Source organism: Dama dama, chromosome 19 (genome assembly GCF_033118175.1).
Source record: "Dama dama isolate Ldn47 chromosome 19, ASM3311817v1, whole genome shotgun sequence".
Taxonomy (NCBI): domain Eukaryota; kingdom Metazoa; phylum Chordata; class Mammalia; order Artiodactyla; family Cervidae; genus Dama; species Dama dama.
Genome location: NC_083699.1, coordinates 52,738,659 through 53,236,995, shown reverse-complemented (window position 1 = coordinate 53,236,995; position 498,337 = coordinate 52,738,659). Strand labels below are relative to the sequence as shown.

Here is a 498,337-nt window from a genome sequence, read left to right as displayed (position 1 = left end):
TGAGTACTCACCTGGGGCTGTGATCTCTGTGCTCCAGTTCTCTGTCACAGAGCCAGTCCTTTAAGTCCAGGGTCATAGCGGGCTGATGTCTTCTTTGGGTCAAGCACAAGGTGAAGTCCTTTGTTTGAACATGCTTGGAAGTGTGCCAGCATCAGAGGTGGTGGTGATGGTAACTGTTAAGATCCAGAGGACGGATCCAGAACTAAATTGCCTCTCACAAGTGTTCGCTCAGTATGAAGTCAGCTTTAATCAGTCCTGTTCCACCAGCTTCAAAAATGGGAGGCTGGCAGTTTTTCATTTCAGGGTAGTGACCTGCCTGGGAGGTCTAAAGAATGATTCTGACAATGTTCCAAGAGAATCCTTCCCTGCTGTTAGGTGCCTGTGTGCAGGTATAATGTGTATGTAGGAGGGTAGAAAAAAGACAAGACAGGGCGGGCCTTTATGTTTAGTGGGTGGGTGGAGAGGACTTGGCCTGCTGTGTATGTCACTCACATTTCACATCTCTCTGACAGGCTATAACTGTAGCAAATTTATGGATAATTTCTTTACTGCTTTTTCCACTGAGATTCATTAAGCTATAAAATTATGGCAGTGATATGGAGACCTCTGCCCGTGTCTCCTGCGTTAGTCTAGTTCCTTCAAGACTGACACAGTCCTTTTCCCTCCCTCCCCTACCTCAGCAGTTAGGAACAAAAACACCTAACAAGCAAAGAACCAATTGAAAGTCTGTGACAGTGTCTGCTTTTGCCTCCTAAACTACTATTTCTCAAAGAGTGTATTGGGCCACTTTGGGAATTCTTAAATGTATTCTCAGTGTTTTGACCAACAGATATCTGTGGTTACCATTTGTCTCGTTACACTACTTCCCCATCTCCCAAAGTGCACTTGGTAAATCCCTTTTTTTAAACTTGCTTTTCTGCAATAAATGGTACTCTCCCTCTGCCTCAAATCCTCCCTTGATGTTCTTCCCTCCTCTGTCCTGTGTCCTCTTCTCCACAATCATCACTTCAGGAACAAGCTTCTTAAGCCTACTTCCTATGGTGAATGTGGGAGGTTTTCATTTGTTCTCACACAGTGTGCCTGTCTCCCCCTCTCCCTCCATGTGATTCAGCTGGGATTGATGCCAGTCATAGTGATTGATTCAGAGAGGAGCATATGATCCAGGCCAGGTAATGAGAGTTACTTCAGGACTTTGGTTGAAATGGGAAAAAGGCACTGCCTTTCTCTACTAGGGTTACTAAACTGGTAGAGCATAGCTGGTAGCAGCTGGCAACAATCTTTGTTACCATTTGAGGACAATCTGCCTGAAAATAAAACCAACACAGAGGAAGGCAGACACTATAGAGATGGAGAAAGAGTGATTTCCAATCACAGCGCTTGATCACTTTAATCCTACCATACTTGAATCCATTTTTACCTTTGTAATTATTTCTATTATGTGGGTCAGTGTGTTTAGTTTTATTCTTTAGCCAGTTTGGGTTGGGGTTTCCCAGGTGATGCAGTGGTAAAGAATCCTCCTGCCAATGCAGGAGACTCAGGAGATGTGGGCTCGATCCCTGGGTTGGGAAGATGCCCTGGAGGAGGAAATGGCAACCAATTCCTGTATTCTTGCCTGGAAAGTTCCATGGACAGAGGAGCCTGGCAGGCTGCAGTCCATGGGGTTGCAAAGAGTCAGACATAACTTGAACAACTGAGCACACAATTGGGATTGGGTTTCTATCTCTTGTAATTGAAAAAGTCTTGACTTATTAGACAGTGCCTATCAGCCACTAATATCTCTACTTCATCTTCACTTTGTTATTCCCTCTGTCATTCAGTTGGAGATAGTCTCACCTGTATTCTAACCACTCTCAACTCTTCCCTTCTCTGTTACAGTCCTATACATACATTTATCTAGGGCTTTGTAGTCTACCAAGGGGCTTTCATATTTGATTCACATAAAGCTCTGAGGAAGATAGAAGCATGATTATCCCCTTATTCAGCTAAGGAAACAAGTCGAAAGATGCTTATGATGATTCGTCTGTATCATATTTATAGTCACTGCTAGGACTCAAACATTAGTTCCCTGGCTGCTGACTTAGAAGAGTTCTTTCTTCTATATTCTGTTGCCTCTTTTGGGTAGAAACATGGCTTTAATGTAAACTCACACTCTTCTCTCGCATGGAGACCTCCTTATAACATTTGTAGATCCAGTGGGACAGAAGGCCTCATCTTTGCATCAAATCTCATACTGGCTGTCCTCTTTTTGCCGTCATTTGGATTCATTTCATCTGTCTGTACCAGCTGTTACAAGTCTTTGCTATAGGTTACTTCTCAAGGACTTAACCTAGTCTAAGAATATGACTGGTTCTGGGTTCTATTATGACTTTGGCCCCCCATGCACATTGGAGAACTTAACTGCTTCAGCTCTTCAACTTCTTAGACAATCCAATACTTCACACAAAGCCCCTCAAATCATCTACCATCCCTACATATCTTCCTGATCATGCATTTTGTGCTCCCATGGCTGGGCTGGGAAGCATAGCCACAAAGATGCTAATTCATGCCCTGGCCATGCTGCCTGTTTCCATCTGGACCCTTCCTGCTGTGTGGATCTCTAGATGGCTACAGACCTACAGTGGTTGTTTCTCTCTCCCTCAACCTTTGCCAGTCTGTTCATGATCTTGTTTTCTCCACTTGTTTGATGTCTGAGATCATTTTGCCTTTATGTAACTTCCATAGTAAACATTATCAGTTGCATGCTTAGCATTCATTGTTCACTTCCTAATAGTACCTAATTTTTGCTAAGAGATCCCTTTCCCAAGGAAGTACATGTGCTTCAGGAGAAGCTAATTCTATAGGCATCTGTACAGTTCCTATATAGTTCCTGTATAGTCACCTGTACAGGTCCTACTTGGGCCAAGAGTAATAGTAGTAGTGATTGTGCATGCGTGCATGCTCAGTCGTGTCCAACTCTTTACAACCCCATGGACTCTAGCCCACCAGACTCCTCTGCCCATGGGATTTTATAGGCAAGAATACTAGAGTGGATTGCCATTTCCTCCTCCAGGGGATCTTCCTGATGCAGGGATTGAACCTGCATCTCCTGTGTCTCCTGCACTGGCAGGTGGATTATTTACCACTGAGCCACCAGGGAAGCCCGGTGGTGATTGTAGCTCTTAACAAATATTCTAGTTATCCTATATACATAATAGAATTGCATTTTCTAGATTGTTGAAGGTGGGTGTGGCCATGTGACTTGCTTTGGTCAATGAAATGTGAATAGAAGTGATATATGGCATTTCCAGGCAGAAGTCTTTAAGGACTAGTGTATGATTCACCAGGTGCCCCTCCCAGATACAGTGATTGCTAAAGCATGTGTTGAGATGAAGCCTCCATCAGCCTGGGTCCAAGGGTGACTATTATGGTAGAGCTCCCCCTGCGGACATACACCAGCATATAGTGAGAACAAGAAGTAAATGTTTGCTGTTACAGTCACTGAGATTTGCATTATAAGCAGGACATTCTAACTGATACAGTAATCTCATCTTTATAACAGTGCCTGGGTCAAAAACCTAGTCTAAGCCAAGTGAAGTGAAAGCTACTCAGTTGTGTCCAACTCTTTGTGACCCCATGGACTATACAGTCCATGGGATTCTTGAGACCAGGATACTGGAGTGGATAGCCTTTCCCTTCTCCAGGGGATCTTCCCAACCCAGCGATTGAACCCAGGTCTCCCTCATTGCAGACAGATTCCTTACCAGCTGAGCCACCAGGGAAGCCCAGTCTAAGCCAAGTAGTCATGGCATTTCTTGGTCAAGAAATTGGTTGAAAAAAATGCTGTGACTCACTTGGTACACTGAAATGAGAAGGAATTTGCTGGGGCCTTGAGCAAAGAACTGTGGTGTTGGAGAAGACTCTTGAGAGCCCCTTGGACTGCAAGGAGATCCAACCAGTCCATCCTAAAGGAGATCAGTCCTGGGTGTTCATTGGAAGGACTGATGCTGAAGCTGAAACTCCAGTACTTTGGCCACCTCATGCGAAGAGTTGACTCATTGGAAAAGACCCTGATGCTGGGAGGGATTGGGGGCAGGAGGAGAAGGTGACGACAGGATGAGATGGCTGGATGGCATCACCGACTCGATGGGCATGAGTTTGAGTAAACTCCGGGAGTTGGTGATGGACAGGGAGGCCTGGCGTGTTGCCATTCATGGGGTCGCAAAGAGTCAGACACGGCTGAGCGACTGAACTGAACTGAACTGAACAAAGAAGTTTCCTGACTTACAAGAGAGCTACCAGAAGAGGTGAATTCTCTCTTCCTCTTGATGTTATGTATAAATGTGAAGCCTGTAGTTACTATAATTATCTTTCTACAGGGATAAAGCCAAAACAAGGGAGAGTGGTATCAAAAGAATCTCAAAGAAATGGTGCCAAAACCCTGATGGAATCATAACCAATCATTACTCTTTGTCTGGAATTTTTTCAGTTAGATAAGCCAATAAGTCCCTTTTACTGTTTAAGCTATTTGAGTTGGGTTTCTTATATATCTCCACAAAAGTAACCTAACAGTTTTAACTTCCTTTCTTAGTTCTTATCTTTACTTCTCACTCATTTATGTAGCATCAGAGAAATAATAGCTAACGGTAGTTCATTTATAGAAGACTTATTATGTGTCTGGCACTATTCTAAGTGCTTTCTAGACAGATTCTGATTCCATTTCAGAGTAGAGAATATATGGGTGAGCTCCTTGAGAACTCTTTTCTTATTTATATCTATTTCTTCCCACAGTGCCGATTTGGTACAAACAGATGCTAACCAAATATTGAATAATTGAACAAATATAAATTGTTTTAGTCTCACAGAGCTTATAGTATTTTTGACTATCCAGGTCTCACAAACCTAAAAGACTGAGACCAACGCAAGACATCATAAATGCTGTTAGGTACTGAACTGCAGTTCCAAAAGGCACATTAAAGGCTGTGAAGAAAAGATAGCATTATTGGGTGAAGGTTGGGAGTGAAAAGCTTTTGAAGAAAATCAGATTTGTTCTTTAAAAAAACAAAAGCAGATATGGATAAGCATAGAGTGGGAGGGTGTATATTAAAGTCAGGGTAATAAGAAGCAAGAGTATGGTGTCAGGAAATGTGGTGTATTGAAGAACATTCAGTACATTCAATTTAGGTGCTCAATAAATGTTAGATATTTTTTCTCATCATAAGACAGTAGAGATCCTTTTTCCCTTGAAATATTTGATGCAGGCTTGATATAAAAGAGATGTTATAGCCACTACCCTGACTACTTATCTCCTTACCTGCTCAAACCCCTTGCACATAGTAAGCAGTCACAGATGTTTGTAAAATTACAGACATCCATTAATGCATTATTTCTCCCTAGAGAAAGAAGTTTCTGAGTGCTTGTCTGCTAAGCATTCTACCTGTCTTCTGGCTCTCTTAACTCAATGCTGGGCACATACTGTTGCACAGTCGGACCTTAGTTAAGTACTTGATTGAATTGATTCAAATTATCTGGCTTGAGAAGAAGTTCTTTACCTAGTGAGCCTGGCTTTTCAGTACATCAACACTTCATCAAACCTCTGTCAGATCAGATTCTCAATAGGGGATCTTAAATGCATGCTATTAAAATACTTAAATAGAAGTCCCATCTGTTTGAATAGACCGAGCCTGATGAATCAGCCAGAGAGGTGGGAGGCTGATCCAGCTAGACATGAACCAGTCGGGTGGGGAACAGGCAGCTCTGTCTCCCTTTGCCACCCCAGAGTGCTTATGCCAGAATGTACAGATTTATAAACAGAAACCAGTTAGCAAAATATGAGGACTGAAGCATGCCACAGGGCAGTGTCTGTGGGCTAATGAACAGAGGTCTGGCTGGAGCCCTTGTCCCAGCTGCAGATCATGCTGAAGGGTGTGTCAGAGCAGAAGGAGGAGCCCAGGGACTTACCCCTTCCATAATTCTTGCACCGCTGGAATCTAGATTTTGTTTTCATGCAATTGTAAAAAAGCATTTTAAAAAAACAGCTTTATTTTGGGAACTGTCACTGGTGAAGTCAGCAAGGACTTAAAGACCTAAGATAAAATACAATGATAGAAAAGTGTTGAGGAAGCTGCCTTGTTTTTATTCCCCAAGAAAGATTTTGCACAGACATCCATCCCTGATGAGGTGTCATCAAGCCCTCATTTCCAAATGGTCTTGGCTGCCAGAGTCCTAATTACAGTTAGCTTCTCAACCACACTGTCTCCCTTTTCCCAGCTCTCCTGATATACCCTGGATGTGGATCATACTCTTTGGTGCTGCATTAAAAAAAGAAAAAAATTTGGGGGGGTCACTCTTCACCACACCAAAATACATGTTAAAAAATATTCTTTCTGAAGCTCTATTCCTCTGATAACACTTAGGACATGAGTCCTTGTGCACAACAGATGCTCAATAAATAGTTTGTTCAATTAACATGAATCATTTCTCAGTTTCCTGGGCTAAGAAGAAAAAAATGTGATGTGCTTTCTTATCACCACTGATCTGATTTCTCTTCTGCTTTACTGTCAACTTTGCCCCTCCATACCCATGTCCTTAACCCAGCTGCACATATACACATGGAAACACAGTCCCACTTGGGGTTATTATCTATCCCATTTGGGTTATTCTATTGCTTCTTTAGGCTTTTGTTTAGAGTATTTTTTCTAATTAGAGGAGAAGTGAGAAGAATAATGTATAAGTCAGACGTTCTGGATTCTGATCCTAACTGGACCATTTTCTTTGGATCTAAGGTAAGTGAGTATGTGCTCAGATTCCTCATCTCAGATATAGTAATAATAATAATATATGACTGACTCACCTCCCAGGTTGGTTCAAGTGTCAAATGAGCTAATATATATGGAAGTCCTTTGAGAAGAGACAAAGCACTTTAAATGACTCTTACTGTAAAAACCTAACCCCTTCTGAGTTCATGTACCCAATAAAACACATACAGTATCAAAAACGTCTAGGAGAGGCCCAGTGGTTGAGATTCTGCACGTCCACTTCAGGGGGTCCAGGTTTGATTCCGGGTTGGGGAACAGATATATGAAAAAAAAAAAAAAAATCTTCTATAGTGTGTCTCCCTGGGAAGTGGGCCCCTTCTCACTTTCCTCCTCAGGAGAGGCTAACTGGCTGGCTTCCTGGGCCCACATGGGATGGTTTACTATGATGAATTCAATGGGGCCTAGAGTCAGGCCCTCAGTTTTGCAGCATCAGAATTCAGTTTTGGCAGAATCTCTGAGTTGATCAGCCTCGAGATGCTGACTCATGCCCACTCACAGGAGACTGATACATAACCAGAATGCCCATTTATTTATTTACAGTGAGGAACATTTAGCCTGCTCTGTACCTTTGCTCCCTATAGACCAGTTGCAAGGGAAGAGGAAGTATCAGAAGGCTGCTCAGTGAGCAAGGAACTTTGATAAGGGGAGTAACATCAGGTTCTGCTCATTTGGCTTTGCTGTCTTAAAAGGAATCCGCTTTCCAGAAAGTCTGATGTTTCTGACACCCTGGCAGGCACCCAATTCTAGAATTTTGCTTACATGAGTCAGAATGTGCCAAGCATTCCCTTTGCTCGACCAGCCCTCTTCTGACCTACACATTGTTATTTATATATGTTGATCCTTTTCAGACCTCCTGCAATGGTTCCCAGAACCAGTCTGCTAGCCAGGCTGGGGTTTATTGCCACAACAGCACCTAGAGGATTTACAAAGAAAGATTTTTTTTTTTCCTCAACTAGAAATTCTAATTTATTGGATCTGGAAGGGCATAGGAATCTGAATGTTTACAGGATCCCAAGTGACTCTGATCATTAGCCAGGTTGGGGAACCACTTATTTGGCTAAGAATCTATACTGTCCCTTTAAGATGACTTTGCATATTCTGATCTGATCTGTTCTGAACTGACTGTATAGGTTAACTCTGAGAACAGAATGTTATTTCCTAGGTCTCAAGGGCCAATCAGTGTTGCATCCTTGAACCAACCTTCCTCCTTTCCTTCCTTCCTGTCTTCTTTCTTTCTTTTCTTCCATAGATATTTATAAATATCCAATGCATAAGGAAGCTTACCAAGAGAAGATTGTGGCAATCAACACTTCAACCGCCAAAAGCAGAAGCTGTTTTTAGGTGATAATAGACTTTGAGGATTAGGATATATAATCCCAGTGCATAGACCACTGTGAGGCCAGCCAATGAAATCAAGGCCTGACATGAAACAATCCAGAGACAATTTCCCTGTGGTAAGCAATGCTGGGTCTTGGTATACTTCCTGAGCTGATGTCCTGTAGGAAACAACCTTGTGCCCACAAGTGGCCTTGATGGAAACTCTAAGGACCATGTATCCATCCCACTCATGGCCAAGAAAACACGTGGTTCTCCTCTTACCAGCACCTGGCAGTGGCTAGCTTCTGTAAGAGTACCAACATCAGGGGAATCAAATGAGCATCATCTAAGGAGGGGTGCCAACAAGTGATGGGTATCTCAATATAACAGCTATTTTGTCTCCATAGTTGATAAGCCTTATGCATCACAAAAGCTACTGTTAAGGGTTGAAGTGAAGTGAACTTGCTCAGTCGTGTCCAACTCTGTGACATGGACTGTAGCCTACCAGGCTCCTCTATCCATGGGATTTTCCAGGCAAGAGTACTGGAGTGGGTTGCCATTTCCTTCTCCAGAGGATCTTCCTGACCCAGGGATTGAACCCGGGTCTCCCGCATTGTAGGCAGATGCTTTACCATCTGAGCCACCAGGGAAGCCCCTGTTAAGGGTTAGTATTCCCATTTTCCAGATGAAGAAATTTAACCTCAAAGAAGTTAAATGAGTTGCTAAAGTTCATACAAGCAGTAAGTGGTAGAATTGGGATTAGAATCCAGGCCCACTCAGTTTCCAAGTCCTATGCCCCTTCCCCATGACTCCATGGTGCTTAGTAAAGATGGTTGTTTTTTTTTTTTTTTTTTTTTATAAGAAGTTTTGAGCATAAGATTCATTGTGCTATAGCTAATACTTAAAATTTCTCTCTACATAATAATGTATATATGTATAACTATTTATGGGATTCCCAGGTGGTTCAGTGGTAAAGAATCCACCTGCCAATGCAGGAGACACAGGAGATGTGGGTTAGATCCCTGGGTCAGGAAGATCCCCTGGAGGAAGAAATGGTAACTCCAGTATTCTTGCTGGGAAAATCCCATGAACAGAGGAGACTGATGGGCTATGGTTTGTGGAGTCACAAAGAGTCGGACACGACTGAGCACAACAACACAGCACCATACCAATTTAAATATCGATATATATAGTAACATCTAAGTTGGCATTTGGTGATGCACCAAGTCTGATTCCTTTCTGCTATATAGCTGGGGACAGGATTGGGAGTCAGGATACCTGATTATAGTCCTGGCTCAGTCATGTACTCACTGTGTGTCTTGAGAAGCTCCTTTTTCCTAGCTGGGCCTCAATATTTTCATCTAGTCAGACAAAGGTGAGACTAGATCTAGGGTCAAACTAGATCTCTAACATGCTAGGATTCTAAGAATCTGGTAACAACTTTCTTAATTATTTTTATATCAAAGTATAGCAATTGAATTCTAGAAAAAAGGTTGAACGTATATATTATTGTTGTTCAGTTGCTCAGTCGTCTCCGACTCTTTGCAACCTCATGGACTCCAGCATGCCAGGCCTCCCTGTTCTTCACTATCTCCCAGAGCTTGCTCAAACTCATGTCCATTAGTCGGTGATGCCATCCAACCATCTCATCCTCTGTCATCCCCTTCTCCTCCTGCTCTCAATCTTTCCCAACATCAAGGTTTTTTCCAATGGAACATATATATTAGAAAACTATTTTAAAATAACATGTTTATTAAGACCTATATAGATGCCAGGGACTATAATAACTAATTTATAGACTTTTGATTAATTCTTATCACACACACTGTCTTTATTTATCCATCTCTGAGGAACAGAGAGAGAAGCACTTTGCCCAGGACAGCGTGGCCAATGGGTAGAGAAGCCAATACTGAAATCTAGAACTGATTCTACAGCTATCTCTCAAATGTGGTCCTACCCTCTATTCTCTTGTTTTATGGCTCCCATAGATGGCATGATGACTGTATAGAACATTTCTTAAAGTTCCATTTGACACTACCTGACCTTGAAATATGAGGAAAAAGCAGCCCGCACCATTGTAATGGAATTTCCTGGAGACTTTTGTTATTGTACGATTATCTCTCCCTGGGAGGGGGGCTATAAAAGTCAGACTGAATATGGGTTCAGAGTATGTTTTTATTTCAACTGTATGAGAGAAAACATACTGGTCAGCAGGCCCTGGCTATAAAATTGGTTCTATTTGTTAGCTTAATTAGTATCCTTTGTTTTCCTAATATTAAGCTCATAAAAGTTAGCCCCAGTTCCTTTGACTGGGTCTAAATAGGAGGAATTAAATCAATGAAGGAAAAACTCCTTTTCTGTCTGTTACTGATCCTGTGGAGATGAAAAGAAGAGAGGAAGAGATGGTTACTGGCAGGAAAATAGAGAACTATCAAAGGTTTGGGTCTTGTACAGACTGGAGTGGATGCATCTGACTTCCATCTTCTTCAAATGATGCCTCAATACCTACCTGTTGCCTCTGCTCTTCCTGGACAGGAAGTCAGGTGGCTAGTCTGAGCAATGGTCTAGAAAGAGCCATAAACACACCAGTCTACCCCTAACCCTAACCCACCCTATCAGCCTCATCTTCATCAGGGATGATGCCTGAATGAAACCACAAGAGTGTCCAATCCTGGGACCAGAGATAGGAGAATAGGGAGGAAGATGGAGGTAGTGTTACTACTTCCTTCCATTGTCTTGCTCACTACCAACAGGAAAGGGTCCTCTTTTTTTTGTGTGCCTTGAATTACACGTCACGCAGGTGGGTTGGTGAGAATTGAAAAAGGCCGTCTATAAATTGCTCAAACTAATTTAGAAGCCGTTCTGCAACATGTACTCAAGCCTACACTTTCAATAATGTCAGAAAAGTTTGCTTTACTTTTATATCAATAGGTTATGGCATTTTTTTTTTACTAAACATAAGAGTGACACAAAGCTGAAAAGTAGAACCACAGAACCAAATCAGAATATAAAATTGTCTAGACAGTGTAGAGTGTCTTGTCTAACTCAATAAGTTAAAGTGTATCAGAAATAATTGCAAAATTCTACATTTAGGCTAAAAAAAGAAAACCAGCTCTGCAGGATGAAGGAGATTACCTGGACGGTGTTCATTTCTATAAAAGAACTGGGAACTTAAATTAACCACAAGTTGAATATTTGCCACCACTATGATGTGTCTGCTAAAGAAAACCAACCCAACCTTTGACTACAAGAGGGGAAATGAGGTGGAGATGACAGGCAGCCCTGGTCCTACTGCAGTGAGCTGTGGTCAGACCTCACTGAAGTACTGGGTTCTTGTGGTAGGTACCACAATTCTTGGGGGATACTGACCAACTAGAGCAATGTCAAATAGAATGGTGTGAGTCAGAAAATCAGAGAGTTGATAGAAATGGTCATATTTAGCTTAGAGAAGAAAAAAAAAAGTCAACCAAAGGAACAGCCCAATCATTGCAAGTATTTCAAAGGCTCTTAGGTGACTAGCAGAATGAATTTGTCCTTCCCTGTCAAGATGTAGAGCAAGGCTAAGGAATAGAAGCTAAGAGAGTCAGAATGCAGAGCTATTTAATAGCTGAGCCACTATCCTAGAGTTGGGGGACTCCCAGATTCTAGAAGTACCATGTTGCTAAGACTACCTTTGAGGAGAGCTTTCCATTAGGCAGCGGGAGGTGAGAAGGGAGGAAGCATTATTTATTTGATTTATATTACCGACACCAAAGGGACCACCATTTTCTCTGTTTTCCCCCGATTGGATTCACTTCTCTGATTTCACCTGATATTTCATATATTTTTTTTTCTTCAGCCTTAATTTGGGAGCCACTGACATCTGCTGTGAGTCCAGGCCTGAGGGTTCAAGTCCTGTGACTTTCTGAGAAGGGACCACCACTTTGGAAAACCTGAGTCTCTTAGAAATTCTCCCCACAGTGAAACTTAAGCTCTTGTACTCGTCCATTAGTTTAATAACAGAAATCCTCATTTTGCTTTTTGAACGTATTTTAGGCAATAATTGTTTCTGCTGGAGAAATATTTTTATTATTTCATATATTATACTTTTATTTCTTTGAGTTTCATTTGGTAATTCTTACACACTTTCCCCTGCTTTTAAAAATGATGAACAGACTTTGATAATAGATTAATTTTGGTACATGGAGGAAAAAAAAGATGAACAGGAAGTTTCTACTCTGAGGCTTGACTGTGTAGTTAAGATGACATCAGGAGACTTTTCACTGTAAAGTCATCCTTTCAGCCCCCAAAGAGATTGACCACCATAATACCTTCATCCCTTTCCTCACTGCTATTCCACTAGGAAAGGATGGCAATCATTCTTAAAATCCTCAGTGCAGGAGCTTAGGAGAATTTTAGCCCAGATTTCTTTTCAGGAGAATAATAGCTTGGCTTCAAAAACCTTGGAATAAAAATAATAATAATAACAATACTGACAACAGCAATAATACTTTCATAGTACTTACTATGTGCCAGGTGCTATTTAAGCATTTTATGTAATACAATAGTTTTCACAATAACCACATGGTAGGTGCTATTATCTCCATTTTGTCAATGGAGAAAATATGTTATGGGGAAGTTATGTAACTTGCCTAGGGTCGTGGAGATAGCAAGACTATGTAACTGAAAGTTGAGCTCATGAGTTCTGGCTCCAAAATCCAGGCTCTTAACCACCATACTATATATACTATTATGCCATGTACCCTTTCATTTTTAGAACAGTACAATTTCTTAAGATAAAGTCATGACTAAATTTCTAGTTTCAACATCTTATAATCTTTATTTAATGTGTACTTTCTCTGTTATAAAAATAATATTGTAGCTAAGAGTCCTGACTTTAATGCCAGCTAGACCTGAACTTAGACGCAGGCTACTCACTGATAAGTTACTTAATTTCTTTAGTTTCCTTATATGTATATCCACAGATTTTTAAAGAGGATTAAGTGAGATAAAATATGTAATGTGCTTAGAAGAGTACCTGGCCTAGAGTCAGTACTCAAGAAATGTTAGTGTTTATTAATATGTATTATAATCAAAGAAAGTATGGCAAGACTGAAAGTAGAAAGAAGAAAAAAATTAAACCACCCAGAATTCCACCCCTTGAGCTATTTTCGTTTTGTCTGTTATCTGTGTGTGAGAGAAATTAATTTTTTGTTGTTTATATTTCCGGGCGGAGGTCCTGGTAGCTGTTTGCCAAGTCACGATGGGTGGTGGAGAGGAAATTTGGAAGTAGATGTTAGGGTGTATATGTATGCAGAATTACTCTGCATAACACAGGAGGTAAATGAGACTCCCTGCTGCTGCTGCTGCTGCTGCTAAATCGCCTCAGTCCGACTCTGTGCCACCCCATTGACGGCAGCCCACCAGGCTCTCCCGTCCCTGGATTCTCCAGGCAAGAACACTGGAGTGGGTTGCCATTTCCTTCTCCAATGCATGAAAGTGAAAAGTGAAAGTGAAGTTGCTCAGTCATGTCCAACTCTTAGCGACCCCATGGACTGCAGCCCACCAGGCTCCTCCGTCCATGGGATTTTCCAGGCAAGAATACTGGAGTGGGGTGCCATTGCCTTCTCTGAAATGAGACTCCCTAGGGGACAAATAACTTAATCTCTGTATTAGATCTTCTGAGCAGTTCCTGATAAATACAGAGAAGGAAGCCATGGAGGGCCTCAAGATTTAGAACTACCCCTGTCAGAATGGACCACCTTTGTAATGTGTATATCAGTTTAGTCCAGTTCAGTCACTTTTTGTGTGTCCTCCTCTTTGCAACCCCATGGAGTGCAGCATGCCAAGCTTCCCTGTCCTAAACAACTCCTGGAGCTTGCTCAATGTCATGCCTATCAAGTCAGTGATGCCATCCAACCATGTCAACCTCTGTTGTCCCCTTCTCCTCCAGCCTTCAATCTTTCCCTGCATCAGGGTCCTTTCTAATGAGTCAGCTCTTCACATCAGGTGGCCAAAGTATTAGAGCTTCAGCTTGAGCATCAGTCCTTCCAATGAATATTCAGGATTGATTTCCTTCGGGATTGACTGGTTTGATCTCCTTGCAGTCCAAGGGACTCTCAAGAGTCTTTTCCAACACCACAGCTCAAAAGCATCAACTCTTTGGTACTCAGCCTTCTTTATGGTTCAACTCTCACATCCTTATATGACTACTGGAAAAACCATAGCTTTGACTAGACAGACCTTTGTTGGCCAAGTAATGTCTCTTCTTTTTAATATGCAGTCTGGGTTGGTCATAGACTTTCTTCCAAGGAGGAGGTGTCTTTTAATTTCATGGTTACAGTCACTGTCTGCAGTGATTTTGGAGCCCTAGAAAATAAAGTCTCTCGCTGTTTCCACTGTTTCCCCATCTATTTTCCATGAAGTGATGGGACCAGATGCCATGGTCTCAGTTTCCTGAATGCTGAGTTGTAAGCCAACTTTTTCACTCTCCTCTTTCACTTTCATCAAGAGGCTCTTTAGTTCTTCACTTTCTGCCATAAGGGTGGTGTCATCTGCATATCTGAGGTTATTGATATTTCTCCCAGCAATCTTGATTCCAGCTTGTGTTTCATTCAGCCTGGTCGCATGATGTACTCTGCATATAAGTTTAAACAGGGTGACAATATACAGCCTTGACATACTCCTGTTGAAGCCTAGCTTGGAGAATTTTGAGCATTACTTTGCTAGTGTGTGAGATGAGTGCAATTGTGCAGTAGTTTGAACATTCTTTGGCATTGCCTTTCTTTGGGATTGGAATGAAAACACCTTTTTCAGTCCTGTAACCACTGCTGAATTTTCCAAATTTACTGGCATATTGAGTGCAGCACTTTCACTGCAGCATCTTTTAGGATTTGAAATATCTCCCCTGGAATATAAATGTTTTTATAGCAGTTCTCAATTTGTTGAAAGTAATAATGAGTCTCCAAAAGCCAAGCCTTAGATACTCATGCCAAGAGATACTTATCTAGCCTTTTATCTTCTCCAAGTCATTCTTCTCTGCACAGTTCCTCCCAGGGCCAGCCAGGGGGGCCCTTTCTGTCTTTCTCTATCTCAAGTCAGGCTCTTAGACAAGTGGGAGCACACATAAACCAAGTTAAATTACGTTAGGCAATAGTCCTGTAAATGCTTTATTAGCAGCGAATCTGGACCAGGTAGATTGCTTCCCTGAGGGTTTGTCTTAAGGACAACCATGAAAATCCAAGGAGAAAATATTAATACCTGACCAGACTAAGTTATAGTCACAGATAATGTTGCTGAGGGATAGTTTAGGGGAGAATTGTACTTAGCACTAAAATCCAGACACTGACGTTACTATTTAATAATTCACTTTTTTGCTTATTTTTATCCACAAGTTGGACATTTTAGATTGGCTTAAAAGTTACTACTTATCCATTAAGTAAATTCATATCTTAAAGATTTCAGATCTTTTGTGTTGCTAGAATCATAACTCAATGAGAAAGATTAAGGGGTAAAAATAATATAATAGATCAAGGGCCTCTCTAGTTCTATGGTTAACCTTTCGGGGAAAATTTCTCCCAAAAGCTTCTTCTTCCACCCACCTATGCATAGATTTTTTTTTTTTTGCATAGATTTTTTTTCAACTGGGTCTAATTAGCCATGATTACCTCTTGCTCTCACTATGGGAACTAGTCCTTAATTTGATAGAGACTGTTAGGAAAGGGAAAAAAATAAATCTGGAAATTGCAGATAAAATTTGAGCACATCTTAGGTGATATTCTAAAAAGAAATATCTCATATAAATCGTTTATGAGCATTTAGTAGAAAGTTGTTCAGGACGCCCCCCAGAAGGTGCAGACACCAATTGAGGAGCAGGTAAGAGTGAGGAGGGGCGGGGTTTAGAAGGAGCAGTGGCTTCCCAGGCAAAGCCCGGATGCAACGGGAACTCAGGCAAAGGTTAAGAGGAAAAGAACACAGCCTTGGGTGTCCAGGGAGTCAGGTTTAAAGAGTCCAAAGATTGAGGTTGTGACCTTGCCAGGGCACCAGTGTGGGAGATGGAGGTGCGAAGAGAGGACTGAAGAATCGCAAGTAATCGAGGAATCCAGACTTAGAGGAACCATTAGGGTATTCAGACAAGGCGTTCAAGTGAAACTCTCTTTGAATGCGTTTCAGGGTTGTTTGGCTCCTGCGTCAGTAATTTTGGGCTTCAAGTTTAAAAAAATCTGAAAGTGTGGATTAAACAAGATGGATATGTAGTTTTCTCTCAAACAACCTAAAGTTGGAAACTTGGTAGTCCAGAGCCGGTCTGCAGCACCACAACGCCAAGGATGGTGCTTATTCCTTGGCCTGCAGTTTTCCTCTCAGAACTGCCTCACGTCAGGGTTTCTGCAACTCCAGCCTTCACATCTACCGCACAGGTAGGAAGAGGGAGGAAGCGGGGAAGAACCAAACAAAGGCTTATCAACAGAGTCAGTCAGTCCACTTTAAAGGCTATTCTCTGTAAGATTCCCCACTGTGATCCCTACTTACATCTTTTAACCCAGTCTGTTTTACTTGACCAGTTCTAACTAAAACAGAGGCTGTAGAAATAGGAGTTTTTTAAGCTTGGTATTGAGTTGTTTTTAAATAAAATTGGGGTTTTCTTAGTAAGATAAAAGTAAATTATGGATATTAAACACAATTAGCAGGCTCTACCACAAACCCCAACCGTATGACAAAAATTATTTCTAATTTCCCAGTTATGTGTTGAGTGAAGCTCTGAGGTGTTCTCTAGATGTCCTTTCACTGATTGTGAGGAAGAACAAGATAGTTTGCAGACAGCTGTTTCCAAAAACAAGACAAAGCTAAGTCAGATTAAGGACAGATAACAATGATATTAAAAAGAGATGCCTGTGAGAACGGCCTGGAGGAAGTATTAAAACATCACAGTGATTACAGTGGTGATTAAAGTGATGGGATTATGACTTTCCCAGTTTTCTGTTATACATTTGTTGTATTTTCCACTTTTTAAAAAAGAAAAATAGAGGATTTTCTGTTGAGTTTTTTTTTTTTTTTTAACTGTTTTGATACTTCTTTTAGAGGGAAGGCATTTGGACCAGCCTGCTTAAAATGAAACATATGTCCAATGTGCAAACTAAGCCAAAAGGCCACAAAAATGTGTTTCAGAAACCAGACCAGGGCATTTGAGATTGCCCTTGCATAAACATATTGTGTGTGTGTTATATTGACTCTATGTCATCTGTAACGATGCCATAAAGAGCTAGCAAAAGCCCCCAGGAAAGGAATATTAGAAAATGAGAGAGCTGCCCCAGGAGGGTTACTGAAGAGCAGGCAACAGCCAGAGGCCTGTTGGAAGGGGGACCTGGGTTCTAGGTCTTTCCTCACCCCTGCCTTTAACTGGTGGTAGGATCTTAGGAAAATTAACCTATCTTGTCCTGGTTTTCTTACCTAGAAAATGAGAGAATAGGACAAGATGATAATTAATTTTTTTTTTTTTACTCCTAAATAGTTTTATTTTCTGTTATTGTACAACCGAGAGAGAAAACAGAAATATTTTGCAAGATAAGGGTAAGGAGGAATGAAAGTAAGCAAGCAGTCTTAACATGGGAACAGGCTTAGCATATGCTGACTGCAATTCCAGCACTAGGAGGGGTTCCCCAGGTGTACCTTGTTGTAGCCATCCAATTAAAATTCCTGAAAAAATGAATTACTTTTGTAATCTCCTAGCCAATAAAATGGACTAATTCCTTGAGAAAAAATTTTAACACAATTATTTTTTTTAAACAGCATTTATTCCACAATTCTTTTAACCTTGCCATACAGTTTTCCTTAATGTCTCTTCCTTCAACTCCCAGTCCTTTTCTCTTTAAAGCTCCACAGGTCTTCCTGTCTTAAATTTAGAAGAATCCAGTGGTCAGTTTATATTACTTTCTGGATGATTTTTAATTAAAAAAAAAAGTGTGTACTTTTAATTGGAAAATTTAGAGTATGCATCTGTGTCTGTTTGTGTGCATATATGCAAGGGATTGCTATGGTTCTTCTGAAAGATTGTCCTGGAAAATATCTTGTAATCTAATATACTGCTCTAATGAGATTGTTTTTCTAATGCAAATGAGGCCCGGAATTCAGCAGAAGAAATGGAGCTTCTCTCCCTGCACTACCACACTAATTATACTTATTTTGTTAACCCAGCTCTTCTTTGAGCAAAGTTTTGCTCCTTCTTCTTTCCACCAGTAACTTGGGGATCAGGACATAAAAGTCTGGTTCTTGGGTGGGTGGGGAAGTCAATGAGCCAAATGTTAAGGGAGATAAAGCAGAACAGTACAGATTTAGCCACAATTTGGTGGAAATTAAGGTTCTTCACCTTCACTGTGGCCTCAGTGTAGCCTCCACTCCTTGGTCCCCGTGAGCCTTCATGGTTACTTGGCTCAACTTGGGAATTCTAAAGCCTCTGCACTAAGTCCCTGCTTTCATTTCCTTGGCACTGATATTCCGTGAAACTCCTCTTTCAAAATCGCCCTTCACTGTGACAGAGAAAACCCTTTTCAACCGTGTTCCCTCATCCTACCCTCCAGATCCAGAGAAAGAGGTGCCTCTCCATTTAATGTCTGGGGCCTTCCCTGGTGGTCCGGTGGTTAAGACTTTGCCTTCCAATGCAGGGGGTACAGGTTCAATCCCTCATGGGGGAACTAAGATCCCACAATCCTTGGAGCCAAAACATAAAACAGAACAATATTGTAACAAATTCAAAAAATTTGAGTGGACTTTAAAAATGGTCCAAGTCCAAAAATAAAAATCTTAAAAAAAAAAAAAGTTAATGTCTGTAATGTATACTCCTTCAGAGTTTCCAGAGACCATACCTTTGGGTAAATCTGAAGGAGCTGGGCTATCCAGCTCTCATCAAGCCCAGACTTGGCACATTATTGAAGACTACAAAAGCCTGAGGCAGAAAAGCCTAAAGGGCAGTGTAGGTCTTCGTTAAAAATTCTTAAAGATGTGGAGAAGGGATATGCAAAACTTCCTTAAAATATTTTGTAAATTTCTCACCTTTCCAAATCCCACTTCCTCCTTACTGGCCTCTCCTCTGTCTACTTACCCAGTCTTTCCCTCTGGGAGTCAGGTTCATCTTCTAAGTCATTTGGCTTCCGTCAACTTTTCCCTCTCCCCTCCTGATCACATGGCACAACTAAGGCTCAAAAATAAGCTGTCCAAGAAAATATTCTTTCTCTTTAGAGCTCAGGGGTGATACTCATCATTCAACATTATACAATAGAGATAAGAATCATACCCTCATACAGTTCTTGCAAAAATTAAGTGAGATAATATATCTCATTAAGTTCTTAGAATAGTAACTGTATGTTTTAAGTGCTAAACACATTTTAGTTCTTGTTATTACTAGCTGTATTTTCCTGGCACATCACGTTTATTTTTTTCCTTTTCTAGCAAGTCCCCATTTGCTCCTGTTCTCCATCCTAAACAATCTATACTGACCATTTCTGACTTTTTTTAAATGATAAACTTTTTTGAAATATAAATTATCCATTTTCATTTTCAAAGTGCCTATTACTCCTCAAGTCCTTGATTTCTAGAAGGTCATAAGAGAAAAAATACCATGAAAAGAACTTTCCTTCATAGCATGGACAGCCATGGATGTATACCAAGTAGACCTCCCATCAAGAATTTGTTGTGCAGTTTTAAAGAGTATAGCTGACTGTCTTCTTTCAGTGCATCCAGGACCTGCCCCAGCTTTCTAGCCAGGCCACATGCCTTATATACATGCATCTGCCTTACAGGGGTGTTTGTCATACATGTACCTGCCTTACAGAGGTGTTAGTTCCTCCCTCCCATCACCCTCTGGTGTTATCAGGCCAGGAGGAGTGGGCTTAAGTGGAGTTTGAGAAGAGAGGAAGAAAATTTTGGCAGAAGGTGGGGAAAGGCATGCATATGGACATGGACTGTGGTTTGGAGCAGAAATGTATAAACTGTGTTCAGGGAATAGTAAGGTTGTTACAACGAAGCGAAATATATGAAACAGAGCAATGAAATAGGAGGGTATTGAATAGTATAATCAGTGATGAATGATGACTAGCCTGGAGGTAATTGGTCAAGAGCTTAAGGCAAATGCAAAATTGTCTAGATTTAGTGCACGGAGCAAGAGTATGTAATTTAGGCTTATAATTATTAATAACGACAATTGGTCTTGTTTTTGGAGAGCTTACTATGTCTGAATTATTGTGCAAGAACCTCCTAAATGGTCTCCCTGAATTTCTTCCTGTTCTGCTAATTCTTACCTCAACAGAGCAGCCACAGTAATTTTTAAAAACTGCAGATCTGATCATGTTGTTGGCTCCTCCCTCATCCTTCTTAAAATTCTTACTGGTTTCTCTTCGTTCTTCTGAAAAAGAGCAAAATCCTTTTCATGGATGACTAGGTCCTGCCCAATCTGGCTCCAGCCTTTTCAGCTTCAAATCTTATTCTCCTTTGATTCCATAACCCAAGTCCTGCTCTCTCCTGGCAGAGTGCTTTCACAGATGCTCTTGCTTATCCTAGACAGCTCCTGCCAGTACCTCTTGGTCTGGTTAATGAGGCTTTATCCTCTCCATCTCCATGTAAAGGACACATTTTCAGGGAAGTCTAAGCTAGGTTCTGCATTAATCTCTTAGAATTTTCCTTCATAGCATGGACAGCCATGGAGTTACACCAAATGGATCTCCTGTTAAGAATTTGTTGTGCAGTTGTAAAGAGTATAGCTGACTGACTGTTTTCTTTCATTGCATCCAGGACCTGCCACAGCTTTCTAGCCAAACCGCATTCTTCCAGGTAGCCCCAATCTAATGACTAGACATAGTGCATAGTCCTAGTGCCTGGTCATTCTTGTCCAACGTGGGATTCCTTTAATGGGCAAACTTTGTTCCTAGGTCCCTCTCGACGTGGCCGAGCCTTTGAGAGATCTGCATTGCAGTCTGAGACTCTTCTGCCCAATTCTGCTTCCTCTGCCCTTAACGCTTCTCAAACATTAACCCCCCACCCCCTACCAAATCTCTTATGCTTATAATTCTGTCTTTGCAACTATTCCCTGGAGGACCCAAATGACACATTACACTTAGAGCTTTTTAAACTGATATATTTATTTGTATGATATCTAATGTTTGCACCACACTGAAAAATTCGTGAGGGGAAGGTCCAGTTTTGCACTCAAAATTATATGCTTAGTTATCTTCCAGAGTACAAAAAGTCACTTAAAAGCTATTTATGACAAGGAAGCAAAGCATTTTTACATGCATTATTATCTCACTAATCCTTTGAGAGTGGTTCTATTTTTGTGACATTTTGAAGATGAGGAAACTAAATGAGAGATTAGCCCAAATTTGGATCCAGGTGTGTCTGATGTCAAACATCTTCTGAACTTCTGCTTGATTCCTTTTCTGCACAGGTGAAGAGGAGGATCAAAATGATTCTTCAACTAGGGCCCTTGGGTTTTTACCTTGCTGGGTCCTTGATCCATCAAATATTGTAAGCTTGATTTGGAAGACATCTTGCCAAATTAATCTTTGTATTTCTAACAGTGCTTGACACTGAGAAGTACTCACTCCATGTGCAGCAAACTGGATGGGCAGCGGAGGGCAGGGATGATGCTTAAAGATGATTCTTGCCACCTCTGTAGATATCAGTAGAGGAGTGTGTCAACTCTATGGATTCTCAAGAGGAATTGATGTCCAAGACTCTGGAGCACAATCTTCTTTGACCACCATTCTTGTTCCCCCAGGCAGTGTCCCCTGTAAAGTTTTCATTAAAGCTGCAAAGAGAAAATAGTGTACCTGAGAACCAGTCACTTCTCTCTTGCCTTCAGACTCGTGATGTACTTAATGCAGCTAAGAATGAATGATTGCAGCAGAGCCTGGGAGGAACCTTAGAGAAAAAATTAGCCAATTTATTTCACAGGGGGAAGAAATCGAGACGCAGAGAAGTGAAGAAACTTGCCCAAGTAGCTGAGGTAGAACTGAAACTGGATCACATATTTCTCCATTCCTGACTGCCACCTTGCAGAAGAATCTGTGGATCTTCATTTTGCTTCTTAGCAAGAAGGATAAACTTTGCTTCAGAGAGAGTCATGCAAGCCCCTTTTGCTGGGATGTGGCCCAGGGAGAGAGGGATGGAATGAATACGGGGTTCTAGAATATCAATACTGTGCAAGAATCGGTATTTCCTAGACAAGCCTGACTTGTGAAAATAAGATATGCTCACTGGCAAGAGAAGTGTAATTGCTTGACTATAGATTACCTAATGTAGTTTGGATCTTATCATTGGGAAGTCTGAGCAAATCTGAGTTCTCCTGCACTGCTTCCTCACATCTTTAATTGTTCTGGCCTAGAGCAATCACTGCTTTCTTTCAAGGAGCTCTTGCCACTGTGCTGACATTGAGTGTCTCTGTGTGAAGATTTGTGCCTTTCTGGTGTTTTTTCATCTTACAAATTAAAAAGGAGGCAAAAATAGATCCTGCCAAAGGTCACACCACCTCAGTATTAGGACCAGTCTCTTCATTTACCAAAAGGGATGCTCAGCCTAGGAGGGATGGACCAGGTAGCCCTGGTTCTCTTCCAGCTGCTGGTCCTCTCTGGTGCCTGTCAGCCTGCCAGAGCCAGTGCCGCAACTCTCTTAGTGCCCATCATTATCCTGGTTGGCAAGGAGGCCCTGCTGGGTTTGGAGAGGGTCAGGGCACAGGGCCAGCCAAGATGAGAGGCCACAGAGAAGAAATGAGGGAAAAAATCCTGGGGAAATGCATCAAAACAATGCTGAGAACACAACTCTGGCTATAGACTAAGGATTGGCGAGAAAGTGAAATAGCCCTGTTCAAGGTCAGAGCAGTGAGGACATTCTCAAGTTGGAAACTGAAATCAATTCTCCTTTCCTTTCAGCCTGGCAGCTGAATCTGGTGGGTGCCTAGGAAGCTGGAACACTAAGAGACAGCCCTGGTAGCTGCATGAGCAAAAGGTGAAAGGGCCCACAGATATAGGGCCAGGGCCAGACAGGAACCATTCTTTGACTCTTGTCATGGGTCCCTTGCTAATAAAGGCAGAGCCACTCCATGGTCCATGAAGGGCATTGTGGGAGTATCTATTCTTGTGGGCTCTCATTTTCATCACAATTGGTTTTCCATGTGTTTGTTTTTAAAATACAGGAATCATATGTCCTTGTAGCTAAGACCATGTTTTGATGAGAGTGGGGGTGGGAAGAGGCTCTTCTTCTACCATGAGTTTTAAAATTCAGGGCAGGAAAGCTGCTGCCCTTCTTACCAGAATCAGTTCTTGCCAAGACAGGTTCAAATGTTTTGGATCGATGGAGCAAGAGGAAGGAGGTGGGGGAATATAGAAAAATCAAGCTACTTTTCTCTCTTCTGCTTCACTGCTTGATGGGTGCATAAAGGTGAATGTTTAAGAGTTGATAAGGAGGCAAGGGAAAATAGTGTCCAGAGGAAGAAGTATCACAGAAAGAGAATTTTTAAAGAAAAGAAAGTCCATAGTTTGAAATTTTTAGACATTTTTCACACAGATACAATTTACATAGATCTGTAAATGAACAAATAAACTGAGAAGGGAAAGAGGAAAACAATGCAATGGCCAGAACAAGGTGGGCTGCAGGCAGGTCTGCTAGCTGCTGTGATAGACAAGAAAGAGAAAAGATGTGTTGGGAGTGAATTTTCACATTTCAATTCAACATTTACTGAGCACCTATTAGGTGCCAGGCCTTGTGCTGGATACTGAATATTCAGAAGCCTCCATGATAAGAGTTATACTGCTAAGGAATTCACATTCTGGAAGAGAAGAGAGATCTGTTCACAGACAATCTCAAAACAAGGCATGATGTGACAGATTCAATAGAGGTACAAGCTACATGCTACAGAAGACAGATGAGTCTGACATGAATTCCATCTAGCAGAGCACAGAAGCTGTCACAGAGGAAGTAACATTTGATCTAGAATGTGAAAGATGAGTGTTTTTTTCCCCTTTGCACTGTGCTTTGATGTTTTCCTTATATGAAAAGGTAAATTTATTAGCTTAAGAAAATTAAATTTCTCCACTTTGCATTATAGTAACTTCAGGGACAGCATGTGAGATGACTCATTGGATATATTATTGTTAACTGAAAAAGTACATGCTACCTAAAAGTTGAGAGTTATGTTTTATTCCATGAAAATTTTTAGGACTTAAGCACGAGAGGCAGCATCTCAAGTAACCCTGAGAGACCTTCTTTGAGGATGGGGGACAGTGGGGAGAGCCAGTTTCATACAAATTTTGCAACAAAGAGCAGGTAGGCTGAATGTCAAAAGTTTTTTTGTTTTTTGTTTTTGTAAGTTAAGGAAAACCAGATATCCCAAGTTAAGATATTTAGAGCTTTTCTATGCATGGGAGGATGCAAGTGTCCTCCCACATAAGTCATTCCTTTGATATACACCTCAGTTATGTAGGGCCAGTATCCTGTGTTTTTCACATCCTGAGCTTCCTCAGGGTTCATTATAGGGAGTGGCTGCAGTTTGATGGCTGCTAGATGGCAGGTATTCATTCCTTCCTGAGTACCCTCAGTTCTCACCAGCTCACCATCTGATGGTGGCTGCAATTGTTGATGATTGTGACATCCTTTGTTAACTGATATGGCAAGAAATATTCCATTTCTTATTACCTATCAGAGGTGAGGTCCAGACACAGTTGCTCCAATAGCCATGCAAAGGATCTTATGGAAACAAGAGAATTTAGAGTCCAGAGAACCCAGCTAGCTACAATGAGTAGAAACTTCTCCAGGGTAAAGGGCAACTCATTATTCGAGAAAAGCAATTTTGCCCCTCCCTCAGTAATATGCAGCTATTGCATTCTTATAATTATACCTCACATCATATTTATAATCTATTATTTTTACATGTGAAATTGCTTTAAGAACATAGCAAGTATTTAAAATTAGAGATTGGACTACTTCACTCAGGTGTTTTAACCAGAGGTCTGCAAGCTTTTTCTTTAAAGATCCAGATAGCAAATATTTTCAGCTTTGCAGGCCATATGGTCTCTGTTGCAGCTACCATTTCTACCTTTACAAGCATGAAAACAACCTATATAAACAATCATTTATATAGGTGCTATATAAATGAATGAGCATGACTGCTTTCTAATAAAACTTTATTTACAAAAACAATGAGCTGGATTTAGTCCTAAGGCCATAGTTTATTGACCTCTGCTTTTAACTATCAGTTTAATTGACTGTCCTCAGACTCTCCCACTTCTATAGCATGAAGGGCAGAGCAGATATCAATTAAGAGCATAGCCCTCCTTTCCAGCCCTTCATCAGTACTTTCTCAAGAATAATTTCCTTTTGTATTTTAAAATCAAAGCATTCTATTCTACCTTCTAACTGAAATTTCCACCTCCATTTTTTCTACCTCTAACCAGGCATGTCTTAATAGCTACATGGATTAATCGTCTCTTGCCTAGCAACAGCTGTGGCTAAGCTGCTCTGGAAACAGAATTTCCAGAGCTCTATCCTGCACTGTAGCGTAGATTGCCAGTTGTTAGCCTCAATGTTTATTCTTCTTTCCCTAGTAATATAACCCTCAATATTACTTAGGCATATAGCCACCCAGAATGCAGACACTTTCCAGTTTCCTTGTAGCTGACCATGACAAGGTGATTAGATCTTGCTAATATGAGGTAAAAAGAAATATTGTGCAGCACCTTTTAGGAAACCATTTTAAAAAGCAGTTGATGGGTGTCTTCTGCCCTTCTTCATCCTTTCTCCATTATTCCACCTGGAAAATTGATGTGATGACCAAACTCTAGCTGTTCTCTTTGTCCATGAGGGCAGAGACTTTGTCACAGAATGTCAAAGCAGTGATCTAGAAAAGGTGTTAATACTTGAAGACAGTGGATTCTCATAGCAGCCCCAGGCCACCTTACTTTGACCTGATCCAGAAGTAAACTTTTGCCTTGTTTAAGTCACTGTTACTTGCAGCCATACCTAACTGTAATTAATACCTTGCTTTAAATTTTTAAATAGCGAAATTTTTTTTTTTTGAAATGAAGATTGAGATGAGTTTCACTGTAGGTCTTAAAATGACTATTTTTTTAAAAACAATAAAGTTTTTAGTCTTTTTTTTTAGTTTTTTTTTTTAGTTTTTAGTCTTAAATCATTGAATATTTATGATTGTCAAATGCAGAAGAGAGCACAAGTATCTCTTTGAATTTATTGGAAGTTTATAGCTTGTAAATATTGTGCTTCTTATGGATTCAAATAACAAAGAGAGGCAATGGAGAAACATTTACTAATATCCTGGAATCTGGAGCCTGTTTGTTCTCTCAACAACACTGTTAAAGCAACAGGGCAAAGGTTATGCTACTGATATATAACCAGGTTAAATGGACACTGTCAGAGTGCTGAACAGAGCAGTACCTCTTAGAGGAGCTAAGGGTGTACATCTTCTACAGCTCCCTGTTCCTACTTGCACTCCAGGCTTGCAAACTGCAGCAAGGTCTGCCCTCCCACTCTAAGCTTGCTCTAAGGCCAATTTATTGGAGGAGGTAATCAAGAGAATGTGCCCACCTGAGAGCTGGGCCTGGGCATCAGAAGCTCCTCACTCCCACCCCTGTCCTTGGAATGTTGGTTCTACCCCCCATTCCCACAGTGGGAGCTTTTCCAAGGACACAGCCTTAAATGAGTAATGTGTTGTTGAGCCATCTGGACTGGATACATGACTAGCCAGGTTAAAGCCTCTATATGAACTTTCAGATCCTGGCCAGAGAGGTAGGAGAGCATGGAAATGTACTTGTTTTGTGGCCATTCAAGGTAAGTCTCATGAGTAAGTGCCCTTGCTTATTGAAACTGCCACTTACCAATCTGGAGTGTGTCAACTAAAACAATAGTCACAACCTGGAAATTGAGAGTTATGTTTTATTTGGTGGGAATTCTTAGGACTTCAAGCCCAGGAGACAGCTTCTCAAGTGGTCCTGAGAGAACTTTTCAGAGGAGGCCATGGGACATGGGGAGAAGTCAGGTTATATAGAAGTTTGCAGCAAGAATATCAAAAGATTATTGTTAATTAAGGAAAACCAACTATCTCAAGGAATTTAGTACTCTTCTATGTATGGGAAGATACAAGCTTCTAGGCTCACTAAAATAATTTCTTTTATATGCATCTCAGCTCTCTGGGGGCCAGCACCATGCTTCTTGATTTTTTTTTTTTTTTTTTTTTACATTCTTAGTTCCTCGTCAGGAGTGGCAGCAGTCCAGCCTACAACTGTTGGATCACAAGCATTGTCTCCCTTTTGGGTGCCCTTCAGGCTCAGAAATTCACATTTGGAGGCCCCAAATCGCTGATGGCTGTGACATCCTTGGTTACTGATAAGGCAGGAAATACTTCACTTCACAAAATGATCTACCTGTTTCTTTGGTCTCTCTTTGCTCTTCCTGATCAGGTGCCACTTTGAGAACCAACACAGCTTCTTGTGGGATAGAAGGATATAAAATAGGATGAGGAAACCCTATAGCTATAAGCTGATTCTCTCAACTGTTTCGAGAAAAGCTTATCTTTTGCTCACCAAGCAGACTGCCTGAGTTTTGATTCTGCTGTAGGAATTCGCTATGCACAGAAGCCCCGCAGAGCAGTCCTCTTCCACCTGATTCTCCAGTGCTGGGCAGTATAATTTGTCTTTTCCTTCTTTGCACTCGGTGTGGACGTTCCCTGACATGTTGATTTGTAAGACACAGGACAGAAGCAAGAAGGTTACGACGGCTCTACAAGGTTATACACAGGCCCTGTTTTTCTTTGTCTGCCACTAGCTGGGCAATCTGGAAAAAAAGATTGCCTCTTTCCTGCTGTGCTTTACTTGAGAAAATGAAAAGTAATAAACCCCACTTCTTTACTTTTATTTCTCATAAATGCTCTAAGGCAGGGACCATTAGGTTCCTGAAAGATTTATATTTTAGGGGCTCAAGGTATCCAAGTCCGTGGCTTATAATTCCAGCCTTTCCTCCTCAAATCCTATACTTCCTCCTTTTCATACAAAGATGGGGAGATGCTACGTTCCTCACCCTGATTGTAGGTCCCAGTCAGTGCTACACTTTCCTCAGGAGTAGTATTTGACACCCCAACGTTGGTAACAATTTCAGGTTTAGTTCTTTCAATTGTGAGGAACCAGAGATAAATGAGGGGAGTGGCCATTCTAAGGATATACTTGGGCTGTCACTGAGGCTAGAAATCTGGGTGAAATCAAAGCAGATCTGGAGACAGGCTACTTTCTCCAGTTCTCTCAAAGACATCTGGTTTCCCTGTGTGACTTTCTTTTTGCTCTCTGGATTGGCTTTGTCTTCATTCATTCACCAAATACTTATCACTTACTGTATGCTGGGTACTGCTGTAGGCACCAAGAATACAGCAGTGAACAAAACAGACAGAATCATGGAGTTCAGACTTGAATGGAAAAAGGCAGGCAAAACACAGATAAATGAGTAATGTCAAGTAGCAATACATACTATGAAGAAAAATAAATCCAGATAAGAAGATAGAGAGTAGCAGGGTGCTATGTTATGATAGATAGGATAGTTAGACAAAGCCTTTCTCAGAGGTAAAATTTGAGCACAGATCCAAATGAATTGAGAGAAGGAGCCAAGGGGGGTAGGGTGTTCCTGCAGAGGAAATGGCAGGTATGAGGATCCTAAGGCAAAAAGATGTGCTTGGCCAGTGAAAGGATCAGCATGGATATTAGCTGTGGCTAGGTTGCTGAGAGCAGGGGAAAAATTCACAGGTAATAGGGCTGGAAAGAGGTGTCCTGGAGCCAGATTATGTTGGGCCCTGTAGGGCATGGTATAAACAGTCGTGATCTGATTTGCAGTTTACAAGTGTTCTTGTTGTTATGTGGAGACTAGACTGTAAGGGAGCAGGAGTGAAAGCGGAGAAGCCAGTCAGGAGGTGAATACAGTAATCCAAAGAGGGGTGATGACAGCTTAAACATGCTGCTGCTGAGAAGGTAGGAAGTGGATGAATTGGAATAAATTTTTAAGAATTTGCTTGTCCCTTGGATATTGCCTATGAGGGGGAAAATGAAAGCAAAGTTGACTTAAATATTTTTTTGGCCTTAGAAACTCGGTGATGTTATTTTCTGAGAAGGAAAACAATGAAAGAAGAATAGATTTGAGTAGGGAATACCAGGGTTTTGCTTATGGTAAGCTTTCTTTTCTTATACTGGTGAGTTTATTTTAATCTCTGAAAGCATCTGTCAATTTTCAACATCATTTCTACAGCATATAAAGATAGTAAATTTGAGTATGTCAGTTGAGATACTTGGGGCACAGTAGCAAATATAATCTGGAGTTAGATAAGTTATAATTTTTATGGTCTTTAACAAGTTTAGTAATTAAAAAAAGAATAATATCAAAGGAAAGTACTTTACTAGCACTCACTTTGTGTCAGGCACTATTCTAAGTGCTCTATAGTCTACTAACTCAATCCTCAAAATAACCTAGGAGGAAATAGGCATAGAGAGATTTCTGACTTTCCCTGGATCACACAACGGAGCTGGTGTGGAGCTAGTGTAGAAACCTATGTAGCTGGTTCCAGAGACAGTGCTCTTAGCCATTTTGCTCTACTACCTCATGTGGTTTTGTCCTTTAGTCTATTGATATGGTGCATTATACACTGATATTCATACGTCAAACTACCTATGCATTCCTGGGATAGATCCCATTTAGTTGTGACATATGATTCTGCTTTCTGGTATTTTGTCGAAGAATTTTGCTTCTGTATTTGTAATGGATGTTAGTCTCTATTTTTCTTTCTTGAGGTTTTTTTTTTTTTTTTGGTCTTCTTTTGATATTACTGGCCTCATAGAATCAGTTGGGAGATAATTTCCCCCCTGTTCTATTATTTGGGAGAATTTATGAAGTGTTGGAAGGCTGAGCTTTTCTTTTGGAAAATTTGTCGATTATTAATTCAATTTCTTTACTTGTTAAAGGTCTGTTCAGATTTTCTTGGGGCTTCCCTGGTGGCTCAGACAGTCTTTCTTTCTTTCAGATTTTCTACTCCTTAAATCAATTTTGGTAGCTCATGTCTTTGTAGGGATTTGTCCATTTGCATCTGTAATATATATTTTACTGGCATACAATTGTTCATAGTGTTTCTTTATAATCCTTTTTATTTCTGTAAAGTCAGTAGGAATGCTCCCTCTTTTATTCCTGATTTTAGAAATGTAGATATTTTCTCTTTTTTCTTGATAAATTTTACTAAAAACTTGTTAGTTTGTTGAATTTTTCAAAAAATCAACTTTTGATTTTATTGATTTTATGTATTGTTTTCCTATTATACATTTCACTTATTTCTTCTTTGATATTATTTCTTCCTTCTACTTGCTTTAGGTTGAATTTTTTAGATTTTTAAGATAGAAGTTTAGGTTATTGATTTGTGATCTTTTATCATTTCCCCCCTGCTTTATTAAGGTATAACTGACAAATAATTGCATTATACTTAAAGTGTACAACGTGATGATTTGATACAAGTATGTATACAATGTCAAATAATTCACCCTATAAGGTTAACACATTCATCACCTCACGTGCTTAATTTTTTTGGTGAGAACGCTTGAGTTCTACTCTCTTAGCAAATTTCAGTTATATAATGCGGTATTAATTGTAATCACTATGTTATGTATTAGATTCTCAGAACTTATTCATCTTATAGATTAAAATTTGTACCCATTTACCATCTTTCCCCATTTCTCCGACCCCAAGCCCCTGGCAACATTCACTCTACTGTCTGTTTCCATGAGTTAAACATTTTTTTTTAAAAGATTCTGTGTATTATAATACCATGCAGTATTTGTCTTTATCTGTTGAACTCATTTATTATAATACCCTCCAGGTTAATTCATGTTATTGCAAATGGCAGTATTTTCTTTTTTGGGTCTGAATAAAATTCCATTGTGTGTGTGTATATATATATATTCACCACATTTTTGTTTTAATCCATTCATCCACTGATGGGCACTTAGGTAGTTTCCACACCTTGACTCTGGAGAATAATGCTGCAGTGAACAGAGAGTGCAGATATTTCTTCTATATCCTATTTTCATTTCCTTTGAATATATACCCAGAAGTGGGTTTGGTGAATCATATGGTAGTACTATTTTTAATTTTGTGAAGAACCACCATACTGAATTTCCAGGTTTTCTAACACCATGTATTGAAGAGATTATTCTCTCACCATTGTATGTTCTTGATATCTTTGTTAAAAATTGATACCATATGTGCAAGGGTTTATTTATGGGCTCCCCATTCTGCTCTGTTAGTCTATGTGTTTGTTTCTATGCCAATACCGTACTCTTTTGATGACTATGGCTTTATAATGTAGTTTGAAATCAGGAATTGGCTATTTGGAGCTTTTTGTGATTCCATATAGATTTTAGAGTCCAAGAAGCCTGACCTTCAGGCAATGTCTCAGAAAGTCAGGACACTAAACATGCACTTTAGGCTGTATCAGATAAACTGGGAACATTGTTTTCTTTGCTACTAACTCTGCTGAACCAGAGGGAATAGTTTCTGGGAGTCTTATAAACCAAATAGAATCACCTCTTTGTTTTGTGTGGTTCTGGGGAACTCGTGAATGCTGAGCCCTGATAGTTCTCAAAGCTAAGTGGTTTGAGAACCATTCCCTTGGGTGGCCACTGTAAAAGTTAAGGTCCTAGATGTGTGGACCAGATTCTCTCAGGGAGAAGCTGGAGGTTTGGTTTTACTACTGGAGTGAGCCAGGGTGTTACAGCAGGAGCATTCCTATTCAGGCTCCTGGAAGGATTCTAGTCAGCTTCCATAGGCAGGCTGGTTAGAAGCCAGGACTTCAAGCAGCATCTGGTGATATATGCAGTCAGACCCCTTCCAGGAAAAAATTGGGAGATAGGCGTTTTTGCTTGTGTGCCTATTAGAAAACTCCTTTAAAAAAAATTAATATAACTCTGTGGGACTTGTGAATACCAAGCATTGTTGGCAATCAGAGCTAAGTGACTTAAAGGCCCATTTCTCAGATGGCACTCAAAATTTGAGGTGCTAGATATGGACATGCTTTTTCCAGGTAGAAGCTGGAAACTTGGTTGTGTTGTTGGAATATGCAAGAGGGAGAATGTGGGTAAGTGTTTACTAGCCCACCGGTTCTTTTGGGTGCCTGGGAGGATTCCAGTCATCACCTAGACATGTGCTGATTAAAAGTTAGCCTCTCAGGCACCAGTTACTAAGGTTCACAGTAAACCCCTTCTGGGGAGCAAATTGGGAGATGGGCAATTTTGCCTGCTCCTTCTGTACTGAGCCTGCACATATAGCTGCAGGGAGAGCTCATGTGCCTGATGAAAAACTGGACCTGGTGGTCCAGTGGTTGAGACTCTGTGGGTTCACTGCCAAGGATCCAGGTTCAGTCCCTGGTGGGGGAATTGCAATCCTGCAAACCATGTGGCACAGCCCCAAACAAAACAAAAATCCAGCTTTTTTGTTTGCTAAAGTTCTTTGGGACTCATGGATGAATGCAAGCCAGACTGGTTATTAGAGCTAGGTAATCTGGGGATCTGTCCCCAGGTGCTGCTAGAATCTGCCTGCTGTTACAGGAGACATAACAGACAAGGGTTTGAGCCCTAGATCCTAGGTCTGGAAGATCCCACGGAGGAGGAAATGGCAACCCACTCTGGTATTCTTGCCTGAGAAATCCCATGGACAGAGGAGCCTGGCAGGCCACAGTCCATGGAGTCACAAAGAGTCAGACACACCTGAGGCAACTTAGCGTGCACTTTGAAAGTAGTTGCTAGTTGGTGACAGAGGACACCCTTAGGTGGCAACTGTAAAAGTTGGGGTGCAAGATGAAGAAACTCTGGGCAAGTTTCTTCCAGGAAGATCCTGGTGACTTGGTTTTACAGTTGGAGTGAGCCAGAGAGAGAAGGTGGGGAAGTACCCACTGGCTCTTCTGGGCTCTTGGCAGGATCTGTGAATACATAGATGTAGGCTTATTAGAAGCTGGACCCTCAGGTAGCAGCTGGTAATCAGATAGAAGAAGAAAAGAGTTGTAATTTTAAATTACATTTATAATGTCTTTTATAATTACCTAGGTAATTAACTTTATTGGTTCTCTCTCTTTTTTTTTTAATGTGGATTTGAATTATTGTTTCATATCCTTGATTTTAGCCAGAAGGTCTCCTTTTAGTATTTCTTTTAAGGCAGATCTGTTAATGATACATTGTCTCTGTTTTTGTTTATCTGGGACTGTCTTAATTTCACTGTTTTTGAAAGAAAATTTTGCTAGGTGTAGAATTCTTGGTTGACTGTGACTTTCTTTTACTACTTTGATTATATCAGCTCAGTGTCTTCTGGCCTCCATGGTTTCTGATAAGAAATTAGCTGTTAATTTTATTACAGCTCCCTTGTACATAATAAATTGCTTGTCTTACTGATTTTAAGATTCATTGTCTTTAGCTTCCAACATTTTTATTACAATGTATTTCAGTATGGATCTCTTTAAGTTTATCCTTTTTGGAAATTTTTGAGTGTTGATTATGGATGTGCAGATTAATGTTTTTCATCAAATTTGGGAAATTTCTGACAACTATTTCTTCAAATATTGTTTCTGACCTTCTCTTTCTCTCTTACTCCCTCTTTCCCCCTCCCCCTCAATATCCCTCCCTCCTCCTTGGAACTCCTGTTATGCCTATGTTGATATTTTTGATGTTCCTATGTTGATATTTTTGATGTTGATACTTTTGACAGCCTTCTGACACTTTACTTCTACTTCTAGAAGCATATATACATTCTGTTTTCTCTGCAAACTGGATAATCTTGATTTTTTTTCTTCTGCTGTCTCAAATTAGCTGTTGAGCCATAGTACTAAATTTTTAATTTCAGTATTATGCTTTTCAATTCTAGAATTTATATTTGCTTTTGAAAAAAATTATGATTTCTATCTGTTGATATTTCCTATTTTGTAAGACATTCTTATTTTCCTTTAGTTCTTTGAACATATTTGTAATAGCTTATATAAAGTCTTTGTTTAGAAAGTCCAGTGTTTGGGACAGTTTCTATAGATTGCTTTTTCTTGTTTCTTTGCATGTATCTTAATTTTTTATTCATAACTAGGAATTTAAAATAATATAATGTGTTAATTTTGGCCATTGATTGCCCCTCTTTCCCAGGGTTTGTTGTTTTACCCCTTATTATTGTTATTGCTTCTTGTTTGTTTAGTAACTTTTGGCAGTCACAAACTGGCACTTGACATAGATGCCTGCCATCTACCTCTACAAGGATTAAATCATGTGCCACTGTAGTTGCTGGTCCTCAACACCCCCTGAAGGAGTTCAGTGTGGAGAACACAAATGAGGCACTCTGTGCTTTGGGAAACTGGCAGGAAAAATCTTTAGATAGTTAGATATTCTCAGGAACTGATTTTATGAGGCCAATTCTTATATCTCCTCATTTCTAGAAAAGCACTAAAATTCTTCAGGATGATGATTGTTTCTCTTGACTAGCAGAAACTTCATGAGACCAGCAGAAGCATTCTACAAAAAAATATGTGCTTCGTTGCATGTATTCCTGCTTTGCCAGAATCACATATATACTGCTTTTTCCCATTACTTCTTTGAAACAGTTTCTCAGAGCTATCTGAAGTGCTGTCTCCTGAGCTGCAGTCCTCATATTGCCCCAAATAAAATGTAACTCACAATCTCATGTTGTGCATTTTTTTTTAAGTTGACACTTTCCTAAACTAATTCTGTCAATTCTACATTATTTACTATGTTCCATCATTAAAGTCTCTGCTTTGTTATCTTAGTGGTCAGCTAGTGATTGCACAGTGATTTTCTTAAATTCTTTGAATTAATGTATCTCCTAGCCTTTGCAAATGAGCTATGTGTGTGTACTGGGGCATACCTTCAACTCCCTGGCAGTTCACAGCTCTGCTTTATCCCTCACTTCCTATTTATGTAGAACCTCAATGTCAGCCAGAATCAAGATACCAGAACCTTCTAGGGCCTTTCCTGGGCATGTACAGAGCCTTGCTGAGCAAGTGTGTAGCACATGTGTGTAGCTTTCTAGATTTTTAAGAATATGTTGCAGCTTTTCAAAGCCCTCTAAGGATATCTTATTCCCCATCTTTTCTTCTTAGGTTTTTTGACAACATCTTATTTGTCTCAATAATTATCTTCCCTCCAGAAAGTTGTTTCATTAAACAATTACCATGAATTATTTTTGACAGAAACCCCAGGGAAAGGCTATATATACTGAATGGGCTCTGGGCCAAATCAAATAAACACCTGTGAGTTGGGGGTTCCAAGGAGATATCAAACAAGTAATATAATGATAATTCTCTCAAATAGGAGTATTCCAAATCAATTTTTAATTTTTTACCATTGGCCATTAGGCTGATTTTCACAGCTATTGTGTTCTCAAGGCTGTTAATATTCAAGTCTACTGAGGAACTGGGAAGAGGGAGTTGGGAATAGGGCAACTTAAAACTCACCATTCTTACCAAGATTTGTCCACTTTTCTTAAGTAAATGCTTCTCAGATTATAGTAAGTAAGGTTAATTTCCAGAGTTCTGAAAAACTTGATTTCAAATATTCTCTTTGCTAGTGTTCTGTTTGCTTTTATGGACGAATGGAATTTTACTTTATCATTTCTTACTCCACCATTCCAAAAATGCTTCTCTTGAATATGTTAAGTTTGAATTATTTATTAGCACAAGACAAGATTGTAAAACTAACAGCATGTAATCTAGAATCAGATTTGTTTGATTCTGCTAATTTCTAGCTATGATAACTTTTGCCTCACTTTTCTCTTCTAGGAAGGGAGCAGGTGTGTGTGTGTGCTAAGTCTCTTCAGTTGTGTCCAACTCTGTGCAACTTTGTGGACTGTAGCCTACCAGTCTCTTCTGTCCATGGAATTCTCCAGGCAAGAATACTGTAGTGGGTTGCCATGCCCTCTTCCAGGGGATGTTCCCACCCCAGGGATCAAACCCATGTCTCTTAGGTCCCCTGCATTGGCAGGCGGGTTCCTTACCACTAGTGCTGCCTGGAAAGCCCAGGAGGGAGTATATTATTGGTAACTATGTTATAGAGTTGTTGAGGTATTACAAGAGTTAATTGCAAGTGAAGCACATAGAATAGAGGTTGACACTATGGCTTATAGACCAATCTTGCACACAATTTTGTTTTTCAAGGCCCCCATTATATCTACTACTGTGGACAGGGATCCCTTAGAAGAAATGGAGTAGCCATTTTAGTCAACAAAAGAGCCCGAAATGCAGTACTTGGATACAATCTCAAAAATGACAGAATGATCTATGTTCATTTCCAAGGCAAACCATTCAATATCACAGTAATCCAAGTCTATGCCCCGACCAGTAATGCTGAAGAAACTGAAGTTGAACAGCTCTATGAAGACCTACAAGACCTTCTGGAACTAACACCCCAAAAAGATATCCTTTTCATTATAGAGGGCAGGAATGCAAAAGTAAGAAGTCAAGAAACACCAGGAGTAACAGGCAAATTTGGCCTTGAAGTACAGAATGAAGCAGGGCAAAGGCTAATAGAATTCTACCAAGAGAATGCACTGGTCATAGCAAACACCCTCTTCCAACAACACTAGAGAAGACTCTACACATGGACATCACCAGATGGTCGACACCGAAATCAGATTGATTATATTCTTTGCAGACAAAGATGGATAAGCCCTATACAGTCAGCAAAAACAAGACCGGGAGCTGATTGTTGCTCAGATCATGAACTCATTATTGGCTGAACTCCTTCAGCCAACTCAGACTGAAATTGAAGAAAGTGGAGGAAACCACTGGCCCATTCAGGTATGAACTAAATCATATCCCTTATGACTATACAGTGGAAGTGAGAAATAGATTTAAGGAACTAGATCTGATAGACAGAGTGCCTAATGAACTATGGACAGAGGTTTGTGACATTGTACAGGAGACAGGAATGAAGACCATCCCCAAGAAAAAGAAATGCAAAAAAGCAAAATGGCTGTCTGAGGAGGCCTTACAAATAGCTGTGAAAAGAAGGGGAGCAAAAAGCAAGGGAGAAAAGGAAAGATATACCCATTTGAATGCAGAGTTCCAAAGAAAAGGAGAGATAAGAAAGCCTTCCTCAGTGATCAATGCAAAGAAATAGAGGAAACAATAGAATGGGAAAGACTAGAGATCTCTTCAAGAAAATTAGAGATACCAAGGGAATATTTCATGCAAAGATGGGCTCAATAAAGGACAGAAATGGTAGGGACCTAACAGAAGCAGAAGATATTAAGAAGAGGTGGCAAGAATACACAGAAGAACTGTACAAAAAAGATCTTCACCACCCAGATAATCATGATGGTATGATCACACACCTAGAGCCAGACATCCTGGAATGTGAAGTCAAGTGGGCTTTAGGAAGCATCACTACGAACAAAGCTAGTGGAGGTGATGGAATTCCAGTTGAACTATTTCAAATCCTAAAGATGATGCTGTGAAAGTGCTGCACTCAATATGCCAGCAAATTTGGAAAACTCAGCAGTGGTCATAGGACTGGAAAAGGTCAGTTTTCATTTCAATCCCAAAGAAAGGCAATGCCAAAGAATGCTCAGACTACCACACAATTGCACTCATCTCACATGCTAGTAAAGTGATGCCTAAAATTCTCCAAGCCAGGCTTCAGCAATACATGGACCATGAACTTCCGGATGTTCAAGCTGGTTTTAGAAAAGGCAGAGGAACCAGAGATCAAATGCCAACATCCGCTGGATCATCAAAAAAGCGAGAGTTCCAGAAAAACATCTATTTCTGCTTTATTGACTATGCCAAAGCCTTTGACTGTGTGGATCACAATAAACTGTGGAAAATTCTGAAAGAGATGGCAATACCAGACCATCTGACCTGTCTCTTGAGAAAGCTGTATGCCGGTCAGGAAGCAACAATTAGAACTGGACATGGAACAACAGACTGGTTCCAAATAAGAAAAGGAGTACGCCAAGGCTGTATATTGTCACCCTGCTTATTTAACTTATATGCAGAGTACATCATGAGAAACGCTAGGCTGCACAAGGAAGCACAAGCTGGCATCAAGATTGCCGGGAGATATATCAATAACCCCCGATATGCAGATGACACCACCCTTATGGCAGAGAGTGAAGAGGAACTAAAAACCCTCTTGATGAAAGTGAAAGAGGAGAGTGAAAAAGTTGGCTTAAAACTCAACATTTTGAAAGCTAAGATCATGGCATCCAGTCCCATCACTTCATGGCAAATAGATGGGGAAACAGTGGCTGACTTTATTTTTCTGGGCTCCAAAATCACTGTAGATGGTTACTGCAGCCATGAAATTAAAAGATGCTTACTCCTTGGAAAGAAAGTTATGACCAACCTAGATAGCATATTAAAAAGCAGAGAGATTACTTTGTCAACAAAGGTCCGTCTGGTCAAGGCTATGGTTTTTCCAGTGGTCACGTATGGATGTGAGAGTTGGCCTATAAAGAAAGCCGAGCGCTGAAGAATTGATGCTTTTGAGCTGTGGTGTTGGAGAAGACTCTTGAGAGTCCCTTGGACTGCAAGGAGATCCAACCAGTCCATCCTGTGGGAGATCAGTCCTGGGTGTTCATTGGAAGGACTGATGTTGAAGCTGAAGCTCCAGTGCTTTGGCCACCTGATGTGAAGAGCTGACTCATTTGAAAAGACCCTGATGCTGGGAAAGAGTGAGGGCAGGAGGAGAAGGGGATAACAGAGGATGAGATTGTTGGATGGCATCACCGACTCAATGGACTTGGGTTTGGGTGGACTCTGGGAGTTGGTGATGGACAGGGAGGCCTGGCGTGCTGCGGTTCATGGGGTTGCAAAGAGTCAGATATGACTGAACAACTGAACTGAAACTAAGAAAAATTTTACAATTTTTAAATGGTTTTAAAATCAGAAGAATATTTCTTGACACATGAACATACGAAATTCAAATTTTAGTGTCCATAAATAAAGTTTTACTGATACACAGCCATTCGAATTTGTTTGCATATTGTCTATGGCAGCTTTGGCACTAAAACAGTAGAGTTAAGTAGTTGTGACCAAGACTGTATGACCTACTGAGTTTCAAATACTTATTTTTGGGGAAAGGTTTGCTGAATTCTAATATAGTACATTAAGAGACACAAAAGAACTCAATAATTATTAGCTATAGTTTTTTTTTTTTTTTACTAGATGGCTCATAGTCACTTCTTTGCTCTGTTTTAAAAAGTTTATTTCACATAGTCCACACAGGTCTCAACTGTGTTTCACTAGGTCACATTGTACGCACCATGGCCTCCCAATCTCAGCATGGTCTGGCTCCTATCTCCCTCTTTGAGCTCACCTTTCCCTCTTCCTCATTCTCATCTAGTTGCCCTGGCCGTCTGTCAGTTCTGGGAGTGTGCCGAGCAATTTCCTTCCTCAGGGGCTTTGCATTTGCTTTTCTCTATTTCCCTGAATCTTCACAAATCTGGATCTGCATCATTTTTCACATCTCAGTTTAAAAAAAATCACACCTTAGCAAGCCCTTCCCATAGTCTAGATTAGGGTCCCTTCTTCTTCTATTCCTTATCCAAATGTTCTGTTTACTTCCTTCATGGCGATAATAGTACTGTCATTATCTAATTTATTTATTCATTTTAACTGCTTTTTGTCTGCTTCCCCACTAGAACATTAGCTCCTCAAGAATAGGGACTTCATGTTGCTTATTCCTTATTATAGCATGGTAGTACCCTCAAAAAATACTTGTTGAATGAATGAATAATATTTTGGCTTCAACTGCCATGATTGAGGATAGTCATTGCCTTCTTTTTCTTATATTCACATGCCAAGGAAACTGATTGCCCTACTTATCTTGTTGCTCAAGAGCGTCTCATAGTCTCTGGCTGAGCTGTTGTTTGGCTGACTTAGGACACATTCTCTTCCCTAATCAACTTTGGCCACAGGAACTAGGAGTGCAGTGGAGTCACAAGGGGTAAAACTGGGTCCTCAGGGTTTGTCCTTCCATCAGGAGCTGTGGACACAGAGGGAAAAGTAGGGTGCCGTCAGAAAACAACTGTGTACTTTTTCTTCACTGCCTGTGTTTTGTGCAGTTACATTTGCTTTACTCCCAGATGAAATCTTGGGCAGACGGAATAGCTTACATGCCCACAATCATCATCTTGTCTCCTCTGGTCATTTGACTTCCTAAAACATTCTTAGCTGAGTAATTAATATGCCTAGTCCTGTGTAATAGTACAAATTCCGAACTTCATTTTAAGTTACATCATCTTTTTTCCCCTAACTTGGACCTGCTTCAGTTGGAAGCTTGCTGTTCAGGTGGGTGTGAGTTATTTCCTTTAATTCTGCTCCACTCACTAGGCTTGCTCTGGCTCCTTTAATAGTGAAATGTGGGGAGACAGGAGGACAGTGGGATGGCAGAAGTCTGACCAGCACCACTGTAGTGATCTTAATTTCCTCTGGCTGGGGCAGAGATGCAAACAAACTGTGTGTGTATGCGATGTTGCTTCAGTCGTGTCTGACTCTTTGTGACCCCTTGGACTGTAGCTCACCAGACTTCTCTCTCCATGGGATTTTCCAGGCAAGAATACTGGAGTGGGTTGCCATTTCCTCCTACAGGGGATCTTCCCAACCCAGGGATTGCACCTGCGTCTCTTAAGTCTCCTGTATTGGCAGGTGGGTTCTTTACCCCTAGCGCCACCTGGGAAGCCCAGGCAAACTGCAGTGGTGCTTTTGTGGCTTCCTCAGTGATCCCCCTGGTGGATACTCAACTGTAGCCCCTTCTCCTGGCTTCTGATAACCTCTTTGGGTACCTCTCTGCAACTTCTATACCTATTGATACTTGTGAGCCTCTTTCTGCTGAAGGTTGTCTTGTCACTCACAGCAAACCCTCCTGGGCACTATTCTAACCAGTTCCAGGCCAGCGGCCTCTTTCCTGTATTGTCCACAACTGACTCATAGTAAGCAAGTACTTTGGCTCTGCTGTCAGTGGGGATGGAGCTACCTACCAGCTGCAGTACTCTATTCTACTGCCTCAGGGTGCTTCTGGCAGTGTCTGACCCTTTAGATATCTCAAGGTTGATCTGGAGATGCATTCTGAACTTTGGTGTTCTCCTGACTCTCCTGTCAATGGGCTTGAGGTGGGATGCAGGGCTCCATGTTGCTGCGAGGTAGGCATGATGGGAAAGGAGAATGCTACCACACTTCCACAACTCACTCTAGAAGAAATCTTTTTCTCAGTTTCCCAAAACTCTCTCAGCATCCCCACCCTTATTTTCCTAGGCAGAGAAGGGTTGATCAACTAATGGTTACAAAACAGCAAGCCATGCTTAGGGGATCTAGTACCTCACATTGGAATGTGGGAGTGGTTGGCATTCATTATCCTAGGGGCTTTGGCCAAAAGCAGAGTCTTACTATCTCGTTACACATATCTGGTACCTTCTGAAAAATTACATGTTTCATACATGAAGCATTTACTTAACTTGTATGTCTGTGTATCATTTTGTGTGTGTGTGTGTGTGATAGTTTTATTAATTCTAAAGATTGCACCATATGCTTTTCAATCTGTTCTGGAGGATTTGCAAAGGTCTCTGGCCAAAAAGTTTTACCTCATTTAGGAACTAATTTAGACAGTTGAGTCAATATTAAAAAAAAAATCATGAGCAAAAATTAAATATTTTAAAAATAGTTTCAGGTGTGTTAGGTGGGGTGGTAGAGTTTTATTGCATGGCAGATTCTCCTTGTATCCCTTGAGGCATCATTTTTGTAACACAGCTTTAAAGGCAGCAGAAGGTAGTTCTGCGTTTATTACTTATGTGTTGGTGGAGTGAGAAAGAACAATTTCTAATTTCTGCCAGTAAAATTCTTTTCTGTTCCTGTCTGCTGAGCTTGTTCTGGCAGTAATCGTACTCTCCCCCTTTCCTCCCGCTAGCCTTAACAGAGATACATTTGTGCTCATGCTGGATTGATGTAGGAAAAGAGGAAAAACTCTTCTTTTTTTGGAACCATTAATTTCTTCTTAAATTCAGAAATTAGGATTGAGTAGCCTACACATCTAATTGTCCTCTCTGCTACAAAGTGGAGGGAGCTTATGAAGACAGATGAAGAGTTAAATGCCTTGTGGCATCTTATTAGTAGCCTGTACCTCTTTAGCTCTTACTAATTATTTTCTCTCCACTCCCATATCTAATCATTGGGTTTACCCTTTTTTTAGGACCTTATTTTTTTGAGTGTGGGTGACATTGTGCTTGAATTAGAGTTGGTACTCAATATATGTTAACAAATGGATAACTGATTTTCTGTCTCCCTATGTGGATACCATGGGTACTATGGGATTTAAGAGACCTCATGTCAGGGCTGCTTGATTAGAGAGCTGTCCAGGTACAGAGCACTGAAGCCAAGTGGCCATGAGGTTGCAGGCATATTACAAAGTGGAAGTCCCTGTTCCAGGTAATGCTAACTGCCCTTGAACTCAAGCAAGAATACTTCATGATCTCAAGGTTGATCTTAACTGGCTAGGATACTAGTAATGGTGATGGTGGTTGGTGGTTTAGGTGCCAAGTCGTGTCTGACTCTTGCAGTCCCATGGACTGTAGCTTGCCAGGCTCCTCTGTCCATGGGATTCTCCAGGCAAGAATACTGGTAGGCTCCTACAAACTCTGGCTTAAAAAAATATCTGTGGGTCATATTTTATATCACTTTCAGCTAGTGGCTGAATGATCAATTAACATATCTCTTAGGAATTCAACCTACCAACAAAACTGTTAATATGCAGCCCTCTTTTGTAGTTGGTAAGGAGTTTTGGGGAAGATGATTCTCAGGAGCCCTGGGGCATCCTCACACCGAGGCCTGACCACCTCACCGTGGAGATGCACTCTCTAATGAGATAGGAGTGCTGCTGTGGTTCACCATGCATGCCCCTCTCCTTTGAAAGCTTCTTGTCTACCTTGTCTTTTAAATCTGCATGTTCTTAGTAAAAGCTGCCATTTCTTGGTTTCTTACTATATGCCCACCACTTTACATACAGACTCATATTTAATTTTTTAACATTCTATCCTAAATCCTGAGTTGTGCTCTCTTTTCACTATGCACCAAGGGTGTTCGTCTGTTCCAATGGCTTCAACTGTTATCGTCATACTTAATCTGGATGTGTCCAAGTCACCAGGTCCACACACCAAAAGCTCAAACAATGTTTCCCAATGGATGACTTGCCATCACCACTCTAATTCAATATTTTGGAAACCCTTTCTCTTTCTCTCCCATCATCTTTCTCTGTGGATGACAATATCTTTGCTATCACCCAGACTTAAAACTTGCAGTCATCCTTGACTTATCCTTCGCCTCCTTTCATGTATATATTAATATACGTGAATGTGTATATGTTATAAGAAAGATTCAACGAGTCATACAGATTTTCATCCTTCTAGTCCCTCTGCCACGATGCTACTTCACATCTCCTCACCTCACTTCGGAATTATTGCAACTCACTTTTGGGGGCTTTTCCAATTCCAGGCACTTTGTTCTTTGACGCATATTACTAACTCCTTTGGCCAATCTTTACACACTCTTTTCTCATGTTACTCTGGTTGCCAGTGACCCACTGAGTTATGTTTACATCTGTATTCTGACCCTACTTATCTAATTCTATCTATGCCACCTTCTTCCTTTTTCTAATATGTAGTTTCTGCCTTAGTCAAGCCCAAGGTCTTCTATAACCTTCACCTCCAGGTCTCTGGGTATAAGGTTACCTTCCTTTAGAATTTTCTCCCTTCCCCTTTTTGGATAAAAAAATCCATGGCTCAAAAAAGTTGAATTATTTTCCTGAGGTTGTACTGCAAGTGATTGAGCTGGATTTAAATCTGTTCTTCTGATTCTTAAGACAGTACTTTCTTTCAACCACACTGCTTGTTTCAGAATCAGATTAATATAGGATGGAACCATAAATGGAAACTCAAATTGTATTTGTGTAGCACCTGCCTGACAATAAAATGCAGGAAAACATTAGTCTCTGAAGACTCTCTCCCTTATACTGACCCTTAGCCATAGCAAATGAAGACATTTTAAGACATCAGACCAAATTAATCTGCAAAATATGGAGTAATTTTTATGGCTTTTCAATCTGTAATCCTTAAAGAAATTTAAAATTCAATAAAATGAGAGTGGGATGCCCACAATTTGTTTCAAAGTTACAAAAATTCTTCATTCAAGTTCAGTTATAGGGGCATTGCTCCTAGTTGTCCTAGGTTTGTACTTTAAGTTGCACCCAAAGTTCCAGCACTGGTTTTTTTAGGATTCTAAAAAGGGATCAGATAGCATATGTTCAAGCTGAGCAAGCTACTAGGATGCCAATAGTATGTTTCTGTTAACTTTTAATTGTGGATTTCCTATGCAAATAGGACTTCTCAGGGTCCTGGCTAGTATTGCTTTTAAATGAGGACATGACCTTTATTTCAAACAGATATCAAAGATTACTAAACTGTTAGTCAAAGTCTTTCTTAGGTGTCCTTAGACCAGCAGAGATTTGGATTTGTTATCTGGCTGCTAACTTACTGAATAACCAAAGGATATCTTTCTTCATCTCTGTTTCCTTCTTTAGTGAAGAAAGATAACAACTGTTTTTTTACCTTCTCCTAGGGGTTTCAAGGATTAAGGATGTTCTGAACATTCTTTAAAGAGAGGTTATATTTTATTGCATAAAGATAGCATCATCATCTTTGACAATAGTTAAGTTTTATTACTTAACACAAGAGAAGACTCTACACATGGACATCACCAGATGGTCAATACCGAAATCAGATTGATATATTCATTGCAGCCAAAGATGGAGAAGCTCTATAAAGTCAGCAAAAACAAGACTGGGAGCTGACTGTGGCTCAGATCATGAACTCCTTATTGCCAAATTCAGACTTAAATTGAAGAAAGTAGGGAAAACCACTAGACCATTCAGGTATGACCTAAATAAAATCCCTTAGGATTATACAGTGGAGGTGGCAAATAGATTCAAGGGATTAGATCTGATAGAGTGCCTGAAGAACTGTGGACAGAAGTTCGTGACAGTGTACAGGAGGCAGGAATCAAGACCATCCCCAAGAAAAATGCAAAAAGGCAAAATGGTTGTCTGAGGAGGCCTTACAAATAGCTGTAAAGAAAAGAAGCAAAAGGCAAAGGAGAAAAGGAAAGATATACCCATTTGAATGCAGAGTTCCAAAGAATAGCAAGGAGAGATAAGAAAGCCTTCCTCAGTGATCAGTGCAAAGAAAGAGAGGAAAACAATAGAATGGCAAAGACTAGAGATCACTGCAAGAAAATGAGAGATGCCAAGGGAACATTTCATGCAAACATGGGCTCAATAAAGGACAGAAATGGTAGGGACCTAACAGAAGCAGAAGAGACTAAGAAGAGATGGCAAGAATACACAGAAGAACCATACAAAAAAGATCTTCATGATCCAGATAACCACGATGATGTGATCACTCACCTAGAACCAGAAATCCTAGAATGTGAGGTCAAGTGGGCCTTAGGAAGCATCACTACGAACAAAGCTAGTGGAGGTGACGGAATTCCAGTTGAGCTATTTCAAATCCTAAAGATGATGCTGTGAAAGTGTTGCACTGAATATGCCAGCAAATTTGGAAAACTCAGCAGTGGCCACAGGACTGGAAAAGGTCAGGTTTCATTTCAATCCCAAAGAAAGGCAATGCCAAAGAATGCTCAGACTACCACAAAATTGCATTCATCTCACACGCTAGTAAAGTAATGCTCAAAATTCTCCAAGTCAGACTTCAACAGTACGTGAACTCTGAACTTCCAGATGTTCAAGCTGGTTTTAGAAAAGGCAGAGGAACCAGAGATCAAATTGCCAACATCCGCTGGATCATCAAAAAAGCAACAGAATTCCAGAAAAACATCTGCTTTATTGACTGTGCCAAAGGCTTTGACTGTGTGGATCACAATAAACTGTGGAAAATTCTTCAAGAGATGGGACTATCAGACCATGTGACCTGCACCCTGATAAATCTGTATGCAGGTCAAGAAACAGCAGTTAGAACTGGACATGGAACAACAGACTGGTTCCAAATAGGAAAAGGAGTACGTCAAGTCTGTATATTGTCACCCTGCTTATTTAACTTGTATGCAGAGTACATCTTGAGAAATTCTGGGCTGGAAGAAGTATAAGCTGGCATCAAGATTGCCAGGAGAAATATCAATAACCTCAGATATGCAGATGACACCACCCTTATGGCAGAAAGTGAGGAAGAACTAAAGAGCCTCTTGATGAAAGAGAAAGAGGAGAGTGAAAAAGTTGGCTTAAAGCTCAACATTCAGAAAACTAACATCATGGCATCCGGTCCCAATCCTTCATGGCAAATAGTTGGGGAAACAATGGAAACAGTGACAGACTTTTTTTCCTTGGGCTCCAAAATCACTATAGATGGTGGCTGCAGCCATGAAATTAAATGACACTTGCTCCTTGGAAGAAAAATTTTGACCAACCTAGACAGCATATTAAAAAGCAGAGACATTACTTTGCCAACAAAGGTCCATCTAGTCAAAGCTTTGCTTTTTCCAGTGTCATGTATGGATGTAGGAGCTGGACTATAAAGAAAGCTGAGCGCTGAAGAATTGATGCTTTTGTGCTGTGGTATTAGAGAAGACTCTTGAGAGTCCCTTGGACTGCAAGGAGATCCAACCAGTCCATCCTAAAGGAAATCAGTCCTGAATATTGATTTGAAGGACTGATGTTGAAGCTGAAACTCTAGTACTTTGGCCACCTGTTGTGAAGAACTGACTCATCAGAAAAGACTCTGATGCTGGGAATGATTGATGGTGGGAGGAGAAGGGGACGACAGAGGATGAGATGGTTGGATGGCATCAATGATTCAATGGACATGAGTTTGAGTAAGCTCTAGAGTTGGTGATGGACAGGGAAACCTGGCGTGCTGCAGTCCATGGGATCTCAAAGAGTCGGACACGACTGAGTGACTGAATTGACCTGAACCGAGGTTTTATTACAGGCACATACAGAGGGCAGTTTTCTTTGCTTATTTATTCAGACTCATTACTTGCCATCAACACATTGATATCAGTCTAAAAAAGCCAGAATCTCAGGAGCATAAACATCAAATTTGATTCAGACTATTGACACGTAAATCTCAGATCCTTAGGGAGAATTATAAACTAGACAGTTGTCAAAATGTGCCTCTGGAGTCATCCTCTTTTTTTTCCTTAGATTTTGATGGTTCAGCTGCATAGGCTATTTGCTGATAGTAGCAGAAGCTCTACCAACCTCATCTGAGCTCTCCAAGCCATGATGAAATGCTAATAATCATCTGTGGTGAACATAGCAACTTTTCTCCACTGCTTTCCCAATAAAAGAATACCACACACTACATTACAAACCAGATACCATTGGCCACTAATTCTGTTATTAATTCAGTACTATATAACACTTTCTTTGCAGTGATGGGGCTGGGAAGAAGGTTCAATGCTGAGGACTTACTATATGCCAGACACTGGTCCAGTTACTTGGGTTACCTTAGTGACCTAAACAGACATAATCCTGCTCTCCTCTTCTGTTATAGTCTATAGGAGAGGAAGAGAGACAATGAACAACATGACAATAAATATATAACATGGAATATTAGAAGGTTATTTGTTGTTTAGTTGTTAAGTTGTATCTGACTCTTTTGTGACCCCATGAACTATAGCCCACCAGGTTCCTCTGTCCATGGGATTTTCCAGGCAAGAAGATCAGAGTGGGTTGTCATTTCCTTCTCTAGGCTGTAGTGTAATGGGAAAAAAGAGCACAATGAAAATGGAGTGTGGTATGGTGAAACATTGCAATTTTATTTAGAGTGATCAGGTGAGAATGAGAAAGTACCATACAAGCAAAGATGTGGCAATGTCCTGTTCAATGCCCTTTCAAAGTTTTCTATTTTCCTGGATGATAAGAGGGCAAAGAATTAGCAAAGTGCTAGGGCGAATACCACAGAGGAGGCTTACCTTTTCTTGGCTTTTTCCTTTCCATACAGCTGTGTGTATACTGGGTTAAATAAAAACATATTTTACTTTTTTATTTTTTAGAAAATTTAAAATTTATCCATGTAGTTCACATTATATTTCTTTTGGGTAGCTCATATCTAGAACTTGAAATGGGGGTGGGGGTTGCTCTCAGAGTAAATGTGAGTCTTGCCTTCCCAGCTAAGTCATGTCTCATTTTGTTGAATGTCTTCCCTCTTGCATTCCTCAAAAGTAACCTCCCCCCACCACCAAGGCCTCTACGTCAAGGAATGTAACCACAGGGTTCGCATTTCTAAAATTCAGGATACTTTAGAGCTACAATTAAGACATGGTAGGGGCAGGGAAGGAAAAGGAATAGAACATTAGTTCACAGGGCATGTTTTAGAAACTATAAGACAGACTACTTTTATTTAGTTGTTATGCTAATTAGGCTGAATTATTTCTATCTTTAATATTCATTATGAACTTGGTGACAGAAAATGTTAGCGGTCACAGGTAGTGAGTGAATGAGGGTAATGCTGATATGAAATAGTATTTCTTCAAACCACAACTAGTCATGGAGATCAAAAATTTTGGAAAGTCAAATTTAAAATTAGGAGAAGGGCTTATATAAAATACAGGTACCTCTTTGCTTGTTTTTTTTTTTTTATTAGTTGGAGGCCAATCACTTCACAACATTTCAGTGGGTTTTGTCATACATTGATATGAATCAGCCATGGATTTACACGTATTCCCCATCCCGATCCCCCCTCCCACCTCCCTCTCCACCCGATTCCTCTGGGTCTTCCCAGTGCACCAGGCCGGAGCACTTGTCTCATGCATCCCACCTGGGCTGGTGATCTGTTTCACCATAGATAGTATACATGCTGTTCTTTTTTTTTTTTGACCATCAATAAAGGGAATGTTTATTTATTTTTTTTGTATTTTATTTTTATTATTATTATTATTTTTTTCCAGTGGGTTTTGTCATACATTGATATGAATCAGCCATGGATTTACATGTATTCCCAATCCCGATCCCCCCTCCCACCTCCCTCTCCACCCAATTCCTCTGGGTCTTCCCAGTGCACCAGGCCGGAGCACTTGTCTCGTGCATCCCACCTGGGCTGGTGATCTGTTTCACCATAGATAGTATACATGCTGTTCTTTTGAAATATCCCACCCTCACATTCTCCCACAAAGTTCAAAAGTCTGTTCTGTATTTCTGTGTCTCTTTTTCTGTTCTGCATATAGGGTTATCGTTATCACCTTTCTAAATTCCATATACATGTGTCAGTATGCTGTAATGTTCTTTATCTTTCTGGCTTACTTCACTCTGTATAAGGGGCTCCAGCTTCATCCATCTCATTAGGACTGGTTCAAATGAATTCTTTTTAATGGCTGAGTAATATTCCATGGTGTATATGTACCACAGCTTCCTTATCCATTCATCTGCTGATGGGCATCTAGGTTGCTTCCATGTCCTGGCTATTATAAACAGTGCTGCAATGAACATTGGGGTGCACGTGTCTCTTTCAGATCTGGTTTCCTCAGTGTGTATGCCCAGAAGTGGGATTGCTGGGTCATATGGCAGTTCTATTTCCAGTTTTTTAAGAAATCTCCACACTGTTTTCCATAGCGGCTGTAAAAGTTTGCATTCCCACCAACAGTGTAAGAGGGTTCCCTTTTCTCCACACCCTCTCCAGCATTTATTGCTTGTAGACTTTTGGATAGCAGCCATCCTGACTGGCGTGTAATGGTACCTCATTGTGGTTTTGATTTGCATTTCTCTAATAATGAGTGATGTTGAGCATCTTTTCATGTGTTTGTTAGCCATCTGTATGTCTTCTTTGGAGAAATGTCTGTTTAGTTCTTTGGCCCATTTTTTGATTGGGTCATTTATTTTTCTGGAATTGAGCTGCAGGAGTTGCTTGTATATTTTTGAGAATTTCACAATTTGTATGGAAATACAAAAAACCTCGAATAGCCAAAGTAATCTTGAGAAAGAAGAATGGAGCTGGAGGAATCAACCTGCCTGACTTCAGACTCTACTACAAAGCCACAGTCATCAAGACAGTATGGTACTGGCACAAAGACAGAAATATAGATCAATGGAACAGAATAGAAAGCCCAGAGATAAATCCACGAACCTATGGACACCTTATCTTTGACAAAGGAGGCAAGGATATACAATGGAAAAAAGACAACCTCTTTAACAAGTGGTGCTGGGAAAACTGGTCAAACACTTGTAAAAGAATGAAACTAGAACACTTTCTAACACCATACACAAAAATAAACTCAAAATGGATTAAAGATCTAAATGTAAGACCAGAAACTATAAAACTCCTAGAGGAGAACATAGGCAAAACACTCTCCGACATAAATCAAAGCAAGATCCTCTATGACCCACCTCCCAGAATATTGGAAATAAAAGCAAAACTAAACAAATGGGACCTAATGAAACTTAAAAGCTTTTGCACTACAAAGGAAACTATAAGTAAGGTGAAAAGACAGCCCTCAGATTGGGAGAAAATAATAGCAAATGAAGAAACAGACAAAGGATTAATCTCATGCTGTTCTTTTGAAATATCCCACCCTCACATTCTCCCACAGAGTTCAAAAGTCTGTTCTGTATTTCTGTGTCTCTTTTTCTGTTTTGCATATAGGGTTATCGTTACCATCTTTCTAAATTCCATATATATGTGTTAGTATGCTGTAATGTTCTTTATCTTTCTGGCTTACTTCACTCTGTATAAGGGGCTCCAGCTTCATCCATCTCATTAGGACTGGTTCAAATGAATTCTTTTTAATGGCTGAGTAATATTCTATGGTGTATATGTACCACAGCTTCCTTATCCATTAGTCTGCTGATGGGCATCTAGGTTGCTTCCATGTCCTGGCTATTATAAACAGTGCTGCGATGAACATTGGGGTGCACGTGTCTCTTTCAGATCTGGTTTCCTCAGTGTGTATGCCCAGAAGTGGGATTGCTGGGTCATATGGCAGTTCTATTTCCGGTTTTTTAAGAAATCTCCACACTGTTTTCCATAGCGGCTGTAAAAGTTTGCATTCCCACCAACAGTGTAAGAGGGTTCCCTTTTCTCCACACCCTCTCCAGCATTTATTGCTTGTAGACTTTTGGATAGCAGCCATCCTGACTGGCGTGTAATGGTACCTCATTGTGGTTTTGATTTGCATTTCTCTAATAATGAGTGATGTTGAGCATCTTTTCATGTGTTTGTTAGCCATCTGTATGTCTTCTTTGGAGAAATGTCTGTTTAGTTCTTTGGCCCATGTTTTGATTGGGTCATTTATTTTTCTGGAATTGAGCTGCAGGAGTTGCTTGTATATTTTTGAGATTAATCCTTTGTCTGTTTCTTCATTTGCTATTATTTTCTCCCAATCTGAGGGCTGTCTTTTCACCTTACTTATAGTTTCCTTTGTAGTGCAAAAGCTTTTAAGTTTCATTAGGTCCCATTTGTTTAGTTTTGCTTTTATTTCCAATATTCTGGGAGGTGGGTCATAGAGGATCTTGCTGTGATTTATGTCGGAGAGTGTTTTGCCTATGTTCTCCTCTAGGAGTTTTATAGTTTCTGGTCTTACATTTAGATCTTTAATCCATTTTGAGTTTATTTTTGTGTATGGTGTTAGAAAGTGTTCTAGTTTCATTCTTTTACAAGTGGTTGACCAGCTTTCCCAGCACCACTTGTTAAAGAGGTTGTCTTTTTTCCATTGTATATCCTTGCCTCCTTTGTCAAAGATAAGGTGTCCATAGGTTCGTGGATTTATCTCTGGGCTTTCTATTCTTCTTTGCTTGTTTATTTTGAAAATGGCCTGGGACCAATTCAGCATTCAACTCTAAACAATTCACTTTGTAGAATCCTGAGTTCCCCTGAATCATGTTTTTGGATGTATTCTAAAGTCAGGGAGAATCTGAGAGACTGTTCAGCTACTTTTCTTTAAGCAGGCAAAGAACTGAAGCTTCCACCTTAGGGAGTTTTCTGTCCTCTTTATGATAATTTCCCAAGGATACCAATAAATATTTATTGAATGATTAAAGATTTTACTTTAGGAGTAAAATTTTACTTTAGTCTGCTTTAGGAGCCTGTTTCTGTATTTCATCCATCTGAGAGTAAAGAAAGCTTTGCTATATACAACCAAAAATAATATTCTTTATTCTAAGCCAATTCTTTCTTTTCCTTTTTCCCCTTTCCCTGGTGAACTACTGATGAGCACTAGTCTCTTAAAATTTTTCAAGTATGTAAGAAGTCTGGATGCAATTTATGTCTCCCTTCTTCCCTTTGCAAACTGTTGTGTTAGCTGCAAATCTCTACACAGTTGCACAGTATTATTTTCTACCTCGTTTTTATTATATATTTGTGTCTCTGTCTATAAATCAACTACCTTGACTTTTCTTTATTGAATTTCATTTTATTGTTCTATTTTCTTATTTATTAAGGTCACTATCAATGTTTTTTTCCTTTTGCTTCATCTTACCAAATGGATGTATTTCTGAACCTGTAGTATCAGAATGCCATGAACCGTGACATTCCTAAAGTATATGTTGCAACAGCAAATCAAGAGAAACCAGGTTCCACCAAAGATCATAGAAAAGAAAAAAGAAAGAATGTGAGATTATGAGGACGTCAACAGCTGAAAATCAGGTAGGAGCCAATTACCACAGAATACCAGGGAAGAGGAAAAGACAGAACTTGATGAAAATGATTCTTAGATATCTCAAGTTAAATTATATAATCTGAATCATCTCAAGAAATAAGCTATTTAGAAATTCTCTGCCCATCCAGTTTAGAACAATTCAGTTTGGGCTGTTTTATTCAGAGCACTTCTCCTTGAAAACAATGGAAAGTAAGTCTTGTTCAGATCCCAAAGGTTCTGATGATCTTTCTTTTTATACCAATATCACCATGGGTAAGTTGTTCAATCTGTGTTGTCTTGCTGGCACCAAATAAAATTCTGACTGAAAGGTATATAACTTTTTACCACTGTTCTAAAGAATCATTGCTTTAATAAAGTGTAAAGTACATGAGACAATTGCTTACTGATGGATCAGTCATTTTGGATAAGAGAGGTAGGCAATACTGCCTTTTGTGTCTATATAGGCCATGGAGAATTTCTGGAAAAGTAGGTGACAATTCCAGGTGTCTAATATGATTGCAATTATCTAGTTTCTTCTCCATCTCCTCACTGGTCTGTAAGCTCATTGAGGGTAGTGAAAGTGTCTTATTCATCTTGAGATTGCCCCATCACATTCAGGTTCAGAACAATAGATGTTCAATAAATAAGTAGTTAATCAGTGAATGAATGATCAAGTAATCTGCCTATTCATGAAGAAAAATAAATACCAATATCAATATTTCAACTAATTTATTTCCTCCAAAATCACTAGTAATAATCTATGTATAATTCAATTCTATGCTGATGAAACATTAAAGTAATAAAGTCCTTTAATTTTATATAAAGTAATTTGGATGATAAAATAAGCAATATTAATATATAAAAATTGTATATACATTGTATATATATGAATGAAAGTACATGGAAATGAAACTCAAGGTGATTATCAGTGAGTCCTAGGCTTAGCCACAGAAGATGTCAAGTAAATCTTAAATCTGATTTTTAATTGAATGCTGGTCAGGAATTAATGGAGAGATGTTGAGAGCCACCCAGGCAAAGAGAAAAATCATTAAAAAATGAACAAAAATGGGAATGATTAAGAGTTGAACCAGTAGGTGGGGGAGGAATGGTAAGAATATCAATTTGACTCACACCGTTTAGAGATACTAAGAAATATTAATACATACATATTATCTATCTATATTTGAGTCACAGGCAAGTAGAAGAAATTGGTTGTTCTTAAGCAAAAGAATAAGATAAAAAGGCTGTTTTGAGAGCTGTGCCAGGAAGAACTAGAGACCAGAGGAATAAAGTCCTGTCAGGAAGATATTATGATGATATGAAGGTGAAATGATTAGTGTTTGTCCAACAATGACAACTATGGGATAAGATAGGAAAGAAGAGATTTGGAAGACATTCAGTAAAACAAACCACAGAACTTTGTACCAGGATGGACATGGAACAAAGAAAAGAAAGTAAATTTGAGATTGTAAGGGAAAACTGAAGATAAAGTGTCATCAATGAGAATTTAGGAAGATACAAGGTTTTGAAGGTGATAATTTCTGACCTGTTAAGTCTTACCGTCAATAAAATAGGTACCTCTGGAAGTAGCTGATGATTTAGGACTAAAAAGAAGACAGGGCTAATGTTTGCATCTTCCTTCCTCTTGGCCTGATTGTTTCTCTGTTCTATTTGTTTGTTTTTGTATGTTTTATTTGCTGGCTTTGGACCAAATTGGAGACTGACATCTTCCTTTACAGGAAGTTTGTATGAACATCTGAGCCAAGGAGATTCTTTCATGTATTCATTTTTACAAGTGATATGAGCTGAGTACCTTCTCTGTCTTAGGAACAAAGCTGAGAACTGTAGACACAAAGATGTAAAGATGATCTCTTAGACATAGTCATCCAAACAAATAATTATAAAAATGCAATAATCACCAGTGAATCCCAGGTTACTTAACTCATCCTTGCTTGAGGGTAAAATTGAGGATACAAAATTTGTCATAAAACTATGTCCTTAGCTTTATCCCTATGCTCAGCAGAAAATTTGGCCTTTTCAAAAGCCTTTAAAATAGTTTAGGATTCCTTAGAAGTATCACACATTTGCCCTTACCTACCATGTGGCATCTCTTTTACACAGTAGGGTACATGGAAAGTTCTGGATCTAAACCCACCTCATCATTGTGTGCTCAGTCACTTCAGTTGCCCTATGGACTGTAGCCCACCATGCTCCTCTATCCATGGGATTCTCCAGGCAAGAATCCTGGAGTGGGTTGCCATGCCCTCCTCCAGATCTTCCCCACCCAGGGATCAAACCTCAGCATTGCAAGAATATAAAGTATGAAGTGAAGCATAGCAAGGTATAAGGCTGGACAAGCAGAGATAGTCAGATATCCATACTGGAGCCCTCTGACTTCTGTATGATTTTGTCATAGTTTGCTTCTATGAAATAGTACCTAATCTTCATAGGAATATTCCACAGGACTGTTGTTTGTTCAGAGGAACAAAGAAAAGCAGACAGATCTCTTTGTTCTGCATCTTTGGAGTACTTTTGATGTGAGTTGGGCTGGCTTCCTCTGATGGAATGCTGCCATTTGCCTCCTTAGGATTTTGCATCTCTCTGTTTTTCTTTTTTGTCTTATAACAGAGTCTCTCACAAATTTAATCCCTGACTCTTCATGGCTAGGTATCTTTGAATCATTTGGGACTTTCTCCTAAGAAGATCTTTACAGCTGCCTGATTTTTTTTTTTTTAAAAACTCTTACCTGCTTAGCTGGCCAAGGAAAGGATAGGAATCTGTTTTCTCACCAAGAGGTGCCACCATTCCCCTGTCAGTACAGCTGACTGGCTCTTCACCCTTGAATTTTCCCCAGTCCAGCTTTGGTTCAAACTGCAATTTATCATCTGCCTCCAGCCCCACAGATGAGCTTCTTCCTCCTGTCCTCTCTTTATGTAGTCTAATGTGATTTCAAGTGTAGACTCTAATTTAATAGGTCTGGGCTGGAGCTTGAGATTTTGAATTTCCAACAGTATCCCAGGTAAAACTGATGTTGCTAGTCCATGCACCATACTCTTAAGTAACAAGTTTCTGAAGATTTTCTTCTTGGGAGTCTACCCTAGCTCTGGTCTAAGTAAGCCACCTCATCTGAAGATGAAATGTTAGCCACCATTGCATCTGCCTGGCTCAATTATGCTTTCTTTAACCTGCTTTCCTGGGTCCCCAAACTTCCAACTGGGCTTCATGGGATTCAGCATGAGTCCAGGTGGAATCAACCTCATGTCTGATCATCAAATGTCAGGGAACCTCATATAGGCCCTTCTACCACTCAGTCCCCAGGTTTTCAGAGCAACTCTCTGTGTTGTCTCCCACTTTGCTTTCTGTAGCTATTTCCATAGCTGGAGATCTGTTCCTACCTAACTTGTCTACAAAAGGGATGCAGACTCCTTAGCGCCCCAGTCTCACAGCCTCTTGAGGCTCACAGGCTGTGTTGGTTTCAAAGGTGTTCCTTCTAATTGTTTGGGCAAAACATATTTTTTTAAAACTACATTTATAGTAAAACGTATACACATAAGGAAATTACCAAGATGATGTTAAAATCCGGTCCTTGCTTTGCAACTATCTTCCTCTGCCTTGGTAAAAATGGATGCCTAAAAGTCCTTTCCTTCTGTTGTCAAACTCCTACTTTCCTCCGATTGCTTCATATGTGTTATCTTTTGGTTTCTCCCTGTTTCTCTGGTTATGTGACCTCCCTTCTTACTTGCTCCAGTATCTGACCCTGCTTCTCTTGAACCTCTCATTTCTTATATATTTAGACTCTGACTTCCTACTTCTGGTCCCTTGCCTCCTCCAACCAGTCCAACTTACCATTTTGCTTCCTCCAAGGAGGGAAGGGACCAGGAAATGCTATTGGTTTGACAGCAGTCCTATAGATGTTTTAGAATGGTGACCTTGCCAATATTACTTGACTTTGTTCCTCTTGACTGCCCTCTTGCTCCTGACAGACACTTTGGATCTCAGCTGTGTTGGTGCTATGCCTTTGTCAATTGCCTGGGTGTACCACTGAACTGATGATTTTCTGCCACTTATAATTTGGACTTCTTGTTTCTGTTTCCATTTTCCAGTTCTAATCCATACACCTGCTGCCAAACAACAAGTATTTAGCGTAGAGCAATTAGGGTTATCTCTCACATTTACTTAAGATTTACCATTAGCAAATTGATGTCCTTGCTACCTTTTAAAAGAGTTGGAAAATCCAAATTTTGTGTCATAAATTCAAAATAAATTCAGAGTTAATATGTGTTCCTTAAAAGTTGACATGGTGTTTTTCTTCAACTACATTAGCCCCTTTGCCTATGCTATTGCCTTCTAACACTGGCCCCCATAGCTCTTCAAGTGACTAGTTCCTTCTCATCATTTATATCTTGGTTTAAATATTAGCTTCCATAGACCCTGAAGTCACTCTTGTTTCATTATGTTTGGATACTTTATTCCTTTTGTTTTCTTCCTACCCTGATTATAAGTTGTGCTTATATATATATATATATATTTTGTTTTGTTTTGCTTTTTGGTGCTTATATATTTATTCTTCTCTACATTTTAATCTATTCACTAGGCTGTAAATTCTACAAGAACATAGGAACTGTATCTGGTTGGTGCAATATTAAATCAACAGATTTAATATTGTTAATTAAATAAAACAGCATGCTTATTTAAATAAAGAAATAAAGCAGCATGCTATATTGTAGATGTTCAGTAACTACTGAGAGAACGGATACTTGAATTGGATATAACTTTGGTAAGAGGCAAATATTCCAGCATTAATTCTACCAGAAGTGTTTGAAGTCTTCTCAGTGATGATGGAGGTCTAAAACTTTGGGTTTAAATAGACAGAATAGAAAGCCTGAAGAGTCATGGGAGTTCTGAAACCCCAGATGGGTTTCAAGGCTAATCAGCAGTTTAGCACAGTTTGCCCCTTGACCTTGTTTTTGCTGAAATCCCTCCTGAGACCATCAAACATGATCAATTATTAGATTTACAGACAAAGGATTAATGGGGCCTCCTGATTCAAATGGTTTGTAAAGCTGATGTAAAGCATTCCTATTCTCTCATTCTGTCCCTTGAAAGATTGTCTTTTTTCTCTCTGTCCTTAAATTATTTGCTGTAGCTCCTGTATATAACTGGAAAGATTATCACCTATTGATTTTTGTTTTTCTTTCAGTTTAGTTAAAAAAACAGATGTGAGGTCTCTAGGTAAATCAAGAGGCAAGTAGAAAGAAGTACAACCTTGGTATGACTAAGGAATGGAACTATGCATGATTTTAGAGAAGTTAAAGTATGGTTAGAGCTCCCTAAAAACAGCACTGAAGAAAATTAAAATAATTTTCTGTCATGATTGTGAGTAGGGCACCTGGTAGTATAATGAAGAGTTTTATAGAACATTCTCAGTCTCTCTTCTCAGAATAAGGCTCTGGTCACTCACCTAGAGCCACACATCCTGGAATGTGAAGTCAGGTGGGCCTTAGAAAGCATCACTATGAATAAAGTTAGTGGATGTGATGGAATTCCAGCTGAGCTATTTCAAATCCTGAAAGATGATGCTGTGAAAGTGCTGCACTCAATATGCCAGCAAATTTGGAAAACTCAGCAGTGGCCACAGGATTGGAAAAGGTCAGTTTTCATTCCAATCCCTAAGAAAGGCAATCCCAAAGAATGCTTAAACTACCGCACAATTGCACTCATGTCACACGCTAGTAAAGTAATGCTCAAAATTCTCCAAGCCAGGCTTCAGCAATGCATGAACCGTGAACTTCCAGATGTTCAAGCATGTTTTAGAAAAGGCAGAGGAACCAGAGATCAAATTGCCAACATCCGCTGGATCATCAAAAAAACGAGAGTTCCAGAAAAACATCTATTTCTGCTTTATTGACTACGCCAAAGCTTTCGACTTTGTGGATCACAATAAACTGTGGAAAATTCTGAAAGAGATGGCAATACCAGACCACCTTGACTTGCCTCTTGAGAAACCTATATGCAGGTCAGGAAGCAACAGTTAGAACTGGACATGGAACAATAGACTGTTTCCAAATAGGAAAAGGAGTACATCAAGGCTGTATATTGTCACCCTGCTTATTTAACTTATATGCAGAGTACATCATGAGAAATGCTGGGCTGGATGAAGCACAAGGTGGAATCAAGATTGCCGGGAGATATATCAATAACCCCTGATATGCAGATGACACCACCCTTATGGCAGAAAGTGAAGAGGAACTAAAAAGCCTCTTGATGAAAGTGAAAGAGGAGAGCGAAAAAATTGGCTTAAAGCTCAACATTCAGAAAACTAAGATCATGGCATCTGGTCCCATCACTTCATGGGAAATAGATGGGAAGACAGTGGAAACAGTGTCAGACTTTATTTTTGGGGGCTCCAAAATCACTGCAGATGGTGATTGCAGCCATGAAATTAAAAGATGCTTACTCCTTGGAAGGAAAGTTATGACCAACCTAGATAGCATATTAAAAAGCAGAGACATTACTTTGCCAACAAAGGTCCGTCTAGTCAAGGCTATGGTTTTTCCAGTGGTCATGTATGGATGAGAGAGTTGGACTGTGAGGAAAGCTGAGCACTGAAAAATCAGTGCTTTTGAACTATGGTGTTGGAGAAGACTCTTGAGAGTCCCTTGGACTGCAAGGAGATCCAACCAGTCCATCCTCTGGGAGATCAGTCCTGGGTATTCATTGGAAGGACTGATGCTGAAGCTGAAACTCCAATACTTTGGCCACCTCATGCAAAGAGTTGACTCATTGGAAAAGACCCTGATGCTGGGAGGGATTGGGGGCAGGAGGCAAAGGGGACGACAGAGGATGAGATGGCTGGATGGCATCACCGACTCGATGGGCATGAGTTTGAGTAAACTCTGGGAGTTGGTGATGGACAGGGAGGCCTGGCTTGCTGCGCTTCATGGGGTCGCAAAGAGTCGGACACAACTGAGCGACTGAACTGAACTGAAGCTTAGACTATCCAACTTTATTAAATCTAGGAAAATAAAATAAGCTTCATGTAAAAGAATAACACATATATGAATACAGGTAGATTGAACTATAAGAGGAAAGGAAGAAGAAAGTCATTCCTTTGTGTGCACAGCAAAAACATGATTCTTTCCCTGAAGTGTGAAACCATTATAGCTCCAAAGTGCTTGGTAGAACTGAAGCCAAAAATGTGCATATGACTCAGCAATTCCACTCCCAGGATATACCCAATAGAAAGGCATACACATAGTCACCAAAAAAAAAACCCATATACTTGTGTGTGTATAGAAACACTATTTATAATAGCCTCAAACTGGAAACTACTCAAATGTCCAACAAAAATAGAAAGGAAAAATAAATTGTGGTATATTCACACAGTGGAATACTATCCTGCCACAGGAGACTTGAGATCTAAACCTGTATACAACAATATAAAAAACTTCACAAATGCGATATTGAGCAAAAGAAAAACAGTCCCAAAGATTATATATGATATGAAAACAGGCAAATCTCTACTTTTAGAAAATGGGATAGCACTTATCTTTGAAGAGGAAGGTGAGGACTAGAAGGGCCCTTGGGACTTAGGGTTTCTGGAATGCTGCTAATGTTCTGTTCTCTAGATCTGTGTATTGGTTAAACAGCTATATTCAATTTATGAAAATTCATCCAGCTACATGCTTATCATATATGCATTTTCTATAGGCATATGTTACATATTAATTTTTTAAAACACAGTTCGTCAGGACTAAGGATTGTCTTTTCCCAACTATCAAACCATTACTCTTCTTTCCTTGCTTTCATTCTTTTTGGCTGGTGTCTTGAAAATTTAAAAGAGGAACAAGAAACAGTGATTAAGCCCAAGTGAAAGGAGTGATAATCAAATAAAGTTTTTTTTTTTTTTTTAAAAAAAAGAGAAGAAAAGAAAGCAAGAAAGATAAAGAAAAGCAATTGCATCACCTGGTGTCAGCCCTTATCACTCCCTGTATATGACTGAGCTGCTACACCTTCTCCCTTAAATGGCCACCATCTTCCCGTAGCCTGCCCATCACAGAGAAGCCAAGTTTTACACAGTTTGGGGGCTTTGTCAGGAAGACATGGCTGAATGGGAAAAGGAGAAGAGAAAAATGGGAGGAAAGTATTGAAAGAAGGAAAGGAAGTCACCATCTTCAGTGAGACTCTTTATAAATCACTACTTATATAATGTTTTTAAAACTTTATTTTCTTGGCATTTAATTATTCAGTAGCCACTTTGGAAAATACACTCAATAATAAACATTAAACTGTTTTTCAAATCAAACACATTTAAACTAGATACAAATTCTCCACTTATTCCTAAATATTAGCAAAAATAATAAACTTTCAATACCATGATCAAATTTTGTTTTTTTTAATCTATTTCAAACAGTATTTCTGGAAGTGAATTGCTTTCATTCTTAAAAACTTCCATGGCTTACAGGAGATAAAACTAAAAATTATTCTCTGACAAGACTCTTTGTGATTGAAGCGTGATCTGGCTGGGGCCAGTGAGGTAAGCCAAAGAGTAAAAACACAAGAGTCAAACACTTTGATCCCAGAGATTACTGATGTGTGGGATGGTTTGTGATGGTGCTTATCTGTTCCTGCATTTTTAATGTATTAACTTCTAAATGAAAAAGCCTAATTGGCTCTTTTGTCTTCACAATATGGAAACCTCAGGAACATCTGCATGATCTATTTTTTATCCAGAAATAAAACATTAACATAAACATCGTTACTGTTTTCCAATAGACTGGAAAACAAACTCTCAGAAGTCAAAAGAAGCCCCATGGCCTATAGTCCAATGTCAAGAAACTCCAATGAGTACCAGGTGCCAATTCCTCATTTTTATAGATGAGGTAGAGGTGAAATATCTCATTCAAGGTTAAAATGGAGTTGGTAACTGGAACCCAACCAATCCCTGGGTAATATGTGATGCATGTTATCATATATTACTTTTGAGAATCCAGTTTCAATTCAGTTTCAGGGCACAGAAGAGAAACTTTCAGTTTTTTTAAATTTAGATAAAATAATCATAGAACTAGGAGTATAGGTTATAGAATAAATGCCCCCCAGAAGCTTCTTCTTTAAAAAAATGTGTTCCTTCAAGGCTATTTTCTGTTCCTCATCTTTTCTTCCATAATATTTTCCTGCCCTTCTCCAATGTCACTCAGTCTTGCATTATCTGTTTCCATTTATTCCTTCTTCACGTTTCTGGGTTCAACTGGGAGATGATTTAAAAATAAATACATGGATGAAAATGTTCACATATAGAACTTTCACTAGTTTAAAGGGACTAGGTTTATGAATATTGAAGTAGAAATGAAAATCTGTTTTACATAAAATCTTACTCAAATTCTACTTTATTTTGAAAAATACTTTGATGCAGATCATCATTCTAAATTTTTAAAAATATTTTCTTCAACTTAATCTGAAATAATTGTGGAAATTTAAAGAATATAGTAAATATTTTGTTATGTAAATAAAGTTTTTGCAAAGTCTTTGAAGAAGAAAGCATTTATTTTCCTCCTTTAGGAAAAAAAAACCCCAAAAGTTTAAAAGCATTGTCTTAGACATTAGGACATGAGATGTCTTAATGTCTTGAGAAGAGGATATAATCTTTTACAGTTTACAAAGTATTTTAACACAAATTCAACTTGTTTGATCCTTGTAAACATATGAGAAATAAGCAGGAGCAACATTATTATTCCCATTTCACAGATGAGGAAACTGTGACTAAGATTTTTGCACAAATAGCAATTTAATGGCAAGAAACAACTTGAAACTATATTTTTGATCCCTAAGTTCTGTGTTTTTTTTTTTTTAATGTGATAGGTGACTGCTACCCCTCTTCTCCTTCACCACCCCCCTGCTCCCACATCTTGTCAATTGCCCTTCCTGTTCCACGTGATGCTTCTAAGGTGGCCTGTTCAGAGAATATACTCAGGAAGACATATTGAATTACAAATTCTGGCTGTACAAGCCTCCACCCTCCTACCCAAGTGAAAAAATTCTGGCAAGGCCATCTGTTTAGTCAAGCATGTGCCTGATGTCTGTGGGAGGATCGACAACTGTACCACCATGGATCCAGGCCCCAGAGAGTAAATATTGAAACATGTGTTTGTTTCTGTACATGTGCCTCAGGGCTCAGTGATGGGCACATTTCAAGGATCTAAATAATAATAGTGATGGTGATGCTGCCAGCCCCAGTACTATTGCAGTACCTGAGCTTCACTTGAAGAAGAGCTGTGACCATTTTTCTGATTACACATTCTCGCTCCCTTTCATGCTGTTTCCAACCAATCCCTGTTGTTCCCCTACCTTCCTTGGTTCCCTCCTTCCTACTCCTCCAGCTGGTTTCTCTTTTGAAGGACCCACTACTGTGTGTTTTCACAGGTTCTTGACAGTTGTGTTCTAAGGAGATGCCTGGGCTTCCCTGGTGGCTCAGACAGTAAAGAATTCTGCCTGCAATGTGGGAGACCTGGATTTGATCCCTGGGTTGGGAAGATCCCCTGGAGAAGGGAACAGCTACCCACTCCAGTATTCTAGCCTGGAGAATTCCATGGACAGAGGAGCCTGGCAGGCTACAGTCCATGGAGTCACAAAGAGTTGGACGTGATTGAGCAACTTTCAGTCACTCAAGGAGATGCCTAAATTCCCATTCCCCACCCCCCTCACTCCATGTTATCAGTTAGAAGCAAATAACATATCATCAGAATTTGTTGAGTATGATATACATGAGGTGTCATAGGAGTATGCAAAATGATTAGAAAGCTGTATCTTCCCTCATCCCAATTGGTTTGTAAGGTAAAGGATGAGATCACCTAGGAAAAGCAACCTTTAGATAGGTGCTCAGTAATAGCATCACCACCTCAACTGACATGAATTTGAGCAAACTCCGGGAGACAGTGGAAGAGAGAGGAGCCTGGTGTGCTGCAGTTCATGGGACTGCAAAGAGTTGAACAAGACTTAGTGATTGAACAACAACAAATTATCTGTGACGGCACATGGGAATCAAGGATATCAGTTGGGTTATACAGGGGTAGCTTTTAGGAAGATGAGAAAACAGTGTCAAGTGTTGATTTAAGTGGGCTTAGACCCAATAATCTCCAGCAGTACTCATTTCCAAACTATCGCAAATAAACATATAATCCAAGCTAAGAAGAAACAATTTCCTCTCTAATTTCAGCTTTAAAATGAGACTCCTCACTATTCCCCTCAGATCAGGTTGACATATAACCTAATTTCCTCAAATTTAGAAGCCCTGGAGGTACACTGAGAAGTGAGTTTCAAAGGAAATGATACATGTAGAATTTTAGAAAAAGGTTTGAGAGAATTTTTCTAGTTGGAGCTAGAGGATTGTATAAAGCCAGTGATAAGCACAGAGAAAAGCAATATGACTAAAGCAAAAAGGAAGCCCTGTTAGGTTATAAAAGAAAATGGAGATTGGAAAAGAAGGGTAAACTGATGGAGGTTCCTGAAAGTCAGATGAATGACAACCATGGTTAACAGTTCCCAAGCTTCAGTTATATTCTGGGCTCTGTGTTATCTCTCACAATATGATGGGACACTGCCTTAGTTCCACAACAGTCCTATCAGGAAATATAATGAATCTTGTTTTAGAGGATGCAATAAAAGGGTTAAAATGTTGACCAGAACCACACAGCTAGTAAATGGCATATCTGTCTGAATCTGCAGTTCATGTTCTTTCCTCTTTTCATAATTTGAGTGATAAGTATAGATTGACTATGCAGGAAGTTGGGAATCTTTACAGGTTTTATTTTTCTGTTCAATTTTATCTTTGTCAGAGTAATATGTGCAAATAGTTTTGAAAGTCAAATATGACATAACAAAATGTGCCAATCCCTGTCCCTTTCTCCCTCTCCCTCACTAAGTACTACTCCTAGAGGCAACCATGTCCATTTCTTTTCGTTTTCTTTTTTTTCATTCTATTCCATTTCTCATATTTCAGAATGAAATACATCTGCTTATTATCAATTTAAAACATCCATTGATATCTTATTTTTGTGCATTAGGATTTATCATTTATATACCTCCGCCTCTACTTCCGCAATTTTGGGGGATAAACTAATACTCAAAGTTTACATAATGATGATGATATAAATAGTATTTACTGTGTGGCTAGGTATTGTACCCTGGCTATGTTTGCTTCTTATATACTTCTTTGCTTTTTTTTTTTTTTTTTAAGTAAGAAATTTCCTTGGTTTTTAAATGACTTTGTTTCCTGACTGTTTACTGCTAACTCTTTCTAAATGAACCATAGATTTTAAAAAACATCTCACACAACTAAATGTTTCCCTATGATCAGTTTCATCAGATAAGCTTACAGCTTTTGGTGTTGAAAAGTCCAGTGATTTCCAACCCTTTGTGATTTGTTATCTTTTCTTTTCTCTCTTTCTTTCCTTTTTTTCTTTTTAACAGTTTTCTCTTTATCACTTACACTATCATTTTCTATGAGCCTTGGTTCTTGGGTCTTTTTTAAAAGTCTTCTCTATTATTCAACTCTTTGTCATTTGTTCTTTATTTGAGAGCATTTCACATCTTTGTCTTCCAAGCCTTCTATTGCATTTGTATTTTTATCATGTTAATGTTTTTGTTTATCAAAAGTTCTTAGCCTCTAATTGTTCTTCCTCCTCATTTTTGTTTCATAGATGCAGCAACTTTTCCATTTTCTCTACAGATATTAAATTATGGGTTTTTGTCCTTGGGAAATTTTTTCGTTCCCTGCATTTTTTTCTATGCTCTTTTTTCCCATGCTCTTTTTTCCCCTGTTTGTTTTGGTCTATTTTTCCTGATGAAGGCTTTCTTTAAATGTCTGGTCACCATAGCCTGACCATTCATATGTGAGAATGAGGAACTATAAAACTGGAAGCTCCATGTATGGGAGCAGTGTAGAATGATAGGGCAGTCATATAGCTTTTTCACTGAGGACCCCCAAATGCCAGTATTGAGTAATTATGTTTTTCCTGAAGTCATTCAGTTTCTACAGAGAAAAATCCCCAATCTGCTTTTTAGAGTCAATACCCCAGCCTTTGTGAAGAGAGCTAATAGAATAAAGCAGAGGGGAGGGGAACTGTCTTCCTATTCAACATGTGAACTTTCATTTATTCCCACTGTTTTCAGCTCCAAACTTCACTCCTCCTCTAGTGATCCTAGAATTCACATATTCTGTCTCCCTAGTCCATTTTTCTAGGAAATAAATCTCTAGTCTTAAGCAAGGATAAAGGAAGAGGCCTAGGAGCTGTAATCAACTGGCATATTGATTTAAATCAGTCCCTTGTTACCAGCTTTGTTCTTGTATCTCTGTCTGGAGACTCCTTTCCTTCCAAGTCCTTAGACTTTCAGTGGTTCAGACAGTAAAGAATCTGCCAACAGTGCAGGGGACCTGGGTTCGATCCCTGGGTTGGGAAGATCCCGTGGAGAAGGGAATGGTAACCCACTCCAGTATTCTTGCCTGGAAAATTCCATGGACAGAGGAGCCTGGCAGGCTACAATTCATGGGATCACAGAGTTGGACATGACTGAGAGACTAACACTTTACTATGGAAGAAATTGCCCAACTTCTCATTGGTTCCCCCACTGTACAAGCATTTTTATTGCTTCCTTCCTTCTGTTGAAACAACTATTATCCCTTCATAGAGGTTTTTTCCTTCTCTTTCACCTGAATTAAAAAGCAAAACCAGTATTAATTTGCCTTCATTTTAGTGGAGTTTCTGAGATATGAAATATATATGTTTGCCTAATCTCCCGTGTTGATCATACTCACAGTTTGGTTTCCCTGGAAACAGATGGTGAGTTAGTTTGAGGATCAAGGTTAGAGATCAATGCTTGTGAAAAGAAAGAGAAGAAAGCATGATTGAGCAGAGGGAGAAGTCGAATTTCCTCAGACCTCTTGCAGGTTTGACAAAGCCTCAGCCCACCCAGCGAGGGGCTCTGTAGTGCTAGTCAGAACTGTCCTTGACCCAGCGGAAAGAGCTGGGTCTTTATACTCCACCTCACTGAAATGTGGGCTGCCCTGGGAAAGGTGTGATCTTGGATGAAAAGGAGAAACTCATTTCCCTCTGTGCTTCTCTGCTGTGAATCTCCTTTACTGCTCACACAGAACACTTCACTTGTGACTTTTCTAGTCACTGTGTATGTGGAAGTAAATCGCACAGAAAGCAATTCTCTGCAACACCAGCTGGGTGTCCATAATTTAACTCAATTCTGACGTTACCTACTGAAGATAGTGCCAGATACCACGGATAAGGGCTCAGACCCACAAACTCCTACCCTACTTCAAGCGCCAGTCAAAGGTAGTAGGCCCCCAGGTTACCCACAACTTCTGTCCAATTTGGCTGCAAATCAGAGGTTCCCATCACCTCCTCCTCAGCTTCAAGTAATTTGCTAGAGTGGCTCTCAGAACTCAGGGAAACACTTACATTTACCAGTTTATTAAAAATATGATAAAGGACATAGATGTACAGTCAGATGAAGAGATATATAGGGTGAGGTCTGCGAAGATCTGGAACTTCAGTCCCCATGGAGGTGAGGGGTGTCATCCTCTTAGTAGGTGGGTGTGTCTACCAACCTGAAAGCTCTCCAATCCAGTGCTATTGGGATTTTTATGGAGGCTTCCTCTTGTTCAGTCGCTCAGTCGTGTCTGACTCTTTGCAACTTCATGAATCGCAGAACACCAGGCCTCCCTGTCCATCACCAACTCCCGGAGTTTACCCAAACTCATGCCCAGTGAGTTGGTGATGCCATCCAGCCATCCCATCCTCTGTCATCCCCTTCTCCTGCCCCCAATCCCTCCCAGCATCAGGGTCTTTTCCAATGAGTCAACTCTTTGCATGAGGTGGCCAAAGTATTGGAGTTTCAGCTTCAGCATCAGTCCTTCCAATGAACACCCAGGACTGATCTCCTTTAGGATGGACTGGTTGGATCTCCTTGCAGTCGAAGGGACTCTCAAGAGTCTTCTCCAACACCACAGCTCAAAAGCACCAATTTTTCAGTGCTCACTTCCTCACATCCCAACTCTCACATCCATACATGACCACTGGAAAAACCATAGCCTTGACTAGATGGACCTTTGTTGGCAAAGTAATGTCTCTGCTTTTAAATATGCTGTCTAGGTTGGTCATAACTTTCCTTCCAAGGAGTAAGCGTCTTTTAATTTCATGGTTGCAATCACCATCTGCAGTGATTTTGAAGCCCCCAAGAATAAAGTCTTGTACTGTTTCCACTGTCTTCCCATCTATTTCCCATGAAGTGATGGGACCGGACGCCATGATCTTAGTTTTCTGAAAGTTGAGTTTTAAGCCAACTTTTTCACTCTCCTCTTTCACTTTCATCAAGAGGCTTTTTAGTTCCTCTTCACTTTCTGCCATAAGGGTGGTGTCATCTGCATATCTGAGGTTATTGATATTTCTCCCAGCAATCTTGATTCCAGCTTGTGCTTCTTCCAGCCCAGCATTTCTCATGATGTACTCTGCATATAAGTTAAATAAGCAGGGTGACAATATACAGCCTTGACATACTCCTTTTCCTATTTGGAACCAGTCTGTTGTTCCATGTCCAGTTCTAACTGTTGCTTCCTGACCTGCATATAGGTTTCTCAAGAGGCAGTCAGGTGGTCTGGTATTGCCATCTCTTTCAGAATTTTCCACAGTTTATTGTGATCCACACTGTCAAAGGCTTTGGCATAGTCAATAAAGCAGAAGTAGATGTTTTTCTGGAACTCTCTTGCTTTTTCAATAATCCAGCGGATATTGGCAATTTGATCTCTGGTTCCTCTGCCTTTTCTAAAGCCAGCTTGAACATCTGGAAGTTCACGGTTCATGCATTGCTGAAGCCTTGCTTAGAGAATTTTGAGCGTTACTTTACTAGTGTGCGAGATGAGTGCAATTTTGTGGTAGTCTGAGCATTCTTTGGCATTGCCTTTCTTTGGGATTGGGTGAAAACTGACCTTTTCCAGTCCTGTGGCCACTGCTGAGTTTTCCAAATTTGCTGGCATATTCAGTGCAACACTTTCACAGCATCATCTTTCATAGGCGTAGTCAATTATTAACTCTATTTCCAGCCTTTCTTGGCTCTCTGGGAAAGGGAGGCAGAAGGGATGGGACTGAAAAGTCTCAGTTTCTAATCATGGCTTGATCCTTCTGGTGACCACCCCTCATCCAGGAGTCACTTAGAATCCTCTCGTTATAACAAAAGATACTTCTAGTGCTCTCATCACTTAGGAATTTATAGGAGTTTTAGGAGCCCTGTGTCAGGGATAGAGGTCAGAGAAGAAGAGATGCTCCTAGTAGTCTCATCACTTAAAAAATTACAAGAGTTTTGTAAGCTTTGTGCCAGGAACCAGGGGCAGAGAGCCAGTATGTATGCTTTCTGTTGTCTCGTATTGGGCAAGGCAACTCCCTGAATCTGAGGGTGACCCTGAAGGAGCTGACAGCTGTAGGCTATCTGCTGACTCCTCGTCATAGCTGGGCAGCAAGTCCTTCCTTGAAGGGGGATCTGGGTAGTGTACCTCCATGTCTACCACAAAAGGAAGTCCCACCATAAGTTTTCTTTTAAAACAGCTTTATAGAAACATAATCTACATACCAAGTGATTCATCTACTTAATGTGTACAGTTCGATGGCCTTTAGTATATTCACCAAGTTGTGCATTTGTTATCATAATTTTGGACCATTTTCATTACCTCTGAAAGAAACACTGCTCCTCTTATATGTCACCCTTCAATCCTCTCATCATCCCCAGCCCCAGGAAACAACTAATCTAAATTCATTCTATTTCTGTAGATCTGCCTATACTGTATATTATATGTAAATGGAATCACACAATAAGTAGTTCTTTGTGACTGGCTTCCTTCACATATAATAATGTTTTCAAGGTTCATAAATGTGTAGCATACATCAGTTCTTCAGTTTTTATTGCTGAAGAATATTCTAATGTATGGATATTATTTATCCATTTATCAGTTGATGGACATTTGAGTTATTTTCATTTTTGTGAAAGGGTTATTTTCACTATTGTGAATAATGCTGCCATAAATAGTCATGTACAAATTTTTGTGTGGACATATGTTTTTATTCCTTTTAGATATATACCTAGGAGTGAAATTGATGGGTCATATGGTGACTCTATACTTAACTGTTTGGGGACATGCCAAACTGTTTTTCAAAGTGGCTGCACTATTTTTATTCCCACCATCAGTTTATGAGGGTTTCATTTTCTCCATACCATTGCTAACATTTGTTATTGTCTGTCTTTTTAAAATTGTACTTATTCTAGTGATATGAAGTTGTGTTTCCTTGTGGTTTTGTTTGGCATTTCATTGATGGCTAATATTGTTGAGCTTACTTTCATGTGCTTATTGGCCATTTATATAACTCCTTGGAGAAATGCCTATTCAAAGCTTTTGCCCAGTTTAAAGTTGAGTTATTTGTCCTTCTATTATTGAGTTGTAAGAGTTCTTTAGACTATAGATAACAGGTCCTTTGTCAGATATAGGATCCTTTGTTAAATATATGATTAGCAAGTATCTTCTCTCATTCTGTAGTTGTCTTTTTCCTTTATAATGTTCACTGAAGCACAGATGTTTTAAAATTTTTATTATGTCCAGTTTAATGTATTTTTTCTTTTGATGTTCATGCTTTTGGTGTTGTATATAAAATACCATTCTATAATCTAAGGTCATGGAGATTTACACCTATGTTTTCTTCTATGAGTTTTTTAAAATTAATTTTTATTGGAGTATATTTGCTTTACAGTGTTGTGTTAGTTTCTACTATACAGCAAAGTGAGTCAGCTATACATATACATTTATCTCTTCTTTTTTGGATTTCCTTCCCATTTTCTTCTATGGGTTTTATAGTTTTAGCTCTTATATGCAAGCCTTTGATGGATTTTGAGTTAATTTTTGTATGGATATTATTTGTATATAATAATATCAAATGGATAATGAAAATTAATAATATTATTATTAATATCAAATTGATATTTGCATGGATATATTATTTGTATGGATATTACATGAGATAGGGGGCCTCATGTGGATATCTAGTTGTCCCAGCCACCAGAAACATTAAAGCTTGAGAATGGCATGATTTATTTTTTAAGAAGTTAAAATAACTATTAAACACCTCTTCTGCATTCAGCACTATAATAGACATTATGAGATAAAGGAACAATGTCCTCTTTCTGGTTATTAGTTTCTGTTTCTTAGGCACTGGACCACTTGCCTGTAAATTTTTCCTTGTTAATTGCTAGTATGAAAGTGTTGACCAGAATAACAACCACGCATCAGGCATTTAAAACATTACACTTGATAATTCTATTGTAGTCAATGTGCATCCATTAGAAAGTTCATTTTGAGTAGACTTCAGTGCTTCTGAATTCAGGAAAAATGGATTGGTTACTTAGTATTTGTCAAGCATTGAATCAAGTACCAGTGATGCAAAGACATATGAAATATGCTCTATTCTATCATTGTGGGAGAGAATGACACATTCTAAAGAAATTTCAACCCACTCTAAACCATCATCCTATCTCACACCAAAATCATCTTGTCCATGACAGTCTAAGAGACTTACTGAAGTTGTAATTTGTCTTTTGAATTTCTTTTATTTAGCAAACCTCTAATCTTAATGAAGGAAAACAATTTTTTAAGATCCCATACTGGTTCCTGATGAATGCTACTACTATATATATGTGCTTATTCACATAAATAAATCTGTTTGCAGTTTTATACTTGTTTGTTCATAGTTCCAAGTCATAGAAAAAGTTACTCTTTTACATTGCCACTTTTGTTAATTAGGCAAAAGTTAGCTATTTCTAATCTATAGGCATCTTTACTATTTTCTATGATTGTTAATATTAATCTGTAATGGTTCTATAAATTGACTTTTCTTGATACTTTAGTTAGAAAAAAAATTCAGCCTATCTATGACTTTTTATGTAAGAGTCTTTACGTAAGAGTCTTTCCATCTTAATAAATGCAGTCACCTCATAGCGGACCAAGTAGGGCAGGGAGATATAGTCCAACATCAAGGGATATAATGAAGAAGAATTTACATTATATGAGGCAGGGAAAACAATTTTAAAAAATAATGGATGAAGGTGACTCTATAATTTAATGGAATGGAAAAATAAATAAGATTGAGTATAAAGACATTAACATTGATCTAATTTTTGAAACACAGCATATATTCTTGGTGCTAAGAATCCTAGTAAAGGTAGCAAAATCTTACCTGAGCCTCAAATCTCCTTTTCCTAAGATAAATATGCTTTTGTCTGAAGACATAGTGCAAATTCATAAGTGTCTTTCGTACCGTTTCTCTCAAATTCCAGCCTTGCTTTAGCTAGGTGGACTCTGGGAGTCTGATCATATTTCTTTTTCCTCAGAGCTAGCCTAACTGGCTTTCTCAATGCCTCTCAGAGCAAGTTTGTTTTCTTCTGGCTCAAAAGTTCCAGAATTATTTGAGTTCTTGTATTAAACCTGTATTTCTCATCTGAGATATGTGCTTTATTTACAGGCATGGCAAAAGTAATTGACATATGTTCCCCTTTTGAGCTCAGGTTATTGATTCTCATACCTCTGGGTAATTTGAAGACATGAAATTACCAGAAAGCGTAACATTTTTTCAAAGTTTGAGGATTTTGTAGAATGAGTGAATTTTCCTGAGTGTCTATTACCTATTGCTGCAGATGATGTACCCAACAGACGTTTATAAGATTGTACCAATTCATTATGGACTTCCAAATATGCTTTAGTCTTTTTAAAAAATTAAAACATGATGTCTAATTTTTTCTTGTACTTGGTCTCCTTCTAAGAAATAAAGCTATAGAAAACATCCTCAGATGAAGCCAGTCTCAGTAGCTGGGTTCCTATTAACAAAAATTTTACTGTAATAAAACTCATGAAGTAGAAAATGTGATTTAAAAAAAAAAGCAAGTGATTATAAACTAAACTCAAGCAATGCTCCCATCCTATGATTAGAAGCGAAATATTTTGTCTTTCCCCTGATTTTCACATGCAGACAAAAATTGTGTAAACAATATTTTCTGTTTATCCTTTTTATTTTGATTTCACTGTTTATCTGCAGCATGATGAGAGGAGCATTCTATGTGAAATCACTATGAATTATTGTTGGCAGGAAGAAGAACAGCCAGAATAAGTTATTAAAAAGAGAATGAGGCAAGGGTCTGGTGGGGATAGGGTGCAGTGCTGCAGCTGCTACCCCAGCATGAGAACCAGGACCTGTTATGCACGTGGGGAGAACACATGGTCTGCTTCCATCCTCGCAGAGCTCCTGTTTCCGCTGAGTTCTCTGCTGACTCTAGTTCTCAGTCCAGAAGGAACTGGCACAATGTTTATTGCCTGGAGGGATCAGAAATAAAGACCCAAATCCCCATGGTGCCTTTGAATATGTAAGCTTAGAAAGCCACAGAAGGGTGGGCAAATTGCTAATAGCAGCAGGAGGTGGGTATGCCTTCTATGCAATGGTCCTAAGGGACTACTATCTATGGGCAACCAGAAAGAAGACAAGCCAGATCTCTGCTCGAAAAATATCTCATTGCCTGGGTAGGGACTGATCAGAGACACTGGCCCTCTGTTTATACACTGTTGAGAGGACTGCTTAGGAAGAATGGGCACACATAAGCAGCCATTCCTCTGTTGGAAATTGCTTCTTGGCATGGTGAGCTCATTTTTCGCATCAAATACACTGGCACTGGGACACACAGCTCCTTGGAAATTCTCCCAAGTGTATTTTCTGGGATATGCCAGGTTCATGACAATCACCTGGGATCACAGAATCCTATAGAATTAAAAAGCCAGAAGGGGTCTTAGAGGTCATCCAGTTAGCTGTGTGTGCCAAACAGACACAGAGTGAATCATGGGTTTCATCAAGTTTGGCATCTGCCTGTGAATTTACATGATGTCACTTCAATGCTGACAAATGAACATCCCAGCTAGAGCCAACACTTGTGTGGGATGCTTCATCTACAGGCGTTAGCTGGTTAATTTGATGAGAAATCCATTCTTTCTGACTCAGTGGACTGCAGCATCAGACTCTTGCCTGGTCTGGGCTTCATTTTCCTGTCACTGTCACAGTGATTGCTGGGACTCTGATCTTCTCCATTCCCCACTCTCCTGCTGACTTTTTGGTGGTCTAGCTAATTGGTTAACTCTTTTCTCCTCTGCCCAGCCCACCTGTGCACTCTGCCTTCTGAAATCTCTTCTTTCAAATCAGGCAAATAGAGGAACATAGATCAGGCCTCATGTCTCAGGATGAGAGGTGATTGACCATCTTCTCTCAACCTGAACTTCCTCCCTTCTCTTCTGGGGTCAGGATCTCTCCTATCCCCTCATCCCTCCCTCATCAGCACACTGGCAGGATTGGTGGGAAGGCCTGAGTTGATCCTGATTTCAGCCTGTGGGTTGGGGCTTGAGACCAGGCCAGACATGAATGGGGAAATGCAGAGATTTAGCTCCAGAGAAGACCTTTGAGTTGGGTCAAGACACTGGTGTCTTCATCTTTAAGCTAAGGGGACCTCCAGCTATAGTAGCAATGAACTAGAGGTGGGATATGCTACAGACATTTCTTTTAAAACCACTTGGTCCAAACTTGTCTCCTCTTCTGGGTCCATCAGCCTGAGAGAAAGATACACCCACATCAGAGAGAGGAATGTTAAGATAAACCAGAGAGACTATGTCATTGAGATAAACCAAAACAGGGAGACAGATTTTACCTTAGGGATGAATAAAAGCAATGTTTGTCCATTTCATTTCTGAATCAGTGCTGCTGCTGCTGCTAAATCACTTCAGTCGTGTCTGACTCTGTGTGACCCTGTAGACAGCAGCCCACCAGGCTCCTCTGTCCCTGGGATTCTCCAGGCAAGAACACTGGAGTGGGTTGTCAATTTCCTTCTTCAATGTATGCATGCGTGCTAAGTCGCTTCAGCCGTGACCGACTCTGTGTGACCCCACAGACAGCAGCCCACAATGCTCCTCTGTCTCTGGGATTCTCCAGGCAAGAATACTGGAGTGGGTTGCCATTTCCTTCTCTGAGTCTGAACCAATAAGTAATCCTAATCTTGTCAGGGAAGCTAGGGAGTTATAATAGCTATACATCTATACTAAGAGGGAAGATCTCCATATATTCTGAATCTGTGATTTTCAACCTTGGCTTCACATTGGAATCATCTGGGGAGCACTAAAAAATACCAATGCCTGGTTCCTATTCTCAGAAATTCTGATTTAGTTGGCCTGGGATGGGCCTGAGTGTTGGAATCTTTAAAATCTATCTAGGTGATACAGCTTGACAGACAGGTATGAGGACTAATATTCTGAAAAGAAATGACCGTAAATAGTAGGGAAACTTCCAGAGCTTAAGTTTCTATTCTTTTTCTCCAGTAAGAGAGGTACTATGAAACTTCTTGGAGTCACTTTAAGACTTCCTTTTAGAAGAGATATTACATTAGAATGTGAGGGTGGTTTCTTTCAGATGGCAGGTGTATAGGAGCCCTGAAGTGTGAACTCAACAGTTGTTGTCTAGAGAAGAGGGGATATGATTAGATGCTTTAGGTTTTGAAAGTTCAAAAGAAGGTTCTACTCAATCCTTTGTTTCAGATCCCCAGAGAAAAGGAACAGTGGTTCTGGGTCTGCTGATGTTCTGGCAGGTATCTGTATATGATTTGCTTTTGCTGTTCTGTGCCTGAAATTCCTTTCTCCCTCTTATCAAGTTCTCATCTCAAATATCAACTTGCCTCTCCATAGTTCCCCCTGACCTCCTCAGGTAAAATTAATCTGTGTTGCATTCCTAGAGTACTGTATGCATATTTCTATTCAGGTCCTTGTCACATTGTATTACAGTTATTTGTTTACCTGCCTGTCATCTTTCCCAGCTAGACTGTTAAGTTCCTAAAATCAGTGACTTCACTTTGTATCTTTATGTAATAAATGTTGAGAGTGCCTGACATATGGTAGGTGCCTCACAGATATTAAACAAAATTTTTAATTGAAGGACAGTTGCTCTACAATGTTATGTTGGTTTCTGCTGTACAACAATGTGAGTTAGCTATAAGCATGCATATATCCCCTCTTTCTTGAGCCTTTCTCTCACCCTCCATCCCAGCCCTGTAGTTCATCACAGAGCACTGAACTGAATTCCCTGTGTTATACGGCAGCTTCCCAGCAGCCATCTGTTTTGCACATGGTAATGTATATATGTCAATACTCTCAGTTTGTACCATCCGCCTCATAGATATTTATGAAGCTAATCAGAAACAGTAGAGTAGGTTCATCAGTTCAGTTAAGTAGCTCAGTTGTGTCTGACTCTTTGTGACCCCATGGAGAATAGGTTCCTAGACTAGTTCAGAATTCTGTTTAACTTAAAATGTAATGGAAATAGATATGCAGGTAATGAATGGTAGAAAGCAATAAGATGAAATAATCTCCATATTTAAAGTACTATGAAATTTGTTTCAACACATGGAATAAATAAGAACATAAAATATAAGACACAGAAGTTTCTCAACATGCTACCAGTCCATGGTGCGGGCATCATGTGCATGAGATAGAGGAGTGGCTGGAGTTGAGGCTGGGAAGCCTGGCTGCAGCTTATTGTGAGAAGCTGCATGTGCTAGAGGAGGCTTTTGGACTTTATAGCAAAGTGTTGAGAAGCCAGAGAAGTCCTCTAAGCAGGAAATGACAAAATCAGATTACTCATTTAGGAAAGGATCAGTCTGGTGGTTTTCTGACAGATTTATCACAGTGCAGCAAAATGATGGTATCAGGTAGGAGGCTACTGTCCAAGTGAGAGATGGCAAAATGTGCTTTCTGTTCTTAGTTCCAAATAATACATGTACCAGTTGTTGTGGGCTGAATTGCACATGCCCCAAAATTCATATGTTGGAGTCCTAATCACCACCACTCCCCCACTGCTTCAGAATGTGACTATGTTAGGAGATAGGGTCTTCAGTTCAGTCACTCAATTGTGTCCCAACTCTTTGCGACCCCATGGACTGCAGCACACCAGGCCTCCCTGTCCATCACCAATTCCTGGAGTTTACTCAAACTCATGTCCATTGAGTCGGTGATGCCATCCAACCATCTCATTCTCTCTTGTCCCCTTCTCCTCCTGCCTTCAATCTTTCCCAGCATCAGGGTCTTTTCAAATGAGTCGGTTCTTTGCATCAGGTGGCCGAAATATTGTCAGGCACCTGAGGTGAATAACTGATGTGAAGGATCTTCAAAATGGTAATTAAATTAAAATGAGTTTATTAGGTCCAAACAATGTGACTGGTGTCCTTATAAGAAGAGGACATTAGGACACGACACATGTGAAGACCATGTGAAAACACAGCCATCTGCCAGCCAAGGAAAAGGTTCATAAGAAACCAATTCTGATGACACCTTTATCTCAGACTTCTAGCCTCTTAAAATTGTGAGAAAATAAATTTCTGTAGTTTAAGCCACCCAGTCTATGTTATGTTTTATGTTATATGTTATATGTTATGGCAGCTCTAGAAAATGAATATACGAATAACTCTTAGGATAGGACCGATAGGTAAGTTGTATACTGCTGTTATGTATTATTTTTCATGCCAGATGACCTAGGGCTTCGTGCAGTTTAGGGGCTGGAGAACAGGTATTTTAATACACAACGTGTGACTAAACTTCAAGAACATCTTAGAAATGTCCCTTAGGAACCTAGGGTTTGAATGAGCTATATGAACCTTTCAAAAACCTTGAATAAATATATTTTTCATCCATTTTAGATTTTCCTCAATGACTGTATTGGAAATTGATATTTTTCACTTTCTCTCTCCCTGCCCATTAAACTTGAAACATGCACTCACATCTGCTTAAATGTATAACCTACTGAGAGAATCTGCAGTATAGCACCGGTGGTTCTGTTGGTAGCAAGTAACCCTGTCCCACCTTAGCTACAGTAAACACAGGAGAAGTAGTCATCTGACTGAAAGAGAGCCAATGTATAGGCCAGACAGACCGGTCAACTTCTCTCTCTCCCTTGCTGCCCTGCTCCCCCCAACCCCACCCCTAATAAAGAACCAAGAAGTCTAGAAGTTGAGAGTATTGGCAGCTAGATACTATTTATGGTGGAATTGTAGACTGAAAACAGAATGGCTGCTACTGAGGTTTCTTGACTATTCTGAGGCCTCTTGGTTTGTAGGAGATCTGTATCATTATAATAAATTCCACATCCCCCTTTACTTATTTATTTGATTTACAGTGTTTTAGGTGTACAGAAAAGTGATTCAGTGATTTACACACACACACACACCATATCTTCTTTATCCATTCATCTCTCATTGGACAGTTTGGTTGCTTCCACGTCTTGACAATTGCAAATAGTGCTGCTCTGAACACTAGTATGTGTGTATCTTTTCAGGTTAGAGTTTTCATCTTTTCCACATAGGCCCAGAAATTTACATGAGTTATTTTAAGTAGATCTTTCTTCCTTGCAACCAAATATGCCCTAATATAGAGGATAAATTACTTCATGGCTGAGATTAAACTTTAGAGACTAAAACCATGAATAACCATTGATAAATGCCAAAATGTGTGTAATTCCACATATTCTTCTATTCTTCAGAGCAGAGGACAAAGTTCGTATTATGTAGGGGAGGCAGAGTAGAGGAAAAGAAAAAACAAAGATGGTTAAACTGTTTCCATGATTCATGTAAACTTTCTTTTGAATCTTTTAAAAATAATGTTTTCATTTATATGGGAGTCAGTCCATATGTATGCATATATGCATATGCCAAATATACCAGAATACTGGATAGAGTTACTTAAAAAAGAAAACAGGCAGAAGATATAGAATTGAAGCACTAAGTTTCATGATATACATAGAAAGCAAACAATTTAAAATCTATTCCTATAAATATCAAAATGTACACATGAAACATGAACATAGTCTAATGTTTTTTTAAGAAAGTCTAAACAGATACCAGAATTTTCATTTTCTTCAGCAATTTTAAATGTTATTTATGACTAACCAATTGAAAGGTTTTATCTAAGCTAAACCCATGTTTAGTTTCCTTAAGGAAAATTTTAGTAGACTTGTGAATTATAATTGAATTCCTGTATGTGAGTGTTTCAGTCATTCTTAATTCTCTGAAAATACTTGGTGGATGATTTTGGGGTGTGATTCATTTTCTTCTTCTCTCTGACTCAGTTCTGCCACAGTAGCATTGCTCTCTATGGGCGTTGCCATAGATTCAGGCTAATGGCCCAGCTTCCTTTTCCTCCTGAGGTAGTTCAGATAGGCTTTTTGGACTTAGTGGAACATTTCTGACAGGGTTCTGCATTGAAGATTAGGATCTGAAAATGGGATTCTAAGCTGATGAGGTATGGCCCTTCAGGAAGTGGTCTGGCTGTTTCATCCCTTGCTGACCCAGAACCCGCTGCCCTCAGGGTGGTTCTCCAACTGGTTCTCATTGGGAGGAGAGAGAAACCAGGCCAGGTGGATCTGGCCTTCCCTTCTCAGCATCTCAGAGGAAATAATCAGAAATCAAAGAGTAAGTGATCAGTCCAGGGTAAGAAACATGGAGACCAGGCTGGCTCAGAGAACAGAAGAAGCAAAGCCACTGTCCATATAAGGACAAGATAGCACAGTCTAGAGGTTAAGTGCACAGACATGAAGTCAGTCTACTGAGGCTCAGACTCCAGCCTGCCATTTATTTACCGAGTCTGTTGACCTCCCCAAGTCCTAATGTCCCTGTCTGAATAGACATATGGTAATCATAGTACCTGCCTCATAATGTTACTTTGAGGACTAAATGTGATAATATGTGTAAAATGAGTTGAGTCGATCTCATGTGTGCCCAGTGTCTTATGTTAGTAATATAAAGCTTGCTCGCTTAGAGGAGAGACGTGCAGTGAGGGGGACAGGCCAGGAGCAGTAGCCTGGAGGGGATACAGGGCGGGTATAGGCTGCATGTCATAGCACCTTGCTTTCTACCTGTGCCTCTTATAGACACAACCTGTGCTCTTCTTGGCTGTGCAGCTGCACCAGCACAGAATAAAGGAAAAGATCTGGAGATGCCTCAGAGAGGAAAGAACAGCTCTGATTTTTCTCAACTCAGCTTATTTTTGTTCCCGTGAAGGCCATTGTAGCTACTAAGATTAAAAAACAACCCCCTTCCCCACTAAAAAGCCTGTCTCCAGTGAACTAAGAGATTTAAGTGGCAGCACCAGTGACAGAATATCTGGTTGTCTGGCTCCTGTGTGCTGGTGCCTCTCCACCCCCGCCCAGCTCCATCCTAGTTTTGGCTTTCCTAGTCAGACTTTCTCTGCATAGCAGCAGAGGGTGTGCTCAGCATCTCTGCCCAATGCCTGACGGACCTGCAGCAGCCCCCGCTGAGGAGGCCGGGCTGTGATTCAGAGCACATTTGGAGGGTATTGCTTCTCAGCTGCTAGTGACAGCGTTAGATTTTGTGTTTTGTGATGGGCACTCTGTGGTCACAGTTAATCAGTTCTCTTGTCTACCTAACCCTCTTCCCAAGGACCCCGTGTCTTTACTCCTGTCTCCCCTCTCATTCATCTCCTATTTGTCCTTGTGACTAACTACATATTTCAGTATATTTGGATATAAAGTCATCTCTCTAATCTGGTGGACAATGAAACCATCTTGCAGGGATTCTACTTATAGATAGATGAGGCTACTCAAAGGGAGTAGCCTACAAAACCAAAGCCTGTCCAGGGTATGAGTGTCCTCAGCAGGAGGACCTATAGACAGTTCATTCAGTCCTCAGGTTCCCAGATTCAAGGCTCCCTCAGAATAATCATGTGTGCAGTCAGATTCTTCTTTTCAGAGCCTGGGACCCTGAGCCTTAAAGGACCTGTCTGCTGCCTCTCATTGTCCTAGGAAAGAGGAGAGTGAAAAAGTTGGCTTAAAGCTCCACATTCAGAAAACTAAGAACCTGGCATCCGGTCCCATCACTTCATGGCAAATAGATGGGGAAACAGTGGAAACAGTGGCTGACTTTATTTTTCAGGGCTCCAAAATCACTGCAGATATTGATTGCAGCCATGAAATTAAAAGACGCTTGCTCCTTGGGAGGAAAGTTATGACCAACCTAGATAGCATATTAAAAAGCAGAGACATTACTTTGCCAACAAAGGCCCATCTAGTCAAGGCTATGGTTTTTCCAGTGGTCATGTATGGATGTGAGAGTTGGACTGTGAAGAAGGCTGAGCACCGAAGAATTGATGCTTTTGAACTGTGGTGTTGGAGAATACTCTTGAGAGTCCCTTGGACTGCAAGGAGATCCAACCAGTCAATCCTAAAGGAAATCAGTACTGAATATTCATTGGAAGGACTGATGCCGAAGCTGAAACTCCAATACTTTGGCCACCTGATGTGGAGAACTGACTCCTTGGAAAAGACCCTGATGCAGGGAAAGATTGAAGGCTGGAGGAGAAGGGGATGACAGAGATTGATATGGTTGGATGGCATCACCGACTCGACGGACATGAGTTTGAGCAAGCTCTGCGAGTTGGTGATGGACAGGGAGGCCTGGCATGCTGCAGTCCATGGGGTCACAAAGAGTTCGACATGACTGAATGACTGAACTGAAGTGCATTGGGATAGCTGTGTCTTAGCCACTGGGCCACCAGGGCCACCAACCTGACCTATTTAAAATCATAGCTGTACCTCAGTCTCCAGATCTCTTGATTTCCTGTGTCCTGTTTGATTATGTTCTTACTCCATTGCACCCATCACCTCTCACCTACCATTCAGTCTGTTTATTTATCACATTTTTGGCTTATTGTCTGTCTCTTCCAGTTGGAATATAAAATCTGTAAAGGCAGGACTTTTTTTTTTTTTTGCCTTTTACACTGATGTTTGCCAGGTTGATACTCAATAAATATCTGTTGGATGTTGTTGAGTCATTTCTGGGTTGCACCATGTGTGAGATTTGGCTCCCTAGTTATGCTAAATGATAACCTCTGGGTAATTATTTAATTGCATTCAGTATATAGATGGTTACATCAGTTTAGCAAGTCAGTTGTCATTTATCATTTATGTCTGGCCTGTACTTGAATTGTTTCTGTTTAGCTGCCTGGCAGAAAGTGAACACTCAGTAGGTTTATTAGTCCCCTTGTGTTTTTACTTCACTTTTTGTTGGATATAGGTTTTTTTTTTTTAAAAAAAAGACCACTCTTTTGTGTACATGTATCTTTGTGGGTGAATATACCTCAAAGTACATCTGTGCTTGAGAGCCATGTTAAAAGCCCTCAACTATTTGCAGCTTATCAGAGTGAAGACGTTAGTTGCTTGTTTAGTATTCCTTCTAACTTTGAGTGTTCCCCCCTCATTTCCTTCTTCCCTGCCAGGAGTTACACATTTACTTTTCTAAGTTTTAACATTTAGTTTGTTTTATACATTGAATGCTTGATATAGAAGCAAGCAAAGTCCAGCAAATCTTTTCTTAGTCAATATGGGTTCTGTTTGTACTGTCCCTCTTTGTTAAATAACCTTGTGATTTCTGTCCAAATTATCTTCTAACAGGGACCAGATACCCCTTCACTGCTTCCTTCTGATTAAAAGAGAGATTGGAAATTAACTTGGTAGTTCACAGCATTAAGTCCAAAGGCATAGTGCAAAAAGCTGAATCTCAGTCCAAGACAAAGGACTTGTGATGGAGAATACGTAGTAGATACTGGGTAGAAGTATATCCTGGAAGGAGAAACCAGAAATTTTGTGAATCAAAGGGAGGAGAGCTTTTATAGGTTATCATCTGCTCTGGATAGGTATTGCCTGGTTTCTGAAGAATCATGGAGATAAGGTATCCTAACAAACAGTAGCAAACAGGGTCCATCTTAGGAGCCAACTGTGTTCAGTTATGGTAGTAATTGAAGTAGTGTTTCTCACAGTGTGGTCCACCAACCAGCAATGTTAGTTTAGCACCACCTTGTTAGAAATGCCAATTCTTGATCCTTACCCCAGACTTACTGCATCAGAAACTTAGAGGTAATCTCTATTTTAATAAGTCTTCCAGGTGACTCTGATCCACATCAGTGTTTGAGAACTGCTGATCTGGGGTAGTGTGTTGGGTTATCTGAGATTTTTCAGTGGAGAAAAAGTTGCAGTAATTAACTGTTGATGTTACCATGAGCAGGGGAGGGAGGGGTGGCTGAGTAGGCCGTGTAATTTGTGGTCTCACTTCTAGACAGAATTAATAGATATAATGCTAATAAGTGATCTAAACAAGCTACCAAATTTTGGCTAGCCCAAAGTTCTGAAAAACTAAAAGAATAATTGGTCAAATTAAATAAGAAATACACATGGAATGGTGCCAGAGAACTGAAGGACAGCCACATGACTTGTCACCATAAACAGTGCTCTGGAGGGGACTCTAGAAAATATGTTTCACTCTAAATTTGGAAAGATGTAATGGAAATAACCATAATATTTATTGTGACAGGAAAAACTAAATCACAGTATCCAGAACTTCTCTTTTGATCTGAAAAGAGAATTATGTGTTCACTATCTGAGTTTATGTACAAAATCAGTTTGAAAGTTAAAGGAAAGGACTGAAAGGGGCCCAATCAGGGGGCTTGCTCTATAGGAGTAAGAGAAGATGGTTATTGGAAGGATAAAACAATAGGCCCCCAAAAAGAAAGGAATAAAAGCCAGAATTGGCTAGTTTGGAGAAAAGATTTATTCTGAGATTTTAAAGTAGTTTGGAGATAGAATTGAGAGAGGTAAAAGGTATTTATAGAGAGAGATGGAGAGAGAAGTTTAAAAGAAATTTTGCTATGCATTCAGTTCAGTCCCTCAGTCATGCCTGACTCTTTGTGACCCCATGGACTGCAGCATGCCAGGCCTCCCTGTTCATCACCAACTCCCGGAGTTTACTCAAACTCATGTCCGTTGAGTTGGTGATGCCATCCAGCCACCTCAGCCTCTTTCATCCCCTTCTCCTCCAGCCTTCAATCTTTCCCTGCATCAGGGTCTTTTCCAAGGAGTCAGTTCTCCACATCAGGTGGCCAAAGTATTGGAGTTTCAGCTTCGGCATCAGTCCTTCCAATGAATATTCAGTACTGATTTCCTTTAGGATTGACTGGTTGGATCTCCTTGCAGTCCAAGGGACTCTCAAGAGTATTCTCCAACACCACAGTTCAAAAGCATCAATTCTTCGGTGCTCAGCTTTCTTTATAGTCCAACTCTCACATACATACGTGACTACTGGAACAACTTTGACTAGACAGACTTTCGTTGGCAAAGTAATGTCTCTGCTTCTTAATATTCTGTCTAGGTTGGTCATAGCTTTTCTTTCAAAGAGCAAGAGTCTTTTAATTTCATGGCTGCAGTCACCGTGTGCAGTGATTTTGGAGCCCTAGAAAATAAAGTCTGTCAGTTTCTATTGTCTCCCTATCTGTTTGCCATGAAGTGATGGGACTGGATGCCATGATCTTTGTTTTCTGAATGTGGAGTTTTAAGCCAACTTTTTCAGTCTACTCTTTCACCTTCATCAAGAGGCTCTTTAGTTCTTCTTCACTTTCTGCCATAAGGGTGGTGTTATCTGCATATCTGAAATTATTGATATTTCTCCCATCAATCTTGATTCCGACTGTCCTTCATCTAGCCCAATGTTTCTCATGATGTACTCTGCATATAAGTTAAATAAGCAGGGTGACAATATACAGCTTTGACATACTCCTTTCCCAATTTGAAACCAATCCATTGTTCCATGGATGTGGGATTCAAACTTGGGTCTCCTAACTCCATATTTGGCACTTTGTTTACTATTAATACCTCAGATGGTAACAAAAGAGTAGTATAAATAAACATCTGCTATTTGGAAAGGTAATTTGTTTTAAATTTTAATTTTCACAGTGTGTCAGAAAATATGGTTATACTTTTAGTCATGCTGTGGTAGGTAAGTAATTGGGATCTCATCTGAAAGGTTGAGATTATTGCAGATTTTTGTAATGGAAGCAAGGAAAGTTTTTCATACTAGAACTGGAGCAATGATAGTTTGAAAGCAGAAAGCACTCAGTTTAGCTTAGTCCAGTTACAGAAGATTAAAATGACTTCTTGGTGGGAGTTGGTAAGAGAGCACTTTGAGTCTCAGTATATACCTTCAGAGATACAGTACAGATGGAATAGGATAGAAAACAAGCTGGCTATACAAGACTGTCAGAAACCAGTGCTTTGTAAACTGCATTTTTTTTGCTTTTGTTCTCTGCTTATTTTCTTTTCCTTCTTCTCTTCCGATTTAATATGGTTGTGTTAAAATTTCCATCCTGACTAAGCCAAGCTAAAGGGAACTAAGAAAAAGGACTTGGTATTACAGGTTGGAGTTTTACCTGTAGACCTCTGAGAATTCAAAATGGTGGTGTGAATGGAAAGATTAATTTCTAGTATCTAGAGTTGGGGTGATGTGGTCAGTTGGCTCTTCCTACAGAGAGCTACCCTTTCCTTGGATAAAATGTTGGAGGAATGTGGTCTTTTAATTTTTATTTATTATTTCCCCCTTAAGAAAGAAAGAAACTTCACATGATTTGATGAGAACTGAGGCAGTGTAAAGGAGTGGTTAGAAGGAAAAATCAGTAATGCATTATAAAGTCAGACTTTTAAAAAAAGTTGATTCAGTTCAGTTCAGTCTCTCAGTCTTGTCTGATTCTTTAGGACCCCGTGGACTGAAACTTTAAAAAATAAATTGTTTAGAGTAAGGCATTTCTCTATTGATGTCTGGTCTTTGCATGTTCCAATTTCAGATGGATTATTTTTTAAATGTAAGGCTCTGCATAGTGTCAGGTGATGAGCAACACAGCATAGCTCTCAAATGGAAAAATAAAATAAATTTCAGGGTATCTTTACATTTTTCCAAGCTGAAGAGGACAAAGAATTAAGGGGTTTCTTTGCTTGTGGACTTCTAATTGAAAAGTTAGGAAGTTTTCCTTTTCTGCTATTAGGCCTTGAAGTCTAGAATGAAGAAGTTACGACAAACACCTACCCCCTTAAAAGCTGGATTCAAGAAGCATATTGCCCTAATTCTTCAAACACTATTGAGGAAGAGAGAATGGGAAAGAGAGAGAAAGGGTAGGGGAGGGAGAAAAATAAATAAATCTAAAGATAGAGTGATTGGAATATGGCTGTTTCTTATCCCAAGGAGTTGAACGATCACCATGGCAAAGCAAAGTTCAAATATACTTGAATGAGAATACTAGACTATATTTGAACAACGTTGGTATATCTTCCTAGCCTACATAAATTGTAACTGAAGTTCTCTTTATTTGGTGTTACTGCATAATCACTTGCTCGAACTTGGCAATTAAATGAAGCCTGTAGGACTAGAAATTTGTTTACACTGAACTCTATGGGGACTCATCCCTGTATTGACACATTGCTATAGGTTGTCATTTACCTACAGTCTAGCCAATTATTTATATTTTTCTTTGTTACCCCCTTAGCAGAATGGTAAAAACAATTTCTTGCATGTATAATTCTAAGAAATGTAACTCTAATGAAGAAAATTTCACAAATGCTGTCCAATAAAATGTACAGTCCAGTGCTACCAGGATGACAAAGCACAATTTTTATATATAGAAAGTGTACTGCAGTTTAGTTTTTGCTTTTTTAAAAAAGGACTCCTTCATGGATATGGGAGAGAAAGAGTCATAAAGAAGAGAGACAAATTGCTTTTGCCACTAGTCTATCATCACTTGTTCTCTTGCTGCTTTTGCAAAATGAGCCGAGAAAGGCACCCAATTAACTTATCTAACCAAATATTTAAAAGTGAATACACAAAAACCTTTCAGCGACCTTCATTTGTAGGCAAGCAGAGAACAAATAAATTAACCAAGCACCTGTAAGAAGAATGCATTTGTCACAGGGCAGTGTTGCTTACAATACATCTGACTTTCTTCCTGTTCCCAGGGTTCCCTCACCCAGGTGGCTACTTCTTTCTAAATCCACCTGGAGACTCTGCTTCTTCCCAAGTCTTGGAATAAGTCTGACCCAGTTCATTAATTTGAGATCAAGTCAGGTTTGTTGATGGCCCTCTCTAACTCTAGTGTCTGTTCTAATTGTTCCTGATTGGGTTAATTTCCTGTTTCCTAATTATATAAATGACTGAGCTTCTTGTCGATTTCCCCATCTTTCAAGTTTCTCTGTTCTCTGATGCTTATATATTTAGTTTGCTATGGCTACTGTAACAAAGTGCCACCAACTAGGTTGCTTAAACAAAAGAAATTTATTCTTTCACAGTTTTGGAGACTAGAAGTTTGAGTTCTTGCATTCAACCTGGATTTTTCATCTGAGAGATGTGCTTTATCTTCACGCATGGAAAAAGTAATTGACATGTGTTTCCCATTTGAGTTTGGGTTTGTTCCTTCTGAGGGCCTTGAGAGAATCTCTTCCATGCCTCCTAGTTTCTCATGGGTTGTTAGGAATCTTTGGTGTTCCTTGGCTTGTAGAGGCATCACCCAATCTCTGCTTTGTGTTCACATGATGTTCTTCTTGTATATGTCTATCTCTTCACATGGCATTCTTTTTATGGGGACATCAGTCATCTTGGATTATAGGCCCACCATACTTTAATATGGCCTCATCTTAACTAGTTATATCTGCACTGACTCTATTTCCAAATAAGGTCACATATTGAGGACTTCAACATATGAATTTTCAGGGGACACAATTCAACCCATAACAGCATACTAATCTTGTCTTAATTTCTAAATGCTGTCTTGCTTGATTTCTGCCAATGGCATGCTCATTTTTGATTGCTTATCCCACCAATTCTTTGATAGGTATCTTGGATTTGATTTGAAATTCACCTGACTATACTCATGATCTTCCTCTCGTCTTAGGACATTAATGTCCTAGGTCTATACCTACTTTGAGATTCATGTCTCATTATGCCTAGTGCTTTGTAGTAGGCAGAATAATTCTCCCACTCAGTCAGTCAGTTCAGTCGCTCAGTCATGTCAGATTCTTTGTGACCCCATGAATTGCAGCACGCCAGGCCTCCCTGTCCATCACCAACTCCCAGAGTTTACTCAAACTCATGTCCATCGAGTCAATGATGCCATCCAGCCATCTCATCCTCTGTCGTCCCCTTCTCCTCCTGCCCCCAATCCCTCCCAGCATCAGGGTCTTTTCCAATGAGTCAACTCTTCACATGAGGTGGCCAAAGTATTGGAGTTTTAGCTTCAGCATCAGTCCTTCCAGTGAACACCCAGGACTTATCTCTTTCAGGATGGACTGGTTGGATCTCCTTGGAGTCCAAGGGACTCTCAAGAGTCTCCTCCAACACCACAGCTCAAAAGCATCAATTCTTCAGTGCTCAGCTTTCTTCATAGTCCAACTCTCACATCCATACATGACCACTGGAAAAACCGTAGCCTTGACTAGATGGACCTTTGTTGGAAAAGTAATGTCTCTGCTTTTTAATATGCTATCTAGGTTGGTCATAACTTTCCTTCCAAGGAGTAAGCGTCTTTTAATTTCATGGCTGCAATCAATATCTGCAGTGATTTTGAAGCCCCCAAAAATAAAGTCTTGCACTGTTTCCACTGTTTCCCCATCTATTTCCCATGAAGTGATGGGACCAGACACCATGATCTTACTAAAGGTATATAAATCTTAACCCTGGAAGCTGTGAATATGTTAGTTTCTGTGACAAAGAGAAATTGAGGTTACAGGTTGCTAATAAACCAACCTTAAAATAGGGATATTATCTGGGTTATCAAGGTAGTTCAGTTCAGTTCAGTTGCTCAGTCATGTCCAACTCTTTGCGACCCCTTGAACCGCAGCATGCCAGGCCTCCCTGTCCATCACCAACTCCCAGAGTTTACCCAAACTCATTCCATCGAGTTGGTGATGCCATCCACCCTTCCATCCATCTCATCCTCTGTCATCTCCTTCTTCTCCTGCCCTCAATCTTTCCCAGCATCAGGGTCTTTTCAACTGAGTCAGCTCTTCTCATCAGGTGGCCAAAGTATTGGAGTTTCAGCTTCAACATCAGTCCTTCCATGAACACCCAGGACTGATCTCCTTTAGGATGGACTGGTTGGATCTCCTTGCAGTCCAAGGGACTCTCAAGAGTCTTCTCCAACACCAAAATTCAAAAGCATCAGTTCTTCGGCTCTCAGCTTTCTTTATTTTATTTTTTTCATTTATTTTTATTAGTTGGAGGCTAATTACTTTACAATATTGTAGTGGTTTTTGCCATACATTGACATGATTTCTTTATAGTCCCAACTCTTACATCCATATATGACCATTGGAAAAACCATAGCCTTGACTAGACAGACCTTTGTTGACAAAGTAATGTCTGTTCGTTTTAATATGCTGTCTAGGTTGGTCATAACTTTCCTTCCAAGGAGTAAGCGTCTTTTAATTACATGGCTGCAGTCACCATCTGCAGTGATTTTGGAGCCCCCCAAAATAAAGTCAGCCACTGTTTTCACTGTTTCCCCATCTGTTTGCCATGAAGTGAAGGGACCGGATGCCATGATCTAAGTTTTCTGAATGTTGAGCTTTAAGTCAACTTTTTCACTCTCCTCTTTCACTTTCATCAAGAGGCTCTTTAGTTCTTCACTTTCTGCCATAAAGGTGGTGTCATCTGCATATCTGAGGTTATTGATATTTCTCCCAGCAATCTTGATGCCAGCTTGTGCTTCTTCCAGCCCATCATTTCTCATGGTGTACTCTGCATATAAGTTAAATAAGCAGGGTGACAATATACAGCCTTGACGTACTCCTTTCCCAATCTGGAACCAGTCCATTGTTCCATGTCCAGTTCTAATTGTTGCTTCCTGACCTGCAAACAGGTTTTTCAAGAGGCAGTCAGGTGGTCTGGTATTGCCATCTCTTTCAGAATTTTCCACAGTTTATTGTGATCCACACAGTCAAAGGCTTTGGCATAGTCAATAAAGCAGAAATAGATGTTTTTCTGGAACTCTCTTGCTTTTTCAATGATCCAGCAGATGCTGGCATTTGATCTCTGGTTCCTCTGCCTTTTCTAAAACTAGCTTGAATATCTGGAAGTTCAAGGTTCACACATTGCTGAAGCCTGGCTTGGAGAATTTTGAGCATTACTTTCCTAACATGTGAGATGAGTGCAGTTGTGTGGTAGTTTGAGCATTCTTTGGCATTGCCTTTCTTAGGGATTGGAATGCAAACTGACCTTTTCCAGTCCTGTGGCCACTGCTGAGTTTTCCAAATTTGCTGACATATTGAGTGCAGCACTTTCACAGCATCATCTTTGAGGATTTGGAATAGCTCAACTGGAATTCCGTCACCTCCACTAGCTGTTTTCATAGTGATGCTTCCTAAGGCCCACTTGACTTCACATTCCAGGATGTCTGGCTGTAGGTGAGTGATCACACCATCATGATTATCTGGGTCATGAAGATTTTTTTTGTACAGTTCTGTGTATTCTTGCCACCTCTTCTTAATATCTTCTGCTTCTGTTAGGTCCATACCATTTCTGTCCTTTTTTGAGCCCATCTTTGCATGAAATGTTCTCTTGGTATCTCTAATTTTCTTGAAGAGATCTCTAGTCTTTCCCATTCTATTGTTTTCCTCTGTTTCTTTGCATTGATCACTGAGGAAGGCTTTCTTATCTCTCCTTGCTATTCTTTGGACCATGATCTGATCACATGGACCACAGCCTTGTCTATCAAGTTAGGCCCTATGTAATCACAGGGTCACTGAAAATGGAAGAGGGATGTCCAAGAAGATGTTCAGAGAAAGAGATGTGATTATGAAAGCAAAGACAAAAAGATGCTGTGTTGCTGCTTTGAAGAGAAAGGAAGGGGACTGCAAGCCAAAGAATGTGAGTGTCTTTTAAAGTTGGAAAAGGCAAGGAAAAAGATTGTCTCCTAGAGCCTCCAGAAAGGAACACAGCCTTACTGAAACCTTAATTTGACCCAGTAAGACCTTGTCAGACTTCTGAATCACAGAAATATAAGGTTAAAAAGTTTGAACTGTTAAAGCACTCATTTTGTGCTAATTTGTTGTGGCAGCAATAGAAATAAAAAATATACCAAGAATCAGAAACTCCTGAATATGTCGTTATGTTTAGACACCAGTCACTGGGTGGCCATGAAAGTTTTCCTATTCCCCTAGTCCTAGGATTGCCCTAATTAATCCATTCTCTGTGTGTTATTTGCTCAGTAGTGTCCAACTCTTTGCAACCCCATGAACTGTATGTAACCCACCAGGTTTCTCTGTCCATAGAATTCTCCAGGCAAGAATACTGGAGTGGGTTGCCATCCTTCTCCAGGGGCTCTTCCCAACCCAGGAATCGAATCCAGGTCTCCTGTATTGCTGATGGATTCTGCCATCACTTAAAATGTTAGAATGAAAATGCCTTAGATGAACATGGTGTTATGTATTAGAGTTTCATGGGCATTAGATCCTGATTTGACTGCAGATTCTGGTCTTGCCATTCTCTAGCTTATTACTTGACACAAATCACTTAATCTTTCTGGATTTCAATTACCTTTCCCTTATCTACAAAAGGGAGACAATAAGACATACCTCTTACTATAAGGATTAGTGATAATATCTAATTAAATTATAATATTAGATAATATCTAATCTAGTTATTATCTAATAGCATAGCTCAGTTAGTAAAAATCTGTCTGCAATGCGGGAGACCTGGGTTCGATTCCTGGGTTGGGGAGATCCCTTGGAGAAGAGAAAGTGTACCCACTCCAGTATTCTGGCCTGGAGAATTCCATGGACTGTCTAGTCCATGGGGTTGCAAAGAGTCAGACACGACTGAGCGACTTTCAATTTAGTTAGTGTGTGCAACTAACAATGCATTGTACATATTAGGTACTCAATATGTGGTTGTTATCATTATGGCATCTCAAGTTCTTAAGACCACTCTTTCATCTTCCTACTGCATGGTATGTTTAATCAAGGCTCATCTTAGAGTCAAAATATAAACAGGTAATGTGATCTCGAAAGGAAGAATCAGTGAGACATTGTATCTTTTAGTACTTAATGATGAATGGATAGATATTCAAGAATAAGAAAACTGTAAAAATAAGTCCATTTTTTGTAGGGGGGGCACACCATGAAACTGAAGGTGACATCTGTACATTGAGTTAATAGTGAAATATGTGTTGTCCTTCGTAGATAGAGAATAGAAAGGAATTTTCTCTGTTGAATAATAATGTAAGTAACTTGAAAGCTGTTTGGGAGATCATAGGCATGTATTCTTTCTCCTTGACAGGATTCTACATCTCATGACCTAAATCTGCTTCATCATGTCATCACACCAAAAGATCTTTAGAAATATGGAAGCTATAAAACATCTTAAAACTATTCATGATAAAAAGTAGTTTGTTTTAAAACTATTTTTAAAACTCTGTTTGAAAAAATAAGCAAGGGCAAAAAAATGGAAAAGAATGCTAAAATGACGCTGAAATCTTGTAGTAAAACTTAATAGGGTAAAGTGGTAGTTTCCCCTGAGAGTTTTTAAAAACTTCGAAAAATAGCAATCGTCATTAATAATCTTGCTGTACTTTGGAAAACAGGGCCAAATTACCTAAGGCAGTATTTTGGGTTCAATTACAGAGCTACAAACTTCAGAATATTTTAAAACCATGGTATTTAGTAACCATTGCCTCTGAATAAAATAGTGTGATTTTGTTAGGTATTTGTCAATTAAATTATGGATATAATCTATTGAAAATATATTTGAGATTCAAAATGTTCCTAATTTAAGAACCAAAGGACATAAATAGATCACCAGTCCAGGTTCAATGCCTGAGACAGGGTGCTCAGGGCTGGTGCTTGGGATGACTCTGAGGGATAGGATGTGGAGGGAGGTAGGAGGAGGGTTCAGGATAGGTAACACATGTACACCCATGGCTGATTCATGTCAATGTATGGCAAAAACCACTACAATATTGTAAAGCAATTAGCCTCCAATTAAAATAAATAAATTAATTTTTTTAAAGTAAAAAATAAAAAGAACCGAAGGACATCAATAGTAGACTTTTATTAAGAAATAAGAGTAATTGTCATTAGTTAATTCCTGCTGTTGCAAATTTTTTAAATTCCAAATTCAAAAAAGAAATATGGAGCCAGCTCTCTGATGATATTTTACAGTACTGGATAGCAAGTGGTATCACTCTTGGAGGAACAGATGGGATCCAATGGGTAATTCCAGTTGCAAATAGCAACCGTGATAACTGGAGTGAAGCCAGAATGGCAGTTGTATGGAAGAGGCTTTCCAGAAGGTTGGGGGAAGCTCCAGGATGGAAGTGGAGTAGCTGGAAGAAATACAACCTTCCTCCTGGGGAGGAGCCAGATGCCAAGTTCAGACAGATTGAAGGTCAAGGTATGACACCAGAACACATGTGATGCACGAAGAAGTAAGTGGTATTTGTGAGGAAGTAGGACAGTGCTGGTGTGTCTAGAGGGAAGAGGAGTGCAGAAGAGAATCAGGAAAAGCATGCCATCACTCAGGATCACTGATCAGGAACAAAGTAGAGGACACACAAGGGGACTTCAGCATCCAGCAGGCAGTTACTTCTAAAAAAGAGCTTGTAGGCATGGCCTGATTTCCACAATGTCAACCAGGACCTTTGTCCCTTTATTCTCAGTTCTTAAAGTGGTCAGGCGTGGCCAGGTGGATGACAGTGTGAGTCTTGGCAAGCAGCATCCTTATGATTTGATATTGCAAAGACAGAATGTCTTCAGGTGGTAGGTCCCAGAAAACAGGCTAGGATTCTGCTAAACAAATGTGTTCTGAAGTATGCTGGAAAGACCTTTACACAGCAAGGCTACTAGCATCTCCTGCTTCTTGTCTGACTAAGATGTCCCAAAATTCTTCAGCTAGTGACAAAATTAAACATTCACTCTAAACCAAGCTATAACCTGACTTACTATGAAGCAGAAAATTGTTTCAATTTGGGCAATCCTGTAATTTTTAGAAGTCTATAAAATGAGAAAAATGAGATATCAGATGCCCAGAGTCATTGGAAACTTCCTAATTCATCTCAGTTATTGATTTATGTAATGATTTCAGGCAAGTGGACTTGTACAAGAAGTAAAGTTTTCAATTGCATTTATAATTCTAAATGAAAGATATTGGTGTGATATTTTGCTCTTTGAGTTGGGAACACCATAATTTCATCCCATGGTTAATAAATGTTTGTGATATGAACTAGGAATCTTTGCTCTATCTTACGTAGATTATTAAGTATACCTAGATAAACTATAGAAAAATATCTGAAATATTGCAAGTTGATGCTACATGAAACCCACATTTAATAAGAAACTATATTATTTCAATTCTACCTCCTAAATAGCTCCCACATCAATCCACACTTTTCCCCAGGCTTTTTAGTCACATTATCCTAGTTTACAGCCCATCACCTGGATTATTGAAATAGTTTCTTAATTAGCCTCCAGCCTTGTTCTCTTTCATTTCTTTCAGTTTTTTTTTTCCATACTAAAGGAGTTATGATTTTTCTAAATATCTGACCTAGACATTTCACTTCCTTTGGGTAACACATTTAATGAAGCTCTTTTCTTGGGATAAAAGAAATATTTTTCCTTTATATTTCTTAAAATGGTCTGCAAAGATGTACATGACCTGCCTGTCATTCACTTCACCAGTTTGAATTCCATATTCCAGCCCCAATGGACAACTTTGAAGTCCCATATGCCGTGTTCTCTTATCTCCATGTTTTCTATTTTATGTTCTCTCATCCTGTAACATTCTTCTCTACCTCTCTCCCACTCCTCTTTCCCTTCAGCTTTCACAACTCATGCTACTCTCCCTTCAGGTGTGGTAGGCACTGACTTGTATTCACCAGTATCCACCTTTCCCTCTTCATCCTTGGCACATGGCTGCACTGTAATCTTAGCCTCCCTTGCAGTTAAGTGTGAACATGTAACTCAATAAAACGTGGTGAAAGTGATATGCCACTGTCAGTACTTGTCAATCTATTTTACCATCCACCATCCAACTGGAAAGAATTCAGAAAACTTTGAAGAGGACAGAGGCCAAAGATGAAGGAGCCTGGGTCTTTCATTTGACTATAATATGAGGAAGAGTAAGTCACTAGGACAGAAATGGTATGGACTAACAGAAGCAGATGTTAAGAAGACGTGGCAAGAATATGGAGAACTATACAAAAAAGATCTTAATGACCCAGATGTCCACAATAGTGTAATCACTCACCTGGAGCCAGGCGTCTTGGAATGGGAAGTCAAGTGGGCCCTAGGAAGCATCACTATAAACAAAGCTAGTGGAGGTTCCGGAATTCCAGTTGAGCTATTTCAAATCCTCAAAGATGATGCTGTAAAAGTGCTGCACTCAATATGCCAGCAAATTTGGAAAACTCAGCAGTAGCCACAGGACTGGAAAAAGTCAGTTTTCAATCCAATCCCAAAGAAAGGAAATGCCAAAGAATGTTCAGACTACCACACAATTGCACTCATCTCACATGCTAGCAAAGTAACGCTCAAAATTCTCCAAGCTAAGGCTTCAACAGTATATGAATTGAGAGCTTCCATATGTTCAAGCTAGATTTAGAAAAGGCAGAGGAACCAGAGTACAAATTGCCAAATGTGGTGGATCATTGAAAAAGCAAGAGAGTTCCAGAAAAATATCTACCTCGCTTCATTGACTATGCTAAAGCCTTCGACTGTGTGGATCACAACAAACTATGGAAAATTCTTAAAGGGATGGGAATACCAGACCACCTGACTGCCTCTTGAAAAACCTGTTTGCAGGTCGAGAAGCAACAGTTAGAACCAGACCTGGAACAATGGACTGGTTCCAAATTGGGAAAGGAGTATGTCAAGGCTGTATATTGTCACCCTGCTTATTTAACTTGTATGCAGAGTACATCATGTGAAATGCCGGGCTGGATGAAGCACAAGCTGGAATCAAGATTGCTAGGAGAAATATCAATAACCTCAGATATGCAGATGACACCACCCTTATGGCAGAAAGTGAAGAAGAACTAAAGAGCCTCCTGATGAAGGTGAAAGAGGAGAGTGAAAAAGCTGGCTTAAAACTTAACATTCAAAAAAGATCATGACATCCAATCTCATCACTTCATGGCAAATAGATGGGGAAACAGTGACAGACTTTGCTTTCTTGGGCTCAAAAATCACTGTAGATGGTGACTGCAGCCATGAAATTAAAAGATGCTTGCTCCTTGGAAGAAAAGCTATGACCAACCTAGTTCAGTTCAGTTCAATTCAGTTGCTCAGTCATATCCAGCTCTTTGCGACCCCATGAATCACAACATGCCAGGCCTCCCTGTCCATTACCAACTCCTGGAGTTTACCCAAACTCATGTCCATTGAGTTGGTGATGCCATCCAGCCATCTCATCCTCTGTCGTCCCCTTCTCCTCCTGCCCTAAATCTTTCCCAGCATCAGGGTCTTTTCAACTGAGTCAGCTCTTCGCATCAGGTGGCCAAAGGAGTTTCAGTTTCAACATCAGTCCTTCCAATGAACACCGAGGACTGATCTCCTTTAGTATGGACTGGTTGGATCTCCTTGCAGTCCAAGGGACTCTCAAGAGTCTTCTCTAACACCACAATTCAAAAGCATCAGTTCTTCGGCTCTCAGCTTTCTTTGTAGTCCCAACTCTTACATCCATATATGACCATTGGAAAAACCATAGCCTTGACTAGACAGACCTTTGTTGACAAAGTAATGTCTGTTCGTTTTAATATGCTGTCTAGGTTGGTCATAACTTTCCTTCCAAGGAGTAAGCGTCTTTTAATTACATGGCTGCAGTCACCATCTGCAGTGATTTTGGAGCCCCCCAAAATAAAGTCAGCCACTGTTTTCACTGTTTCCCCATCTGTTTGCCATGAAGTGAAGGGACCGGATGCCATGATCTAAGTTTTCTGAATGTTGAGCTTTAAGTCAACTTTTTCACTCTCCTCTTTCACTTTCATCAAGAGGCTCTTTAGTTCTTCACTTTCTGCCATAAAGGTGGTGTCATCTGCATATCTGAGGTTATTGATATTTCTCCCAGCAATCTTGATGCCAGCTTGTGCTTCTTCCAGCCCATCATTTCTCATGGTGTACTCTGCATATAAGTTAAATAAGCAGGGTGACAATATACAGCCTTGACGTACTCCTTTCCCAATCTGGAACCAGTCCATTGTTCCATGTCCAGTTCTAATTGTTGCTTCCTGACCTGCAAACAGGTTTTTCAAGAGGCAGTCAGGTGGTCTGGTATTGCCATCTCTTTCAGAATTTTCCACAGTTTATTGTGATCCACACAGTCAAAGGCTTTGGCATAGTCAATAAAGCAGAAATAGATGTTTTTCTGGAACTCTCTTGCTTTTTCAATGATCCAGCAGATGCTGGCATTTGATCTCTGGTTCCTCTGCCTTTTCTAAAACTAGCTTGAATATCTGGAAGTTCAAGGTTCACACATTGCTGAAGCCTGGCTTGGAGAATTTTGAGCATTACTTTCCTAACATGTGAGATGAGTGCAGTTGTGTGGTAGTTTGAGCATTCTTTGGCATTGCCTTTCTTAGGGATTGGAATGCAAACTGACCTTTTCCAGTCCTGTGGCCACTGCTGAGTTTTCCAAATTTGCTGACATATTGAGTGCAGCACTTTCACAGCATCATCTTTGAGGATTTGGAATAGCTCAACTGGAATTCCATCACCTCCACAAGCTTTGTTCATACTGATGACCAACCTAGACAGAATATTAAAAAGCAGAGACATAACTCAGCCAACAAAGTTCTGTGTAGTCAAAGCTATGATTTTTCCAGTAGTCATGTATGGATGGTGAGAGATGGACCATAAAGAAAGCTGAGTGCTGAAGAATTGATACTTTTGAATTGTGGTGTTGGAGAAGACTCTTGAGAGTCCCTTGGACTGCAAGGAGATTCAACCAATCCATCCTAAAGGAAATCAGTCCTGAATATTGATGGAAAGACTGATGCTGAAGCTGACGTTCTGCTATGTTGGCCACCTGATGTGAAGAACTAACTCTTCGGAAAAGACCCTGACAGGGAAAGACTGAAGGCAGGAGGAGAAGGGGATGACAGATGACAAGATTGTTGGATGGCATCACCGATTCAATAAACATGAATTTGAGCAAACTCTGTGAGATGGTGAAAGACAGGGAAGCCTGGCATGTTGCAGTCCATAGGGTTGCAAAGAGTCGGACATGACTGAGCAACTGAACAGCACGTCACTAGAGTACTAAGCTGCCGCAAATTGGGGTTGGTTTGTTTCAGCAGCTGGCATTAGTTTACTTAGCAATATAAGATCTTAGCTTTATTTTTAAATTCCATTAGGAAACCTTCTTTGACTGACAATATCTGTATTATGCAGTCTACTTAAGCTCAGTAAGAGTAAGGGCAGATTCCATTCATTATTTTATTCACTATCATAGCTTCAGTTCTTATTACAGTATGTTTTTACAACGCTTGAACAAGCAAAATATTTGTTGAATATTTAACAAATTGGCTTTATATTGAAGCTTAGAAAATTCAAATTTGAGTTTTCAGAGGTTAAACATGTAGGAATAAACTTGGAAAAGTACATTTAATTCCTTTATACAAGAAAGAGGACACCATAAGAAACTGGAGAATTCTTATGTACTTGCAAACAAATAACTTAGAAGACCAAATTGGCATGTTGGGGAGAGGAATTTTAATATAAAATGCCTCCCTTTGCCATTCTAGCTGGTCTGATTTTTTTATATTGCTCAGAAGAAAAAACCATGATAAGGGTATCTGTCACCTGGAGTATCAAGAAGCTTTTGAAAACTGAAATAAGCTCTGATTTTTCTTATCAGTTTTTAGAGCTCCAGGCATTTCAAACCTGTTCAAAGTGGCAGTTGACATGTCCAATAGTGGTTGGAGCACTTTATTACAAGACCACAAAGTATTGAATAGTAGTCATCTACTTATGAGGAAAAATGTTGCCAAGAGAAAGAAATGTGTTTTCTCTGTAGAATTAATATAAAGCAATTTGTACTTGGACAAACCAAATTTCTCACTTGGGCCAAGATTTGTGTGTGTGTGTGTTAAGTGATTGTTGTTGTGCTTAGTCGCTCAGTCATGTCTAACTCTCTGTGACCCCATGGACTTTAGCCTGCCAGGCTCCTCTGTCCATGGAAATTTTCCAGGCAAGAATACTGGAGTGGATTGCCATTTCCTCCTCCCAGGGATCTTCCCAACCCAGGGATTGAACCCAGGTCTTCCACATTGCAGGTGGATTCCTTACCATCTAAGCCACCAGGGAAGTCCAAGTGATTGTTAGGCTCTCTCTTAATTAGAGTGTGCTGGGCTTCCCTGATAGCTCAGTTGGTAAAGAATCTGCCTGCAAGGCAGGAAAACCTGGTTCAATTCCTGGGCTGGGAAGATTCCCTGGAGAAGGGATAGGCTACCCACTCCAGTATTCTTGGGTTTTTCTTGTGACTCAGACTGTAAAGAATCCGCCTGCATTGCGGGAGACCTGGGTTTGATCCCTGGGTTTTGAAGATCCCCTGGAGAAGGGAAAGGCTACCCACTCCAGTATTCTGGCCTGGAGAATTCCATGGACTATATAGTGCATGGGGCCGCAAAGAGTTGGACATGACTGAGTAACTTTCATTTTCTAGTGCTTTAACAGTGGCAGATAGAAAAGATTCTGAAATGACAGTGTGAGTGAATCTTCAGAGATGGAGAGAGAGAAAAGGGGGCTTGGAGATCTTATACTAGAATATTCTCTGTTTGGCTAGAAAGCCTAGGGTTTCCCAGGTGGTGCTAGTGGTAAAGAATCTGCCTGCCAATGCCGGAGAGGTGAGAGACTGTGGTTCAATCCCTGGATTGGAAAGATCCCCTGGAGAAGGAAATGACAACCCACTCCAGTATTCTTGGCTGGAAAATTCCTTGGGCAGAGCAGCCTGGTACTATAGTCCATGGGGCCACAAAGAGTCATACACGACTGAGCAACTGAGCACACAGAAAGCCTAAAGTTTTCATATTTCATATATTTTCTTCAACTAATAGTAATTATACAATTGAGAGTAGAGGGAGGTATGGCCAAGATGGCAGAGTAAGAAGACCCTGAACTCACTTCCTCCCACCAGCACAGCAAAGTTACAACTAGTTGCAGAGCAACTATCTTTCAGAATGACCTGAAGACTAGCAGAAAAGTTTTCCCACCAATTAAAGATCTAAGGAAGGAACCACAAGATGGGTAGGAGGGTAGAGATGCAGTATAGAAAAAAGCACACCCTTAAGTAGATGATCTGCACAGGGAGGGTAATCACAATTAAGCGGTTCTTCCCAAGGAGTGAAGGGTATGAGTTCCATATTGGGTTCTCCAGCCTGGGGGTCTTGCATTGCAGAGACAAACCCCAGACCACCAGGCTTTGAAGGACCATGGGACTTGTGTTATGAGTGGACTAGGGGGCTGTTAGAAACAGAGACCCCACTCTTAAAGGGTTTGCACAATATCAAACATGCTTTGAGTATCAGCATAGAAATAGTAATTTGAAAGGAGACTGGGTCAGACCTACTTGCTGACATTAGAAAGCTTCCTGGAGGGACAAGGAGCAACTGAGATCCACCTGGGGACATAAATGTGGTGGCAGCTATTCTGGGGAGCTTGTTCTACCAGGACACTGATACTGCAAGCACCATTTTTAAAAAATGACTTTTATTTATTTATATACTTAACTAATTTTTTAATTAAAATATTTGATTTACCGTGGTTTTTAGTCTCATGTATGCAACATAGTGATTCAATATTTTTATAGATTATACTCCACTTAAAGTTATAAGATATTGGGTATATTCTTTGTGCTGTACAATGTATCATTCTATCTTATTTTATGCATAACAGTTTGTACCTCTTAAACCCATACCTCTATCCTGCCCCTCCTCCATTCCCCTTCTTGCCGGTAATCACTAGTTTGCTTTCTTTACCTTTGAGTCTGTTTTTGTTTTGTTATATTAAGTTGTTTAATTTTTTTAATTTCACTTATAAGTGACACAATATAGTATTTATTTTTCTCTTCTCACCTGTTTCACTAATTATACTCCCTAGGCCCATCATGTTGCAGATGGCAAAATTTTGTTCATTTTAATGTCTGATTAATATTCCATTGTGTATATATACTGTTTCTTCTATACTGTCCATCTGTTGATGGACTCTTAAGATTGCTTCTGTAACTTTGCTATTATAAATAGTGCTGCTATGAACATTGGTGTGCATATATCTTTATGAATCAGTGTTTTCATTTTCTTGGGATTTATACCCAGAAATGGAACTGCTGGATCATATGGTAGTTCTATTTTTAGTTTTTTGAGGAAACTCCATACTGTTTTCCATAAGGGCTGCACTAGTTTACATTCCCACCAGCAGTGCATTAGGGTTCCCTTTTCTACACATCTTTTATTTATTATTTGTGGTTTTTTTGACAGTAGCCATTCTGACCAGTGTGAAGAGATATCACATTTTTATTTCGATTTGTATTTCCATGATGATTAGTGATATTGAGCAACTTTTAATGTGCCTGTTGGCCATCTATATGTCTTCTTTGGAAAAATATCTATTCAGATTTTCTGGCTCTTTTTAAATTGGTTTGTCTTTGTGATGTTGAATGATATTGAGTTGTGTGAGCTGTTTGTGTATTTTGGATGTTAACCCCTTGTCAGTTACATTTCCAAGTGTTTTATCCCACTCACTAGGTTTTACTTTTGTTTTATTGATGGTTTCCTTGGAAATGCAAAAGCTTTGAAGATTGATTAGGTTCTATTTGTTTATTTTTACTTGTTTTCCTTTGCCTTGAAAGACAGATCCAAATAAATATTGCTATGATTTATGTCAAAGAGTATTCTGCCTTTATTCCCTTCTAGGAGTTCTCTGGTTTCAGGAGGTACTTTTAGGTCTTTCACCTATTTTGACTTTATTTTTGTATATGGTGTGAGAAAATATTCTAACTTTATTCTTTTCTATGTAGCTGTTCACTTTTCCAGTACCACTTATTGAAGAGGCGTTGTTCCATTGTTTGCTTTTTGCCTATTTTGTCACACAATTGATCAAATGTGTGAGAATATTTCTGGGCTCTCTTTTCCGTTCCATTGATTTATGTATCTGTTTATGTGCCAGTACCATCCTGTTTTGTTTATGTAGCTTCATAGTATAGTCTGATGTCAGGGAGTGTGATACCTCCATCTTTGTTTTTTGTTTTAAGATTGGTTTGACTACTTGGAATGGTTTGTGGTTCAATATTAATTTTAGCATGATTTTAGTTTTGTAAAAATGTTATGGGTAATTTGATAGGTATTGCATTTAATCTGTAGACTGCATTGAGTAGTATGGACATTTTATCAGTATTAATTCTTCCAATCCATGAATACAGGATATCTTTCCATTTCTTGGTATCATATTCAATATCCTTCATTAGTTTTACAGTTTTCACAGTATAGGTCTTTCAACATCTTGGTTCATTCCTATTATTTTTGTTGTGATTTTAAAGGGGATTGTTTTCTTGCTTTCTCTTTCTGATAGTTTATGATTAGTGTATAGAAAAGCAACAGATTTCTGGATGTTAATCTTGTATCCTGAAAGTTTACTGAATTCATTTATTCTAATATTTTGATGAAGACTTTGGGTTTTCTATATATAGTACCATGTTGTCTACAGTTAGTGAGAGTTTTACTTCTTCCATTTCAATTTGACATTCTTTTCCTTACATTTTCTTATCTGATAGATAATACTTCCAATACTATGGTAAATAGAAGTGATAAGAGTGGGAAACTTGTCTTGTTCCTAGTATTAGAGGAAAAGTTTTCAGCCTCTCATCATTGAGTATGATCATAAATGGGTTTATTATGTTAGGGTTTCCCTGGTAGCTCAGATGGTAAAGAGTCTGCTTGCAATGCAGGATATCTGGGTTCAATCCTTGGGTTGGAAAGATCCCCTGGAGAAGGGAATGGCAACCCACTCCAGTATTCTTGCCTGGAGAATTCCATGGACAGAGAAGCTTGACGGTCTACAGTCCATGGAGTCTCACAGAGTCGGACATGACTGAGTGACTAACACATACACACACACATTCCCTCTATACAAACTTCGATGAGAATTTTTTACCATGAATGTACATTGAATTTTGTCAAATGCTTTTTCTGTGTATATTGAGATAATCATTGACATTTTTCCTTCCTTTTGTTAATGTGGTGTATCTCATTATTGATTTGTGGGTATTGAACAAACCTTTCATTCCTAGAGTAAATCCCACTTGATCATGGTTCCTTTTGTTGAACTTGGTTTCCTAATATTTTGTTAAGGATTTGTACATCTATCTTCATCAGAGATACTGGCTTGCAAGTTTTTTTTTTGTATTATCTTTGTCTGGTTTTGGTATCAGAGTAACGATGGCCTCCTAGAATGAGCTTGGAAGCATTCCTTGCTCTGCAATTTTTCAAAATAGTTTAAGAAAATAAATGTTCACTTTTCTTTATATGTTTGGTAGAATTCACCTGTGAAGCTATTTGGTCTTGGACTTTTGTTTATTGGAAGTTCAATTTCACTACTAGTGATTAGCCTGTTTAGACTATCTAATTCTTCCTGATTAAATTTCTAGGTTTCTAGGAATTTATCCATTTCTTCTGTCCAATTTGTTAGCATAAACCTGTTCATAGTATTTTCTTATGATTTTTTTTGTATTTCTGTGACATTGGCTATAATTTCTCATTTTGTTTATTTGAATCCTGTTATTTTCTTGATGAGCTTGGCTAAAGTCTTATCAACTTTATCTCAAAAAAACAGTTCTTGGTTTCATTGATTTTTTTCTATTTTTAAATCTCTGTTTTATTTCCTCTCTGATCTTCATTACTTCCTTATGCTAACTTTAGGCTTTGTTTATTCTTCTTCTTATAATTCCTTTAGATGATAGGGTAACTTGTTTATCTGAAGTTTTTCTTGTTTCCTGAGGTAGGTCTGCACACAGAACTGCTTTTCCTGTATCTCATAGATTTTAAGAGTGTTGTGTTTTCATTTTCATAGTATCAAGTTTTTTTTTTTAATGTCCTCTTTGATTTCTTCATTGTCCCATTGAGATTTTAGTAGCATGTTGTATAGTCTCCATGTGTTTGTGTTTTCCCCATTTTTTATCCTGTAATTGATTTCTGGTGTCATAGCATTGTGACAGAAATAGCTCACTGACATTGAGAAAGTTACTCTGTTACTCAGTGCTCTCCATGAATATAATACTCCTTTTCCTTAATTCCTTCCATGGTTTTTGCCAGGCTCAGGTAAGGTGATATATATAAGATCTTTCTGTATACTGCTAAATGCTGCATGAATGTTACTTGTCATGATGATGGTGATGATGGTGGCAATTCATATGCCTACTGTGGTGCCTGCTTATTACTCAGGAATTACTAATCTCTCTTAATTACTTCCTTATAAAAAAATCACGACGGGCTCTTGAGCACTGTCTTTCCTAAACATCTCCATCTGGATTCAAAGAACAAACAGATATCTAGGGTCTAACTGCTGGAGTCCTGGCTGTGCTATCAGCTAGCATATTTCTGGTAACCTTTCAATGTTACTGCCAACCTGAGGTGTGCTTTTCAGCTTACAGACTCCTGTCATCTGTCAGAGGCTGAGATTTTTAGTGAGGGAAGAAAAGTCTGAGAGCTGTTTGCCTCCTTGCCCTTGAAAAGAAAATATAATTGTTTGGTATAAAAACCATTCACAGACCTGACAAAGGCCTAATATTTATTCTTTCAAAATGTACTTATTATGAAGTAGTTCAGACATATGGAAATTTATAACAGTTTATAGCGGACATTCACATACCCACCACCCATCTTAGGAAATAAAACAATGGCAATACAATAAAAACCCTTTGGTACCTCTCTCAGTTTGCATCTCAGGTAACCAGTATCTTGAATTTTGCTGTATGTATCATTTCTCTGTATTTTTGCCCAATTCTTTATAAGAACAGCTCTTACTACATTTATCACAGTTCTATATCTCAGTCAGTACTCTTCCTTCAGCTCCTGTTTTAAAGGTTATAGTACTTCTTTTTAAAACTGTAAATTTCTTGCTATCATACATGTTTTTGACATCTTAAGAACTCAGTTTGGTGGGATATATATATTTTGGTAAAAAATAAAACACCAATACTTATTATCTTTGCACTTTGCGGAATGTCTCCCCCGCTCACCCTCTCCCTCAACCTCTTTCCCCTTCAGTATTTGCACTGGCATGTGGACTTCTTGTTCCCACCAAATGAGTCAGTCAAGATAGAACGGATGTCAGTGTCTCCTGAAAAAAAAAATGCCATACTGTCTTGTAAAGTCACAAAAAAGCATCAGTTTGAGCCAACACTGAAAAAACTTGGGAGCTCACATAAAAGTCTGAATTTCTGGCTTCTTTTGAAAAACTGAAAAGACTGATAACATAGTATCCAGTTCCTAAATGGCAATAATCCACTTGAACCAAATAGCAGCTGCCTCTTTTCCATGGGACCCTCTCCATTTTGCCATATTCCTGTTCTTTTTTTCTCCCCAGGATCCAGACCAACGTCATCAGCCATTTATTGTCCTTGGATTGCTGATAACCCACAATGATAGAGGAAAAAAAAATTTTTTTTCTTTTCCCATGTCAGTTCTATGCAAAGTGGTGACACAAAAAATCGATCAAAAGGGCCACATCTGCCCTCCCACTGCTCTCAGGTAAACACAGGTGCCTAGAAGAAACAATGTACTCACATCATAATCACAACAAAGAGAAGTTCCTTTGTTGTGATCAATCAATCAGATTGATGCCTTTAAAGTCCTCTTCTATAAAAATGTACTCTGGTCATTCCCTTCCTTCCCCTGGCCCCCCACATGCACAACCACTAGCCTCTTCCCTTGTCTCGATTCATATGTAGTTTTCACATAGACTGGAGGCAATGGGTGTGGAACATAAGACAAGAGAAATATAAGAAGAAGATAAATGTCAAAACACTCCCAGTGTAAGCTAGAGCTTTAAATATAGGAGTGAGACACAGGAATCCACACATCATAGGTTGCACTCTTTGCAAAACAATTTCACAGGGGAGACCCACTTTAAATATGATTTATAAAGTGTTGCTGGTGAGATTAAGGTGTCTGCTCTTCTAACATCTCATCAGGAAGCCAATCTAAAATGTGATAATGAAGGATAAGCTCTAACCTTGGAAATTATATTGAGAGGTAAGGCTGTAATGACTGAAGCACTTTGTGGATTAATAGAGAATATTCAAAAGGAAGAGAAGGAAAGTGAAACAAATAATGTGTATTTAGCTAGCTGTATCCAAAGAAAAAAAGGCACTGTCTGTCTAGCAGGGAGTCAAAAGAAAGCCAGTCCTTAGCAATGTGTTCTCTGGACAGAGCAGGTATAAATCTTTTAGCTTTTGCATAACTTATTCAAATACCTTCTCTCTGGCTTCATGTTTAAGAAAAATCTTAATTATTATTTTGGGAAGAGTGTCCTAGTTAATAGACATGAGGACAAGCACTCCCTGATCTAAGAATATCTGATTTACAAACAACTGGAACCTTTGGAATATTTTCTCAATATTATTCACAATCCTTTCTCATATACCACGTTCCCATCTGTGATATACCTCCTATTTGTTCTTCTGTTGAGAGTACATGAGAGGTGAGGTGTAGAAGTGGGAAATTAAATGTTATGGATGTCTAGATGTGTCAGCCTAGCTTTGGGTGACTATTTCAGTTCTCCTCTTTCCACCTCTTCTTCTCTAGGTCCCTGTACCATCTCTGTCATGGGAGGGGGAGTATCGAGGGAAAACTGCTGCCACAGGATAAATGGATTCTAGGTGTCTTTATGTAGAATTCAGAATGTCTTTTCATCTATAAATAATATTATAAACTGTGGCTCAATGTAGTTGAAATAATATTGAAAGCACTGTACTCAAGAGTGTTTTGGGGCAGGTCAGTCTTTTTGAATTAGCTTGGGACTTCAAGTATGATTGAAACCATATTCTACACTTTCAAAAAAAAGAGCTATGGCAGTTCTATTTCCAGTTTTTTAAGGAATCTCCATACTGTTCTCCATAGTGGCTGTATTAGTTTGCATTCCCACCAACAGTGTAAGAGGGTTCCCTATTCTGCACACCCTCTCCAGCATTTATTGCTTGTAGACTTCTGGATAGCAGCCATCGTGACTGGTGTGTAATGGTACCTCATTGAGGTTTTGATTTGCATTTCTCTGATAATGAGCGATGTTGAGCATTTTTTCATGTGTTTGTTAGCCATCTGTATGTCTTTTTTGGAGAAATGTCTGTTTAGATCTTTGGCCCATTTTTTGGTTGGGTCATTTATTTTTCTGGAATTGAGCTGCAGGAGTTGCTTGTATATTTTTTTTCTTCAGCACTCAGCTTTCTTTCTTTCTTTTTTTTTCCCCAGTGCTTTCTTTTTCATTTTTTTTCCATTTATTTTTATTAGTTGGAGGCTAATTACTTTACAATATTGTAGTGGTTTTTGCCATACATTGACATGAATCAGCCCTGGATTTACATGTATTCCCCATCCCAATCCCCCCTCTCACCTCCCTCCCCACCCCAACCCTCTGGGTCTTCCCAGTGCACCAGCCCCGAGCACTTGTCTCATGCATCCAACCTGGGCTGGTGATCTGTTTCACCCTTGAAAATATACATGTTTCGATGCTGTTCTCTCGAAACATCCCACACTCGCCTTCTCCCACAGAGTCCAAAAGTCTGTTCTGTACATCTGTGTCTCTTTTTCTGTTTTGCATATAGGGTTATCATTATCATCTTTCTAAATTCCATATATATGCATTAGTACACTGTATTGGTCTTTATCTTTCTGGCTTACTTCACTCTGTATAATGGGCTCCAGTTTCATCCACCTCATTAGAACTGATTCAAATGAATTCTTTTTAATGGCTGAGTAATATTCCGTGGTGTATATGTACCACAGCTTCCTTATCCATTCGTCTGCTGATGGGCATCTAGGTTGCTTCCATGTCCTGGCTATTATAAACAGTGCTGTGATGAACATTGGGGTGCACGTGTCTCTTTCAGATCTGGTTTCCTCGGTGTGTATGCCCAGCAGTGGGATTGCTGGGTCATATGGCAGTTCTATTTCCAGTTTTTTAAGGGAATCTCCACACTGTTCTCCATAGTGGCTGTACTAGTTTGCATTCCCACCAACAGTGTAAGAGGGTTCCCTTTTCTCCACACCCTCTCCAGCATTTATTGCTTGTAGACTTTTGGATAACAGCCATCCTGACTGGCGTGTAATGGTACCTCATTGTGGTTTTGATTTGCATTTCTCTGATGATGAGTGATGTTGAGCATTTTTTCATGTATTTGTTAGCCATCTGTATGTCTTCTTTGGAGAAATGTCTGTTTAGCTCTTTGGCCCATTTTTTGATTGGGTCATTTATTTTTCTGGAATTGAGCTGCAGGAGTCGCTTGTATATTTTTTAGATTAATCCTTTGTCTGTTGCTTTGTTTGCTATTATTTTCTCGCAATCTGAGGGCTGTCTTTTCACCTTACTTATAGTTTCCTTTGTTGTGCAAAAGCTTTTAAGTTTCATTAGGTCCTGGGCATACATACTGAGGAAACCAAATCTGAAAGAGACACGTGCACCCCAATGTTCATCGCAGCACTGTTTATAATAGCCAGGACATGGAAGCAACCTAGATGCCCATCAGCAGACGAATGGATAAGGAAGCTGTGGTACATATACACCACGGAATATTACTCAGCCATTAAAAAGAATTCATTTGAATCAGTTCTAATGAGGTGGATGAAACTGGAGCCCATTATACAGAGTGAAGTAAGCCAGAAAGATAAAGACCAATACAGTATACTAACGCATATATATGGAATTTTAAAAGATGGTAACGATAACCCTATATGCAAAACAGAAAAGAGACACAGATGTACAGAACAGACTTTTGGACTCTGTGGGAGAAGGTGAGGGTGGGATGTTCAGAGAGAACAGCATTGAAACAAGTATACTATCAAGGGTGAAACAGATCACCAGCCCAGGTTGGATGCATGAGACAAGTGCTCGGGGCTGGTGCACTGGGAAGACCCAGAGGGATGGGATGGAGAGGGAGGTGGGACGGGGGATTGGGATGGGGAATACATGTAAATCCAGGGCTGATTCATGTCAATGTATGGCAAAAACCACTACAATATTGTAAAGTAATTAGCCTCCAACTAATAAAAATAAATGGAAAAAAAATTAAAAAGAGAGCTATGTACACATGAGATTTAGGGAACAATTTCACTCTCACTTTCACAAGGAAGGCTAATTAGGGGCCTAAAATGAGGAGTTAGCCATTTAACAAAATGGAAAACAAGTATCCCCATTAAAGGAGTGAGTATGTGCAGAGAACCTGAGGTGAGGAGGAGCTTGGGTTATTAGAAGACCTGAAAGGTGGCCAGTGTGACTAAAGCATATTTCATGAGCTAAGGCTGGATGGTAGGCAAAGGCTAGATCAGGCAGGATTTTGCAGGCCATGTCACAGATTTTATAGACTTCACTCTAGATCCATGGGAAACCACTGGAGTATGTTAATCAGGAGAATGGCATGATGACACGATTAAATTTAGGTTTAGATCCAGTCTCAGATCTATAGTGATCCCACAAAGGTTTAGCTGCCCCCCTCAATTAGCCTGTAGCAAACAGCCACGTTAATCCCTAATACTGCAAGCAGCAGCATTCTGTACAATGCATTTCTATACTATAACCAATAGCATTGTATATAGTGCATTTCTTGGTCTATTCTTGGAGTAAGTTCTTAAAATTTAAGATCACTGTACCCCACCTTGCCTCCTAGAAAGATTGGCTTTTACTTCTTGGCCTAAGGCATGAATACAGTGCTAGTGTTTTCTTTATTTCATCTTTAATCTTTTAAAATCTGATAATTTATAACTTTTCCCTACTAGCCTCTAAGTTCCTTCCTTGAAGTTTGACAGGGTTTAGGATCAATGTCAACTCTTTTCGGCCACTAGAAATTCATTTAGGGAACTGAAGTGGCACTTTATTAGCAAACTGGCATGGAAGACCATTCCTCTACTCTGTATTTGTTTCTTCATATGGGCCATTCTGCAAAGTGACAGTTACTTAAGGTCTGAGAGAGTAAATACAGCCACCAGATTGTTTAATTTATGACGAGTGAGATAGTCTACTGGGAGAATTTGGTTCATTATAAAATATTTTATATTATGAGCATATCTAGACATTCTTTGCCATGTTCCCTTAAAGAATGAAATAAAAGCAACTATATATAATACAACGCCACCCCAGAATTGTGCTGTTATCTTTGTTTCACATGTGTAGAACTATCTCTGATTATCCAGAGAGCTCAGCCTGCAGAAGCAGTGTGTGTGGGGGCGGGGTGGACAGAATGAAATTTTGGCCCTCCATTGCAAAATGCTGCCTTTTCAAATGATGCACACATGCTTGGTCCATCTGTCTTCAAGGACTCGGCAAAGTAGTCAGTAAAACTTTCTATTCAGTGTTTGAAGCTGCATTGCCAAATATTAATAACTCACTTTATTTATAACGGAGTCTCCAGAGTAGGGAAAACAGGTGGTACTCATGGAGAACTCAATAGTAGCCAAATTTCAAAGGTCAGATCCTGCAAGTGTGGAATGATAGAAAGCATTTTGTGTTCATTCTCTTCCTGTAAAAGTGTTTCCCTGTGGTTCCTTTACTGGACTGTACTGGTACTTAAGACTGCCCAGGACCTCTCTCTAGAACTGTTCCCCTACCCCAGATCATCATTTGCAAGAAGTTCCTGGAATGGAGACTTTAAAAAATCTCCTCATGGTCCTTTATTTCCTCGCTACATGGTCTTGCTCTGATAAATTATGACCTTCTAATCTCACAAATTTATGCATAAATTATTTTAGTGATGATTGATGTTAAATCTCTCCTAGAGGTGATGACTGCACAAAACAATGTCTATAATGGTGAAAGATTTCAGCTTTGTGGCATGTCAGTAAGAAAGATAATTGTGAGCATCCAGAATCTTTTTCTTAGTCTCCCAATCTATGATCTTGAGAATAACAATAAACTTCTGAGGGATTTAGAATTGAAGAGATGCCAGGAGACAGCTTAATGATGTTCAAATTTTCAATGGGGAAAAAAGATTACATTTTGGCTTTCTAGTGTCCCTCTATTCTTCTTTTCATAACAATACTAATATTTCTTTTGAGAAATTACCTCTTCCCTGTGGGATACTAGAGGTACTTGATGTTCCCTGGCCATGGGGTGGGCATGTGACTCATTATAATCAAGCAGTTCCCAACCCCTGGATGAGCATCAGAAACACTGAATCTGTATGGATTTCATTCACCCTAATAGGGACATCTTGAAGAGGCCATTCACTTATTAATACTACTGAGACACTGAGAATGATTCTGTTTTTTTTTTTCCCCAATCTTTTGAAATATCAGTAACCTCATATGTACACCCTTATGGCAGAAAGCAAAGAGGAACTAAAGAGCCTCTTGATGAAAGTGAAAGAGGAGAGTGAAAAAGCTGGCTTAAAACTCAACATTCAGAAAATCAAGATCATGACATCCAGTCCCATAGCCTCATGGCAAATAGATGGGGAAACAATAGAAACAGTGAGAGACTTTATTTTCTTGGGCTCCAAAATCACTGCAGATGGTGACGCCAGCCATGAAATTAAAAGACGCTTACTGCTTGGAAGAAAAGCTGTGACCAACCCAGACAACATATTAAAAAACAGAGATGTTACTTTGCCAACAAAGATGCGTCTAGTCAAAGCTATGTTTTCCAGTAGTCATGTATGGATGTGAGAGTTGGACCATAAAGAAAGCTGAGCACCAAAGAATTGATGTTTTTGAACTGTGGTGTTGGAGAAGACTCTTGAGAGTCGCTTGGACTGCAGGGAGATCCAACCAGTCCATCCTAAAAGAAATCAGTCCTGAATATTTATTGGAAGGGCTGATGCTGAAGCTCCAATACTTTGGCCACCTGATGCAAAGAACTGACTCCTTGGAAAAGACCCTGATTCTGGGAAAGATTGAAGGCAGGAGGAGAAGGAGATGGCAGAGGATGAGATGGTTGGATGGCATCACTGACTCAATGGACATGAATTTGAGCAAGCTCCGGGATTTGGTGATGGACAGGGAAACCTGGCATGCTGCAGTCCATGGGTTGCAAAGAGTTGGACACAACTGAACAACTGATCTGAACTGAACCTGGATATTTCATCTTCTCTTTTCAGTCCTGTCAGTGAATTTATTTTAGTTGCGTAAGATAGGTGGAGTCAATTCCTATTGCTTGCAGCTAAAGAACTCTGAATGACACACATCAATTCTAAACTGGTGAATATGGTATTGATCCTGTAAGACTCTAGGGATATGGGCAATCATTAGTATTATCTTTCCAATTCCCCTGCTACTTATGTGAATGGATTGGCCTTACTAGTCTCTTTAGAAGGAATGGTCTCATGTGATTTTTTTCTTGTTGGTCAATAAAATGTGATTGGAAACAATATGAAGCATTTTAGGTGGAAACTTTAAAGAGGCTGTGTGCAATTTGCCATAGTTCTGGTAATCAGGGACGCTCCTGTCCAGATGAAGTCTGTTAGCTTAAGGATCTAAGTGACTGTGGTGAGAAGAGGTTCTCTGTTAATCTACTTGAGACTTGCAGTATGAGGTATATAGAAACTTTTGTTATGTTAAGCTATTGAGATTGAGGGGTGGGGAGTGTTACTGACAGTACTACAAGAGTGACTTTAGAGGATGTAGAAAAGTGAGTAGTTTTCTGACTGCCAGCATGGAGTCATAAAGGACATTACATGTTGGATATTTTACTCTCTCGCTTTTTAAAATCAGAGTCATTAGATTAGAAATACAAGGAAACTGGAAAAGACTGCTATTTCTCTAACTTGAGTGATAATTAAATCTTACTAAGCAGCAAGAGATAAGTATTAGTCTCTCAGTCATATCCAACTCTTTGTGACCCCATGGACTGTAGCCCACTTCCTTTGTCCTTGGAATTCCCCAGGCAAGAGTACTGGAGTGAGTTGCTATTCCATTCTCCAAGGGATCTTCCCAACACAGGGATCAAACGCAGGTTTCCTACATTGCCATCTGAGCCACCAGTGAAGCCCAAGAGGAAAGAGGATAGACTCTAAATTATTTTTGTTTTAATGATATTTAAATATAAGTAAGGCTATATATCAAGATCATACAATATGAATCCAATAAAGCTACACAACCAGTATTATTTAAGTTCATTCCTTTGATTTCATGTGACAGTTGATATTGTTTCAAAGAGCTAAAATCACTGTTTAGCAATGTGAATGTGGGACTAACTTCCATGGATTTGATCTTCCAATCCTACCACATGCCATGCGATGATTCAGGTCACCCACGTCTTTTCTTTATTTGAAACGCTGCAAAATCATCACTTATAGAGGACACAATGATGTCATTTGGCCTGCTTTTTGTGTGCATGCATCATTTCAGTATTAAGGCATCCTCTTTTTTTTTTTAAACTAACAATTAAAGTAATACTTCTTGATACCAATGTGAGGATAGATGCGGACCCAGAAACAGGAGTGTGGCAGTGTGGTCTTAAATTATAAAGAGTTCATTCAAATTATATTGAATATGTCTGTACTAATTAAATATTTTTCAAAATAAAAGAACATTAGAATACTCATATGGAACTTGAGGACCTCAGAGGATGTATCTGTGGACTACCAGGGGCAGTATATACTAGTCTGAAAAACAGTGAACTTGACAGATCACCAGCCCAGGTGGGATGCATGAGACAAGTGCTCGGGCCTGGTGCACTGGGAAGACCCAGAGGAATCGGGTGGAGAGGGAGGTGGGAGGGGGGATCGGGATGGGGAATACGTGTAAATCTATGGCTGATTCATATCAATGTATGACAAAACCCACTGGAAAAAATAAATAAATAAATAAAGGAAAAAAAAAGAAAAAAAATTTCAACAAGGCATGACATGTCTTACAATATTGGATATCCTTATAAATGGACACAATAATTAGCTTATTAAACCATAGCAAAACTTAGTTGGTTTCTTATTGATGGCTCACTGGTACCTCACCCTGGAGGGAGGCTTCTAGTGGCATGCTTTGGAGTTCTATCCTGAGATTTGTTTTGTTCTATCATTTCATCTAAGTAACAATTAAAAATGTAGAACATGTTACACAAATATCAATGATAAGCTGGAGATGAAAGCAAGTATGTTACATAAAGAAATATCCCAAACAACCTCGAAACTGTCTTCCTCTAAAGATTTGATTTTTATGTCATCAGATGTCTGTTCCACCTACCACCCCACCTGTTTGCAGTCATGTCCTGACCCCCTCTAGATCACTCCTCCTCATTTTTGTCACTGTTAAGTAGTACTGCTGTCTTTATTCTTGATGATTTCTTTATATACATAGATAATCCTTCCAATTGCCTGATTTTTCAGTTTCTCCACTTCCTCTCTTCCAATGACCTTGTCTTTCACCTTACCTCAGCCACCCTATAGGTTGTAACTTAAACCTTGTGCTTGTCAATAACTGAAATCCCTTATGATATCAATGTCAAACTTTACACACCAACTACCTCTTCCTCTAAACTTTCTAGGTTATTTCTTTTAGTACCCCAATTCCAACAGTCCCTTGAACTCACCAAGAGCAATAAAGTGTCTATCCTGTTTCTTTTTCCCTATCTTATCATTTTTGTCTTCACTTCCTTAGTTAGCTTGAATTTTATAATCAGTCATTAACTCCTTTCCTATACCTGTAGCCTCTACTTTCTCACTAAATTGTTCTCACTTGTCTTCAGTCCTAGTTAAAACCAATTTTATGCTTCTTGCACGCCCATACTTGTTTAGTTGATATGATTAAGGAAAAACACACAACCAAGCTGACTGTTCTCCATTTATATTCGTTTTCATTAATCTTAAGCAGGCCCTTAATGCTCCCTAACAATTATACTCCCACTCTGTTAACTCAGATAATTATTTCATTCCTTCTTTCTCTTTAAACTTCCAACACTTCTCCTTTCATCCTCACTTTTAGTTTATAATCTTTCTTCCTCTTTTCCTAAGAAAACGAAGCAGCAATTAAAGAGCTTCTAAAAGCAACACCACTATCTACCTTAATGCATCAGTAACTATATACCTTGCTTTCTCCCCTGTTATTAATGAATAAATTCTGTGTACTTCTAGATAAGTTCATGTCCTCAACTTGTTTTCTCAGTCTTTTCCATTCTCTTCCACTCAAGGATATTCCCCAACTATTCTCCCTACTTTTCACGCACCGTGTATTTCTTCCTCCCAAATGGATTTTTCCTAATGGTAAACAAACATACTGTTTTCATTCTATCTCAAAAAAATCACCTTCTCTTGATCTCACTCTCTTTAAGCTCCATGCTACTTCTCTTCTTTTCTTTGCAGAAAACACCAGGAAAAAAGTGTTTATACACTTGATCTCCAATGCCTCTAGTCCCACTCTTTGCTGAATTTGCTCTAAATAAGCTTTTAGTTTTGCCACTCCATCACAACCACACCTGTCAATATCATCCATGACCGCAAGTCTTCATCTTATGGACTCAGGAGCATTTGACACAGCTGAGTACTTTGGCATGCAGAACACAATCTATCCATTTTTCAACCATCTCATTGTTGTTTTTCATTCTTGTTTCCTGATTATTACCTTCTTCTTTATGTCAGAATGCCCTAGGGCTCAGTCTTTGCACCTCTTCCTTTTCTATCTATACTCATTTTACTTAATGGTTTCCTCCAAAAATCATGCTTTAAAATACCATTTAAACACTTGTGACTCACAGACTTCTCATATCCATAGCTTAGACCTTATTCCTGAATACCTGACTTAAATATACAGCTACCAACTAGTAGGGACCAAAATATTAACAGGTCCAAAATTAAGTCCTAATCTGCCTTTCCTTCAAAACTTTTTCTTTTGAGCACTTAATGTCAACTACATTCTTTTAATTGTTCAGGCCTGAGACTATAACCTTTCATTATACTGTGCCTTTATATGCTAGCAGACTATCACTTACTTAGTGGTTCTTCATATTACTACATGTTAAAAAGTTATTGATCAACTACTTATCTCAATATTTTAAGTAAGATAACTTTAGTTTATGGTATCTAGGATCAAGAAGATTATCTCCATATTTCTGGGAACTGTTCTTTAAGAGGGCTACAGGTATTTGGAAAATAACAGAAATAAAGTGACCAAGATATTAAAGGAAAGCAAAGCCTTGTTTTATGAGGAATAGTTGGAGAATTTGAGGACATATTTAACTTAGAAAAGAAATTGAATATGAAGTGATATCTGTTATTAAATATTTCTAGAGTCCTTTGTGTGAAAGGGTGATTACCATACTTGAACTGTTAAAGATGAAGCAATGCTTTCTTCTGAGAATGGATCATCAGGAGAACATGTTACTACAACATTTAGGCCATTTATCTTCCCAAGGTATCATTTATGTATTTATAACGAAAAAAGGAAGGGAACAATATCTTAAGATGTTTTACAGTTTTAGTACCTTGCTTTATGTCCTGAGGATTTTTATACGACTGTTACTGGCAATAACTCTACTAGGTATAGAGGAAGCTCATCATTCACTGTCCTAAAAGAAAATGTTTACTCTATGTTATCACAGCTTCCCTGGTGGCTCAGTTGGTAAAGAATCTGCCTGCAATGCGGGAGACCTGGGTTCTATCCCTGGGCTGAGAAGATCCCCAGGTGAAGGGAGTGGCAACCAACTCCAGCATTCTTGCCTAGAGAATTCCATGGACTGAGGAGCCTGGCAGGCCATAGTCCATGGGGTCACAAAGAGTCAGACCTAGTTGCATGACTAACACTTTCACTTGCATCACATTTCACATGAGAAAGAGATGAGCAGGCACCTTATGGATAGAGAAACAGTGACAGGATCACGACCATGGACCTAGACTCGACATGGAACTTTTCTGTCTAATCCTCTTTAAACGGGGGCTTCTCTTCTGCTCAAATGTGCAAAAGTTTAAGGAAAGAGATATTTCCTTCAAGGGTTAAAAACAAATGGGTGTCAATGTGATGTCTTCATTTATAGTTTCGAAACTTCTACTTATTCTTATAAACATAACCTATTATTTTAATTTTTGACCTGACAAGAAGATTAAAGTCTTTCCCTGCACTTCAGCTGAGAATTCCTAAGAAAGCTTCTTTTAGGACCAATAGGTGAAAGTTGCAGCATGACTGATTTTGGCTTCCAGTAAAAGCAATCTTACTATTTCCATGATGTATTGCTTCTAAAGAGGTGATTCTCAACGTTGGCTACTTTTGAAATCACTTGGGAAATATTAATAAATTCTGATTTCTCGGTCCCATCCCCAGAGATTCTGCTTTAGTTGAACTGTTCTATAGTTTCAGCATGGAGATTTTTAAAAACTCCAGTGGATGTTCCATTGTGCAGCCAAGGTTGAAAACCTCTTCTCCAGAGGCATTTTACCCTTTACCATCACAGGGGTTAGCTAAGTGTAGGATATTGGGAAGGGGAGGGTAGCGTTTCAGATATATACTGGAAGTTCACTTGGAACAAATATTGCTGATATAATTTAAATAATAAAGGGTTTATTGCAGAAGATGACCTTTTATATCTTTCCCAACCTTAAGATTCTATTATTTTATATCACCACACTACAATGCACATATATGGAATCAAAGAAACATTTGTTGTTTTTGTTCAGTCACCCAGTAATGTCCAGCTCTTTGCAACCTCTGGAACTGCAGCATGCCAGGACTCAGAAATACATACAAGGACACAAATTCCACGGAGATACATAAATGAGGATGATTTTTCTGGTATAGCTGTGTTGCTGCCTCTATGGGTGGGTGAGCTATTCTTTTATTCTGACTGCTTTTCAGTGTTCATGACACAGTTTTATTAGATTACATTATGCACAGCATCACTGAGTAAAAGAGATGTTATCAGCCTGCTAGAAGAAGCTTCTTAACCAGCTGTGAGGGCTCGTGAATATGCATTATAATGTTAATAGTGCATATGAATATGTGTGAGTAGGAGGTAGGGGACAGAAATTTAAACCGAATTAAAAATGTGAGAGACTGCAGCACATGGGAAATAAATGCTCATTGCCACTAGTCTCAATTATTTTTCATTATTTTCAAGGTCAAGCTGGCAATTTTTCACAACTTCTACCCACAAATGCCCTTCTCAATTGATTAACTCTTACAGCTAGAAGCTCTCCTTATGCCCAGGAGGCAAGCCTGCTTTTTTATTGTATTAAAAAATCTAAATGCCAAAGCAAAAAGAATACCAGGCTTCTGTTTATTTTTATCTGAATATCAAAATACCATGCAAACTCTAAAGCAATTAATTCAGTATTAATCCAGGATTCTAAAAGAAGTTTAAATGATTTAAAAAATAATATGCTGAGAAAATTGTTATTCTTACTGAGAATCCGAATAAAGCCTATTATAACCCTGCTAGGTAGGAATCTTCTACATCTTCCTTCCCACCTGATAAAGTGTGCTCCCTGGTGTGGCAAAAGAAAATCTTTCCTTCACCATACCTTCACCACATTTCTGTTGTGGAATAATGAATATCTTTTCTTTACCATACCTTCACTGTGTTTCTGTTGTGGAATAATGAATATGTTATGTTCACTTATAACTGTGTAGGACTTTTCCTTATTAATATTGTTGTCCTAAAAAATCAACCCTAGCCCAAAGAATCAGGGTAAATGTTCTTAATTTTGCATGTAGAGACGGTAAGAAGTTCCCAGTGATTCTTAATTGTCATAGTGATAAACAAAGAGAAGGACATATGTGAAGCTTGGTAGAAGCAGGGAATGTGAAGGTGGGAGATGGGAACTATTAGTAGGAGAATTCTCTCTTCAATTACCAAAGGAGTGGGGTGAGACTGAGAAGTCACAGAGGGTCCTGATGTTGTTATCTATTATTATCTTGAAGATAATCCCGTGGAGAAGGGAATGCAACCCAATCCAGTATTCTCGTCTGGAGAATTCCATGGACCGAGGAGCCTGGTGGGCTACAGCCCATGGGGTCACAGAGTCGGACACAACTGAGTGACTAATGCTGACTAATGCTTTGAAGATGATAGGAGGAGGACAAGGATGTTCTTATTTAATGGCTTCCATTTCCTCAGAGAAGGGAAAAATTGGACAGTTGGGGAAAGTACAAAGGTTATGAAATAGTTGGTATAGCCCCTCCATTTTCACTTTCCCCCTCTAGTTTCTTCTTTTCCTTTACTACGAAACTTCTTAAAATACTAATTTATGATTAAGTACCAATTCTTGCTCTTATTCCATTAGCTCCTTAAATCCTTAGGAGTTGGAAAAAGATGACCCACTGAGGGAGGTGAAAGAGACCTCAACAAAGTAGAAGGAAAGTCAACATCGACCTGCGTTGACAAAGCTGAGCACAAGAAAAGATTGTGGGAGAGCGAAAAGAAACCCTCTCTATTCGTTCACCCCTCTTCACTGTGGAAATAGAAAGAAATAATGGTCTAGTCTTTTAGTGTAATCACAAGCTCTGCTCAGCAAAAACGAGACCTGGAGCTCACTGTGGCTCAGATCATGGACTCCTTATTGCCAAATTCAGACTAAAATTGAAGAAAGTAGGGAAAACCACTAGACCATTCAGCTATGGCCTAAATCAAATCCCTTATGATTATACAGTGGAAGTGACAAATAGATTCAAGGGATTAGATCTGATAGAGAGCCTGAAGAACTATGGGCAGAGGTTCGTGACACAAATAGATTCAAGGGATTAGATCTGATAGAGAGCCTGAAGAACTATGGACAGAGGTTCATGACATTGTATAAGAGGCAGTGATCAAGACCATCCCCAAGAAAAAGAAATGCAAGAAGGCAAAATGGTTGTCTGAGGAGGCCTTACAAATAGCTGAGAAAAGAAGAGAAGCTAAAGGCAAAGGAGAAAAGGAAAGATACACCCATTTGAATGCAGAGTTCCAAAGAATAGCAAGGAGAGATAAGAAAGCCTTCCTCATTGATCAATGCAAAGAAATAGAGGAAAACAATAGAATGGGAAGACTAGAGAGCTCTTCAAGAAAATTAGAGATGCCAAGGGAACATTTCATGCAAAGATGGGCACAGTAAAGGACAGAAATGGTATGGACCTAACAGAAGCAGAAGATATTAAGAAGAGGTGGCAAGAAGAACTATACAAAAAAGATCTTCATGACGCAGATAATCACGATGGTGTGATCACTCACCTAGAGCCAGACATGCTGGAATGTGAAGTCAAGTGGGCCTTAGGAAGCATAACTAAGTACAAAGCTAGTGGAGGTGATGGAATTCCAGTTGAGCGCTATCAAATCCTAAAGATGATGCTATGAAAGTGGTACACTCAATATGTCAGCAAATTTGGAAAACTCAGCAGTGGCCACGGGACTGGAAAGGTCAGTTTTCATTCCAATCCCAAAGAAAAGCATGCCAAAAATGTTCAAACCCCGCACAATTGCACTTGTAAACTCACACACTAGCAAAGTAATGCCCCAAATTTTCCAAGCCAGGCTTCAACAGTATGTGAACCAAGAAATTCCAGATGTTCAGGTTGGATTTAGAAAAGGCAGAGAAACCAGAGATCAAATTGCCAGCATCCATTGGATCATCAAAAAAGCACGAGAGTTCCAGAAAAACATCTGTTTTATTGACTACGCCAAACCTTTTGACTATGTGGATCACAGCAAACTGTGGAAAATTCTTCAAGAGATGGGAATACCAGACCACCTGACCTGCCTCCTGAGAAATCTGTATGCAGGTCAGGAAGCAGAAGTTAGAACTGTACACATAATAACAGACTGGTTCCAAACCAGGAAAGGAGTATGTCAAGGCTGTATATTGTCACTCCACTTATTTAACTTATATGCAGAGTACATCATGTGCAGTGCCAGGTTGGATGAAGCACAAGCTGGAATCAAGATTGCTGGGAGAAATATCAATAACCTCAGATATGCAGATGACACCACCCTTAGGGCAGAAAGTGAAGAATAACTAAAGAGCCTCTTGATGAAGGTGAAAGAGGAGAGTGAAAAACTCTCATTAAAACTCAATGAGCTTAAAACTCAACATTCAGAAAATTAAGATCATGGCATCTAGTCCCATCACTTCATGGCAAATAGATGGGGAAATAATGGAAAGAGTGAGAGACTCTATATTTTTGGGCTCCATAATCACTGCAGATGGTGACTGCAGCCATGAAATTAAAAGATGCTTGATCCTTGCAAGAAAAGCTATGACCAACCTAGACAGCATATTAAAAAGCAGAGACATTACTTTGCCAAAAAAGGTCTACCTAGTTAAAGCTATGGTTTTTCCCTTAGTCATGTATGGATGTGAGAGTTGGACCATAAAGAAAGCTGAGTGCCAAAGAATTGATGCTTCTGAACTGTGGTGTTGGAGAAGACTCTTGAGAGTCCCTTGGACTGATGGGAGATCCAACCAGTCAACCTAAAGGAAATCAGTCCTGAATATTCATTGGAAGGAGTGATGTTGAAGCCAAAACTTCAATATTTTGGCCACTTGTTGCAAAGAACTGACTTGTTTGAGAAGATCCTGATGCTGGGAAAGATTGAAGGCAGGAGGAGAAGGGGACAACAGAGGATGAGATGGATGGATGGCATCACCGACTCGGTGGACATGAGTTTGAGTAAGCTCCGGGCGTTGGTGATGGACAGGGAAGCCTGGCAGGCTGCTGTCCATGGGGTCACAAGGAGTCGGACACAACTGAGCGACTGAACTGAACTGAACAGGGCTTTGCTTATACCATTCACATTATTCTCAAAATTTTTTTTATAAGTAATCATTTGCATGTCTGTCACCTTCCATACTCAATTATTTTAAGTGATTTAAGGCAGTATTACTCTCTCTTTATCATCTTTTGTCCTCCATAATATCTAGCATTCTACACAGTGTAAAATAGGCATGTAATACATACTTGTTAAATAAGTGAAAACTTTTATCTAGTTTGTGGCTTAATTATATTTTCAAAAAATTCAGGCCTGAAATACCAGCATGGAGCATGAATATCTTATACTGGTATTCATTTTTTCAGCATATCTGAATACCTCCCATGTACCAGACACCACTATAATGCCAAGGATATAACCTTGAACAAAATAAGCAATTGATGTTTGTAAACCATTTTACAGATTATAAAGCTGACTGATATCTATTCTTGGTATTTTTCCTGTTTTCTCATCCTATACTATCAAAGGCCAAGGTCTTCAGTAGGCCTGCTATACATAAGGGAATTTAGGCTCCTTTTTCATTCTCTGCTTTGCTTCTCACATCCTTCAGAACATATGCTTTTGTAGCTACTACCCTTGATTCCTTTAGCCTCCTTCCTTTCTTGGACTGTGCAAATCTCTATAATAGTTGATGAATTATAAATATGATAACCACATTTTAAGATTTATAAATCAGGGCACATATTCTTAGAAAAGGTTTATTTTGTCTTATTGGTAAACAACTTTACATCAAAAGTGTTACAGTGGAGTAAAACTTTAAATCACACTTGATTATACATATAATGTATAACTTTCATTTAAAAAGTATATAATTACATGAAGAGAAATTTAAAAATTCAGCCAAGACATATATTAGTTAATTCAATATTTGCATTGTCATTTTCATCATCTGCTGTTGAAATGATGACACATTATTCCCCACATTCTTGTTTAAAGAATTTGGTTTGCTTAATAATTGCTTATTCTTCCCAGTTTTTTTTTTTCCCAGCATTTCTTGGCAAGTCTCTGAGTACTTCATGTGGATTATGGGGAAAGATTTTATAATAGCCAGTGACTGCCAATGGTTATTCCAATTTCCAAAAGTTGTTAATAAAAAAACACTAAACAATAGCAAAGAGTAAGCAAGTTAACAATAACAGCAACAACTTTTCTCCATCCAGAGTTTGGACAAAGAGAGAATGAGTTTATACATTCTTTTTTTTTTCTGTTTGGAGGAATGTTTCCTTGTTGAAAATCTTTAAAGGTATTCAGCCAGCTTTGATCTATAGATCCATTTTCCTTTGCTGTATTTCACTAGCAAGTTCTCATTGAGGTGTGACTGTAGGACACAGTGTTCATTAAGATAAAATGACTAAGTTAAATGTCTGTTTTCAATATTTACCATTCTGCCCCCACCCCCAGCCAAACTCAGTCAAGCTAATAGTTTCTACAAAGATTTCCTTTCTAAAGGATTAGTTAATTATTAACCTATAAATACCCATCTGCCTGCTTCCCAAGGTCCAAATCACAACTAACAGCATTTTAGTAGTTTTCATGTTAAGATCTTTTCATTTTGCAGTAAAATTAAATTTTTTCTTACAATTCTTTTATGATTGCCAATATTCACATGAAACTTCTGGTGCTGAAAAAAAACTAACCTGTATCGAATGTTTCCTATTGTACCAGGCAGTGTGCTGAATACCAACTTGTATTCTCTCACTCAGTCTTTACAACCATCCTGTGAGGTTGGTACTTTTATCTTCCTTTTCTAGGTAAGAAAATTGAAACATACTTAAATAACTTGTCCCAAGTCATCTGCTGAATAAGTAGCAGACTCAGCTCTGTCTGCAATCAGAGTTCCTGCTCTTAAAAATATATTATTGTGTATCTTTCTCCTCCCCAGGTTTTGCCATTCAAATTAAAAAATGGCATCATGAAAAACAGTGGTATTTGTTGAGTAACTGGAAGGTTTTTGAAGTGGTTTTAATGGTTTGTGAGAACTAAAGCATAAAATATTTTAAATAGAAGCTGCCAGAAAATCCAAGAAATTTGGTCTCTTTAATTAAAACACATTAGACCAACATAGACACACTTGAAAAACTATGCAAAACAAAGTAATATTTGCATTAAATGAAGGATTATGGCTGAAGACAATAGAGAGTAGGAATAATGGGAAGGAAGGAAATAAAATTTGTTTTTCTAACTGAGTGGAGCTAGAAGGAGCCATAAATCACTTTGGATGTTACTCAAAAAATACTTGTAAAGTTCCTCTGCTTGGCAAAGGTTAAGAGAACAGAAATGTTTTGTCAGCCCAAGCTAGCCAAGGAACTGATTGAAAGGGAAAGCTTATCCTGCAGGGCCAGAGAGGACCCACTTAAACGGTTTTCTCTGGTCTTAGAGTCTGCAGTTGGGCAGACAAAAGTCTCTCATCCGTCTCCTACTCTCATAACTCCCTTTGGGAACTTTTGTTTAGGGTAAAGCTAAGTCATGCTGGCATCCTGGCTTATTCTCTAAAATTCTAGTGTGCCAATTTTTGGCTAATAACTAGTATGGATATTAACAAAAATCTTAACCTTTGTTAGCCTTTACAAAAAATTAAGTATTGGCATTAATAAATTTTGTGATTGCTTTCACAAAAATAAATGCATAGTCCTACTTAAATCAGTCCAAGTATCATAAGTCAAGGTGAACCACAAAGACCTGTATAGCACAAGGAACTCTGCTCAATGTGACCTCCTGGATGGGAGGGGAGTTTGGGGGAGAATGGATACACATATATGTATAACTAAGTCCCTTTGCTGTCACCTGAAACTATCACAACATTGTTAATTGGATATACCCCAATTCAAAATAAAAAGTTTAAGGAAAAAAAAGCTTTGGGGAACAAGAGAGGCCAGTTATAAAAGAACTGTTTCACTTTTCTCCATAGTCCAAACTCGGGAAAGACTCAACAAATTATAGTTTTTATCATCTACATTAGGGTCAGAGCATCTATGGTCTGTGGTCTGAATCTTTTTCTCCTGTTCAATTTGTATAACAAATTCCAAGGGTACACATCTCTATTCAATCTACAGTGGCAAAAATCCAACCTATTTTTGAGTTTTAAATATTCTTTAAAAATTTGGTAGTTTCCTATTAAATTATAATTCTGTAGGTCCATCTGTATTTTTTTTTTCTTTAAGCTTCCCTGTGCTTATTTTCTCATTTCCCCTTCAAATAAAAATAGCATAGTACAAAGTTATAATTTTAATTTGATGATATAATTGAATGGAGGTTTGTGTTACTATTTCTTAAATTTCAAAATCAAACATGTGAATTACTGTCTCTTCCAATCTTACAGTTCTATGAAAACTTTTATATTTTCTTCCTCCAAACTGAAATTATATGTTTCACCTTGTCAGGTTTTTTCTGCTCTGTTTAGTTGATTATGCTTACCAATTCTTATCATTTTAAAACTCTCTGAATTTTTTTAACATCTAAACAGAAAAAAGTTAATGTAGTCAGTATGCGATATCACTTTACAAAAAGGCATATTGTAATGCAGGTTTTCCACAGGGACCTAAGCTTGTAATGAAGGAATAAATTGGTGCAACCTTATAAAAATGAAATGTAGAACTTAGTATATTATTTTGACATTCCTGTCGGAAGAATTAACATCAAGCAAAATTTTAATATACAAAGCATACTTATGAAAAAAAATCTCGAACTTTGCCATTATTATTTATAGTAGTATAAAATTAGAAATAAATACATAAGAATGTAGAAATGATTAATTACAGTGTATTCATATGACTAAATACACATTGCCATTCAAAATAGTTATTTAATGAAATGCAGAATGCAAAATGTCTGTTTCACAACAAGATGTTTAATTTAAAAAAACCAAAAATCAAAATGGTACATACTGGACATTTCCAATTTGTTTAAAAATGTCCTGAAAAGGACTAGAAATAATTGTCTATATTTTCTAAAGTTTCTATAATAAGCACACCTTACTTTTATAATCAGATATACACGCACATGTATATAAATATAAACAGTAATAAAAAAACGTGCTCTCCAGGGACTTTAACATGTAGATACTTTTTAGGATTCCTGTGTTGCATCTGTAGGTTGCAGCTCAACTCTGTTGGCCAGTACCTACATGGATATCCTTTTAATCACCTTTTCAATGAGGCTTTTTAGTATTTAGGAAGAGAATGCAGTGAACCTTGACTAAATAAATCATATAAAGACAGAATTTTGAATTGGAAAGAACCTTAAAGATCATCTAGTCCAACTCCTCTTCCTCTCCTTCAATTTTAGCAACAGTAAATTCACAGATGCAGGTGACTTTTATATTAATAATAATGGGAAAATAAATTCAACTTTAAAGTAAGTTTCTATAAACTATTTCACTAAAGCAAAAGAATAAGGAAAGTAACAATATATTTGTATAGTGGTTTGCATTCTACAATCACTTTTACATACATAATCCCATTTGTTCCTTATAGTAACCTATATATGAATAAAGGAAAAACTGCAGGTTGGAGGCTGAAAGGATTTGTTAGTGCCTTGGTTAGAAAACTTTATCCTGTCTGGGAATTCCCTGGTGACCCAGTGGTTAGGACTCCTCTTCCACTTCAAGGGGCAGGGCTTCAAATATTTCCCAAGCCACATCATGCAGCAAAGAAAAGAAAAGAGAAAAGGGAAGAGAAAAAAAAGAAAACTTAGTCCTGTCTCAAGACCAAATCCCTTTCTCTTACCACATCCCAAAGCGATGGATGGATATGTGAAAATCTATTTTTAAAGATGCACAGAGAGTTGATTTTAATTACGTTTAATGGCAAATATTTGCATTTTACCATAGAAGGCACAAGTTCTGTTTGTAATTCTGTCATTGATTGTGCGCTGAGCCATACTTTGTTTTGGGTCTATCCTAATGACCCCTGTCTGTTTATCTAAAACCCACAAGAGCTATGACATTATTTAATTAACCCTGTGGTTTCTCCCTTTGTGGGCTTGCAAGTAAGCCAAATAAGGGATTTTAATACTTACAGCTGTTTCCTGCCATATGACAGAAAGCTGACAATTATCAATCAGTACCCCTCCTGAAGGATGTATAATAATGTCAGAAAAAAGTCAGACAAAGATTTAGGAAGGAAAGATAATTCCTAATCCTTTTGAAAGTCCTGCCAGAAAGGCTATAGGTGGAACCTGTTTTTCAACTGTGTTCTCTTAATGAAATTCAAACTCCTAGACTGCCAAACACTAAAGGATGGTGTTATAACTTGATGGAGTCAAAAAAGAGTGATAAGTTAGTTTGCTCAGTTCAAAAGCCAGTATCTAAAGTAAGCAGATTGGTTGCACTTGCTAATGTAAATAATTGCCACCTGGCCTTATGGCAAGTCTTACATCAACACCCTCCCTCTATCCAAATTCCTCTTCCAGCTGTTATGATATTTCTGAGACTTCAGCCTCTCTGAACAATGTTTGATTAGTTAGCCAATAGCTGATTTTCTTCTATTAGTGGAAATACTTCTATTTCTTTTGGTGGAAATACTGCCCCGGGACTCAATACATTTCAAATTATACTGAGATTTCTTGTGATAAGATCTCCTACTAGCTTGCCATCCCAAATACGCTTTGCTATTAGTTTTCACTCCCCTCAACTCTCCAATGTCTTTTTAGCTCTAGTATTCAAACCCCTTAGCATATGTTCTTCCTTCCTTCTACTCTGTTTTATCCTGATATTTATATTCTATAATAATTTTCTGATATCAAATATCTATATTATGGGATTTCTTTTTCTAAAGAAAGCTAATAGTATGAGGAAAGAGCTTTGAGATATGATTTATAGGAGTCCAAAGTTCTGTTTCACAACTTACTAAATATATGAATATTGGACATACTACTTAACCCTTCTTTGCTTCCATTTTCTTTTATAAAACAAAGTTATCAACAGCTACCATACATGACTGTTGTGAGAATTAAATAAAAAACTAAAGGTAAAATTGTTTACACAGTCTCAGGTTGTAGCAGATGCTTTCTTCAAAGAACCCTGAATTTGATTGTCATATTATTATGGGCTGAACTGTGACCTTCCTACCTGCAAAATCTTATGTTGAAGCCTAACACCCTCTATCTCAGAATGTGACTGTATTTGGAGATAGGACCTTTAGGAGGTTAAGTTAACATGAGGTCATTAGGGTGGTCCTTAATCCAGTCTGACTGGTGTCCTTATAGATGACAATTTAGACACACAGACACTAGGGGAGCACATCACAGAGGAAAGGCAATGTGAGGATACAGTAAGAAGTAAGTAATACACAAGCCAAGGACAGAGACCTTGGCGAAACCAACCAGAAGAAAGCAACTCTGCTGATACTTTGATCTTGGACTTCTAGTCTCTAGAACTGTGAGATAGTTAGTTTCTGTTGTTTAAGCTGCCCAGTCTGTTGTTTTGTTGTGGCAGCCCTATTAAACTAACATAAATATATTCACTATTTCAGAGAATTGATCCCCACCTGTTCCTATTTAATCCTCTGATTAGTAATAGGATAATGACTAAGAATATAATCTAAGAAGTTAGCCCTGAATTTTTCTCAAATTATTTTATGTCTCAAAATTTCTTCACCTGTAAAATGGGGATAATACCTATCTCATAGAGTTAAATTAAGGATGAAGTGTAAAGAGATGTTTAAAATTTTCATAGTATATTATCTGGCATACAGGCGCTAAGTAAGTGGTAGAATTGATTATCTTTATGTATGATGGGCTATTTACATGTGCTCTGTCAATTTGGCTTAGTTTTCTCCAAGTCTAGTCAGTTTAGTAAATCTTCTGTGTGTGAAGTGCCACACACATACATACTTTCTATTAATACAGTTATTTGATTGTTTTGGGGGTAGCATCTGTTACCTTTATTGTTTGCTTGAAGTTAAGAACACAAACCGATAAAGTGAGTTGTAGTATATTTTAAACATATATGCTAAAAATCCTTCTAATATATTAGATTTGTTTAAATGATTTGATAACTTTGTTCCAAGGACCAAGCTTAGGCTATTTTTCTTTCTTCATCTTTTTCATTCTATGAAGACATCATGGCTTATCAGAAACTTCTCTCCATGAGGAATTCTAATTTGCAGTAGGAAGAACAAAGTTCTACATTTTTAGTGTCAGATTCAATTCTAAAGTTCTCTATATTATTTATAAGGTATATTTCATAGTCTGGTTTCATTTCTTTTACCAGATGGTTTACAGAATAACATCTTATATCTCTTTAATTAAGAATGGAATTTGCATCCGTAGATATTTCACTGTGTTTCTCTTACCTAATAAGAGTTTTGAAGGTGAAGTCGCTCAGTCGTGTCTGACTCTTTGTGACCCCATGGACTGTAGCCTACCAGGCTCCTCCATCCATGGGATTTTCCAGGCAAGAGTACTGGAGTGGATTGCCATTTCCTTCTCCAAATAAGAGTTTTAGGCTATAAATCTTTATGCTCTTTCCTCACATACATAATGCACTCTATCTCTTGCTCATTTCTATCTTTGCTCACAGTTTGTAAACTGGCATCATAATATCCTTTGTCCCCAGTCTCTCTCTCTCTCTCTCTCATTCTGAGACTGCAATTATGTGAAGATTTTACTTGCTGTCATTTATTCAAAGTAATATTTACTGGGAACTTACTGTGGTAACCCAAGGATGAAAGAGCAGATAAAACCCAGGAGGGTCTTGGAATGAAGGAATGGAAAAACCAGACCTTTATCATCCTTCCCATCCCCAACGTTGTAACTATTAATGAATTGCAGGTCCTCCTGACCAGTATAACCTGTCTCCCCTCCTACCCCATAGGGAGAAGGTATTTGCCTCACTCTTTCCCCCACCCAGTATACATGCTTCATCCAACCAGCAAATGACCCGCAAGACCCCTATCCCACTCCTTGTACCCTGGCTATAAAAGTGGACTAAGGACGCCTGTTCAACGTCGTCAGTTCTCCCTTGAGCTGGCCCGCTCTAATAAACTTTTATTTCCCTCTCATTCTGTCTAACATCTGGAAATTCTTTTCCAACCCAAGCCTGTACCACGACACTTACTATGTATGACACTATGCTATCTATCTTCCATGGAGGAAGAAGAATATTAAAATAGCCTCAAAGAATCCACAATGTTAGCATTCTAATCATATCTTTTTAGGCTGCTAATTGTTTGAAAACATTTATATATTCTGATGATTTTTCTTCCACTTCCCATTCCTATTTCTTGTCCCATCTGAAGAGATATATACTCTGTCACTTCTTTTTAACTTAAGAAAGCCAATGAATTCCTTCTAGGTCTTCAAGCAAAGTCTTTGTCAATCTGTTTTGTGTGCTTTTTCATTCTTAGTTCTCCCATAATTTTTAGAATAAAGCCACTGCTTAGTTTGCTAAGATAGTATAGTGTCAGTAATCAGTGGTTTTAGGGGGTTTGAGGGGTTTTCAGTTCAGTTCAGTCGCTCAGCCATGTCCGACTCTTTGCGACTCCATGAGCCGCAGCATGCCAGGCCTCCCTGTCCATCACCAACTCCTCAAGAGGCAGGTCAGGTAGGGGGCGCGGTTTAGGGGGTTACAAATAATAACTCTCATTTTGCTGATTCAGGATAATATCTTCTTTCTTCATTCTCATCAAAAGACCAAATGATCACTTGCTGTAGGTTTGGTTCCTTTATTTAAAAATTAAAGGAGTTGCCAGTAGACTTTCTGAAGGAGTAAAGTGCATCCAAATCTATTATTTTAGACAACAGTGTCTACTTCTCAAAAAATTAAAGCAATTCCCTTCTCCCCTTTCTAAAAGAAAGCAAGACATAAAAAAGAGGAAAGAAAACTCTTTAGTCTCAGTAGGCACCCATACTTAGAAGTGAAATGGGCCAAGAAGAAGAGAAGAAAAAAAGACTGAAAAAAAGAAAAAAGAAGAAAAAAAGGCAAGGACTGATATATATTGTTAGGAAGCACTATAGTATTTGGAACCCTACTAAAAACTAGTTTACATTAGACATGGCATTTTTTCTAGCCTTGTTTTTACCCCTCCAAATGGTACTGGATATACTTGGGTACCATCTCACAGATCTTTTACTAGTAACTATTAATAACCCTATTGTTCAAAGTCCTTTAAGCACCTTTTATATGTAAAACATATGTCAGTGCTGAATAAGATAGAAATATACAGTACCATGTTTGACTACAATAGTGTTACTTTCTAGCTGTGGCAATAACAGACTACCAGGCAGTATTGGGGGTTCTTTGGGAGGTCTCCAAAGGAGTAAAATAGTACTGAAGAAAGTAAAAAAGAACATGAGCATTGACCTGAGGATTCCAAAAACTGGGCTCTATTCCATCTCTGCCATTTCCTTGCTCTGTGACATCAGACAATCATTTCTCTTTCAGGTGTACCTTTTAATCCCTCACCCCTTCCATCCCCTTCCTCTAAAGGGGAAAAGAAAAGAAAATAATAAAAAGGAAAAGAAAAGAAGAGGTTATCCTAGAAGATCTCTAAAATGTAAGAATATATGAGATGATTACTAATGAACTCTGTTGCATTGGGCTTCCCTTGTGACTCAGTTGGTAAAGAATCCGCCTGCAATGTGGGAGACCTGGATTTGATACGTGGGTTCTTTAAGATCCCCTGGAGAAGGGAAAGGATACCCACTCTAGTATTCTGACCTGGAGAAATCCATGGACTGGAGAGACTTTCACTTTCTGTTGCATTGCCCAGATTGTAGACTACAGCTGGCTACGTTCCCCTGCGCTGCCCTTCACTTTCAGAGATGAAGAAATCGAGGTCCCAAATTCCCCCAATTCAGTAACAAGTTAGGGCTCAGAACCACATCTTCCCTTCCTGATGCTGGTTTAAAAAAAACAAAAAACAAAAACAAAACCCTGAACCGAATAGTGCATCTTTCAAAATGATTACTGTGACTCATAGAAAAAGCTTAAAATGTATTCTTGATATGGTTTACTGAGAAAAATGTTTCTTAAATTTTTTTTCGTATATATGAAAATGGGGGGAAAAGCAAGTGTATATATTGGAACAACGTGAACGATTCTTTCCTTAGGATCTGGTATGCTGTTAATATAAATTCTGTAACTATAGCAATGAAATTCCATTTGGCAGATGTGACCTGTTAAGTAATTATACAAGTAGCATAGCAGTGAGGGGAGACAAGCAGATGCACCCGGAGAGCAGGAAGAGGCTCAGAAGTGATAAACTGCAAAAATAGTTGCCCAGTTCGCAGTATTGTCCAGAGTCAGACGAAAGAGAAGCCCTCCTGCAGTCCTGAAGGTGCCCAAGTTCGCACGCTTCCTGGCCTTCTATTGATTCATACTTGCGTCCTTCAACAGGTAGCGCCAATTACAGCCCCCAAAGCACGGCCCCCTTGCATACTGGCCAATACCGCTGTCAATCAAATACCTCACCTGCCTTTCTAAAATTTCCCCTCCCCCTTTCATTGGCTCTTCCTTCGACCTATCCACAAATTTCTTCCGCGCCTCTCGACCGCGGAACTTGGACCTTTGGAGCCCAGGATTGGAGCCGAGGCTGCTTCCGCCCATTGACGTAGCGGAGCTCTCCGCCCTTTTCTCGGGCCCCTTGCGGCCGGGAAGGAGGAGCCGGGCGAGAGAAGGCGGGTGGCTCGGGGGCGGGGCTTGCCTCCCACGGCGGGAGGGCGGAGCTTGCGGTGGAGCCTGCCTGCCCGCCTGCCCCGTTAGGACCTCGGAGAGCGCCAGGAGCCGCTACCAGAGGGACTGGAGAAGCGGCCGGAGCCTGTCCGGACGGACGCCTGCGAGCTCGCGTCCCTCCGCATCCTCAGCTTTCCGGGCTGTCAGTCGGCTAGCGGCGACTGAGGAAGGTGCCTAAGTCGGGAGTCAGATAGTGATCCCCTTGGGACGCCGACGCCGCCGTCCAGCCGCAGCTCCCTCGCACCTTGTGTGTGTGTGTGTGTGTGTGTGTGTGTGTGTGTGTATGTGTGTGCGTGTGTGTGTGTGTGTGTGTGCGCGCGCGTGAGCGCCCGGGCGCGTAGGTCTGCGTGAGGGTGTTTGTGTGTTCGCGCGCCCGCGGGCTAGAGCCCCGCGCCTAGGCGCTCGGCCTGGGGAGGGACAGCGGGAGCGGCGGCTTTTCTCGGCCCGTCGACTAAGGCAGGACTCGGGCGCAACCGTCGTCGCCTCTGCCTTAAGACCCCCAAGAGCCGCTGCCCTGCTGCTGGAGAGGGACGCGCGGCTTGGCGCGGCTCCCGCTGCAGGCAGAGCGGGGCGAGGAGGGGTGGAGGGGGAAGAGGGGAGGGGGGAGGCGGAGGGAGAAGCGGAGGTAGTCGGCGCAGCAGCTCTCGCCTCCCGTCGGCTGTTGCTGTGGATCACCTGCAGGTGTTTGAGGGTACGGCTGTTCTGAGTGGGAAATAAAAAAGCACCCCCCACGCCTCTTTTCCTGTTGAGAAAAAGGGAGCGTTGAAGATGCTGGGGGAGACCCCCGAAGGTGGTGGGAGAATAAATACTAGCTCCCTTCCACCACCATTTTTTTTTTTTTTTTGGAAAATAAAAATACTCTAGGCTCAACCTTCAGGAGGAAAGCCCGCCTTTAAGAGAGTCTTGGTTTGTGGGACTCTGGTTTGATTGTGTAATAATGATGATATAATGCTAATGACGATGATGACACTGCCTTTTATTTTTACCTCGGTGCTGATAAAGCGTAGTAGCTACAGCTGGGGATAAAGCCCTTGAAAATTTGATGTGTGAGGAGGAAATACTGTTGCTCTTGGAGTTTGTGTTTTATATTTTTGAAGGATATGTTTTTTATAATTAAAATTCGATAGAAGATTGATTTTTTCCCCTCCTCCTTTTTAAAAAACTCATGTAAAAATGGGGACTGGCTAGTGCCATGACTGAGGAAAAGCTAAACACTGTTCCCCACGTATAATTCCATGTATTAAGCCCCCCTTTCCTTTGAATTTCTCCACAGTTTTTAAAATGAAGAAGTTTAATTTCCGAAAAGTTTTGGATGGCTTAACGGCCTCATCCCCTGGCAGCAGCAGTGGCAGTAACAGTGGTGGTGGGGCTGGAAGTGGTTCCACACATCCGGCAGGGACTGCAGGGATTCTCAGAGAGGAGATTCAGGAAACCTTGACTTCAGACTATTTCCAGATTTGTAAGGTAAGTTTTGTATTGGCTTAAAGCTTATTCTTTCTTTATTTTGCTGCTGTGAGGAAAGAATTAAAACACACCCTCTAAGGGCTGGAAATTGTTCAGATGCTGGTATCAGAGAGTCTGCAGAGAATGCAGAGAATTTTGTGGGTTAGTCAGTTTGTATTAAGATATTCCAGGCATCAACTTAAAAAGCAGTTATAGTTTAAGGGAAGTATTAATAAGCAAACATTACAAGTAGAATATGCAAGATAATATTAAGATGCCGTCTTGGACTACTTTTTAATTCAATATTTATGTATAAATAGTTAACTCCATGTTGTCACTCAGAGAAACTAATTTTACTGTTCAGTATAAAAGGATTAAAGCTATTAAGATATTGCTAGAATTGAAAAGATAAGAGCTAGATGAATACATCCATTAAAAGATCTAAAGGCAGTGTTTAAAATTCTGAATAAAAACATACCTAGATTCTTAAATTCTTAATAAACAAATACTATGAGCTTAATACTTATAGGAACTCAAAAATAGACTGTGTTATTGTTTAGTGAGGAAACGTTTTAAATAATTATACTTTAATATTGAGCTAATAAGCAAAAGAGTTTCTGATGGGGAGAGTGGAGAATTTACAAAACAAGCATTGTGTTCATATATAGAAGTATTGTTTTATTTTCTGACATAAAGGGATTTATAATTTTCATTGTTTCTTTAGGAGGTAGCTTAGAAATGTGCTTTTGACTTTTCATGTTCAATAAAAAAGTTACCGAGTCATTTGTATGCATGAGAAGAAATAGTATATTTTTGAAATCATAGAAATTAAGTATTGCATTTTTGAGTAATTCAACACAAATTTTTTTGAAATTATTAACATCATTTTTGTAGTAAACAAATTATGTGTAGTAAACAAATCATGTGTAATGGGGTAAGTTTCAATTAGTCTTAGTCTGTGTTCCCAGTAGGGTCATTATAAAAACAAGTCTATAATTATTAAAATATTATAAACTAGTTTACATAAAAGTGAATTTATTTAGAATTAGGTTAAACAGATTTAGTCCTAACCTCCTCTGTGAAATTTGTAGACAGTACAGTTTTGTATACAAAATTGTGTACAATTTTATCCTCACTTTGAAATAATAGATATTTTGTCAAATAAGGGAGGAGCTTAACGAGACAAATATGTGAAAGAGTCCTGAAGTCCAGATTTAAACTGCTAGGCAGGGGAATTATGCCCAGATTCTGTAATCTTTGATGTATTACTATTACCATTCCAAGATTCTGAAAACAATTCCCTAAGTGTCTCAGTTCATGAATGTGATAGTAATGCAGGAGAGTTTTAGTAGAGTTAAAATTGATATAGAAAAGATAAACTTCTGAAACAGAATGGCATTGGACTCTTGAGGTTATATAGATAAGGTTTTAGGGGAAAGCAAGAGAGGCAAATAGGATAGATAATCACCTACTTATTTATGTAGGCAAGAGATAGTCATGCAAAGTGGCAAAAGCTAAATATGTATTATTTAAAAAAACATATGGCATGGTAGGAAGAACACCGACCTAGGAATCAGAACATTTGTATTTTATTTAAAGCTCTGTCACTTCTCAGCCATATAATCTTTGGTAAGACATTTATCTCCTTGTGACTTGAATTTCTCATCTGTAGTATGGTAATAGGGCTTCTGTAAGTATTTCTGCTCTTCTTACCTGAGAGGATTGTTGGGAAGATCAAACAAGACAGTTAGGTGAAGGCAATGTATAAGTTGGAAGAGGCAATGAAACACATATTTATATTATTGTTAAAGTTTTAAAATTACCTTGTTCTTGATAGAATGAATATAACCAGTGGGCTATAAAATATTAAGTAATAATACTCAGAGAAATTATAAGGATAGATAGCTTTGTGTGCTGAACACTAATAGCATTGAAATTTCACAAAGTGGGGAAAGTACTGTGACATCCTTAGATAGGAATATAATTAATTTAAAAAAGTGGTTGAATGATTTTAGGTTTTCTGGACTATAACAAAATATGTAAAGATGGATTAAGGATATCCCAAAATTGACTGTTGCTAAAATGGGGAATTAATTTGAACTCACTGATTAAATGTGCAAAGGATATTCATTTCTGAGTACTAAACAGTTGGTACCTTCTAAGTACTTCTGTCTTTTCAGTATGGCTAAAATTAAAGTATAAATCTAGAATCTGCTCTTTTGAAAATCATCTTTTTTTCCATTGTTTGATGGATTTTCAAATCACATTCTATTTTCTTAGTATTTCCATAATTTATTCCCTTTTCATCATCTTCATTACTTGTTTATTCTATCATATTTTCTTGCTTGATCTCTTGAAGTCACTTCCTAACTGATCTTCTCACCTCATGTTTTACCCTATTCAAATTCATTTTGTTAAAATGGTTATTTCTGAATTATAATGTTATTTATGTCATTTTCCTGCTAAAAATTCTATGTTGGTTTCCATAGAGCAGTGGTGATCTACAAACAGAAGTCTTTGTTTCTTATATTTGGTTTTGTTATATGATATTATGCATAGGCAGGTAGTAGGACATTTGCTAGTCTTATAAAAATACAGGCTTTATAATCAGTGACACATGTCTAAGAAGTTCAGAAACGAATGGCAGAAGAAATTTTGGTTCAAGGTCAGCAAAAAACAGGTTAATGCATCGGTTTGCTGCAATCTGTTTTAAGTTCAGTGTGTATGCATTTGAATACCCGGTGTTGTTCAGATATTTGTATGGCCTTTTTGAAATATTGAACTGCCTTTTCTGAACTTGAATTCCATGAAAACAGTTTGAAACAGTTTGAAATAGTACACTAAACTTCAGACTATTTAACTTGATTTTTATATAGTTCCTTTTGGAAGGGGCTTGTGTTTACCTTTCCATCCTTGTTTCCTTGACGCCCTAGATATACTACATTCTCAGAAAGCACCATTATTTTCTCATATCTCAATGCCTTTTCTTAGCTTACTGCTTCTGACTAGAACATCTCTTCCAGCTTTAATATAATTGGAGAATTCCAGTTACCTTTCATCACTTCATAGTTCAAACACCATCTATATGAAACCAACTCTGACCACTGCCTTTCTCATCTACCTACCCCAGACAGAGTTAGGGTTTCTCCTCATGTCTCTCTTTTCCTGTAGCATCTTCCATGGTGTAAATTTGGCAACTTGTTGTGTTTTAAAAAGACTTTTGACACTATTATACTATGAACTCTTTGGGAAACAATTATATATTTTTTTCTTCTCATTGTTAGGGTGCTCACTACCTTTCAGGCCAGTGGTTCTCAACTCTGCCTTAAAAGAAAGATTTCTAGCTCTGCCCTAGTCCTAGAAAATTACAGTTTCTAGGGATGGAGCCTTGGCACTTATATCTTTTAAAAAGTACTCACAGGAGATTCTGATGCACAGTCAATATTGATGCACAATCAGTATAGTAGGCACTTGATGTACTTTATGAATGAAGTAGCATGTACATGGTTCATTGATTAATTGAAAAGAGATTAAAGCATAAATATCATTGATAATGATATAGGTCTTAAACATTTTAACTGGAAACATTTAAATATGCATCAATTTACAAAGCACCTGATAACCAATCAAGATTTTTCTGTTGCATATTGATTCTCTGACTGAAGTTCTGTGTGGGCTTCTTATCCATAAACCATTCCAAATTCATTATGTGCAATTTTCAGTTTTTGTTTGTTTAAAATAGAATAAGGATATTTATGCTTTCAGAGGAAACGTGTCAGATGATATATATATATATATATATATATATATATATATATACACGCACACATACACAGACATATATGTATTTCAATAAGCAGTTTATACACGTGCGTACAATCTAGATGAATATACACACACACACACATATATATATGCAAAAGTATATACAAAGTATAGATGAACAAACATATGTGTATGTATGTATTTTTTCTAGATTCATTTTATGTTCATCCCTACAGTTACATGGCCCATACCTAGTTAGTCTGGGAGCAGGAGAGTGTGAGTATTCTAGCTACAGAGTTTAGTAGTTTTGAACATTTAATGAACCATTAGTATCAACCTGTGTTTTACAAAGAGAACGGAGAGTTTTTGTTAATCTAGCAAGTTGGTTAAATTAAAATTAGAAAGCTTCATCTGTAAGATATCCCATTTGACCTTCATAACAGTCCTGTAAAGACGTCGAGGGTAGTATTATATTTTTCTTTTACTGAGAGGATATCTGAGACCAGAGAATTTAACTCTCCAAAGTTGGTAAGAGACATAGCTAAGTTTAATGTTCTGATTTTTCATCCTCAAATCCAGTACTTTTTCTGCTTCATTTTTCTCACTTACTAGAATAGGCAACATAATTAATTCCTCAGGAAACATAGAAACTTTGAGAAGGTAGAGATTATTCTGTTGCCTCTCCCTTAAAAGTACAACACAAATCTGACCATGTCTCTTCCCTTGCTTGGACTACTATTTTATGGCCTTAAAAGAGTTTCTTTTAAGAGTTTCTTATGGCCTTAAAAGAGTTTCTTTTAAGAGTTTCTTCAAAGAGTTTCCCCTACTTTCACTGGGGCCTCACCACAGTCTCATCTCATAATAAGTAGACGAATCCTTTAAAAATTTAAATCATATCACGTCATTCCTGCTCAGAATTTTTCAATGGTTTTTCGTTTCTCTTAAAAATAAAATCAGAAGTCCTATTATGTCTTATAAAGCTCTAAATGATCTGACCCCAGATAGACATCATTTTCAACTGTTTTCTGTTACTCTACACCAGCTACACTTGCTTTCTTACTGTTTCTCAAAAATGTTCCTGTCTCAGGACTTTTTGCATTTGCTGTTTCCTTTACATGAACACTTCCCCCCTGCCCCACCCCAAATAATTACATTACTTGTTGTCTTTATATCATTCAGTTCTTGGTTCAGTTGTTAAATTCTCAGAGAGATCTTCATTGACCACTGCTCACTACCTTTGCTCTTTACCCTTATTCTGATTATGTTTTCTTGATAACACTTACAACTACCTGCTATTAAATTATGTTTACTTGATTGTTTTTTGCTTCGCCTATTATAAATCCATGAGGACAGGGCTTTATTTTGTTCACAACTGTCTCTCTAATTCATAGAACAGAGCCTACCACATAGAGGGCAGTCAAATATTTGTTGAATGAATGAATGAAAACTAGAACTCTCATAGAGTGATGTATTAAGAGAAAACTAGATATTTTGAAAAAATTTTTTGGAAAAGACTTTTATTAAATACATCTTATATTACATAAACACAAGGAAACCATTAAGCAAAAGAGTGACACCACTTTAGGAACATGGTACATATTTTTTAGAAAGATATGGAAAAGAAGTTTGTAGAAAGATTCAGTTAAATTTATTTCAGTTTTTATTTTTGCTTCCAAACGATCTTTTTAAGGGAACAATTTAAAAGTATTAGATTGACAGTGACAAACACATGGGGTGTTCTAGACCTAATTAACAAAATAGACGAAAATAAATATATCACTAGAACCAGATGGTATAATCCCTAAAGTTTGAAAAAACTCTTAAATTAGCCAACTCACTCTTCATCAACATTTATAAGTTGATTTTATAAATGGTCATAGTGTCAGAGCCAACATACAGATAATTAGTGTAACTTCTTACATGGGAATGGATTGTAATCATGATCTTCATACCAGACATAATACCAGATCTTCCCAGAGAAACAAGTGTAAGTTCAGAAACATAGTCGTGGACTGTGGAGAGTTGGGGTTTCCAGGACCTTGAAAAGTTGAAAGGAGATTAGTTGCTTAGATATCTTTTCCCCAGGTTTTTCATTGTCTCCATATTCCTCTAATTTCATATCATTTTACTTGGGAGGGTCTGTAACTGAAGTTGGCCCAGTCCATAATTATAGTTCCATATTTCTGCAGTTTTCATTCATTCAAGGAACTATATAAGATTCTCTGAGATGTGTGGACTTGTCTCATTCTATACTTATAAACGGGTAGAATAACAGATAGTACAGTTGACACTGCAGGATCACTTATTATGGATAAAGCATCTGACAAAGACTTCATGCTCCTGTCACCAGAATGGACAGTAGCAAATAGGCATCTTTAAGAATAGTGATGGAGGCAAACCAGATGAATTAAGCACTCTTATTGGGATTGAGATGTTAACAAATTTAAGAGCCAAATATAATTAAAATAAATTAATTTTTAAGAACTGGAAAACCAAAGCCAACCTATTTCAGTGGTCTAAACTCTCTACTTTGCCTATCCTGAGAGCATAAGGGTGCAGGGGCAAGCTCAAGTAAGGGATTATAGATTTGTAGGAAATATGATTACAGATTTTTTAGGTTACCATAGAGAACAGTTATGTTTTCTCACAAAAGGTCCTTTGGTGCTAGTATATTGTCAGCAAATTGGGCTGTTGGTCTCATTTAGTATGACAGTTCTTATGTTCTTAAAAACAGTGGTGTGATGGTTTGTGTATATCTCAATATAGAACTAATTTAAAATCTTATATAGTTTCTGACTTAGGATTATCAGTAGTGATTAAACCAAATTCCTATTTCTTGAAGGTTAGTACATTTCTGTAGACCCCTTCTGCCTTCACTTGAAGATGTGCCTGTGAAAAATCATAGTTTCATAGTTTACTTGTAATGATGGAATGATTATATTGGTTTCCTACAATATAGTTCTATGAACCATATACATAGTAGTTTAATAGCAATAACTTTGACTACATCTTTTAGTTGTAGTAGAAGCCCTATTTTAAACACTTTTTAAATTGAGGTTTTTCCTACTTAATTGTCAAAATAAGAATCTTTTAGAAAAGATCTTATTTATGCAAGGGTCCTTCTTTAATTTTAAAAAGGTAACTTTTATTGATTATTTTTAATATTTGAAGGGCTAATCTTATAATGTGTGTTAAACATGAGTGTTTTTATTTAAAAATATGTATTAAGCATATTTTAAAATAAAAGTTAAGTTTTAGAAATAAAGAAAATTGTATTTAAAGGATTTATAGAAAGTAGTTGTAAAGAACAGAATATAAAACCTCTAAAAAGTGCTTAATAAGCCTACCTATACAGAGGCTTGATTAAATGGAGCATTCATAGTCACTGAAGGCATACAATAAGAAGGTATTTTGACAAGTTTAGTTATTCCAAAGATATTTATTATACAGAGTTAAATAAATGGTTAGGACATAAATCATTCTCAACCAACTGACTATAATGAGTGAAATAATGTATTTTGGTTGATGTATCAGAGAAATCACTCGTAATACTTTCTGGATTTACGTAAAATATTAGGAAGAAGAGTATGATTTTAGTTCTATTGAAGGCCCAAATATACCAATTGTTATTAATGGTATAGAGAATGACTTTGAATATATTATGTAACGATGATGCATAATCAATATGATGAATTTTAATTAAAGTATATAGTATTTAATGTATTAATTTTAGTAGCATTCTTATAACTGGATTATATATGTACAGTAAGTATATCTCTTGAATGGAAATAGCATAACAGCAACAAATAATGGGGGTTTTAAATGTAGATTTAAAGAGTATCCAGAGAAAATTGTTATGTTTTTTCAGTTTTTCTGTTCTGTTAATCACCTGTACATTTCAGTCACATTAGAAATCTAGTACTTTACTTAAATGAAGACAATAAATTAGACTATCAAGAAAATTGATTGGATGGCTTAATGTTCAATCTGATTTGTTCATTGTAAGTTGACTAAAGACCTGTCTTTAAGTCTTCAAACTAAAAAAGGTTGAAAATAAGTAGTACAGTAAATTGAGAAGTTAGATTGAGTCTGGGGGAAATATTTACTGTTTGTAAACATTTAAGTAGGTGGAAATGTAAGGCTAGCAAAGGAGAGGTAAGAGAACAGCACAATGATACTAGGAAAACTCAAAAGTAGAGACAGATAATCTGAAAACTTTCTTATAAAGAATATTAAGAAAGAGAACTTCAAGGGTATCTTAGCAATGCAGAGAGATCAAGGATGGTGGAAACAGAAGAAATGAAAACCAAGCAAGTCAGAAGTACCAAGAGACAACTGAATTGGACCAAGAGAAAGTTGATTAGGGTAAAGATATTTACAGTAAGATGATGGATAGAATTAAGATCACACTATAATAGAAAATAGAATTGATAGAATCAGTAATTTTAAGATTAAGTATGTAAATTGGTTTTCAATAAGAGAAAAGTGGTGGGAAAGTAGTAGAGATGATCGACTCATAGCATTTTGGTATATTGTGGGGGACGGGTAATGCAGTGACCCACGGAAGAAATTGAGGCTACCAGAAAGGGGAGAGTAGCGTAGGGAATAGTACCTGCCTTAAAGTACCTGCCCTTTAAGATAATAAGGGCATCTTTCTAACAGAGTTTACTGTTTAGAAATTTACAAGGGCTTCTTTCCCACAAATGTCACCAGCAAATTATAATTTTGTCAACAATGCTGTTGTCTCCTTTTAGCACCAGACTTAGACCTCCATCATTCATGGCATAGGTATTACTCTTGCAAGATAATTCCTATCTCGCTCTTAAAACCAGGTTAGCAAATGATATAAAAACTTTGTTGTTTTGTTTTTCAAGACACAGGAAAACTTCCCTAAACTTGAATTTATAGTTTCTAAAAAATAAAAGCAAAATAAGACAAAAGAGAAAGAAATATATTGAGCAATAAAAAATTATTTAAGCCAGAAAAAAATAGTAAGGGTATCTGAGTTGGAAATTTTTTACTTGAGGAAAATACATATTTCATTTGAATTCTCAGTAAACTTTATGCTTTATCTCCATATAAAAATCTGTGGGTCTACTAGAAGATTGTGTTAGTTTCTTATTTTGGCTTCAACAAATTACCAAAAACTAATGACTTAGAACAGCACAAATTTATTATCTTGTAATTCAGGAGGTTAGAAGTTATAAATGGGTGTCACTGGGCTAACATCCAGTCATTGGTAAGACTGCATTTCTTTCTGGAGGGTCTAGGAGAGAGTGTTTTCTTTTACAGCTTTTATAGGCTATTTACAATTCCTTGACTGATGGCCCCCTTCTATCTTCAAAGCCAGCAGAAGCCAGTTGAGTCTTTCTCACTTTGCATCCTGTGACTCTTAACTTTTCTGCTTTCCTCTTCTATGTTTTAAGACACTTGTGATTACATTGGTCCCACAGGGTAATCCAGGTTATTTTCCCAATCTTGAGGTTCACTGATTAGCAGCCTTCATATCATCTGCAACCCTTTACTGCTCTTTGCCGTATATCCTAGCATATTCACAGGTTCTTTTGGGAACCATTATTCTGCCTATCACAAAGATGCTCTTTACTTTCACCTATCTTTTGTTTTTGTTATTTTATGGAAAACAAAATAACAAGAACAGACAGTATTATAATAAACTTTCAGCTTCAACAATTTTTGTAAATCTTCACTTACCATTTCATTATTTTAATGCAAACCCCACACCTTTTTATTGAATATCTAAAAAACTTCAGAGATCAGATAAAGACTCCCTCCTTTTAAAAAATATAAACCCCGATCATTGTCACATCTAAAAACATGAACAAAATTTCTTTTTATAATCTAGTATGCAGTTAATGTTTAAATTTCCTAGATTGTCCCATAGTATCATAGTACCAGTCGTGTCTGACTCATTGCTACCCCATGGACTTTACAGTCCATGGAATTCTCCAGGCCAGAGTGGGTAGCTGTTCCCTTCTCCAGGGGATCTTCCTGACCCAGGAATCGAACCAAGATCTCCTGCATTGCAGGCAGATTCTGTACCAACTGAGCTGTCAGCTATCAGGGAAGCCCTAATTGTCCTATAGTATCATTTTATTTTTTTAATTTTTACTTTGCTTTGGAGTATAGCTGATTAACAGTGTTGTGATAGTTGCAGGTGGACAGCACAGTGACTCAGTTATACACACAAATGTATCCATTCTCTCCCGAGCTCCCCTCACATCCAGGCTGCCACGTAACATTAAGCAGAGGTCCCTGTGCTAAACAGTAGGTCCCTGTTGGTCATTCATTGTACATACAGCAATATGTATATGTCTTGGGATCCAAACAAGATCCACATTTCATTTTCATCTGACCTGAACTCAGCTTTAGTTCAGTTTGTGTCATGTTACAGTTTGTTTTGAGATCTGCTATCCCATGCTTTCATGTGTGTGGTTGAATATAGGCTCTTTGATTCATTTCTGAACTGGGTGACTGTATGTGAGGAAGTGAGTGGGCTGTGCAGTGTACCACAAGATGAAAGTAGACTTTAAAAGTTATTTTCTAGAGATGGTCACATCTTTTAAGGAGTTGGAAAAATAATATTTTAAATCAGTTGCGTCAAACTCTTTGTGATCCCATGGACTATACAGTCCATGGAATTCTCCAGGCCAGAACGCTGGAGTTGGTAACCATTCTCTTCTCCAGATCTTCCTAACCCAGGAATTGAACCCAGGTCTCACACATTGCAGGCGGATTCTTTACCAGCTGAGCCACCAGGGAAGCCCGGTATTTTAAATTAGCCTTAACTATTCATACTTTGTGTTGCTACTGTTGGATGTATTTCCTTGAGAATATTAGAAAAGAGGAAAATATAAAAGACATAGGATATATCAAAGTAATAAGAGTGGAGTAGATTCTTTAGGTTGCACTCAATGGTTTTAATTTTTATCTATGAAATTACTGGAGGGATGGGATCCAGTTACATGTATCTGTTTAAGTGAATATTTAAAAGGTGAAAAAAAGGAAACATTTGCAAGGACTCACTCTGTATACTTAGAATATTATAGCAAGAAGCTGAAAGTAGATTGGTCAGGTGTATTAACGTAGATTTCTACTACATTATAGGATATCAGAGGGCAGTAAGAAGAGAATCACAATACTGATGAGGAACATACTTTGATATTGAGAAATCCATTTATAAATAATTTGTACACTGTTATTGGTTACTTATATAATCCAAAAGTCTCTTAGTAGTTTATTATGGGATCTTTTTTTGCTTTTTTTCAGTTTTATCTTAACCAAAGTTCCTTTGCTACTTGAGGTAACATTCAGTACTCTTTTTTAAATTCTGATTTTATTGAGATATAATGACATACAGCAGTGTAAAGTTTAAGGTGTGCAACAGTGATTTGATACGTATTCATCATTAAGTGATTATCACAAGTTTATGAACATCTATCATCTGATATAGGGTCAGAATTAAGAAAAATTTTTTTCTTGTGATAACAACTTGTAGGATTTACTCTTAATAACTTTCATATGTAGTCAGCAGTGTTAATTATATTTATCATGTTGTACATTACATCCCTGGTACTTGTTTATTTTGTAACCAGAAGTTTGTACCTTTTGATTTTATCCAACACCTAACCCCCTACCCTCAGCTACCTCTAGTAACCACAAATCTGATCTCTTTTTCTGTGAGTTTTTTGTTCATTTGTTTTTGAAGTGTAATTGACCTATAACACTACATTAGTTCCTGTTATGCAACATAGTGATTCAATATGTCTCTACATTTCAAACTGATCAATATTTAGTACTCTTTTGTTTTGACACAAGTATTAGGTATTAGGCTAGGCAGCAGGTGAATTCATTTACTTATTATATACTTACTTATGAAAGCCTGTATTAGGTATAACTATATTAGGCACTTTTAAACTGGGCCATCATCTTTTTGGAATGAGTTTACAAGACTACTACACACTACATGAACCATTTATAATTTTTATGTGATTAAGGATTTGCATTTTCTGTATTTCATTTTCTGTAACTTAGGAAACTTCCTCTTTCATTCTTTTCTAATGAAAATTTTAAAAAATGGCTGAAATTCTTTGTTTCTTCCCTCTTTATTGTTTCTTCCTCTTTATTTGTATTTTTGTGTCATTTTTAATGTCTTTACTCTCTGTTTCTATTATCTTGGCTAAAAGTTCTCTTATTCTAAAATGAAAGAACTTGGAAAATGTTTAAAGCATATTTTTTGGCCACAATTTTCATTCTCCTAACAAGTCTAATAGTTTTACTGCCAGTATTAATACACTAAAAGTCACAGAGTGTCTTTTATTTATCAATATTTTCTTGAAAAAGTATTTAAACTTGTATGCTTAGTGTAATCCTCAAAGAATTATCTTCAAATCATGCTATTTGGTAACTAACCTAATTTCTGTCTTCATAACAAAGCAGGTTTATACATTTATCATAATTTTTTTTATTTAAACATTTTTTTCATATGTCCATGTATTGTAGGTTTAAGAAGCTTTAAAAAAGGTAAATATAGAGAGGATAGGGTGCTATGGGCAGAACACTTGAAAGTTGAAAGCAACATGGGAAAGAGCAGGGAAAGAATAATTTGGCGTATAATTTACACATTGTAAAATTCACAGATTTTAAGTGCTCACTTCAGTGAGTTTTCAGATATATCTACTTGTGTAACCATCAGTCAAAATATGTATTGGATATCTTATTAAATTTTCTTAAAATTTCTTCTTGCCCCTGTCCAGTCAGTTTCCCACTCCTGCTTCTTTCTAGAAGCAACAAATTCTGAACTTTTGTCACCGTAGCTTAGTTTTGCCTGTTTTTGGACTTTCATATAATTACAATCATACAGCGTATATTGTGTGTGTATATCTTCTTTCATGCAGCATAATGTTTTTGTTATATGTCTGTTGAATCTACCAGAATTTGTCTCTTTTTTATTGCTGAGTAACAGTCCATCAGCTTCCCAGGTGGCACTAGTGGTAAAAAACCTGCCTGCCAATGCAGGAGACATAAGAACCACGGGTTTGATCCCTGGGTTGGGAAGATCCCCTGGAGGAGGGCACAGCAACCCACTCCATGTAGAATCCCATGGACAGAGGAGCCTGGAGGACTACAGTCTAAAGGTTGCAAAGGGTCAGACACAACTGAAGTGACTTAGCGTGTACGCAGGCAATAGTCCATCAGATATTTTTATTGAAAACTTATGTTTCCATTATAAATATAAACATGCTCATAAGAGAAAATACAACAAGATAGAGAGACAATTCTAAATCATTCAGATTTGTACTTTGAATACTCAGATGCAGATGAATAGTGACTTTTTGAGGTTCATTTTATATCAGTATTTTTTGCTTGGTCTTTTGTTATGTGGACTTAAATTATCACCCAAATGAGAAGAGAGGCTGCTTTTTCAAAGCTTGTATAGCAAAGGAGTCAGCGACCATTGGAGAAGGCAATGGCAACCCGCTCCGGTACTCTTGCCTGAAAAATCCCATGGACAGAGGAGCCTGGTAGGCTGCAGTCCATGGGGTCGCAAAGAGTTGGACACGACTGAGCGACTTCACTTTCACTTTTCACTTTTATGCATTGAGAAGGAAATGGCAACCCACTCCAGTATTCTTGCCTGGAGAATCCCAGGGACAGCGGAGCCTGGTGGGCTGCCGTCTATGGGGTTGCACAGAGTTGGACACGACTGAAGCGACTTAGCAGCAGCAGCAGTGACCATTACTTGCTTTTGGAAAGACTCAAAGGCCAGCAAGAAAGTGGGGAAAGCATCATAGTGAAAAAAAGAGTAGGGTTCAGGTATGCTTTTTTAAAAATTGAAGTACAGTTGATTTACCATGTAGTTTCAGGTATATAGATCTTTGCTGTTTATTTTATACATAGTAGTATGTATCTGTTAATCCCAAGCTCCTAATTTATCCCTCCTCCACTCTTCCCTTTGGTAAGTATAAGTTTGCAATGTCGGTGAGTCTATTTCTGATTTGTAAATACGTTCATTTGTATCATTTTTTTATATATCACATGTAAGTGATACTATATGATGCTCATCTTTCTCTGTGTGACTTGCTTTACTTAATATGGTAATCTCTGGGTCCATCCAGGTTGCTGCAGATGGCATTATTTCAATCTTTCTTTTATGGCTCAATAAGGTAGGCTCTTATTGGAGGCTGTTGACATGGGAAGATGGAGGCAGGCAAGCTGTAAGCAGGGCGTCCTGTGTGATTGGTTTAGGAATCATTTTTGACATATTGGTACTGAATTTGAAGTCTTAGGAGGAGAGGTCTGCAAGAATTAGGGAGCCCACCAGTCATTCACCATATCTTAGTGTTCTGGGCTGATAGTTGCAGAGGTGGTAGTTTGGTTTCCTGGAATGGTGCTGCAGGGACTGTGGTTAGGTTTCCTGAGCTTATTGTGGCAGAGTGTATGGGCCAGAGTTCTGATGTCATACTTGGTCCAGCATCACTTATTGTATGTTCAGTCTCTCAGTAGCATTTTGGTTTGTGTTACAGATCTTATGTAGAATTCTACTTACTAGGAATTCTTTTTTGCTTAGTATTAAGCATAAATATTTTCTTCATGTTGTTATGAATTTTTTCTTAACATAAGTTTAATGGCTTTATAAAACTCCATCTAGTGGATGCACTTTTCCTTTTATTGGAAATTCTTGTTTCAGTTTTTCCATTCTCTTAATAATGCTGTTGCGAATGTCTGTGAGCATTAAACTTTCAACATATTTAATATTATTTCCTTAGACTAGATTCCTAGAGGTAAAATAGTTGAGTTATATAAACTTATATGTAAATTATGTTATATATATAGGTTATATTTCTTGCTAGATTACTTTCCAAAAGGACTTGACAATTTAAACCCACTTTAGTAACATATAACTGCCACTTAAATAATATTGTCACCAGCTTTAGATATTTAAAAATATTTTTCCAATTCAGTAGATGAAAAATAGAATTTATAATTATTTTAATTTGTATTTTTTGATTAGTAGTGACCTTGATTATTTTTCCATATATTTATTAACCAGCTGAGTTTCTTCTTTCATAAATTATTTTTTTCTGTCCTTTGAAAGTGAAAGTGTTAGTCACTTAGTTGTGTCTGACTCTTTGCTATCCCGTGGACCATAGCCTGCCAGGCTCCTCTGTCCATGAGATTCTCCAGGCAAGAATACTGGAGTGGCTTGCCGTTCCCTTCTCCAGAGGATCTTCTTGACTCAGGGATCGAACCCAAGTCTCCCGCATTGCAGGCAGATACTTTACTGTCTGAGCCACCAGGAAGCCCTATCCTTTGCTGCTGTTGCTGCTAAGTCGCTTCAGTCATGTCCAACTCTGTGCAACCCTATAGACAGCAGCCCACCAGGCTCTCTGTCCCTGGGATTCTCCAGGCAAGAATACTGGAGTGGGCTGCCATTTCCTTCTCTGGCCCTATCCTTTACCCTCATATATTTTTTCTTAGTAATTTTCTATTAGTTTGCATAACGTATTTGTATGTTAAACATATTGCCCCTTGTCTGTTAAAGTTTTGTGAAAATATCCCCTAGTTCATGATTTTCATATATACATATGTGTATGTGTGTGTGTGTGTATACATATTTATTGTCACTTTTTTGTATGATTAAATCTTTTGAACCCTTTTATCTCCTAAGGAAGGAAGTGCCTCTATAATACAGAGTTGTGGTTAAATATTTATTTCTATTTTTTTTCTGGTGCTTTGAACTTCTATATTTTAACTTTTTAACCCAAACAGAATTTAGTCATATGTTGGTGTTTAGTTGCTAAGTCATGTCCAACTATTTGCGACCCATGAACAGTAGCCTGCCAGGCTCCTCTGCTCATAGAATTTCCCAGGCGTATAGTGTGATTTTTTTTCCCTTCCAAATAGATAGTTTTAGCGTACTATTTATTAACTGATTCTTCCTTTTTCTACTGTTTGTGATACTCCTTTGTCATATACTAACTTTTGATATGTACTAGGATTTGCATCTGGGATTACAGTGTTTTACATCTTTCTGCCTTTTCTTAAACCAATACCATGGCTTCCCTAGTGGCTCACTGGTAAAGAATCCACCTGCCAATGTAGGAGATGCAGGTTCGAACGATCCCTGAGTCGGGAAGATCCTGTGGAGATGGCAGTCCACTCCAGTATTCTTGCCTGGGAAATCCCATGGACAGAGGAAGCTGGCAGGCTACAGTCCATGGGATTGCAAAAGAGTTGGACACAACTTAGTGACTAAGCAATAATATTCATACCATACTGACAATTTTCAGGCTAAAGACGGCTCAAAATAATGTGTAGGCTGGGTTTTAGAATATTTAAAAGAAAATGCCCATCAACGAAAGACTGTATACATATAGTCAAACAAATCTGAGTTTATTACAACAAAGAGATTACATACTATAGGGAAACATGAGATATTCCAGTAACAGGATGTTAGGAAGGCCTTTTTATAGAATTTGGGTTTGTGTTGGATGATTTTAGCAAAGTTCAAAGAAGCATGAATTGAGTGTTGTTAGAAAGTTGGAGACATTTCTGTCGTTTGGTATCCTAAGAATTTTTATCCAGGAAGCAGGAGGAATGGTATAAAGCTATAATTGCTAAAGAAGCAGCTGTTGCTTATGCCAACTAGATGAGGAGAACGTTTAATCATTGGTGTGGTTTGTGCAATGTTCTTATATTTATCTGATCCCCAGACATGGTTATGCAGTGGTTTTGTTTTTATCCTGGTTCATAGAGTAGCCTTGTTTGATGTTGTTTTTCTGTGAAATTGTTCAACAGGAGAACACGATGGCCTGCCTAACTGTTAGTACAGGGCAAGCTCCAGCAGACAGCTGTTAGAGGCTGCTTTTTTATCTTTCAGCAATTTATTACTTTTAAAGTAGCTTTTGGTAAGCAGGCCTGGTTCAATACTTAGACAAGAGAAACTTTTCTTATTAAAAGCCAATAATCCATATTGATTGATTTGAGTTTGTTATATGATTTTTGGACAACAACTATTGTTTAGTACAATTATTCTGAATAAGTATAATAATTTCTTGTTTTCATTTGCACTATTTCTCCATTTATTCACATTTCCTTTTCCTCTTCATTTTGAGAAAATAATTCATATTCTATTTTCTCCATAAAATACTTCCTGATAGGCAGCCAGGTAACTCTCTTTTTAGTTTTTAAGGAACTTCCATACTTTTATCCATAGTGCCTGTACCAATTTACATTCCCACCAACAGTGTAAGAGGGCTCCTTTTTTGCTACACCATTTCCAGCATTTATTATTTGTAGACTTTTTGGTGATGACCATTCTGACTGAAATGAGGTAGTACTGCATTGTAGTTATGATTTGCATTTCTCTAGTAATTAGCAATGTTGAACATTTTTTAAAGTGTCTTTTGGCCATCCGTATGTCTTCTTTGGAGAAATGTCTGTTTAGATCTTCTCCCCATTGTTTGATTTGATTGTTTGATTTTTTTTGTTATTGAGTTGTATGGGCTATTTTTATATTTTGGACATTAATCCTTTGTCTGTCACCTCATTTGCAAATATTTTCTCCCATTCTGTGGGTTGTCTTTTCATTTTATTTATGATTTCCTTTGCTATGTAAACACTTTGGAGTTTAATTAGGTTCAATTGTTTATTTTTGTTTTTATTTTTATTACTTTTGGAGATGGATTGAAAAAGATATTGCTGTGATTTACATCAAAGTGGTCTGCCTTTGTTTTCTTCTATTTTTATAGTGTTTTGTCTTACATTTAAGTCTTTAATCCATTTTGAGCTTATTTTTGTGTATGGTGTTAGAGAATTTCCTAATTTCACTCCTCTACATGTTGTTCAGTTTTCCCAACACCAGTTATTGAAGACTTTCTTTTCTCCATTGTATATTCTTTCCTCCTTTGTAGTAGATGAATTTGCCATAGGTGCATAGGTTTAGTTTTGGGCTTTGCGTATTAGTCCATTGATCTATATTTCTGGTTTTGTGCCAGTACCATACTGTTTTGATTCCTGTAGCTTTGTAGTGTAGTCTGAAGTCAGGGAGCTAATTCCTCCAGCTCCATTTTTCATTCTCAAGATTGTTTTTTCTATTTAAGATCTTTTGTATTTCCATACAAATTAAAAGTTTGCTCTAGTTCTGTGAAAAATGTCATTGGTAATTTGGTAGGGATTGCACTGAGTCGGTAGATTGCCTTGCGTAGTATATTTACTTTAATAGTATTGATTCTTCTAATCAAAAAATACCAATATTCCTTTCCATCTCTTTGTGTCATCTTCAGTTTTGTTCATCAGTGCCTTATAGTTCGCAGAGTATAAGTCTTTTGCCTCCTTAGATAGGTTTATTCCTAGGCATTTTATTCTTTTTGATGTGATGGTTAATGAAATTGTTTTCTTAATTTCTCTTTCTGATCTTTCATTGTTATTTGTATATAAATGCAACACATTTCTTTTTTTTTTTTCCATTTATTTTTATTAGTTGGAAGCTAATTACTTTCCAATATTGTAGTGGTTTTTGCCATACATTGACATGAATCAGCCATGGATTTACATATATTCCCCATCCTGATCCCCTCTCCCATCTCCCTCCCCACCCCATCCCTCGGTCTTCCCAGTGCACCAGCCCCAAGCACTTGTCTCATGCATCCAACCTGGGCTGGTGATCTGTTTCACCCTTGATAATATACATGTTTCGATGCTGTTCTCTCGAAACATCCCACCCTCAGCTTCTCCCACAGAGTCCAAAAGTCTGTTCTGTACATCTGTGTCTCTTTTTCTGTTTTGCATGTAGGGTTATCGTTACCATCTTTCTAAATTCCATATATATGCGTTAGTATACTGTATTGGTCTTTATCTTTCTGGCTTACTTCACTCTGTATAATGGGCTCCAGTTTCATCCATCTCATTAGAACTGATTCAAATGAATTCTTTTTAATGGCTGAGTGATATTCCATGGTGTATATGTACCACAGCTTCCTTATCCATTCGTCTGCTGATGGGCATCTAGGTTGCTTCCATGTCCTGGCTATTATAAACAGTGCTGCGATGAACATTGGGGTGCATGTGTCTCTTTCAGATCTGGTTTCCTCAGTGTGTATGCCCAGAAGTGGGGTTGCTGGGTCATATGGCAGTTCTATTTCCAGTTTTTTAAGAAATCTCCACACTGTTCTCCATAGTGGCTGTACTAGTTAATGCAACACATTTCTGTGCATTAATTTTGTATCCTGCAACTTTAGCCAATTCATTGATGAGCTCTTGTAATCTTCTGGTAACATCTTTAGGATTTTCTATGTGTATTATCATGTAATCTGGAACAGTGACAGTTTGACTTCTTCTCTTCCAATTTGGATTCCTTTTATTTTTTTTTCTTCTAAGATTACTGTGGCTGGCACTTCCAAAACTATGTTGAATAAAAGTGGTAAGAGTGGATGTCCTTGTCTTTTTTCTGATCTTAGAGGAAATGCCTTCAGCTTTCACCATTGAGTATGATGTTAGCTGTGGGTTTGTCATATGTACTTTTGTTATGTTGAGGTATGTTCCCTCTATGCCCAATTTCTGGGGAGTTTTTTAATATCATAAATGGATGTTGAATTTTATAGAAATCTTTTTCTGCATCTTTTGAGATGTAGCCATTTTAAAATTGAAGCACATAAATGAAGATTTGAAGTAACTCTACCTTTTCTGAAAGTTCAACCAGCAAATTAATTTAGTATTTTTGTATAGCTATAATTATACAAAATTCTACTCACTATGAAAATAAAACTTATTAAAAAAACTATTTATAGAAGTAAAACTAATTTTTGGAACCCCTGTGGTAAGCTCTGTTGTATATGAGTGAAGTAAGCTATCTCTAATACTCTTGATTTTTCTTCTGAACTCTATGATATCAGGTAAGCCAGTTAAATTTTTTTTTTAAGCCAGTTAATTTTAACTAAGTTCCAGAGAGAAATTATCATCTGGCCCACATCACTGCAAACATTTTACAATGCTGAAATAGTCTCACTTTTGTTTTTTAAGCCCTTTAGTTTTAGTCATGTACTGGCAAACATAGATTATTTGATAAAAGAAAATTATGTGAGGTAAAATAATATCCTTAGCATATATATTTGGGGGATAGAGTTGTATTTGGGAACAGGATGGCCAAGCTGTTGAATGAAACGTATTCAAAAACTTAACTGAGTGTTTCGGAGATTTAGGCAAGGGGGTTCATAGGGCATAGTCACAGAAGGCCGTTCATTTGTCTAAAGATTGTATTCACTTGCTTTAGTGTGATCATATATAGGTAGAGGTTAAGGTTCATGATGAAAGCTTGGAAGGAAAGAGTGATGTAGAACTGTGATACCAGTTGGTATCTTTCTTCATTCATTTACTTTAAATTGAGCTCTGTTTTTACAAATAAAGTAGGTGTCTTGTGGAATAAAATATAGTTGAGGTCTTTTTTTTTTTTACTCGCTTTGACAATTTCTGTCTTTTAATTGGTGTATCTAATCTTGATGTTTAAAATTATTATTAACGTAGTTGGATTAACATATATTATACTTACTACCATTTTCTGTTTGTTGCTTTTGTTCTTTGTTTTGTTTCCTTCTCTTAGACTCTTTTTCTATCTTCTGGTTTTAGCCGAACATTTTATATGATTCAGATTTCTCTCTTTTCTTAACTTATCAATTACACTTCTTTTTTATGCTTTTTAGTGATTGTCCTTGAGTTTGCAATGTATGTTTACAACTAACCCAAGTCCTCATTAGTGTATTCCAAATTTCTCCCACCTGTCCCTTTTAACATTACTGTCATTTATTATAATCACCAAATGCATTGTTGCTATTATTGCATTAGATAAATGCATTGTTGGTATTATTGTTTGGGACAGAATATCATCTATTAGATCAGTTAAGAATAAGAAATGTAAAACTACTTTTAACCTCTGTTTAGTCCTTCTCTTACACACTACTTTTCTTTATGTAGTTTAAGTTTCTGACCTTTATCATTTTACTTCTATCTGAAGAATTTCTTTTAACGTTTCTTGCAAGGTAAATCTACTGGTGACAGATTCATTCAATTATTTTTTGTCTGAGAAGATTTTTATTTCTCCTTCCCTTTTGAGGAATAATTTCACAGCACACAGAAATCCAGGTTGGTTTTTTTTTTTTTTTTTTTTTCTGTAAACACATTAAATATTTTATTCCACTGTCTTATTTTTGGGCTCCAAAATCACTGCAGATGGCGACTGCAGCCATGAAATTATAAGACGCTTGCTCCTTGGAAGAAAAGCTATGACCAATCTAGACATCATATCAAAAAGCAGAGACATTACTTTGCCAACAAAGGTCCATCTAGTCAAAGTTATGGTTTTTCCAGTAGTCATGTATGGATGTGAGAGTTGGACTATAAAGAAAGCTGAGCACCGAAGAATTGATGCTTTTGAACTGTGGTTTTGGAGAAGACTCTTGAGAGTTCCTTGGACTGCAAGGAGATCCAACCAGTCCATCCTAAAGGAAATCAGTCCTCAATATTCATTTGAAGGACTGATGCTGAAGCTGAAACTCTAATACTTTGGTCACCTGATGTGAAGAACTGACTCATTTGAAAAGACCCTGATTCTGGGAAGGATTGAAGGCAGGAGGAGAAGGGGACAGCAGAGGATGAGATGGCTGGATGGCATCATGGACTCAATGGGCATGAGTTTCAGTAAACTCCAGGAGTTGGCGATTGACAGGGAGGCCTGGCATGCTGCAGTCCATGGGGTTGCAAAGAGTCAGACACGACTGAGCAACTGAACTGAGCTGAACTGTCTTATTGCTTATGTGATTTCAGAAAAGTCTCTTCAGAGAAGTTTGATGTAGTTCTTTCCCCCCCCCACCTGCCGATGCAGTTCTTATCCTTGATTCTCTATGGGTAAAGTTTTGTTTCTCTGGCTTCTTTCAAGATTTTTCTCCTCATCTTTGAGTTTCTATAGTTTTAATATGAAATGCCTAGATACAGAGTTTTTGGTATTTATCCTGGTTGGAATTCTCTTGAGTTTCCTGGAACTGTGATTTGATGTTTTTCATTAATTTTTGGAAATTCTCAGACATTATTGTTTCACATATTTCTTTCTTTCTTCTCTTTCTCATATACTCATTACACGTGCTACACCTTCTGTAATTGTTTCTTAGTTCTTGGATATTCTCTTCTGTTTATTTGTATTTGCATTTTAGCTTTGGAAGTTTTTATTGACATTTCTTCAAGCTTACTTACTCATTTCTCAACTCACTTATTCATTTCTCAGCTATGTCCAGCTTATTGGTGAACCCACCAAAAGCATTCTTCATTTTATAATGTTTTATTCCTAGCATATTTTTTATTCTTAGCGTTTCTGTCATTATGCTTACATTTCCCACCTATTCTTGTGTATCATCTACTTCTTCCTTTAGAGCCTATAGCATATTATCATAGTTGTATTAAATTCCTGGGCTGATAGTTCCAAAATTTCAGTCATATCTGAAGCTAGTTCCAATGCTTGTCTGTTCAAACTGTGGTTTTTTTCTTTTGGCCTCTCAATAATGTGTTACCATGTTTTGTTAAGGGCCAGAGATGATATACAGTTTATTTTTCCTATGATTAGGTAACCTCTTTATACAGCACATTATGGAATATGAATACACAAATGAAATTCAGGACTATTTTACTTGGCTTGTGCAGCTGCCATACAGATTGTTATTTTGTTTCGTTGCTAAATTGTATCTGACTCTTTTGTGACTCTGTAGATTGTAGTCTGCCAGGCTCCTCTGTCCATGGGGTTTTCCAGTCAAGAATACTGAAGTGGGTTGCTATTTTCTTCTCCAAGGGATCTTCTGCCCAACCCAGAGATTAAACCTGCATCTGCTGCATTGGCAGGTGGCTCTTTACCACTGAGCCACCTGAGAAGCCCTGGGATACAGATTGAAGGCTTCCAAATCTTAGGGAAACCATGGAATCCCTTGGAAATAATTTAAAATCATCACAAGATTTTAGACATGGAAGAGAATTTAGAGATAATCAAATCAAATGTATGCCTTTTACAAGTGCAGAAATCAAGTTCAAAGACAGTAAGATTATATTAAAATAACGTTAAGGTTACACATTGTTGACTTTTGTTATATTTTTGCCAGGTTTTTGCGAAGGAAAATAACCCATTCTATGTTATTGAACTAGAGATGTAGCTTGAACTCTATTTTAATAAACACCTCCTATATTTTATTCAGTATAACAAATATATTTCCATATCCTATTAATGACCTTTTTATTAATGTTAATATCTTGACTGCCAGTTCTTATTCAAATAATGCTTTCATGTGTTTCTTTGTGTTTAACAAGTCATTCAATAACATTGTACTTTTATTATGCCATTTTTGTACTCAGCAACTTTATCTTGGAATAACATTTTATTTTAGTTTTTATTTACCTTTTAGAATAAAAAAATTGTGACATGTTTTTCAAAATTCTGTTGAAAGTATAAATAATTTTTTCATTTAAAATTATAGGATGGTGTGAGGCAGTACTTACCATCTCATCACTTTGATAAAATGTCTGCTGTAAACATAAAGGTCATTATTTAGGGCAGAAAACAGCAGATTTCACAGAAGATTTTTTATTTGGAAAGTTAACTAGACACTTAGTTTTTGACAGTTTGTATCATATACACTGTTTGCTTTTGATAGATGATTCAAATAAGTGGCACTTAAATGCATTTTGAGATGTTTGAAGTTAAGTGAAAAGAGGAAAAATAAGTTTAAAGTTACTGATTTACTTTGAAAAGGTAAATCAGTTCTATTTTCCTTTCTCTGCTTCCTGTCTTTAATTTTCATAGGAAATTAGCAATGGATAATTACTTTGTAAACAACTCAATGATTGCTTCATTTTTATATTTGAAATTGGTTCTGAAAGGAAAACTAGATAGCAATCTTCTCTTAGTCTCCTTAACAAAAGAAATAAAAAGAATTTAAGGCTTAGAAATTAAGATTCTGTGAATATTTGGTGAATGAACTCCACTGATTTTTTACAAGCTGGAAATAGTGAGAGGACTTTATAGGCAACTCAGTCGACCTACAACGACTATAGATGAGAAATTGGGAAACCTAAAATTGTATTTTGGAGAAAAATGGATATTTTTTAACTTGATGTAAATTTTATTTTTGTTTTATTGAAATGGTTCCTTATTGTTCTGTGATGAAAGAGGTGCTCAAGAATATGAGAAGGTCTCTGTTTTAGATGAAGGTGACCTTGATTACTATAAAACTGTTTGCTAACAGGAAACAGTATGAATACTTCCCAGGTGGCACAGTGGTAAAGAACCTACCTGCCAATGCAGGAGATGCAAGAGATGTGGGTTTGATCCCTGGGTCAGGAAGGTCCCCTGGAGTAGAAAATGGCATGAAAGATTGCCTGAAAAATTCCATGAACAGAAGAGCCCAGTGGGCTACAGTCCATATATATCGGATATATCTGAGCGACTGAACACACACACACATGAATACGTAATATGGTAATTTGCAAAGTACTTGGGTATTAGTTTTTTTTTTTAATCTTTCTAAACCCACAGTTTCTACCCTAAAGTTGACTAATGCCACCTTCAGTTTTAGCTTTGGTAGACATTGAGTTAAAACAGTTTCTAAAAGCAAAATACCCTATGTTAAAACCAAATATTGATTAAGTAGTGTTGTGAAAAGTACACAGTAAGGGGGAAATAGGGCTTCCCTGGTGACTTAGATGGTAAAGAGTCTGTCTGCAGTGTGGGAGACGATCCCTGGGTCAGGGAGATCCCCTGGAGGAGGAAATGGCAACCCACTCCAGTATTCTGACCTAGAGAATTCCATGGACTGTAAAATCCATGCCATCGCAAAGAGTCGGACATGACGGAGAGACTTCACTTTAAGGGGAAATAAACCCCTGCTAGAGGAATACCTGTTAATACAATAATCTTCTTACCTAGTTATTTGAGGATATGAGGTTTATTTGATATTTTTCTTATGAAAACTGATACTAATAAGAAGCATGTGAATCTCTTCTACATAGTATAGCATTGGACTACTACTTTTAGTGAGATTTTTGAAATTTCTTTGGACTCTTAAAAGGTATTTCAATTTTTTTCAGATTTCTCTAAAGGGCAGTACTAATTTGACTGGTAGAATAGTGTATATTACGGAAGATCCTTGACATGGATAGAGAAATTGAAAGAAAAGGAAAGCATGTTTCCCTCTAATCTACCTATTTGGCCAACTGAGCATTCTTTAACAAAAATAGGAAAGAATTTTAATATATACAAAAATAGAAAAGTGTTAAAAAGGACAGAGGATGCTGGTGGGCTATAGTCCATGGGGTTGCAAAGAGTTGGACACTACTGAATATGCATACACCATACCACCCATCACTTAGTTTCAATAATTATCACATTTTGCTTTCCTCAAACATAACTTTTTTATTGGAATATTTTATTTTATTAAAAGTAATTATAATTTCAGATTTACAGAAAGATTGCGAAAGTAGCAAGTTTTTTTGCTGAGAATTCCACGTATTTTCACCCAGATCCTATAAATGTTATTTTATCACATTTGAGTTACAATTCTTTTTCATTTTCTGAACAGTGTGAAAGTATGTTATATACATGATGTCACTTTGTCCCTAAGTATATAAGCTTTTATTTCTTGAAATAAAGAGCTTGAAAAACAGTATAATAATTAAAATTAGGACATCTATTAATACATTGGTATGAAAATATTGCTATCTAATCTATAGACTTTGTTTAAATTTTGCCAGTTGTCATACTAATGTCTTTTATTGGCAAGATAAAAATTACTTCCGAGCCAGGATCTAATGCAAGGTCATATGTTATATTTAGCTGTCATGACTTTATAGCATTATTTATTTATTTGGCTGTGTTGAGTCTTTGTTGCTGCTCTCAGCCTTGGTGAGTGGGGACTACTCTTTATTGTGTGCATGGGCTTCTCATTGTGGTGGCTTCCTTGTTCTGGAGCTGGTTTCTAGGTGTGAGGGCTTCACTAGCTGTGGTTTGCGGGCTCAGTAATCACAGCCCCTGGGCTTACCTGCTTCGTGGCATATGGAATCTTCCCAAACCAGGGATTGAGCCCGCATCTCCTGCACTGGCAGGTGGATTCTTATCCACTGTACCACCAGGGAAGTCCTGTTATGTGTTTTTAGTCTCCTTCACAATGAGACTAAAGACTGAGTGGCAATTAGTCTTTCTTTGACTTCTGTCATCCTGATATTTTTGAAGAGTTCAGGTCAGTTATTTTGTAGAGTAATTTAAAACAAGTCTTAGAGACTGTGGAGCATATTCCCTGCTCCTTCCCCGTCTTCAGCATTTAGAACTCCCCAGAGTTTAGCCTCCCAGAGAGGACTACAGAGGCAGGAGCCCTTCTGCATATTTTTGGCCCCTGCCTTTCCCCTGGAATCTGGGGAGTGCTTCTATTTTGACTTTAAGTCAGCATTGTATCCAAGACAGAAGCTGTGATTAACCGTCAGGGCCAAGGAAAGGGTTTCTTGTGTGTCCCTGGGGTTTGGGGCTCTTTCCAGAGAGAGGTGTTCAGTGACACCCCCCTCCCCATCACCATCATACCCCACACAGCTCATGAGATGTGTGACCTGTGTTGGATGTGCACTGTTTGGTAGTGAAGAGGTCGGGGATGGTGGCAGGCAGCCAGTACCCTCTTGGGAAGCCAGGCAGTGTCCACTATGGATAACACTCCAAGTCTACCAGAGAAGCCCAGCATTCTGGCATGTTACAGTTCTCATTGGAAGCCATTTCTCAGGCATTCTTCCTAGCCTTATGCCCCCTTCAGTGTGCCTCAATTTCTCCTTCACAGAGTGAAAGGGCTGTGACTGTCCCTTGACTGGACTGAAAAAAAACCCCTTGTATTCCCAAGTAGTGATTTTATTTTTTAGTTTTTATGCTTGTATGGGAAATTGTGGATAAAGGGAAACAATTTTAAGTAAATAATGTATTTCCTTATGCAAAAATTTTAAAGCAGGTACTAGATATTTATTATTTCACCTAATAATGGGCTAAGTCTCTTCAGTCATGTCCTACTCTTTGTAACCCCATGGACTGTAGTCTGACAAGTTTCTCTGTCCATGGGATTCTCCAGGCAAGAATACTGGAGTGGGTTGCTATTTCCTCCTCCAGGGGATCTTCTCAACCCAGGGATTGAATCTGTGTCTCCTTCAGCTCCTGTATTGCAGGCAGGTTCTGTACTGCTTGAGCCACCAGGGAAGCCCTAATATAATACTAATAATACTTAATATTGCTAAAATGTAAGGCTTCAAAAGACAACCATAATGATACTATCTTAGCAAAATTAATTACAATTCCTTAAAATTGTTTAATATCTAATACTTGTTCAGTTTTCCCTGATTGTCTCAAAAATATCTTTTTATGATAGATTTGTTAGTATAATGATACAAAGGTCATGCATTCTGTTTCTTTGCATATGTCTGTTAAGATTATTTTAACTTATAATAGTTCCTCTTCATTTTCTTCCATGCTCTTGATAGTTGAAGAAACTGGGTCGTTTGTCTTACAGAATTTCCCACGTTCTGTATTTGGCTGATTGCTCAACTGAATAGTCTTAATCTCAGGCTTTTTAAAAGCGGGAAAGCAGTGGCTTAAGAAGAAAATATTGGTGCAAACCACTTCCCCTTGGTCTACTCTCTTGGTTCCAGAGCATGTTGTTTTTATCATGGAGGCATTCTTTACAGTGATTGTAAGGTTGGTGATGACTCTTGAATCATGATTTGGCTTGGCTCTTCAGTGTATGTCCAAAGTGCTCATTTTAGAGTTAGGCATAGGGAACAAGTCCAATCTAAAAGTATCAACTGAACTAGCATGAAGGTCACAGTAACAATTTTAGTGTATGATCAGGGCTTATTTTGTCTCATAATTCTGTCCCACTCCACCTAATATTAATATGACTTGCTTTTTCCCTAGTCCTACAGTTGTTACAACAAAAGTGAAAGCTTGTTTTTCATTAGCTTGTTCTACTTCTGAGGCTAATTCATTTAGAAGCAGTAGCCTAATTATTATCGACTCATCTTTATCTTGCCTAAGGAAAGACCATTGAATAAAGTAGAACAGAAGCTATTTTTAGCCAAACTGACCAGTTCAAGCTAATGCCTTTCTGCCATCCTATAGAATTTAGGTAACTTGGCATTTCAATATTTTTTCATCTTTTTTTTTTCACATGTCATCACACACACACACATAGACACACCCACATTTCCCACTAATTAGACTAAATCATCAGTCTGTCAGGAGGAGAAGGTAATGGTAAATTGAGAGGTACTAAACATAGAGTAAGTGGGTTTTAAGGACCAGATGATTCCAAGGATAGTCAAAATGAGTATCTCGTATCATTTTATACATTAAATTTAAATTATAGGAGAAGGCAATGGTAATAGTTAAAATTTATTGAGTGCCTACTTCTGGTCATGCACCAGAAATATATGAAGTGTGCAAGAAATATGAAGCACTTTGGAGGAATTACCTTTTTTGATTGTCATCATAACAATCCTATGGAGTAAGAACTGTTCTTATTCTCATGAATCACAGAAGAAAACTGAAGCTTTGAAAGGTTATATAAATTGTCTAAAGTCACATGACTCATCAGTATAGGGCTGTGAGGGTTAAACTCTAAACTAGGTCAAATTTGTCAGTTTTTATGACTTATTTCACTATTACCAAGTCATTTATTACTAGTAGTTCTGACTCCTAATTTCTGCTCACTTATCTGAAAATAATCTCCAACCACTTAAATACTTGAATCTTTTAAACTATCCTGAGTCTTTTCAGACAGACCTGCCTAGTAGCAAAGGCAGGCTTGCCTGTAAAATATGCAGGTCTGTCTACAAAATCTTGTTACTGCCAAATTAAAGGCTTTGTTTCCTTTTTTTTTTTTTTCTTCTGGCTTTACAGATAATCTTTTATTTTGCTCATGATTCTGTGAGTTAGTTGGGCAGGTTTTCTGCTCTGGACCCACCAGCTGACCCAGAGACATAGGCTCAGCTCTCTCTCATGTTTGAGATTAGTTGTTGGGTTGGTGGCTTAATGATCTAGCATGGTCTCATTCACATGTCTCGGGATTTGTGCTGGCTGTCAGCTGTGATTGGTTTTCCTTCCTGTGGTTTGCTTCATGCTCCATTAGGCTAGCTTGGGCTGGATCACATGATGGTCTTGATATTCTAAGAGCAGCAAGAGACCAATCCCCTGTACACAACACTTTTTAAGTCTCTGTTGGGTCAGGTGTACTGTTGTCTAATTGGTCAAAGCAAATCACATGACTGAGATAGAGAGGAAGGGAGGATATAGGCTCCTTGTTGATTGGTGGGAAAGAATTTTTGGTCATTTTTCCCTCTATCAAAGAACTTCAGGGTGGGAATTAACAGTGAGACTTTTGAAACATTTTAGCTAAGACTTAAGAGTTCAATCAAATGTCAAGACTTAGTGTGATATAATGGAGAACCTAAAATTATTTTTCTGAATAGTTAATTTCCTAAATTCCAATTATTGAATATTTTAATTCCTTTCCTAGTAATTCTTGATATTATCTTTTAAAAACATTTTAAAAAATTTATTTTAGTTTTGGGTGTGCTGGGTCTTTGTTGCTGTGCAAGATTTTCTCTAGTTTTGGTGAGTGAGGGCTACTCTAGCTGCAGTGTGCTGGTTTCTCATTGTGGTGGCCTCTCTCGTTGCAGAGCACAGGCTCTAGGGCATGCAGGCTTCAGTAGTTGCAGCTCTCTGGCTCTGGAGCACAGGCTCAATAGCTGTGGTGCAGGGGCTTGGCACCTTGGCATTTGGGGTCTTCCCAGATCAGGGATTGAACCTGTGTCTCCTGCATGGGCATGTAGATTCTTTCCCACTGAGCCACCAGGGAAGCCCTTGATGTTATCTTTATCATATATTAGATGCAACCAAAATCATGATCTGCTTTTGAGATATCTGTTCTATTTCACTTATTGGTTTCTGGTCCTACCCTGGAAACATACTGATTTAATCATTACATGTTTTATTAAATGGTAGACTTCATTTTTTCTTACTACACTTTTTAAAAGTGTATATATTTTTGTTAAACTTAGGAATCTTGATCTGCCTGCTCCAGTATACATAAAATACATTTAGATTTTGAGTTTCAAAATATATTAAACCTGTAAGTTAACTTGAGAAACAAGTACCTTAATATTTTTCCTATCCATGCAGATATGTGATCTCTTTCTCCATTTGTGCAAATCTTTTATATTCATCTTTTTATCCTATGTGTTTCTTGTTATGATGAATCCTGATTCCCATATCACGGTTTTCATTATTAGTTTTTGCTACTGTGAATAAGCATATTTATCCTTAATTTTGATCCTTTAATGGAATTGAAGAGTATATTATGAAATGATTACTAAAATCAAACTAATTCATCACATCCCATAGTTATCATTTTGTGTGTGCATGTAGTGAAAACCCTTGATATTTACTCCCTTTACAAATTTCAAAGATACATATATTATCATTAGTTGTAGTTGGTGTGCTGTACATTAGGTCTTCAGACCTTATTCATCTTATAATTGAAAATTTATACTCTTTAATCAATAGCTCCCCCTTTTCCCCACCCCACCAAACTCTTGTAAACCACTGTTCTGTTTCTGTGAGTTTGACATTGTTTAGATTCCACATTATAAGTAAGATCATGTAATATTTGTCTTTGGTGTTTGGCTTATTTCACTTAGCATAGTGTCCTCCAGGTTCACCCTTACTGTTGCATATAAAGAATTTCCTTCTTGAAAGCTAAATAACATTCCTTTGTGTGTGTGCACATGTTTATGTGTATACACAGTGTCTTCTTTATCCATTCATCCATCAGTGGACACTTAGATTGTTTCTATATCTCATAAATAATGCTGCAGTGAGTATGGGAGTGCATATAATTCTTTGAGATAATGTGTTTATTTTCTTTGGATATATACCCAGGAGTAGGATTGATGAATCATAGTGTGGTTCTGTTTTTAATTTCTTGAGAAAGTTCCATAGTGTTTCCCATAGCGGGTGTAGTGTACCAATTTACAATTCCACCATTTGTAGGTATTCTTTGGGAAAAAATGTCTCTTCAGGTCCCCGATTTTTAGCTGGGTTATTTGTTTTGTTATATTTTTTTGCTATTCAGTTATATGAATTCCTTATATATTTTGGATGTTAACCTCCTATCAGATAGGTAGTTTGCAGATATCTTCTCCCATTTCGTAAGTTGCCTGTTGATGGTTTTCTTTACAGTTCAGAGACTTTTTATCAATAGCTGATGTTGGCCTACTTGTTTATTTTTTATTTTTGCTTTTGTTGTCTGTGTTTTGGTGTCTGTTCCAAACAGTTGCTCCAAGACTGTCAAGGAGCTTTCCTCATATCTTTTCTTTTAGGCATTTTATGGTTGCAGGTCTCATGAGTAAGTCTTTAATCTTTTTGAGTTGATTTTTTTTAATGTAGTATGAGATAAAGGTCTAATTTCATTCTTTCACATGTGACTAGTTTTTCCAATATCATTTTTTGAAAAGACTATTCTTTCCTTATTGAATACTCTTGGCACCTGTGTTGAAAATTGATTGTATATGCATGGGTTTATTTTTGGACTCTCTCTTCTGAGCCATTAGCTTGTGTGTTGCCTGCACATACTCTTTTGATTACTACAGCTTTGTAATATAGTTTGAAACTAGGCACTGTAATACCTCTCACTTTGTTCTTCTTTCTCGATTGCTTTGGCTATTTGGAGTCTTCTGTAATTTCATGTAAATGTTAGAATTTTTTTCTTTTCTGTGGAAAATGCAATTGGATTTTTGATGGGGAATTGACCTGAATTTGTAGATCATTTTGTGAAGAATGGACATTTTAACAACATTAATTACTCCAGTCCACAAACATAGGATATCTTTCCATTTGTGTCTTCTTTGATTTCTTTCACCAGTGTTTTAAAAGAATTATAAGCCAATATCTTTGATACCTTGGAAGAAAAGTTATGACCATCCTAGGCAGCATATTAAAAAGCAGAAATACTACTTTGCCAACAAAGGTCTGTCCAGTTAAAGCTATGGTTTTTCCAGTAGTCATATATGGATGTGAGAGTTGGGCTAAAAAGAAAGCTGAGCACCAAAAAATTGATGCTTTTGAACTGTGGTGTTGGAGAAGACTCTTGAGAGTCCCTTGGATAGCAAGGAAATCAAACCAGTCCATTCTAAAGGAAATCAGTCCTCAATATTCATTGGAAGGACTGATGCTGAAGCTGAAACTCCAGTACTTTGGCCACCTGATGCAAAGAACTGACTTGTTTGAAAAGATCCTGATGCTGGGAAAGACTGAAGGCATGAGGAGAAGGGGACGGCAGAGGATGAGATGGTTGGATGGCATCACTGATTCAATGGACATGAGTTTGAGTAAGCTCTGAGAGTTGGTGATGGACAGGGAAGCCTGGCATGCTGCAGTCCATGGGATCACAAAGGGTCGGACATGACTGAGCAACTGAACTGAACTGATCTTTGATAAACATAGATGCAAAAATTCTCAACAAGATAGAAGCAAACTGAATTCAACAATACATTAAAAGGATTATATAGCATGGTCAAGTCAGAGTTGTCCCTAGGATGCTCAACATCAAAGCAATAAATATGATACACCACATTAACAAAATGAAGGATATAAATCATATAATTGTAATAGATGCAGAAAAGCATTTGATAACATTCAATATACCCTCATGATAAAAAACTCTCAACAAATTAGATATAGAAGGAATTTGCCTCTGTATAATAAAAGCCATATGTGACAAGCCCATAGCTAACATTGTACTCAACAGTGAAAAGCTGAAAGCTTTTCCTCTAAGAACAAGACAAGAGTACCCACCTTCTCTACTTCTATTCAACACAATACTGGAAGTCTTAGCCAGAAGACTTAGGAAAGAAAAAAAGCATTCAAGTTGGAAAAGAGAAGGTAAAATTGTCTCTGTTTGCCGATGTTGCTGTTTAGTTGCTAAGTCATGTCTCACTCTTTGTGATCCCAAGGACTGTAGCATGCCAGGCCCCTCTGTCATTTGCAGATAACATGACCTTATATATAGAAAACCCTGAAGACTACTAAAAATTGTGTTAAAACTAAAAATTCAGAGAAGTTGCAGCATAAAAAAGTATAAAAATCAGTTTCATTTCTATATACTAACAATGAACTTTTTTTTCTTATTTTATTTACTTATTTCCATTTATTTTTATTAATTGGAAGCTAATTACTTTACAATATTGTAGTGGTTTTTGCCATACATTGACATGAATCAGCCATGGATTTACATGTATTCCCCATCCCAATCCCCCCTCTCACCTCCCTCCCCACCCCATCCCTCTGGGTCTTCCCAGTGCACCAGCCCCAAGCACTTGTCTCATGCATCCAACCTGGGCTGGTGATCTGTTTCACCCTTGATAATATACATGTTTCGATGCTGTTCTCTCGAAACATCCCACCCTCATCTTCTCCCACAGAGTCCAAAAGTCTGTTCTGTACATCTGTATCTCTTTTTCTGTTTTGCATGTAGGGTTATCTTACCATCTTTCTAAATTCCATATATATGCGTTAGTATACTGTATTGGTCTTTATCTTTCTGGCTTACTTCACTCTGTATAATGGGCTCCAGTTTCATCCATTTCATTAGAATTGATTCAAATGAATTCTTTTTAACAGCTGAGTAATATTCCATGGTGTATATATACCACAGCTTCCTTATCCATTCGTCTGCTGATGGGCATCTAGGTTGCTTCCATGTCCTGGCTATTATAAACAGTGCTGCGATGAACATTGGGGTGCACATGTCTCTTTCAGATCTGGTTTCCTCGGTGTGTATGCCCAGAAGTGGGATTGCTGGGTCATATGGCAGTTCTATTTCCAGTTTTTTAAGAAATCTCCACACTGTTCTCCATAGCGACTGTACTAGTTTGCATTCCCACCAACAGTGTAAGAGGGTTCCCTTTTCTCCACACCCTCTCCAGCATTTATTGCTTGTAGACTTTTGGATAGCAGCCATCCTGACTGGCATGTAATGGTACCTCATTGTGGTTTTGATTTGCATTTCTCTGATAATGAGTGGTGTTGAGCATCTTTTCATGTGTTTGTTAGCCATCTGTATGTCTTTGGAGAAATGTCTGTTTAGTTCTTTGGCCCATTTTTTGATTGGGTCATTTATTTTTCTGGAATTGAGCTGCAGGAGTCGGTTGTATATTTTTGAGATTAATCCTTTGTCTGTTGCTTCGTTTGCTATTATTTTCTCCCAATCTGAGGGCTGTCTTTTCACCTCACTTATAGTTTCCTTTGTAGTGCAAAAGCGTTTAAGTTTCATTAGGTCCTATTTGTTTATTTTTGCTTTTATTTCCAACATTCTGGGAGGTGGGTCATAGAGGATCCTGCTGTGATTTATGTCGGAGAGTGTTTTGCCTATGTTCTCCTCTAGGAGTTTTATAGTTTCTGGTCTTACATTTAGATCTTTAATCCACTCTGAGTTTTTTTTTTGTGTATGGTGTTAGAATGTGTTCTAGTTTCATTCTTTTACAAGTGGTTGACCAGTTTTCCCAGCAAAAGACATTAAGAAAACAGTCCTGTTTACAATAAGAAGAAAAAGAATAAAATACTTAGGAATGAATATGACCAAGGAAGTGAAAGATCTGTATACCAAAGGTATTCTGAGGTTTCTTTTTCTTCAGTTTTTTGCTGCTGCTACCCAAGGAATCAGGGATTATAAACCTCTAAGTATTGCCTTTGGGATTAGTATTTTTCACATGAAAAATACCTTCATTCATAGCTTCTGTTTCAGTAGATGAGGTTGGTCTTCAGCTTCCAGTCTTCTCTTTCTTAACTTTTCCCCTACTATTATCTTGACACTCCTCCCTACTTTATGAGTAAAAAGCACTGCCATCATTATGATAGTTTCATTGTGAAAAGGTATTTAGTCAATGCCTTGCTTTATAAAAATGCACCTCCCAGGTGTCGTCTTTCCTATGTATTTGTTTTTTGAGTTTTTGTTGCTGTGGTATTAAAAAATGTGTTCACCTTCTGAGAGTTGTATTTTGGGCAAAAGACTAAATTAGTGGAAATTATTGGGGTATATGGAGCCAAAAAATATTTACACAGCTTCTGAAATTCTGCTTTGGTGGGTAGAACTCTTAGAGTCAGAATAAATAGCTCTCATTTTGCCCCCTCAAGCATCCACCTGTTTCTCAGTGTTTACCTAATGGGCTAAGTGTGCTGGCTACAGTTGAGGCCTATTACTAGCAGCAACTTGAGGTGGAGGCCTGACAAAGTGCAAGATTGCTAGCCTATATGTTTTTTCCTTTGGTAATCTCAGCCAGCCTTTTTCTTTCCCCTTGTTCTCCTATTCCTGTTTTTTTTTGCCATAAAAAATGATGTTTAATTTACAGTGTCTTGTTAGTGTCAGGTGTACGGCTGAGTGACTCAATCATACATATTTATCTTTTTTCACATCCTTTTCCATTGTAGTTTATTGTAAGATATTGAATATAGCTCTCTGTGCTCTGTAGTAGGTCCTTGTTGTTTATCTATTTCATATATCGTGCATATTATTAATCCCAAACTCCTAATTTTTCTCTCTCCTTCTGTCCCTACTATCCCTTTTGTTCTCCCATTATTAATCATAAATTTCTGAGTTCATATATTCATTTTTCTGTACCCTGAACCACCATATTTTGCTGTCACTCATGCTCTTGTTTTTTTCTGCCCCCCCTTTTTTTTCAAAGTGAACTGTTTTTATACATTCTAGGAAAATTAATAAGCTAACACTTTAGTTTTTACAATTACCTTGAGGTGTAACACTGTAAGAACTGTAAAAGTTGGCATGGATCAGTTTCTTCCTAACCCAGTGTGAAAGAGCTTATTCCAGAATGGCCCTGAGAAGTGGGAGGTAAAGAAAAAAGCATTTTGCTGGTTTGTAATGCCCTTTTTTCCATACCCTATGACTCAGAGATTGGGTAGACCACAGCTCCTCCTTTTTTGATACAATCTTACTATTTTCTTTTTTTTTAATTAATTAATTTTTAATTGAAGGATAATTGCTTTACAATATTGTGTTGGTTTCTGTTGTGTAACACTGCAGATCAGTCATATACATATACATATATGAATATATATATACTCTCACTCTTGAGCCTCCCTCCTACTCCCTTACTAGTTTCTTGATTAAAATGTGAAGCATCCTTCAGTTGATATTTACACACTTTAGTGAAGTTAGGAGCTGAAGTGTTCGGTTCTTGTCTTTGTGGTTTCTTTAACTCAATGCCTGATATTGATTCTATTCCAAGTTGAAGCTCTGATATTTCTGATGATCCTTTTGCAATCCATTTCTTGTTCTGACTTTAAATTCTTTTCATGCAAATCAAAAGGTTACATTCCTTCATCTCAAGACAAGATTGGAGTATTTAAAAGCTACATGGCTGTCCTTTCCAAAGCTATCAGTGGACCTGTATCCATTAGCTTGGTGACCTTCGATAAGTTGGTTAACCTTACTAATCCTCAATTTCTTCCTCTGTAATGACACCACATACCTTATGGGGCTACAGAAATAAATAGCAAATTTAATCCATGTAAAGTGTTTTTTGCTGTACCTAGTCCATAGTAAATCATGGTGACAGCGACCTTGGGGGCAATGACTATATGCATATAGTCTTCATTGTCAGTTTCTAGTTTAGCAAGAGGAAAACTGTCACTTTCAAATTCTTTGCAACTGACATTAAATAGGTTGAAGAGAGAAAGACATCAGCTCTGCATTACTTCTTTGGTAGGGAGTGAAATGCTGTTTTTGCAAGTAGATTGTAAACTTAGGTCTTTTTTATTTGTAATGGAGGCTCAAAATGTCTACCCTTCCTATTACTGGAAATTTAAGAAGGTAGCATTGGAGGAAGAGAGTTAGCCCTCAAATACTTAAAGACTAGTTATATTAATAGAAATAACCATAGTACCAGCTGTCTCAGTGGACTGTTTGAAATCCAAGTGCATAGCTCACAAGGGAATCTAGCTAAATAAACAGAAAATCATTTTTAATAGTCTAACATGGTAACTAAGTAGATAATTAGTCCTTTTGAATCAGAGAATATACCACTAAATTTAAGTCCATTGTTCATTTCTTCTTTTAAAGAATATATTCTTAGAATTATCTGTTGGCCTATCCTGTGTCTCTGAGTCTGCCATGTTTCTAGTGCAAGTGTCTGTATAATGTGGAATTGGAAAGCAACTCGAAATAGTTTATTCTCTATGTTTTATATATAAAGAAACTGAGAGCTTAAGTAATGTGTCTAGGTTAGATAATCAGTGACAGGGCTAGAACCTCCTAACTCCTGGTGTAGTATTCTTACACTTCATCCTATCTGTGATTTTGGCTCACAAGATTGTTATTTTCTTTTAAAAGTGGTTTTTATTGTACTCCTAGACCAAATTATTTTCTATGACTGCTGATTTCCATTTTTGTTATTTATCAGTGAGACTAGATCTTTAAGTTCAGAGAAGTTTATTTGATAATTATATAGACATAAAAAATAGATTCAATAAAAGATGTTTATATTTCTTTTAAGCATGATTCAGAATTAAGTTGAAATGTTAAATAATATGAGGACAGAGACTAGTGTAGCCAGAAAGATAAAGGTTTCAAATAAATAGGAGAGTTAAAGTGGAAATACTCAGATAGTAAGAAAGATGGAATGGAGGTGATAACAGGAAAGATACTGAATGAATATAGATTCTATATTGAGTGAATATAGAGAATGCCAAATTTGGGTTCTTGAAAGAGTTCTGGAAGTGTATGTTGATGGAACTGTGTTCATTTGAGGCTGATGATACTAATTGTGATGCTAAGTTGAATTGAAAGGGAGGAAAGAATGCTGTAGTCAAGCTATATTGAAGCAATGATGTTAAAGACGTAAGGGTGTTAATAGGTCTCAGGGTAGAGAGAAAATATATATAAGCCAGATGGTAAAATTACCTAAGAGGTGCTATGAATAGAAGGAAAAAGCCACAAACAGTGGAAGTACTTTGGAGGGAACAATCTGGTTATATTAAAGACTCTTCTGTCAGTTGTGTTCTGTATTGAATAGTAAGGATGATAGAATTTGATACCTTGGGTTTACCCATGGTTACTTAATGCCATCAGTATGTTTGTATTCATCTTGCTTATGTCAGTACATATTTGTATGTGTTATATACTTCCCTGTAGTGAGAATTAGGCCTGTTCATATATTATTTGATGTGTTTTTTAAAGTCTGTTTTAGCATACCTTAATGAAATTACGAGAGAACATGATAACAAGAGAGATGAGATATCAGAGAAGGTAAATTCATTTAATTTTGATCTTGATTCACTCATGTTTTGAAAGAATATCTTTCTATTAAGTTTAAATACTAGAAACATATATTTACATACATATTTACAATTTAGAAATCACGTTTACATGCATTGTCTCAATTATGAGTCTTAGATTTTTGGTAAAATTAACAGTATAAAATACAGAGTCAAAGTTACTCAGTATGTGTTAAACTATTGTAGTAAAAATTAGTAGTTTTGAATGCTTATAAAGCTCTCAGGGTTGAAACAACAGAATCTCTAACCTCAAGTGGTTTGTAATATGGTAGGAAGAAACACAATTGGGTAGTAAAGAATAACCTACTTTTACTTTAGATTTAATGGTACATTAGTATTTGTAACATATTCCTAATTAAATAACTGTATATGTTAAATACATTATCCAAGTGTTAGTGCTTGTGTTCTTTGAACACTTCAGCATGATGTAATTGCATATGGTTACAAAAATTCACAAAAGTGCCCAGAGGGCAAAGGGTGAGAGTGACAACTATTGAACTTTTAAAGTAACATCTCAAATGTGCTTTCATTGCTGTGGAAAGTTATGACAACAACTCCAGATACAGAGATAATTATATATTGATATAAAATTATTTTAGATAAAGATTTTATTTCAATACTTACAAAATATTTGGCTTCAACCATTCATCTTAAAACTGTAAGAGAATAGTTTTTGAAGGAACTACTGCTTATTGGATAAATCATATTGCTTATATGTACAAATCATACTGATAAACTTCAAAAAGCCTAACTATTTAATCATAGCACTAATCTTCATGAGGGGCTTCCCTGGTAAAGATTCTCAATTGGTAAAAATCTGCCTGCAGTGCAGGAGACCCAGGTTCGATTCCTGGGTGGGAAAGATCCCCTGGAGAAGGAAATGGCAACCCATTCCAGTATTCTTGCCTGGAAGATCCCATGGACAGAGGAGCATGGCAGGCTACAGTCCATGGGGTCACAAAGAGTCAGACACGACTTAGAGACTAAACCACCAAGCTTCATGAAGGGGAAACATTAAAGGCATGTTCCTGCTCACAAAGGAGTTTAGAACTTACTTGGGAAGACCAAAGGGCAATAATTGTTCTCCAGAAATTTTGAATAAGTGCTAAACTGTGGTGTTGGCTTGGAATTTTAGCAAATATTTTTTTGTAAAGTGAGACCTTGGCTTGGAATTTGAGAGATAAGTAGGTAAATGTTTTATTTCTGAAAAATACTAATTATTAAGACCACATTTATTATGATATATAAATAAATTTTCTAGATTTTCCTATGTACAAGTATGTTTTCCTACAAAAAATGTTTTTTTTGTAGATACTTTGAAAAGAGATACTTTTAGCACCTTAAATCACAGAGCAATAATGAAAAAGTTTTTGAAGAGTATAAACAAATAATTTCTTCTTGAATACTAAATCCTGGTGGGATTTTGTTGTCGTAGCTACAGAAGAAACTAATTATATCAGTTCTGCATTTCTCATAGTGTTCTAGCAGTTGTGTTGTAACCTCTATAGTATTAAATAAATATTGGTAGATATGAATATAATTCTATTATTAGTCACTAATTTCCAGTCTAGTGAAAAATCTTTTGTCTTCCTAACCAATTTATGTATTAGAAAATATTCAGTGCTACTTATTGGTAATTGGTTATTTTTTAGTGGAGGGAGAAGTTGCTGATTTTTGTCTGCATCTAAACAACTTACCAGATTCTTTTTCTTCTAAGACAGTTTTAGTAGTTTGTTTTTTTACTTTTCTATATTTATATGTTTATTATTTCATTTCTTGTTTTATTAAATTAGCTTGAATCTATAAAACAAATCAGAATAATAATAGAAAAAATGAACATGTGTTTCTTCTTCCTGACTTTAATGGGAATGGCTCTACCTTTCTACTGTTCAGTGTTATATTTGTTGTGATTTTTGTTATTGTTAATATTTATTATCTATAGTTTTCCTCTAATCCCATTTTACATAAGATGTTTACTTGGATTGACTGATGAATTTTATCAAATGTCTTTCCAGAACCTGTTGATATAACAGTGAAGTTTTATCTTTTGATAAAACTTGTTTTAATGAACATCAATACATATCCTGATATTGAGCTTTGTCAATTTGTGAGTTTAGGCAGCCAAACTCCATCTAAATCCAACAAAGATATACTTAATTTTTTTTTTCCTCTTCCATGCTTATGAAAGAAAAAATACTAGTGATCTCCTCTGGGTTTATAAAGAAAACTCACAAGTATTTATATTTTTCTGAAAATGCTATTTCAATTTGAATATTACTATCATGGGAACACATTATTAAATGAAACAACCAATCAGAATTATATACGTTTAGAAACTAAACATTGCATTCACAGAAAGTAGCATCAATCTGTAAGGTACAGACTTCTTTTTAGAAATGGTAGTTGCAAATACATTTATATCATGGAGAATATTATTTGCTTTTCTGTATCTATATCTTGTCAAGTCTTATTTTGTAAGCAGAAGTGCCCTCAGTGTCAGGGTTGGGGCCTGGAAAACTTAAAGTTCAGGGAAAGAAAAAAGTGAAATATGTTAGTAACAAATGAAATATGAGGTACTTAAATTTCTGGAATACACGTTATTTAGTCATGGTTTATCGTCATTTATTTAGTAAACATTCCTGGATTGGATTTACTAGTATCTTATTGGTATTTGTTCCTGTATTAAGTACTTACTTTATAATGCTTAAAACAATCTAAAATCATGTATACTGTAGTATGTGATGTGTTTCCTGTGGAATCACTATGACAGATTTTTTTTTATCACTTGTGACCTTTGTAGTAGTCCATCTCTCTTTCTATTCCTAGAGATAGGCAGCAATGATTTGCTTTTAAGTCATTAGGGATTGTTTGAACATTATATAAATAATTCCTCCCTTTCTTTCTTTGGCTCTCTGTCTCTCTCTCCTTTCTCTCTCTGAATCCATATACCCAATGTGTTTAACACATTGAAAGATAATTTGGGCAGCTGGGGCAGAGTTTAGGATTGAATTAATGACAAGCACATAAAAACTTAGAAAATGCAAATTAAAAAATGTAACATCAGGGGATAAAGCATCTGTGAGGTAAAATAAGAGAGCAGTATTAATAGAGTGTTAACACTGACTGCTATGATTTGTTGAGAAGATGGAGATGTGGCAAGGGTGCTTGTATGTGTAATGAAGAGGTGGGAGAGAAGAAAGAATTTTTTTGAGAAGTCAGTTAATAGCTATATTAAAATGTCATTTTCAGATACATTAGGTAAATGCCAAAATAAATCGCAAAAACATTAAAAAGTGGTTGCCTCTAGAAAGCAGGAAATGGGCAAAGGAAAGGGATAGATTATTTCTAATTTTTATGATCTGTCCTATAGAATTATCTGACATTTTAAAATTATGTGCATGATTGAGTTTGATAAAAATAAAGCTAAAATGAAAAAAGAAGAAAGAATATACAGATTTAAGATTTTAATGTTAAAAATCACATTTCTATTCTATACACTTCCAAATATCTTATAAAATGGGAGTATATTTGGGATTTATCTTTATTTTTCTTGGTTATATACCCAGGAGGGAAATCCCTGGATTATAGGGTAACTCTGCTTCACATTTTGGGAAAAAATGAGCTGTCTTTTATTACTGAGTTGTAAGAGTTCTTTATTTTTTTCTGGATATAAATTCCTTATTAGACATGATTTACAAATACTTTCTCCCTTTATGTGGGTTTTTTATTTTTTTACTTTCTTGATAGTTTCCTCTATAGCACAAAAGTTTTTAATTCTCACAGGGGTCAATTTATGTTTTTAATTTTATTGCTTTTGGTGTCATATCTAAGAAACCATTGCCTAATCCTAAATCACCACGATTTAAAAACATGTGCTTTCTTCTAAAATTTGTATAGTTTTGCCTCTTACATTTAGGTCTATGATCCATTTTGAGTTATTTGTATATGAGTCCAACTTAATTATTTCGCATGTAGATATCCAGTTGTTGCAGTGACATTTGTTGAAAGACCCTTCATTTCTCATTGAATTGTCTTAGCACCCTTGTCAGTAATCAATTAACTGAAAATGTGAACATTTATTTCTGGGATCTAAATGCTGTTCCACTTATCTAAGTGTTTATCCTTATGCCAGTAACTCATTGTCTTGATTATTGTAGATTCACATAAGTTTTAAAAATGGAAAATATGAGTGTACCAGCTTTGTTCATCTTTTTCAAGATCATTTTGATTCTGGGTCTCTTGAGTACTCATATGAATCTTAGGGTCAACTTGTCAAATTTTTGAAAAAAAAAAAAAAAACAACCAGATTTTTTAGGGGTTGCATTGAATTTGAAGATCAGTCTGGGGAGTATTGTCACCTGAACAATCTTAAGTATTTTAATACATGTATATGAGAAGCTTTTCCTTTATTTGCTGCTGCTGCTAAATTGCTTCAGTCGTGTCTGACTCTGTGCGACCCCAGATAGAGCAGCCCAGCAGGCTCCAGGCAAGAACACTGGAGTGGGTTGCCATTTCCTTCTCCAATGCATAAAAATGAAAAGTGAAAGTGAAGTCACTCAGCCGTGTCCAACTCTTCACGACCGCATGGTCTGCAGCCTACCAGGCTCCTCCATTCATGGGATTCTCCAGGCAAGAGTACTGGAGTGGGGTGCCATTGCCTTCTCCGTTTTCTTTATTTAGGTCTTCTTTAATTTTTTTCAGCAGTATTTTATAGTTTTTAGCATGTAAGCTTTATCCTTCTTTTGTTCATTTCATTACTGAGTATTTTATTCTTTTAGTTGCTATTGTAGATGAAATTGTTCTCTTAAGTTTGTTTTTGGATAGGGTATCACTAGTATATATAGAAATATAATTTGTACATTAATTTTGCAATCTTGCCTAATTTCTTTTTAGTTCTAATAATTTTTTCAGTTATTTCTTAGGTTTATATGCACAAGGTCATGTCATTAGCACATAGTTTTAGTTATTTTTCAAAAAGTCTGGATGTCTTCCCCCCGCCCCCCTCACCTAATTGTTCTGGAAAGGATGTAGAAGTGGCAAGAGCGGACACACTTGTTCCATTCCTGACCTTAGAGGGAAACCATTCATTCTTTCACTGATTAGTATGATGTTAGATGAGGGTTTATTGTACGTACCATTTATCAGATTGAAAAAGTTCTCTACAGTTCTTTTGTTGAATGTTTTTTAATATGAGTGGGTATTGGATTTTTTGAAATAATTTTTCTCCATCTATTGAGGTGACCATGTGATTTTTGTACTATGTTCTATTGAGACAGTTCAGTTATGCAGTTGTGTCTGACTCTTTGCGACCTCATGGACTGCAGCATCCCTGTCCTTCACCACCTTCCAGAGTTTTCTCAAACTCATGTCCAGTGATGCCATCCAACCATCTCATGCTCTGCTGATCCCTTCTCCTCCTGCCTTCAAACTTTCCTAGCTTCAGGGTCTTTTCCAATGAGTTGGCTCTTCGCAACAGGTGGCCAAAGTATGGGAGCTTCAGCTTCAATCCTTCCAGTGAATATTCAGGGTTAATTTCGTTTAGGATGGACTGGTTTGATCTCCTTGCAGTCCAAGGGACTCTCAAGAGTCTTCTCCAATATCACTGTTCAAAAGCATCAATTCTTCGGTTTTCAGCCTTTTTTATTGTCCAGCTCTCACATCTGTTGAGATAGTATATTGAGATAGTATGTTACACTAAATATTTTTTGATGTTAAACCAGCTGTGCATTCCTGGGATAAAATCTATGAAGTCATATTGTATTCCTTTTCATATGTTGCTGGAATTGGTTTTGTTGTTGTTGTTCAGTTGCTACGTTGTGTCCAACTCGTTGCAAATCTGTGGACTGCAGCATGCCAGGCTTCCCTGTTCTTCACCAACTCCTAGAGTCTGCTCAAACTCATGTTCATTGAGTTGATGATACCATCCAACCATCTCAATCTCTGTCAGCCTCTTCTCTTCCTGCCTTCAATCTTTCCCAGCATTCAGGTCTTTTCCAATGAGTTGGCTCTTCACATTAGGTAGCCAAAATATTGGAGCTTCAGCATCAGTGCTTCCAATGAATATTCAGGGTTGATTTCCTTTAGGATTGACTGGTTTGGTCTTCTTGCAGTCCAAGGGACTCTCAAGAATCTTCTCCAGCACCACAGTTTGAAAGCATCAATTCTTTGGCATTCAGCCTTCTTTATGGTCCAACTCTCACATCCATACACAACTACTGGAAAAACCATAGTTTTGAATATATGGACCTTTGTTAGCAAAGTGATGTTTCTGTTTTTTTCAATATGCTCTCTAGGTTTGTCATGGCCTTTTTTCCAAGGAGCAAGTGTCTTTTAATTTTGTGGCTGCAGTCACTGTCCACAGTGATTTTGGACCCCAAGAAAATAAAGTCTGTCACTGTTTCGACCTTTTCCCTATCTATTTGCCGTGAAATAGAAAACAATCTTCATTTTCTGAATGTTGAGTTTTTAGCCAGCTTTTTCATTCTGCTCTTTCAGCTTTATCAAGAGGCTCTTTAGTTCTTATTCCCTTTCTGCCATTAGGGTGGTGTCATCTGCATATCTGAAGTTATTGCTATTTCTCCCATCAATCTAATTGATGTGTGACATCTAGCTGGGCGTTTCACATGATGTACTCTGATATAAATTAAATAAGCAGGGTGACAGTATACAGCCTTGACATACTCCTTTCCCAATTTGGAACCAGTCTGTTGTTCCATGTCCAGTTCTAACTTGCTTCTTTACCTGCATACAGGTTTCTCAGGAGGCAGGATAAGGTGGTCTGGTGTTCCCATCTCTTGAAGAATTTTCCATGGTTTGTTGTGATTCACACAGTCAAATGCTTTAGTGTAGTCAATGAAGCAGAAATAGATGATTTTCTGTAATTTCCTTGCTTTTTCAGTGATCCAACGGATGTTGGCAATTTGATCTCTGATTCCTTGGCCATTTCTAAATCCACCTTGTACATATGGAAGTTCTCAGTTCACTTACTTTTGAAGCCTAGCTTGAAGGATTTTAAGCATTATCTTGATAGCATGTAAAATGAGTGCAACTTTTGAAATATCCCACCCTCACATTCTCCCACAAAGTTCAAAAGTCTGTTCTGTATTTCTGTGTCTCTTTTTCTGTTCTGCATATAGGGTTATCGTTAGGTGGGAGGGGGGATCGGGATTGGGAATACATGTAAATCCATGGCTGATTCATATCAATGTATGACAAAACCCACTGGAAAAAAAAATAATAAAAATAAAAATAAAATAAAATAAAATACAAAAAAAAAAAAATGAGTGCAACTGTGTGGTAGTTTGAACATTCTTTGGCATTGCCCTTCTTTGGGATTGGAATGAAAACTGACCTGTTCTAGTCTTGTGGCCACTGATGAGTTTTCCAAATTTGCTGGTGTATTGAGTGCAGCACTTTAGCAACATCCTTTTTTGGGATTTGAAAGAGCTCAGCTGGAATTCCATCACTTTCACTAGCTTTGTTCTTAGTAATGCTTCATAAGGTCCACTTGACTTCACACTCCAGGATGTCTGGGTCTAGGTGAGTGATCACACCATTGTTGTTATCTGGGTCATTAAGACCTTTTTTGTACAGTTCTGTGTTTTCTTGCCACCCCTTTTCAATATCTTCTGCTTCTGTTAGGTTCATATCATTTCTGTCCTTTATTTATCCGTCTTCACATGGAATGTTCACTTGGTATCTCTCATTTTCTTGAAGAGATCTCTAGCCTTTCCCATGCTAATGTTTTCTTCTATCTCTTTCCATTATTCACTTAAGAAGGCTTTCTGATCTCTCTTGCTATTCTTTGGAACTCTGCATTCAGATGTGTATATATATCCTTTTCTCCTTTGCCTTTCATTTCTCTTGTTTTCTCAGCTATTTGTAGGGCTTCCTCAGACAGCCATTTTGCCTTGTTGCATTTCTTTTTCTGGAGTTTGGTTTTGGTCACTGCGTCCTGTACAATGTTATGAACCTCTGTCCGTAGTTTGTTTGTTTGTTTTTCTTTTTTTAATTTTTATTTTTTTTTATTAGTTGGAGGCTAATTACTTCACAACATTTCAGTGGGTTTTGTCATATATTGATATGAATCAGCCATAGAGTTACACATATTCCCCATCCTGATCCCCCCTCCCACCTCCCTCTCCACCCGATCCCTCTGGGTCTTCCCAGTGCACCAGGCCCAAGCACTTGTCTCATGCATCCTAAGGCACTCAGTCTATTAGATCTAATCTCTTGAATCTATTTGTTACTTCCAATGTATAATCATAAGGGATTTGATTTAAGTCATACCTGGATGATCTAGTGGTTTTCCCTACTTTCTTCAATTTAAGTATGAATTTGGCAATAAGGAGCTCATAATCTGAGCCACAGTCAGCTCCTGGTCATGTTTTTGCTGACTGTATAGAGCTTCTCCATCTTTGCCTGCAAAAATATAATTAGTCTGATTTTGGTGTTGACCGTCTGGTGAAATCCATGTGTAGTGTCGTCTCTTGTGCTGTTGAAAGGTGTTTGCTTTGACCAGCATGTTCTCTTGGCAAAATTCTGTTAGCCTTTGCCCTGCTTCATTTTGTACTCCAAGGCCAAACTTGCCTGTTACTCCAGGTATCTCTTGACTTCTACTTTTGCATCCAGTCCCCTATAATGAAAAGGACATCTTTTGTGGGGGTTTGTTCTAGAAGGTCTTGTAGGTCTTCATAGAACCATTCTACTTCTTGTTTTCAGGCACTAGTGTTTGGGGGCATAGACTTGGATTACTGTGATGATGAATGGTTTGCTTTGAAAATGAACCCAGGTCATTTTGTCATTTTTGAGATTGCACTCAAGTACTGAGTTTTGGACTCTTGTTGACTGTGGGGGCTACTCCATTTCTTCTAAGGGATCCTTGCTCACAGTAGTAGATATAATGGTCATCTGAATCGAATTCACCCATACCCATCCATTTTAGTTCAGTAATTCCTAAAATGTTGATATTCACTCTTGGGATCTCCTGTTTGACCACTTCCAATTTATCTTGATTCATGGATCTAACATTCCAGATTCCTATACAGTATTGTTTTTCACAGCATTGGAGTTTACTTTCACCACCAGACACACCCACAACTGGATGGTGTTTTTGTTTTGGCTCAGCCTCTTCATTCCTTCTGGAACTATTTCTCTGCTGTTTTCTAGTAGCATATTGGACACCTACTGACCTGGGGGCTTCATCTTTCAGTGTCAGATCTTTTTGCCTTTTCATACTGTTCATGGGGTTCTCATGGCAAGAATGCTGAAGTTTTTTTCCATTTCCTTCTCTAGTGGACCACATTTTGTCAGAACTCTCCACCATGACCCATCTATCTTGGGTGACCCTACATGGCATGGCTCATAGCTTCATTAAGTTATGCAAGACTGATCCTTGTCATCATTTTTCTTAGTTTTTTGTGACTGTGGTTTTCATTCTGTCTGCCCTCTGATGGATGAGGATAAGAAGCTTGTGTAAGCTTTCTGATGGGAGAGACTGGCTATCAGGAAAAGTGGGTCTTGCTCTGGTGGGCAGGGCCATGCTCAGTAAATCTTCCACTTTTCTGCTGATGAGTGGCTTGCTAATATTTTGGGGGGGGGATTTTTATACCCATATTAATTAATAATTAGTGGTCTTTAGTTTTCTTTTCTTGTGATGACTTAGTTTCCAGAATCAGGGTAATATTGGCCATAAAATGAGTTGGGAAGTGTTCCCACCTCTTGTGTTTTTTTTTTTGAGAGAAACTATATTCTGATTATTGTTATCCACATTGATCTGCATTAGAATTATGAGTCTCTTCCTCTTGACAATTTTGTTTATAAGTCAAAACAAGGACAATTGAGAATGAAGAGGGAAACACCTCAGTTAAGGATTATGAATAGAAAGTGGATTTTGTTGCTAAGTATATTTTTTGCCAATTTAGTTGAGAATTCTTTGGAGATTATAGAACAATAGTTCGTTGGTTAAAGACACTGTGGTATATTCATACTATAATGAGCTCTACAATCTTTAAATAGGTTGAAGTACATCTAAACGTGTTTTTTTGTGGAAATATTTCCATAATGTGCTATTAAGTAAGAAAAATACAGATTTGGTTATATATTAGTTAATATGCTTTTGCATATATGTTCTTATACGCTTTAAAGGAAAATGAGGAATTTATGCAATAAACTCTACTTGTTTTATCTGGGAAATGAATTTTAGATAAACTACATGCTATGTTTAATCTTTTCATCTTTGAATATTTACAAAAGCAATATATTATAAAAATATTTCCATTAAAAGTAGTTTTTGGAGCACTAAATATTTGACTGAACAAGACATAGAATCTCTTTTTTCCTGAGCTATGTGGGTCCTCTATTTTTTAAAGGTTCTAGCATATTTCATTTTGAAATTAATTCATCTAATATTGCATATTCCTTTTTTACATGTTAGTCATATCTCTTTTGTGATATTGTGAGCTCTTTATATTTTTCTTTTCTTTCTTTCCTATTGTGATATTAGGAAACCTTTCAAACATACAGTGGAGTTGAAAGAATTATACTGGAACACTCATATTATTTATATGTTAAAGCACAAATATTATTATGCCATTTTATGAGTTTTGACTAAAGTATACACATGTGTAATTCAAACCTTATCAGAATATAGAATATTACCTTCACTTAGTGAAGTTCCTTTTATGCCCTTTCTAGTCAGTTCTCCTCAAGTCAACCACTTGTCAAACCAAGTGGTCAAAGTCAAAACCAGTTCTGATTTTTTTCACCATAGGTTAGTTTTGCTTGTTTATATGATATTTGTAATCATATACACATACTCTACTACACATACTCTTTTGTGTATTGCTTCCTTTACTTAACATAATGTTCTTGAGAATCACCCATGTTTTTGTTTCTGTCATTAGTTTTTATTATTTAATTGTTGAGTTATTCTATTGTATGCATATACCACAGTTTTGATGTTTGATTCTCTTGTTATCTGAGTTTTTTCTAAGTTGTTAAAGCTGTTAGGGGTGTACTTATACAAATTAATATGTGGACATATGCTTGTCATTTTCTTGGTTACATACATAGGAGTTAATTTTCTAGGTCATAGGACAGGTATGTGTTTAGTTTTTAAAGAACTGCAACATGTTTTTCCAAAGTGTTTGTGATTTAACACTCCTGCCAACAACACTTGGTTGTCTTTTTTATAAAATTAAATAATTATTTTAGTCATTCTGCTGGTTGGATAGTGGTATCTTGTTGTGACTTCAGTTTTTATTTCCCTGATGACTGTTTTCAGTATTTATTTTCTCTTTCAGACAGTTCGGCATGGTTTTCCTTATCAGCCCACCACATTAGCCTTTGATCCAGTTCAGAAAATCTTGGCTATTGGGACGAGAACTGGTGCTATACGAATGTATCCTTAATTTTTGGTTCATTATTTACTATATTAATACCAATTACATTTCCTTAAATGTTCAGGTAAGTGAAATATTTATGACCAAATAAATTTTATTGTTTATTTAGACATGAGTAACCCACGTCATCAAGTTAATTGGTATATTTTTAATGTTTGTGAGATAAGTATTGATGTCCCTTTTAAAATCCTTGATATTGGTTATTTTGTGTTTTCAGTTTTTTTCCTGGCTAGTCTATCTAGAAGTTTATTAACTGTACTGATTTTCATAAGAAGTGATCTTTGGTTTCATTGTTTTTCTGTATTGTTTTCCTATATTTTACTTTATTGATTCCTGATTTAGTCTTTTTTATTTCCTTTCTATTGATTAATCTTGGGTTTCATTTTATCTTTTTTTCTGGTGTTCTAAGGTGAAAACTGAGGTCATGGATTTGAGAAATTTCTTCTTTTCTAATATATGCCTGTAGAGTTGTAAATATCCTCCAAGATTTTGTTTTAGTGTCATCCCAGTTTTATTTATTTTTCTTTTTTGTGTGTGTGTGTCTTGTTTTTTGTTTTTTTTTAAAATTTATTTATTATTATTATTATTTTTTTTTCTTGGAGGCTAATTACTTCACGAAATTTCAGTGGGTTTTGTCATACATTGATATGAATCAGCCATAGAGTTACACCTATGCCCCATCCCGATCCCCCCTCCCACCTCCCTCTCCACCTGATTCCTCTGGGTCTTCCCAGTGCACCAGGCCCAAGCACTTGTCTCATGCATCCCACCTGGGCTGGTGATCTGTTTCACCATAGATAATATACATGCTGTTCTTTTGAAATATCCCACCCTCACCTTCTCCCACAGAGTTCAAAAGTCTGTTCTGTATTTCTGTGTCTCTTTTTCTGTTTTGCATATAGGGTTATCATTACCATCTTTCTAAATTCCATATATATGTGTTAGTATGCTGTAATGTTCTTTATCTTTCTGGCTTGCTTCACTCTGTATAATGGGCTCCAGCTTCATCCATCTCATTAGGACTGGTTCAAATGAATTCTTTTTAACAGCTGAGTAATATTCCATGGTGTATATGTACCACAGCTTCCTTATCCATTCATCTGCTGATGGGCATCTAGGTTGCTTCCATGTCCTGGCTATTATAAACAGTGCTGCGATGAACATTGGGGTGCACGTGTCTCTTTCAGATCTGGTTTCCTCAGTGTGTATGCCCAGAAGTGGGATTGCTGGGTCATATGGCAGTTCTATTTCCAGTTTTTTAAGAAATCTCCACACTGTTTTCCATAGTGGCTGTACTAGTTTGCATTCCCACCAACAGTGTAAGAGGGTTCCCTTTTCTCCACACCCTCTCCAGCATTTATTGCTTGTAGACTTTTGGATAGCAGCCACCCTGACTGGCGTGTAATGGTACCTCATTGTGGTTTTGATTTCCATTTCTCTAATAATGAGTGATGTTGAGCATCTTTTCATGTGTTTGTTAGCCAACTGTGTGTCTTCTTTGGAGAAATGTCTGTTTAGTTCTTTGGCCCATTTTTTGATTGGGTCATTTATTTTTCTGGAATTGAGCTTCAGGAGTTGCTTGTATATTTTTGAGATTAATCCTTTGTCTGTTTCTTCATTTGCTATTATTTTCTCCCAATCTGAGGGCTGTCTTTTCACCTCACTTATAGTTTCCTTTGTTGTGCAAAAGCTTTTAAGTTTCATTAGGTCCCATTTGTTTATTTTTGCTTTTATTTCCAATATTCTGGGAGGTGGGTCATAGAGGATCCTGCTGTGATTTATGTCAGAGAGGGTTTTGCCTATGTTCTCCTCTAGGAGTTTTATAGTTTCCGGTCTTACATTTAGATCTTTAATCCATTTTGAGTTTATTTTTGTGTATGGTGTTAGAAAGTGTTCTAGTTTCATTCTTTTACAAGTGGTTGACCAGTTTTCCCAGCACCACTTGTGAAAGAGGTTGTCTTTTTTCCATTGTATATCCTTGCCTCCTTTGTCAAAGATAAGGTGTCCATAGGTTCATGGATTTATCTCTGCGCTTTCTATTCTGTTCCATTGATCTATATTTCTGTCTTTGTGCCAGTACCATACTGTCTTGATGACTGTGGCTTTGTAGTAAAGCCTGAAGTCAGGCAGGTTGATTCCTCTAGTTCCATTCTTCTTTCTCAAGATTACTTTGGCTATTCGAGGTTTCTTGTATTTCCATACAAATTGTGAAATTATTTGTTCTAGTTCTGTGAAAAATACCATTGGTAGCTTGATAGGGATTGCATTGAATCTATAGATTGCTTTGGGTAGTAGAGTCATTTTGACAATATTGATTCTTCCAATCCATGAACACGGTATGTTTGTCCATCTGTTTGTGTCCTCTTTGATTTCTTTCATCAGTGTTTTATAGTTTTCTATGTATAGGTCTTTTGTTTCTTTAGGTAGATATACTCCTAAGTATTTTATTCTTTTTGTTGCAATGGTGAATGGTATTGTTTCCTTAATTTCTCTTTCTGTTTTTTCATTGTTAGTATATAGGAATGCAAGGGATTTCTGTGTGTTAATTTTATATCCTGCAACTTTACTATATTCGTTGATTAGCTCTAGTAATTTTCTGGAAGAGTCTTTAGAGGGTTTTCTATGTAGAGTATCATGTCATCTGCAATCACTGAGAGTTTCACTTCTCCTTTTCCTATCTGGATTCCTTTTACTTCTTTTTCTGCTCTGATTGCTGTGGCCCAAACTTCCAACACTATGTTGAATAGTAGTGGTGAGAGTGGGCACCCTTGTCTTGTTCCTGATTTCAGGGGAAATGCTTTCAGTTTTTCACCATTGAGGGTGATGCTTGCTGTGGGTTTGTCATATATAGCTTTTATTATGTTGAGGTATGTTCCTTCTATTTCTGCTTTGTGGAGAGTTTTGATCATAAATGAGTGTTGAATTTTGTCAAAGGCTTTCTCTGCATCTATTGAGAGAATCATATGGTTTTTATCTTTCAATTTGTTAATGTGGTGTATTACATTGATTTATTTGTGGATATTAAAGAATCCTTGCATTCCTGGGATAAAGCTCACTTGGTCATGGTGTATGATTTTTTTAATATGTTGTTGGATTCTGTTTGCTAGAATTTTGTTAAGGATTTTTGCATCTATGTTCATCAGTGATATTGGCCTGTAGTTTTCTTTTTTTGTGGCATCTTTGTCTGGTTTTGGAATTAGAGTGATGGTGGCCTCATAGAATGAGTTTGGAAGCTTACCTTCATCTGCACTTTTCTGGAAGAGTTTGAGTAAGATAGGTGTTAGCTCTTCTCTAAATTTTTGGTAGAATTCAGCTGTGAAGCCATCTGGTCCTGGGCTTTTGTTTGCTGGAAGATTTCTGATTACCATTTCGATTTCCTTGCTTGTGATGGGTCTGTTAAGATCTTCTATTTCTTCCTGGTTCAGTTTTGGAAAGTTATACTTTTCTAAGAATTTGTCCATTTCATCCAAGTTGTCCATTTTATTGGCATAGAGCTGCTGGTAGTAGTCTCTTATGATCCTATGTATTTCAGTGTTGTCTGTTGTGATCTCTCCATTTTCATTTCTAATTTTGTTAATTTGGTTCTTCTTTCTTTGTTTCTTAATGATTATTGCTAATGGTTTGTCAATTTTGTTTATTTTTTCAAAAAACCAGCTTTTAGCTTTGTTGATTTTTGCTATGGTCTCTTTAGTTTTTTTTGCATTTATTTCTGCTCTGATTTTTAAGATTTCTTTCCTTCTGCTAACCCTGGGCTTCTTCATTTCTTCCTTGTCTAATTGCTTTAGGTGTAGAGTTAGGTTATTTATTTGGCTTTTTTCTTGTTTCTTGATGTAAGCCTGTAATGCTATGAACCTTCCCCTTAGCACTGCTTTTACAGTGTCCCATAGGTTTTGGGTTGTTGTGTTTTCATTTTCATTCATTTCTATACATATTTTGATTTCTTTTTTGATTTCTTCTATGATTTGTTGGTTATTCAGAAGCGTGTTATTTAGCCTCCATATGTTTGAATTTTTAACAATTTTTTTCCTGTAATTGAGATCTAATCTTACTGCACTGTGGTCAGAAAAGATGACTGGAATGATTTCAATTTTTTTGAATTTTCCAAGACCAGATTTATGGCCCAGGATGTGATCTATTCTGGAGAAGGTTCCGTGTGCACTTGAGAAAAAGGTGAAGTTGATTGTTATGGGGTGAAATGTCCTATAGATATCAATTAGGTCTAGCTGGTCCATTGTGTCATTTAAGGTTTGTGTTTCCTTGTTAATTTTCTGTTTAGTTGATCTATCCATAGTTGTGAGTGGGGTATTAAAGTCTCCCACTATTATTGTGTTACTATTAATTTCCTCTTTCATACTCGTTAGTGTTTGCCGTACATATTGCAGTGCTCCTATGTTGGGTGCATATATATTTATAATTGTTATATCTTCTTGGATTGATCCTTTGATCATTATGTAGTGTCCTTCTTTGTCTCTTTTCACATCCTTTATTTGAAAGTCTATTTTATCTGATATCAGTATTGCGACTCCTGCTTTCTTTTGGTCTCCGTTTGCGTGGAATATTTTTTTCCAGCCCTTCACTTTTAGTCTGTATGTGTCTCTTGTTTTGAGGTGGGTCTCTTGTAGACAGCATATATAGGGGTCTTGTTTTTGTATCCATTCAACCAATCTTTGTCTTTTGGTTGGGGCATTCAACCCATTTACATTTAAGGTAATTATTGATAGGTGTGGTCCCGTTGCCATTTACTTTGTTGTTTTGGGTTCACGTTCATACAACCTTTCTGCATTTCCTGTCTAGAGAAGATCCTTTAGCATTTGTTGAAGAGCTGGTTTGGTGGTGCTGAATTCTCTCAGCTTTTGCTTGTCTGTAAAGCTTTTGAATTCTCCTTCATATCTGAATGAGATCCTTGCTGGATACAGTAATCTAGGTTGTAGGTTATTCTCTTTCATTACTTTCAGTATGTCCTGCCATTCCCTTCTGGCCTGGAGGGTTTCTATTGATAGATCAGCTAATATCCTTATGGGAATCCCTTTGTGTGTTATTTATTGTTTTTCCCTTGCTGCTTTTAGTATTTGTTCTTTGTGTTTGATCTTTGTTAATTTGATTAATATGTTTCTTGGGGTGTTTTGCCTTGGGTTTATCCTGTTTGGGACTCTCTGGGTTTCTTGGACTTGGGTGGCTATTTCCTTCCCCATTTTAGGGAAGTTTTCAGCTATTATCTCCTCGAGTATTTTCTCATGGCCTTTCTTTTTTTCTTCTTCTTCTGGGACTCCTATGATTCGAATGTTGGGGCGTTTCACAGTGTCTCAGAGGTCCCTGAGGTTGTCCTCATTTCTTTTGATCCTTTTTTCCTCTCTGCTTCATTTATTTCTGCCATTTTATCTTCTACCTCACTTATCCTATCTTCTGTCTCCGTTATTCTACTCTTGGTTCCCTCCAGAGTGTTTTTGATCTCATTCATTGCATTATTCATTTTTAATTGACTCTTTTTTATTTCTTCTAGGTCTTTATTAAACATTTCTTGTATCTTTTCAATCTTTGTCTCCAGGCTATTTATCTGTAACTCCATTTTGTTTTCAAGATTTTGGATCATTTTTATTATCATTATTCTAAATTCTTTTTCAGGTAGATTCCCTATCTCCTCCTCTTTTGTTTGACTTGGTGGGCATTTTTCATGTTCCTTTACCTGTTGGGTATTTCTTTGCCTTTTCATCTTGTTTAGATTGCTGTGTCTGGAGTGGGCTTTCTGTATTCTGGAGGTCTGTGGTTCCTTTTTATTGTGGAGGTTTTACCCAGTGGGTGGGGTTAGACGATTGGCTTGTCAAGGTTTCCTGGTTAGGGAAGCTTGCGTCAGTGTTCTGGTACGTGGAACTTGATTTCTTCTCTTTGGAGAGCAATGGAGTGCCCAGTAATGAGTTTTGAGATGGGTCTATGTGTTAGGTGTGACCTTGGGCAGCCTGTATGTTGACGTTCAGGGCTATGTTCCTGCGTTGCTGGAGAACTTGCGTGATATGTCTTGCTCTAAAACTTATTGGCTCTTGGGTGGTGGTTGGTTTCAGTGTAGGTATGGAGGCTTTGGACAGTCACTTATTACTTAAAGTTCCATGTAGTCAGAAGTTTTCTGGTGTTCTCAGGTTTTGGGCTTAAGTCTCCTGTCTCTGGATTTCAGTTTTATTCTTCCAGTAGTCTCAGGACTTCTCCAACTATACAGCACTGATAATAAAACTTCTAGGTTAATGGCGAAAAGATTCTCCCCCGTTAGGGACACCCAGAGAGGTTCACAGAGTTTCATGAAGAAGAGGAGAGGGTGGAGGGAGATAGAGATGAGCAGGACGAGAAAAAGGGGGACTCAAGAGGAGAGAGACACATCTATGCAGTTGTGTGTTTCCAGAGTGTTCTCCGTAGCCCAGACACCCACAAAGATTCACAGAATTGGATTGGGAAGAGAAGGGGAAAGGAGGAAATAGAGGTGTTCTGAGGTAGAAAACAGAGAGTCAAGATTGGGAGAGAATAATCAACACACTCCTGAATAAAAATGGGAACTGAATATTGGATTCTTAAATGTTCACAATTTATATCATATACTGAAAAACAAAAATTAAAAACCTAGAGTAGAGGTTAGACTCTTAAAAATACTGTATTAAAAACAAAAACCAAAACACACAAAAAATTTTAGAAATATATATGAAGTTCGGTTTAAAAATAGGGCTTCTCTTCTTTTTTTTTTTTGGTACGGTTATAATGTATTGAAAATGAAAATTAAGGAGTAGTAGAGGAGTACTAGAGGACTTTAAAAGAAATAAGAGAAAAAGAAAAATAGAAAATAGAAGAGAAAAAAGAAAAAAAAAGAAAAAAAATTTTTTTTCCATAATTAAAAAAATCGTAAAAAATCTATGAAAATGAAAATTAAGGAGTAATGGGGGAGTAATAGGGAATTTTAAAGGAAAATAAAAGAGAAAAAATAAAAAAGAAAAAATAAAAAGAAGTTTTTTTTCTTACTTAAAAAAAAAAGTGAAAATATATCTAGGAATTTCTCTGGAGCTGTTGCGGTCAGTGTGGGTTCAGCTCAGTTTCAGATAGCTCCTCGTTCCAGCTTACACTTCTCTATATCTACAGGCCCCTTCCAGTGTAGTCGGTGTTTTCTACAGGGATTTTAATCTGTTGCACTGGTCCCTTCTGAAGCGGTTCCCTTTGTTTATTTGGCTTCTGTTTGCCGGTCTCTTCAGAGCCTCATTTCTGCCCTGACATAGGCGGGCGGAGGTGGACTCTTATTCAGGTAGCTAGTTCCGTCGCGCTGCGGGGAGGGGCTGGCGCTGCTTTCTCCGGCGGCGCTGCTCAGGCTTCCGGCTGCTCTATATGGAGCGCGCCCCGCGCTGCGCGCGGTTCCAGCTCTCGGATGTTCCACAAAAGCGCAGAACAAAAAGCTGCGCCTGCTCTTTGTGCCTTCCCAGTCAAAGCGGTCCACGCAGCCAGGGGCTTGACGGCGCTCTCTCCCCGGGTGCGGCACGCCCACTCCCTTCCGCGGTCCCAGTCTCAGTTTCCGCTGGCGCAAGTCAGGTGCGTGCGCCTTCTGCCCTCCGCGTCCCCAGCCCAGTCCCCGCCTGCGCCGTGTAGGGTGCCTGCGCCCTGTGTCTCGCCGCGACCCTCCCAGCGGATGTCGACCGTCCAGAATCTCAGGAGGTCTTTGGTTAGAAACTGGAGGCCCGTTTGTAGTGTGGTAGGGGATGCGGTCCTTGGGGCTGAGCCTGCCCCATTCCTCTCCCCCCTGCCTCCTGCCTCTGGCGGGGCTGGGCCGGTCCGTAGCCTGCGAGCTCTTCTCTGGACTTCTTCGGTCCCTTTGTTGTGCGAATGGCCGTCAGTGTGTTCGGCCCGTTAATTTTCTCTCTCTCTTTTGCTCTCCCACAGTTCAAGTTGGCAACTCACAGAAGCTCCCTCTGATTGTCCTCAGGGCACTCAGGCCCGGACCCTAGCCCAAGCAATGTCGCCCGCTCCTCTCCGTTCCGCCCCCACTTGCTGGTGGCGGATGCGGGTGTCTGGGGTACTTTTCTGCTGGGAGTTGCTTTTAGGCTCGTAATCTATGGGTTTTATTTATTGTTTTCCTCCCAGTCAGGTTGCCCTCCAAGATTCAAACACTTCCCCCAGGCCCGCCAGTGCGAGGGTTTCCTGGTATCTGGAAACGTCCTCTATTGAGACTCCCTTCCCAGGACGGATCTCCGTCCTTAGCTCTTTTGTCTCACTTTTTATCTTTTATCTTTTGTCCTACCTCCTTTCGAAGACAATGGGCTGCTTTTCAGGGTGCCTGATGACCTCAGCTAGCGATCAGAAGTTGTTTTGTGAAGTTTGCTCTGCGTTCAGTTATTCTTTTGATGAATTTGTTGGAGAGAAAGTGGTCTCCCAGTCCTACTCCTCTGCCATCTTGGCTCCTCCCTCTCATCCCAGTTTTATAAATAAACTTTAAGATAATTATAGACGTATAGTTTTTAAGAAGTAATATAGAAAAATTCCATGTACTTTTCCTCCAATTTCCCCCAAGAGAAATATCTTTAACTAGTAGTGTACTACTACAACCAGGAAATTGATATACTCAAGGTAAAGATCACTTCTATCACTGCAGAGATTTCTCATGTTGCCCTTTTAGAGCCGCATCCTTACCCGCCAGTTCCCTCAGCCTCATCCTTGACTCCTGACAATCACTTGTTTGTTCTTTGTTTCAATACTTTTGTCACTTTAAAAATGTTATATAAATGGAATCATACCGTATATAACCTTTTGAGGTTTGCTTTTTTCACTCAGCATAATTCTCTGAAGGCTCATTGAAGTTGTTGTATGTATTAATAGTTGAATTTTTTTATTGTTGAGTAATGTTCCATGGTAGGGATGTACCACAGCTTGTTTAACCTTTCACCTGCTGGAGGATATCTGGATTTTCAGTTTCTGGTTATGATTAAAGCAGCTATGAACATTTGTGTACATATTTTTGTGTGGACATAAATTTTCATTTCTCTTTTATAAATGTCCAGGAGAGCAGCTGCAGGAGTTGTGCAATAGTTGCATGTTTAGTTTTATGAGAAAATCCCAAACTGTTTTCCAGAGTGGTCATAACATTTTCATTCCCACCAGTAGTGTATGAATGATTCTGTATCTCTATATCATTACCAGCATTTAGTGTTACTGTAGCCATTCCGATCATTTTCTGGTGATGTCTCATTACGGTATTGTATATTTTAGATACTAATCTTTTGTCAGATATATGGTTTGCAATTATTTTCTTCAGTCTTTCTTTTTCTTTTGTTTGTGTTTTATTTTTAAAAATTTAAGTGGTTAATTTGTAATGTATTAGTTTCTGATTGAGTCATTTCCTAGGCAAGTTGATAAGAAGTCTAGGGGTCCCCAAGGAGAGAGAGGTCTGGGATATTCAAGGAGGAAGAAAGGACAAACTTTTTTACTTTTTTTCCTCTACATTCCTTAGGATTATATAACAATAATGTATCCTGCCTGAGGACAGTCTTTGGATTAAACCCTCTGGCTAATTCTGTTATCTTAAAACATAAATTATGGGAGTAGGTCTGGTCTTTACAAGGGTGTATCCTGCCTGAGGACAATCTTTGGATTAAACCTTCTGGCCAACTCTGTTATCTTAAAATGTAAATTATGGGAGTGGGTCTGGTGAGGTCTTTCCAACCTCCAAACATTCTTTGGATTCATTGGAGAGTATATAACTCCATTGCTAACACTAGCAAAGGGGGTACTCTTTTGCCCCCTTCTGATGCCTATGTCAGAAGCTTTCTCTATCTCCTTTATACTTTAATAAAACTTTATTACACAAGCTCTGAGCGATCCAGCCTCGTCTCTGGCCCCGGATTGAATTCATCTCCTCCGGAGGCCAAGAATCCCACGTCTTATCGTTCAGCAACAACCTTTCATGATGTACAGTAAAATGATTCATATATATATCTTTTCTATTCTTATCCATTATAGTTTATTACAAGATATTGCATATAGTTTCCTATGCTGTATAGTAGGACCCTGTTGTTTATCTGTTTTATATATACTAGTTTGTATCTGCTAATCATAAACTCCTAATTTATTGTTCCCCCTTCTATCCCCTTTAGTAACCATGTTTTGTTTCTATGACTGTCAGCCTGTTTCTGTTTTGTAAGTTCATTTGTATCATACTTTAGATTCCACATATAAATGGTATTCTTCTTCCAGTCTTCAGCTTATTTTTTCACCCAGTTAATCAGACTTTTAGAGTCCATCTTATCAGTTTTTCCTTTATAGATTGTGCTTCTTTGATATCACCTTTTAGAACTCTTCGTCTCACTTTGTATCTTATTTTCTTTTTTTTCTAAATTATAGTTATACATTTTATATTTAAATACAGGTTCCTTTTTGAGTGAACTTTCTATTTGTATTGTCTTGTTTGCTTTTCATAGTAGGGTAATACTGAATTCATAAAATGAACTGAGAAATGTTCTCTCTGCATCTGTTTTCTGGAATATTTTGTATAAAATTGGTGTTAATTCTTTAAATGTTTGTAAATATTTTCTAATGAGAATACCTGAACCTAGAGACTATGAGATTTTATATTACAGATTCACTTTTTAAAATTAGTTATAGGACTACTTTAGCTTTCTATTTTATTTGGATAGTTGGTAGTCTGTCTTACTAGTGGTTTGTAAATTTTTATTGATTTTTTTTTTTTTTGAGGAACTTGCTTTTGTTTAATTGATTTTGGTTTATTCTTTCCATTTTATCCTGAATTATCTTTATTATTTCTTTGAGCTTATTTTGCTCTTTTTTTCTAGTTTTTTGAAGTGGGAACGTGTTATTGATTTGAGAATTTTCATTCTCTTTTCTAAGATATACATTTAGTGTTATTAATTCTCCTCTTAGCCCAGCCTTAACTGATTCTACAAGTTTTGATACGTGTGTTTGAATTTTCATTCAGTCATATGTAGTTTTAAAAATTGTCTTTGAGACTTCTTTGAATCATCAATTACTTAGAAGTATTTTAATTAAATGGCAAGTGTTTAGAAATCAAAAACAAGAAAATTTCCAGTTTTGGCTTCATTATGGTCAGAAAACACACACTTTATGATTTTAATTCTTTTAAATTTGTTGAGATTTATTCTGTGGCCTAGGATATGATCTGTCTTGGTAGATACTATAGACTATAGAAGAACATGTGCATTCTTTTCTTTCTGAGTGGAATGTTTTATATTTGCCAACTAGATATTGGTTGATTGTGTTGTTGAGTTCTATATTCTTGCTAATTTTTTTCTGGTAATTCTTGTCAAGTCCCTGAAATAGAGTGAATTAGGAACTCTAATTATGGATATATTTATCTCTTTCTAGCTTCATTAGTTTTGGCTTTCTGTATTTTTAGGGTCTCTGGTTTGGTATGCACACATTTAGAATTGTTATACTTTACACGGATTGACCCCTTTATCATTATGTAATGTTTTTACTTATCTCCAGTAATTTTCTTTGCTCTGAAATTGACTCTGTGATTTTAGCATAGCTACTCATACTTTTTAAAAACAAATGAATGTTTACATGTTATAGCTATTTCTAGCCTTTTACTGTAAACTTATGTCATTGTATTTGAAGTGAGTTTATTGTATATAGAATGTTGCTGGATTATTTTCTTTTTTATTGAGATATAATGGACATAAAATGTTATCTTAGGTTCATATGTATGACATAATTATTCAGTATCTCTATATATTGTGAAATGATCACCACAATAAGTCTAGTTAATGTGTTACCACATATAGTTACAAAAACTTTTTTCCTTCTGATGAGAATTTTAGCAGCTTTCAAATATAGAGTAGAGTAATACTAACTATAATCACCATGCTGTGCATTACATCCTCAGATCTTATTTTACAATGAACGTTTGACCTTCTGAGCACTTTCATCGATTCTGCCCACCCCACACCTCCTACCTTTGGCAGCCACCAATCTGTGCCCTGTTCTGTGTGTTCAGTATTGTGTTTGTTTGTTTATTGGATTTCTGTTTTTTTGTGCGAGTGTATAGTATTTGTCTTTCTCTGACTTGTTTCGGTCAGCATAGTGCCTTCGATGTCCATCTGTGTTGTCACAAATGGCTGAGTAACATTCTGCTCTCTGTGTGTGTATGCCATGCTTTCCTTATCATTCATGGTGGACAGTTAGGTCATTTCCATGTCTAGGCTATTGTAAATAATTCTAGAATAAATATGAAGGTACAGATACCTTTTTGAGTTAGATTTTCATTTCCTTCTGATAAATACCCAGAAGTAGAATTGTTGGATTGGGTGGTAGTTCTATTTTATTTTATTATCTTTTAAAAATATTTAAAATTTTGTATTGCAGTATAGTTGATCAACAATGATGTGTTACTCTCAAGTGTGCAGCAGAGTGATTCAGTTATACACATATACATATCTGTTCTTTTTCAAATTCTTTTCCTATTTAGGTTATTGAAGCATACTGAGCCGAATTCTCTGTGCTATACAGTAGGTCCTTGTTGGTTAGCTGTTTTAAATATAGTAGTATGTACATGCCAGTCCCAAACCTCATTATGTTTTTCATAGTGCTTGCACAATTTACAGTCTCACTAACAGTGCACAAGGGTTCCCTTTTCTCTTTATCCTTGCCAACAGCTGTTATTCCTTGTCTTTCAGATAATAGCCATTTTAACAAAGAGATAATATCCCATTGCTGTTTTCATTTGCATTTCCCTGATAATTAATGATGTTGAATGCCTTTTCAATACCTCTTAGCTATCTTTATGTCTGTCTTTTTTGCAAAAGTATCCATTCAGATCCTTTGCCAGTTTTTAATTGAACTGTTTGTTTTGCTGTTAAGTCATATGAGTTATTTACATATTATGAATATTAATCCCTTATCAGACGTGGTTTGCACATATTTTCTTCCATAGGATGGGTTGCTTTTTTATTGTGTTAACAGTTTCCTTTGCTGTACAGGAGCTTTTCAGTTTGATGTAGCCACACTTTGTTTTATATTTTGTTGTTATGTTTTTCTTTTTGTGTCAAGTCTGAAGACTCATTGCCAAGAATGGTTTCCAGGAGTATATTGCTTATATTTTCTTCTAGGAGTTTTATGGTTTCATGTCTTTTGTCCAAGTTCTTAATCCATTTTGAGTTAATTTTTGTATATAGTGTAAGATAGTGGTTCAACTTAATTCTTTTGCATATGGCTGTCCAGAAAACTCCAGTGATGCAGTTTTTCCTGCATCATTTATTGAAGAGACGTCCTTCCTCTGTTGAATATTATTGGCTTTCTTGTAAAATACTTGTTGACCAAATATGCACTAGTTTATTTTTGGGGTCTTGATTCTATTACATTGGTTTATGTGTTGGCTTTTATGCCAGTATCATATTGTTTTGATTACTTATAGCTTTGTAATATAGTTTAAAATGAAGGAGCATGAGAAGTTTAGCTTTGTTCTTCTTTCTCAAGATTGTTTTTGCTATTCAAGGTCTTTTGTAGCTATGTACAAATTTTAGGATTATTTGTTCTAGTTCTGTGAAAAGTGCATGGGTGTTTTTCTAGGAATTCCACTGAATCTTTAGATTGCTTTGGATGATTTGGACATTTTTAACAGCATTAATCCTTCCATGCATGAGCATAGTATATCTACCCTATTATTTATGTTTTCAGTTGCTTTCATCAGTGTCTTATAGTTTCCAGTATACACGTCTTTCACTTCCTTAGGTAAATATATTCCTAGGTCTTTTATTCTTTTTGTTGTTGTTGTTGTTCTGTCACTCAACAGTCGTATCCAACTCTGCGACCACAAGGACTGCAGCTTGCCAGGCTTCCCTGTCTTCACCATCTCCCAGAGCTTGCTCAAACTCATGTCCATTGAGTCGGTGATGCCACCCAACCATCTTGTAGTCTGTCATCCCCTTCTCCTGCCTTCAATCTTTCCCAGCATCAGGGTCTTTTCTAATGAGTCAGCTCTTTGCATCAGCTTCCAAAGTATTGGAGCTTCAGCGTCAGTCTTTCCAATGAATAGTCAGAATTGATTTCCTGTAGGATTGACTGGTTAATCTCCTTGCAGTTCAAGGGACTCTCAAGAGTCTTCTCCAACAGCACAATTCAAAAGCATCAATTCTTTGGTGCTCAGCCTTCTTTATGCTCCAACTCTCACATCTATACATGACTCCTGGAAAAACCATAGCTTTGACTAGATGGACCTTTGTTGGGAAAGTAATGTCTCTGCTTTTTAATATGCTCTCCAGGTTGGTCATAGCATTTATTCCAAAGAGCAAGCATCTTTTAATTTCATGGCTGCAGTCACCATCTGCAGTGATTTTGGAGCCTAAGAAAATAGTCTCTCACGATTTCTATTGTTTCCCCATCTATTTGCCATGAGGCAATGGGACCGGATGCCATGATCTTGGTTTTTTGAATGTTGAGTTTTAAGCCAGCTTTTTTACTCTGCTCTTTTACTTTCATCAAGACGTACTTTAGTTCCTCTTTGCTTTCTGCCATAAGGGTGGTGCTATCTGCATATCTGAGGTTATTATTTTTTTCCCTGCAATCTTGATTCCAGCTTGTGCATCATCTAGTGGGGCATTTTGCATGATGTACTATGCATATAAGTTAAATAAGCAGGGTGATTGTATACAGCCTTGATGTACTCCTTTCCTAATTCAGAACCAGTCCATTGTTCCATGTCCGGTTCTAATTGTTGCCTCTTGACCTGCATACAGGTTTCTCAGGAGTCTGATCAGGTGGTCTGGTATTCCTATCTCTTTAAGAATTTTCCACAGTTTGTTGTGATCCACACAGTCAAATGCTTTAGCATAGTCAGTGAAGTAGAAGTAGATGTTTTTCTGCAACTCTCTTGCCATTTCTGTGATCCGGATGTTGGCAATTTGATCTCTGGTTCCTCTGCCTTTTCTAAATCCACCTTGAACATCTGTAGCTTCTCGGTTCATGTACTATTGAGACCTCAGTTGGAGAATTTTGAGCATTACTTTGCTAGCATGTGAAATGAGTGCAATTGTTTGGTAGTTTGAAAATTCTTTGCAACTGTCTTTCTTTGGGATTGGAATGAAAACTGACCTTTTTCAATCCTGTGGCAATGCTGAGTTTTCCAAATATGCTGGCCTATTGAGTGCAGCGCTTTCACAGCAGTATCTTTTAGGATTTTAAGTAGCTCAGCTGGAATTCCATCACCTCCACTTGCTTTGATCATAGTGATGCTTGCTAAGGCCCACTCAACTTCGTACTCCGGGAGTCTGGCTCTAAGTGAGTGATTACACCATTGTGGTCATCTGGGTTATTAAGATCTTTATTGTACAGTTTTTCTGTGTATTCTTGCCACCTCTTCTTGATATCTTCTGTTTCTGTTAGGTCCATATAATTTCTGTCCTTTATTGTGCCCATCTTTGCATGAAATGTTCCTTGGTATCTCTAATTTTCTTTAAGAGAGCTCTAATCTTTCCCATTCTATTATTTTCCTCTACTACTTTGCATTGTCCACTTACGAAGGCTTTCTTATCTCTCCTTGCTCTTCTTTGGAACTCTGCATTCAAATGGGTATATCTTTCCTTTTCTCCTTTGTCTTTAGCTTTTCTTCTTTTCTCAGCTGTTTATAAGGCCTCCTCAGGCAACCATTTTGCCATTTTGCATTTCTTTTCTTCAGGATGGTTTTGTTCATCTCCTCCTGTACAATGTTCCGAACCTTTGTCCATAGTTCTTCAGGCACTCTATCAGATCTGATCCCTTGAATCTGTTTGTCACTTTCTCTGTATCATCATGGGAATTTTATTTAAGTCATACCTGAATGGCCTAGTGGTTCCTTACTTTCTTCAATTTAAATCTGAATTTTGCAATAAGGAGTTCATGATCTGAGCCACAGTCAGCTTCTGGTCTTGTTTTTGCTGACTCTATAGAGCTTCTTCATCTTCAGCTGCAAAGAATATAATCAGTCGGACTTTGGTATTGACCATATGGTGATGTCCTTGTGTAGAGTTGTCTTGTGTTGTTGGAAGAGGGTGTTTGCTATGACCAGTGTGTTCTCTTCACAAAATTCTTTCAGCCTCTGCCCTGCTTAAGTTTGTACTCCAAGGCCAAACTTGCCTATTACTCCAGGTATCTTTTGACATTTGTATTCCAGACCCCTGTGATGAAAAGGACATGTATTTTGGTGTTAGTTCTAAAGATCTTGTAGGTCTTTAGAGAACTGTTCCACTTCAGCTTCTTTGTCATTAGTGGTTGGGGCATATACTTAGATTACTGTGATATTAAATAGTTTGCCTTGGAACCAAACAGAGATGATTCTGTTGTTTTTGAGATTGCACCCAAGTACTGCATTTTGGACTCTTGTAGACTATGAGGGCTACTCCAGTTCTTCTAAGTGAACTTCTTGCGCACAGTAGTAGGTATAATTGTCATCTGAATTAAATTCACCCTTTCCAGTCCATTTTAGTTCACTGATTTCTTAAATGTCGATGTTCACTCTTGTCATCTCCTGTTTGATCACTTCCAATTTGCCTTGATTCATGGACCTACCATTCCAGGTTCCTATGCAGTATTGTTTTTTTACAGCATCGGACTTGACTTCCACCACCAGACACATCCACAACTGGATGGTGTTTTTGTTTTGGCTCAGCCTGTTTGTTCCTTATGAAATTTTTTCTCTGCTCTTCTGCAGTAGCATATTTGGTACCTACTGACCTGGGGAGTTCATCTTTCAGTGTTAGACCTTTTTGCATTTTCATACTGTACTGTTCATGGGGTTCTCAAGGCAAGAATGCTGAAGTGTTTTTCTATTCCCTTCTTTAGTGGACCACATTTTGTCAAAACTCTCCACCATGATCCATATGTCTTGGGTGACTCTACACAGCATAGCTCATAGTTTCATTGAGTTAGACAAGGTAGTGATCCATGTGATCAGTTTGGTTAGTTTTGTGTGATACAATTTAAATGGTATTGTATTCTTAATTTCTCTTTCTGATAGTGTATAGAAATGTAACAGATTTCTGTGTATTAATTTTGTATCCTATAACATTACTGAATTTATATATCCTAGTAGTTTTCTGGTGGAGACTGTAGAATTTTCTATGTACAGTATATTGTCATCTGCAATGAGTGACCATTTTACTTCTTCCCTTGCAGTTTGAGTCCCAGATGGGTATGTACAGTTTCTTGGTGAGCCCTGTCAATATACTCATCCCTGAAAAGAGAGGGTAGTGATCGATACTGCTTCATTTCAAGTGGGTGGAGTGGAAGTTCACCTTGCCACTGTACTCCAGTGACATCAGGAGATAAAGGAATCATAGTATCAATCACTTCTCCCTGCACCACCTTGTTTTGCCTCATTGATGTGAATAGTGGTTCAGCTACTATTAGGATTCTCTGATATGATGTGGTTGCTGACTTGCCCTGCTTCACCCACCTTGTTCAGTCTTATTGCTGTCAAGTGGAAGTTAGAATTCTGCTTCCAAATTATCACCTTGCTGACTTGGGGTGCTAGGAGGGTGTGAGTGAAACGTAATGATAACTAGCCCCACCTTATACTACCTCATTCAAACTTGTTGCCACTGTACTCCAGTGCTGCCATATCTTGTTGGGGAAATTAAAATAACTTCCTTATACTGGTAAGAGGATAGAAGATCAACTGCTGATTTAGACTCAATAGTACTACCCCATCAGGGTTGTATCGCTGCCCCTGCCTCACTGCTGTGGAGATGGGAATTCAGCATCCTGCTTAGTGCACTGATATAACCTGGCAGTGGAACAAAGTGCTACCTGCTTCTTCCAGGCAGGGGATGGGTGATTAGCAATCTGCTTGTGTCCTTAAATACCAGTTGCTATAGGATTTAAAGTGTACTCTCTGCATGGCGGGAGTGAGATGAGGTAGATGATCAGCTCCCTAGTCAGCCCTCTTGAACTCCATGGAGTGGGAAGGAGGAAAGTATGGTTTTTTCACTGTTGTTTGGATAGAATAGGATGGAGAATGCCACAGTTTGCTTTTAGCCCACCCTCTTCTCAGTACTTTTGGAGAATAGCTTTTCTTGGATTTTTTGTTTTTGTCTTTATTTTTTACCTGTGCTAATTGGTGGTACTGGGTTGAAAAACTTCTGTAGTGCCCTGTCTAACATATATGGGACACAAAGGAAACTCAAGGAACTCACTACTGTGTCATTCCATAAGTCCTGAGATGCCTAGACATTTCTTTCTTTCTTTCTACCTCAGAGTTTACTTTTGCTTGTTTATAATGTTATCTCCAGGGTTTTTGCTCTTGTTTTCAGTTATGAAAGACAGAAACTGGGAGTAATAGGGCTGTTCCCTCTTGGCAGAATTGTAATTCCCCATCTCCAAATTTTAACATGTTGTGTTTTTCTTCCATTCAGCTTGAATTCTTTTCTAATTTCTACTTGTTTTCTTTAACTATGGGTTATTTATAAATGTTTTATTTAGTTTCTGAATATTAGAGATTTTTCTAGAATTCTTTCATTATTGATTTCTAATTTAATTCCTTTGTGGCCAGACAGTATATGAACTGAATCCTTTTAAATTAACTGAAGCTTGTTTTGTGGCCCTGTCTGTGGTCTATCATAATAAATGCTAAATGAATGAGAATTTTGAAATGAATGAATATTTTGCTGTTGTTGGTTGGATTTATCTGTAAATATTAATTAGGTAAAGTTGAGAGTGTTGTTCAAATTTATATTTTTGCTGATTTTTTAAAATCTACTTCTAATAACTGAGAGAGTGGTATAGAAATTCCCCACTATCATTTTAGATAGATCTGTTTATCCTTGCAGTTCTATCAGTTTGTTTTGTTTTATTTCATGTATTTTGAAGCTCTGTTTTTAGTTGTATGAACAGTTAGGAGTGTTAAATCCTTTTGATTAATTGACTCTTTACATTATGAAATGACCTTCTTTGTCTCTGGTAATATTCTTTGATCTGAACTTTACTTTTTCTGATATGAATATAGCTGCTAAAGCTTTATTTTGATTAGTATTAGCATGGTGCATATTTTTCCATCTCTTTTATTTTAACCTATTTGTGTCTTCACATTTAGTGTATTCTTAGAGGCAGCATCTAGTTGGATATTGCTTGTTTCCCTAAGTTGACCATCTCCATGCTTTATAATTTTTTATTTACTTTTATATTAAAAATAGGTTTATGTTTTAACATAATATGTGTTTTTAAGAGATGTTACTTTTCTTTTTAGAGAATACATTTATCAGTTTAAATTTCACCTTTCAGTATTTTCATATAGTAAATTTGACTTTTTTCTTTTAATATACAGTTCTATGAATTAAATACAAGTATACCTCATTTTATTTTGCTTTGGGGTATTCATTTTTATAAATGGAAGGTTTGTGGTAACTCGTGTCTTCAAGTCTATCAGCACCATTTTTCTAATAGCATTTGCTCACTTAGTGTCTCTGTGTCACTTTTTGTTAATTCTTGCAATGGTTCAAGTCATCCACCAGCAAAAAGAGTGTGACTCACTGAAGGCTCAGATGATGTTTAGCTCTTTGCAGCAATTAAGTATTTTTAATTAAGATATGTACATTGGATTTTTTAAGACATAATGCTGTTACACACTTAATAGACTATAGTATAAACATAATTTTTATATGCAATGGCAAATCAGAAAATTTGTGTGACTTGTTTTACTGTGACTATTTTCCTCTATTAGTTTTATAGTTTTAGCTTTTTAATTTAAGCTGTGATTCATTTTGAGTTAAGTTTTATATATGCTATAAGGATGGGATCTACATCACTTTATATGTGGATATTCAGTTGTTGTAGTAATATTTCCTAAAAAGAAGTCTATCTCCATTAAATTGTCTTGATATCCTTGATGAAAATCAGTTGACTAAATATGTGAGGATTTACTTCTAGAATCTCAATTCTGTTCCAGTTAGCTATATGTCTACTCTATTTCAGCACATCATTGGTTTTGATTTCTATAGCTTTCTATACATTTTGAAGTTTGAGTCTTCCAACATTATTCTTATTTTATAAGGTTTTTTTTTATATATATATATCCTGGGTCTCTTAAATATCCATATGAATTTTTGCCCTATGTCTACTTCTGCAAAAATCATTGTCTTATCTATTTCTGCAAAAAAAAAAAAAATCCAGCTGGGATTTGGATAGGGATTTCTTTGATTCTATATTTGGAGAGTATTACCACCTTACCAATATTAAGTCTTTTGATCTATGGGCATTAGATGTCTTTCCACTTGTTAGGTGTTTAATTTTTTTCATTAATGGTTATAGTTTTTAGAATACATGTTTTGTACTTCTTTCGTTCAATTTATTACAGATTCTTTTATTACTTTACTACTGTAAATATAATTATTTTCTTAATTTTTGGATAGTGCTTTGTTAGTATATAGAGAAAGTTGATTTTTGTACATTGATTTTGTTACCTGCAGTCTTAATATTACCTCTTTTATTAGTTGTAATGATTTTTCAGTGTATTTCTTAGGATTGCGTGCAGACATACCTTGGAGATATTGTGGTTCCAGACCATTGCAATAAAGCTAATACCACAATAAAACGTCACATGAATTTTTTGGTTTCCCAGTGGATATAAAGTTATGTTTACACTCTGCTATTGCCTATTAAGCATGCAATAGTATTATGTCTGAAAAAATTATGTACGTGCCTTAATTGAAAAATACTTTATTGCTTAAAATGCTAATCATCATCTCACAATGCAGGGTTGCCATAAACCTTACATTTGTAAAAAAGCTCAGTGTCTGAGAAGTGCTAAAAAAGTAAAGCACAGTAAAATAAAGTGTACCTGTATGTACAAGATCATGTTACCTACAAATAGTTTTAGTTCTTCATTTCTAATCTGGGTATCCTTTATTTCTCTTGTTCAGTTGCCCTGGATAAAACCTCTGGTACATATTTGTCTCATTCCTTGTCTTAGAAGGAAATTATTCATTGTTTCAGTAGTATGGCATTAGCAGTAGGTTTTTTGTACATGTTCTTTATCAGATTGAAGAAATTTCTTTCTATTGTTAATTTATTGAGAGTTTTTACCATGAAGGTGTACAAACTTTTTTCAAGTACCTTTTCTCCACCTCTTGAGATGACCAAGTAATTTTTGTCTTTTAGTCTGTTGATAATATATGTATTACATTAATTGATTTTTTGTTGTTAAACCAGTGTTGCATTCCTGGAGTAAATCTTACCAGATCATAAGAAATGACCCTTTTTAGATGCTGCTGGATTCATTTTGATTATTTTTTGCTAAGTATTTTTATGTCTGTATTAGTTAATTATTAGTCTTTAGTTTTCTTTCTTTGTAATATCTTTGAATCTGGTATCAGGGTGAAAGTGAAGTCCTCAGTCGTGTCTGACTCTTTGTGACCACATGGACTGTAGCCTACCAGGCTCCTCCCTCTATGGGATTTTCCAGGCAAGAGTTCTGGAGTGGGTTGCCATTTCCTTCTCCAGGGGATCTTTCCAACCCAGGGATTGAACCCGGGTCTCCCGCATTGCAGGCAGATGCTTTACTGTCTGAGCCACTACTGGCCTAATAGTGTCTTATGGGAAGTGTTTTCTCTTTTGATTTTTAAGAGAGTTAATGAAGAATAGGTAGTAATCTTAACTTCTTAGTATATTTCACCAATGATGCCATCTGGGCTTTTCATCCTAGATAGTTAATTACTAAATCAATTGCTTTAAAGGACTATTCAGATTTTAAAATTTCTTTTCTAATCAGTTTTGGTAATTTATGTATTTCTAGGAGTTTGTTAATTTCTTCTATACTATCTAATTTGTTGGCATATAGATTGTTTATCATATCCCCTTATAATCTTTGTTTTTATAAGATTTGTAGTCACATTTTTAGTTCCTGACTAATTACTTGTGTATTCTCTTTATTTATGACTTCCCTGGTGACTCAGATGGTAAAGCATCTGCCTACACTGCAGGAGATCCGGGTTCGATCCCTGGGTGGGGAAGATCCTCTGGAGAAGGAAATGGCAACCCATTCCAGAACTCTTGCCTGGAAAATTCCACAGACTGAGGAATTATCTAATTTGTTGGCATATAAATTGTTTATAATATCCCTTTATAATCTTTATTTTTATAAGATTTGTAGTCACATTTTAAGTTTCTGACTAATTACTTGTGTATTTTCTTTATTTAAGGTTGATGTAGCTAAATGAATTTTGCTGATTTTTTTTAAAGAACCAACTTTTGCTTTCATTGATTTTGTTTATTGTTTTATTTTCCATTTTATTTATATCAGCTCATCTTTTTTATTTCCTTTCTTCTGATTGCTTGGGTTTAGTTTTCTCTGCTTTTATTGTTTCCCATGTGTAATTTTAGATTACTGAATTGAGATTTTTTGTGTGTGTATAGATGCTTATAGCTCTTAACTTGTGTCTGAGAACTGCTTTATCTGTATCCCCTAAGGTTTAGTATGTTGTGTTTTAATTTAAAAAAAATATTGAAATACAGGTGTGTTACAATGTGTTAGTTTCTGCTGTGCAGCAAAGTGAATCAGCTCTTTGTATACATATGTCTCCTCTCTCTTGTTTAGTGTCGTATGTATATGTTTTCTATCTGTTTTCCTTTCTGTAGTTAATTTCTAGATTTCTTTCTTTTCTTTTCTTTTTTTTTTAGAAAAAATGCTTGGTGTATTTTTATCCTTTTGAATTTGTTTAGACATGTTTTGTGACATAGCATGCACTATGTCCTGGAGAATGTATTATATGCACTTGAAGGATGTATAGTCTGCTGTTAGGGGATGTAAGTCCTCTGGATGCCTAACTTCAGTTGGTCTAATGTGTCATTTAAGACTACTGTTTCTTTAGTATTTTTTTTCTGGATACTCTATTGATATAAGGCACTATTCAAATCCTCTACTATTATTGTATTATTGTCAGTTTCTTCCTTTATATCTGTCCATATTTGCTTCATATACTTATGTACCATTATATTAGCTGTATGTGTGTTAATGAATGTTATATCCTCTTGTATTGATCCTTCTATCATTGTGTAGTTGCTGAGTCATGTTCAACACTTTGCGACCCCATGAACTGTAGCCTGCCAGGCTCCGCTGTCCATGGGATTCTCCAGGCAAGAATACTGGAGTGGGTTGCCGTTTCCTCCTCCAGGATTAACCTAAGACATCATGATAAATATTGCTCTTGAAAGAGCAAATTATTTTCCTACTTACAATTTTTTGCTAAAGATCTGCTATAAAAATAATTCATTCTCTCTATATTTTCCTGCTACAGTAATGCTAAAACATATCTATAGTCTCCTCAAACCTTAGGTATTAAGAGCATATTATTCTGTTTGAGTTGGAACACTGCTTCACATAGGCAACATGTTTTTTTTAAGGCACTCTAAGAACTCTGAAGGACAGTAAAAGAAAAACAGTATGATTGCCTACAGATCTTTCAGGTATTTTTCCCCTCAAATTTTTCTAAATTAAATGTTGTGATAACTGGTTTTTCTTTGTTTTCCATGGTACAGTCTTTAAGTTATTTTTCTTTTACTTTGAGCCACTCCTTCATTTTCAACTTGCTGAGCAGGCAGGCTTTTCGTTTCCATGGAAAAGAATTCCTACGGCTGCAGGTAGGCATTCTTATTCCACCAATCTTTTGTTGTGCCGTTGGACCCAGTGACTTAGGTGGAACAGTACAAGGTATTCTTCCATGATGGATATGATATGGTAATAAGAAACTGGGATCTAACAGGATCCAGGGAACTGAGAGGCTGGAAGGCACACCAGGAAGTCTGCAGTGTGTTTTATGTAAATTGTATGCTGTCCTAGTAACTTTTCCATCAGAGGTTTTGTAGATCAAGAGTGAAGAATCTTCTGCTGCATGAGACAAGTAGGAACCATCCTGCAAGCTACTTAATTTTCTTAGAATTATATAATGCCTTTATTTTTCCTCTGTGGTAGATCTTGTCTGATACGCGTATTGCTAACCCAGCTTTCTTGTTGTTTTCATTTGCATGAAATGTTTCTTACCTATTCCCTCACTTTCAGTCTGTGTGTGCATTTAGCTCTGAAATGAGTCTCTTATAGGCAGGATATAGATGTGTCCTTCTTTTAAATACAGTCAGCCATCTGGTATCTTTTGACTTGAGCATTTAATCCATTGACGTATAAACTGATTATTGATTGGCATGTATTTGTTGACATTTTGTTTCTTGTTTTTTGTTTTATGGGTCTGCTCTGTTCTTTTCTTGTGGTTCAATGATTTTTTTTTTTAGTGCCATGCTTGTGTTCCTTTCTCTCTTGTTTTTGTGAATCTATTGTATGTTTTTGATTTGTAGTTAACATGGGATTTATATATGTTGATCTATATGTCAACTTGTTACAAAGTGGTAGTCATTTAAGCTTAAACACATTCTAAATGATCTACATATTTTACTCCCTTCCCCCATGTTTTTGTTTTTGATGACATATTTTACACCTTCATATTTATCCCTTAATTGTTTCTTGTAGTTGATTTTACAATTTTTGTCCTTTAATGTTCACATTATCTTTTTTAAGTGGTTGATCCATAGTCTTCACTATATATTTGCCTTTATTAGTAAGATTTTTCCTTGCCTATGAATCTAGTAAAGTAATGCTCAAAATTCTCCAAGTCAGGTTTCAGCAATACGTGAACTGAGAACTTCCAGATGTTCAAGCTGGTTTTAGGAAAGGCACAGGAACAAGAGATCAAATTGCCAATATCTGCTGGATCATCAAAAAAGCAAGAGAGTTCCAGAGTTCCATCTACTTCTGCTTTATTGACTACACCAAAGCCTTCGACTATGTGGATCACAATAAACTGTGGAAAATTCTGAAAGAGATGGGAATACCAGACCACCTTGACCTGCCTCTTGAGAAACCTGTATGCAGGTCAGGAAGCAACAGTTAGAAATGGACATGGAACAACAGACTGGTTCCAAATAGGAAAAGGAGTACGTCAAGGCTGTATATTGTCACCCTGCTTATTTAATTTATATGCAGAGTACATCATGAGAAACGCTGGGCTGGAAGAAGCACAAGCTGGCATCAAGATTGCCGGGAGAAATATCAATAACCTCAGATATGCAGATGACACCACCCTTATGGCAGAAAGTGAAGATGAGCTAAAAAGCCTCTTGATGAAAGTGAAAGAGGAGATGAAAAAGTTGGCTTAAAGCTCAACATTCAGAAAACTAAGATCATGGCATCTGGTCCCATCACTTCATGGGAAATAGATGAGGAGACAGTGGAAACAGTGTCAGACTTTATTTTGGGGGGCTCCAAAATCACTGCAGATGGTGAATGCAGCCGTGAAATTAAAAGACGCTTATTCCTTGGAAGGAAAGTTATGACCAACCTAGAGGGCATATTTAAAAGCAGAGACATTACTTGGCCAACAAAGGTCCGTCTAGTCAAGGCTATGGTTTTTCCAGTGGTCATGTATGGATGTGAGAGTTGGACTGTGAAGAAAGCTGAGCGCCGAAGAATTGATGCTTTTGAACTCTGGTGTTGGAGAAGACTCTTGAGAGTCCCTTGGACTGCAAGGAGATCCAACCAGTCCACCCTGTGGGAGATCAGTCCTGGGTGTCCATTGAAAGGACTGATGCTGAAGCTGAAACTCCAGTACTTTGGCCACCTCGTGCGAAGAGTTGATTCATTGGAAAAGACCCTGATGCTGGGAGGGATTGGGGGCAGGAGGAGAAGGGGATGACAGAGGATGAGATGGTTGGATGGCATCACCAACTCGACGGGCATGAGTTTGAGTAAACTCTGGGAGTTTGTGATGTACAGGGAGGCCTGGCGTACTGCCATGCATGGGGTTGCAAGGAGTCGGACTCGACTGAGCAACTGAACTGACTGACTGACATTAATTCTTACTTCTTACCATAGCCATTTCTTTTCCACATAGGGAAGACTCTTTAGCATTTCTTTTAGGCTCAATTTAGTATTGAACTCTTTTAGTCTTTGCTTGTCAGAGAAAGTGTTTTTATCTCTCTTTCATTTCTAAATGATAATCTTGTGGAATAGAGTATCCCAGGTTGTACGCTTTCCCCTTTCAACTCTTTAAATATATCATGCCACTCCTATCTGGTCTGCTAAATCTGTAGAAAAATCAGCTGAAAGCCTTATGGTGTTCCCTTGTGTGTGATTTTTTGTTTTTCCTTTGCCACCTTTGCAATTATCTCTTTATCTATAAGTTTTCCCATTTTAGTTATAATATCTCTTGGTGCAGGTCTCTTTGGTTCATTGTTTGGGGTCCTCTGTGCCTCCTATATCTGGATGTTTTCTTCAGGCTCTAGAAATTTTTAGCCACAATTTTATCGAACACATTTTAAACTCCTTTCTCTATTTTTACTTTTTGGACCCCTATAATGTGAATGTTAATATGAATACTTGATGTTGGCTCAGTGATCTCTTAAACTATCCTTACCTTTAAAAACTTTTCTTTTTCCTGTTATGATTGGGTGGTTTTCATTTATTCTGTCTCACAGATTACATGTACATTTTTCTTTGTCACCTAGTCTGTTAATTCCCTCTAGTATGTTTTTCACTCCAGTTGTTATACTATTTTTTAAAAATATAAATTTATTTATTTTAATTGGAGGCTAATTACTTTATAATATTGTATTGGTTTCTTTTTCTCTGACTGGTTCTTTTTTATATTTTCTAGTTCCTTGTTTAAATTCTCAGTGTGTTCATCTATTCTTTTCTCAAGTTCAGGTCAGTTCAGTTCAGCTGCTCAGTTCTATCCGACTCTTTGTGACCCTGTCGACTGCCACACGCCAGGCTTCCCTGTCCACTGCCATCTCCCAGAGCTTGCCCAAATTCATATCCATCGAGTCAGTGATGGCCATCCAACCATCTCATGCTCTGCCGTCCCTTTCTCCTCCTGTGTTCAATCTTTCCCAGCATCACGGTCTTTTCTAATGAGTCAGTTCTTCGCATCAGGTAGCCAAATTATTGGAGCTTCAGCTTCAGCATCAGTCCTTCCAATGAACACCCAGGACTGATTTCCTTTAGGATTGACTGGTTTGATCTCCTTACAGTCCAAGGGACTCTGAAGAATCTTCTCCAACACCACAGTTCAAAAGTATCAATTCTTTGGCACTCAGCTTTCTTTATAGTCCAACTCTCACATCCATACATGACTACTGGGAAAACCATAGCTTAACTAGATGGACCTTTGTTGGCAAAGTAATGTCTCTGCTTTTTAATATGCTATCTAGGTTGGTCATAACTTTCCTTCCAAGGAGCAAGTGTCTTTTAATTTCACAGCTGCACTCACCATCTGCAGTGATTTTGGAGCCCAAGAAAGTAAAGTCTCTCACTGTTTCCATTGTTTCCCGGTCTATTTGCCATGAAGTGGTGGGACCAGATGCCATGATCTTAGTTTTTTGAATGTTGAGTTTTAAGCCAGCTTTTTTACTCTGCTCTTTTACTTTCATCAAGACGCTCCTTAGTTCCTCTTTGCTTTCTGCCATAAGGGTGGTGTCATCTGCATGCATATCTGAGGTTATTGATATTTCTCCCAGCAATCTTAATCCCACCTTATGCTTCATCCAGCCCCGCATTTTGCATGATGTGCTCTGCATATTGTTTAAATAAGCAGGGTGATAGCCTTGAAGTACTCCTTTCCCAATTTGGAACCAGTCTGTTGTTCCATGTCCGGTTCTAACTGTTGTTTCTTGCATAGATTTCTCAGGAGGCAGGTAAGGTGGTCTGGTATTCCCATATCTTGAAAAATTTTCCACAGTTTGTAGCGATCCACACAGTCAAAGGCTTCGGCGTAGTCAATAAAGAAAATGTTTTTCTGGAATTCTCTTGTTTTTTCTATGATCCAACAGATGTTGGCAATTTAATCTCTGGTTCCTCTTCCTTTTCTAATTCCAACTGGAACATCTGGAAGTTCTCTAGTCTTTCCCATTCTATTGTTTTCCTCTGTTTCCTTGTATTGATCACTTAGGACGACTTTCTTCTCTCTCCTTGTTATTGTTTGGAACTCTGCAGATTTTTAAAGCCATTTAGGAGGCTCATCTTCCTGATTCCAACACAATGGCTGGGGTGCCCAAACCCCTCACTCCTCAGGGAGAACCTCCCAACCTGTGATATCCCCTTCTTTTTCTGTGCTTCCTGCTAGGCACTGGTCCTGATCACTTTGCCTTCCTCACTACCTGACTCTATGTGGATCTTTCTTTACACCCTTGGTTGTAAAAGAGCCTTTCTGCCAGTCTCTATTTTTAGCAAGCCTCACATGTAGATCTATTTTTGATGTATTCAATAGGAGGAGGTGAGCTCAGTGTCTTCTACTCCACCATTTTGATCTCTCTCCATTTCTTTTATTAAATGTATTTTGTTTTCCTGATTTTGTTCAATTGTCTCTCTGTGTTTTCTTGCATTTCATACAGATTAAGATGATTATTTTACATTCTTTGTCAGGCAGATCATAAATCTCCATTTCTTTGGAACCAGTTATTAGACCTCTATTACTTTCCTTTGGTGGTGTCACATTTGCATAATTCTCTGTTGTCTGTGTAGCCTTATATTGGTGTCTGTGCATTTGTGGAAGCAAACACCTTTCCAATCTTTACAAACTGGTTTCTTGAGATAAGAACCTCCTGTCTGTTTCCTGAGCTGATAAGATTGCATCCATAATTGCTGTTGTGAAGCATGCATGGGAGGCAGTTTTTGCTGGGTCTACAGTGGCATCTATGACTTGTGGGCATGGTACTGGGTCTTGGGCTGGTATGGATGGATCCCTTCTGGTCCCTGGGTGGATGTGACTGCCTGTAGTACCTTGTTCAGTAGGGTAGAACTGGGACAAGAGTCTGCTTTAGGGTCCATGCATGGGTTCTCAGCCAACAGGTCCTTGTGCTAGGAGAATGTATGGTATATTGGGCCCTCTCAGAATTTCTGAGAGTATAGACAGGAGTCTGTCCTGTTGGGTATATTTGGTAGCAGGACTGTTCACAGACTGCTGTTGGGAGGGACTGGAATTCAGTGTAGGGCCCTTTCAGATCTCCAAGTAGGAGTGTTTCCCACTGGGACACTGGTCATTCAGGATTGTTGTAGACTGGCAGACTATGGATATGAGGAAGCTAGAGTCATATATAGAGCTTTTTCAGAAACTCCAAGGGGCAGAGACAGGAGTATCTTTTGTCTAATCTTTGTGCCAGCAGAAATTCTAGCATACTGTGGCAGTGAGGGGTCTTGAGCTGAGTATAAATCCTTTTCAGGATCTTAGAGGGCCCAGACAAGCATGTTTCCTAAGGGGTTCCTATGCCAGCAAGATTGTTCCTAAACTGTGGCTGAGACCTGCTGGAGGTCTGTTAGGGGGCCGTTTCAGAATCAACAGTCTAATGAACTATACCTTACTTCCAGGGGCTCTCCTCCAAAGGTGGAGTGAGCTGGAGCTTGTTCAAAGCCCACTTCCTGGTCTACAGCCAGGAACAAGTTCTTGATTATGCCTGTTAACCTGATACATGGATAAATGTGACTCCTCTGGATCTCTTGACATATGGGATTTGCAGGTGACAGACCCAGAGCCAAATGGGATTGTAGCTGAATTCTCAGAGGAACAGAGCTATTTCTGTTTCTATATCTGAGACCACAGTTGGTGAGTCAGCTGCCTAGAGGCAGTTCTGTCTCCTCAGTGGAGAAAATGGACTGCACCTTCATAACCTCCAACCTGGATCCTGAAGTTCCTGAGAATGCACTTTGGTCTGTGCATGCAGATGCAAAATTACTGTTGTTGAGGGGGGTTGATGTGTGAGGGACATCTTATTCAGTCATTTTCCTGGCAAACAATGCTGTATAATATAATTTTCATTAACTAAGGCCATGATTTTTCAACCCTTTATTTACAAAAATAAAGGTAAATAATAAGCCAAATGTTGGTTGCTAAGTAGGTTAGTTTTTTTCTTTGCACATTAATATTGATGCTAATTAAAATGTTAGAATCCTTGACTTTTATTATTTTAGACTTGGAAGACCTGGTGTTGATTGTTATTGTCAACATGAAAGTGGTGCGGCTGTCCTGCAACTCCAATTCTTGATCAATGAGGTAAAGATCTTCTTGAATATTTATATCTCACACACACATTGTGTAATTGTTTTAATAATATTTTTCTACATGCTTAAAGATATATACATATGAAATATTATTCATGGTGACATTTTTCGTTAAAGACTGCACTCCTGTATTTGTTAATTTATTAAATTTTAAAGGAAAAAATTTGTATTACCAGAAGATCCTGTTATTGTGATTATGTAGCATAATTTATAGATTAATTGTTCAAGTGCTTTTTAAAAAATTACTAAAATCCTTTGATTGCTATACTAACCATTAAACTTTCACTCTGCACTCTCCTTTCACCAATTTGTTTAATCATCTAGTGTTAATTTTCATGTTTTGTCTTTATCTTCCATTAAATAATCTTTTCAGTTTTATAATTTGAATGTCTTTGTTTGTATCTTTATAATCATTTGTTGGTATATGAGTGCATAGCTATTTTGACAGTTGGCTGCCTACCCTATTCCTATTTTTATAGACCTCTGGTGATGAGGAACTCCCTAAAGACGAAGTTTGTAAAGCTCAGAAAGTGTAGTTGAAGGCTGCTTAAGGCCTTCTTGACTCATATTTTTACAATGGATCCTTTAGTATTCTAGAACTCTTTTATGTTACGTGAGTCAGTAAATACAAAAATGTTTTAAGAGTTTATGCCATACCAAATTTGAGCACTTAGCAAATTGGTCAGTATGTTGAGAGAAAAACATGAGGTATCATTGGTCATTTTCTTATGGCATGAATGATGATCTTTTATTTGACAGCTCTATGTATTTGCATATATATTTATATATATATAAATTTCTAAGAATTTTTACTCATAAACATGGGTAAAATATTTCATATAACTTTGTATCAGTGATACCTGAGATATGAAAAATTTATGATACTGAGACATGTCCACATTTTACTTTTCTTGACTCAAAAATCTTTTTCAGAAGGCTCTGAGATTCTTCTTATTGACAGACCTTGCATATTTCATGTGGTAGGCATATTTGCTATGGGGCACCAAAATGAGAGAGGGAAATAAAGAAGAGCAGGGAAAAGATTTTTTAAAATATTTTATTGTAATAGCTAGTCATTAGTATCTAGAATGACAGCCTTTTTGAAATCTCAGTGTTACACTGTAGCTCCCAGAGCAGACTCTGGGAGATGGTGAAGGACAGGGAAGCCTGGTGCGCAGCGGTCCATGGGGTCGCAAAGAGTCAGACACAACTGAGTGACTGAACAGCAACAACTTTGCAGCTCCTAGTTGAAAGATCTCAGTCTCTCAGGCCTTCTGTATAGATGTTTACTGGTAATCGTAAATTGTTTCCAGGTGATTTTCTCTGTGTCCTGTCCTCTGAGAATTGTCTTCAAGGCCTTAAATTTGCCTCTGTGCTGTTACATAACTAAGAATAAATAAAGACATGCCTTCAAAACTGACAAGCCTGCCAGTGTTTATGTTGTCTATCCTCAACTACTCACCTTGATCTGCCTTTAAATTCAATTTCTGTACCTTTTCCCAAACTTCCCAGCCTCTGACCTCATGACATGTGTTTTTATTCAATTTTTAATCTTCACAGGTCTTCATTAGCAGTGCTTCTTATAGATTTGTTTTTGTAAATGAGTCCTAGACACCCTGCTGATGGGTGTTATGTCTCTGCTGGCACTGTTACGTTCAAATGTTCTGTTTACTTCCCTTAAATGCTGTTATCTCCTAGTTTTATCATAGCATTATTAGTACTGACTTCCTTCCTATATTATATATTCATCTATTACACTAAGATATTATTAAACATTTGCTGGTTTATTTTACTTTCATTGCCTTTGGCATAGTATATATGTTTCGTATAGCACGAACTACATTTTATTAATTTCATGTATCATGAAATGATATTATGTTCTATTCATTTTGTATATCATGGTCTATCGTCACCCTGTCCCAAATGAGTTTCTGCCTTCTTGAGAAGTGAAGTCACTGCTCTATAATTCAGAAAAATTGTAGCTCATCAAGTACTTCTAAGAAATCCTAATAATTTTCTAGTTTGAATATGTAAAGTATTTGAGAACAGCTTTCAAATAAAGCAAGCATACAAATACAAAAATCCTCAAGGCATGTGTAGGATTCATTTTATTGCATGGAGTGTAATTACCTGTGAGATCATGTTAAAATGTATATATCAATGTATACCTTTTTGAATATGTGTAATTTACATATTTATGTACAAATATGCAAATTACATTTTAAAACATTTTAATGGTTATACTCTGTTATGATTGTTGTTTTAAAAGCTATTTTTCTCTGAGACTAAAATCATAGTTACATATTGAATAGTGTCAAGAGAACCATCACGATACATGAGCATCTGTTTGTCTTAGAAATTGTTATGGAAGTGTCATTTAGATTCCTATATTCATTAATTCCTAAAGAAGAAATAAATTCTAGGAATTTCAGTATAGCTCTTTCTAGCATTTACATGGGCTAATCATTTTGATATCTGTGGTTGAGTTAATAAACTATGAAAGCTTACGTGTAACAGAGTACTTTGAAAAATATAAGAGGAATTTTAGATATCTCAGGACTGCCATGATTGTGCAAGATCAGTTTTACAGAACACACTCAGTACTCTAGAGTAGCTTCAGGCTCTGACATAGAGCAAGCGTTGACATTTTTTGCTGGGAAATTCATAATGGGAAAAGTTCTGACATAGTTTTAAGATGATCTTAGTTAACTCTAAAGTAAGTAGTTTAAATACATGTATAAGAAGTCATACATGGCAGCTAGTTTTGTGCCCATGTTGTGTCTGCCATACTAATAGGTAGACCCCATCCTATTTTAAATATTTGAAGTAGGATTCATTTGTATTTGGAGGCTTTGTATAAAAAGGCTCTTATTATTTTTGTAGTTATACTGAATTCTTGTTGGAAAAATGTTTACTTTTACTACAAATATTTTCTTTTGTCACAGATGAATCTTCTTGAACTGTGAAGACAAATTAAATTATATCAAGTATAAACTTTTTAGGAAGAATATGTACATCTCAACTGTATAGAAAATTTTTAGAAATGGTGAATTTTTATGTGATTAGATTGCAGTTTTAAAACTGAATTGGATATTTGCTTCTCTGTAGAGCTACATGATATATATATATATAAATAGTAGAAACAAAAAAGAATAGTTTTTCACAAAGGAAATATAAGAAATCTTTAATAGTTACAATGATGCTTATAATAATAATAATAATAATCCCTCTATTGATAAATGCATATTCCTTGAGCTAATCATTCTCACCAATCCATATGTGGTAGTTTACCTCCTTCTTCTACTCTTAGCATTCTTAGGCTTCCTGACTGAAATATGTTCATTGTACTTTCTTGTATTTCTACATTGTATAAATACAAATAACTTAAAGAGCACTGAAAAATTCAGTACATTAGTTTAGGTTTTGCTTCACAAAAAACATAAATTAAGTAAATCACTCATTTTGTCTTCATTTTGTTCCAGGGTGCTTTGGTCAGTGCAAGTTCAGATGATACACTTCATTTGTGGAACCTTAGACAAAAAAAGCCAGCTATTCTTCATTCTCTCAAATTTAACAGAGAACGGTAAGAATGTAAGAGTTACACAATTTCTTAATGTATAAGAAAATGATTTGCTGAACAGGATTCAGGTTAATTTTTGAAAAAAATTTTAAAATAATTTTAATAGCTCTAAATAATATTTATCCTTGCTTTTATAATAGTTTATTTACATAGAAAATTCATTGAGATTCAATCATCTTCTAGTGGAGAACTCCTAGCATTCTTCTCTTCTCTGTAAACCAGAACTTCGACAATTGATACGTTCTCCTTCTTGGGCCAGGGTGCTGAAAACTCAGTCTTAAAATTTAAAAGCAAGTAAATACTGAATGTATTTCTACACTTTTTGATCTTGGAAGTTACCTCCTACACTTTCACTTTTTTGCTTAAATTTTTTTTTTTTTAACCTTAAAAAATATGAGACAGATTTTAGACATCCAAAATTGTTGGTACTAACTGTTGAGCAACATTATACATTCAAGATTAACATTTTCAGAGATGATTAATTGATCAGAATTCAAATTCTTCCACTTTAGAGTGAAATAATAATTGGAAAAAAATTAACAGATATGGAACAATTATTAGAACGGATATGGAAGAATTATTAGATTTTATTTGTAACTGTACAAAATTTTAATGTTTCTAGTGTTTGTTTCAACCAGAGCTAGAATATCACAGACATCTACTTAGCTGATAATCCATCTCAAGATGAAGTAAAATTTGTATTTTATTAACCATCTCTGTTATTTAACTATCAAATGACTTGATTTTTTTTTATTATTTGGGAAGCTGTCAGGCTTTTTGCAGTGATTATGAAGGGCTAGCACAGGAAAATTTGATATTAATGAAAGAGAAAGAAATCTCTGAGAGGTAAATTTACACAAATTTGCAAGTACTAGTCACAACTGAGGTAGGTAGATAATAGAGACAGTCACTGCTGAGAGCTCAAGAAAGTACTTATTTTATTTTGTTGAATGGTTATAGTTCATATGGAGTCATCACCATGTAGGCAGAGCTTAATGAAGTAAAGGTTTTTATAGGTTTTTATAGGTTTGATGAAAAGAAAGAATGGCATCTATACAGACACTCATTTTTCTACCTGGAACTTTTTCTTCTCATTTGCATATTACTTAACCTTCAATGTTCTGAGTAATATTCATGAGTATTATATCCACAGTATTTTGGAATTCAGCATCAATGAAAGTTTTTATTATATCCAGTATTTTTTCGAGTGGAGAAAATTTGTATTTTAGCTATTTGCTAAAACTAGGTAGAACTTCTTCCTTCATATTCAATCTAACTTTGGTTTATTTTATCTTAAATTTTAAAATAAGTAATGTAGCAGAAACTTCATCATATGAAAAACTGAAAGATCAGTCAAGAGTTGTTATATGTTTCCTTGTATCTTTACTACTAAAAATAGTACCTACTCAAGTATTGCCATATTGATTTTATCTCTTTCTCTGCTTGTAGCATTTTTTGTTTGTCAATATTTTGAGTAGATCTGGCCCTACAGTTTTGTGTAGATAAGCAGAACAAGTTTTTTTCCCCTTACAATTGGATTGTTGGAGGAAATGTTCTGGTTCCTTTTAAAGCCATTTTGGGGAGAAGAAATGATTAATGATGTTTTCCGATTATAATTTTATTAACTCAATTGAGGTGTATTTAACTGGTAGCAATATAAAAGCAAGCTGACAGATTTTGGACAAATTTAAACACTGGGAACTTTGTAGGGATTACCTATATTTTTAATTAACTTTTGTTGGAATATAGTTGCTTTACCAATGTTGTGTTAGTTTCTGCTGTACATCAAAGTGAATCTGTTACATGTATACATATATCCCTTCTTTTTTAGATTTCCTTCCCATTTAGGTCACCACAAAGCATTGAGTAGAGTTCCCTTTGCTAAACAGTAGGTTCTCATTAGTTATCTATTTTATACATAGTAGTGTGTATATGTCAATCCCAAACGCCCAATTCATCGCAACACCCCTTCCCCTTGGTATCCTTAAGTTGGTTCTCTACATATGTCTCTCTATTTCTGCTTTGCAAATGAGTTTCTCTATACCATTTTTCTAGATTCCACATGTAAGTGATTTTATGTGATATTTGTTTTTCTTCTTCTGATTTACTTCACTCTGTATGACAATCTCCAGATCTATCCACGTCTCTGCAAATGGCACTATTTAGTTCCATTTCATGGCTAAGTAACAGTCCAGTGTCTATGTGTACCACATTTTCTTTATCCAGTCTTCTATTGATGAACTTTTAGGTTGCTTCTGTTTCCTGGCTATTGTAAATAGTGTTGCAATGAACATTGGGGTGTATGTATCTTTTTTTTTTTCACAAAGAGGATTTTATTGATGGCATTTTTATTTCCCTTCCAAAAAAACCAACTGGAACTAAAGGAAGTAAATGATCTCAAACTTTTATTGTCTTCATAATAAAACAAAATATGAAGCTCAAAATTGGATCACTTGGCCCTTTCTCTTCTTATCGCCTCCCAACTCAAAATGCTTGCATCTCTTAATAGCCAGCATTCTCTTCAATCTACAGTTGGGCTCAACGCATTCAAGCCTCAGTACAATCTTCTTTGTAGTTTTAGTCTTTTTCCGGAAAATCGGCTTAGTCTGCCCACCATAGCCACTCTGCTTTCTGTCATAACGCCACTTTCCCTGGGCATGTAAAGAATCCCTGCCTTCTTGTACTGTGTCACTTTGTGGGGCTGGTGCTTCCCACACTTCTTACAGAAAGTCCGGCGGGTTTTTGGAATGTTCACCATGTTTGTGAGAGTGATACCAGCACAAAGAAAAGTGCATGTATCTTTTTGAATTATGGTTTTCTCTGGGTTGTATGCTCAGAAGTGGGATAGCTGGGTCATATGGCAGTTTTGTTTGAAGATTTTTGAGGACCATCCATACTGTTCTCTGTAGTGGCTGTACTGATTTACATTCCCACCAATAGTTCCCTTTTCTCCACATTCTCTCAGCATTTATTATTTGTGACTTTTTGGTGGTGGCTATTTTGACCACTGTGAGATGATAGCTCATTGTAGTTTTGATTTGCTTTTCTCTAATCTTAATAATTAGTAATGTTGAGCATCTTTTTATGTATTTGTTGGCCATCTCTATGTCTTCTTTGGAGAAATGTCTATTTAGATCTGTGTAATTTTTCATTGGGTTATTATTTTTTTATATTGAGCTACATGAGCTGTTTATATATTTTGGAGATTAATCCCTTGTTCGTTGCTTCATTGGCAAATATTTTCTCCCATTTTGAGGGCTGTCTTTTTGTTTTGTTTATGGCTTCTTTTGCCATGCAAAAGCTTTTAAGTTTAATTAGGTCCCATTTGTTTGTTTTTATTTTCATTACTCTAGACAGTGGTTCAAAAAAGGTCTTGCTGCAATTTATGTTGAAGGTGTTCTGCCTGTGTTTTCCTCTAAGACCTTTATAGTGTCTGGCCTTGAATTTAGATGTTTAATCCATTTTGAGTTTGTCTTTGTGTATAGTGTTAAGAAGTGTAATTTCATTCTTTTACATGTAACTATCTGGGGTTGCCTATTTTAATGCTTACAAAAACATGATATTTATCATTTTGAGAGATAAATTATGTTAACATTGAGAATAATCATTAATATCACTGTTTATTGTGGAGAGAATAAAAATCCTTAAATGTATGGTGAAGGCAAGGCTTAAGTCAACAAAGGAGAATTTAAACAAGCATTTTTGGGAACACTAAGCCCTCCTAAATAGGCCATTTAACTATATAAATTTCTATATACCTGTCAGCTGAAAGACAGATATACAGTGTGAGAGTTGTGAGTGAAGTTTTATTGAGGGTCTTACTGGGAACTATATGGCCTGGAAGATAGCCTCTCAGATAGCTTTGAGGAACTGTTGCAAAAAAGGTACTGAGGAACCAGTATTTATATTATTTTTTTTCACTGGAAGAAACATAGAGTCAGGCATAAAAGATTGTTGCTAATCAAAAAGAGAAGACATCTTAAGTTAATGATGTAAGTGCTTCTCTATGTATGGGAAGATGTAAGAATCTGGGACCATTGAAATTCTTTCTTAGATATGAATCTTAACTGTCTTTGGGCCATATATCCAAAACAGAATGCTCCATCCTGTTTTTCTCTCTCCTGAATTACCCTCTGGCTGTACCTGCAGTGAGTTGTTGCAGCTTAATCCTTGTATGACTGGAATGTTGGGCAACATTCTTTCATATCCTTATACTTATGTAATATACATATATACATATTTAGTTTACATAGTTTGTAAATTTTAGTGTTTTTTTTTTTTTAAATAGAGCACCTTCAATCTTTGGTTTTATAATCTTTGAAGGTGGCAACCAGGCTTAAATTGTTGATGATCCTTGGGTCCTCTCATATCTGACCTTATACACCTAAATATGGAAGAAAAACTTTTTATTTCTGTGATGTATGATCTGAAAAATGAATAAAATCAAGCATTCACCTTTTAAGGCATATTAGCAGTCATTACTATCACTGATCATAAATTGTGTAACATTGGGGAAAGCCTAGAATTATTTTATATGGTTTTCAAGTAAACTTCAACAGGGAGACTATGATATGCAGATTATAAAGTATTTGTACTTATTATATCAGTTTATTCTTTTTCTATCTGTGGTATTCTGATAATTAATATCATCAAAACATTTCTAAGTAATATTAGTTAAATTTCCAGGAAGAAGTATTTTGTTAAGAACCTTATTTATGAAATCTCTAGCAAACTTGACCCATCAGTGTTGGCTTTAGGAACTATTTATAACCCAAATTTTAAAAACTATATTGCTTTATAGAGATAATATGGACTACTTCTCTTTAAAATTTTTCTTAAGTTATTAACATATTTGCCTGGTTTATTCAAAGATAAAAAACATATGTACAGTGAAGGATCTTTCTTCTTACATATAAGCAAATGTATATGTAACATAATTTTCTATTTTTTGTATTTATAGACAAATATGAAAGTATCACACATTTCTGTTATACAGGTTGTAACATGCAAACAGTTTTGTACCTTGTTTTCTCTATATATATTCTCAAGACCATTCCTTATCAACACATAAAATGTTTCCTTATTCTTTTCTTGTGTATGCAAATATTACCAAACCGTCAAGACTGTGTAAATATTAATTGTATGCCTCAAAAGTAACACACAGTTCAAGAAAGAGAAAATTACTAAAACCACAGAAATCCCTCTGTGTTAAATAATTATTACCTAACCTTCAAATGTAACAAACACTATTTTGATTTCAAAAACTGTTGTTTTTGACATTTATAGAAATGAAATTATACATATACAATTGTTTGTATTTGGCATCTTTTGCTCAACATTATATTTGGAAGTTTCACTCACATTGCATGTAGCTGTAGTTTATTATTTTCATTGTTATGTAGTATTCAGTTTAATGGGTATTCTTTGATTTGGTTAACCATAATACTTCAATATATCCTGGTTGTATTTTTGTATTTCCATTTAACTTTTAGAAATTGCTTGTCATATTCCACAAACACATTTCCTGAGATTTTGATTAGAAACATCTTGAAGCTGTAGGTCAGTTTGGGGAGAATTGACATTGCCTTGATGATGTAGAATGGCAGTATTGTTTGATTGTCGTTGACAATGATGACATTGATTCATTGGAAGAATCACAGACAGGGAATTGAACATGGTATTTATTATATCCCACCACTTACTTAGGTATTCTTTGATTTCTCTAAATAACATTTATAGTCTTCTCTTTAGAGATCTTCTACATTTTTGTTGTGTTTAGTCATAAGTATTTGATAATTTTAAATACTATTGAAAATTGTACATAATGATAAAATGATAGTATATCTAATGTAAGTTGTACATGATGATGATTAAATTATATATGTCATTTTCTGTATTATTTTTGTTAGATTTAGAATATAGAAATATAATTTATTCTTTTTTCTATATTCTGTTCTGTGGCAGTGATTTCCACCATTCTGTCCTCAAGGTCATTTATCTGATCTGCTGCTGCAATTATTCTGCTATTGATTCCTTCTAGTGTATTACTCATCTCTGTTTGTTCTTTAGTTCTTTTCTGTCTTTGGTAAACATTTATTGGATCTCCATTATTTTTCCTAGATCTTGGATCATCTTCACTATCGTTATTCTGAATTTTTTTCCTGGAAGGTTGCCTATCTCCACTTCATTTAGTTGTTTTTCTGGGGTTTTATCTTGTTCCTTCATCTGGGACATAACTTTCTGCTTTTTCATCCTGATTTACTTTTTGTAATGTGCTTTTTGTTCTAGCCACTGTGGGACAGTGGCATTTCTTGCTTCTTCTGTCTGCCCTCTGATGGGGGAGGCTAAGAGGCTTTTGTAAGCTTCCTCACGGGAGGGACTGGTGGTGGGAAAAACTGGGTCTTGCTAATGGCAACCCACTCCAGTATTCTTGCCTGGAAAATCCCATGGACTGAGGATCCTGCTAGGCTACAGTTCATGGGGTCGCAAAGAGTGGGACACGACTGGACTGAGTGACTTCAGTTCACTTCTTCGCTCTCGTGGGCAGGGCCTTGCTCAGTAAAGCTTTATCCAATTATCTGCTGATAATTGTTGTGCTCCCTGCCTGTTAGTTGTTTGGCCTGAGGCAACACAGCCCTCTGTCTATGGTCAGGTTAATGGCGACCTCCAAGAGGGTTTACTCTAAGGGGGACCTTCCCAGACTGCTGCCCCTGTCCCTGTGGTAAGCCCCTGCTGACCCACACCTCCACAGGAGACCATCCAACATTAGCAGAGAGTTTTGGTTCAGTCTCCTGTGGGGTCACTGCTCCTTTCCTGTGGGTCTTGGTGCATGCAAGATTGTGTTTGTGCCTTCTAAGATTGGAGTTTCTGTTTCCCTCAGTCCTTTGGAAGTCCTATAAGCAAATCCTGGGGGCCTTCAAGGTCGGATTGCCTGGGGATTCACAGTCCCTTTGTTGGATGCCCAGGCTGGGAAGCCTGATGTGGGGTTCAGCACCTTCACAACAGTGGGAGAGATTCTTTGGTATTACTGTTCTCCAATTTGTGGGTTACCCACCTGGCAGGTATGAGATTTTATTTTATCCTGATTGTGCACCTCCTACCGTCTTTCTGTGGCTTCTTTGTTTTTGGACATGGGATATCTTTTTTGGTGGGTTCCAACATTCTCCTGTCAATGGTTGTTCAAGAGCTGGTTGTGATTTTGGTGTTCTTGCAGGAGGATATGAGCACATGTCCTTCTACTCTGCCATCTTGAACTGGAAGTCCCTGGAAATATAATTTATTTTATATGTTGACCTTGTATCTAGTGCCTTTGCTTAAATTAAATTAATAATTCTAATAGCTTCCTGTAGACTTTCCTAGGTACACAGTCATCTTCAAATAATAACAGTTTTATTTTCTTCTTTATAGTTTTATATGTATTTATATTTATTTTTATTATTGTACTGGGGTTAAGACCTTGTATTAGTTATTTGCTGCTATGTGACAATATTATCACAAACTCAGTGGCTTAAAACAGCATGCCTTTCTTATCTCAGAGTTTCTGTGTCTGGAAACTAGGAGTGGCCTAGATGAGTTTCTGTATCAGGATCTCACAAAACTACAGTTAACATGACTTTCAGGGCTGTGGCCTCATCTGAGGTTTGATTGGGAAATGATCTAAACCAAACTTATTTGGTTATTGGCAACATTCTGTTCCCTAGGAAGTTGGTGGATTGAAGGCCTTAGCTTTTGCTGGCTGTTGACCAGAAACCACTGTCAGTTGCTTGCCATATGTCTTTCTCCATAAGCCAGCCGACAACCTAGCAGCTTCCTTCTTCAGAACCAGTAACAAAGAGAGTCTTCTGATAAGATGAATGTTACAGTCACATGTAATTTAGTCATGAAAGTGATATCTCATGACTCTTGCCATATTCAGCTGATTAAAAGCAAATCACAGGTCCTGTACACACTGAAGGGGAAGTGGATTTATGCAAAGGCAAGGATATCAGGAAGTGGTGATCATGGGGACAGCATTGGAATCTGTTCATCATCGGCTTCCAGTACAATATTGAATAAGAAATTCAAGGACAATGTTTATTATTTCATTATTTAGTATATATTTGCTGTAGGTTTTTAAATAGACACTCTTTGTTATCAAGAAGTTTCTTTTGCTCCTAATTTTTATAAGGATATATTTTTTAAAATTATGAGTGAATGCTGAATTTTATCGTGTTCTTATGCATCTATTGTGATCATGTTATTTTTTCTTTTAAAAAATCTGTTAATGTGGTAAATGACATCACTTGATTTTTTGCATATTAAATGACTCTTGTATTCCCAGAATAAATATAACTTCTGTGATATATTAGCATTATTATATGTGCTCCATTTGCTAATGTTTTGTTAATAAGTTGTTTAAGAGTTTAATACTATGTTAACAAGAGCTTAGCATAGAAATTTCCTTTCTGTGAGTTATCTGCTAGATTCTCATATCATAGTTATTTTCATCTTATAGAATGAATGGGGAAATGTTTCCTCTTTTCTATATTCTATCAATACTTGTGAAAGCTTGGTGTTGAAAAAAAAAAATTCACCAATAAAGCATCTGAACCTGGGTTTTCTCTGAGGTAAGATTTAAAATGACATATTCATTTCTTTAGTAGGTTTAGGAATATTCAGATATTCTTTTTTACCTTTAGTCAGTTTTGGTAAGTTGTGCTTTTGAAGAAATTTGTCCTGTTCATCAAAATTTTTTAATTTATTTGCCTTAACAGTAGTATCTGTACTGATTTCCTGTCTTTCATTCTTTTTTTCTTCCTTTTAAATCAAGGTAAAGCTAATTTACAATATTGTGTTCTCTTTAGGTGTACAGAAAAGTGATTCAGTTATATATATATATATTATCAGATCATTTTTCATTATAGGGGAATGAGATAAGCTATTGAATATTGTTTCCTGAGTTATACAATAAATCCTTGTTACTAATCTGTTTTGTGTGTAGTAGTGTGTATTCATTAACCCCATGCTCCTAATCTATCCCTCCACGTCCCCTTTGGTAACCATAGTTGGTTTTCTATGTCTGTGAGTCTGTTTCTGCTTTGTAAATAGATTCATTTGGATTATTTTTTTATATTTCACATATAAGTAGTATATAGCATTTTTCTTGGTCTGACTTCATTTAGTATGATATTCTCTAGGCCTTCCATGTTGCTGTAAATGACAATATTTCATTCTTTTGTGACTGAGTAATATTCCATTGTGTATGTGTGTGTGTGTGTGTGTATCTACATGTTCTTCTTTAAAATTTTTATTTTATATTAGGGTATAGTTGATTAACGTGTTGTGTTATTTTCAGGTGTACAGCAAAGTGATTCAGTTATACATATGTGTGTGTGTGTGTGTGTATTCTTTTTCATACTCTCTTCCCATTTAGGCTGTTAAAAATTACTGAGAAGAGTTCCCTGTACTATACAATAGATCCTTGTTGGTTATCTATTTTAAACAAAATAGAGTGTATATATCAGTCAAAGACTTCCAATTTGTCCCTCCCCGACGACCTCTCCCCTTTGTAGTCATAAGTTTGTTTTCTAAGTCTGTGAGTCTGTTTCTTTTGTGTAAATAAGTTTGTTTATATCATTTTTTTAGACTCCATATATAAGTGATATCATATGATATTTATCTTTCTCTGACTTACTTCACGTATTATTATACTCTCCAGGTCCATCCATGTTGCTGCAAAAATTACATTATTTTGATCATTTTAATTCCATTGTATTTATGTACCACAACACATTTCTTTTTCCATTCCTCTGTAGATAGACATTTAGGTGCTTCCATATCTTGGCTATTGTAAACAGTGCTGCAGTGAACATTGGGGGTTCATCTATTCTTTCAAACCATGGCTTTCACTTTTTTCCACACCCTCTCCAGCATTTAGTTATTGTTTGTAGACTTTTTTATTTATTTATTTTAAAAATTTATTTAACAGGAGGCTACTTACTTTACAATATTGTAGTGGTTTTGCCATACATTGACATGAATCAGCCATGGGTGTACATGTGTCCCCCACGCTGAACCCCTCTCCCCCCTCCCTCCCCATCCCATACCTCAGGGTCATCCCAGTGCACCAGCCCTGAGCACCCTGTCTCATGCAACAAACCTGGAGTGGCGATCTGTTTCACATATGGTAATATACATGTTTCAATGCTATTCTCTCAAATCATTCCATCCTCCCCTTCTCCCACAGAGTCCAAAAGCCTGTTCTGTATATCTGTGTCTCTTTTGCTGTCTCGCATATAGGGTTACTGTTACCATCTTTCTAAATTCCATATATATCCATCAGTATACTGTATTGGTGTTTTTTTTTTTTTTTCTGGGTTACTTCACTCTGTATAATAGGCTCCAGTTTCATCCACCTCATTAGAACTGATTCAAATGTATTCTTTTAATAGCTGAGTAATATTCCATTGTGTATATTACCACAGCTTTCTTATCCATTCATCTGCTGATGGGCATCTAGGTTGTTTCCATGTCCTGGCTATTATAAACAGTGTTGCAATGAACATTGAGGTACATGTGTCTCTTTCAATTCTGGTTTCCTTGGTGTATATGCCCAGGAGTGGATTGCTGGGTCATATGGCAGTTCTATTTCCGGTTTTTAAATAATCTCCACACTGTTCTCCATAGTGGCTGTACTAGTTTGCATCCCCACCAACAGTGTAAGAGGGTTCCCTTTTCTCCACACCCTCTCCAGCATTTATTGCTTGTAGACTTTTGGATAGCAGCCATTCTGACTGGCATGAAATGGTACCTCAATGTGGTTTTGGTTTGCATTTCTCTGATAATGAGTGATGTTGAGCATCTTTTCATGTGTTTGTTAGCCATCTGAATGTCTTCTTTGGAGAGATGTCTGTTTAGTTCTTTGGCCCATTTTTTAATTGGGTCATTTATTTTTCTGAAATTGAGCTGCAGGAGTTGCTTGTATATTTTTGAGATTAATTCTTTGTCAGTTGCTTCGTTTGCTATTATTTTCTCCCATTCTGAAGGCTGTCTTTTCACCTTGCTTATAGTTTCCTTTGCTGTGCAAAAGCTTTTAAGTTTAATTAAGTCCCATTGTTTATTTTTGCTTTTATTTCCAATATTCTGGGAGGTGGCTCATAGAGGATCCTGCTGTGATTTATGTCGGAGTGTTTTCCCTATGTTTTCCTCTAGGAGTTTTATAGTTTCTGGTCTTATGTTTAGATTTTTCAATCCATTTTGAGTTTATTTTTGTGTATGGTGTTAGAAAGTGTTCTAGTTGCATTCTTTTACAAGTGGTTGACCAATTTTCCCAGCACCACTTGTTAAAGAGAGTGTCTTTTCTCCATTGTATACTCTTGCCTCCTTTGTCAAAGATAAGGTGTCCATAGGTGCACGGATTTATCTCTCAGCTTTCTATTCTGTTCCATTGATCTATATTTCTGTCTTTGTGTCAGTACGATACTGTCTTGATGACTGTAGTTTTGTAGTAAAGCCTGAAGCCAGGCAGGTTGATTCTTCCAGTTCCATCCTTCTTTCTCAAGATTGCTTTGGCTATTTGAGGCTTTTTGTATTTCCATACAAATTGTGAAATTATTTGTTCTAGTTCTATGAAAAATTGTTTGTAGACTTTTTGATGATGGCCATTCTGACTAGTGTGTTGTGATATCTCATTATGGTTTTGATTTGTATTTCTCTGATAATTAGTAGTGTTGATCATCTTTTCATGTGCTTCTTGGCCATCTCTATGTCTTCTTTGGAGAAATATCTGTTTAGGTCTTCTGCCTATTTTTTGATTGGGTTGTTTGCTGGAGCTGTTTGTAGATTTTGGAGATTAACTCCTTGTCAGTCATTTAATTTGCAAATATTTTCTCTCATCCTGTGACTCCTCTTTTTGTTTATGGTTTCCTTTGCTGTGCAAAACCTTTTGAGTTTAATTAGGTCCCATTTGTTTATTTTTGTCTTTATTTCCATTACTCTAGGAGATGGATTGAAAAAGTCATTGCTGTGATTTATGTCAAAAAATGTTCTTCCTATGTTTTCCTCTAGTTTCGGGAGTCAGGATGTCTCTGGTTTATGATTCTCAGGCAGGTAGTCTATGGCTCAGGGTTCTGTTAGTTCATCTTGCCCTGGAGAAACAAAATGAATTTGTACATTAATGATGATATCTGTGGTAGCTGTTTTAGTACATGAATGATGTTATCAACAATAGAAATTTTAGTCATTTGACTCTGGTTGATTAGTATTCAGTTAGCACAGAATTGAAGTCAGAGAGGACAAGAAAGGGAATAAAGTTTTGGTTTCATTTTGTTATGAATGAGGGCTGCAGTTTTTCAAGTGTTTTCCTACATTAATTGATAATGATTTTTCTTCTTTAGATGGGTGATATAATTAATTACGTTAGTTGATTTTCAAATATTGAAATAGTCTTACATACCTAAAATAAAACACATGGAGTTATCAGTCAGTCAGTCAGTCAGTTCAGTCGCTGTCACTTGTGTCCCACTCCTTGTGATGCCATGAACTGCAGCACGTCAGGCCTCCCTGTCCGTCACCAATTCCTGGAGTTTACTCAAACTCATGACCATTGAGTCGGTGATGCCATCCAACCATCTCATCCTCTGTTGTCCCCTCTCCTCCCACCTTCAATCTTTCTCAGCATCAGGGTCTTTTTCAATGAGTCAGTTCTTCTCATGAGGTGGTCAAAGTATTGGAGTTTCAGCTTCAGCATCAGTCCTTCCAATGAATATTCAGGACTGATTTCCTTTAGGATGGACTGGTTGGATCTTCTTGCAGTCCAAGGTACTCTCAAGAGTCCAACACTATAGTTCAAAAGCATCAATTTTTCAGTTCTCAGCTTTCTTTATAGTTCAACTCTCACATCCACACATGACCACTGGAAAAACCATAGCCTTGACTAGATGGACCTTTGTTGGCAAAGTAATGTCTCTGCTTTTTAATATGCTATCTAGGTTGGTCATAACTTTTCTACCAAGGAGTAAGTGTCTTTTAATTTCATGGCTGCAGTTACCATCTGCAGTGATTTTGAAGCCCCCCAAAATAAAGTCTGTCACTGTTTCCCCATCAATTTGCCATGAAATGACGGGACCAGATGCCGTGATCTTTGTTTTCTGAATGTTGAGTTTTAAGCCAACATGGAGTTATCGTGTAGAATTATTTTTATACATTTGAAAATTTTGATTTGTTAATATCTTGTTGAAGATTTTTCCATGTATGTTCGTGAGAGTCATTGGTCTGTAGTTTTTCTTTCTTGTAATGTCTTTGGTTTTTGTATTAGCTAACCTTAGCCTCAGAGAGTTAGAAAGTGTTGCCTATGCTTCTATTTTCTGGAAGAGACTACAGATAACTGGTTTGTTTTTTGTTTTTTTTTTTCCTTAAGTGTTTAGTGGAATTCACTAATGAACCCACCTGGGCCTTGTGCGTTTTTCCTTTTTTTTCTTTTTGAAAGATTATTAATTTATTCAGTTTCTTTAATAGGTGTAACCCTACTGTTTGACTGAACAACACTGATTCCGTTTTGTCAGCTCCCTCTTAGGCCTCAGGTACTAATCCCACCTCTTTCTGTGGGACTGAGCTTTAGCTTACTCCCAAGAAATATGCCCAAACCAGATAAGTCCCCTATCAACTTTTACCTTACCCTCATCTGTTACAAAAGCTGAAAGAATGCCTTTTGCTGATAAAGATGCTTAATGGTCATGAGACCCTGCTAGGTTGGGAAGAAACCCTGATTCCTATTTGTGTGGACATGAGTCTCACTTAGTAATCAGATTCTGTGTTTATCTTTGGCCCTTTTACATCTCTCTGTACCCCTTTCACCTCCTTGTAGTGCAGCTGCAGTTGTCTTCCCAATCCTGCCTTTGTGTAAGTCACCCCCTATAAACTTCGTAATTGCACTTTATAGAGATGCCTCCTTCATTTTTCAGTCTTAAATTTCCTTCTCACTTTGAGGATTTTATTCAGTATCTCAACCTCCCAATACTTATTCAGATTATCTACTTTTTTGTGTGTGAGTTTTAGTAATTTGTATTCTTTAAAGTAGTTAGACCATTTCATATAGGTTATCAAACTTGTAGACAGAACATTTTTCATAGTATTCTGTAATGATCCTTATAATATCCATGGAATTAACATGATGACCCTCTTTTTTCTAACATTGGCAATTGTGTTTTCTCTCCTTTGCTCTTGGTTAGGCTAGCTAGAGGCTTGTCAATTTTATTAATGTTTTCAAAGAGCATGCTTTTGGTTTTGTTAATTTTCTCTCTCTCTCTTCTTTTTTTACTTTTGCTCTGATTTTTACTATTTATTTTATTAGTCTTGCTTTAGTTTTAAATTGTTCTCCTTTCTCTAGTTTCCTAAGGTATCATGTTAGATTATTGGTTTTAGAACTCTTTCTTTAAATTTAACTTACATTTTAAATTATTATATATTTATTTCATTTTATAGTTTTTATTTTATAGTTGATTTACAATTTGTTTTAGGTGTACAGAAAAGTGGTTCAGTTATGTATATACATATATATATCCATTTTTTACATCCTTTTTGCATATAGGTTATTACACAGTATTAAATATAGTTCCTTGTGAAATACAATAGGTTCTTGTTGATTATCTGTTTCATATATAATAGTGTATATATGTTAATCTTGAACTTATAATTTATTCCTCCCTTCCACCTTTCCTCTTTGGTAACTATATGCTTGTTTTATTTTCTAAAACATTCACTTAGTGCTATAAATTTTCCTGTTAGCACTGCTTTTACTGTATCCTATAAATTTTGATTAGTTTTGCTTTCAACTTAGTTAAAATATATAGATATTTTCTTGAGACTTCTATGAACCATGCTTTATTTAGATATTTATCTCTAAGTGGGTAGGTATTTCCCAGGTATCTTTCTGTATTTGATTTCTAGTTCAGTTCCATCATGTTTTGAAAATTCACTTAATGTAATTCCTGTGTTTATAATTTGCTAGTGTGTATTTTATTTCAGAATGTGTTTGCCTGAGTAAATATTTCATGTGAGCCTAAACAATATATTTTGTTATTTTTAGTTGGAGTAATATATAAATGTCAATTAGATCAAGTTGGTTGCTACTGTTGTTCTGGTCACCTGTATTCTGACTTTTTGCCTGGGTGTTGGAGCCTTCAACTAATTTTCTAACTGACTTTCTGCCTGATGTTGGAGTCTCCAACTATATTAATAAATTCTTCTCTTTGTTTCTGCATTTCTATCAGTTTTTTTCTCACATATTTTAATGTATGTTGTTAGGTGTATATACACTAAGATTTGTTACATCTTCTTGGAGAATTGACCCTTTTATCATTATTTTATGCCCAGCTTTATCCCTGACAATATTTATTATTTTGATGTCTGCTTTGTCTAAAGTTAATATAGCCATTTTAGCTCTTTAACTTTCTTTTGATTAGTGGTAGCATGTTATATTTTTCTCTTTTCACATTTAAGTGAAAACATACAGTATTTGTCTTTCTCTGTCTGACTTATTTCACTATGTATGATACTCTCCAGGTACATCCATGTTATTATAAAAGACAAAATTTTATTCTTTATATGGCTGACTAATACTCCATTTTGCATATCTCCCACACCTTTATTCACTCATCTGTTGTTGGACACTTAGGTTACTTCCATATCTTGGCTATTGTATGTAATATAGCTATGAACCTTGAGGTATGTATATCTTTTTGAATTAGTGTTTTCATTTTCTTTGGATAAACACCCGGAAGTGGATTACTGTATCAGAACTTTTAAGAGTTTTTGTTTCACTAACATATTGTTGATTTTTTTTCTTATCTATTTTAAAAAATCTCTATCTTTTAATTTGTCAACAGACATTTACATGTAATTATGAAATAGTTCAATTAATAGCTATCATATTTGTAACTATTTTCTATACATTGCACTTATTCTTTCTTTTCTTTTCTCCCCCTTTTGTACCTTATGTGGTTTTAATTGGACTTTTTATATTTCAGTTTTTCTCTTCTCCTAGCATATCAGTTATACTTCTTCAGAAAACTTTGTAGTGGTTTTTCAATATACATTTACAATTAATATAAATCTACTTTCAAATAACATTCACTAAAGGCACTAACAGGTTGTAAGTGAAGGGATGGAAAAAGATATTTCAAGAAAATGAAAACCAGAAAAGAACAAGGGTAGCTGTACTTGTATTGGAAAATATACTTTAAGTCAAACACTGTAACAAAAGATAAATAATTCATTATATAATGATAAAGGGATTCATTAGGAGGATTTAATATTTATAAACATACATATACTGATTGGAGCAGATAAGTATTTTAAGCAGTTGTTAATACATGTGGAGAAATAGATGGCAATGCAATTGTAGTAGGGGACTTAACTTTTAGCAAGGAATAAATCATCCAGACAGAAGATCAGTGCACAAATAATGAACCTGAAAGACACTTTAGACTGTATGTATCTAACAGACATATTCCATCCAATAGGAACAGAATACACAATCTTCTTAAGTGCATGTGGAACATACATACATTAGGATAAATCACATGATAGATCACAAAATACATCTTAGCAAATGTAAGAAGTTGGAAATCATACCAAGTATCTCTTCTGACCATAACAGCATGAAACTAAAAATCAATAACAGAAGGAAAACCAGAAAATTCAGATGTGTGGAGATTAAACAACATGATCTTGAACAGCCAGTGAGTCAAAGATGTTGATAGAGAAATCAAGCAATATCTTGAAACAAATGAAATTGAAAACACAATGTATCAAAACCTAAGGAAGTTTTCAAAAGCAGTTGTAAGAGGGAAGTTTGTAGTGATAATGCCTACATTACAAAATGAGGCCAATCTTAAAAACTTCCCTTTACACTTTAAGGAACTGGAAATAGAAGAACAAACTAAGCCGAAAGTTAGCAGAAAGAAGGAAATAACAAAGATAAGAGAAGAAAGAAATGAAATAGAGGCCAGGAAAACAATAGAAAAGATCAATGAAACTAAGAGCTGTTTCTTTTAATAAATTAAATAAAATAGACAAATATTTAGCTAGAGTATGATAAGAGAGAAGACATTTCTAAAACCAGTATTGAAAGAGAAAACCTTATAACTGATACCACAGAAATGCAAATGATCATGAGACTGCTGTCAACAAGTATGTGCCAACAAAATGGATGGTCTAGAAGAAATGGTTATATTCCTCTAAACATATGACCTACCAAGACTGAATAATGAAGAAGTAGAAAATCTAAACAGAATAATAATGAGTAAGGATAGTGAATCAGTAATCAAAAAACCTCCCAACACAGAAAAGACTGAGACCATATGATTTAACTAGTGAATTCTACCAAACATTTTAATTAACACAAATGCTACTCAAACCCTTCCAAAAAATAATTGAAGAGAGGGAATACTCCTAAACTCATTTTGTGAGGCCGACATTACTCTGATACAAAAACCTAATAAAGACACTACAAGAAAAGATTACAGACCAATATCCTTGTTGAATATAGATACAGAAGTTCACAATGTAATACTAGTAAACTAAATGCAGCAACACATTAAAAGGGTCACTCACCATGATCAACTGGGAAATTATGTTTGAAATTCAAGAATGGTTTGACATACACAATCAATTCTGTAATATGCAATATTAATAGAATGGAAGATAAAAATTATAGAATCATCTCAGTAGCTACAAAAAATGCATTCAAGAAAATAAAACATTCTTCCATGAGAAATTGGGTGTATAAGGAATGTTCTTCAGCATAAAAAGGGTCATATATGATAAGCCAATAGGTATTGCCAAATTCAATCATGAAAGTTAAAATCCCTTCCTATAAGATTGGTAGCAAGACAAGGATACTCACTCTTGACATTTCTATTCAACATAATTCTGAAAGTCCTAGCTAGAGCAATTAAGAAAAAGAAATAAAAGACATACACATTGGAAAGGAAGAAGTAGAATTATCTATATTAGCAGATGACATGATCTTATGCATGGAAAATCTTAGGATCCCCTAAAATTTGTTAGAACTCATGAGTGATTTCAGTGAAGTTGCAGAATACAAAATCAGGATACAGAAATCTTTTGTATTTTTCTGTATATTAACAGTGATCTGAAAAAGAAATTAAGAAAGCAATCCCATTTATAATAACATCAAAAACAATATAACACTTAGAAATAAATTTAACCAAGGTGGTGAAAAACCTATACACCAAAAACTACAAAACATTGATTGATGGTGAAGAAGGCACAAATAAATGGAAAGATATCCTGTGTTCTTGGTTTGAAGAATTAGTATTATTTAAATGACCTTACTACCCAAAGCAGTCTACAGAGTCAGTATAATTTCAGTCAAAATTCCAGTGACTTTTTTCTACCAAAATATTTTAAAAATATCAAATTTGTTTGGACCATTAGAGGCCCTGAATAGCCAACATGATACTGAGAAAGAAGAACAAAGCAGAAGGGATCACCATACCTGATTTCAAGCATTATTTCAGAGCTGTAGTAATCAAAACAATGTGATACTGGCCTAAAAAACAAGCATATAAATAAGTATAACAGAATAGAGAGCACAGACATAAACCCTAACATTTTTGGTCAAGTAAGTTTTAACAGTGTCTCCAAGAATACTCAGTGGGGAAAGGACACAATACATGGTGTTGGGAAGACTAATGTCAACATGAAAGAGAATGAAATTGGACCCCTGTCTTACACCATTCACAAAAATTAACTTGAAATGGATCAAATATTTAAATGCAAGACCAAAACCTGTATAACTACTAGTATAAAACATAGGGAAAAATATTCTTGACAATGTAGAATAAGCAATTGGGCTTTATTAAAGAGCTTCTGCATAGCAAATGAAACAATAAATTGAAAAGACAACATAGGGAATGGGAGAAAATATCCACAAACCATATACCTGAAAAGGGACTAATATTCAAAATGTATGAGGAATGTGTACAACTCAATAGCAAGACAATCCAATTAAAAATGGGGAAAGAACATGAAATACTTGTTTTTCCAAAGAAGAGATGCAAATGGCAAACAGTTACATGAAAAGATGTTCATCGTTACTAGTATCAGAGAAATGCAAACCAAAATCACAATGAGATATTACCTTTATTACCTTGTGTGTGTGTTGGTCGCTCAGTCATGTTCGGCTCTGTGACCCCACGGACTGTAGCCTGCCAGGCTCCTCTGTCCATGGAATCCTCTGTTCATCGAATTCCAGGCAAAAGTACTGGAATGGGTTGCCATTCCCATCTCCATGGGATTTTCCCAATCCAGGGATTGAACCTGGGCCTCCTGCATTGCAAGCAGATTCTTTACCGCTGAGCCACCAGGGAAACCCTGAGATATTACATTATACCTGTTTTTATAAAAAAGTAATAAGAGATAACAGGGACTTCCCTGGTGGTCCAGTGGTTAGGACTTCACCTTCCAGTGCAGGGGGTGTGGGTTCAATCCTGGTGGTCCACACGGTAAAGAATCTGCCTCCAATGCAGGAGACCTACATTCAGTACCTGAGTTGGGAAGATGCTCAGGAGAAGGGAATGGCAACACACTACAGTATTCTTGCCTAGAGAATCCCACGAACAGAGGAGCCTGGCAGTCTATAGTCTATGAGGTTGCAGAGTTGGACATGACTGAGTGACTAAGCACAAGATATAACAAACCTTTGGGGTGTGGAGAAAAGGGAACATTAATACCCTGTTGCTTTCTCTGTGACCCAGTGGATGTTGGCAATTTGATCTCTGGTTCCTCTGCATTTTGTAAACCCAGCTTGTACATCTGGAAGTTCTCAATCCACATACTGCTGAAGCCTAACTTGAAGGATTTTGAACATAACCTTACTAGCATGTGAAATGAGTGCAATTGTGCAGTCAAAGGCTTTGGTGTAGTCAATAAAGCAGAGGTAGATGTTTTTCTGGATTTCTCTTGCTTTTTTGATGATCCAGTGGATGTTGGCAATTTGATCTCTGGTTCCTCTTTCTTTTCTAAACCCAGCTTGAACATCTGGAAGTTCATGGTTCATGTACTGTTGAAGCCTGGCTTGGAGAATTTTGAGCATTACTTTACTAGTGTGTGAGATGAGTGCAACTGTGCAGTAGTTTGAACATTCTTTGGCATTGCCCTTCTTTGGGATTGGAATGAAAACTGACCTTTTCTAGTCCCGTGGCCACTGCTGAGTTTTCCAAAATTTCTGGCATATTGAGTGCAACACTTTCATGGCATCATCCTTTAGGATTTGAAATAGCTCAACTGGAATTCCATCACCTCCGCTAGCTTTGTTTGTAGTAATGCTTCCTAAGGCCCACTTGACTTCACACTCTAGGCTGTCCGACTCTAGGTGAGTGATCACACCATGTGTGGTTATCTGGGCCATTAAGATATCTTTTTGTACAGTTCTTCTATGTGTTCTTGCCACCATACAGCATTACTAGCAAATAATTTTTTTTTTAGTATTTAAGATTTTTGTTTTTAAATTGAAGTAAAGTTGATTTATAATGTTGTATTAGTTTTAGGTATACCACATAATGATTAGATATCTTCATGATTTATACTCCATTTAAAGTTATTATAAAATATTGATTACATTCCTTGTTCTTTACATTGCATCCTTGTATCTCATTTATTTTGAAGGATAACTGCTTTATGGAATTTTATGGTTTTCTGTCATCAGTTCAGTTCAGTTCAGTCGCTCAGCTGTGTCTGACTCTTTGAGACCCCATGAATCGCAGCACACCAGGACTCCCTGTCCATCACCAACTCCTGGAGTTTACTCAAACTCATGTCCATCGAGTCGGTGATGCCATCCAGCCATCTCATCCTCTGTCGTCCCCTTCTCCTCCTGCCCCCAATCCCTCCCAGCATCAAGGTCTTTTCCAATGAGTCAACTCTTTGCATGAGGTGGCCAAAGTATTGGAGTTTCAGCTTCAGCATCAGTCCTTCCCGTGAACACCCAGGACTGATCTCCTTTAGGATGGACTGGTTGGATCTTCTTGCAGTCCAAGGGACTCTCAAGAGTCTTCTCCAACACCACAGTTCAAAAGCACCAATTTTTCGGCACTCAGCTTTCCTCACAGTCCAGCTCTCACATCCATACATGACCACTGGGAAAACCATGGCTTTGACCAGACGGACCTTTGTTGGCAAAGTAATGTCTCTGCTTTTTAATATGCTATCTAGGTTGGTCATAACTTTCCTTCCAAGGAGTAAGCATCTTTTAATTTCATGTCTGCAGGCACCATCTGCAGTGATTTTCTGTCATAATCAATAATAATCAGCCATAGGTACACCCGTGTCCCCTCCCTCCCAGACCTCCTCCTGTCTCCCTCCCCACCCTACCCCTTCAGCCTGTCGCAGAGCCCCTGTTTGGGTTCCCTAAGTCATACAGCAGATTTCCATTGGCTCTCTGCTTTACACATGGTATTGTAAATTCTGTGTTACTCTCTCCATGCATCTCCCATCCTCTCTCCCCTCACCCCATCTTGTCCATAGGTCTCTTGTCTATGTTGGTTTCTCCATTGCTGCCCAGAAAATAAATTCATCAGTACCATCTCTTCAGATTCCATATATATGTGTTAGTATACCATGTTTATATTTCTCTTTCTGACTTATTTCACACAGCTTCTTTATCCATTCATCTGTCGATGGACATCTAGGTTGCTTCCATGTTCTAGCTATTGTAAATAGTGCTGCAGTGAACACTGGGGTACATATGTCTTTTTCAGTTTTGATTTCCTCAGGGTATATGCCTAGGAGTGGGATTGCTGGGTCATATTATAGTTTTAATCCCAGCTTTTTAAGGAATCTCCATACCATCTTCCATAGTGGCTGTATCAGTTTGCATTCCCACCAGCAGTGCAAGAGTATTCCCCTTTCGCCACACCCTCTCCAACATTTATTGTTTGTAGACTTTTTGATGATGGCCATTCTGACTGGTGTGAGGTGATATCTCACTGTAGTTTTGATTTGCATTTCTCTGATAATGAGTGATGTTGACCATCTTTTCATGTGCTCATTTGCCATCTGTATATCTTCTTTGAAGAAATGTCTCTTCAGGTCTCTGTCCCACTTTTTGATTGGGTTGTTTGCTTTTCTGGTGTTGAGTTGTATAAGCTGCTTGTATATTTTGAAAATTAATTCTTCATCAGTTGTTTCCCTTGCTATTATTTTCTCCCATTCTGAGGGTTGTCTTTTCACCTTGTTTGTAGTTTCCTTTGCTGTGCAAAAGCTTTTAAGTTTAATTAGGTCCCACTTGTTCTTTTTTTTTTTTTTTTTTCCATCACTCTAGGAGGTGGATCATAGAAGATCTTGCTTTGATTTATGTCATCAAGTGTTCTGCCTATGTTCTCCTATAAGAGTTTAATAGTTTCTGGTCTTATATTTAGGTCCTTAACCCATTTTGAGTTTATCTTTTTGTATGGTGTTAGGAAGTGTTCTAATTTCATTCTTTTACATGTAGCTGTCCAGTTTTCCCAGCACCATTTATTGAAGAGGCTGTCTTTGCCCCATGGTATATTCTTGCCTCCTTTGTCAAAAATAGGTGTATGGGTTTATCTGTGGGTTCTCTTTCTTGTTCCATTGGTCTATATTTGTGTTTTTGTGCCAGTACCATACTGTCTTGAAGACTGTAGCTTTGTAGTATAGTCTGAAGTCAGGACGGTTGATTCCTCCAGCTCCATTCTTCTTTCTCAAGACTGCTTTGGCTATTCGGGGTCTTTTGTGTTTCCATATGAATTGTGAAACTTTTTGTTCTAGTTCTGTGAAAAAAGTCACTGGTAATTTGATAGGGATCACATTGAATCTGTAGATTGCATTTGGTAGTATAGTCATTTTCACAATATTGAATCTTCCTACCCAGGAAAGTGGAATATCTCTCCATCTGTTTATGTCATCTTTGATTTCTTTCATCAGTGTCTTATAGCTTTCCATATACAGGTCTTTTGTTTCCTTATGTAGGTTTATTCCTAGATATTTAATTCTTTTTGTTGCAATGGTGAATGGTATTAATTCCTTAATTCTTTTTCTGATTTTTCATTGTTAGTATCTAAGAGTGGGAGTGATTTCTGTGTATTGACCTTGTATCCCACAACTTTCTGAATTTGCTGATTAGCTCTAGTAGTTTTCTGATAGTTTCTTTTGGGTTTTCTATATATAGTACCATGTCATCTGCAAACAGTGAGAGTTTTACTTCTTCTTTTCCAATCTGGATTGCTTTTATTTGTTTTTCTTCTCTAATTGCCATATCTAGGACTTCCAAAACTATGTTGAATAATAGTGGTGAGAGTGGACACCCTTGTCTTGTTCCTGATCTTAGAGGGAGAGGTTTTAGTTTTTCACCATTGAGAATAACGTTTGCTGTAGGCTTTTCACATATGACCTTTACTATGTTGAGGTAGATTCCTTTCTGTGCCCATTTTTTGAAGTGTTTTTATCATAATTGGATGCTGGATTTTGTTGAAGGCTTTTTCTGCATCTATTGAGATGATCATATCGTTTTTATCTTTCAGTTTGTTGATATGGTGTATCACATTGACTGATTTGCATATATTGAAGAATCCATGCATCCCTGGAATAAACCCAACTTGATCATGGTATATGAGCTTTTTAATGTGCTGGATTCTGTTTGCTAGAATTTTGTTGAGGATTTTTGCATCTGTGTTCATCAGTGATATTGGCCTGTAATTTTCTTTTTTCATGTTGTCTTTTCCTTGTTTTGGTGTCTGGGTGACTGTGGCCTTGTGGAACGAGTTTGGAAGTGTTCCTTCCTCTGCAGTATTTTTGGAGGAGTTTCAGAAAAACAGGCATTAGCTCTTCTCTAAATGTTTGATAGAATTCCCCTGTGAAGCCATCTGGCCCTCGGCTTTTGCTTTTGGGGAGATTTTGAGTCACTGTTTCAATTTCAGTGTTTGTAATTGGTTTGTTCATAATTTCTACTTCTTCCTGGTTCAGTCTTGGGAGGATGATCTTTTCCAAGTATCTGTCCATTTCCTCTAGGTTGTCCATTTTATTAGCATATATTGCTCATAATATTATCTTATGATCCTTTGTATTTCTGTGTTGTCTGTTGTAACCTCTCCTTTTTCATTTCTAATTTTATTGATTTGATTTTTCTCCCTTTTTTTCTTGATGCATCTGGCTAGTGGTTCATCAGTTTTGTTTATCTTCTCAAAGAACCAGCTTTTAGTTTTATTAATCTTTGCTACTATTTTCTTTATTTCTTTTTCACTTATTTTTGCTCTGATTTTTATGATCTCGCCTTCCTCCTACTGACTTTGGTTTTTGTTTTTCTTTTTCCAGTTGCTTTAGGTGTAGAGTTAGGCTGTCTAGTCAATGTTTTTCTTGTTTCTTGAGGTATGATTGTGTCACCATAAACCTCCCTCTTAGAATTGCTTTTGCTGAGTCCCATAGGTTTTGGGTCATCATGTTTTCATTGTCATTTGTTTCTAGGAATCTTTTGATTTCTTTTCTTATTTCTTCAGTAACATATTTGTTATTTAGTAATGTATTGTTTAAACTCCACGAATTTGTGTTTTTTGCTGTTTTTTTCCTGTAGTTGATACCTAGTCTCATAGCGTTGTGGTCAGAGAAGATACTTGGTGCAATCTCAATTTTCTTAAATTTACTGAGGCTTGATTTGTGGCCCAAGATGTGGTCTATCCTGGAGAATGTTCCATGGGCACTTGAAGGAAAGTGTATTCTTCCACAGAAAGTCCTGAAGATATCAATTAGGTCCATTTGGTCTATTGTTTCATTTAAGGTTTGTGTTTCCTTATTGATTCTCTGTTTTGATGATCTGTCCATTGGTGAAAGTGGGGTGTTAAAGTCCCCTACTATTATTGTGTTTCTGTCAGTTTCTCCTCTTATGCCTGTTAGTGTTTGCCTTATGTATTGAGGTGCTTCTATGTTGGGTGCATAGACATTTACAATTGTTATGTCTTCTTCTTGGATTGATCCCTTGGTCATTATGTAGCATCCTTCTTTGTTTCTTATGATATTCTTTATTTTAAAGTCTACTTTGTCTGAAATAAGGATTGACACTCCAGCTTTCTTTTGGTTTCCATTTGCATGAAATATCTTTTTCCATCCTTTTACTTTCAGTCTGTCTGTGTCTCTAGGTCTAAGGTGGGTCTCCTGTAGGCAGCATATATATGAGTCTTATTTTTTTATCCATTCACTCAGTCTGTATCTTTTGTTTGGTGCATTTATTCCATTAACATTTTAGGTAGTTATTGATACATATGTTCCTATTGGCATTTTCTTGATTGTTTTGGGTTTGTTTTTTTAGGTCTTTCCCTTATTTTGTGTTTACTGGCTATATAACTCCCTTTAGTATTGTTGCAGACTGGTTTGATGGTGCTGAATTCTCTTAACTTCTGCTCGTCTGTAAAGCTTTTGATTTCTGCATCAATTTTGAATGAGATCTTTGTGCGGTATAATTGTATTTGTGGGTTTTTCTCTTTCAGTACTTTAAATATATCCTGACATTTCCTTCTGGCCTGTAGAGTTTCTGCAGAAAGATCTGCTGTTAATCATATGGTTTTCCCCTTGTATGTTACTTGTTTCTTTTCTCTTGCTGCTTTTAATATTCTTCCTTTGTGCTTAATCTTTGTTAGCTTGATTAATATGTGTCTCAATGTGTTTCTCTTTGGGTTTAATTTGTAGGGGATTCTCTGCACTTTTTGGACTTGATTGACTATTCCCTTTCCCATTTGGGGATAGTTTTCAACTATAGTTTCTTCAAAAATTTTCTCAGTGTCTTTCTTTTTTTTCTTCCACTGGGACCCCTATAACTCGAATGTTGGTGCATTGAATATTGTCCCAAATATTGTCTGAGACTTTCCTCAGTTCTTTTCATTCCTTTCCCTTTATTCAGCTATTCAACAGTTATTTCCAATATTCTATCCTCCAGCTCACTTACCCATTCCTCTACCTCAGTTATTCTGCTATTGGTTCCTTCTAGAGTATTTTTAATTTCAGTAATTGTATTATTCATCCCTGTTTGTTTATTCTTTATTTCTTCTGTGTCCTTGGTGATTGTATTAACTGTGTAAAATGCTTCTTTCATTTTCTCCTTTCTATTTTCTTCGGAGCATCTTTACTATCATTATTCTGAATTATGTTTATTGCCCTCCAAGTCCCTGGTTTGCCTGGTTTTCCAAGACTCTGCAGCTCCCCTTTGGGCCCACCTGTGAAGGAGTTTCCCTGTGCATGGGAACTCCTATTTCAGGGCTCCCTCCCTTCCTTGGGGCACAAGCTGTCCAGGAGCTCTCTTTTCCATTGTTATGTCTCCCTACTCTCTCTTACCTCATTTTAGGGAGCTTAACCAGCCCCCCTGGAGGCCTGGGTCTTCTGCTGTTGCCTAGAGATTGCTTTGTAGGAGTTGTTCCATATCCTGATGAATTTTTTATGTATTTGGGGGATGCTGGCAATCTCTGCATCTTACTCCTCCACCATCTTCCATCTCACAGAATTTTTAATTTAAAAAAATTATGGAGGCTTTAAAATTATAGTTGATTTACAGTATTATATTAATTTCAAGTCTACAGTATAGTGATTCAGTATTTTTTATAGATGATGTTCCATTAAAAATTATTGCAAGGTAATAACACTAATTCCCTCTTCTAAATAATATATCCTTATTGCTTATCTATTTTATTTCATTTTACATTTTTTTAGAATGTAATGGGTATTTATTTTTTATTTTTATCATTTATTTTTTTTAGTTGGAGGCTAATTACTTTACAATATTGTAGTGGTTTTTGCCATACATTGACATGAATCAGCCATGGATTTACATGTGTTCCCCATCCCGATCCCCGCTCCCGCCTCCCTCCCCATCCCATCCCTCTGGGTCTTCCCAGTGCACCAGCCCTGAACACTTGTCTCATGCAACAAACCTGGGTTGGTGGTCTGTTTCACCCTTGATAGTATACTTGTTTCAATGCTGTTCTCTCAGAACATCCCACCCTCGCCTTCTCCCACAGAGTCTAAAAGTCTGTTCTGTATATCTGTGTCTCTTTTTCTGTTTTGCATTTTGGGTTGCCGTTACCATCTTTTAAAATTCCATATATATGCATTAGTATACTGTATTGGTCTTTATCTTTCTGGCTTACTTCACTCTGTATAATGGGCTCCAGTTTCATCCATCTCATTAGAACTCATTCAAATGAATTCTTTTTAATGGCTGAGTGATATTCCATGGTGTATATGTACCACAGCTTCCTTTTCCATTCATCTGCTGATGGGCATCTAGGTTGCTTCCATGTTCTGGCTATTATAAACAGTGCTGCAATGAAAATTGGGGTGCACGTGTCTCTTTCAGTTCTAGTTTCCTTGGTGTGGATGCCCAGGAGTGGATTGCTAGGTCATATGGCAGTTCTATTTTCAGTTTTTTAAGGGAATCTCCACACTGTTCTCCATAGTGGCTGTACTAGTTTGCATCCCCACCAACAATGTAAGAGGGTTCCCTTTTCTCCACACCCTCTCCAGCATTTATTGCTTGTAGACTTTTGGATAGCAGCCATCCTGACTGGCATGTAATGGTACCTCATTGTGGTTTTGATTTGCATTTCTCTGATAATGAGTGATGTTGAGCATCTTTTCATGTGTTTGTTGGCCATCTGAATGTCTTCTTTGGAGAAATGTCTGTTTAGTTCTTTGACCCATTTTTTGATTGGGTCATTTATTTTTCTGAAAATGAGCTGCAGGATTTGCTTGTATATTTTTGAGATTAATCCTTTGTCTGTTTCTTCATTTGCTATTATTTTCTCCCATTCTGAAGGCTGTCTTTTCACCTTGTTTATAGTTTCCATTGTTGTACAAAAGCTTTTAAGTTTAATTAGGTCCCATTTGTGTATTTTAGCTTCTTTTTCCAATATTCTGGGAGGTGGGTCATAGAGGATCCTGCTGTGATTTATGTCGGAGAGTGTTTTGCCTATGTTCTCCTGTAGGAGTTTTATAGTTTCTGGTCTTACATTTAGACCTTTAATCCATTTTGAGTTTATTTTTGTGTATGGTGTTAGAAAGTGTTCTAGTTGCATTCTTTCACAAGTGGTTGACCAGTTTTCCCAGCACCACTTGTGAAAGAGGTTGTCTTTTTTCCATTGTATATCCTTGCCTCCTTTGTTGAAGATAAGGTGTTTATAGGTACGTGGATTTATCTCTGGGCTTTCTATTCTGTTCCATTGATCTATATTTCTGTCTTTGTGCCAGTACCATACTGTCTTGATGACTGTGGCTTTGTAGTAGAGTCTGAAGTCAGGCAGGTTGATTCCTCCAGTTCCATCCTTCTTTCTCAAGATTGCTTTGGCTATTCGAGGTTTTTTGTATTTCCATACAAATTGTGAAATTATTTGTTCTAGTTCTGTGAAAAATACCATTGGTAGCTTGATAGGGATTGCATTGAATCTATAGATTGCTTTGGGTAGTATAGCCATTTTGACAATATTGATTCTTCCAATCCATGAACAGGGTATATTTCTCCATTTGTGTTCTCTTTGATTTCTTTCATCAGTGTGTTATAGTTTTCTATATATAGGTCTTTCATTTCTTTAGGTAGATATACTCCTAAGTATTTTATTCTTTTTGTTGCAATGGTGAATGGTATTGTTTCCTTAATTTCTCTTTCTATTTTCTCATTGTTAGCGTATAGGAATGCAAGGGATTTCTGTGTGTTAATTTTATATCCTGCAACATTACTGTATTCATTGATTAGCTGTAGTAATTTTCTGGTAGAGTCTTTAGGGTTTTCTATGTAGAGGATCTTGTTGTCTGCAAACAGTGAGAGTTTTACTTCTTTTCCTATATTTATTTCTTTCCTATTTTATTTCTTTTTCTGCTCTGATTGCTGTGGCCAACACTTCAAAAACTATGTTGAATAGTAGTGGTGAGAGTGGACATCTTTGTCTTGTTCCTGACTTTAAGGGAAATGCTTTCAATTTTTCACCATTGAGGATAATGTTTGCTGTGGGTTTGTCATATATAGCTTTTATTATGTTGAGGTATGTTCCTTCTATGCCTGCTTTCTGGAGAGTTTTTATCATAAATGGATGTTGAATTTTGTCAAAGGCTTTTTCTGCATCTATTGAGATAATCATATTTGTTAATGTGGTGTATTACATTCATTGATTTGCGGATATTAAAGAATCCTTGCATTCCTGGGATAAAGCCCACTTGGTCATGATGTATGATCTTTTTAATGTGTTGTTGGATTCTGTTTGCTAGAATTTTGTTAAGGAATTTTGCATCTATGTTCATCAGTGATATTGGCCTGTAGTTTTCTTTTTTTGTGGCATCCTTGTCTGGTTTTGGTATTAGGGTGATGGTGGCCTCATAGAATGAGTTTGGAAGTTTGCCTTCTGCAATTTTCTGGAAGAGTTTGAGTAAGATAGGTGTTAGCTCTTCTCTAAATTTTTGGTAGAATTCAGCTATGACGCCATCTGGTCCTGGGCTTTTGTTTGCTGAAAGATTTCTGATTAAAGTTTCAATTTCCGTGCTTGTGATGGGTCTGTTAAGATCTATTTCTTCCTGGTTCAGTTTTGGAAAGTTATACTTTTCTAAGAATTTGTCCATTTCTTCCAAGTTGTCCATTTTATTGGCATAGAGCTGCTGATAGTAGTCTCTTATGATCCTTTGTATTTTAGAGTTGTCTGTTGTGATCTCTCCATTTTCATTTCTAATTTTGTTGATTTGGTTCTTCTCCCTTTGTTTCTTGATGAGTCTGGCTAACGGTTTGTCAATTTTGTTTATCTTTTCAAAAAACCAGCTTTTAGCTTTGTTGATTTTTGCTATGGTCTCTTTAGTTTCTTTTGCATTTATTTCTGCCCTAATTTTTAAGGTTTCTTTCCTTCTACTAACCCTGGGGTTCTTCATTTCTTCCTTCTCTAGTTGCTTTAGGTGCAGAGTTAAGCTATTTATTTGACTTTTTTTCTTGTTTCTTGAGATAAGCCTGTAATGCTATGAACCTTCGCCTTAGCACTGCTTTTACAGCATCACCTAAGTTTTGGGTTGTTGTGTTTTCATTTTCATTCGTTTCTATGCATTTTTTGGTTTCTTTTTTGATTTCTTCTATGATTTGTTGGTTATTCAGAAGCGTGTTATTTAGCCTCCATATGTTTGAATTTTTAATAGTTTTTTTTTTCCTGTAATTGAGATCTAATCTTACTGCACTGTGGTCAGAAAAGATACTGCAATGATTTCAATTTTTTTGAATTTACCAAGGCTAGATTTATGGCCCAGAATGTGATCTATTCTGGAGAAGTTTCCATGTGCACTTGAGAAAAAGGTGAAGTTGATTGTTTTGGGGTGAAATGTCCTATAGATATCAATTAGGTCTAGCTGGTCCATTGTGTCATTTAAAGTTTGTGTTTCCTTGTTAATTTTCTGTTTAGTTGATCTGTCCATATGTGTGAGTAGGGTATTAAAGTTTCCCACTCTTATTATGTTATTGTTAATCTCCCCCTTCATTCTTGTTAGCATTTGCCTTACATATTGTGGTGCTCCTATGTTGGGTGCATATATATTTATAATTGTTATATCTTCTTCTTGGATTGATCCTTTGGTCATTATGTAGTGTCCTTCTTTGTCTCTTTTCACAGCCTTTATTTTGAAGTCTATTTTATCTGATATAAGTTTTGTGACTCCTACTTTCTTTTGGTCTCCGTTTGCGTGGAATATTTTTTTCCAGCCCTTCACTTTCAGTCCGTATGCGTCCCTTGCTTTGAGGTGGGTCTCTTATAGACAGCATATATAGGGGTCTTGCTTTTGTATCCATTCAGCCAGTCTTTGTCTTTTGATTGGGGCATTCAACCCATTTACATTTAAGGTAATTATTGATAAGAATGGCCCCATTGCCATTTGCTTTGTTGTTTTGGGTTCACGTTCATACAAACTTTCTGTGTTTCCTGTCTAGAGAAGATCCTTTAGCATTTGTTGAAGAGCTGGTTTGGTGGTGCTGAATTCTCTCAGCTTTTGCTTGTCTGTAAAGCTTTTAAATTCTCCTTCATATCTGAATGAAATCCTTGCTAGGTACAGTAATCTGGGTTGTAGGTTATTCTCTTTCATAACTTTAAGTATGTCCTGCCATTCCCTCTGGCCTGAAGGGTTTCTATTGAATGATCAGCTGTTATCCTTATGGGAATCCCCTTGTGTGTTATTTGTTGTTTCTCCCTTGCTGCTTTTAATATTTGTTCTTTGTGTTTGATCTTTGTTAATTTGACTAATATGTGCCTTGGGGTGTTTTGCCTTGGGTTTATCCTGTTTGGGACTCTCTGGGTTTCTTGGACTTGGGTGGCTATTTCCCTCCCCCATTTTGGGGAAGTTTTCAGCCGTTATCTCCTCGAGTATCTTCTCATCGCCTTTCTTTTTGTCTTCTTCTTCTGGGACTCCTATGATTCGAATGTTGGGGTGTTTCACATTGTCCCAGAGGTCCCTGAGGTTGTCCTCATTTCTTTTAATTCTTTTTCTTTTTTCCTCTCTGCTTCATTTATTTCCACCATTTTATCTTCTACCTCACTTATCCTATCTTCTGCCTCCGTTATTCTACTGTTGGTTCCCTCCAGAGTGTTTTTTATCTCATTTATTGCATTATTCATTTTTAATTGACTCTTTTTTATTTCTTCTAGGTCCTTGTTAAACATTTCTTGTATCTTCTCAATCCTTGTCTCCAGGTTATTTATCTGTAACTCCATTTTATTTTCAAGATTTTGGATCATTTTTATTATCATTATTCTAAATTCTTTTTCAGGTAGATTCCCTATCTCCTCCTCTTATGTTTGGCTTGGTTGGCATTTTCCATGTTCCTTTACCTGCTGGGTATTTCTCTGCCTTTTCATCTTATTTAGTTGCTGGGTTTGGGGTGGCCTTTTTGTATTCTGGTAGTCTGTGGTTCTTTTTTATTTTGGAGGTTTCTCCCAGTGGGTGGGGTTGGGTGTTTGGCTTGTTGAGCTTTGCTGGTTAGAGAAGCTTGTGTCGGTGTTCTGGTAGGAGGAGCTGGATTTCTTCTCTCTGGAGTGCAATGGAGTGTCCAGTAGTGAGTTTTGAGATGGGTTTATGGGTTTGGTGTGACTTTGGGCAGCCTGTATATTGACGCTCAGGTCTATATTCCTTCGGTGCTGGAGAATTTGTGTGGTACGTCTTGCTCTGGAACTTATTGGCTCTTGGGTGGTGGTTGGTTTCAGTGTAGGTATGGAGGCTTTTGGATGATCTCTTATTAATTAATGTTCCCTGTAGTTAGGAGTTCTCTGGTGTTCTCAGGTTTTGGGCTTAAGCCTCTTGCTTCTGGGTTTCAGTCTTATTCTTTCAGTAGCCTCAAGACTTCTCCCTCCATACAGCACTGATAATAAAACTTCTAGGTTAATGGTGAAAGGATTCTCCACAGTGAGGGACACCCAGAGAGGTTCACAGAGTTATATGAAGAAGAGGAGAGGGAGGAAGGAGATACAGGTGAGCAGGAGGAGAAAAAGGGGATTCAAGAGAGGGCAGATCTAGGTTGTACTCTGTTCCCTAAGTGTTCTCCGCAGCCCAGAATACCCACAGAGATTCACAGAATTGGATTGAGAAGAGAAGGGGGAGGGAGGAAATAGAGGTGATCTGGGGGAGAAAAAGGAGAATAAAAAGGGGGAGAGAGTGATCAAACCAGTAATCACACTCCTGAGTAAAAATGGGTACTGAAGGTTGAATTCTTAAATGTCCAAAATTGATATCAAATACTGAAAAACAAAGATTAAAAATCTAGAGTAGAGGTTAGACTCTTAAAAAAACAATAGCAAAAAATCACAAAAACACAAAAGAATGTAAGAAATATATATGGAGTTCGCATTAAAAATAGGGTCTTTTTTTTTTTTTTTTTTGCCAGCTTATAGTGGGTTATAAAAATGAAAATTAAGGAGTAATAGAGGACTTTAAAAAAAGAAAGAAAAAGAGAAAGTAAAAAAAGAAAGAGAAAAAAATTTTTTTCAATTAAAAATAAAAAGAATAGTAGTAAAAATATATCTAGGAATTTCTCTGGAGCTGTTGTGGGCAGTGTGGGTTCGGTTCAGTTTCAGATAACTCCTTGTTCGAGTTTACACTTCTCACTATCTATAGGCCCCTTCCAGTGTAGTCAGTGTTAACTACAGGGATTTTAATCTGTTGCACCGGTCACTTCTGAAGCGGTTCCCTTTGTTTCTTTGGCTTCTGTTTGCAGGTCTCTTCAGTGTCTAATTTCTGCCCTGACACACGCAGGCAGAGGTGGTCTCTTGTTTAGGTTCGTTTGTTCAGTCATGCTGTGGGGAGGGAGGGGCGCTGCAGACAAGTGTCACTGGCCTGTGTGGGGAGCACTCGCTGTGTTCAGGCCACAGTGGGTTTGCCCCTGCTCAGGGCGGGTGTGTGTGCTTTCCCGTCTACACTGCTTAGGCTCCAGGCTGCTCTCCAGGGAGCGGGCCCTGCGTTGCGTGGACTTCCCAGGCCTAAGCCACTCAGATTCAGGTTTTCAGGTATTCCACAAAAGCACAGACTCAGTTGGGCCTGCGTTTCCCCGGTCTGAGCAGCTCAGGCAGCCAGGAGCTTGACGAGCACACTCTCCCTGGGTGCAGGGAGCCTTAACCCCTCCGCAGGTCCAGCCTCAGTTTCCCTGTGCTCCAGTCGGGTGCGCATTGTGTCAGTTCTGGGAAGCTGGACTCTAGCTGCGACCCTCCTGGCGGATGTCGACTATCCAGAATCTCAATGAAGTCTTTGGTTAGAAGCTGGAAGCCTGTTTGCAGTTTGGTAGCGGGTGCCATCTCTGGGGCCAAGTTTGCCCCTTTCCCCTCCCCCCTGCCTCTTGCCTCCGGTGGGGGATGTGCCGGTCTGCCGCTGGCTAGCTCTTCTCTGGCGTTTGCTCAGTCCTTTGTTCTGGGAACCGGCGGGTAGTGCCTAAGTTTAGGGCTTTTCCCACCTTACTTCTCTCTCTCTCTTGCTATCCCACAGTTTAAGTTGCTATCTCATGTTAGCTCCCTCCGATTGCCCTCAGGGCATTCAGGCCCGGTCCTTACCCTAAGCAATGCCACCCGCTCCTCTCCGTTCCTCCCCAACTTGCTGGTGGCGGATGCGAGTGTCTGGGGTACTTTTCTGCTGGGAGTTGCTTTTAGGTGTGTAATATGTGGGTTTTATTTATTTTTCCTCCCAGTTAGGTTGCCCTCCAAGATTTGAAAACTTCCCCCAGACCTGCCAGTGAGAGGGTTTCCTGGTGTTTGGAACCTTCCTGTGTTAAGACTCGCTTCCCGGGACGGATCTCCGTCCCTAACTCTATTGTCTCTCTTTTTATCTTTTATGTTTTGTCCTACCTCCTTTCAAAGATGATGGGCTGCTCTTCTGGGTGTCTGATGTCCTCTGCTAGCGATCATAAGTTGTTTTGTGGAGTTTGCTCAGCGTTCAAATGTTCTTTCAATGAATTTGTAGGAGAGAAAGTGGTCTCCCCATCCTATTCCTCCGCCATCTTAGTTCCCTCCTCAAGAGATTGATTCTTATTGTTGGTTGTGTTTTATCTGTGATGCTGCTTATCTATTTTATACATAGTAATTTGTATCTCTTAATCCCATGTCTCTAATTTGCCCATCCTACCTCCCCTATCCGCCTATTGTAATCACTAGTTTGTTTTCTATATCTGAGTCTGTTTCTATTTTGCTGTATACATTTGTTTGTATTATTTTTTTTAGATTCCACATAAAAGTGATAACATACAATATTTGTCTTTGTCTATTTCACTAAGCATAATATTCTCTAGGTCCAGCCCCATTACTACAAATGGCAAAATTTCATTCTTTTTACATCTCAGTAATATTCCATTGCGTCTGTGTGTATGTATCACATCTTCTTTATCAGTTCAACAGTTGATGGATACTTGGGTTGCTTTCATTTCTTGGCTATTGTAAATAGTGCTACTATGAAGGTTGAGGTGTGTATATCTTTTCAAATTAGTGGTTTGCATTTTTTAAAAAATATATATACCCAGGAGTGGAATTTCTGGATCATATGGTAATTGTATTCTTAATTTTTTGAGAAATTTCCGTACTGTTTTCCGTAGTGGCTGCACTCTGAGAGTGTCTTTGTTTCTTCACACTTGGAGCATCTTTTCTTCAGACATACAAATCTATGTTGATGAGGGTTTTTTTTTTTTTTTTCCTATCAGCACTTTAATTGTTTCACTCCACTTTAGTTCTTTCTTGCATGGTTTTGATGAGATGTCTACTCTAATTCTTATCCTTTTTTCTCTGTAAGTATTGTAGGTTAGGGGCTTTCCCTCCACCCCTGGATTTATTCAAGATTTTCTCTTTGTTGTTGGTTTTTTGCAGTTTGGGTATGGTATACTTAAGTGTAGATTTTGTATATTTTTGCCTCCCAGGTGTCTCTAAGCTCCTTGGATCTGTGATTTGATGTTTGTCTTTAATTTTGGAACGTTCTTAACCATTTTTGCTTCAAATACTTCTATTCAATTCTCTCTTCTGGTCTTCCATTTATATGTATATTGCACCTTCTGAAACTGTCCCACAGTTCTTGAGTTTTCTTCTCTTGCCTCTTTTTTTTCTTGTTGTATACAAGTTTTGAAAATTTCTAATAACCTGTGTTCAAGTTCATTGATTTTTAATTTGGCCATGTTGACGAAGTCATCAAAATGCATTCTTTATTTTCTTTACAATGGTTTTCATATCTAACATTTCCATTTGAAATGCTGTTGTTTTTATCTCTTTTCTTACACTACCCATCTTTCATATCTTTTACTATCTCTTCTAGAGGACTTAAAATATTAATCATAGTTATTTAAAATTTCTTACCTAAATATAAGTATATTATTTCTGTCACATCTGAGTCTGGTTCTGATGTTCGTTTGTCTCTTCATATGTTTTCTCTTGCTTTTTAGCATGCCTTGTAATTTTTTGTTGAAAGTTTAATGTGTATATTGGGTAATAGTACTTGAGGTTCAGTTCAGTTCAGTCACTGAGTTGCGTCCAACTCTTTGCGACCCCATGAACCGCAGCACGCCAGGCCTCCCTGTCTATCACCAACTCCTGGAGTTTACCCAAACTCATGTCCATTGAGTCGGTGATGCTGTCCAACCATCTCATCCTCTGTCGTCCCCTTCTCCTCCTGCCCTCAATCTTTCCCAGCATCAGGGTCTTTTGAAAGGAGTCAGCCTTTCGCATCAGGTGGCCAAAGTATTGGAGTTTCAGTACTTGAGATATATGGGCCTTTAAAAAAAAATTATTTTCATTTATTTGCCTGCATAGGGTCTTAGTTGTGGCACGTGGGATCTAGTTCCCTGACCAGGGATCAAACCAGGCCCCCTGTTTTGGGAGTGCAGAGTCTTAGCCACTGGACCACCAAGAAATTCCCTAGATAGGCCTTTAATGTCAAGTTTTATGTTGACACAATAAAGAATTAGGCTGTATCAATGTTTGCGGTGGCTATGGGTACCAGAAGCTTCAGATTTTTCTAGTGTTTTGATTTTGTCTCCCTTGTTTTATGGCTTCCCTAAGAACTCCTTCTTATATAGAAATTTTGAAGTTGTAGTTTGTTCCAAGATTTCAGTTCTCTCCTGGGTCCAATAAAATTGATTTTCCATTTGTCAGCACTTTCTCATGTATTTTTACTTTTAACCATTAAGTTCTGAGCATTTAAAAATTCATTCTAAATACTAGTCTTGTTGGATATGTGATTTCTAAATATTTTCTCATCTGTGGTTTCTGTTTTCATGCTCATAAGAGATTCTTTTGTATAGAAGATGTTTTATATTTTGATGAAGCACAATTTATTAGTTCTGTCATTATGGATCACTCACTTTGAGATCAAATCTGTAAACTTACTACTTCATCCAAGATCCCAAGGATTTTCTCCTGTTTTGGTAGAGTTTTATATTTTACATGTAAATATAAATGTATGGTCTTCTTCAAGTTAGTTTTTGTATAATGTTTGAAGTTTAGGTAGAGATTCAATTTTGTCACAGAAGATATCCAGTATTTATTACTATTTGTTGACCTTGTTTCATTGAATTGCCTTCCAAATTTGTCAAAAGTTATTTGGACCTATTATATGGGTTTATTTTTCTGTGTTTTCTATTCTGTTGCATTGGTCTGTCTTTCTATCCCTCTGCAAATACAACGCAGTCTTATTTACTGTAGATAAATATGGTCTTAAAATTGGGTAGGCTGTTTCCTCCCACTTCATTCTTCTTTTGCACAATTGCTTTAGTTATTCTTGTTCCTTTGCCTTTTGATATAAGTTTTAAAATAAGCAAATCAACACAATCTACAAAAATACTTTGCCAGAGTTTTACAAAAATGTCAACTGATGTTTTTTACAATGTTGAGTATTAAAATTCATGAACACAATTTGTTTACTAATATCTTTTCTTTCATCTGGGTTTTGTAGATTTTAGCACTCGTTCTATAATTGTTTCTAGATTTATATCTCAGCATATCATATTTTGAGTGATTTTAAGTGGTGTTGCACTTCAGTTTTCAGCTTCTACATGTTCATTGCTTGTAGCTAGAAATACAACTGAATTTTGTATGTTTATCTTATATGCTGCATCATTACTGAACTTATTATTAACTCTATGAGTTTCTTTGCAGATTTCTTAGGATTTTCTATGTTGACCGTCATATTATCTGCAAACAGGGAAGTTTTATGCATTACATGCCTTTATTTCTTTTTCTTGGAACTTCCTCAAACTATGTTTAAGAAGAAGGATGAGAAGGATGAGAAAAGCCATGCTGCCTTGTTCTTGATCTTTAGGGAGGAAAGCATTCATTCTTTCACTACTAAGTATATTCTTATAGGCTTTGGGAAGCTGATCTTTCTGAAGTTGAAAGAGTACTCTCTAATACTGTTTTTGCTGTTAATGTGAATGAGTGTTGAATTTTGTCAATTGCTATTTCTGCATCAATTGATATGATCATGTTATCTATCTCTTTTAAACTGTTAAATGATTAATTACATTGACTGATTTCCAAATATTGAGTTAGCCTTGCATTCCTGAGATAAGCCTCTGTTGGTCTTTTTATATATTGCTGTATTCTATTGGATAAGCTTTTGTAAAGGACTTTTACACCAGTATCCATGAGGATTATTGGTGCATAGTTTTCTCCCTCTTCCCAGCTTTACTAAATTAAAATGACAAGTAAAAGTTACTTCTGGTTTTCTTTATTATATTGTCCTCATTTGATTTCAGTCTCAGGTAATCCTGTCTTTATAGAATGACTTGGGAAGTTTTACCTGTTGTATTTTCTGGAAAAGATTGTTACAATTGGTGATAATTTTTCTTTAAATATTCGATAAAATTCTCTTGTGAAACCACATGGGGCTGAAGATTTCTTTTCTGGAAGTTTAAAAACTATAAATTAAAATTTGTTAGTAGCTATAGGGACTAATCTGTCTACTTCAGATTTGGGGAATTGCTCTGATTTTTGCTTTTTTGAGGAATTAATTCACTTCATAAGTTGTCAGATAGACTTTGTAAAAATTTTACTGTCATATTTAACTTTATATAATTTATAGTAATCCTCCTTTATAATTCCTAATATTGGTAAATTGTCTTTCTTATCTTTTTTTCTTGTCAGTTTTGCCAGAGATTTTTCTGTTTTATTGAACTTTTCAAGGAATCGCTTTTTGTTTCATTGATTATGAATTACACAGTTGCTTTAGTTATTCTTGTTCCTTTGCCTTTCATATAAATTTTAAATAAGCATGTCAACAAAATCTATAAAAATACTATGTCAGTTTTATAAAAATGTAAATTGACATTTTTACAATGTTGAGTATTAAAATTCATGAACACACTTTGTTTACTTATATCTTTTCTTTCATCTGTGTTTTGTAGATTTTAGCACTCAAGTTCTATAATTGTTTTTAAATTCATACCTTAGCTTTATATCTCCATTGTTTTACTGATTTCAGTTTCATAATTTCTGCTCTTTTATTATTATTTTTTTTTGTCTACTTGGTTTGGATTTCTTTTGCTCTTATTTTTCTAGGTTCTTTAGAGTGGGAGATTAGATGCTGATTTGAAACTTTTTCCTTTTTGTAACATAAATATTCAGTGCTATAAATTCCCTTTTGGTGTTGCTTTAGGAAATGTTTCAAATCAATATCTAAGCTCCCACCTGTTTTGATATATTGCATTTCCAGTGTCATTCAGTTCAGTATATTTTTTGAATTCACTTGTGACGACTTCTTAGGCCCATGGATTACAAGTATGTTGCTTAGTTCTAAATATTCGGAGATTTTTCCTATTATCGTTCTTCTATTGATTTCTTGTTTGATTCCATTGTGTTTAGATAACACATTTTATATGACCTGGATTATGTTAAATTTATTGAGGTTTGTTTTTTAACTCAGGATATCATGTCTTAGTATATGTTTTTTTTGTGACTTCTAGGATTGAATATCTATTTTGCTGCTGTTTGGCAGATTAATCTATGAATGTTGATTACTTCTTGTTGACTCATGGCTGTATTGTTATTTTATATCCTTACTGATTTTCTAGAGACAAGTGTTGAAGTCTCCTACTAGAATCAAAAATTCTTTTTTTCTTTTCAGTTTTATGAGTTTTTGCTTCATGTATTTTGCAACCTGTTGTTTGGTGTATGCACACACATTTGGGATTACTATTTCTTCTTGATGGACTGATATTTTATCTTTACACAATATCTCTCTGGTTATTTTCTTGCCTCAGGACTCTTTTTTTATTTGATATTATATAACTTATTCTGCTTTTTTTTTTTATTAATGTTTGTGTGGTATACCTTGTCCTTCTTGTTAGCTCAGTATAAGTAAAGTTTCTTGTAGACAGTGTATAGTTGGGTTTTCTTTTTAAACTCAATCTGTCAATCTGTGTATTTTGGTTGGTGTTTATGTTTTCTGTAATTGATACTTCAGGACTTAAGATCTCATTTTAGTTTTTGTAGTCTTCCTGTTAGAGAAAATCTCTCTATTTTTCACCTGATATTTTTTTCTTGCTGTTCTGTTTTTAATATTTTTCCAGAATTTTATTTTGTTTACCTTTATATTTTAGTGACTCTTTGTATCACTTCACTTCTTTAGAGGTTGCTGTCGGTGCTTCATTATATGTAAACAAATTATCACAGTCTTTTGCTATTGCATTTTCAGTTTTAATGAAGTATAAAGACCAATTTTTTTTATTTCCCTGTATTTCCCTCATTTATAATAAATTTTCCTCCTCTATATTTAGAACCAAATAGGACTGTTACAATTTTTTTTTCAACTGTCAAACATAATTTAGGGAATTCAAGAGAATGAAAATATATTATACTTATTCATATTTTTACTTCTTGTTATTTTTATTCACACTTGATATTCAGATATTCCTTTTTTATCATTCATTTTTTTTAAGTAAATTCCCTTCAACCATTCTGTTTGAGTTTATCTTTTAGTGACAATTTCTTGGTTTTCCTTCATTTTTAATAAAAATAGAAATATATTTGGTGTGGATAGAATTCTGGGTTGACAGTTCTTTTCTTTATACCCTTGAGTAATGCTCTACTTCCTCTTGGCTCCCTGTTTTCTGATGAGAAATCTACTATCATTGGAATGTTCCCCCTGTAGTTAAAGTGTTGTTTGTCTCTTACCACCTTCAAGATTTTTTTCTTTTCTTTTTAGTTTTCGGATTTTGGTTTTATTTCTTTGGGTTTATCCTTCTGGGTTTGGGTTTTTTTTTTTGTTTTTTTTTTTTTTCAGTTTTATGAATCCTTTGTTTTGAATTTTCCCAAGTTTGGAAAGGTTCTAAACATTTTTGGACTACTTTTATGTCCCATCCTTTTCCTCCTGGGAAACTGATAACAAGATTTTTAGATCTTTTGTTTTTGTCCCACAGTTCTATGCGTCTCTGATTTTTTCTTTTTTAACATCTATTTTCTGTTTTACAGATTGGATAAATGTTTTATATTTGAGTTCACTGACTCTTTCTCTGTTTCCTCCATTCTGCTGTTCAGTTCAGTTCAGTCGCTCAGCTGTGTCCGACTCTTTGTGACCCCAAGAAACGTAGCACGCCAGGCCTCCCTGTCCATCACCAACTGCCAGAGTTTACCCAAACTCATGTCCATTGAGTCGGTGATGCCATCCAACCATCTCATCCTCTGTCGTCCCCTTCTCCTCCTGCCCCCAATCCCTCCCAGCATCAAGGTCTTTTCCAATGAGTCAACTCTTTGCATGAGGTGGCCAAAGTATTGGAGTTTCAGCTTCAGCGACAGTCCTTCCAGTGAACACCCAGGACTGATCTCCTTTAGGATGGACTGGTTGGATCTCCTTGCAGTCCAAGGGACTGTCAAGAGTCTTCTCCAACACCAGAGTTCAAAAGCATAAATTTTTCAGTGCTCAGCTTTCTTCACAGTCCAGCTCTCACATCCATACATGACCACTGGAAAAACCATAGCCTTGACTAGACAGACCTTTGTTGACAAACTAATGTCTCTGCCCTTTAATATGCTATCTAGGTTGGTCATAACTTTCCTTCCAAGGAATAAGCGTCTTTTAATTGCACGTCTGCAGTCACCATCTGCAGTGATTTTGAAGCCCCAAAAATAAAGTCAGCCACTGTTCCCACTGTCTTCCCATCTATTTCCCATGAAGTGATGGGACCAGATGCCATGATCTTAGTTTTCTGAATGTTGAGCTTTAAGCCAACTTTTTCACTCTCTTCTTTCACTTTCATCAAGAGGCTTTTTAGTTCCTCTTCACTCTCTGCCATAAGGGTGGTGTCATCTGCATATCTGAGGTTATTGATATTTCTCCCAGCAATCTTGATGCCAGCTTGTGCTTCTTCCAGCCCAGTGTTTCTCATGATATACTCTGCATATCAGTTAAATAAGCAGGGTGACAGTGTACAGCTTTGACGTACTCCTTTTCCTATTTGGAACCAGTCTGTTGTTCCATGTCCAGTTCTAACTGTTGCTTCCTGACCTGCATACAGGTTTCTCAAGAGGCAGGTCATGTGGTCTGGTATTGCCATCTCTTTCAGAATTTTCCACAGTTTATTGTGATCCACACAGTCAAAGGCTTTGGCATAGTCAATAAGGCAGAAATAGATGTCTTTCTGGAACTCTCTTGCTTTTTCAGTGATCCAGTGGATGTTGGCAATTTGATCTCTGGTTCTTCTGCCTTTTCTAAAACCAGCTTGAACATCTGGAAGTTCATGATTCACATATTGCTGAAGCCTGGCTTGGAGAATTTTGAGCATTACTTTACTAGCGTGTGAGATGATTGCAATTGTGCGGTAGTTTGAGCATTTTTGGGGGTTGGAATGAAAACTGACCTTTTCCAGTCCTGTGGCCACTGCTGAGTCTTCCAAATTTGCTGGCATATTGAGTTGCAGCACTTTCACAGCATCATCTTTGAGGATTTGAGATAGCTCAACTGGAATTCCATCACCTCCTCTAGCTTTGTTCGTAGTGATGCTTTCTAAGGCCCTCTTGACTTCACATTCCAGGATGTTGGCTCTAGGTGAGTAATCACACCATTGTGATTATCTGGGTCGTGAAGATCTTTTTGTACAGTTCTGTGTATTCTTGCTACCTCTTCTTAACATCTTCTGCTTCTGTAGGTCCATACCATTTCTGTCCTTTATTGAACCCATCTTTGCATGAAATGTTCCCTTACTATCTCTAATTTTCTTGAAGACATCTCTAGTCTTTCCCATCCTATTGTTTTCTTCTCTTTCTTTGCATTGATCACTGAGGAAGGCTTTCTTATCTCTCCTTGCTATTCTTTGGAACTCTGCATCAAATGGGTATATCTTTCCTTTTCTCCTTTGCCTTTAGCTTCTCTTCTTTTCTCACCTATTTGTAAGGCCTCCTCAGACAACCATTTTGCCTTTTTGCATTTATTTTTCTTGGGGATGGTGTTGATCACTGCCTGTTGTACAGTGTCCCGAACCTCCTGTACAGTGTCCCGAGCCAGTGTCCTGAACATAGTTCTTCAGGCACTCTGTCTAATCAGATCTAATGAATCTGTCATTTCCACTGTATAATTGTAAAGGATTTGATTATTGATTATTCAGAAAGGGTGATCATAAATCCTTTTTAAAATGAGCTCCTTTTTCTACATGGATTGAATTGGAAATTGATTGTCCATTGACTAGAAACATGACTATTAAGTTATTTCCTTTAGAACTTTATTTGGCAACAGCACTTCTGGACTTTAGGTTTAATCACAATTATCTAATATCATATATGTTATATTTTAATTAAATTACCAATTAACTCTGTAAATGTGTATGTAATAACAATACTTCTAGTTTTTGAATTTAGTGTGCTAGGTGCCTTCAACAGAATACTTTTGAATAAAGTTTGGGCTTCCCAGGTGATGCAGTTGTAAAGAACCTGCCTGGCCAGTGCAGGGAGATGCACGACACATGGGTTTGATCCCTGGGTCAGGAAGATCCCCTAGAATAGGAAATGGCGACCCACTCCAGTATTCTTGCCTGGAAAATCCCATGGACAGAGGAGCCTGGCAGGCTGTATTTAGGCCCATGGGCTTGCAAAGTGTCAGACATGACTGAGCATGCACACACACAAGGGTGTAGAGAAAGTCAATGAACCAGATTGAAAATATAACTTTGACATGCTGCATGTTCACTGTTACATAAAGAGGTACAAGATGAAATCCTTAGAATTTATCATTCACTTTCCTTTTTTTTTCATAGTGGTCTATCTGCTTAACATCAGAATTCTGTTTTTCTCTTCTAACAGTTTGCCAGCTCCTTTTCTAAATAAATTCTAGGAAATACTATGGTTTAATAACAAGTTCTGGCAAGAAGATAACTGTGAACTCATCCCCCATGTCTTTTTAAAAGTGGTTAAGGGGCATAAGTAGGCCAAACTAGAAAAAGTGATGATACTGTGAATAGAAGATTAATAAATTCCCAGATTTCATATGTAGGAGTCATCGTTGCTCTGGCTATGGAATAAGTTCCCAGAATTGGTCAGAAAGCCTATTGTGAAGATAAAGGCAGAACAAGAAAATAAAGAAATAGTACAATGGATCTTTAACCTTACAAGTTTTCTTTATACTATTTAAATGCCAAGCATCAGGAAAAAAGGAAATAATTTATCGCTTCATGTAGACAAAGCTACAGTCTCTCTGAGAACTCTGAAAATTATGTTTCATATATACCTAATTTTTATTTCAAGTGACATTATTATAAAAATCCAAACATAGCTTTGTAGAAATGCAGTAATTTTTCAACCAGACAGTAACGGATTTGAATCCCAGTTTTGCCACTTATTAACTGTCAGTCCTAGGCAAGTAGAAGTACAAATTCCTGACCTCAGTTTCCTCTTTCTAAAGAAAAGTTGTATATATGTCTTGACATGCTATTTTCAGAATTAGAAACAATATATATCAGTGTCCATATCAGACACTTATTTAATAGTGATTGCTTTATCATTATTATTTTTAATGACACAGTCTTGTCATTTACCCTTTAAACTCTGCTAATAGTTAAGTTGTACTGAGTATATAGTAAATTTTATTTTTATATAACTATCACTGTAAAAAGTGTAAAGAAAATTTAATTCTGACCAGATGTAAAATTTAGATATTTTAATTGTAATTTTCTTTCTTTCAGAATTACTTACTGTCATCTACCTTTCCAGAGTAAATGGCTCTATGTTGGAACAGAAAGAGGAAATACACATATTGTAAATATTGAATCTTTCATTCTTTCTGGATATGTTATCATGTGGAACAAGGCAATTGAACTGTAAGTTTGAACTTGAATACCACTATATTTGGATTAAATATTTTTAAGAGTTTTATATATATATATATATATATATATATAAAATTCCAGAGTTATTTGAAGCATCAGTAGCTAATTTATGATGAATTTGAGTGAAAAGTTCATCTAAAATAATTGAAAACTATAAAGTCTTTTAAAAATAGATACTGTAGTATTGACAGATGCTAATTTTAGCCTTTACAAATATTATAAATAATTAAGGGCTACTATGTATCCAAGCTCTGTGGTAAAATAGTAAGGCTTATTCTAAAAGGTACACATGAAAATCATCACATTTCTTTACAGTCAGTATAGCCACTTCCAGTGGGAATGGCTTGAGGATTATTACCACATATAGTTTAATTTAAAAATAATCATGGTCAGTTCACATGTTTTTAAATACTGATAGCTTATTCTTTGCTTGCCCCAGTAACATATTTTTCTGGGTTCTAAAAAGAATCACTTCATCAATATCTTTCACATTGTGATGTATACAGCTCTTTGGATATGTGGCTGATGGCAATTACCATTTTCACTTTGGCACTGATATTTACGTTTCTGCACATGTAAAATGTGAAATCCCTCAAATGTGAAACTTTATGGCATTTCAAGCCACCTTTTATAGTATATATACAAACAATTCTCCTTGTCAGTGTGTTAATTGGGAAAACTATTTTTCTTTAATAAAATGTTTATGTTCTGTACATACCAAGTCCTTTAATAAGGTACATTTGACTTGAGATTGACTCATTCTCTCTCTTACATATACATATTCTAAGTTATATAATTGTTTTTCTCTAAAACTCTGATTAAAAGAGCCTATTTTCATGAAATTTGACTTTGGTTTTCATAATAAATCTATTCCCTATTCCCAGTATTTCAGTGTACATGTATATTGCTTGATAGGGAGGGGATATTAATAGTTATGTTCTTACTACAATTATCCATTTGTATTGTGTCCTAATGAGGTTTTTTTTAAATTAATGGTAACTCTTCCTCATTAGAGTAAGAATAGCTTCAGGGAAGAATTCTTTGTTTGTTGCTCTTTTTTTTTTCATGTTTGTCTTATTTTGGTGCTTTCCACAGAGCAGCTACTAAATAACTAATGACATTAGTGAAAATTAGTATGATAAATAGATACACAGTGCCGTTGACTTAAGGTTTCATTTACAATTATGATTGGTATAAGCTTTTTTGTTCATATACATTTTAATATTCTATGTGTATATTTTTAAAAACATTTGTCCTATAGATAGTTATGTGTCTCTCAAAAAGTATTTATTTTTTCAGCTATTTGGAAAAGGCTTTTGCCCCTATAATCTTAAATCTATAAAAGCACTATGTAACACTGAACTTAATATTTGTTTTCTTAGTGTTTTGGGATACTAATAGACATAAGTACACCTGAGAGGTAGAGATTTTATACAAATTTGCTATTAGTTACAAATAGTAATAGATTTGTGTCAGTTCAATGCTGCTAAAGTAATTAAGAAGTTTTTTTTGTAAACAGATCAAATATTTCAGCACTCTTGCAGTGTTATTTCTATATTCATTTACTTAACAAATCCTTTTCATCATTCAGATTAATACTACCTGAACTATGACTTATACCCTATATGTATTTACATAGTCTATATACTTTATATTTTCTAAACTAATGAAGATTTTAAAATGTATATTATAAAGGAGGATAAAACTAGGAGAAATTAAATAAAACAAGGCATTTTTATTTTTCATAATATCTTATACATGTGATTCTGAATAGAATCTCCCAATTATATAAATATAGTGTTTTATGGGGTTGTATGTACCTCTGAAAATAACCTTGAAATAGCCTCAAGAAATTATTAGTAGCCACCTTATCTCCTGACTGTTTATTGCTTTATTTAGACCAGATTTCCAAAAATGTGTTCCAAGGTAATATAGTCCCACTGAGATAGATTTAATTTTAAATCCTAACTTCCAACTTCCTAGAACAGTCAGTCTTTTAGCTCTTTACCTCTTGAGACACATTAGGAAATGCAAACCACTTGGTAATATCTGTTAAGAGTTTGGGACAGTAATAAAATATGCATTTAATTAAGAAGAGTCATTTTGTAATTAGAACTTTACACAAATTTTAACAGGACATTTTAAGCGTGAGAAATGCAGAATTATCTTTAAGGTGTGAGATTATTTCTATTTTAAGTTCTTGAAATACTTTTCATTCAATGTTTGTCTTTTTAGCTTGTTTGTGTTTTCAGTGAAGTCTCCCAATTAAAACTGGCAGTTCTCATAATTATAAATTGTTCGTGTTCCCATAGTGTATATGTTAGTTATTTGGAAACTAACATTTTTGTGATGTCTGTAGAAATAATAATGACTATAGAAAATAGTCTTTATAATAATGTCTTTATAAAATAGTAGTATAACAAAATGACATTAAAAAATTTAATTGGAAAATATATTCCAGATTATAGCACAGAGATAGGTGTTTCTGCAGAGCAGTCCCAGCTTTAAGGAAAAAAAATGGCGGGGGGGTGCTATTTTTTCTACATGTGATTAAAAATTTGAGCATGAACTTTAGAACTAAATAATAAATATAAGGCTTACAGTCTTCAAATATATTTTCTGAGCACTATGATATGCTAGCTCCTGGAAACCAGTATAAACTAGCAAGACATAATTTCTCTCTTCTTGGAGATTCCAGTATAATAAAGGTGAGATTAAGTAAAAAGGCAATTACACTATATTGGAAATATAATGTTGCAAATTTCGTAAGAAGGATGCCTAATATAGATGTGAGGTCTCAGAGAAGTATCTGTGAAGGAAGTTACATCCATGAGATCTGAAGGATGAGTCTCAGACGAATGGAGAATGAATTGGGGGAGAGGATTTCCGAGAAGAGGAAACAGAAATGTTAAATGATAGAGTGTGAGAGAGATTTTGTTCCTTGCACAGAAATTTTAAGGATTTTAGTTAGTTGGGAATGGCTAGGAGAAAGGATGGCGAGAGATAAAGCTGAGAAGATAATAAAGATACATAGTATGAAAGTCTTATAAGCCAATTTGAGCATTTAGACTTTATCTAAGGTCAGGAGCTAGGTTTTAAAGGGTTTTAAGTGAAAAATTCACTTGACCAAACTTGCATGTAAAAAGTCTACTCTGAATGCAAGTATGGAGAAATCATTGAAAAGATAAAAGACTGTATTCTTGGCAAAAATTATGGAGGATTTAGGAGTGAAGATAAGCTGACACATTAAAGAAATAGTTAGAAGCCAGAAGAGGCAATACTTGGGTCTTGTGGGAAGATGTAAGAATAATAGAGAATTGAGTGAGTATTTGGCTTGAGTAACTGTGTGGAAAAGGGTGTCATTTAGTGAAAGAAAGCAGGAGATTAAGTAGGTTGGGAGTAAAATAAGGAGCTCAATTTTAGGTAGGTTGAGTTGTGTGTGTTTTTAAGTTATTCAAATGGAATTGGTATGGGAGAATGGAAGGATGTGGGATATGTAGAATATATCAGAATATTCTATATGTATGTTCTGAACCTAATGACATCAGAATTTACATAGACATTGAAACTATGAAAATATATGAGATTGTACATGGAGAATGTATATAAATGAGGTAGCAAACTTGTAGACAATGAACCAGTTTTGACTCACGGGTATGTTTTGTTTGCCCATCAGAGTATTTAAGTATATTCTGAATTATTAGTTTCCAGTATTTAAGAACTGGTAGAATAGAGATGAAAAATTGAATTTCCAGCTTTTCATGAAAAAAATTCCTAATGAAACAATCCCAGTCCAGTATTCTTGCATGGCAGTCAGTAATCAACTGAAACTAACAACTTTCCTTTTGTAGGTGGGTAATGTGTTATCATTCACATATGGGCTTCCTGGTGGCTCAGGAGGTTAAGAATCTGCCTGCAATGCAGGAGACTCAGGTTCGATCCCTGGGTCGGGAAGATCCCGTGGAGAAGGGCATGGCAACCCATTCCAGTATTCTTGCATGGAGAATCCCATGGGCAGAGGATCCTGGTGGGCTAGTCTGTGGGATCTCAAAGAGTTGGACACGACTGAATGACTAACACATTCACATTCAATGTGCTATCCAGTTTGGCACAGTTCTTAATTCAGCCTATTGAATTCATTTGCAATACCTACCTGGCTCCTGTGGTCTCTTGAATTCATGATCATATATAATATGGGAATACATTTCAGTCTAGAACAGAATACAAAGGAATACCAGTATTTAAGATATGGGAAGAGAAAGTCCACAAAGGAAACTATCAAGAAGTCATTGTGATGAATGGGAGGAAGACAAATAAATAGGGATTTTAGAATTACTGGGTATTGTTTAGATGACTGTCCCATAAATTTAAGTTCATTGATAATTCTATCTAAAGCAATTTCTATGAGATTTACAGAATCCATAGTACACAATTGCTTTTTAAAGTAATTTCTAATGGCCATAATTTTTGCAAAGAATGCTTGGTAGTTTTTGAAAATTCAATGTTGGTGGAAAAAGTCAGAAAAAAATACATCAAAATGTTAATAGTCATGTATAGAAATGAGAGTTTTCCTTTTAACTTCCATTATCTTCTAACTTTCAGGGTTCTTTTATTTTTTACAATTGAAAAAAAATCTCTTCTATAGCCTTAAAAAGTTATTACAAATAACTTTAACTCTAGATTTTTTCCTAAACTTAAGTGTTTTGCAGAGTCTGATAAGTTAGTCTTGCATATGGTCTAACTTGCATATGGTCAGAAAATTTGCAATGTTGATTTGCATATCATAACTCTGCGAAGTTCTAGAAAAGAAAAACAAAATATTTGACTTTAATTCAGACTTTCCCAAACTTTTTTTGATATAGAACACTCTTTATGTGAAACACCTTATATATTCACTAGTTTATCATGGAGTACACTTTGGTATTTGTTGTTCCAATCAAACCCAAGAGACATAGGAATTTTGGTTTATTGGATATTATTAGTTAGTACAAGATAATTGAAAGACATTGTCTTTTATCAGAGGCCTTTATACTATAATAAAGCAGTGCATTTATATGTGAATGATATATTACATATAAATATAGGAGAACTGCAAAAAACTATATAAACTTTTTATGAAGCCTTTTCTTCCTGAACATATCCTAGAATGCAAATAGTAACTCTAGTATCTAATTATTCCAATGATTTACAACAAACTTAATACATACTATTTATTGAGTACTATGTTTTAGTATTATGTTAAGTGCTGTATGTATATTCTAATCCTCACTATTGTTCAGTAGGTTCACTCTATTATCTCCATTTTTAAGTGAAAAAATTTAGGACAAAACCACTGATAAGATATGTAACAAATATGTATTTATTAATAATTCTTTGAGTTACTCTGGGGAGTTGTATCTGGGGAACCTGGAGTTACATAATTTGTCACTTTTGTCTGACTCCAAAGAATTTCTAATATTTAAATTTTCTTGTTTTGTGCAGAATATTTGATGGTTTTCACTTGTGCCTAAGACATAAATTATAACCGTCAAGTATACTTAAAATAGGGTTAATCTGGCACAATTAGGTCATTGAAGACAGGATGTGGAAAAATGAGCAATAATCTATGTCATATCAGTTCATGTCATATTTACTCGTGATATAATCATACTCAATGGTGGTATCAGTTAAGGTAGGAAACATAAAAAACATGCCAAATATTGGAATAGGATAAATTTAAAGTCAGATTAGCAGAGCAAAGATCCTTTCAACAATATGCTCTTAGGCTGTTATTGATTACCCTCATTAACCAGATAAATGAGACATAACCAGTGAAGTAGGTTTCCCCAATTTCTCAGATTTTTGTAAGATAACTATCACAGGCAAGAGTTTATTTGTAGATCAAAGGAGCCCCTGTACTATCCTTTAGAAGCAAAATCAGAAATTTCTTGTCAAAGGAAATTTTCAATTTTATATGTACTTTGCAGTTAGTTGAAACAAGTTTACAGCATCACCCTTGTGGTCATATAAGTCCTTTTTTCTGTATAAGTAAAACTTCATTCTTAAATTTTCAGAGAAGCAGATCTAGCAACACATAGATAAGCATATAAGATAATGAAGAATGCCATTGTTATGTGGATCAATGTTCTTAAACCAGATTTTTTAAAAATAGTCCTACTTTAATAGAGTTAGTAGGGAAAAGAAAAATAGTCTTAAAGAAAAACAACCAAGAGCTCAAATTAGTTTATGCTAAGCTCCAGAATGTTGGGAGTGTATTTCACTGTAATCTTAATTCCTTTGTTTCAGTCTCTAATGGTAAAGTGTTTTAATGTTTTTTTAAAGTGACTCTCTTGAATTGATTTAACAGATCCACAAAGACTCATCCAGGTCCAGTTGTGCATTTAAGTGATAGTCCAAGAGATGAAGGGAAAGTGAGTATTACAATACCATTATTCTTGAATTTATTTTTCTTATTCTTGAATAAAGGTGTTTCTTACTGTTATTTTATACATAACATCTAGTACAGTGCATTAAGTGTAATCTAAAAACATGTTGAATGAATGAATGAGCAAATGAATGACTGTATTATTTATACTAATAATGGTTCCAAATTGAAATATTAGTTTCACCTAGAGTTAAGTTGATATTTAATTATAGAATTTTGAGAAAGGCATATAGCACATGTGCTGTGTTGTGCTAAGTCACTTCGGTTGTGTCCAACTCTGCGACCCCGTGGACCATAGCCCACCAGGCTTCTCTGTCTCTGGGATTCTCCAGGCAGGATACTGGAGTGGGTTGCCTTTCCTCCCCCAGAAGTTCTTCCTGCCTCGGGATCGAACCCGGGTCTCTTATGTCTCCTGTACTGGCAGGCGGGTTCTTTACTATCAGTGGCAGAATTTTGAGGAAGGCATATAACATGTTGAACAATTTTAGTTCTCAAGTATTCTATGCTTAAAGTTAAAAATATTATCAATATCATTAATCATTGGCCCATGACATTCTGTAATGGTAATGATAAACAGCAATATTAAATAATCATAAATTAGCCAATCTTAATTTTATAAATAGATAATAATATAGAAAATGTTCTCAGATTGCAGAAATAATTTTAATAATTTCCATTATTCATAATTTTCTTTTAATGATTTGATCCTTGGGTCAGGAAGATCCCCTGGAGGGAAGACATGGCAACACAACAGTATTCTTGCCTGGAGAATCCCATGGACAGAGAAGCCTGGCAGGATACAGTCCATAGGGTCGTAGAGACTCAAACACAACTGAGCAACTGAGCATCCACACTTTAATGATGAGAAACAAAGTTGATAAAAGATCTAAAGTGTCACTTTCATTATCAATATTGTCTCTTCAAGTGTATATATTTTTGCTAAGTACTATATAAAACACACAAATAAATTATATAGATTTGGTTCTTTATTTTTAAATAATAGAAACTGGATTAGCCTAATAAATACTGAGCCTGAAAGACAAGTCCCCTGATAGTAAGAGAAAGTACACTGAATTTCTTCAAATTGATTTATAAATAGTGTAATTCCAATCAAGTGTCATTCAGATTTACTTTTTAAATTGAAATTCAGTTGATTTACATTATTATATTAGTTTTGTGTATAAAATATAATGATTAAATATGTTTATAGATTATATTCCACTAAAAGTTATTAAAAGATAATGACTCTAATTCCCTGTGCTATACAATATCCCTTGTTGCTTATCTATTTTATAGATAATAGTTTTTATCTCTTAATCCTGTACCCCTAATTTACCCCTCCCCCTTCCATCTCCATTTTGGTAATCACTAGTTAATTTTTTGTTTCTGTGAATCTATTTCTGTTTTGCTGTATATACTTATTTGTATTATTTTTAGATTGCAAATGTAAGTGACATATGTATTTGTGTTTGAATAATTTTACTAAGCATAATGTTCTCTAAGTCTATCCGTGTTGCTGAATTTGGTAGAGTTTTGTTTCTTTCTATGCTGAATAATATTTCATTGTGTGTATATATATATACACATATATGTAAGTATATATATAACTGCCAAATTCTTTTTATGTGTTCATCTATTTGTGGACATTTGGGTTGCTTCCATATCTTGGGTATCATAATGGTGGCGGTTTAGTCACTAAGTTGTGTCCGACTCTTTTCGACCCCATGGAGTGTAGTCTGCCAGGCTCTTCTGTCCATTGAGACTCTCCAGGCAAGAATACTGGAGTGGGTTGCCATATCCTTCTCTAGGGGATCCTCCTGACCCAGGAATTGAACCCAGGTCTCCTGTACTGCTTGGGTTTCTTCCATATCTTGGCTATCATAAATAGCAATCTAAAGATTGGGATGCATGTGTTCTTCGAATTAATGTGTTCATTGTGTTAATATATATATACCCAGGAGTGGGATTGCTGGATCATATGGTAGTTCTATTTTTAGTTTCTTGAGAAACTTTCATGCTTCTTTCCATAGTGGCAGGACCAATATACATTCTGACCTACATGTACAAGGATTCCCTTTTCTCCACATCCCCTCCAATATTTGTTATTTATGGACTTTTTCATGACAGTCATTCTGACAGGTATGAGGTGATATCTCATTGTGGTTTTGATTTGCATTTCTCTAGTAATTAGCAATGTTAAGCATCTTTTCATGTCCCTGTTTGCTGTCTGTATGTCTTCTTTGGAAAAAGGTCTATTTAGGTCTTTTACCCATTTCTTACTTGGGTTGTTTGTTTTTTTTAAATATTGAGTTGTATGAGCTGTTTATGTATTTTGAGTATCAATTTATTCTCAGTCATATTATTTGCAAGTATTTTCTTCCATTTTGTTGTCTGTCTGTTTATTTTGTCAATGGTTTCCTTTGCTGTGCAAAACTTTTAAAGTTTAATTTGGCCCCATTTGTTTATTTTTGCTTTGTTTCTTTTGCCTTAGGATAGTTTTTAAGAAAAATAAATATTGCTACAATTTATGTCAAGTGTTCTTCCTATTTTTTTTCTAGGAGTTTTATAGCTTCAGGGCTTAATATTATATCTTTAATCCATTTTGAGTTTATGTTTGTATATGGTATGAGGAAATCTTCTATTCTCACTGTTTTACATGTAGCTCTCCAATTTTCCCAGAACCACTTATTGAAGAGACTATCTTTTCTCCATTTTATATTTTTGCCTCCTTTGCTGTATATCAATTGACTGTAGGTACAAGGGCTTATTTATGGAATCTCTATTTTGTTTTATTGTTGTATGTGTCTTGTTTTGTGCCTGTACCATGATTTTTTTCATTATTGTAGCATTACAGTATAGTCTGAAGTCTGGGAGCATGTTACCTCCAGCTTTGTTCTTTCCTTTCAAGATTGTTTTGGCAATTTAGCATCTTTTGTGATTCCATATGAATTTTAGGATATTTATTCTAGTTCTGTAAAAAAAAAATCTCGTGGGTATTTTGATAGAAATTGAATTAAATCTGTAGATGATTTTGAGTGTATAGACATTTTAACAAAATTATTTTTTCCAGTTCAAGAGCTCAGGATGTCTTTTCATTTCTTTGTATCATTTTCTGTTTCTTCAGTGTTTTATAGTTTTTAATGTGTAGATATTTTATCTCCTTGGTTGTTTATTTCCAGGTATTTTATTCTTGTTGGTGGGATTTTAAATGGCATTGTCTTTTACTTTCTGATAGTTCATTGTTATTGTACAGAAAAGCAACAGATTTCTATATATTAATCTTGTAACCTACAACTTTTCTAAATTCATTTATTAGTTCTAATAGTTTTGGGGTGGAGACTCTAGGATTTTCTATATAAAGTATCATGTCATCTGCCAATAGAGTTACTTCCTTGCTTTCAATTTGAATTCCTTTTAATTATTTTTCTTGCCTGATTCCTGTGACTAGGACTTCTATTATTATGTTAAATAGAAGTGGCAAGAGTCTGTATCCTTGTCTTATTTCTGAATTTATATGAAAGTCTTTCAACTTTTCACTGTTGAGTATGATATTACTTGTGTGTTTGTCATAAAGAGCCTTTATTATATTGAGGATAGATCAAAAGCTAGGCCACAAAACATGTCTCAACAAATTTAAGAGAATGGAAATTATACCAAACATTTTTTCCCACCCACAACAGTATAAAACTAGAAATCAGTTACAGAGAGAAAAATGCAAAAAGATCACGCATGCAGAGACTTAACAACATGCTAGCAAAAAAGCCAATGAATCAGTGAGAAAATCCAAAAATGTCTTGAAAGTGGAAAAACAACACTCTCAAATCGATGGAATCTAGCAAAGTATTCTTAGAGGAAAGTTTATAGTGATGCAGGCTAAACACAAAAAAACCCTCAAACCATCTAACCTACTACCTAAAGAAATTAGGAAAGGAAACAAAGCCCAAAGTTAGTAGAAGGAGGGAAATAATAAAGGTAAGAGAGGAAATACATAAAATAGAGATTAAAAAACCAGTAGAAAATATCAGCAAAACCAAGAGCTGGTTTTTTGTAAAGATAAACAAAATTAATAATCCTTTAGCCAAACTCACCAAGAAGAAGAGAGACAACTCAAATAAACAAAATTAAAAGTTAGAGAGGAGAAATAATAGCTGATACCACAGAGATACAAAAAAATATATATCATATGAATACTACATACAAAATAATTAGATAATAATACAATAGTTATATGCCAACAAATTGGACACCCTAGATAAAGTGGACATATTTCTAAAAACATACAACCTACCAGACTGAATCAAGAGGAAACATAATTTGAATAGACCAATCACTGGGAGTGGAGTTGAATTTGTAACTAAACAAAAAAACCTCCCAGCACAAGAGCATCTAGGATTGGACAGTTTCACAGGAGAATTCTGTCAGACATATAAAGAAGGACTTATACTTACCATTCCCAAACTATTCCAAAAAAAATAATTTGAAGATGACAGCACACTCCAAATATCATCCTACCAGGCTGGTGCTACCCTGATACCAAAACCAGACAAATACATTACAAAAAAAGAAAATTACAGGCCAGTATCTTTGATGAATATAGATGTAAAAATTCTCAGCAAAGCTTTAGGAAACAGAATCCAAAAATATTAAAAAGATCATACATTATGGTCAAGTAAGATTTTTTCCAGGAATGTAAGGATGGTTCAACATTGCAAATCAATCAGTGTGATACACAACAGTAACGAAAGGAAAAATAAAAAATCACACTCAATTCAATAGACACAGAAAAAGCATTTGACAAAATTCAACATCCTTTGATGAAAGAAGCCCTTAGTAAAGTAGGTATGGAGAATTTACTTATTTTAAAAAAAAATTACAAGCTAATTTTAAAATTCATAAGAAAAATGAAATGTTTAAGAATAGCCAAATTTTTTTTTTTAATGAATAACATTGTGATATTGGTACGGGGCAATACAAGAAAACCAATGGGTCTAAAGAGATATTCCAGAAACAATTAAGGTATTTGGGAGAATTTTGTGTATTTTAGAGAAGATATTTCAGGGTATGATAAACTATTAAATAAGTGTTTAGTTGGTGTCCAGTTTGAAAAAAATTTAAGACCTCTACCCTTTACGATTCACAGAAATAAATTCCAGATAGAGAAAACACTTAGTGTTCAAATGGCAACTCAGAGAATTTTAGCAGAAACAATAACAAGTTATTACTGTGGAGTAGGGACATCTTTAGGCAAGCTTTAAGGAATATGCTATAATAAGACAATCATGATAAGAGACAGGCAGCAAAGTGGGAGACAATGATTGTTAGGTGTATAGCAGGAAATTAATGAATATGCAAAATATTTAACAATCTTTTGCTAAACCCTCATCTTTCATAATAGGAAGTCAATAGACAAAGTCTAAGTAATGAATCAAGAAATCACAATATAAATATAAATATGAAACTAAGTCTGCTAGAAAAGATGATTTTAAGAGTTAAAGCTGTGGTTGCCTCTTACCTCTAATAAGGATCAGGGTTTGGCAGTGAGAAGGAACCAGCTTCATTAGTAATCACTGGGGAAGTGCAATATACCTCCTTTTCCCCATTAGGCTGGCAAAATATTAAAAATTAAAAATATTAATAATATCAAGTAATGGAACAGGCATTGAAAAATGGGCATCTAGACATAGCCGTCATGATTATACATACCAGTATGGGCAATTTGTTATCAACATTTAAAATATGTTGATAGATAGAAAATCCATTTCAGATATTTATCCTATTTATAGGACCAAAGGGTAAAATACTGAAAATAGCCTGAAGGTCTATTAATATAAAATTGAATAAATGAATGATACTGTATACATACTGTGGAATGCTGTTCTGATGAGGAAGATTCTTCAAGCCATATTTTTTAAAGAAAAGATGCAGAACAGTAAGGTTAGTATAAAATCACTTGAATAATGAGTTTATGTTTTTACTTAAATATTTAAATATTCAAGGGAAAAAGCCCAAAAGAAGATGTACAAATCTGAGAAGGATACTAGTGATTGGTATTGAGGAAAATGGTCAAAGATACTCATATTTTACTTATGTTGTTCAAATTTTTATGAAAAACTATAATGTGTGTTAGTTGGGTAATTAGAAATTAAAAGGAATTGCAAAATAAATTAGTACTAGAGGCAGAAGACTGTGTTTGTATTGTGATCCACTGCTTATTAGCATATAACCTTGAAAAAATCACTTGACTTCCTGTACTTTAGTTTTTCCATCAATAGCCTTTGTCACATACAAATTCCCGATTTGAATGTATTCAGTCTTTTCATTTGACTCCTGCATTTTGTTAATTACCTACTAGATCTTTCCCTTCCTAAGGGAAAATGCAGTTTTATTTTTTCTATAAGTTTTAAGGCTTTCTGTTTCACAATTTGATTTTAATCTATGTGTAATTTATTTTATGTTGGTTTGATATAAGGATATGCTTTCATTTTTATATATGAATAATTTATTTATTGAATAGTCAATTCAGTTTACACTGATTTATAAGGACATCTCACTTATATGTCAAGTTCTTATTTTTGAGTGGGTCTTTGGGCTTTTTTCTCTGTTGCGTTGATATATTTGTCTATTATTCTACTGATAGCACACTTTATTAGTTATAATATCTTTACTAAATATCTTAATATTTGATGGTCCCTCTCCATTCTCACTTTCTCATCTTGTTTTCTTTTATGACCATTTATTCTACTATCTGAGTTTTAAGAATTGCTTATCAAACTATGTAAATCCTTGTTGGGACTCTGAAACTTGGACATATTGATGAATTTAGAGAAAATGTACATCATTAAGACACATTAAGACATGAGTGTTTTACCTTTCCATCTTATAAACATGATATGTTTACTTTGGCTTTCTTTTATGTTTCTCTGTATAGCTTTACAACTTTTTCACAAAAAGTCACACATATCTTTTGTTAGCTTAATTTTAAGTCCCTTACAGACTTTATTGCTCCTATGAATTAATTTTCTTAAAATCCGTTTCATAATTAATTGTTAGGGTATAAGTGTTAATCACTCAGTTGTATCCAACTCTTTGCAACCCTGTGGACTGTAGCCCACCAAGCTCCTTTATCCATGGAATTCTCCAGGCAAGAATATTGGAGTAGATAGCCATTCCCTTCTCCAGGGGATCTTCCCAGCCCAGGGATCAAACCTAGGTCTCCTGTATTGAAGGCAGATTCTTTACTCTCTTGGCCACCAGGGAAGCCCATAAAAATATTATTCATTTTTGTTATTTTGTATCCGACTACATCACTGAATGTTTGCTTTCAGTAACTGTCTTTAAATTATTTGAAATATTCTGTGCATAAAAGCATAGCAATTATAGACAAATTTTATTTCTTTCATATGTATTTTCGTGAAAGATTAATCAATAGTCAAGATCATGGCATCTGGTCCCATCACTTCATGGCAAATAGATGAAGAAACAGTAGAAACAGTGACAGACTTTATTTTTCACTCTCCTCTTTCACTTTCATTAGAAAGCGAAGAACTGAAGAACCTCCTGATGAAAGTGAAAGAGGAGAGTGAAAAATTTGGCTTAAAACTCAACATTCAGAAAACTAAGATCATGGCATCTGGTCCCATCACTTCGTGGCAAATGGATGAAGAAACAGTGGAAACAGTGACAGACTTTATTTTTGGGGGCTCTAAAATCACTGCAGATGGTAACTGCAGCCATGAAATTAAAAGACACTTACTCCTTGGAAGACAAGCTATGACCAACCTAGACAGCATATTAAAAAGCAGAGACATTGCTTTGCCAACAAAGGTCCATCTCGTCAAAACTATGGTTTTTCTAGTAGTCATGTATGGCTGAGAGTTGGACTATAAAGAAAGCTGAGCACTGAAGAATTGATGCTTTTGAACTGTGGTGTTGGAGAAGACTCATGATAGTCCCTGGGAGGTCCAACCAGTTCATCCTCAAGGAAATCAGTCCTGAATATTCATTGGAAAGACTGTTGTTGAAGCTGAAACTCCAATACTTGGGCCACCTGATGCGAAGAACTGACTCATTGGAAAAGACCCTGATGCTGGGAAAGATTGAAGGTGGGAGGAGAAGGGGACAATAGAGGATGAGATGGTTGGATGGCATCACTGACTCAATAGACATGAGTTTGAGTAAACTCCAGGAGTTGGTGATGGACAGGGAGGCCTGGTGTGCTGCAGTTCATGGGGTCACAAAGGGTAGGATATGACTGAGTGACTGAACTGAACCTTTTAAGGAGTTGTCCCAGGTGGTGCTAGTGGTAAAAAACCCACCTGCCAGTGCAGGTAGAAGTGAGAGGAGAGTTTGATCTCTGAGTCAGGAAGATCCCTTGGAGAAGGGCATGCAGTGTACTCCAGTATTCTTGCCTGGAGAATCCTATGGACAGAGGAGTCTGGCAGGCTACAGTCCATAGGGTTGCATATAGTCAGACACAATGGAAGTGACTTAGCACACATGCACACTAGTTGGTGCTAGGAGAATGTTGCTCTTTATATTTGAGCAGATGTTTCTGCTGATAGGGAGGTTTTGTCAGTGTTTACTGCAGATACACAATGCTCGGTAGAAGGGAGAGAGGAGGCCAAAGACAGGAAAAAATTTTGTGTTTAAATTTTCCTTGCATTGTTTTAGAATATGAAAGTGAAAGTCTCATCTGAATCTTTGGGACCCCTTGTGTTACACAGTCCATGGAATTCTCCAGGCCAGAATACTGGAGTGGGTAGCCTTTCCCTTCTGCAGGGGATTTTCCCAACCCAGGGATGAAACCCAGGTCTCCCACATTGTGGGTGGATTCTTTACCAGCTGAACCACAAGGGAAGCCCAATACTGGAGTGTGGAGCCTATCCCTCTCCAGTGGATCTTCCTGACGCAGGAATCGAACCCAGGTCTCCTACATTGCAGGCAGATTCTTTACCAACTGAGCTATGTATCAGGGACAGAAACTTAGAATATGAAATTCTATATATATAATTGGATAGGAACCCACTGTAGTATTGAAAATAAATGGTTTTAATGGGAACTTTCTTTTGTTTCAAACTGAAAAAGCAAGTGTCTCCAGGATTTCAACTCTAAGTTGAAAGTAAGATGTTTGCTGCATATCTTTGTTTGACGAAGTTAGGAACTTTCTGCCTCTTTCCAATATTCTAAGGGGTTCACATTATGAACGGTGTGAAGTTTTATTGAATGCTTTTCTTATGTATCAAGATGTGTTTTGTGCCAGTCTCAGACTGTTGATAAAGATGCTATTAATAGTGATGCTAGAAATTCCTGGGAACACTCTACTGGGTGATTCCTCACAGGTGTTTACGCTTTTGAAGTCAGTGTTGGTGCTAGAATGGCCCTTCTGATTCTTAGTATGATTGTGAGATGCACCTCAGCAACAACTATCCAAACAACCATCCTTGTTTGAAAATCAAGAATTATTACTTACAGGTCCTAGAGAGCACATGGCATGCCTGGGGTAACACAAGGATGTTACAATCAGAGCGAGAGAGAGAGACAGGGAGAGGGAGGGAGGGAGGGAGAGAGAGAACATGGGCCTGAAGTTCTACTTTTATTGAGATCGGGATGGGATGCGTAGGGTTTCAACAGGTTTACTTTATAGGTGAATTTAAAACATGAGAAGGAATTAAAGTGCATAAAGGGAAATGCATGTAGAAGTAGTCAGTCAATGATCAGTTTATCTATGTCAACTAGAACTTTCTTAAAAAAAAAAAAAAGGAAACTTCATCCTGGCTCTTTATCTAGTTGTACACTGGCAACTGGGTTTATTCCAGATGCAGGTCTTTGCAGTGGATGCCTCAGCAATCAAAAGCTTAGTGTCACTTACAGTGTAATTTAAAAAGATGACTTTCAGGTGCTTTATACTACAAAATGACTATTCCTTAATAATTTGTTGAAATATGTAAGTAGATTTTCTAATGTAAATATTTTTGTGTTTCTTGGATAAATTCAACCTGAAAGGGGAAAACTTTCATGGAGGCTTGTTGGTGAAGTGAAAGAAGGAACAAATTACTGCTATTATGGTTCCTACTGAAACAAAATAGTATCATAAAAGCGTAAAATAGAACCCCTTCTGCCTGAAACACCATTTACTAAAGAAACTGCACAATAGCCTTTAAAATATAAGAGGGTTCTCTTGGACTGACAGGTGCCTGTGTTGGGCATGGTATTGTATACATCTCCTTGGATTCTCTCTCAGCTTTGCTTTTGGGCTTCCCAGGTGGTGCTAGTGGTAAAGAACCTGCCTGCCAATGGAGGTTGGCAGGAGACATAAGAGACACAGGTTCGATCCCTGGTTCAGGAAGGTCCCCTAGAGGAGAACATAGCAACCTACTCCAGAATTCTTTCCTGGAAAATCCCATAGAAGAGGAGCCTGGTGGGCTATAGTCCATAGGGTCTCAAAGGGTTGGACACGACTGAGGTGACTTAGCACAGAACGTGAAACCCTTGGCTGCCTGCTTCACCTCAGTTTTGGCAGAGTTAATCAACTTTGTGTATACTACTTTTTGAAGTACACCCAGAGTCTGGTTTCTCCCTTTAATTCTGGATTTAGATAACGTGCCGTACTGTAAGGCATGAGATCTGGCTTCCCTAACAATTGCTAAAAAGGGTCAGATGACACAACCCTGGAGTTGGAGTGTTAAGTTTCCGTGGAGAAAATCTTGACCAATGTTATTAGACAAGACATAAGAAATAAATTCTCCCTCCCTCCTTCCTATGGTTGGGCTATTCTGATTCATGGGTTCCCCCTGTAAACTGTTAGAGACATCCTACAAAACTGAATAGATACACTTGCTAAGTTCCTGGCTGTCTCTTCTGCTTCTCCCCAAGAAAGAGGGGTTAGTATGATAATGGATCATCTTTTACTTCTCTGCTTTACTTCAGTTTTCCTTGATTATTGCAGCCCTAAGAATATACCTGTGGTTGTTTTCTTACTACAGGAACAAAGCTCAATGGTTGTGATAGAACTATATGCCTGCAAAGCCTAACACATTTGCTGTCTATCACTTTATAAAAAGTGCATTGACCTCTGTCCATTGTAAACCCTCAGGATGGGATTTTGGAATTGGGTTATCGCCTGTCTAAAATCACAGGACCCAGTCAAGGTGTCAGGTGAAATGGTATTAAACCCTGTAATGTGGTGACATAAAAATTACTTGAACATTCTCCTTCAGTTAATTAGGATGAGGGAAAGATGGAAAGGTAAGATAGTAGGAGATCAAAGTATTTATGGTGGTCAGTTTATAAAGGACAATGATAATTATAATGATGATGGAATAAAATAGCTTCCTTTTATGCCACTTGCATTATTTTCAGTTCCAGTTTAAATTTGACAAATTTAAATTTTGATAAATTTAGTAGTTTGAAATAACACAAATGTATGGTCTGTATTAAAATATTGTAGGCCAGAAGTCCAACACAGGTCTTACTGGGCTAAAATAAAAATACTGCAGGGTAACATTCCTTTCTGGTAGCTCAATTGGAGAATCTTTTCTTTCATTTTTCAGTTTTTATTAGGCTTTACACATTTCTAAGCATGAAACCACTATCCTCCATCTTCAAAGACAAAAACTTAGCATGTCTTTGACTTTCTTCTGTCATCAAATCTCTTTCTAGTGACAGCTGGGAAAGGTTCATAACTCTTAAGGACTTGTGTGATTGGTTTGGGGCCACTTGGATAAGCCAGGATATTCTCTCCGTCTCAACAAATGTTAATTACGTGTAAAAATTCTTTTTTGTTATGTAAGTGGGCCTTAGGAAGCATCACTACGAACAAAGCTAGTGGAGGTGATGGAATTCCAGTTGAGCTATTTCAAATCCTGAAAGATGATGCTGTGAAAGTGCTGCACTGAATATGCCAGCAAATTTGGAAAACTCAGCAGTGGCCACTGGACTGGAAAAGGTCAGTTTTCATCCCAGTCCCAAAGAAAGGAGATACCAAAGAATGCTCAGACAACCAGACAATTGCACTCATGTCACATGTTAGTAAAGTGATGCTTAAAATTCTCCAAGCCAGGCTTCAGCAATACGTGAACCATGAACTTCCAGATGTTCAAGCTGGTTTTAGAAAAGGTAGAGGAACCAGAGATCAAATTACCAACATCCGCTGGGTCACTGAAAAAGCAACAGAGTTCCAGAAAAACATCTATTTCTGCTTTACTGACTATGCCAAAGCCTTTGACTGTGTGAATCACAATAAACTGTGGAAAATTCTGAAAGAGATGGGAATACCAGACCACATGACCTGCCTCTTGAGAAATCTGTATGCACGTCAGGAAGTAATAGTTAGAACTGGACATGGAACAACAGACTGGTTCTGAATAGGGAAAGGAGTACATCAAGGCTGTATACTGTCACCCTGCTTATTTAACTTATATGCAGAGTACATCATGAGAAATGCTGGGCTGGATAAAGCACAAGCTGGAATCAAGATTGCTGGGAGAAATATCAATAACCTCAGATATGCAGATGACACCACCCTTATGGCAGAAAGCAAAGAAGAACTAAAGAGCCTCTTGATGAAAGTGAAAGAGCTGAGTGAAAAAGTTGGCTCAGTGTTCAGAAAATTAAGATCATGGCATCCGGTCCTGTCACTTCATGGCAAATAGTTGGGGAAACAGTGGATACTGTGGCTGACTTTATTTTTTTGGGCTCCAAAATCACTACAGATGGTGATTGCAGTCATGAAATTAAAAGATGCTTACTCCTCAGAAGGAAAGTTATGACCAACCTAGACAGCATATTAAAAAGCAGAGACATTACTTTGTCAACAAAGGTCCATCTAGTCAAAGCTATGGTTTTTCTTTTTTTTTTTTTTAATTTTTTTTATTATTATTATTTTTTTTTCCAGTGGGTTTTGTCATACATTGATATGAATCAGCCATGGATTTACATGCATTCCTCATCCCGATTCCCCATCCCGATCCCCCCTCCCACCTCCCTCTCCACCCGATTCCTCTGGGTCTTCCCAGTGCACCAGGCCGGAGCACTAAAGCTATGGTTTTTCTAGTAGTCATGTATGGATGTGAGAGTTGGACTGTGAAGAAAGCTGAGCGCCGAAGAATTGATGCTTTTGAACTGTGGTGTTGGAGAAGACTCTTGAGAGACTCTTAGACTGCAAGGAGATCCAACCAGTCCATCCTAAAGGAGATCAGTCCTGAATGTTCATTGGAAGGACTGATATTGAAGCTGAAACTGCAATACTTTAGCCACCTAAACTGACTCATTGGCTAAACTTTAGCCAACTGACTCACTGGAAAAGACCCTGATGCTGGGAAAGATTGAGGGCAGGAGGAGAAGGGGATGACAGAGAATGAGATGTTTGGATGGCATCACCGACTCAATGGACACGAGTTTGGGTAAACTCTGGGTGTTGGTGATAGACAGGGAGGCCTGGTATGCTGCTGTTCATGGGGTCGCAAATAGTTGAACACAACTGAGTGATGAACTGAACTGAAGTTAATATATTAATATTTACATGTTCTGAGAATTAGGACATAGGCAACTTTGGAGAGAGCACTGTTTTGCCTGTCAAAACACTGGAGACTGTGTGAAAATAAAATGATCAACTCAGAACACTTCATTACCGATGTAAGGCATTCCAGAGGCCCTCTAAGGCAGCTGCAAAGGAACTCTTCTGCAGCTCTCAGGCAAACTGTACTAAAAATAGGCTGAGGATCTGTTTATAAGGAGACCAAACATAGTTCTAAAGGTCTTATTTATTAAAGTCAAAGTCCTAATAAGGAAGGAGTGTGATCCTGACATCTGACCTAGCTTTCTAGAGCTGCCATAATAAAATTATAAACTGGGTAACTTAAAACAATGGAAATTTACTATTTCACAGTTAGGAAACCATAAGTCTGAAATTGAGGTCTTGGTTTGGCCATGCTCTCTTTGAAGGCTCTGGGAGAGAATCCTTCCTTGCCTTTTCCAGTTTTTGGTGGCTCCTAATGTTTCTTGATTTTTGGCAGGATAACTCTAGTCTCTTTCTCTGTCTTTACATGGCTTTTTTCTTTGTGTCTCTGTGCCCTCTCCTTTTATAAGGATACGAGTCATTTGATTTTAGGGCCCACCCTAAATCAGGAATGATTTCATCTCAAAATTCTTAACTTATTACATCTGCAAAGACCCTATTTCCAAGTAAGGACAGTTTCTGAGGTCCTTCCAACTTTCATTGGATCTGGTGAGTAGAACTGGCAAGTAGCTACATAACTTATAACACTCATATGTCAGAGGCTCATGTGTCATAAGGCTTTGTCCCATACATATCTAGGACCTTGCCATGTATGTGGTGATTTTGAGACTCTAATAGTCTGGGAGATGGAGGGGCAGTTCAGTTCAGTTCAGTTGCTCAGTCGTGTCCAACTCTGTGTGACCCCATAGACTGCAGCATGCAAGCCTTCCCTGTCCATCACCAACTCCCAGAGCTTGCTCAAACTTATGTCCATCGAGTCAGTGATGCCATCCAACCATTTCATCTTCTGTTGTCCCCTTCTCCTCCCATCTTCAATCTTTCCCAGCGTCAGGGTCTTTTCAAATGAGTCAGCTCTTTGCATCAGGTGGCCAAAGTATTGGAGTTTCAGGTTCAGCATCAGTCCTTCGAGTGAACATTCAGGACTGATCTCCTTTAGGATGGACTGGTTGGATCTCCTTGCTGTCCAGGGGACTCTCAAGAGTCTTTTCCAACACCACAGTTCAAAAGCATCAATTCTTCGGTGCTCAGCTTTCTTTATAGTCCAACTCTCACAGCCATACTTGACTACTGGAAAAACCATAGTTTTGACTAGATGGACCTTTGTTAACAAAGTAATGTCTCTGCTTTTTAATATGCTGTCTAGGCTGGAGAAGGAAATGGCAACCCACTCCAGTACTCTTGCCTGGAAAATCCCATGGACGGAGGAGCCTGGTAGGCTACAGTCCATGGGGCCGCAAAGAGTCGGACATGACTGAGCGACTTCACTTCACTTCAGGTTGGTCATAGCTTTTCTTCCAAGGAGCACGTGTCTTTTAATTTCATGGCTGCACGCACCATCTGCAGTGATTTTGGAGCCCCCAAAAGTAAAATCTGTCACTGTTTCCATTGTTTCTCCATCTATTTGCCATAGAGTGATGGGACCAGATGCCATGATCTTAGTTTTTTGAATGTTGAATTTTAAGCCAGCTTTTAAACTCTCCTCTTTTACTTTCATCAAGAGGCTCTTTAGTTCTTCTTCACTTTCTACCATAAGTGTTATATCATCTGCATATCTGAGATTATTGACATTTCTTCCAGCAATCTTGATTCCAGCTTGTGCTTCATCCAGTATGGCATTTCACATGATGTACTCTGCATATCAGTTAAATAAACAGGGTGACAATATACAGCCTTGACATACTCCTTTCCCAATTTGGAACCAGTCTGTTATTCCATGTCCGGTTCTAACTGTTACTTCTTGACCTGCATACAGATTTCTCAGGAGGCAGGTAAGGTGGTCTGGTATTCCCATCTCTTCAAGAATTTGCCACAGTTTGTTGCGATCCACACAGTCTAAGGCTTTGGCGTAGTCAATAAAGCAGAAGTAGATGTTTTTCTGGAACTCTCTTGCTTTTTCAATGATCCAACAGATGTTGGCAGTTTGAGCTCTGGTTCCTCTGCCTTTTCTAAACCAGCTTGAACATCTGGAAGTTTACAGTTCACATACTGTTGAAGCCTGGCTTGGAGAATTTTGAGTATTACTTTGCTAGTGTGTGAGATGAGTGCAATCGTGCTGTAGTTTGAACATGCTTTGGCATTGCCCTTCTTTGGGATTGGAATGAAAACTGACCTTTCCAGCCCTGTGGCCACTGCTGAGTTTTCCAAATTTGTTGTCATATTGAGTGGAGTACTTTCACAGCATCATATTTGAGGATTTGAAATAGCTCAACTGGAATTCCATCACCTCCACTGGCTTTGTTCGTAGTGATGCTCCCTAAAGCCCACCTGAGTTTTCATTCCAGCATGTCTGGTTCTAGCTGAGTGATCACACCATCGTGGTTATCTTGGTCATGACTATCTTTTTTGTATAGTTCTTCTGTGTATTCTTGCCACCTTTCCTTAATATCTTCTGCTTCAGTTAGGTCCATCCCATTTCTGCCCTTTATTGCACCCAGCTTTGCATGAAGTGTTTCCTTGGTATCTCTAATTTTCTTGAAGAGATCTCTAGTCTTTCCCATTCTATTGTTTTCCTCTATTTCTCTGCACTGATCACTGAGGAAGACTTTCTTATCTCTCCTTTGCTATTATTCTTTGTAACTCTGCATTCAAATGGGTATATCTTTCCTTTTCTCTTTTGCCACTTCTCTTCTTTTCACAGATATTTGTAAGAGCTCCTCAGACAACCATTTTGCTTTTTTGTATTTCTTTTTCTTGGGGATGGTTTTGATCACTTCCTCCTGTACAATGTCCCGAACCTCTGTCCATAGTTCTTCAGGCACTCTGTCTATCAGATCTAATCCCTTCAATCTATTTGTCACTTCCACTGTATAATCATAAGGGATTTTTATTTAGGTCATACCTGAATGGTGTAGTGGTTTTCTCTCCTTTCTTAAAATAATTCTGAATTTGGCAGTAAGGACTTTATGATCTGAGCCACAGTCAGCTCCTAATCTTGTTTTTGCTGACTGTTTAGAGTTTCTCCTCTTTGGCTGCAAAAAATATAGTCAGTCTGATTTTGGTATTGACCATCTGGTGATGTCCATGTGTAGTCTTCTCTTGTGTTATTTGAAGAGGGTGTTTGCTATGACCAGTGTATTCTGTTGGGGAAACTCGTTAGACTTTGCCTTGCTTCATTTTGTACTCCAAGACCAAATTTGCCTGTTACTCCAGGTGTCTCTTGACTTCCTTCTTTTGCAAAAGTGGGAAGGGCATTTACTCTAAGGTAAAGCATAAGATTTTGTACTTCTCCTTATTAAGAAATGTCATGTCACTTGGTGGGCTTTTTTGGATTTGGATAGTAGAATATAAGGCACTAAAAATCATCTTTTTAGGTTGTCCATGTCTGCCACCTTTGATTTGTCCCTAGAGAAAAAAAGAGCTCTTCCCTAAATCCTAAGTGCAGGCTAATCTACCATTTGGTATTTAAGATCTACTAGAGCTAATGTATGGAGAAGGCAATGGCATCCCACTCCAGTAGTCTTGCCTGGAAAATCCCATGGATGGAGGAGCCTGGTAGGCTGCAGTCCTTGGGGTCGCTAAGAGTCAGACACATTGTGCAACTTCACTTTCACTTTTCATTTTCATGCATTGGAGAAGGAAATGGCAACCCACTCCAGGGTTCTTGTCTGGAGAATCCCAGGGACAGGGGAGCCTGCTGGGCTGCCATCTATGGGGTCGCACGGAGTCAGACACGACTGAAGCGACTTAGCATCAATAGTAGAGCTAATGTATATTTGGAAGATAAGAACACTATTGGAAAGCCCAATAAGAGAGAAACAATAGCTGCTCTCCATTTTCCAAGTAACTCTTTGCATGCTAATAGGTCCTTGTAGAGACTGAACACCTAACCATGGGACATCAAATGACTTTGTGACTTTACCTGTCCAGCATGAATTCTCTGTTATCATATGTATTGATTCCCAGGATTGGGTGAGGGATGTGACAATCCATTTTACAACTGAAGAGGTATATTCAAGAAGTAAGCCTTGAACTGTCCACAGGCTGTAAGTGAATTGGATAAATGGGGTACCAAGAATTCCTATGTTGCAACAATGCCTTTCTCTCAGTCCTCACTATTGTCTTATGGCATACGAAGGTAATACTTAAAATCAGTTAACAAAAGAGGACAGAATTCAGGCCTGGTTAATAGACAGGGTCAGATTATTTGTACTATCTGGGCAAGGAGTACTACTCAGTTACATCTCCACTTAGCGGGTGACACAGAGTGACCTGATGAAGAAAAAGCCTTACAGTGGTTAGATCCCCATGCAGAATACTTGATTGTGCATTTCGTATTGAGAATGAGACACAATAATTTAAAAAGTCCAGAGACAAAATTTTCTTTCCATTTGGTGGAACTCTACATTTTTGCAGTCACTATGGAAAGCAGAGTGGTTTTCCACTCTGAAGGCTCTTCAAAAGATTAAAAATAAATTGATTTTTCTATCCCACTCTTGGTATTTACCCAAAGAAAACATAAACACTAATTAGAAAGGATATGTGCACCTCCTTGTTTATTGCAGCATTACTTACAATAGGCAAGGTATGGAAGCAGCCCAAGTGCCCCTCAATAGATGAAAGGATTAAGATAGAGTTGGACACAACTGTGTGACTGAGCGTGTGCACACACACACACACATATATACACAGTGGAATATTTCTTAGTCATAAAAAGGATGAAATCTTGTCATTTGCAACAACATGGATAGACCTAGAGTGTATCATGCTAAGTGAAATAAGTCAGACAGAGAAAGAAAAATACTGTATGAATCACTTATATGTGGAATCTAAAATATTAAATAAATGAACAAAATAACAAAAACAGAGTTATAGATACAGAGAATAAACTAATGCTTGCAAGAGGGGAGAGGTTGGAATGAGGAAAGAATTAGGTGGGGTAGATTAAGATTTACAAACCTCCAGTTACAAAATGAATGAGTCATGTCAGGAAAATAGTCAATCACTATGACTCATTGTGGTGATCATTTTGAAATGTATAGAAACACCAACTCACTATGTTGTGTAATATAACAGAAATTAGGTAAATATATATAGGTAAATTATATATAATTATATATATAAGTAAAATATATACATATTTACTTTATATCTATAAAGTAATAGTTACATATATATATTTACTTTAAAAATGAACAAAAGCTCATAGAAAAAATGATCAAATTATTGGTTACCTGAGACAGGGAGTGGAAGGAGGGGGAATTGGATGAAGGCAGTCAAAAGGTACAACCATCCAGTTATAAGATAAATAAGTATTAGGAATGAAATGTACAACATGATGGATAATGTTGTATGTTATATGTGAAAGTTGTTAAGAGAGCAAAACCTGAGAGGTCACACAAGAAAACTTTTTTTCTATTTTGTATCTATATGAGATGAAGTGGGGGGCTCTCAGGTGACACGTGGTAAAAACCCGCCTGTCAGTGCAGGAGACACAAGAGATGCAAGTTTGATCCCTGGATCGGGAAGATGCCCTGGGGAAGGAAATGACAACCCACTCCAGTATTCTTGCATAGAAAATTCCATGGTCAGGGGAGTCCATTGGGTCACAAAGAGTTGGACATGATTGAGCATACACTTTTCACTAAGCCTATTTGATGAACATTACATGTTGTATCTAAGTCAAGTCATTATGCTATATATCATAAACTTATACAGTGCTGTATGTCAGTTATATCTCAATAAAATTGGGAGAAAAAAATTAAATGTCATTACTGAGAGAAGGATGTCTATAATTTGTGTACTTTTCTCTATGTGTATTTCAATTAAAATATTTATTAAAGAAACTAAACACTTATTCCTGAGAAAATGAATTTATAAATATTGAATAACTTCTTACTTCTTTAATATATATATGAGATACATGTATATATGTTGAAGTGAAAGTGTTAGTCACTTAGTCATGTCTGACTCTTTGCGATCCCATGGACTGTAGTCCACCGGCTACTCTGTCAGTGGAATTCTCCAGGCAAGAATACTGGAGTGGGTAGCCATTTCCTTCTCCTGGGAATCTTCTCTGGCCCAGGGTTTGAACCCAGGTCTGCTGCATTGCAGGCAAATTCTTTACAATCTGAGCCACCAGAGAAGCCCATGTGTATATTTCCCTATTAAAATCATTAAATATATTAAATATAATACATTTATATATTATGTAAATTAAATTAAAATATTCAAATATTAAATATATTAAATAAACTATTAAATAAAATTTAATTTAAATATATTAAATAAAATCATATATATATGTATATAGATCTTATTTATAGGGAAACACCAGGGACATTGCTACTAAAGTTAGGAAGAAAGCAAGGATGTTTATCCCCTTCCCTATTTTTAACACTATAGGATGTTTCAATAATGCAGTTAGATAAGTACAAACAATTTAGGTATAAAAATTGGAAAAGAAGAAGTAAAATAGTCTCTTTTAGATTATACGATAGTATACCTGGTATGCCTAAGAAAATCAACATTAAATTTAATACAATGAATAAAATATAGCATACTAATATCCAACTATAGAAACAATACTCAAAAGGTAGTGAAGAGAATATCCTGGATAAAATAGCAACAAAAATTTTCAATAATGTGCTATAAAATTAACAAGAAAGTCTGTATCTGGAAAACTCAAAACTCCTGAAAGATGTAAAAATATACTTGAATAAGTGAAAGGTATCCTTTGCTGTTGGATAAGATGACTCATTTATTTCTTCAATTTTTTCACCTTTATTTTCTTCTTGACATTCTGAAGTCAAATGCTCATATTTATTAAAAAAATTATATTTTTCTCCTTTAAATATGTCTAGGTACACCTCAATATATTGTCCTTTACCTAATTGGACTTCACAGATACTGCATTATGTTCAAATTGAAATTTGTGGCAACCATGCCTCCTAAATGTCTATTGGTACCATTTTTTCTAACATTTGCTCACTTTATGTCTCTGTGTCACATTTTGATAATTCTCACAGCATTTCAAACTTCTTCATTATTATATTTCTTAATGGGGTCTGTCATCAGTGATTATTTTTAATTGAAGTATCAGTTCACTTCAGTGGCTCAGTCGTGTCTGACTCTTTGCTACCCCATGGACAGCAGCACGCCAGGCCTCCCTGTCCATCACCAACTCCCGGAGTTTACTCAAACTCATGTCCATTGAGTCGGTGATGCCATCCAACCATCTCATCCTCTGTTTTCCCCTTCTCCTCCTGCCTTCAATCTTTCCCAGCATCAGGGTCTTTTCAAATGAGTCAGCTCTTCACGTCAGGTGGCCAAAGCATTGGAGTTTCAGCTTAAACAACAGTCCTTCCAAAGAATATTCAGGACTGATTTCCTTTAGGATGGACTGGTTGGATCTCCTTGCAGTCCAAGGGACTATCAAGAGTCTTCTCAAACACCACAGTTCAAAACCATCAACTCTTTGGCACTCAGCTTTCTTTATAGTCCACCTCTCACATCCATACATGACTACTGGAAAAACCATAGCTTTGACTAGATGGACCTTTGTTGGCAAAGTAATGTCTCTGCTTTTTAATATGCTGTCTAGGTTGGTCATAGCTTGTCTTCCAATTTCATGCTGCAGTCACCATCTGCAGTGATTTTGGAGCTGCCTAAGCTAAAGTCTGTCACTCTTTCCACTGTGTCCCGATCTATTTGCCATGAAGTGATGGGACCAAATGCCATGATCTTAGTTTTCTGAATGTTGAGTTTTAAGCCAACTTTCTTACTTTCCTCTTTCACTTTCCTCAAGAAGCTCTTTAGTTTGTCTTTGCTTTCTGCCATGAAGGTGGTGTCATCTGCATATCTGAGGTTATTGATATTTCTCCTGGCAATTTTGATTCCAGCTTGTGATTCATCCAGCCCAGCAATTTCTTTTTTTTTTTTTTCATTTGTTTTTATTAGTTGGAGGCTAATTACTTTACAGTATTGTAGTGGTTTTTGCCATACATTGACATGAATCAGCTATGGATGTACTCTGCATATGAGTTAAATAAGCAGGGTGACAATATACAGCCTTGACATACTCCTTTTCCTATTTGGAACCAGTCTGTCGTTCCATGCCCAGTTCTAACTGTTGCTTCCTGACCTGCATACAGATTTCTCAAGAGGCAGGTCGGGTTGTCTGGTATTCCCATCTCTTCAAGAATTTGCCACAGTTTGTTGCATTCCACACAGTCTAAGCTTTGGCGTAGTCAATAAAGCAGATGTTTTTCTGGAACTCTGTTGCTTTTTGATGATCCAACAGGTGGTGGCAGTTTGATCTCTGGTTCCTCTGCCTTTTCTAAATTCAGCTGGAACATCTGCAAGTTCACAGTTCACATACTGTTGAAACCTGGCTTGGAGAATTTTGAGCATTACTTTTCTAGCGTGTGAGTTTACAAGTGCAATTGTGTGGTAGTTTGAGTATTCTTTGGCATTGCCTTTCTTTGGGATTGAAATGAAAACTGACCTTTCCAGCCCTGTGGCCACTGCTGAGTCTTCCAAATTTGCTGGCATATTGAGTGCAGCAGTTTCACAACATCATATTTGAGGATTTGAAAGAGCTCAACTAGAATTCCATCATCTCCACTAGCTTTGTTCTTAGTGATGCTTCTTAAGGCCTTCTTGACTTTGCATTCCAGGATGTCTGGCTCTAGGTGTGTAATCACACCATTGTGGTTATCTTGGTCATGAAGATCTTTTTTGTATAGTTCTGTGTATTCTTGCCACCTTTTCTTAATATCTTCTGCTTCTGTTAGGTCCATACCATTTCTATCCTTTATTGAGCCCATTTTTTGCGTGAAATGTTCCCTTGGTATCTCTAATTTTCTTGAAAAGATCTCTAGTCTTTCTCATTCTATTATTTTCCTCAATTTCTTTGCACTGATTACTGAGGAAGGCTTTCTTATCTCTCCTTGCCATTCTTTGGAACTTTGCATTCAAATAGGTATATCTTTCCTTTTCTCCTTTGCCTTTAGCTTCTCTTCTTTTCACAGATATTTGTAAGAGCTCCTCAGACAACCATTTTGCTTTTTTGCATATCTTTTTCTTGGGGATGGTCTTGATCCCTGCCTCCTTTACAATGTCCTAAACCTCCGTCCATAGTTCTTCAGGAACTCTGTCTATCAGATCTAATCCCTTCAATCTATTTATTACTTACACTGTATAATTGTAAGAGATTTGATTTGGGTCATACCTGAATGGTGTAGTGGTTTTCCCTCCTTTCTTCAATTTAAGTCTGGATTTTGCAAGAAGGAGTTGATGACCTGAGCCACAGTCAGCTCCCGGTCTTGTTTTTGCTAACTGTATGGAGCTTCTGCATGTTTGGCTGCAAAGATTATAGTCAGTCTGATTTTGGTATTGACCATCTGGTGATGTCCATGTGTAGAGTCTTCTCTTGTGTTTTTGGAAGAGGATGTTTGCTATGACCAGTGCATTCTCTTGGCAAAACTCTATTAGCCTTTGCCCTGCTTCATTCTGTACTCCATGGCCAAATTTGACTGTTACTACAGGTATTTCTTGTCTTCCTACTTTTGCATTCCAGTCCCCTATAATGAAAAGGACATCTTTTTTGGGTGTTAGTTCTAGAAGGTGTTGTAGGTCTTCATAGAACCATTCAGCTTCTTCAGCATTAGTGGTCGGAGCATAGACTTAGATTACCGTGATATTGAATGGTTTGCCTTGGAAATGAACAGAGAGCATTCTGTCGGTTTTGAGATTGCACTGAAGAACTGAATTTCGGACTCTTGTTACTATGATGGCTACTCCATTTCTTCTAAGGGATTCTTGCCGAGTAGAAGATGTAATGGTCATCTGAGTTAAATTCACCCATTCCGATCCATTTTAGTTTGCTGATTCCTAAAATATTGACATTCACTCTTACCATCTCCTGTTTGACCACCTTCAATTTACCTTGATTTATGGACCTAACATTCCAGGTTCCTATGCAATATTGCTCTTTACAGCATCAGACTTTACTTTCATCACTAGTCACATCCACAACTTGGTGTTGTTTTTGCTTCAGCTCCATCTCTTCTTTCTTTCTGGAGTTATTTCTCCATTGATCTCTAGTAGCATATGAGGCACCTACCGACCTGGGGAGTTCATCTTTCAGTGTCCTATCTTATTGCCTTTTCATAGTGTTCAAAATATATAAGAAGTATAGTTGAAGTATATAAGAAGTATAATTGAAGTATAGTTGACTTACCATATTAGTTAGTTTCAGCTGTACAACATAATGATTTGATACTTTTATAGATTATGCACCATATAAAGTTATTATGATATTATTGTTTACATTGCTTGTGCTATACCTCTTAATACTCTTCACCTATTTTGCTATCTTCCCCCAGTGCCCTCCCCACTGGCAACCACTAGGTTGTTCTGTATTGTGAGTCTGTTTCTGTTTTGTTATATATTTGTTTTACTTTTTTTTTAGATTCCACATATATAAGAAAACATACTATTTATCTTTCTTAATCTGACTTACTTCACTTAGCATACTGCTCTCCAGTCTGTTCATGCTATCACAATTGCCATGATTTCATTCTTTTTTGTGGTTGAGAAATATTGCTCTGTGTGTGTGTGTGTGTACCACATCTTTATTCATTCATCTGCTGATAGACACTTAGGTTGCTTCATATCTTAACTATTGTAAATGATGCCACAGTGAACATTGGGGGTGTGTATATCTTTTTAAATTAGTGTTTTAATTTACTTTAGGTAAATATCCAGGATTGGAGTTGCTGGATCATACAGTAATTCAATTTTTAATTTTTTGAGGAACCTTCATACTGCTTTCCATAGTGGCTGCATCAATATACGTTCTCCTGACAGTGCACAAGAGTTCCCTTTTCTCCATATCCTTGCAAATGCTTGTTAATTATTTGTGGTCTTTTTGATCACAGCCATTCTGACAGGTGTGAGGTGATATCATTGTGGTTGGTAATTAGTAATGTTGAGCTTCTTTTCATGTGCCTGTTGGATGTCTGTATGTCTTCTTTGGAAAAATACCATTTTTAAAATCAGGTAGTTTGTTTTTTGATATGAAATTGTATGAGTTCTTGTATATTTTGGATGTTTGTCTCATCATTTGCAAATATTTTCTCCCATTTCACAGTTTTTTTTTTTTCCATTTTATTGATGCTTTCCTTCTCTGAGCAAAAGATTTTTTAGTTTGATGTAGTGCCATTTGCTTATTTTTGCTTTTTTGTCCTTGTCTGAGGAGACAGATCCAAAAAGTATTATTGAGACTGATTTCAAAGAGCATATTGCCTGTGATTTCTTCTATGAGTTTTTCTATTTCAGGTTTAAGTGTTTTGTCCATACAGAGTTTATTTTTTTAATAAGTTATGAGAAAATGGTGTAGTTTCATTGTTCTATATAACTTGTGTAAAGAAACTGTCTTTTTCCCATTTTATATTCTTGCCTCCTTTGTCGTTGATTAATTGACCATATGTGCATGGGTTTATGTCTAGGCTTTCTGTTCTGTTTCATAGATCTACTTGTCTCTTTCTGTGTAGCATCATACTGTTTTGATTACTTTATAGTATTTTTTTAAAATCAGGGCATGTAATACCTCCAGATTTGTTCTTTCTCAAGATGGCTTTGATTATTCAGGGTCTTTTGTGGTTCCATTCAAATTTTAGGGTTATTTGTTCTAGTTCTGTGAAAAATGCTGTGGGTATTTTGATAGAAACTTCATTGAATCTGTAGATTGCTTTGGGTAGTATAGACTTTTTAACACTATAAATTCTTCCAGTCCATGAGCATAGAATATCTTCCTGCTTATTTATGTTGTCTTCAATTTATTTCATCAGTGTCATATAGTTTTCAGAGGGTAGATCTTTCACCTCCTTGGTTAAGTTATTCCTAAGTATTTTATATTTTTTGATGCAGCTTTAAATGGGATCGTGTTCTTGCTTTCTCTTTCTGAGAGTCATTTTTAACGTATAGGAATGCAGATTTATGTATATTAATTTTTCTGCATCCTTACTGAATTCTTATTAGCTCTAATGGTTTTGGGAGGAGTCATTAGAGTTTTTCATATGAAGCATCATGTCATCTACAAATAGTGACAGCTTTACTTCTTCCCTTCTAATTTGGATGCCTTTTATTTATTTTTATTGTCTGATTCCTGTGGTTATGACTTCCAACAGTATATTAAATAAGAATGAACATTCTTTTCCTGTTCTTAATCTTAGAGAAAAAATATTTACCATTTACTTTTCACCATTTACTAAATGTTTACCTGTGGTTTTGTCACATATGGCCTTTATAATGTTGAGATATATTCCCTCTTTACCCACTTTGATGACAATATTTATCATGAGTGATTGTTGAATTTTGTCAAATGCCTTTTCTGCACCTTTTGTAATGATCATGTGATTTTATCCTTCCCTTAGTTAATGTGATGTATCACAGTGATTGATTTTCAGATACTGAACCAAATTTGCACTCTTGGGAGAAATCCCATTTGATCATGGCATAAGATTCTTTTTATATGCTGTTGAATTTTGTTTGCTAATATTTTGTTGAGGATCTTTGCATCTGTATTTTTCAGATTTATTGGCCTGTAATTTCCTTTTTTGTAATGTCTTTGGGTTTGATATCAGTGTAATACTGGATTCAAAGAATGAGTTTGGAAGTGTTCCTTTCTTTTTAATTTTTTGGAAGAGTTTGAAAGGGATAAGTGCCAATTCATCCTTAAATGTTTGGTAGAATTCGAGTGTGAAGCTATGTGATCCTGGAGTTTGTTGGGAGTTTTTTGTTTTTTTTTTTTTCAATTTAATTGCAGATTAAGTTTCATTACTGGTAATTGGTCTTTTCATATTTTCTACATTTTCCTGGGATATTTTACATTTCTTGCAGTTTGTGCATTTCTTCTAGATTGTCCAGGTTGTCATATAAATGTTTGTAGTATTCTTCAGTTATTGCCTTTCTCTGATATCTTCAAAACTTCTTGTTCAGTTTTTTTTATTGTATTTATTTGGGCTCTCTTTTTTTCTTGATAAATCTGGCTAAAAGTTCATCAATTTTCTTTATATTTAAAAAGTTAACCTCTTAGTTTTATTGATTCCAACCCCCCCCCCCCCAATTTTTGTGTCTCTGTTTCATATATTTCTCTCCTTGGGCTCTCCCCTTTTCTTTATTATTTCCTTCCTTCTAAATGTTGGGCTTTGTTTTATTTTTGTAATTCTTTCAGATTTCTAGTTAGGTTTTTTTGATACTTTTGTTTGTTTCTTGAGGTAGGCTTGCAATGCTATAAACTCCTCACCTGTATTTGTTGCATCCCATAGATTTTGAGAAGTTGTGTTTCTATTTTCATTCATCTCATCTTTAAATTTCCTCTTTGACTTATTCATTGACCCATTGATTTTCTAGCAACCTGTTGTTTGGTCTTCATGTGTTTGTGTCTTTTCCAGCTTTCATCCTATAATTGATATCTAGTTTCATACCCTTATGGTCAGAAAAGATACTTGATGTGATTCTACTCTTCTTAAATTTATTGAGATTAGTTTTGTGGCCTACCGTGTGATATGTCCTGGTGAATATTCTATGTGCTCTTGAAAAGAATGCATATTCTGTAGCTTCTGGATGGAATGCTTAGTAAATATCTATTGAGTTCAACTGTCAATGTATCTTTGAAGGCCAGTGTTTTCTTATTGATTTTCTGTCTGGATGATTTATTCATTGTTGTAAGTTGGGTATTAAAATCCCCTACTAATACTTGTTATGGCAATTTCTGCTTTTATTATGTCTGTTATTATTTGGCTTATATGTTTAGTTGCTCCTATGTTAGGTACATGTGTATATTTATTAATATTATTTCCTCTTTGTGGGTTAAGCCCTTTAACATAATGTGATGCCCTTCTTTTCCTTTTGTTACAGTCTTTGTTTTAAAGTCTGTTTTGCTGATAAAAATTGTATTACCCCTAGTTTCTTTTCATTCTGTTTGAATGGAACATCCTTTTCCATCCTTTCACTTTCAGTCTGTGTGTGTCTTTGGCTCTGAATTGAGTCTCTTGTAGACAGCATATAGATGATTATTATTATTTTTGTTTTATCTGTTTAGCTACCCTGTGTCTTTTTTTTGGGGCATTGAGTTTATTTCCACTTAAAGTGATTATTGATAAGCATGTGCTTTTTACCATTTTGTTATATGTTTTCTGGTTGTTTTTGTTGTTCAGTCCATAAGTCATGTCCAACTCTTTGTGACCCCATGAATTGCAGCATGCCAGGCTCCCCTGTCCTTCATTGTCTCCAAGAGTTTGCTCAGATTCATGTCCGTTGAGTTGGTGATGCTATTTAACCATCTCATCCTCTGTTGTTCCCTTCTCCTTTTGCTTTCCATCTTTCCCAGCATCAGGGTCTTTTCCACTGAGTTGGCTCTTTGCATCAGGTGGCCACAATGTTGGAGCTTCAGCTTCAGCCTCAGTCTTTCCAATGAATGTTCAGGGTTGACTTCTTTAGGAATGACTGGTTTGATCTCCTTGCAGTCCAAGGGACACCGAAGAGTCTTCTCCAGCACCACATTTCACAGGCCTCAACAATGCTCAGTCTTATTTATGGTCCAACTCTCGCATCCATACATGACTACTGGAAAAACCATAGCTTTGGCTATGCGGACCTTTGTCAGCAAAGTAATATCTCTGCTTTTTTAATATGCTGTCTAGGCTTGTCATCACTTTCCTTCCAAGGAGCAGATATCTCTTAATTTCATGGCTGCAGTTGCCATTCACAGTGATTTTGGAGCCCCAGAAAATAAAATCTATTGCCTTTTCCCCTTCTGCTTGCTGTGAAGTGGTGGGAGCAGATGCCATGGTCTTGGTTTTTTGAATGTTGAATTTTAAGCCAGCTTTTTCACTTTCCTCTTTTACCCTCATCAAGAGATGCCTTAGTTTCTTTTTTTTTCTGTCATTAGAGTGGTATCACCTGCATATCTGAGGTTGGTGATATTTCTCCTGGCTACCTTGATTCTAGCTTATGTTTCATTCAGGCCAGCATTTTGCATGATGTGCTGTGCATATAATTTAAATAAGCAGAGTGACAATATACAGCCTTGACATACTCCTTTCCTAATTTTGAACCAGTCTTTTGTTCCATTTCTGGTTTTGACTGTTACTTCCTGGCCTGCATACAGGTTTCTCAGGAGGCAGGTAAGGTGGTCTGGTATTCCCATCTCTTGAATAATCTTCCACAGTTTGTTGTGATCCACACAGTCAAAGGCTTTAGCGTAGTTAATGAAGCAGAAGTAGATGTCTTTCTGGAATTCTGTTGCTTTTTCTATGATCCAGTGAATGTTGGCAATTTCATTTCTGTTTCCTCTGCCTTTTCTGAAGTTCTCGGTTCATGTATTGTTGAAGTCTAGCTTTAAGAATTTTGATCGTTACTTTGCTAGAATTTGAAATGAGTGCAGTTGTGCGGTTGTTTGAGCATTCAGTGTCATATTATAGCAAAAATCATCAGCACAGCAAGTACTATTTAGCTGAGTGACTGAATCTTGAGTATGATCATCTAATCATTTTCTGTTCTCAAATGCTTTTCTTTTGAAATGAAGTATGTATATTTTGTTAATTGTCTTATTTATTGATTTACAAGTCAATATCAATTATGTTTAATGACATGAATCTCTAGAATATCTTTGTGAACTACTGAGAGTTCATCAATCACTAATTTGAAACACTGACTTAAATCAGAGATAAAATTGGATTTGATAGAAAATAATTTGAAGCCAAATTTGTGGCCACATTTTTCAAGTGCATAGGCCTGAATGGCATAAACACTGTTTATTCAGGTTATCACCTTAATTTCATGTTCATTTTCTCTTCCATTTTTCTTTTGTTCCGGTTTTCCCATTTATTTTTATGTTGTGTCATACATACTTATGCTTCCCTGGTGGCTCAGATTGTAAAGAATCTGCCTGCAATGCAGGAAACATGGGTTCGATCCCTGGGTTGGGAAGATCCCCTGGAGGAGTGTATGGCAACCCACTCCAGTATTCTTGCCTGGAGAATTGCCATAGACAGAGGAGCCTGGCAGGCTACAGTTCATGGGATTGCAGAGTCGGACATGACTGAGTGGCTAAGCACAGCACATACATACTTACAAGTTTTCTCATTTCATTGGTATATATTTATATTGAATAGAGTTATTTTGCCAATATTTTTCAATGTTGAAAATATTCAGGTTTGGGAAGATTGGTATTTTAAATAAAGTTGTGTAATGTAGTATTAACATTAATCTTTACTTGGAACAAGCTAAAATTAATGTTAGGATTACAAAAATGATTGTTCTTATGTTTTCCAGTTGCTAATAGGTTATGAAAATGGTACTGTAGTTTTCTGGGACTTGAAATCTAAAAGAGCAGAACTGAGAGTTTACTATGATGAGGTAAGTGATGTATACTGAAATATTTGAAAAGCCTATTGTGATTTTATGCCTGTTGTCTACTTTTACTCCTTTCATATTACCAATATTTTTATTTTGGGGAAACTGCCTCATTCTGATTCAGTTCTTCACACTGCCTATTGGTTTTTGCACGAGTTTCACCTCAGAGTTGTTCTCCTGACTGGCAATTTTGCCTTGATGGACTATTTTTAAGCTTTTTTGGACATCTTACATTTATTGATTTCTGTTACTTATCTTTTTCTTTTCTTTAGGCTTCATGATTATTTCTTACCTCTTTGTCCTTAAGGTCTTTAAAGATACTGTTCATATCTTTAGAAAATTGCTTTTCTGTGGCAGAAAGTTTACGTAGTCAGTTTGAAAGGCTTTATCTTCTAATACGTGCCTTCTTAAAATCGGGAGAGATTTTTAAAATAGTAATACTTATTGTTACTAACTTAAAGTATGTTTTATCATACAGAATTGAGATTTTAGATTTTCATGTAGAGAAATCAGTGAACTCATATTGAGGAATAGTCTCTTAATTGATCTTCAGGGGTTCACAGATTGATTCTAGGCCATTAAGTATTTTATTCATAAGAGGCTAATGAGAAAAGAGTGAGGCTAAGGGCAAAAGGTGAGAAAGGGGATTTATGTCTTGTAGCTGTGGAAATAAAGGTGATTATCTAGGCTCTCTATTAAATTTTAAAAACTGGTACAGTGGTGAGAGATAGGAAGAAAATACAGGTCATAAATCATTGTCTAGCATTACCCAGGCTTAAATAGAAAGAGTGCCAGAGAATTCAAGACAACACTAAGATAAATAGAAAAAGAATTTTGACAAGAAAACACATTTTTAAAATAACAGTTCCTTTTTGTGCTCCCTTCCATCCCCTTATAACAATAAAATTTAAATTTTGATGCTTAAAGATATAAGCCTTTAGTTATTCCATAACTGCTACCCCAACTCATTTCTTAGTGGTTCTGGTAAAATACAATTTTATGTTATATACAAGATTATTATCATGGTAACAAAGAACTCAGAAGTAAATGATATAACAGCTGGGTAATTTGATCATGATTGGTGAGCAATATTCTGGCAAGCAATGTCATACAATTATGTGCCTTATGAGCAACTTACAGGGCACCTTTAATCATAAGAAGGTCCTGGAGAGCTAAGCTAGGTTTTTCCTTTTGTTAAATACATAAAAATAAAGATGAGGATGGAGATCATTTATTCTGCAAAACTAGCCTTTAGATAAGACAACACATCTGTGTGTTTAGCCACTTGGAACTAGAGTAGAGCAGCTGAAATGGAAATCCAGATAAGAATGCTCAATTAACTAGCTTTCTTATAGCTTTAAAAAGTGTGGAAGGAAAGTTTCTAACCTTAAAAAGTAAATGAAAGCAATTTTGCAATGAAATGTCTATATAAATATTAACAATGTTAATCAGTAGAATAATATACTTTACCTATTTTATATCTAGAATTGTAGAAATTATATAAAATCTATATAATGCATAATTATGTCCTATCATTTTAATAAAGATAGTTATATACTTCATGTTATTACTAAACTTTTTAAAATTTTCTCAGCACTTTTCCTCCCATAGTTTGAAATCATCTGTAATACTTACCTGAAATAGTATCTAATTAGTCACCAAGGATCCCTTCTTAGTCTTTTAAGTTCCTCACTAAGCCTGTGACTTTACATCAGTCCTTCGTTCTTAAATGGTTTCTTCATTTTTTTCTATTGTTCCACCTCATTTTTTCACCCCTCCTTTCTCCATCATTGGTTTTTTCCCTAACTCTCCTTTAAATTATACTCTCAGGATTCTATGTCTTCACCCTCTTTTCATTTCTCCTTCAGTTTGCATTTATGTTCATATTCAGCCTCCCATCATTTCAAATATTACCTATATTATGCTGATAAATTAAAATTCATATATCTTTGGTGCAAATATATAATAATATATTAGGTAACTTCAGATGAATATTCCATTGGCACTGAATTAGTATTTAAAGACCTACTTCTCTCTCTGTGTTTTTATTTCAGTTTTTCAATTTTGATTTAGTTATTTCACTTTAGAACCCACAGAGTCACAGTTGACCCTTTTTTCTTCTTCATGTGGTATAAGCAGTCACTCTTGTAGTCTTCTTGATCCCATTTTTATATTATCTCTCATTTATCTCTTTTTTCATTTCAGTGTCCTAGTTGAGCATGTTATCTTTTGCCTTGAAGACTGTAGTAGACTTTTAACTAATCACGTTTCCTCGGATATCTTAGCTTTGCAATATATCTTTCACTAACAAGATTATCATTTTAAGACATAGCTGATCATAATTTCCTACCTCAGAACCTTTAAATGGGTCCCAGTTGTCAACAATACAAAGTCTTATTCCTTGACAGGAGGTTTAAGGCCTTGGTGCTATCTTTCCTTTGAATTTAATTTATGGCATTCTTTCTATACACTCTTCATACTTCAAACATGTTACTGTCTCCTAAATATACCATTTACTCCTGACTTCAAAGCCTTTGCTTCTGCTTATACCTTATCTTGAACTCCCTTCTTTCCTGTTATGCATATCAAAGTTCTGTTAATTCATTAGCAATTGTAAAGCTATTTGTACAGTCTAGCCACTTGATAAATAACTACTGATGAATTCAGAGTTTTGTAAATCCAAGATCATTTTCAGAAATAGGTATATAAATTTTATTTTCACGTTAGCTGTAAAGTTTTTGTTTCATCTATATTTTAAAAATAATCTCTCACGGAGAAATCTCTCAAGAGCTTGACATGAGGATAATCTTTTAATTCCTTTAGTAACTTCTATTTTTCCTTTTTTCAGATTATTACTTAGCTTTTTGGGTTTCCTTTGTCTTTTTTGTTTACAAGAAATTCAGTCACAGCCACTGAATTAACCAAAGTTACTAGTGTTTTATTTTCCATATTGTTTTCCATTTAAAATTTCATCTTTAATTAGTTATATTATATTTGTTTTTTCAGAAAATCCATAATGTCCTTCTTAAAGAATGGAGTAGGGTATAATCAAATAAATAGAAATTAAATATTTACCCATTAAGTCAAGTTCAAATGCCAGCTCTTCAACCTCTTCAATAATTGATTATTTGACTTCCTATTCTTTAATAACAGGTTGGTTTTACATGCCTACTCTTCTGTACAATAAGTGTACTTCTTTTATACAACTTATTTTGATTTTGTGTTATATCTATTATTTTTATATCTGTCTTCTCCAGTAGACAAATTCAGTGGGATATAAAGATTAGGGCTGGGGATGCTTTCTCTGCACCTACCATTTTTATCAAAGTAGTCTGAGAGAACTTTATTAAATTGACTGAGGTTCATCCAGGTTAACACGTAGAGGAGGCAAGAAGTGGCCTTTCCCTTTAGACACATACAAAAATGAGAAGAAATAACCAGAGGAGACAAAGAAGTGTTTTTTCCACTCTCACTGCCTCTACTGAACCCTGGTAGTAAAGAAATCTTCTCTGCCCAGTAATGGAGACCAGGGTGAGAGAAAAAATAAGTCTGTTGTGTCATGGTATCGTTTCTGATTAATCAAATCTTATCTTGAGGTCCACTGATATACTGTTTCATTTCTAATATGTCTAATGATTGCTCTAGCCATCATTTGTCTATAACTCTAATAATACTTATTGTTTGGAAATATATGTGTGTGTAAATATAGGTATAAGTTTGATATAAATAAATATATTCATAACTTAGTTGTATAAATAATAAATATATCCATAACTTAATTTTATAAATATAAATCTAAAAAGTAAATACTAAAAGTTTCAAACAATAAGTATTGTTATAGTTTCCTTTCTTGCAGTTGTTTAAGTTCCTTTAAGGAAAGATCATGCTGTATACATCTGTTCAACTTTTATGTCTACTAGAGTTTCTTTCATTGTGCAATAAATAGCACATTACCCAAGTTCCCTATATACTTTACTAATTTTGAAAGAATACCAAGGGTGTGGCAACATTTGATAACATAAATACTTATTCATTTAACAGATATTTGGGTACTTACTTTATGTAAGACATTGTGTAATCACGGGGAATAAAACAATTCAGGAAAATGTAATGATTGCTTTTTAATTTAATTTATAACTACAGAATGAATCTGTAAATACAAACAATTTTAAATTCTTCCTGCTTTAAGTCAATTTAAATAGCATATGTTAGAGTTAACGTAGTTCATTGATTCCAAATATGGGTTTTGTAGTTAGATGTTGGATTTGAGTGGTGTAACCTGATCAGGTATGTCTCAGTCTTTCTAGCCTATTTTACCATGTGTAATTTGGAAAAACAATATCTGTTTGGTAGGATTAAATGAGATAATGTACGTAAACTGCTTACCTTGGGGTCTGGCACATAGTTAACCCTCAAATTGCAAGTCTAACGTAAATTACTTTTTAAATTGGTTACTTTAAGTGAAATTAAAGTAAATTCTGCCTCACCCGAGATTATCTTCTGTTAACCTTGCTTTTACTTCCGTGTAATAATTTTCAAAGAAGCATTAAATGATATGGGGAAGACATAGGATTTACAACAAAAAGTTCTGGGATCTAACAATATGAAATTTACTTAACTTTTCTTTTTCTAAGGAGATAAGATTTTATAGCCTTTTATATGCCTGTAGAGAGTTGGAGCCAAAGGTAGTATGATCTAGGTCAGAAACATTGTGTTATTGCTATAATAATTCTGTGTTAAAATATTTTTCCTTTGGAATATAGAATGATATATCAACTTTCTTCCTCCTCTACTTGTTTTTAATTGTTATTTCATTAGGCTATTCATTCAATTGATTGGCATCATGAGGGCAAACAGTTCATGTGCAGCCATTCAGATGGTAGCTTGACTTTATGGAACCTGAAAAGCCCCAGTCGTCCTTTCCAGACCACAGTTCCACATGGTAAGATATATGCTTTCAAAAGAGAGTAACTCTGGAGGTGCAGTGCCACTACTTGAACTGGGAAACTTGGTATCATTATCACTAAAAAGAGGTAATAGAACATAGCTTCTGATTCTAAATACCCGTTTATACCTCCTTCAGATCCCCACCCAAAGTTTCTAACCTTCCCTTCTGCCTGTCTGTCAACTTTCCTACGTTGTAACTGAGCGTATATAGAGACCTCCCAGGCAAAAATTGAATAATTGATGATTGATGTGTCTGAAGCAGAGAAAATTATGCAGGATTTGACCAATTTTAAGGGGTAAGGAAGCTAGTGAGAGAATGGTGCTTTATGGATCTAACTCTTAGACCTAATTTCTATACTGCTTTAGAGTCTTTTGTCTTCTAAATTCTCCCATTTATTTTCACTTATGCCATTTGAGTACTGTGGTTTTTATTGTAGGTTGTATTTCTTAGTATATTCCTCATTGAAAGGAGATATTTAGGATTTATGTTGGCTCTACCTAAGTGGACAGAATAAAGATGTCAAATGTATGAATAGCTTTTATTCAGAGGCCGTATTATTTTCCATAATATAGGTGATGATCTCAGTTTTCGTGTTTACCTCATACTCTTGGTTGTAAGAATAGAAAAGTCAAAACCTAGAGGTTAATCAGATACATTGTGTTACAGTTTCTGGGTGTTTATTACAGTTTTACATTTAGAAAATAGTGGTATGTTTGTACAGTGGGTGACCCATAAATCAAAAGATGGAATTATTCCAACTTGGGTTGGTCTGCCATCTTTTTGTACCATCATGTTCTATCTGCAAAAGACTAAATTATTGCAACATTTATCTTAGCAGTTTACTTAAGAGATTACCTTACATTTAGGCACTTACTTAGAGATGCTTTATTTATTTATATAGAAGTACAGTTGATATATTATTTATATTAGTTTCAGGTATACAATATAGTAATTAAATATTTTTATAGATTGTACTCCATTTAAAGTTTATACAAAATAATGGCTGTAATTACCTGCAGTGTGCAATATTCCTTATTGCTTATTTGTTCTATACATATTAGTTTATATCATTTCATCTCATACTCTAATTTGCCTCTCCCCCTTCCTTCTCTACTCTGATTACCACTAGTTTGTTTTCTATGTCTGTGAGTCTATTTCTGTTTTGTTTTATTTTGTTTTTGGTTCCACATATAAGTGGCAACATAGAGTATTTGTCTTTCTTTGAATTACTTAACTTAGCATAGTACTCTTCTATTCTGCCTTTCATTTACTTTATAATTAGACATACACAATTAATTACCATGAAGTTACAAGTATACTTGGGAAGAATGTAATTTCCTTTTACACAAAGATCAAATTTGAAATTCTTATTTTTACTTTGTACTATTTAAATCTTCACTGTTTTTATTATTGAGTTTTCAATTCTTAGAGAAGTACCTATTATTAGAACCTCTATTATTGTGAGTTTTTCCTTGTAATTCTATTCATTTTGTGTTTATACTTTAAAAATCAAATAGCTAAATGTGGCTGATAATGTTTATCAGATCTTCTATGATTTAACTGATATTTGCCTAGTAACCAGTTTCTGAGAAACTAGTATTAAAATTTAATGGTTATAGAATTATCTGCTCTCTTTAATTCTGTCCTTTCTTTGTTTCATGTATTTTAAGATTTTATTATTGGGCATCCATCATGTCTCCTGTAGAGAACATATAGTTGGGTCTTGCATTTTTATTCACTCTTACATCATTTAGTTGGAGTGTTTAGTTCACTAATATTAAATATAATTACTTAGGATATTGCATTTTTTGTTCCTTTTATCTCCCCCTTTTGCCTTCTTTTGGATTATTTGAAAGTTTTTACTATAATTCATTTATTTACATATAGGCAACTTATCTTCATCTTCACATATTCTTTTTAATCAGTTGCTCAAGGGATTACAGTATACTTCCTTAACTTTCCATATTAGAGTTAATTGTAACACTTTACATAAAATATAGAAATTTCACAACCACATATATCTGTTTACCTTCACCCATTGTCCTTTATGCAATAGTTATCATATTTATCTAAATACAATGTTGTAATTTTTACTTTGAATACACTTAAGTATTTTTTCTTGTTGTATGTTTTCTCCATTTTATGTTTTGTGAGTTTCAGGTATACAACTTAGTGATTCAGTTGTTTTTTCAGATTGTATTCCAATATAAGTTATTACTGAATATAATTCCCTGTTCTATTCAGTGAATCCTTATTGCTTATCTATTTTATGTATAGTAGTTTATATCTGTTAATCCAGTACTTGTAATTTTCCTCTCCTCCCTCCCCTTTTACATTTGTTTTCAATATCTATGAGTCTGTTTCTATTTTGTATATAGTTTCACTTGTATTATTTTTTAGATTCCATGTATAAGTGATATCATATAGTGTTTGTCTTTCTCTGACTTACTTCACCAAGTATAATATTCTCTAGGTCCATCCATGTTGCTGCAAGTGACAATATTTCATTCTTTTTATTGCTGAGTAATATTCCACTGTTATACGTGTGTAACACACCACATCCTACAACAGTCATGTGTTGATGGACACTTGAGTTGTTTCCATGTCTTGGCTATTGTAAATAGTGCTGCTATCAACATTGGTGTGCATATATCTTTTTGAGTTAGAATTTTCTTTTTTCTTTCTTTTTGGATAAATACCCAGTAGTGGGATTGCTGGATCACATAGGTAGCTCCATTTTTAGTTTTTAAGGGAACCACCATATTACTATCCATAATGGCTATACCAGTTTATGTTCCTTCCTGCAGAGTTCTCTTTTCTCCACATCTTCTCTAGCTTTTTATTTGTAGACATTTCGATAACCATTTTGACCACTGTGAGACTTAACTTATTCTGTTTTTGACTTGCATCTGACTAGCATTTCTCTAATAATTAGCAATCTTTTCATATGTCAGTCATCTATGTCTTCTTTGGAAAAATGTCTGTTTAGTTCTTCTGCTCACGTTTTGATTGGGTTGTTTTTTTTTTTTTTAATATTGAGTTGTATGAGCTATTTGTATATATTAGGTATTAAACCCTTGACAGTCACATAATTTAAATATTTTATCCTATACTGAGGGTTGTCTTTTTGTCTTGTTTATGGTTTTCTTTGTTGTGCAAAAGTTTTTAAGTTTAATTGGGTCCCATTTGCTTATTATTGTTTTTATTTTCTTTACTCTAGGAGATGGGTCAAAAAAGATCTTGATGCAGTTATGTCAGTGTTCTGCCTATGTTTTCCTCTAAAAGTTTTATTGTATCCAGTCTTACATTTAGGTCTTCGATCCATTTTGAGTTTATTTTTGTGTATGGTTGTTAGGTACTGTTCTAATTTTGTTCTTTTACATGTAGCTGTCCCGTTTTCCCAGCACCACTTATTGAAGAGGCTTTCTTTTCTCCATTGTATATTTTTGCCTCCTTTGTCATATATAAGGTGACCATGAATGCATGGGTTTATCTATGGGCTTTCTATCATGTACCATTGATCTATATTTCTGAAGTATTCCTTCCTCTGCAGTTTTTGAAATAGTTTGATAAGGATAGGTTCTAACTCTTCTATAAATGTTTGTTAGGATTCACCTGCAAAGTCAATTTGTTCTGGACTTTTGCTTGTTGAGAGTTTTTAATTGATCATTCAGTTTCATTACTGGTCTGCTCATATTTTCTATTTCTTCCTGGCTTAGTCTTAGGAAGGTGTGCCTTTCCGAGAATTTGTCTGTTACTCTTAGGTTGCCCATTTTATTGTCATGTGGTTGTTCACAGTAATCTCTTATGATCCTTTGTATGTCTGTGATGTTGGTTATAATTCCTTTTTCTTTTCTTGTTTTATTGATTTGAGTGAGCCCTTTCCTTTTTTTTCTTGATGAGTTGGCAAAGGATTTATCAATTTTGTTTATATTTTCAAAGAACCAGCTTTTACTTTCACTGATCATTTTTGTTTTTTCTTAGACTCAATTTTGTTTCTACTGTCATCTTTATGATTTCTTTTGTTCTACTAACTTTTTGTTTTGTTTGTTCTTTTTCCAGTTGCTACAGGCCTAAGGTTCAGTTCAGTTCATTCGCTCAGTTGTGTCTGGCTCTTTGCGACCCCATGAATCGCAGCACGCCAGGCCTCCCTATCCATCACCAACTCCTGGAGTTTACTCAAACTCATGTCCATCGAGTCGGTGATGCCATCCAGCCATCTCATCCTCTGTCGTCCCCTTCTCCTTCTGCCCCCAATCCCTCCCAGCATCAGGGTCTTTTCCAGTGAGTCAACTCTTTGCATGAGGTGGCCAAAGTACTGGAGTTTCAGCTTCAGCATCAGTCCTTCCAATGAACACCCAGGACTGATCTCCTTTAGGATGGACTGGTTGGATCTCCTTGCAGTCCAAGGGACTCTCAAGAGTTAGGTGTTGCTTATTTGAGATTTTTCTTGTTTCCTGAGGTAAACCTGTATATACTATAGATTTTTCTCTTAAACTGCTTCTGCTGCATCTCATATGTTTTGGATCATTTTTCATTTTCATTTATGTCTAGGTATTTTTTTGTTTCCTATTTGATATTTTCAGTGATCCACTGATTGTTAAGTAGCGTATTGTTTAGCCTTCTTGTGTTTGCATTTTTTTACATTTTTTTCTCATAGTTGATTGATTTCTAGTCCTCATAGTGTTTTGCTTGGAAAAGATACTTGATATGATTTCAGTTTTCTTGCATTTATTGAGGGCTTTTTTCTTTTTTGTGTGGCCTAGCATTATTTATTCTGAAGAATGTTCCATGTGCACTTGAAAAGAATGTGTGTTCTGCTTTTTGATGGAATGCTCTATAAATATCAGTTAAGTTCATTTGCTCTAATGTGTTATTTATGGCCTGTGTTATTGCTGATTTATTCTCTGGATGTTCTGTCCACTGATGAAAGTGAGGCGTTAAAGTTTCCCACTGTTATTGTGTTACTGTTAATTTCTCCTTTTATGGCTATTAGCTTTTGCCTTATATATTGAGGTGCTCCTGTGCTGGGTGCATGTATATTTACAATTGTTGTATCTTCTTCTTGGATTGATTCCTTGATCCTTATGTAGTGTCCTTCTTTCTCTCTTATAACAATCTTTATTTTAAAGTCACTTTGTTGTGTGTAAGTGTTGCTACCTCAGCTTTCTTTTGATTTCCGTTTGCATGGAATACTTTTTTCCCACCCCCTCACTTTCAGTCTATGTGTCTCTAGATCTGAAATGGGTTTCTTATAAACAGCATATTTGTGGGTCTTGTTTATGTACCATTCAGCCATCCTATATCTTTTGGTGGAAGCTTTCGGTCCAGTTATATTTAAGGCAGTTAACAATTTTTATGTTTTTATTACCATTATTCTGTAAATTGTTTTGGATTTGGATTTGTAGCTTCCCCCTGCCCCCGCTTTCTTCTTCTCTTGTTCTATTTTCTTGTGATTTGATGACTATCTTTAGTGTTATGCTTGGATTTTTTTTCCCTTTTCTGTGTATCTGGGTATCTGTTATTGCTTTTGGATTTGTTACTATCAAGAGGTTTTTGTATAGCAATCTATATATACATGATTGTTTTCAGTTGCTTATCTCTTACTTTCAAATGCATTTCAAAAACCTTGCATGTGTACTCTCCTCCACCTCACAATTACTGTTTTTGATATCATATTTTGCATCTAATTGTTTTGTATATCCCTTAACTGTTTATTGTGGTTATAGATGATTTAATGACTCATCTTTTAACCCCCCTACTGGTTTTGTGTGTGGATGGTTTTGAACCTTTACTGTATCTTTGCTTTACTGGTGAGCTTTTTCATTTTATAATTTTCTGTGTCTGATTGTGGCCTTTTCTTTTTTACCTAGAGAAGTTCCTTTAATATTTGTTGTAAAGCTGGTTTGGTGGTGCTGAAATCCTATAGCTTTTGCTTGTCTGTATATCATTTGATTTCTCCATCAAATCTAAGTGAAATCCCTCCTGGATAGAGTATTTTTGGTTGTATTTTTTTCACTTTTTCATCACTTTAAATATATCATGCCACTCCTTTCTGGCCTGCAGATTTTCTCATGAAAAGACAGTGGATATCCTACTGGGAGTTCCCTTGTGTGTTATTTGTTGCTTTTCTCTTGTTCTTTTAATATTCCCTCTTTATCTTTAATTTTTGTCATATTAATTACTGTATTACTTTGTCAGCAAAGTAAATAACATAAGTAATACATTAATACAAGAAGAACATAAGTAACACATTAGAGCAGAGACATTATTTTGCCAACAAAGATCTGTCTAGTCAAAGCTATGGTTTTTCCAGTAGTCATGTGTGGATGTGAGAGTTGGACTATAAAGAAAACTGAGCACCGAAGAATTGATGCTTTTGAACTGTGGTGTTGGAGAAGACTCTTGGGAGCCCCTTGGACTGCAATGAGATTCAACCAGTCCATCCTGAAGGAAATCAGTCCTGAATATTCTTTGGAAGGACTGATGCTGAAGCTGAAACTGCAATACTTTGGCCAACTGATGCGAAGAACTGACTCATTGGAAAAGACCCTGATGCTGGGGAAGATTGAAGGCAGGAGGAGAAGGGGATGACAGAGGATGAGATGGTTGGATGGCATCACCAACTCAATGGACATGAGTTTGAGAAAGCTGTGGTAGTTGGTGATGGACAGGGAAGCCTGGGGTGCTGCAGTCTATGGGGGTCACGAAGAGTTGGACATGACTAGCAACTGAACTGAACTGAACTGAGTTACAGTATCTTAATATGTTCCTCTTTGGATTCATCCTGTATGGGACTGTCTGCATTTCCTGGACTTGGGTAGCTGTTTTCTTTCAGGTTAGAGAAGTTTTCAGCTATGATATCTTCAAATATGTTCTCAGCCCCTTTATATCTCTTTTTTCCTTCTGACACCCATATAATGTAAATATTGATGTGCTTGCTATTGTCCCAGAGGTTTCTGGAACTGTGCTCATTTCTTTTCATTATTTTTTCTTTTTCCTGTTCAGCAGCAATGATGTCCACTACTCTGTCTTCTAACTCACTGATCCATTCCTCTATATCTTTTAGTCTATTATTGATTCCTTTTAGTGTATTTTTCATTTTAGTTTTTGTATTATTCATCTCTGTTTGAGTGTTCTTTATATTTTCTAACTCTTTGTTAATAACTTCTTGCTCTGTGTATTCATTCTGCTCTCAAGTTCTTTGATCATCTTCATGACCATTCATCTGGACTCCATCTTGGATAGATTGCTTATCTCCACTTCACCTAGATATTCTGGTATTTTATATTATTCCTTTATCTGGAACATTTTTTGTTGCCATCTCAATTTTGTCTAAGTTGCTATTTTATTTTATGTATGTGGTAGGTTTATATATGTGGTAGCTGTGACCAACCTAGACAGCATATTAAAAAGCAGAGACATTATTTTGCCGACAAAGGTCCATCTAGTCAAAGTTATGGTTTTTCCAATAGTCATGTATGGATGTGAGAGTTGGACTATAAAGAAAGCTAAGCACCAAAGAATTGATGCTTTTGAACTGTGGTATTAGAGAAGACTCTTGAGAGTCCCTTGGACTACAAGGAGATCCAGCCAGTCAATCCTAAAGATAATCAGTCCTGAATACTCATTGGAAAGACTGATGCTGAAGCTGAAACTGCAATACTTTGGCCAACTGATGCGAAGAACTGACTCATTGGAAAAGACCCTGATGCTGGGGAAGATTGAAGGCAGGAGGAGAAGGGGATGACAGAGGATGAGCTGGTTGGATGGCATCACCGACTCAATGGACATGAGTTTGTGTAAGCTCTGGGAGTTGGTGATGGACAAGGAAGCCTGGTGTGCTGCAGTCCATGTGGTTGCAGAGAGTTGGACACGACTGAGCAACTGAACTGAACTGATGTGGTAGGTTAGTTACATTTCTCAACCTTGGAGAAGTGACTTTCTGTAGAAGACACCTTATGTATCACAGCAATGCACTCCCCTCTCATCAGCAAGGTATGTGCTCTAGGGCTTCCCCCTAAGAGGGCTACATGGGTTCTTCTATTGTGGCAGATTGCACTCTGGTAGGTTTGGTTGCCAGTTGGGCCAGTTGGTTGACAAGTCCTGCCTTGTGTGGATGCTGCCGGCTGGTGTTTAGTGGTTCCTGGTCATGAGGTGGCTGCTTGTAGAATCCTAGTGGGCCTCAGGGCCAGTGCTGGCTCAATCACAGGGTCCCAGAGGCTCCAGGACTGTTGACCACCAACTGGTAGGTGAACTGTTACTGAAGTTGGTGATGGAATACTGGCAGGTAGAATACCAAGGAATGCAGTTGTGTCATCCTGTGGTAACAGTATGGTTAGTTCTGTAAGAAACTGGCAAATTGTCCAGTTTTCCAAAGTGGTGTACCATTTTGCATTCCCACCCACGATGAAAGAGAGTTACTGTTGCTTCACATCCTCTCCAGCATTTGATGTTGTCTGTATTTCAGATTTTGGCCACACTAGTAAGTGTGTCTTGGTATCTCATATAGCTTTAATTTGCGTTTCTCTTTAACATTTGATGTGGAACATTGTTCATATGATTGTTTACCATCTGTATATTTCCTTTGATGAAGTGTCTGTTAAGATCTTTGGCCCATTTTTTTATTGGGTTTGCTTTTCTTACTGTTGACCTTTAATTGAAAGTGAAAGTCACTCAGTCATGTCCGACTCTTTGCGACCTGATGGACTGTACAATCCATGGAATTCTCCAGGCCCGAATACTGGAGAGGGTAGCCTTTCCCTTCTCCAGGGGATCTTCCCAACCCAGGGATCAAACCCAGGTCTCCTGCATTATTGGCAGATTCTTTACCAGCTGAGCCACAGGGGAAACCCAAGAATACTGGAGTGGGTAACCTATCCCTCCTCCAGCAGATCTTCCAAATGCAGGAATCGAACCGGGGTCTCCTGCATTGCAGGTGGATTCTTTACCAACTGAGCTATCAGGCAAGTCCTTTAAGAGTTCTTTGTAAATTTTGGATAATAATACTTTATCAACTGTGTCTTTAGCAGATACTTTTTCCCTGGTCTGAGACTTGTCTTTAATATTCTATCTTCTACAGAGCAGAAGCTTTTAGTTTTAATGAAGTCCAACTTACCCATTATTTCTTTATAGATTATGTCTTTGATATTGTATCGAAAAAGTCACAGCCATCCCAAAGATCAACTGGGTTTTTTGCTATGTTATCTCCTTGAGTTATATAGTTTTATGTTTACACAAATTGATCTGTGATCCATTTTTAGTTAATTTTTGTGAAAAGTGTAACATCTGTGTCTAATTCTTTTTTTTTTTGGCATGTAGATGTCTAGCTGTTCTAGCATCATTTGTTAAAAAGATTGTCTTTTCCCCATTGCATTGCTTTTGCTCTTGTGTCAAGGATCAGTTGGCTGTATTTGTGGAGGTCTATTTCTGGGATTCCTATTCTGTTGCCTTGATTTATTTGTCTATCTTTCTCTATTTTGATCATTTTAGTAAGTCTTAGTAGATCTTAGTAGATCTTGAAGTCCCACTACTTGCAGTCCTCCCACTTTGTTGTTGACAATACTAGATATTTTGTCTTTCCATATAAACATTAAAAATCAGTTTGTTGGTATTCACAAAATAGCATGCTGAGAATTTGATTGGGATTGCACTGAATTTATAGACTAAATTGGGAAAACTGACATTTTGACAATATGGAGTCTGAATATGCATGAATACAAAATATCTCTCCATTTATTTAGTTATTTGGTTTCATTCATCAGAGTTTTTAGTTTTACTCCTAGCGATTGCATACATATTTGGTATTTCATTTTTTTGGATGATAGTGTAAATGGTATTGTGTTTTAGTTTCAAATTCTATTTTTTTGCTGATATAAAGGGAATAAATTGACTTTTGTATATGAACAATCTATCCTGCAACCTTGTTATGATCACTTCTTAGTTCCAGATCTTTTGTCAATGCTTTTGGATTACGACATAGGTGATTGGAGTTCCCATGTGGTGCTAGTGGTAAAGAAACCGCCTGCCAATGCAAGAGACATGAAAGATGTGGACTTGATCCCTAGGTCGGGAAAATCTCCTGGAGGAGGGCATGGCAATGCACTCCAGTATTCTTGCCTGGAGAATCTCATAGACAGAGGAGCCTGGTGGACTATGGTCCATAGGGTCACAAAGAGTTGGACATGACTGAAGCGGCTTAGCATGCATGCATATAGGTGACTATGTTATCTATGGACAGATATTTTTACTTATTCTTTCTCAATCTGTATCTCTTTTGTTCCATATTTTGTCGTATTTCATTACCTAGGACTTCAGTCCAGTTCAGTTCAGTAGCTCAGTGGTGTCTGACTCTTTGTGACCCATGGACTGCAACATGCCAGGCCTCCCTGTCCATCACAAACTACCGGAGTTTACTCAAACTCATGTCCATTGAGTCGGTGATGCCATCCAACCATCTCATCCTCTGTCATCCCCTTCTCCTCCTGCCCCCAATCTTTCCAAGCATCAGGGTCTTTTCAAATGAATCAGCTCTTTGCATCAGGCAGCCGAAGTATTGGAGTTTTAGCTTTAACATCAGTCCTTCCAAAGAACACCCAGGACTGATCTCCTTTAGGATGGACTGGTTGGATCTCCTTGCTGTCCAACGGACTCTCAAGAATCTTCTCCAACACCACAGTTCAAAAGCATCAATTCTTTGGCGCTTGGCTTTCTTTACAGTCCAACTCTCACATCCATACATGACTACTGGAAAAACCATAGCCTGGACTAGACAGACCTTTGCTGACAAAAAGTAATGTCTCTCCTTTTTAATATACTGTCTAGGCTGGTCATAACTTTCCTTCCAAGGAGTAAGCATCTTTTAATTTCATGGCTGCAGTCACCATCTGCAGTGATTTTGGAGCTCAAAAAATAAAAAAATAAAGTTAGCCACTGTTTCCACTGTTTCCCTATCTATTTGCTATGAAGTGATGGGACCGGATGCCATGATCTTAGTTTTCCAAATGTTGAGCTTTAAGCCAACTTTTTCACTCTCCTCTTTCACTTTCATCGAGAGGCTCTTTAGTTCTTCCTCACTTTCTGCCATAAGGGTGGTGTCTTCTGCATATCTGAGGTTATTGATATTTCTCCTGGCAATCTTGATTCCAGCTTGTGCTTCACCCAGCCCAGCATTTCTCATGATGTACTCTGGCATATAAGTTAAATAAGCAGGGTGACAATATACAGTCTTGACGTACTCCCTTTCCTATTTGGAACCAGTCTGTTGTTCCATGTCCAGTTCTAACTGTTACTTCCCTACTATGTGTAAATTGGCTTGCTTTATATTATTCCATAGGTCTTTTATATTGCTTTCATTTTTTTTTTCATCTGTCTGTCTGCTTTCCTGATGCATGATTTCCATTCTTTTCTTCCAGATCACTTATTTGTTCTTCTGAATTGTTAAGTTCGGTATTTATTGCTTTCAGCTCAGCTTTTGTCTCAGAAAATTAGTTTTCTAATTTTAATTGGCTCCTCTTTATAGTTTCTAGTTCCTTGTTCAGTGATCTGCCTTTCTTAATTCCTATTGATAGCCTTTCTTAATTCTGTTAGTATTTTTATTAGTCTTTTTTGAACTCCAAGACCGGAGAGATTTGTTTCTTCCTTCAGGGGATTTCTCTTGTTCTTTTAAGTGGAAGTGGTACTTCTGCTTCTTCATTTTACTTAGATTTCTTCAACTCTGAATTTAGAAGAAACAGTTGTCCACTGTGGTCTTAAAGGACTGTTTTTATGTGGGTATCCCTGTGTAGCCTGTGTCTTTGTAATATTTTTGGTGAGAGGGCTGTTTTTAGTATGGATGCCTGCCCCAGTTTTCCTCATTGGGTGCTGCCCGTTATCCTCTTGATAATGGGTGTGACTGGTATTGTGGTGATCAGAGCCTGCCTTGGATGTTGAATGGGGCCTCCGTTTTGCTCTGTGGTTGTCACAGCCCTGTTGGGGGTAGGGTCTGCTCCTAGTTGTTGGCACTAGTAGCTCCTAGATCCATTTCTGAGCTGTGGTGTGAGGTAGGTGAGAGTGAGATACTGCACTGGGGGAAGAGCTACTAAGTGTTCCTCCCAGGAACTGTCTCCTGGGAAGTGTGCTCTGTGGTCTCATCCACATCTGTTGTGCAAGCTCATGAAGTACGCTCTTGTTGGCACTGCCCTCGGCCCTTCCTCAGGATAAGAATGCAAGCAATCAGCCCAGAAGTTCCTCAGGCAGTGTGCTCACCAGTCCACCAGCATACATGTGTTGGCCCAGGTCCACTAGTCAGGCACCAGGGCCCCCTGTGAGGCCTGAAGGGTCAATCCAGACCTTGGCCCGGCCTTTGCTTGTCCTGGCAGCTACTAATGCCAGACCCACCGAACCCTGGGAGTACCAGTAGTCTGCTTGAATGTCTCACAGGCTCTGAGTTTACAAAGGAGCCTATGGCATAAATCCTCCGAAACCAACAAGACACTGCTCAAATTTCAGCCCCACTTCTAAAGTCATGCAGCTCCAGCTCCTGGGGATCAACACAGACTTCAGCCTTGCCTCTGTGTGTGGATTGCCCATGGTGCTTGTGCACTCCCAGAGCTCACAGAGGCAGAGTCGTGCCCACTGTGAGCATGTGTTGGTGGGGCCCTGCCCCTCCATTCTTGCACATTAACAACAGGGCTTCAGTGGCAAAATCAGGCTCCATCCTGTGTACCCCCAGTTACAGTCTAGGGCACACTCTAGCCCCTTCAAGCTGCCTCTGCACAGCTAACCTCAGGTCTCTCCCTGGGTCTATCCACTGATGCCCAAGTTTTAGCACCCAGCCCCCAGTGAGCACCACAGACATGCATTTCTGTCTGGAGACTGCAAGTGAGGTAGCCAGGACCATCTGTGCTGATCTCTGTTTGTTCTGCCTACCACAGCCAGCTACTGCAGTCTCCTCTGAGCCTCTGAAGCTCCCTGTTTTTCACTGCTGATCTCCCAGCCATTGAAGGGGGTTCCCAGGGTGAAGGAACCTTTCTTCTTTTACAGATCCCTCCCAGGGGTGCAGATTCTGTCCTGATTGTTTTTTTTTCCCCCTTTTGTCCTACCTGCTTACATGATGATCTTTCCTGCAGTTTTGATCACGTGAGATCTTCCCCCAGTATTCAGTAGGAATCTATGAGAATTGTTCCACATGTAGATGTATTTTTAATGTATCTGTGGGAAGATATGAGCTCCACATGATTCTGTTCCACCATCTTGATCTCTCTTCAGTTGTTTTTGATCAAAGAGGGATAGTTTTTCTTCTTTCACCAGTGAATGTGATGGTAAGCTCTGGGTTTCTATTCATAGTCTTTATCAGGCTGAGGAAATCTTTTTTTTCCCTCTGTTGAAGCCTTTTGTTTAATCAAAAGAGTGTCGGACTTCATCAGATGCCTTTTTAGTCTGTTGAGATAATTGTGTAATTTTTGTTCTTTATTCTATTGATATGGTATATTACAGTAACTGGTTTTTCTCATGGTAACCATATTCCCATTATTTAGAAAAACCTCACTTCTTCATTGTTCTAGCTCTGTCTTAGCCTCATATTAGAATGTTTGATCTCATACAATGGATGATACTAATAGTTTTATAGAATTAGTTGGCAAATATTTCCTTTTTTGTTTTTAGGAGAATGTTTGAAGAATTGGTGGAAGAATTTAAATCATTTATCTCTGTCTCTGTCTTTTCTGGTCAGTTCAGCTACTTTATTGATCTTTTCAGAGAACCAGATTTCAGTGTATTGATTTTCTATTGATATATTTTTTCCTATTCTATTAATACTTCATTAAAGTGAAGTGAAAGTCACTCAGTCATGTCTGACTCTTTTGACCCCATGGACTATACGGTCCAAGAAATTCTCCAGATCAGAATACTGGAGTGGTTAGCCTTTCCCTCTCCAGGGGATCCTCCCAACCCAGGGATCAAACCCAGGTCTCCCACATTGCAGGCGGATTCTTTACCAGCTGAGCCACAATGGAAGCCCAATACTTCATTAATTTCTGCTCAAATCTTTATTATTTCCTTCTTTCTGTTTGCTTTAGGTTTATGTTGTTCTTTTATTCTGTGACTTAGGTGAATGGTTAGGTTAGTGATTTCATATATTCTTTTTTAATATAGCTGCTCATAGGTATAAATTTCCCTCTCTGTACTGCTTAGGTTTCATCTGAGAAGTTTTAGTGTATAGCTTGTATACACTATATAGTTGTATACAACTATATATAGCTTGTATATAGTTGTAGCATATATTATTCTAAAAATATTTTTTTCTTTGAACCATTTATTTAGTCAAGGGTATGTATGTATAGCGGCTTCCCTAGTGGCTCAGATGGTGAAGAATCTGCCTGCAAGGTGGGAGACCCAGGTTCAATTCCTGGGTTGGGAAGATCCCCTGGAGAAGGGAATGGCAACCCACTCTACTATTCTTGCCTGGAGAATTCCATGAACAGGGGAGCCTGGCAAGCTACAGTCCATGGGGTCACAGAGTCGGACATGATTGATTGAGTGACTACCATACACACACACATACACACACGTACGTATGTATAGAACTTGTTACATTAGCCTTTTTGCTGCTTATTTATGGTTCTCTTCCTTTGTTCTTGTGGATTCACGTTACCATTTGATGTCCTTTTCTCCCTCCATTGTAGCCTTGCTCCCATCAACCTTCTCTGTGTTATTATTTTCAAATAAGCATCCCATATTACAATTATATACATATTAATTTTTATATCGCTTCTTAAATCAGTTAAGGTTGGAGAGGAATAGTGCAATTATACTGTCTTTTATAATTACCTACATTAATTACTTTTAATTATAATCTTTGTATATAGGTACATATTACTCTTTCAGCCTAAAGAACTTCTGTGTATTTTTTGTAAGGGAGCTCTGCTTGCAACACATTCTCTCAGTTTTTGTTATCTGGAAACATCTTTATTTCACCTTCATTTTTGAAAGATAATTTTGATGAACATAAGAGTCTTGGTTAACAGGGTTTCTTTTCCCAGTAAACTAAGTATGTCATTCCTTTGCCTTTTGACTTATTGTTTCTGAAGAGATTCTCAGCTATTATTAACCTTATTGGGGATCCCTTATATACAAGGAATCATTTTTCTCTTGCTCCTTGCAAGATTTTTTTTTTCTTTTAGCATTTTTACCTTGATGTGTCTGGGAGTAGATTGATTTTTTTAATCCTACATGGAGTTTTTTGAGGTTCTTAGATGTATAATGTCTTTCAAATAATTTAGAAAAATTTTCAGCCAATATTTCTGTGAATGTTTTCTCCTTTCTCTCCTCTCCTTCTAATAGTCCAATAATGCATATGTTGGTGTGATTGATAGTATCCTACCTTTTTTTGAGATTTTTTACTTTTCTTCAGTTTTTTTCTCCCTGTTTTTCCTAAACATTCGTAATTATCTTCTTGTTTTCCATCATCAGTATCTTACATCCTCAAAATTTCTTTATTATATAAACCCATATTAATATTTCAGAGACCTTGCTTTACACATATTATTTCTCAACTTGGAAGCTTCCAGTGGCTTTCCCTTGTCTACATGGCAAGTCAGTCTCAAAGATTGCCATTATATGGCTCTTTTGTACCTCATCAGCATTCTTTCCTCTCTTCTTCTACATTAATCTTTTAATCTACCCAGTTTGGCTTATGCATTATTCTCTAAGCATACTCTCTCATCATACATCACCATATTCTCTTAACATTCTGCCTTCATGTCGTTTCTTATGCTCTCCTAGCCAACTTCTGTCTAATAGCTAAGTTCTTAATCTAATAGCTAGGAAGTCTTCTGTAAAATTCTACAAAGTCTTCTGTTATAAAAGGAAACCACAGTTTTATTCTCCACTCCTAAAGTACTTCATGTCTATCAATCATTTATGGTACTTCATATCATTATTTTCAATATTTTTTTGTTTAGTAAATTTTAAGCTTCTTAGTAGTTATTTCTTTGTACCCTCCCACTTACTACAATACTGTGAAAATAAGGAATAACAATAAATACAGTTATTGACAATGTTGTTTTATACAATATGACATTTAAGCATATTTCAATTACTAACAGGCAATAAATATAATCAAAGCAGAAAGCTTTCACCTTCTAATAAATCAGAGTTGGAAACTGAAGTAAAACATTAGTTAAACAATGATTCTTTTCTACTAAAATCAGTGCATGGTACTGATGTTTACTGATTGAAAAATAGTAATTGGTTCCATATATATACATACACACAACTGCAAATACGCTGTTTGGTCAACTGACGGTTTGGCAATTACTAGAGAAGCATTGGGTTGAAAAAATATCAACTGAGAAGAATGGGCTTCTTTGCTAAGTCTGTTACTTCCTTTAATTCTCTAATTCCTTTTATTATCAAAACTTAATAATCCCTGACTAGCTCTACGACCACTGTACAGAATGAGTCCCTGAGCCAAAGTTGTCCCTTTGTAATGATCTATATTTAGTGTTAACAATTCTTTTTCATATATAATATAGATACTTTTAATCCTGTTTTACAATATAAATGATAGTGGTCAATATTTATTATTGGGTTGCTTCTTCAGTTGACATAGAGTAAAAGAAAAAGAAGGAAATTTCAAAAAAGCATGCCATGGAGCAGATAAGGTATACTGTATGCTGATAGCCATTAAACAAATTGGATAAAACTGTCCTGACTTCTGAGTTGGATTTGTCTGCCATTATGAAACTGTGATGAAATTTTAACTTATATGCATGTAAACATCTCTCTACATGATAGTTTTCTTTGTCTACAAATAGCTCTGGCAATGTAAGAATATTTATTAAAATAAAAGGTGTCATCTTAAAAAACAGATTAATAAGCAAAATTATAACTATAAAGATAAAGCTTACTTCTGCCTATGACATACTTATTTCCATTTTCAACTCTTCTTGATGTTTTATTCAAACTCTTTTGTAATCTGAACTTAATCTTTCCCTTATAAGAAACTATTATTTTTGTTTTATGTAAATATAGAGTTCATCATTAAAATTTTAAAAAAACTTGAAATATATCACCTGTGTTGATTGTTAATGGGCTTTCCTTTAAATGAATTTGATGAAAATGCAATGATTTTCATAGTGTATCATAAGTTTTAAGTGACAAGTCTTTCTGCATATGAAAGGGTTTTCTTGTTTCATAGGTGAAATTTTTAAAGCCTAGTATGGATTTTCATAATACATTTCATTATGCAGATAAGTATATATGTGTGTGTCTTCAATCCTGCAGTTGTTTATCACGAAACTTATGTAATTAAAATAACTTTATATGATGCTAGACTTATATATGGAGAATGTGAAGCAATAAAAATATGTTTACAAATAACTTTATTGATTATATAACAGTCAATTGTTAGGGCTCAGTAAACCATTTATAAATTTAACAAGAATGTTAGAATGCATAGAAACGTGTCTATCTGATTATGAAAAATACACAATTATTTTAAAAAAATATTCCTTTAAAAATTCTTATGGATAAGTAGGATTTAATTCATATTTAATAAAATCCTTTTCTTTCTTTAGGAAAAAGTCAAAGAGAAGGAAGAAAACCTGAATCTTGCAAACCAATTCTTAAAGTAGAATACAAGACTTGTAGAAACAGGTATGCATTTTTACTTGGGGGGTTATGGAAAAAAAATGTAAGAAAGAGCGACAAGAAATACAGATATCCTTTAATGTTTGTATATTGTTAAGTTTTACGTAATTATATTAACTAACATTAACAACAATGTTCCTTGATAACAGATTTATTATTCAATGGGTACATATATGATGTCAATATTATTATAAATAGTAACTTAATTATTTAAAGATTTTTATTAATATTCATATGAGTATTATATACATTAATTTTAACAATGAAGGGCTTTTTGGCCATGCAATTGCAAGTAGCAATCATTTAGCATTATTAAACAGCAAAAGCTATTTACTTATTAGTATTACATATGAATTAAATATATAACTAAGTCTCTGTACTTTAAGATCTTACTTTTTGAATTTGAAAAGATTAAAGTTAGTTGGGAATATAAACATTTATGTATATTGGTGTAATACAATAGTACTAAATTTTAAGATATAGAACATTAAAAATAATATTTAATAAAATTTATCTTGTATGTATAGCAGCCATATCCTATATATCAGCAATGTTCTTTATACCTAAAGTAATTATTAGTGGCAATATTCCCATCCAGAATTACTATAATTACAAATCTCGTGTAGACCTTAGTTTTAAGTCTAAATTGGATAATTCTACTTTATATTACTTAAATGCCCACACTATAATATTTTCCTGTCATCACAGGTACATATAATATTTGCTTATAGCTGCTCTTCTCAAAGTATGATAGATAGATGGATCAAAACCTCTTTAGCCTAGCCTAAGATCTTCACGACCCAGATAATCACAATGGTGTGATCACTCACCTAGAGCCAGACATCCTGGAATGTGAAGTAGGTGGGCCTTAGAAAGCATCACTATGAACAAAGCTAGTGGGTGTGATGGAATGCCAGTTGAGCTATTTCACATCCTAAAAGGTGATGCTGTGAAAGTGCTGCACTCAATATGCCAGCAAATTTGGAAAACTCAGCAGTGGCCACAGGACTGGAAAAGGTCAGTTTTCATTCCAATCCCTAAGAAAGGCAATCCCAAAGAATGCTCAAACTACTGCACAATTGCACTCATCTCACATGCTAGTAAAGTAATGCTCAAAATTCTCCAGGCCAGGCTTTAGCAATGTGTGAACCGTAAACTTCCAGATGTTCAAGCTGGTTTTAGAAAAGGCAGAGGAACAAGAGATCAAATTGCCAATATCTGCTGGATCATCAAAAAAGCAAGAGCGTTCCAGCAAAACATCTATATCTGCTTTATTGACTACGCCAAAGCTTTTGACTGTGTGGATCACAATAAACTGTGGAGAATTCTGAAGGAGATGGGAATACCAGACCACCTGACCTGCCTCTTGAGAAACCTGTATGCAGGTCAGGAAGCAACAGTTAGAACTGGACATGGAACAATAGACTGGTTCCAAATAGGAAAAGGAGTACATCAAGGCTGTATATTGTCACCCTGCTTATTTAACTTATATGCAGAGTACATCATGAGAAACGCTGGGCTGGAGGAAGCACAAGCTGGAATCAAGATTGCCGGGAGAAATATCAATAACCTCAGATATGCAGATGACACCACCCTTACGGCAGAAAGTGAAGAAGAACTAAAGAGCCTGTTGATGAAAGTGAAAGAGGAGAGTGAAAAAGTTGGCTTAAAGCTCAACATTCAGAAAACGAAGATCATGGCATCTGGCCCCATCACTTCATGGGAAATAGATGAGGAGACAGTGGAAACAGTGTCAGACTTTATTTTTTTGAGCGCCAAAATCACTGCAGATGGTGATTGCAGCCATGAAATTAAAAGACACTTGCTCCTTGGAAGGAAAGTTATGATCAACCTAGATAGCATATTAAAAAGCAGAGACATTACTTTGCCCACAAAGTCCATCTGGTCAAGGCTATGGTTTTTCCAGTAGTCATGTATGGATGTGAGAGTTGGACTGTAGGAAAGCTGAGTGCCGAAAAATTGATGCTTTTGAGCTGTGGTGCTGGAGAAGACTCTTGCGAGTCCCTGGGACTGCAAGGAAATCCAACCAGTCCATCCTAAAGGAGATCAGTCCTGGGTGTTCATTGGAAGGACTGATGCTGAAGCTGAAACTCCAATACTTTGGCCACCTCATGCGAAGATTTGACTCATTGGAAAAGACCCTGATGCTGGGAGGGAGTGGGGGCAGGAGGAGAAGGGGACGACAGAGGATGAGATGGCTGGATGGCATCACCGACTCGATGGACATGAGTTTGAGTAAACTCCAGGAGTTGGTGATGGACAGGGAGGCCTGGCGTGCTGCGATTCATGGGGTCGCAAAGAGTCAGACACGACTGAGTGACTGAACTGGACTGAATGTTACTATGCATAACTAGTAAAAATAACCACAGTTTTATAACTATTGTAACTAAAGTATTAAAATATTTAAAATTTAATCATTATGGATGAAAATATTTTACATATATTCTTTCCTTCTTAAAACAGTGTTTATAACCTTAACTTTGCTTGAGTCTTCAGGCTCAGTATTATTTACATCCGTTGTTATACCGTGTTGCACTCAAGGGTACCTAACCTTGCCTAAAGGGAGTATGGAGGAGTACAGTGAAGGAAGAATCAGTGAAATTCTTCTTAGGAAAGGAGATCCTTGAGATGGGATTTTTAAGGGATGGAGGATAGGATAGTTCCAGATGAATGGAGAAAAGGATAAACATAAAGAAAAGGTAATTCAGAAATCAGGAATTCAAGGCAAGACAGTTTAATGATAAGATCATTGGAGTGAAACAACCATGTGACCTTGAAAATTAACTTTTGAAAAATTTAATTTTCTCATCAACAGTACCTATTTAATTATGATGTTTGTAACATCATAAATTTGATGAGAGGCCCACAGTATTTTTCTTAAAAAGCAGTTGTTACCATCATAAAGCCATGTTATTTCACACTGTTAATATTTTTCTATGATTCTAAATTGATTTGTTCTAGTTATTGGTAGTTGAAGTTTGTGTAGAAATAATTCAGATTTCTAACATGAAATAATTATGATTAGTAATATATAATCACTATCAGGCCACTTACTGTGCACTGTAGAACTCTGTGTCAATTTGTTGTGATTTACAACTATATTAGAAGCAGTGGATCCACAGCTCAGAACACAAAGAGACTACAAAAACAGAGGAGCACTGAAGTTGAGTCCACAGCAAAGTGGACTCTAGTCTGGAAGTGGAAATAAATCTGTTTCTGCTCCTTCTCGTACATAGCAGATACTTTGTGAAGTAAAGAAAGTGGGACAGCTTTAGCAGGAGCAGGAACTTTATAAGAAGAACCTTACCTTAGTGTGCAGGGCTTCCCTGGTGGCTCAGACAGTGAAGCGTCTGCCTGCAATGTGGAAGACCTGGGGTTTGATCCCTGGGTCAGGAAGATCCCCTGGAGAAGGAAATGGCAACCAACTCCAGTACTCTTGCCTGGAAAATCCCATGGCTGGAGGAGCCCAGTAGGCTCCATGGGGTCTCAAAGAGTCAGACACGACTGAGCAACTTCACATTCCTTTACCATGTATGTTGCAGCAGCTGGGCCCCTTAAAGGTCTGCACAGGTAACTGGTGTAAAGCGTATGTTTTCTGTTTAATGTTATCTCGGACCAGCCATTCCCAAACCTGCTCAGGGATCACTGGTCCCTCGTCACCAATTTGCTTGCTGCAGCTCCAGTCACAATGGTCTCAGGCTTAATAATTTTATCCTTTTAAAAAAAGCAAATAATGATCTCTTTACCTGCTATCACTAGCATTATCAGGTTCTCTGTCGTTAATAAAAATTACTCTCTGCTAGTTTTTTAATCCTTTCCTATTGTAGCCGCCTACAGATAGACTTCATGTGTGGTTAAATTCTCCAAGCTTTAGTATACCCATCTATTAAATGGGGATAATAATAGTAGTTCTCTGATTGGTAAATCTTAAGGATTAAATACAATAATGCATGTGACGTTCTTCACAAAATACCTGGAACATCATAAATACTCAACAGATGTTACACGTTTGTTATATTACACAATTTATCATTTAATCCTTCTGCCTTCATTGAGACAAAATCTCAATGCTTTTTTTTTATTGTATTATCTATTTTATAAATTATACAATAGCCTTTTTTTCTCTTGGTATACAGTTCTATAGATTTTTTTTAAAGCAAATGTATAGATTCTTGAAATTGCAACCACAATAAGAATACAGAAAATTTCCATATGCACCAAATTATCTTTGCAGTCCCTTAACAATTACACCTTTCCCCACTCCTAACCTCTGGAACCCAGTGATCTGTGCTTTGTCACTATAGTTTTTACTTTTTGAGCTGTCATGTAAGTGTAGTTACATATTATGTAACTTTTGATCTTAGCTTCTTTTCCTCAATATAATGATACAAAGACTCAAGGAAAGTAAATTAGAGCATTTTCCCATATTTATTTTACAACTCAATTATTTGTGTGAAAATACTGACAAAACTTTAAATAATAATTAGCAAAGGCATTTTATATGTAAGTTTTGATGAAAACTTTTTAAAAAACTTTTTTGTTATTATATAGCCCACATAAGATGCAAATGTCCCTTTGATAATGTTTGGTACTACATACAATACAATGTGTAAAAGAACAGGGGTTCTTATAGAGTGAGTTCTAGAAACAATTAGATTCTTCAGTTTAGCAGATAGATAGAAGTGAATTATTTAGTGAAGCATATATTCTCAAGGAATTTGGTACAATAAAAGTGTCTAGTTTCTTGAAAAAATTTTTGGAGAACATTTTCAGTCTGGTCTTTACTTATTGAAAAATGCTTCATAGCAACACACATTTTCTTTTATATACATATGCTGGAGATATAGATATTTGAGAAAAGAAAAATGAAAAGTTATGAAAATATTTAATAACTTTCTGACAGCTGTAATATTTTATGATCATCTTAGACCCCCTCTATTATCTAACTGTAACTTGCAGTTAACAGAAATGAAAGTTTGTTCCAAGTTAGTTTTACAAGCTAAATAAAATTGACTTACCCTAGGTAAAGTTGAGAAGATCACATTTATTTTTGGTGAATTGTTTTCCCCTTACATGTAGTTTTCTCCATCTTTTTGTCATAACCCTTTTATATAGAAACACCATTATGTAGACTTTTCATGCTACCTTCCACTATTCTGGGCTTGCCATTGTCACGTTTCATTTTATATTGAAATTTGCTTCTATTTCTTAGTGATTTGGGACCTCACATGCCTACTGGTTAATATGATAAACTAATATTATCTAACATTCTAATAGTAGTAATTTAGAGTTTGGGAACCAACCATATGTGATGTTCTTTTGAGTCAGTGAGCATCTTTCCCCTGACCAACTTACTGCCTTTTCCCCATCTCACCTCAACATCTTCAGGCTGATTCATTAGTAATTTTAACAGTGAGAATGTACATCAAGTAAAAGGGAAATAGAATAGTAAATTTGTTGGGTGAGATATTTGGGAGCAGAAAAGGCTTTTGCTCTGACAATTATTGTACATAATCCCTACCAAGTCCATTCTTTTTTGCCTCAATCCTGTGATGTTGTGTCATCCTAAGGAACTCTCATTTTTTTTCCCTTTGTAGTGAACCATTCATAATATTTTCTGGTGGATTATCCTATGACAAAGCTTGCAGAAGACCAAGTTTAACTATCATGCATGGAAAAGCAATTACAGTGCTTGAAATGGATCATCCTATTGTTGAATTTCTAACTTTATGTGAAACACCCTATCCAAATGGTAAGTAACTAAAATGAAGCGATGTTGAAAAACAATTTTTGAAATGATAAGTTCCTAACAAAATTAAGCTTAAATATTTTTAGTTTTGGCAGCTGACATCTACTGTGATACAACACTGTGAGCTACAGGTGCTGGAGCAGGCTCTGCAACTGTACCTACTTGACAGACTGGAAGTAAGACAAATGTAGTGCAACGGTGCTGGAGTTTCAGGTTCTAATATCAGGTAAGTGCTTTAAACTTTGATAAGGATGGTGGAAGCTGAGCTGGGAGGGTCCGATCGGGGTCTGGGGTGAAATCACTTGGAGAAACTGAGGTCTCCTAATAGCCTCTCCTAGACCAGCTCCACCCATCCCATTCCTGTGCCAATCAAAGTTAAAGCACTTACCTGATATCAGTGATCTGTAACTCTGGCGGTGCTGCATCTGTTTCACATCTGACTTTGCTTCAGATGCAACTGCAGCACCTGTGATTACTCTGGGATTGCTGATGTGTGGTTAGTGATTTATTCAAATTTTGAGAAAAATTAGAAGAGTCTTTGAGAGGAGAGGTGCTTAGGTATTTTTATCATCCCAAATATAAAGACTTTTTATAAACATAAAATCTAGTCTAAACTTACATGCAAACTGTATAATGGAATCTAATGATGAAATATATCTTAATGAAATCTAAAAATTGAGATGGATGAAATGCAGAAGGGGAAATATGAGTTTACGATTAAAAATTAGCCTCCAACTAATAAAAATAAATGAAAAAAACCATAATATGTATATGTATATTCATACACATATATATTACTATTTCAGGAGGGAAAATATAGGTGTAGAGAGAACAACATTGTACTTGGAGACAGAATATTTGAGTTTATGAGTTAGCTCTGTCACTTACTAGCCATGTGATCTTGGATAAATCACTTCATACTTATCATTTGTAGAAAAAATATAATATTGACCCCACATGATTATTAGAAGGGCAAAGGAACTCATCTTGTAATCTATAAATACTTTTATTATAAATGTATTAATTTGTTTTAAATTACTGAGTTTCATGTTTAAAACCTAGAATAAAGTGATATGAAATAAAAACGTGGCACTTTATTCCGAGTTGCCAGTGGCAGACAAATTACCTGTGCTGTTAATTAACCACAAATATTTATTGGATGTTTCTATGGCCTCAGTATAACAAGAACTTGGTGATAAATGGATAAAGTATGAAACCGACCTCTGATGTCAAATTGTAGAAAATCTGGCCACAAAAGGAAGATAATTATGACTTAAAACATATTACGCCTTAATTAAGTGCAGAGTTATGAGTCAGAGTTTAAATAATGTGCTAATTTATAGTTTAGTCAGGTAGTTGATGACTGAAATATTGCATGAAATATTCATACAAAGCTTATAGAAAATGTAGGATCTAGATAGGACTTGAAGAATGACTTGGGCCTTGAAAATAATATTGAGTAAAGGTTTTAGAAATTGTGAATTTGCTAGAATGGGATCAATTCAGAGAAAAGATTGAAAGCCTTTTGTAGATATTTGGAACTACAGAGGAATTTGGAGGAAATATTAAATGAAAGAAAGCAATGTTTTATTGTATGGGTTTGAAGAGAGAGACTGAAATCTAAAACTTTGGATTCCAACTGGGGAGGCTTTGTGATAGTATACATTAAAATGATCAAGCTATGACATCTTGATCTGCTGCTTATAGGAGTAGAAAATGAAAACCCATTGAATTTGGTCAACAGTTATATTAGGGAGTAATATGAGTCAAAGATAACATTTTAGGAATAGTGGTTTTATAAGCAGTAACAACAGTTCTTGGGAGTAGAGAAGATAAATTTAAGTCAGTACAGTTGTTTAGAGCATAAAAGAGAGAGGGAGGAGGTCTTTACTATTTATTTTTGAATCATCATAATATATATGCTCTTTGGTGTTATGATAATGAATGATTAATGAACAAAAAAAGAAAGAACAGAGGACCAAAAACTTAGGTTAGGAAAATGTCTTCTTCAAGAAAGAAGGTATGCATGCCAGCAATAGAAACTGAAAATGTGTGGTTTCAAAGATCAAACACTATATGTATATATACATTTCTGCATATCAGTAGAGATGTTAGGACAATTTCTAGTAATGTTAAACAAATTATAAATGTACTGTAACCAAGTCTAATTACTGCCAAACCATGTATATTACTTTGCTTTTCAGAGAAATGGTAATGAGGATGGTACTTTTTGTTTATTAGGAGCTAGGAGAAATTTCACTTGACTCAATAAAATATAAGTGTATTTTATTAACTATTTCTGATTAAAGCAATAGTGCATGAAAATGCCAGAAAAGAACTCTACAGTATGCCACAGTATATAATGAAAACTTTCTCATTGCCCTTTCAGAGGCAACCACTATTACTGTTTCTTATGTATTCTCCCACAAATAATGTATGCATATGTGTGCTTATTTATGTATATCTCTCTTTTGTAAGATGACAGCATACTCTGTTCTCACACTCTTTTCACTTAACAGTATATAGTATTTTAATTATGATTCTATATTAGCAAATATAGAACTTTAATCTTCTGTATAGCCACATAGTGATAAATGTTATGCATATATTAAACAAAATACATTTATTAACAGTTTTTAATATTGCTGAATCATTTGTGACATCTGACAGTTCAACCTATTTCTCAAAATACAGAAATGCCTAACCCTCTTACCTCATAGGGCTTTGCCCAGAGTTATTAACCAATAATACTCAGAATTTGTCAGTTTTTACATCTATATTTAACTTGTATCTGGTCTTCTGCAAGTGTCATAAATAATACATTTCTCTTCAGAGAAGTAATAATTATGATAAAACTTTTCAACTTTCTTGTTGGGGGCTAGGGTTAAAAGGCTGAGCCTATTCAAAAGCAACAAATCTAATGAAGAAAGTAGTACAGTTGGCATCTAGTGAGTACCTACTATAAGCGAGGCTTTGCATTAAACATCTTTGAAAGTGAAAGTGTTAGTCTCTCAGTGTTGTCTGACTCTTTGCAACCCCATGGCTGTAGCCACTATGCTCCTCTGTCCGTGGAATTCTCCAGGCAAGAATACTAGAGTGGGTTGCCATTTCCTTCTCCAGGGGATCTTCCTGACCCAGAGACCGAACCTGGGTCTCCCGCATTGCAGGCAGATTCTTCACCATCTGAGCCACCACGGAAGCTCATTAAATATTAAAGATGTATATTAAATATCTTTATATACATCTAATTTTCATAACAGTCTAAGATAGTTATTATCTTGCCATTTCAATGTATAAAGAAATTGAAAATCAAAAAAGTTAACTAATTTGTCTATGGTCAAATTGTTAATAAATAGACACAAATTGAAGCTAATACTGACTCAAAGGAAATCTTTTTATTCAGTGGTTACCACACATAGTACTCCAAGTACTTCTACAAAGGTGAAATTTTTGCTACCAGTTTTTATTATTTGAAAAGAAACCATAATCTACAACAGATGTACTACTATAAAAATAATAATTTATTTACAACTTTTACTCATTCATACCAGTGTCTCACCTATTTTATTTTTGTAGCCATTGCTTCCCAACCAGTGAGTTTCCTAGAGAGGGTTGAGAAGACAAAGAGGAAACTAGTAGTAGTCTTTAAGCTGATAAAACCCCAAGCCCCAAAAGTATTGAAATAATGTTGAAAACAAAAAAAAACTCTAAAGGTGAAGGGGGAAATGCCTCAGTTTGAAAAAAGTTTGAGTAGTAAATAATATAAGAACTGTATACTGTTGTATAAATTTTCACCCAAACAAAGGCAGACTTCTCAGTTTTTGTTTTTTTGTGATTTTTTTTCTAGTTTTTCTCTCATAGCCTGTGGCTTAAAAAATAAATACAAACAGGTTCTATAGCTTCTCAGGACTGGAAGGGCTATGAAGATCATATATTTTACTTTACTAGTCAAGACTTGAGTACTCTTGAATCCAGAATTCCTGCCAAGTGCTTGTTGAGTTTAGGAATAACTTTTAAATTAGCCAAATAGAGAAAGGGAGGGTTGAATTTTAAGAACTTGAAGATCCTAGGCTATCCTCAGATTCTGTTTTTTTGAAATATACTTGGGCACATAGTATGTGGTCTTTAAGCACCTGTTAAATCACACTGAATTGAAAGTAATCTTTTTAGTATAAGGAGTGTTGCTCTCATAGGGAGGTGAATATGTATCATATGTTAAAGAAGCAGAACTATTTCTTTAGCATATCTCTCTGTAGGCATGAAATCAGATCTAGAATGGAAGGTTGTGGAAGACTAAGATAAATGTGAAATGGAGGTGACAGACTCACTCTCTTCAGATAATCTACTACATTCATGATTATTGAGATACATTTAACTTTATGCTCTGCGGCTTCTCATTTTTTCCTTGCTCTCTATAATGGTCTTAAACATTGTTTGAGAAACACAGCATATATTTTTAAAATATGCTCTTTATTACTTCTTACTTTGGCTTATATTTTGGTCTTCTCAAATCATTTAAATAACATTTGTATAGGAAATAAAGGAATACAAGTTTGGTGATTTTATAAACATTTTATAAAATGTTAAACATGAAAACTTTTCCATTTTTTCCTACTTGTAGAATTTCAAGAACCTTATGCTGTTGCAGTACTCCTGGAGAAAGATCTCATTGTAGTTGATCTGACACAAAGCAAGTAAGTTGTCCATGTACAGATTAACACTAACTATTTTTAAACTCTATTTATTGCAATCGAAATATAGGAGGACATTATAGGTAATTTGGCATTAGAATTCTTTAGGTGGTAAATATTCTTTATATGGCATATTGTTTTCTTAGAATTACATAAATATAATTTGGTTCAATAATGAAAACTAAACCAGGAGAGTTTAGGGGACACTGAAAATTTTACAAGATATTTTCAAGGCAGCCCCTAATGTTTAGAAAGAGGCATTTGGAGACTCAGGACACATAAAATGGATCTCATTTCTGCCATTTCCCTAAGCAAAAACAATTGTTATAAAATCAGTCTGGCTATCTGCTGACCCTTTAAAAGAAAAATTCATGTGATAAAAGTATTATTGGACTACTGTGGCAGACAATATAGATGATCAGGATCTGGAAGAGAAGATAGATACCTTCTTATACTTTTTTTTCATTATGTTGTGGGCAGTGGAAACAAATATAAAATTCGCTATTAGAGTGGTACTCCCCACTACTTTACATGGACAGTAAAAGTAGACTTGACTTTCATAAACCCTGTCTTCCTGCTACATATTTTCATTGTCAATGATGATAGGCATGAAGCTTATTTTCTCTCAAACTATGTTCTAGATACTCTGATCATTTTTTAGTTCCTTATATTTGCAGAGCTTTTATACATCCTCTCTCTTCTGCATGGAAAATTTTCTATTCCTTTTTATCCTTATTAACATCTGTAAGAATCTCAACTCAGATATCATTTCCTCATTTAAAGAAAATCTTTCATTATCTATATAATTTGGTCAAATATCCTATTAAGGGCTGTCTTAGATCCATGTTCCTGTCCTTCATAGCTTTGACAAAATGAAAATTTTCACTTGTTATTATTTTAAAGATTGTCTCCCTACTAGACTATAGGCCTCATGAAGAACAAGCTTTGTCTCCACATGAAGTAGGTTCTTAATAAATTGTTGTTGAATGAAGTACAATCTGAGTTTTACTTTCAATGTTGTTTGTAAGTATAAGAGCCAAAGTTGTTCTTTGTGATCATTTGCATCATATAATATTTCAATATTTTGAAAGGGAAGAATTGGTCCATAATATCACCATAATTGAATTATGCCTAGCTACTTTATTTGTCAACATAAAACTGAGTAAATTTTGTGTTCAAATGTGGATTTATGCCTCTTTCTCTTAAGTTCTAATATAGGTTTTATTAAAATACACTTTTCTAATCTCACTTGTAGTCAACTCTTCCTTCTATGCCATATTTATTGATTCTTCATACCTTGTCTAATTGTCTAACATCCTCCAAGGTCCACTATACTTTCCTTTTAATACTCACATTCTTTAGTATGTATTTACTCTTTTAAAAAATTTTTATTGTGGTAAAATAATAACATAAAATTACCATTTTTATACATTAATTATGCTTTCAGCATACTTACCTTATGTAAGTATGTGAACTGACATTTTGTTTGCATGTTTTTATCTAATATTTTGCCTTCTTCAGCACTCGGTTTTGTTTTAAAATCTATGCGACTTTCCCATTTTGTTGTCTAATACAAGAAGTTTAATGTGTCAAAAACTGAACATGTTCTCTTTCCCTCCAAATAGTTACCCTTTAGCCATGTTTAATGTTAAGTTGTAGCTTTGTCCTCCTTTCTAAATAAATTTATTCCTTCCTTCTTTTCCATTTAATCCTCTACATGAAAGCAAGCATTAGAACTTACATTTTTTTCCTCTTCTTGGTTTGTTGGATTTACACTTCTACAACAATTTACACTTCACATGTAAAATTTATCATATATTTCAGCTATTCTTTCTTAAATAGCTAAAGAAAGCTATGCCCATATGATAAAGTTATTTTCCCCAAGCATTTTCATGATATTGTTCACTTTCTCAGGAGTCTATCATTGTAACCTCTTGCTATTACCAGATCCCAGGTTGTAGATCTGAACTTTTAAGGTGATCTACTTATTTTACTTCTAATTCTTTGACATCAAAAATATTGATGATTTCTACTCTGAAACAGGGAATCTCAGATCCATTCAGTTTAACCTACTTGCCATTTATTAAACTTAACATTCTCTTTTGTACATGATTTTCCATATACTACTATTCTTAACTGGGAAACCATTAAAATTGAAGGGAAGAGAGAACTCCTGTCAACACACACATAGACACACACACCATGCTCTTCTGAAGTTTGAACCAAGTTTCTGATTAAGTTTCTTAATCTTAAACATGGGGAAAATAGGAGAAATTATTTTTAATGGTCCTCCCCCCATCCCAGAGCACATTGTATCAGAAGTAACAGTCACACAGTCTGAGAACAGATGCAGCATGTATGATACTCACTCCGTCTGCCACAGTGCCTGGTATACTCAGTACAAAAGAAGTGCACAGTGTATTGTGGCTCTAGGGGTTCTTAATTTGGTTCCATACAGATACCCTTTTTAAAAATGATAATTGGCTTGAGGATATAAAATTTACTACACCGATATGTCTGCATGCCCACTTTGCTTTCTGATTTACATAGGAAATGATCTTGAACATGTATAATCACACTTGTACCTACATAGTACACACATCTTTCAGTTACTCCCTATAAAAGTACAAAATGAAAATACTTACCTATGTATTATGTGCCTTGGAAAGCATGTAAAATTTACTGATATTTTAATACTTTTATAAACATATAGGTAAAACTATACATAAAGTACCTAGTTGATACATTTTAATAAACTGTCAACTTTCTGCATCTTTTCAATTTAATACAGTCTGTGTATATTAGAAAGTAATATTGCTGTGGAATTTTGGAATTACAAGAAAGAAAATGAGTTTATTCAAGTAAAATTCTACCAGTATTCATAGTACATTTTATAGATATATTTTTTTAAAGAGATTTCTTGTTCAGGTGATAATTGTTTATGATGCTTAAAAAACAATTACATGAAATGTATCATCAATATTTAGAAGGTTTTAAGATTTGTTTTATGTTAGTTATTTCATTTTTATATCAAATTTTATATTACAAAATGATACTAATATATTGTCTTTATCTATTAGCTTTCCAATCTTTGAAAATCCATATCCCATGGACATTCATGAATCACCAGTTACGTGCACAGCATATTTTGCTGACTGCCCACCAGATTTGATTCTAGTGCTCTACTCTATAGGAGTCAAGCATAAAAAACAAGGATACAGTAATAAGGTAAAGCAACAATTAGAAAAATATTTTCCTGTATTCATATCTGTATCATATGATCATACTTTTAATTTTTTTTCCTATGGGAAGTCAGAAAATGACTTGAACTAAATTATTTTCAAGTCATAAGCTTGCACACTAAATAAGACAATTTCTGAAAGCCAAATTATCTAAATGCTACATAGCTTTAAGTCTACGATAATATAAATTTCTTATATATTAAGTATACAATTATATACTAAGATATACTTACCTATCACGTATGTATATTTATATACTAAGTATGTGTGTGCTGAGTCACTTCAGTCTTGTCCAACTCTTTGTAACCCTATGTACTGTAGCCTGCCAAGCTCCTCTGTATTTGGGGACTCTCCAGGCTAGAATACTGGAGTGGGTTGCCATTCCCTTCTCCAGAGGATCTTCCTGACCCAGGGATCGAACCCATGTCTCATGCGGCTTCTGCCTTGCAGGCGAATTCTTTACCACTGAGCTACCAGGGAAGTCTATACTAAGAATATGTTTAAACTAACATATGGTTGAGTAATAGGATGTTACTTTAGATTATTTTAGGTGAAAGACTATGGTTTTAAGAAATTCAAGTCAAATCTCTCTAGTTATTTCTTATCAATCAGTGGTTAATAAGACATAATTATCAAGTTATTTGTTAAATATAACAAAATGGAATTCCAGGAAGTTATTTAACTACAGGATTGAAATGCCTACAATTTTAAGAGACCCTCCATTATAATTTCTGTTATTTGCACAGGACTGTTCAGATGGACAACTCCAGGGGGCACAGTTTACATAGTGCTTTGTATTAAATGGCACCACAGCAGTTTGGGAGTACATAGCCTATGTGGAAAATATAGCAACACTGTATTTGTATGGTTAAAAATGCTTATTTGCATTTTTGGATGAATGGTAATATTTATTGAAATCTATGTTTTTAAAGGATATTAAGTTATGCACTTGGAATTGTTCAATGAAAGAATTAAAAAATAGCTACAAATTTCATTCTTCATAACTTAACAGCTATTTTAAGTGAAACTTTTATTTTAAAATATTTTTATTTTAAATTTCTAAGTCATTTAAATTAAAAAAATAAAAGCTTATAATTTCTTCCTGTGTAATCTATTTAGGAGTGGCCAATCAGTGGAGGAGCTTGGAACCTTGGCACACAAACATATCCAGAAATCATTATTACTGGGTAAGTGGTTGTGATTTATGAGTTTGTCAATTTATCATCAAAAATATTTCATTGAATATTCACACTTTTCCATAATTCTGCTCTAGTAATGCTGACAGTTTAAATAAAAATATAAGACACAGCTTCTGTCCAAAGATTGTAACCTTTATAGAAGAGTCAAACCATTGAAAAACATAGCTATATAACAATAAATAAGTATAGACTATAAGACCAGATGAAGGTCAAAGATAGAAAAATCATGAAAAATTAGTCAATGAAGAGTTTTTGTAGAATTCATAGACTATTAGCCTTGGAAAGGTCCTCATCAGTATCTCTTGATTCCTTCCAAATCTAGGAATCACTGCTCTGTATCCCCATTAGGTGGTTATTTAAAGTATACTTCAAAACTTATAGCACCAGAAATGTTATTACTTCCTGTAGCAGTCCACTTCATGCTCTAATATTAGGAATAAAAATAGAAACATAGCAACACACAAGATAAGATTTAAAAGATAATAAGGGACTCTGTTTGGGGATATAGAATAGATTTAATTTTCCCTATTCTTCCCACTAAGTACAACTAAACCCCCTGGATATTATGTATTTAAAAATATTATATGATTGAAAAAGATGAAGAGACGTCACACTGGCTAGGGCCCCAAAGACCCAAGGAATGACATGGAGGTGAGTTTCCTGTCTTTTGTTTTTGTCTCATATATCCAAGAATTGGAACTGAAAAAGCTGGCAACCTGGAACTTCCAGTGGGCACAAACCTGAAAGGCCCAACAAAAGCTAGCTCTCTCTAGCCAACAAGATGAGGAGAGGGGCAGCCTATCAAGAAAAAAAAGTTTTAGAAAATAATCTTTCTACTGCACCTAACCACCACAGGAAAAAACTGTGGCCCCCACCCCAACCCATTTCATCTAAGATTGAGTGGGGAGCCTGGACTTCTACCCTCATCAGGCCACAACAGTTTACCTCAACTTACCCCAACTCAGTCTCTGAGACTGAGCATAGGTCTGAGTAGCGAGCTGGGACTTTTAACTCTGCTGAGTGGTAATGAAACTCATCACCTGTGGTGACAGAGATCATATGGGGAGACAGAATCCCCAGCACTGCCCAGCAGTAATGAGGAGCCATATACCCTCCCCTTTTTGTGTCAGTAGAAGTCCACTGGGGAAGGAGAAAAGAATAGGGCTGAAAAAGTTCATAAAGAAATAATGATGAAAACGTCCCAAATTTGGCAAAAGACATGAACCGAGAGATTGCAGAAGGTGGGTGAGTCACAAGAAGTCCGCAAGATACATGATAGTCAAAATACTGAAAACTAAATTCCAAGGGGAAAAAATCTTGAAACCAGCAAAAGAGAAATGACACTTTTACCAACAGGGCAAAACTAATTTGAATGAAGGCAGATTTCCCACTAGAAAACATGGAGGCTAGAGGAAACCTGAATCTTTCAAGTGCAGAAAGAAAAGAACTGGCAACTTAGAATCCTATACCCAGCAAAAATATCTTCTAGAAATTAGAAATTAATACATTCTAAGATGAAGGAAACTAAGAATTTGTCTATATCAGATCTATCAAAAAGAATCCCAAAAGGAAGCTGTCTAAACAGAAAGCAAATGATAAAAGAAGGAACCTTGGATTATGAGGAAGGAAGGAAGCCCACGGTAAGTAAAAATCTGGGCAAATACAATAGGCTTTGTTGCTTTTGAGTTTTTAAAATTATATTTGATGATTGAAGAAATTATGGTTTGATAATATTGTTAATACTATGGTTTTATTATATTGTTTGATGTGGTTCTACATATGTATAGAGGAAATATTTAAGGCAATTATAAATGGGCAAGGGTAAACTGGTATAAAGAAAGATAAAGTTTTTATGTGCTAAGTTGTTTCAGTCATGTCCAACTGTGTGCGACACCTATGGACTATAGCCTGCTAGGCTCCTCTGTCTATGGGATTCTCCAGGCATGAATACTGGAGTAGGTTGTCATGCCTTCCTCCGGGAGATCTTCCCAAACCAGGTATCAAACCTGCATCTCTTACATCTCCTGCCTTTACAGGCAGGTTCTTTACCACTAGTACCCCTACTTACCTTAAAATGGTAGTATGATAACATCAGTAGACTATGATAAGTTAAATGAATGTACAATGCAGTGCCTAATGCAACCCTGTTTAAAAAAAAAAACTGGGCTAAGAGATATACTCAAAACATTACTGACTCATAAAAATGGATGTACTAGAGGGGGAGCCAAGATGGCGGAGGAGTAGGACGGGGAGACCACTTTCTCTCCTACAAATTCATCAAAAGAATAACTGAACGCAGAGCAAACTTCGCAAAACAACTTCTGATCGCTAGCTGAGGTCATCAGGCGCCCAGAAAAGCAGCCCATTGTCTTCGAAAGGAGGTAGGACAAAATATAAAAGATAAAAAGTGAGACAAAAGAGCTAAGGACGGAGATCTGTCGCGGGAAGTCTTAGGCGGCATTGCTTGGGGTAGGGTCCGGGCCTGAGTGCCCTGAGGACAATCGGAGGGAGCTTCTGTGAGTTGCCAACTTGAACTGTGGGAGACCAAAAGAGAGAGAGTAAATTAACCAGCCCGAACACACTGTCGGCCGTTCGCAGAACAAAGAGACAGAAAATCCAGAGAAGAGCTCGCAGGCTGCGGACCGGCCCAGCCCCGCCGGAGGCAGGAGGCAGGGGGTAGGGGAAGGTCGCGGCGAGACACAGGGCGCAGGCACCCGACCGGCGCGGGCGGGGACTGGGGCTGGGGACGCGGAGGGCAGAAGGCGCACGCACCCGACTGCCGCCAGTGGAAACTGAGACTGGGTCAGTGGAAGGAAGTGGGCGTGCCACACCTGGGGAGAGTGCGCCCACCAAGCCCCTGCTTGCCTGGACCGCTCTGACGGGGAAGGCACTGAGAGCAGGCGCAGCTTTTCGTTCCGCGCTTTTGTGGAACACCCGAGGGCTGGAACCTCGCGCAGCGCGGGGTGCACTCCATATAGAACAGCGGGGAACCTGAGCAGCGCAGACGGAGAAAGCAGCGTCAGCCCGTCCCCGCGGCGCAAGCCCGTCCCCACAGCGCCAGCCCCTCCCCGCGGCGCCAGCCCCTCCCCGCAGAGCGACGGAGCTAGCTACCTGAATAAGAGTCCTCCTCCGCCCGCCTGTGTCAGGGCGGAAATGAGGCTCTGAAGAGACCGGCAAACAGAAGCCAAATAAACAAAGGGAACCGCTTCAGAAGGGACTGGTGCAACAGATTAAAATCCCTCTAGAAAACACTGACTACACCGGAAGGGGCCTGTAGATATCGAGAAGCGTAAGCTGGAAGGAGGAGCTATCTGAAACTGAGCCGAACCCACACTGACCGCAACAGCTCCAGAGAAACTCCTAGATATAATTTTACATTTTTCTTTTTGTTTTTTTTCTTTTTTCATTTTTTCTTTTTTATTATTTCTCTTTTATTTTCCTTTAAAATCCCCTATTACTCCCCCATTACTCCTTAAATTTCATTTCCATAGATTTTTACGATTTTTTTAATTGGGGGGAAAAAATTTTTTTTTCTTTCTTTTCTTTTTTCTTTTTTTTCTTTTTTCTTCTTTTTTTCTTTCCTTTTTCTCTTCTATTTTCTATTTTTCTTTTTCTCTTATTTCTTTTAAAGTCCTCTAGTACTCCTCTACTACTCCTTAATTTTCATTTTCAATACACTATAACCTTACAAAAAAAAAAAAAAGAAGAGAAGCCCTATTTTTAAACCAAAGATTATTCTTTCCCAATCTTGACTCTCTGTTTTCTACCTCAGAACACCTCTATTTCCTCCTTTCCCCTTCTCTTCCCAATCCAATTCTGTGAATCTTTGTAGGTGTCTGGGGTATGGAGAACACTCTGGGAACAGACAGCTGCGTAGATCTGTCTCTCTCCTCTTGAGTCCCCCTTTTTCTCCTCCTGCTCATCTCTATCTCCCTCCTCCCTCTCCTCTTCTTCATGTAACTCTGTGAACCTCTCTGGGTGTCCCTAACGGGGGAGAATCTTTTAGCCATTAACCTAGAAGTTTTCTTATCAGGGCTGTATAGTTGGAGAAGTCCTGAGACTACAGGAAGAATAAAACTGAAATCCAGAGGCAGGAGACTTAAGTCCAAAACCTGAGAACACCGGAAAACTCCTGACTACATGGAACTTTAAGTAATAAGTGACTGTCCAAAAGCCTTCATACCTCACTGAAACCAACCACCACCCAAGAGCCAATAAGTTTTAGAGCAAGACATACCACGCAAATTCTCCAGCAACGCAGGAACATAGCCCTGAACATCAACATACAGGCTGCCCAAGGTCACACCTAACACATACACCCATCTCAAAACTCATTACTGGGCACTCCATTGCTCTCCAAAGAGAAGAAATCAAGTTCCACGCACCAGAACACTGACGCAAGCTTCCCTAACCAGGAAACCTTGACAAGCCAATCCTCTAACCCCACCCACTGGGTTAATCCTCCACAATAAAAAGGAACCACAGACCTCCAGAATACAGAAAGCCCACTCCAGATACAGCAATCTAAACAAGATGAAAAGGCAAAGAAATACCCAACAAGTAAAGGAACATGAAAAATGCCCACCAAGTCAAACAAAAGAGGAGGAGATAGGGAATCTACCTGAAAAAGAATTTAGAATAATGATAATAAAAATGATCCAAAATCTTGAAAACAAAATGGAGTTACAGATAAATAGCCTGGAAACAAAGATTGAAAAGATTCAAGAACTGTTTAATAAAGACCTAGAAGAAATAAAAAAGAGTCAATTACAAATGAATAATGCAATGAATGAGATCAAAAACACTTTGGAGGGAACCAAGAGTAGAATAACGGAGGCAGAAGATAGGATAAGTGAGGTAGAAGATAAAATGGTGGAAATAAATGAAGCAGAGAGGAAAAAAGAAAAAAGGATCAAAAGAAATGAGGACAACCTCAGGGACCTCTGGGACACTGTGAAACGCCCCAACATTCGAATCATAGGAGTTCCAGAAGAAGAAGACAAAAAGAAAGGCCATGAGAAAATACTCGAGGAGATAATAGCTGAAAACTTCCCTAAAATGGGGAAGGAAATAGCCACCCAAGTCCAAGAAACCCAGAGAGTCCCAAACAGGATAAACCCAAGGCGAAACACCCCAAGACACATATTAATCAAATTAACAAAGATCAAACACAAAGAACAAATATTAAAAGCAGCAAGGGAAAAACAACAAATAACACACAAAGGGATTCCCATAAGGATAACAGCTGATCTATCAATAGAAACCCTCCAGGCCAGAAGGGAATGGCAGGACGTACTGAAAGTAACGAAAGAGAATAAGCTACAACCTAGATTACTGTATCCAGCAAGGATCTCATTCAGATATGAAGGAGAATTCAAAAGCTTTACAGATAAGCAAAAGCTGAGAGAATTCAGCACCACCAAACCAGCTCTTCAACAAATGCTAAAGGATCTTCTCTAGACAGGAAATGCAGAAAGGTTGTACAAACGTGAACCCAAAACAACAAAGTAAATGGCAACGGGACCACACCTATCAATAATTACCCTAAATGTAAATGGGTTGAATGCCCCAACCAAAAGACAAAGATTGGCTGAATGGATACAAAAACAAGACCCCTATATATGCTGTCTACAAGCGACCCACCTCAAAGCAAGAGACACATACAGACTAAAAGTGAAGGGCTGGAAAAAAATATTTCATGCAAAGGGAGACCAAAAGAAAGCAGGAGTCGCAATACTCATATCAGATGAAATAGACTTTCAAATAAAGGATGTGAAAAGAGACAAAGAAGGACACTACATAATGATCAAAGGATCAATCGAAGAAGAAGATATAATAATTATAAATATATATGCACCCAACATAGGAGCACCACAATATGTACGGCAAACACTAACGAGTATGAAAGAGGAAATTAATAGTAACACAATAATAGTGGGAGACTTTAATACCCCACTCACAACTATGGATAGATCAACTAAACAGAAAATTAACAAGGAAACACAAACCTTAAATGACACAATGGACCAGCTAGACCTAATTGATATCTATAGGACATTTCACCCCAAAACAATCAACTTCACCTTTTTCTCAAGTGCACACGGAACCTTCTCCAGAATAGATCACATCCTGGGTCATAAATCTGGTCTTGGAAAATTCAAAAAAATTGAAATCATTCCAGTCATCTTTTCTGACCACAGTGCAGTAAGATTAGATCTCAATTACAGGAAAAAAATTGTTAAAAATTCAAACATATGGAGGATAAATAACACGCTTCTGAATAACCAACAAATCATAGAAGAAATCAAAAAAGAAATCAAAATATGTATAGAAATGAATGAAAATGAAAACACAACAACCCAAAGCCTATGGGACACTATAAAAGCAGTGCTAAGGGGAAGGTTCATAGCATTACAGGCTTACCTCAAGAAACAAGAAAAAAGTCAAATAAATAACCTAACTCTACACATAAAGCAACTAGAGAAGGACAAAATGAAGAACCCCAGGGTTAGCAGAAGGAAAGATATCTTAAAAATTAGGGCAGAAATAAATGCAAAAGAAACTAAAGAGACCATAGCAAAAATCAACAAAGCTAAAAGCTGGTTTTTTGAAAAAATAAACAAAATTGACAAACCATTACCAAGAATCATTAAGAAACAAAGAGAGAAGAACCAAATTAACAAAATTAGAAATGAAAATGGAGAGATCACAACAGACAACACTGAAATACATAGGATCATAAGAGACTACTACCAGCAGCTCTATGCCAATAAAATGGACAACTTGGATGAAATGGACAAATTCTTAGAAAAGTATAACTTTCCAAAACTGAACCAGGAAGAAATAGAAGATCTTAACAGACCCATCACAAGCAAGGAAATCGAAACTGTAATCAAAAATCTTCCAGCAAACAAAAGCCCAGGACCAGATGGCTTCACAGCTGAATTCTACCAAAAATTTAGAGAAGAGCTAACACCTGTCTTACTCAAACTCTTCCAGAAAATTGCAGAAGAAGGTAAACTTCCAAACTCATTCTAGGAGGCCACCATAACCCTAATTCCAAAACCAGACAAAGATGCCACAAAAAAAAAAAGAAAACTACAGGCCAATATCACTGATGAACATAGATGCAAAAATCCTTAACAAAATTCTAGCAAACAGAATCCAACAACATATTGAAAAAGATCATACACCATGACCAAGTGGGCTTTATCCCAGGAATGCAAGGATTCTTTAATATCCACAAATAAATCAATGTAATACACCACATTAACAAATTGAAAGATAAAAACCATATGATTATCTCAATAGATGCAGAGAAAGCCTTTGACAAAATTCAACACTCATTTATGATTAAAACTCTCCAGAAAGCAGGAATAGAAGGAACATACCTCAACATAATAAAAGCTATATATGACAAACCCACAGCAAGCATCACCCTCAATGGTGAAAAATTGAAAGCATTTCCCCTGAAATCAGGAACAAGACAAGGGTGCCCACTCTCACCACTACTATTCAACATAGTGTTGGAAGTTTTGGCCACAGCAATCAGAGCAGAAAAAGAACTAAAAGGAATCCAGATAGGAAAAGAAGAAGTGAAACTCTCACTGTTTGCAGATGACATGATCCTCTACATAGAAAACCCTAAAGACTCTAGCAGAAAATTACTAGAGCTAATCAATGAATATAGTAAAGTTGCAGGATATAAAATTAACACACAGAAATCCCTTGCATTCCTATATACTAACAATGAAAAAAACAGAAAGAGAAATTAAGGAAACAATACCATTTACCATTGCAACAAAAAGAATAAAATACTTAGGAGTATATCTATCTAAGGAAATAGAAGACCTATACATAGAAAACTATAAAACACTGATGAAAGAAATCAAAGAGGGCACAAACAGATGGAGAAACATACCGTGTTCATGGATTGGAAGAATCAATATTGTCATAATGGCTATTCTACCCAAAGCAATCTATAGATTCAATGCAATCCCTATCAAGCTACCAATGGTATTTTTCACAGAACTAGAACAAATAATTTCACAATGTGTATGGAAATACAAAAAACCTCGAATAGCCAAAGTAATCTTGAGAAAGAAGAATGGAACTGGGGGAATCCACCTGCCTGACTTCAGACTCTACTACAAAGCCACAGTCATCAAGACAGTATGGTACTGGCACAAAGACAGAAATATAGATCAATGGAACAGAATAGAAAGCCCAGAGATAAATCCACGAACCTATGGACACCTTATCTTTGACAAAGGAGGCAAGAATATACAATGGAAAAAAGACAACCTCTTTAACAAGTCGTGCTGGGAAAACTGGTCAACCACTTGTGAAAGAATGAAACTAGAACACTTTCTAACACCATACACAAAAATAAACTCAAAATGGATTAAAGATCTAAATGTAAGACCAGAAACTATAAAACTCCTAGAGGAGAACATAGGCAAAACCCTCTCTGACATAAATCACAGCAAGATCCTCTATGACCCACCTCCCGGAATATTGGAAATAAAAGAAAAACTAAACAAATGGGACCTAATGAAACTTGAAAGCTTTTGCACTACAAAGGAAACTATAAGTAAGGTGAAAAGACAGCCCTCAGATTGGGAGAAAATAATAGCAAATGAAGCAACAGACAAAGGATTAATCTCAAAAATATACAAGCAACTACTGAAGCTCAATTCCAGAAAAATAAATGACCCAATCAAAAAATGGGCCAAAGAACTAAACAGACATTTCTCCAAAGAAGACATACAGATGGCTAACAAACACATGAAAAGATCCTCAACATCACTCATTATTAGAGAAATGCAAATCAAAACCACAATGAGGTACCATTACACGCCAGTCAGAATGGCTGCTATCCAAAAGTCTACAAGCAATAAATGCTGGAGAGGGTGTGGAGAAAAGGGAACCCTCTTACACTGTTGGTGGGAATGCAAACTAGTACAGCCACTATGGAAAACAGTGTGGAGATTTCTTAAAAAACTGGAAATAGAAGTGCCATATGACCCAGCAATCCCACTTTTGGGCATACACACTGAGGAAGCCAGATCTGAAATAGACACATGCACCCCAATGTTCATCGCAGCACTGTTTATAATAGCCAGGACATGGAAGCAACCTAGATGCCCATCAGCAGATGAATGGATAAGGAAGCTGTGGTACATATACACCATGGAATATTACTCAGCCATTAAAAAGAATTCATTTGAATCAGTTCTAATGAGATGGATGAAGCTGGAGCCCCTTATACAGAGTGAAGTAAGCCAGAAAGATAAAGAACATTACAGCATACTAACACATATATATGGAATTTAGAAAGATGGTAACGATAACCCTATATGCAAAACAGAAAAAGAGACACAGAAATACAGAACAGACTTTTGAACTCTGTGGGAGAAGGTGAGGGTGGGATGTTTCAAAAGAACAGCATGTATACTATCTATGGTGAAACAGATCACCAGCCCAGGTGGGATGCATGAGACAAGTGCTCGGGCCTGGTGTACTGGGAAGACCCAGAGGAGTCGGGTGGAGAGGGAGGTGGGAGCGGGGATCGGGATGGGGAATACGTGTAAATCCATGGCTGATTCATATCAATATATGACAAAACCCACTGAAATGTTGTGAAGTAATTAGCCTCCAACTAATAAAAAAAAAAAAAAAATGGATGTACTAAAATAATTCAAATAGCCCATAGGAAAGATGGTGAAAAATACAGTGACAATAGAAGAGGAAAAAAAGTGTTATTATTGAAATTTTAAGGCTTAAATGTAAATGGTCTAAATACATTAGTTCAAATGCACTGATTGGCAGAGTGGATTAAAAAATATAACCAAACTGCATGCCATTAACAATACACTCACTTCCAATATAATAGTATCACCAGGTTAAGAGAAAAAGGACAGAAAAATACTTCATAAAAGAGTCAGTGGAGAGTGACATCAGCAAGATGTCAAAATAAGTAACCCCAGACCTTGTCCTCCCACAGGTACACAGATTTAACAACAATATATGGTCTAAAACCCTTTAGGAAAACTGTAGAAACCAGTTAGAAAATCATAGTATCCCAGAGGAGCTCAAAGCCAGGAATAACCACTCTGAAATGGGTGAAAACAATCATTTTATTTCAGCTGTGTCAGCTCCCCCCACAAATTGGCACAGCTCATGTTCAAGGAAGAATTGAATAAGAAGGAAGTTATGGACTAGACTGTGCATCCAATGTTCTTGCTTTCCAAGGGACTTCCAAAGAGACTAGTTTTTATTTCCCCTCAATCAGAATACTGATGGAATCTGGATGTCCGGGTATCCACAGAAAACGAGAGAGAGCTCAATGGCTTGTTGAAATGCCAAGATACTTGCAGTACTACAGACATAATGGATGGAGCAAGAATGTGCAAGCTCCTGAAAAAAGAAACCAGCAAACCTCTATAGTTGGGAAATTATACACACAATCCCAGAGAAGATGCATCCCCACTGAAGGTTTGAGAGACCCCAAAAAGCTTGGTGAAGGTCTTTCCCTGTATAAAGCCAGTCGTGGCTGTATTTTCAAATGCTAAATTCACAACATAAAATAACAAGGCACATTAAAAAAAATAGGCAAACACAGCCCAATCAAAGGAACAAGATACATGTCTAGAAACTGACCCTAAAGAATTTGATATCTGTGATTACATGACAATTCAAAATAATTGTCTTAAAGAAACTCAGTGCATGACCAGAGAACACAGGCAGACAAGTAAACAAAATAAGGAAAGTGATGCATGAGTGAAATTAAAATATTAACAGAGAGATAGAAACTATTAAAAAGAACCAGAAATAAATTTTTAAGTGAAATGATACAATGACTGAATTGAAGATTTTACTGGAGGGGATCAACAGCAGATTTAATCAGAAGAAAGAACCGGCAAATTTGAAGATATAAGAAATACTGAGTGAGAGGGATAAAAGTTAAAAGAATGGGACAGAGGAATTATTTGAAGAAATGTTGGCTAAAAACTTCTCAAATCTGAGGAAGTAAATGGACTTCCATATTCATTGGATATGTATCAGAATACTCCAGTGAGGATAACCCAAGGAGGACAACACTGAGACACATTATAAACAAATTATCAAAGTCAAAGAAACAGTCTTAAAAGCAGCAACAGAAAAGCTACTCATTATGTGTATGAAAACTTACATGAGATTATCATTGGATTTCTCAGCGGAAATATTATAGGCTTGAGGGGAGTAGGATGATATATTTAAAGTGCATTAAGAATAAAAGAAAAACCAGCTATGAACACTGTATCTGGGAAATTGTACTTCAAAAATGAAGGAGAAATAAAGGCCTTCCAAGATAAACAAAGGGCTTCCCTGATAGCTCAGTTGGTAAAGAATCCACCTGCAATGCAGGAGATCCTAGTTCGATTCCTGGGTCAGGAAGCTACCCTGGAGAAGGGAAAGGCTACCCACTCCAGTATTCTGGCCTGGAGAATTCCATGGACTGTATAGTCTATGGGGTCATGAAGAGTCTGACACAACTGAGCGACTTTCACTTTCACTAAGATAAACAAAAACATTTATTAGCAGTATACTTGCCTCACAAGGATTGCTAAAGGGAGTCCTTTGAGTTGAAATGAATGAACACTAGACAACAAAATGAAAGCATATGAAAATATAAAGCTCTCTGGTAAAAGTAAATACATAGACAAAAACAGAATCCTGAAACACTGTAGTGGTGGTGAATCACTTTAAATTCAGGTGCTTTTTCTTTGTTTATTGAGATGATAATGGTTTTTCTTTTTCAATTTGACAGTGTAATGAAATATATATGGTGATTGATTTTTTTTTTTTTTTTGGTGATTGATTTTTAAGAATGTTTAACTGGCATCACATTTCTGGGATAAACCACACTAGTTTTATGATTATTATCCTTATGCTTTTTAAATTAGATTTGCTAATATTTTGTTGACAGTTTTTTTCCTTACATCTATGCTCAAGGGATATTAGTCTGTCACATTTTCTTTTCTTGCCATGTTTTTTCCTGGCTTTGGTGTCAGTATAAACCTGACCTCATGAAATGTGTTGGGAAGTATTCTGTACTCTGTGGCTCAGTGGTAGAGTCTGCATGCAGTGCAGGAGACCTGAATGTGATCCCTGGGTGGAGAAGATTCCCTGGAGAAAGGATAGGCTATCTACTCCAGTATTCTTGCCTGGAGAATCCCATGGACAGAGGAGCCTGGTGGGCTACAGTCTTTGGGGTCACTAATAGTAATTCAAGTTTTTATACAGTTCGAACAATTATGATTTTTTAATTGACCATACTTAATGCTAATTTATTTCTTATCTAGGCATGCAGATGGATCAATCAAGTTTTGGGATGCATCTGCAAGTAAGTTTTACATTTTTCCTTCTATTGTAGAAAAAAAACTTGGTTGGTATTTACTCATAGCCATTTACCACTTTTTAGTTTGGACAGTTAACATTTTAGATACATATTTAGCATACACGTATCATTGTGTTACCAAAATGTATTTCCTGTAATACTAAATCAGTTTAAAGTATTATTTCTATTGTACTTTTTTTCTATGATATAGGCAGAACTGAAATCACGCTTTATTAGCAACCTATTATAAGAGGTAAGGTACGTTGAAAAAATGTACCAAATTATTCATATGTCAAAGTAACTCTGCTCAAGGAATTTCCTTCACTTCTTCACTCTATGGTCTTGGAAAAGTGCTTTTGTCCTACTAGTCTTTATTTTCCTTTGCTGCTTGTCTACCAAGTGCCTGAGAATCAAAAGAAATAATTTGATAAATGTAAATTTTCTTTTGAAATCTTGAGAATTACATAATTTAAGGACAAAAAGCAATCTGCTCAATATTTAAGACTTGATTATACCCATACATACCCTTCAGAAAATTTATAGGGCAAACAATAAGGTAAGAACTCTAAATGTAGTGCAACCCAAGTTCTATTTGATATTGGAAATGGGAGATTTATTTGAACCAGGTAGATTCAGAAATGGGGTAACATTTAGTGTGAATTTTGGAAGATAAGATTTTGATAGGACTAGGAGGAGAGAATAAGTGAGTAATGTCTCCTAACTTTGTGAGGATGAGTAATCATCAAGATGGAGATAACTCTTCAGAAATAAGAATACAGGAGAGTTCTGGAGGTTTGAGTTTTGTTGGAACACCAGGAAATTCAAGTAAAAATGTCCATCAGTTAGGAAGAACAGTTAAGAATGGTATATAATGAAGAAGCAGCACTAAAGTGATACCTGAAGCTATAGAAGTAAACTGAGAAAGACTGTGATAAACAGAAAAGCAGGGGAAGAAAGATGAATATTAATAACAGTCTTAGTCTGCAAGCTCGAGTCCTTTAGCAGTGGAACAAAACATCAACAAAGGAAAATTATGAAAAGATTTAAAACCATGAATTCTGAGGCCCCTTTCTGATCTCACAATAAAGAACAGTTGATCAAGGAGAAATTCCAAAGGATGACAGTTTTTTATTTTGATGAACCTTTTCATGTAAATCTGAATTTGTTCCATGAACACAATTAATTGCACAGTGATATCTTTGCTCATTTCATACCACCTCAAAGTTACTCTTATCTTTTTAAATGTGAGAAGTAAATGTAAACCTAATGACTTAAATGCATGCCACCCTGAAAGCATACATTATAATATTTTAGGAAGTTAACTTCTAAATAAAGTATTTTATTATACTCAGAACATATATTGTAAAAGTTTGCAGCATGTTTAATATTTTTACTGTAATCCATTATAACAGCATGTCTTCAAATCAGTGTATGTTATTGGAGAAATATCAGTGTGCCAGTTTTGTGGGATAGGGTCCAGTACAGGAAATGAAGTTATATTTAATTTGAATAGATATGTGTACTGTTGACCCTTGAATAACATGGGGGTCAGTCAGATTGGCTGTACCAACCCTCTACATAGTCAACTCTCTACCCATAACTTACAGTTGGGGCATAATTTGTAGTTGGCCCTCACTTACAGTGTTCCTCTGTATCTGTGATTCAGCATCTGAGGATTCAGTCATCCTCAGATTGTGTAGTACTATAGTATTTACTACTGAAAATAATCTGAGAATAAGTGGACCCATGCATTTCAAACCGGCATTATTCAAGGATCAGCTGTATTCATCTTCAGTTGCTGAGTAAGAAAGGAGAGATAAGAAAGCCTTCCTCAGTGATCAATGCAAAGAGAGGAAAACAATAGAATGGCAAAGACTAGAGATCTCCTCAAGAAAATTAGAGATACCAAGGGAACATTTCATGCAAAGATGGGCATAATAAATGACAAAAATGGCATGGACCTAACAGAAGCAGAAGCTATTAAGAAGAGGTGGCAACAATACACAGAAGAACTGTACAAAAAAGATCTTTATGACCCAGATAACCATGATGATGTGATCACTCACCTAGAACCAGACATCCTGGAGTGAGAAGTCAAGTAAGCTTTATGAAGCATCACTACAGACAAAGCAGATGGAGATAATAGAATTCCAACTGAGCTATTTAAAATCCTAAAGATGATGCTGTGAAAATGCTGCACTCAATATGACAACAAATTTGGAAAACTCAGCAGTGGCCACAGGACTGGAAAAGGTCAGTTTTCATTCCAATCCCAAAGAAAGGCAATGCGAAAGAATGTTCAAACTATGATACAATTGCACTCATTTTACACACTAGCGAAGTAATACTCAAAATTCTCCAAGCCAGGCTTCAGCACTAAGTGAACCATGAACTTCCAGATGTTTAAGCTGGATTTAGAAAAGGCAGAGGAACCAGAGATCAAATTGCCAACATCTGTTGGAGCATAGAAAAAGCATGAGAATTGTAGAAAAACATGTACTTCTGTCTCATTGACTATGCTGAAGCCTTTGACTGTGTGGATCACAACAAACTGTGGAAAATTCTTCAAGAGATGGGAATACATGTAAATCCATGGCTGATTCATATCAATGTATGACAAAACCCACTGGAAAAAAAATAATAATAATTAAAAAAAATGGTAAAAAAAAAATAAAAATAAAAACTATAACACACTGACTGAAAAAATTGAAGATGACACAAACAAACAAAAAAAAAAAGAGATGGGAATATCAGACCATCTTACCTGCCTCCTGAAAAATCTGTATACAGGTCAAGAAGCATCAGTTAGAACTGGACATGCAACAACTGATTGGTTCCAAATTGGGAAAGGAGTACGTTAAAGGCTGTATATTGTCACTGTGCTTATTTAACTTATGTGCAGAGTACATCAGGCAAAGTGCCAGGCTGGATGAAGCACAAGGTAGAATAAAGATTGTGATTGAAATATCAATAACCTCAGATATACAGATGATACCACCCTTATGAGAGAAAATGAAGAGAAACTAAAGAGCATCTTGATGAAAGTGAAAGAGAATATTGAAAAAGCTCACTTAAAACTCAGCATTCAAAAAACCAAGACCATGGCATCTGGTCCCATTGCTTCATGGCAAATAGATGGGGAAACAATGGAAACAGTGACAGACTTTATTTTCTTGGGCCCCAAATCACTGCAGATGGTGACTACAGCCATGAAATTAAAAGATACTTGCTCCTTGGAAGAAAAGCTATGACAAAACTAGATAGCATATTAAACAGCAGAGACATTTCTGACAAAGGTCCATCTAGTCAAAGCTATGGCTTTTCCAGTAGTTATGTGTGGATGTGAGATGGGACTATAAGAAGTATGAGCGCCAAAAAATTGATGCTTTTGAACTGTGGTGTTGGAGAAGACTCTTGAGAGTCCATTGGACAGCAAGGAGATCAGTCAGTCCTAAAGGAAATCAATCCTTAATATTCACTGGAAGGACTGATACTGAAGCTCCAATACTTTGGCCACCTGATTCTAAGAGCTGACTCACTAGAAAAGACCCTGTTGCTGGGAAAGATTGAAGGCAGGAGGAGAAGGGGATGACAGAGGGATGAGATGGTTGAATGGCATACCAACTCAATGGACATGAGTTTGAGCCAGCTTCAGGAGATGGTAACGGACAGGGAGGCATGCTGTGCTGCAGTCCATAGGGTCGCAAAGAGTTGGACATGACTGATTGACTGAACACAGCAAATTACCACAAGTTAGCAGTTTAAAACAATACCCATATATTGCTTCACAGTTTCTGTGTCATGAATCTGGGTCAGATTCTTTGGGTTCTTTGCTCAGGTCTGCTGCTGCTACTAAGTCACTTCAGTCGTGTTGAACTCTGCGACCCCATAGACGGTAGCCCACCAGGCTCCCCTGTCCCTAAGATTCTCCAGGCAAGAATACCGGAGTGGGTTGCCATGTCCTTCTCCAATGCATGAAAGTGAAAAGTGAAAGTGAAGTCGCTCAGTCGTGTCTGACTCTTAGCGACCCCATGGACCGCAGCCTACCAGGCTCCTCTGTCCATGGGATTTTCCAGGCAAGAGTACTGAGGTGGGGTGACATTGCCTTCTCTGTTGCTTGGGTCTAAGAGACTGAAATTGAGGTGTTGGCTAGTCTGCAGCTCAGAGTTCTCTTCCAAGCTCATGTAATTGTTGGCAGAATTCATCTTCTTGCAATTTTAAAACTCATGTCCAAAACAATCAATTTCACCTTTTTCTCAAGTGCACACAGAACATTCTCCAGAAAAGATCACATCCTGGGCCATAAATCTAGCCTTGGTAAATTCAAAAAAATTGAAATCATTCCAGTCATCTTTTCTGACCACAATGCAGTAAGATTAGATCTCAATTACAGGGGAAAAAAAAACTATTAAAAATTCAAACATATGGAGGCTAAACAACATGCTTCTGAATATCCAACAAATCATAGAAGAAATCAAAAAAGAAATCAAAATATGCATAGAAATGAATGAAAATGAAAACACAACAACCCAAAACCTATGGGACACTATAAAAGCAGTGCTAAGGGGAAGGTTCATAGCATTACAGGCTTACCTCAAGAAACAAGAAAAAAGTCAAATAAATAACCTAACTCTACACATAAAGCAACTAGAGAAGGACAAAATGAAGAACCCCAGGGTTAGCAGAAGGAAAGATATCTTAAAAATTAGGGCAGAAATAAATGCAAAAGAAACTAAAGAGACCATAGCAAAAATCAACAAAGCTAAAAGCTGGTTTTTTGAAAAAATAAACAAAATTGACAAACCATTACCAAGAATCATTAAGAAACAAAGGGAGAAGAACCAAATCAACAAAATTAGAAATGAAAATGGAGAGATCACAACAGACAACACTGAAATACAAAGGATCATAAGAGACTACTACCAGCAGCTCTATGCCAATAAAATCAACAATTTGGAAGAAATGGACAAATTCTTAGAAAAGTATAACTTTCCAAAACTGAACCAGGAAGAAATAGAAGATCTTAACAGACCCATCACAAGCAAGGAAATCGAAACTGTAATCAGAAACCTTCCAGCAAACAAAAGCCCAGGACCAGATGGCTTCATAGCTGAATTCTACCAAAAATTTAGAGAAGAGCTAACACCTATCTTACTCAAACTCTTCCAGAAAATTGCAGAAGGTAAACTTCCAAACTCATTCTATGAGGCCACCATAACCCTAATTCCAAAACCAGACAAAGATGCCACAAAAAAAAAGAAAACTACAGGCCAATATCACTGATGAACATAGATGCAGAAATCCGTAACAAAATTCTAGCAAACAGAATCCAACAACATATTGAAAAAGATCATACACCATGACCAAGTGGCCTTTATCCCAGGAATGCAAGGATTCTTTAATATCCGCAAATCAATCAGTGTAATACACCACATTAACAAATTGAAAAATAAAAACCATATGATTATCTCAATAGATGCAGAAAAAGCATTTGACAAAATTCAACATCCATTTATGATAAAAACTCTCCAGAAAGCAGTAATAGAAGGAACATACCTCAACATAATAAAAGCTATATATGATAAACCCACAGCAAACATTATCCTCAATGGTGAAAAATTGAAAGCATTTCCCTTAAAATCAGGAACAAGACAAGGGCGCCCACTCTCACACTACTATTCAACATAGTGTTGGAAGTTTTGGCCACAGCAATCAGAGTAGAAAAAGAAGTAAAAGGAATCCAGATAGGAAAAGAAGAAGTGAAACTCTCACTGTTTGCAGAAGACATGATCCTCTACATAGAAAACCCTAAAGACTCTACCAGAAAATTACTAGAGCTAATCAATGAATATGTAAAGTTGCAGGATATAAAATTAACATACAGAAATCCCTTGCATTCCTACACACTAACAATGAGAAAACAGAAAGAGAAATTAAGGAAACAATGCCATTCACCATTGCAACAGAAAGAATAAAATACTTAGGAGTATATCTATCTAAAGAAACAGAAGACCTATACATAGAAAACTATAAAACACTGATGAAAGAAATCAAAGAGGACACAAACAGATGGAGACATATACCGTGTTCATGGATTGGAAGAATTAATATTGTCAAAATGATGATACTACCCAAAGCAATCTATAGATTCAGTGCAATCCCTATCAAGCTACCAATGGTATTCTTCACAGAACTAGAACAAATAATTTCACGATTTGTATGGAAATACAAAAAAACCTCGAATAGCCAAAGCAGTCTTGAGAAAGAAGAATGGAACTGGAGGAATCAACCTGCCTGACTTCAGGCTCTACTACAAAGCCACAGTCATCAAGACAGTATGGTACTGGCACAAAGACAGAAATATAGATCAATGGAACAAAATAGAAAGCCCAGAGATAAATCCACGAACCTATGGACACCTTATCTTCAACAAAGGAGGCAAAAATATACAATGGAAAAAAGACAACCTCTTTAACAAGTGGTACTGGGAAAACTGGTCAACCACTTGTAAAAGAATGCAACTAGAACACTTTCTAACACCATACACAAAAATAAACTCAAAATGGATTAAAGGTCTAAATGTAAGACCAGAAACTATAAAACTCCTAGAGGAGAACATAGGCAAAACACTCTCCGACATAAATCACAGCAGGATCCTCTATGACCCACCTCCCAGAATATTGGAAATAAAAGCAAAAATAAACAAGTGGGACCTAATGAAACGTAAAAGCTTTTGCACTACAAAGGAAACTATAAGTAAGGTGAAAAGACAGCCTTCAGAATGGGAGAAAACAATAGCAAATGAAGAAACAGACAAAGGATTAATCTCAAAAATATACAAGCAACTCCTGAAGCTCAATTCCAGAAAAATAAATGACCCAATCAAAAAATGGGCCAAAGAACTAAACAGACATTTCTCCAAAGAAGACATACAGATGGCTAACAAACACATGAAAAGATGCTCAACATCACTCATTATCAGAGAAATGCAAATCAAAACCACAATGAGGTACCATTACACGCCAGTCAGAGTGGCTGCTATCCAAATGTCTACAAGCAATAAATGCTGGAGAGGGCATGAAGAAAAGGGAACCCTCTTACACTGTTGGTGGGAATGCAAACTAGTACAGCCACTATGGAGAACAGTGTGCAGATTCCTTAAAAAATTGGAAATAGAAGTGCCATATGACCCAGCAATCCCTCTCCTGGTCATACACACTGAGGAAACCAGATCTAAAAGAGACACGTGTACCCCAATGTTCATACAGCACTGTTTATAATAGCCAGGACATGGAAGCAACCTAGATGCCCATCAGCAGACGAATGAATAAGAAAGCTATGTTACATATACACAATGGAATATTACTCAGCCATTAAAAAGAATTCATTTGAATCAGTTCTAATGAGATGGATGAAACTGGAGCCCATTATACAGAGTGAATTAAGCCAGAAAGGAAAACACCAGTACAGTATACTAACACATACATGTGGAATTTAGAAAGATGGTAACGATAACCCTATATGCAAACAGAAAAAGAGACATAGATGAATAAAACAGACTTTTGGACTCTATGTGAGAAGGCGAGGGTGGGATGATCTGAGAGAACAGCATCGAAACAAGTATACTATCAAGTGTGAAACAGATCGCCAGTCCAGGTTGGATGCATGAGACAAGTGCTCGGGGCTGGAGCACTGTGACGGCCCAGAGGGATGGGATGGGAAGGGAGGTGGAAGGGGGGTTCAGGATGGGGAACACATGTAAGTCCATGGCTGATTCATGTCAATGTATGGCAAAAACCACTACAATAGTGTAAAGTAATTAGCCTCCAACTAATAAAAATAATTGGGAAAAATAAATAAATAAATAAAACTCATGTGATTTGTTTCTTCAAAGGCGTGTGTCTCTAACTTCAGGGAGGGCCTCAGTCTCTCTTTTAAAGGGCTCACCAGATTCTGTTGGGCCTACTAAGGGTAATCTCTATTGGTTAACTCAAAGTCAAATCATTATGTCTGTAGTATTCTTTATTATTTCCATGTCGTATCAAGCTTACAGAAAAATCACAAAAATGTACTATGAAGTGTGTATAGCCTTCAGCAAGATTACCCAAATTTCAGTGTATACATGTGTTCCCTTCACCCACTCTTCTACCATATGCATGCTGTCACTCTATCACTTGCTTGCTTGCACCCTTTCTCTTTTGCCTCCATTTTCTTACACACATGAACATATAAATGTACGTAGCTTTTTGTAACCATTTGAGAGTAAGCTACAAATATGATGTTCTTAACAGTACATGCCCCCCTAAATACTTCAGTGTGTATTTCTTACAAACAAGGGCACTCTTTTATGTTATGAAATCATAGTTATCAAAATCAGGAGTTTAATATTAATATAATACTACTATCTAACTTCCAGATCTTACTCACTTTAGCCAATTGTTCCAGTAATATCTCATTTAGTAAAATAAAATCTCAGATTTTTTGTTGGATTGTAGTAGTCTATCTTTTGACTTTTCTTTAGTCTGGCATGGCTAAGTATTTCATCATTGACATTTTTAGTTCAGGCCAGTTCTTTTGTAGAATCTTTTTCATTTTGAGTCTGACTAATGTTTCTCATGATTGTTTCAGATTGTGCACATTTGGCAGGAACTCCCAGATTTTTAGAAATTTTCTCAAGAATTCTTTGTAGGATCAGAGATCTTAAAATTGTGGAACTATCACCCAGTTCTAAAATGGAAATAATATTCCTCCAAATAAATATTCCTGAAAACAATTCACAGACCAGACTTTTTAGAAATTATAACTGAATGTTTCCTAACACAGAGCCACTCAGAAATGGCCCTTCTAAAAATAATCTAGATCATTCCCAATATTTCTAACTGGTAAATTACAAGTATTTCTCATGAAGGAATGTCTAAAAATTTGTTGAGAGGAATAAACTCTTGAATAGCATCAACCTTTCATCCAACAATCAAAAGGGAAAACAATGAAAAAAGATGTATGGAAAGAGTAACATGGAAACTTACATCACCATCTGTAAAATAGACAGCCAAGGGGAATTTGCTGTATGGCTCAGGAAACTCAGCCAGGGGCTCTGCATCAACCTAGAGGGGTGGGATGGGGAGGGAGATGGGAGGGAAATTCAAAAGGGAGGGGATATATGTATACCTATGGCTGATTCATGTTGAGGTTTGATAGAAAACAACAAAATTCTGTAAAGCAATTGTCCTTCAATTAAAATTTTTTTTGAAAAAAAAGGACTTCTCAATCTTGGCAAAGAAGTAGATTCAGTAATTTCATTATAAACTTCTGAACTCAAGTGTTTTATCAATAAACAAGGATATAAATACTTCACGGGACTCTTCTGAGGAACACATGAGACAGTGCACACAAAGTCCTGCACATTCCTTGGTATATAGTATATGTTCAATACATGTTTATTTTTTCCCTATAGTCTTCCTCCAGCTAAACGGTACTGATATGAGAGCATGACTGAATAATTCCTTGTTAAAATGTAGTTAATTTTGTTTACTTGGATTTTAATTTTTGTGATGTAACAGATATATTGAAAAAGCTTCAACAAATGAAAGAATTAAGTGCAAATTAGAAGTAACTATGATTCAATATCTTATAGTAACTTTGCAGATGCTATACAAGCTAAAAACTTCAAAAGTATTTGAAAAACAGAAGGTAGGAGAAGGAAAACAAACATGTGAGATTGTCGAGGAAGACCCATATGCCATTCAGATGATCTACTGGTGTCCAGAGAGCAGAATATTCTGTGTATCAGGAGTCTCTGCATATGTCATAATTTATAAATTCAGCAGACATGAAATTACAACAGAAATAGTGGTAAGTCATTTAAAAATTAACTTTTACACTTCAAGTTATTAAAAGGAAACAATTATCATAGATTTTGACTAGTGCTTGGTTTTAAGCCATCAAGAGTACAGTACATAGTTATCCAATTCATAGAATTTTTAATTGTTTTTGTTACTATATTAAAAAATAATTTGGTTTAAAATGACAAAATCAGCTATCAAAATTTAGTATTATTAAATAGGATAGACTATGCCTATAGGTTTTATATACACAGTCATTGATTTATTTTATGTATAAATGTCAAATTAATGCAAGCTTTGTTCTATATCTTTATTAAATTTTTTAGGTTGTCCCTTTTGTCAGTTAACTGCCATAAATGACTATCAACTGCAGTAAGATTACTTTGAATGATCTTTTAAATAGCAACATTTTTTTATAGGGTGGAAATAATTATGGGGCTGCTTTACCTAATATTAAGTTTTAATCATAATGAAATAGTTTAATTATTCAAAATAATGATGCTCTTAAAGGATAAGTTAAGTCTAAATAAAGGCACCTGTGTACAATGGGTCTTCTCTACCCACTCCATTTTATCAGAAAATAAAGATTTTCTATTAAAGGCCTAAATATAACTGCTTTTACCTTAGTGAATAAAATTACACATTGCTCTTGGAGTATAGTAGTAGTTAAATCCCAGGCATTGAAGTCAGATAACCCTAGCTTTACCAGTGAATACCTGTGTGACTAAACAAGTCACAAGACCCCATTAGTCAGTAGTATAGTCCAGCTTCATCACTTATATAATTTCCTGTGTAAATAAAATAGAAAAATAGAAAGTAATGATAAACTATAAATTGTAATGCCATTTTCATAGGGTTTTGTGATATTATGTAAAGTCATTAGCAGAGTATCTAAGTGTAGTAAGCACTTGATAATTGTTAATGCCACCAGAGGATTTAAGTGTTAAGATAATTATGAAAATAATTTGGATAATATTGCTGTATTCACTACTCCATAATTTCATTTTTGGTAAGCAATTGTTTTCAATGTCAAAAATGCTTATTTTTACAATGAAAGACAATGTTTGTGTTATAAAATTGATTTTTTGAAGCATTGAATGTAGTCATAAGGTAATTTTTAAATATTCTTAGCTTGAAAGGGTTTTGGATCACCTTTTTTTCCAATTTAAATTATCATGTTTTTTTCATTAAGCAATTCTGACCAAGCTAATGAAATTATATAAGAGCTAAACTAATAAACAAAATATGGAATTTATTTTGGAAAATTATACTGAATTAATTCAAAGTCAAGATTGAATGAATTTTTTTAAAGCTAAAAAGTTTTGTACAAATAACAATTTGTGTGTTGTGTGTATGTAAATACACATACACATCCAATTTAGTTTATTTCATTGGACTAACCAGACCAATTTCTCCTTTTATTTTATCATATGTGGAATTGTAATTTATACTTTATCTTAAGGAATATTTATTATATAGAAAATTTATCTCCACTGGTAGGTATTTTTCTAATAATTCTAAAGAATTAAAAACATTTTACATTTTTTGTGAATGCGATTGAATATTTTATGTAATTTACTATTTAATTCAGTTTAGGGTATCTTTACTATGAATTGAAATTGAACTAGTTAATCTGAACAAATAATAATTACCAAAAAATGCCAGATATTTTAATATTATCATTATTATTATCGTGACAACCTAGATTAAATCAAAACTTGATTTTTCTTTTTTTAAGTCATTAGAGGTACGACTGCAGTATGATATTGAAGATATTATTACCCCAGAACCAGAAACAAGTCCTCCATTTCCAGATCTTTCATCCCAGCTTCCTTCAAGGAGTCTTTCTGGAAGCACTAACACTGTGGCTAGTGAAGGAGTAACAAAGGACAGTATCCCATGCCTCAAGTAAGAGTTGCTGCCAAGTTTTAAAACAACTTTACATGTTAATTGTGTGATTCTTTGAAACTTGCCAAATGAAATTATCCTCTTTTATTAAGTTGTTGTCAAGTGGTCTACATTCCCCCAAGAGGTACCTTGGTCTTTTTGGGGACTATCTATGAAAAGAGCCCAGTATTTTTATTCTTCATTACTAATTAATACATTTCTTTCCCTGAAGAACCCTAAAGAAAATATAGCTTTGATAGAGAAGGCTGCAGGTGAGGTGGAGCAAATTTAGAGAGCAAGAATAGGAATTCAGGTTTTGATATGTTGAACACAAGTTGGGTTGTAGATTAATGGTCATAGTTCTTATTGGCATGTATTATAACTTACCCATATGTAACAAATATTGTGTAAGAAAAATAATTAAATAATAAAAATAATTTAAAATACTACTATCAAAAGAGAAAAAAGAACTCATGAAGTCCAGTGAAGTTCTATATCTTGACTGACTGAAAAGCTACTTCAAGGAAAGGTTAAGACATGACAAGTGGCTTGGTGTATTTTGAGAAAGCTAGAAGATACTGTTTACTTGCATAATGTCCTTAGTGCCTGGTATTGTATATTTCTGTAGGAATATTAATGTTATGAATTCTGAAGATCAGCATGAGCATATGTATTTGAACTGTATATGATACAATTATTTTTTCTGTTTTTCTAGTGTTAAGACACGACCAGTGCGGATGCCTCCAGGATATCAAGCAGAACTTGTTATTCAGTTGGTGTGGGTGGATGGTGAACCTCCACAACAGATCACTAGCCTTGCTGTGAGCTCAGCGTATGGAATGTAAGTAGTTAAACATTCTTTCTAATTTGTATAATTTATCTAATATGTTTGATACGTTGAATGTTTCTTTTAAAATACTTAAGTCCTAAAAGTGGAAAGAAACCCTTGCCTGGATTTTTATTAGGTTGGAAATTGTATAAGAAAATAGTAATTTAAACATAAATTGTGGTTAAATGTTCTTTCTCGATGTCAAACTTGTAATAATATCTCTCTCCACTTTTAGTGTTGGGAGGCTATTAAGATATTATCACACTCATACATTTTTATTTGTTTTGTGTTTTTTATCCTTTCACTCTTTGTGTTTCATTTTGGATACTTTCTTCTGACTTATCTTTAAAAGTTCACCAGTTCTTCAGTGGTATCTAATCTAATGGTAGATTCACCCATGGAGTTAAATTTCAGTTCTGTCTTAGCTCTAGACCTTCCACTTGGTTCTTTTTAAAGTTTTCTGTTATCTTCCTAAATTATCACTCTTCTATTTCCTTGAACATGTTGAATATAGTTACTTTAAATATGTGTTTGACAGGGAGCTCAACCTGGTGCTCTGTAGTAATATAGAGGGGCAGGATGGGGTTAGAGACATATGTATACTTATGGCTGATTCAGGTTGCTGTATGGCAGAAACCAACACTACATTGTGAAGCAATTATCCTCCAATTTTTAAAAAATGTGTTTGATAACTAGCTTATTATTTGTCTTGGGTTTGGGTCACATATTGTCATCATATCTTAGGTTTGCCTTTTGGTTTTGTTTTATTCGAACATTATATACTACTATATATTTGTGTGTATCTCTATTATAGAGATAATTTGAGGTTCTAAATGATGTTTTCATCCTCCAGAAAGTATTATTTTTCTGACTAACTAAGCTAATAGGCAGTATAGAAAGCTCAGACAGGATAATTCAATCAGACATGCTATCTTTGAAAGTTGGATTGTATTCCCTTTAAGCACTAATTTAGTTCTAATTAATTCTTATTCCTAGTTTGTACCCTGCATAGACATTGTATCAAATTCCGCTCCCTTCAGCAGTGTTTGAGGATACCTGATTCCTTACAACCTTTCTAACAGCAGTGTATAACCAAACATCATTTTGTTAAGTAAAAGGAAGTTTTTTATTATAATATTAGCACTTTCCTTGTATCTTAAATGAAACCAAACATCTATTTTTCTCTAGTGACATTTCTGTGTATATTCTTTGTCTGTTTTTTTTTTGCAGAGTTATCATTTTTTTGTACATTTGTGAAAAATTTTTATGTAGTAAGGAAGTTAGCTTTCTCTGTGATGAAACCTACAGATATTTTTCTTGGTTTTGTTTATGACTTTGATTAGGATTTTTATTTCAAGCAAAAATTTTTAAAATATTTAAATAATTCTGTTTTTTTCTTTTCTGGCTCTGGGTTTTGTGTCATTCTTAGAAAGCCTTTCTCACTTCAAGATCATGAAGAATACTGTCTTATATATTTATTCCTTTAATATATTTAGGCCTTTATCCAGAATTTATTTTGGTGTGAGACATGAAATAGGAGTTATTTTATTTCTTACCTGATGACTAAGAGTTATGCCAATACCACTTGCTGAATATTTCATCTTTCCCTTCTAAATTTGGAATCATCTTTTATCAAATTAATACATTTATATACATATATACACACATGCATTGGGCTTCCCAAGTGGTGCTACTGGTAAAGAACCCTCTTGACAATGCAGAAGACAAAGACACAGGTTCAAACTCTGGGTTGGGAAGATCCCCTGGAGAAGGGCATGGCAACCCACTCCAGTATTCTTGCCTGAAGAATCCCATGGACAGAGGAGCCTGACAGGCTACAGTCCATAGGTTTGCAAAGAGTCAGACATAATTGAAACAACTTAGTACACATGCATATATATAGCTCTGTTTCTATATATCCAGTCTGCCCCTAAGCTAAGTCTCATGAGCTCCAAGAGAACTTGAAGCCAGATGAAGGAGTAATGACCTGAAAACAATCTTGTGTTCTTAGAGGTTTCGGGGTGTGTGTAAAAGACATATGTGAATATAGATACTGGAAGTTTGCTCTTGACTGAAAAATCCTTTGATAGGAAAGCTGGCAGGAACAGCTCAGGGATGAGGGGTGAAAGGAAGGTAGTGTGGGACAGCTATAATGCTATTTGTTTGATATGGCCAGGATATATGCTTATTCTCTAACCCACATGGTTACTATGGAAGATGGCTGAGCTCAAACCATTTTCAGGGTTCCCTATTTGAGAGATTGACCTGCAAAAGCAAGGGGATGCCAAAATTAAGAGCTATGAAGGTATATTGCTAGTTCAGGCAAATTGCTGAAAGCTGTTAGAATAAATAAGTCAGAGAACATGTTTCCCTTGTTTAGTAACTGGGGGTGGAGGTGACAGTCACTACAAAGCCTCTAAAGAGCCTATACTTGTATCAGAAAGCTTGGACACCTACTTCATAAACACTCTCAACTGCCAAAAACTTCAGACATCCATGTATTCTACCAAAGTTTTAAGATATAAGTAACAACAGTATTTATTTTCTTTTTGAGAACTTGTGAAAGAAAAAGTGACATACATCTCATGTTATGCGGCCAACATAATGATGTCAAAACTTGAAAAGGAATTGGATCAAGATGGCAGAGTAGAAGGGTTAGAGCTCACCTCTCCCCCACAACAACTCAAAAATTTACCTACATGTGGAACAAGTCTCATGGAACTGGAAACTGACCAAAGTAGTCCTATACAACAAAGGTGCGAGAAAGATTTCCATGTAACTAGGTAGGATAGAAAAAAGTCAAAGGGTTGGGACTTCCACCTTGGGATCTGAAATGATGAAAAGGTCTGCATGCATGGACACATCCCTTGGGGAGTAAGCAGGTCAAGCCACAGATTGGAAATCCCAGTCTTGGAGCCCTACATAAAGGAAACAAGCCCTCTTGGCTGCAAGGAGACTGGCTGCCAAAACTAAATCAAGAAGATACATAATTTGAACAGATTGATCACCAGAAGTGAAGTAAAATCTGTAGTAATAATAATAAAACAACTCCCTGCAGAAGAAGTCCAGGACTGGATGGCTTTAATAGGGAATTCTAGCAAAATTACAAAGAAGAACTTGTTCCTGTCCTTCTCAAACTGTTCTAAAAAATTGAAGAGGAGGGGATGCTCCCAAACTCATTCTATGAAGCCACCATCACCCCAATACCAAAACCAGCCAAAAACACTATGAAACTATAAAATCATAGGCCAACCTCTTTGATGAATATAGGTGCAAAAATCATCAACAAATTGTTAGCATACCTAACCCAACAATACATAAAAAGGATCAAGCACCATGATCAAGTTGAATTCATTCCAGAGTCATAGGATGGTTCAATATATACAACTCAATCTGTACAATACACCACATTCACAAAAGGAAAGACAAAACCCACATGATCTTCTCTATACAGAAAAAGCATTTGACAAAATTCAATATTCATCTATGATAAAAACTCTCAAAGTGGGTATAGAGGGAATATATGTCAATGACATAAAGCCCATTTATGACAAACCCATAGCCAGCATAATACTTAATGGTGAAAAGCTAAAAGCCTTCCCGTTAAATTCAGGAAGAAGACAAGGTTACCCACTCTCATCACTTCTGTTCAACATAGTATTGGAAGTCCTAGCCACGGCAATCAGATGAGAAATAAAAGGTATCCAGATTGAAAGGGGAGAGTTAAAACTGTCACTATTTGCACCTGATATGATACTCTCTATAAAGTATACACCCCAAAACTATTAGAACAAATGTATTCAGCTGGGTCATAGGATACAAGATTAATATACAGAAATTGGTTGCATTTGTATACACTAATAATGAAATATCAGAGAAAGTTAAAAAAAATCCCATTTAAAATTGCATCAAAAAATAAAATACCTAAGGACTAAACATAACCAAAGAGGTAAAATACCTAGATGCTGAAAGTATAAAACATTGAGAGAGAAAATTGAAGATGATTCAGAGAAACAGAAAGATATTCTATGCTCTTGGATTGGAAGAATAATTATATTTTAAATGATCATACTGCCCAGAACAGTCTACAGATTTAATGCAATCCCTATCAAAATATCTATGATATTCTTCAAAGAACTAAGATAAATAATCCTAAGATTTATATGGAACCAGAAGAGACCCATAATTGCGAAAGCAATTCTGAGGGGAGGAAAAAAAACAAAGCAAAATGCTTCTGGTTTCTATACTATACTACAAAGCTACTGTGATCAACACAGTGTGGTATTAACTCAAAAAGAGACATATAGAACAATGGAACACAATAGAGAGCCCAGAAATAAACCCATGCACTTGTGGGTTTATCTGTGGGTTAATCTGTGACAAAGGAGGCAAGAATATACAAGAGAAAAAAGTTTCTTCAACAAGTGGTGTTGGGAAAGCTGAACAGCTGCATGTAAAACAATGAAATAGAACATTCGTTCACACCACATACAAAAATAAAGTTAACAAGTTTAAAATACCTAAATGTTAGTTTATGACACCATTAAATTCCTAGAAGTGAACATAGGCAAAACTTTCTTTGACATAAATTGTAGCAATGTTTTCTTTGTTTAGTTTCCCAAGGCAAAAGCAATAAAAGCAAATGTAAAAGCTTTTGCATAGCAAAGAGAACCAATGAAAGACAGCCTATGGAATGGGAGAAAATATTTGCATACTATGCCTCTGACAGAGGGTTAATATCCAAAATATACAAACAGCTCATAAACTCAAAAAAAAAAAAAAAAGAATCCAATTTATAAAAATGGGAAGAAAATCTAAAAAGACATTTTTCCAAAGAAGACATACAGATAGCTAACAGGCATATGAAAAAATGCTCAACACCGTTGATCATTAGAGAAATGCAAATCAAAACCACAATGAGGTAGCACCTCATTCTAGTCAGAATGCCTTTCATCAAAAAATCCACAAACTGATGTTGGAGGGGATATGGAGAAAAGAGAATTCTTTTACACTACTGGTGAGAATGTAAATTGGTGCAGTTGCTATTGAGAGTTGTATGGAGGTTTCTTAGAAAACTAAAAGTAGAACTACCATATGATCCAGCAACTCCACTTCTGGGGATGTATGCAGAAACAGTGAAAACTCTACTTTGTAAAGATACTTGCACACCAATGTTGATAGCAGCACTGTTTACAATAGCCAAGACATGGAAGCAACTCAAATGCCTGTCAGTAGATGACTGACTTGAGAAGATGTGATACATATATACCATGGGATATTACTCAGCCATAAAAAAGAATGAAATATTGCCATTTGTAGCTATATGGATGGGCCTAGAGAATATTATGTTTAGTGAAATAAGTTAGAGAAAGACAAGTATATGATACCCCTAATGTTCTGGAATCTAAAAAAACAAATACAAATGAATCTATATACAAAAAAGACTCACATACATAGAAAGCAAATATATGGTTGCCAAAGGGTAGCAGGAAGAGGGAGGATCAAATATGGAGAATGGGATTAACAAACCCAACTACTATACATAAAATAGATAAGCATCAAGGTTCTTGCTGTATACCACTTGGAATTATATACAGTATCTTATAATAATCCATAATGGAATATAATCTACAAAAACCCAAATCACCATGCTGAAACAAATACAATATTGAAAAGTGACTATTCTTGAACCTAAAAGTGTTAAAACTTACAAAATAAAAACTTAAAAAGGGCATTAAGTGAAAATTATAAGTCCATATCATGCATGATATGGCATGGCATCCAGTGTCATCACTTCATGGCAAATAGATGAGGAAAAAGTGGAAGTGGTGACAGATTTTATTTTCATGGGCTCCAAAATCACTGCGGATGGTGACTGCAGCCATGAAATTAAAAGAGGTCTGCTCCATGAAAGGAAAGCTATGACAGATCTAGACAGTATATTAAAAGCAGAGAGATTCCTTTGCCTACAAAGGTCCGTATAGTCAAAGCTGTGGTTTTTCTAGTAGTCACGTATGGATGCAAGAGTTGGACCATAAAGAAGGCTGAGCATGGAAGAATTTATGCTTTTGAATTGTGGTGCTGGAGAAGACTCTTGAGAGTCCCTTGGACAGCAAGGAGATCAAACCAGTCCAACCCTAAAGGAAATCAAGTCTGAATACTCATTGGAATGACTGATGGTGAAGCCCCAGTACTTTGGCCACCTGATGCAAAGAGCTGACTCATTGGAAAAGACCCTGATGCTGGGAAAGATTGAGGGCAAAAGGAAAAGAGGGCAGCAGAGGGTGGTATGGTTAGATAGTGTCACGGACTCAATGGACATGAGTTTGCAAAAACTCCAAGAGACAGTGAAGGACAGGGAAGCCTGACATGCTGCAGTCATGGGGTCATGGGGTCACAAAGAGTCAGGGTAGACTTAGCAAATGAATAACATCATCGTACGTGAACATAGATACAAAAATCCCATTCAAACTGTAAATAAAAATAGCAATAAAAATAACATGTTGTAATCAAGTTTGGTTTATACCAGGATTGTAAGGTTTGTCCAGCATTTGAAATGAATCAGTATAAATCATCACATTAATTAGATAATATAGAAACTATAATGAAGCCATAATATGGAAAAACAAAAACATTTTCTAAAATTCAACATCTATTTATGATTTAAAAAGAAACAACTAACTAAAACAAGAAGGAAATTTCTTTAATGTGATATATGGCAATAAATATTAATCATACATTAAAATATTAAAAGCTTTACCTCTGGAGTAAAAACAATACAAAGATGACTGCTGTGACCATTTCTATTTTCATTGTATTGAGAAAGGAAAATAAATCAATCATATGAATTAGAAACAAAGGAAATAGAAAAAATCATTTAGCAGATAAATTGTTAGAATTAGTAGTTGAGTTTAACAAGATTACTGAATATAAAGTCCAAGTAAAAGTAAATTATATGTCAATATTTTTTCTATAAAATAGAAACAAATTATATAAAGATTTCATCTACAATAAAATAAAAATAATAAAATATCTAAGAGTAAATATAATAAAAGTTGTTTAAGACTTTTACACAGAAAACTATAAAACAAGATAAATAAAGAACCTAAATCATGAAATGAAAAATTCAATAATGGTGTAAAGATGACAGGTTTTCATCTATTGAGTCATGGATTTACCAGTATAGCAATATAAATTTCAGCTGATTTTTTTCACTTCTAAAATGTATAGAGAAGTGCAATGGGGCACAACTAGCTAAGACAGCATTAAAGAAAAACAGAATTAGAAGACTGCTGTACTTGAAAATAAGGCTTATTAAATAAAACTGTATTAGTCATGACAGTGTTTTTATTGGTACAGGATAGACAAATAGACCAATGAATGGAATAAGAGTTCAGAAATAGATCCAAGCATGTAGCCAAATTGGGTCAGCAGAGCAATGGAGGAAATGAGAGGTTACCCCTCCCAATAAGGAGCACAAAATCAATTGAATAATTATATAGAACAATGAAACTTGACTCTTCTCTTACACTATACACAAAGATTCTGGAAAGTGTAATAGGAGTCTATCTTCATAATGCTCAAGGAAATATTTCTTCAGTAGTACTCATAAAGGTATTAACCATAAAGGAAAACATTAAGAATTTACTGGAAAAAATTGGCACAATTAAGAAAGTGAAATGGCAGAGCAGTAAAAAGATCTTTGAATTAATTTTATCTGACAGTGGACTCCTATCTGAGTGTTAAAAGAGTCATCAAATAGAAAAAGATAGCTCAATAGAAAAAAAAAATGAAGAACTTTAAACAAACATGTCATAAAAGAGGGTATCTAAATAACAAAAAATACATTCATAGTTCTATGTAAAGGTCCACCATTACCATTAGTAATGTTGGTAGTGTTTGCAAAGATATCAGGTATCAAGAACTGTCAAACATTGTGGCTAAGAGGGTAGATTGGTGAATCTACTTTATAAAATTGCTAGCATTATTTACCTTATTTTAGCATACCTATGTATGCATTCCCTACAACCTAAAAGTTTCATTTCTAGATATATTCCTAATGAAGTGCAAGCACAGATGCATCAAAAGACAGTAGCATTCTTCAATACACACAATATGATATACCATATTAACAAATTGAAAGATAAAAGCCATATGATAGTCTCAGTAGATGGAGAAAAAACTTTTGACAAAATTCAATACCCACTTATGATAGAAACTCTTCCAAAAATGGGCATAGAAGGAACCTACCTCAATATAATAAAGGCCATATATGATAAACCCACAGCAAACATTATTCTCAATAGTGAAAAACCTGAAAGCATTCCCTCTAAGGAACAAAGACAAGATCAGGAACAAAACCCACTGTCACCACCATTATTCAACATAGTTTTGGAAGTGCTAGCTATGGCAATCAGAAGAAAAAGAAATAAAAGGAATCCAGATTGGAAAAGAAGTAAAACTCTCACTGTTTGCAGATGACGTGATACTATACATAGAACACCCTAAAGATACCATCAGAAAATTACTAGGGCTAATCAGTAAATTTAGCAAAGTGGCAGGATACAACATCAATACACAGAAATCACTTGCATTGCTATCCACTAACAATGAAATATCAGAATGAGAAATTAAGGAATCAATTCCATTTACCATTGCACCAAAAAGAATAAAATATCTAAAAATAAACCTACCTAAGGAGACAAAAGAACTGTATACAGAAAACCATAAGACACTGATGAAAGAAATCAAAGATAGCATAAACAACTGGAGAGATATTCCATGTTTTGGGGTTGGAAGAATCAATATTGTGAAAATGACTATACTACCAAATGTAATCTACAAATTCAGTGCAATCCCTATCAAATTACCAATGGTATTTTTCACAGAACTAGAACAAAAAATATCTCACAATTTATATAGAAACACAAAAGATCTCGAATAGCCAAAGCAGTCTTAAGAATGGAGCTGGAGGAATCAACCTTCCTGACTTCAGACTATACTACAGAGCTATAGTCATCAAGACAGTATGGGACTGGCACAAAAACAGAAATATAGACCAATGAAACAAGATAGAAAGCCCAGAGATAAACCCACACACCTATGGACCTTATTTTTACAATGGAGGCAAGACTATACAATGGGGCAAAGATAGTCTCTTCAATAAGTGGTGCTGGGAAAACTGGCCAGCTACATGTAAAGAATGAAATTAGAACACTTCCTAACACCATACACAAAGATAAACTCAAAATGGATTAAAGACCTAAACCTAAGACCAGAAACTATAAAACTCTTCGACAGAACATAGGCAGAACACTCTATGACATAAATCACAGCAAGATCCTCTATGACCCACCTCCTAGAGAAATGGAAATAAAAACAAACAAGTCGGACGTATTAAACTTAAAAGCTTTTGCACAGCAAAGGAAACTATAGACAAGGTGAAAAGATAACCATCAAATTGGGAAAAATAATCACAAATGAAACAACTGACAAAGGATTAATTTTAAAAACATGCAAGCAGCTCATACAAGTCAATACCAGAAAAACAACCAACCAATCAAAAAATGGGAAGAGACCTAAACAGACGTTTCTCCAAAGAAGACATACAGATGGCTAACAAACACATGGAAAAGATGCTCAACATCGCTCATTATTAGAGAAATGCAAGTCAAAAATACAATGAGGTATCACCTCACACTGGTCAGAATGGCAAAAATCTACAAACAATGAATGCTGGAGAGGATGTGGAGAAAAGGGAACCCTCTTGCACTGTTGGTGGGAATGCAAACTGATATAACCACTATGGAGAACAATATGGAGATTCCATTAAAAAAAAAAAAAAACTAGAAATAAAACCACCATATGACTCACCAATCCCACTACATTACACATACCCTGAGAAAACCAAAATTGAAAAAGACACAGGTAACCCAATATTCACTGCAGCTGTATTTACAATAGCTAGAACATGGAAGTAACCTAGATGTCCATTGACAGATGAATGGATAAAGAAGCTGTGGTACATATATACAATGGAATATTCAGTTCAGTTCAGTCAGTCAGTAGTGTCTGACTCTTTGTGACCCCATGGACTGCAGCACACCAGGCTTTGCTGTCCTTTGCCAACTCCAGGAGCTTTCTCAAACTCATGTCCATCGAGTTGGTGATGACATCCAACCAACTCATCATCTGTTGTTCCTTTCTCCTCCTGCCGTCAATATTTCCCAGCATCAGGGTCTTTTCCAGTGAGTCAGGTCTTCCCATCAGGTGGCCAAAGTATTGGGGTTTCAACTTCAGCATCAGTCCTTCCAATGAATATTCAGGACTGATTTCCTTTAGGATTGACTGATTAGATCTCTCTTACAGTCCAAGGGACTCTCAAGAGTATTCTTCAACACCATAGTTCAAAAGTATCAATTCTTTGGCACTCAGCTTTCTTTATAGTCCAACTCTGACATCCATACATGACTACTGGAAAAACCATAGCTTTGATTAGACAGACCTTTGTTGGCAAAGTAATGTCTTTGCTTTATAGTATGCTGTTTAGGTCGGTCATAGCTTTTCTTCCAAGGAGCAAGTGTCTTTTAATTTCATGGCTGTAGTCACCATCTGCAGTGATTTTGGAGCCCCCCAAAATAAAGGCTGTCACTGTTTCCATTGTTTCCCCATCTATTTGCCATGAAGTGATGGGACCAGATGCCTTGATCTTAGTTTTTTGAATGTTGAGTTTTAAGACAACTTTTTCACTCTCCTTTTTTCACTTTCATCAAGAGGCTCTTTAGTTCTCCTTCGCTTTCTGCCATAAGGGTGGTCATCTGCTTATCTGAGGTTATGGATATTTCTCCTGGCAATCTTGATTCCAGCTTGTGCTTCATTCAGTCTGGCATTTTGCATGATGTTCTTTGCATTTAAGTTAAATAAGCACGATGACAGTATACAGCCTTGATGTATTCCTTTCCCAATTTGTAACCAGACTGTTGTTCCATGTCCAATTCTAACTGTTGCTTCTTGACGAGGATAGAGGTTTCTCAGGAGGCAGGTAAGGTGGTCTGGTATTCCCATCTCTTGAAGAATTTTCCACAGTTTGTTGTCATTCACACAGTCAAAGGCTTTGGCGTAATCAATAAAGAAGAAGTAGATGTTTTTCTGGAACTCTCTTGCTTTTTCTATGATCCAACAGAGGTTGGCAATTTGATCTCTGATTCCTCTGCCTTTTCTAAATCTAGCTTAAACATCTGGAAGTTCTCGGTTCATGTATTGTTGAAGCCTGGCTTGGAGAATTTTGAGCATTACTTTGCTAGCCTATGAGACGAGTGCAATTGTACTACAGTTTGAACATTCTTTGGCATTGCCTTTCTTTGGAATTAGAATGAAAACTGACCTTTTCCAGTCCTGTGCCCACTGCTGAGTTTTCCAAATTTCCTGGCATATTCAGTGCAGCACTTTCACAGCTTATTTTAGGATTTGAATTAGCTCAACTGGAATTCCATATCCTCCACTAGCTTTGTTCATAGTAATGCTTCCTAAGGCCCACTTGACTTTGCATTCCAGGATGTCTGGCTCTAGGTGAGTGATCACACCATTGTGGTTATCTGGGTCATGAAGATCTTTTTTATATAGTTCTTCTGGTTATTGTTGCCACCTCTTCTTAATATCTTCTGCCTGTGTTAGGTCCATACCATTTCTGTCTTATATTGTGCCCATCAAGAGATCTGTAGTCTTTCCCATTCTACTGCTTTCCTCTATTTCTTTGCATTGATCACTGAGGAAGGCTTTCTTATCTCTCCTTGCAATTCTTTGGAACTCTGCATTCAAATGGGTAAATCTTTCCTTTTCTTGTTTGCCTTTATCTTCTCTTCTTTTCTCAGCTATTTCTAAGGCTTCCTCAGACATCCATTTTGCCTTTTTGCATTTCTTTTTCTTGGGACTGGTCTTGATCACTGCCTCCTCTACAATATCATGAACCTCCATCCACAGTTCAGGGACTCTATCAGATCTGATTCCTTAAATCTATTGGTCACTTCCACTGTATAATTGTAAGGGATTTGATTTAGGACATACCTGAATGATCTAGTGCTTTTCCCTATTTCCTTCTATTTAAGTCTGAATTTTGCAATAAGGAGTCATGATGTAAGCTTGTTGATCCCAGTCTTGTTTTTGCTGACTGTATAGAGCTTGTTGATCCCAGTCTTGTTTTTGCTGACTGTATAGAGCTTCTCCATCTTTGGCTGCAAAGAATATAATCCATCTGATTTCGGTGTTGACCATCTGGTGATGTCCATGTGTAGAGTCTTCTCTTGTGTTGTTGGAAGAGGGTGTTTGCTATGGCCAGTGCATTCTCTTGGTAAAACTGTTAGCCTTTGCCCTACTTCATTTTGTACTCCAGGGCCAAACTTGCCTGTTACCTCAGGTATTTCTTGACATCCTACTTTTGCATTCCAGTCCCCTATAATGAAAAGGACATCTTTTTTGGGTGTTAGTTCTAGAAGGTCTTGTAGGTCTTCATAGAACTGTTAAACTTCAGCTTCTTCAGCATTACTGGTTGGAGCATAGACTTTGATTACTGTGATATTGAATGATTTGCCTTGGAAAGGAACAGAGATCATTCTGGTGGAGAGTTCTGACAAAATGTGGTCCACTAGAGAAGGGAATGGCAAACCACTTCAGTATTGTTGTCTTGAGAACCCCATGAACAGTGTGAAAAGGCAAAAAGATTGGACACTGAAAGATGAACTCCCCGGGTTGGTAGGTGTCCCATATGCTGCTGAATAAGAGTAGAGAAATATACCACAGAAAGAATGAAAAGATAGAGCCAAAGGGAAAAAAGTGCCCAGTTGTTGATTTGACTGGTGATGGAAATAAAGTCTGATGCTGTAAAGAATAATATTGCATAGGAACCTGAAATGTTAGGTCCATGAATCAAGGTAAATTGGAAGTGGTCAAACCACAGATGCAAGAATGAACATCAACATTTTAGGAATCAGTGATTTAAAATGGACTGGAATGGGCAAATTTAACTCAGATGACTATTATATCTACTACTGTGCGCAAGAATCCCTTAGAAGAAATGGAGTAGGCCTCATAGTCAACAAAAGTGTCCAAAATTCAGTTCTTGGGTGCAGTCTCAAAAATGACAGGATGATCTCTGTTCAGTTCCAAGGCAATGGAATGTTACTCATCCATGAAAAGGAACACATTTGAGTCAGTCCTAATGGGGTGGATGAACCTGAAACCTATTATACAGAGTGAAGTAAGTCAGAAAGAGAAAAACAATTGTATACTAACATATATATGGAATCTAGAAAGATGGTACTGATGAACCTATTTGTAGAGCAGCAATGGAGACACAGACATTGAGAACAGACTTATGTTCACAGCTGGTGGTGGGAAGGAGGAGAGGTATAGAGTAACATGGAAACATACATTACCATAAGTAAAATAGATAACCAGTGGAAATTTTGCTGTATGACTCAGGGAACTCAAACTGGGGCTCAATAACATCCTAGAGGGGTGAGATGAGGAGGGAGGTGGGAGGGATGTTCAAGTAGGAGGGGACACAGGTAAAACCTATGGCTGATTCATGTTGACTTTTGGTAGAAACAAATGCAGTACTGTAAAGCAATTATCTTTCAATTAAAAATAAATAAATCAAGACAGTAGCATTATTTGTGATGGCAGTATTATAATATCCCCAAACTACAAACAAATGACCAGAGTAGACTGAATAAATTATATGATATTAATTTCTCTATCAATTAAAATGAACTTCATTTACATGTAACTATAATATTAGAAAAAAGTGAAACATTTATCAATGAGTAAAACTGACTTTTGGTATAAGAAGTCAGATTTGTGTTTCCTTGTTAATTTTCTGTTTAGTTGATCTATCCATAGGTGTGAGTGGGGTATTAAAGTCATCCACTATTATTGAGTTATTGTTAATTTTCCCTTTCATATTTGTTAGCAATTGCCTTACATATTGCAATGCTCCTATGTTGGGTGCATATATATTAATAATTGTTATATCTTCTTCTTGGATTGAACCTTTGATTGAACCTGGGATTGAACCTTCTTGGATTGAACCTTTAAATGACACAATGGATCAGCTAGACCTAATTAATATCTATAGGACATTTTACCCCAAAACAATCAATTTCACCTTTCTCTCAAGTGCACATGGAACCTTCTCCAGAATAGATCACATCCTGGGCCATAAATCTAGCCTTGGTAAATTCAAAAAAATTGAAATCATTCCAGTCATCTTTTCTGACCACAATGCAGTAAGATTAGATCTCAATTACAGGAAATAAACTAATAAAAATTCAAACACATGGAGGCTAAACAACATGCTTCTAAATATCCAACAAATAATAGAAGAAATCAAAAAGTAAATTAAAATATGCATAGAAATGAATGAAAATGAAAACACAACAACCCAAAACCTATGGGACACTGTAAAAGCAGTGCTAAGGGGAAGGTTCATAGCATTACAGGCTTACCTCAAGAAACAAGAAAAAAAAGTCAAATAAATAACCTAACTCTACACATAAAGCAACTAGAGAAGGAAGAAATGAAGAACCCCAGGGTTAGCAGAAGGAAAGAAATCTTAAAATTTAGGGCAGAAATAAATGCAAAAGAAACAAAAGAGACCACAGCAAAAATCAACAAAGCTAAAAGCTGGTTTTCTGAAAAGATTAACAAAATTGACAAACCATTAGCCAGACTCATCAAGAAACAAAGGGAGAAGAACCAAATCAACAAAATTAGCAATGAAAAATGGAGAGATCACAACAGACAACACTGAAATACATAGGATCATAAGAGACTACTACCAGCAGCTCTATGCCAACAAAATGGACAACTTGGAAGAAATATACCAATTCTTAGAAAAGTATAACTTTCCAAAACTGAACCAGGAAGAAATAGAAGATCTTAACAGACCCATCACAAGCAAGGAAATTGAAACTGTAATCAAAAATCTTCCAGCAAACAAAAGCCGAGGACCAGATGGCTTCATAGCTGAATTCTACCAAAAATTTAGAGAAGAGCTAACACCAATCCTACACGACAAACTCTTCCAGAAAATTGCAGAAGAAGGTAAACTTCCAAACTCATTCTATGAGGCCATCATCACCCTAATTCCAAAACCAGACAAAGATGCCACAAAAAAAAGAAAACTACAGGCCAATATCACTGATGAACATAGACGCAAAAATCCGTAACAAAGTTCTAGCAAACAGAATCCAACAACATATTTAAAAAGATCATACACCATGACCAAGTGGGCTTTATCCCAGGAATGCAAGGATTCTTTAATATCCACAAATAAATCAATGTAATACACCACATTAACAAATTGAAAAATAAAAACCATATGATTATCTCAATAGATGCAGAAAAAGCATTTGACAAAATTCAATATCCATTTATGATAAAAACTCTCCAGAAAGCAGTAATAGAAGGAACATACCTTAACATAATAAAAGCTATATATGATAAACCCACAGCAAACATTATCCTCAATGGTGAAAAATTGAAAGTATTTCTCCTAAAGTCAGGAACAAGACAAGGGTGTCCACTCTCACCACTACTATTCAACATAGTGTTGGCCACAGCAATCAGAGCAGAAAAAGAAGTAAAAGGAATCCAGATAGGAAAAGAAGAAGTGAAACTCTCACTGTTTGCAGATGACATGATCCTCTGCATAGAAAACCCTAAAGACTCTACCAGAAAATTACTAGAGCTAATCAATGAATATAGTAAAGTTGCAGGATATAAAATTAACACGCAGAAATCCCTTGCATTCCTATATACTAACAATGAAAAAACAGTGAAATTAAGGAAACAATACCATTCACCATTGCAACAGAAAGAATAAAATACTTAGGAGTGTATCTACCTAAAGAAACAAAAGACCTATACACAGAAAACTATAAAACACTGATGAAGGAAATCAAAGAGGACACAAATAGATGGAGAAATATACCATGTTCGTGGATTGAAAGAATCAATATTGTCAAAATGACTCTACTACCCAAAGCAATCTATAGATTCAATGCAATCCCTATCAAGCTACCAATGGTATTCTTCACAAAACTAGAACAAATAATCTCACAATTTGTATGGAAATACAAAAAACCTCGAATAGCCAAAGCAGTCTTGAGAAAGAAGAATGGAACTGGAGGAATCAACCTGCCTGACTTCAGACTCTACTACAAAGGCACAGTCATCAAGACAGTATGGTACTGGCACAAAGACAGAAATATAGATCAATGGAACAAAATAGAAAGCCCAGAGATAAATCCACATACCTATGGACACCTTATCTTTGACAAAGGAGGCAAGGATATACAATGGAAAAAAGACAACCTCTTTAACAAGTGGTACTGGGAAAACTGGTCAACCACTTGTAAAAGAATGCAACTAGAACACTTTCTAACACCATACACAAAAATAAACTCAAAATGGATTAAAGGTCTAAATGTAAGACCAGAAACTATAAAACTCCTAGAGGAGAACATAGGCAAAACACTCTCTGACATAAATCACAGCAAGATCCTCTCTGATCCACCTCCCAGAATATTTGAAGTAAAAGCAAAAATAAACAAGTGGGACCTAATGAAACATAAAAGCTTTTGCACAACAAAGGAAACTATAAGCAAGGTGAAAAGACAGCCTTCAGAATGGGAGAAAATAATAGCAATGGAAGAAACAGACAAAGGATTAATCTCAAAAATATACAAGCAACTCCTGCAGCTCAATTCCAGAAAAATAAATGACCCAATCAAAAAATGGGTCAAAGAACTAAACAGACATTTCTCCAAAGAAGACATACAGATGGCTAACAAACACATGAAAAGATGCTCAACATCACTCATTATCAGAGAAATGCAAATCAAAACCACAGTGAGGTACCATTACACGCCAGTCAGAATGGCTGCTATCCAAAACTCTACAAGCAATAAATGCTGGAGAGGGTGTGGAGAAAAGGGAACCCTCTTACACTGTTGGTGGGAATGCAAACTAGTACAACCACTATGGAGAACCGTGTGGAGATTATTTAAAAAACTGGAAATAGAATTGCCATATGACCCAGAAATCCCTCTCCTGGTCATACACACTGAGGAAACCAGATCTGAAAGAGACACATGTACCCCAGTGTTCATCGCAGCACTGTTTATAATAGCCAGGACATGGAAGCAACCTAGATGCCCATCAGCAGACGAATGGATAAGAAAGCTATGGTACATATACACAATGGAATATTACTCAGCTATTAAATACATTTGAATCAGTTCTAATGAGATGGATGAAACTGGAGCCCATTATACAGAGTGAAGCAAGCCAGAAAGATAAACACCAATACAGTATACTGATGCATATATATGGAATTTATAAAGATGGTAACAATAACCCTATATGCAGGACAGAAAAAGAGACACAGATGTATAGAACAGACTTTCGGACTCTGTGGGAGAAGGTGAGGATGGAATGATCTGAGAGAATAGCATTGAAACAGGTATATTAACAAGTGTGAAACAAATTGCCAGCCCAGGTTGGATGCATGAGACAAGTGCTCAGGGCTGGTGCACTGGGAAGACCCAGAGGGATGGGATGGGGAGGGAGGGGGGAGGGGGGATCAGGATGGGGAACACATGTAAATCCATGGCTGATTCATGTCAATGTATGGCAAAAACCACTACAATATTGTAAAGTAACTAGCCTCCAGCTAATAAAAAAAATTAAAAAAAAAAAAAGAAGTCAGATTTGGGGAGACAGGAGTAATAATCAGGCGAAGCACAAGACAACTGCTGGTAATATTCTATTTCTTGATGTAGTGATAATTATGTGAGGTTGTTCACTTTGTGATAACTAAGTGTTCAATTTCATTTATGTGGGTTATGCTTGAATTAAAGAGTAAAATATACATTGTTTTTCACATAAGTGAGTAATTTTATTTCTAGAAATTTATCCCCTAAATATACTCTATTTGAGCCAAACTAAATCATAAAGGATATTCATTGTTGCATTGTTAATAGCAATGGCTTATGGCTTCCTTGAGTTCAAGCTGGTGAGTTGGAGTCCTAACTCTGGTTTGGCTGCATTTTCTGGCCTCACCAATTCAGGGATGGGACTGTGACACTAGGTTGGAGATGATGCCCTTGAAATGTAGGCTGATACTGGCCACTGGGTCAGGAGGCACACAGGTCTATTTTGGTAGTAATTTAATTAAATATTTATTAATATTAAAAACTGTATGGAGGTATTAACATATAGGAAAATTTTTTTTTACAAATTATAAGTATGCAGTATTAGTTTTGACAAATATACATGACAGTGTAAGTTATGTAACCACCAACAGACTAATTTTATAAACACTATTCACCACCTCAAAAGTTCCCTTGTGCCCTTTTATTACCTGTCAGTACTTGGGCCTGTAAAACCACTGATTTGCTTTCTGTCTCCATATTTTTACATGTATTATAATTTTATATAAATAGAAGCATAAATTATTTTGTTTTCTTCCACTTAGCATAATGCATTTGTGATTCATCTGTGTTACTATATATATTTGTGACTTGTTCATTTTCATTGCTGCATACTATTCCATTGTGTGTATATACAAAAATGTGTTGTATCTATTAACCACTGATGGAAATGTGGTTTTTTTCCAGTTTGGGACTATTATGAATAAATCCACTATTAGCATTCAAGTAAAAGTCCTTATGTAACATTTATTTGTATTTTCATGGGTAAATAAGAGCAGAATTTCTCAGTCATGTGGTAAGTATATATTTATGAGACAGAATAAATTGCTTTATAAAGAGATTATATCATTTTGCATTTCTATGAGAATGTGTGAGGGTTTTGGTTTTACCACATACCTGTCAACAGTGCATAGTGTTGATCTTTTCAGTTTTATCTACTCTGATGGGTTCAGTGGTATCTAATTGTGGTTTTAATTTGTGTATTCCTGGTAACTAATTATGTTCGGCATCTTTCAAGTGCTATTTTCACATTTGTGCATGTTGTCTGATGAAACATCTGTTTATGTCTTTTGCCTACTTTTTAAATCAAATTATCTTATTATTACTGGGAGTTCTGTGAATATTCTGAATAAGAAATGTATTTTCTGCATTCAAGTTTTCCTCAACCTTCTTGAATATCTGGAATATACTTTCCAAAGCATTTTTAACATCTTTTTCTGCCAATTTTACCATCTATTTTACTTCTAGGTATGTTTCTGTTGGTTTATTTTCCCCCTGGTTATCAGTCTTTTTCTTAATTCTTTATATGCCTACTATTAATACTTTTCATGTAGTTAACACTGTGAATTTTATATTTATGGTGATATTTTATTCAATTCTTTTCAGTAGTTTTCTGGAAGAAAGTTATATTACTTAGAATAATTGTTTTTGAGCTTGTTTAGGATGGATCCAGAAAAGCCTTTAGTTTATGGCTAATTTGTTCCCACTAATGAAGTGACACCCCTGTATCTGTTTTCCCATGTATTTGGACATCTCAGCAGTTTGGCTGGTAGTGACATGAAATAATCTCAGCCTTGGATGAGCTTTGCAAATTACTCTGTTTTACCTTTTTTGGTAGTTTGTTCCCAAGCCTGGGAGTAGTTTTATTTACATGGGTGCACAGATCAGTACCCAGACAAAATCTCAAGAAGGCCAGTCTATACATCTCTGATGTATTCTATCTGTGCTGCTCTCTTCTCTCTGGTATTTTGCCTTACATTCTCACTGCTTTTGCTGCATCAGACTCTGATTTCTGTCGCCTCAGTTCAGCAAGACTTCTGATCTGTCCTTGAGCTTTGGTTTCCTGTGCTCTGCTGCTGCTGCTGCTGCTAAGTCGCTTCAGTCGTGTCCTACTCTGTGCGACCCCATAGCTGGCAGCCCACCAGGCTCCGCCGTCCCTGGGATTCTCCAGGCAAGAACACTGCAGTGGGTTGCCATCTCCTTCTCCAATGCATGAAAGTGAAAAGTGCAAGAGTACTGGAGTGGGTTGCCTTTGCCTTCCCCTCCTGTGCTCTAGTCTGGGAAATTTCTCCATTTGCTAAGCTAGAACACTTAAACTAGAATGCCTAAAGTTTATTTTGTTATCCTTCTTTCATCTTACTCTAGGTTTCCTGTTGACCAGTATGTGAAAACTGTTGTTCAATATATTTTGTTGTTGTTTTCTAGTTAAGGTATAAGATTAAATCAATATCCTTTCAAACAACCATTGCCTAACCTCCCCAAACCTAAGGTATAACTTTCTAGCATTGTTATTTTTTAATTAATTTATTTATTTTAATTGGAGGTAGTATTCTTATTTTTAACTCAAAATAAAAATAATTAATTTTGTTGGTGTCATACATTCTAGTTGCCCTTTTTCTCAAAATTGCATTTGGGAACTCTTTTATACCTGTAGGCAGAGGAACTACATTTTAACATTAAAAATTTAGAGATATTATTTCACTACAATATGTAATATTGTACATAAAGAAATATTAAGATCAATTCTACTTTGTGTGGAAGCTTTTCAAAGTACTTTAATAACATCTCGGATTTGATGCTCATAAGCTCTGAACTAGATAAATCTAACATTGTAATTCTCATCACAAAGTAAAGAAACTAAGGCCTGGCAATATTTATTAGTTTTTCTCAGTCACATAATCTATAAATGATGAGATGGGATCTTCTGACCTTTACAATGTTTTTTCCAGTTTCCAGAGTTAGTCTTCTTGGAAGATGTAGAATTTTATATAAAATAGCAAAACATCTAGTACGATAGAATTTTTCTTTTCACTTATTGTGAGGAAGGCAGTGTGGTGCAATAGAAATAACTAGATTTACAGTAGCTGGTGACTCATCCACAAGATTCAGTCTAAGAAAATAACATGGAATTATTTAAAATGAGGAAACAACATTCATACAACTATTTTATATTTAATTTAGGAAGCAAAAAGCACAGATTTACAATTTTTCAGCTGGAAGTCGTGTTGTGAATGGAGAAAAAAAGAGTTTAGTACATGCCAACAGAGGAGCCTGGCAGGCTACAGTCCATGGGGTGGCAAAGAGTCAGACACAACTCAGTAGCACACAGCATTGCACAGTAGCTAAGGTGATCAAAATATCTGCTTAGGAGATCTGTTTTAATTTTAAAGGAGATTTAGTTAAGAAAGTAATCCAAGTAGTCTCTGTAGTTTAATAGATGGGACAAGATAAAGAACAGAAGATTGAGGATATTTTTAAATTTTTGTGAATGAAAATTCTGTCTCTCTTCATATCTACTGTAGTATCAAAACCTTTGATATATGAAGTTAATCTTTATGTAAAATCTTATGTTAAATATATACTCTAAGAAAAGAACTAATTTGGAACCCCAAAATTATGATTTTATCTGAAAAAGGCATCTAATTGTGTACTTAGGTATCTGTAGCTATTAAAGTGTGACATTTCTTGACCTAGTTTCCCCTTCATAGCAAAAAGATTTTGTTTTTACAGAAGACTCACATAAAATCAAGTTATTAAAGAACAGGCTGAGTAATCACTACTTACATGAGAAAATATCTGAGAAAACATTACTGCAGGTCATTCCTGTTTTTTTGCAGTGGTCCTGGCTTTTATATAAGGTTAACCTATCGTATGTAAAAGGCACCATTCCCATTATGACTACCAATCACTGCCTGACTTACCCAATCCTAAAGCATTATTTTCCAATAATCATATTTATTTTTTTAATTCAGAGACAAAATAATAATGGTTGGTGTAATACATTCTAGTTGTATTTTTTTTTTCTCTCAGAGTTGCATTTGGGAACTGCAATGGGTTGGCTGTGGTGGATTTTATACAGAAGACTGTACTGTTAAGCATGGGGACCATTGACCTGTATAGATCAAGTGACATATACCAACGACAACCACGGTCTCCTCGAAAAAACAAGCAGTTCATTGCAGGTAGGAGATAAAACAAGATGATTATGAACTTATTTAATTCACCTGTTTTCTTTCCTTTAGAGTTTGTGTCTTCTGTGATGCTATTCAAATACATAGCAGTATAAAATCAGCATAATTTATAATGCCATGTAAGTAAAATTGGGCAGAAACATAGCGAGACTCTGAAAGGGTAAAGAAGGTGTTTAAACTTCAATTTGTTATTAATGTTAGGAAGCATCTCAATGTTCTTAAGTTGAATTCCCAAGAAATAACAAAATAAGATGCTATTGAATATAAAAATGCTAAGAAAATTAGTCTCTTCTGTTGAAAAAAACTACTTACAATGGTTGTGTCAAATGGGATAATTTTCTTCTAATAAACTATAGCTTTAAAAATGTAACAATGTTATTCACCCATTATAATTTTTTAAATTAGCTCCATTTTTTAGCTGTCATTTTTTCTTGTTGGATGGTGACTTTCTTGGAGGTATTTTCACAAATGCAGTAAAAGTTTATTAACATTTTACAATGCTATGAAAGATGATATTTTTCTAGAAGTACAGTTATAAAGGAAAATATATAAAGTTATTAAAATACAAGCCAAAATACTTTCTACATGTAATACCAAACTTTGATATGCCAAGTTATGCAAAGTTTTACTGAAATTTCAGTAAATATCCAAATAGTTGGCTTTGTAAACACTGCCAATATTTTGTATATTTTCTGTCCACTGACATAGTTTAGTTGGTTAAAAAAAAAAAAAAAAAAACTGGTTGAGCTAAAAGGTTTGCAGATAGACATGCATCTACAATATTACATATTACATTATACAGTTTCTAACATTTTCTGTATTTTTAAAATAATCAGTTGAATATTGACACTTTTACTAACTATACCAATTGAAGACTGTTATAAAGTAAAAAAAAAAAAAAGTACATGATTGTAGGTTTCATTTTTTAAATTGTAAGTGTGCCAAATTTAACATATGAAAGTGATAATAAGTGAAGTTTCCTTTGGGACTAATAAAAAGTTACTTGATATACTGAAATTCTCTCTTTGTTAATCTTTCGTTTGTAAGCCTCAACCCTTTCCAGATTTATAGTCTAGACTCTTTTCAGGAGCACAAAAGTTCTCCTTCAGAATTTGTTGTTAGGGATCTTATCTTTTAGCAATATTTTGGAGTGCTATAAATATAAAACTAGACAGGTTCTGCTTCTACCACTACTGGCTTTTCAAAGAAAGGCAGAATAGAGAAATTGTGCATGCATGTACTATGAGATTCCCTCATGATTGAGAAAGGGAAAGTTGATTTTTGAAAGTTCTTGTACTCTCGATAGATATTGGGGGAAAAGTAAGCACTGTTTGTCTGCTGAAACACTAATTCAATCAGAAAAACTGTGGATCTTAAGACAGTTTCTAAGTTACTTGCTGGAAGTACACTGTGGAATGACAAAGTGTGTATTTTGACAAGATAATTCAATTATTTAATTTAAATTTGTTGAGCCTCAAAAATTATGATTAGAACTCAGAATTTTAATGATTCGAAAATTAGGAAAAACTGGGATGAAGTGAACGATGCCTGTATTTAGTTATATAATGAGTACTCACTTTGTTATTTTAAAAAAAACTAAAATCCCTAGGCTTTCTTGTTAATACTGAATATTAAAGACAACCATTTTTGTATTTATGACATAACATACAAATTATTTATAAGCTAAATAAGTTTACTATGTAAAATGCATGTAAGAGAAATGCCATTTATTTTTATGAGACTTGATTGAATAAAATTACTACAGCATACTCATCATTCATCTATCACCTCTTACTTTCTAATTAATTTATTTTTTTAATATCTCCTTTCTAATTTGATTACCTAAACTTGCTGCAATTTCTTCATCTTGGCTGTTCTAGATTCTGGTATGATATCACTTCCTTTCACTTTAGACTATTTTTCTCTCTTCCTTCTGCCTGCTGCTGATGCTGGTGTTCTGGCATGTTCCAAAGACAACTTTTGCATGCGTGGCCTGTCTAACTTTTATCCTGATTTAACGAAACGGATCCGTACTTCCTATCAGAGTAAGTTCTATAAAGGTTAGGCAAATAGCTTTTTTAAGTCATAATGCTTGAGTTAAATCCATACACTTGTGCTCAGTAATGTGTTTGTTAAAACACATTCAGCATGCATGCAAATTTTTGTTTTGTTATGGAAATGCAACCTGATAATTTTAATAAATATTATGTAAACACTTCAAATAGTTATTGCCAAATACCTATTTACCCATATTCATTGTTTCAGTGTTTCTTTCAAATCATGCATACCATGTATTGTTAGTCCAAGAAACATTGTCTTTTGTTTTGAGGAGGAAGAGCCGTGGTGTCCTTTTAAATAATAAACCTGATAATCTAGTATCAATAATAATTGAATGGTTATTTTGGAAACTTTGTACCTTTGGTCATTTTATAAAATTATTGTAACCAGGGCCACGATATTTGCTTTTTCCAACGTGATTAGATTTCTTAGAGGTAGCCAAATATTTCCAATTTCTGATGCTTTTCATTTGAATAGAATATGCAGATAAACACTTCTATGTTTATTTTAGGAGCCAAACACTGAAATTGGGAAATTAAGATTGTAAATAAAAGTCAGTAATAGTAACTTTTACTGTGGTAGCAAATGCAAATCTGAAAATGGTGGAGTCAGAGATTCTTAAAAATGGTGCAGAAAGAATGAAGAGTGAGAGTATGATTAGAGATGCAGACAATATTAGTGATGTTATGGGTGAATATTTATTGGTATGAGAAGATGTGTATAATATGTTAATCTATGCTATGTTTGAGAAAGTTTGCTTAACAATATATATAAGATAATATCATGTTTGTATAAAATATACACATATGGATACACACACATTTGTTGCTCTTATTCTGCATTTCTTCAGACCTCACCTCACCAGCTTGTAGATATTTAATAAAATTACATCACTTATAAAAATCTAAAACTTTGTGTTCCATTAACTAAAGGATGTCAGTCCCATAGAAATCCTTAAACATTTCTGGGGCCCAGAGGTGACTTATTTCTGCTCCTAACTATTCCCTAGATTTTACTGGAACACAGACAAACTCATTCATTTACATATTGTCTATGGTTGCTTCCAAGTTACAATGGCAGAGTTGAGTAGTTATAACAGAAACCATATGGCCCATGAGACTAAATATTTACTGTCTTACTCCTCACATGAAAAATTTGCTGACCTCTCCGCTATACTATTCATTACCCATCCCCTGCCACCTAAAAGGGTCCAGCCAAAACTTTTCCTGAAAACAGTCTCTAAGAAGTTTAACATACATACTCAAACTTCAGAATCCTAATCTAGCCTTCTCATGGTGGAATTCCCCCACTGTGTGTGTGTATATGTGAATGTATCCATCTATACAGAGGGAAGAAGTTTCTGGAACATGAGATTGTAAATTTTATCAATTTCTTTTAATGTATTTTATGGTATTTCTATAATAAACAGCTTTTATAGTAAAAGAAATTGGATACTGAGGATAAGAAACAGGCAGTTAGTTAAACTATATGAAGTCTACAATATCAACCATGATATAAAGCTTAAATGTCATTTGCCTTAATTATTTCAATAATCTGATGTTGCCTTCAGAATTAAAAAAAAAAAAGATTTTAAACATTCCTTCAGGATACTCTAAAATATAATTCCTATCTACATCTTCAAATGAATTTTCTACTACCTATAAAAACACTCCTTTTAAGTCAGTGTGTGGCTTTTACTACACTTATAAGTGAAACTCTCGGGAAGATTTCACTCCCTATAGTAAACCTTTCCTGCTACCATCAGAGTGCTTTACACCAATTCCTTAATTTAAAATGTCTACAGTGCCCATAGTGTACAGACTTGGACACAATAGAGTCTGAACCACTTAATTGGTATTTAGATTTGTTTGTATTTTTATGCACACGCTCTACCTTTTTAAGTAGAGCACAAAGAGAACCTGAAGACCATATGTAAATTTCTCATTAGCCTCTTACTCTTAGCACAACTATGAGCTCAGTAAGTCAATGATGATGGTAGTGGGATAGAGCCTGACAGGTGATGCTTTTCACTCACATGAACAACGGGAGACTTTTCAAATTTGATAAATGAGAGTAGACGTGGCTTCTGTAGTTACTGGATTCATTGGAACTTATAAAAGAAATCATAGTTTCTGCTAAACAAAGAATTAAAGTGTCAAGACATAAGAAAAATAAAATCCTTAGAAGGCCATAAAGAGATGCCGCATGTCTTCCATGAAACTATGATTTGTGAATGAAATGAAATGTTTTGGAAAAAGCAGGAGACATAGGGTCAGAAGGTTTGTATCAAGTTCTTCCTTTCTCCTTACTGACTAGACATTACATTTATATCTTAAGCAAATCATTTAACTACTCTGAGTTTCTTTTTTCTCATAAAGTAAAATTATAATCCTTACTTACCCTTTAGAGACTTTTGGAACTTTTCAAGATTAGTGTTTATAATAGCACTTCTATAAATATTAGACATTATTTTTCTATAATTATCATCATTGAAGATGAAACCCACACCACAGATTACATGACTTTTGCAGAATACAACCAATTTATGGAAGATTTAGGGCTAACATTCAGTCAGCTGCCTCATCACCTAGTGCTCTTTTTACTTGTGATAATGACAAATTTTGCTAGTTGAAAATTGCTAATATACCATTTGAACCAAAGGAGGTTTAAAAAGTATGCTCGGGTAGAACATTGTTAGAAAATGTGCTTAGGCATCAATTTCTAGTTATGCAATAAAGGAATCCGTTGGAAAGTTTCAATCCTATGTATAGATATTTTCTTTCTTTCATTGCATAGTTTTTTCAGAGTATGGAGAGTCATAACAGATCCTGGATACACAAATCAGAGCATAAAGAAAAATTGGAGAAAAGGGGGGAAGATAATAGAAGAGAATTAGAAAAGAGAGTCAAATATTTTTTAAAAAATGATTGGAGAAAGTCAAGAAAGGAGGAAGAGTAAAACAAAGAATAAGAGGAATGTCTCAAGGAACAAATAAATGGGAAAAGTCCATTCATTTAAAGAATATTTATTAAGCATCATCTGTGTCAAATATTTTTTTCATAGTAGATATTTAATGAATGAAATAATTATGGTCTCTTCCCTCAATTTATAAGAGAAAACTACAAAGAAATTTCTAGCTATAAATTATAGTTGAAAAAAGATAACAGTGCTATAAAAGAAATAAAATGAGACATGGAAAAGTTGGACTGATTTTTGAATATGTTGTCAGTGAAGGCCTATCTGAGGAGGAAACATTTAGGTGAATCCTTACAAGAAGGAATAAGACAAAACTTGCAACTTGCCAGTTCTGAACAAGATAGAATAACAGGGACAAGGTTTAACATCCTTCTCCAAACACACAAACAAATAGCTGTAATGAATGAAACTGTGGTTTTTAAGACATGGAACATCAGGCAATGAAAGCCAGTAATTTCTGGCAGATGAGAAACAAAAGAAGTGAACTCTATAACTGTACCTGTTTACTGCCCTGAGAGAGTTTCTAGATTGCAGCAAAGGGAGGAGGAGGAAACCCAAGAGGAAACCAGCTCTCTATGTTGAGAAGATGGGGATGAGAAACCAGGGAAACCAAAGCAGCTTCAGTGCATAAAGAGAGGATCCCAGAGATCTACAGTTCCCTCCTTGAACAAAGTACCAGTCAATACATACATATGCTGTAGCTATCCAAGGACACGTAAAGAACCATCTGAAAGGATTAAAGGAAATGGTACCCAACATTCAAACAGTGGAAATAGTATGTATTTTTTACCACCAGGCAGACTAGAAAAATATCAATGTAATTCATATCCACTTCTAATTAACATTATACTGGGAATTCTAGCCAGTATAGTCAGGCAAGAAAAATAAAAGTTATTCAGAATGGAATATAAATTAAATCATCTTTTTTCATAGACAACATGATAATCTATGAAGAAAATCTAATAAAGTCTACAAAAAAGCTACTAGAACTAATAAGTGAATTTAACAAAGTACAGGATGTAAGTACAAAAAAATCAATTTTATTTTTGTCAACCTGTAACACTTAGTCATAAACAACAGATGTGAAGGATTCATGCATTGAAAACCAGAAAACATTTCTGAAAGAAGTTAAAGACCTAAAAAAAAATGAAGAATTACATGTATCAATATTATTAAGATAGCGGTTCTCTCCCAATTCATCTATAGTTCAGTATAGTCCCAATAAATATCCTGCAGACTTTTTAATAGAAATTGACAAACTGATTCTAAAGCCCATACAGAAATGCAAAGGATTTAGAGTAGCCAAAGAATATTATTCTTTAAAAAGAATAATCTTGGAGAACCAACACCACCTAATCAAGACTTTTTTAAAAATTAGTGTTACAGCAGGGGAAGGAGAGAGTGGGATGGATTGCAAAAGTAGCATTGATATATGCAACATGATATATATGTATACACTACCATGTGTGAAATAAATAGCTTGTGGGAAGTTGCTATATAACACAGGGAGCTCAGCCCAATGCTTTTGATGACCTAGAGGGGTGGGATGGGGTGTGGGGTGGGAGGGAGGTTCAAGAGAGAGAGGATATAGGTATACATATGGCTGATTCATGTTGTTGTATGGCAGAAACCAACACAACCATGTAAGGCAATTATCCTCCAATAAAAAATAAATTTAAAAATAAAATTAGTATTATTGAGTCAGGTTGGTATTGATCCAAAGACAAATATGTCAGTGGAACTCAACAGAGCCCTCACAAATACACCTAGACATATACAGAAAGCTGATCTTTTTACAGAGGTGCAAAGGCAGTTACATAGACGAGATCGGGCGCGTTCAGGGTGATATGGCCGTAGATAGGCAGTTACATAGAGAAAGAAAAATCTTTTCTATTAATTGTATTTAAACAACTGAATATCCTTTCATTAAAAAAATTATTTTGATTCATACTTTGTACTGAATTTTAATGATTAATTTCCAGTGGTTAATAAACTTTGATATAAAACCTAAAACCATAAATCTAGGGAAAAAGGAGAAAATTTTGTGACCTTAGGCCAAAATGTTTTAGAGAATACACCAATGACATGCACCATAAAGGAACAAACACACAGATAAGTCAGATTTCTTCAAAAGTAAAAATTTTTGCCCTTTAAAAGACACTTTTGAGAATGAAAAGTTAAATCATATACTAGGAGAAAATATTTGCAAAGTGTATATCTGATGGTGTCTCAGACAGTAAAGCATCTTGCTTATGACGTGGGAGACCTGGGTTCGATCCCTGGGTCGGGAAGATACGCTGGAGAAGGAAATGGCAACCCACTCCAGTACTCTTGCCTGGAAAATCCCATGGACGGAGGAGCCTGGAAGGCTACAGTCCATGGGGTCGCAAAGAGTCGGACACGACTGAGCGACTTCACTTTGACTATCTGATTACGGACTTGTATCTAGAATTTATTTTTTACTTTCTCAAAACTCAATAATAAGCAAGCAAGCAACCCAATAAAAATGTAAGTCAAAGATTTGAATAAATAATTCACAAATTAAAATAGTGATTAAAAAATAAGCATATAAAAGATTTTGAACATTTATTGTTAAGAAAATCAAAACTACAATAAGATAATAATACATTATAGTGGCTAAAATTAAAAAGAATGATCATACCAAGAACTGGCAAGAATGCAAAGGAAATAGAAAACTACTGGTGTGAATGTACAATGGTATAAAACCATTTGGCAGGTTCTTAAAGATTTAAACATATGCTTAATATGACCTAGCCAGTTTATATACATGTAGTTATCATATTTACCCTCAATAAATGAAATCATGTATCCATACAAAGACATTCACAGCAACCAGAAGATTCAAACATCTTTAGTAGTCAAAAACTGAAATATCTAAACTCTCCATCAAAAGTTCAATGAATAGGCAAACCTCATATATATGTTCAATAGTACACTATGCAGCAGTAAAAAGTCATGCCCTCATTGATATGTGCTATACGATGGATGAACCTCAAAATAATTACATTGAGTAAGAGAAAACAGATAAAAAAGGGCATATTGTATGATTCCATTTATATAAAAAATCCTAGGAAATGAAAACTGATGCAGAATGACAGAAAGCAGATCCACAGTTGCCTGGGGATAGAGAAGGGGCTGAAGGGAGGGTTATAAAAGGACACAAAGAAATTCTTCGACATGATGGATACATTTATTATCTTGATTGTCAAGATTTATCAAATTAAATACTTTGTAAATAGGCCGATTAAACCTCAAAGAGTTATTTTTTTCAAAAAAAAGAGCTGGTCACATGAAAGGCAAGAGCAGTATGTTCCAGGCAGTGTGGCGAGCTTGTAAGAAGGTTCTAAAGTGGTTAAGGACTTTATCTTCTAGAAATAGAAAGAAGGTCAAGGAGTCTGGGGATGTAGTGATTGACAGGAAAAGTGGGTTAAGATTTTGATGTCTAGATGAACAAGGACAAGATCATATAAATTTCTGAAGCAGTTATAAGAAATTCAGTTTTATTCTGAGCAAGGAAATGATAGGCTTTGACTTATATCTTAAAAATATTATGCACACTGCTGAATGAAAAAAAAAAAAAAAAAAACCTGTGAGGGGAAAAAAGAATGAAAGCAAATACTAGTTGGAGGGCCAATATTATACTCCAGGCAAGAAATGAAGGCAAAGGGTGTTGCAGTATTGGAGGAAAACAGACAGGTGCAAGAATCATTAACACTTACAGAGCTACTAACTGTCATTTAATTTGGGATATCAGAAAGTACAAAAAGAGATTATTTCCCAAATCTGGGCTTGAGCCAACGGCTGTATCATGATATTATTTACAAAGATAAAGAGGCTAGGGTTAGTGCATGGCATGGTGGTAGGGACTAAAGAGTTCAGTTTTAGACTTGCTAAACTTTGATATATCTGTTATGAAGTGAAGATGACAAGTGGACAGGTAAACAAATCAAATTTACATACATATACAAATTTAGTAGGTAATGGTAGTTATGGAGGGAGTAGAAGAAGGGAAGTGAGGGTTTGTGAACAGAGACAACAGGAATTACATTGAATTTCCAAAGGAAGAAGAGTAGCTGGCAGAGAAGACTTGCCAGAGAGAAGAGAAGAAATGAGACTATTGAAGAAGCCATGATAAAGGGGGATGTTTTACAACAACCCAAAACCTATGGGACACTGTAAAAGCAGTGCTAAGGGGAAGGTTCATAGCATTACAGGCTTACCTCAAGAAACAAGAAAAAAGTCAAATAAATAACCTAACTCTACACATAAAGCAACTAGAGAAGGACAAAATGAAGAACCCCAGGGTTAGCAGAAGGAAAGATATCTTAAAAATTAGGGCAGAAATAAATGCAAAAGAAACTAAGAGACCATAGCAAAAATCAACAAAGCTAAAAGCTGGTTTTTTGAAAAAATAAACAAAATTGACAAACCATTACCAAGAATCATTAAGAAACAAAGAGAGAAGAACCAAATTAGCAAAATTAGAAATGAAAATGGAGAGATCACAACAGACAACACTGAAATACATAGGATCATAAGAGACTACTACCAGCAGCTCTATGCCAATAAAATGGACAACTTGGATGAAATGGACAAATTCTTAGAAAAGTATAACTTTCCAAAACTGAACCAGGAAGAAATAGAAGATCTTAACAGACCCATCACAAGCAAGGAAATTGAAACTGTAATCAAAAATCTTCCAGCAAACAAAAGCCCAGGACCAGATGGCTTCACAGCTGAATTCTACCAAAAATTTAGAGAAGAGCTAACATCTATCTTACTCAAACTCTTCCAGAAAATTGCAGAAGAAGGTAAACTTCCAAACTCATTCTAGGAGGCCACCATAACCCTAATTCCAAAACCAGACAAAGATGCCACAAAAAAAAAAAGAAAACTACAGGCCAATATCACTGATGAACATAGATGCAAAATTCCTTAACAAAATTCTAGCAAACAGAATCCAACAACATATTGAAAAAGATCATACACCATGACCAAGTGGGCTTTATCCCAGGAATGCAAGGATTCTTTAATATCCACAAATAAATCAGTGTAATACACCACATTAACAAATTGAAAGATAAAAACCATATGATTATCTCAATAGATGCAGAGAAAGCCTTTGACAAAATTCAACACTCATTTATGATTAAAACTCTCCAAAAAGCAGGAATAGAAGGAACATACCTCAACATAATAAAAGCTATATATGACAAACCCACAGCAAGCATCACCCTCAATGGTGAAAAATTGAAAGCATTTCCCCTGAAATCAGGAACAAGACAAGGGTGCCCACTCTCACCACTACTATTCAGCATAGTGTTGGAAGTTTTGGCCACAGCAATCAGAGCAGAAAAAGAACTAAAAGGAATCCAGATAGGAAAAGAAGAAGTGAAACTCTCACTGTTTGCAGATGACATGATCCTCTACATAGAAAACCCTAAAGACTCTTCCAGAAAATTACTAGAGCTAATCAATGAATATAGTAAAGTTGCAGGATATAAAATTAACACACAGAAATCCCTTGCATTCCTATATACTAACAATGAAAAAACAGAAAGAGAAATTAAGGAAACAATACCATTCACCATTGCAACAAAAAGAATAAAATACTTAGGAGTATATCTACCTAAAGAAACAAAAGACCTATACATAGAAAACTATAAAACACTGATGAAAGAAATCAAAGAGGACACAAACAGATGGAGAAACATACCATGTTCATGGATTGGAAGAATCAACATTGTCAAAATGGCTATTCTACCCAAAGCAATCTATAGATTCAATGCAATCCCTATCAAGCTACCAATGGTATTTTTCACAGAACTAGAACAAATAATTTCACAATGTGTATGGAAATACAAAAAACCTCGAATAGCCAAAGTAATCTTGAGAAAGAAGAATGGAACTGGAGGAGTCAACCTGCCTGACTTCAGACTATACTACAAAGCCACAGTCATCAAGACAGTATGGTACTGGCACAAAGACAGAAATATAGATCAATGGAACAAAATAGAAAGCCCAGAGATAAATCCACGAACCTATGGACACCTTATCTTTGACAAAGGAGGCAAGGATATACAATGGAAAAAAGACAACCTCTTTCACAAGTGGTGCTGGGAAAACTGGTCAACCACTTGTGAAATAATGAAACTAGAACACTTTCTAACACCATACACAAAAATAAACTCAAAATGGATTAAAGATCTAAATGTAAGACCAGAAACTATAAAACTCCTAGAGGAGAACATAGGCAAAACATTCTCCGACATAAATCACAGCAGGATCCTCTATGACCCACTTCCCAGAATATTGGAAATAAAAGCAAAACTAAACAAATGGGACCTAATGAAACTTAAAAGCTTTTGCACTACAAAGGAAACTATAAGCAAGGTGAAAAGACAGCCCTCAGATTGGGAGAAAATAATAGCAAATGAAGAAACAGACAAAGGATTAATCTCAAAAATATACAAGCAACTCCTGCAGCTCAATTCCAGAAAAATAAATGACCCAATCAAAAAATGGGTCAAAGAACTAAACAGACATTTCTCCAAAGAAGACATACAGATGGCTAACAAACACATGAAAAGATGCTCAACATCACTCATTATTAGAGAAATGCAAATCAAAACCACAATGAGGTACCATTACACGCCAGTCAGGATGGCTGCTATCCAAAAGTCTACAAGCAATAAATGCTGGAGAGGGTGTGGAGAAAAGGGAACCCTCTTACACTGTTGGTGGGAATGCAAACTAGTACAGCCACTATGGAAAACAGTGTGGAGACTTCTTAAAAAACTGGAAATAGAACTGCCATATGACCCAGCAATCCCACTTCTGGGCATACACACTGAGGAAACCAGATCTGAAAGAGACACGTGCACCCCAATGTTCATCGCAGCACTGTTTATAATAGCCAGGACATGGAAGCAACCTAGATGCCCATCAGCAGATGAATGGATAAGGAAGCTGTGGTACATATACACCATGCAATGTTACTCAGCCGTTAAAAAGAATTCATTTGAATCAGTCCTAATGAGATGGATGAAACTGGAGCCCACTATACAGAGTGAAGTAAGCCAGAAAGATAAAGAACATTACAGCATACTAACACATATATATGGAATTTAGAAAGACAGTAATGATAACCCTATATGCAAAACAGAAAAAGAGACACAGAAATACAGAACAGACTTTTGAACTCTGTGGGAGAAGGTGAGGGTGGGATGTTTCGAAAGATCAGCATGTATATTATCTATGGTGAAACAGATCACCAGCCCAGGTGGGATGCATGAGACAAGTGCTCAGGCCTGGTACACTGGGAAGAGCCAGGGGAATCGGGTGGAGAGGGAGGTGGGAGGGGGGATCGGGATGGGGAATGCGTGTAACTCTATGGCTGATTCATATCAATATATGACAAAACCCACTGAAATCTTGTGAAGTAATTAGCCTCCAACTAATAAAAAATTTAAAAAAAAGTAAGATAAAAAAAAAAGTCAGTAATCAATTTACTTAAAAAACTGAAAAAAAAATAAAATTAAATAAAATTAAAAAATACAGGGGGATGTTTTAAGAAGTGGTCAGCCACATCAAATGCTATAGTAGGGTTAAGTTCAGAAAAGTGATTAGTGGGTGTTGTGCTGTGAAGTTTATTAGTGACCCTTTACAAAGTAGTTTTGGAAAAGTATTGGGGTAGAAACCACAATTATTTTAGACTAAAGACTAATTATTTTGGACTAAGTTCTAGTAGAAAAGCATTCAATATTTTAATATTATTTCATAATTATTATGTTAGTAAGTTTTTCAGAGATGGGTTTTATTCAATTTAGGATATATTTTTCTATTCCTCATTTTCTGAGGAATTTTATCATAAATAAGTACTAAATTATGAGTTTTTTGCATGTATTGAGGTAATTACATATTTTCTCCTCTGTTACGTTAATTGGATGTTTTGCATTGATTTTCAAATATTAAACATATTCTTGGTATAAATGCACCTCAGTTATATTTCATCTTTGTCAGATAGCTGTCTTCCATTTGCTAATATATTTATCATTTTTGCATCTGTGTTCATAAGTGAGACTGGTCTGTACTTTCCCTTAAGTTACTGTTTTTGTCAGATTTTCAACATTTTGCTGGCCTCATAACCTATTGGGAAGAATTCTCTTTTTTTCTAGCCCTCAAATTCTTTCCATAAAATATGGGTTATTTATTTCTTAAATATTTGATTGAATTAGTCAGTGAGGCCTGCAGTTTTCTTTGCTGTGAATATTTAAGTTTGAATAGAAAAAAATGTAAAAAAAATGAGTCTATTTATATTTTCCAATGTGTTTGTCGCTTTTTGTCACTTTTTATAATTTTTTCCTTTCAAGAAATCTCTTAATTTCATCTACATTTGGTTATTTATGCTTTTTCTTCTTTCTTGATCAGTCTCACTAGGGTTTTATAGATCTTAGTAATTTTTTTTTTGAAGAATTATCTTGTGGGATTGTTGATCTACTCTATCTTTTGCCCTCTTTTTCACTGATTTAATTTCTTTCCTTTGTTTACTTTGGGTTACACTATTCTTTTTCAGTATTTTAACTAAGAAGATTTTTTTAGATTATTGATTAGAGATCATTCTTTTTTCTAATTTAAGCTTCTAGTGTTCTAAACTTTCCATTAGGTACTACTTTAGTAATATCTCAGTATCACAAATTTTGGTATTTTGTGTTTATACTTTCACTAAGTTAAAAAATAATTTTTAAAATTCCCTTATGATTTCTTCAAGACACGAGGTATTCTTAATTTTCAAATATTTGGAGATTTTAAGACATATTTCTGCTATTGATTTCTAATTTAATTTCTTTTATGATTAGAGAACACACTGTGCTTGATGTTAATTCATTATTGTTTCATGACAGTCCATATTTGTGAATGTTCCATGTTGCAAAAAAAGGTGTATTTTCATTAATACGATGCAGGTGTCTATGTCAGGTCAATTTGGTTAAGAGAGTTGCTTAAGTTTTTTACAGGCTTATAAATTTTTATCCTTTGTCAGACTGCTCAAGTGAAGTGCTAATCATTCAGATTCTAGAAAGTATTGAGCTGAGCTGTGGCTGGCCTACAGTTTTGATTAGATTCCGTCCCTTCAAAATCTTTGCTCCTCAATCCAACCCTCAAACTTCCCTATTCACTTTTTTAACGGGCTGATTTCTAATGTTCTCAGTATTTGTGCAGAAAGAGAGTTAAGATGCAGTTTCAGATAGTTTAATTCAGCTTGGGTCAGATTCTTTAATAACCCCTGAATGCAAGCACTTTGAGACTGCATGAATTTTCTACTTTTACCCAGTAGATGCCAGTAGAGCACTCCTTCCCCAAGTTGTAACAACCAAAAATGTTTCCAGACATTGCCAGATGTCCTCTGGGGGACAAAATCATACTGAGTTGAGAACCACTGCTCTAAATTATATTACTGTTTTATTTGTTTGACTTACACAAGATGACTGTTAAACTCTAGAAAACTCACATCTATTACTAAGTAATATCTCTCTTATTTTTTATTCTTTGTTTATTTTTTAGAATTCAAAGATGGAACCTTATATTTTACCTACTAATTACAGATCAGTGTGCTTTTCAATACAAAGTTTGGAGTAAGAAAACACTCTGTAAAACTGATTTCAAAAAGAAAGGAAACCTATTAAAATACAGAACTGAAAAACAGAGATGCAAAAATCACTTGTTTAATTTCTCAACCAAATCATACATTTTGTAATTTGTCCCTCTGATTCTGTAGCTTTTTCCTTTTATGTACCTCTCTATACAATAGAGAAAGCTTCCTCTTGTATACTAATTTTTGTACATATGCTCTCACTTTTCTAAGGGATTTTGCTTCTTCTTCTTCCCTCTGTCCCTTATCATCAATTTTTCTTTCTCTGTGGATCATTCAATAGTCACGTCAACTTAAAAATATGCTTTTTATCTAAAATGAAAAATATCTTCCTCTTAACACTTTCTTCCTATGCAAGTACTGACCTGTTTTTGGCACCCCTTCATAACCAAACATCTTGAAAGAGTTATTTACATGTGCTGTTCCCTCAAGGGAGTGATGTCCACTCTCATTATTTTTGTTCAACATTGTGCTTGATTTAAATAGGGGCAAAAAGCAAGCTAAAAAGTAATTTGTATAAAGATCAGAAGGAAAACACTAAAACTCTTTATTTGCCAGCAGTATGTATATATGTAGGAAACCCAAAAGAATAAACAAAAAAGCTACAAAAACAATTATGAATTTTGCAACATCAAAGAATACAAGTCAGTATAGAAAAATCAACTATATCCCAATATAATAGCAGTAAACAATTGAGAAATACTATTTTTTTTTTTGAGAAATATTCTTAAAACTACCCTATATAGGATAGATTTTTCAGATACCAACCTGAGAAGCACCAGGGATGAATTCTACAGAGAGAAAGCATAACTGGTAAAACCTGTTTTTAAAAAACCAATCACTTAGTCTCTGGTAATTGTCCTAAGAGGACGCAGAAAATGAAAAAGCATTGATTCAAGAAACTATATTGAAACTTGGTTTAAAAAGTGAGAGTTTGTAGACCCGAGGCACAACTTGCACTCTTCCTCTCCTGCCTTCAAGTTGCCAGCATTTCCTGCTCTAACTCCAAGTTGTAAAGTCCAGATACCTGCTAAGTGTGGTCAAGAGGTCAGAGGCTTCCTTCCCCTGCCAGTCCCAAACTAATAGGACAGAAGTTCCAGTCCAGGTATGGCAAGTCAAAAATGCTGAGGTTCTGACTGTCCTCACACCAGTACGCTCATAAGGCAGACGTTTCATGCCAAAAAAGGAGTCAAACAGAAAATCAGAGGTTACCACCTCTACCCCAGTCTAATGACTTAAAGGTTTTGCTCAGAGGATGAGATAGTCTGTAAGAACTGTGAATTCTGACGCTCTCTCCAAACGAACTAGCTTAATTTAAAACAATTTGAGAAATTCAAGCATTAAAAAATGCCCTCAAAACTGATGAAGTATTTGAGAGAAATAAAATAAGAGGTAGGCAGTTCCTCTTAAGTAAGAGTAACCAGCTAGAACATAGTCAGCTGGTTCACTGGAGAGAACCTAAAAAAGAGATAGCTAAGACGACTTCTCCTGAGGTTTGAATAAACCTCAAAGAATGGTTTCAAATATGACCCCGTCCAAATTTAATGTTGGAATAATATATGGGCCAGGGTGTTCTCTAAAATAGCAGAGTAATCACTTGGCTCTAATTGTGATACCTAATAGCTAGAAGTGATATCAACAAAGGCAGACAGCCTTCCAGAGAGACCAGGGAAAGCATCAAAGAGAGCCCTGCTAAAAAAAACCCCGCTGTCTCAGAGTGACTATGTACATTGAAGGCTGCACCTTCTGAGGACAACAAAAGCCTTCACAAGGTAAGGAAAGTAAATTTCACTAAAATAGTCTAGCCATATTACTAAACAAATAAGCAAATAACAATAAAAACCAGAAATGGGGGAGTGAAATCAGTAATCAGCATCTAGAATTGCTATATTGCCTAAAATGTACAGCTAACAAAATATTAGGAGACTTGCAAAGAAATAGGAAAGTATAACCTATTCACAGGAAAAAGCAAGGCAACAGACATTGCCTCTGAGAGGGCCCAGATGTTGAAGTTAACAAAGACCTCACAGCAACTTTTAAAAAAATGTTTAAAGAACTAAAGAAGTAAGGAAAACTATGATGATAATTAATGCCCCATCAAAGAGATAATACCAACAAGACATGGAAGTTACATAACATAGCAAATGGATATTAGACCATACATAATAATTAACTCAAAATGGATAAAAGACTTAAATGTAAGATCTGAAACCATAAAACTCCCACAAGAAAACATAAGTGGTAAACTCTGTGGCATGGGTATTGGCAGTGATTTTTTTTTTTTTTATTTGACCCCAAAACCAAAGAAAATGCAATAAAAAATAAACAAGTGGGATTACATCAAAAAGAGGAAATGCCTATTCTTTTGAAATTCTTCTCAAAAAATTACAGAGGAAGGAACACTCCCAACCTCTTTTAATGAGGCCACTATCACCCTGGTACCAAAACCAGACTAAGATACCACCAAAAAAGAATTTTAGACGCCAATAACACTGATGAACACAGGTGCCAAAATCCTCCACAAAATACTAGCAAACTGAATCCAACAATATGTTAAAAGAATCATACACCATGATCCAGTGGGGTTTATCACAGGGATGCAAGGCTGTTTCAGTATCCAAAAATAAATCAGTGTGATATACCATATTAACAAATTGAAGAATAAAAACCATATGATCATCTCAATAGATGCAGAAAAGGCTTTTGAAAAAATTCAATACCTGTTTAAGATAAAAACTCTCCAGAAAATGGGGATAGAAGGAACATACCTCAACACAATAAAGGCCATCACTGACCTGCAGATAATGTCATACTCAGTGGTGAAAAGCTGAAAGCATTCCCTCTAAGATCAGGAATCAGGCAAGAATGTCCACTGTCATTTTTATTCAGCATAGTTTTATAAGTCCTAGCAACAGCAATCAGAGAAAAAAATAAAAGGAATCCAAATTGGAAAAAAGAAGTAAAACTGTCACTGTTTGCAGATGACTTGATACTATACATATAAAAATCATAAAGATGCTACCAGAAAACTACTAGATCTCATAAATGAATGTGGTAAATAAATTTGATTGCAAGATACAAAATTAATACACAGAAATCACTTGCATATAGTTACAATGAGACATCAGAAAGAGTAATTAAGGAAACAATCCCATTTACCATCACATCAAAAAAGAATCAAATAACTAGGAATAAATTTACCTAAGGAAGCAAAAGACTTGTACTCTGAAAACTGTATGATGCTAATGAAAGTAAAGACAACACAAATGTTCTTTGATTGGAAGAATAAATACTGTCAAAATGATTATACTACAGATTCAGTGCAATCTCTATCAAATTACTAATGAATTTTTTTTAAGAACTAGAACAAAAAAAGTTTACAGTTTGTGTGGAAACACAAAAGACCATGGATAGCCAAAGGAATTTTAGGTAAGACAAATGGAGTTGGAAGAATCAGGCTTCCTGACTTCAGACCATAGTAAAATCTTCGGTAATCAAAGCAGTATGGTACAGGCACAAAACCAAAAATACAGATTAATGGAACAGAACAGAAAGACAAGAGATAAACCATATACCCCTGGTCACTAATCTATGACAAAGGAAGCAAGAATATACAATGGAGAAAATGTCGTTTCTTCAGTAAGTGCTGCTGGGAAAACTGGAGAGCTACATGTAAATGAATAAAATTAGAACACTCCCTAACACCATATGGGCTTTCCTGGTGGGTTCAGTGATAAAGAATTCACCTGCCAATGAAGGAGACATGGGTCAGGAAGATCCCCTGAAGGAGGAAATGGCAACCCACTTCACTATTCTTGCCTGGCTAATCCCATGGATGGAGGAGCCTGGCAGGCTACAATCCACGGGGTTGCAAAAGAGTTGGGACATGATTTAGTGACTAAACAACAATACCACACACAAAAACTCAAAATGGATTAAAGACCTAAATGTAAGGCTGATACTATAAAACTCTTTCAGGAAAACATAGGACGAACACTCCTTGACATAAATCACAGCAAGATCTTTTTCAGTTCACCTCTTAGAATACTGAAAATAAAAACAAAAATAAACAAATGGGACCTAATTAATCTTAAAAGCTTTTGCACAGCAAACTATAAATGAAACAAAAAGACAACTCTCAGAATGGGAGAATATATCTGCAAACAAAGCAACCAACAAGGATTTATCTTCAAAGTATACAAACAGCCCATAAATCTCAATATTAAAAACAAAACAATCAAAAAGTGGGCAGGGGGCTTCCCTGGTGGTCCAGTGGTTAAGAATCCACCTGCCAATGCAGCAGACATGGGTTCAGTCCCTGGTCAGGGAATGTCTCACATGCCATGAGGCAACTAAGTCTATGGGCCACAACTTCTGAGCCCAGATGCCACAACTACTGAAGGCTATGTGCCCGAGAGACCATGCTCCTTAGCAAGAGAAGCCACCATGATCAGAAGCCTGCATACTGTAATGATGAGTAGACCGCACTCGCCACAATTAGAGAAGGCCCTCATGCAGCAACGAAGACCGAGTACAAGCAAAAAGCAATTAAATAAATAATTTTTTTTAAAAATATAAAAATTGGCAAAAGATCTAAATAGACGTTTCTCCAGAGAAGACACACAGATGACTAAAAAGCACATGAAACAATGCTCAGCATCACTAATTATCAGAGAAATGTAAATCAAAACTACAATGAGGTATTACCTTAACGTTAGTCAGAATGGCCATCATCAAATATCTACAAACAACAAATGCTGAAGAGGGTGTGGAGAAAAAGAATCATCCTACACTGTTGATGGGAATGCATACTAATACAGCTACTACAGAGAACAGTATGAAAGTTCCTTCAAAAACTAAAAATAGAATTATTATATGATCTAGCAATCCCACTTCTGGGCATATATCCTGGAAAACCATTATTAGAAAAGATAAAGATACATGCACCCCAGTGTTCACAGCAGCACTGTTTACAATAGCCAAGACATGAAAGCAACGTGCAATGTAAATGTCCATCGACAGATAAATAGATAAATAGATAAAGATTGTTGTTGTTTATGTGCTACATATAAACAGTGGAATGTTACTCAGTCATAAAGTGAAGTGAAAGTTGCTCAATTGTGTCTGACTGTTTGCAATCCCATGGACTATACATGGAATTCTCCAGGCCAGAATACTGGAGTGGGTAGCCTTTCCCTTCTCCAGGAGATCTTCCCAACCCAGGGATCGAACTCAGGTCTCCCGCATTGCAGGTGGATTCTTTACCAGCTGAGCCATAAGGGAAGCCCTTAACTCAACCATAAAGAAGAACAAAATAATGCCATTGCAGCAACATGGATGGACCTAGAGATCATCATACTAAGTGAAGTAAGTCAGAAAAAAATAAATAACATATTACTCATATGTGGAATCAATAATAAATGTTATATAAATGAACTTATTTACAAAGCAGAAACAGACTTATAGATATTAAAAACAAATTTATGGTTACCAAAGGGGAAATGAGTGTACATGGGAGAGGGTGAGATAAGTCAGGACCTTGAAATTAGCATACACATACCACAATATACAAAATAGATAACCTAGAAGGATTTACTGTATAGCACAGGCAACTCTATTAAATATTCTGTGATAACCTGTATGAGAAAAGAATCTGAAAAAAGAATTAATATGTGGATGTACAAACAAATCATTTTGCTATGTAACTAATCACTTTGCTGTGAAACTAACACAAAATTTAAAATCAACTATACTTAAATAAATTTTAAAAAAGAAAAGGTGCATCATTAGGGAAATGCAAATTAAAACTACAATGAGAAATTACCTTGGACCTCTTAGAGTGTCTATTATAAAAAATACAGGAAATAACAAATGTTGACAAGGACATGGATAAAAGGGAACTTTTGCACTGTTGGTGGGAAAGAAATTGGTTCGAGCACTGTGATAAATAGTATGGAAGTTTATCAAAAAATTAGAAATGGAACTACTATATGATCTAGCAATTCCACTTCTGAGTATGTATCCAAAGAAAATGAAAACACTGAAAAAGATACATGCACCCTCATGTTTACTGCAGCATTATTTACAATAGCTAAGATACAGAAACAAGTGATCATCGATGATAAATGGATAAAGAAATATACAATGGAATATTAATTCAGCCATAAAAAAGGAAATCTTGCCTTTGTGAAAACATGAGTGGCTCTTGAGGCCAATGTGCTAAGTGAATTATGTCAAACAGAGAAAGACAAATACTGTATGTTACATATATGTGGAATCTAAAAACAAACAAAAACTGCAAAAAAAAATAAGCTCATATATACAGAGAACATATCAGAGGAGTGAGCAAGAGGAGGTGAAATAGGTGTAGGGTTCTGGAGAAAGAACCAAATGGAAATTCTAGTGTTGCAAATTATAATAAATAAAGAGAATAATTCAGTAGAGGAACTCAATAGTAGATTGAACTAGCAGAAATAAGGATCAGCAAATTGGAAGGTAGGTTGATAGAAATTATGCATTCTTAACAGAGAAAAATGCAGAAAATTAACAAACTTTAGAGAAGTATAGGGCACTTAAATGCACCAATATGTCCATAATAAAGTAGTAGAATAAGGGAAGAGAGAAAAATAACCTGAAAACTTCCAGAATTTGAAGAAGTCCAGGTAGGATAAAAGCAAAGATGCCACACTGATACACATCATAGTAAAAATGCTGGAAAACTAGAAAATGTTGAAAATAACAGAAAAATGACTTACCACGTATGACGCAAAAAATAGGACAGACACAGGGGAAGCCAGAAGACTTTAGGGTGACATTTTCAAAGTGCTAAAAGGAAAAAAAAAATCAAACAAGATTCTTATCACCAGCAAAAACCACATTCAAAAATGTAGGTTAAATAAAGATATTCCCAGAAAGGCTTATGGCTGAAATATTTACTTATAATTCCACTAATGCTATTAGTTATATTATTTGTATTTTGCCTGCTTTACATGATTATTGCTTATTTTATTATACAAAAAAAAAAAAAAAAAAGGTATTCCCAGATAAACAAAAACAGAATTTTCTTCTAGCAAAGCCATCCTTAAAGAATTACTGAGGGAGATCTTCAGGCTGAAAGAAAGTGACTCAAATGGTAATTTTAATCTAGACAAAGAAACAACACTGTTATGGTAGTTATAAACTAATAGAGTAAATGTGTATTTCTTCTCTGAACTGATTTAAAAAGCAATTTCTGAAACAATATGCATAAAATTGTATTGGTAGGCCAATAATATATAGAAATGTAATATGATTCCCAATAACACAAAGAAGGTGGTGGAAGCAAAGCTGTATTGATATCTGAGTAAGTAGATGACGGCTCGACCAGAACAAATGAAGAAAGCCAGAATGGTAAATCAGAAGGTTAATATATAAACTTATAAATATATGTTTGTTCTCTTTCTTGACTTTTGTAAAAAATAAAATTATATAAAGCAATAATTATAGCAATATGTTGTTGGGGTTTGCAATAAATATGGATATAATATGTATACCAGCAATAGCATATAAAAGAGAAAGGAGAAATGGTGCTACAAGAATAACGTTTCTATATCTACTGGAATTTATTATACATCAGAAGTAGATTCTTATAAGATGTATATGTTAAATCTCAGAATAACCATTAACAGCTCCAAAAATATAAGGTAAAATTTATCATTTTACTATTTAAATAATATTTAAATATTTACTTAAGTACAAGCAAAGCAATAAGGAAGAATTAGAAGAATAGAAATACATGAGTTACGCAGGAAACCTAAAATGACACATGTAACCCTGTATCAGTAATAACATTTAATGTGGCTAGATAATTTAAAACAAACAACAATCAAAAGACAGATTGTTGGGCTGAATTTTTTTTTCACTTATTTTTATTAGTTGGAGGCTAATTACTTTACAATATTGTAGTGGTTTTTTGTCATACATTGACATGAATCAGCCATGGATTTACATGTATTCCCCATCCCGATACCTCTCCCACCTCCCTCTCTACCCGATCCCTCTGGGTCTTCCCAGTGCACCAGGCCCGAGCACTTGTCTCATGCATCCAACCTGAGCTGGTGATCTGTTTCACCATAGATAATATACATGTTTCGATGCTGTTCTCTCGAAACATCCCACCCTCACCTTCTCCCACAGAGTCCAAAAATCTGTTCTGTACATCTGTGTCTCTTTTTCTGTTTTGCATATAGGGTTATCATTACCATCTTTCTAAATTCCATATATGTGTGTTAGTATACTGTAATGGTCTTTATCTTTCTGGCTTACTTCACTCTGTATAATGGGCTCCAGTTTCATCCATCTCATTAGAACTGATTCAAATGTATTGTTTTTAATGGCTGAGTGATATTCCATGGTGTATATGTACCACAGCTTCCTTATCCATTTGTCTGCTGATGGGAATCTAGGTTGCTTCCATGTCCTGGCTATTTTAAACAGTGCTGTGATGAACACTGGGGTGCACGTGTCTCTTTCAGATCTGGTTTCCTCGGTGTGTATGCCCAGCAGTGGGATTGCTGGGTCATATGGCAGTTCTAGTTCCAGTTTTTTAAGAAATGTCCACACTGTTCTCCATAGTGGCTGTACTAGTTTGCATTCCCACCAACAGTTTAAGAGGGTTCCCTTTTCTCCACACCCTCTCCAGCATTTATTGCTTGTAGACTTTTGGATAGCAGCCATCCTGACTGGCGTGTAATGGTACCTCATTGTGGTTTTGATTTGCATTTCTCTGATAATGAGTGATGTTGAGCATCTTTTCATGTGTTTGTTAGCCATCTGTATGTCTTCTTTGGAGAAATGTCTGTTTAATTCTTTGGCCCATTTTTTGATTGGGTCATTTATTTTTCTGGAATTGAGCTGCAGGAGTTGCTTGTATATTTTTGAGATTAATCCTTTGTCTGTTGCTTCGTTTGCTATTATTTCTCCCAATCTGAGGGCTGTCTTTTCACCTTGCTTATAGTTTCCTTTGTTGTGCAAAAGCTTTTAAGTTTCATTAGGTCCCATTTGTTTAGTTTTGCTTTTATTTCCAATATTCTGGGAGGTGGGTCATAGAGGATCTTGCTTTTTATGTCGGAGTGTTTTGCCTATGTTCTCCTCTAGGAGTTTTATAGTTTCTGGTCTTACATTTAGATCTTTAATCCATTTTGCGTTTATTTTTGTGTATGGTGTTAGAAAGTGTTCTAGTTTCATTCTTTTACAAGTGGTTGACCAGTTTTCCCAGCACCACTTGTGAAAGAGGTTGTCTTTTTTCCATTGTATATCCTTGCCTCCTTTGTCAAAGATAAGGTGTCCATAGGTACGTGAATTTATCTCTGGGCTTTCTATTCTGTTCCATTGATCTATATTTCTGTCTTTGTGCCAGTACCATACTGTCTTGATGACTGTGGCTTTGTAGTATAGTCTGCAGTCAGGCAGATTCCTGACTCCTCCAGTTCCATTCTTCTTTCTCAAGATTACTTTGGCTATTCAAGGTTTTTTGTATTTCCATACAAATTGTGAAATTATTTGTTCTAGTTCTGTGAAAAATACCATTGGTAGCTTGATAGGGATTGCATTGAATCTATAGATTGCTTTGGGTAGTATAGTCATTTTGACAATATTGATTCTTCCAATCCATGAATACGGTATGTTTCTCCATCTGTTTGTGTCCTCTTTGATTTCTTTCATCAGTGCTTTATAGTTTTCTATGTATAGGTCTTTTGTTTCTTTAGGTAGATACACTCCTAAGTATTTTATTCTTTTTGTTGCAATGGTGAATGGCATTGTTTCCTTAATTTCTCTTTCTGTTTTCTCATTGTTAGTGTATAGGAATGCAAGGGATTTCTGTGTGTTAATTTTATATCCTGCAACTTTACTATATTCATTGATTAGCTCTAGTAATTTTCTGGGTAGAGTATTTATGGCTGAATTTTTAAATCAAGATCCAATGCCATGCTGTCTGAAGGTGACACCAAAAGACACAAATGGGAAAAGTAAAAGGAAAGAGAAATATCACAGAAACAGCAAACATGAAAAAAAAAAAAAAAAAAACTGGAATAGCTCTACTAATATCAGACAAAAAGATTTTGAATAAAAATTTCTATTAAAGAGGGACATTTAAATTGATAAAATGGGCAGTATATCAAGAAGAGGTAACAAACCTAACAACTAGCTTCCCTGATAGCTCAGTTGGTAAACAATCTGCCTGCAATGCAGGAGATGCCAGTTCTATTCCTGGGCTGGGAAGATCCCCTGGAGAAGGGATAGGCTACCCACTCCAGTATTTGTGGGCTTCCCTTGTGGCTCAGCTGTTAAAGAATCTGCCTGCAATGCAGGAAATTCAGTCCCTGGGTTCAGTCCCTGAGTTGGGAAGATCCCCTGAAGAAGGGAAAGGCTACTCACTCCAGTATTCTGGCCTGGAGAATTCCATGGACTATACAGTCCATGGGGTCAACAAAGAGTCAGACACAACTGAGCGACTTTCACTTCACTTCACTTCACATACCTAACAACAGAGTTACAAAGTATTTGAAGCATTATCTGACAGACTCAAAGGGAGAAACAGACATTGCAACAATTACTGGATATTTTAATACTCTACTTTTAAATATAATACAAGAACTAGACAGAAGGTCAAAACTAAATAGAAGACTTGAAAAATGCCATGTGTAAGACCTCTGTACTCAAATCTACAGAAGGAAATGTTTAAACATTATTTAAATAGAGGTACCATGTTTATGGGCTGGAAAACTCAATATTTTTAAGATGCTTATTCTACCAAATTTATCTATAAATTTATCAGAATTTATTAATAATTTAGCATATCTCAGTTGGTAAAGAGTCTGCCTGCAATGCAGGAGACCCAGGTTCTATTCCTGGGTTGGGAAGATCCCCTGGAGAAGGAGATGGCAACCCACTCCAGTATTCTTGCCTGGAGAATCCCATGCTCAGAGGAGCCTGGCAAGCTACAGTCTATGAGGTCTCAAGAGTTGGACTCGACTGAGTGACTAAGCACAACAACAACACATATCTTTTTATAGAAATTGACAAACCAATTCTAAAAATGTATGTTAGAAGTTCAAAGAATCTAGAATAACTAAAACACGTTTTGAAAAGAACAGAGTTGGAAGATTTCACTTCCTGATTACAAGATGTTCTGTAAACCTACATTAATTAGATATTTTGGTAGTCAAAAAAAAAAAAAAAAAGATGAATAGACCAATGATTGTAGAAGAGAAAATCAAGAAACTGACCCACACATATGTGGTCAATTTGTTTTTGACTCAGGCACTAATACAAATCAATTAGGAAAGGAAAATCTTTTTAACAAATAATGATGGAACACCTGGGCAAATAGGGGGAAAAATGGACCTTAATCCCTATCTCACACTATAATCAGAATTAACTTGAGATGAACTATAGTCCTGAAAATGAAAGTTTCTTGAGAAAACAAAGAATGATATCTTCATTACCATGGGATAGGCAATGATTACTTATACGGGAATCAAAAAAATTCAAAATAAAAGAAAAAATAAATTGTCCTTAAGGTAAATTAATCTTTTGCTCATCAGAAGACATTTTATTGTCTTAAAGAAAATGGAACAATAAGTCACAAATGGAAGAAAATACAATTGCTTCTGATGAAAGACTCTTAAGCAAAATATATAAAGAATTCTGTTGAAGCTTTGGCACTACTCATTTCTGTAACCTTAAGTAAATAAACTTTCCAAACTTACAATTTCTTTTTTATAAACATAATGGCTGGGCTTAAGTGTCATAGTGGACATTTCTAAAGTGCTATGATTTTTTTTAATCTACAGCTGGTTTATTGGTATAAATTACATAAAGAAGAGGATGGTAGGAAAGGAATATGAATAAAGATCATTTCAGTAATTGACAATAGCTTCTAAGTACCCCTGAGTATGGGGATTTACATTAAAGTAGAAACTATTTACAAAGAAAAAAAATGTGAAATTCTCCGACTAGGATAGGAAAATGATAAGGATATTTTATAAATGCCATAGGAATGTAGACTGGCAGATAGTGCGAATTACAAAATGTTTGTTAATCCATTGTGCCTGTCCTTGGTGTTTTTCAGGAAAGTGACATTAAATAAAGGAATATTAGAAATGAGGAAAATAGAGTGCTTATTATAAGAAGGAATTTGATACCATTGAACACATCATTTAGTATTTACTTAACTTTTATAAATAAGTATAATATTTAAAATTTGTAACATCTCCTTAAAGGTCTTTTAAAAAGCCAGTAACCATTTCCCTTGGAAATGGGAGATTTGATTAGATCTTTTTTTAAAAGAAGTTCTAATTCATGTTGTTCTTGGTTTATTTTCAGAAGAAACTAGGTCATTTACTAAAATATTATTTTATATAAAAAATAAGAAAAGGGATTTTGTATTTTTCCACCATTATATTCAATTACCCTAAATACGTCAGTTATTGTTTCTCCTGTATCGTTAAAATTTTTCAAAATAATTGTCATAACGTGAGCATAGAAAAGTTCTCACAGGGGAAAAACAAAGCCTTATTTTAAAACTTACAGGAATTAATAATTATCTATGAAACATTAGAAAATCTCTCATTTTTTTTTCATTTCATTTTCAGGCTTAACTGAGTTGAATGACAGTCCAGTTCCCCAGGAACTTGAGCGCTGCAAGTCTCCTACTTCAGGTAAACATGAATGGTAATTTTCAGGCTTCTGGTAACTCATTGTAGTAATCCGCTGCCTTATCGTCATAATTCTTGGGAAATTCATAATTTTGGTAATTAGGTATAATTTTATTTCTGAAATTCAACCATAAGCAAATTTGATTCCAAAATAAAATATAAATGTCTTAAAATATGTATGGCTTCCAAAAAAATTAAGATCAAAGGTATGAGTGCAGTACTTTTAAAGACACTTTAAAGGACGGTTATTGTACAGATATATTTGTAGTGCTAAGTAAAAATTGGTTATATTATGTAGAAATTGTCTTACAGCTAGAGCTTAATTAGTGGGAAATACACACTATAGGTGGAGGAGCATAAGAAACCAGCCCTCTGGATCATAGTTTTGAAACATATATATTTGTTGGCAAAGAAAAATTATAATATATGTTGGGAGTAAAACAAAGTGTGAGCCCATTATATTAAAAACATGAGTATAAAGGTTATTAGGAGTAAGTTTTTGCAACATTTTGCAACATTTGCAAAATTAAGGAGTAAGTTTTTATAAAGTATGTGAAAAAAATTTTAACAGGTAGAAATTGGTGGTGGTAATCATTATGAATGATTTGCTTTTTAAAAAAATTTGTATTTACCTGATTTTGCTATAGTATACACATAATATTATATAAATTCTTAAGCACCAAAAAGTTAGGTATATCTTTGACATTGAACTGTAGGTCTGTTTTCATAGGGTACCCAAATATTACAATTAATTTTTATTTAAAAAATTATTTTAAACTTCATGCAAATTTATAAACAGTAATCTCTTTATAAAGCAGTGAATTTTGACCTTTAGAAATTCAGTTGGAATTATGACATTTCTTCAATTTACTCCCTTAAGAATTGCTAGTTGTTTATTCTTTAGGAATGTAGATTGAGTAGACTCTAGTTGTGTCCTGTGTAAATTTCTGTTTTAATTATATCCGTTTAATCCTTATTGTACTGCTTTCATTTTAGGCATAGCCTCATACATTTACCCTTTCTTTTGTATTCCCATTGGCACCATCCTAATCTAGGTATTATTATACCTATGATATCACAAAGATATTCTAACAGGTGTCTCTGTTTTCCATGTCTCCCTCTTAGAATTCATTTTGCATATCATGGTGCAAAATTAATCTTCTTAAAATATTACTTTGATATATTCCTGCATCAGAAATCTTCAATTAAAATATAATTCAACATCCTGTATCAAATTTAGATAATTTAACCTAACTTTAAATTCTCATCCATAATCTGAATTTGAAAGTAATACATGTATTAGGTTTTAACATCAAAAATGGAATAAAAAACTTCCCCTTTCATCTTTCCCCATGCATTGTTTCCATCCTCTTGAAAAAATAAACATTATTGTTAGTTTGTTCATCCTTCTAGACAGTTTGTGTTTGTAAACAAAAAGAAGTAGGCTTTTGCTTTCTGTTTTATACAAAAGCAGTATATTGTATGCATTTCACTGTACTTTGATTGTTTCACTTTACAGTGCATCTTCCTTTCCACTTCATTATTTTCTTATTCTTATTTACATTATATGATATTGAATTACATGTGTATACTATAATTTACTTAATCACTTCACCAGTTAAAGTACACTAGTTCAGTACCAGTCTGTTGCTGTGTCAAACTGCTGCAGTAACTAAATGTGCAGGTGTACCAATTGGATGAATTCCTAAAATTGAAGTTGCTGGGTCAAAGGGCATGTACTTGTTTAATCTCCAGTTGCTCTCCTTGGGGTTTGTAACTTTTCATTCCTTCCAGCAATAATATGAAAATACTTGTTATCAAATTTTTTAATTTTTGCAAGTCTGTTTAGTAAAAGGGATATGTCAATGCAGTTCCAATTTACCTCTCACATATTGTAAGTGATGAATACCTTTTCATATATTTAAGAGCTCTTTAAATATTTTGTAAATTATCTATTTTGTAAATTATCTACTTTGCTCATTTTCTATAGGGTTGTTTATTCTTTTCATAATAATTAGTCTTGTTCGTAAGTTAGAATTTTCTCTGTGACATGAGACTCAAATATTTTTTTCAATTTAACATATAACTTTGCTTATGGTGTGTTTTACTGTAGTTTTTTTTTTTTTTTTTAATAATCAGACATTGATCTTTTCCTTTAAGGACTTCTTTCTTTATGCCCAGCAATTTAAATACTATACATTATCTACTTTTTAAAAATGTTTTACTCAAATTTCCCTGTCAATCATTTACCCATCGTTACTTATTTGCATCTTTGTACTTTCTCTGAAATGTACAATGAACATATGCAAAGATTGAGAGCCTTTACTTAGGCTACCAAGTAGTTGATCTATTTTCTGTTTATTTAAACCCAAACAATGGTTTTACTATTTTTTGTTTTTTTACCTTACTGATTTCTGCTTTTATCATTATTAGTACCCTCCTCTGTTTTCCTTCATTTTTTCCCTGTCACCTTTTTTGTGGTAGATGCTTAAATTCATTTATATTTATTATTTCTTACATATTGATATAACAGGGCTAAATTTCTCTTTGAACTCTGCATTAAACATATAATACCTTTTGATATATTATGATTGCATTAACATTATTTTATGTATAGTAAACAATTGTGTATATTTCTTTGACCCAAGAGTTATTTAATGTAAGTGTGTGGCATTAGGTGGCTGAAAGTATTACCTTATTAATATTGTTCATGTCCTTACTTACATTTTGATTACTTGATTTGTCAAAAGATGGGAAAAAGGCAAATTAAAATGTTGTATTAATAATGTATATCTATTTGTTCTTGTTTCTTCTTTTATTCTTTGTATTCATGTGTAAATATTAGAAGATATATGCATCCTTTATGTTAATCACCATTGTTCATATTATATTGTGTCCACCTGATATCACCTTTTTGCTATTGATACCACAACTCTTGCTTTTATTTGTAATTTCTTTTTGTATTTCTTGGCCTTACCTCTTTTAGGATAAACTTTTTTTAACTGAGGTATAATATATAAACTTCAAAGTGAATAATTCTTAAGAGTTCAGGTAGACTAGTTTTTACAAATGAATACTCCATGTAAATGTACCCATATCAAGATATGGAATGTTACTAGATACCACTCTTTTGCCCCTCTCACCCACTAATACCCACAAAGGTACCTACTATTCTGACTTTTATCATCATAGATTAGTTTTGTGGATTTTGGACTATCAGATGAATGAAATCATTCAATATTTGCATTTTAATTTTTGCTTATTTTTTTCAATATATATAATATTCATCTATGTTGCTGATGATATTTGTTGATGTATAATACTCCATTATACAAATATATCTCTATGCACTTTATTATTGCTGAATATTTAGGTGGTTTTCCGTTGGGAGCTATTATAAATAAAGCTGTTATGACCAATCTTGTACAATTTTTAGTACAAATGTAACTTATCTCTGTGTTACATGTATCTGGGAGTGGAGTTTTGAAGTGGTTACACCAATTTTACTTCTGTTATAGCATATAAAAGTTCTACTTGTTCCACATACTTGCCAATTTTTCCAACTTTAGTCATTCTGAGGTATATATAGGACTATCTCACTGTGGAATCAAATTGCAGTGCATGTCCCTGTTGTCTAATGATTTTGATGAACTTCTCTTATGTTAATTGACTACTTTTAATATCATCTTTAATGAGATATTCAAGTCTTCTACTTATTGTTATTATGTTGCCAACTTTTTCTTTTGATAAGAAATTCTGTGTATGTGTATAGATAGGTAGATACATACAAAGAAGTACTTTTGTTGGGTGTATATACAGCAAACTGTCTTTTCCCATTCTGTGCCTCACCTTTTACTCTCTTAAAGTGGTCTTTTGATGAACAAAAGATTTTAATGCTAATGTTGCTCAGTGTATCAATATTTTTTTTATTGTTAATGCTTTGTGTGTTTTGTTTTTAAAAACATCTTTGTCTACCCTAAGGTCATAAAACTATTTCCCTGTTTTTTAGGAGCCTCATTGTTTTACCTTCAATTTTAAGTTCAAGTTCCACTCGAAATGTATTTCTGTGTCTAATGTGAGGGAAGATTCAAGGTTTATTACTTTCATTTAGGTATCCAGTTGATAAGGGCCATTTATGAAAAAACTATCATTTCTTCTAGGCACTAAAATGGTACTTTTGTCACAAATTAGTGTACTCTATTGTGTATCTATGTTTCTAGACTTTATGTTCTGTTTCATTTGCGTGTTTATCTGTCATTTATCCTATTCCTCACTGTTTTAACTGCTGTAGCTTTGCAGTGTTGCTGACAGTATAGGTCCTTCAATTTTGTTTTTGTGGTTCTTTTTCAAGAATGATATAGTTATTTTAGGTCTTTTGTGTTTTCATATAACTTTTAGAAAAAAATTGTCAGTTTGCACACAAATTGACATGTTTGGATAGTGACTACAGTTTCACTGTATCTGCAGATCAGTTCGTCAGAACTGATATTCAGCAATGAATTTTCCATTTGGTATCTCTTCATTTATTTCTTCTTTCAGTAATAATTTTATTTTTCTTTGTAGAGACCTACACATCTTTCATTACCTTTATTACTCAGTATTTGATGTTCTGTGTTGTAAAGTTTATGATATCTTTTTTTATGCTTTGTGGCTTTAATATAAAAGTAATTAATTTTTGTATATTGATATTATAGCCAGAACATTTGATAAACTTATTTAACTTCAGTAATTTGTCATTTCTTTTTGATTATCTATGTATCTAATTATCCTCCATGGGGTCGCAAAGAGTCGGACACGACTGAGCGACTGAACTGAACTGAACTGATTCTGTTAAAAGGACAATTCTATTTCTTCTTTCTAAAGGAAGAAATCAGCTAGAGCCTCTAAAACAATGTTGAATAGATGTGATGTTAGCAGATATCTTTTCTTTATTTTCATCTCAGGTATATGTCTTTCAAGATTTCATAGTTAATTATGAGGATTGCTACAGGTTTTTAATAGACATTCTGCTTTTAGTACTCTGCCTTGGATGTTTTTTCTTTTATTAATGTTAAAGCAGATCTGTAAACACCATCACTTTTTTTTTTTTTTTGGCAAAGCACTCAAAGGACTTTGCATGCAATCAAATAGATTGCTTCAAAATAGGAAGATTTTGACTACTTTTGTATTATGTTATTTGGAACAGAAATGCTTGACTAAGATTCATTATCACTATAGTGCCTTATTTGAGAATGGTTTACTGGCAGGTCCCATTCTTCTTTAGTAGCCATTTTAAACTATAAATAATTATGACTGAGGAATGATATTTTTTGTTACGTTAGCTTTCTAATCACTATATATATTCCTTAAAACATGTGAAGTTTATCTTTCTGGGGAAAATACTAACAGATTTTTTTTTATCTTAGTTAAAATTGCTGGAAATAATGAATATTTGCTTATTCCATTCGTCATGAAAAAGGAAAAATAATTGTGTTATATTAATGAATCTTTTTAAGCCCACAAAGGAGAATGTGTTCAACACTATTTCCAGCATACTATGCCAACAAATGTACATTAAAACAACATTATGCAATCTCTTGCTGTTGTAAAAATTGCTGCATTCAATCTAGATTATCAGGAAAGGTATAGTTATGGCAAATGAAGAGTCTTAGCCCAATCAAATCTTAAAATGTAACCATGAAAAAAAATCATTTAAAAATTTAACAGTAGCTTTATAAAATTCATGATGTATACTATCTTTAGAGGTAGAAAAGAATGAAAATATAAACAGTTAAAATGTTTAGATAACTTACCAGTGATAGAATCAATATACATGATTAAGCATATTTGTAATACATTCTAACTTTTGAAAAACTAATAAAAACAGTCATGCCTCCTAGCAAGTCTCCTTGATTATACACTTGATTTATATACTATACAGAGAAATTTCATAGATCTGATTAGTAATGATAATTATTATGTTTATATCTCAGTATATCTTCTGTTTTAATGTATATATGGCATTTAAGAGCCAGTATTCTTTTTTCTGCATGATGCAGTGGCTTTTAAGCTTAAAACCTGTATCAGAATCCTATGAAGAATTTTTATTAAAACATAGATTGCTGAGTATAACAGATTCGAATCAATAAATCTAGAGTGGGGTCTGGTAGTTTGCATTTCTAGCAAGTTCCCGGGTGGTACTAATGCTTCTGGTCTCTGGACCACTGGAGAACCATGACTCTACGAAACTTTTTTTTTTTTACATCATTTGTTCAGTAGTTGCTTCCCCACTCGGTTCCAGTTTTGGGATCCCAAACCCTCACCTATTTAAGTCCGCTAAAAAGCATATTAAAACATTGACACAAATATCACTGAGAAAGAGAGATCAGAAATGAAGAAAGCCAGAGACCAGTAATCATGTTATAACTCTGCTTTCTTACATGGATCTTAAACTCCCTTTTATGCCAATAAACTGCAAGTAATACAGGGTGAAGTTTCAGAATATTAAATATTTCCTTTAGGATAATGTGAGAGAAGAGAATAGGGATTGGGAGCTGCAAGGATCCCAATGAACCAGTCAGAACATTGATATTCTCAGCTTTCAAGATAACAATCATTTCATATTATTCATTCACCCAACTATTACATTCAAAAAGTAAGTCAAAGTGTCTATAGTTAGAAGTGATATTATGATATCCACTGAGAATAAACTAATGAACAAAATAAAAATATCCTGTGCCAAATGGACCTGACAGTCTATCTGCAGAAATAAACATCAAAGCAATAGTTATACAAATTATTATCTTTCCTTAAAGCTGTGTAACCATTTTTCACTCACCAGGTAAGATTGTGCAGTTTGGGTACTGCAGAAACATACTTCCCAAAGAGCTGAGCAGAAGCTAACATCAGCACTAGCGCGACCAAATCTGGAACAGGACTATAATCCCCTAAGAAAACAGTCTGTTTTTTTCTTTGGGCCAAGAGTTGAAAATTAATCAAGCTCTCAACTGTAGGGTTATGTCTGCCAACAAAGTGTGCATTTTTCTAATTTGTTATCCTTGAAGATTTGCCTTTAAAAATCATTTTCTCAGTTTAATATTTTTTTGAGAGGGTTAGCATTAGGTCATAAAACTGCTGCTACCTATGCAGCCATCCATCCTCAAGATTCTCACTGTCTACAATATATAATAGCATAATATTTATCCCTAAAGATATCTTTATTAAAAATTAGCATGGAAACTAATGCCACAAAATGATAAAAAGAAAAAAAAATTCAATTCTGTTCTCAAACCTGGGTTAAAACTAGGTCTTAGAGCCTAGTTTTAATGCTATTTCTGTGTAATTCTACATGTCTGGAACCCCATTACATCCATCCTTCAAGAAAGAAAGCGTCTTCCTTTCAAAATGTCCTCTGTTGGAGCAGTACCAAAATACTCAGGTAAAGGCACAAAACAGTTATTTTATGCCTTCCAAATAGTTATTATGAAAGTCACCTCTACGGTAAAAACTCTTGGTTCATTTGGGCTAAAAAATTACATGCCAATAGTTTTTTATTCCCTTCCTTTAGGACTTGCTACCAGAACTCCTGAGGCAGCACCAGGCTTTTATAGGAATGAAATACCAGCTATGAGACAGAGGAATCAAGTACATCATTTGCCAGGTGAAAGTGAAAATTTATTTTATGAACAAAGAAGCTATTATCTCTACAATTTGTTCTAAAACCTTTCTTATTTGTTGTGCTAAAAATACATCTCCCTCATGGTAAATAAAGACCAATTTCCCCAAAGCACTGGTTAAAATTATAAAATGAACTTCATTAGATATACAGCAGGAATTCCTAAGGCTTTTGAAATGTTCCACAGAATTTTGATAATGGGGTTTTCTGCTTTAAACGTGGATAACTTCATCAGGCCTATAAGAAAATATGAAGTGGCCAACAGAGAATTCAGGGAAAACGTAAGAGCCAAAAGCTAGAGTAGTTTTGTAAAAATTCTCCTATATTCTTCATGATACAATTATGAAACAACTGTGATGTTCATGGAAACTCCAAAGAATTGCCTCAAAGGGGCAATGCTCTCCCAGAAATAGTGAGCAAAAAGAAAAGTCCTATATATTTTATGCAGGCTCATTGCATATTTGGTGCTATTCATAGGAACCAAATCAGAAGAGGGAGGGGACAGATGTACACCTATGGCTGATTCATTTTGATGTTTGACAGAAAACAACAAAATTCTCTAAAGCAATTATCCTTCAATTAGAAAATAATTTTTTAAACAATACATAGCTTTCTTAAAATAGGCACTCATTACAAAATGACTTATGACTAGATTTACAGGCAAATTTGGCCTTGGAGTACAAAATGAAGCAGAGGAAAGGCTAACAGAGTTTTCCCAAGAGAATGCACTGGTCATAGCAAACACCTTCTTCCAACAACACAAGAGAAGACTCTACATATGGACATCACCAGATGATCAATACCGAAATCAGATTGATTATATTCTTTGCAGCCAAAGATGGAGAAGCTCTATACAGTCAGCAAAAACAAGACCAGGAGCTGACTGTGCTCAGATCATGAATTCCTTATTGCAAAATTCAGACTTAAATTGAAGAAAGTAGGGGAAACCACTAGACCACTTAGGTCACTCAGGTATGACCTAAATCAAATCCCTTAACAATTATACAGTGGAAGTGACAAATAGATTCAAGGGATTAGATCTCATAGAGTGCCTGAAGAAATATGGATGGAAGTTCGTGACACTGTACAGGAGGCAGTGATCAAGACCATCCCCAAGGAAAATGCAGAAAGGCAAAATTGTTGTCTGAGGAGACCCTACAAATAGCTGTGAAAAGAAGAGAAGCAAAAGGCAAAGGAGAAAAGGAAAGATATACCCATTCAAATGCAGAGTTCCAAAGAATAGTAAGGAGAGAGAAGAAAGCCTTCCTCAGTGATCAATGCAAAGAAATAGAGGAAAACAATAGAATGGGAAAGACTAGGGATCTCTTCAAGAAAATTAGAGATACCAAGGGAACATTTCATGCAAACATCAGCACAATAAAGGATAGAAATGGTTTGGACCTAACAGAAGCAGAAGATATTAAGAAGAGATGGCAAGAATACACAGAAGAACTATATAGAAAAGATCTTCATGACCCAGATAACACAATGGTGTGATCACTCACCTAGAGCCAGATGTCCTAGAATGCGAAGTCAAGTGGGCCTTAGGAAACATCACTATGGCCACAGGACTCAAAAAGGTCAGTTTTCATTCTAGTCCCAAAGAAAGGCAATGCCAAAGAATGTTCAAACTGCTGCACAACTGCAGTCATCTCACATGCTGGCAAAGTAATGCTCAAAATTTTCCAAGCCAGGCTTCAGCAGTACATGAACTGTGAACTTCCAGATATTGAAGCTGGATTTAGAAAAGACAGAGGAACCAGAGATCACATTGCCAACATCCGTTGGATCATCGAAAAAGAAAGAATCAACCATAGGTGTACATCTATCCCCTCCCTCTTTCTTTTTTTTTCTGAAACAGAAAAAACAAGTTTCAGTTCTGCTTTCTTGACTACGCCAAAGCCTTTGACTGTGTAGATCACACCAAACTGTGGAAAACTCTTCAAGAGATGGGAATACCAGACTACCTTACCTGCCTTCTGAGAAATCTGTATGCAGGTCAAGAAGAAAGCAAACTGGATGTGGAACAACAGACTGGTTCCATATAGGGAAAGGAGTACATCAAGGATGTATATTGTCACCCTGCTTATTTAACTTATATGCAGAGTACATCATGCAAAATGCCAAACTGGATGAAGCATGAGCTGGAATCAAGATTGCCGGGAGAAATATCAATAATCTTAGATACGCGGATGACACCACCCTTATGGAGAAAGTGAAGAAGAACTAAAGAGCCTCTTGATGAAAGTGAAAAAGGACAGTGAAAAATTTGGCTTAAAACTCAGCATTCAAAAAACAACAATCATGGCATCTGGTCCCTCACTTCACTGCAAATAGATGGGGAAACAGTGAGAGACTTTGGGGGAGCGGTGGTGCTTCAAAATCACTGCAGATGGTGACTGCAACATGAAATTAAAAGATGTTTGCTCCTTAAAGGAAAAGCTATGACCAACCTAGACAGCATTACTTTGCCAAAAAAGGTCTGTCTAGTCAAAGCTATGGTTTTTCCAGAAGTCATGTATGGATGTGAGAGTTGGACTATATATAAAGTTGGATGTGAGAGTTGGACTATAAAGAAAGCTGAGCACTGAAGAATTGATGCTTTTGAACTGTGGTGCTGGAGAAGACTCTTGAGAGTCCTTTGCACTGCAAGGAAATCCAACCAGTCAATCGTAAAGGAAATCAATCCTGAATATTCATTGGAAGGACTGATGCTAAAGGTGAAACTCCAGTACTTTGGCCACCTGATGTGAAATACTGACTCACTGGTAAAGACCCTGATGCTGGGAAAGATTGAGGGCAGGAGGAGAAGGGAATGACAGAGGATGAAATAGTTGGATGGCATCATTGACTCAATGGACATGAGTTTGAGCAAGGTCTAGGAGTTGGTGATGGACAGGGAAGCCTGGCATGCTGCAGTCCATGGGGTCACAAACAGCTGGACAAGACTAAGCAACTTAACTGAACTGAGATTTACATCATTAACCAGCATGAATTACCAATGTTCTAGACCCCAAATAAAATCAGTGGCCAAGAAACCTAAAAATGATTATAACCCAGAGTTTTCCATACAGTAGTTTCCTTTTTCCTATGTAATAATACAACACCACTGTGGCATGCCATTTTCTGATGAGAATAGCTGCCCATAAAACACAGCCCTGTCCACCAGACAGACAAGACCCAGCTCCACCCACCAGTAGCTGGGAACCAGTTCCTCCTACCAGCATAAGCCTCTTAAACAGCCTCATTCACCAGGGGGTGGACAGTAAAAACGAGAACTATAACCATGCAACCTGAGGAAAGGAAAACCACAATCACAGAAAGTTAGACAGTGTGAGACAGAGGACTATGTGCCAGATGCAGGAATAAGATTAAATTCCAGATGAACAGCTAAGTGAAGTGAAGACAAGCAATCTAGCTGAAGAATTCAGAGTAATGATAGTAAAGACTCAAGATCTCAGAAGAACAGAGACATAGATCAAGAAGAGACAGAAAATGTTTAACAAAAACCTAGAAGACCTCAAGAGCAAACAAACAGATGAATAATACAATAACTGAAATACAAAATACATTGAAGGGAATCAATAGCAGAATAAGTAAGGCAGAAGAACAGAGAAGTGAGCTGGAAGACAGAATGGTGGAAATCATGGCTGTGGAACAGAATAAAGAAAAAAGAATGAAAGAACAGTGTAAGAGACCTCTAGGACAACATGAAATGCACCAACATTCACATTATAGGGATCCCAGAAGGAGAAGAGAGAAAAAAATATCTGAGAAAATATTTGAGAAGATAATAGCTGAAAACCTCCCTAACATAGGAAAGGAAACATTCACCAAAGCCCTGGATTCAAGGAGTCCAGGCAGAATAAACCCAAGAAGAAACACACCAAAACACATAGTAATCAAGCTGACAGAAATTAAAGACAAAGAAAAAAATACTAAAAGTAACAAGAGATGATCAACAAATAATGTAGCAGGAACTCCCATAAGGTTATCTGCAGGCCAGAAGGGAGTGGCATAATATTTTTAAAGTGATGAAAGGGAAGAACCTACAACCAAGAATACTCTACCCAGCAAGGATCTCATTCAGATTTGATGGAGGAATCAATAGCCTTACAGAGAAGCAAAAACTAAGAATTCAGTACTGTCAGACCGGCTTTGCAACAAATGCCAAAGGAACTTATCTAGGCAAAAAGAAAATGTCATAACTAGAAACAAGAAAATTATGAATGGAAAAGCTCTCTGGAAAAGGTCAACACATGGTAAGGTGGAAAGTATTCCACACACAAATACAATCTCAAAACCAGCAACTGTGATAAGAGGAGAGTACAAATGCAGGATATTGGAAATACACTTGAAATTAAAAGATCAATGACTTAGAACAATCTTGTTTATACACAGACTGTTATATCAAAACCTCATGGTAACTGCACACTGAAGATCTACAAAGATACACACACAAAAAAGAAAAAGTAATCCAAACACAACAGTAAAGTTAGTCATCAAACCACAGGAGAAGAGAGCAGAATAGGAAGGTAAGAAAAAAGACCTTCAAAACCAGATCCAAAACAATGAACAAAATGGCAATAAGAATGTGCATATTGATAATTACCTTAACCATAAATGGATTAAATGCCCCAACCAAAAGACTGAGTAGCTGAATGGATCAAAAATAAGACCCATATATATGCATACATACACAAGAGACCAACTTCAGATCTAGAGACACACACAGACTGAAAGTGAGGTGATAGAAAAAGGAATTTCATGCAAATGGAAATTAAAAGAAAGCTGGAGTAGCAATACTCATATCGGACAAACTTTAAAGACTGTTACAAGAGACAAAGAAGAACATTACCTACAGATAAAGGAATCAATCCAAGCAGAAGATACAATTTTAAATATATATGCACCTAACATAGCAGCATCTCAATATATAAGGCAAATATACTAACAGCCTTAAAAGGAGAAATCAACAGTAACACAATAATATTGGGAGACATTAACACCCCTCTGTCAATGAACTGATCATTCACAAGAAACTCAAATAAGGAAACACAAGCCTTAAATGACACATTAGATCAAATGAACTTAATCCAAAAGGAGCAGAATACACATTCTTCCTAACTGCACTTGGAACATTTTGCAGGATGGATCACATGCTGGCCACAAAGTGGCCTCAGTACATTTAGGAAAATGGAAATTATATCAAGCATATTTTCTAACCATAACAGTATGAGGTTGTAAATCAACTACAATGAAAAAAAAAATGTAAAAAAACACAAACATGTGGAGGCCAAACAATATGCTACTAAACACCAATGGATCACTGAAGATATCAAACAGGAAATCACGCATACTTAGAAACAAATAAAAATGAAAGCATGATGATCTGAAACTTATGGGATGCAGGAAAGCAGTTTTAAGAGGAAAGTTTATAGCAATATGATCTTACCTCAGGAAATTCAAAAAAAATCTCAAATAAACAACTTAAACTTACACCTAAAGCAACTAGAGAAAAAAAGAACAAACAAAACCCAAAGTGAGTAGAAGGAAAGAAATCATAAAGATCAGAGCAGGAATCAATGAAATGAGTTGAAGAAAATGATAGAAAAGATCTATAGGACTAAAAGCTGGTTCTTCAAAAAGATTTTTTTTAAAAATTGATAAACCTTTAGCCAGACTCATCACGAAAAAAAAAGGGGGAATCTCAAATCAATAAAATTAAGACTGAAAAGGGAGAAGTTACAGCAGACACCACAGAAATACAAAGGATCATAAGAGACTACTACAAACAATTATATGCCAATGCAGTGGACAATCTAGAAGAAATGGACAAATTGTTAGATGCAAACTTCCAAGGCTGAACCTGGAAGAAACTGAAAATATGAATAGACTATCACAAGCACTGATATTGAAGCTATGATTAAAAACTCCCAACCAAAGTCCAGAAATCCTCCACCAAATACTAATAAACCAAATCCAACAACCCATTAAAAGGATCATATACCATGATCAAGTGGGATTTATCCCAGGGACACAAGGATTTTTCAATATCTGCAAATCAATCAGTGTGATACGCCACATTAACAAAACATATGACATAGACACAGAAAAAGCCTTTGACAAAATTCAGCACCCATTTATGATTTTAAAAAAATTCAGAAAGTGGGCATAGAGGGAGCCTGTGCTAACATAATAAAGGCCATATACTACAAATGCACAGCAGACATCATTCTCAATGGTGAAAAACTGAAAGCATTTCCTCTAAGATCAGGAACAAGACAAGGGTGCTCACTCTTGCCACCATCGTTTTAAAATTCTTATTCACCATCGTTTTAGAAATTCTAGCCATGACAGTCAGAGCAGGAAAAGAAAAATCCAAACCAAAATAGAAATAAAACTGTCACTGTTTGCAGATGACAGGATCTTATGCATAGAAAATCCTAGATGCTGCCAGAAAATTGCTAGATCTCAATGAATTCAGTGAAGTTGCAGGATACAAAATTAATGCACAGAAATATGTAGCATTTTTGTACACTAACAAGGAAAAATGAGAAAGAGAAATTAAGGAACAAATCCCATTTACCATCTCATCAAAAAGAATAAAATATCTAGGAATAAACCTACGTATGGAGGCAAAAGACCTGTACTCTGATATGTAAGACCAATGAATGGAATTGAAAATGACAAAGATAGAAAGATACTACATGTTCTTGGATTGGAAGAATAAATACTGTCAAGATGACTGTGCTCCCCAAAGCAATCTATAGTTCAGTGCAATCTCTATCAAATCACCAATGACATTTCCACAGAATTAGAACAAAAATGTTAAGTTTGTATGGAGACATAATAGAACTTGAATAGCTAAAGCAATCTCGAGAAAGAGGAACAGAGCTGGAGGAATCAGGCTTCCTGACTTCAGGCTATGCTACAAGGCTACAGTCACCAAAACAGTATGGTAGTGTCACAAAAATAAAAATATAGATCACTGAAACAAAATAGAAGTTCCAGAAATAAACCCACGGACCTATGGTCAATTAATCTATGATGAAATAGACAAGACTATACAATGGAGAACAGACAGTGATTTCAATAAACGACTGGGAAAACTGGACAACCACATGTAAAAGCATGGAATTAGAACCTTTTTATCACCATACACAAAAATAAATTCAAAATAGATTAAAGATCTAAATGAAAGACCTGATACTATAAAACTCTTAGAGGAAAACATAGGCAGAACACTCTTCAACATAAATCAATCACAGCAATATCTTTTGATCCATCTACTGAAGTAATGGAAATAAAAACAAAAATAAACAAATGGAACCTAATTAATCTCAAAAGCTTTGGCACAGCAGAGGAAACTATACATGAAACTAAAAGACAGCCCACAAATTTGGAGAAAATATTTGCAAATGAAGCCACTGACAAGGGGTTAATCTCCAAAATCTACAAACAGTTCATGCAACTCAATATAAAATACACACACATACACAGCCCATTCAAAAACTGGGCATAAGATATAAATGCACATTTCTCTAGAGAAGACATTGAGATGGCCAAGAGGCACATGAAAAGATGCTCTACATTGCTATTATTAGAGAAATTCAAATCAAAACTACAATGAGATATCACCTCATCCCAATTAGAGTCATAGTAGTGTTAGTCACTCAGTCATATTCAACTCTGTGACCCCACCATAACTGTAACCCACCAGGGTCCTCTGTCCATAGAATTCTCCAGGCAAGAGTACTGGAGTGGGTTGCCATTTCCTACTCCAGGGGATCTTTCTGACCCAGGGATAGAACCTGAGTCTCCCACATTGCAGGCAGATTCTTCACCATCTGAGCCACCAGGGAAGTTGCCTCCCTCCCAATCAGAATGACCATCATCAGCTGGAAAGGGTATGCAGCGAAGGGAACCCTCCTACACTGTTGGTGGAAATGTAAATTGGTACAGCCACTATGGAGGAAAGTATATGGAGGCTCCTTAACAAACTAAAATTAGAACTACATATGATCCAACAAAATTAAATTTGGGGTCAAAATTAGAGGTGTGTAGGCTTTTCAGGACTCCATCATGGCACTGTAACTTCAAAATGTTTGTGTTTTTGTTAACTACACCTGTGTATATGTATATATATGTATGTGTGTATGTACATGCACATACATGCACATACACCAGGTATTTTTGTCCTATCTTCATTTATAGCATAGGGAAGATAGAGACAAATGAAATTCATTACTGTATTCCAACAAGCCAGTTAATTGATAGGCGAACTTTCCTAACATGTTAATCTAAATAACATTTAATTTAGTGTTTTATTTATTTTATAGATATAGATTTTATAGATGTGTAGGCTACACAGGTGGTATCTTCTTATGTCAGGAACATTTGTGTTGCTTAGTGCAAAGGGCATAGATTTGGAGTCAAGAAATCTGACCTTACTCTACCTCTTTCCAGGGCTTCCCTGGTTGCTCAGCCAGTAAAGAATCTGCCTGCAATGTGGGCGGACCAGGTTCAATCCCTGGGTCGGGAAGATCTCTCTTAGTGCAGTGTGCTTAACCAATGAGTAAGGTGAAGTTTTTGTTTCCTGTTTTTCACCCTTTGGCTAACAATATGAAATGATAGTGATATGTACACTTTTGCTGCTGCTGCTAAGTCGCTTCAGTTGTGTCCAACTCTGTGTGACTCCATAGATGGCAGCCCACCAGGCTCCGCCATCCCTGGGATTCTCCAGGCAAGAGTACTGAAGTGGGTTGCCATTGCCTTCTCCACACTTTCGCCTGAAAATAAAAATGAAATTCATAGATGTGCATTCCCAAGGGCACATTGCAAAGACTGATATGTATTTTCACTCAGTATATTTCTAGAACCACTTACCTCTTATTCCCTCTTGCCTTACTCATCTTCCATCTCAAATTCCTCAAATGTTAATATGTAACATATTCTTCTAACACTTGAAACATGCTTGCTTTCTGTTTTAGCCCTCTTCAGAATAACCCATCATCCTACCTTCTGACTTCACTGTTTTTTAAAGACATTCATTCAGCACACATGTATTGTACACCTATTTTATGCCAATTAATTAAATATTGGGAATATAATCCCCATGTTTAGAAAACTCAAAATTTATAGGATGTTAATTGATAGTAAGAGAATAAAAAAATATCCGGTATAATAAAATGCAAGTGTTATAAAGAGATGTGCACAAGGTGCTGTGAAGGTTAAGATAACAGCACCAGTGAAGCCTCAGGCCAGGCTGCCTTCACCGAGGTGATGAGTGTTCAGCCGTGGTAAACGGTGAGTAGGAGTCTACTTGCAGCTAGATCAAACAAAGAGAAGGTTTTCTGTGAATCAGTATCTGGCACCTGTAATTAACATTTTTATTAAAGAAGTTCAGCAATTAATCTCACCATCTAATTGCTCCCTTTTCCTCCCCTAGTTATACAGCTGAGGATGGGGTTTGTGAGAGGGCCCCCAATTTTTAGGTAGGAATCAGTCTACAGGAAACCAAGAAGCTATGTGGTAAAGTGGAGAGGGTATCCGAAAAAGTGGAGCGGATCTAAGCGCCAAAGTCAATTACATGTTAGACTAATAGAAAGTAACTAACAGAAGGAAGTCAAAAGTTTGACCTCTTTCTGAAAGCATCTTTGTAAATCCATTTCTGAAGTAATTCAGACTATATAGATATGTTGAAATACCCTATTTAAAAACAAAATATAGGCAATTAAAAATATAAATTCTGAAACAAATCCTTACAAAGAATTAGTTTCTATTTTAAAAATTAAGTGAAAGATTTCAAGTAAAAAATTCCTACTCCCTCAGTGTATCTGAATTGTGAATCAGTTTACAAAATATACTTTATTTGCAACCTCTTCTGGTATAATTATTACATTTATTTAGTTTGCCATATTTTTATATAAATAACAATCTTTTTGTTGTGCTGCTGATTCTAAACCCAAATTGCTCAAATTTGATTTAAAATTTTATTTCTCTTTAGGAGAATTATTTTTAATTTTTTAGAGACAACTGCCTGTTATTATTTTGTTAGAATGATAATACTAAGATTTCCTTTAGTAAGCAGTTTAGCATGGTATATTGTAGTCAGCAAGCTACAGCCCACTGGCCAAAGCCAGCTTGCCACCTATTTTGATATGACTTGAGAATTAAGAATGGGTTTTTAAATTTTAAATGGTTGGAAAAAAATCAAAAGATAATATTTCATGACACACAAAAAGTATATTTAGGTTTCTTTTACATTTAGGTTTTTATAAAATATATTCCATTCCTGCTGAAATATTAGAGGTATCCATCAAATAATGTTTTTGATACTAAGAAGGTTAAGCTGCAAATTGATGAAGGGAATTTTATTAAACTTTAAGTTTTATAACTAGGTGGTAACAATTCAGAAATTTTTGACTCATGTTTTCTGATTTTAAATTGAGTATTCTTTCTTCTATACCATACTGCATCTTTATTTTAAAATAATTTTCCTAGTTGTAAAGAAAATCACTCATTAGAAGGTATACATTAATTGATAGTATCAATTTGGGTCTTAAAGTATTAATTGACAGAAAAGGTTTCTAACTTGATTTCCCCTAATGCATTTCTATTATAATTCATTCCAGTTTAATATTTTATGAGATGCCCTATGTAAAATATTTATTAACAGATGAGGCAAATTTTCAATAAATTGTAGTTTTCTTGATTTATTCAAACATTTTATGACAGCTTGATTTATAATAATATAATTAAACATTTAAAAATATTTTTTATTTGAGTTTTTTGAACTACTGAATTTAACATTGTAGTATTCAATGTTGAAGTCATTTCATGGTATGGTAAAGTTTCCTTGACTACATCATATACATCTCTAATAGAATTTTCTATTTCAAAAAATGTTTATAGAGTTAATCAGTTTTTACCCTTACCATTGTTACTTATGCTATGAATTTATACATTTGTTGCAGTACTTATCTGTTAGATTTATCTGAAATTGACTTTTGGTACTTTCCAAAATAAGAAATCACCTCTCATATTGCTATGTGTGAAAAAACTACGCAAAGATACATTTGATTATTTACTGTAATAACAATTGCTTTTCTCATGTTTCTGTTTGCATAGTAAATATTTAATCCTGAATGACAACAAACTAACATTGGACAATATTTCTGCTTCCATACATGCTCACTAAATATTAATATTCATCAGAATTTCAATAATTATACTGTAAAACATACTGTTCCCTCACACTCCTCTTCAGTTTTATATAATTAACTGCCTTTTTCCTTTTTCTGTTGTTTCAGTTAAAGGATCAAGAAAGTTAAGTCTGCCAACAGATCTTAAGGCTGATCTTGGTACGGTAGGCAAAAGCCAACAATTTTAAGTTTTCTTACATTCATTCGGCTGAACATTTTAACCAACCGGTCCATGAATAACAAGTTTCCTAGATGGCAGTGTTTAATGGCTTTTCAAAAAGGCTTCCTTAAAAATCACCATACAGTTCTGTTGGCAGCATTCAACATTTTGTTAACAATCATTTTACAAAACTATGTTTCATAAATCATTACACACCAACTATATAATGTTTGGGGTTTTTTAATCATGAAAATGTTTTTAAACATTAACTAGAGTCATGCATATGGACCCTTTGTGACAGTAATCATGTAAATAAGCATCATTTTCTCTGGAACTATTTTCCTATTTTGGATATTAATATCATTTACAACTAATGCTATTTAACAACAACAACTGCAAAGTCTGATACATAGAAGAATGGAGTTCTTGCCATTAAGGAAAGTTACAGAAGACGTTATTCACTTTATTTTTTGTGGTGCTCCCAAGCTTATTCATAATTCTAGTTCTGAAATAAATAAGGTCTTAATAGGTTTTCATCAACTTTTCCCTCAGAACTTTAATTTACTTGTTCCAGGATAGTTTCTTTTGTGAAATTTAATTGAATCACCTTTATTTTCATCTCCTTTCTTTTGACTTAAAGTCATAGCATAAAACCTATGAATGTCAGTGTCATGTCTAAAATAACAAAAATTCAGTAATTAGTCTTTGTTTTTTAGAGTGTTCAAAGCTGTTTCACATACATGATTTTATTTAACTTTCTTAGCAGCTCTTTAAAAAGTCCTCTGGTGGCTCAGACAATAAAGAATATGCCTGCATTGCTGGAGACCTGGGTTCAATCCCTGGGTTGGGAAGATCCCCTGGAGAAGGGAATGACTACCCACTCCAGTATTCTTGCCTGGACAGTTCCACAGACAGAGGAGCCTAGTGGGCTACAGTCCATGGGGTTGCAGAGTTGAACATGACTGAAGGACTAACAGTTTCACTTTTCACTTTTTCAGCAACTCTTTAAGGTAGTTATCAGTATTCCTTTTTTTCTAGAGTAGAAACTGAGGTTATATTGTTAATAAATTGTAGAATTAAGATTTGAACCTAGATCACAGAACATAATACTCAAAAGTTTATTGAGCATATTCACATACCTCATCCTATTTTAACTAAATTAAATAACTTTCAGCAATAAATAATTTGTTACATTTAAAATCTAATTACATACCATCTTAGATGAATTTGATTAGATAATTATGTCAGTGATATTATATGCAAAGCACATTTTAAATGCAAATGCAACATTATTCAGTATTATTAGTTCAATACTAACAAAATTGTTATGAAGTTAATTAGTATTTTGCCAGTGTAACTGATATCAAAGGAACATTCTAGTTCCATGTATTGACCTCCTACTACATGTTAGACAGTATGCTATATAATTTGTACATATTATTTGGCATATGACAGATAGATAATACATGGATCAGAAATGTTCTACCCACTTTACAAATAAATTAAGGATATGAAAAATTAAAATTTGTCTAAGGTCATATAACTAATAGCAAAACTGAACATAATTGAAAAGCCTATAATCACCTATTATTTTGTGTAGCATATACTGTAAGAAATGTCAAATGAAAAATAGCAAAGTAAGGAAAACAAAGATTAGAGAGAAAATAGATAATGAAAAATAATAATTAACCTGTAAGTTGATTGTTTGGAAAGATCAACAAATTGACAAACCCTTACCTAGACTAAGGAAAAAAGAATATACAAGCAATTAAAATCAGGAATAAAAGTGGGTGCATTACAATCAGCCTTACAGAAGAGGATTATAAGAGAATACTGTGAACAATTTTATGCCAGCATTAACTAATCTAGATAAAATAGACAAATTCCTACAAATACATGAATTACCAAAACTAACTCAAGAAGGAGGAGAAAATCTGAGTAAAGATACTGAATCAGTTCTCAAAAATTTCAAAAGTCCAGGATGAGACAGCCTCCCTGGTGAATTCTACCAAATATTTAAAGAGGAATTTGTGTACTACTTCTATTTTGTATTGGAAGTTCTAGCCAGTGATTTAAGGGTGGGTGCGGGGCGGGGGGAGGCGGGAGGTTGGCGGGGAAAGCATATAAAAATTGATAAAGAAGTAAAACTAGCCCTGTTGGCAGGTGGCATGATCCTGTATACAGAAAATCCTCCAAAATCCACAAAAGAATAACGAGAATAAATGAATTTAGTAGAGTTGCAAGATATAAGGTGAGCACAAAATCAGCTGTATTTCTATACACCAGTAATGAAAATTTTGAAAAAGAAATTTTAAAAAAGAATCCCATTTGTAAGTCTCCTAAGAGTAAAATATTTAAAGATTAACTTAACCAAGGAGATGTAAAACTTTACACTGATAACTACAAAATATTGTTAAAAGAAACTTTAAAAGACCTATAAAAGTGAAAATACATCCCTTGTTCATGAATTGGAATGTTTAATATTATTTAAGTAATACCCAAAATAGTCTAACATATTTAATGCAGTCACAGCTAAAATAACAATAGCCATTTTAAATAATGGAAAAGCTTTTCCTAAAATTCATATGGAAGTGCCAAAGCAAAAATAGACAAAACAATACACATGGTTGAAAGTTGAAATATTCACACCTCCCAGTTTCAAAACTTCCTCCCTGGCTACACATATCAAAGTGAAAGTCACTTGGTCATGTCCAATTCTTTGCAACCCCATAGACTATACAGTCCATTAAATTCTCCAGGCCAGAATACTGAAGTGGGTAGCCATCCCTTCTCCAGGGGTCTTCCCAACCAAGAGATCGAACCCAGGTCTCCCACGTTGCAGGCAGATTCTTTACCAGCTGAGCCACCAGGAAAGCCCACGAATACTGGAGTGGGTAGCCTGTCCCTTCTCCAGCAGATCTTCCCGACCCAGGAATCAAACCAGGGTCTCCTGCATTGGAGGTGCATTCTTTTACCAGCTGAGCTACCACGGGTATTGGCATGAAGATATACACATAGGTCAATGATAGAATTGAGTCTAGAAATAAAACTATACATCTATGACCAACTGATTTTCAACAAGTTACCAGGACAATTCAATGGGGTGGGCAGGAGGGGCAGGGAAAAGTCTCTTCAATAAATGGTACTGAGACAACTGGAAGTCCACATGCATGATAATGGAGATGGACCGCTACCTCATCCTACATACAAAAAAAAAAAAAAAAAAAAAATGGATTAATGACGTAACTGACAATGACAATAGCTAAAATGTGGAAGCGACGCAATCCACAGTCCATCAGTGGATGGATGGATAAACAAAACGTGTGTACAGAACAGTGGAATTTGCTCAGCCTTAGAAGGAAGGAAATTTTAACATATGCTACAACATGGGGCTTCCCAGGTGGCTCACTGGTAAAGAATCTGCCTGCCAGTGCAGGAAATGCAAGAGACTCGGGTTCAATTCCTCAGTTGGGAGGATCCCCTGGAGAATTTCATGGACAGAGGAGCCTGGTGGGCTACAGTCCATGGATTCACAAAGAATCAGACACAACTGAGCACACATGCATGCTACAACATGAGTGAACTTTGAGAATATTATGCTAAGTAAAATAAGCCAGTTACAAGAAGACAAAAATTGTATGATTACAATTATATGAGGTACCCAGAATGGTCACATATGTAGGGAAAGAAAGTAGAATGGTGGATGCCAGGAGCTAGGGGAGGAGGAAATAGGGAGTTACTGTTTAATGAGTAATGTGTTTCATTTTTACCAGGTGAAAAGAATTCTGGAGATGACTGCTACACAGTACAAATGTGTTTAATACCACTGAACTGTACACTTGAAATTGGTTTAGATAAATTTTACAATTGTTAAATATTTTCTTTTTAAAAAGGGAGTCCTGATACATGCTACAACATGGACAAACCTCAAAAACGCTACATGAACTGAAAGAAGCCAGACATAAAGCCACATACTGCATGATTTCATTTATATGAAATATCCAGAATAACTAAATCCCTAGAAACAGAGACTGATGGTCACCAGTGGCTAGGGAAGAGTAGAATGGGCAGTGACTGCTTAATGTGGTAGTGCTGTTTTTAGTGGTGATGAAAATGTTCTGGAGCTATACAGTTGTGGTTGTTGCACAATATTGTGAGTGTACTAACTACCACTGAATTGTACATTTTAAAATTGCTTCAGATGAATCTCACCTCAAAAACTGTAGGAAAAATATTTTCTAAAACTGGTGAAATACGAAATATAGAGTTCAGTTAATAGTAATGCACCAAGGTGACATTGGGAAAGGAGAATAAGAAATTTAGGTATTGGCTGCTTTCTTCTAAATGTAAAATTATTCCAAAATAAAAATGTTTAGTTTTCTGAGAACTTGCATACTGTTTTCCACAGTGGCTGTACCAGCTTACAGTCCCACTAACAGTGTATAGCTGTGGCTTCCCAGGTGGTGCTAGTGGTAAAGACGTGGTGCTATGCTACGTGGCACTAGTGGTAAAGTGACACAGGAGGCGTGGGTTCAATCCCTGGGTTAGGAAGATCCCCTGGAGGAGGGTATGGCAACCCAGTCCAGTGTTCTTGCAGACAGAGGAGCCTGGCAGGCTATAGTCCATAGGGTTGCAAAGAGTTGGACATGACTAACGTGACTTAGCACAACAATGTACGAGGATTACCTTTTTAAAATTTTAATGTAAGTAAGGTTTTAAAGCAGTTTTACATATTGCATATTCTCTCTCTCCCCAGAGAGCCTCCCCTACTATTAACATCCTCCACCAGAATGGTACATTTTTATAACTCATGAGCCAATATGTATACATCATCATGATCCCAAATCCATAGTTTGCATTAGGGCTCATATTTGATGTTTTAACATATGCATAATGACAGGTATCCATCACTATACATTACAGTGTAATACAGAATAGTTTTACTGCTCTGAAAATCTTCTGTCAGCCTAGTCATCACTTCCTTCACCTCAACTCCTAGCAACCACACATCTTTCTACTGCCTACAGAGAATGTCAAGAATGTTACAAAGTTGGAATCACACAGTATAGATGAACTTCCTTCATTTAGTAATATGTATTTACCGTTCCTCTGTTTTTTTCATGGTTTTGTAGTTCATTTCTTTTTAGCACTGAATAATATTCCATTGTCTCCAATGTACCACAGTTTATCCATTCAGGTTTTTATGTGTACATAAGTTTTCAGCCTCTTTGGGTAAATACTAAGGAGCATGATTGCTGGGTCATATGGTAAAAGTATGTTTAGCTTTTTAAGAAGTCTTTGCACAGTCAATTTTGCATCCCCACTATCAGTTATATACTGTTATTCCAAATCTTTTCTAGCATTTGGTGTTGACAGTGTTTTACATTTTTGCCATTCTAGTAGGTGTGTAGTGGTTTCTCATCCTTGTTTTAATTTGAAATTTTAAATATTTTTATGTGCTCATTTTTCCATCTGTCTCCTTTGGTGTGGCATCTGTTCAGATCTTTTGCCCATTCTTTAAGTCAGGTGGTTTGTTTTCTTTTTGTTGAGTTTTAGGAGTTCTTTGTGTATTTTAGTTAATGTTTTTCAGGTATATAGTTTATACCTATTTTCTTCCAGTCTGAAGCTTGTCTTCTCATCCTCTTGATAGTGTCTTTTACAAAGTTTTTAATTTTAATAAAGTCAAACTTAACAATTTTCTTTCATGGATTGTGCCTTTGGTATTATATCTAAAAAGTCATCAAACCCAAAGTCATCGAGATTTTCTGTTTTCTTCTAGTAGTTTTACAATTTTGTGTTTAACATTTAGGACTATGATCAATTTTGAGTTTTTTTTGAAGGTTGTAAAATCTGTTTACATTTTTTTGTGTATGTATATATCCAGTTGTTTCACTACTATTTGTTGAGAAGACTGTCTTTTCTCCATCACATTGCTTTTGCTGCTTTGTCAAGGATCAGTTGACTATATTTGTTGGATCTATTTCTAGGCTTTCTATTCTTTTGCAATGATATATCTGTTTATTTTTTCACCAATATCATCTATCTTCAGTAGTTTAGTTTTATAGCAAGTCTTGAAGTCAAGTAGTGTCATTCCATAACTTTATTCCTTTCCTTTAGTATTCTGGGTCTTATTCCTCTCCAAATAAACTTTAGAATCAGTTTGTCAACATCCATAAAATAACTTGCTGGAATTTCGATTAGGATTGTATTGAAGCTACAAATCAAGTTGGGGAGAACTTGTCTCAACAATATTGAGCCCTCCTATCTATGAACATGGAATCTGTCTCCATTTATTTGTCTTCAGTTTCTTTTACCAGTAAGGAACTTTAATAGTTTTGTAATTTTTCTCATATAGATCTGGCACATGTTTTGTTAAATTTATATGCATGCTTTGTTAGATTTATACATAAATTTTGAGGGTACTAATGTAAATGTTAATTCCTTTTAATTTCAAATTCTGTTGCTAGCATACAGGAAAATTTTTGTCCCATGTCACCAAAAGGTGACCTCAGCTGAGGAGAATCTTAATACTCAAGTTGATAGAATGACCCATTCTGTAGATACCAGTCACCTTTTTTTCCCAGCCACCCTGTCATTGCCAAATGAGCTAATGAAGAGAGTAGCATGGTGGCTGGGACACAAGTTATACACGCACTGAGCAACATGGACTTCCACTCACCAAGGTCAACTTGGCTATGACTGTTGAATGCTCAATATGACAACTGAAATAATCAACACTGTCTGCAATGTTACCATTCTCAGGTCATCAGTTACGTGGTGGCAGGTTGATTACACTGAACCACTTTCAGCATGGAAGAAACGTTATGTTCTTGGTAGAATATACACTTACTCTGGATTATGGATCTGCTTTTCCTGAATGGAATGCTGCCAAAACTATTATCCATGGGCTTGTTGTTTTTTTAGTCACTAAGTTATGTCCAACTCTTTGGTGACCCCGTGAACTGTAGCACACCAGGCTTCTCTGTCCGTGGGATTTCCCAGGCAAGGATACTAGAGTGGATTTCCATGTCCTCTCCAGGGGATCTTCCCAACTCAGGGATTTTTAACCCACATCTCCTGTATTGGCAGGTGGATTCTTCATCACTGAGCTATGCCTTATCTATCATTATGATATTTCACACAGCCTTGCTTTTCAACAAGGAACTCATTTCACAACAAATGAAGTATGGCAATGAGCCAGTGTTTCTGGGGTTCACTGGTCTAACAATGTTCTTCACCATACTAAGCAACTGTCTATAAATATGTATGTAAGTGTATATGGGGGCGTGTTGTTCCCTAATGGTTCAGCAGGTAAAGAATCTGCCTGAAATGCTGGAGCTGCTGGAGACGTGAGTTCGACCCCTGGGTAGGGAAGATCCATTGGAGAAGAAAATGGCAACCCACTCATTATTCTTGCCTGAAAAACCCCAAGGACAGAGGAACCTGGTGGGCTGTGAAAGTGAAAGCCCACCCCTGGTAAGCTATGAAAACTTTAGTCACTCAGCTCCTCTGTCCATGGAATTCTCAAGGCAAGAATACTGGAGTGGGTAGTCATTCCCTTCTCCAAGGGATATTTCTGACCCAGGGATCAAACCCAGGTCTCGTGCATTGCAGGCAGATTCTCTGTCTGAGCCACCAGGGAAGCCCATGTATATTCATGTTCTGTGCCGTGTCAGGTTGCTTCTGTTGTGTCTGACTCTTTGGACTGTAGCCCACCAGTTCATGGGATTCTCCTCTGTCCATGGGATTCTCCAGGCAAAAATATTGGAGTGGGTTGCTATGTTCTCCTCCAGGGGATCTTCCTGACCCAGGGGTTGGACTCATGTCTCTTATATAAGTCTCCTGCATTAGCAGACAGGTTCTTTACCACGAGTGCCACCTGTGAAGCCTATATATATATACGTATATAAGTCTGTTAATCTTTTGATTAATGCTAGCTGTTACATCTTTCACTATCCCTTTACTTTAACCTATATACGTATCCTTAAATTTCTTGTAGAGAATGTAGTTGGGTCTTTTTTTTGAATCACTGAGAGTCTTTTAATTGATGTATTTAGACAAGTGATATTTAAAGTGATTATATAGACTAATGTCTATCATAAATGTTACTATTTTCTATTCATTTCCCTTCTTTTTTGTTCCTATTCTCTTCTTCCACTGATTTTTGTGTGTTCTGAATTGGGCATTTTATATGATTTCTTTTCCTTTCTTTTCTTAGCTTATCAATTATACTTTACTTTTTATTTTAGCAGTTGCCCTAAAGTTTGCAATATATATTTACAATGGATACAAGTCCATTTTAAATAACACTGTACTGCTTCATGGATAGTGAAAGTACTTTATAATAACAAAATATTTCTAATTTCTCCCTCCTCTTCCTTGTATTACTACTACCATTCATTTCACTGACCCACAAGCTATGCTGCTATCCTATATAATTTCTGGCAATTTGGTGTGGTTAGATGTTTATTTCAAAGTAAAAATCAACACTGTACTATTTCTAAACATTTTTGTGCCCTGGAACAAAAATTAATGTAGAGAGAATAGAAAACAAACAGCACTTAATAGCATAAAATTTACAATGTCTGGCATCCAGGCAATGATACTGTGTCAACAGGAAAATACAATCTATGATAAAGAAAAAATATCCATCAATAGAAACTGACCCAGAAATGACACATAGAACAAAATAAATGGACAAGGACATTAAATCAGCTATTGTAAATATGCAGATTATCTTCAACTTACAGTGGTTCAACGTACAATTTTTCAACTTTATGATGATGCAAAAGCAACACTAAGCAACAACAACAAAAGCAATGCACATTCAGTAGAAACAATACATCAGAATTTGAATTTTGATCTTTCCCAGGCTAGTAATATGCAGCGCTTCCAATATGATACACTTCCAATCATTCTGTGCCAGTATAAACATTCTGTTTTTCACTGTCAGTATAGTATTCAATAAATTACATGAGATATTCAACACTTTATTATTTAATAGGCTTTGTGTTAAGTGATTTTGCCCAATTATAGGCTACTGTAAGTGTTCTGAGCATGTTTAAGGTAGGATAAGCTACGCTATGGTTTTTGGAAGGTCAGGTGTATTAAATATATTTTTGACTTCAGATATTTTCAATATATGATGGCTTTATTGGAACATAATCCCATCACAATTCAAGGAAGATCTGTACCTCCTTTTTCAAGGAGATGGAGGAAAGCACCAGCATCTTAAGAAGAGACATGGAAAATATTTAAAAAGACCTAACAAACATCTAGAAGTGAACAATATATGAGATGAAGTATACAGTAGATGAGACTAACGTCAGAATTGACAGTGAAAAAGAAGACAGTGCTGAATTCAATTAACCATCCAAAATTAAGCAAAGTAAGAAAAAGACCAAACTCAGTGAGCAGAGAATGAGTGATCTATTGTCCAACTTCCAGTTATCTAATATTCCGAGGAGAGGAAAGAAATGATGAGACAGAAAAGAATGTTTGAAAAAGTAATGCCAGAAATTTCTAATTTGATGAACATGTAAATCCACAGATGAGAGAAGCTCAACAAACTTCAAGCATAACATGAAGAAAATTACACCAAAGTTTGTCATAATCAAGTCATTAAAAACAGCCAGCAAAAATAGAAATATTAACATATAGGGGAACAAATAACAGCAAGCTTCTCAAATTATACAAGCAAGAAGATAGTGGAAGAACATCTTTAAAGGACTGAAAGAAATTGTCAATCTACAATTCTGTACTTGACAAAATATCATTGAAAAGTGAAAGCAAAAAAAAAAAAAAAATTTACAGACACAAAAGCTAAAAGAATCCGAAACTACAAGAGATTTTATAGGTAGTCCTTCTGGAAAAAGGAAAACAATACCAGAAGGAAATCTAGAGCTACACAGAAATGAAGAGCACTGGAAATGGTAAATGTATGGGTAAGTAAAAACAATTACTGACTTAGTTTATAAGTATCTTTAAAAGATAATGGATGACTGGAAACACCCCAAATATTCATCAGTGGGTAAATAGTTAAGCAAATTCTGGCATACTCATATAGTGAAATACTCCTCAACAATAAAAATAAACTAGGTCTGTGGAAACAAGACAACATGGTGGAATCTCAAACTAACCATAATGAAAGAAGCCAGATAAAATCAAGTGTACTTATATGACTGCTCTAATATAAAATTCTGTGAAATGTAAATTAATGTATAGTAATGCAAAGTACATTAGTTGTTGTTAAGGGTAGAGGGCTAACAGGGAGAGGCAGCACAGAGGGATTAGAGATAGAAACGAGGACACTAAGCAGAAGTGATGGATATATTTATTATTTTTATTGTGAGACTAAGAACAGATTAGTGGTTGCCAATGTTAAATATGTGTAATATGTCAGTTATATCACAACCTGTGCTAAGGAATGTAATTGTCAAATAAGGATCCAAGAATGAGGGGGAACAATGTCTTTTTCAGACATCCAAAAACTGAGTTTACAATCTGTAGATTCTTAGCTTACATTTAAAGTTCTAGATGCCCATCAGCAGATGAATGGATAAGGAAGCTGTGGTACATATACACCATGGAATATTACTCAGCCATTAAAAAGAATTCATTTGAACCAGTCCTAATGAGATGGATGAAGCTGGAGCCCATTATACAGAGTGAAGTAAGCCAGAAAGATAAAGAACATTACAGCATACTGACACATGTATATGGAATTTAGAAAGGTGATAACGATAACCCTATATGCAGAACAGAAAAAGAGACACAGAAATACAGAACAGACTTTTGAACTTTGTGGGAGAATGTGAGGGTGGGATATTTCAAAAGAACAGCATGTATACTATCTATGGTGAAACAGATCACCAGCCCAGACGAGACAAGTGCTCCGGCCTGGTGCACTGGGAAGACCCAGAGGAATCGGGTGGAGAGGGAGGTGGGAGGGGGGATCGGGATTGGGAATACATGTAAATCCATGGCTGATTCATATCAATGTATGACAAAACCCACTGGAAAAAAAAAATAATAATAATAAAAAAAAAAAAAGAAAAAAAAAAAAGTTCTAGCCAATGCAGTTAAATAGGGGGAAGATATGTTACATATATGTGTTCAAAAAATGCAATACAAAGTTTACTTATAGGGAATAAATTTTTATACCTGAAGTCTTAAGAGAATCAATGGGAAACTAATAAAAATAGAGAGTGAGTATGCAGTGATGTGGCTGGTTACAAATTCATACCCCAAAACTAAATAAACAAAACTCAACTTTAAAATGGGGAAAAACTCATTTATAATGCTATCAAAAAGATAAAATATGGAGTAATGAACTTGAATACATAGGATTTATGTGAAAATGATTTTAACCTCCATTAAAGGACATTTAAAGGACTTGTATTAATTATAAAACATACACTGCTTTCTTCCTTTTGGACAAGAAGATTTGAAACTGATGTACATTTTATACTTTAGAGATAAATAATTCCACTGAAAATAACAGTGATTTTTCAAAGGAGTAAAAATTATAATTTTAAAATTCATCTGAAAAGGTATACATATAAGAGAGCAAGGACAATTCTGAAAAACAAGAGTCATAAATGAGGTCTAGCCCTACCAAAGAGTTAAATACAATATAAAATTAGTTTAAAACATATCTACTAATAATCATACCATTTTTGGTACTGATATATAAAAAGTTCAATCAGTAGAACAGAAAATCCAGAAGACCCAAATTCATACATAAATTTTGTCATTGTAAATAAGTAGTCTTAGAGTCAAGTGCTGAAAAAGATCTAGATACATCCAAAACGTTCACATTGTTTTATTTCCTTCATTTGAGTTTGAGTAAATTATTTCTGAACCAGATGCAGAAAAAAAAGTAGCCTTGAAAATAAGGTAGGCCATTCAAAAAATAAATAAGGGTAGGTCATTCAATAAATGTTGGAATGAGTAATGAGGCATCTGAAAAATAATCTCCATAAGCCAAAATTAATTCTAGATGATAAAAATATAGAGAAAGAAACCATAAAAATGCTAGAAGAAAACATGAGAAATATACATTTAAAAAAAATTCTCAGAATAAGGCTTTGCTCAGAAATAGAAACACAGATGTAAAGAACAAATTTGTGGATATCAAGAGGGTAAGAGATGGTGAAAGTGAAAGTTGCTCAGTCCAGTCTGACTTTTTGCCACCCCGTGGACCAGGCTCCTCTGTCCATGGGATTCTCCAGATAAGAATACTGGAGAGGATAGCTGTTCCCTCCTCCAGGGGATCTTCCCAACCCAGGAATCAAACTGGGGTCTCCTGCATTGTAGGCGGATTCTTTACCAGCTGAGTTAGGGATGGTAATTGGATGAACTGGGAGACTGGGATTGACCTATTTACACTACTGTTTGTAAAATAGAGATATGTTTAATGAGAACCTATAGTATGATACCGGGACTACTCAATTCTCTGTTGTGACCTAAATGGGGAAAAAAAAATCTAAAATGAGAGGGAATATTTGTTATATGTAACCATTTACTTTGCTGTACAGCAGAAACATCAACACTGCAAAGCAACTATTCCAATAAAAGTTAATTTTTAAAGGCTTTGCTACAGATGGCATAAAAGTCAATACCCATGTAAAAACAAAACAAGTTGATAAATTTGATTATATAGAGAAAAAAAGACAAATGACAGTCTGTAATAATTTGACAAATAAGACTAGTTTCTATAATGTGGAAAGTTCTCATACATGAAAACAAGAAAAGGAAGAAAACACGAGACAAATTTATAAAGGCTAAGTACTGGTAGCTCACAGAGGAAGAAATAAGTGTCTTTAAATAATGCCATCCAACAGAGGATGAGATGGTTGGATGGCATCACCAACTCAATGGACATGAGTTTGAGTAAACTCCGGGAATTGGTGATGGCCAGGAAGGCCTGGAGTGCTGCAGTCCATAGGGTCGCAAAGAGTCAGACACGACTGAGTGACTGAACAGACTGAACGGAATTGAATATAAATAAAAAGGTACCGAAACTCATTATTAAAGAAGTGAATATTAAAACAGTATTTTTCCTATTACAGCAATAAATATCAAAGAATTATATGAAGCAAAAATTAGTGAAGATGTTTGGAAACTGAAGTTCTTATATACTGTTGTTGGGGATGTAAATTGGTTAATTATTTTTGGAAACCTTTTGCAATCAAAATCTAAAGTGTTTATTCTTTTGCCAAGCAATTTCAATTCTGAGAATTCATTCCACAGATATAATCACACACATACAAGGAAAAATTACTGTGGTCATTAAAGTTTGCTTTGAAATAGTAAAGACTGAAACCCTAAGATTCATTAATAAGAAACTAGTCAACTTGTTATACAGCCCCCAAAATGGACACTTTGTCTCTAGAAACAATTAAGTATATCTATATACTACGGTCTCCAAGACAAGTGTGAAACGAAAAAAAATATCAAGGCATGAAATACTGTGAAATGTGCTTCCCCTTCTTTTGAAAAAAACAACTATGGAAGGATACTCAAAGAAAATGTTAACGCTCTGTCTAAATAAGAGGTAGTAGAGATGCAGATCGGAGAAGGCAATGGCACCCCACTCCAGTACTCTTGCCTGGAAAATTCCATGGATGGAGGAGCCTGGTGGGCTGCGGTCCATGGGGTCGCTAAGAGTCGGACACAACTGAGCGACTTCACTTTCACTTTTCACTTTCATGCATTGGAGAAGGAAATGGCAACCCACTCCAGTGTTCTTGCCTGGAGAATCCCAGGGATGGGGGAGCCTGGTGGGCTGATGTCCATGGGGTCACACAGAGTCGGACACGACTGAAGTGACTTAGCAGCAGCAGCAGAGATGCAGATGCAGAGAACACTTGTGGACACTGTAGGGGACGAAGAGGGTGGGATGAATTGAAAGAGCAGCACTGACATATACACAGTCCCACGTGTAAAGCAGAAAGCTAGAGGGAAGCGACTATACAGCAAAGGGAACTGAGCTCGCTGCTCTATGACGACCTAGAGGGCCGAGATGGCGAGTGTGGCGGAAAGGAGGCTCAAGAAGAGGATGTGCATACAGTTGATTCATGTTGTACAGCAGAAACGAACACAACACTGTAGAGCAATCATCCTCCAATTAAAAATTTAAAAAAATAAATGGGAGGTTAGACTGAGAATTAAGCTAAAATTCTAAAATTAAAAGTTATTTTCAAACAGTAAATTGGAGGTAGAAGTTATAGTATCTACAGAACACTTTTAGACCATAATATCCATAGTATATACAATAATAATATGCTATCTAGGTTGGTCATAGCTTTTCTTCCAAGGAGCGAGCGTCTTTTAATTTTATGGCTGCAGTCACCATCTGCAGTATTTTGGAGCTGCCCAAAATAAAGTCTCTCACTGTTTCCATTGTTTCCCCATCTATTTGCCATGAAATAATGGGACTGGATGCCATGATCTTAGTTTTTTTAATGTTGAGTTTTAAGCCAAATTTTTCACTCTCCCCTTTTACTTTCATCAGAAAGCTCTTTAGTTCTTCACTTTCTCCCATAAGGGTGGTGTCATCTGCATATCTAAGGTTATTGATATTTCTCCTGGCAATCTTGATTCCAGCTCATGCTTCATCCAGCCGGGCATTTCGCATGATGTACTCTGCATAGAAATTAAATAAGCACGGTGACAATATACAGCCTTGACTTAGACAGCATATTAAAAAGCAGAGACATTACTTTGCCAACAAAGGTCTGTCTAGTGAAAGCTATGGTTTTTCCGGTAGTCATGTATAGATGTGAGAGTTGGACCATAAAGAAAGCTGAGCACCGAAGAACTGATGCTTTTGAACTGTGGTGTTGGAGAAGACTCTTGGGAGCCCCTGGGACTGTAAGAAGATTCAACCAGTTCATCCGAAAGGAGATCAGTCCTGAATATTCATTGGAAAGACTGATGCTGAAGCTGAACCTCCAATACTTTGGCCACCTGATGCAAAGAACTGACTCATTGGAAAAGACCCTCATGCTGGGAAAGATTGAAGGCAGGAGGAGAAGGGGACAACAGAGGATGAGATGGTTGGGTGGCATCACCAACTCGATGGACATGAGTTTGAATAAGCTCCAGGAGTTGGTGATGGACAGGGAATCCTGGCATGCTGCAGTTCATGGGGTTGCAAAGAGTCAGAAGTGACTGAGCGACTGAACTGAACCGATACAATAATAAAACTCAATTTTTAAACCAAATAATTTTAACTTAGTATATTAGGAGATTCCCCCCCCCCAAAAGGAATAGATTCAAATTATTCATTGTAAGTTTTCACATGACTTAGAAAACATTTATTGTATGTACAGTGCATTGTAAAAGGAATATTCAGACAAAAAAGCATTGCTGTTTAGTTGCTCAGTTGTGTCTGACTCTTTGCGATCCTATGGACTGTAGCCCACCAGGCTCCTCTGTCCATGGGATTCTCTAGGCAAGAATACTGGAGTGGGTTGTCCTTTCCTACTCCAGGGGATCTTCCGAACCCAGGGATTAAACCTAGATTGATTAAGTCTCCTGCATTGGCAGGCAGACTCCTAACTGCTAAACCACCAGGGAAGCCCCTGTTTAGTCACTCAGTCCTGTCCAACTCATTGCGACCCCATGTATCGGTTTGCAAGTGTTTTACAAGGAGTTCAGAAAGGAAGAACTGACTCAGTGAATGTAAATTACAACAGATATTTCAAAGAAACAAAAAACCCATAAGCTTTTTCAAAGTTTAGGTAATTTGTTCATACTAGGAGTGGGGGATAATTTACCCACATGATTATTATATCTTTGACATCAGTTTTGCAAATTTCAGGAATAAAAACATTTTGTTAAGCAATGAGTAATTTAGCAACTCAAGATTTCATCTCTTTGGAGATTATTTAGACCAGCTTTCTTGTTTACCTCAGCATACACGTTTGTTTTTCTCCCCCTCCTTTCTTCTCACTCTTAATGTGCGGCTTGAAGTGAACACTTACTTATATGGTGCAGGGTAAGGTGTCACTTTGTTCCTTCAGCATCAATCAGGATATATTGGCATTTTAATGCCATAATTTTTTTTGTTATTTACAGTTATGGTCCAAGATGACAACATAGAAGACTTCTGAACTCAACTCCTCCCTGATACACCAAATCTGTAGCTCTAAATGGAGCAATTTCCTCTGGAAAAGTCCAGAACTAGCTTATTAACACCTAAATATTGGATGAATTAGATAACACCCACATGGAAACAGGTCTTGTGAAAGTGAAAGTCGCTCAGTCTTGTCCGACTCTTTGCGAGTCCATGGTCTACCCAGTCCATGGAATTCTCCAGGCCAGAATACTGGAGTGGGTAGCCTTTCCCTTCTCCAGGGGATCTTCTCAACCAAGGGATCGAACCCAGGTCTCCCACATTGCAGGCAGATTCTTTACCAGCTGAGTCACAAGGGAAGCCCAAACAGGTCTTGGCATACTCTCAAATACTGGGAGCCACTAAGAACAAAAAAGGAGCTTAGACAATTACAAAGAATTGAAAGACCACCAAGAGCTCATGCCAGGCTGAATAATAAGGTGCATCTCCTATGAAAGGCCACTTCCTCAGGTTTGGGGGAGGTAACTATATTGTGTAGAAACCAACACAGAGAGTGTTGGAAAACAAAGAAATAGGAACATAACTGCAACAAAAAGATAAAACTCCAGAAACAGACCTTAGTGAAACAGAGATAAGAGACTTAACCTGATAAAGTGTTCAAAATAAGAGAACAACAACCCTAACACACTGAACAAAGTGAGAATTTAATCAAAGAGATATTTCTCCATCTGTTTGTGTCCTCTTTGATTTCTTTCATCAGTGTTTTATAGTTTTCTATGTATAGGTCTTCTGTTTCTTTAGATAGATATACTCCTAAGTATTTTATTCTTTTTGTTGCAATGGTGAATGGTATTGTTTCCTTAATTTCTCTTTCTGTTTTTTCATTGTTAGTATATAGGAATGCAAGGGATTTCTGTGTGTTAATTTTATATCCTGCAACTTTACTATATTCATTGATTAGCTCTAGTAATTTTCTGGAAGAGTCTTTAGGGTTTTCTATGTAGAGGATCATGTCATCTGCAAACAGTGAGAGTTTCACTTCTTTTCCTATCTGGATTCCTTTTACTTCTTTTTCTGCTCTGATTGCTGTGGCCCAAACTTCCAACACTATGTTGAATAGTAGTGGTGAGAGTGGGCACCCTTGTCTTGTTCCTGATTTCAGGGGAAATGCTTTCAATTTTTCACCATTGAGGGTGATGCTTGCTGTGGGTTTGTCATATATAGATTTTATTATGTTGAGGTATGTTCCTTCTATTCCTGCTTTTTGGAGAGTTTTAATCATAAATGAGTGTTGAATTTTGTCAAAGGCTTTCTCTGCATCTATTGAGATAATCATATGGTTTTTATCTTTCAATTTGTTAATGTGGTGTATTACATTGATTGATTTGCGGATATTGAAGAATCCTTGCATTCCTGGGATAAAGCCCACTTGGTCGTGGTGTATGATTTTTTTAATATGTTGTTGGATTCTGTTTGCTAGAATTTTGTTAAGGATTTTTGCATCTATGTTCATCAGTGATATTGGCCTGTAGTTTTCTTTTTTTGTGGCATCTTTGTCTGGTTTTGGAATTAGGGTGATGGTGGCCTCATAGAATGAGTTTGGAAGTTTACCTTCTTCTGCAATTTTCTGGAAGAGTTTGAGTAAGATAGGTGTTAGCTCTTCTCTAAATTTTTGGTAGAATTCAGCTGTGAAGCCATCTGGTCCTGGGCTTTTGTTTGCTGGAAGATTTCTGATTACAGTTTCAATTTCCTTGCTTGTGATGGGTCTGTTAAGATCTTCTATTTCTTCCTGGTTCAGTTTTGGAAAGTTATACTTTTCTAAGAATTTGTCCATTTCATCCAAGTTGTCCATTTTATTGGCATAGAGCTGCTGGTAGTAGTCTCTTATGATCCTATGTATTTCAGTGTTGTCTGTTGTGATCTCTCCATTTTCATTTCTAATTTTGCTAATTTGGTTCTTCTCTCTTTGTTTCTTAATGAGTCTTGCTAATGGTTTGTCAATTTTGTTTATTTTTTCAAAAAACCAGCTTTTAGCTTTGTTGATTTTTGCTATGGTCTCTTTAGTTTCTATTGCATTTATTTCTGCCCTGATTTTTAAGATTTCTTTCCTTCTACTAACCCTGGGGTTCTTCATTTCTTCCTTCTCTAGTTGCTTTATGTGTAGAGTTAGGTTATTTATTTGGCTTTTTTCTTGTTTCTTGATGTAAGCCTGTAATGCTATGAACCTTCCCCTTAGCACTGCTTTTACAGTGTCCCATAGGTTTTGGGTTGTTGTGTTTTCATTTTCATTCGTTTCTATACATATTTTGATTTCTTTTTTGATTTCTTCTATGATTTGTTGGTTATTCAGAAGCGTGTTATTTAGCCTCCATGTGTTTGAATTTTTAACAATTTTTTTCCTGTAATTGAGATCTAATCTTACTGCACTGTGGTCAGAAAAGATGACTGGAATGATTTCAATTTTTTTGAATTTTCCAAGACTAGATTTATGGCCCAGGATGTGATCTATTCTGGAGAAGGTTCCGTGTGCACTTGAGAAAAAGGTGAAGTTGATTGTTATGGGGTGAAATGTCCTATAGATATCAATTAGGTCTAGCTGGTCCATTGTGTCATTTAAGGTTTGTGTTTCCTTGTTAATTTTCTGTTTAGTTGATCTATCCATAGTTGTGAGTGGGGTATTAAAGTCTCCCACTATTATTGTGTTACTATTAATTTCCTCTTTCATACTCGTTAGTGTTTGCTGTATATATTGCGGTGCTCCTATGTTGGGTGCATATATGTTTATAATTGTTATATCTTCTTCTTGGATTGATCCTTTGATCATTATGTAGTGTCCTTCTTTGTCTCTTTTTACAGCCTTTATTTGAAAGTCTATTTTATCTGATATGAGTATTGCGACTCCTGCTTTCTTTTGGTCTCCATTTGCATGAAATATTTTTTCCAGCCCTTCACTTTTAGTCTGTATGTGTCTCTTGTTTTAAGGTGGGTCTCTTGTAGACAGCATATATAGGGGTCTTGTTTTTGTATCCATTCAGCCAATCTTTGTCTTTTGGTTGGGGCATTCAACCCATTTACATTTAGGGTAATTATTGATAGGTGTGGTCCCGTTGCCATTTACTTTGTTGTTTTGGGTTCACGTTTATACAACCTTTCTGCATTTCCTGTCTAGAGAAGATCCTTTAGCATTTCTTGAAGAGCTGGTTTGGTGGTGCTGAATTCTCTCAGCTTTTGCTTATCTGTAAAGTTTTTGAATTCTCCTTCATATCTGAATGAGATCCTTGCTGGATACAGTAATCTAGGTTGTAGGTTATTCTCTTTCATTACTTTCAGTACGTCCTGCCATTCCCTTCTGGCCTGGAGGGTTTCTATTGATAGATCAGCTGTTATCCTTATGGGAATCCCTTTGTGTGTTATTTCTTGTTTCTCCCTTGCTGCTTTTAAGATTTGTTCTTTGTGTTTGATCTTTGTTAATTTGATTAATATGTGTCTTGGGGTGTTTCGCCTTGGGTTTATCCTGTTTGGGACTCTCTGGGTTTCTTGGACTTGGGTGGCTATTTCCTTCCGTGTTCATGGATTGGAAGAATCAATGTTGTCAAAATGGCTATTCTACCCAAAGCAATCTATAGATTCAATGCAATCCCTATCAAGCTACCAACGGTATTTTTCACAGAACTAGAACAAATAATTTCACAATTTGTATGGAAATACAAAAAACCTCGAATAGCCAAAGCAATCTTGAGAAAGAACAATGGAACTGGAGGAATCAACCTGCCTGACTGCAGACTATACTACAAAGCCACAGTCATCAAGACAGTATGGTAATGGCACAAAGACAGAAATATAGATCAATGGAACAGAATAGAAAGCCCAGAGATAAATCCACGAACCTATGGACACCTTATCTTTGACAAAGGAGGCAAGGATATACAATGGAAAAAAGACAATCTCTTTCACAAGTGGTGCTGGGAAAACTGGTCAACCACTTGTAAAAGAATGAAACTAGAACACTTTCTAACACCATACACAAAAATAAACTCAAAATGGATTAAAGATCTAAATGTAAGACCAGAAACTATAAAACTCCTAGAGGAGAACATAGGCAAAACACTCTCCGACATAAATCACAGCAAGATCCTCTATGACCCACCTCCCAGAATATTGGAAATAAAAGCAAAACTAAACAAATGGGACCTAATGAAACTTAAAAGCTTTTGCACTACAAAGGAAACTATAAGCAAGGTGAAAAGACAGCCCTCAGATTGGGAGAAAATAATAGCAAATGAAGAAACAGACAAAGGATTAATCTCAAAAATATACAAGCAACTCCTGAAGCTCAATTCCAGAAAAATAAATGACCCAATCAAAAAATGGGCCAAAGAACTAAACAGACATTTCTCCAAAGAAGACATACAGATGGCTAACAAACACATGAAAAGATGCTCAACATCACTCATTATTAGAGAAATGCAAATCAAAACCACAATGAGGTACCATTACACGCCAGTCAGGATGGCTGCTATCCAAAAGTCTACAAGCAATAAATGCTGGAGAGGGTGTGGAGAAAAGGGAACCCTTTTACACTGTTGGTGGGAATGCAAACTAGTACAGCCACTATGGAAAACAGTGTGGAGATTCCTTAAAAAACTGGAAATAGAACTGCCATATGACCCAGCAATCCCACTTCTGGGCATACACACTGAGGAAACCAGATCTGAAAGAGACATGTGCACCCCAATGTTCATCGCAGCACTGTTTATAATAGCCAGGACATGGAAACAACCTAGATGCCCATCAGCAGATGAATGGATAAGGAAGCTGTGGTACATATACACCATGGAATATTACTCAGCCATTAAAAAGAATTCATTTGAATCAGTCCTAATGAGATGGATGAAACTGGAGCCCATTATACAGAGTGAAGTAAGCCAGAAAGATAAAGACCAATACAGTATACTAACACATATATATGGAATTTAGAAAGATGGTAACGATAACCCTATATGCAAAACAGAAAAAGACACACAGAAATACAGAACAGACTTTTGAACTCTGTGGGAGAAGGTGAGGGTGGGATGTTTCAAAAGAACAGCATGTGTACTATCTATGCTGAAACAGATTACCAGCCCAGGTGGGATGCATGAGACAAGTGCTCGGGCCTGGTGCACTGGGAAGACCCAGAGGAATCGGGTGGAGAGGGAGGTGGGAGGGGGGATCGGGATGGGGAATACGTGTAAATCTATGGCTGATTCATGTCAATGTATGACAAAACCCATTGAAATGTTGTGAAGTGATTAGCCTCCAACTAATAAAAAAATTTAAAAAAAAATTAATAAACAAAGAGATAGAAAATATATGAAAGTAGCTCAGATGGTAAAGAATCCTGCAATGCAGGAGAACTGAGTTAAATCCCTGAGTGGAAAACTTCCCCTGGAGAAGAGAATGACTATTCACTCCAGTATTCTTGCATCAAGAATTCCATAGATAGAGGAGCCTGGCAGGAGTCCATGGAGCCCCAAGAAGTAGGACACAACTGAGCAACTAACACTTTCACATTCAAACAGAAATCAAAGACCTAAAGAATACAATAACTTCACAGAAAAATTTAATAGAGGCGTTCAGTAGTAGGCTAGATGGAGCAGAAAAAGGATTAGTGAACTCTTAGGACAGTAGTTTCACGCTCATGCTCAGTCACTTCAATCATGTCTGACCCTTTGCAACGCTGTGGACTCTAACTCACCAGGCTTCTCTGTCCATTAAATTCTCCAGGCAGGAATACACAAGTGGGTTGCCATTTCCTTCTCCATGGGATCTTCCTGACCCAGGGATCAAACACACATCTCTTATGTCTCATGCATTGGCATGCGGCACAGAAGAGAAGAGAACACTTTCAGACCCAATTTACAAGAGCAATACTACCATTACCAAAACCAGAAAGGACACTACAAGAGAAGAAAACAATGGGCCAATATCACTGGTTAATATAGATACAAAATCTGCAGCAAAATACTATCAAACTAAATTCAACAGTACTTTAAGAGTATCTTATGATCAAATATAATTTATTCCAGGGATAAAAGGATGGTTTGACATCTGCAAATTAATGTGATATAGCATATTAACAAAATGAATAATAAAAATCATATAATCTTAATAGATGCAGGAAAAGCATCTGAAAAAACTCAGTATCTATTTTAATAAAAATTCACAACAGAGCCTAGAGGGAATGTGCCTAAACATAATGAAGACCATATACTGACAAGGCCACAACTGACATAATGCTTAGAAGTGAAAAGCTTTTCCTCCAAGATCGGGAACAAGAGAAAGAGGCTCGTTCTCACCACTTTCACTGAATATAGTACTAGAAGTTCTAGCAAGAGCAATTCCAAGAAAAATATATAGAGGGCATCCAAATAAGAAAGGAAGAAGGAAAATGTTCTCTATTTGCAGATGACATCTTTATAGAAAACCACAAAGACTCTAACAAAACCCGTTAAAACTAATCAACAAATTTAGCAAAATTTCAAGTACAAAATCAATATTTAAAAGTCAATTACCTTTCTATACAACAAAGATTAGAGAAATTAAGAAAACGGTCCCATCTATATTGCACTTAATAAAGTATTCAGGAATAGATTTTTACCAAGGAGGTAAAAGGTTTGTACACTGAAAATAAAATATTAATGAAAGAAATTGAATAAGACACAAATAAATGGAAAGATATTCCATGCCAATGGATTGGAAGAATTAATACTTTGAAATGTCCAATACAGATTTAATGTAACCTTAACCTATGGAAATTCCAATGGTATTTTTCACAGAAATAGAACACAAAATTCTGAAGTTTGTATGGAACTCCAGAAGACTCCTAATAGTCAAAGCAATCTTGAGAAAGAAGGACAAGGCTAGACCTCACACTTCCTGGTTTCAAAGTTTATAATAAAGCTATAGCAATCAAAACAATATGGTCATTGGCACAAAAACAAACAGACCAATGGAGCAGAAAAGAGAACCCAGAAATAAACTCATGCATATATGGCCAACTGATTTATGACAAAGAAGCCTAAGATATGCAATAGGGAAAGTATTCTTTTCAATAAATGGTGCTAGGAAAACTGGACAGTTAAAGAATGTAACTTAACTTCTATCTTATACCATACAGAAGAGCAACTCAAAATGGATTAAAGACTTGAACGTAAGACCTGAAATCTTAAAACTTCTAGAAGAAAACATAAGTAATATGCTTGTTGACATCAGTCTTAGCAATATTTTTTTTGGATTTGACCACCTAAAGCAAAGGCAACAAAACCAAAAATAAACTACAAACTAAAACAAGCTTCTGTACAAGTGAAACCATCAACAAATGAAATGGCAACCTTCAGGATGGGAGAAAATATCTGTAAATCATGCATCTCCTAAGGGATTAATAATCAAAATATATAGAGGTCATACAACTCAATAACAAAAATCAAACAATCTGATTTTAAAAATGGGAGGAAGAACCAAATAGACACTTTGCCAAAGACGACATGGAAATGGCTAACAAGTTCATGAAAAGGTGCTTAACATCACTAATCATTAGAGAAATGCAAGTCAAAACAATGAGATATCATCCTAAATATGTTAGAAAAGCTGTGATGCCATTTGCAGCAATATGTGGACCTAGAGATTATGATACTAAGCAAAGTAAGCCAGACAAAGAGAAACCTCATATGATACCACTTCTATGTAGAATGTAAAAAAAAAAAAAGATACAAATGAACTTATTTTTACAAAACAGAAACAGACCCACAGAATACAAACAAACTAATGGTTACCAAAAGGGAAAAGAGGGAGGAATAAATTGGAAATTAACAGATACATACTACTGTATATAAAATAGATAACCACAAAGCACCTACTGTATACCACAGGGAACTGCACTTAATATTTGTAATAACCTATAACAATAAAGAAGGCTAAGCACTGCAAAATTGATGCTTCTGAATTTTGGTGCTGGAGAAGATGCTTGAGAGTCCCTTGGACAGCAAGAGATCAAACCAGTCAATCGGAAAGGACATCAACCCTGAATACTCATTGGAGGGGCTGAAGCTGAAGCTCCAGTACTTTGGACACCTGATGCGAAGAGTTGACTCACTGGTAAAGACCCTAATGCTGGAAAAGATTGAAGGCTAAAAGATAAGACGGTGGCAGAGGAAGAGATGGTTGGATAACATCACTGATTCAACGGACATGAACTTGGGCAAACACTAGGAGATTGTGAGGGACAGGGAGGCTTGGTGTGCTGGGGTCCATGGGGTTGCAAAGAGTCAGACACAACTTAGTGAACAACAACAACATAAGGGAGAAGAATCTGAAAAATATATGTATACATACACATACGTTTATATACCACTCTGCTGCACACTTGAAACTAACACACCACATTGTCATAAGAATAGCTATTGTCAATTGACAAACACCTGAGAAAAGAAGAGAAGCAAAAGGCAAAGGAGAAAAGCAAAGATCTTTTCCCTCTTGAATGCAGAGTCCCAGAGAATAGCAAGGGGAGGTAAGAAAGCCTTCCTCAGCGATCAGTGCAAAGAAATAGAGGCAAACAATAGAATGGGAAAGACTAGAGATCTCTTCAAGAAAATGTGAAATTAATTTAATCAAGGAACATTTCATGCAAAGATTGGCACAATAAAGGACAGAAATGTTATGCACCTAACAGAAGCATAAGAGATTAAGAAGTGTCAAGAATACACAGAACTATACAAAAATGGTCTTAATGACCCACATAACCACGATGGTGTGATCTCTGACCTAGAGCCAGACATCCTGGAGTGTGAAGTCAAGTGGGTGGGCCTTAGGAAATAACACTACAAACAAAGCTAGTGGAGGTGATGGAATTCCAGTTGAGCTCTTTCCAATCCTAAAAGATGATGCTGTGAAAGTGCTGCACTCAATATGCCAGCAAATTTGGAAAACTCAGCAGTGGCCACAGAACTGGAAGGGTCAGTTTTCATTCCAATCCCAAAGAAAGGCAATGCCAAAGAATGTTCAAACTACTGCACAATTGCACTCATCTCACATGCTACCAAAGTAATGTTCAAAATTCTCCAAGCTAGGTGTCAACAGTATGTGAACTGAGAACTTCTGGATGTTCAAGTTGGATTTAGAAAAGGCAGAGGAACTGAAGATCAAATTGCCAACATCCATTGGATCATATAAAAAATAAGAGAATTTCAGAAAAACATCTACTTCTGCTTCATTGACTACACTAAAGCCTTTGACTGTGGATCACAAACTGTGGGAAATTCTTAAAGAGATGGGAATACCACACCACCTGACCTGCCTCCTGAGAAATCTGTATGCAGGTCAAGAAGAAGCAGTTAGAACTGGACATGGAACAACACTGGTTCCAAATTGGGAAAGGAGTACGTCAAGGCTGTATATTGTCACCCTGCTTATTTAACTATATACAGAGTACATCATGCAAAATGCCTGGCTGGATGAAGCACAAGCTGGAATCAAGATTGCTGGCAGAAATGTCAATAACCTCACATATGCAGATGACACACCCTTATGGCAGAAAGTGAATAAGAAAGTGAAGAGCCTCTTGATGAAAGCGAAAAGAGGAGAGTAAAAGAACTGGCTTAAAACCCAACATTCAGAAAACTAAGATCACGGCATCCCATCACTTCATAGCAAATAGATAGGGAAACAATGGAGACTTTATTTTTCTGGGCTCCAAAACCACCACAGATGGTGACTGCAGCCATGAAATTAAAAGCTGCTTGCTCCTTGGAAGAAAAGCTATGACAACCTGGACAGTGTATTAAAAAGCAGAGATACTACTTTACTGACAAAGGTCCGTCTATTCAAAGCTATGGCTTTTCCAGTAGTCATGTATGGACGTGAGAGTTAGATCATAATGAAAGCTGAGCACTGAAGAATTGATGCTTTTGAACTGTGGTGTTGGAGAAGAGTCTTGAGAGTCCCTTGCATAGTAAGATCAAACCCGTCAATCCCAAATGAAATCAGTCGTGAATATTCATTGGAAGGACTGATACTGAAGCTGAAGCTCCAATACTTCGGCCACCTGATGCAAAGAACTGACTCGTTGGGAAAGACCCTGATACTGGGAAAGACTGGAAGGCAGGAGGAGAAGGGAACAACAGATGATGAGATGGTTGGATGGCATCATCGACTTGATGGACCTGAGTTTGAGCAAGCTCTGGGAGTTGGTGACGGACAGGGATGCCTGGCGTTCTGCACTCCATGGGGTCACAAAGAGTTGAACATGACTGAGTGACTGAACTGAACTGATTTTCAAGAATATTAGATAAGTATCTTTTTTCTGAAGATGTGGAGAGAGAAAAAAAAAAAAAAAAAACCTTGTGCACTCTTGGTACACAAATTGGTGCAGCCACTATGGAAAACAATTTGGCGGATCCCTCAAAAAATTAAAAATAGAACTACCGTATGATCCAGCAACTCCACTTCTAGGTATATATCCAGTGTAAATGAAAACAGTCTATTAAGGCATGCCTGCATCCCCATGTTTATTTCAGCATTATTCACAGTAGCCAAGATAAGGAAACAACCGGAGTGTCCATCAGCACATGAGCTGGAAAAGCAGAGGTGATGCACTCGCTCAGAGGAGTGTTCCTCAGCCACAAGACAGGCTGAAAGTGTGGTATTTGCCAGAAAAATGGTGGACCGTGTGGTAGACATTACGTGACGTGAAATAAGCTAGAGAGAAGAAGCAAATGCTGCATGGCATCACTTTTATGTTGACTCTACAAAAAAAGAAAAGTCAACTTCAGAACAGAGAGTTGAATAGCGGTTGCCAGGGATTGGTGAATGGGAATAATAAGAGAGGTATATTAAAGGGTACAGACTCTCAGCTATAAGATAAGGTTGGAGGACCTAATGTAAACAGGATGAATATTTTTTATAACACTGTAATGTATAATTGAAATTTGCTAATAGAACTCTTCTAATAGAACTTGTATTCTCACCAAAAATAAATATGTGAGGAGATGGGTGGTTAATTAAATAGATTATGAGAATTTTCCCTAATGTATATGTATACCAGATCTACACAATGTACACTTTAAATATCTTATAATTTTGTATGGCAATTATACTAAAAATTTTAAAAATACATTGCTATTCCAGGTTAAAAAGTGACAAAGCCTAAGGCAGTATTGTCCTTAAGAGATAATTTTCTCAAAGACTGAAAATTTGGTCCCAAATAGTTTTTAAACATTCACTTAAATGAATGCAATAGAAACTAAACTTGAAAAAACAAAAGGGAAATTATTAATAAAGAAGCAGCTTTTTGAAACTTTGGATTGCAGAGAGTAAACATGAATGAGTATATAAACATGTAAAAAATCATGGTCATGAAAACTTTGCTATAGAAGAGCCAGATTAAAACTGGGAATAAAAAATCAAACTAACTTCAGAGGAAGTCTGATTTAGTCACTTTCGGTCTTCAGCTTAAAATTCTTCAGAAAAATGCCCTCAAGAGCTTAAAAATCTCAAAAGTGTCAGCACAGAGAGAAAGGTGATATTTCCTTATCTGATAGTCAAAAACTGAAAGATAAAAACTATACTCAGTTCTAGTGAGTGTAATAGCAGAGATGCCCTACTATATCAGGTCAGCAGTGGCACCGCTCGTGGCATATAGGCCCCTGCTCATCAGCATCATCTAAAAAGGAACTCAGTTCCAGTATGGCTGGGTATTGTTTTTGGCTGCAAACCTGAGTATAACTCACAGGTTCTCTCTGAGATTGTGAACTGCCTAATATACTTTAATAAATTATTTTCCTACTTAAAATTAATTAAGCAAACAACGTTAAGTCAATTAACCAGCTTGTCCTCCAACCAACTCATTACTTACTAATGAGTAAGAAGGGAGGGAGTGAAAGAAGAGTTTCCTCTTAACTATTAATATAAAAATAGCAAAGGTAAAGTTAGGTGAGTTTTCAAATATTTTAACCAACTGTTTGATATTAGCTATATTTTATATAGCCAATATATATGTAAAAAGCCAGAGTCTTTTTACATTTAAAAAGACTCCTAAAGATTCCAAGTTAAAGTCTTTTTACATTTATTTTCATGAGTTTTAAAATCCAGTGCTTATTTTGATTTAGTCTTATGTTCAACATTTATTCCACCATAGAATCACCCCTGTGGCATATGCATAATACTGATTTTCATTTTCTAGGAATTGTACTGTATAGTAAAAAGTTTAATTAGACTAGTGTACCAAGTATAAAATTAAATATTCATTTACATACTCCTATAAAGCTTTGGCAAGGACTATGCTAAAAATAATTTAAACTGGAATCAGTAAGTCATTTTTCAGTAAGTCATTGTTGTACTTTATACAATATATACACAAAATCAAATCTTGATTTAGAGATACAAGAGAATCAGCTAATTTAAAAGAAAACTTGTAATTTCTTTTTTTAGACTTGAGAAGCTTTTTGTAAAGTTTCCCATTTGTTTTAATCTGCTTATTGTTCTAAGGTTGAATTTTTTAGAATGTTGAATTTTCTCTAAATGGCATAGAGCACTATAGCTGAGCTAAAACATCACTGTAATCAGAAAGCAACTGGGAAACAAAAACCCTTCTAGTGATATTATGCAGAAAGTGATTTAATACAAGAAACTAGGTGCTTATCAAGTCACTGAAAGATTGGAGACAACCCTAAGCTTGGCCTACAGGTATGACTTTCTGAATAAGGCCATCAACAGATACATCAAGGAAGCAGACAACTTTGCTACTGTTAGAATCAGAAGACTACTGCCAATCAATTTTTGAACTGAAGACCACACTTTTATAAGATCAGGATTCTACTACAACTGCCTCTTGACATACAAAAAGCTTGTGACTGGACGCTAGAATGTTGCTTTCAAAAATAAAGCAAAGTCTCCACTGCAGTAACACCAAAGCAGCAGAAAGATTGCTTCCATTTCAAAACCACTTGTCAAACTTTTTGAGGCCCTAACCCACCATGCACTATGTAAAAAAGGCCACCCTGCCATGAGGAAGCCCAAGCCTCCTAACAAAGTCACCACTGACAGTCCCAACTGAGTTCAACCTTTGAGTCATTCTAACCCAGGCATGTGGGTAAAGAAGCCTCCTAAAGATTTCAAGCCCTCAGTCATTCGAGTATTCCCAGCTAATGCCCCAGACAGCATGGAAATAATATCCCTACCTTGCCTTGGTTTAACTCCTTGCTCTCACCATCTGTAAGCATAATAAAATGACTGTGGTGCGTGCTAAGTCTCTTCAGTCATATCTGACTCTTTGCAACCATCTGGACTGTAGCCTCCCAGGCTTCTCTGTCCATGGGATTTTTCCAGGCAAGAATACTGGAGTAGTTTGCCATGCTGTCCTCCAGGTGATCTTCCTGACCCAGGGATGAAACCCACATCTCTTATGTCTCCTACATTGGCAGATGGGATGGAGTGGTTTGCCATGCCCTTCTCAGGGGATCTTCTCCAACCAGGGATTGAACCTGCAGCTTTTGCATTGCAGGTGGATTTTATACCACTGAGCCATCGGGGAAGCCCAAAATGATTTTCAGTTTAAATTTATTAACATTTGTAGTGGTCTGTATGCAAAAAGAGCTAACTGAAACATGTGATATAGAAATAAGATTCAATAAGCATTTCAGAAACATTTTTAAAGATTATAATACTCTATTTTGTGATACATAGCACAATGTACTTAAAAGTTTATGCTGAATTGTAAAGGATAGCTGGCTTCCAATTTTTGTCTCTTACTAAAACTACAGTGAATAATTTTATCAATAGAAGTTTTTGTATTTAGTATCATTTCTTTAGTATAAATTTTCAGAATGACTATGTCTGAAATTTCTTCATAAGTGTTTTATAGTATTCATATCTGTCTTGAATATTTACTGTACTAAGAAAAAAATATTAAGCAAATTAACTTTCATATATTAAAAAAAATTTAAGCAACAAAAAGAAATCCTTTAAGTTAATCAGCCCTATTGAAGACAGACAGACGAATATGGCCAAAGACTCTGAGCTGCCCAGATATGGTAATGTCAGCCAGACCTCATGAGTCAACCATAAGATGGAGAAAATTGGGCCATACAGGGGGTAGGGAAAATAAAAAAAGACAGACCAGCATGTTGAGTAATCTAATTATTGATACTACCCTATTATAAGCTCAAATGAAACAATGTTCACAAAAAACTGCCACTAAAAGATGGTAATAGATAGGCAGGCACTTTCACTTAGCAAGTCCAGTCCTGGCTAGGTAAGCAAATGTTACTATTTTCAGAGTTCTGCCATGTATTCTTGAACCTAGATAAGTGAGTGTGAAGAGGGCTGTAATCCATCCCACATTACTCTGAATAAGCCCTAAAACAAGCCTTCACACCTGGGTATATCCTAACTGATATGCCCAGAGCAGCGTGGCTTACATTTGCAGTTTGTATCCCTAAAGTAATTGCCATTTTCTAACTTACTCTATGTCTTTGTTGGTACCGGCTGTTGCCCTCAGTGTTTTTCCTATTTATAAGACTAGATTCAATAGTGAAGGAGAGGCAGAACTCTTGACTTCTGCTTCCCCATAGCTAGCTTGTCATGTGATATTTATGCCATTCTGTCTGAGAAATCTGTGTTAATATGGAAGAAAACTGGTCCCAAGAGACGAGGAGCTCAATGGACATAACATAAGCTACTCCTAAACCCTACTAAATACATCATCAAAATTGCTAATCCTTACCAAATATATGAGCTGACCCAGTGGCCTAGATTTTAAGCATACAGACACTAAGTGAGAAAAATCTGGATTAGAATCCTGACTCCATGAGTACTGCTTATGTAACGTTAGACAATTTTCTGAACATTTTTTGACCTTCATTTTCCTCATCTGCAAAATCGGGATAGAGCACCTACCTTGCATAGTTGTTGTGAAGATTAAATCAGTGATGTGTGTAAAATGCCTGGCATTGAAATATTCAATAAATGTTAACTCATTAAAAAAAAAAATAGTAAAACACACTAGTGCATTTAAATGGTGAAATCTAATTCTCATCTTTGCACTAACTACAAGGGGATCCAGAGAATGTATATTTTAAGTTTTCAAATTCCTCAATATAGAAAAGCTGTAATGGAGTGGATACTGAGTGCCAGTTCCCATGTCCAATATGAATATTAAACATGATTCTTCTGGTTAACTCTGTCCTTTGAATAACCAAAGAAGCACATTTCAAAATGTATTCTGAATATTGAGCTGATGTTTTCAAATACTGAGATGATGTTTTCAAATACTGTGTGTTAGCATTAATACTATTTTAGTGCAATTATTCCAAATTTTTAAATTATATCAGAACAGAGATAAATTCACAGGCTCTAAAATAAACAGTACTATTTGGTCTTAGACTTGAGCAACTTTAGTGGAACACTGGAGTTCAAAATGACAGTAATAATGTCAAAACAAAAATGACAGTAATAAATCATCTTTGTTCAGTTTACCATATACCAGGAAGTTTCTGGCATATAACATGTTATTACAAAAGCTCCATGAGTTAGATAGTAATAGTCCCAATCAAGAGGAAACTAAACTATGAAGTCTGCAAAAATGTATACAACTAGTAGGTGGTAGAACTGGGATTTGAGCCCAGGCAGTCTGGCTTGTAGAGTCAATATTCTTATGTACCATTCTCAACTTTGCAGTAAAATGCTTCTGTTCTATATTTTAAACACTAAGCACTTGAAGTTCTTCCAAAAACTTATATAAATAGGTGTATATTTACATTATGCAAAAGAAACTCTAGTACTATAAACCTATTTTGTACTGCCATTAAATGGCAGAATACATAATGAAAATACAGAATAAATTTTAACTATGTTAGTCATATTTTAAAGACAAATATACTTAATAATTATGAAAAATTTGGCTAGCTATTGAAATTATGACTAAATACTAAAACAAGGACTTAGCCATCTTTAAATGGTTTAAAAACAAGGAATTCTCCCTTCACTTATTAATCTACACACTTAAATTCCTTTATGTTAAGGTTTAATTATGATATTTATGTTGCCTTCTTCCTCTTGGTACAGACCATGTAAATGGACACTGCACAAGTCCCACTTCTCAGAGCTGCAGTTCTGGAAAACGACTTTCCAGTGCTGATGTTTCAAAAATAAATCGCTGGGGTCCTGGAAGACCACCATTTCGAAAAGCACAGTCAGCTGCTTGCATGGAGATTTCTTTGCCAGTTACAACAGAAGGTAGGTTAGACATACAAATTTTTGTGGATACAATTGAAATTTGACATACCACGGGAATTAGGAGCTGGGGGATAAGGGATTGTGGTCACATATAAAAGATATGAAGAGCTGGTCAACTCTAGACAACGAGCAACTGAGAACCTGGTCGGGCTGGAGCCATGAATCCCAAATTCATTCCTCACTACCCCTCTTTCATCTCTAAAACCAGAATGCTTCTGTTTATGGGTAGGTTTCCATCTCCTCCCTACAAAGTGAGACTATGTATTAATCTGTTCTGTATACTCCTACTTTCTTTCCATCTCAACGGTAAGCCTCTTGGTATCTCTATCTGTAAACAGTTATTTATTGTCTTGTAACCTTTGTTTCCTCAACTATTAAAGAGAATGTGACCAAGAAAAAGGCAAGACATTCTAGTTTGCAATCTTCTTATGTTTTAAAAAGAGGATTGTTTGTTTATTTACGGAATTAGCGTTGAGGGCAGGAAGTAAAGTACATGAGTCAGAAGGCCTAGATTAAGAAAGATTTAAAAAAAAAAAAAAAAAAAGAGGAATCCTGTAACTGCTGCAGGTGGCTCAGTGGTAAAGAATCCACCTGCCAATGCAGGAGACATAGGTTCGATTCCTGGACCGGGAAGATCCCCTGGAGGTGAATATGGCAACCCACTCTAGTATTCTTGCCAGGAAAATCCCATGGACAGAGGATCCTGGTGGGCTAGAGTCCATAAGGTCACACAGAGTCAGACAAGACTGAGCACACATACAACTTCTGCTGCTGCCTTGCTGATAAAAAGCTTTGGGACTAGAAATAGAAAAAAAAAGTAATCTTAGGAACATGCTATGGTAATTCTGTGCTATAAAGTAATTCACCATTTGTGTGTGTACTCAGTCACTGAGTCATGTCTGACATCGCAACCCCATGGACTATAGCCCTCCAGGCTCCTCTGTCCATGGAATTTTCCACATAAGAATACTGGAGTGGGTTGCCATTTCTTCTTCTAGAGGATCTTCCTGACCCTGTCTCTTGCATCTCCTGCATTGGCAAGCGGATTCTTCGCCACTGCGTCACCTGGGAAGCCCAATTCACCATTTACCACTCCTCAAAAAATTTGATAGTAATGATCTGTATTATTCAAATTTTTAAAATAAAATTTTAAGGCACTTCCCTGGCAGTCAAATGGTTCAGACCCTGCACTTGCACTGCAGGGGACATGGAATCTGATTCCTGGTCAGGGAACTAAGTTTCCACATATAGAAGTGGCGTGGTCAAAATTTTTTTTAAAAAAGGGAATTCTTAGCTTTTTAACATTCTACCATATTAAGTCTGGTCCATGGACATGCATATGATCTTCTTTCACAGGTGTCTATGAGTAGCAGCCTTGAATGTTGATGAACCATGAATGGAAAATTTTTGAAACATTAGCTAGGAATGTAACAATGTAAGGAAAGTGTAAAGGTTGTCAAGGAATTAGTAGTTTCAGTCACTGGATTGAGCTGGGAATTTTGAGTTTTAGACATTTCTAACGTGTTGATTCAGGGAAAATTAACTCTATATCTCTATCTCCAAATCTGTAAAATATATAGTTTATATCTGTGCTCCCTCTCAGATCTAAATTCTATTAAAAAGTTATTTTATAAACTTGCTGAAGGATAGAGAAGGGGGAAAATTAGAAATATTTTGGTTTGTAGAAAAAAGAATAGTCTGAGGAACTTTAATATTTAACTTTATTGTATATTATTTTATTATATATTATTATCTTTTTATAAAAATGAGTCATGATTTCCTATCAAAATGGAAAGGAGAGGGAAGGCAGTAGAAAGAATATGAGGAACTTGTACTCTGGTGTGATTATAAGAAAAATACAACTTTCCTATATCATTTACCTGAGGTGGTGAGTTTCTGCTTGTTGGAGTGTACACCATGTGTAAAAGTTGATGAGCAGGGGAACTTGAAGCCACCTGTTTCCTTTTCATTGGCTGAAGCCCTCTCAGAAAGATTACCACACTCTCAGTGGGGTGGCATTGTGTACAGCTCTGTATTTAGTCCTTGGCAAAGCCAAAACTGGATTTAGATTCAAGGTAGGCAGCTTGTAACTAGTTCAGGGAGATAACATTTGTTCAATGTTATATAAATAGTTATAATTTAAATTATATAAATATAAAAATTATATAAAATTATATAAAATAAAAAATTATATAAAAGTTACAATTGAAATTACTTCAAATATAGCAAAATTAAAGGAATGTATTTACCACAGAACATACCTGACCCTTCAGGTAAGTAGCCACAATGTTGTCAGTATATGGGAATTGTCAAGAAGTCATTAGGAATACTTTCAGTAATTGAGAGAACAGAGAGAAGCATAATTAAAACTGTACTAGAGATTATTGTAATCTTAACTATTTAGACTAAACATATTTTTTCTAAATTAGAGAATTTCAACTAACTTGTGAGGTAAGGTAGAGGAAAAACACAAAACAAAACAGTGGACTGCAGTTCTGCAGATTCCAGCTCTGCCTAAGTTTATGATTTACACTTCTGGACTTCTCTTCATCTTCAAAATAAGCTGGTGAACTGGATAAACTGCCTTCCAGATCAGTTAACAAAGAATCAAATTCTACTTCTCCCTCATCATTTTGGTTTTCATTTACTAAGTCTGACTTCACTTGTTCTGGAAACACACTAAAACTTAATTTTTGGTTTTTAAATTTCCATAGAAAGTCGAGAAAATTCCTATAATCGTTCTAGAAGCTCTAGCATCTCCAGCATTGACAAAGATTCTAAAGAAGCGATTACAGCACTATACTTCATGGAGTCCTTTGCTCGGAAAAATGACTCTACTATCTCCCCTTGTTTGTTCGTTGGAACTAGTCTGGGAATGGTGTTAATCATCTCCCTAAACCTACCTTCAGCAGATGAACAAAGATTTACAGAGCCAGTCATGGTATTGCCAAGTGGTAAGAGTTTTCATTTATTCCTTCACTGCTACTTTTTCAAATTTATATAAATGTATTGTAAAACATTTAACTTGTTTTCATCTGGAGCAAAGATTTAAGTATTCTGGATGTTAGGAACTATTGAGAACTTTATAAATCATATACTATCCCAACTATTGCAGTTTACCTCCCTGCAAGGCAAAAATTGTCAACCATTTCTATGGTAGTAATCTGTGCAATTCCCAGCCTAAACGATGCCTTGGGAAATAAGTTTCTGAAAAGCATTTAAGAAAGTCTTAAGGCAAAAGTTTAAAATTTTTAATGAATTGAAGCATTTCTCCAATGTTCCATGCCAGATAAGAGCCAATGAGTGTTTTACATCATCCCTGAAGAACTCAGATGATTAAACTAGAAGCATTCTGACTTGAGCTGGCTTTCTAAATTCTTTGATAATCTCTTCATCTTGTTTTGAAGCCACGCCTCAAAATTTCTTCCATTTTATCCTAGTACCTAGAGAATTTGACCCCAGTTATGAGTACTGCTGCTAAAGTATATGTTGTATTCTCTTCCTACTTTTTCCCTCTTGAAGAGGTGTGATTCCTTCTGTTATTCCTTTGAGTATTTTAAAATTTATTCTTATCAATAACTTTTACTCTTTTCCATATATGAAAAATCTATCTGAAAAACATTTCTAAAGTAAAAATAATTTTATTAATATATAGAATGAGGGATTTTTTTAAAAGAACACATATGGTATGATAGGTTAGATAGACTTGTGTTTTCTTTGTTAACTGGTATGCTAAATTCATACACATGGATTGTTACTGTGGGAAGAATATTCAGCTCTCTACTAGTGAGGCAAATTCAGATAAATATATTGTGTGTATGTGGCCTAAACAACACGGGTTTATCTTCTCACACTTCTGGAGGCTGGAGGACCAAGATTAAAGTGCTGGCAGGCCTGGTTTCTCCTGCGGCCTCTCTCCTTGGCTTGCAGTTGGCCTCGCTCTCACCATATTCTCACCTGTCTCTCTATGTACCTCTGGTGTTCCCCTGTGTATCCTACTGTCTTAGGAAGACATTTGGATGAGGGCCACCCTATCAGCCTCATTTTAGCTTAATCACCTCTTTAAAGGCTTTGTCTCAAATATGATCACATTCTGAGGAACTGGGGTGTGGGCCTTTAATGCATGAATTTGATAAGGGGAGGAGGGGAAAAGATCCCACCCATAAAATGCACTGTATTTTAAAAGTTACTCATTAGCACCACTATACTTTAATTGTAAACATATTTCACAGTAAGAAAATGTCTTTTACTGTATTCCTAATTTTAAGGAAATATGAATAATTCTCTTATAATGGTTGAGAGAGAGCCAGATCAGTAACGTCATAATGATTTTTTAAGTTTTAGTTCAATCCATTTTTTAACTCAATAAATTTTTATACAGATTGGATATCTAATACATGGCACGTATTCCTCAAATATTTAAAGGTAAAAATCAAATCCCGGTATACACAAGCGTACAACTGTGAGTGAAAGACAATTTTCTAGTAAGAGATAATCTAAAAAATATGGTTTTCTATGCCACAAGCATAGAAATAAACAAGTCTCTGGAACTAATTTAATGAATCAGAACCACAGGAAAGGTCTTCAACATTCTTAGCAAATAGACTTGAAATGATGGCAAAAGACAAAGTGAGTATAGATTTAATTTAATAGTTGGGCATCTGGTTCATAAATATTTGCAAACCTCCTTAAAGAGAGATAATGGGAAGCTATCTTCTCCAAGTTTCTATGTCAGCCTTCTTTCAAGACTTTGGTTATTATATCAGCATCATTTTATCATTTTAACAATTGTACCACACAAACACAAGGTGCTAATAACAGAGGAAAGGACAAAGAGGGCATATGGGAACTCTCTCTACCATATGCTCAATTTTCTATAAAACACAAGACTGCTCTAAAAAAAATTAAGTCTATGAACTTAAAAAAGCAGAAAACAGTCCAGGTTCAGATTTGTTTTATAGTTAACTACTGAAAGAGAAAAAGCCCAATTGGAAGGCATAATTTATGACAATAAAAAGAAAAAGGATGGAGTTCCACAGAGAAGACAGAAAGCCAATTCAGATTTAAAGTAAAAAACTCATCCTCTCCTCCCTCACATCCCACTTCCTGACTCCGTCTTCACCTTCTTCCCAGTATCTACTCTACATCACATCCCTGTTCCACTCGTCTCTGTCCTATTGTAGTGCTCTAGATTATGGGAACCATTTTAAAAGGTGTGGAATTAGAGGCATTTCCCTCTTTCATAACCAGAGCTAAAGTGGGTGATGAGCTTTCAGGCCCTGAATGGGTTTTCCTGTCAAAACATTGTTAAATTACCTTTTATCAGATGGCCTAGAAAAATTTATCTGAGTTTAGCAATTTCCTGAAAATACAATCCATTTTGAAATTTATTCATCCATTTTTTCAACATATGTTTCCCAAGCTCATACTAATTAACTAGGCACTGGGCATGCAATGGTGATCAGGACACAGAATGATTTTTATTCTCAGATTATTTGCAAGGAAGAACAAAAGTAACCAGAAAATGACAATAAGGGAAGTAAACAATACTGTGGCAGGATGGGAGGGGGGATTTGGGGAAGACCTCTCTCACAAAGCATCTGTCTGAGGTGGGAACAGGTTTAGAAGGGAGCTCTGCACAGTACTGATATTTAAGAGAAATTCAGGAAAGCATAAAAAACCTAGAGGTAGCACAGTTGAGTCAGTTCTAATGAGATGGAAGAACTAAGAGCCTATTATACAGAGTGAAGTAAGTCAGAAAAAGAAAAACAAGTATCATATTAACGCATATGTATGGAATCTAAAAAGATGATACTGATGAACCTATTTGCAGGGCAGCAATGGAGACACAGAACAGACTTGTGGACACAGTGGGGAAGGAGAGAATGGGACAAATTGAAAGAGTAGCATGGAAACGTACCCAATACTGTGTATAAAGTAGAGAGCCAGTGGGAACGTGCCATAGGACACAGGGAGCTCAAACCATTGCTCTGTGACAACCTAGAGAGGTAGGATGGGGTGGGACATGGGAGGGAGGCTCTAGAGGGAGGTGAAATATTTATACCTATGGCTGATTCATGTTGATGTATGGCAGAAACCAACACAATATTGTAAAGCAATTATCCTCTAATTAAAAATAAACAGATTTTTAAAAGGAGACCAAAAAAAGAAAAACAACAATCTAAGGGGTAAAAAAGAGCATGAAATAGCTAAAACTTAGAGCTATAATGGTGCTGAGGCTGGAAAAACAGGCAGAGGAATAGAGGACCTTAAGACCACGATAAGGAGCTGGAAGAGACTTCCTAGATCTCTGGGGGTTTTTTTGTTGTTGTGTACAAAGATTGTGATATGGTATGCTTTTTTTCTCTAAAATACTGGTGGTTAAATTTTGTAATTGTAAAAAAAAAAATTGTAATTGTAAAAACTCCAAATACAGAGGAAGGTAAGTGAAAATTCTGCCACGAGCAAACTCTCCCCCTTGTCTGTCCCATCTCCACCTACCATAATTCTGCCCTTGGGAATTTTACTCTCCAACAGTAATTCTGTGAGAAATTTGCTGAGATTCTAACTTTAAAGCTCCTTTATTGAAGTATAATTGACATACAAAAAAATACATATTTATTGTATGCAACCTGATGAGTCTGGAGATAAGTAAACATCCATGAAACTATACACAACCTATGCCATAAACATATTCATCACTTCCAACAGCTTCTTCCCCCTGTAATTTTGAGACTCATTTTAAATTTTATTTCATTTCTATGTAATGCTTTGTGCTACCTGCTAACAAATTATTCTGTAATTATCAATTCTGCCACATGAAGTGCCTATCACTGATTTGTAAAAGAAATTATTTTCATGCTTCAATATCAAACTCAAACTCATGATTAAACTGAAGATTCTCCATAATAAATTCATTCTCTTTACCCCTGAACCGTTTCTTCTTTCTATTCTTCCTGTTTCTGTTAATAGTTCCACAATACTACCTAAATGACTTCCATCACTTCCATTTCTTTTATGATTCCTTTTACTTACTGCCCCTGTACTGGTCTTAATTCCAGTATTGTCTTCATCTCCTGATTTTTATGCACCATATTCTCATACCTTCACTTACCCATAGAAGCAGTTTTTTGGAAATCAGTGATCTCTATAAGCTCAGCCTTGTTCTACCTCTTTAATCTGATTTCCTGCTACTTTCCAGCACCAGTTCCCTGGTCCAGCCAGTCTTATTTCTTCTCTTCCCATTTCTCTTTGCCACCTATCAATCATCTATCATTGTTAGATGTCATATGAGCTTTTATATTTGTTGTCAAAATTTGGAAAAGTTTCTTGGGAGCTATAGGATTTGAAAGAATTCAAATTTTCTACAGACTAGCTTTTAGCTCCATCCATTTTAAATTTGAAATCTTGTTTGTTCAACATTATTTATTTCCATTGTTGACATAATATATAATTTGTAATGCTCTTCAGCCCTGCACTTTCATATCAGATTAATGAGGAGTTGTATCACGGTAGTAGTAGTTTTCCTGGGAGCCATCGCTATACCTAGGACAGCAGTAACCTAGACAGGGTAGTGACAGTGAATCATCTGTTAATAAGTAAACCTACTAAACTCAAACTAAATGCATCTCCATCTTTTTTCCTCTTTTCGTATACTGAGGATATGACTCTAACTTACTAATTCAGTTTTTGATTATGTATTATATAAGCTTAGATATGTTTTCACATGTATATTCTCAACACTGTAAAAGTATACCAGATTATCTTCTTACCTTTTTAAACTTATTTTTCTTACCATATTCTTGTTTTGTCCTTTGCCTGCTGACAGAATATCTCATAGACTTACCCTCTACTCTAGACTTCCTAGCTTACTCCCTATGTCAGTCTTACTTGCCAGCATTTAATTCCTTTAAAATCCAACTATCTGATGAATAACAATTAACTTATGCAGATGTACAAATGAGCAAATGTGCTATCTCTCAAGATATAATATGAAGCCAGTTAATAGGCTTTGTCTGGAAATCAATTAGTTAAAATCAGAAGGATATGGTTTTTAATCTCAAATCTACACCTTGATGAGAAATTTCATCACCTGATTTCTATGCATCATATTCACTTAGGGCCTTTCCATATAAGACGTATATATTTTAAACATATTTGTGAAATTCATACATTATTTCTTACAAACTTCATTAAAAACAGATACAATATAAAAATATAGTTCAAATGTAATGATTGTATTTGACTGAACAAGTAAAATCACAGCCTAATACAGAAAACAAACATACTCTCCACTTGCACCAGCTCTATTTGTTGTTTACAGTTCTTATTACTAGTTGTACTGAATGTGTTTATAGCAATTCTATTTTTCCCAAAGTAAATATACTGTCACTTGAAACTGCTGAGTATAAAGTATGAAATCTGAGTCTTTAACAGCTAGACACATGGAAGCTATTAAGATTTTTAGATATTAAAAAAGCAAAATAAAATGCTCTCCAAAAACAAATGAAATCTCACATACCATTTTGTCACATGTTACTGTCATGAATTCAAACTTTTGCCGGAATTTCTTCTTTTATGGAGAGATTAAAAGAACATATCTCTTTGTCAAAATAGAATGATCTAGATATATAGTTCTTAATACAGTAGGATAACCTAGAAGAAATGGATAAACTCCTAATGACACACAAATATCAAGACTGAATCATGAGGAAATAGAAACTGAATAGACTTTTAACTAAAAGGATATTTGATCAGTAATAATAATAAAAACTCTAAACAAAGAAAAACCCACTTCTCTTTTTTAAAGGACTTTTTTCACATTAACTTATCTTGGTTGTCTGGACAACAAATTCTCATCAACAATATGGAAATGTGAACTAAAGCACTAAATCACTGCATTTTAGAGTGACAGAACACCTAGAGATTTATTCCAGAAGCCATCACTTTAATCTGTGTCAGAACCACTTGAAGGGTTACAGCATAGATTGTAACACTCTGGCTCCATTCCCAGAGTTTCTAATTCAGTTGGCCTGGGGTGGAGTCTGAGAAATTGTTTAACAAGCCACAAGTGATACTAATATAAATGCAGTTTTTCGTGCTGGGATGAAAAAACAACAGCCCTCCCTCCTCCTGGGTTTTTCCTTTGTGTCTCCTTCTGCTTTACTTTCACATAATTACGACACTCACACCACTTCTGACACCAGATAAGTGGAGGCCTTCTCCATAAACAAGTCTCTGAGATACCAGCTGAGAATTCCAGAGTTTGACTAAATTTGGACACTGTCCACATGGAGGTGGTCCCACAGGGTAACGGTTCTGTAACCCCCTTCAGATGCCAATACCAAGTCAAGTCAAGGTTGTCACCTATTCTTCTGACCAAGAAGACCTGAGGCTTCCACAGCCCCCTCCTCTAGTTCAATCAGTTTTCTAGAGCCACTCACAGAACCTCAGAAAAACTTTTACTTACTGTTTAGCAGTTTCTTATAACAGGGTATAGCTGAACATCTGATGGAAGAGATGCATTGGGCAAGGAATGTAGGGAGGTACATGAAGCTACCACTTCCATGCCTTCTCCAGGAGTGTCACTCTCCCCACACCACTACCTGCTCCTTAACCCAGAAGCTCTTCAAACCACCACCACCCCACTTTGGGGCTTTTATATGGTTTCCTTACACAGATGTGATTAATTAAACCGATGGTGATGGAATTCAATCTCCAGCTTGTCTCTCTGCCCCAGCGGTGGGGGTAAGGCTAAAAGTGTTAACCTTCTAATCACCTGGTTGGCTCCCCTGGCAACCAGCCCCCAACCTTAGGTGAGACTCCAGAATCACCTTATTAATGTAATGAAAGGCACCTGTATTGTTCTTGTCAGGCAATTCCAAGGATTTTAGGAGCACTGTACCAGAAACAGGGATAAAGACCAAATACATATGTATCATAAATCATAACATCATGCATACATAATATGATTAATCACAATCCTGGTTCATAAGTTTAATTCTACTTCCCAGGTGGCCCAATGGTAAAGAATCAGCCTGCCAGTGAAAGAGATACAGGAGACATAGGTTTGATCCCTCAGTCGGGACAATCCCCTGGAGAAGGAAATGGCAACCCACTTCAGTATTCTTGCCTGGAAAATCCTTTGGACAGAGGAGCATGACAGGCTACCGTCCATGAAAGAGTAGGACATGTCCGAGTGACTGCACACACACAAATATACACTTTATTTCTATACCTGTGTAGCTGAATATGGCTGGAGAAAAATAATCAGACTAAGTAGTCTCATTTTGAAATAAATCATCAACAACCTCTGGTGGGTTCCTCTGTTGCTGGGGAGTCACATTATAATACTTTAGTCTTCTCTCCACCCTTAACAGTTACCTACTTTCTCCACTCTCCTCAGAGCTCTAACACCTTCTCCACTGTTTTCAATCTCAGTAATGAACATATCTTCTTTCATTGAGAAAATAATCAGATGAGAATATCAGCAGCTGCCACCATCACCAAGGTTGCTACCTTCTTTTCTGTTATTGTGACTAAACTGTGTAAACTCCTGACTTGGTGAACATCTCCACTTATACACTAGATTCTATTCCCTTTCACCTACATGAGAAGGTCAATCCAGCAATTTTTCCTTTTTCCTTTATATATTTATCTACTAAATCAGCATACAAACATGCTGTTATTTCTCCCATTAAAAGAGAAAAACCCTCCTTGAATCTATGCTCCAACAATGCCCCATTTCACTTTTTTTGTCTTTAGTGCAAGATTCCTTGAAATATTCAAGGAATATTATTGTTATATTCACTATTTTCAGTTTTATTCTCCCATTCTCTTGAGTGCATTCTGATCAAACTTTCTCTCACACCAATCAACAAAAGCCTCTACATAGGTCATCACTGATATCACTGCTAAATTCAATTCTCAAATCACATCTCACCTGAAATATCAGCAACATATTGCACAGCTTACCATTATCCCTACCTTACAACATTTCACTTTTCATTTAGATTCCAGGATACATTATTTACCCAATTTTCTCCCTACCTCTATAGCTATTCCTTCTCAGTCCCCTTCACTAGTTCCTCTACATTTCACTGGACTTAAAATCAGCATGCTCAAAGACAGACTCCTTGAATCTTTCCTGTTTTCTATTTATATCCAAGCCCTATATGAAATCGGCCTTACTCCTTTTTTTTTTTTTCAGCCTTACTACTTTAAATTCCACTCGTAATCTCGTGGGTCATATATTTACATGTATAGTCTGGGTCCATCCCCAAATTCCTGGTACAGGTATCCAGTTATTTGACAGCCACTTGGATCTAATAGGGCTTCCCTGGTGGCTCAGACGGTAAAGAATCTGCCTGCAATGCAGGAGACCCACAATCAATTCCTGGGTCAAGAAGATCCCCTGGAGAAGGGAATGGCAACCCACTCCAATATTCTTGCCTAGAGAATCCCATAGAAAGAAGCCTGGCTGGCTACAGTCCATGGACTCGCAGAGTTGAACAGGACTGAGCAACTTACACTTTCACGTTTCACTTTTGGATCTAATAAGTATCTCAAACCTATGTCCCAAACTGAGTTCCTAATATTCCTTTCTTCCATAGTCTTTCTGTATCTATTAATGACAATTCCATCCTTCCAGTTTCTCAAGTCAAAATAAATACTTGCTGATTGAATGATTAAGATTTTAGTGGGAAAGACCAATAATTTGGAAAACTAGGGTAAGGCATACTTCTAGCCAGTAAGACCTCTTTTAAGAGGAAAATCCTCATTACTTACCTGTGAATTATTTACTGTAGACTGAACTGTTAACATTTTGTTACAGAAGTTCTTAAATTTAAGCTTCCTGTAATGTGTATTTCTAAAATAGTAATAGTAAGGTTGTAATTCTGACTTGCTTAAGCCTTTTTTTTTTTTTTAAGTTAGAAAAGACTAAAGACAGAGTCATATGATTAATAATACAGTGGTGGGATTCTCAGGTGGCTCAGTGGTACCAGAGCAGGAGCCACAGGAGACTTGGGTTCAATCCCCGGGTCAGGAAGATCCTCTGGAAGAGGAAATGGCAACCCACTCCAATATTCTTGCCTGGGAAATCCCATGAACATAGCCTCGCGGACTACAGTCCATGGGGTTGCAAAGAGTCAGACACGACTAAGCACACACGCAAACATGTACAGGGAAAACTTAAACCTTGTATAAAACTAATGAAAAGAATAGAATCAGGGCATTTATTATCACAAATTAGGAAACAAAGCAGATATTTGGGCAAGGCAACTTATTAAGAAACAGTCTTTTTGATACTGACAGCTTTGTAAGCATCAGGCGTTAAGTAAAATGGCTTCCAAAATGTAGATTTCTTGTTTTTTTAACCTACTTTAGGCTATCTCTAAATTGAGGGTGTTAATAACTTCAAGAAGTTCTCCATGGTGTGCAGCAATGGAAATATGGGAGCTTTTTTTGGGGGGGTGGGGATAGAAGAATCACTCCTAGATGAATATTAATTAAATCATTCGCCATAGCCCTTGGCAGATATTTTTCTTCTTGGTAGGTCTTTCACACCTTGACCCTCAGATTAAAGCACCTGAGCCCCTGCTCCCTTATCCCTGTCAGACATCTACAGGCTTCTTGGTTTTAAAAGTGGGTTTAAAAACACAACTGAGATGTTAAAGCATCTAAACATGTTATTTTGAATTTCATAAATTTTATAATTTAATAAATTTTTAATACTTTATATTTTCTAAATGGAATGTGCTTGTATAATACCCTTTCCAAGTCTCTGGTGCATGTACTCTTGAGGTATGTCAGCCTGGGATAGCTTCCTTACTCTCTACATGCGTGCTCGGTCACTTGATCATGTCCACCTCTTCGCAACCCCATGGACTGTAGCCCTCCAGGCTCATCTGTGGAATTTTCCAGGCAAGGATACTGGAGTGAGTTTCCATGCCCTCTTCCATTACTCTCTACACGATGTCAAAGAACAAAGAAAAGAAAAGGCTGCTCAGGCACTGCTTAGGGAAGAGTCTGGAAGTGTCCAAAGGTCAATCTATCCCAAGTTACCTCCTAAGCCTTTGCAGTATCCAATCTCTGGGACTGGTAAAAAATCGCCCCTAGGTAATAATCTGGCATGGATGATCAACCTTGGAGGATCCAGGTGAGTAAACCGTTTTTCTGTATAAAAGATGCATAAGCCTGAGTAAACACCAAATTCAGTTTGTTTTTTTAAAAATACAATCAAAATTGCTAGCATGAACTGGATATTTAAATTTCATGAAGCATTCTGAGTATTCATTTTCAGAAGAAGAAAAATAGTATTTTCCAGTGAATAAGTCTATAAAGAAATGGAATCAGATGGCATGATTATCTTTTCAGTTGAAGTTATTCAGTAAATTAAAATTGTAAATTTTCTGAAATTTGATTTTTTTTTTTTTTTTAAAAAGTATTTTAACAAATACTGTATAGTATAGTGAAGGGATACTGGATTAGGAATTAGTAAACTTGAGTTCCAGTCCAGGCTCAGCCACTAATTTGGTATGTGTCTTGGCCCAAAACTCATCATCTTTCTGGATCTGTTTTCTTATTAACATAATGAAAGGATTTGGTGAGTTGATGTCTTAGACTCCTTTTAGCATTTACCCGTTATGATTCCAAGTTATTGCAGCTGATAAATTTACAAATCTACTGATTTATGTGTAATATGGCAATATTATGACATTATAAATATAAATTATCATAATATTAAAAAAAATTTATCACCCATAGATGAATAGCACCTGTTTTAGAAAGAATTTCATGTGCCAGTGATATGGAATTGTTTTTATAGGTACATTCCTCTCATTGAAAGGAGCTGTCCTAACATTCTCCTGTATGGACCGAACTGGTGGGTTAATGCAACCACCATATGAAGTTTGGAGGGATCCAAACAACATAGATGAAAATGAGAAATCTTGGAGAAGGAAACTGGTCATGAACTGCCCCTCTCCATCCCAAGAAATAGGAGATCATCAGTACACAATAATCTGCTCAGAAAAACAAGCTAAAGTCTTCTCACTGCCTTCTCAGACTTGCCTCTATGTTCATAACATCACAGAAACATCTTTTATACTGCAAGCAGATGTGGTGGTCATGTGTAACAGTGCCTGCTTGGCATGCTTTTGTGCCAATGGGCATATCATGATAATGAGGTATGTGCTGTCTTTATAAATTATCTGGTAATCATAACAGTGCAAACAAGGTACAATTATAAAAAATATATGCGTTACATGCAAGATATTATTAAGAAGCCATCTGAGATCATTGTTTCATTATGTTTGTGAATGTTTTCTTGCTCAACAATTTGAGGAGAGTTTGAGTTTATTTCAGGTTTTGTTTGTTTGCTAAAAATGCTTTGCATTGTGAATGAAATATATATGTTAACTGCCATCAAGGAATCTAAGGAAAGAGTGATTCTCCAGTCATTCACACATTCATTCAACAAACATTTATTGAGCACCTATCTCCCAGATGCTATGTTAGGCACAGGATATATGAAGACAAATAAACCACAAGGAAAAGAAATGAACTGTTACCTTTACTATGTTTCATAGCACACACAAGAATTTTCTATACAGAATTTAAGTTTATCCTTACAATTTCTCTAGGACATAGGAAATCAAGTATTATCTGCTTCCTCTATTTTACATATGTTAATAAATTTGCCTGAGGTTGCAAGTCTAGGAAAAAGTGAGATCAACACTGAACAGTATACTAAAAATCATCCCTATATTTTAACCTGCTGTAGGCTACACATTAAGAAATACACATGGAGGAAGAGTTTGGGGTGGACTTTTGAACTGAAGTTATAGCTATATTGAAGGCTAGGTAGAAACAGATGTGAGGGAAATTTTCTGAACGTAAAACTGATTGGTTGTGAAAGATAATGGAGGTCGTTAAATCTCAGGGTAAGAAGAGAACTTAAAGGTGAAAATTTTTTGTCATGAACTTCAATAATAGTGATGTCATTAATAGATAAGAAAGTCAAAATAAGAAAGTCTTATTTTGGAGAAAATAAGTCTGAGAATGAATACTTGGAATATGAGGTGCTTATATGCCAGCTTGAAGAAGTTTAGCAAGCAATTTACGGTCTAGATTCTTAAAAAACAGAGGTGGGAGATTCAGCTCTGGAAATCATCTATGTAAATCATTAGTGAAAGTTTGGCAGTGAATGAAATCATTGAAGATTGTATTAAAAAAGAGGAGAAAGAGACTGATCTGGGGACAAAAATTGAGGGAGTGAGATGCATATGTCTACATCTATATAGTGGCAGAAAGAAAGGAAATCCAGCAAAGGAGACAGAAGCAGTCATCAGAGAGCTAGAAAAAGGATCACAGTAACATAACTTCATGAAAAGGATAGAAGAGTATCAAAAAAAAAAAAGGACAGAAGTCTACCAGAACGATGATCAAGAGTTAGAACAGAAAGATCAAAGAACTTGGGTACAAGAACATTTGAGAAAACAAATCTTAGGAGTACAGTGAAGAGAAGAATAAATTTCAAGGGAGGCAAGAATAGAGGCACTGGCATAGATCAGGAATTGACACACTATACCCCCACACAATATCCACTCTACCCTCCACCCAATATGATACTGTATAGCCTGCAAGCTAAGAATGGTTTTTACATTTTCAAATTGTTGAAAAAAGCAGAGAAGAATATTTCATGATATGTGGAAAGTATATGAAATTCACATCTCAATGTTCATAAAGGTTTGGGGAACACAACCACACCACTTACTTATATATTGCCTATAGTGTGTACACAACAGGCAAGAGTTGAGTAGCTGCACCCAAGACCACATGGCCTACAAACCCTAAAATATTTACTATCTGACTAAAAAAGTTTGCCAACTCCTGAGACAGAGTATTCTTTTGGGAAATTTTGGTAAAAAGATGAGAGATAGGAAAGTAGTTCAGGAGTGAAACTGGGATTTTGAGAGTGTTTTTATTGTTATAGGGGAGCCATGAGTAGCTTTATAAGCCAAAGAAAGGTAGTAAGTGGAGGAGGCAGTTTTGAAAAAATAAAAATAAAAACAATCATTTACAGTCTGCTCATTCTCTTATACGTTTCTTATTCTTTATCTGATTTCTTTTCTCAAATTCTTTTTAGAGATTTCTGAAGAGGGCCATTTCAGTCTTGTTTGAAAATAATGACTTAACTCCTAGACACACCTTAGAAGGGGAAAAAAAATGAGTGTACACTCCCCCAAGCTCACATTTAGTCACTCAAAATTTTTCTTTTAAATTCAAAGACATTACAATGTTGTCACAATTAAAATCTTAGCTTGATAGTGATTTTAGCTTGATAGTAATAGTGAGAATCCCAGAAAAAGATCTACTTCTGCTTCACTGACCATGCTAAAGCCTTTGACTGTGTGGATCACAACAAACTGTGGAAAATTCTTCAAAAGATGGGAATACCAGACCACCTTACCTGCCTCCTGAGAAACCTGTATGCTGGTCAAGAAGCAACAGTTAGAACCAGACATGGACTAGCAGATTGGTTCAAAATTGTGAAAGGAGTACGTCAAGGCGGTGTATTGTCACCCTGCTTACATGCAGAGTACATCATGATAAATGCCACGCTCAGTGAAGCACAAGCTGGAATCAAGACTGCGAGGAGAAATATCAACAATCTCAGATATGCAGATGATAATGGCAGAGAGTGAAGAGGAACTAAAGAGCCTCTTGATGAAGGTGAAAGAGGAGAGTAAAAAAACTAGCTTAAAACTCAACATTCAAAAAACTAAGATCATAGCACCCAGTGCCATCACTTCATGGAAAATAGATGGGGAAAAATGGGAACAGTGGCAGATTTTATTTTTTTGGGCTCCAAAATCACTGTGGACAGTGACTGCAGCTATGAAATTAAAAGATGCTTGCTCGGTGGAAGAAAAGCTATGACAAATCTAGACAGTATATTAAAAAGCAGAGACATCACTTTGCTGACAAAGGTCTGTATAGTCAAAGCTACGGTTTTTCCAGTAGTCATGTATGGATGTGAAAGTTGGACCATAAAGAAGTCTGAGTGCCTTAGAATTGATGCTTTTGAACTGTGGTGCTGGAGAGGACTCTTGAGAGTCCCTTGGACAGCAGGGATATCAACACAGGCAGTCCTAAAGGAAATCAATGCTGAATATTCATTGGAAGGACTGATGCTGAAGCTGAAGCTCCCGTATTTTGACCACCCAGTGCAAAGAGCCGACTCATTGAAAAAGATGCTGATGCTGGGAAAGACTGAGGGCAGGAGGAGAAGGAGGCGACAGGATGAGATGGTTGGATGGCATCACTGGCTCAGTAGACATGAGTCTGAGCAAACTCCGGGAGATAGTGAAGGACAGGGAGCCTGGCGTGCTGCAGTCCAGCAGGTTGCAGAGAGTCAGAAACAACTGAGTGACTGAACAGCAACAAAACAGCCAATCAGTAAGACACCTGAGATGTAGCATTCATGTGGATGTGCAAATTCTGATCTACTGTTTATAACTAATTCTGTAAGTCCCAGTCATTAATCACACCTTCAGTATAGGTGCCATAAGTCAGAGGTGATTTTCATTTTCTGTGTATAGAGGAAGTAAAGGAATGGGGAGGAAAGCCCCTCCATTCCCAGGCATAGTGAACTAGGTGCACATCAGTGTGTAACCTCAGACCCAGGAATTCTGCCTTAAAAAGAGACAATGGACCAAGTATGCAGGCAGCCACTTGCTAGTTGCAGTGTTTCTGCCATAATAAAAGATTACCACAGTAGGAACCTGTGAAATTCTGCACAAAGCATTTTGAAATTGCTGGCCAGTGCATTTAATCCAACCTTCAAGGACATCTGCTAAGTAATCTGTGTGGATTAAAATAGAACTGTACCATAATTTTTTGTGAAAATGATTTTACATGAAGTTCTAGTTTACTACCATTGAGACTTCATAAAAAGAAACCACCATAAAATAGTGGTATAAAATTAGTTTTATGTAAAGTTCACTATATTTTATCTACAGAAATTGAAAGCTTCTAACACTTGATATTGAGATGTGGATTTCGTTCTTTCCATTCAGCCTACCTAGTCTTCGCCCAATGTTAGATGTGAATTATTTGCCACTGACAGACATGCGGATAGCACGGACATTCTGTTTTACCAATGAAGGACAGGCATTATACCTCGTCTCTCCTACTGAAATTCAGCGGTTAACATACAGCCAAGAGATGTGTGATAATCTACAGGTAGGTCATTTATGAATAAATACTGAACGTGGTTGTACAAAGAGAATGAGAGCGATGTCTAAAAGCTCAAATATTATTAGGCTAGACAATCAACATGCCTGCCCTAGAACATGTTTTGAATATATGTTCACCCTGGTGATGCTACCAAGTTCTAGTGTGGTTCCAGATATACACAGGAAAAAAAAATAAGAAAAAAGGGGATGTGGGAGAATGTGGAGATCATATATATCAATGGTTGTTCTGTTTCTTTTATTATTTTGCCTACAATTCAGAGTTAATAGACTTAAAAAAAAAAAAAAGAAACCTTAATTGTAGGCCATACAAAATAAATATATACCCTATAGGTTAGAAATGGGCATTTGTCTTTGATCATAGCAGTAAGCAGAGCTTAGAAACAAAATACATATAAAAGAATAAATAAAATCTTGGATAAGTAAATGTCACAAAATTTTAAAAGACATCCTAGGGATTTAATTGGTTTCTCTCCCTAATTTAGAGAAAAGAAGACTAAAATTCACTACAATATAGAGGTTCAGAGTATAAGCTCTGAACTATTTAAGTTGCATTTTGCCTACTCGTATCACTTAGATTAAGTAAAATAGCCAACTTGTATGTTCTACCTTGAAGCATTACTGTGAGAATTAATTAGAATTCATGTAAAGCACTGAGAAGAGTGCCTGGAACATACTAAGTTTTAAAAATAAATAATAATAAATGTTATTCAACATATACTTAAGTTTTTTATATGCCTATTACTTGGCTGGGCTGTAGGAGTACCATCACAAACAAGATACCAGTCCCTACCTGCTAGTGTGGAGGGAGAGAGAAATAGATAACTGCAATATTCTGGAAAATGGCTGTCTGTAAATGGCTGTGCCAGTGCTGGAGAGACATGTTACGAGCGGACTGGGTTAATGGACCAAAAGGGAAGGGGTACTTAGAAAAAGGTTGTGAAGGATGAATAGGAGCTGTCCATAGGGAATAGATGGCTGGAGGTGGGAAAGGTAATAATATTCTTGACAGAGCAGAGGCATGTGAAAGCCCCAAGGTTCAGCAAACTGCTAACAAAGTACAGAGTTGGGAAGTGGAGACAGTGAAGGAGTGCTGATGGAGACTTAGTCAAGAATAGAGCTTGGAACACCTTGTAAACTCCTTAAGAAATCTGGCATTTATCCCCAGGACAATAGGAAGTCATTGAAAAGGTTTAGCTAATTTGTTTATTAAAACTAATATTCTGGTTGCAGTATGACAATTTGTTTTGAAGAGTTCAGGCTAAAAGTAGGGAGAACAATTTGGAGGCATTATTTTTTAAATAATTAAGGCCAGAAATAATAGTGGCTTGAAATAAGACAGCCAACAGTGATAGAGAAAATTACCATATTCAATGACTATAAACTGTGATCGGTTGGATTGGAGGGTTATTAGATAGAGGAGTGAAGAAAAGGAAGGAATTAATAATTATTCCTGTATTTCTGGGTTGGGGACCTAAGTAGATGGTGTAGCCATTTCCAAAGAGAAGGGATTTGGGAGGAAAAGCACAGGTCTAAGAGTAGAGGTGAGGGGGGGAGATGATGACAGGCATCCTGCAAGTTCACACACAAACTGATACTAGCTCACAGATCTGACTTTGGATTGAAACCTCCAAACCCATGGTTCTCAAATTGTAGTCTGCTTTAGAAAGACCAAGGGCTTCCCTGGTGGCTCAGATGGTGGTGGTCTGCCCACAATGTGGGAGGCCTGGGTTCGATCCCTGTGTTGGGAAGATCCCCTGGAGAAGGAACTGGCAACCCACTCCAGTATTCTTGTCTGAAGAATTCCATGGATGGAGGAGCCTGGCAGGCCACAGTCAGTGGGGTTGCAAGGAGTTGGATACAACTGAACAACTAACACACACAGAAAGACCAAAGCAAGTTAAAACATTTTATAGCAAGTTAAAAGTTAGAAAAAAGTTAGAACAAGTTAAAAATAAAGATAACTGGAGCATATCTATGTAAATTCTGATTAGTATCTGGAATAAAGCCTGTGGATTCTGTAATCAGGATTAATCTGTAAATTAATCATAGGGTGAATATTAGCTTCCTATGCTTTCTAAGTGTAGAAGGAAGAAGACAAGAGGTCAGAAAAGTGAATATTTTAGGATGTCAGTTCTTGGAAAAGGGAAAGGAAAGGAGGAAGCTGGAGGAAAAAGTGCCAGAGAGAGGGAATTGGAAGCTAAGCAAAAATTACCATGAAAACATGAGAACAGATTTTTTAGCCTTTTCATGATGTGCTGTAACCTGCCACCATGTTATCTTTTGATCTATTAATTTATTCTTAGTCTAATGCTCTTTTCTTTAAATTTGATATAGGACATGCTGGGAGATTTGTTTACTCCTATAGAAACACCGGAAGCTCAAAACAGAGGCTTTCTCAAGGGCCTGTTTGGTGGAAGTGGACAAACATTTGACAGAGAAGAGCTCTGTGAGTAAACTCCTGATTACAAACTGTATCAAAAAACAAATGACCTCTTTCTGGACGAGGACTTTGCTTCTATACCATGAAAATTATTTGTTTACCAAACATGAATAGAACTGGTCACTTTGTTTTAGAAATAGTTTAACTAAAAATAGTACATGTAATTCATACAAATAATGAGTAAGATAATAAATGTGTCATTTGCAGGTTGATAAGACCTGCAAGGCAAGGTGAAGGCACTTGGTTACTTAAATCTGAAAAAATGTTTTTGAATCTGCCTGCCTCTAACTACTTCTAGGAAACAAATTCTTTATTCAGAATTCAAGGTTTACCAATGGTACAGAATAAATCACTTAAAAAATATCTGCCAGAGACTCTGATGAACAATAATCAAAATGCAGTAAAAAGGAACATTCTCATAGAGAAATTAAGATTTTCCAGATTCTCTCACCCACTATGTGGTCTCTACAGATCAAAACTGCTTTTTCCTTGAATTTTTCACTATGAAAAATATCTAGGTGCTTCCATAAAATGAACTATTATTCAGCTATAAAAGGTAATGACATTTGATACCTGCTAAACATGGAAACATGTTTACCTTGAAAACATCATGCTAAATTAAAGAAGGAAGACAAAAAAGGCCACATATTGTATTATTCCTTTTGTACAAAATGTTCAGAATAGACAAATCCATAGAGAAAGAAGTCAGTAGTTGCCAGGGACCAGGGCAAGGAGGGACTAATGGGTACAGAATTTCTTTGGAGGGGGGGGGTGATAAAAATGTTCTAAAATTAGATAGTGGTGATAGTTGCACAACTCTGAGAATCAGTTAAAAACTACTTAACTGTACACTTACAAAGGGTGGGTTAATGAATTCCCTGGAGGTACAATGGTTAGGACTAGGAGCTTTCACTGCTGTTGTCAGGGTTTGATCCCTGGTCCAGACCTAATATCCCACAAGCTATGCACCACAGCTAAAAAATTGTTTTAAAAAGATGAGGGGGGGGGGCGGGGGGGGAGGGGTAATGGTTGTGGTGATGGGGTGGGGGTGGTAGCGGCAATGAATTTTATATTTGAATTATATCTCAATAAGGCTCTTATTCTTAAAAAACTTAATCTAGATTCCACTCCTAATGTTAGATCCTGGGGACTGCTCACTAAATTTTTTATAAGATCTATTTTTCAATTTTTAAAAGTTCAGTTCAGTTCATTTGCTCAGTCCTGTCTGACTCTTTGCAACCCCATGAATTGCAGCATGCCAGGCCTCCCTGTCCATCACCAACTCCCGGAGCCTACCCAAACTCATGTTCATTGAGTCACTGCTGCCATCCAACCACCTCATCCTCTGTCATCCCCTTCTCCTCCTGCCCTCAATCTTTCCCAGCATCAGGGTCTTTTCCAATGAGTCAGCTCTTCACATCAGGTGGCCAAAGTACTGGAGTTTCAGCTTCAACATCAGTCATCCCAATGAACACCCAGGACTGATCTCCTTTAGGATGGACTGGTTGGATCTCCTTGCTGTCCAAGGGACTCCCAAAAGTCTTCTCCAACACCACAGCTCAAAAGCATCAATTCTTCTGCACTCAGCTTTCTTTATAGTCCAACTCTCACATCCATACATGACTACTGGAAAAACCATAGCTTTGATTAGACAGACCTTTGTTGGTAAAGTAATGTCTCTGCTTTTTAATATGCTGTCTAGGCTGGTCATAACTTTCCTTCCAAGGAGTAAGCATCTTTTAATTTCATGGCTGCAGTCACCATCTGCAGTGATTTTGGAGCCCAAAAAAATAAAGTCAGCCACTGTTTCCCCATCTATTTGCCATGAAGTGACAGGACTGGATGCCATGATCTTAGTTTTCTGAATGTTGAGCTTTAAGCCAACTTTTTCACTTCCCTCTTTCATCAAGAGGCTCTTTAGTTCTTCTTCACTTTCTGCCATAAGGGTGGTGTCATCTGCATATCTGAGGTTATTGATATTTCTCCCAGCAATCTTGATTCCAGATCGTGCTTCACCAAACATTTCTCATAATGTACTCTGCGTATAAGTTAAATAAACAGGGTGACAATATACAGCCTTGACGTACTCCTTTTCCTATTTGGAACCAGTCTGTTGGTCCATGTCCAGTTCTAACTGTTGCTTCCTACCTGCATACAGGTTTCTCAAGAGGCAGGTCAGGTGGTCTGGTATTCCCATCTCTTTCAGAATTTTCCAGTTTGTTGTGATCCACACAGTCAAAGACTTTGGCATAGTCAATAAAGCAGAAATAGATGTTTTTCTGGAACTCTCTTGCTTTTTCGATGATCCAACAGACGTTGGCAATTTGATCTCTGGTTCCTCTGCCTTTTCTAAAACCAGCTTGAACATCTGGAAGTTCATGGTTCACATCTTGCTGAAGCCTGGCTTTGAGAATTTTGAGCATTACTACTAGTGTGTGAGATGAGTGCAATTGTGCAGTAGTTTGAGCATTCTTTGGCATTGCATTTCTTGGGGATTGGAATGAAAACTGACCTTTTCCAGTCCTGTGGCCACTGCTGAGTTTTCCAAATTTGCTGGCATATTGAGTGCAGCATTTTCACAGCATCATCTTTTAGGATTTGAAATATATTGTTCAACTGGAATTCCATCACCCCCACTAGCTTTGTTCGTAGTGATGCTTCCGAAGGCCCACTTGACTTCACATTCCAGGATGTCTGCTTTAGGTGAGTGATCACACCATTGTGATCATCTGGGTCGTGAAGATCTTTTTTTGTACATTTCTGTGTATTCTTGCCACCTCTTCTCAATATCTTCTGCTTTGTCAGGTCCATACCATTTCTGTCCTTTACTGTGCCCATCTTTGCATGAAATATTCCCTTGGTACCTTTAATTTTCTTGAAGAGATCTCTAGTCTTTCCCATTCTATTGTTTTCCTGTATTTCTTTGCATTGATCGCTGAGGAAGGCTTTCTTTTTTTTTTCTTTTTTTTTTTTTTTTTTTTGAGGAAGGCTTTCTTATCTCTCCTTGCAGTTCTTTGCAACTCTGCATTCAAATGGGTATATCTTTTCCAAAGTTACTTCATTAAAATTAAGTAAAACTGAGTTTTATAAATGATGGGGAAATTTTTAATTTTTTAGAAAGTATGAAAGTATGAAACAAAGTTTCAACGTATGTGTATTAATGCCCATAATGCATATATACCCCATTTTCTAGTATATACACAGACACACAAACACACACACACTCAGATTTAAAAAAACAAAAAACAACTGAGGGCTACAAAGACTGATAGGAAGATGAACATGGAAGATTTGAAATGCCCAGCTGGGCAGAAATTTAAATAAATCATAAAGCCTGAAATTGGAACAGATATGGAACTAATATGGGTTAAATATGAGATCACAATAATATTGAGTATACTAATGCAGTAATGTCAAGAAATGTAATTATGTCATACTGTATGGACCCCTCCCCCACATACACAATAAAACATGGTAACAATATCGCAGTCTCTTTCATAGGCATTTTTTTGGGGTATATGCTAACATTTCCAAATACATATATAACTATGATCGGAACAAATATGTCTCTCCGTGAGAATTATGACAATAAAATTCAATATAAGTACTTTGTTTGGTCATAAGCCTGACTATACTTACTTGAATTACTGAAAAAGTGTTTTAAATTGCTATTGCTTGAACTCCCAGTTGGGGAAGCTTCCGCAGGAAAAGCATCACGCAGCCTCGCACAGCACATTCCTGGACCAGGTGGTATAGAAGGGATGAAAGGCGCTGCTGGAGGGGTGATGGGAGAGCTAACTCGTGCACGGATCGCACTTGATGAGAGAGGACAGAGGCTAGGAGAGCTGGAGGAGAAAACTGCAGGCATGATGACCAGTGCAGAGGCATTTTCCAAACATGCACACGAGGTAAGCTGTCTATGTAAATATAGGCATCTTCATCCAGTAATAACTTTAAACATTTAGGTTCTGCACAAGAGAGCCTAAACAAAGATGCCACTCTAAGTAATCATGTGTGACAGCCAAGGTAATTGGGACCTTGCTGTATGTATAATAGTTCTCCTTGGATTGGGGAGGAAAAAAGTGTTGTTTTTTTTTAAGTATTATATTAATACTTCTTTACCTTAGAAGATGGCTTTAAAGAAAATTATCTATTGGTTCTGATACACCCAGTGTATCAGAATCTAAAGAGGTACTTAGGTTTATTATACGATCCCCGGCAAGAAGGTGTGAGGGGCAGCAGAGGCTGAATTCACACATTCCTTTTTGTCTCAATCATTAAAAATCATTTCCTCTCAGGGAAATCTTTAGAGCTTGACTGCAGTTCAAAAATATGTCTATAGTTTATTTCACAATATAAAGGTCGTTTTAGAAGTTTTGAGGTTTTGGTATGTATGATGTGCTCAACATGAGCTTGGATTAGCACTTTTAAATATTTTTTAACATCTTATGTGACTATTTTTTCTTTGCAGTTAATGCTGAAATATAAGGATAAGAAATGGTACCAATTCTAAACTTCTAAAGAAGCTATGACTGCTTTGAGAAACCATTATTCAGGGAAACCAAATTTATTCCCAGCATCAATATTCAACTGCTAGAAGCCAGTTTCTTCTACAAAATGTTCCATTATAGTCCATCTGAAGTTATCATAAGGGAGACTTATCAGAGACATTGTGCAACCCAAGGCTGGAATCCAGGTTAAAATCCCAAGATATGGCTGAATTTGCCTTTTCCCACATGGAATGGAGCTATCATCTTGGCATGTTGTTTGCTAAGGATTTACATTTAGGAACTACGGGGAGTCCTTCTGATTTGAAAAAATCCTGTACAAACAAAAAGCATTAATGCACTTAATGAAAACAATTGCATGATAAATTAACATCTTAAGAGGAAAAGAAAAAAGCATGTTGTGACAGAAGAAAAAAAAAGATTTATGGTAAACTATTTTTATAAATTGGGCCACACCTGACAATTAAAAAAAAAAAAATCTGTGTTAGAAGATATCAGTGCATTTCCAGTACATTTGCAATACCCAACTTACAAAGCAAACAAAACCAGAGTTTTCTTGTCATCTATAACTTTCATTATGTACTAGGACATTATTGAATTCTTATGTCAAGAGTCTGATTAACATTGTTCTCTCTCCATAATATTTTACATTATTCACAGTTCTCAGTCATAATCAAATATAGCCAGTACAGTAAATTATTCCTAACACAATTATTTCCATCACCTTCAGAACAAGTTGCTATTTTCAGTCACAACCAATGCAGGGTGGGGTCACCTTGAAGCATATTTTCAGCTTGGCTTATACTCTGCAGGGGAGTTGACAATAGGTTTGGGGAAACTAGACTTACAAGAACAATGCTGTTAGCTTTGAGAACTGATTTCACACACTCTGGTTTCAGTTTCTAAAGTGATATATTTTTAATGCTCCATTTGTATCCTTGTCTGCCAATTACACAGTATATTACTGTTCAGTCTCCATGGGGTCTTCAATTCAAAGGTGCTCTTGCAGCCTGATACTCACAGACCAAACTGGTCATTCTCTAGTCTGATTCAGTAAAACCTCAGTTAATGTTTTAGGAAAGAGATTCTGACATTTCTGATTAATAAGGGCTTTCATTAGAAATTGCTTTTTGGTTCAATATTTATTACCAGGTTATAAAATGTGGTGATGTTTTTGCTAGCTTGGGTTTAGTCACCATTATGGATGACAGAAATACATAGAGAATGTAATGATAGAGAATGTAATGATACAAAATCAACACTTTTGTCACTTGATAGGCTAAATAACATAAGCTACAGGATTATGTCAATAGATAATAAACACCTATTCCTTATTAAAAACTCTTTTAAAAGTGGAATAAAGAATATCCTTAATATGATAAAAGATATCTATCATAATACAGACGTAGTAGAGGCCAACAAGACAAGACACCTGCTAGCATTATTTAACATGATTCTGGAAGTCAGGTCATAGGAAATGAATATATGCAGACTTTGGGACCCATCCAGTAATATGTATGTTGTTCTTTCAAAAAGAATCTTTTTAAAGAAAATTAATGGGTTCAGCTCATTGAATTTTGGTTACTCAAGTTCTTAATAGACTTACATTGTGTTTCTTCAGAATTCACCATTTTCCTTAAGTCCAGGATCTTTTAGTAGCCAAAAATAGTATTTCTGCTTTTTTTTTTTTTAGTTTTTAAACTTCTGGTGAATTTGTTTAAAGTGGCACTTTCTTTAGTGTTTTCAGGAATTCTGACAAGAGCAAATTAATTTTGTGAAAGAAAACAAATACAGAATATTTTAAAGCATACCAAAAAAAAAAAAAAAAAAAAAACCAGAAAGGACAAAACAGCATTTCACAGAAGTGCTTAAAACTCTGGCTTTAATGAACAGACTAAAAGTTTATAACTGGCACATCAATTAGAAGTAAGGTGCTTCTGAAATGCTTGAAAAGAGGTTCTTTTTGTCTTTCAGTAGAGCTTTTATAAACCCTTTCTTCATGTAAGGGTAACTTCATCCCACAAACTTGTGATTAGTGGAATACAAATTAATGAGGTTTTACTGTATCAAAATTATTTTTATAATTCAAAGAGATAGCAATAACAAGAATGTGATATGGATGTGATTTCTCTCTTTGAACATTTCTGTTCTGTTGCACTGACCTTAGCACATGCGCACACAGACACACACATACATACTACTACCACCACCTAATCATCATTATCATCATCTTTGGAAAACAACTACTAGTATGCATGGAATACTTTACATCTCTCTTCTCTACTATTTAAATGTCTTGCCTATACCTTGAAACATAAGAAAAATACTCCTAGTAACTTGAACAATGATAGAGAAATGACTCTGAGCCTTAGTTGTCATTAAATTACGTTTTGTCTGCTTAAGGTGACACCAGAAGATAAGGCTTGCAGTCTCTACAAGTTGACCTTATCTCCTTATGACTCCCTAAAGAGAGAAGCCTTTCTTAGTGTCCCAGGAGAATAGGTCTTTAGCATTATAATTCATCATGAGAAGTTGGAAGTATATGTTTTCCTGGTTCAAATAATGCCAGCAATAATCCCTACCATTAAATTTATCCATTAACCCTGGAGTTTGGAGGGATGGATAACTGATTCATCATTTATTTTAATCCCCTGCAAAAGCAGTACTATCACCTCTGCTTCCTACACTTCACTGAGACCCAGACTTGGTGCCCTAGTCATCATCAGGGCCACTGTCTGACTAACTTTGGAAGAATGGTGACAGAACTGAGTGAGATGTTTTCTGATAATTGTCATAAAGATAATTTTTCAAACCTTTCATATAGCTTTCAAATGATTCTCAAATTAATAAATCAGAATCCAGTGTCTCTACTACTCAAAGATACTAAGGGATTATAAAGGAAAAAGTTGTTGGAGTCCTTTTATAAAAATGTGAACCATATGTCTGTTATCTGCATTAAGGGGTTACCATGGCTTTGAGAAAGGAAAAGGAAAATAAAGATTATGTCCAAGATTGGCTGAAGAAGATTAAGATTAGCTCTTTGAGCTAACCAGCTATAATCTGGTTATAAATTGTTTGGCAGAAGGGGAAAATGAAGCAGATTTAGAAGAGTAAACTAAAAATCCTCTCATTGGTTTAGGATCATTGGGACAACCCAGGAGTTTATCTGTATGATTATAGTCTGTCCTTGTGGGAAGACATTGTAACTTGATCACCTTTGTTCAGAGAGGGCAATGCCAAAACAAGTCAACATTTTTGCCAGGTCTTGCTCTTTGCATCAGTAGAAACATGGTAGCTTTGCAGCTTCTTCACCTCTGTCCTCTGTAGCCCCAACTCCACTTCTGAGCAGTTACTGTTTCATAGACACAGTGCTCCAGATGTCAGAAATACATGCCATTAGGTCACGTATTTGGAGTGCACCATTGTAGGGAGCATGGTTGTAGAAGTTTATTGTATATATTTGCACACAACACAGCCCTGAAAGGACAAAATGCAAAACAGGAAGGGTCTGACTTGGGGAAGAAGAGGAAGTGCCAACTTGGTACAGGCAGGCTCAGGCAGAGAGAGACTTGGGAGCCAGAGTGAAGCAGGAGAAGCTTTGCTGGAGAACTGAAGCACAGCTGGTCTGTTTTACGTAGGGAGGTGATTTTCAACTTCGGCTGTGCATAAGAATCACCTAAGGAGCTTCTAAAATTCCCAGTTACACCAAAATTTTTCAGAGTGGAAACCAAACATCAGTACTTTTGAAAGGCTCCAAGACAGTTACAATGTCCAGCCAAGGTCGATCACCACTACTACGGAAGACACATTTGTCTATACTGGCCAGTGTTCAAGCCCCACTTCTGAGGCATCAAGGAAAGTAAGATATTGGAGATACAGTGTTGGCCAGATTGATATCTGTGTTGCAACCCAAAACAAATCTGTACAAATTTATGACCAGGCAGTGCTCCATTAACTCTTATTAACTCTGTCTTTGTGATTGTCTGCTAGTGACTTTGCCACTAATTATTCCAGTTCAAACATCTAGATTTTGATTGCCTTATACATGTGACATCAAAAGACACCAGAGATATCATAAAAGTTCAATAGCATTAACACTAAGTGGAAAACTAATTCTTACTAGTTGGATAGCAGAAATTCTCAAAACAATCATATACTAAATCAGGTCCAAATTTATTACTCATTCTTCATTTGGAGGAGACATGGGTACCAGCTACCTGTTCTGCCATAGTGATATTTCATTGAACTTGATCTTAGCAAGAAGAGAGGAACATCTCTCCCTTTTTGATTGTTGTCTTTGCTCCCAGGGCAAAGGATTTTGGATTTATTTTCTAAGTTACTAGACATGTGTTTAAAGGAAGAAGGCCTGCAACTCACTATGTGGCCTCCAGTGCCCTGAAAAAGTGCTTTCACCTTCAAAATGGGAGAGTCCACCTCTCCCAAGGAAATACTAGTCAATGAAAAAAACGGGAGTTCCATTCTCTCATCTCACACTGCTTCCCTATGGTATTGGCCCACCCTTCTCAACTACAAAGCCAGAAAATGAACTAGGTGGTGGTTATTGACAAGTGTACACAGGATCAAAATCTCTAATAACCTATAATTTTTAGTACTTAATTATGTGATGTTTTATTCTAGGAAATAAGAAACAGATGACATCATTGATGTATCTTTCTTTCATCTTCAGAATTTTTGCATCTTTTCAGAAAACGACAAATTACTATTTTTCTGTTGCACTCAGCAATTGTGACTATACTTAAAATTCTTGTAGTCTGTAGAGATATCAATAAAATTGTATATGTTTGTACATAGATGCTCTCTTATGTTATGATGTCATATACCACTAATGATTGTTGCAAAGATTAAGTATGGACAAAGGTAAGACCCTCATTTGCAACACTGTGAACCATGGTTTTGCAAGCTATAACTGTTTTAAAAAGGGAAGGTGGGTGGGGGAGCTATTTACAGTATATGTATTTGAAGTAAAATAGAGAAGGGGAGATAAAACCTAAACATCACCAACTTAATGGATATGAATTTGAGCAAACTCCGGGAGATAGTAGAGGACAGAGGAGCCTGTGTGCTGCAGTCCATGAAGCTGCAAAGAGTCAGACACAACTCAGCAACTGAACGACTACAGCACAGTTCCCCAAACTGAAAGATTTTGCTAGTTTATTAATCTAAAATGGGAGAAATAAATAAGATGTACTTACAAATTCAACATTCATGGCCAGTTCCTCACTTTTTTTTTTTAAGTTCAAACCTTAATCCCATGCAAGAAAAAAAATAATCTATCATAGGCTTATATTCCCACCTACATCATGAACATACACTAGCCTGCACCTCCAAAAGTCCCCCAGGAAACTGCATTCTCCTGCTCCTCTGGCTTTCATCCGCATGGTTAATTCCTCTTCATACATTTTCTTTGTATTTACCTCCACTGTGGCCTTAGCAAATTAATCTTATTTTTTCAAATGCTGTCTAATTATTCAGAAAATATTTCCCACCACCACCATTTCCCTCCTAGTTTTGGTTCTGTACAAAGATGGAAGAAAAAACAAACCAATCCTAGCCTGAAGGACATTTTTTGATTAAAAGTAAAATTATGAAGACAAACTCTTCAAAATTCCAAATACCCAGTCTCCCCTTCAGAACCTTCTCAAAAGGATCCATTTACTTCTTCACCCTCTTTGAATTACAACCACTCAGGATTCATAGATTTGTAATTCAATGTCTAAAATACCGATTTCACTTTTCCCCTTCCTTTTCTCCCTCATTCTTCCCTTCCTTCCTCTTCTCTTTTTCCGTTTTTTCAGTCCAAAAGTCAACCAACCTGAGCAGGTTGTTTATCACAGTCCATAAAGGGACTGCACTGAACAGGATGAAAGGGACAGCAAAAGGACGGAGCTGGAGTGAGGAGCAGGGTGAGCCCTCAGGCTAAGCGGTGTCTTTGTGACAGAGGCACTGAACAGGGCAGAAGCCAGCCCAGCAGATCAGGAGATTAGAGATGGAGCAATTAAGTAAATTACTGAGGATGCAGGAAGCCAGTTTCTCCCTGTTGGAGAAGTACAAATAAAAGGGAAGGCGAAAATAACCCCCGTAGTAGTATTAGAATTTGAACCGCCTGTGTGACTTTTACACACACACACACGATATTTAAAGTGTGTGTGTTGTACACATGCATATCCTAATTCCAAACACTGGGAGGACTGGGAGCATCAGCCAAGGAACCAGGAGCACACCTAGTACCTAGACTTTAATTTCTGAACACTTTTCTAAAGGAACTGGGGCTTCTTGAAGAAATAGCTGGTTTCAAGGTTGGAACATGCCAGTAAGTCACGTATTTGGACTGCACCATTGTAGGGAGCATGGTTGTAGAAGTTTATTGTATATATTTGTGCCAGAAGTTTATTGTATATTTTTGTGCCAGAAAATACTCAATGAACCATGTGGATGTGTCAAAAGGACACATAAGTCAGCTTGAAAGGGAATATACAAGCCAAATCAGGGATAATTTGTGTATCAAAAGTAATTATAGTAATTTAATAAAATAACTCATGAGTCCACACTGATGTTAAGTGATTAATTAGGAAAAGAGAGAGCTTTTCTTTACTGTAAAATGTCAACCAATAAATGTGGATAGAATTTTAAAATTTCTTTTTGGCAACCACTGTAGTAATAACATGGGCAACAAATACCAGTGAATGCTAAAAATAGTTAAAATGGCATGGAGGAATAGGATATTTACAGTCTCAAAATATCTTCATGAAAAGTACTTGTTAATCATTATATATACATTGACACACACACACACATATATATATATAATTTTACACTGGAGAAACCTGGCAGACACTATTTTAATCAGGTGATAAATGTTACCATAACTGGTAAGGGAATATCATGTACACCTGATAAGAATGTAATGAAAAAAACAGCATCACCTCTGTGATAATGCTGCCAATGCACCATCTGGAAACACTGGATAAAACTGAACTAAGAGACATTCTATAAAATGACTAGCCTGTATTCAAACTTCCAAGGTTATGAAAGTACAGGAAAGGTGATGTTCTGAATTTAAGGAGACATGACAAGTAGGCGTGACACAAGATCTGAAATTGGACCCGTTTGCTATGTAAGACATAATTGGCCCAATTCACAAAACTTAAGTGTCGTTTCTCACCTGAGTGAGTGTCTCTGTGCTATTGTTAAAATTTTTATTTAGGTTTGAAGTTATTTCAAAATAAACTTATAAAAATATTTTCAATTTTATTGATTTACTTGCATTTAATAACACTGTCCTCTCCTTTTATAGCAAATGAACAGTATGCCCAAATAATCTATTTGTCTATTTCTATGTCCTTATCAAACTCTTAAATTACTACAATCTTTATAATATGTCCTAATGATTTTTTTTTTTAGTTTAGTTTAATAGGTACTGAGTTTTTTGCTGTAGGTGAATTTCAGGATATTACCTATCTCAAAAAAAAAAAAAAAAAAAAAATTCCTGTTGAGACTGATTGAAATTACAGTAAATTTGTAGGTTAATAAGTGATAAAGTTTTTTGCTAGAATCACTTTCTCTAGGATATCTTCATCTTTTTGGTGACAACCATTTCCCTCAATTATGTTGATAATTTTGCCTTCACTAGGTTTTTCATGCCTGCAATTCTCCAGGCATGAGTGGGTAGCTATTTCCTCCTCCAAGCGATCTTCCTGACCCAGGATCAAACCCAGATCTCCTGCACTGCAGGCAGATTCTTTACCATCTGAGCTACCTAGGAAGCCCAAGTCAACATTGTTACATGCTTCACTCTCTGTGAAGTGAAGTCACTCAGTCGTGTCCGACTCTTTGCGACCCCATGGACTGTAGTCCACCAGGCTCCTCCATCCATGGAATTTTCTAGGCAAGAGTACTGGAGTGGGTTGCCATTTCCTTCTCCAGGGGACCTTCCCGACTGGGGGACTGAACCCGGGTCTCCCGCATTGTGGGCCAATGCTTTACCGTCTGAGCCACCAGGGGAGCCCTTACTGTCTGTATGTAAAGTAAATGACAGATGTGCAGTGACCGGTCATGGACAAACTTTGAAAGAAGTGATATAACTGGTAACTCACCAGGATGCGTGTATTAAGTTTCCTATTCTTGCTGGAAAAAGTGACTACAAACTTATTGGCTTAAAACAAAACAAATTTAGGGGTGATGTCAGCAAGATAGTGACATAAGTCATTCCCAACTTCACTCCTCCTCATGAGGACAACAACTACTCATGGATAAGACACTGCTGAGAAAATCCTAGAGCATGGTGGGTGAGACTAAAGCACCCGCTGTACCACACAGACTGAGATAGACCACATTAGAAAGATGAAAGGAGATGCTACATGCTGACCGCATGGCCTCTACCCCATGCCAGCACAGCATGGGTCTCCCCTGAGCTTACAGTTTCCCCAGTCAGAAAAGAGATCCCAGTAGACATCCAGCTTTTCTAGTGTTCTGGGTCCCTTCTTGGGAGTCCCACTCAGGTCTTGCTTCATGAGGATAACAAGGGAATCTAAAGGGCTTGATCTCTGGGAATCAGATTGTGATGAAGAAGTGGAGGGACTTGCAACAATGAGCACTCAGATCTTACAGACCCAGGTCCTACCTACAATGCTCAGGTAGTAGTCCCAACTAGTGGCTTTGCTAGTCTACAGAGCCAAGACAGTGATGAAATCTGACCAGGGAATCAGTAAGGTGCAGGTGTGCCTGACTTGAGACCTCAAACAAAGATCCCTTCCAGTCCTGGAGCTTGGTCTTCCTCCCCTCACCCTCCATCTCCCCATCCAGGCAGGGGAGCAGAATCATAGCTCCACTCACTGCTCAGTGTAGCTCCCAGTCCTGCCCAACCAGAAGCCTTTGGGGTACAATAATCATTTTAATGTAAATGAATTAAGTTATCCAATCAAAAGATGAATGGATTAAAACAAAACAAGAACACCACATGACCCTCACTTTAGCCTTAAAGACACACATAGATCAAAAGTAAAAAGGATGGGAAAAGATATGTCAAGCAAATGATACATGCCTTCCCTACTCCACCCCCAAAAGCAGGGGAGCTATACTTAGCAGGCAAAATAGACTTTAATGTAAATATGATAAAGAGACAAAAAATGGTCATTACAAAAAGATACAAAAAGAAGTCAGTTATATCATAATTGTAAATATTTACGCATCCAGTTACCAGAAACTAACAGAACTGAACAGAGAAATATATACTAATACAAATATAGTTGGGGACATTAATATCCCACTTCTCAACAATGGATATATCATCCAAAAAGAGAATCATTAAGGAAACCATGAATTTGAACAAATGGATCTAACAGCCATATACAGAACTTTCTATCCAACAACAGCAAAATATACATTCTTCTCAAGCACAAGTAGTACATTTTCCACAAAACAAGTCTTAACAAACACAAGAAGACTGAAATTATACTAAATATCTTCTATGACCCCAATGTTATGAAACTAAACATCAGTAACAGGAAAAAAACTGGAAAACTCACAACTACAAGGAAATTAAATAATACTCTCCTGAACAACTGATGGATCAAAAAAGAAATTAAAGGGGAAATAAAAGAGAATCTTGAGAAAAATGAAAATGGAAACAAAATTTATGGGATGTTGTAAAACTAGTTCTAAGAGGAAAAATTTACACAATAAATACCTACATTAAGAAACAAAAAAGACTTGCAAATATTGTATATTTCACAAATCAAATGTCTGTGGCAACCCTGCATCAAGTAAGTCTATTGATACCATTTATCCAACAACATTTACTCATTTTGTATCTCTGATAATTCTCTCAATATTTCCAATTTTTTTTCATTATGATTATTTGTTATGGTAATCTGTGATCAATGATCTTTGATATTACCATTTGCAAAAAGATTACAATTCGCTGAAGACTCAGATGATGGTTAGCATTTTTTAGCAATAAAATATTTTTTTAATTAAGAAAAAGTAAGATCTCAAATAATCAACCTAACTCTACAGCTCAAGAAACTAGAAAAAGAAGAGCAAACTAAGCTCAAATTTAGCAGAAGGATGTAAATAACAAAGATTAGAGCAGAAATAAATGAAATGGAAAACAGGAATATAACAGAAAAGGTTAAAAAAACTAAGAACTGCTTCTTTAAAAAGATAAAACTGACACATTTTTACCTACACTAACCAAGGGAAAAAGAGAGAGGACCCAAATCAACAAAATTATACACCAAGGAAACCAGAATTGAAAGAGACACGTGTACCCCAATGTTCATTGCAACACTGTTTATAATAGCCAGGACATGGAAGCAACCTAGATGTCCATTGGCAGACGAATGGATAAGAAAGCTGTGGTACATATACACAATGGAATATTGCTCAGCCATTAAAAACAATACATTTGAATCAGTTCTAATGAGGTGGATGAAACTGGAGCCTATTATACAGAGTGAAGTAAGTCAGAAAGAAAAACACCAATACAGTATACTAACGCATATATATGGAATTTAGAAAGATGGTAACGATGACCCTATATGCAAGATAGCAAAAGAGACACAGATGTATAGAACAGTCTCATTTTGGATTCTGTGGGAGAAGGCGAGGGTGGGATGATTTGAGAGAATAGCACTGAAACATGTATACTATCATATGTGAAACAGATCACTAGTCCAGGTTTGATACATGAGACAGGGTGCTCAGGCTGATGCACTGGGATGACCCTGAGGGATGGGATGGGGAGGGAGGTGGGAGGGGGGTTCAGGTTGGGGAAGACATGAACACCCATGGCTGATTCATGTCAATGTATGGCAAAAACCACTACAATAGTAAAGTAATTAGTCTCCAATTAAAATAAATTTAAAAAAAATTATAAATGAAAGAGGAAACATTACAAATGATGTTTGTAACAGAAATACAAAGGATCATAAGAGGCTATGAACAACTGTATTCCAACAAACTGGGCAATCTAGAAGAAATGAAAAAATTATGAGAAACATACAACCTACCAAGACTGAACCATGAAAATTAGAAAATTTGGACAAAGTAATTGCTAGTAAGAATATTGATTCAGTAATTTAAAAAACCCTCCAACAAACAAAAGCCCAGGAGCAGATGACTTCGCTGTTGAATTTTACCAAACATTTAGGGAAAAATTAATGCTAATTCCTCTCAAAGTCTTCAAAAAAAATCAAAGAGATGGGAACACTCCCAGACTCATTTTATGAAGACAGCATTACCCTGATAACCAAACCAGAAAAGGACACTACAAGAGAAGAAAATTACAAGCTAGTATCACTGATTTATACAGATGCAAAAATCCTCAACAAAATACTAGCAGACTGAATTCAAAAGCACATTAAAGGAATTATAGCCCAAATCAACTGAGATTTATACCTGGAATGCAACGATGTTTCAATACATGCAAATCAATAAACATGACATGCCATTTTAACAGAATAAGGATAAAAATCATGATTATCTTAATAGATGCAGAAAAAAAATTGACAATATTCAACATCTGTTCACAATAAGAATTCTTAATAACTTAGGTATGGAAGGATTGTACCTCAACATAATAAAGGCCATATATAACAAGCCCAAAGCTAAAATCTACTCAATAGTGAAAGTTTAAAAGCTTTTCCTCCAAGATTTAGACTAAGACAAGGTTGTCCACTCTCAACCACTCCTGTTAAAATAGTA

The 498,337-nt window shown here is 36.6% G+C and overlaps 1 protein-coding gene and 1 pseudogene across 1 annotated transcript; one reads left to right on the top strand and one right to left on the bottom strand.

The window, feature by feature from the left end:
* Nucleotides 1–132,338: 132,338 nt before the first annotated feature.
* STXBP5L (syntaxin binding protein 5L) lies at nucleotides 132,339–487,716 on the top strand. Its single transcript, XM_061167943.1, has 28 exons — nucleotides 132,339–132,452; nucleotides 133,556–133,746; nucleotides 183,214–183,311; nucleotides 213,278–213,359; nucleotides 216,850–216,950; nucleotides 261,580–261,714; nucleotides 268,070–268,133; nucleotides 298,164–298,247; nucleotides 303,063–303,186; nucleotides 320,751–320,829; nucleotides 326,442–326,596; nucleotides 331,215–331,287; nucleotides 334,365–334,512; nucleotides 335,646–335,713; nucleotides 348,073–348,113; nucleotides 357,742–357,959; nucleotides 359,688–359,857; nucleotides 360,552–360,677; nucleotides 382,466–382,617; nucleotides 384,600–384,671; nucleotides 409,966–410,031; nucleotides 461,232–461,402; nucleotides 464,117–464,356; nucleotides 475,231–475,591; nucleotides 479,486–479,651; nucleotides 482,000–482,111; nucleotides 485,793–486,013; nucleotides 486,577–487,716. Exons 2-28 carry the CDS (start codon nucleotides 133,564–133,566, stop codon nucleotides 486,616–486,618), a joined length of 3,552 nt encoding a protein of 1,183 aa, XP_061023926.1. The 5' UTR covers nucleotides 132,339–132,452; nucleotides 133,556–133,563; the 3' UTR covers nucleotides 486,619–487,716.
* LOC133073965 (large ribosomal subunit protein eL42-like) lies at nucleotides 219,332–219,705 on the bottom strand (annotated as a pseudogene).
* Nucleotides 487,717–498,337: the final 10,621 nt, after the last annotated feature.

Excerpts from the sequence above, each read along its gene's own strand:
- STXBP5L (XM_061167943.1), top strand. The coding sequence starts at position 133,564 with ATGAAGAAGTTTAATTTCCGAAAAGTTTTGGATGGCTTAACGGCCTCA. Across the intron at positions 360,678-382,465 it reads GTGAGCTCAGCGTATGGAAT|AGTTGCATTTGGGAACTGCA; the intron begins GTAAGTAGTTAA and ends TTTTTCTCTCAG. Across the intron at positions 482,112-485,792 it reads ATTTGACAGAGAAGAGCTCT|TTGGGGAAGCTTCCGCAGGA; the intron begins GTGAGTAAACTC and ends TTGAACTCCCAG.